Genomic DNA, 498883 nt, shown 5'->3' on the forward strand with positions numbered 1-498883 from the left:
TCGGTACTGCAGCACTTTGAAACACAGTGATCCGGGTGGGTGAGCAGATGCACAGAGGCTGGGCAGAGGAACTGGGAAGTTACAAAGGAAGCTGCAGGCTCCCAGGCTTCCTCTCTCAAGGACGGGGCAAGGTACTGGGGAGAACCCAACACAAAAGCAGCACACAAACACCAGACCCTGGGAAATAAACCTGGAGCTCTCCTCAGAGCCCCGCGGTGTCAGTTTTCAGAAGAGCCAACAGCAAGGACTATAGGCAAGTTTTGAAAACAGATTAAAATTTGGTGTAAATCAGCAAATCATGTGGAAATGCATTTTTTTTTTTTTTAACCTGCCAGAAGTGCAAAAGCAACTGCATTTGACTTCTCTGCTCCAGGAAAAGACTTTGATACTTTTCCTTCAAAGCCTAGGGTCTGACGTGGAGGGGACAGTGAGCAATAGCTCCCTCAATCCCCCCCACCCCACCCCGCCCTTCACCCTGGAAGGAGAAGAGGGGCAATGAGAACACACTGTCCAAAAGAGATTTTCACCCTCTCATTGCTCCATCCCATCTCCCACTCCTCCAGAAGCTGACCCTCCTGGGACACACAAGACTAGCTCAGACTGCTCACTCCCAGCTCATCCAAATGCTATTTATTGGTCACTCCAGAAAATAAGACAGTGAACTTGGTCATGACTCCAGCCAACGTAGAAATGAAAAAAATGATGGCATCCCCTAAGAGAATACCTCTCTCCCCACCACCTCCTACATGTCAAAGGATTTGTTTAAGAATTTCAGGGAATGGTAAGAAAGGAAGGAAAGCAGGCAAAGAAAATGGAAGAAAGTTTAAAGATTGCAGACCACAGCTATTGTAAGATACATTAGCAAAACATAATCACTATTGTTTCTAATTAGAATAACCAATTTTAGGAAATCATCACAGCTTCTATTCAGGTCTCAGAAGCATGTATCTGAAGTTCGGTGTCTCCAGCAACTTCTAGCACTCAGCGTGGCATAGACCATGTGCAGAAAACACTTGTATGTGTCATTGGCTTGGAGGGGACTTCTGAGGAGCAGTGTCTGTCACTCCTCCAACTCTTTCTGGCCCCCTTAAGACACTCAGGTATCCAGGTATGTCTAAACTTAAAGGACTCAGCATTGTGGTAGGCACTGTGATATGGAGGTGAGGAAGAACAGCCCTTCCTTCAAAGGGGCTGGCAGGCCACCTTGAAACACAAGCCAGTCTGCTAACCACCAAGAGAGGCTTTCAAGGACACTAGAAGAGCACAGATGATGAGTATCTAAGAAGGGAAGAGAATTATATTTGGAGGGCTTCTTAGAGGAGGCAGTCCCACAGTGAAACTACAAAGTGTCCAGAAGGATGAAGAAGGGGCCCCCTCATTGTGTTTTGATCTGAAGAATAAAGCCCAAACTCCTTTGGAGGCAGGGATCCCTGACCACCTGGCCAGCATTGCCTTCGTCTCTTCCTGCCAGACACCTCACCATCCCCATTCAGAAATCTAAGAAGTTTCTCTGCACATGCCAGGCCGTTTCTTCCTGTGTGCACAGTAAACTCCCTTTATACCCATCAAGTCTCCTCTTAGGCATCATTTTCTCTAAGAGAATGTCTGTAGTATAACGCTGAGTTGAAGTACTTTATGACTATCTCCTCCCCTTTGGAGAATGAGCTGCTTGAAGACAAGAACTGTGGTTCATTCCTTGTTGATCCAAAATGTCTAGCACAGTGCCTGGCACATAACAGACAATGAAATAAAGGTTCCTTAAATATTTATCAGCAGCAGCCTTTAGGCAAAAGGCCTGCTCTGTGCAGAGCCCCTTGAGTGTGGCCCAAGAGGGAAACCACAGCTAGTATAGTGCACCTGGAGTCTGGATTAAGTGCTAGGGAATGGTAGGAAATAAGGCTGGAAGGGTGAGATAGTGCAGAGCCTTAGTAAATCCAGCTAGACCATTTGGGAAATACAAATTTCAAATGGTGAAATAATTTGATCTATTTGACATTTTAGAAGGATCACTTAGGGCAATAGTTGGGAGTAGTTGAGAGAGAGCAGGACTGGAGGCAGGACGGTCAGTCAGCCACTGCTGTCAGAGCACCCACACGCACACTTCCCAACTCCAGAGAGCTCCACAGACCATCCCACAGACCATGCTGATACCTTCCTGTGTGACTCCATTGAGGGCACGCTTCGGCCCTATGAGAGGGCTGGGGTCAGCTTCCTCATGCCTCAGGAAGACAGTTCTTGAAGCATGTTCCCCAAAGTCTCTCAAGGGTGGGGTTGAAGGAGGTCACAGTGGATCGGCCCCCCAGTTGTCCTCTGGGGTGACCCACTCAGCCATGTTTCATTGTCTCTCCTCGTTTCCTCTGTCCCACATCCCCACTCCCTCAGAGCCCTTGCCAGAATCACCTCCCAAATAAACAACCCACACCAAAATCCTTGTTTTGAGATCTGCTTTTTCATGAGACTCACTCAAGGCAGATGGTCACTAAGGTAAGGAAGAAAGAGGACCTACATGAAGACAGTTGCCTGACCTTAAGGAGAGAGCAGGAGCAAAACAAAGGGATAGCTGGAAGGTAGAACTGACCTTGCTTTCGCTGAATGTGGGGTTAGGGAAGATAGGGGAGTCTCTGTTTGCCTCCCAGATTTTTTGGTTTGGGCTCCCAGGTGCATAATGGCAAAATCATTTAAGTGGGGAACACTACTGGAGGAAGTTGAGATTGAGAGGGGTGGACATAAGGAGGAGGAGGAGTTCCATTCTGTTCATGCTGAAATCGAGGTGCCCACAGGACAAAAATGTCCTTGTTCTTGTGGGGTTGAAGAAAGATACGATTAGATGAGACTGAACAATGTAGGGAGGGCTTTCTAGAGGAGGAGAAATTTAAGCAGAATTTTGAAGTTGAAGTATATGGGCTGGAAAAAAAGAGAAATAGCTTATGGAGTGGAAGAAGGATGAGAGGGACAACATTAAAAAAGAATGGGTTAATAGAAAAAAGTAAGTTTATCTCAACTAGGGAAACCTCGAAGGGTTTTTAATTTGTGAACTGCTAGAAGACAGGGGCCATGGCATGTTCAATCTTGTGTCCCTGACGCTTAAACAAAGTTAATATTTATTAAATATGGTGTGAACCAGGCAAAGTGTCCCAATAAATACTTTTCATGAAGTCTCGATCTTGCATGAGTATACATGAAAAGATGTTCAACATCACTAATCATTCGGGAAATGCAAATCAAAATCCTAAGGAGATATAACCTTGCATTTGTCTGAATGGCTAGAATAAAAAAGACAAGAAATAATAAGTGTTGGTGACAACATGGAGAAAAATGAACCCTTGTGCACTGTTGGTGGAATGCACATTGGCATAGACACTGTGGAGAATAATATAGAGTTTCCTCCAAAAATTAAAAATAAAAATATATGATCCAGTAATTCCACTGCTGGATATTTACCTAAAGAAAATGAAGGCACCAATTTGAAAAGATATATGTACCCCCGTGTTTATTGCACTGCTATTTTCAATAGCCAGTATATGGAAGCAACCCAGTGTCTATTGATCGATGAATGGAGAAAGAAGTGGCACATATACAATGGAATATTACTCAGCCATAAAAAGGAATGAGATCTTACCATTTGTAACAATAGGGGTGGACCTAGAAGGTATTATGCAAACTGAAATAAGCCAAAGACATATACCATGTGATTTCACTTATATGTGGTATCTGAAAAACAAAACGAATAAATAAACAAACAAGCAGAGAATATAGAGAACTGTTGGTTGCCAGAGGGGAGGGAGGTAGGGGGATGGGCAAAATGAGTGAAGAGGAATAGGAGGTACAAGCTTCCAGTTATGGATAAATAAGTCCCAGGGATGAAAGGTACAGCATAGGCAATATGACCAATAATAGTGTTGTATGGTGACAGATTATAGAGATACTGAATCACTATGTTGTATACCTGAAAGAAATGTAATATTCTGTGTCAACTATACTTAAATTTTTAAAAGGTGTAAAAACAAAACGGAAAGTTTTAAATGTGTTACCCCAAATTAGTGAATTCTCCAAATGTAACTGTGTCCTTTTTAGAAATACCACATATAAAAACTACATCTTACTTGTAAAGTGACTTACTTTACTTGTATATTTTACTTGTAAATCTGACATAGGATCTAAGGACTTGTAAATATTTCAGAAAATCAAAATTCCACATTTTGAGTTAAATCTAAAGACAAAAATATAATCCACTTTGGACTATATACATCACTATGTATCCACTTTGGACTGTATACATCATTAATGTATGTGTGCGAAGACAGAGTCCTCTCGTGCTTTCTTTCTCTATTGCAAGTTCCATGATAAATGCTCAGATCCAAATGCCATTTTCCAGGGGTGCCTAGGGGGGATCAGTCAGTTAAGCATCTACCTTGGGCTCTCAGGTCATGACCTCAGGATCCTGAGGTAAAGCTTCTCTTTGGGCTCCATGCTCAGTGGGGAATCTGCTTTTCCTTCTTCCTCTAACCACCCTCCTACCCCATTCATGCTTGCTCACACTCCGTCTCTCTCAAGTAAATAAAAATCTTTTTTTTTTTTTAGTAAATAAAAATCTCTAAAATAAATAAATAAATGCCATTTTCCAGTAAAAGGAACCAGAGCTCCTTGGAGAGATGGTTGATTCCAGAACTGGGAAAGGAAAACAAACTAGATAAACGTATGGTGCCAGAAAGCAGGGGATTGCTTAAAAAAAATGGTGGGGGCATGTCAAAGAGACACAGGAGCTCACCTGAAAGAACTGCCAATGGCAAAAGTTGAACCAATTTAAGCAACTAATAGCCCTAGCATTGGATTATAACCTATGGAATAAGATAAATATCCATGAGACCATGCTGATATAAATAATTGATTGAATAAATACATGGGAAAGAAAGTATAGATCTTGCTTATTGGAGAATTCTTTCCAAAATTAAAAAAAAATGCAGAAGAAATGAGAGCAATACAGAAACCCCCTTCAGGCAAACACCACAGTTAACCTGTTGCAAGCAAGAACTATCAATAGATGCAAACATTAGTGGGTAAAAGGATGATGAGAGAAAGGACATCCACATAGCTTCAAAGTAGCTCCCTACAAGACATTTATTGATTTCAAACAGAAAAATAGTGACTTCTCAATAGAGAAACCCAGCAGACACCAACTTAACCAAGTTAACGAGTAACAAAGTATATGGACTTCATGTACCCCATGATATGGTGCAATGAGAGGGGCACATCCCTTCTTTGGTGTTCCTGCCAAAAGGTTATAACCTGTATCTAATCATGAAAGAACATCAACCAAGCACAAATTGAGGGACATTCTATAAAATAACTGACAGCTATATGCAGAGTGGGATTCAGGATCAGATCCTGGTGTAGAAAAGAGACCTTAGAGAGACATCTAGCAAAATTCGAATAAAGCCTATAGTTAATTAATAGTGTTACATCATGTTAATTTCCTGGTTTTGAAAATTGCGCTATCCTCATGTAAGATAACCCTGGAGGAAGATGGGTGAATGCTCTGTATGATGTTTGCAACTTTTTGGTAAGTCAAAAACTATTTTAAGATAAAAAAATTTTTAGGAGAATATTTTAGTATCCTATAATTTACTCAACTCTTCAATAACCATATAAGGAATTCATATAACTTGTAGCATTTTCACAATATCTCACAATAGTAGGCTCAACTTCAAATTGGTCAATATTAAAACTATTGGTAAAATGTTTATAAGTATGTATGTTTTGAGATGATCATTGTTCTGAATTAAGAGTTAAAAACACAGAAAATAAAATGTTTCCAGTTACTACACAAAACAATAGTCCATGGCTGCCATGTGGCTGTTCCTAAATATCAAAGTGTAAAATACACACACACACACACACACACATGTTTAACTTCTAACATTGCCTATTACATCTTTTTCAGTCCTTAAAAATGTTGTTTTCACTTTTCTTATTTGAATATCATGTAGGCTTTTATTCTTGACTGCCTGATGATGAAAAGGATGAATTCAGGTTCTCAAAGAAGGGGATAAAAGAACTTTTCCTTTGCTCAATTTGTAGTCTATGTGTCAAAGTCTACATAAAGATTAAATAAACTTTAAAAATGTAAGAAATTGAATCTTTGACAGCTGGATGTTTTATGCAATTGAACTTCAAATAAGTCTTTCAATTTCTATTATATGTTGTCATTTGTTATATTGTATTTTTTTTCTTCAGCACAGAGTTTATTCAGACTTTGTGATTCTCTCTACAACCAACAATGCATTCATATGTCAATTATAGTAATTCCATACCTTGAGTTTATTCTGTTCACTTTCTATATTCCATCCAAAGAGGAGGTACATTTCACTACCCTCCCCAGTATCCCATTCACATCTACCCCATGAATATGTGATCATGATCTCTCTCTATTGTCTGCTCTGCTTGTGTAGTTTTGTCATAGATGTTTCTTCTAAAGGCTGGAACCATCCTAGTTCCCCCTAACAATTTCTTTCAATACACATCCCAAGTATTACTAGGCTACACCATGTCTAATAGGATGTCCATTTAGACCTGTTCTAGGCCTGTGTCCCTCAAGATCTCATAAAAAAGTCAGTTCTCTCTGTGGTGGCCACATTATACAAATCATTCCCAAATAGCAATTTGAAATCTAACAAGGATTTTTATCTGTCAGAATTTTAGAAGACTGAGACAAATCTGGGAGTCAATGAAAAGATAAGACTGTGCATTTTAGAGTTAAAATGTCCTTTTTAAAATTACACCTTTGCCATTTCCCAGGCATGTAACTTTGGGTAAGTTTCTCAACCCCTCCACACTCTGATTTCTGTGCATATAGGATGATAACAATCCTTACTAAATGTTATATTGAGGATTGATTAATCTACATAAAGCACCCACATAAGCACTTACATGTATGCATATCAGTAATAGCTAAACATGTGGTTTTTCATTGATGCATTCCACAAATTTTCCTGAGCTCTGACTATGAGCCAGGCACCGTTCTAAGCCCTGGAACTACAGAAAAGCTCCATGTTCTTATGAAGTTTCTAGTCATATAGACAGACAATACAAAAATACATAAACAAGAAAGTGTCAGATGAGGTAAGGACCATGACAAAAATAACACAAGACCATGAGCTAGAGTAAAGGAGTGGATACCAGAGCTGGGGGTTCAGGGAAGGCTTCTCTGAGGCAGTGACACTTTAGCTGGGTGACAAAGGAGCTGAGTGAATGAAGAACTGGGGAAGAGTGTCTCAGGCAGAGAGAAGAGTAAAATCCCCGAAATGGGACTGAGCTTATTTTATCCGAAGAACAGAAAGAGGGCACAAATTGTTTCCTTCCTGTTCAAAAGGCATAGGTGAGGCAACTGTCAGAATGTTAGTCAGCACTTTTCAGCTGCAAATGACAGAGACTCAAGTCAAATCAACTTAAGCCAAAAATTAAAAGAGGGAGAATTTGTTGGCTTGTTTGACAGATTTAGGAGTACTTCCAATTCCAACATTGCTGGAATGGAAGCTAAATATTATATATTCATATTCTCTCTCTCTCTCTCCCCTCATTTACCCTTCTGTGCCCCTAAATGCATGCGTTGAAACCTAATCCCCAGTGTGATGATATTAGGAGGTGGGTGGGGCCTTTGGGAAGTGATAAGGCATTGAGGGTGGGGCCTTCATGAGATTAGCATCTCTCTTCATGAAAGAGGACTCCCTAGCTTCTTCAGCCATAGGAGGATACAGGGAATCCAGCAGCCTATAAACCAGGAAATGGGCTTTCCCCAGACACTGAATTTGTCTGGACATTAATCTTAAACTTTCCAGTCTCCTGAACTGTGAAAAATAAACTTCATTGTTTATAAGCCACCCAGTCTACGATATTTTGCTATGTCAGCCTGAAAGGACTAAGACAATTTCCCCTGAGAAAGAGCTTTCTTTAAATTTTATTAGCAAGATCCCAAAGGTAAGCCTGGCCTGGGTCCCATGTTTGGCTCTGATCCAGTCACTGTGGCCAGGGTGATAGAACGCTCTGATTGGTCACTTTCTGGTCACTAGCCACCACCACCACCCCACACCACCCCACCCCCACCCCGGGCCCTGAGTCCTGGGAGGAGGTGCGAAAGGACTGGGAGTTAGGGATGTAGTTTCTCCAAAGTGGGATGCTATTATCAGAGGAAAGAGGCCTGCATGCCGGACAGACAGAAAGAAAACAGACATCACAATGTCTGAGCAGCAGGTGTTGATTGCGTGTAGTTAGACTATTTACTTGCAGGAATTTAGTCCCTCCCCTCAGCGCTAACCTTGGGCTCCTGAGGGCAAAGAGACACAAAACGAAGATTGCCAATAAGAAACCCGGGTGGCTGGGCGGTTTAACGCAGCTTTCAGCCCAGGGCCTGATCCTAGGGACCGGGGATCTAGTCGGGCTTCCTGCATGAAGCCTGCTTCTCCCTCTGCCTGTGTCTCTGCCTCTCTCTCTCTCTCTCTCTCTCTCTCTCTCTGTCTCTCATGAATGAATAAAGAAGAGAAACCGAACAGATTATATTGTAAAGCATGAAGTTCCATGTGCTACCTACCTCCCCGGGTCCTAACCATGAGTTCCCTGCTCTCACAGACATGTGCCCACTGCCCAGCTAGCTCCTTCATCAGCCAGACCAGCCACACCCAACCTGGTCCTGAACCTAATAGGTTTCATATCCCTGCCCGTCCACACAGTTATTCAAAACACACAAATCACATTCTCCTGTAAGAACCAGGGGGCATCTCACCCTTCTGTTACTACAAAACTTTATTCCCACAGCTCTTCATGCTCCCCTGTGCAGCCCCCGTGTGGCCCTGCACGGGGTAGACAGAGCCCTGCCATTCGCATAGCTGTGTTAACGGAGCCCTCACCAGACTCTGATAAACCCCCAGAGCTCCCTGCTGGTGGTTCTGCAGGCCTCCGTGCAAACTGGCAAAGCTTCACCACACCCCTGGCTCCCAATTTCTCTCGGACGAACTTCTTTAATATGAGGTCTGGCGCTAACCCCATGGCATCTTATACATTATTGCCTTGGCGGGATTATAGCTGAGGACCTAACACATAGTAGGCTTGGATAAATGTTCCCTGAGTAAAAGAATGGATCTTTGTCTTTAATCAGGCAGCAGCAAAGTGTGGAACATTTTGGTCTGATGTAACTGCTTGAAAACTTGGTTTAAGTTAGAGCCAAAGTGACCAACCCAGAAAATCTGAGAATGGAAAATCTATTTTATCCTGGGCTTTACAGAGAAAGGAAATACTGGAGGTCAGAAGCCATGGTTTTCAATGTTCATATTAGAGAAGCATCAAAATGGCCTTTTTAAAAAATATATAATGAGGCTTCATTTTTATGCTTACATTTTCAATGAGGTCCCTGTTTTTGTCAGAAATTTCAACCTTTGCTGGGTAATTGCACAACCCCTGGCTTCGCTTGGCCTGCATAGCCTTGGCACAACTGGCTTTTTTTGGTACATGCTGTAGGCAAGATTTTTATGGGGCTTGATTCCTGTCTTGACTTTATTTGATCATGTATATCTGTAATTCAGCACAGAGATTAAAGCAGACAGCATCTCTCAGCACCAAGAGGGTGACTACCAGAGAAAATTGCAACAAAGTATTTAACGTATACATATCTTTCCAGAAATCATGCTGCAGCGTGAATTAAACACACTGTTCCAATGGGCTGGGTCCTCTCCTTGAGAAGCATTTGCAAGTTTTCAGCAGCTTGGGGTAAGTTGGACTCAGCCTGCCGAATAAAAGATTGAAGAGCTTCATCAAAATTCTTCACTAGAATTCTGTGTCCTGACCTTTGGGTATTCAAAAGGGTACATTTTTGAGCAACTTCTCATCAGAATACCTGTTCTAGAACTGAACACAGCAAAGTTGTAGTTACAGAAAGACTCCATTTTTCACCTTTTGGATCTAAAAATATGAAGAAGTTTGTTAACACACTGAGTTTGCAAGGGTGTATAGAAACAGCACTTTCGTGCATTGTTAGAGTGAAAATTGGTACACTGTCTTTGGAAGGCAATTTGGTTAATATCTATCACAATTTTAAATGCACATACCCTTGAACCAGCAACTCCATATCTAAGAATCAACCCCATAGAAATATGTATATTTTTTGCAGAATTGCTTTAGGCAGCAAAATAATTCAAAAAAAGAAACAAATACCTATCAAAGTGAGATAGGATAAATAATGTATGGTATAATCATATAAGAGTATATGCAGTATATACCATAGTATATACTATAAGAACATATATAATCCAAATTGACTGAAATCTGTTACAGAAGTTGCAATTCGAATAAGACCGACAGTCTGTGGTTTTAAGTTATGTAGAAGTCTGAGTTATGTTTGACTACAAAAAAATATACAATACATTAATTCAAGCTACAGTATAAAAAGAAACAGTATATCCTCATCAAATTAGGTGTTTGAAAATGGCCTTTTTTTTAAACACTGGGTATAGCCTTTTTAAAAAGTTCAACAATCAAGCTTAAATTCAATGAGAAACCCTAGACTTATTGTAACATGAAGGATGTTCACATTGAGATACTTTAGCCTCAACTTCCACTATATGATATATACATAATCAATAGTATAATAATATGTGTTTTGTGTGTGTGTGTGTGTGCATGTGTGTGTCTAGACGAGTGATTTTCAACAGGAAGACCATCTCATAATATCTGGAGACAACTGGAAGGCATGTCTAGTAGTGGGTAGAGGCCAGGGATGCTGCTAAACATGCCACAGTGCCCAGAACACCTCCTCCTCTCTAACAGCAAAGAATTATCCAGCACAAAATGTCAACAGTGCCAAAGTTGAGAAATCCTTCTCTCAAATTTTCATCAGTAACAACAGTGGCTGCCTCTGAGAAGGGAAACTGGAAGACTGGATATAACCCTTTTGTCCGGATGGAAATGTTACATGTGCATCGAGTCTATATTTACTGTACTACATATTAAGCAGTTTTTCAATGTGCATTCTCGAGCTCTCCCAGGCAGGGTATCAGAAAGCAGCACGTTCCACAAAAGACACTTCTCTATTTTTGCTTCAGATCTCCTCCTTGCTTAGAGCAAATGACAGACACAGTGAGTAAGCTTAAGGACAAGAAAAAGTGCTTTGAATTCACAAGTTCCCGGGCCATTTCTGGTCACCCAGGGACAGAAATATCACTGATGTGTTGACTCTAGAAGTGAAGAAAAGTGTAGCTTTTCCTCTACTGCTTGCCTCTGCTCATGTTGATTCTAGAACTTGGCAGTGCAGAAAGGCAAATGCTCTTTCCCTACCTCACATGTATTGGTAACATAAATAACCTCAGCGATATACCGCTCTTGCAGCCTGAATGTGTAGTTTTAAAGATCTGAACAATCAATTATCTCTTAAGATATTTTAAACACCAATTTGAGTTTAGCGCATAAATTTTAACCCCAAAAGTTTTTCCGGGTAGATCTACAAGGATGTCCACTGCAGCATTATTTATAAATGGCAAGAATCTGAAATAAGACAAAGATCCGGGAGAAATGTTATATAAAATATATCCCAGTCATTTTGTAGAATATTCAGCTACAGTCAAAAAATGAAATCAATCCAGGACTCCTAGGTGACTCAGTCGGTGAAGTGTCTGCCTTTGGCTCAGGTCATGATCTCAGGGTCCTGGGATCAAGACCTGAGTCTGGCTCCCAGCTCAGCTGGGAGTCTGCTTCTTCCTCTCCCTCTACCCCTCCCCCTGCTCATGCTCTTTCTCTCTCAAATAAATAAATAAAAGCTTTTTTAAAAATGAAGTCAATCCATACATGTTGATATGAGATGATCTCTAAGATATGTCACTTGAAGAAAAGCAAGTTTCAGAACAGTGGATATAACAAGCTCCTTTCAGTGTGAATTACAAAAAAAGAATCTTTTAAATTCCGTCTTGGCATATGCACATTTCACTTTCTGGAAAGAATAATAAGAAACTCCTAACAGTAGTTAAGTCTCTCTTTGGGGAAAGGGATGAGGCCCGGGGGCCTAGGGAGTGTCACAGGCAGCTTCTATTTGGCATTTCATACCCTAACACACTGCTTAAAGGTTCTATGTGTCTGTGGGTGCATTATTTTAAGTTTTTCAACAGGGGTTATCAGTATGGTGAGAGCAAGGACCATCTAAAATATTTTTCTTTGTATTGCATTTTATTTATAAAAATGTACACAATCTATAAATATTATACATTTTTGCAATATACAAGATTATATATACAATTAGAAACTTAGAAAACATCTACAAATTTAGAAGAGGCAAGAGACAATGGAATTAAAAAAGACAATTTAATTAAAATGGGTTTTGAAAAATTATGGCCAAGTCAATTTACAGTAAAAGGGCAGAGAAGAGCCTTCAGAAGTGAGTGATGCTATGGAACAACTATAAATAGAATATGTCTTCTTATCATAATTATCATTTTCATTACTATTATAGTTACCATTGTCCCTTAATCTGTTAGTATTTTTAAGCATCTACTAAAAGCAAAAAGCAATATCATTCATTCTACAAAGGAAGTAGAGACGGTCTAGACATGGGGACAGACATGAACACCTTGAGTCACCTGTTAGCTGAGGTGGTAGATTTACACTGCATTATATCTGCAAACCAGCTAACCAGGGCGAGGGACTCAGGCAGCTCCTTAGCAAAAATCAAGAGCATGAACTGAGCCAGTCTGGTTTGAAGACCAATTGCCACAAAATCTCACCCTTGTGGACCAAGACCTGAAGTCTTCACCAGCACACCAAGCCCTAGAATTGACAAAAGAGGCTGATTTCAAATAAAATACAAATTAAAATGCATTCAAGCAGGTACACATTTCCAAACCCATGTAATCCAGTGTCTAAAATATATCTTTAAACAAAAATTTCTCTTATTAGCAGATAAGGAAAATCTTAGCCACATAGGGGCAAAATGGATTATTTAAAGTTGAATCTTGGGATCCCTGGGTGGCGCAGCGGTTTGGCGCCTGCCTTTGGCTCAGGGTGCGATCCTGGAGACCCGGGATCGAATCCCACGTCGGGCTCCCGGTGCATGGAGCCTGCTTCTCCCTCTGCCTATGTCCCTGCCTCTGTGTGTGTGTGTGTGTGTGTGTGTGTGTGTGTGTGACTATCATAAATAAATAAAAATTAAAAAATAAATAAATAAAGTTGAATCTTATCTAATTCAAGAACACCCCCCCACCCCCACCCCCTTTTCCCTGAGATGGACCTATATTGGGATTGGGGTGGGAAAAGCGAGATGCTGGTTCCTGGCCATTCTCTGTAATCAGTTGGCATCTCACAAAGATCTGCAGTCTGCTCTGGTTCTTAAATACAGGTATTCTCCTGGCTTGTCTGTCAAGGCTGGAATTCAATGTCTCTCACCTAGCTGTAAGGCTCAGGCAGGTGCCCTATTGGTCATGTAGAACCCTATGGGACAAAGATTCATAAGTCAGGCTACTCAGGTTTTCATTCTAGTTTTGTGCTTTTCAAATATGGCTGTGGATTGGAATCAACTGGAGATCTTCAACAAATGTCTGGGCCCTGCCCTCCCTTCAGATCATCTGATTCAACTGGCCTGGGGGGACAGCCTGAGCATCAGGGTTTTGTTTTTGTTTTTTTGTCTCCAATTGATTTTATTTATTTATTTATTTTATTTTTTAAAGATTTTATTTATTTATTCATGAGACAGAGAGAGAGACAGAGAGACAGAGAGACAGAGACACAGGCAGAGGGAGAAGCAGGCTCCATGCAGGGAGCTTGACTCGGAACTCGATTCCGGGTCTCCAGGATCACACCCTGGACTGAAGGTGGCGCTGAGCCACCCAGGCTGACTTCCGGTTGATTTTAATTTGTAGCCCTTACTGAAAACCCTTCCCTGGTTCCTCCAGACAATCCACTCAGCACTCTGAGGTTTCAGATGAAGAGCTGGGCCCCCACGTGGCCCCTGATCCATCAAGTAGCTCCCTTTTTCACCCTCTGACATGATTTTTCACTGTAAAGTTAGTGCAGGAACCACTTTAGTAACAATTATATTCAAAGGTGCAATGGTTCAATGTAAGAGAAATTTTGCTGCTCAATCCAGGGAGTTCCAGGTAGTATTGTATATGTAATAGGGGACTATTCAGCTTTAAGCAGATCTCTGAAACACAGAGTGGCTGCAATTTTGCCATCCTCAATGGCAGCTCCCAAGCTGCTCCTAGCGGTCACATAAATAGCTGAATAAGGACAAGAGCATGGAAACACACTTATGGAAGGTTTCGGTGGCCTGGCTTGAAAGTGGCCCTTAGATCTTTTGTTCCCCTTCTGTTGACTAGAACAGGCACATCATCATGTCTAACTGCAGGAGCATCTGGGAGATGTAGTCCAACCATGCTCCCAAGAAGAAGAGGATTGGATTTTGGTGAGCCCTTAATAGTCTCTACTGCAATCACTATACAGTCGACCTTGAACAATGTAGAAGTTGGAGCATTGACCACCCCCTCCCCCAACACACACACACAGTTGAAAATCCAAGTGTGACTTTTGGCTCCCCCAAAACTACAAATAGCCCACTGTTGACCATAGCATTACTAATAAAATAAACAATTGATTAGCACATAGTTGCTATGTTATGTGTATTATATATTGGATTCTTACAATAAAGTAAGCTAAAGAAAATGTTATGAAGAAAATCATAAGAGAAAATACACATATAGTATTGTGCTGTATTTAAATTTTGAGTACAGGGATGCCTGGGTGGCTCAGCAATTGAGTGTCTGCCTTCAGCTCAGGGCATGATCCTGGAGTCCAGGGATTGAGTCCCACATTGGGCTCCCTGCATGGAGCCTGCTTCTCCTTCTGCCTATGTCTCTGCCTCTCTCTCTCTCTCTTTCTCTGTCTCTGTCTTTCATGAATAAATGAAATCTTAAAAATAAAATAAAATTTGAGTACAGTTAAAATGCAGTTCAAACACATGTTGTTCAAGAGTCAACTATAGTTACTGCCTCCCTTTGCCTTCATCATAATTAGCTGGCAACACCCTAACTGGTGATGAGCTCATCATTTGCCCTCTTACTGACTGTACCTAAATAGCTAAACATGGAGAGACATGGTTTCACATTTCATTCATGACTTTATTTTTATTTTTTTAAGATTTTATTTTATTTATTCATGAGAGGCACAGAGAGAGAGAGAGAGAGAGGCAGAGACACAGGCAGAGGGAGAAGCAGGCTCCATGCAAGGAGCCCGACTTGGGACTCGATCCTGGGACTCCAGGATCAGGTTCCGGGCTGAAGGTGGTGCTAAAACACTGGGCCACCCGGGCTGCCCTCATTCATGATTTTAAACCTGAAATGGGCACCCAACACCTATGGCATTCAGACATTTCTTTAGTAAGCTTAGTCTCCTATGCCCAGTGTGACCATTTTACACCTCTCAGCCTCTTCTCTGTTTCAGTATTTTGAAAATTGGACTTGAGAAACCCAAACATGATCCTCCCCCATGCTTCCCCATCTTGGGAAATAGCCCCATCCAGCAAGTTGCTCAACCCAGGCACGTGGCGATCATCCTAATTGCCCTCATTCTCTCTCCTTCATCCAACCCATCATCGAGTCTCATCAGATTTTCCCTAATCTACCCTTCTAGAGCTCATATCCTAATTCTACCCTCTCTCTCCTCTCTGGGCCAAATCACTATTATCTCTCACTTGGAGAGCTGTCCACTGGCTCTTGCCTCTCTCACTGCCCGCTCTCCATAGGCATGGAGGAGCGAGTAGTCCTGAAATAGAAGCACTAAGATATCAGTCCCCTCCTTGATCCCCTACAGTGACTTTCATTGCATCTGTAGAACTCCACATGGTTACTGTGGCTTACATGGTACCCACTGCAGAATTCCTACCCCTCCAATCCCATCCAACATCTTTCCTCTCCCAGTCCTCGAGCCCTCAAGTCTCTTTCCCCCCACAAGATCTTCCCTCTGACTAGAATGCTTTTCCTCTTGTCTTTTTAGAGCTAGCTCCTAAACATCCTTTACACCTCAGTTAAAACCCCAGTGGACAGAACTTCTTCGACCACATTTCCAAGCAGGTCCCCATTACCTCTATCACTCTGCTTTCCTCACAGCTCTCATAATTATTTGTAATTAGTTGTGTGTATTTACCTGTTTGTTGTTCTACCCTATAAAATTCTTAGCTACACCAGAGGGTAGGGCTAGGTCTGCTTTGATTGCCAGATACATTCTATCTACACTGGTTGAATGCAAAATAGATCAATGAATGCAATACAGTAGGTCAATGGTTTGAATGTTTATTTATGTGTTTTTGTTTTTGTTTTTGTTTGTTTTAGGTCAAAGAACATTTAAGAACCTGATGAAAGCTTTGGGCCTTCCCCCTCTTGAAAAATCATGCACATATAACATTGCATTCAGTTGTGGATAATCCTTGGGCCTCCATGAGCCTATCCACTCAGAAATTAGATGAATGATTCTAGAACTAAATGGTACTTTTAGTTATCAAATTCTTATAGTGATACATTTTATTATATCAACTACTCTATTACCAGTAAAAGTACCAACAAAGAAAACAATAAGGCCTTAATAAGAAGGCACCCGAAAAGGTAAGCTTTTATGGGACAGTATACTCCTATACTAGGAGTATAGGCCGTTGCCTTTGAAAAACAGCTGGAGAAAGACACACCCAAATGTAATCTCAGGTTAGCCAAGAACCAGGAGTACCTGAGTAGGTCCCTGGGAGCCAGGTTCCGGGCCAGGTGCCATTCTCCCATCCCCAGAAAGCTTAATATTTGACATTGCGAAGAAGGTGCCAGAGTGTCTACCTGCAAGGTCATCATTGTGAGTTCCCCAGAGGACCCTCCAGAGATGTCAGAGCACCCATGTTTCATCTTCCTGGCAGCTGTGACAGATGGGGTGGGACCAAAGTTAATTGTGAGAGCTCTAGGGTACATATTCCCTTGTCTGGATTCCTTTAGCACTTTCATGTTTCTGTGTGCTGGAGGTATCTGTTCCCATTGTTTCTCTCCTCCTGGATGGCAGGGTGCACAGCAGCTTCTGTAGGGTTGTACGTGGAACTCCCTAGAAATTCTTGTCTGGGCAATAAATGGATGTCATGCTAGGACCAAGGCATTCATAAGTCCCAAGGGAGTCTTTCTCTAGGGACAGGAGACAGGGGCCACATTCAAGGAGCCCCTCCAGAAAGAGAGGGAATCCATAGTATAAGGGAAACTTTAGGACCAGAACAGCTCATCATCTCTAATGTCACATGACATGTGACAGCCCAGTCCTCAATCAAACAGGTGCTGGGGCTCCTGTCAGCATAGTTCTTACAAATTCCTGTGAATGTCACAAAAAGAGCCCAGGGTCAGCTATCTGAAGGTAAGAAGGAGTTTGGGTAACCACAGGGGCTTCACCTACAGGTCACAACTGTCCTGGCCTCAGGCAAACAGGCCAGTAGCCTCTAGCAAGTGTCACCCATAACTGCTGTAGTCCAGAAGTTGATACCTTGATCATTCAGCTGTTGGAGATTCTGTGAAGCATGTGTTGGCAGTGGCTGTGGTGGATGATACCAGTGCTTAAAATTCTGAGAGGAGCTTTTAGATGGGCTATGGTCCTGGTAATTATTTACACAGAAAGACTTCTGTGCAAGGCAGAAAATACTCTGTATGTAATCAGTGCCCCCTCACCTCACCACATCTACCATCAATGGACATTTTCTCATTTCTGGAGGGTTCTTTTTCTTTGCCTTTCTTTGCTTTTTCTTTGCCTAAGACATTTTGAAAAAGGTCATCATCGGGATCGTATATTATTTCAATTCATAGCTTAAAAGTTACGTTGTGACTCTCGTTTAATAGGTGCATTTACAGTTAAAGTGGAGGTAGCATATACTAACTTTAGGAGTGTGAAGCCCTTTGGAATGTGAAAGAAAAGGGGAGGAAGGAGGAATCAAGAGGAGGGACTCTTAGTTATTTCTGTTTACTTAAAAAAAAAAAAACCCAAACCACAAAGAGCTAAAGCAAATATAGCAAAATACCAACATCTGTTAAATCTGGGAGGTGGAAGCTTTCTGGATGTGTGTAATATTATTTTTTGTACTTTTTTCTAACTTTGAAACATTTACAATCAAAATAAACATTTTTTAAATGGATGGGATGCAGAAAAAAGTAGACTTTATGGAACTTAGGTGTATATTGGGATATCCTAAAGTTCCTCATGTGATTATTTATGCCTTGGAGATGAGAGAAGTAAATGTCCCATCTGGATATGTAAGGCATAATAATAATTAGAGCAAACACCTACATATGTGCTTAGTATGTGCTAGGCATAGTTTAAGCAGATTACTCATTAGTCAGATGCCTCCATCTGGGGACCAGATAACACAACAAAAAAATGGTTTCCTTATTGGGGTTTCCAGCTCAGACTAAGTGAAATGAAGCAGGGAAACATGGAGTCAGAAGAGTAAGCTCCTGTTTCTCAGGGCATGGGTCTCAGGAGTAAGTGGGAGAAATAAATCTCTACCTCTGATGTAGCATCCTGGTGGGAGATGGACCTGTGGAAAACGGGCCCCACTTCTAGAAAAGACCAGGGAGCAGATGCTATAAGGGGACAGACCTGCTGGAATGGCTGCTGTTCCTAGTTACTCTCTCTTTCCTTGAAGTCAGGGCCTGCAAACCCCACTGGTTAGTCTTGCTTGTTTGTAACACTTACATAAATGGAATCATTTGAAGGATATTCTTATTCTAGCTTGTTTTACTTAACCTCATATTTGTGAGTTTCATTTATGGGATTGCATATAAATATTGTACATGCATTCCTTTTTCATTGCTATAGAGTTTTTCATCATATGAATATGTTATAATTTACCATTTCATGATACTATTGACAGACATTTGGGGAGTTTCCAGTTTGAGGCTATTATGAATGGTGCTGTGCTGAATGTTCTTCCATCCTGTCTTTTGATGCAAATACATGCACATTTCTGTTGCATATATCCCTAGGGTATACATATGTTCAGCTTTTGTATACACATCAGTTTTCCAAAGTGATCGTATCAATCTCCACTCCCTCTTGGAGTGTGGAAGAGTTCAAGTTGTCCTGTAACATCATCAAAACTCAAATGCATCTGGTTGTTGTTTTTAATGAATATCTACCTAACCTATGCTTCTTTGTGCTCATCTTTAGTATTTTTCTAGGAAAGAGATTTCTGGTGGGGCAAAAGCCTCCTCTCGCATTGTTTTTCTTTTTCAAAGTTTCATGTTTTTTCCTTACATATTTTCTATTCCAGGTGATTTTTTACCTTATGTATGTTCTATTCTAGGTAAGTCTTTGAACAAATTTATTAAGTTCGGTAAAAATGTTAGTAATTGCTAGCTTAAGGATACGCACATTTATGATTTCAGTGGGTCTGGCAAAATTGTCCATCCAAAAGGCTGTGTGAATTTATAGTTCTACCAACAATGAAAAAAAAGTAACCATTTCTCTTCACCTTCACCAACTCTGGATATTAGTGAATTCTGAAATTTTACCAAAAAGAATCATATTACATTTAAATTTGCATTTTCCTTTTCAAAGGAAAGAAGGAGAAGGGTTAAGTATTTTTTACATATTTATTAGCCATAAGTATTTCTTCTGTGATTTGTCAGTTCATATCCTTGGCTAGTTGGTCAATTTTTACCTGTTTGGATTGCTATCTCTTATCTGTAGAGCTTTTTATATTTTCTAGATTTGCACTATCTGATAAAATACCCCTAGCCATATTTGTCTACTTAAACTGAAATTAATTTAACTAAAATTTAGAATTTAGTTCCTCAGTCACACTGGTCACATTTCAAGTGCTCAGTAGCACATGTGGCTAATGGCTATCCTGTCGAGTAGCACAGAGAGAGCATTTCCATCATTCCAGAAAGTTCTATTGGACAACATCGATCTAAATAGTGATATTTTCCTGTATTTATATCAAAATATTTTCTCTTGGTCCATCCTTATTTTTTGACTTTTGAGTACTTTCCTTTGTGGTACAGAAAGAATACATTTTTATGTAGCCAAATATATGAGTCATTCTTTATATGGACCTTGCTTAAGAAAATCTTCAGAAGTTATGACTACATTTCCCCATGTTTTTTTTTTTTTTAAGATTTTATTTATTTATTCATGAGAGAGAGAGAGAGGCAGAGACACAGGCAGAGGGAGAAGCAGGCTCCATGCACCCGGAGCCCGATGTGGGACTCGATCCCCGGTCTCCAGGATCGCGCCCTGGACCAAAGGCAGGCGCTAAACCGCTGCGCCACCCAGGGATCCCCCCCATGTTTTCTTTTTTAAGTATTTTATGTAAAAAAATAAAATAAAATAAAATATTTTATGTATTTATTCATGAGAAACACACAGAGAGAGGCAGAGACACAGGCAGAGGGAGAAGCAGTCTCCTTGCGGGGACGTGACCTGATGTGGTACTTGATCCAGGGACTGCAGGATCATGCCCTGGGCCAAACCGCTGAGCCACCAGGAGTCCCATCCCCATGTTTTCTTCTAATTATTTACAAGATTTTTTTTGTTATGTATTCTAAAAATTATTTTTAATTGTAGTGTGAAATAGGAGCCCTATTGAATTTATGTAAATCTTTCTGGTACTATGTCTTGTGCTTGAAAGGAGAAAAACCAGAAAATTTAGTGAACAGTTCTAATAACTATTACTACCTTTACTCAAGGTAATGAAAATTTCCTTCTGATTTGAGTTTGCTAAGCAGTTTTTGGAGGAACAGACATTAAGTTTTCTCAACTGCTTTTCTTGTGCCTCTTAGGACAATTTTTTTTCCTTCTTGAATTGGGACAAATCCCACCCTTAGCTGTAGATAGGATAATATTTTTAATTTACTAATGGACTAGATGTGCTAATATTGTGTTTAGAATTTTAATATCTTTCTATTGGTGTTTTGCTAATTCATTTAAAACCTATTCATCTTTGAATGGCTTGGATTTTCCTGAACTAAGAGTTTTCTGGCAGAGGAGAGTATAGGAAGGAGAAATTGGGCCAGTATTGCCTTCCAAATTTCATAACTCAGAGACTGTCTCCTTCTGTGCTACCACAGAGACTGACGGCTTCCTGCAAACATGGCTCAGCTTTGTGGTTCCTTGAGTAGCTCTACTCAAAGACTCTTCTTTGAATCAGATCAGGTTCAAGAGTATTTCTACTGCCAGTCTTGCTTACTATAGATTTTGATATTATTACTGAAAATGGGAGATGAAAATTTACACTACAAGGAGAGCCTCTCGTTTATTTTTACTGGTACTTCCAGATCTGCCCCCTGGACCTCAGTCTATCTGGCTACTTGCTGAGCCTTTTTCTGCCCATTCTTCTTGTAGCTTTGTTTAATATCAGCTATTTTGATGTTACTTGCACATATTTTGGAGTCTGCATATAATATCTGGCTGTCTTAGTTTCACTGAAAATAGAGTAAGTTTTTTTTCCCTTCTCCCTCTGCTTTTGCAGGATTTCCTGGAGGGCCACGGGAAAGATTTACTCAACCATGTTCTTATTTGAAGTCTGACCCTGTTCTTTGACCTTGAAGTCAAAACATCCTGTTGCCACAGCTCTTGGATATTCTGAAAAATGAATTCTTACCTATGTTTCTTAATATTTCAATTACATAATTTTTTGTTGATTTTATTTTTATTTTATAAGATAAAATAATGAGAAGGTAATAGGTAGTGAAGTATTGAAGAAGGTAAAGTAGTGAATTGGGGTAGCAATCTGACCCCAATTGCAATCGGTGGTTCCTTGTTATGGAATTGGCATCAGTACTTAGGGGGAAGCCTTATCCTGTCCCCCTGACCATAATTCTTTAGTACAGTAATTCAAATAATCAGTAGGAAATATCACAGTCAATAATTTAGAATATCATAATCACCAATTTGGAAATTTGTATCTCACCTCTTTTTTTGTGTTACTTTCTTCTAGATCTTTATCATAGGATAACTGCTATTATTATCCTCATTTTACAGATGATGAAATAAAACTCAAAGAATTTCAGTTCCCAAGATCACATAGCCAGCAAGATAGATGCCCAAATAGGATTTGAATCAATACCCACCAAACTGAAGTCCATATTAATTTTACTATAAAATTATAGTAATAATTTTACTATCTATCTATACTATGTGCCATATTACACTATATACTATCTATACTCTGTGCCATAGTATACTATACCATTCTGTACTATACAGTTTCCTTACTTTCCAAGGTGAATTTGCACTTCTTGAAAATATGCATACTTCAAAGGGCAATTAAATAGCCGTTAATGAGTTTAAAGACAGTAGTTAAGAGATGCCTAGTTGGCTCAGTGGTTGAGCATCTGCCTTTGGCTCTAGTTGTGATCCCGCATCCTGGGATCGAGTACCGGATTGGGCTCCCTGCAGGGAGCTGCTTCTCCCTCTGCCTATGTCTCTGCCTCTCTGTTGTCTATCATGAAAAAATAAATAAAATATTTTTAAAAACGACAGTAAAGTCACTAGGTTGCTAGTAATGACAGTTTTTTTTTTAAAGATTTTATTTATTTATTCATGAGAGGCACAGAGAGAGAGAGACAGAGAGAGGCAGAGATACAAGCAGAGGGAGAAGAAGCAGGCTCCATGCAGGGAGCCCAACATGGAACTCAATCCCGGGTCTCCAGGATCATGCCCTGGGCCGAACAAAGGCAGGCGCTAAACCGCTGAGCCACCCAGGGATCCCCCAGTTTTTCATTTTTTTAAAAAAGTTTATACAGTGCTAATTTTAATTTTAATTTTTTCTGTTGTCCCAATAGTTTATTCCATTTTTAAAATTTTAATTCCTGTATAGTTAATGTACAGTGTAACTAGTTTCAGGTGTATAATATACTGATTCAACACTTCCATACATCACCCAGTGCTCATCATGACAAGTGCACTCCTTAATCTCCATCATCTATTTCCCCCATCGCCCCACCCACCTCCCCTCTGGTAACCATCAGTTTGTTCTCTATAGCTAAGAGTCTGTTTCTTGGTTTAATGGCTATTTTTCTTTTTAGTTTCCAAGTAATAATAAAAAATCATCTTCATAAGGGAAGAAGCTTTTCCCTCTCAAATTTTAAAGTTTCTTACATTGACTGAATTTTAAAAAATTAGATAATTTCCTAACTCAAGATCTAAGGCAGGGACAAATTTCCTATTCAGTTAAGTCCAGGAACTCCACTACATTTCCTCCAAGTCAAAATGCAGAGAAGCCAGAGCCCTTTCAGCTCCTGTCTGGAGATGAGTACAGCTGGAAGATAAGCACGAATATGGGCAGGTCACAAGGCAGCAGGATACAAAGACAAAAATCAGGTTCTTTTCCTGACTTTGTGGCTCATGAGCCTTGGGCAAATTACTTATCCTCCTGGGATTTCAGTTTTCTCATTTTCAGAAAGAGTATGTTGGACTAGGTATTTTATGTAACATCTCCTTTGGGGCAAAAATGATATAATTTTGTATTTTTAAAAATGGAACTGTGTGAGTTACACTGTTATAGTTGAAAAAAAAACACCTCTTACCAAAGTATTGTATACACTATAATCTGAATAACATCTTACAGGAAATACAACACATTAAAAAAATCTATATCTCTGGGTGATGGAATTTTCTTCTGTGTGCTTTTCTGTCTTTTTCAATCTCTGTACAATGAATATGTATTATTTTTGTAATCTGAAAAAAAGTATTTTGTTTTTTTTAACACATTGGAAACTGCAAGAGAACCAAAAATAGAATAAAACAACCCAAATTTTAATGTAACCAGGATACCAGACGAAAGGCCCAACATCCCACATATTATGGAATGTTTGAAGATGTCAGGGGGTCAGGATCTCATCTGACAGATGCACTCACCAGCAACCCGGTCTCTCTCAGCAGCATCTGGGGACACTGTTTCCACAATGACTCACAGGGACTGTGCCAGCCAGCCAGATCACAGCCTTTTCCACTTCCAGATCCAGAGTTGTGACAGCCTGACACTGTGGTTCTCATGGAATTCTGAAACAGGCCTGGCTTCATCATAATGACTGCCTATTCAAGGCAGAAATGAGAAGGAGGATATGACGAATGACATTTGGAGGGAGTATGGGAACAAAACCAAAAATTACAGTGACTTTCTGGTTGGGACACAGTGGATAGGAACAGAACTGTGTATTCACAAATCCAAGAGTTTGTGGCCTGGCCAAAAGACCAGAGGCAAAAATAAACAGCAGACCTGCCCAATTTGTCAGTTATGAGTGATGGGACTGGAGAATCAGAATGGGAGTTGGGCAAGAAGTCATTTGACAGGTAGACTCCTCAGCCCTTGGGATAAAGTTCCTTGGTCTGGGAACCGTAGAAAGAAGATCCACTTTGGCATCGAGGACTCTCTCAGTTGTCCTATGAACACTTTTTCTCCACTTTGCCCCAAAACTACCCCCATGGTACCTCACTCTGTGGTAGTTTCAAATAAAATCATTGCCATTTCATAAGCTTAACCAATGGTGTAAAACCTACAACTTCCAGGCATTCCAGTTTCCATGGATTAAAATAGGTGTTCTTACTCTGGATCTATAGACCTCTAAGTGGTCTATGGATAGAATTCAGGGGTCCTTCAAGTTGAATGAGAGAGCAATTGTGGGTTTCTTTTTACTAGTTTCTGACTGAAATTAGCATTTCCTTTCATAATGCATTTGGAAACAAACCACAGTAATATTATCAGTATCTTGATGTGATCACTAATAGAGAGTAGGGATATATTCAAACCACACTGCAATTGTTTCACATATTTCAGAATACTGTTTATATTCATTACTACTTGAAAGTTATAGAACTTATTAGACTCCTTGCTAGATGTTGTCACTTAAGGCATTAAGAAGTACAGTTATTACTATAGAACTACATCATAAGAAAATACTTTAATAACTATATTCACTATAAATTCTTTTTTGGGGTATTTGTCTATGTTTTGCGTACTTGAAAACATTATTCTGAGAAGCTGTCCATAGGTTTATTTATTTTAAAAAGATTTTATTTATTTATTTATTTTTTAAGATTTTATTTATTCATGAAAGACACACAGAGAGAGAGGCAGAGACACAGGCAGAGGGAGAAGCAGGCTCCACGCAGGGAGCCCGATGTGGGACTCCATCCCGGGACTGCGTGATCACACCCTGAGCCAAAGGCAGGTGCTCAACCACTGAGCCACCCAGAAGTCTCTGTCCATAGGTTTAAAAGTGTCTATAGGGTCCATGGTACAAAAATAATGTAAAGTGTCTGCAATAAACAATGTGGTACTTTCTTTTTCACCCACATTCAATATGGAGCTAAATCTTTGGCATTTCACTACCTCTGAAGATTTCTACTTCTGGCCAAGAAGGAATATCAGGGCCTGGATTTACTCTCCACTAATATAACTTTAAAACTGAGAAAAATATGTGAAAAAACTATTTTCAAGACACTGGACATCAGGCAACAAAGGATAATGACCCTGAGAGATAGGAAGTGAAAAAGAGGAATCCTATGATCCCCAAGCATATTGCCAGAAGAGAATTTCCAGCCATCAGTGCAGGGAGAGAGAATACAAGTGGAGTCTGGCAGTCTCCCTGGATTGAGGAGCTGGACATCTGAGAGGCCAGAGTGGCTACAGTTTGCAGAGGAGAATATCAGAGAAGAAAGAGTTGCATAGAGAGGGCACTCTGGAGATTTTCTAGGAATCCTCTCAAATCTTCATCTGAGGATAGATCAGCACAAATGAGAAAAAATGACCCACCGCTGAAGAAAAAAGCACCTCAAAGGTTTAGAAGAAACAATCCCCAGAGTTCAGCTGAACAGGGAAGAGTTTATTGGGCATTGGTTTTGCCTCAGTAGTGGGGGAAAATTTAGCCCTAAACCAAATACTACTCTGGTCTCTTCTATAAAAGCTTAAAAGTAAGATCCAGAAAGAATCAAACTGATCTGTGAGTAACCTAACTGAATTTAAAAACAAAATTCAAGAATATTAATAGTAATAGAAATACCAAAAAGTTCAATATGCAACAAGATAAAGTTCATAATAATGGTATCCAATAAAAAGTACCTTCTATGAAAAGAGCAAGAAAATATGAATAATGATAAGAAAAAAAAATCAGTAGAAACTGACCCAAAAATGACATGGGTGATATAATTAGTAGCCAGTAAAGACAGTTAAATTATAGCTATTTTGTGCATTTAAGAAAATAAAAATTAAGCATGTGAAGTAGATACATGGCAGATTATATCTATCTATCATCTATCTATTTATCTATTTATCTATCTATCTATCTAGATAATTGGTTTCAAGATGGCAGTATAGGAAGATACTGAACCTATTATTCTCTCCCTTGTATACAACAAATATACACATATGGACTAATTTACTCTGAAAAAGACCAGAAAACTGTATGAATAGACCTCCACAACAAAAGACAAAAAGGACAGTATCAAGATGGGTAGGAAAGGCAGAGACATTGTCTCAACAGAAATACCACATCTCAAGCATGGTGATATATAATCAGGAGGGACTTCAAAAGCACCAAACTTTTCCCTGAGGAGTGAAGGGTTTATGCTCCATATCAGGCATCCCAAATCTTAGGTTTTAGAGATGAGCCTCCGAAATGCCCAGCTTTGAAAACCAATGAAGATTATATCCAGGAAAACCAGAGAACTATAAGGAAGGAGAATTGGCAGAGACTCACTTATACTCCACGACCCAGTGCACAAACACCAACTTGAAAAGCACCCAGACCATATATGAAAGAGACCCACTTTACTAATTTTATTTTATTTATTTTATTTTATTTTATTTTATTTTATTTTATTTTATTTAACTAGGTTCCACACCCAACATGGAGCCCAATGTGGCGCCTGAGCTCATGACCTGAGATCAAGACATGAGCTGAGACCAAGAGTCAGATGCTTAACTGACTGAGCCATCCATGTCCCACCCTCTACCCCCACACCTTACTAATTTTAAGGTGCCTGCCAGCAAGCCAGGAAACCAGTGGGACTTTCTCCAGAAATAGGAACATTGGCAAATGCCATATTTGCAACCTCATCCTAGCTTGTCTGGTGCCAGTGGATACTATTTTGGAATTACTCATTTAACCTGCTAGAGCTGGTGGGCATGTCCAGCTGAGAGCCTCATCCACTCCTGCAGTGCAACCACACATCCCAGCCAGGTCAGGGTACACCCTCACCCACATCTGCATCCCAGTGAGGCTGCCAGTTGCAGCCAGGCAGGCCATCAGTTCTACCCAACACTGCAGTGCAGCTGCATGTCATAGCCAGCCTGGTACTAGCACCAATGCCCCACCAGCCTCATGCTGCAGACATGACCCTGCCACAGAGATGGGCATGTGCAGGCCACACAGGAGATACCCCTTGATGTCTAGCTCTAGTGGTCAGAAAGGAGTGCTCTTCCAGGCTCCACATGGCATCTTTTACGCCAGGCCACTCCTTCAAGACTGGGAGAAGTGGTTGATTTACCTAATACATAGAAATGAACACACAGAGTCAGACAAAATGAGGAGGCAGAGGAATATGTTCCAAAAGAAAAAAAAGAAAAAACATTTAAAAAGAGACATTAATGAAATGGAGATAAGCAGTCTACCTAATAAAGGATTCAAGATAACGGTCATAAAAATGCTCACTGCACTATGGAGAAAAATGGATGAACACAATGAGATCTTAAAAAAAGACACAGAAAAAAATTAAAAGTTCCAAACTGAGTTACAGAGCTAAAGAATATAGTAAGCAAACTAAAATATACACTAGACTAGGTGAAGCTGAATATCAGATCAGTGGGCTAGAAGACAAGAGAAAAACAACTTATTACATACAAAGGAAACCCCATAGAGCTATCAGCAGATTTTTAAGCAGAAACCTTGCAGACCAAGAGAGAATGGCATGGTATATTCAAAAAGCTGTGAGGAAAAATCTTCTATCCAGGAATTCTCTACTTGGCACAGTTATCATTTAGAATTGAAGAGATTAAGAGTTTTTCAGAGAAGCAAAAACTAAAGGAGTTCATCACCATGAAACAAGAAATGTTAAAGGGACTTCTCTAAACTGAAAAGGAATGGCACTACTTAATAACAAAAGAGCATGCAAAAGTAAAAATCTCACTGGAAGAAATAAATATATCATAAAGATAGTTGGCGAATCACTTATAAAGCAACCATGAAGTTTAAAAAAACAAAAATAGTAAAACTAACTCAACTACAATTATTAGTTAAGGGATACATAAAAAAAGATATAAAATGTGGCATCAAAAATATAAAATGTAGTGAGAGGTAAATGTAAAGTTTTGGAATGTGTTAAAATTTAAGTTCTGTGAACTCAAATCACACTGTTAATGTGAACATCAAGGTAACCACAAATCAAAAGCTTATACAAAGAAAGAGTAAGGAACCTAAACATAACATTAAAGAAAGCCATTGAACCATTAGGGAAGAGAGAAGTAGAGAATGAAAACAACTGAGAGGGGTTATGAGAAGAGCTAGAAAATAATAAACAAAATATAAGTACATACCTATCAATAATTAATGTTAATTGACTAAACTCCAATCAAAAGACATAAAGTGGCTGAATGTGTGAAAAAATAAGCCAAATCTGTATGTTGCCTATGAGACTCACTTCATAAGACACACACAGACTGAAAGTGCCAGGATGGAGAAAGATATTCCATGCAAATGGAAACAAAAATAAAGCTGATATAACTATACTCATAGCAGACAAAATAGACTCAAAACAATGACTATAATAATAGGCAAAGAAGGACATTACATGATGATAAAGGAGTAAATCCAACAAGAAGACATAACACTTATAAATATACATGCACCCAACATAGGAGCACCAAGCTATATAAAGCAAATATTAATGGACCAAAAAAGAGAAACTGACCACAACATGATAATAGTAGGGGACTTTAACACCCTACTTATGTCAATGGATAGATTATTCAAACAGAAATTAATAAGGATGGGTTTAATAGATATATACAGAACATTCTATCCAAAAAGCAACAGAATGTATATTCTTCTCAAGTACACATGGAACATTGTCCAGAATAGATCACGTTAGGCCACAAACCAAGTGTTAATAAGTTCAAGAAGACTGAAATCATATCAAGTATTTTCTCCAAACACAATAGTATGAAACTAGAAATGAATTACAAGAAGAATACTGGAAAAAATCACAAAAAATGTGGAGGTTAAATAACATGCTACTGATCAACCAATGGGTGATTGAAAAAAAATCAAAGCAGAAATCTAAAAATACCTGGAGACAAATGAAAATAAAAACATGAAATCCTAAAGTCTTTGGGACGTAGCAAAAGCAGTTTAAAGAGGGAAGTGCATAATATTCAGGCCTACCTCAAGAAACAAAAACTTCAAATAAGCACTCTGACTTGACACTTAAAGTAACTAGCAAAATAAGAACAAACAAAGCTTAAAGGCAGTAGAAGGAAGGAAAGAAAGAACAGAAAGGAAATACAGTTGACCTTTGAACAACAAGAATTTGAAATGTGCAGGTCCATTTACATATGAAATTTTTGATAAATACAGTACTGTAAGTATATTTTCTCTTTCTTATGATTTTTCTAACAACATTTTCTTTTCTCTAGCTTACTTTGATGTAGAATACAGTATATAATATGTATACGCTGTCCAGTGTATATAAATATATGAGGCTCTAATAAACATAATCAGAGGGGCATCTGGATGCTTCAGTGGTTGAGCATCTGCCTTTGGCCCAAGGTATGATCCTGGGGTCCTGGAATCGAGCCCCACATTAGGCTCCCAGTCAGTGGGGAACCTGCTTCTTTCTCTGCCTATCTGCTTCTCTCTGTGTCTCTCTTGAATAAAGAAATAAATAAATCTTTAAAAAATAAAAAAATAAACATAATCAGAAATGAAAGAGAAGTTACAAATGACACTACAGACGAACACAGAATCACAAGAGACTACTATGAACAATTATATACCAACAAATTGACCAACCTAGAAGAAATGGATAGATTCTTTGAAACATAAAGTCTTCTAAGAATTAATTGCGAATAAATAGAAAATCTGAATAGATAGAATACTATTAAGGGGATTGAATCAATAATCAGAAACCTTCAAACAAACAAAAGTCAAGGGATAGACAGATTTACTGATGAATTCTAACAAACATTCAAAGAAGATTTAATGTCTTTTTAAAGCTCTTTCAAAAACTTAAAGAGGAAGAAACACTTCCAAACTCATGTTATGAGGCCAGCATTACCCTGATTCCAAAGCCAGACAAGTGAACACAAAAAAAGAAAATTACAGGCCAATATCACTGACAAACATCAATGCAAAAATCTTCAACAAACTGTTAGCAAACTGAATTCACCAATGCATTAAAAAGATCATACCATGATCAAGTGGGATTTATTCCAAGGATGTAAGAATGGCTCAACATCTGCAAATCAGTCAATGTGATAAACCACATTAACAAAATGAAAAGAGGCACCAGGGTAGCTCAGTCAGTTAAGTATCTGCCTTCAGCTCAGGTCATGATCCTGGGGTCCTGGAATCGAGCCCCACATTGGGCTTCTTGCTCAGAGAGAAGCCTGCTTCTCCCTCTCCCTCTGCCTGCTCTTGATTGCACATGCTCTCTCTCTCTCTCAAATAACTAAATTAAATCTTAAAAAAAAAAGGATAAAAATCACAATGATTATCTCAATAGATGCAGAAAAAGCATCTGACCAAATTCAATATTAACTTATGGTAAAACTCAACAAAGTGAGTAAAGAGGGAACATACTTAAATATAATAAAGGCCATATATTTATGACATAAATATAATAAAAGCCATAGCTAACATCATATTCAATGGTGAAAAGCTAAAAGGTTTTCCTTTAAGATCTAGAATATGACAAGGATGTGCACTCTTGCATCTTTATACAACATAGTATTGGAAGCCCTAACTAGAACAATTAGGCAAGGAAAAAAAAAAGGCATCCACATTGAAAGGAAAAAGGTAAAACTGTCACTATTTGCAAATTACATACTATATATAGAAAACCTAAAAGATTCCACCAAAAAATATGTTGATACTAATAAATGAGTTCAATAAAGTAGCAAGATACAAAGTTGATATAAAACAATTTTTATACTCTAATAATGAATTATCAGAAAGAGAAATTAAATAAATAATTCCATTTATGATTGCATCAAAAAGAAAAAATGCCTAGGAATAAATTTAACCAAGAAGATGAAAGATCTATATATTAAAGACTATAAGACACTGTTGAAAGAAATTGAATATGACACACAAAAACGAAAAGATACACCATGCTCATGGATTGGAAGAATCAATATTGTTAAAATGTGCATCTAAGACAAAGCAATCTAAGATTCAATGCAATTCTTATCAAAATTCTAATGACATTTATCACAGAACTAATACAAATACTTATAAAATTTGTATGGAAAAGGATCCTGAATAATTACAGCAATCTTGAGAAAGAGCAAAGTCAGAGATATTATGCTCCCTGATTTCAAACTATACTACAAAGCTATAGCAATCCAAACAGTATGGTATTGGCATAAAAACAGACACACAGATGAATGCAACAGACTTGAAGGCCCAGAATTAAGACCAGAATTTCCACATATATGGAAGATTAATTTACAAAAAGGAGCAAAGAAAAAAAAAAGGAGCAAAGAACATAAAATGGAGAAAGAACAATCTCTTCAATAAATGATGTTGGGAAAACTGGAAAGCCACAGGCAAAAGAATGAGAGTAGACCACTATCTTACACCACATATAAAATTAACTCAAAATGGACTAAAGATTTGGATGTAAGACTTGAAGCCATAGGGGCAGCCCCGGTGGCGCAGCGGTTTAGTGCCATCTGCAGCCCAGGGCGGGATCCTGGAGACCCTGGATGGAGTCCCATGTCGGGCTCTCTGCATGCAGCCTGCTTCTCCCTCTGCCTGTGTCTCTGCCTCTCTCTCTCTGTGTCTCTATGAATAAAGAAATAAAATCTTAAAAAAAAAAAAAGACTTAAAGCCATAAAATTCCTAGAATAAAACATATGTGGTAAACGTCTCAACATTGGTCTTAGAAATGTTTTCGTGGATCTGACTCCAAAGGCAAGGGAAACAAAAGCAAAATAAACAAATGGGATTACATCAAACTAAAGGGTTTCTACACCGCCAAAGAAACCAGAATAAAAAGGCAACCTACTGGATGGGAGAAGACTTCTGCGAATCATATACCTGACAAAGAATTAATATCCAAAATATATTTAAAAGCTCATAAAACTCAATAACAACAACAACAAAACACAAACAATCCAATTAAAAATGGGCAGAAGATCTGAATAAAAAAAAAAAAAAAAGAAGATCTGAATCAAAATTTTCCAAGGAAGACATGCAAATGAGCAACAGACACATGAAAAGACATTCAATACCACTAATTATTAGACAAATGCAAATCAAAACCACAATGAGATACCACATCACACTGATTAAATTGGCCAATGTCAAAAAGACAAGAAACAACAAATGTTGGCAAAGATGTAGAGAAAAAGGAACTCTTGTACACTGTTAGTGGGAATGTAAATTGATTCAGCCAGTATGGAAAACAGTCTGGAAATTCCTCAAAAAAGTATAGAAACTACAAAAAAGAATGGAACTTACATATGTTCTAGCCATTCCCCTTCTGGGTATTTATCTAAAGAATACAAAAAATAATGAGTTAAAAAATATATGCACCCTTGGGACACCTGGGTGGCTCCATTGGTTAAGCATCTTACTCTTGATTTCACCTTAGGTCCTGAATAACTATGAGTTCAAGTCCCATATTGGGCTCCACACTGGACATGAGCCTACTCAAAAAAAAAAAAAATATATATATATGCATTCTATTTCATTGTGGCATTATTTACAATAGACAAGAAACGGAAACAAATGTCCATCAGCGGATGAATGGATAAAGAAGAATTGGTATATATATATATATATGTATACATATATATACATATATGTATAATTGGTTTATATATAATTGTATATATGTATTTATATGTGAATACTACTCAGACATAAAAAAAGAATGAAATCTTGCTATTTGCAACAACATGGATGGGCCTTGAAAGTAAGTGAAAAAAGCTAAGTAAAATAAGTCAGATGGAGAAAGACAAATATTATATGATTTCACTCACATGTGGAACCTAGACAAACAAGAGAATAAAAACAAACTCATAGATACATAGAACAGATTGGTGGTTATGGGATTGGGAGGGTGGAAAAAATGGGTGGAAATGGTCAATTGTATTGTGATGGGTAGTAACTAGACTAATTGTAATGGCAATCACTTTGTAGTGCATACAGATGTCAAATTATAAAGTTGTAACCTGACACTTATATAATGTTACATACCAATTTTACCTCAACAAATTATATAAAATATATATACATAAATATGTAATTATATACGTAAATACATATTTATATACACATAATATATATATATATATATATATCAGAATTGAAGAGATGAGAATCACCATGTCTGGGATGAAATACACTGGATAGGATTATAAGATACTATGGAACAAAAGTTCAATGAACGTGAAGACAAAGCAACAGAAACTATCCAAGATGAAACACCAAGAGAAAAAAAAACAATGAAAAACAATGAACAGAGAATCTGTACACTGTGAAACAAATTTAAGTGGCCTGATACCTGTGTAATTGGATTGTTTGTAAAAGGAGAAGGTAGAAAAAATATTTTAGGGAGTAATGCTCCCAATTTAAAATAAACTGATAAAAACTATAAACCCACAATCTAAATCCAAAAAGTTGAATGAAACTCAAGCACAAGAAACAGGAAGAAAATCAGAGTACATTATAATGAAATCTGGGGTACCTGGGTGGCACAGTTGGTCAGTCATCTGACTCTTGGTTTCAGCTTCAGTTATGGTCTCAGGGTCATGAAATCAAGCCTGGTGTCAGGCTCTGCACTCAGTGCGGCATCTGCATGAGATTCTTTCTTCCTCTCCATCTTCCTTTCCTGCTCATTTGCTTACGCTCACTCTTTCTCTCTCTCAAATAAATAAATAAATAAATAAATAAATAAATAAATCTTTAAAGACATAGAGAAAATCTTACAACATCCAAAGAAAAAAGATACTTTACAGAGGAACAAAGATGAAGATGAGAGCACATTTATCACCCAAAACAATGCAAATAAGAAGATGAGGGAGCAACATCTTCAAGTACACATGGACACACAAGCACAAATCTAAGGGCCCAGATAGCTTCACTGATTATTATACAAAGCATTTGAAGAAGAAATAATGTCAAATTTACAAAATACTCCAGAAAACTGAAGAGGAAGAATATTTCTCAACTCATTCTATGAGGTCTGCATCACCCAGATCACAAAAGGAAAGACATTACAATACAAGAAACCACAGACTCAAATCTTTCATGCACATAGATGCAAAAATCTTAACAAATATTTGTAATCAAAGTAATTCCTTGAATAGTCTAAAGTTCCCCAAATAGCCTCATATTCTTAATTAATTCTTTATTAATTAATCATCAGTTTAGTCTCTATTTATTGAATCTTCTCTAATGCTGGTCTCTCTGTGCGGATGGACAGATTAGATAGATTGATGATAGATAGATAGATAAATAGAGAGATAGAGAGATAGATAGATAGATAATGATAGATGGATGATAGTCTCCGACAAACAATGGTTTGACTTACTACTTTTTGATTTTATGATGATGTGAAAGTAATGAGCAATCAGTAGAAACCATACTTCAAATTTTTAATTCTGATCTTTTCCTTAGCTAGTGATACGTGGTACAATACTCTCATGACACTGGACATTCGCAGCAGTGAGCCACAACTCCTGGTCAGCCATGCAATTGTAAGATTAAGTAATGGATACCCTTAGAAACATTCTGTACCTTTACAACCATTCTGCTTTTCACTTTCAGTAGACTATTCAATAAATTTCATTAGATATTAAACATTTTATTAGAAAATGGTTTTGAGTTAGATGATTTTGCTTAACTGCAGGCTAATGTAAGTGTTCTGAGCACATTTAAGATAGACTAGGTTAAGCTATAGTGTCTGGTAGATTAGGTGCATTAAATGCATTTTTGACTTACAATGTTTTCATCTTAACCATGGGTTTATTGGAACATAACTCCATCATAATTCAAAGAAGATCTATGTGTGTGTGTGTGTGTGTGTGTGTGTATATACATTTTATATATATATAAAATGAAAATTCATGGAGGTGGATATTATTAATCATATTATATAGATGAAGAAAATGAAACTCAGAGAGGTTGAGTTCTCAAGATCACATAACTGCTAAGTGGATTTGGATCCAGGTCTTCTATGATGCTCTTCTGCTTGCTTAGGAACATAAAACCTTTTCCTTAAGGAATATTCTAGCTTACCTTCAGTCTGAAATGTTGTTCCAAATTTTCAGCTCCCATCAAACGTTAGACATTGGTTTCTGTACAAAAACACTATATGAAGCTTTGCCCAAGCCATTTCCTCCCACTTATCTCCTATCAGAATAAAAAGTCTTTCACCTTTAAAAAAAAACGGGGGGGGGGCACCTGGGTGACTCAGTGGTTGAGCATCTGTCTTTGGTTCAGGTTGTGATCCTGGGTTCCTGGGATTGAGTCCCGCATTGGGGTCCCCGTGGGGATCCTGCTTCTCCCTCTGTCTATGTCTCTGCCTCTCTCTCTTTGTCTCTCATGAATAAATAAATAAAATCTTAAAAAAAAATCCTTCAGTGGTATTGTTGCAGCAGTATCGCCCACTTGGATCTTCTCTAACACTTCTTACCACTTGCATGTTAGCTGCTTGCATGTTACTTTTCCTTACTAGATTAAGGGCAGGGTAGAGTCTTATTTCGAAATCTCCTTAACGCATAACAGAGGGTTTTATACACAATAAATGATCAACATGCAGATGTGGAATGAACTCAAATGAAAATAAGAACCAACACAAAGTAATGGCAAAGCTTTTAGAAGAAGCTAAAAGGAGTAATATGTCATCTTACCACTATGATTTATTTCCATAGTTACAAGTAAAATAAAAACTTGAAAGAGTCCAAACTTTGGAAAGTGATGTTGATATGAAAAGATTCTTTCTTTCAAAAGGTTTTATTTATTTATTCATTTATTTATTTATTATTTATTTTTTATTTATTTTGGGGGAGGGGGAGAGAAATCTGGGGGAGGGGCAGAGAGAGAGAATCTCAAGCAAACCCTTTGCTGAGCCTAATCCCATGACAAGACCATGACTCAAGCTGAAACCAAGAGCTGGGTGTTGGACCAACTGAGCCACTCAGGTGATCTGATATAAAAAGATTCTTTGCCTGAAATTGGGAATAGGAGGGAGACAGAACTTCTCATGACATATTCATTCATGAACATTGTTTTGCTCTAGAGCCTAATATCTGAAAATGAAACTGGAGAAAGGGGTACTTTCCAGTTTCTGGAAAAGTGCTTCTAGATAAAAATTAACATTCAAGAGGGCCTGGGTGGCTCAGTTGGTTAAGTACCTGTCTTTGACTCAGGTCATGATCCCAGGGTCCTGGAATCGAGCCCCACGTTATGTTCTCTGCTCAGCGACAAGTCTGCTTCTCCCTCTCCCCCTCCCTTCCACTTCCTCTGCTTGTGCTCTCTCTCTCTTGCTCTCTCTGTCTCTGTCAAATAAATAAAATCATTTAAAAAAATAACATTCAAATTTTATTTCTCTTATACCAGCTAGCTTTTCCAGATAATTTCCTATCCAATTAGGTTAGACAAATACAGTTTAGACCTCATCACAAAAATAGAATATATAGTGTACACGCCTGCCTGCCATAGTGTGGTAACAGTCTTTGATAATTTACATAAACACAGTATTGCAATGAAACATGTAAAATAAAGACTGGAGTGTAGCTGTTCCTGTGGTGGTTAAGGAACAAATGCTGCTGTGGCAAAATAATTTTTAATTGGGTGAAAATAAAAGAAACTAGGAACTCCAGGTAACTAAAACCCACTGTCTTTCCTGTTTTTTGCTTTCCATGCTATATTAGGGAAAGACATGAACGTCTTTTACACTTATTGGAAAATGTCAAATATATTCAAACACTTTCAGGTAGCTGCAAGTCTATGGAAAGTAAAGAAGCTGAATGCCCCAATGTTTCATGCATAAAATAATAATTATTATTAAAGTAATCTGTATGAAACATACAGTTATGCTTTTAGACATGATGGCATACGTGATGTTATATTTATTCTTGCACCTAAACAACTAGAAAACCAGACAAATAGATATAAAACAATGTTTTTGAGAGATTGACTACAGGCAGCACAGGACTCTGATTCTCAAAACAGAGGAAACAAAGCTGATGAGCCCTATGACTGGTTCAGCTTATATGCTGGAAGCAGGGTTTGGGCTGCAAAGCAGGGCTGGGGAACCTACACAGAGGCAGTGGTCTTACTGACCACCCAGTGGTCTTACTGAGCTATGGAGTCAGAGTTTTGAGAGGTCAAGACAGCTAGAATTTCCAGAGTAGAATACTAGAGAGGAGAGAGATGCACACACAAAAAAAGATACTGGAGGTATGTAAAGGGATACCCTTGAATCTTTGTCTAAGTACTCATCCACATATGTATGGGGGGGGGGGGGACCATTCCAAACCAGAAAAACAATCGCTAGAAAGCAGTCGTGATACACCAAATGTGTTCTCTCCAAATTCATATACTGAAATCCTAACTATCAGTGTAGCTATATTTAGGGTAAAGAAGTAATTAAGTTTAAATGAGATCCCTAAACTCTGACTTGATAAGATTAGTATCATTATAAGTAAAGACACCAGAGCATTCCCTCTTTCTTTCTATCCCAGTCTTTCTCTCTTGCATTGCCACCCTTCCTTGGCCTTGTACACACCAAGAAAAGGCCATGTGAAAACATACCATAAAGGCGCCCATCTTCAAGCCAGGAAGAGAGCTATCACCAGAAACCAAACATTGCCAGACTTTGATCTGGGCTTTTTAGCCTTCAGAACTGTGAGAAGTAAATTTCTGTTATTTAAGCCACCCAGCTGTGGCATTTTGCTATGGCAGCCTGAACAGATTAACATAGTAGAAGACCAAACAATTCTTGGAGCTAATACAGTACTGGAACTAGTTCATGGTCCTATCAGCCAGATGGAAAGATCATTAGATACAGAAGGCATCGGGTAGTAGTGGGACTAAGACTAAAGACTGCTCTGAACTTACAATAACATCTTAAAAGCAAACTTTGAAAGGATCAAATTGATTCCAAGAAACTTAACTTCATGTCAAAACAATGGTTAACACTATTTCAAAAATACAGTAGAACTGAGCACCAAGCATCATAAAATTTGTCATGTCTAGCATGAAAATAAAAACTAGCATTTATGGGAAGAAGTAAAAACATATATATTCTATAACTGGAATAAAAATTAGTCAATAGACACTAAAAGTTGATGAAGATGATTATAGTATTTGATAGAAACTCTAAAACCATGATGGAAGAAATACAACAAACCCCAAGAGGAGTAAATGTAAATAAAACAACGTAAAAGCACATAACAGTCAAATTGCTAAAAACCAGGAACAAAGAGAAAACTCTTAAAAGCAGCTAGGGGAGAAAAAAGGCAGGGAACATATTGCATATAGAGGAACTGTGATAAGAATGAATGACAGTGGGTACCTGGGTGGCTCAGTGGTTGAGCGTCCGCCTTTGGCTCAGGTCATGATCTCGGGGTTCTGGGATCAAGTCCCACATTGGGCTCCCCGCAGAGCCTGCTTCTCCCTCTGCCTATGTCTCTGCCTCTCTCTCTGTGTCTCTCATGAATAAATAAATAAAATTTTTAAAAAATGAATGACAGTAAATTTTTAGTTATAAACCAGGCAAGCTATTAGAGAATGGGGCCACAGAATTAAACTGCTGAGTGAAAATACCTGTCAACCTAGAATTATACACCCGACAACAGGATTTTTCAAAACATAAAAGCAAAAAGTGACAAATAAAAGGCAAGAGGATTTTTTTTTTCTGGTAGACCTGCATCATAAGAAAGGTTAAATGAAATTATTCATGAAAAAAAAAAAAAAAAAAAGGAATGCCTGACTCTTGATTTTGACTCAGGTCATGATCTCAGAGTCATGAGATCAAGCCCCTAGTTGGGATCCCCCCACTGGGCTCAGAGCCTGCTTAAGATTCTCTCTCTCCCTGTCTCTCGGTCCCTCTCCCCTCCACCCTCTCATGTCTGTGTGCTCTCTCTCTCTTAAAAAAAAAATTTAATTAAAAAAAGAGCAAACATTAAAGCTGAACATAAACTAATGAACACTATATCAAATTCATAATATATTCATACAGAAAAAGAATTATTTCAAGTAACTTAAATTCATAGTCTTCTGACCAAATCCTTAGAGATGAGTTTATAATTTATTATGTTGTAAAATGAATGAAAACCACAAAATTATACCACAACAGTAAGCATAATAGAAAGACTCCTGAACAGAAATCCTGTTATCTATTCTATCTGTTCCTTTATGGACAATGAGCTTCCTCTACAACTTTCAATATCCTGTATAAATAAAAAAGCTGGAACTTAATAATAAAAAGACATATGAAGTATCATTTTGATGTCCATTCCCTCAATAAAGAAAATATAATAGTATGGTGCCAATGAAAATATTAAAAAGATAATTTTTTTTCTTTTTTTCTTTTTCTTATGTAGGCTCCATGCCCAGTGCAGAGCCCAACACAGGGCTTGAACTCATGACACTGAGATCAAGACCTGAGTTGAGATCAAGAGTCAAATAGTCACTCAACCAACTGAGCCACCCAGGTTCCCTGAAAAGATAATTTAATTAAAAAGTTGATTGGTACAGTTTGGAGAAAGATATAATCATATACCTGCCACTGTAGTTAGTAAATAAGAACTTGAGCTGTTTAAAATTCTTTGATTTGGGGTCCCTGGGTGGCGCAGCGGTTTGGCGCCTGCCTTTGGTCCGGGGCGCGATCCTGGAGACCCAGGATCGAGTCCCACATCGGGCTTCCGGTGCATGGAGCCTGCTTCTCCCTCTGCCTGTGTTTCTGCCTCTCTCTCTTTCTCTCTCTGTGACTATCATAAATAAATAAAAATTGAAAAAAATTTTAAAAAATTAAAATTCTTTGATTTCTTGCATTGAAATCAGAATTTTCAGAGAAACCAGTAAAAGGTGAATGTCCAATTTTTAGTGTTGGGTATTTGTAGTATGTGGGTCATAATTTGGAGCATCTGAAGTACATGATGGTACTGGTTTGGTGAATAAAAATCTCAAAGGCAATTGAAAAAAACTTTTCTGTAGGATATAATGTTTATATGCTAGATACACACTGTGATCTCAGTAAATATTTGGTGAATGAAAACAAAGAGGGTAGTGATGTGTATTCAATTATGCTGGTCTCGTACTCACTGTTTACCATAGACACTGCTCACTTAAATGATGGAGAATTTACTTATAGTTAAATCAAGATGACTACCAGTTTTTGAACTTTGGTTTTGATATTTGCTGTTGTCAGGTATGAATATCTTATTTTCTAGAATTTCTAATAAAGTTAATTATTACAGCAAAAAGAAACATTCCTTATGTTTAATCCCTTCAAAAGTTATTGGTTTTTCAGCGCAAAATCATAATCTACTCTGGTTTCTTTTAACACATGTAGAAGTAAAATGTATGACAACCATAGCACAAAGGTCAGGAGGGTAGAAGTGGAAGTATAATATTGGAAGAGTACTATGTTATATAGGTTATATAATATTATTTAAAATAATATTAAAATAATTTTATAGATGATTTATTGTAATTTATTAATGTGCTTTATTTTAATTTACTATTGTATGTAGTTTGTGTATCACCAAATTATCTTATTCTTATTTCAATTGCATATATATAGTATACTATATACTCTCTTTATATAGTAAACCCTAGAGCAACCACTAAACAATAACACCAAGAGGTATAGCTGAGAAGCTGCTAGTGAGGATATGATGTGATCATTAAAAAACTCAATTAATCCCAAAGAAAACAGGAAAAGAGGAGAAAAACAAACATCAAATAGAACAAATAGTAAAAATATAGCAGGATAGGTTTAAACTAACCATATTGATAGTTACATTAAATATGAAAGATCTATTAAACATTCCTATTAAAAAGCAGAGATTGTCATATTAGATTTTAAAAAGCAAGATCCAAATATATACTGCTTATAAGAAAGTCATTTAAAATATTAAGTCATATATTAAAAATATAAAGGATGGAAACAATGTACCATGTGTGCAGAAAAGAGTCAATGTAGAAAGCTTAAGACTGTTATCCTTAGACAGATCTTCTTGAAAGGTCAGCCTTTGGTTGATGTTTGAGACCTTGAATTTTGAGGGGTTATTATATCATTTCCAAAACTGGTAATAGTGGCTTGTTGTTCCTAAACTGTTTGTATAAACAATGTGACTTATGGTGAACAACTGCTTATCTTTCGGGAGTCTGGAAGAACTAATACAAATTCTATACAAATTGGTCCATAAAATAGAAGTGGAGGGAACTTCTCAACTCATTTTATGAGGTCCATATTACCCTGATACTAACATCAGAAAAAGTTAAAATTAGAAAATAAAACTACCAATATCCTTCATGAACATAGATATTAACAATATTTCAGCTGATTTAAACTAGCAATATACAAAATAAATATCATAGCCAAGCAATGTTTATTCCAGGAATACAAGGTTCATTTAACATTTGAAAGCCAATCAAAGTAGTTCTTTATATTTACAGATTGAAGGAAAAAAAACACCCATAATCTTTTCAATAGATATAGGAAAAGTATTTGATAAAAATTCAACATCTATTTATGATAAAAAAAAATACTCTCAGTAAACTAGGATTAGAAGGAAAATCTGTTAACTTGATAAAGCACCTACCAAAACTCTATAGCTTATATATTTAATTGTGAAAGACTTTATTCTTATACTTAAGACCAGTGTGTTGGAGGGTGCATAGCTGGTGTATTAAATTAAGAATATGCAGATTATGACCTACTGAATGAGGAGGCACAAACCACCCACATTGGGTTGGCAGGTAGCTCCTTCAGCATTCGAGTTGCCACTTTGGGCAAGTGAAAACTGAAAGTGCAGTTTCAATATATTCACACAAAGAAAATAAAGTCACAAGATTTATTACTTACATATCCCAGAAATGGGGGGAGGAAGGCACAATGAGCCAGGGAATGGTAGTCATCCATCCTAGGACATGATTAAGCAGAAGACAGAAACCAGAGTAGCAAGCACCTAATACTTATAAGATGGATAGAGTGGAGGTCATTAACCTTTTGTGGGCTCAACTCTGTTATTTTAAGAGGTGCCCTGGGGAAAGCAAAGTGGGAACTTGTGGTGGGAATCCTAAGCTCAGGTCCTTATCTAAATGTCCAGACTCTGGGTGTGAACAGAGTTGTCATACTGTAAAATACATAGGCAGTACCTCAAAATAGCTGTTTTCTCATTACAATGGAGAACATGGTAAAGATGTTCACTCATAATACTTCCTTTCAGTGTCTCACTGGTGGTCCTAGTCAATTCAATAAGGCAAGAGAAAGAAACAAAAGTTACATAGATTTGAACAGAAAAAGTAAACTTTCTTCGTTCACAGAAGACACAATCATGCACATAGAAAAATCCTAAGGAATTTACAAAAACAAAATTTGGCAAGGAGGTATCATATAATACAAATATAAAAATAATTAATTAGGGGCGCCTGGGTGGCTCAGTTGGTTAAGCGTCTGCCTTTGACTCAGATCATGATCTTGGGGTCCTGGAATTCAGCCCCATGTCAGCGTGCCTGCTTCTCTCTCTCCCCTACTCCTGCTCGTGTTCTCTCTTGCTATCTCTCTCTCTCTCAAATAAATAAAATCCTTTTAAAAAATTAAAATAAAATAAAAATATAAATTATATTTATAAATAAAAATTGGCAGTTAAAATCATAGTACCAATTATAATAACACTAGAAATATGAAATAAAAAAAGAAATATGAAATAAGGATATATTTACAAAATATGTGAAAGACCTATAGACTAAAATCTCCAAATCATTGTTAAGGGAAATTTTAAGAGACATGAATAAGTGGAGAAATATACCATATTTATGAACAGAAACATTTTTACAATGTTAACATTTTACATTAACATTTTACAATGTTAATTAATTGAAATTAATCAGTAAATTAAATGTGGTATGAATTAAACTCTCAGGCTTTGTTTTTGGTGAATGTGTGTATAGTGTTTGATAAAGTGACTTTAAAACATACGGCAATGCAAAAGACCCACAACTTGAGACTTTGTGCTTACAAAGTCTTAGCCTTCATACTACCTGAGTTTAAACTTAGTAAAAAAACTACAGTTATCAAGATAGGATGCTATTCGTTTGAGGATAGAAATATATTTCAGTGGAGCAGCATTGAGAGTCCACCTGGTGACCTACATATATATGGTCAATTAAATTTCAGCAAAGATGTCAGGTAATCCCATAAAGAAAGGATTCCTTATATCACATCATACGTAAAAATTACCTAGAAAAGATTACCTAAAAAAAAAAAAAAAAAAAAGAAAAGATTACCTAAATATAAGAGCTATTGCTACTACATTTTTAGAAGGAAACACAGGCACCTTTGTGTCAATGAGTTAAGCGATTTCTTAAACGAGACATAACTATGAGACATAAATGAGAAAATGAAGAAAATGAAGCACACTTTTCTTATCACTCATCTTCAAGAATCGGCTTGGGCCAATTAGCATATTCTATTCCCCTGACCATAGTGGTTGGTTCCAGGATAGGCACATGGTCTGATTTGAACACTCAGGAGATGTTTTCTGGGGGTCCTGGAAAAGGGTTCATTTCTTGTCCTGTAGGAACAGACTCTAACCCCCAATAGTGAATGTGAGGATATGCGTGAGGGTATGAAGTCTGGGATGTGCTGAAGTCATTGCTACTACCTAGAAAGGAGCTGGCTTGGGATGAAGTCAATCACAGAAGAGGGAAAAACTAGAAAATCTTTTAAAAATTATATTAGCTTCTCCTAGGGCTATCGTAACAAAGAATCACAAAAGGGGTAGCTTAAACAACAACATTTTATTGTCTCCCAGTTCTGGAGGCTAGAAGTCTGAGATCCAGGTATTGGCAGGGTTGTTTCTTTCTGAAAGGCTGTGAGGAAGACTGTGTTTCAGGCCCCTTTCCTAGCTTCTGGCAGTTTGCTTTGCAGTTTGCTTTGGCCTGGAGATACATCTTCTTGATCTCTACCTTTGTCATCACATGATGTTCACCCTGTGTGAATGTCTATCTCTGTGTCCAAATTTCCCCTTTGTAGAAGGACACCAGTCATATTGAATCGGGGTCCACTCCAGTGATTCATTTGGACTTGGTTACCTCTATAAAGACCTTATTTCCAAATAATGTCACATCCTAAGGCCCTGGGGTTTAGAATTTCAACCTATCTTTTGGGGAGAGGACACAATTTGACTCAAAATGAGAAGGGGTTAGTCAATTAATCAAACAGTACCTACCACTGGACTTCTAAGTTATTGGAATTATTAAACATCATTTTTTTTCTTTAGATTATTTGAATTGAATTTTCTCTGTTTGCATCTGAAAGACTCAATTATTGTAGACAGGCAACTAGGGAAGCATTTTAGAACTTTTTTTAAACAATGGAAATAATATATTATACTTATATATAAATGAGGTTCTCAAAGAACTGTCTCCCATCAGCATCAACCGGGAACTTAGCAGAAACACAGATCCTCAGGCCTCTCTTCAGATCTACTGAATCTGAAAATCTGTGTGTGAAACATCCTGAGTTTTGACAAACCAGGTAAGTGATTCTGATGCCTGCTCAAGCTTGTGAAGCACTGGACTGTAAAATAGACTGTGGTTTGATAGGCACAAGCTAGAAATACTTTGTTATTCATGGCACAACCACAAAGGACATCATTTGTGGGGCAAATGAGCTGAGGCAGGAAACTCTTCCGTTGCCCACTATGCTTCTTTGCTTCTCTGTGAGTGTTTATTTATTCTTGATTGTGGTAAAATATACATAACATAAAACATACCATTTTAACCCATTTTAAGCCCATTCAAAATGTTGTACAATTATCACTACTGTCCATCTCCAGAACTTTTTCATCATCCTAAACTGAAACTCTGTCCCCCTTAGACAACTTCCCATTTCCTCCCCCTTTCCCTCCCCTAATAAAATCTATTCTACTTTCTGCCTCCATGAATTTGTCTATTCTAGGTGTCTCAGTGAAATCATACAATGTTTGCTCTTTCTGTCTGGCTTATTTCACTTAGTATAATGCTTTCAAGCTTTATCCTTGGTTTTTATAAATGACCAAATTAAATGCCCTCTGTCGGCTTTGGCTTATAACTCCCAAGTTTAATCCTGTAAGATGATCATTATTTTCCTCGTCTAATACAATGACTAAATAAACTTTTTCAGAGATTATGTACCATCCACATTTTTGAAGCTATCTTGTCTGATCTTTTTTTAAAATTTAAATTCAATTAGCCAACATACAGTATGTCATTAATCTCAGATATAGTGTTCAACAACTTGTCAGTTGCGTATAACACACAGAGCTCAACACATTTGACCTTTTTTTTTTTTTAAGACTTTATTTATTCATGAGAGACGCACAGAGAGAGGCAGAGACACAGGCAGAGGGAGAAGCAGGCTCTGCGGGAAGCCTGATGCAGGATTTGATCCCGGGACCCCAGGATCACGACCTGATCCAAAGGCAGACGTGCAATCACTGAGTCACCCAGGTGCCCTTTTACTTTTTATTATAGAAAATTTTCAACACTGGCAACCATGATTCTTACGTACGCCTCACCATTTATCCACATTTTGACAAACATGTTTAATGTATCCACCCTAAAACCTGTATTTTTTCTAATGTCACCTGTATATTCTTAAATATGAATCTTTCATGGATAAGGACTACTCTATATACCCATAACACCATTCTCCTTCCTAGTGAAATTACTCCAGAGTCATCAAATGCCCAGGCCACGATCAAATGTCTCCCATTGTTTCAAATATGCTCCTTATAATCGCTCGTTTGAATTAAGGTCCGAGAGAGGGCCACCGGTTGAATTTGCTTATGTTTCTCCAACTCTTTTAATCTACAAAAATTCCTGCTTTCTTTTTATGCCATTTGTTGGGAAAAAAAAACCCTAAATTATCTATAAGAAGTATATTTTTCCAGATTCTATATTTGATTACTTCCTTGTGGTATTGCTTAACTTACTCCTTTGTCCCTTGTATGTTCTGTAAACTGGAATTAGATCCCAGAGGCTTGATAGATTTCTGTTCAGTTCTTTTTTTTTTTTTTTTTTTGAGCAATAGCAGGTGGGGGGAGGGATGGAGAGAGAGAGAGAGGCAGAGAGAGAATCTCAAGCAGCTTCCACACTCATTGTGGAGCCTGAGGTGGGACTTGATCTTACAATTCTGAGATCATGACCTGAGCTGAAATCAAGAGTCGGAGGCTTAACCAAATGAGTCATCCAGGTGCCTCAATTTCTGTTCAGTTCTTTTGCTTGTTTGTTTTTAATTTTGGCAAGAATATTTCATAGGTGGGGCTGTGTATTATCCATTGCATCAAATCAAGGTGTGAACCTAATGTTTGGCAGTCACATTTTTAGTGATGTTAAGATTGATCAGTATATTTAGTTTTTTTTTTTTCTGCCTGACTCATCTTTTACAAACTGCACCATCAACATCTCATCTTGTGACTTCAGCAGTCATTGACAATCATTGCAGGATGTATCAAAAATATTCAAATTCTCTGAGTCCAAATACTATTTCTAGAAATGTATACTAAGAGGGAATAGTATTATATGTAACAGAACTTTAGAAAGAAAAATGTTTGTGACAGCCTTATTTGAGTAGCAAAAAAAGAAAAAGATAAGCAAAATAAGAAAAGGAAGATAAAGGAAAGAAGGAAGGAAGAAAAGAAGAAAGAAAGAAGAAAGAAAGAAAGAAAGAAAGAAAGAAAGAAAGAGAAGAAAGAAAGAAAGAAAGAAAGAAAGAAAGAAAGAAAGAAAGAGAAAGAAAGAAAAAAGAAGCAATCTGATCATCCAAAAATAAAGAGACATGGTTTACAAAATGGCAATAAATCCCATAGTGGAATAAAATAAGTATAGAATTATGAGTACTTTTTTGATTCTTTGTTCTTTCTCATAATTTCCAATTTTCAAAATAAATGTATGCATTACTTTTATCCTTTTTAAAAAGTTGTAACAAGAAGTTCTTAGCCAGATGGCATGGTACAGCAAAAATCTGGCTATTTGAGAGTAAAAGAGAAGAGAAAAAAATATTTCTCAGATCATTTCTGTATCTAAAATTCTGTGATTCTCTGTTCCCTCTGGTTAGCTACAATTCAGAGTAAATGAAGAATAGTTTCCATCACTGTGTACAGGCCACCATTACTGAATCCTGATGACCCTGTATTTTTTGCCCCAAGACTAAACTCTTTGCCTCTTTTCAGCCCAAATCTCTATCTTGGATAAAGATCCAGTCGACCATCTGGTCATATCAGTTGTCCCTGTCCCAACAATGTTTATGGACTCTACACCATTGTCTTTTTGGGGTCTTGGGATAGTATTTTTTAAGATTAGGGGGATATTTTCTATATTCATACAGTAAAAGGTAAAAGTAATATAACCTTTACAGATGTTGTTTCTTTGGTCAAGAATGTTCTTTTCCCTTTTACGCAGCTAACTTCATTTCATCCTTCAAAATTCAACTGAGCCATCACTACATCAGGAGAGTCTTTCTGGACATCTCAGACTGGAATTTGTGCAGTTTTATGTTCCTGTAGCCCCTGGCTCTCTTCTGTATTGCAGGAGGCAGCTGCACATGTATAACTAGATAATGTCTATCTACCCTTCTAGAATGTATGTTCTCTGGGGATGGGAATCATGTCTGATTGCTCACACAGACAACCTCATTTTGCTTATTCAGTGCTTGACGTATACTGGGAATTCAATACATACTTGCTGAAGGAATGTGTGAATTCTCCAACAAAACCAATGAGTTGGCTTCAATGAGGGTTTCTCTAGTAAGATTGAATTGACCACAATCCAACAACATATTTGGTTGACTCTATTAAGAGATCTTTGTAATCTTTTTCTTCATATACATGCTATTTCCAGATACATATCCACTTACCATACAGTGAGTACCCTATCTCCTCCAAGTTCATCCTTTCTGTATGAATTCTACTCTTTGTTGAATGTCTTCAGTGTTGACATGCTCATTCTGAACCATGTCCAGTTCCACTGCTGCTAAGTGTTCTGAAGCTGTCTAAAGTTTTTTCTCCTAAACTTACTCAACAGTTCCTTGAGCCAGAGAATGTTTTTGCTTCTTCCAAAAATTCACAAAGGATTCAACAAATAGACAGTGGTTGAGTCTTGGTGCCTGACAACCACTAGCTTATCTAACACACTTAAGTATCTGTAAAAGTAAAAAATAACTTGCTCATCTGATAATTGTTTCAAAGGTAATGAAGTGATTTTGTCAAACCTTTGGAGCTTTCGATCTCCTTTCAGAATGATGAAAGCTAGGGACTTCCTGGAAAATGCTTTTCGGCAAATTGCATTTTTAGTAACCTTGGACTTCTTGGCAAATTGTATTTTTAGTAACCTTGGACTAAAGTTTGTACTGAGCAGGATGCATAGAACATAGTATAAAAATATATTTGTTTAATTCAAGACAGTGATGTCTTCATGTGTGATCATTTTATGAGTTCATATTCAGGATATGCTATATAGAACCTGTGTCTCTGGGTGGCGATTATCTGAACAATCTGGGAGATTAGAGGATGAAGAAAGAAATTAACAGGAAGTACCTATCACACAGCTGCATGGGACGGGGTCCCATGTGCATATGGTCCCATTTCATGACCTAGCAACTCTGGAGTCAAATGTCATTGGCTCCATTCTATAGCTGAGGAAAATGAAGCTCGGGGAATTAAACAACTAGTCTGAGGTAATATCATTACTCAAGAGTGGATTCAGGATTTAAACCCAGATCTGTCCAGTGTGTAATCTCTAGGACTCTCTCCTATATCACATGCCTCTCAGACACCATCCAGACTTTGTATAATTATTGCTGCACAAACCTCATTTTGAATGACTGTATAGAAGTGTTGCTCATGGGACACCTGTGTGGCTTAGTGGTTGAGCCTCTGCCTTCAGTTCAAGGCGTGATCCCGGGGCCCTTATATCAAGTCCTGCTCCAGGCTCCCCACAGGGAGCCTGCTTCTCCCTCTGCGTATATCTCTGCCTCTCTCTCTACCTCTCATGATTAAATAAAATCATAAAAAAAAAGTTGCTCACAGTCCTGTAATGTACCTTTTCCTTTTAGGCACCAAGACTTGGAGGGCACAAAATATGAGAAGGGTCCCTGGGCATTTGGTAAAGGAGCATTTTGGCAATGAATAAGAAAGTAAGATCTTAGAATAAATTAAAGGTCTTATTTCTCTTGCTATTTACCTCAGACAAAGCTGTATAATTCCATTATTATTATTATTATTATTATTATTATTATTAGAAAAAAGCATCTAATACAGCAGCTCCTTTTTAAAAATGATTTATTTATTTTTAGAGAAAGGGAGAGGGTGTGTGCATATGTGTGAGGGGGAGGGGCAGAGAGAGAGTCAGAATCCCAAGCAGACTCCATGTTGAGCGTGGAGCCCAATGCAGGGTTCGATTTCATGACCCTGGAATCACTACCTGAGCCAAAACCAGAGTTAAACAGTTAACCGAGAGCCACCCAAGTCCCCCTAAAGTAGCAGTTCTAATTCCTACTAGACTCACTGCTTTCCTTTAAAACAAAATTTTTGTTTTTCTTAAATTCCTGCAATAAAATTCATGGATAACCTACCTACATGCATAATTTCAAAATGATTAACCTGCTATAAATAAATACAATATAAAGAAGAAAGAAGGAAGAAATTAATTTATAGTAAAATAACATGTATCTCAGTATGTAGATACTTCGGCATGTCCAGACTAGAGGGACATAATGAACTAATCAGTTTTTTGCACCAATATGTAGAATCACACTTACAAATACAGCCTGAGCCTAATGTGTTATATTGAGGGTTTGAATAACATAAGCAGTGTTGCTAATGGAGATGTGATCTTCTGAAAAGGTGAACAATTCTCAATGGAGTTTCAAACAAAATGAAATACAGTCTTTTCTAAATTTATGTGATAGTTGCGTTCCTGGAAAATTCAGTGCATATTAAAATGTGCAAATGTTACTTTCTGTTTATATGTAAAAGAGAGTATTATAAATGCAGATGATTACAGACAGATTTTCCCCCCCTACATCAATGTCTGGTAGAATATTCTAAAGCTGTGTGGGGTGTGAGACAATTCTTTGCATTGCAGGGTTGCCCCATAGGCATTGTCTAGTATTCTTGGTCTCTGTCTTCTAAATGCCAGTAGTGTCTTCCCAATTATTGTGGTAACCACAAACATCCCCCTCTATCCCTAATCACATTTCCAAAATTTCCCATTGTGAACCACTGATCTAATACATGCTAGGCACTCTGCTACATTCCCTATAAATATCATTAGTAATTTACTATTTTTTTCTTAATCAACAAACATCACATAGCCTCTTATATGCTAGATACTGTGCTATGCTGTGGATATACAGTTGTGAACAAGATAGTCAACGGTTCTCTTTGTGATTACAAAGAGTGAAAGATCTAGCAGAGGAAACATATGACCAAAACTTACAGACAAATGAATATGTAATTACAGACTCTGTCAAGTGCTATGAAGGAAAGAATTATATACTGTGAGACAGAATATCACTTGAACCTCTTTTAAAAAAAGAGTATCAGGGAAACCTCTCTGAGTCAACAGTATAAACCAAGACCTGGAGGATGCCAAGGAACCAGAAATGGGAGGTTATTCTGTATTTCTCACAGAAGAAGAAAATGAAGCCTGAGAAATAGCCCAAAGTTACAGTGCTCCTAAGTTGCTGAACCTATTCGAACTCAAGTTTCCCTAGTTCCAAAGGCCATTAACTTTTTAGATTAAAAAAATGATTGGATAATTCATCTGAAGAAGATACACAAATGGCCAATAAGCACATGAGAAGATGCTTAACATCATTAGCCATTAGGGAGATGCAAGTCAAAATCACATTGAGATACCACGTCATACAAGAATGGCTATAGTAAAAAAAAAAAAAAAAAAATACACCAAAAACTGGAAAGTCAGAAGTGTTGGCAAGGATGTGGAGAAATTAGAACTCCTCTGCTTTGCTCTTAGGACTGTAAAAAATGGTTCATCCATGGTGGAAAACAGTGTGGAAGTTCCTCAAAAAGTTAAACATAGAATGACCATATGATCCAACAATTTTGCTCCTAGGTATATGCCCCTAAACATTGAAAATAGTTTCTCAAATAAATCCTTGTACATGACTGTCCATGCAGCGCTTTTAGCCATGGCCAAAAGATAGATAAAACCCAAATGTCCAACAGTGGATGAATGGATGAACAAATTATTATATACACAGGTGATAGAATATTATTCAGCCACAAAAAGGATTGAAGTTTTGATATGTGCTACAATGTGAAAGAATTTTGAAAACATGCAAAAGTGAAAGAAGCCAGACAGCAAAGATCACGTATTGTATGATTCCATTTACATGAAATATCGAGAATGGGTGAATCTGTAGAAATAGAAAGAAGATTCATGGTTGCCAAGGCTGGGGGAGGAAAGAGTGAGGGATAACTGCTTAGCAGACAAAGGATTTTACTTTGGAATAATAGAAATGTTTTGGAACTTGTAAACAGGTGGTTGTATGATGTTGTGAGTGTTCTGGATGCCACTGAACTGTTCACTTTAAAATCGTTGATTTTATGCCTTGTGAAGTTCACCTCAGTCCATTTTTTTTTAAAAAAGTGAATGAGTATATTCTCTTGACTTTTTAGATTATAGCCATCTGCTTTAGAAAAATCTGCCTTGCTTATGTATTTTCTTCCAATGCCACCTTATATGGCTGGGGAAAGAATGTGGCTCACCAGAAATTTTCTCGTGAGAAAACCAGTCAGACTAATAGGAAAAACTCTACTTCTGAAGCTTTGGACCTTTCAGAGCTTCCTTGACAGGGAAGTGAAGGAGGGACAGGGGATATGGTACCAAGAGGGTACCAGCCACCTGTGAGTCTGATGGACAGGTGACACAGATTGTGGGTACATCCTCAGGCAAAGAGCACCATGGAGGGGAGGCAGGAAGAAGGGAGGTTGTGCTGTGGGAGGACAGTGAGGGCCAGCATTTGGGGAGAGCTCTCTGTAGTGTATGCTGGGAAAGCTCAGAGACCCACCCTCTGCATTACTTGTAGAGATATCTGGTAATGGGTTCTTTTTCTTTTAGAGCATGGAGGAATGCATAAGGATGTGAAACTCATTTGGTCGCAGATAAATATTTAAAGTTGAAGGAGTTAATTTTCCCCATTTTCTCTGTGGAGGTAGAGGCCATGACATTAGCTGACAAGGCAGACGATTGGGCCACTGGAGGAATTGGGCAGAAGGCAACTAGTCATTAATGACAATGCAGCAGGGACTGGGATCCAAATTTTTACAGTCTCATGATGTGCACTTTCTAAGTCAGGATCACCTGTAGACATCTGAAACCACAGTAGTCATGTTGAGCAGAAAGGAATTTATTTTTTTAAAGTTTTTTTTTTTTAAAGATATCTTATTTATTTATTCATGATAGACATAGAGAGAGAGAGAGAGAGAAAGAGAGAGAGAGAGAGAGGCAGAGACACAGGCAGAGGGAGAAGCAGGCTCCATATCGGGAGCCCAACGTGGGACTCGATCCCGGGACTCCAGAATCACGCCCTGGGCTGAAGGCAGGCGCTAAACCGCTGAGCCACCTAGGTATCCCCCAGAAAGGAATTTAATACGAGGAACTGTGGGCTTACAAATTCATTGGAAGGGTCCAGGATGGGCCACAAGGAACAACTTCCAGCATACCAAGGCATGAGTGGAGCTGGAGGGCTGCCGCATCCGGGAGGAATGGGCACCCGGAAGCTGTCCTAGACACATTGCTGATAGGTCACAATCTGGTTGCAATTCCTTAGTTGCAATCTAGTGCTCAGAAAGCTATTGCAAACCTGGCTCTCAAGCTAAGTTGTGATTCGTGATGTACACCACCAAACACTGAGTGCTCTGTGCTCTGCCTCTGGAGGTCAAGATTGAAAATCTTATGCTGCAGGACAATCTAACACATCATCTGCAACATTTGTCAGCAGAAGCAACAAAGATATGGTCTCCACATTACTTCTGCCTCCCAAACTTTGTGCAAGGGTACCCAGAAGGCCCAAACAAAGTCATATCCAAAGGCTGAGCTGTAAGGGATCCTGGGAAAAGCAGTTGTTGGATCTCCAGGCTTGTACAGAAAGGCCCACGAGGGGGGCCAAATGGACTATATGCTGAACCACAGTATCTGTCATGCCTTAGCCTCCCTTTAGATTATTTCTTAATCTTCAAGGTATTGTGAAGCAACAGTGGATCGAGATTTGTATAGAAATCTAGAAGCTCTAATGATTGTCCTCGGTCTCCCGGAGATTGCAGATCCTAGGGGGCTTTGTGAAGTATTGGTTTCTTTCATCAGACCTAAGAGAATCTGAGAATTTTGGAGTAATAAGGTGTATCATGTTGTCCTCATACTAAAGATGGAGAAAGAAGAACGAGAGAAATTGAAATCCCCCAATGCTCTTATTCAAAATTGGGGTACTCAGACACAAAATATTCTTGAGCAGAAAGTTGTTGCTATTCTAAAAGGAAGCTCCTAAAATCATATTTTCATAGGTTTTTGAAATGTTCATGGACCATAATGTTAGACGGGTAAAGTGAGCAGCCTTTTTATGCCTGGGGCAAGTTCCAACTGCCCCTCCAATTTGCCCTCCTAATTTGCCAAACCATGGAAAAACAAACCTGCAATTAGAGTTGTATTTTTAAATCGTCTTAAGTTCTATGTGGCACTTTTTTCTCCTATACACAGTCTCGCCTAAAATGCTGTTATTTTCACAGAGGAAATACAAAGAGTGGGTTTAAAATTAAAAGTCACAGTCTAAGTCAGAAAAAGGAAGTGGGTTCTCTGGGGCAACCTCCAGTCTGGACTCTCTCCCATTTTCCCAACCTCATGATGCCATACGTCCAGCACCTGGCACAGCCGTGGCCCACCTCTCAAATGTGAAGAGGCCTGCTTCCAATTTTTCTACGCCGATCCCTGGTACCTCATTGGCCACTGGACGTGTGTGCGCACATGCACGCTTTTAGTTGAGGCTGATAAGGAGGAAGTTTGGTCTCTGGCTTCACATCACTTAAATGTCAGAAATGTTCTCATTGCCTTCATTGGTGAAATGTCCCTGACCCATACCCCCCACTGAAGCTCATGACATTTTATCTGCTCTAGAAATGACAGAAGACAGGTCCCTCTGGGATTCGCGCGACTCTGCTGGGATTTTCACACCATTCACCATGTTAACATGAAGCAACAGCTGGGTTGAAGAGAGTTGATAAAAATAGCAACATCACACTGCAAGCAAGCTGCATGGAAGAGAGGGGAATCAAATATTTGATTTTTTTTTTCCCCTGAGTCCAGAGCTGTGTTTCTTGGAACATCGACTTTTTCGGAAAGAGCAAAGTGAGTTTATTTTCCATCGAAGTGTTGTCTAGAAGAACGTGGAGAGGAGCATGTTTCTGCTTTTCCAGACTCCGCACTTGTGGGCATGTGGTCCCCACCCCCCCTCCGCCCCGTGGTTGTCAACTGGGAGGTCACATGACCTGACAGCAGAGCCCCTGAACCATGGAGTTCAACATTGGGAACTTGCTTTTCCAGGTTGCTATATGTTGCTTCAGAAACTTCCTGCTGTTACCCTATCTTTCCATTCATTAAAGTGTAGCTTGCAATTGAACATTCTGACATAACATAGCTGAGATTTTTTGGCAGCGATGTTAACCATATTCAAGAGTTTCCTTCAGACGACATTAAATTTTCATATCCCCATGAATGCTTGCCACCTTCTTTTAATAACTTGAAAAAACAAGCTTCTCTCAGGAACTTCATTGTTCCAATATTTTCCCAGCACACATTTACTTCTTTTAGCAGTGTTAGGTGTGTGTGTATTTATAGAGTCAGGGTGTACCTAGGTGGGTTAGAATTCGACATTTAACTTATAAAAAGTCTGCAATATGAATGGATCTCAGAGAAATGTTATTAGAAGTCTAGTATTTTCTCCACAAGATCTTATTTTTCTCCTTCTAAGCCGTTTGGCCATTTCACCACAAAATTATATTTTGTAGAAAAAAAAGAAGGGTTCATTCACTAACCCAAAGCTCTGGGTTTTCAAAATAGCTTTTTAGAAAAATGTGTTAAAAATTTACAAAGGGGAGGTGGTAAAATGAGGCTTTCCTGCCCTTCCTCCATAGTGAAAACTTTAGTCTTATTATTTACTGTTACCTTAGGAGACTTTCTTTCTTAATGAAAAATCAGTTGGTTTAAAGTTGTCACTACTTAGACAATTGGAAATCCTTAAAGCCCATTCTTAATGAAAATGCAAAGAAAGAGAGTGCCAAAGGCAGTGGAAAGCCCACCGAATTCATAATTTGTAAGTGCCCATCCAAATGGGAAGTTTGTACTTCTCTTGGATGGCAAGTGGTTTAGAAAGTTCTCTAATTCTCTTATTCAAATGCGGTGGTTGTTTGCAGGCTGAATTATGGCAGCACGGTTACTGTTCCCCAAAGCTTTACAAAGCATTATGTAATATAACACAATGTGGTTAACAGAGATTTTCACCCAAGTGACGACATTATCGAGCCCAAAAAGCTCCACTTCAGTTTGGAAATTAAGATCTGGTTCTGCTTCTGTATCCCTGATCTGCCCCTTGGCCCTCATACATGAGGCTTAAGCAAGCCTCAGGGTCAGTGGCTTATTTATCTTGAATTCACACAAGCAAACTTTCACATCCATGGGTTTGCAGATAAAGAAAATGATGCTCAGAGAGGGTAAGGAACTTGTATGAGCTGATGTAATTGAATGGGATTTGAAACGCCTGGCTCACGGACACCAGTTAATAATACAACCATTCACACACATTTGCATTTGTTACCTGAAGATTTGGGTTTATACCATGTCGCCTGTTGGTGTCTCTTGTCTTTAGGTGAACGTAAATTAAATTAGGATGGCTTTAATCTACTTCTCCTCCCAAACATGTGTAACACCAAAGAGAAAATAAAAAATCACAGATGGGATTCTAGAATATCATTTCTCCAACAAATGATTTTATAAATACATCAGCCCCAACTTGCTTGGTTAGCCAGATGCTAAAATTGTATCACAGAAGTTCGGGCAGCTTCTGAGGAAATGGGGCTGCTTCCTGTGTGCATTTGTCAAGCCTGCTGTGGCTTCAGCCTCCCCCACCCCCTACCAAGAAGGCACATCAGGCCAGAGTGTGTGTTTTGGGTGGACAGGCAGGGTCCAGCCCAGCCAGAAGCCGGACAGTGCAGAGCTGGGGAGTACTTAGAGAGGCCCAGGAACAGGGGCATGTGGGTGCCCTTATTTCCCCGGGGGAAAAAATACCATGGGAAGGATGAGCCAACAACCAAAAGTACATAGCAGTCTAAGGCTTGGGTGGATGAAACTAGGCAGTGAAAAGGAAGAGGATTAGACGAGGTGCGGGGAAGGCAAGAAAAGGACTGTGAGATCCAGGAGACGTGTGACAAGGCAGAGGAAGAAAACCATGTATGTGCAGGGAAGGGTCAGAGCAAATTAACTGGCATTCAGAGACCATTGCCTCAATGTCCAGGGGTATTCTGGAACCCTCCCCAACACTTCTAGTTTTAGTTAAGCTACTCCTGCTTTGGAGTGCAGAAAGAACCCTAAGTGAACAATTTCTAGTTATGATTAGAGAAATGTACTGCCTCCAGCTGCGAAACTGTGGAGGCGAATGGAGCCAGGACCCAGATGAGAGTCTGCTGCCCCACAGCACTCCCTTTACCTCTCCCCTTGGCCTCTCTGTGCAGGTGGACTTCAATGACTCAGACCACTCCTCCCTGTGGCAGCAGATGCCATGCCTGGGCTTTAGGTTCTCCTCTATCTAGCTTTTAGACCAGAGAGGGAAAACTCTCCATTCACTGCCCCTCCTCCCCGTTTCTCCCCACCCCTCTGACCTCCCTTCCCCTCTCCTCCCCTACCCCCACCCTTTTACTATTATTTTTGTGTGTGGCCACAAAGCTTTGTTTAATTTAAATTTGATTTGCCAACATCTAGTATAACACCCAGTGCCCATCTCATCATGTGCCCTCCTCCCAGTCACCCAGTCACCCCATCCCCCACTCACCTCCCCTTCTGCAATCCTTTGTGTTTCTTTCCCAGAGTTAGGAGTCTTTCATGGTTTGTCTCCCTCTCTAATTTTTCTCCACTCAGTTTCTCCTCCTTCCCTTATGGTCCCTTTCACTATTTCTTATATTCCACATATGAGTGAAACCATACGATGATTGTCTTTCTCCGATTGACTTATTTCACTCAATATAATCACCCCCACCCGTTTAGTTTGAAAAATTCTAGGAAAGTCAGGTCTTATGGTCCCCACCCTGGGCCAATCGCTGCAGCCAGGGGCAGGTGAGGCAATATGATTGGCCTGCCTTTGGCCTTGTGCCTATCGGGGAGGAAGGGCAAGTCTTTTATGCCAGGCAGGGCAGCCAAGCTTGCTGAGCAGAGGATAACAAGCATAGGTCTGTTGTCTTGTCCACATCTTTTCATCATGTCCTGACAATTGCTTAATCTATCAAAACTCAGCTGAGAGCAGTCGGATTGTCCTTGCAGAGGGTCACAGCAGGATCTCGGGGGGGTGGGGGGTAGAGGCAGTTTCCTTAAAGCATGTTCAGTTACGTAATTCATTTGATTGGCTTTGAATCACAGTATTGACTATGATGAGACATTTCCAATAATACTAAAGCAGGGCATACAGTGTTTACATGTCTCAAAATGGGGCCTGGGTTAAAAAATATTTGAGAAACAGCATTTTAGGAGGGAGCTTTTCCACACTGCCAGCAGCAGAATCCATTCCTGTGTGGAGGGAGGCTGACTTCTCTCTCTAGCTGTCTGCGGGGCGAGTGGAGGATGCGACATGAAATGGTCAGAGGGAGTCAGGGAGGAGTCACCCATGTACTGAGTGCCTGCTGCGTATCAGGCAGGCACGCTGTGTGCACTTTCCCAAAGTGGCCCCATTTCCTCTTTCTGGCATGCCAGCAAGCTCCTGCCTCTCGGGGCTATTAGTCATAGATGCACCCGCCAGAGGACTAGCATCTTGGCAACTTGCTGGGACGCTCTTGCAAGGTGTCGGCGAGTTTACCGCATGGCTAGCAGTCCATTGTGCCTGCGTCAAAGGACTGAGAGGATTGATGAGATGGTGTTAGCAAAGCTGAGCGTGATAGAGACACTCCTTTCTGTTCTAAAACCTTATTAGGATACCCAAGAGTTCTTTCAATCCAGAATCCGCTAGGGAAAACTGGTTATGCTGCTGCCTTGAAGGAAAAAAAATGACCAGCATGTTTCCATTTCCTGCCCAAAGCTGGCTCTCAGCAGAAAGTGGGGGGGGGGGACGGGGAGGGGGGCTGGGTGACCACAGGCAAGGCACCTCTGGAGCCGCATGGACTTCACTGGGACACGGTGGTGACAATGCTGACCTACAGGAGGTTTGGGAGAGGGGAGGAACAGAGAATGACAATAAAAGATTCCTGGCATGGTGCCTGGCACATAGGATGTGCCGAACACGAGCAGCTAGTGTTACAAAGGGAAGCATAAGCATCTGCCAACTTATTTTTCATTTATTTATATATTTATTTATTTATACCCTTAGCTTGGAGGCCTCGCTTTGCTCGACTTTTTGGATGCCAGCCAAGGCTAAATTAACACTCTTATCTTCTGGCCCCTGCAGCTGGCAGCCTCCCTATAGGTCCTTGAGGCATCCACTTTAGGTTCAGCCATGTCCCGGGCCATCCCAGCCTGTCCCCGGCCCCAGGCCCCGTTGCCCACTTGTGGGCAATACCACCCACCCCTGGGCTCTGTTTCTGGGTCCACTTGGGCTCATGATTCTGTGCAGGCAACAGGAAGTCAGTAGAGGAGGCCCTGGGTCCCATCCACAGTGGAAACATAAAAACATCTTGTTGTGATTGGGAAGGAGGGGGCACAAATATTCAAAATAATTGTTTCTGCCAGGCAGAAGTTCACCCAATTTTGCCAGAGTGGGCTCGACTAGACATAGTTGATCCATCCAAGTAATAGCTGCACCATGGAAAGCTATCCCAGGGCTTTCTTAGGCTGTGCTTCTCAAACTCTGATTTGCATTTTAATCCCTTAGGGACTTGGTTAAAAATGCAGGTTCTGATTGAGTAAGTCTGGGGTGGGATCTGAGATCGTGCAGTTCTGACAAATTTCTAGGCAATGCCTGCGATGCTGTCTGACGACCACGTTCCAAGGAGCTAAGCTCCAAGACATTATTAGCAACCTCCCATCGTGGTTTTTGTCGTGTACTATCTTGTTTTATTATTGAGCATATACTCTTCAAACGGACCTGGCTTTTAACTTCAATATATGTGCATTACTATGCATCACTTTAAGGAGCGAGTTTTGTTTTAATATGCCTTAAGATGAACACATAACCATCAAAATAAGAAGTATATGTCTGCAATAGTTTTATGTTCTACCAACGGTATGGCATGGCACCATGTTCTAAGAAACCTAGCAACAGGAGTTCTGGAGGAAACTGTAGTCTGGACTGCCCAGAAGTTATTTTTCCTTTTAAAAAAATATTTTATTTATTTGAGAGAGAGAGAGTGAGCAGGGAGAGGGGCAGAGGGAGAGAGAGAATCTCAAGCAGACTCTCCACTGAGCAATGAGCCCAATGCAGGGCTCAAGCCCATGACCCTGAGATCATGACCTGAGCTGAAATCAAGAGTCAGATGCTTAACTGAGTGAGCCATCTGGGTGCTCCTGGACTCCTTAATTTCAGCCGAGTTGATATTTCTGCAGAAGCACAGGGGATTCTGGAAGGAAGTCAGGGTGATTTTTGGACAAGGTTTTAACTGCAGCAAAGTGCACCTTCCTGTGCCCAGCAGGCTGTGTGGGAGCAGATCCCTTCTGTCAAAAGCAGGGACACCTAAAACAGTGGCTGGCAGCAGTGGCCTCTCATCCAAAGTGGTATCGTTTCACTTTTTCTGCTTGGCCACAATTTTGTGAAAATCTGCAGAGACTAGAGAAAAAACAAAAAAACAAAAAAACCCTAAAAACAAACAAAAAAGGCCACACACAAGTTCCCTTCAGACTCAGAGGTGCTTGTTTACAAAGTAAAAAGTCCCTGGCGAATCATTTCATTTACAATTAAATCTAATAATAAGCCATTGTGGCTAAATTAATTTTGAGCTAATTCCACGGGAACTCCATGTCCTGTATCACTTCTGAACAAAAGAGCTTGGTGTCGTATAATCTGACTCATTCTGAGGCCAGGCCTCTAGGGACGAGCTCCAGGAGGGCAGTGAATAAATACTACGTGAGGAGGGCTCATGCCCAGGACCCGTGGAAGTGAGAGACTTCGGCACCGTGGGTCCTGGAAGCTCCCAGAGGCTGTGTGAGGGTCGCTCACCAGAGACTGGCTTTCTGCTCACAACATCAACCTCTGAACAGCCCTTGACTGACAGGAAGCTTTCCTGCACTGGATTAGCTCTAGCCACAGCCTGGAGGAGCAGGTGTCTGGGTCACAGGCATCTCGTTACAGATTCTTAAGTCCTATGAACATTGTGATGTGCCAGACACCCTCACAAATAGGACCCTACTTCATCCCCAGTCTGAAAGGTCTGTAGGTTTTTCCTTTTTGTTGGTGGAATGAGGAACCTTAGAAGCACCCCAAGTGGTTACCCCAAGGCTAAGCGTGAAGGGAGGTTCAGAATTGAAGTTTCTTTTCAGACCCAGTGAGTCTGGTCATTCTGTCCCATCATGGAAATGGGGACAAGTGAAAACAACTTCCCCAGGCAGGTTCCCCCAATCTCCCAGCAAGGATCTATGAAATTTCTCAGGAAGCTTCTTCTGTTCAGATTTGCATATTAGGCGCTCACACTTGAGTTCGAATGATTTTGAGAACAAATTTTGGGCTCTTCTGCTCTATGGTGGTGGGAGTGGGAACCCCGAGGGAACTCAAAGATGAGAAGGCCTCAGAAAGAGGGCACTGAGGATGCCAAGGATAAGCTTGGTGGGATTCCTTTATCCTGGGAATTAGCACAGGCCTCGGTCTTCCTCAGATTGCTGTACTTCTGGCTTTGATTTACTTGTGTAACCAAAGGAAACATCTTCCCAATTTTGTCTGTAAATCTATCTTGGGTTGTGTATATGATTTCACTTATTCAGTTGGCCATGGGGTGATTGCATCCAGTTAAAGACACAGCGTTATAGAGTCCACAAAAGGAAAAACCCGTAAACGTCCCACCATCTCTGGAACTAAGGCTCTGAAGACATGTGAGTCTTAATTCTCCTGAGCAAGCAGCACCTGCCTGTGGGTGTTTTCAACCATATGAGATTAGCATTTTTCCTCTGGTCATGCCAGTGGTTTGAATTATTAAGATGACCTTTGAAAGAATTCACAGAGCAGGTCCTTTCTGGGGCTTCTGAAGTGATGCATTTTCATTTGGATTGGTTTCACAAACCAAAAGATTAGGTCAATGATAGTGCTCCTGTGTTTCCTGTTGGCTTGGCCTTCCTAACAGAGACAGGTTGCGTCTGAAGGCCAGCAAAGGGCCATTGGTCAGAAAATTTGGAGTCCTGAGGAACCGGCGCTGTGAGGCAGTGTGCCTGTGCTGGGGCCTGGGGAGCGTGACATTTATGTTCTTGAGCAGGATATAATTTCCAGCTGAATAGCCCGGGCATTTACCCAGCTTTTACTTTGGCCCCAACTGTGTATTAAGTGCAGCCGACATCTCTTTTAAAAGCTCCTAACAGCAACCTGAATCGATGTGGCCGTTTTGTTTCTAACCAAAGAAAGGCAGTGGCAGCAGCGAGGACGGCAATCCCCGGCACCCAGTGATGCTAAGAGTGGGACAAAAGGGCGGGGGTCACCTCCACGGGTGATTGGTGTGCTCCCAGGGGGTGAGGAAAGGCCAGAGCGGGGCCCTGAAATGTTTCTTTTCTTCCTGCCATGTTTCTTCTTGGTCTCCTGAGGGCTGGTGTTGGCCTTTTCTGGGGCATGGAGATGACCCTTACATGGAAATACCATCCTTGTGGACAAGAGGTTACAGGCTGAAGGTCACCATGTGGAACCACAGGGAGCCATCACATGTGCCCACCTGGAGCCATGACCACCACTCAGCCTTGGAGTTCCTGCCCCTTCCATGTTTTCTCAGGGGAGGTGGGAGGTGGTCTCTGATATTCACATCCAAAAGTCGAGGTCATTGCCTCTCCCTCTTACCTGGCTCTCATAGTTTCAGCAGAACCTGTCTTCACCCTGAGTAATGGGAGGGAAGAGTGGGGGGTGCACAGTCTCTTATTAAATAACTTTACTCTTGGCCAGTCAAGCACTCTTGGGCACAATGGTGTTTCTTTCAGTCATATCTTCTAGCCCTACACGGTCCTCAGAGGTGAGCTCTTTCACTATGGTTCTCATCTCTCATATTGCTCCCCGTGCCCTTGGCCCTTGTCATGCCTTGGCCCCCACCCCCACGTCTCCCAAGGCCAATGTCTTTCTGTCCTCAGCCTCCAACCTGCTGTCTGGCTCCCATCCTCGGGTGGAACATCTGAGATTACCAGAGAACCTTCTTAGCCCACCTCTCATGTGTTTCTTGTGTGAAAAGAGGACCCTGACCATTCCTCTTGCTTTTCTCTAGCATCTTTCTTTGGAGAACTGCCGACTGGATGAGTCTGTGAGGAGCGAAACCACCTCTCCCATAGGTACTGTGATGGTCAGATACTTCCTCTCCCAGTCTGCACTGCAACCAGAGCTCTAAGCAGGGGCCTTGTCTCTGCCAGGCCACTGCACAGCACAGTGACTCAGGAAGCAAGAGCCAGGGTGGCCTCAGTAGCAGTGGCAGCTAAGCACAGCTCCTGGGACAAGAGACGAGTAATGCTTGGTGGCAGTGGCTGGGCTTCCCCAACAGCCCAGTTCTGTGTGGTGGCTTGACTGGTTCTTCAAGGATCAGCATTGATCCTTTTTTCTAGATCTCTCCATGATAATGTGACCTATCATATATTCTTTTAACAGACTCCTTTTCTCATAATTTGGCCAAAATTGGTTTCTGGTGCTTGCTGCTAAGAATTTTGTTGCAAAGGGCATATGTTTAAAGCACATCACAACTCCTCTCACTGGGATTCCTTTTCTCTATCCTTTTTTCCTATTTTTCCTATTTTCCCTGTTGGTCTGCATCCCCTACACAATTTGAATTTCTTACTTACTTTTTTTTTAATAAAAAAGGTTTTATTTTATTTATTCATGAGAGACAAAGAGAGAGAAGCAGAGACATAGGCAGAGGGAGAAGCAGGCTCCCTCTGGAGAGCCTGAAGAAGGACTCGATCCCAGGATCCTGAGATCAAGACCTGAGCTGAAGGCAAAACACTCAATCACTGAGCCAACCAGGTACCCCTACAGTTTGAATTTCTGAGTGGATTTTTTTTAAAAACAGTAACAATACTCTTTAAAAAGCTAATGCTTTGGTTTCTTCAACAAATAAATCAAAAGGGGGGTGGTGGTGGAAAGAGGCGGGGAGGGGAAGCAATCCTCTGCTCCATGACACCAGAGCAGGAGCAGCCACAGCATTGAGGGACCTCAGTAGTTGGGCCAAGATTCAGCTCCAGAGCCTCCACCTCCAATTATTGGGGTAGCCAATGTTTCTGTGCCACAGAGGAGTGTAGGTGTGTCTCAGAGCAAGCTGGGGAGCTTTGGTGGTGGGATAAAGAGGACACAGAGGGACCTGCTTGAATCTGGCGGCTGGAGATCAGAAGGGCCGCAGATGCAGGTGTGGTAGATGCCAATGTCCTGAGGCCAATGAACATTGGATACTTCAGTCACAGCCACACAGTGCCTCCCAATTCAATAATGCATCCTCCTCAATCTCAACACCTGGAGAGAAGGAAGGGAAAGAGGAATGGGGGAAAAAATCCCTGATTCAGTTTTTACCCAAGGGGCACTAACAAAATCTTACGGTAACTGAATATTAACAAGGGCTTGGGAGCTAAGTTTGATTATGGAAAAATAAAGTAAGTTATTTGCCTGCATGAATTTGCAAAACTTACATCCTCTTTACCTCCTGTGGATACCCTAACTTTGATGTGTGTGAGGCTCTGGAAGGGCATGGGGTCTGGGGATGGAGACCCATCCTTCCTCCAACTCAGCTGTGTCTTTCTCTTTAAGAACTCCAGGATTTCTGGACCTGATGTGGTCACATTTCTGAACTTGCTGGCAAGATACACATGGCTGAAAATTGGCCTTTAAAAGTAATGCCTCCAGACAGGTCATGTAGAAGGGCCAGGACCCTTATTCTGGAAAATTCTCAGCTTTACTGGGAAGAAAATGCTGCCTTGAATGAAAACGAGGTGAAACAAAACCAAAAGAATCGATACATTTCCATCTGCCTTCGCCACTTCAGCCTCTGGTTTGGGAAGCTCAGACACTCAGAGGTTCTGGAGAGCCCACTGAGCAAGTTTTTTTCTTTTTGAAAATCAGCCTTCTTGGGTCATTAGGTGCTAGCCCCTGAACCCCGGTTTGCATTGCAGGGCCCCTCCTCTGTGCCCTCCAGCCTCACATTGTTCTAGAAACATCTCCTCTGATCAAGTATGAGTGGACAGATCGACCCCACCGAGCCCCTTGTTTTACTGGCCCCTTCCCTTAGAAGCCACAATGCCTGGGCTTATGATACACAGCCTCCTTTGTGTGTGTGCTGCTCAGTGCTCTCTCCCTGCCTGTTGTGAATTCAAGGCAGGGGTTTTGACAGGTGTCCCGGGCAGCCTTGGCTTGCTTCTTCAGGAGCCACACTTCATCATACCATATTCAAGGCATTCCCTCACACAACATCATGTTGTCTTCTCAAACTAGATGCTCATCACCACCTGCCCACATTCCCAGCCTACCTACCGCAAGAGGGTGTCTTGGGCTCTTTCCTGATGACAAAGCTCAGTAGGAAATAGAAGCCAGGGCACATGGGAAACCTGAATGGTGAAGTCTGAGAAACCACTATTAGCTAAAGATTGATCCATTAATCTAAAATGGGACAATGAGTCAAGGTGTGGCTTAGGCACTGGGCAGATATGTGACTTTGATGTGTTATCCAGCCTCTGTAGGCTTCTGCTTTTTCTCCCATGAGCTGATGGGGCTGGATGGATAAGCCCTGTCTGCCACTGTGTTTCTGGGCTTGCTTTCAAGATGGCTCACTAATGTGGCTTTTGAAAGAAGGCCCCAGTTTCTTGCCGCGTAGACTTTTCCACAAGGCTACTTTAGTGTCCTCACAACGTGGCAGCTGGTTTCCCGCTGAGTGAGTGACCCGAGAGAGAGATGGGCAGAAACCACAATGTTTTTATAACCTAGCCTCAGAAATGGCACACCATCACTGTGCCTTATTCCGTCAGTCATACTGACCAACTCTGATCATTGTGGGAGGGTATGACAGCATAGATACCAGGAGATGTGGCTCACTGTTGGCCATCTTAGGGGCTGGCTGTCCCAGTGCTCCCAGTTCAGAATTAGTTAAGCTCATTTGCATTATCAAGAAATCTGTTTGGGGATTTCTCAGCATGCCTTCCCTCGGGGTTCATGGCCTGCCACTTTGTTGCCTAACAGTGGATGGATCCCATGGAGCTGGACACTAGAGAAAATCCTTGCGTGACATGGAACAATGCTGAGTACAGAGTTAATAGACCAATGGGAGTCAAGAAGGGGATTTGAGGATTGAAGGCCTTGGAATATCTAGAGGCACATCCAGTGCAGGAGGACCCAAAGTGGAAACACAGTTGGAGCTAAGTATAGGAACATATGATTAATTTTTTTTTTTTAGATTTTATTTATTTATTTGACAGAGAAAGAGTGGAAGAGAGAGAGTATACAAGCAGGGAGAAGGGACAGATGGAGAGGGAGCAGTAGACTCCCCGCTGAGCAGGGAGCCCAATGAGGGGCTCCATCCCAGGACCCTGAGATCATGACCTGAACTGAAGGCAGATGCATAACCGATTGAGCCACCAGGCACCCCATGATTTTTTTTTTTTTTGAAGGATATTTCTTCCTTCAAAAAGTCCTTCCTGGTTGCCTCTGAAGTAAGTGTGTTAGAATGAAGACTTTGACTTATATCAATGTGCTTTCTTTTTCACTTCTTCTTTGTGATTTCCCCTTATTTAGCCACAGTTTTCTTACTTTCATGAGTAGTAGCTGGAATGAAGTAGAGGGGAGAGACTGGAATGAAGAAAGAACATTCAGCATCAGACATCCAAATAAACTCAGAAACAATGGGATTGGAAGTCAGCTTTTCAACTGCAAGATCAGGCCATTGAGAGAGGAAAGGTTTTCCTAAACCCAAATAGATTTATTTTATTTTTATTTTTATATATTTATTTATACAGAGAGAGCATCAATCAGATTTCTTTTAAGTATAACAATCTTGGAGGGTGAACGTGGAATTTTTACCATACATCACAGAGTAGGGAAGGATGGACAAGAAAAGTTCCCAATCTCACAGGTAAGGGAATGACCCTTCCTGGATGAGGATGTGGGGGGCAGAGACTGGAGATATTTTTAGCCAATAAAATTAGACTAAGACACTATTGTGAGGGTTCAGGGTCATATTAGGGATCCATCAGACAGTCTAAGGAAAGATCCAAAAGCTTGTGCTCCACTTGAGATGTAGAATTCCAGGCAGAAAGGGCCTTGCAGGGTGACCTACACTCTCATGGTGTGAGTTCAGCAGAGAGAAATGCTGATGTGGCCTATTTAGGCAGAGAGGGAATCTGAGATCCTATAGACTAGGCTCCCTGGGTCTACCGTGTGGCTTGCACGACATCCAGAACTTTCTGTAGAGGTTGGGAATGGGGAGCAGTAGTGCTAAGGGGGCAAGGGAGACAGGAAGAGGTGGTAGCCTGGTAGGAGACAAGTGGAGGCTACACCTGGAGGCCAAGGCAGGGTCATGGTCAGTAGTAGCATGAGTCCAGCTTGGAGCTGTCATCCAGAGACCAAGGGCCAACCCCAAGTGCCTCCCATACAACCCAACTTTTGTTTGGAGGACAGAGAACAGACTAAATATGTCTAACCTTGCAGCCATGATGAGTGTAAGTCACTTCCTGATCATCCTTTGTGGGAACAGAAATACTTTTGAGCGGATAGAAATCTAAGAAGGACTTTGAACTTTGTTCAGCTAAGTTAAATCCTGAATTGTGTAATTATATGAAAGAGACTGTCTTTAAATGGGAAATAATTTATCTCCAAGTAGTAAGATGAGTTTTTTTAATTTGTTCATGTGTTTTGTTTTCTGCTTTCAGTAAAAGACAGACCCTCATGAGGCAGTTGGGTTTGTTTAAGTAGAATTTAGCATTTCTGCCATTTGGGTTACATTGGGTACATTTTAAACTCAGTATATCACCCAAAGAATGTGATATGGAGTGGGATGGAGGGGTGGCAGTTATTCAGCTTAAGGAACTGGGGTAGCATTGATTTACAAACCTTCCTTTGGAGGGTCTAGAATATATAAAGAATGCCCACAAATCAACAACACCAAAAAGATGAACAGCCTAATTTTCTAAATGGGCAAAGGAGTTCAACAGGCCTTTCATGAAGAAGATCAATGAATGGCCAATAAACACGTGAGAAGGTGCTCAACACCATTAGTCTTCAGGGAAATGCAAATTAAAACCACATCGAGGTTCCATTTCACATCTACTAGAATGGCTAAAATAAAATACAGTGAATGCTGGGAAGTATGTAGGGCAACTGAAACTCATAATCCAGTGGATGGAGAACCGGTTAACAGTCTCTTAGAGTGGTAAATATGTATCTACACATGACCTAGAAATTCTTTTTTTTTTTTAAGATTTTATTTATTTATTCATGAGAGACACACACAGAGAGAGGCAGAGACACAGACTGAGGGAGAAGCAGGCTCCATGCAAGGAACCCGATGTGGGACTGGATGCCAGGACTCTAGGATCATGCCCTGGGCTGAAGGCAGGCGCTAAATTGGTGAGCCACCCAGGGATCCCTTGACTTAAAAATTCTTAGGTGCAAACTCAAAAGAAATGAAAACATAGATCCACACAGAGACTTATACACATGTTCATAGTAGTCATATTAATAAGAATCAAAAATTGGAAACCACCCAAATACCCATCAACTGAACAGATAAAAAGAATGTGGTATTTCCCTTTAATGGAATATTACTCAGTAGTAAAAAGAACCATTTACTATTAAACCTACAACGTGGATGAATCTCAAAAAACATTTTGCTGAGTGAAAGAAGCCAGACACAAAAGAGTACATTCCATACAATTGCATTTTTAAGAGTTTCTAGAACAGGAGAGATTGATCTATGTTGACACAATTCAAAAAGCGGTCAAGGGCATGTGGGAACATTCTAGATAATGAATATGTTCTCTGTTTTGGTTTTGGTGGCAGTTGCTACCAAACCTCATCAAACTGACTATCTTATACCTTAATTTATTATACTTCAAAAAGAAAGAATATTAAAAAGATTCTTTTCTCAGTTTGGGCCCAAATTCTCACAGTAAATTAGCCAGGTAAACAGAATTAACATACAAGTCCCAGAAGGCTCTGAGTCTTTGGGGGTGCACCTTTCCTCCCTCTGTCCCTTGGTGCATTTCAAGTCTGTATACATACACGCACTCACACGCATTCACATGCACTCAGACACGTACCCCTTTACGCTCATGTACCCCTGTAGCACATCCCCTCCCTCACAGGGAGCCTGCAAGATCGCCCGCCACTGCCACCCTGTCCCTCTGGCAGCCCTGCCCACACCCTTGGCCCCCATCCGTGGTCTCCAACTGCACTAGAATCATCTCCGGTTCGAAACCTCAGCACACCCTAAATCATAGTTTGTGCGTGTTTTTTTTTTTTTTTTTCCAGCAAAATACGGATGCCTTTGAAACCACTTTCTCCTCTAAAGGCCTCCTCCTTCCTCAACTCCAGGCCTAGCCGTTTCATAAATAATGCAGTTCCCTCTCTCATCTCAATTACAAATGTGGACGTCTCCTTGTTTTGAAGGATTGGACTGGCCTCCTCTGGATTGGTTCCTTGTTTCTCAAGTCTGGCCAGCAGCCACTGTCACCCTGCCCCCGGGACAAAGGGCTGCACCCACCCTCTGGGCAACAAACATCTTGTAGGGTTCAGTCGCTTTGTTGAAAGTGCACTGGTTCCCCTCAGCCTCCCTTTGTCAGAGGCCTGACTTGGCAGCTGGGCTCTCTCCCTCCAGCCTGTGGCTCTGTGTGGGAGGTTCCAGTGTGTAAACTGTTCCCCAGGGGAGTGGACCTTTGCACAGGATTGATGAGTGCCATGTCACCAGCCCCAAGTGACTAAGGTAGCCAACATCAGTGTCCCAAACCTCAATGGCTCTGAGCCTCTGCCTCCTTAACTGAGGCTCACATCCTCCAAATAGTTCAGCATCTGAGGGTTGCACCCCATCCCAGCTTGGCAAAACTGGGTGTTCTGCCTACATTGCCCAGCATTGCTGATGGCCTTGTTGGGGCTGGGCCTACCTAGGCCTGGAAGCTGGGTGCTCACTATCCTTGCTGCAGATGCTAGGTGGGCCCCATTTAGGAAATGAATCACATCCTTGGTCCATCTGCTGAGCACAGGGCCAGGCTCTTCCTTTCCAGAGTCCGGCTCATCTTCTTAGAATTTCTAACCTTTCTGTTGTTTTTATTCAAGGTTGCTGGGTCCTTGGTGAATGACATCCTACACCCGACCTGGTTGCATGTGCTGACAGCAGCGGGAGGCCCGACTCCTAAGAAGAAGCTGGCCTTCCTGGAAGTGGTGAAGGAGGCCAGTGGGTGAAGCACCCACACTGAGCTAATTGGCTCAGCCGCTGACTTGCAGGTGGTCTCCCCAGGGATCAGCCCTGGGAGGTGCTCCGGAACACATGGCCTAACAGTCCTGAGGTGGTGAAGGGAGAAGCCACAAGAAGAACAATTTCCACAGGGCCAATGGCATCTCTGAGAGAGCCAGTGCAGGCATTTCTATGTGGCAGGAGAAGGGCTCCTCTGCGCGGTGAGGCATCTCTCCACCTGAGGGCTTGGGGCTCTTCCACCTGCGGGATGTCCGTCCAAGTCCAGCGCAAGCTCAGCTGATTGCAGTTGCTCAGGAAGAGCTAACAATCCAATGTGGCAAACAACATATCATTAAAATTCACTCTCATTTCTATAGTTTCCATTCTTGAATGAAAAAGAATCCATTTCCCAGCTTCCCTTGTACCTTAGGTGCATGTGGGGGGAGGGATAGTTCTGCTTCATGTTCTCTGAGAGAGTAGGGAGCACCACCTCACCCAGAGGCAGCTATGAGGCCCGTAACAAATGCTGCTATGACAGTGGCAGGTACTGGCAGGGCCTCAAAAGATGATGTGGGCTGCCTTTTCAACAGAAACTAAAGATGGCGGTAGATACAGGCCCCACACAGACATCCATGCCCTAATCATGGAACTTCTATATAAGTTATCTTACATGGCAAAAGGGAGACTGCAGAGATGATTAAGTGAAGCATTCTGAGATGGGGAGAGTATCCTTGGTAACCCAGATGGACCCAATGTCATCACAAGTGCCCTTATAAGAGGGAGGCAGGGGGATCCCTGGGTGGCTCAGCTGTTTGGTGCTTCCCTTCAGCCCAGGGCGTGATCCTGGAGTCCTGGGATCGAGTCCCCCATCAGGTTCCTTGCGTGGAGCCTGCTTCTCCCTCTGCCTGTGTCTCTGCCTCTCTTTCTCCCTGTGTCTCTCATGAACAAATAAATGAAATCTTAAAAAAAAAAAAAAAAAAAAAAAAAAAGAGGGAGGCAGGAAGTAAGAGAAGGAGATGTGATGGTGGAAGCAGAGATCAGAGTCATGTGACTGCGGGGAAGGGGCCAGGAGACAAACAGTGTGGGTAACCTTCGGGAGTTGGAAGAGCCAAGGGAACAGATTATCCCCTGGGCCCTCCATCAGGAACACCACCTTGCTGACACCTTGAATTTAGCCCAGTGGGACCCATTTCAGACCTCTGACCTCCAGAACTGTAAGATAATACAGCTATGTTCTTTTAGGTTCTAGGTTTATGGTAATTTGTTTCAGCAGCAAAAGCAAATTAATACAGTATAGGAGTCAGCAGGCTACGGAATAGTTTCTTCCTGGTGCTGAATGAAATGAAGGGCAAGGTGCTATAAGTTATTTTTTTAAATTTTATTTATTTATTCATAGACACAGAGAGAGAGGCAGAGACACAGGCAGAGGGAGAAGCAGGCTCCATGCAGGGAGCCCGATGTGGGACTCGATCCCAGGTCCCCAGGATCACACCCCAGGCTGCAGGCAGCGCCAAACTGCTGCGCCACCAGGGCTGCCCAAGTTATTTTTTTAATATTCATTTATTTATTTTAGAGAGAGAGAGAGAGGGAAAGAGTGGGCACAAGCTGGAGGAGCAGAGGGAGAGGGTGAAAGGATCTCAAGCAGGCTCCATGCTAAATGAGGAGCCCAGTGCAGGGCTCAATCTCATGACCCTGAGATCACGACCTGAGCCGAAACCAAGAGTCAGACACTTAGCCTATTGTGCCACCCAGGTGCCCCAAGGTACTACAAGTTCTTAAATAAATAGATTAGCTGCCACTTTGATTACCCAAACTCTTACCTCTCCCTTCCTTCTTAAAGCTCTGGGATCTTGTCGGCTGATCACAATAGGACCGGCTGATGCAAACTCTGATACTTCAACCAGTCTTAGAGACAGACTAAATTCAAATCTCTTGACCTACTCAGAAGGTTCATGGTTCATGAAAATAAGAAGTTAGCATTTAAAACTAATTTTGGCACACTTCTTTGTTAGTGACCTCCTGGCTTAGCAAGAAGGGATTCCGATTATTTACAGTTGGATTAAAGACAATGTTCATCTCTTGACATCAGGACTAGCTTCTTGAAAGACCATTCCAGAAACAAGAGTTAAACTTTTCAACTCTAAGAGCCAGGTACCTGAGAGGAAAAAAGTCTTCTAAATTCCAGAAGACTTTGTTGAATATCAAGAGTCAAAGCCAGAGAGACTACAAACATGGAGTTTTGTTTTATTGTGGTAAAATACACATGACAAAATTTACCATCTTAATACGTTCTGGCGCATTTCATGATGTTGTGCAACTCTTGCCACCAACCATCTTCCAAACTTTATTACCTTCCTAAACTGAAACTTTGAAACAATTTAACAATTTTTCATCATCCTGTCTCTCTGGGCGCTGGCAACCACCATTGGGCTTTCTGCCTCTGTGAGTGGGGCTATTCTACAAGAGTTTTTGGTTTCAAGCTACAGAGGGACAAAGGAGCAGGGTATAACATATGGGCAATTTGTGGCCACACAGGAATTCCATGCATCCCATTTTCCTAGGTGAGAGGAAGAGTCTGGAGAGAGAGGGAAAGTGAGAGAGGGTCGAGGCTTGAGTGTGTGGCCTCTGTACCCCCTGTCCCTGGAGTGAGGAAGGATAGGGATCCCCCAGCAGGCTTGGGAATCCCAGAATGGAGGGAGCTTGCACAGCCCCTCGGACAAGATTGTACATGGATGTCCCCATGCTTCCAGCACCAACAGGAAAGCCTAAGCATTTCTCCATAGAGACTGAGCTCACTGTGCTAAATTGTAAGCTCAGTGTGATCATGTTCTCCTGGAGGGTTGAGGTTAACCTTCTCGCTACTGAGTAGAGGCCCAACTCTTCAATACCCTGCGTCCTACTGTAGGAAGTAGGGAACGTTACTATCCTGGGCATCTGAGTCGTAACTGTCCGTTTTATACCTGCTCCAAATACCTGGCCTGAGAGTCCTCCATCTCCCCTGAGGGGTTTGAGGCTAGCTTCCCTTGGCTTCCCTGGCTGTTTGGCTCTGAGCTGGGCGGGGCCAGCACGCAGGAGCAGGAGCTCCACACAGAAAGCTATTTCGGATTTCTCCCTTGGGCAGGGCGCCACACGCACATGCTGCCTGCATTGCTGACAGCTATGCCCAGCACAGGCAGGCCCCTTGCCTCCTCGAGTGCTCACGCCGCTCGCCAACCCCCACCCCTTCCCACCCTCTCTTTCTCCCTGCCCACTCCCCTCCCCACCCCAACACTCTCTCCTGCTCCAGGAAAATTATTCAGCTATTGCATGTTCCTCCTGTCATGACACATAGTCAGAGGAAAGAGGATGAAGGTGAGGTCCACAGGAGCTCAAGCGACCTTAGAGCTCTTCACTCCTGCAGACAGGACTTGGGGAGCATGGTTGTGTGCTTCCCGGGATTGGAGTCTTGCAGAATCTATGGGATCCACGTGCTCGCTCTCACCTCCAGCAGACAAGCTCCTTGAAGGCAGAGCTGGGCTTGGTTACTTTGAGGCCCTCCTGTGTCCTTCCATGTGAGATGTCTCCCTTCCCTCCTTCCCTCCCCTCCAGTACTGGCGTATCCAAACCTATGACCTCTCACTGCAAAACTGCCAAACCTCCCAAAACACAGGCTGGCAAAGCTGGCAACATGAGAGGCCCCGGAAGGGCAGCGGGGGACCCATTTGGATGAATTTCAACAAGATCCCTTGGCCTTTTTTCTCCAAAGGAGAAAGGAAACAAGGTCTGCAGTTTAAAAACAGTCTGGGCTCAGTCTCCCTGGGGAGGAGAGATCTGTTCCTTTTCCTAAAACGTCTCTTTCTTCGCATGACCCTATGTCCCCCCTGGTTGCCTGGTCACCGCACCACATGCTGCCCAGGCCCCTGTGGGCCTCACCAACAATCTCTGCCATGGTCTCAGAGGACTCTGAGCCCCAGGAGCTGCAGGAAGTTCACCTAGAAGCAGCAGGATGTCCCTGGGATGAGGGTCTATGGGACCCAGGGCTCACAAGTCTCTGAGTGGCAGAGAGAAGAGCATTCCCCTTTGTCACTCAGAAAGGCACAGAAAGGGGATCCCTGGGTGGCTCAGCAGTTTAGTGCCTGCCTTTGGCCCAGGGCGTGACCCTGGAGTCCCGGGATCGAGTCCCACATTGGGCTCCTGGCATGGAGCCTGCTTCTCCCTCCTCCTGTGTCTCTGCCTCCCTCTCTCTCTATGTCTATCATAAATAAATACATAAATAAATCTTAAAAAAAAAAAAAGAAGAAGAAGGACACAGAAAGCTGCCAAGTGAGCTGAGGGGAAGAAGTGGATGACGTTTGCTTTTCAGGCCTGCCTTGGTGCTGTGAAGTTTTGTTTGTTTGTTTGTTTTCGCTTTTGGGTTTTTTGTGTGTGTGTGTGTGTGTGTTTTAAATCTCCACACACTGAAGTATGGCATAAGAGAAGGCCTGACCCCTCTTCCAACAGCTTTGAGTATGTGTTCCAGCCAAATTTTCAACTCCAATTAACTTCATCTTTTTAACTCTTTCGAGACAGGAGCATCCTCTAGGCCAACCCTTGACCAGCAAATCAAAATAAGAAGCATGTACTTTCTTCTTCTTGAGTTCAAATATGTCCCCCGATCCCCTGAGTGTGCCCAAGCACTGCAGATACAGAAAGATCCTTCCTAGGCCTGAGGTGGGCCTCAGAGACCCTCACCCAGGAAGGACCCTGAGTCCTCCCATGTCTAAGAACATTGTCAAGCTGTTTTGTGCCTCAATTCCTCACCTGTGAGACAATTCTTAGGGTGCCACATTCTACACAGGCTCGTGAGTGTTTATAGAAACTTCAAAGGCTGAACAATAATAGCTAAACGTATTTTAGTGATTCCTATGTGCTAGCCACTGTTCTTTTATTTTATTTTATTATTTTAGGCACTGTTCTAATTAATCTTCATAACCACTTCATGAGGTAAACACTACTGTTATGCCCATTTTACAGATGAAAAAGCTAAAGCCCCATAAAGATAAGGGACTTGTCCGAAGTCGCACAATGAATAAGTATGTGGCAGAGGTGGGCCCCAAACACAGGCAATTGTTACCATTCAGGGGAGTGCCTCAGTATTGTCACTCTAGTTTTTCAAGAGAAGCCAGAAATCTGGCTATCTGTGAAATTTCTCAACTGAAAAATGTCCTCAAGTAATTCAAATCTTTTAAAAATCTTTTGTGAGCAAACCCCCCCCCCAAAAAAAACCAACAACCCTATCCTATGTTCATCCACACCCAGCTCATCTCCTTGTCTGTCTGTTTGTGGCCTCTGGCTCAGGCCAAGGAAGGCAGACTGATTTAATCTTCCAAATCAACATTCCATTGGTAGTGGCTATAGTAAGTGCAATTTTGAGAAGGATGTGGAGTTTCAGTAAGTGCAATTTTGAGAAGGATGTGGAGTTTGACAGCCTCGATGAAAAAAAAGTGCTGTAATCTGTTAGTAATGTCTGCCATGGGCAGAGCCTAGAAGGACAGCATCTATGCCATGAGTTTGCCATGACTGGGTTAGACACTATACAGAGTGGACTAATGTTCAGTTCCTGTTCCTCCAGAGCCAAATTGTTTAGGTCCCCTACCCCACCTCACCTTGGCCCAGAGCACCTTCAGATTGAGTCATGTTTGGTGATCAAATGTTCTAGGCACTAAATACTTACGTTACTAACCCTTGTGAGAGAGGTGTAGTCATGTGCATTTGACTCTGGGTCAGCTCCATTTTGCCCAGGAACTAGAAGTCCTACTTCGTTCATCATTGTTGCAAGAAATTCAACCTCTCCAGGCACTTTTTGACCTCCTTGGCACGTCAGTGGCACGTGGTACAGAGCATTACACACACACATTATTTTCAGTTGAAAAAGCTTCAGAAGACAAAATTCTTCTCTATAGTGCCTTCCCCTCACCCCACTGTGGGGTTTCTTCTACGTCTGGTGTACCCTTCCCATCTCCTTTCGGGGTCTGACCCCACTCTCCTTTTCCTCGTGAGGTTTTCTTCATAGAAATTCCCAACCCTTCATCCCTTTCTGGAGTAGCCATTTCCTGCGGCTTGAGCACACTCTTTAAAATCACTCTTTATTCTGATTTGCTTAAAAATAGACTTTTCCTGACAAAGTGAGCCTCTCCTTAGTTCTCATACTAGCTAACAGAAAATGGAACTCACAGGTATCATGATTTCGATACAGTCACACGGAGGCCATCCTTGACACAGATGTGTGGCATTTATGATATCCAGTGGCTTCACTCACATCCTGATTTTTCTCTTCGTCGTGTCCATATTTGCTTAGAGTTTCTTTTGCCTGGTATGGCTCTCCTATTTCCCGTCTTTGTGAAATTGGTTATCTCAGTCAGATGATGAGGAACCTGAGAGTAGATCCTTTTTTTTTTTTTTACTTCATTCACACATTTGACGAATATCATTTGAATACTGCTGGGGACCAGACACTGTTCTAGGGCCTCAGAATATAGCACTGACCCAAACATAATTTCTACACTCTTAGATCCTCCTTTTTCTTTCTTTGACTCACATAGTAGTGGGTGCTTGTAAAAACTCTAGCCTTGAGGATTCTTGAGGTTTCCTTGGGCACAGTCACACATTTAGATCTTGCCCCAGCTTGTACTGGCTCAATGCTTTTGGCTTTGGGTTCTCCTTGTGGAGGCTTCTTTTTCAGGCTGTGTAGACATGATCCTGAAGAAAGACCACCCTCCCTAGGCCCAAGCACTGCCAGTTGATGCTAGACAAGGCACTTGAACTTCCTAAGCCCCTTTCCTTATTTGTTAAAGACCGCTAGTTTCTATATGTCAGGCTATGGTGAGTTTAAGTGGAGTAAAGCATGTCAGCATGATGCAAATGTACCTTATTATCGTTGCACAATCATGTTTAGATATAAAAATTCAGTGTCCTCCTTCTACTACCCACCCCCCAATATTTTCTTATTGCTCTGATTCTTCCACAGATCTCCTTTCCCTGGGAAAGAGAAGGTACCACAGAATACAAATACCAAGGCATCAAATTCTTGTCTTTGAAGTTTCAAAATCAACTTTTAAAACTTACAAAAGAGAAAATAGCCTTGTAAATCTAGACATTTTGCTATGCAAGAGTGTTTATAGTCAGCATTCTCCTGAGAAAGAAATAAAACCAATAGGATAGATGATAGATGATAGATAGATAGATAGATAGATAGATAGATAGATATAGATGATAGATAGACATGTGTATGTATATGTATGTGTATATATATGATCTCTCTCCCTTATATCTATCATGTATCAGTATCTTACTTTTTATCTACTATCTATCTATTAAGATTTATAAGAAATTAGCTTATGTGATTACAAAGGTTGAAAAGCCCCAAGATTACAAAGGTTGGGCAAGCTGGAGACCCAAGAGAACCAATGGTGTGATTCCAATAGGAGTATGAAGGCCTCAGAACCAGGCATGCCACTGGTATAAGTTTGAGTCTGAGGAATGAACAAGACCAATGGTCCAGCTCAGCAGTCAGGCTGGAGGAGTTCTTTCTTTCTCAGTCTTTTGTTCTATATTCAGGCCTTCAACTAATTGGATGAGGCCCACCACATTAGGGAAAACTATCTGCTTTACTGAGTCTATTAGTTCAGATATTAATTTCATCCAGGGGTGTGTGGGTGGCTCAATCTGGAAGCCATCTGCCTTTGGCTCAGGTCATGGTCTCAGGATCCTGGGATGGAGCTCTGTCCTGGGCTCCCTGCTCAGTGGGGAATCTCCCTGTGCTCTGTCCCCTCCCCCACTTCTGTACACGCGCACACACTCTCTCTCTCTCTCTCAAATAAGTAAAATAAAACAAACAAACAAACAAACAAACAAACAAACAAAAAAACCCAAACTAATTTCATCCAAAACATCCTCACAAACACACACAGAATAATGTTTGACTGAGTATCAGGGCATCCCATGGCCCAGTCCAGTTGACACACAAAGTTAACTATTACAGAGTGAGGCTTTATGAAAATTTAAAAAAAGAAAAATGAAAAAAAGAGATTTGCTGAGTTTCAAAGAGAAACTAAAGAATTTTAAGAAATTGCAGCATAAGGTTTAGTCCCCAAATAGTAGAATGGGAAGAGAACAGAAGAAGTCAAATAAGCCACCTGCCATGTAGACCAGATTCAGGTTCCCAAGGCCAAGCACAAAGGTGCTGCAAGAGAGAAGCCGTGATTGTGATTTGTCCTGTGCTGCCAAGATGACTTGGGATCAGGGGAAGATAAAGCAGATTCCTGGTAGGAAATCAGTAAAAAAGAGATGGGTGTGGGGACATTTTTAAAAAAAGATTTTATTTATATATTTGAGAGAGTGTGTGAATGAGAGAGGGAGACAGAGAGAAAAAGAGAGAGAGAGTGAGTTGGGGGGAAGGACAGAGGAAGAGGGAGAAGCAGATTCTCTACTGAGTGGGGAGCCTTGACATGGGGTTTGATCCCCGGACTCCAGGATCATGACCTGATCCAAAGGCAGACGCTTCACCAACTGAGCCACCCAGGTGCCCTGTCCTTAGTGTGAGGACATTTGAGTGAAACCCTAGGTCGGGTTTCCTGTAGCCCCACAGACATTGGGAGAACAGCCAAAAGCCCTATATGCCCCTGAGATTCATGTGGCAGTAAGTAGAGAGTGGAAGCTGGGGCCCAATAGATGCTGGAGGTGTGACAAGAAGACAGAGTCATTAGTGGCTGATGGAGCCAAGCAAACCAGAGGCCAGATGTTCAAGCCCATAGACACTGACATGAGGAAGTGCTGGTTGCTTCCACAGATACCAGTGGGAATCAATATTGACAGTTAACATTGAACAGTGTGTATCTCCGTGGAGGCCAGTACAACATAGGTCTTGTCCTACTCAGGATAGGCTAGACTATAGTAATAAATTGTAGTAGTAACAAAGAAGAACCCAGAATAGCTTAGTACATGAAAGTTTGCTTCTCATTCATTTCAGTCTGATCTGTTGGATCTCCTCTTGAGCAGCTCCCTTCCAGGTGAAGACTCAGGGGTCCAGTAAGCTATATTTTAGTTACAACTTCTGGGGTGTCCTCAGCAAAGGAAGAGAGGACTGGCAAGTTACAGAGAGGGTTTTTCATTACCTCAGCAAAGAAATGATATACATTATCTCCCTCACAACCCCTCTGCCCAAACTAATGAATCATATGACCCCAACCTAACTACAAAGGAGGATGGAAAATGGTCTTCCTTTGTGCCCAGGAGGAGGGAAATGTAACAGGAATTAGGAAAACCTTGTATGGTCTCTACCACCTTCACAAACCAGGTGTATCCAGGACATGATGATCCATAAATCTTCCGTGGAACTGAGATGTCATCCCAGGGAGGAAACCTTATGTTGCAACAAGCTTTAACCTAAATTGAGAAATGACTGAATTCTACTGGGATTTTGTGAAAATGACTAGGTAACAATTTTTGTTACTGGGGAGAAATAGGGATGGAAGATAGGAAATAGATTCAGGTATAGAAAAATAAATGAAGTTGAATCTTTACCCACAGGAGAACATAGATCATTATGTTATTACATGGGTTGTTACATTATTATGGGTTATATATTTTTATAGCTGGAGAATGCTCACAGATGGTCGGTCATAAGTAGGGTAGCATAAAGGTCTGGTGCATTGGAGCAGGGAGTTCAAATCTGAGTTCTGCCTCTTGTTAGCTGGTATGAGGCTTACACAGAATCAGATGGGAAATGCTCAGTTCCCTGCTGGATACAGCATGAGTCCATAATAAACGTTAGCAGTTGTAAACATCCACAGCTGAAATTATGATCCAGGGATTTTGATTTCTGATCTGGTTGCTTTTCCATTACCCCTACCCCCCAAAGCTTTTGTCATTATGTTCCTACTGCTAAGATTAATGATGATGATGATAAGAAGTGGGAGGAGGAGGAGAAAGAGAGGAGGAGGAGGGGAGGGAGAAAGAAGAGGGGGAAGAGGAGAGGAGGGGGAGGAGGGGAAGAGAAAGAGGAGGAGGAAGTGGGGAGGAAAGGAAGGAGGAGGGGGATGGGGAGAGAAACTACCATTGATTGATCTACAATGTGCCAGGTAATTTACTTAACTCACTTCATTCAATCCTTGAAATAGCACTGAATTTGGTATCATTATCACCATTTCATATGTGGGACAATCTAGGCTTACAGAGGTTGAGTAACTTGTGCAAGGATACTGGGAGAGTTTTAAAACCCATGCACACTGAGATCTGACACTGGCCCTGCGTCCACTGACTGACACAGGGTGAAATACTTCATGGCTCTAAGATGTGCTTCATCAGCCTATAAGAGGGGAATAGAAATCATACCTACTGAAAAAAAAAAAAGTTCTTGACCTTCCTCCAGCGGAGAGGTGGGATCTCTATTCTCTCCCCTTAAGTCTGAGCTGGACTTAGTGACCTGCTTGTGACTGGTAGCGTGAAGCTCGACTTCCAAGACTACTCAGAAAAGACCATGTGGGTTTCTGCGGGTTCCCTTGGGAACAACCTTGAGTTGTTGTTATAGGTTGTTATGGATTGAATTGTGTCTACCCCTAGATTCACATGTTGGAGTGCTAGCCTTCATTACCTTAGAATGTGTCTTTCTTTAGAAATAGCGTCTTTGGGATCCCTGAGTGGCGCAGCGGTTTGACGCCTGCCTTTGGCCCAGGGCGCGATCCTGGAGACCCGGGATCGAATCCCACATCGGGCCTCCGGTACATGGAGCCTGCTTCTCCCTCTGCCTATGTCTCTGCCTCTCTCTCTCTCTCTTTCTGTGTGTGACTATCATAAATAAATAATATAAAAAATTAAAAAAAAAGAAATAGCGTCTTTACAAAGGTAATCAAGTTAAAATGAAGTCAGTAGAATGGGCCCCAATCCAATTTGACTAGTGTCCTTGTAAAGGGGGGAAATTCAGACATGGAGATGCTCATGAAGAGAAGATCGTGTGAAGATACGGGGAGAAGCAGGTCATCTACAAGCCAAGGAGAGGCCTGGGGCAGAGCCTTCCCTCACAGCCCTCAGAAGGAGCCCTGCTGATACCCTGATGTTGGACTTCTAGCCTCCAGAGCTGTCAGACAATAAATTTTTGTTATACTCAGCCACTCAGTTTGTGGCACTTTATTATGGCAGTCTTCGCAAACGAAAACAGTTTTTTATATGAGAACTCTGACTTTCCTGAGGCCACCATGCTGTGAGGAAGCCCTGGCCACATGGAGAGGCCACATTTCTATATCCTGGTGACAGTCCTGGCTGAGGTCCCAGCTGATAGTACGTGAGACATGTGAGCAGACATTAGAACAGAAACCTGGCAGCAAAGATGACTCCAGATGATCCCAGCCCCTAACCATAGTTACTAGTTACCCTCTGTCCACCCGTGTCCAGATGAGGCCCCAGACATTACTAAGTAAAGGATCATTCTGTATCCCTAACTGAATTCTTGACTCAGGGAACCTGCGAGTGTAATAAAATCAGTTTCTCCTGCCACCAAGGTTTGAGGCTTTACACAGCAAGGGGAACGGAAATAGTCTCATAGCTCATGAGGGCAGGAGCTGGGGCCCTGTGACTCCGGAATGCAGGCCTTTCCTACTCCCCAAAGCCAGCTCAGCAGCTTTGCTGTCTCAGAGGGTGTCTGAATAGGGAAGATCTTTGCTGAGTCTTGTCTCCGAGGGAGCAGGCTGGCCCATGTGGGCTAGACTCTGATTAACCAGTAAGGACCGTCTGGTCCCTGAGGAAGCCAGCTCTGCTCAGCCTTCTTCAAGCTTCAGGGCAAGCCAGGCTCCCAACGGCAGTCATCAAGTCTGTTTTTTTGAGGTCTGGTTACTTGGTCGAGGGCTTGGACTGTGGGCATTGCTTTCACCTGTTCCCACAGTCACTGTTCTCATGGGTTTGTATACTAGGAGAGCTGCCGAGAGGTCGCCTGTAATCTGGACATCTGGTTGCCTGGGTTTAAATTCTGACTGTGCAACTTATTAGTTTCATGGTCCTGAGTAAGTTATATAAGCTCCCTGAGGCTGTTTATTTATCTGCAAAATGGGGAGATAACAGCAGTCACCTTGTAGGGGTTCTTGTGGGCCTCAGTCAGGACATTCTCATGGGGAGCATAGAGTTGGGCCTAGCACAGAGTCAGCCCCCAGCATGTGTGAGCTACTAATGCTATTCATTAACACCAACTGTTATCTTGTAGAAATTTGTTTGCTTTCTTCAAAGCACACTAGTATGGCTCCTGGGAGCTTTCCCTGCAAAGAGGAGAAGGTAGCTTAAAATCATCCCCTCGCCCCCAGCAAATGTTGAGCTCTTTCAAAAGTTAATAGAAAAGAAAAAAGATTCCAGACAAACCTAAGGTAGCATCATTATTACTGGTTTTATTATTCTGAACAGCCTTGAAAAACTCATAGCTCTGAAGCTACAAAGGGTAGCAATTAGGCCTCTTGTGAAAGTCATCCCCATGGTAAAAGCCTGGCCATGGGGCACAGGGCTTCACTTCCTTCCTCATTTGTGGCCACCACCGTGTCTGCCTGTGTCCCCAACTAGAGTGAAGGCAGGAGTGGTGGGAGGGCCATGTGGCCTCCTCCTTCCTCGCTGGTGCAGGAAACTTTCATTGCCTGCCACCCTGATGACTCCTGGAGCGAGAAGGCGGTTGGGGTGACTCAAAGTGTACCATCTCCTCCCCACCTCCCACGCCCCCAACCCTGCACACCGCCGCCCTGATGAGCCCCCTCATCCAAGGGTGAGAGTGAATCACGGCTCAAGGTCCTGGGATGCTCATGGGCCCCTTTCCCCAGCGCCGACCTGACAGCGGGGTGCTTTTATGGATCAGAGCTAATTCCCTCCTAAGCAGCAGCCTGCCCCATGGCGGCACTTTGTCAGAAATGATCTCTGGGCAAGCTGCTGGCAGGCCACTTGCTGGCTGCTAAGTCTCCCTCCTGCTCCACGCGGGGCAAGGCTTGTCCAAATATTTGGCTTGATCCTGCTTTCTGATTCATCATGTGCAGGAACCTCTGTAATTTCATCTCCTGCGTGACTCAGACCAGAGCTAAGCACAAGTGCCGTGCTCCAGAGGCCAGGCCTGCAGCCAGCGCCCGCTGCTCCCTGCTTGGTGAGAGATGCGGGCACTCTCCAGACCAGCTCTCCGATTAAATCTCTTTTGTCTGAGATGATTAATGAAGCCCCAAACACGCCTCAGCACAAGGGTGTGAGGCGCACTTTGTACCTCTTCCAAGTCTTTTTTTTTTTTTTAATGCTAAATCCATTTGCATCTCATAAATTATATTGGCTCTGAAATGAAATGTTCCTGACAGCGGCAGGCAGGGTGTGGGTTCTACTAAGACATTTCTCCCCATGGTCCTCTCTCTCTTTCTGAGACCCTGCGAGAAATCCTGCTCGTTTTCCAGAGGCGGAAAGGAGGCAGCAGAATGACCTAGATTCTGAATCTGCAAGACAGGTACAGCTGTCTCGCCTGTCTTCAAAAGGCTGCCAATGCCTGGGGTTCCCAGGTTTTGGAAGGAGCAGGCTGGAGGAGGCTCTCTTGTGTTCCTGCTAGGGCCCTCCCTGTTTATGGGTGACATGGTCATTTTCTTTTTCAGCAGGTTTGTCTGCTTAGGAAAAGCCACCAATTGGACCATTGGGGCCCCTCAGCCCACCGGGGCACCTCTGGGTGATACTACCTGAGTAGGGGTGCAGGAGAGGGGGCATCACCAATAGAGGAGGTAAAGCTTCCCCTGTAGAGGTGTGAGGGGGCCTCTGAATAGCAGAGAGGAGTGGGGATGATAGCTCAGACACTGGAGTCCCCAGGACTCAGAAACAATAGAGTTCCAACCCGCCTTCCAAGGACTTTCCAGCTTTGTGACATTGGACAAATTTCTCACCCTCTCTAGGGCTGTTTCCTCATCCGTTCATTCATGTAATGCCTGTTTTCTGAGCATTCCTTCCATGTCAGGCCTACCTACGCCACTCCCCCCACCCCCCCACTTACATTCTTGATACTGTAAATAAACACAACCACGTGCATATGTCACATGTTAGGTGGTGATAAGTATGAAGCAGAAGAGAGAGTGAGGCAGAGCCCAGAGAGCCTCGGGTGGGCTCTGTACAGCTGGGAGATGAGAGGGTCCAACTTTGGAGACCCAGAAGGCACTGGCAGTGACACAGGAGGGCCCCAGAGAGCATGAGCATGAGGAGGGCGAAAGCCCAGACAACGCACCGTAGGTTGCTACTATTCGTATTACTATCATCTGACCACTGGCAGTGAGTGTGGTCGTGTGCTCAGGGCTGAAGACACTGCTGAGAGGACAGTGGCTTGAAAGCCAGGGTCAAGGGCATATCGCTGGGCAGTGATGGGGGACCCACTGGTTCCCGCCACTCCATGCCTCCTCCATTCCCAGCCTCTGCGGCCCAGGCAGGCTCCACTTCACACCCTGCCCCAAAGGTCAGCTGGCTAGGGTTTCACAAGCAGGCATTCCAGGTCTGGGCTCCTCACAGGGAGCACCCTACCCATGGTCAGGCCTCTGAGTTCCCGTCCAGGGCCAGCTGCCGGAACTTTGGCCCATCCCAGTTGGCTTCAGCTGCTGCCAGGCAGGGGTGGGGTGGGGTGGGGAAGCGAGCAGAGAAGTGGGCCCCAGGGCAGCTGTCCTCTTGTAAGAACCTGAGTCACACCCCCGCCAGGGAGCACTCTGCAGGGAGGGGAAGCAGAGTGCAGTGTGTGTGTGTGTGTGTGTGTGTGTGTGTATATATATAGTATGTGTATATAAATGAATAAGAATGCAGATATACACACATATGTGGGATTTATTTCATGTATATTTAATTAAATTTAATTTCTCAAGATCCTGGGTATCGGCTATTGTCTATCCCCATCTGATAAGCAAAGAAAAATGAGACCCAGGAAGGTCCCAAGAAACTAAAACCAGAAAGCAGATGGCAGAACAAAAGTCTGAACGCTGCGTTCCATGGTGCCTTCAAGCCACGGCCACGAAATAAACAAGATGACACAGCCGTGGTGTCAGGTGGGCCTCTCTGCGATCACAGATCTAAGCATGCTTTGCTGATAGAAACAAAGTGTGATGTCTCCTGTTCTGAAGGTTCAAGGAAAGTCAGCAGAAGGGACTTTAAACAAGGTCCCCCGTCGCCTCTCTGCCCGAGTGTGCGATGCCAGCACAGTGGCCGTGTCCACCGGATGTCCCTGCGCTCCGGGCTCCTGCAGGAACTCTGCAGATGGTGGGTGGGCTCCATCTGAAGCCCACACTCAGCGCTTTCCACCTCCTTCCCCTTCTCCTTTCACTTCCGGACACTATTTGGGTGTCTGCCTGCTTCCCGTGAGGGCACAGACTGCTGTGCTCATTTGGTGTCCATGGTGTCAGGCGAGTGAACTACCAGTGTGGGTGGGGGTGGGAGGGCGGCGGAGCAGGCTTCCTCTCATTTTCCACCATGATTTCCATAAGGGAGGTGAAGATGCACTGCAAACCAGGCCAGGGCACAGCTCGGAGGACCTGTCTGCAACGTGGAGACTCCGCTGAGAAACACGATCCTCCCCGGGCCTTCTGTGCTGCAGCCCACAGGGCAGAGACAAGCCACGCAGAAGACTGCAGAGTGGCGGGGCTGGAAACCCACCTCGGCTTCAGCTGCTGCCACCCGCCCGCCTGCGACAGAACAATTCCTCCAAGTGGGAACAGACCCTCAGAGAGGAGCCACATGGGGGTGGGGGTGTGGGGGTGCTGCCTTTCTGATGGGGGACAGAGGAGCTTTCCAGAAATAAATGAAAGTCGCCCTTACATCTTGGGGAAGTTTAAAGACACCCAGAGAATGAAATCTTAGATATTTCCTTCCTGAAAGGCTGAGGCTGGGCATAATTCTCTGCTTTTGTTCCCCTCCTTTGTTGAGTAAATGTTCCTGGCCACACTGTACCTGTGGTTTTATTGTCATCCGTTTTGGGAAATGGGCAGGGTATAAATCAGTTAGTGAAATTTAAAAATGTAAGCTCTTTGGTCTAGCATCCAAGTAGACAAAGAAGAAACAGGCACTTAATAAATGCCTTTGGAGGCTTGTGATTTGCATGGGGCTTCCAATAAAAGGCAAAGCCTTTGCTTTGAGGTTATACACACTGAACCCAGGGTGGTTCTCAGGCCTCTGGTCACAGCACGAGCAATGCTGCTACCTTGATCTGCAACCCTAGAAAATGCAGCTACTGGGACCATCTGTACCACAGCCATCGGTGGCACCTAGCAGGGAAAAGGAGAGGCTCCTTGCTGTGGGCAGCAGTGAATGTGCCCCCTGATAAACTTCTCTGGAAAAGTGGTCGGGAGAGGGTGACACAAAACAGCCCTGTCCCTCCCCTGCACTCTCCATTCCCCACTCCATTTTGCCACCACTCACTTCCCCAGGTCTTCCCTCAATTCCCAGCAAAAGTCTGACAATACTGGGGAGTCAGAGCTCCTGGGAGGGTCCTCGCCCCATGAAGTCAGGGGAGAGCTGGTTTGCTTGTCCCCATGTTGGGCATATGGTGCTAGAAATGGCTGGGTCTTGGGGAGTCGGCAACAGAAGAAGGAAAACGACAGTGTCACTGTTGCAGTGGAGGGCTTGGCGGAGCTGGCACCAGGAACAATGGGTTCCCTGAGTTTGGGGAAGAATCCAAAGAAGGATTGTGGAATATTGGGCAAAAGATGAACCAGAAGGCTCATGAAGGGAAAAAAGTGTTCTGATAAACCACTCACCTGCAATCTCTGCTTTTTATTTGCAAGGACAGCTATAATGAAAACCTTCAAGTGAAGTCAAGGTCAACATACAGTCCTGAGTCATTAGCCATACATAGATTAGTAGGTTAATACAGAACAGTCTCAACAGATGAATTACACCCAGAAGCTGTGTATGAGTCCTTGGAGTTGACATTGAAAGGTTCAGTTATCTTAGGCAGAGTGATGCCTGCTTAATTTTGATAGGGCTTAATTATTGTGATAAATGTCCTTGGAGTTTAACTGTTTCACTTCACCCAGTGTCAGGATGAGAAGATCAACCACAACAGTGTAAGAGGACTGGACCCCTCTCTTCCCAGCCCCTCTGAGATCCTCTGGAAAGATCCTTGAGGAATTAAAGTCTAGTGTTTCACAGGGACACAACCTCCTCACCTGGGACTGTCAGGGCATTTTTGGTCAAAAGTGACAGAAGTCTACTTCAAACAAGCCCATGAAATTTATTAGAAGGAAATTGGGTGCTTCCTTGGAATCAAAGGTGAAATCAAACAACTGGGCCTCTGGAGAGTTAGGAACCAGGCCTAGAAGGTGCCAAGAATGCAGAAAACTACTTCCCGTCTTTCCTTGTCACAGGCCACAACTGCCCTTGCCTCTGCTTCTTTCCACCAACCCGTCTTCTGTGTTACATGCTGTTAGGTGGAAGTTAGTCATTGCAAGGCTTCTGAGTTTCTATTTCCTCTCTCCAAAAGACCAGCCATTTTCACCAAGCACTAATTGGGCCATCCTGGTTTGAGTGTTCACACCTGATCCAGCCCTCCAGGGGTCCAGGGGCAGGGCTATATATGTGGATACAGATGCCAGGAGCCCTCTCCTGTGGGTGGGTGGAGGACAGGCCCAGCGCTCAGAGAACAGACATTGTGAGCAGGTCAGACACTGAAAAAGGATATGTCCTGTTCCTGAGATCAAAATGGCACTCCCAGGACTTCTTGATGCCAGGAACAGCTTGACAGAACCCTGGCAGTCAGGAGGCCTGGCTCTCCCATGTTTTCTCCCCTTCTCTTCATTACAGCTTGCATTAGCGAGGCATCTGGGGGTTGCTTTCTTCAGCCTGGTCATTTTCTTGCATGATGCAAAGCTTGGTTCTCCCAGATGTGCTTTGGACAGGCAGCAGGAGTTGGAACCCTGAGATTCCCTTTTCTTCTTGGGAATTCTCCCTTCCATGGAGGAGGAGGGGTTATGTGGGGGGCGGGGGGGACAGAAAGTACATCATTTGATATCAGACACACTAGATTCTTACGCATAATCAGCCATTTACTAATGTCTAACCTTTCTAAACCTTGATTTTCTTGTCTATAAAATAGTGCCCTGTCTCCCTCAGGGTTATTGTGAGAACTCGAGGTCATGTACGGAGTCCTTTGGTTCACTTAGCTTTATTCCAGGCACACAGAAGGTATTCAACACACCTCAGCCCCCTCAAATCCCCTCCCTACCACCAGAGGTCTTCCAAAGGCAACATTGCTGTGCTTCCTGTCCCTTCTCCACCAGAGCAACTTTTAGCCCAAGTCCTAATGGCAATTAGCACCATCCACAAGTTGACTTAGGCATTATCACTCAGGTGTGCTCAGGTACTTGGGATAATCGGCTGTCATAAATATTTAAATGGACTCATTCCACTGTAGCCAAGCAGGCCCTCCTGACCCAGTGTCTCAGAGAGTGGAATGGTTATAATATTCCTTTGAAACCACCAGCAGGGACATAGTCTGAGAGGTTGGGCCATGGTAACTCTTTAATTTTTGAGTTATGTGTGTTGTGCGAATGAGTCAGCGTTAATAGAGGATTCAAAAACTTAGCAGAAATCAGACCACATAGAAAGAATGAAGAAAGAAGCCCACAAGACCCAGGAGAATTTCTAAAGAATCTTCTCAGAGTGGTTAGAACTGAAAACCAAGGGGATTCCATCCTGTCTCCAACGTGGCCACAGCCCACCCATCACCATGGCCCTTTAGAAGGGGCCACTGAGAAAAAGGAAGGTCATGGGCTTGAAGGGAAGACTGGAGATGCAGACTCAGAGCTCTGTAATAGGGGAGGAGGGGCACAGACTTCACCAGCTCCATTTGCGTCTACTCCCCCTCTCAAGAGTCAAAGCCTCAGGACATGAGGTAAAGATGGCAGAGCCTGGCTTGTGGCAGGGCCCTTGGCTGAGAATCTCTCCAAGACGTCACCAAAGTAAATCACGGCTCTGTGAGCAGAGACAGGAGTGAGAGGGGAGCACGGCAGCTGGGTAACCAAAAATCAACACAGGTTCCCCACACTGAGTTCTGTTCCTTTGGCCTACAGGGTATTTTTCAGATGTATTTCAAATATATTTCTCAAAGCCATTCCTGCCTTTCTGATTCCCTGACCTCTACCTTATCATTGGGGTGCCCTAGCTGCTACAGCACAGGCCCTCCCAACTTCCTGGGCCTCTTCCCCTTCCCCTCCACCCAGCTGCCAGACTCACTCCCAGAAATACACACTGACCTTGTGACCCCCCTGCACACAAACCTCTGATGGCTCTCAACTGCCTGCAGGACAAGAGAATGTCAACATGGGGGATGCCTGGGTGGCTCAATGGTTGAGCATCTGCATTTGGCTCAGGGCATGATCCCCGGGGTCCCAGGATGGAGTCCCCCACACTGGGGTCCCTGCAGGGAGCCTGTTTCTCCCTCTATGTCTCTGCCTCTCTCTGTGTGTCTCATGAATAAATAACTAAAATCTTTTTTAAAAAAAAATGTCAACATGGGACCTCAAGCTTACTGCTGATGGCCTGCACCCACTTCTGGTGTTAGCCACAGGTTACCCCCTGCCTCCATGCCCTGGTCCACAAGGATGCTTTCACTTGGAAAACCACCCCTTTCCCACTCTACACAGCTCACTCTTATCCATCTTTTTTCAGGGACCCAGTCAAAAATGTGGCCTTTTCTCTGAGGTTTCCTGGGGGCCCCCAACAGCCATGATTTCAGGATCTCATTTCACCTTGGTGACCTGAATGCATGGGTCTCCTGCCTGGAAGATGAGATTCCTGAGAGTGGAGACCTTGGTTGCCCAGCGCCCTGCCCAGAGCCTGACCCAGTGGCTGGGCAGCTCCTGAAATCCATGCTCCTGGCCCGTCTGCCCTTCTGCTGGGTTCCTGGAGCTGCCCTCATCAGCAGGCTGGGAAAACCCCAGCTGGCGCCATTTCCTGTTCTCCACATCCCTGCAGATCCTCTTTGTCCCAGGCTCTTCCTCTCCGGAGAGCTCCTTATCTGAGGACAGTCCAGTGCACAGCAGCAAGCCTGCAGGAGCCGTCCTGCCGATTTCCTGCCTCGGCTTCTCTGGATTTTAGTCAGAAGGTCTGAGTTTAGAGCCAAGCTCTGAACCTCTCTCCAGCTCGGTGACCTTGACCACTGCTTTCACCTCTGTGAAACCTCAGCGTCTTAATACAAAATGAAGTGTTTTCTTGTTTGTTTCACACCAGTTTCTTGTTCAAAGTGAAAGCTTGTCTCCCAACCAGTTCTTTTCCCTACGAGGAATCACTGTGGACACTTCACGACGTACCTGCCCAGAGCTTTTCTATGCATTTATAAAATACTTTAAGGTATAGCCTGTTTTGTCAAAAAAGAATCACAAGCACATATTCTTCTATGCCTTGCTATTTTCACCCACCTGATTTGATGCTCCTTCATTTTTGATGTTTACCTTGGATGATACAAATGATCATAGGAATGGTCCTGAGTCCATTTAGCTAGGCTCTTCACAATAGACATTTTAACTGTTTTCCTTAAAAATTTTTTTTTAAAGATTTATTTATTTATTCATTCAGAGAGAGCGAGAGAGAGGCAGAGACACAGGCAGAGGGAGAAGCAGGCTCCATGCAGGAAGGCCGATGTGGGACTTGATCCCGGGTCTCCAGGATCACACCCCAGGCTGCAGGCAGCACTAAACCGCTGCGCCACCGGGGCTGCCCTTAAAAATTTTTTTTGCTATTAAAGTTTTTATTTTATGATCATTGTAGATTCTCATGAAGTTGTAGAAATACCACGGAGAGATCCCATGTACCCTTTACCCAGTTTCTCTCCAATGGTGGCGTCTTTCAAAACCCAGTACAAGGTCACCACCAGGATATTGACACTAGTAACAAGAGTCAAGATGCAGAAGATTTCCATTGTCACTAGGGGCTTTTCTGTTGTCCTCTTTCAGCCATACCTACTTCTCTTCCATCTTCGTCCCGACTCCCTGCATCCCTCGTCTTTACCTCTGGCAAGCACTGACCAATCTTCTATTCCTCCAATTTTGTCATTTCAAGAATACCATATAAATGGGAGCACAGAGAACGTCACCATTGAGATTGGCTTTTTTCCACTTAGCATCATTCCCTGAACATTCATGCAGCTTGTTGGAAGTACCGGTATTTTGTTCCTTTTTACTGCTGAATACTGCTCCACAGGATGGGTCTGTCACAGTTTATTTAGTCATTCACTGTTTTTTAGGACATCCACTGGTTTACAGTCTGGGGATATTACCAGTAACTTTGCTATAAGCATTCATGTACAAGTTTTTGTGGAAATAGACATTTAATTTCTCTAGAATAAATGCCCAGAAGTGCAAATAAGGGGTCGTATGGCAGGCAGTTGCATGTTCTGTTTTATAAGGAACTGCCTGATTTCCAGAGTGGCTGTAACATTTTCCATTCCCACCAGTGACGTGTAAGTGATCCAGTTTCTCTATTAACATTCAGTGTTGTTCCTATTTTTTATTTCAGCCATTCTAACAGGTATGTGGTGATACCTCATTGTAGTCTTCATTTGCACTTTCCTGATGCCTAATGGTATTGCGCATCTTTGATGCAAAGTCTCTTCATATCATTTTCTAATTGACTTTTGCTTTGCTTTGTTTTACCATTAAGTTTTGAGAGTTCTTTGTATGTTATTCTAGATATAAATTCTTGGTCAGATATATAGTTTGCAAATATTTTCTCCCAGTCTCTAGCTGGTTTTTTCATTCTCTTAACAAGGTCCAATATAGAGCAGAATTTTAAATTTTGAAAAAGTCCCATTCATCAGTTTATTTTTCCTTTATAGGTTGTGCTTTTGGTGTCAAGCTTAGGAACTCTTGGCTTCACCTTAAATCCCAAAGATTTTCCTACCATTTTTTTCTAAAAGATTTAGGGTTTCCATTTTACATGAAGTACATGATCCGTTTTGAATTAGGTGTGAAGTTTGGGTCCAAGTTCATTTTTTGCCTATAGATGTTCAACTGCCCCAGCGCCGTTAGTTGAAAAGACTATCCTTCCTCCATTGACTTGCTTTCATATCTTTGTTAAAAATCAGTTGGACATTTTTGTGTGAATCTATTTCTGGGTTCTCTATTCTGTTCTGTTAATCTATTTGTCTATTTCTCTGCCAGCACTGCACAGTCTTGGTTACTCTTCTTTTTCATGATTTACTCTTTTCTTTTCAAAATTGTTTTAGCTATTCTTAGAAGCTCATTTGCTTTTCATACATATTTTAGAATAATTTTGTCAGAACCTACAAAAAATCTTTGTAGGGGGTTTTGATAGGAACAGTGTTAAATCTGTGTATCAAATTGGGGAGAACTGACACCTTTACTGTGTTAAATTTTCCAACTCACAAATCTTGTCTGTTTCTCCATTTTTTTAGATCTTTGATTTCTTCAGAGTTTTATAGTTTTCAGTATGTAAGTCTTTATGCCTTGTTAAATCTGCATGTAAGGATTTCATTTTTTGAGCAATTGTAAATTGTGTGTATTTTTAATTGCCAGTGCTATTAGTATATAGAAATACAATTGATTTTTGTGTGGTTATCTTGAAACTTGCACCCTTTCTGAATTCACTTATTAGTTCTAAAAGGTCTTTGTAGATTCCTTGGGATTTTCTATGTCATTTATAAATAAGTACATTTTTATTTCTTGCCTGTGATTAAGCTGTGTCACTTTTATTTAATATTTTTAGATTAGGGGCACTTTATTTTTTTTAATAAATTGTTTGCCTTTTATTTCCTTTTCTTGCCTTATTGCAGTGGATAGAAGTTCCAGCATTATGCTGCATTAGAGTGATGAGAGTGGACATCCTTGCTTTGTTCCCAGTATTTAGTCTTTCCTGGTTAAGTATATCAGCTGTAAGTATTCTGTAGGTGCTTTTTATTAAACTGATGGAGTGGATGGAGTGCCTGGGTGGTTCAGTAGGTTGAGCTTCTGACTCTTGATTTCAGATCAGGTCATGATCTTAGGTTCATGAGATTGAGCCTCATGTCAAGCTCCTGCTCAGTGGGGAGTCTGCTTAAGACTCTCTCTCTCTCTTCCCCTCCACCTGCTTTCTCTCTCTCACTCCAAAATAAATAAATAAATAAATCTAAAAAAAAAATAAACTGAGGAAGTTATTCCTGAATAGTCCTCTATTCCTACTTTGCTGAGGGTTTTTTCTTTGCTGTTTTTTTTTTCATTAAACCATGAAATTTAGTCTAATGTATCGTATTTTGTTTAATGCTTTTTCTCAGTCCTTTGATATAATCATACAATTTTTCTTCCTTAGCCTACGACATGGTGGATTACACTGATTGATATTTGATTTTTAAAAATATTTTATTTATTTATTCATGAAGACACAGAGAGAGAGGCAGAGACATAGGCAGAGAGAGAAGCAGATTCCTCACAGGGAGCCCGACGTGGGACTTGATCCCCAGACCAGGATCATGCCCTGAACCAAAGGCAGATGCTCAACTGCTGAGCCACCCAGGCATCCCTGATATTTGAATATTGAACCAGCCTTGTATCTCTGGGATATGCCTTTGATCATGGTATGTAATTCTTTTCCTAAATTGCTGAATTCTATATGCTAAAATTTTGCAACTATATTCATGAGTGACATTAGTTTTGTGGTTTTATTTTTTTATACTGTTTTTGTCTGGTATTGGTATCAGGGTAATACTAGCTTCATACTATCTTCATTTTGTGAAAATGAATTGAGATGTGTTCCCTATTTTATTTTGTTTTAGAGATTGTATAGAACTGGTGTTAATTTCTTAAAGGTTTGGTAGAATTCTGTGGTGAAACTATCTGTGTCTGGAGATTTCTTTTAGGGGCATTTTTTGGGGGGCATTTTAAAATTAAGAATTTATTTTTCTTAATAGTTACAGGGCTATTCAAATGATCTATTCCATATTGGATGAGTTGTGGTAATTTTTACTTTTCAAGAAATAGGTCCATTTCTCTAATTTGTCAAATTTATATCTTTGGAATTGTTTGTGCTATCCCATTATTACCCTTTTGATGTCTGCAGTGTTTATTTCCCTCTATAGTGATATTTCTGATTTTGTTCTTGATATTATTAATTTGTGTCTTTTTTTTTTGTCAGTCTTGCTAGAAAGTTGTCAATTTTGTTGATCTTTTCAAAGAATGAGCTTTGGTTTCATTGGTTTCATTGAATTTCTCTTGTTTTTTTGTTTGTTTTGTTTTTAATGTCACTGATTTATGCTCATAATCTAATAATTTCCTTTCTTCTCTCTGAGCCTTATTTTTGCTATTCTTTTTATTAGTTTTTGAAGTAGGTACTTAGATTATTGATTTGAGACTTATCCTTTTATCTACTATAGCATGTAATGCTATAAATTTTCCTCTGAGCACTGCCTTAGCTGTATATCATGAATTTTGATATATTATATTTTCCTTTTTATTTAGTTCAATATATTTTAAATTTTTTCCTTGAGATTTCTTGTTTGAACCATGGATTATTTAAAAGCATGTGTTTAATTTTTGAGTATTTGGAGATTTTCCTGTTATCCTTCTATTATCAAACTATTGACTCATAGTTTGATCCCATTGTGGGTAGAATGCACATTCTATATAAATTCAATTATTTTCATTTTGTTTGGATATATCCATCTTGGCATATGTTCCAAAGGGCTATTGTTAAGAATGATATTCCGCTATTGTGGGATTAAATGCTCTATAAGTATCAATGAGATCCTCTTGGTCAATAATGTTGCTCTTTCTTGCTGAATTCTAATTGTGCTATCAATTGTTGAGAGTACAGTGCTAAAATCTCCAGTTGTAATTGCAAATTTGTCTATTTTCCACTCAGTTCTATCAGTTTGTGCTTCACATTTTTGAGGCTTTGGTTTATAAGACAAGACTAAGTTATTTTGTTGCTTGAACTGTTTCAGCTTTAGCTCTTGGGAGCCCTTTCAGCTGCCTCTGGTATCTCTTTGACATACTCCTATCACTGTGTTTTATTTTCTGTTCACTTAGTGCTCAGTACTTGTTTACCTTCTATCACCACAGGATGCTCAAGGATCATCTAGTGTATTCCTTTCCCAGCTGTAAAATTGGCCATTTCTCCAGCAAAGTCTGCTTCCTTTCACTAGAGAATGATATTAGAAACCAAGATCTGGGCACTAGGTGTGCTCTCAGGATGTCAATGCTTCTAGACCCTTTCGGCTGAGAACACAGGGAAATCTATGTGTGTGTCTTAACCTGTGTTATTCTTTTTATTGAAGTATAGTTGATATACAATGTATTAATTTCAGGTGTACAACAACATAGTGAATTGGCAACTTGAAACACTATGCAATGCTCACCGCGGTTAGTGTAGTTACCATCTGTCATCATACAACTTTATGACAATATTATTGACTATATTCCTTATGTTCTACTTTTTAATCCCTGGAACTTATTTATACTAATCTGTGTGTATACACATACCTATAAATATTTCTATATATGTGCATCCATATTTATATTAAGTTAAACATGAGTTCACACTGATATTTCCAACTCTAATCTATCACCCCATGGATCATTCTAGCCTTCTCCCTTTGCTTGTCTGTAATGTCCCATTCCAACAATGAGAAATTTGACTTCCAATGACCACCCATACATTTACTTAATTGTTCAATTCCAGTATACATGTGTATCTTTCAGAATGTTTAACCCATATCCCTGTGGTAAACAACTTGATCAATGAAAATACAGTGTTTGTATACAGTGCCTTTGGTTGTACAATTTCCATTCATTCCCAAACTTACTTAGATCAGCATCTTCTCCCCCATTCCCTTCAGGGATGTTGTTTCATGCATTTGTAATATGATTATATTGTTTTGTCATAGTGTGCCTTCCATCCTGGGGTCTCTTGATCTCCTAAACGATTTTCAAAAATTTGCATACATTAAAGATCAGTTTAATGGATTTTGACAAATGCAGTGTCAGAAATCCACCATTACAGTCTCATACAGAATTCTCTCTTAGCCTTAAAAATAATCCCCTGTTCTTCACCTATTCTACCCTCTTCCCTCTCAAAACTCCAGCAATCAGCAATATGCCTACTATATTTCTAATTTTGCCATTTCGAGAAGTCATATAAATGAAATTATACAGTTTTCCAGATTGGCTTATTTCAGTTAGCAATGTGAATTTAGGATTCACCCATTTTTTAAAAAGATTTATTTATTTATTTATTCATGATAGACATAGAGAGAGAGAGAGGCAGAGACACAGAGACACAGGAGGAGGGAGAAGCAGGCTCCATGCTGGGAGCCCGAAGTGGAACTCAATCCCAGGACTCCAGAATCACACTCTGGGCCAAAGGCAGGCGCCAAACCTCTGAGCCACCCAGGGATCCCCTGGGATTCACCCATTTTTGTGTGTGTGGCTTGACAACAAATTTCATTGAATCACAGAATAGTTCTCCATTGTCTGAATGTACCATGGTTTATCTAGTCACCTATTGAAGACATAGTCATGATTGCTTCCAGTTTTTGCCAATTATGAATAAAACTGCTATCAACATCCACATGCATGCTTTTGTGTAGACATATATTTTCAAATCTGATGGATAAATAATTGAAGCATGATTGTGGATTGTATGGTAAAACTATGTTTAGCCTTGTGAGAAACTGTGTCTTCCAAACTGGCTATACCATTTTGCATTCCCACCAACAATGAATGAGCGTTTCTGTTATGTATAAGGCCCACAGCAATTGGTATTAGTTTTTACTTCTGCTTTCTTTTAAGTAATGTTTGCATAACATATCTTTTCCTATCCTTCTACTTTCAACCTATTTATATCATTATATTTGAAGTGAGCTTCCTACAGACAGCATATAGTCTGGTCAAATTGTCAAATCCACTCTACCAATTTCTGTCTTGTAATTGGTGCATTTAGAGCATTTACATGTAATGTAACTAGTGACCTGTGAGGACTTGACTGCCATTTTATTTTTTGTTTTCTATTTATTCTCTTGTTTTTTTTCTATTTTCTTCTTCCCATCTTCCAGTGGGTACTTGAACATTTTTTAGAATCCCATTTTGATTTATCTGTAATATTTTTGTGACTCTCTTTGTGTCACTTTTTTAGTGGCCACTTTAGTTATTACATTGTATCTAACTTATCACAGTCTACTGGTATTGACATCTTACCAGTTCAGAGGAAGTTTAGAAACTGTACTTCCGTTTACATCCTTTACCTCTCTCTATTCATAATATAATTGTCTGAAATATGTTATTTACATCCATGTAGAACCACATCAGACAGTATTATTATTTTTTCTTTAATTGTCAAACGCAATTTAGAATACTCAAGGGGGAAAGGAAAATGTATTGAATCTGCCTGTATTTTGTATATTTCCGTTGTTCTTTGTCCTTTATGTTCCAAGATTCCTTCTTTTTTTTTTAATTTTTTATTTATTTATTGATAGTCACAGAGAGAGAGAGGCAGAGACATAGGCAGAGGGAGAAGCAGGCTCCATGCACCGGGAGCCTGACGTGGGATTCGATCCTGGGTCTCCAGGATCACGCCCTGGGCCAAAGGCAGGCGCTAAACCACTGTGCCACCCAGGGATCCCAGATTCCTTCTTTTATCATTTCTTTTTTGTTTAGGGAAAGTTCCTCTAGTCATTCTTTTAGGTCTCTGGTGACAAATTCTCTTAGTTTTCCATCACCTAAGAATGTCTTGATTCCTCTTAAGCCTCGAAGGATACTTGTGCTGCGTATAGAATTCTGGTTGTAACTTTTTTCTTTTAGCACTTGGAAAATGTAGTGATACTTTTTTTTGATGTCCTTGAGTTTGTTTGTTTCAGTAAGAAATCTACTATCAGGTGACTTGTTTTTCTCCTATAAATAGGTGTAATTTCTTTCTTGCTGCTTTCAGGATTTTTCCTTAGTTCTTAGTTTTCAGAAGTATCACTATATTGTGTCTATACCAAGATTTCTTTGTTTACCCTTTTTAGCACTTGATCAGTTTCTGGAATCTCTATATTTAGTCTTTTGCCGAATTTGGAAAGTTTTCAGCTATTTTGTCTTCAAGTACTTTTTAAGTCCAGTCTGCTTTCTTTTTTTTTTTAATTTTTTTTTAATTTTTATTTATTTATGATAGTCACAGAGAGAGAGAGAGGCAGAGACACAGGCAGAGGGAGAAGCAGGCTCCATGCACTGGGAGCCCGACATGGGACTCAATCCCAGGTCTCCAGGATCGCGCCCTGGGCCAAAGGCAGGCGCCAAACCGCTGTGCCACCCAGGGATCCCACCAGTCTGCTTTCTACTCTCCTTCTGGGACCTCAATGACATAAATGTGAGGTGCTGCTGTTGTTGTTGTTGTTGCTATTGTTATAATCCCACAGATCCCTGAGGCTCTGAACATTTTTTTTTTCAGTCTATCTTCCCTTTATTGTTCAGACTGGATCCTTTCTATTGTTCTACCTTCAAGTTCACTGATTCTTTCTTCTGTCCTCTCCATTCTGCATTCTCCACTGAATTTCTTATTTTCATTATTGGGTTTTTTTGTCTTAACATTTTCATTTGGCAATTTTGTAAAAAGATTTATTTATTTGAGAGAGAGAGAGAGAGAGAGAGAGAGAGAGAATGTGCATGCACAAGCAGGGGGAGGGGCAGAGGGAGAAGATTTCCAGCAGACTCCCCACCGAGCCTGGAGCCCGACATGGGGCTTAATTTCACCACCCTGAAACTATGACCTGGGCTGAAATCAAGAGTTGGTCACTTAACTGCCCAAGCCACCCAGGTGCCCTTTCCATTTGGCACATCTTTATTTCTTTGCTTAGATTTTCTATTTTTCATTGTTTCCAATGTGTTTATAATTTGCTTATTAAAGCATTTTATGATTGCTGCTTTAAAATCCTTGTCAGATCATTTCAACAAATCTCTCAACTCAGTATTGGCATATTTATTGTCTTCTTTTCTTCCAGTTAAGGCTTTCCTGGTTCTTGATATAATAAGTGGCTTCCAGTTGAATTCTAGACATTTTGGGTATTATGTTCTGAGAGTCTGGATCCTATTTAGGCCTTTGATTTTAGCTGGCTTTTCCTGAGACTGCTCCAGCAGCAAATGTGGGGATGCTGCCTCTCTACTGCCAGATAGAGAGAAGTCCAGGTTCCCTCACTTGGCCTCTCTTAACACTTGAGGGAAGGGGGCACCATTTGACTGTTGGTCCAGGGTGGGAATTCCAGTTCCCCATTAGATCTCCACTGGTGCTACCCCAAAGGGAGGGGGAGGGATGCCATATTGCTGCCAAGTAGGGGTGGAAATCTAGGCTCTTCCTGTATTTTCCACTGACAATACAGAGGGCAGGGAGCTAAACTGATTTCCTCTTTAAAAAATTGCTGTCATAAATGAAGATGTGCTAAATATATGTGCTCCAGTGGGTGGATCTAGACTCTTGGAGGTAAAACTGAAGGTAAGAGAGAATGCTCATGGCACTTTGAGAACAATCCTTTCAAACTGAGGAGTCCATGGGATGCTAGGGACTTCAGAGGGTAAGATAGAGAGTTATTTGAGGTGTTAGGCAGGTGGAGCTTTGGGTTCTCCATCCTGATTCAACTGAAACTGCTCCCCCTCTCCCCTGTCCTATTCACTCAGCCTCTGGATAGGATTTCATTTGAAGAAGTAGTTTCATGGCTAGAAGAGCTGGGGAGATGGCATTTGGAAACCACAGTGAAAATGTCTGAGTTTTCTTCATTTTGTGAATGTCTGTGATGGTGTGAATCATAAAATGTCCCAGCCACATATTCCAGCCTGCTTTCAGGAGAGGAGACATGAACTTGAGTATAACTGGCTCTGAGAGCCTTTGAAAATGGTTTTCTATAAAGTTACTTTAAAATATCAAACCATCTTGGTGCACTTAAAACAGCATTTGATTTATAACAAAGCTAATTAATATCGGTTATGTGAAGCAAGGTACACCTGTACCAAAATTCCCAGGCTCATGATTTAGAGGAGAACAGCTGTTTGGATGGGTCCTCAGAGAGCCCTGCTAGATTTGAAAGGAGGCACAGGTCAGGAGGTTGCCAGGGGAGGAGGATCATTGCAGCAATGTCCCCAACTGTAAGAGAAAGGTCCCTTACTATCAGAAGTCTTTCCCTGAGCATCTCGCCTCCTGACCCTCCATCCACCATTCTCACCCCGCATGTGGGTCTCACTTCTAGAGGCAGCTGCCTCACATTCGGCTCGTGACACCTTCAGAAGCTCTGCTAATAAATGCATATCGGAAAAGCATTCTTCCCATGGGACCAATTTTTTTTTCCATCACCCGTGGCTTCTCGACATGAAATTAAAGGCAGCAACGACTAATTGCAGCTGGTGGCAGCTCCAAAGGTTCAGTTGCTGCCAGGGGACCCGGTCTGTGTGCCTCCTCCCTTCTGACACTCCTGCCTCCCATTCTGGGATCGAGCAAAATGTGGGACTTGGCTTTAATGAGACAGACATCATTCTGTTAGCACTTGGCTAGGCTTAGTCTCGTTAGCTGAGACCAGGTGTGCTGCCCGCCATCAGCCTGGCCCGGCAAAGGGTATTGTGGAGGCTGGCTTCTTCAGATCAAGGTTGGCTATAGGTGGTCCTCTTGACCAGAACACAGCAATCTGAGTCATCCTCAGGAAGTCTCTGGAGGTGTCCCAGCCTCCAGAAGACCTCAGGAGGCTTCTTGAGGTCTTGTCCCACATTTAGGGCTTAATGAAGGATGTTGCTACTAGCCCTGTGTCCCCGTGGGCCACCTCTGCCCTGTGACTCTAGGTTCTTCTCTGTCTCGGGGGAGAAGGTGAAAGAGAGGGAGGGCTTCTCATGGTGCCTTTGTGGTCTTGGCCAGAGTCTTTGGTGACATTTCACAGCCACACAGTCAAACTCAGGTGTACTGAGAGAAAGGTGAGTAGAATTTACTGAAGCTTCAGATATAAGTGGTAAGAAAAATAGAAACATCAAGGATGCCCTCATGGCTTTTGGCCTGAGCTGGGACAGGGTTGCTGAGGAATTAGGAGGAAAAGCTTTGCGGGTAGAAATCAGGAGTGCTGGTCTGGGGAGGAAGCAGTTGGATTTATAAGCCCAGAGTTCAGGGGAGAGGGCCAGGCCCAAATGTAGGAGGCATCAGCTGGTTGGGACATTCTTTCCTCAACTATATCATACCTGGCAAAGTCCTAGCTCCCCCTGGTGAGTTAGATACTCACTCCCTTGGGTGTCTTGCCCACCTGCCCTCTCTCTCTGCAAAGAAGCAAGTTGGTAAGCAGCATGTTGCTGGGGCCAGTAAGCTCTCTCTGGGCCCCAAACAGAACATCCTCTGATAAGATCCCCCGGCCCACTCAGGGCTACCCCCCCACAGAGGCCAAGTATCATGGAAGGAATGCAGTGGCAGCTGGGCCCCAATCACAAGACAGAAACATCCAGGACATGTATGTCAGGCCGGGAAGTGCCTCATGAAAGGGAGAAGCCCAGACAGGTCACAGGGTGCGGGGGTGGGGTGGGGGTGAGGGTGGGGGTGGGCTCAGAGGAAACCAGCGCTGCTGGTGACTCAGCCTGCAGTCTGTGGGGCGCAGCAGCGTTGTTGTCAGAGAAAACAAATTCCTCCAGCAGGTTTATCTCCTTGTGGAGGAGGGATAATCAGCAGCATGAAGTGGCAGAGGAGGGAGGCCATGTGCTCCTGCCTCGGCAGAGCAGCTCGTGCCAGGGTCAGCCAGGCAGAGCAGACCGGGTATTCAGGAGAACCTGGTTCTAGATGGAGGTGTCTGGTGAGCCCATGTAGGGGAGAGGCCCCTGCCCTCCACACAAACCAGATCAGTCTCGGCCCAAGTCATTCTGGGGTTGGTACCCACGAGGGAGGGGAATCTCCTGCAGAAATGGTGAGGGGCACAGGGGTGACAAGTTAAATAGAATGCAGGCACACAATTTCTGAGGCACTGTGTGGCAATCTCCATGGTGACACTCTGAGCTTTCAGAAGGAAGCCTGTTAGGCTTGACACTCCTGGGAGGCACAGCTCACCATCGATGTGCATGGTAGCCACTGGATTTGTATAGTGAACAACCTGCCCAGCCATCCCTGGGGACCCCGGATGCAAATCCCAGCTCTCCATCTATATGACTGTAATTATGTTAGAAGAGACAGATTGCCATCTCAGCAGCTGGACTAAGAACTCATCCCAGGAGCCACATGTAACACTTAGGAAAATAAGACCAGGTGGGTCCTGCTTGATAGAGCAAGTCATAACTCAATGGCCAAATGAAACCTTTCTTAGCTTTCCCTCTGCCCCTTCTTTTTTCTACTCAGTGGTTCCCAGAGTGTGGTGCTTAGTCCAGCAGCAGCAGCACCTGAGAATTTGAAAATAAAAATTCTTGGGCCGTCCCAAGTCCTGCTAAAAGAGACACTCTGGGCATGGAGACTGGCCACCTGCGTTTGACAGCTTTCCATGGGATCTTGGTGCCTGCTAGTTTGAGAGGGACCCACACCCAGTGTAGGGACAGCTGGCTCTCAGCCTCGGGATCACCTGAGGAACTTTAAAAATTGCCGTTGGCCTGGGTCCCACCATAGAGATTTGGTATTCATTGGTCTGAAGTTCAGCCTGACCACTGGGATTTTTATTGCTTCCCTGGTGAGAACCTCCGTTTCCCAAAGGGCTTGGCTCAGAGCCATCTTCTGGAACCAGAGGGTCAGTCCATAGGTGGAGGCTGCACCTGACAGTTCACAGATCTGACCCTCATGTGGGGAAGCAGCTCAATGAAGAGAGAGGTCCTTGGGCTTTGGGGTGCTTTGAGGTGCACCAGAATCATGCCAGGGCTGTGGGGGATGCTTGATGTTGCAGATTCCCTGGGCACCTTCCCCACAGATCCTAATCCAATGTGTCTGGAGTAGGACCTGAGAATCTGCCTGGCAAGCAGTGCCTGGCAATTCAGATGTGGGCTCAGGGATCCTTTGAGAACCACAGGTCAAGAGTACCTGGTTCTGGCTGCATCTCCACCATTCACCAGTCACATGTCCCCAGCAAGTCACTTTATCAATGGTTGCCTGGGGAGGAGCAAGCAGCAGCTGCCTGGTCACCTAGGGCTGTCCCAAGCTCACATGGAGATGGGCAAGTCTGACCCTTGTGGAGGGCAAAGCAGAGGTAAAGCTTTGCTGGACTGTCCCCCTGTCTGCCTGGGATTGAGCTCCCACAGAAGTCCCTCATCAGAGTAGCTAGCAGGGGTGGAGAGCCATGGCTGAACGAGCAGAACCAGAGTGGGTGGGCATGGCTCACAGCTCCCGGCAGCTTCAGGGAGGGGCTGCGGGCCCGGACCGGGCTTGGGGATGTGCGGTGGGGGAAGAGGCAGGCACTAGGTTCCGAGAACCAGATCTGAGACTGAGGGCCGTGGGTCACCAGGGGGCCGCTCCTTTCTGATGGGCTCCACAGCCTTGGGGACTGGGATTCTGTTCAGCTGCCCCTGAACACAATCGACCACAGCCACGAGTTTTGTTTTCTCATAGAACGAGGCCAGAAGCAGACAGGGCTGGTGGTGCTGTGAGGGTAGAGGGCACAGGGTGCCAGACTCCTTGGAGCTCCGGCCTCTGCCATCCTCGCAGTCCCTAGGCGGCCACCCCTGGCCGGATTTCGCTTCTGCATTCAAGCAGGAAGAGCAGGAAGCAGCCAGGAGACAGGGCGGTGACTGTGTCTGGACCCAGCGCTTCCCTAGCGCCCCAGCACCCTGCCACGTGCGACTCAGTGGCAACTTCAATCACACTGGTGACCTTGAACACATCCCAGCTACTGCGGAAGCTGGTAGTGCAGCTGTCTGACACCAAATCCAGGTAGGGCAGCAGGAGGCGGAGGTGGAGTTGGCTCCTGGCTGGTCACCGTGGACTCTGCACCTGCTAGGACTACCTGGGTGTGGCCACTCCACAGTGGAGTCCCTCGGGCCACCATGGGGCAGAACAGAACCTCCTGCTCCTCCCCACCCATGTGTGGCCCCAAAAAGCCCAGGTTGCTTCCAGAAAACTGTGCCATTGGGAGAAAGACACTGGGGAAATCTCATGTGGGTCACCAAGGATGAGCCGAGTGTTCTGGGATACGTCCCTGTGCCCAGGAGCCTTGGCTTCCATGCTATTTCCCGACTGCCCATAGATCCTTCTAAGAATCAAATGAGGGTCATGGGAAAGACTGAAGGGTTGAAAGTGCCGGGCATTAAACCCTGACTCACCCACTCCTGCCTCAGAGCCTCTCCATGCAGACCTTAGGCCTTCCTGCTAGTAGGATTTGCATCGTGTCCTCCTCTCTTCTGAGCTTTCAGGGAGACTAGTGTCCCCAAAGGCTGGCAGCCGCACCCCCCCGTCCTCAGGCTGGGGTCTCCGTCCGCATCCTGCCCCCTGCACGCCCACCCCGGCTCCCCTCTCCGTGACCGTGCCTGGCCGTCTGACCTTGGCCCGAGCCGGGACCTTCCTTGGTCAGCACTTCCTCACCTGTGAAGCAGAGATATTAACGTTGCCTGGACTCAGGCGGGGGCAGGGAGAGAAGGGCAAACAAAAGACCCAGCACTTGGCAAACCTCGACAACCCTGGAAATGCCTCATAATCAAAATGCTTTCTCCCCCTTTTGAAAACAGAAATGGAGGGAGAATGTAAAGGATAGAGAGAGGGGAACCAGGTCACAGCTTTGGTGGGCAGGGAGGGGGGAGGACATTCGCAAGGGCACGCGGAAGGGGCTGGGAACACTCTCCTGGGAGGTCCACCTGCGGGGACAGAGTGGCCCGGGGACGCTGCCACCCCACTCAGCGGGCATGCAGTCAAGGCACTGTGTTACTGACTGGCTGTTCTGATGGGGGTCCTTCTGGGGCTCTGCCTGCCAGGATGCTGGAAGGGAGGGGCTGTGGGTGGGACTCGGTCCCACTTATTTAGGGGGGGAGGATGGCCAAGAGCACCCACAACCTCTGAACAGGGAATCTGGGTCATAGCTGCTGGCACTCCATCGTGGGGTGACCTGGGGGCTGTCTCAAGGACCCTGACTTCACCGTCACAGCAGGGAGGCTCCAAACAACGTTCATCAACAGAGTAAGGCTTCTGCAGGAGGACCCCATCTTCCTCATTAAATGTGGCCTTCCTTCGCAAGCACCTCTCTTCTCAGGATGGGAAATCACTGTTGCTTTAAACAGCCGAGAGTCTCTGGAAGCACGGGGTCCCAGGAGTCAGTCTCCAAATTTTCCTCTGGCTCATCACAGTGAAGTTGTCACCTTTCCACAGGGACAGGTGTCAACCATTCCTTTTTTGCATTGCTCTAACTTGGAGGCGGGGAACGGAAGGGGGAGAAGAGAGGGATGCTGATCCCATGATTTGGAATTATTCAACCCAAAAGGGGCTGCTCTATCAATGAGGGGATTTGGAGCTTTGATCCTAGAGAGAAGGCTCCAGAGGCAGGGTCCCCTGGCATCTTGTCTCCAGCAGAACCTAGGAGATTTATTCCGAATATAGCTCAGCCCCCCTGGGGGACGCAGTGTGCCCATTAAGGCAGGAGACCGAGTTTAGACACTGGTAGTGAGTTGGTTTCCTGACCAACAAGGTGAAAAGCACTTGCTGGTTTGAGTCATCTAGAAAAGGTGCAAGGCCAGCCCTGGTCCCAGGCCAAGGATTATCTTTTAAATTATGTATTTAAAAAAGGCATAAAACCCGGACCCTACATGGCACCAAGTTTCAAACACTACAGCTGTGGTTCTCAAACGTGGAAATGCATATTTAGACCTGCCTCAGACACACTGGGTGCGGGAGAGCTGGCAAGCTGTGTTTGAACAAGACCCTCCGGGGCTTAGGATACACCTGGGAACCTGAGAACCCTAGCACACCGAGAAGGAAGGAGACAGTGAAGGTAAACCTCTCACCCTAGGTGCTTCTACCCCGAAGGAGCCTTTCTCCATTCGTGTTCTCACACTAATGGGAGGCAGCTTCTACACGCAGCTCCTGAAAGCACTTTACCTTTTCACTTAATAAATGTATCCTGGGTCACCGCCCACCACCTCTCCCACCCCAGCGCCAGAACCTAGGAATTGACCATGGTCTTTTTAACACGTGGGTGGAATTCCATCCCAGGGATCGAGGGGCATAATTCAACCAGTCATTGCCCTATCTGTGCTTTGAGGCTGTTTCTAGACTTTTTATTATTTCAAAGGCTGGTATAATGACCATTCTTAGAGACTCTGTGGGCAGACAGACAGGTTTGCCCCATTATCCAAAATCAGAGCTTCTCCTATGAAACCTTTCAGGAGTCAAAATGGTGTGAAGCAAAGAAGCAAACATCATTAATTTATATGGAAAATTGTTTGAGCGTTCTTAGACCCCAAAGAAACCTTCCTTAGGCTTTTCTGATACCTTAGGATATTTCATGGTAATGGATGCAAGGAGTAAATTGAGATAAGGCTCAGATGCTGCCAGTTAAGCTCAAAGCTCTGGTGGTTTGATGCTGAGATGCTGAGTCTAATTCCCAGGGAGGGAGCGTGGTGGGGCCATCCTTGTTGCTTGGGGTGCATGCTGCTTCTATAAGGGCCTGCTGCAAAACAAACACTGAATTTTAAGTTTTCAAGTAAAAGCAAAAATCTTTTTGGATATCTCTTGATTTTCAAAATCAGGTATTAATACAGGTCTTTCATTAAAGTGAAGCGGCATAATGTGAACTTTCGAAAAGCAGGGGATACCTGTACCCCACGGCAGTGTTGCTGGGCAGAATGGTATTTGCCAAGCCGATTTTTTTGGATTCTACTAGATTCTAGATACCTCTTAAACAGGTTCCATCAACTTATTCTCCCTTCCAAAATATAGAAAAATTTCCCTTTCCCAATCTCTCATCAGTACTGGAATTGTAAAACCTTATCTTTTTGCTGCTCAACAGGTAAAAATGGTGACCCAATGTTTGATTTGCATTTCTTTAACTTGCATGTTAGTAGCTACTTGTATTTCTTCTGTGAACTCCCGTTCCTAGTTTTTCTTTCTTTCTTCCCTCCCCTGCCCCCGTTTTTCTTTAGGGTTATTGGGCTTTTTCTTATTGATTTGGAAGAGTTCATTATATATTAAGGAAAATGGTAATAGTCACATTTTACATGTGGCTTTCCCTGGCCACAAAGGAATTTTGTTGGATGGTAAGTTTATCAATCTTTTCCTTTAATATGTCTAGATTTCTGTCATGCTTTAAAAAGCCTTTCTCTTGGGCAGCCCCAGCGGCTCAGCAGTTTAGTGCCGCCTTTGGCCCAGGGCATGATACTGGAGACCCAGGATCAAGTCCAAAGTCTCTCATGATTAAATAAATAAAATCTTTAAAAATAAATAAATAAAAAATAAAAAGCCTTTCTCATTTTGAGATTTTAAAAAATTAACTATGCTTTCTTTAGGTTCTTGGGTAGGGCTGTGAGCTCCAGGATGAGACAGCCTGGGTTCAAATCCCAGCTGTCCCATTTCCATGGTGACCCTGGCCCTCACTTTGCCTCTCTTTAGAGTAGTAATAAGGGCATATACTTCATAAAATCAGGTTGAGTGTGTTTTTTCTCTTCCCACATTTTCAACCCAAAGAAGGTGAAACGTTCCAGATTAACCAGAAAGATTAACTGGTGGTCTGTTGGAGCAGGAGGCTGAATGAGATGGATCCACGATCTCCTGACTTCAAGAATGAGTGGCGTTGCTTGGCTCCATGCTTGCTTTTGTCATCATTGATTGTCCACCTCCCAGAGAAAGGACCAGTTTTGTCCTGGAGGACAGCAAGCCCCAGAGAAATTGTGATCTCTGGAATCCTATCAGGGGCTCAACTGTGTTCCCCTTCAAAAGCCATATGTTAAAGTCTTAACTCCCAGGACCTCTGAATATAACGATATTTGGAGATAGGGCCTTCAAAGTGATAATTAAATCAAATTAAATTAAATTAAATTAATTATTTTTTTAAAGATTTTATTTATTTATTCATGAGAGACACAGAGAGAGAGGCAGAGACACAGGCAGAAGGAGAAGCAGGCTCCCTGCGGGGAATCCGATGTAGAATTCAATCCCAGGACCCCAGGATCATGACCTGAGCCAAAGGCAGATACTCAACTGCTGAGCCACCCAGGTGTTCCATTATAATTAAATTTAAATGAGGTTATTAGACAGGCCCTAATCCAAGATGACTGTTGTCCTTATAAGAAGAGCAAATTTGGACACAGATATGGACAAAAGGAAGAAGTGAAGACACAGGAGAAGATGGCCATCTCTTGGCCATTTAAGGAGAGATGCCTGGAGCAGATCCTTCCTTCAGGGCCCTCAGAGGGAACCAACCCTGCTGACACCTTGATCTTGGACTTCCAACCTTCAGAACTGTGAGAAAACAACCTCTTCTGTATTTTTTAAAAGATTTTATTTATTTATTTGAGAGAGAAAGAGAGAATGAGCGGGGGGAGGAGTAGAGGGAGAGAGAGAATCTCAAGCAGACTGTGCTGAGCATGGAGCCTGATGCCAGGCTCAATCCCACAACCCTTGGATCATGACCTCCACTGACCAAGAGTCAGACGTTTAACTGACTGAGCCACCTGGGTGCCTGCAACTTTCTGCTGTTCAAGTCACCTTGTCCATGGTTATTTGAATAGAGCCGCCCAAGCAGATGAGTGCAGGTGCTCAGAAGGGACGAGCTCTGGGCAGTCCGGTTCAGCCTGTGACTCTCTAGCCCCCAAGTAGGGTGGAGGGCTACTGGGGGGTCTCGTGTACCCCTTCCCGGGTGCTGAAGCCCACGACCCAGATGTAGACAACTGCTCTGTTGGCTGTCTCCTCTCCCTCACAGTTGTCCTCCCAGAAAGACATCATATGAAGCTTTGGGTTTGGACTGAGATGAAAGCTAAGGACAGATGCTCCGGCACAATGCAAGGACCCTCCCGTCAACTGGTGTGGACAGGGACATCCCCAGGGACTTCCTGAAAGCAGCTCCCCCCACTGCAGACCCCCTGAGGCCTGCTGACAGCTGCAGTAGCAACAGGTGTGGGGACACAGGAAGCCAGCAGCCTCCAGAGGCCCCAGGATGGGTGGACAGAGCTTAACATGGGGGAAGGGTGATGAGGACAAGAGAGCGTGGCCGGGCTGTGAGATTTCCAGTCCTCCCGGATGGCCAGGGCCTCCTGGGGGTGGTGGTCATGTCCCTGGGACTACCAGAATGCACCTGCCTCCGTCCCCCTTTCTTTACCTCTGCAAGCTGGCTACCCGATCCCAACCTGGGAGGGAACTAAACCAAGGGGAAGGACAGGGACACGCAGAGAAATGTGGAGAAGCTGGATTATGGCTTCAGGGATGGCAATCAGGGTTCACAAGCTGGAGAAGCAACACATTCGAGTGGAGGGCAAGCCTGCTGGCCAAGTTCATGCACGGGAGACTGTTGGTGCATCCCTGTACTATTCCTGCAGGCTGTGATCGTGCTCCTCCATGCAGGGCAGGGTAGAGGCCTCGTGGGCCTTCCACAGGATGATGGCCCTGCCCCTCTACTGCACCTGGACCTCTGCCTGGGTGGGAATCCTACCCCCAGCCTTGAGGGCCTGCAGATTCCCCACCTGCTCCCCAGATGTGAGGCGGTATGGGAGTGGCATGGTGAGGGATGTGCCACTCCCACCCAGACAGGCCTGGGTGCTACCCCCCACCCATCTCTGCCCACCATGAGAGCCATGTCTGCTAATGAGCCAGCTGCCGAGGAGTGGCTCCAACAGCTGCCTGGCCAGGTGCATGTGGCCTGGGGCAGGCAAATAGCCGGGCAGGCCGAGCGCCACTTGTAAAGAGTAATAACCTGGTGAAGCAAGATAATCGCCCCTTCCTGAGAGGCAGACGTGATCTCATTAGCGATCATCCAGAAGGTTGGAGTAAGACTCTGTGCTCTCTGGGATGGGGGAGGTGCTCAAAGCCAGAGAAGGTGCATTGTCTGCTCCAAGTGCAAATGGAACCAACCAGGCTCCAAGTTTGGGGAAATAATGGACAGAGAGACAGAGGGAGACTGAGGATGCTTAACCAAGAAAGAGAGGACTCCACTCCCAGACCATGCCTGGCTCCTCCCCTGGCCATGCTTCTTTCCACCTAGGAGGCTGTACTCTGCATCCCCACCAGAATGCACCCCCTGTCTTTGGACCAAATGAACCCTCCTTTGCTAGGAAGAGCTCTCATCCCAGAGAGATCTGTCATCCTCTCTTTCTCTCTCCTATAACCTAGTGTGGTGCTGTCACTTGTGCCATCGGGGTTGGAAGGAAAGGACAGCCAACTATCTCACTGCACAGGAGAGGTTCTATAGTTTGTTTTGGGTTATGCGGTCACCAGCATCCACTGCTTGGCCAAAATCTGTTCTCCTAATCTCTTTTCTCTATCCAGGGGATTACTACCCCCTTTTTTGGATGCATGGCCACTTTTGAAAACTGGGTGGAAGCTATCAAAGTCTTTCCAGATCAATCTATATAAAAATAAAATGTGTTCCATATCCAGGAGTTAATGGATTCTCCGAATCAGCCCATCCATGGATCTTCCAAAGCCAGTGATTTCCATGGTATGTATCAGAATCATCTGGGGCTTGTCGAAACCAAAGGTATCCAGGCCTTATCAGGTGGTCTGGAGTAGGATAAGGAATCTTCACTCTGGCTAGGTCCCAGTTTGTTGGGTTACAGGTTCCAGAATGGCATTTTGAGAAACACTACTGGAGGACTCTGTGAAGCCCCAATGAAGACTCTACTTCAAATCGCCTCTCCATTTGTTGTCTTTACAGATGTATGGAACTTGCCATCCCAAAGAAAGTTGCAAGCTCTCGAACAGAAGAGACCTCAGCTTAAGTCTTTCTGTATCCTGCCCAATGCCCCAAGACCCCATCCATTAAGTTCTCACTGATTGTCAAAACTCCTTGAGATTCCCGAAGGAGGAGTCCTGGGAAAATCTACAACCCAACCAATGTTGGGAGACTTTGTTTCTTCTTCTATTACCAACAGGATCAAGCAACATTGCCTTGTTATGACTGATGGAATTCCATTCCCCCTCCTCCATTCATCTACTATTGGGGGCACTTAGCCACCAAGGTCCACCTCTGGGAGGAGGTAGAAAGAATCACCAGGGCTTCCAGCTTTCCTGCCCCGGTTCCAGCGGCTACACACATGCTGCCAATTGAAAGACGATGTGTGTGTTGGCATGGCTATACCTCTGCGTTAGCAAGTGTGAATTTGGAATTCCAATCTGATTGACTAAGTAACTTTGACTCTAATTAGAACAGTAGGGTTTGTTCTTAATCTGCAACCATTTAATCTTCTGTCTCATTAATTGTACAAAGGTCTTTATGAATATGTAGATCGAGAGGGGAATAAAAGATTATTTGACCTTGAAGAAACACATATAAAATAGGTGTATGCTCGCCCGGCCTCCGGTTCCCTTTTATTATGCAGATGTAAAAATTGGTTCTGCTACAAATCAGGCTATTGTGGGTTATCGGCAATCTTGCAGCCAATTACGATACAGCATTCTGATGAGCCATAGAAGTTTAATAATTAGAATAGTACTCACATGCGAGCTGCTTGCTGTGAATTTGCATGTAAATAAAAATGTGGCTATCAAAACCAGGCAGAAACAGCCCACTGATGAAGAAAATTTCAAAAGGGTCAAATGTGAAAAAGGAAAGGTCTGTGGAGGAAAAGGCAAAGTGTCAAGGGGCAGGAAGCAGAGTTCTTTATGAAGAACACATGCTTCAGGGGCGATAGCCTTCCGAATATAGTTCCCTTCTTGCCTTTTAGAAATACTAGTAAAGTGTCCCCTTCGAGCTGGTGAGCTGGTTAACATCCTGGCCCTGCCACCAACAGCCTGGGACCTCCTCGTGTCCAAATGTCCTTGTCTATAAGATGAGGACATTCCCACCTTCCCCCAGGCCTGTGAGGCTTAAGTGAAATGAGATCGAACATGGAGCTCCTTGCACACGAAGACTTGCCCATACAATGCCCGTTTTTAAATTTCCTTCCTTCCTTCTGACAACATACGTGGAAGGCTAAGGAGGAAATGTTTTCTTAGCAGCCCAATCAACTCACCGGGAGAAAGCTGTTCTTGTCTCCAAGGAGAATGAGGGAAATAGCAGACCTATTTAGCAAACCACTAGCTTTTGTGGCACCAAGTGGGGTGTATAAGTCAGAGCCGAGGAGACGGAAGTTCATGGTTTGCTGGGTTTGGGCCTGGTGTGGTTGCTAAAAGCCCCTTTTCACTTCCAGAGCACCCTGGTTGGAACCATAAATTATCAGCCACTGTTATCAGAGCAGAGTTGCTCAGGACCACTAGGAAGGTCTTAGAGGCTGTGTGGGAGAAACGGACAGAGTATAGGAGGCAACTGCTAGTGGGAGAGCGGGCCTCATTCCTGAAGAATCATGCTCACTACATGCTGGGTGACAACCTCTCCTGGATCCCCTAAAATCTTCAGCATGTTACCTCTTTCTTATTAACTTGCTGTGGAGTTGGATCTTTGAGCGAGACACAGGATTGCTGAGGATCGCCTCAGGGAAGGTGCAGAGAAAGAAGGTGTGGGCCACCCATGGGAGCCCACACCTTTGGTTACCACTAGGACTAATGTTCAGCTAGTGTTCCCAGTGGTATTAACCCAGCTGCCCTCTCAGACCGTGGCTCAATAACTGTTGCTGGTTCTCCCACTGTTGGCTGCCCCAGCCCCCTTCCAGGGCCCCTCCTGGGTACCCACATCTAAAGGATTAACACCTGTTGCATCCCTTCCCCCCCACCACCATCACCAGGCAGTGGGCTCCAGGATCCAACACCAGCCCACTCACTGCCACGTCTTCTGATTAGGTGATGCCCCTCTCACTCCAGGGTTAAGCACTGTGTGACCTCTGATCTCCTGTTGCCTATGTCTGCACTGAGCTCAAGATTCACCCTTAAATAAAATTTCTGATGGTAATCTGTCCTGAAGACTCAGCCTCATCATCCTCCAAGGGGGGGAATCATATACTCTCTCTCTCCCTCTTTTTTTAAGATTTTATTTACTTACTCATGAGAGAGGAGACACAGGCAGAGGGAGAAGTAGGCTCCCCATGGGGAACCCGATGCAGGACTCAATCCCAGGACCCTGGGATCATGACCTGAGCCAAAGGCAGATGTTCAACCACTGAGCCACCCAGGTGCCCCTTTCAACTTAATCCAGTAAGTATTAAACCAAATTCCATGAAAGGGAGAGTTAGCTACCAAAGCACCCACTGCTCAGCTCAGTGATTTCTTATCAGACATTAGTGATGCTGGAGCTGGTGGAGAGAGGGCACGGCCTGGGGAGGGGAGTGTTTTCCTGGCTAGTGTGTGGTGTGAGTTTTGCTTCTGGCCTTTGACATAGTTTGCTAATCCTTTCCACGCCAAGAGCTTGCAAGGAAGGGCATGTGTGACGAAGATGAGGGCGAGGGGAGGGCTGTTCCACTGCTTGCCGCCCTCTGAGGTAGAAGAGGGGGCTGCATGACTACTGCTACTTTTCATCTTTCTAGGTAGAGCAAATGAGAGCTGAGCCAATTTAATAGTTAAGCAGCTTTCAGATGACATATCTCACATTCCTTTTTGTATTCAAACACCAGTGAGAGAACTCCTGGCAATAAGATGACCTCCATAGATGCTTGAGTGATGGAAAAAAAAATAGTGACACAGTTTTTCCATTGCAAATCAAAAAGATATGATCTTGTGTTAGTACAGGGAAATGTTTATGAGGGGGCAAAACAAAAGTTGGCATGTATACACTAATTAAAAGTGTGTAGAAACAGCTCTAAGTATACCAACAAAGATCCGATGGAATCTCAAAGCTACACCACCGGTTGGACTCTCTTCTGAATACAAAGTTAAGTTTTAAGTTGTTCTTGTAAATATTAGTTAGTGATCTGAACCAATAGTTCCAGGAAGAAAGTGGCATTCCCAGGGCCTATCCAAGTGTTTCACGAAAGTCTGGTGCCAGGTCCTCCCCCAGGGTAGACACTGAGGCCACCTTCCCTGTGGCCTTGGGTGACACATCTAAAGATGACCTCAGAGGGAGGGGATGGGGGTAGAATGCTCTCCAAGATAGGAGGGTGAAGGAAGGAAGCAGAATAATGCCTCCTATAAGCTACAGCAATGCACAAAACACACCCAAGCAGAAAGAAGCAAACGTGCCCAATTTGTGTCTGGCTAGACAGAAGGCATTGGCTCTCGTGTTTGGCTTCCAGAGAATAAACAAAGAGCTTAGAGATAGGGTAGGAGTGAGGTTTCACTAAATTCCACTTTGTACTGTTTGAGTAAAAAAAAAAAGGACATGCATTTTCTATTCCAAACGGAACTTATTAATTACTTTAAATATTTAAATGGGCCTCACCCATGCACACAGCTGGACTCCAAACAAGATGTCCTGAGGGCACTTAAATCTGGTAGAGCCCCTTGGGTCACCCTCCCCATCCCCCTGCCGCACCCCAGTGATGGCAGTGCCTAGGCTGGCTGTGCAAACAGACAGTGGCCCAAAAGATTCATCCCTGGACCGGTTCTCTCCTCAAGTCCTCACATCCAACTTTTCCCCTTGTGGTCAGTCAGAGGGGCCACACAATGATTACTTTCAGAAGTCATAGAAATACTCTCAGAAAGTTCTAGTGGGAATGAAAACAGCAGAAGACAGGCACGTGTGTAACAACAGCAACAAAAATCCAAGAGAGCTCTTTGCAAATCAATAAGGGAGCCCAAGATAGGCATAGAGTTTGTATTTTAATAGTAGTGTCGAGGCAAGACACAACGTTCTCTTCCCCCCACCAAGGAGGGACACATGGGTGGGTAGGACGGGAGGAGGGTGGGTGAGGCTTCCAGAGAGGCTGAAGGGTGGGAGCAGAGACTCAAGGTGAGCCTGGGGTCTACTGTAGGGTTGCCAGATAAAATATAGGATACTGGTTAAGGCTGAATTTCAGAAAAATAATACTTTTGTGTAAGTATTTTAAGTGTAAGTATGTCTTAAACATTGCATTGTGTTTCTGTAGATGAGGAAGCCTCCACGTAGGTTTGAGGTGGGGACTAGACCAAGATGAACCCACCCACCCCCACCAGCTACAGTGATATTCCAGACCCTGGGCCACAGGAGATGGGTGCCTCCCTGTCATTAGGAGCCATCAACCCAATGATGATGTTCTCGTTATATACAATAAAAACCTGAGACCCAGAGGGCTTGAATGTATTACCCAGTGTCTTTGAAGTTGCCACCCCATCAGAGGCAGTCTGGGTTCCCACTGAGGCTGGGGGCTCCTGCTGTGCACCTCAGGAGTATGCTGAAGGCGGGGAGATGCAGCCGCGTCTGCCTGCACCTGACTCCAGCTTGGGTCCTCAGGCTTCTTGCTGCTTAGATGAAGAATCTCAGGCATCACTGCCCTGCCTAGTGGATCACAGGGCCTTAGGTTCCTCTCCATTCTTCCCCCTTTGGAACTATCACTGCTGGAGACATTCAGATTTCCTCTGGAGTGGAGGTTCGCCTTGTCACCATGACCATGACTATAAGCATGCACATCGCAAAGCTACCCATCCAGGAGGTTGAAGTTCCAAGTCAAAATGCCACCTGCCTGGGACAGATGTCTCAATCCCTTGTGGACCTGCTTCAAAACTGGATCTCAAGAAAGTAGAGAAATGGAGGTCAACCATGCCTGGGAGCTGACACTAGGATGGACCTATTTTACCCATGAGAAAAATGAAGTGGGGGGGAGAGTAAGGACCCTAAGATCACCCAGATCTTCAATGGAAGAGCCAAGAATTGCTCCCAGGCAGTCTGACCCCAGATCCTAGTTCCTGAATAACCCCCTACTCTTCCATCTTTCTGTGAGATCCCAATGGTCTCCCTGTGATGTTGTAGTCCACAGCTGTCTGCTCTGATTCCCCAGCTGCTAGCTGGCTATGGACGATGCAATGCTTTGCAGCAGTGTTATGGAGAAACACTCCCATCCCCGTGCCCAGCCACCGCAAGTGGTGGCATTCAAGGACAAAGCTGTGCACCCTTCCAGCTTCTCAGGTCTGGAAGGAGCCTTCTGAACCAAACAGATGTAGCAGTATGGTGGGAAAGATAGGGAAAGTCAGGGCAAGGACAAGCTATGAAGATGCATCGCTGAGTCTATCTATAGTGATGGAAAAGCAGGCTTCAAGCATGCGTAAGGAAAGGGAAAAAATGGAAATTTATTTCCATAATGCATTTCTGTGCAGTGAGGACAATTTCAACCTCTCTTATATAGCTAAGAACACTGCGGTGAAACACTTGCCCAAGATCACACAGCAGATGAGAGAGCTGGGATGGAACCCAGACAGCTCGCTGCTCTAACTGTGGGCCAACAGCACGACAGTGCCTGGGAGCCGGTTAGAAATGCAGAGCCTCAGGCCCCCGTCTTCACCTCCTGGCCAGATTCTGCTTTTGCTTCTAACCTGATCCCACATGATTTGTCTGCACATTCCAGTTTGAGAAGTACGCCCCAGAGGACTGTCAGGTGTCCTGTCTGGGTTTATTGGACCACATAGCTGATGTCTACAAGTGTGGCCGGCAGGAATTTTTTTTGTTTACTACTGTATGTCCAGCACCTAGAACGATGCCTGGCTGTATAGTAGATGCTCAATAAATGTTTACTGAGTGAATGAATAAATGAATGAGTGAACCGAATTTGGGTGTGTATGGTTTGGGCTCCAGGCTCAGAACTACCTTGCAGACTTTCCCCTGTATCACCATGGGTTTCTGCCGGGCCTGGGACCCCTAGACCCCCGCTACCTTGTTGGAAGGTAGGAAGGGGGTGAGCCTCTGGCGTGGGGATCCCTCCTTGTTTGGGATTATCTGCTTCCTTCATTAATGGAGGTGATCAATAGCAGCAACACTGACCCAATGTTGGATCAAATCATAAAAACCCCAAGAAGCAGGCTGTCTCCCAGTCATGTTCCTCATTCTACCATTTGTTCATGGAAGCTTCACTACCTTGGGAACCAGGGCTGTTGTTCTGCCACTTACATATCTCAGCTGATTTCATATATACCTGCGAGTTATTTCAGCAACATTCCTCCAATGTCTGCAAAGGGTTTTATTTTTGTTCGGTGAAAAGCCTTCAAAGCCCTCTCTCTGAGCTTTGAGTTTGGCATGGACGATCTGAAACATTTAATGGGAATTGTTATGTTTTTTTTTCAAGGAGGAATTATTCTCAGCAAAGTCTGGGACTGGCCCGAAGGAGACAGCCAGACATCTCCAGGTAGAACGAGCTTCCTGCTGTTCTTGGGGAAATCAAAGAGAAGCCGGCAGCTCCCGCCCCCCAACACGCCTGGCCTGACCCCAGCCTTTCATGAACAGCTGCCACAGGGAGGAGAGAAAGCACAAAACCAGAACAAACCCCCAAAGTAAAGGCTTAAAATGAAACCATTTTACAAGGACAATACTCTGTTCTTTAAACTCTACCCAAGAACAAATGGAAGTCTTTTTTCAGTGGAAAGACTGGATTCGGGCTTTCATCCTCAGAGGCCTTTATTTTGGGTACCACCCCCCCCCCTTACCTCCTTTCATTATGTCAGAACTTCTTAGAGGCCAAGGTGGGGGTGGGGAGGACAGTAGCCTCAAACCCGCCCCAGATGGGGACCTACAGTCCAAGTCTGAGGATGCTTGGTCTTGGGTCAACTCGGGTGTGGGGGGGATAATGCAGGGTCTGCTTTCATCTGGGCAGTCCAGAACAAGATGGTTCCAGGAAATCAATTATGGTGCAGGTACCCCCCCATCCCCAAATCAGGGAACTGCCCTGCCACCTCCTTTGCAACACGTGTTCACGGAGAGGGTCATCACACAGTTGGTGCAACTGGGTAGAAATCCGGATGTTAGAATAAATCGCTGTCACGCAGCCCACTTAACAATGTGACTTCGGCTCCCGGCACCGTGCGTGGAGCAGATACAGCAGGAAGGTGACAGGGAAGATTGTATTTAGCCACACGGCCATTCCAGGCAGCCTGGAGGCCCATGATGACTCAGGAAAAGTCTCAGAACTTCGAGGTCAGGTGCTGTTCATCACACTAGCTGGGAAAAAGTACTTACATTCAGCCAAAGGCGCCCCGAGGGGCAAGCCCAGGGTGTGGAATATAGTAGTCTCCCCCCCTTATCTGAGAGGGATCTATTCCAAGACCCCCAGTGGATGGATGCCTGAAAGCACAGATTTCCAATACATAAAGTTGAATTTATAAATTAGGCAAAATAGGAGATGAAAACAGTAACCAACAATAGTATAGAGCAATTGTAACAATGCGCTGTAATATATAAGTTCTATGAATGCGGTCTCTCTCTCAAAGTATCTTATTATACTGTGCTGCCCCTTCTTGTGATGATGTGAGATGATAAAATGCCTATGTGAGATGAGGGGTGCCTGGGTGGCTCAGTGGTTGAGCATCTGCCCTTGGCTCAGGTCATGATCCCAGGGTCCTGGGATCGAGTCCTGCATTAGGACTCCCTGCTCAGTAAGGAGTCTCCTCCCTCTGCCCTTCCCCTGCTCATGTGTACTCTCTCTCTGTCTCCTCTCAAATAAATAAATAAATAATTTAATTAATAAATAAAAATTTTTAAAAATGCCTGTGTGCGGGCAGCCTGGGTGGCTCAGCGGTTTTGCGCCGCCTATAGCCCAGGGCCTGATCCTGGAGACCCGAGATCGAGTCCCACATCAGGCTCCCTGCGTGGAGCCTGCTTCTCCCTCTGCCTGTGTCTCTGCTTCTCTCTCTCTCTCTCTCTCTCTCTGTGTGTGTCTCATGAATAAATAAATAAAATCTTAAAAATAAATAAATAAAAATGCCTGTGTGATGAGATGAAGTGAGTGATGGAGGCACTGTGACATAGTGTTAGACTATTACTGACCTTCTGATGACATCAGAAGGAGGATCATCTGCTTCTAGAGCACAGTTGACCACAGGTGGCTGAAACCACGGAAAGTGAATCCATAGATAAGTGGCTGGGGTAGGGGGAACTACTGTGCAAGATTGCTGTTCCCTTGGGAACGAGTCTTGACAACTAGGGAGGGTTAGACAGGCTCCTGGCTTCAGCAACCCAGTGCTGAACCCACTCCTCACCTTCTGACGCTAGACATTGGGGTACCTCCCACGTAGGAAGTCATTCCAAATGCAGGAGGCAGGAAAGCCCAGCCCATGGTGAGAGCCTCAGGCTCCAGGCTGGCTGCTTTCCTGCCTCACCCAGCATGGAGCAGATGCCAGGTGTTTCCTCATGGCTGGAGGGGGCCACGGTGGAGGCAGCAGGAACCAGTGATTGGAGTGGGAACCAGGGACTAGAAGGGGTGATGGAGAGAGGCTCCAGGGAGCCCTGCATACAGCGTAGCCTGCTCCGTGGGGTCTCTGGCACCGAGGGCATTGCCTGCCTTATATCATCGGGTTTTGTGCCCCTGTTCACATCTCCCTCCCTGGTCTTCCCGGGCTGTGGCTGAGGGGCTCCCCAGGCAGTGATGGAGCTGACCCTTCATCCAGCTCTGCTTCTGTCCCTTGGGCAGTGGTCTCACCTTGCCACCCAATGCCCAGGGCCCACTGCAGATGGATCCAAATGCAAGCCCTGGCATGAGGCTGGGCGCACAAGGTGGGCAACGTGGAAAAGCCAGTGGCTGTTGCTCTCCGAAGGCATCCTGGGAAGATGCAGAGAAAGCAGGTCTACAGAGGGGTCAGGGAGGGAGAACCAAGCCAGGAGGCAGTGGGGATGGCCGGAGGGCCTTTGCTAAGACCTGGCTCAGGTGGCACAGGATTCCCAGACTTATTGCCCTGAGAGACTGGCTCTGCCTCCATCACTCCACACCCTACCTGCCTGTACGTGCACCTCACTCTCCTACTGGAGACAAGTTCTTCTGGGAGCAGGGAGCGGGGAGACTCAGGAGGCTGTCAGCCCTTGGCCTGGGCTTCTATTGCTCCAGCCTAGTGCCGGTATGAGATGCCAGGAAAGGACTCTCATATATACCCACACTGTAGGGAGGAGGGGGTGACCCCTGGAACCACACTGGGGAGCAGAAGACAGCCCCCCAAGAGGACTGAGCTGGCCCCAAGTGCAAGTGTCCCCACATGGACTATGACTTGACGACCTCCATGGAGATGGCCCTGGAGGGAGGGCTTTAGGCCACAGAGGTCAGGCTGGGGTCATTGAGAGATCTTCTGGTGCTTTCTATTTTACAGCCAAGAACAAGGGGACCCAGAGGAATTACATACCTCCCCAGGGTCACACTCAAAATAGTCCCAGAAGCTCATCCTATACGAGCTCAACACGACAGAGGGCCTACTGGGCCCTCCCATGTACACGGCACAGGGAGTTTGCAGAGTTTGTGGGGCCAGGGAGTTTGTGGGGTCAAGGAGGATGGGGTCCTCCTTGTGGGAGGGGCAGCTGTCCTGGGAGCTCAGTGCAGGCAGTGGCCTGTGGCTGGGGCACTGGGAAGGCTGCAGGAAGCAGTGGGCTTTGCCTTGACACAGGAAGAATGAATCGGATTGCGTTGACTTGGGATGGCAGAGAGGTCCTGGGGTGGGCGCAGATCTGCCAGGATGTGTGGCCATCTGAGCCGTGGATGAGCCCCAACTGCGTCCATTTTCCTTAGGTGCACAGATCATGGATGAAATCAAATCCACTTTTGTTTCCTGTCTGGGTTCCCTGTGGTACTTTAAGCCTTGAAGGGCAGCATTTGGTGGCCCAGGGTGGGGAGCATCTTGGCACCTGCCCCCCTGAAAATGACCGATTAGCAGTGGATGAAGCCAATCTGGGTCGAGAGAGCAGGAGAGGCTGGAAGAGTCTCTAACCTATGTGTGTCTTTAGGGGAGTTAACTATACTGAAAGCCTCTTCTTTTAGGCAATGAAAATGAGCAGGCTTTGGTAATCTGCCTGGGGAGGGGTTCCCTCCTCCGCAGCTGTGAAGTGGAGGAAGGAGGCTAGACCTTACTTCTTACCAAGTAACTTTGGGCATGCCACTTACCTTCTGATCTGCAAAAAGACAGGACATGGGATTAACACATTTTTCTTCTCTCTCTTCTTTTAAAAGTAGCAGGAACTTATGTCTAAAGTGAAATCTCTTTCAGAATCCCAATATGTAAAGCAGACAAGAGCAGAGCTACCTGGTTTGAAATTGAGGTATGCAGGATGGGAGATAGGGCAAGAGGCTGGAAGCCCATCAAATTAGCCTCCTTGCCCTGGTGGTTGCCTCCACACCCCTTGATGGAACTCCCATTTGAATAAATCTCCCTGAAGGCTTAGAACTCTCTGGAACCAATTGCGATGCAGCAAACAGAGCCGCCAGCTGGAAGCCTGACCCTCCAGCTGTCAAGAAGCCTGGTACAGGTCTCTGCAGGTCCCTGGGGTAGCATTCCTTGGGTGTCATCCACTGAGGGTGGGGCAGCGAGGGGTCCAGCCTAGCAGAGACAAAGGCCCCAGCAGGCTGGGGCCAACATGTGGACCTGGGCAGAGGGCTGGGTGCAGGCACGAGGAGGCCCCGGGTTGCTAGGTTCACATGTTCTCCTGCACCTCTGTCACCCTGCTCCTCCCCTGCCATCCCCATGGGTCCTCATCCCCGACAGACGCTCACGCAGAGGTGGTTGCCTTCTTAATGTCTCCTCCCCCTGCACGTCCCGGCTGCTGGCACACCCTGCAATTACGGCTGCTGCCCTTCCCCGGGTGTCTATCGTGCCTGCCTCGGCTCCCCACTCTCTGTAGCTAATTGCTGGGTTTGCCCTTCACCGTTTCCGCATGCGGTAACACTAAGGCTCATCCCTCCCAGCTCTGGGGGCTGTTTTAGTAGCTGCAGAGAAAAAAACAAAACAAAACAAAAAAACCATCAGGATGATTTCAGCAAAGCATTTCCCTGAGCCTGGGAGAAGAGAGCATTTGTGGGCAGGCAACCAGGGTTTCTCAAACTGAACCGTATGATCCAGGGATTTTGTTCAAAGCCAGATTCTGGTCCCATGGGCCCAGGGGGGAGCTGGAGGTTCTGAGTGGCTGACGACCTGCCGGGCGATGGTCTGCAGACCTCCTCATCAGTGAGAGGAAGAGCACAGCGGAAGTCAGGAAGCCAGCACTTGCTGTGCATCTTGAGGAAGGTCCCCCATCCACCTGGAGGCCAGGCCACAGGGCCTCCCAAGGAGCAGTGAGGATGGGGAAGGGGCTGCGCTTGAGTCTAGCCCAGGACAGGGGCTGCCAGGAGGGCTCCTGTAATGACGGGAACCCCAAGGTCTTCCTTCTCTAACCTGCTATCAGAGCGGCACCTCTTCCTAGGAAAGGATCCTTTGGGTCCCTTCTAGAAATATGAGTTGAGCACTTGCGGCATGCCTGGCGCGGTTTAGATTCTGAGGATACAGCGTAAACAAAGCAGACACAGCACTCGCTCAGGGAGCTTCTGTTCTACTGGGAGTGGGGATGGGAAGAGATGCTAAATGAGATAAATAAGTAAAACACAGAAGGTGGTTTTGAGCACAAAATGCCATGGAGAAAAATAAAGCAGCAGAGAGTTATTGTGAATCCAGGCAGATTGGGGCAGAGGGTGCTATTTTAAATAGGGTGGCCATGAAGCTCTGCAAGTATCCCAGGTGGACTTTTAGAAGGTAGATTTCTTACAAGAGTCAAAGGTATAAGGTCTTGAGAAAAAAATGAATAGAAATAATTTCTGAATGTGTGACAAAAACACGAACCCCTCTCTGACAGGTCTAATTCTTCCCATGCTTGGCCACCAGGGTCTGCATGGTGGCCACTGTGGGGTATGGTGGAGGGCAGTGGTCAGGCTGTCCCAGGGCTGGCCGACTGTCCATCAGGATGCTGGCAGGTGATAGGGATGGAAGACAAACTCTGGACTGGGTGCTTTGAGTCTGAGGTGTCATTTAATGATACTGACCACTCGTCCCCTTGGCAATGGGGTGCCTTCCTAGTCCCCCTCCTCTCTCTAGAGGAGGTAGGATAGAAGCCATCACAGGTTCTTGGCCTCTCCAGCCAGTGTGAGTGGCTGCACATGGCCATCTGCCCCTGCAGCTCTGTGGGGTCCCTACCATGGGAGAAGTTACCAGAAACCCCCAGAGCCCAGTAAAGAGCCAGGAGGAGCCCCACCAAGTTCTGCTCAGATGGGGAGAGGTAGATTGAATCACAATTACTCTGATTTTCCCAGTTTTCCATTTTAACTGGGATCCAGGGGGTTAAATCTGGTCTTCTTGGTTAAATCAGGGCCTCTTGACCACCCCACCATGCTATTCCACAAGGAGGCCTTCCATTCCTCACCAGGGGAGGCCCTGACTGTGGCCTCTATTTCCATCAGCTCAGGTCTAACCCAGGAGGGAGGTGGGGGTGGAGCGAGAGGAACCAAGCCAGGAAGCTGCAAAAATAGCTTTCAGGGGGTGGGAGGGCGTGGTGCTCGCTGAAGGCCGAACACCCACGCTGGGTGTTGTTCTCCATCCTCTGGGGCTGAGTGGATTTCTCAGATGCAGGGCCGCTTTCCCCAGGAGTCTGGACCTACGTTCAGTGAGGTCCTCACCCAGCCATCCCAGCCTCTGGCTCCTCGCACGGTTCACTCAGCAGCTGGGAGAGGAGAGCAGTGTCTTGCGGGAGGGGAAGTGACAAGACTGTCGTGGGGCCCAGCACATCTGGGTCCTTGGCCAGCATCTAGGCTCCACCTGGCCCTGCCCCACCACAGGGCACAGACCAGCTCTAAGCATGAGTGTGGCCAAGGTGATGCCTGTCTTTGGCATCTCTCCCTGGTCTCGATGGCCTTTTCCTGTCCGGGGCTCACCCCTCGGGGCCACCTCCTTAGGATCCTAAGCCTGTGCCATGTGCTGGGTGCCCATCTAGGGGCAGCTGGGAGGAGGAGCACCCAGCAGATGGGACGAGGCACGTGGGGTGGTCACTGCTGCATCGGCAGGTGCCCTGCCTCCCTTGGGCAGGCCTCACCGGGACCCTGTTACCTGCCTGCCACAGTCCCTGGTGGCAGCTTCTGCGCACGTCCAGGTGAGGTCCCAAGCCCCCCAGGGAGGCTGGCCGGTTGAGTCTCCCTGTGGCTGTGGACATGGCTAGCCCCAGCCTTCCTGTGCTGCTCCCCTTCAGGGAGCGAGATGGAGGAGACGATAATAAGGCCGAGGGCAACTGGAGACGGGGCATACACTCTGGGGAAGGGGTACCTCATGTAAAGGGACTGCATCTCAGCCGAGCATGTCTGAGTCGTCAGTCGGAGCCAACCTCAGAGGTGAGCACTGTGTTAGGCACCTCCTCTCAGCCAATGCCACCACTCTGTGACCCCCATTCTACCACTTAACCTCCTGGTGCCTCCAAATCCTCATCTGATGAGTGGCCAAGAGTCCCGCCTATGTGGGGAGGCTGGGTGAGCGGTAGGACACTCCTGCCCGGCAGCCACTGGTGCCCTGGGGGCTTCCAGCAGGTGTATCACCAATGAAACAACTGAGAGCCGGGGTGAGGGGACGAGCCCAAGGTCACACAGCCAGCAATTTGCCAAGAGCCCACAGGAAATACATGGGGATGAAAGAGTGGTGGTTTCTAGCCTCCCTCCGTGGCAGAGGGAGCTGAAGCTCACTGCACGGAGATCGATAAGCAGAAGGCTCTTAAAAACCACCTCCCCATTGAGCCTGCCAGGGTCGGGAGCTGAGGGATGCTTGTCTGGTGGGCTGCCCAGCCTGAGGTCACTTAGGGCTGGTGCACACAGGGTGTGCGGCGCATGCACAGGGGGTTCAGATGGATGAGGAGACAGGGCCGCACCCGCAAGGTTGTGCATGCACACCTCAGCTCCCTACTTAACACGGAGTGCGCCGGGGAGAGAGATTTCTCCCTGCCAGCTGCACATCCAGAGGAGACCAGCAGCTCTCAGCAAAAAATAAGGCAAGTGTGAAAACAGCTTTTTATGCCAATTGGGGCCTACGCTTCCAGGAGAGGCCTTCTCTCGAGGTCACCCATTCGCCTGCAATTGCTCAGCCTCGCTTGAAATCACAGTCCTCTCAGCAAGCAAGAACCATTACGAATGGGACAGACCCTGGAGTGACTGGTTGGGGGAGCTTTCTGAGTCAGGGGTGGTGGTGGAGGTGTTGGAACAGTCCAGCGATTGGCCGGGAAAACTAGATTAGAGCCTTCAAGAACCTGAGAACCAGCACATTCTGGCCATGACTGGATGATTTTTCTGGGATTACTGAGAATATTTGGACCTCAAACCTGCCAGGATAGGCTAAGTTATACTGTAGTAACAAAAGACTCAAAAAAAAAAAAAAAAAAAGGGTTCCCAAACCTTGGTGGCTAATAGCAACAAAGGTTTCTTTCCTGCTCATGGCTCATGCCCATGATGGTTGCCAGGGCGATTATTGATCATTGTTGTCTCTCCAGGACAAGGTTGATGTCTAGGACCAGGACCAGGACAGCCACCATCTTGAACCTTGCCAGCTTCTGTTTCAGAGGGAAAAAGGCCTCTGGAAGGTCTCACACCAGCATTCAGGCTTAAGGCTGAAAGTGTCATGGGTCACTTTGATCATTGGCTAGTACTAGTCCCATGGTCCTGCATTGGGGGCATTGGGGGGCAGGAAGGCAGCCCACTGGGTGTCCAATCACTGAGTGGTTGACAGCGCTAATGACACCATCAGCCTACTCCAGACCACAATCAACCATGAGTACCCCCTCCTCATCTGCTCAGCCCCTCCGGCCACCACAAAGCCACATGACAGCCTACATCAGGATCTGATTTGGGAACTCAAAGCCAAGCTTGCTCCAAGCCCCCTGGCTGGACCACCACTGTGAGCTTTCTGTTTCAATTGCTCACTTCTGAGTTTCTGAAAATGTTTTCAGACCTCCAGAGATTAATGCACTTTGTTTCTTATTGTTACAAAAAGGTCTATATGTATGTGTGTGTATATACACTGTATACACTTGTTCTATAATGTCTGTATAAATGTATATGTAGACACATTCAGCAAAGGTCTCCAAAGACCTCAAACTTCATATGTACATAAAAATTTCACGGCAGCTTTCCTTTGGGTCTGATTTGCAGCTCTGAAGAAAACCTGGAATCCAAGTACCTTCACCACTGTGGCTCAAGAAACCCAGGGGCCAGTCAGTGGAGAGCAGGGGGGCCTGGAAACCATCTTGCTACAGTCTGGGCCTCATCAGGCAGATGACCAGAAGATAAAAATGGGGCCAGGAGGTAAAAGATGTCTAGTATCACCAGATAAAATAGGGAAGTGCTTACTCCCACTCTATCTGGGGAGGATTTGGGACTCAGCAAAGCAACATCTGATGCATTGTTCTGCAGCATCCGTTCACACTCAGATCCCCGTAGGATTGCTGTACCCTACCTCAGTTTGACCCAGAGACACCCTGCCCCAGATCACACATAACTACCTGGGACTGTGAGTGCTCTGGTCACTTAGTCAACTTATTTTCCTGCCATTCACAATCCAGAAAGCCCAAAGAGTAACACCCAAGAGGGGACCAGTAAAGCAGGAAACAGAACTATCTCTTCACCTGTCTCCAATACAAGGGGACATTTTCCATTGATTTTCTGCCTAGCAGAGCTATTACACATTCACATTCATCCTTCCATGCACCCATGTATCCACACATCCATCCATTTATCCATTTATTCATGCACGCATCCATCCATCCATCCATCCACACAGGTATGGGTATGCATACATACATCCATGCAGCCGCCCAGTTAGCCATCCATCCAATCCTGAAACATTTTCCTTTTCTTCTTCTAGCTTACTGAGCATCTACTATACGCCAGGTGTTATGTGTGTCAACTCAAGATGCAATGATGACCAAGCTGAGATGTTGGCTCGAAAAGAGAATAAATGATTGCACTCTGATCCTTCCAGAGAGCAGATTTTGATCAGAAGAAGGGGTCCAAGTGGTAAGAGGAGGTAAAGATGGGAGTGGCAGAAAACAGTGAAGCTGATGCTGCAGAGGGTCTTTGCTTTACTCATAATTCACAGAGCAAAACTGCCCCTCAACCAATGCCTGAGCCAGAGAGGAGTCTGGAAGGCCTCAAAACTGCCTACGAGGGCAGGTATGGAGCTGTCCTCATCGCCTGGTGCAGAGTAGGGGTTAGTGGGGGCCTGCTGAACCTACTGACTGAAAACACGGGGTGAGGAGCTGCCATTCTGGAGGCTGAAATTATACTCTATAGGAGTGGGAAGAGAAGTGACTTTGAGGCCTTTGGGGACCTTTAGTGTGCAGGATGGTTATAGTGACTACAAGTAAAATGTGCCAGGCTTATTATCGAATTATCTGGTTGCCTCCACATTTTAAAATGCAATTGCCAGGCCCTTGTCACCTTCCATATGGCCAAAGTGGTCCTTCTAGCCAGCAACCTTTCCCCTCTGCCCCACCCCCAGGCTACTCCCACCCCTCACTCAGGCAACACTCCAGCCTCCACCACAGCCCAGCTTGATCAGCCGCAGGGTGTGGCCCTCTGGCCCATCTGTGTGCCATGCACATGAAGCCGTCCTGCCCCTGTCGTCCCTTTAGAGCAGCTTGGCTGGCCAATGTGCTGTAGGCTGTACCTGTTTCTCCCCACCAGGCCCTTTGACAGGGACCCTTCTCAACAAGGTCCTCTGGAAGGCCCATGGTTATGATAACACTTGCATGGTTATTGGCCAGCTTCAACAGCACAAAAGAGCTCTCACCTTGGACACCTCATCTCCAAACTCACCAATAAACTCCTGAAAAAAAAAAAAAATGGGCCACTTGGCATCACTGTGAAGATGATGGCTTAAACCAGCTCAATTCTGATTCCACTATCATGTGACCTCATGCAAGCTTTCCTTTCCTCATCTGGAAAATGGGAGATGCCAAAGACTCTGTTCCCTGGGGTAGGGTGGGGTGGGGTGGGGTGGGGTGGGGGTGTGTGTAGTCATAAGGATCCAAAGAATGTGTGTCAAACGGGAAATGTCTTTCAGATGCTGGTGCTGTGCCCTAAAGGCCTGACGTTTATGTCTGCTCCATTTCATGGCACACAATAGGTACTTAATCAATGCAGGTGACCGTGAAGCAGGGTTGAGGCCAGTGGAGGGTAGGCAGGTCAGATTCTGCTGAGGTGCTAAGAGGCAGCACCACAGGAAGGGCCAAGGGAGTGACAGGGACAGGACAGGTGGCCCTGCTCTTAGGGGCATTGGCTCAGAGACAGTGCCCCTTCTTTACCTGCTCCCCAGTTGGGGATCCAGGAGTATGAGGAGGAATGGCCCGTGCTCCCCACCTGAGGACACTTGGAGGGCCCAGGAGGCCTGTGGGGCCCTGGCAGGTTCTGAAAATGGAAGAATGTAGCAGGAGCGGCGTGCCTTAGTGTGAAATAGACAAGCAGCCTGGGCAGGGGCTGAGGCTGGGACCCCGAACAGTGCCCACCTGGAGTCATAGATATTTGCCAGGCCCCTGAAAGAATGTGGGGCAGATGAGGGGCAGAGCTTTCATTTGCTGACTGCCAACCCAGGAGCTAACTTCTAGCGATGCTTCTTCCAGAGGGAGAGGCTGCGGGGAGGAGCTGAGTATCCTCGGTGGACAGCTCTTCCCCTCCTCCAGGTACACAGGGGACACAGGTATCAAGAAGACAGTTTAGAGGGAGCCCAAGTGATGAGCTGCCCCCTGCAGTGATGGGTGGAGACCTGGTCAGTGGGTTCCAAGAAGATCAGCAGTGGGCCCAAGGGTCTGGAGTTCCCATGCCCCGGCCAGGAAGGTTGCGACGGGTTTCCCGTGGGCCTGGCCATGTGAACTCCAGGCCAGGAAACCTCCTTCCTCCTGGCTTCATGGTGAGCCGGTTGCATCCTCCCTGCCCAAGAGGGGCCTCCACCTTCTCCTCTTGGCTAAGGAAGAGCAAGGCCCAGGCTGGGGGCCAGCCCCTCATGCCAATTTGGCACTTGGCCTGAGCTACAGAATGCAAGCTCCACTGCAGGCGGGGAGGGCCTCGCTAAAGCATCCTGGGCTCAGATGGGGGCAAGGGAGCCTCCCCCCGCCCTCTGCTCTATCCCTGCCAGTCACCCAAAGCCCCACTGTGGGTGTCAGTGACTCAGAGGAGGTTCTGGTTTCTGTCGGATTTTTGAGGCTCAGGCCACCTGATCTTGAAACAATGACAAGCCTTGGAACAATCCTTCCCGGCTCCCAGAGAAGTATTTCAGGCCTGGCCAAAAACGCAGCAGAATGGAAAATGATGTTGGGAGGGAAAGGTCAGGTGCTGGGCCTCCCAGGGCCGGAAGCAGGTGGCTGCTCAAGCCAGAGGGCCAAGTGACGTGGCCTGCGGGCACAGGTGGGTGGCAGTGACTCTGCAGATCGGGCTGGGTCCCGGCTGCTGACACCGAACAGACAGCATGCCCACTGGCATTCTTCTCCCCGCCCCCGTGCCCGGACATCTCAGCACAGAGCCGGGCCACGGGCTGCCGGCAGGTGCAAGAGGAGGCCGTGGAGCGGGGGTGGCAGGAGAGAAAGCACAAGCCAGAGCCACACAGAGCAGGCAGCCGGCGGCAGGTGCACTCCTCACTTAGGGAGCCGCCCCTCACACAGCCTGCACTCCGGGAGACCCTGCAAGCAAGCGGGGGGTGCGTTTATTAGTGCTCCCTCTAGCCCCACTTTACAGATAAGGAAATGGAGGCTTCCCTGATGCAGCACAGAGCAGAGGCTGCGATGCCTGTCCAGCTCTCCTGCTGGGCAGGAGACACCTACTGGCAACTTCTCTTCTTGTCTCCCTTGCCATCTTGGGAAGTTGCTGCTCAGAAGTGCCAGAGAGCTTGGTGCCTCTGATGGCCTCTCATCCCATGGGGAGGGCGCTCGGGGATATATGCCCCCTGGAGCCAGCTTCCCGTATCTCACTAGGGCTCAGGGGGTTGAGCCCGTTGCTGGCAGTGGACACACTGCATTGTACATTCTTCACCCTCACCTCCTTCATTTCCCTTCCCGATCCCCACCCGGTGCTTTCTGGGATCACCTCAAAAATACATCATCCATGGGGGTGGCAGAAAAAAAAGAAAAGAGAAATAAAATAAATCCACAACCATGTCCTTGTCATGGGGTCTGTTTCGGGGCACACCTGAATGAAGACAGAGAAAAGTACGGTGCTCTCTGTCGAGCGGCAGTGGGTGGTGGTTGGGTTGAGGGTGGGCAGGGGCAGGGTGAGAGGGCTTGGACACCTGTATTCAATTCAGAATCACATCAGAACAAGGGAATCTGCTATAATGATGCCCACGATGACTTTTCATCAGTTTAAAGGGGAAACAGCTGTTGGGTAGAACTGTAGTAGTCGAAATGCTTTGGGCTGCAAGTAATAGGAAATGCAGCTCAAATGGGTTTAAGAAATTCTCTGGGGGATCCCTGGATGGCTCAGCGGTTTAGCACCTGCCTTCGACCGAGGGAGTGATCCCAGAGTCCAGGGATCGAGTCCCGCATCGGGCTCCCTGCATGAAGCCTGCTTTTCCCTCTGCCTGTGTCTCTGCCTCTCTCTCTCAATCTGTGTCTCTTGTGAATAAATAAATAAAATCTTTAAAAAAAAATTCTCTGGGTAGTATGACTGGGGTCCAGAGGTGAGGGCAGCAGGGTGGGCTGCCCTGCAGCTCCTGCTCTGTCCCTGTGGTTGCTCTGAGTGGTCCTGAACTCCCAGCCCAGGAGTGCCCTGTGGCCCCCATCTGCTCACAATGACCTCCAGGGAGATTTGCTACATGGGGCTCCCCTGGGGCCTCTACCAAGAAAGAAGACAGACCTCACTCTAACAGACAATCTGAGTTCTTGAGATAGAAGAAGGGGTATTGGAAGTTGAACGAGGAACCAAACAGTGTCTACTAGAATGTTTTTCCTGGGTTTAAATATTCCCCTGCTGAGTTACCCCTTAAACCTTCGATCACTGTGAACAGTGGCTTGCCTGGGGCACAAATGCTCGCAGATGACAAAGGCAATGAGCAAGCAGCGAATTAATCCTTACGGAAAAGCTCAGAAAGGGCCAATCCTTTCACAACATCTCAGGCTATAGTAAACCCATGGGCTGTGTTTTAACTGCGTGTAAACAAAATGAAGTCATATTGTGCAAGTAAATGTGTTCCTAATTTGAGGGGCGGATTTGAGTGTAAGAGTGTTCTGAGATCTTCTCCAACGAGCTGGGTGTCCCGCAGTGTCCTGCCATTGACTTGGCCGCTGGCCTGTGTCTGAAGACAGCCAAGCTGTGGCCAGGGCCAGAGCTGCCGATTCAGGAGGCCCCAGGAGGTGCTGAGCGCGTAGGGTGCAAGGACTAGAGCCACCCCATATGAGACTCTATATCCCTCCCCTAATCCCAGCCATGAATTTCAAAACCCCAGCACCTCCTTTGAATATTCCCCAGCTTGGACACCTGGGTGGCTCAGTGGTTGAGCATCTGCCTTCGGCTCAGGTCATGATCCAGGGGTCCCAGGATCAAGTCCCTCATCGGGATCCCCACGGGGAGCTTCTCCCTCTGCCTGTGTTTCTACCTCTCTCTGTGCCTCTTATGAATCAATAAATAAAATATTAAAAAAAAAACCCACCCCAGCTCCATGTCCTCACAGACTGAAGGAAATATTTCCAAATGTGGAAGCAACCTGACCCTGGAGTTTCAAGTCCCCATCTTCCCTGGAGGAATGAGAGAGTTGGCTTCTCTTTCCACAGCAGAGGAAGAGGGGGGCTGTGGCTGACGTTTGCAGCCGTGTGGCCTACCACCACCACCAGGCCCGCCTGAGAGCCAGTGAAATGCTCACATCTACCTCGCAGGACTCCCAGGGGGGATGATATTGGAACTCGAGTGAGGTCCCAGGTGCAGGGCAGTTCTCTGAGCATGCAGACCCCGGCCTCTCCCTCACTGAATTACTCAGGGCACAGCTGGAGGTTGCGAGGCCACCAGCTCTTTGAACAGAGAGCATTTATCATAAATTGCCAACGTGGTTCCCAAAAAGGCAAAAAGGGGAAACTGAGGCAGCACAGTTGGGGAACAAGTGCAGGAAGAGGGCTGGGCACAGAGAGGCCAGGATGAAATGATTAAAACCCAGGCCTGAAGGACCCCATGAAGGGAGGAACCGGATTTACCAGGAGGGGGCCATCCTCCCCTCTTAACTTCCGGCTGGACTTAGTCACTTCTACTAAACAGACTATGGCGAAGGTGATGGATTATCCAAGATCATTAGATGACCAAATGGCTGTGACCTCCCTCGAACCTTCCTTCTCTCTCCCTTTCAGAGCCCTTGCTCAGTGAGAAGCTATCTGCTCTGTTGTGAGCAGCCCCATAGAGAGGCCCATGTGGCAAAGAACTGATTGATGTCAGTTCAACCAACGACCAGCAAGGACCTGACACCTGCTGGTGGTCACAGGAGAGAACTTGGAAACAGATTCTGCAGCCCCAATTGGGCCTGAGAACCTGTCCCACACACCTTGATGACAGCCTTGTGAGGCTCTGAGTTAGGTTGCACTTGACTCCCAGAAATTCTCGACCCACAGAAACTGAGTGAGATAATAAGGATTTGTTGTTTTAAACTGTTAAATTTTGGAGTGATTTGTTACACAGCTACAGCTAATACACCTGTTCACCTTTGTCTTGTCTAGTCATTCCTCCAACACACAGATCCTGAGCTTCCACTAATGCTGTGCTGGTGCTGATATGACAAAGATGACAGGAAGAAGACAAGGTCCCTGGGGACCCAGCCCTTACAGAAATAGTGTGGCCTGTGTTAAAGAAGGATGTGACCATGCCTGTTTGTTCAGATTCCTCCTCAGGACTCTGAGCATTTTTATGGCCATTTCCTTGTGTCATTGGTCCTATGGTTACAGCTTTTCCCTTCTGCTCTATGGAGACAGCATCATGCCTTCACTTGGACACCTACAGTCCTGATGTTTCTCCTCCACAGAGTAGCGTGTAGTTGCTAAGATACCACATGCCAAGACACATCTTATACTGTTGTGATATGGACGTGCCATGGCCACACTGCAAGGTCCTAGAGCAGGCTCAGCTAGCATCCCTCAAATGCCCAGCCTGGTACTTGGTACTAGGAGGTATCCAAAGATAGAATTTGAATTGGTGTATCTAAATCTTGTCTCTTCTACTACAGAGTAGGTCTCTGAAGCTCAGCATCTGAACTGGTGGCTCCCCAGGTTTGGGCAAGCCATTGGGGGACCTCAGAGAACTTCCCTAGGATCCCCTTCATACCCTCTATCTTAGTCTCTTTGGGTGGATAAAACAAAATACCACAGACTGGTTGCCCTACACATAATAGACATTTATTTCTTGCAGTTCTAGAAGCTGGAAGTCTAAGGTGCCAGCTGATTGAGTTCCTGGCTCCTGGACAGCCATCTTCTCCCTGTGTCCTCACACGCTGGAAGGGAAGAGAGCTCTCTGGGGTCTCTTTTGCGAAAGCACTAATCCCATTCAAGAGGACTCCACCCTCATGACCTAATCATCTGCCAAAGGCCTCCTAATACCATCCCATTGGTGGTTAGGATCTCAACATCTGAATTTGGGAGGCACATAGACATTCAGTCTATAACATCCTCCATTCCAGACTTACTTTCTTTGACATGACAGCCCTCACAGCAGTCCTACTAGGCATCAGGGCAACTGGCATATACTCCCCTCAGGTGGGCAAAGATTACATAGATTATTTATTTCCCATAGCTGGTAGCAAAAACAAAATGTCTCACCACTAGGAGGGTGACAGCTAAAGTGAGGTGGCTTTGTCCTGAACCTGGGATTCTACTGGCAAACCGTGCTGAGCCTTGGTGACCTTAGTTCCCTTTCACCATGGCTTGGTTAGGCCTGTCCCCGCCCTGCGCAGGCTTGGCCCACCTCATTCCCTATGGGTGCTGTCCTGAGGCCTTCCTGGAAAGCACTGACATTGCAGGCTCCTTCCCAGCTCTGCAGGGACTCTACGGGTGACAAAGACAGACACTGAGGTCCTCCTCACCCTGACCCCAACCAGAAACCTCCCACAGTTGATTTCCCTGGGAAGTTGCCTGTGAGGTAGAGATTGGCCTGCAGGAGGGTTGTCGGGCGAGTGTCCTCTGGGGCTCAGCCTGGTGGAAGGAAAGAAGATGACTGAGCAGGACTTAGCAGAGGGAGAAGGTGAGCTGTGATACCATCTCAGGTGCCTTGGTGCTGGGGTTGTCCCAAGTTGGGCTCAAGGGACCAAGGTTTATATCTTAAGGAGACCAGTCACTAGACATGGGCTGCCCTTAGAAAGGGCTGTGTCCTCAGGCGAGGCAGCTCTCCTCAGCCTGGAGTGCTGGCAGCTCTGCAGCACAGACTTTGAGCTTCTAGGCTTCTCCTTCTGTGAGCCTTGTGGTTCAGCCACAGAGGTGGAGAGTGCAAGGGATGGGAGTCACTGTCTGTGGGGGAAGAGGAGGGAAGTGATGGGAGTGCACACTGTCTGGTGGACTCTCATGGTGAGAACCACAAGGAGGTGAGCTCCAGCAGAAGGGCCTGGATATGACCCAACCCGGAGGGTCCCAGACCCATCCTAGAGGGGCCCGGGCCCTTGACTATGCTTTGCCCATCATGGGTGCTCAGCAAAGCTGCCAACATGTGTCTTTACCTCTTCATTTTCTCCAACATACTTTTTTTTTTTAAGATTTTATTTATTTATTCATGAGAGACACAGCAAGAGGCAGAGGGAGAAGCAGGCTCCCTGAGGGGAGCCTGATATAGGACTTGATCCCAGAACCCCAAGATCACATCCTGAGCCAGATGCTCAACCACTGAGCCACCCAGGTGCCCCTTCATTTTAGTTTCTACTGATCAGTTTACCTTGAACTCCAGGCTTCATCATGCCAGGCTGGAAGGAACATGATCACAGTCATTTGGGGACTTCTGCCTCAGGAGGAACAGGGGTCCTGAGCCCTCCATCATTGGTCTGCCCTGGGTGTAGCGAGATACTCCCCCACTCTGTCTTCCTCTTCATGTCTATGTTGCGTGAGTGTGAGAATCTGTACGAGTGTAGGAGTTCTGGAAGCCTCACACCTCCACGTACAGCTGGGAGGGGTCAGATGTCCACTGCCAGGGTCCTTCAGACACTTCTCCCCAGGGAAGAAAGCAAATTAGCATCATCAAAAAATATAAAATAAGAACCCAATTCAACTGAGTCTCCATTCCTATAAATAATAATCACTAAATTTGATTGCCTGTTTACTATAGGCAAATCAAATTTTTTGTAAGTTTCTTACAAAAAATTAACTCATTTGGTTCTCACAACAACTCTTTGAGGCCAGAATTGGCCAGTTCCCATTTTACAGGTAAGGGAACTGAGGCACAGTGGTACAGTAATTTGTCCAAGGTCAAATAGCTAACAAAGGTCAGAGCTAGGATTTGAATCCAGATAGCCTGGCACACTTGACCTGCTCTCCGGCCTGTGATGGGATTGCCAAGTGGTGAATCTGGGCTTCCTCCTTATGAGGAGAGAGTGCTCTTACCAGGGACTGGCGGCTGGCCTTGGTGGTATCCAAGTGGCTTCACTCTCTTCCCCAGTCTCAAAGCCCATTGCCCTCAGTCTTTCTGCTGAGGGTTTTAACAGGGACCAGAGAGGAGCATTTGGAAAAAGATCCAGGATGGGCAAAGCCAAGGCCAAAGGGAAGCTTGCTACACCTGTTAATTCAGGCAAATCAGTCCATGGTATCAATATACAACAGTGACCCCCGAGTCACCCAGGCCAGTCTCAGAGAAGGTATGTTTGCTAGAAAGTGAGTTTTTGTGTGTATGGGGGTGGTGGGTGTTGCCTGAGGAAGCCCCCAGCTCTTGCTCACCCACATTCAAAGGAACCTGCCTCCATGAAGATACCAGACCACAGGTAAGTCTGTTCTCACATAAGTGATGCCAGTAGTAGGGTGGGCTTCAGGGCTGGGTTAATCCAGGGACTCTGGCCCCACCTCTCAGCAGTTCTCTCTGCTTTCCCTTCCTAACTGTATGGGCTTCATTCTCAGTCCAGCTCCCTTCGTGGTGGCAAAATGGTAGCAGTCCTATGCCTCACACCCACATACCCAGACGTGCAGAGAACGGAAGGGCATCCCTTTCCCTGCTTGCTCTTGGGAGGGAAGAACTGTTTTCACATCTCCACCCGCTCACACAGCCCCAGCCAGCCAAGCGAGGATGAGTCCTGGGGCCCGGGGTAATGCCACGTGCTGATAGGCTTAAGCCTGGATCCCTCAACCAATCACGGCTGCCTGGCTGACACGGGGGGCGGGGGGGGGGGGGGGGCGGGGGGGCGGGGCGCAACCATCTGCGCAGGGGCAGGGATGCTTGGGCCAGGCTGGAGACCCTGCAGGGGAGGGACAGAGGCTGGGGGGCAAGGGGCAAGGGGCAAGGGACCCCAGGTCTGCAAGGAAAGGAAACTGGTAAAAAAAAAAAATAGAGCCCTTCTAAAAAGATTAAGTGGGGCTCATCTTACCAGGAGGCTGTTGGCATGGAAGGAGCCCCTGCCGCCTGCCAGACCCGTGCTTTTGACAGGGACAGATTAAAGGTGTGTTTAAATAAGGCAGCAGCTAGGGAGGCAGGAGAAGCCGGTAGAGCATCAGTCCCCAACCTCGCCTGGACTCCCAAGCTCCCTCTGCTCCGGCCAGGATTGGGCGCAGGGTGCTATTCAGGGGGCCAGGGGTGTCACCAGATCTGGAAACTGTCGTTTAGGTATCAGCTGGCTCTGAAGACCTTTGCGTCACCCTAAAGCAGCATGCAGAACCCACTGTCAACTTCCAATTGGGCAAACGCAACTTGCTTTTTATTTCTTCTAGTGACATTATCACTAAAATGATCATGCTGTGGCGTGGAAGGAGCCAGACTCGCCCTCAGAGCCAGAGAATGCTGGTTCTTTCTGATGGTGCAGGCGGCGGCCAGGAGCTCAGGGGAGCCACAAGCAAAACGGATTGACAGGCTGCATCTTCGCAAAGCAAAGTAAGTGGGAAATAAAAAAGGTCGAAGAATGATATTATCCCCCACAGAGTCCAGAAAACCATACCATGTTGCACGTGGCACTTTTCTGCCCGTAAACACGTGACAAAGAAGGAGAGAAACTCCAGGCCAGATTCACAGGACAGGCTGCCTCCGTCAAAGGGGCCAGAATATTGGGAGGGCACAATATTAACACTGCCATTAATATTTTATTTTTTCCAAGTCATTCCTGGGGTTGGCGGGGGTGGAGGCCTGGCCGCACAGGGAGATGTGGTTTGTTGTCTGACCTTGTTTGGGGTGCAAAGGCAGCCAAGTAACTGGTGTCAGCTGTTAGAAGTGTGTCAAGCCAAGTGTTTCCAAAGTACCAAGCATGAGGAGAGGGAAGGTGGCCCTGGACTTGATGTGAGTATGAATTGAGTGTGCCCACATCCCAGACCACGCACATCGGTTTTAGGAGGGCCTTACATGTACCCACAGGCCACTCAGTCTGACGTGAGGCTCTGTCAGAAGACTATCGAGAAAAATGGAACAATAAAACAGTTGTTACTTAATAAAAGCAGGTTTCCAAGGCACTCTGAGCCCTGTGTGCCTGAAATGAATCTTTCAGGCACATGGGGATCACGTTGGGTCCTGAGGGACAGATGTCAAAGGGTCTTTCTGAGCCCTCACTGGCCTGTGGCCGGAAGCATTGTGTTCTCTAGCCCCTCACCACTGGCCGTCATGCCCCCTGTGGTTCCAGCGAGGCAGGGTATCTGCACAGGATGAATACCATTCAGACATGTTGACCAGCCTGCACTGAAGGGGAGAGGTGTGTGACGGGGGCAGGATGGGTAGGCCCCAGACAGCATGGCTGACTGGATGGGAGGGAAGAGCTTGCTGGCTCTGCACCTGCCAACCCAGTCCTGGGGCCTCTGACCCTGTGTGTCTGTCCATCTAGTCCCAGCTGTCCACCTGGATGGGCCGAAAGCTTCCTCAGAGCAACCCGCAGTGCCATGCTGGATGAAGGTGGGGACAGGTGAGGTCTCCAATTTGAGGCTGAGAGGTTGAGAAGGACAACTCGAGCCTATGGAACCAAGCAGCTAACCTAGCTTGGGTCTGGATAAGCATCAGGACTCTTTTTTTTTTTTCTTCTTCTTCTTTTTTTAGAGAATCTGCTCTTTTCCTCATTGTCTGCAGAAATATCAGTGAGTGTGTTCTAGCTTTCATTTGGAAGGAGTCTTTATTTTTAAGATGCTAACCCTGGCATATCCAAGCCACAGAGTGGCAGTTGGCAGGGAGCCTGGGGAGACCTGATAGGGCTGCGCAGTCCACCTGGAAGTTTGCCATTGCTTTCAGAGCAAGGATGAAAATTCTTGTCACAAACCTCTGGCCTGTAAGGCCCACTGAATGCCTCAGGACAAAGCAAATGCTTCTTTGACTGAGACGTTTTTAGGTACAAGAATTCTTTTTCTGAGCAAGAAGATGTTGATGCTGCCATTTTACATCTGCAAGCATCACCTGGCCCAGGAGATGTGTGTTGCTCAGTCTGACAATACCATATCTATCTTCTCTCACCTCCCAGTAATGAGCAGGTCCCTTTGTCCCTTGACCATGTTATGACCAACTCCTCCAGTCACAGCCTGTCCAGATGACCAGTGTGCCTAGGCTGGAAATAGCAATGTTTCCCAAAGAACAGAGTAAAATATTCTTCAGGCCTCTCCTCCCTTCTCCTGGGCCCAGTCCATCCTCTTGCTTTGTAAGGATGTGACACTGTGGGACAGTGAGAGAGTGGTCAGCCAGAAGTCCAAGCCCATGCCTGGGCGCGTTGGGCATCATTCTTATTTGTTACCTTCATTCATTAGTTCATTCTAGAAGATGCTTGTCTGGCCTTTGCGGTTAGCCAGGATCGTAAGGGTCCCAGAGGAGTGGCAGTTGGGCTTCCCTCTCTCATGGCCAGAAGCTGCCCCTCGTCCTCCCCCATCTGGGTCTTAGAAAGAAGGAAGCAAGCACCTCACAGACCTCATGGAGGGCTCTCTTTCTCCCTGGGTAAACTGCTTTCTCCAATCCTGCAGCACAGGGTAGTATTGAGGCCTGCAGGATGGGACCTTGTCTCTGCTGAGCCTGGGGAGGAGACATTCCTGGGGAGGACCGCTATGGTCAGCACCCCTAGCTTAGTCACCATGTCACAATGTCCCAGTAGAGAACACTTAGTAGATTTGAACAAGGTGACACTTACCCTTATCTGATTATAAATGCTGTCTCTTCCCTTTCTCCCTTTCCCTTTTCTACTGAGGTCTTTCAATTCTAAGGGCTATAAATGAATAATATTACGAACTTCTCAAAGATATGGGCCACATTTCCTATGTACAAGTCTCTGCAAGGCCTAGGATAGTCTCTTAAATATCACAGATCCTCAGTAAATATTTCTGCATCGATAGGACCCTGCGTGGGAAGCACTGCTGTGGGAGAAGTGGGAGGCTCATATGGAGAGAAGGAAGTGATCTACAGCATTAGAAGGCTATGAATGAAATGTTGTGAGTCAGGGAAGGGAGAGCTGGCCTCTGACCCACAGTGGTGAGCAGGGGCACTTGCCCCCACCGGGGGTGAGGGAGGGGGAGGGCGTGAAGAAGTCCTAAGACATCTGACCCATGGAGCAAAGTAAGCAAAGGGTAGCACAGTGTATTCCAGGGGGCAGCTGGACTCTACACTGTCACTGTCACCAGCTCGTTAAGGAACAGGCCTTACCAGGGGATGTAGACCCTTACAAGGCCAAGGTCAGCAAGAGAGGGGGAGGAAGCATGGCCCTATCCCCCTGCATCCCACAGACACTGGGGCAGGGCCTGGCAGGCGGATATTCTGGTGGAGGAACCCTACTTCTGTTGCTGTCCGTTTTTATAGGGCCTGTGTGAGCTTGGTTATAGGGGGGAATACCCAGGCCGCTTGGTGCCAGGAAGTCTGCTTTGTAGTGCCAGCTGTTTGTAGGAGTAGGCTGGGAGTGCCAGCTGCTTGTCAACTGAGATCCTGGGACGAGGAAAGGTGCAGAGAAACCACCTGTCCCTGGGGGAGGGCGGGGCTGAGCAGGAAGTTGGAGGGGGGGCAGCCCCTCTTGTTGGGAGGACAGGGCCCAGGTTCCGGCTGGCTCCAGGTCCAAGCATGAATGTTTGTAGACTGCCCTGCTCCTTCATTGTGAAGACATGGTGAGGTAATCAGCTGCTGACATCTAGACAGAATGAGGAATTCTGAATTTGAGAAAATAGAATAAGAAGACATTCTGCATAAGAAATTTGGGAAAACAAAGAACAGAAGAACAAGTTGACACACGAATGACTTAGCATTAGGATAAGCAGCAGCAGGCCAGACTTTCGTATATGTAAGAGAGTGGCTAAGACAATTTAAAGTCCTGCAGGACAGGGGACAGACAGTCTGATGGGTGAAGCTCTCCCTCCTCCTTTCCCACCCACTAACGCAGTGCCTTAGATCCATGTGACGACCCACAGCACTCTTCCCAAGGTCCAACTCTCCCTGGGTGGCGGTGGCCATGCTGGCGCGCTGATTGGAGAGCCCTAGCAGGGTTTTGTGGAGGGGTGGTGATGGGGGTGGACCTGGATTTGAGAAATCCTGGTGGGTGGGCGAGGGTTGGCTGCCTGGCAACTTAACGGACCTGGGAAGTGAGAAGGAGGAGTTAAGGGTGATTCATGTCTGAGGCCAGCGGTGGCTCCCTGGTGACAAGGGCATGGATATGGAAGCTTGGGACCTTTGTTTCCTAAAGCTTCACTGAAGGGTAACATGTACCATAAAACTCACCCATTTTCAGTGTAGAATTGAATTTACAGAACTGTGTAGCCATCACCACAACCGTGTTTTAATGAACTCCTGGAGCTTTCCTGAGACGCAGAAATCAGGCCAGACTTGGGGGCGTGGTCGGGCCTGTCTCGGGGCGTGGTCGGGCCTGTCTCGGGGCGTGGTCGGGCCTGTCTCGGGGCGTGGTCGGGCCTGTCTCGGGGCGTGGTCGGGCCTGTCTCGGGGCGTGGTCGGGCCTCCCTCGGGGCGTGGCCGGGCCTGTCTCGGGGCGTGGCCGGGCCTGTCTCGGGGCGTGGTCGGGCCTGCCTCGGGGCGTGGTCGGGCCTGCCTCGGGGCGTGGCCAGGTCAGACCTTCGGGACCTCGTCAGGCGTGGCTGCAGAGTTGAGAGGACACTTTGTTCATGGCGAAGGTGGCAGCTCTTGGCAGTGGTTGATGTAGGGTGGTCGAGACAGTACTGAGCAGACCCTCAGTCCAAGGCCTTGGGGTCTGTATTGACGCAGTGAGTGGAAAGAGAAGGGGGAGCCAGAGACCGCGAGAGGCCGGCGGAGGAGCTGTCGGGCCGGAGACGAGGGTGAAGACCACGGGTGATGCAGAAGGAAGACCAGTGCGGCAGTGGGCGGCCAGCCCCCTCCCAAGCAGAGTGAGAGGGTGATGGAGATGCAGGGGGAACCAGGAGGTGTTGGGAAACCTGGGCATCTCTGTCGCCCTCGCCCCGCCCTCGTCACCCGTCCTGCAGGGTGTACCTCGTGCCGTCTCTACTTGGTCCATTTCCCTTCATCTCCAGCCCGCCTGGCCCTAAGCACTGCCACCCCACCCCACTCTACCCCAGCCCTGGGGCCTGCCCCATTCCAGTCCACGTGGCATGGAAAATGTGATGAAATGTCAACTTGCCCCAAACGCTTGCTGCTTCGCCGCTTCTCATGGTCCCCAGGAGAAAACTTCAGTTGGTTTAGCAGCGCTGCTGCCAGGCCCCCGCGGTCCTGTGTCTCCATCAACCCGGCCCACCTGCCCTCCTGCCCCCTGCCCCCCTGCTCGCCACACCCCAGTGGCTGGTCTTCCTTGGTCCCTCCTGGAGTGAGCCAGGGGCTTCCCTACCATGTAGTTCTCTGGCTAGAACATTCTTCCCCCAGCTCTTCCCATGGCTGATTTCTTCTCATCTTGCAGACTCCCTGACCCAGACTGGCCAGTTAGCTCCTTTCCTGGAACCTTCTGTTTGCCTTGCTGACACTTGCCATCCTTGTTGTTTTTGTTTACTATTTTCTTTCACTAGACTATCAGCTCCCTGGAGGCAGGCTCCCAGCTCTGGACTGTTCACCTTCCAATCTCCAGAGCCTAGCACCCTGCCTGCCATTTTGAAGTGTGTCCTCCAATCAAATGAATGGATGGAGAAACTTAATTGAATCTCATAGTTTTCCTTGGCACTGTTTTCCTGTTATGACAAACGTAGGCCGAAATATCCACCCTCCCAATCTCTCAGGACCGCTAAGGAGAGACAGTTCTTTGCTGTATTGTTAGTTGGCTCTGGCTGGTTTTTTAGGGCACTGGAAAGCCTTGGTTTTCTTCCAGTCTCGGGGCTCTTGTTCCTGTGCAGATCCCCACACCAAGTTGTGCCCTGTACCACAGGTGGTCTGGCCTGAACCCAGGGCAGGTTATTAGCATCTCAGCCAAGCTCTGTGCCTGGGGGACAAGGTGTTGTCCCCAGGCTGCACCTCCTGCACTCGGCTTTTGAAGCTACTAAAAACCATTTCCAGCCCTGCCTGTGGGTTTCTTGCCCACAGCCCCCAACACCTCGCTTCTTGGCTGTTTGGTGTGGCTTTCTGGAAGGTTGGATTTTCTCATTTATGATGTCTGGACAGGGAATCAAGTTTCTCTCCTCACCCTACTCCTTTTTGCTCCCTCTGTGGATTTTGGGACGTGTTGCCAATCTGTAAATGATGCTTTAGTTCTTTGTTGTTGTTTTGGAGCTGAGAAGCCTGTGCTCTTAACACCAGGTGCTGAAAAATTAAACTTATCATCAATTGCCATCATCAAAGCAAGGTGGGGTAAGATGGTTTCAACTAGTCCCAAATTTCCTGAAGGAATTTGGCCTCTCGTCAATTCAGCTCTCCTGAAGCTGATGTTAGTAGTAGAACAACGTTCTCTTCAGCAGCCCAGTGCCGTCTGGGATGACTTGATTAAAATCCCAGGCAGTGGTCTCAGCGCTAAGCAAAAGAAAGGAACGATTCCTTCACTGATAATACACTAGTTGTTTTGTGCAATTGGACTGTGGGACTCTAAGAATAGTATATTTTTTTCTGGAAGCAGAGATTTAACAACCTAGAAAGCTTAATTAAGCTTTCCTGCTGCACTTTTTTTTTAATTGAGTTAGTAGCAGGAGAGTATTTTTAGAACTGAAGTGATTATTTCGTGTAACAGATACACATCCGAATATTCCTAAGCCTCTATCTAGGGCAAACCATAACTGAAGAATTGACTTCACAAGTCTGAAAGTATGACCAGTTGTTTTTACACACGTCATCACTGTCATACCTATTTATTCTATTTATTCATTATTTATACCCCCCATTCTTCCGTCCTAAGTACAAGATGGGATAGGGTTGGGAGGAAAATTTTTTTAAATGCTTTACAAACTTGGCTGGCATTGAATATTTTTTTGTTTGTTTGTTTTTCTTTTTCTTCAAATCCCCCTGGGTTTGCTGGTCTGAGCGATCTCCCTTCCTAGCTCTCGGTCTCATTTGGATTTTTTTCTTTTATTGAGAGGAACCAGGATATCACTGAGAGGTGAACGCTTTGTATGTTACTTCAAATAGTAAAAATAACTATTAAAAAGTTTTGATATGAGGGAGCTGCTGATTAAAAAGAAGGAAGCCATTTAACTAAAACTACGAAGTGTTCAGTGTCTCAGCAGCGGTTTATGGTGACAAAGGACCAGATGGAATGTTTTCAGATTAAGGTTTGAGCTCAGTTGGATCTTTTAGACTCTAGTGAAAAACAGGACATAACAGTGATCAAAAATAAACTTTCAGATTTGTCTCGCAGGCTCCTTGTATCCAAGTAGAGTAACGGGGATTTTAGCATTGATCATATGGAAAAATGCAGTTTGCAAATTATGGCCACTACAACTCCTGGTTGGGATCACTGAAATCTTTCTGTGCAAATAATGGGAACTCTCTAACAGACACAGAGAAACTGATCTGAAGCAGAAATCATCCACGGTTGCATAAATCATCCTTGAGTTTGGCACAGGGGCGGAGAAGAACGTGTGAGAAGCCTGAGGGTGGGGTGGGGCGTGGCACGATGAATTCTATTTAAGAAATTCTCTGCATTCTCTGAAATGAGTTTGCCAGTTCAGATCCCCTGGTGAGATCCACGCGAAGATATGGGACTGGGCAGGACTGTCCTAAAGGAAGGTGGCATGTGAAGACAAACCCCTGGAGGTGGCCACAGGGCACAGGCAAAACTCAAGTCATTTCTTGTTCTTTTTGATATTTGTGCTATCAGATGCTGCTGCAGCTCCTGAAAGCCACGTTTCAACGCTTCCATTTGGAGTGAGTTTCAGAATTTCCTTGTCCCTCTCTCTCCCTACCCAAGCCTGCAAATCCAGGGACTTTTGGGAAAGGATCTTGCGCCATTTCTTCTGAAATCGTAGATCTCATTCAATTAGAGCTTGTTTAAAGACCTGCAAAAACGTCAAGGCTTCTTCTCATCTTCAGATAGTCCCCTGGCTTAGTCTCCTCTGGGGTACCGGAGACAGGCTCACTTTCCATCTAAGGTAGATTACCGAACCCAGGTGCTTCAAGAGAGCTGCCACCACCAGCCACCAAGACGTCCTCCAGGCCACCCCCCAGCAAATACACTTGTAAGCAGTCCCAGCCTCAGGGAGGGGAGCCCCTGGCTCCAGCAAACTCAGGGCCCTGCGAGCCCTAGCAGCACCGTGGTGTGCCAGAGGCAGAGAACACAGCAGCACTCCATGCAATTTCCTTCCCTAAATTTGGATTCTCTTTCCCTAAGTGGGGTACATATTGTTAAAGCCCAAAAAGGATGAGAAGAGGAGCACTTGGGTGGCTCCCATATTTTCGCGTGGATCTCACCAGGGGATCTGAACTGAATTATATATATTATATATATATAATGTTTTGGAGAAACCTCTTTATTGAAAACTACAAGTGGTTGTGGCATAGTAGACAGGGACATGAATAAAAAGCACACATTGAATTAAATCCTATTTCAGGTCTCTAGTCCCAGAGAATTTGACATTAAATAAAAGGCTTGATTTTTTTAAGATTGCTGTGGTTGAAAAGAGTTCAACTGATAATGTGTGCTTATAAAATGAGTAGCAATCTAATGCTTGCTTAGAGAAGTGTCATTCTCCCATATGCTTTCCCAAATGAGTTGGCCCGAAAGAAACTAAAAAAAATTTTATTTTCAACTACAATAGAACAAAAACATATTTTGTCTCACAATACGTTAAATATATATATATATATATATATATATATATATACTGTATCATATAATATTGGTAGAAATGGAATACTCTACAGTCAGTGATTATATTTATTGATGTGGGTTTTTATAATGTATTAGGTAAAGAAAGCAGGTTATAAAATAGTATGTATACTAAGATGCCACATGTAAGCACACGTGTATGTGTGGGATTCATAGACAATTCTGATTTAAAAGATAGACAAATGCTCATCCAAAGATTGGCAGGGGTGGGAGGGTTACTAAGATGGGAACCTTTTTCTTCACGTTTTCCTCTAGCCTGTCACATTGCTTTGTAATCAGAAACAGACTACTTTAATAGAAATTAGATGCTATAAAAAATTATACAGATAGAGAATTCTCTCAGGAAAACTGAGATTAAGGGATATTCCTATGGCAAATAAAAAAGAGCAGGTTTTTCCTTTTAGGAGAGTCTACCAAGCACTTTTATGCATGACTTAATTATATGATCAATGTACAAGACTCATCAGTATAGCTCAAAACACAACTTACCTGGATTATTTCAAATAGTAAGATTATACTCACAACATTACAATTGGATTTGCTATTTTTTTCTCTACTAGTCCAATCAACTAAAAATAAAGAACATACACCTGAGAAGAGCAAGTTATAATTACTGTTTCTTACATACCATTTAAAACTCCCTATATTTAAAACTCCCTATATTTAAAAAAATAAAAATAAAAAAATAAAAACAAAACTCCCTATATTTTATTTAAAATCTAGACATAGTTTTGGTTTACTAAATTAGACTGCAGATCCTCAAAGAGGGGAAGTTATTTGGCCAATAAATCTAACAGTGCCTTTTATCGGCTTCAGAGAATTATGAACAGCCTTGGATTAAGGTATTTTGGAATACCTGACAAAATAAACACAAATATTTAATAACTATGCTTAAAAGATAAGACCTTTAGGAAAGAATACCTCCCTGTACATTTTTGTTCGAGGTAAAGAATGGTACCAAGACAGTTTTGCAAACCAGGGAAAAGTAAATATGACTCCCTAGTACTTTACAGAATTTTCCACTTGATTGTATCTTCAAACACATTAATTTCATGGCACCTTAGTTACTTGTGGTCTGAGGGGCCACATTGGAATGGTGACTGATTGATGCATTAGGTGAGTTGAATGGCTCATCAACTGGAATTTTTAAATTACTGCAGTATTGGCCTGATGCTGGTGTTAACCAGGGAGGACTGACTCCGAAACTCGATAGGTTGTTAACACTGAGTTTCCATCCATTTCACAGCCATTGATGCACATGTCTATCTTTATGCCAGGGCCACTTAGTCTTAATTAATGTAGCTGTATAGGAGGGAAGTGTGCATCCTACAAATTTGCTCCTCTTTTTAAGATTATTTTGGCTATTCTGGGCCTCTTGTATTTCCATATGAATTTTAGGATTAGCTTATGAATTTCTGCAAAAAACACAGCTGGTATTATGATAGGGATTTGCACTGAATCTGTAGATTAATTTGGGGAGTATTGCCATCTTAACAATATGGCAGTTTCTCAATCCATGAACATAGCATTTCTTCACATTTATTCAGGTTTTTAATTTTTTCAGTGATGCTTTGTAGTTTTCAGTAGGTAAGTCTTGTACTTCTTTTGTTAGTTTATTCTAGGTATTTTAATCTTTTTAATCCTATTGTAAATATAATTTAATTTCCTTCAGTTCCTTTCTGGATTGTTCATTGCTAATGCATAAAAATCAATTAACTTTCATATATTAATTCTGTGTCCTACAACCTTGTTGAACTTTTATTAGCTCTAATTCTGTGTGTGTGTGTGTGTGTGTGTGTGTGTGTGTGTGTATTCCTTATGATTTTCTAGATACAAGATCATGACATTGGAAAATATAGTTTTAATCCTTTGTTTCCAAACTGGATTTTACATTTCTTCTTGCCTATTGCCTAGGGTAGAACTTCTATTACAAAATTGAATAGAAGTGGTGAGAGGGGACATCTTTGGTCTTGTTCTTGGTATCAGGGTGAAAGCTTACAACATTTTGCCACCAATATGTTAGCTATAGGTTTTTCAGAGGTGTCATCAATCAGGTTGAGGAAGTTCCCTTCTAGTTTTACTTTGTTAAATATCTTAATTTATTTTTAAGATTTTGTTTATTTATTCATGAGAGGCAAGAAAGAGGCAGAGACATAGGCAGAGGGAGAAGCAGGCTCCCTGCAAGGAGCCTGATGTGGGACTTGATCCCAGAACCCCAGGATCACCACCTGAGCCAAAGGCAGTAACTCAACCACTAAGCTACCCAGGTGCCCCTAAATATCTTAATTTTAAAACATTTGTCAAATATCAAATATTTTTTCTGCACCTATAGAGATAATCATGTTGTTTCTGTCCTTCACTCTAATAATATAGGGTTTTATATCATTTTCTACAAGTCTGTCAGTAACTGGTGTTAATTATTCTTCAAATGTTTTATAGACTTACTGGTGAAGATATATTCATTCTTAGACTTTTTTTGTGGGAACTTTTTTGATTACTAATTTGATCTCTTTTTTAGATCTGTTTAATTTTTTTTCTTCTTGAGTCAGTTTGGTGGTTTGTGTCTTTCTATAGGTTTCTTTATGTTTGCTAAATTGTTGGCATACAAATTCCTTTACGATTCTTTTATTTTTAAAGGGTGGGTAGTAATCTTTCATTCCTAATTTTAGTAATTTGAGTTTTCTTTATTTTTTTTCTAATCTAGCTAAGGGCATTTCTATTTTTCTTAAAGACTTTATTTATTCATTTATTTATTTGTTTGTTTGTTTGTTTATTTATAGGGAGCACAAGTAGGGGGAAAGAGTAGAGGGAGAGAAAGAATCTCAAGCAGATTTCCCACTGAGTGCAGAGTCCCCCTGTGGGAGTTGATCTCATGACCCTGAGATCATGACCTGAGCTGAAATCAAAAGTTGGATGCTTAACTGACTGAGCTACCCAAGCTTCCCTAAGGGCATTTCTATTTTGTAGATTTTTTTCTAAGAACCTGCTTTTGTTCCCTTTGTTTTTTTATTGAAGTTTTGGTTTAAATTTTCTCTATTATTTTCCACCTCTTTATTCCATTTATTTTGACTAAAATATGTATTATTCCTTTGTTCTGCTTCTTTTTGGTTTAGTTTGCTATTTTTTTCTGGTTTCTTGAGGTTGCAGTTAAGGTTATTCATCTAAGACCTTTATTTTGTAAACATAGGCACTTATAGCTGTATGTTACCTTTAAGTACTGCTCTAGCTGGATCCCATATGTTTTGATATGTTGTATCTTCACTTTCATTAATCTTAAGGAATTTTCTAATTTCCTTCATGATTTTTTCTTTGATCCATTGGTTAAATTAGGAATGCATTGTTTAATATTCACATACTTGTGAATTTCCCAAATTTCCTTCTGCTATTTATTTCTAATTCCATTCCATTGTAGTCAAAGAACATATTTTGTATGATTTGATATCCTATTACAAATATTAAGACATGTTTAATGAACTAACGTATGATTTACCCCAGGGAATGTTCCATTGTTCCATGTGCACTTTAAAAGCATGTGCATTTTACTGTTACTGAGTATAATGTTCTATGGATGTCTGTTAGCCCTACCCAGCATTAAGTGTTGTTCAAGTCTTCTAATTCTTTGTTGACTTTGTCTAGTTGTTCTATCCACTCCTGCAAGTGAGGCACTAAAGTCTCCAAATGCTATTATTGAATTGTCTATTTGCCCTTCGATTCTATCAGTTTTTGCTTCATGTATTTGGAACTTTGTTGTTAGGTGCATATATGTGGATAATTACTTCTTGATGGATTGATCTTTTTTTTTTTTAATTTTTATTTATTTATGATAGTCACACACAGAGAGAGAGAGAGAGAGAGAGAGGCAGAGACACAGGCAGAGGGAGAAGCAGGCTCCATGCACCGGGAGCCCGACGTGGGATTCGATCCCGGGTCTCCAGGATCGCGCCCTGGGCCAAAGGCAGGCGCTAAACCACTGCGCCACCCAGGGATCCCATGGATTGATCTTTTTATCATTATGTAATATCTTGGTCACTAGTAACAATTTTTGTCTTCAATTCTATTTTGTCTGATATTAATATGCCCATTCTAGCTTTTAGTTTGCATGATAGATCTTCTTCCATCCTTTCACTGTCAACCTAGCTGTATCATTGACAAAAGTGTGTCTCCTATAGGCAGCATTTAATTGGATCATGATTTTTACACATTCTGCCATCTTTGCTTTTTAACTGGAGTGCTTCATCCATTTACATTTCATGGAACTACTGCTAAGGTAGAATTTAGGCTGCCATTTTGTGATTTCTTTTTCTATATGTCTTATCCTTTTTTGTTCCTCTCTTTTTCCATTACTTTCATGCCTTCTGTTGCATTAGTTGATGCAACAGTGTCCCATTACTAGTGTCCCATTTTAACTCCATTGTTGTATCTTTTGCTGTATATTCTTTAGTTATTTTCTTTGTGGTTTCCCTGAGTATTATAACTAACATCTTAATATATAACAAACCAGTTTGGATTAACATCTAACTTAATTTCAGTAGTATACAAAAATTTTGTTCCCTCCCCTTTCCTTTGTACTGGTATTGTCATACAAATTTTATGTTTTTGCACTTTGTGTCCATCAACAGATATATATACATTTGCAGTTGTCTCAGAGAAAAAAAAAACATTTTACAAACAAAAAATGCATTTCTACTGTATTTTTATATTTATGTACATAGTTACCTTTATTAGTGCTCTTTATTTCTTCAGTGTGGATTTGCATTATTGTCTATTGTCCTTCATTTTGGCTGGAAAGGCTATGTTTATTATTTTTTGTAAGGCAGGCTTGCTAATAATGAATTCTGCTTTTGTTTATATGGAAATGTCCTAATTTCTCCATTTTTGAAAGATAATTTTGTTGAATATAGAAGTGTTCGATAGTCATGTACTTTAGCACTTTGAGTAGGAGTATGTCATCCCACTGCCTTCTGGCCTCTGTGATTTCTGATGAGAATCCCCAGTACATGAGTATCTTCTCTTTGCTGCTTTCAAGATTCACTCCTTGTCTGTATCTTTTGACAGTGTGATTAGGTGTCCAGGCATGAATCTCTTGAGTTTATCCTACTAGGGATTCATTGAGTTTCTTGGGTATGTAAAATAATGTTTTCCACCAAATTTTGAAGATCTTAGTCATTATTTTTCAAATATTCTGTGGTCTTTCTCCTCTCCCTCAGTGGGGAGCACATGTTGGTGCATTCGATGGTATTTCATGGGCCTGTGAGGCTCTATTCATTTTTCTTCATTCTTTTAAAATTTCTGTTCCTCACATTGGATAATCCCAATTGACCTATATTCAAGTTCGCTAATTCTTTCTTCTGCTTCCTCAAATCTGATGCTAGGCACCTTTCAGGAATTTTTCATTTCAGTTATTATATCTCAATGCCAGAATTTACATTTGGTTCTTTTTTATAATTTTTATCTTTTTATTGATATTTTCTATTTAGTGAGACATCATTTTCATACTTGAGCTATTTAAACATATTTAAAATAGTTGATTTACAGTTTTTGTTTACAAAGTCCAATGTCTGGACTTCCTCAGGTACAGTTTATTCACTACTTTTACCCCTATGTATGGGACATTGTTTCTAATTTCTTTGCATGTCTCACGGTTTTTTGAGGAAAACTGAATATTTTAAATAATAATGGGGTAATCCTGAAAATTAGATTTTCTTACCCCTTTGCCAAGGATTTGATGAAGTTGTTGGGTTTTGTTTGCATAGGGACTCATTTCTATAAATTCTATATTCTTTGTAATAATGGTCAGTTATGTTTCACTCAGGTGGTTTTGTGGTGAGCTAATGATTGGAACCTGAAACCAATAATCCTCCTAGTCTTTACTGAGGGCTTTGTGTGCATGTTGGGACACCCTTCAACATTCAGCCAGGAATGTTCATTTAAGCCTCACTTTCTGCCTGTGCAGATCCTCAAAGTCAACCTAAGGTGAGAATTTAGGATGTTCTTAGGTCTTCCCTGAAGCATATAATCTTTGGCTTGTGTAAAGTCCCATACATGAGCATTGCCATCCAAATTCATGAGAATGTCAGAGATTTTCAAAGCTGCTATGAACATCTCATCCCCCAGTTTTTCCTTTTAAGTTTTTGGTTAGCCTGTTGTTTGTTCTGATGGCTAACCACTGCTTCAGGCAGCCACAATTGCCTCTGATTTTTATTTGTTTTTTAACAAATGTCCCTGTGGAGGAGGCTTTTCACACCCAGTAAGCTCTGATCAGGCAAAATAAAGACAGCCTTGCAAAGGAGATCTTTCATGTAGTCACCAGACAAGTTAAATAATGACAATTCTCTGGGAATGAGGCTCTGAAGGAACTCTAACCCCCTTCTGCCTCTCCAGTGGCTTCTACACAGGTGCTTCTACCTTGATTGTAGATTGTTGGTTTTCAAGGATAGCAGAGTTGGGAGGTGGGATAGAAATAGAGCAAATTAGAATGCTACAAATCTTACTGTTCTTATTGAGATTCAGCTATTTCTTTTGAATAAATATTCCTTGGATTGTTGTAAACCTTTGGTTAATTTCCAGAGCGCTGAAGAAAAATTGATTCTGACATGTTTTGACAATTCCCTCCTGCTTTTATGGAGGGGAGAATTTTTGGAGGTCCTTACTCCATCATTTTTGCTAGCTTTAAGCATTTAATGCCCTTTTATTTTTAACAAAATGAATCTGGCTAAAACAATGAAGCTACCATCATCAACATTTCTAGGCATCAACATGATTCAAGCTCAACTATTCTATAAACAGAAATAACTGTGAGAACAACCAAACTGGATACAATATAAGTTTTAGAAAATGTCCACAGTCCAAGTGAATGTTGCCATAGTTTTGCAGTAGACAGACTCAGAGTTTTAAAAAAATCCTTTTTTTAAAGAAAGATTTTATTTATTTATTCATGAGAGACACACAGAGAGAGAGAGGCAGAGACACAGGCAGAGGGAGAAGTAGGCTCCATGGGGGAGCCCCATGTGGGACTTGATCCCAGACCCCAGGATCACACACTGAGCCACCCAGGCATCCAAAAATTCGTTTCATTATGCAATAAAAGGAAGGAAAGAAGGAAGGAAGGAAGGAAGGAAGGAAGGAAGGAAGGAAGGAAGGAAGACTGATCATGGATTATTAGTCTCAAAAATGCTATGAGAAACAAATCTGATATTCTTTAACACAGGCAGCAAGGATACTCCACATGCTACTGTAAGGTGAATGGAAAAAACAACCTGTCAATCCTTGCAAGTCTCTTAATTACATATTGAAATGATCTTCAAATGCTCTACCTTCTGCCTAGCCACCACACTGGGTAGCCAGTACTTTTCTGTCTCCAAAGTTCACCATATAGTCATACTTCAAAGAGAACATCTTAGGCTGTAAAGCAATCTCTTTTCCTGACCAAGGATAACAGTCACTGAACTATGATTAGTCCCTTTTTTAGAGACACTTGCATTACATTCAATTCTATTAGCTGATGACACAGGGAGGTACTTTCTGGGTAGGGACAGTGACACTTGAATGATTTGTCGATAGACACGGAGATATTTTCCAAAAAATACAGACTTTGTAAAAAAAAAAAAAATCCCCTCTGGGGATGCCTGGGTAGCTCAGTGGTTGAGCATCTGCCTTCGGCTCAGGTCATGATCTTGGAGTTCTGGGATAGAGTCCGGCATCAGGCTCCTCGCGGGGGCCTGCTTCTCCCTCTGCCTCTGTGTCTCTCATGAATAACTAAATTAAAAATCTTTTTTAAAAATCCCCTCTGCTTAAGAGAAGGCAAGCAAGGTATTCACTGAATTCCTAGTGAAATGTAGGAGAGTTTCATTAGGAGTAAGCAGGAGTCAGTGGAAACCACAAAAATAACAAAAGCATAGTAAAATGGCCAGGGTTATGTAAGGATACATTTTTAAATAAGATTCCTCAAAAGAGTGTGTTTACAAGTCTGTGAAATGAATTTACATCTCAATATTTAATTACATCAGGTTGCATTAGTGTTGGCCCGGTTAGGAATCCATGTTCATAAATCATCTGAACAAAAATGTTTTGACTTCTGCTGAAGTAATGCACCATTTTAAGCTTTCTACAGGGAAGATAAAAATGTCTGATTTTTCAGTTCAGGAAAGAGAAATCTAATTTTACTATTAATAGTTTTTTAAATCGGCTTCCAAAGTCCCCATAGATAAAATAGGTATACATTTTAGAGAAAACTATATGCAAAGCCTCATAGTCAACTGATGTTGAAGCCTTTTTTCTCAGACTGTAAAAAATTTAATTCATAACACTTAATGTGGAAAAGGGAGATGCACATTAGTAGACAAGCCAGATGTGAAAGGTTTTAGTACACTGTCCGAGATATTTAATGTATACCTGGCTTTTCTGGAAGAGGAGGGCTAGATAACAAAGGAGGTCATCACTCTTCTCTATTAACCAGAGTGGATCCTCCACCAGCCAGGACTCTGTTGTGTATTGATCATTTTTAAAAGTTTTGAAGTGTGCTCAAAATATATATTTTCTTCACTAAAGATGCAACATTTCATCTACACAATGTTATGTGATCAAGGATTTTGGTATGATAACATTTAGGCATTTTGAAGAACAGTAATAGGGGTAATCACTTAAAATGGACCTGCTTTGCATTATGTCATAAGAAGGCCCAGACCCATCAGGGTATCCTAGATTTAAAAATTTACCATTAAGGGGCACCTGTGTCAAGTTAAGCATCTGACTCTTGATTTCAGCTCCAGTCTTGATTTTAGGATGGTGAGTTTGAGCCCCACATGGAGACACACCTCAGATTACTGAGGTAAATTTACCTGAACAGGCTATATTTTCCAAGTAAGTCACTTTTTTTTTTTGCATTACTATAATTGCATAACGTATTTCTCTCTAGTATAAATTTTACTTATAGAAAACACATATAATGACTTCAGGATTTTCTGCAAAGCTCTGGACTCCATTAAAATACATGTAGCATGTAGGCCAATTTTATCGTTTACAACATTTCTTTATGGTATCAAAGGGTTAAGAATGACATCAGTGATATCAGTGACTCCAGTACAAAATTTTTATAATGAACAAGACCCAGGAAGCCAGATTTCAAGTTCCATTTCTCATCAGTTAAGCTGGTGCTGCACCAAGGATTAAGATTGAGAGTAGCAGGTTGTCTGCTAGCCAACTGTAGGCAGCAGATGCACGCTGTTCATCATGGGTACAGAGAGGGTGCTCAGATTGGAAGTGTCTTTGTAAAATTTCAAACAAGTTAAAACAGAAGCCTTATATATCCTTATCTCAACAAGAATCCTGAACATCAGGTTAGCACATCTCACAGCTCCGTTTTAAGACACGGGATTGTAGAGGGTGAAGTAGAGAGAAGTTGCAGTGTATTTACTGTCACTTAAATGATAGGCAGCAGCCACTGGAGCCTGAATTACATTTGTGAAGTTTCGTGCCACATTTTTCTTTCTTTTTTTTTTTTTTAAAGATTTTATTTATTCATGAGGGACACACACACACACACAGAGCGAGAGAGAGAGAGAGAGAGAGAGAGAGGCAGAGACACAGGCAGAGAGAGAAGCAGGCTCCATGCAGGGAGCCCGACGTGGGACTCGATCCCGGGACTCCAGGATCACGCCCTGGGGCTGAAGGCAGGCGCTAAACCATTGAGCTACCCAGGGATCCCATCATGCCACATTTTTCTGCTGCCAACTTATATACATGTAGAGGTTACGCTAAAACTTCAATTATTCCAAAGGATGAAAGAAGTGTTATATTTTGATATAGATCCTCAGTTCCTATTATACTAAAAGCCTTTGAAATGTGAAGGCTGACCAGGCCAAGTTATGAAAGGGACAAGAGGAAGGAAGAACAGTGGAAATGCAGTTGGAACACACGGTAATGTTCTGTCTTCACCACTCGACGTGGATAGTCCGCTTTCCGGGCAGCAGGTGGTGTGACTGAAGAGATCACACATTCGTCAGTAACCATGTAGGATTTTTAGCACTGTTAGAGCTTAGCATTACAGATTTAGGGCAGCTAATAAAATTCCAGAAACCAAGTTTTTGACAAGTCTGAAATTTTTTGGAAATAATTTTCCTACCAAGTAAATCTTGGTTCCCCTTTTAGTTCTGCGTTAGAGAAAACTCTGTATAATTAAAATTAAAAAAGAATTGCTTCGCAGCAACCAGATGAACATCTGGCAGCAAAGCAACATTAAAATGCTATCCTTTCAAAGGAAGAGCAAATATGTGGCTCTTCCATTAAGAGCATTTCTTCTGTCAGAGTATAATCTCACAGACTTTCCATTTATGGTCCTTTTTTTTTTCTTTTTGTAAAAGTCCAAGGCTGAATTTGGACCCACTTTTTCTGTATTTTCCCAGTGGTATATGCACAATAGTGGGTTAAGTACATAAAGAATCTAGGGCCAAAATGAAGATAATCTAATGTATCAGGTATTTAAATAAATGTGCACAGGTTGTACTTAGAATCACCTGGCTAAAAAATTGGGAGAAGAGCTGCAGACAGTTTTTCACATGTAACAAATATATTTCAAAGTTAATGTAGATGTAATCATAAGCCCATCTAACAAGAAGCACTGGAGGACATATTTTGATGTTTTATCTTTCTCATTAGCCAGAAAATGTTTAATCCTACAAAGATCAGATCTTTTCAAGCCTCAAATATTCCTCAAACTCTTCTCATGTAAAAATAATTTTTTTTCTCAAAATAGCCTTCCAAAATAAGAGTGTATTTCACTTAATATCTACATTTTTATATTTAAAAATCCTCACAAAGGTCTCTTAATGTGTGGCAAAACTTATAAACAAGGTTGTAACTTTCCAGAGGGTGTATGCTAGGACCCTAGCAGGGCCTCCACTGGAGTCTAACTTCACTGCCAATTCCTCCCTCCCCCCACTCCCTGGCCCGTTATTCAATATTATGGAGGCCATAGAGTTTGCTGAACTTCGCTATAAACATGGAGGATAATCTCTGGGGGAAATAATTCTCTGGGTAAAAAAGAGAGGAAAAGATTAAAAGTATTGTGAAGGTATATGTGTTCAAAAGTTAATTTGGCTCTGTTATCAAATTAGAGGACTTCAGGGAACTGAAACTTGGCTTTCAAGATTTGGGGAGGCACATTGCACTAAATAGTTTGCTTATGAGACACACATAAAAAGAAAAACACAGAAGACAAAGGGTCCTTAATTTGGGGGAGGATATATTCCAACTTGGGGGGAAGAGTGAAGGCATTTCAGCTCTGAAGCTCAATCATGACATTTCCAGAGAGTTCTGTAGTCCCCCGCATTTGACAGGACAGGATGTGAGGGCCTGTTCCGCCAGGCTGGACTGTCCTGTCCCTCTGCCACACAAACAGCGTACAATATGCAGGCCACTGCAGTGTCAAGTTGGCAAAACTCCTGAGGCTCTTGAGTGTTTATCAACTCAGTAGGTCAAAAGTCTGCAGACACTGGGTGGAGCAGCAGTAAGCCACAAAACTAACTGTTGTCCTCCTGGAAGGGGAAAAGAGGGAGAGAACACTGTGAGTTCAAGATTAAAGTCTCAGGATTCTTTCCATTAGAGGCAGTCATTTTCTTTGTTAAAGCAAAGGATTAGGCATGGCCAAAAAAGTACACAACAGAAATGTAAATTTCCTTTTAAAACTGAACACTGGAATCAGGTGAGGTATGTGTAAGCTCATTTCAGTGATTTTCAAATGACCTCATAACCCCCAAGTTAGCAGCTAAGAAAAAAATAAGCTTTTTCCATGTTATGGTCTGAATTCTGCTTATTAGAACCAACAATGCAATAATAGAATTTGAAATATGTTATTAAAAATTGGGTAACAGAAAATATCACCCATTTAGCTGGAGCACTTAATACTGAAGAACTTAAAAAAAAAAAAAAGGTTTTAAGGACTTTATCTTACCAATGTATTCACCCGGGATTGTTTGGAGAGGTAATTTTAGAATCTTACTAAGAGCATTTGAGGGTCTTCTTCACACATAAAAGAGGAATCCCATCTCAAACTCCCATCTGGCACCTTTCATCACTGAGCCATGAGCCCTCTGACCCACTCTGGACAGCTCCAGCTATGGGAGGGCCTGCTTTTCTCACCAGGAGAAAATGGTTTACTGTTGTTTCCACAAGACATCCTGTGGTGATCATCTTGTTTCCCCACCCCTTAATCCAGTGTTGGTTTTCTCTGTTGCCCAAGCAGGTCATGTCTATAGACCCTATCACCCAAGCTGCCTGATGGCTGGTTTCTGACTGGATTAGGTCAGTGGAGGCAGAGCAGGAGGATGAAGGAGAGAAAAGCTGAATATTTTTTTTCTTCTTTTTAAAGTGTAGTTAATTGAAGTGTATTAACATACATACGAGAAAATTCACCTGCTTTCCATACACAGTTGAATGAGATTTGAAAAATATACAATTATTTAACACCAAAATCAAGAGAGGAAATATTTTTTATTCCCCAAAGTTCCTCATCTTCATTTGCAGCCAATTGCCACACCCCCTCCTCAGCCCACTCCCTACCAAATCTCTGGCAACCATTCATCATTTTGATTCTCTGTGGGTTTTGACTTCTTTTCCCCTGGGCTCTGACAGTCTTCCAAAAGAAGCTTTGCTACCATTTTCATCTTGATTGATAAATGCCTTCAAGGCAAGAGCTAGACCTACCTCTTTTGCCTTACATTTCTGGATCAATTATTCTGGATTCCCTTACCAACTAGCTTCCATCTAGGTTTGGCTGATGGGAGGATAAAGCTCCCCTGGATGGCCCTTCTTGAATGGCTCCAGTAACACTTCAATACTCAGCCAGGTAGTGCCAAATCGGCCTCAGCTTTTGATTCCTGCTTGCAGAGGGCCTCAAAATCATCAAGAGAAGAGAGCTCAGAGCCTCCCCGAGTCTTTTCTGAGCATGTTCACATCCCTATACATGCATGTAGCCATACAGACTCCCAAGGGATATATTAGCGGTTTTTAAAGCCCCTACAGAAAGCTTATTTCCCCAATTCCCTTTTCCAGCTTTATGGTTAGTCTATTGTTTCAGCCCCAACAGTTCTTCATGGCCTCAGGCAGCTGTGACATTAAGCAGTTGCCTATAATTGGTTTGACAATTTCTGACAAACACCCTCAGAGAAGAGGCTTTTTGTATTGGTGAGCTCTGACTGAAGTCTAATAAAGATAAGCTGGCAAGCTTGGTCTGTCAGTGAACCACAGAAAAGGACAAAGACCGTGCTCTGGTGATGAACCTTTGAAGCTCCTCTAGCTCCCTCTACCCCTTTTCAGCGGAGCCAGAATGCTGGTTTTACCTGGGATTGCAAATTCTTGATTTTCAAGGTTCAGAGTACAAGATGGTGCTATGAAAGCTTACTATATCACAAAGGTCTCTGTTCTGAGATTTAGCCACTTTTCTTGAGTAAATGCACACTAGATTGCTGTAAGCCTTTTGTTAATTTCCAGAGTTCTGAAAATTTTTGTTGTGGCCATTTTTGCTGGTTTTCCTTTGCTTTTGTGGAAAGATTGAGGATTTGCACTCCGTCTCTACCTCTCTGACTAGAGCTCCTACCAGACAGCCCTTCTGTTGGCTCTGGTTCTCAGCAGCCTCCAGATTTCCTCATGTGTCAGGCCTAAGGTTAAGGGTGGTAAAGCTTCTACTGTTGTAAGTTTCCAGGGACTTTATCATCCTTGTGGGTGCTCTGAATCCTGCCTCAATTTCTGCAAATTGTCCCTCTCCATTCATTCTCTTCTCCATTCAATTCTCTTCAAAATCTCAGGTAATGTGTGTTTTCTATTCTAGCTAGTTTCCCAACTGATTTAGTAAGTGTTACAAGAAAGGAAACAGTCCATCAAGTTGGAATTCTAGAATTGGGTTGATCAGTGCACAAATGGCTTACTAGGGAAAAATGGGACACTGCTAACATGCAGTATGGTGTGGCATCTTAAGTACTCAAAGCATCACTTAAACAGACTGCTAAGGGAGGGTAAGGCGCTGAGGTCAAGTGACTGCAACTTGATTGCTATGGCATCACAGTCAATTCAGAGATTGTGCATGAGGTGGCTTCTTCTGACTGCTTATGAGATTATTGCTCCTCCACTTCAATCTCCATCCCCACCCCCAATAAAGTGCAGTGCCTTGAACTGCTAACTCAAGGCATAGATACAGAATCAACATTTCTGTTGTGGCTCTAAAGGAATTCTTATTCTATGAAGCCATAGGAAGGAAATGTCTGAAGCCTGAACATACAAGTTACATACCCCTGTATAGAGTCTCATACTAAGGTAAAGATGCTGGCTGGGAAGGGATAGAACCTGGAAACTTGAAATTAAAACCTCTGTACAGACACAAAGCTAAGAACTTTGAAAATTCTAATATCTCTAAGCATTTCTTCACACCAGAAACAGCCTTTCTTACCTTCCGAGACAATGAGCATTGCCTTGAGTAAAGATATTTTACTGACTTCATCTGGGTGGTCACCTAAAAAAGTGCCTATTCTCCTCAGGACCCACCAGTCACCATCTGTAGGGCCACAAAGGGTGTAAAATCCCAGCACAATCCAGAGAATTAATTGTAAGGCCTGCTACTAAGAGAGAGAACATACATGAAGAAGTTGCAGGATCTTGCCAAATTTTATTAGCAGGTCCTGGAGAGCAAGCATGCAAATGGATTCTAAGTAAATTAGCCAGCAAGACTAAATTTAAGTTTGGATCAGGCCAACAAGAGTGTTCACATATGCCTCAGGATTTAATGTGTTAGCCTGAGCACCTATAATAGCTGATAGAAGTCCTGAGTCAGTAAAGGCCTACAGTCAAGGAGCAGCAATGCTGGAACTCATGCTTCCCACTATGGAGGTAAGAGATCTAAGCTTCAGAGAAACAAGAACTTTGAAGTGGATCTGATGTATGTGATGCAACTTGGTCAGCCATTTCCTGAAAACCTTTGGGAGAGCCAAGAAGGCATTTCCTTTGCCAAAACTAAAAGTATGTATTGATGAGGGGGATACAAACTAGAAGCAGCAAACACACTTGATATTTAATATGACACATGCCTATCAGAGGTGAGAGAGAAATCCTCCGAAAGGTCAGGTGTCTGCTGCACTGCTAAAGTTTCAGAAGAATTACATCTGGAATGGCATTATGAAGAAACAGATACACACTGTGGGTGCCTTTGGATTTTCATGGCAAAATGTATTTGGGTGGGGACGTTTGGTTCTGCCAAGATGGAGTAGTCCAGTCCTTCCAGGTCCTTCCTCTTACAATTAAAACACAATAAACTGGCCTAAACACAACAAACATGAATAGGAAGGCTCTGAGAAACAGAAGGAATGTGGACATCTTAGAGACCTTGGGAAGCAACACAGCAGTGGTGAGTTCCCTAGGTTTTCTTACTGCCTTCCATATAGCCAGATAGGATTGCTTGGAGAAACCCAGAACCACCAATAGGCACAGGCAAAAACAATGATCTTCAAGAAAAGCCTCTTTCCCCCTTGCCAAAGGACCAGGACAGAGACATCTGTAGAGGCAAAGTAAGTAGTTGCTTCATGCTGGTATGAGGGAATAGAAAATGATAGCTAAAGGTACAAGGTTTCTTGAAGGGTGAGAAAAATGGACTGTAGTGCTGGCTGTACATATCCATGAATATATAAAAACTGCTGAATTGTATAAACAGGTGAATTGTATGATATGTGAATCATCTCATTAAAGCTGTTTGAAAAATAAAAGTACTTAAAGAAGAAATAGACAAAGCCACAATTAGAGTGGATACTTCAAAATCCCACTCAGCAACTGACAGAACTACTAGACAGAAAATCAGCAAAAGTACAGAAAAACTAAACAACTCAATTGAACCAAAGAATCTAATTGACATATATAGAACACTTCACTGAACAACAGCAGAATACCTCCCCCCCGCCCCCTCCCCCCCAAAAAATGTCCATGGGAACATTCACCAGAATAGACTGTATCCTTGGCTCTAAAACATATTTCAACAAATTGGAAAGAATTGAAATGATACAGAGGATGCATGTGGTTTCATCTCCGATAAAGAGCCTAGAAGTTATTACTCTTGGCCATACAAGAACTGAAAATCAGGAACTTTTCTTCCAGCCACCAGAGAATTAAGGATGTAGGACAAAGAGCAACCTCAAAGTCTAGAGAGACAGGTCAATCTGGAGAGTCACAGCTGAGATTTGCTCACCTGGACAGAAGGTTCTAGAACTGCTGGAGGCTGAGTATAGGCTAGCCTGAGAGTCAGACAGTCCTGGGGCTGCAATCTTAGCATTGTCCCACACATTCTTGGGTTTTTACCTACAGAAATGCTATAGGCTGTCATGGTAAAAAAATTTTTTAAAAATTCCCTTGCCGCTCAGTCAGAAAGAGGAAAGAAGTAGTTATTGTGTGACATGCCCAGAGCATCATCCAGAACAAAGGACTGCTCTCCAGAGGAAAAGAGTTTATCAGAGCTTTATCCCAGCTGGAGAAGGGCATTGTTCCCACTCCAGACCCCTCTAGCCTATTCATATCACCTAAGTGGGGAAAGCAAACTATGAGACAGGAGAGAGACTTGTGAAAGTCACAGCCCAGACACAGGCCCATTAAGACACCGAGATATAATAAAATTTCAGAACGCTTCCCTCCCTCACACATTAGCACCCGAGTAACTGGTTCCTAGCATAAGAACAGTGGATTACAGATAAAACAACGAAATGCTAACTCTCTGAGGTGAAGTACATAGGATGGAGCCCAAAGTCAAGCAAGGAGACTAAAACAATAACACTAAAGGGATTTGCATTTGAAGCCTCTGGCACCTACACCTACAGCAAATATGAGACAGAGCCCAACTCCTAGCCTGATTAACATAAAATTTCACACTAAATGACTATTTGCCTCAATTCTTTTTACCTAATACAACATGTCTTGACTTTCAACAACAACAAAAAATTACAGATATGACATGAAGCAAGAAAAAGCACATGTTGAAGAGACTTCAGAACCAGAGCCAGGTAGGACACAGATGTTGGTATTACCAGACAGAGAATGTTGAAAGGTAGAACAGAAAATCCAAGATCTGTGGGATAATTTCTAAAGGTGCAACATATATATAATTACAATACTAGAAGGAGAAGAAAGAGAGAAAAGAAATTTGAAGTAGTAATGGTGAAGAACTTAACAAAATTAGTAACAGATCCAGTAGCATAACAGCACCGAGCAGAATATCAAAAACAAAACAAAACAACCCCAAAACAACACATAGCCATATCATATTCAAACTAGAAAAAAGAAAAAGGACATTTTCAAAAAGCAGAGGAGAAAAAAAAAAAACCCTTACATATAGAAGAACAAGTATATGTACTACAGTGGACTTATTAGTGCAAGCAAGAAAAGAGCAGAGTAAAAGTGCTCAAAGGAAAAAAAAATCACTAACTTAGAATTCTATACCCAGTAAAATTATCCTTACCTATAGAAGAACAAGCATATGAACTACAGTAGACTTACTTCATGCAAGCAAGAAAAGAGAATATTTTGTGTGGACAAAGAAAAAAAAATCACTTCGAATTCTATACCCAGTAAAATTATCCTCCAGAAGTAAAGGAGTATAAAGACTTTTCCAGAGCAACTGATAAGAGGAAAATTCACTGCCAGGCAGACTTGCCCTGCAAGAAAGATTGGAAGTTCTTCAGTGAAATGAAGTCCTTCAGTGAAGGAAAATGATATAGGTCAGAAACTCAGATCTAAAAAAACCAGGAAGCCTGCTGGAGAAGGAATAAATAAAAGTAAAGTACTTTATTTTTCAAGTTTTCAATTGATCTAAAACATAACTTGTCTAAAGTAATAAGGGTAGCAATGTATAGTATGAGTACCACAGATGGATAGTGACATGAATGACAGCAATTTCATAAAGGATGATAGGGAGGAATGCAGAATGTTCTGTTACAAGACACCTCTACTACACATTCAGTAATATAGTGTCATTTGAAGATGGGCTTTAGTGAAAAAATGTATTTTGCAAACTCTAAGGAAACCACTATACATTTTTTTAAAAGGAGTATAATTGTTGGTATGCTAAGAGGAGATAAAATGGAATCATGTAAAATACTCAATTAAAACCAGAGTAGGCAGAAAGGAGGGGGAAGGAGAAATGAAGAACAAATATAAAAATAGAAAACAATTATAAACATAGTAGATATTAATCCAGCTAAATCAAAATCACTTTAAATCTGAATTGTTTAAATATACCAATTAAAAGACAGACTATATTAGTGGATGAAAAAACAAGACCCAGCTATATACTATGTACAAGAAACCCACTTTAAACATATAGATGTGAACAAGTGAAGAGTAAAGGGAGGGAGAAAGATAAAGCATGTTAACATAAATCAAAAGAAAGATGGAATAACAAATCAATTTCAGATGAAGTAGACTTCAGGACAAGGAAAAGTATCAGACATAAGGAGAGGCATGACATCATGATATGGGTGTTAATTCTCCAAAAAGACGAAACAATGTGAAATGTATGAATCTAATAACAGAACATCAAAACATTTGAGGCACAAAATGATAGGACTATAAAAAGAACAGACAAACCCACTATTAGAGCTGTAGATTTCAACACCTCTCTTTAAGTAACTGATAGATCCAGAAAGCAGAAAATCAGAGAAAATATAATTGAACTCAACAACACCATTAATCAAATGGACCTGACATTTATAGATACTCTATCCAACAATAGAAAAATACACATTCTTCTCAAGCTTGTGTGTAATATTATTCAGCAAGATAGACCACATTCTAGGATATAAAATCGCACCATAAAAAATTTAAAGGAGGAGAAATCATACAAACTTTGTTCTCAGACCACCGCTGGAATTAAACTAGAGATTCATAATAGAAAGACAGATGGAAAATCCCCAAATACTTGAAAATTAAACAATTAAGTTCTAAATAAAACATGAGTGAAAGAACAGGTCTCCAGAGAAATTTTTTTTTTAAAGATTTTAACTATTTATTCAGAGGGACACAGCTAGAGAGAGAGGCAGAGACAGAGGCAGAGGGAGAAGCAGGCACCATGCAGGGAGCCGACGCGGGACTCGATCCCAGGCCTCCAGGATCGATGCCCTGGGCCGCAGGCGGCGCTAAACCGCTGCGCCACCAGGGCTTCCCCAGAGAAATTAAAATATTTTGAACTGAGGGGTGCCTGGGTGGCTCAGTTGGTTAAGCGTCTTGACTCAATTTCTGCTCGGGTCATGGGATTGAGCCCCATGTGGAGTCTGATTAAGAGTCTCTCCTTCTGCCTCTGCCTCTCCCCTACCTTGTGCTCTCTCTCTCAAAAAAATAATCTTTAAAAAATATTTTGAAGTGAATGAAAATGAAATACAACTAATCAAAAAATTGTGGTATGCAGCAGAAGCAGTATTAGAAGGAAGCTTGTAGCACATGAAACATATGTATTTGAAAAGAAGAAATCTCTGAAATCAATAACCTGAGCTTCTATGAAAAAGTCAGAGAATAAAGAATAATTTATGAAGAACAGCCTAAAGTAAGTAAAAATCAAAAAGCGTGTTCTCTTTCCATAATGGAATCAAATTAGAAATCCACAACAGAAAGACAACAGGAAAATCTCCAAATATGGAAATAAAAAACAGTTCTTTGACCTTCTCTGACCCATGGGTCAAATGACTACTTTCCCATGGATTAAAGAGGCAGTCTCAAAGGATATAAAAATTTACATAAACTCAATGAAAATGAAAATACAACATATCAAAAATTTTAAGACATAGTAAACTAGTGCTGAGAGAGAAAGTTATAGTATTTAAATGCTTGTTAAAAAGGAAAGGTCTCAAATCAATAATCGGAGCTGCTGTTCCAACCCCCACCCCCCAAAAAGGCAAAGTAAACCCAAAGCAAGCAGAAGGAAGAAATAAGAAATCAATGAAATGAAAAATTTCACTAGGATTAAGGTCAATACAATTGATACATCTTCAGGAAGACTGGCAGAGATAAACAGAGGGAATACTCTCTTAATATAAGAAATGAAACAGGTGATATCAGTACAGATCCTGAAGCCATTAAAAATATGAGAATATTGTGAACAACTTCATAGTCATAAATTTGTAAACTGAGAATAGATGAATTCCTTGAAACTATAAATTGCCAACACTCAACCAAGATGAAATATCCAGGCTGAATAATCTTATAACTATTAAAGAAACTGACTTTGTAATTAAAAAAAGAAACTTCCAGGCCCAGATGATTTCACTAGAGAATTCTATTAAACATTTAAAGAAGAGTTAAGAGGAATTTTTACACAATCTCCTGCAGAAAAATAGAAGAGGAGGAACACTTCCCAACTCATAAGGCCAGTATTACTTTGACGCTAAAGCCAATGACGGGATGCCTGGGTAGCTCAGTGGTTGAACGTCTGCCTTTGGCTCAGGGCATGATCCTGGAGTCCTGGGATTGAGTCCCACATTGGGCTTCCTGTATGGAGCCTGCTTCTTCCTCTGCCTGTCTCTGCTTCTCTCTGTGTCTCTCATGAATGTATGAATGAATGAGTGAATGAATGAGTGAATGAATGAATGAATAAAATCTTAAAAAAAAAGCCAATGACTACCAGAAAACTACAGACCATTTCTCTCATGAACAAAGAAACAAAAATCCTCAACAAAGTAATACTTAACTAAATTAATACAGAAATGTAGAAAAAGAACTATACACCAGGATCAAGTGGGAGCTATTCTGGCTATGTAAGGCTGGTTTAATATTTGAAAATCAATTTCATCCACCATATCAAAAGGTGAGTGAAAAAAATGTGTATGATATCAACGGACTCAGAAAAAGCATCTGAGAAAATACAACATCCATTCATGATAAAGTCTCAGCAAACTAGGAATAGAGGGGATCTTTCTCAATTTGATAATTAGAATCTACAAAAAACTGACTGCTGGGACACCTGGGTGGCTCAGCGGTTGAGCATCTGCCTTTGGCTCGGGGTGTGATCCCGGAGTCCCAGGATTGAGTCCTACATTGGGCTTCCTAAATGGAGCCTGCTTTTCTCTCTGCCTGTGTCTCTGCCTCTCTGTGTGTTTCTCATAAATAAATAAATAAAATATTAAGAAAAAAAAAAAAACCAACCCAACTGCTAACATCACACTTTACAGTAATGTCTGCTATTATCACCTTAAGCAACATAGTATTTGAAGTTTTAACCACTGCAATAAGGCAAGAAAAAAATAAAACGCATACAAAATGGAAAGAGGAGAAGTAAAACAATTTCTGCCTTCAGATGGCATGATATGATTGTATACATAGAAAATGCAAAGGATCTACAAAAAATACTCCTATACTCTTAAGCAAGTTCACCAAGGTTGCAGGCATGTTACATCAAAACACAAAAATAAATCACATTTCCACATACTAATAATAAACACATGGAAACTGGAATTTAAAAATATAATATCATTTATAGACAGAAAGAAAGTGAAATATTAGGGTATAAATTTAACAAAACACTAAGGGATCTGAATGCTGAAAATCAGCAAATACTGATGAGAGAAATAAGAGTACCTAAATAAATGAAGAGTCACAGTATTCACACACTGGCAGCAAAGATGTTAATTCTCTCCAAGTTGATCTATAGATTGAATGCAGTTATTTTCAAAAACCAGTATAAGGGTCTTGTTTTGAGAAAAAGATAAGCCTATGGAAATTTATATGGAAATCCAAAGGCCCTGGAATAGTTAATACAATCTGGAAAGGTAAGAATAAAGAAATATCCCTTTATCTGATAGTAAGACCTAATATATAACTACAGAATCAACATAGTTTGGCATGGACAGATAGACACAGATCAATGGAACAGAATAGGGAACATCTTTATGGCCTTGGGGTAGGTAAAGATCACTTAGGACACAAAAAGCACTAACTATGAAATTAAAATGGATAAATTTGACCCCATCAAAATTAAAGCTTTCTGCTTTGCAAATTACACTCATAAGAAGATGAAATCACTTTTGAGATTTTCTCAATTCAGGAAACTATATAAATTTTAAGCTATTAGATACTTTGTATTACCTTAATTTAGAAAAAAAATAAAAGTTGGTTGGAACCCTATTTCAGATAATTTGCTACACCAGAATGTATATATTTGTATATATCACAACTGAAATGAAGATCAGATATAAAATGATCTTAAATGATAAGTGGATTTTTTGAGGATCACCTAACTAAACTCTCCCTGTTTTTTCTTAACTATGTTACATAGAAGCAATACATTTCATGGCACTGAATTTTTAAAAATAAAGGTTCTAAGCAAAAGAATCCAACTCTATAAAAATGTGGAATTTTTCTAACTTCCTGAAGCATAATGCCCATTGGCATCATTAAGTTCTTACGATGGAAGAGGGATGAAGAGGGTAGGGTGGGTAACCTGGAGGTGTCATATTTGTGCTACAAAAAAAAAAAAAAAAAAAAAATCCCAACTCTGTGTACTTACTTTTGGGAGATTCATCTAAAAACATATTGTATCGGCCTTAAGAATGGATTTGTGCTGGTTTGATCCTTTAAAATTCCAGAACTGTGGCACCAGAGATGTGATAGGGGAGAAATTCTGAGCTAAGCAATAAACTTTATAGTTAGGAAAAAAAAAGATGCTAGTAAATTCTACAAAGAACATCAGATATGACATTTGTTGCTTTAGAATCTTGAACTTATTTATAGACGAGGCAGGAAAATGAACATTTCAGCTTAGTTTTAAAATACAGAAATACCACTATTCTTAAAAAAAAAAAAAATCACAATGTGGTTGGCACATACTGGAGCCCAAAAAATCATAAGAAATATGGTATTTTCTTTGCAAACGTGTTTCCTGATTAGGAACAAAAAGCATAGCCTTGACTCATACAGAAATTCAAGCCAGAAGAAAAATATTTATTAGACAGAATTGGTTGGATGATATCCTAAGCCTGTGCACATATTAAGGGAGAATCATCTCATGACACATTTACATTTGTTGCACTTCTGTTAACAATGCTTGTTACAAAAAAAAAATGCTTGTTATGTTTGTAACTTGTTACATATACAAAACTGCTTGTTACATTTATGTTAACAGTGACTGTCTCTCATGGGAAGAACCTATGTGCAGAATGAGGGGCTTACATACTACATACTGGTATCTATATTTAATCGGTCCATGCCCTAGAATGTTAGGGGTGAAATATGTATGGGGAAAGATGGATCAGCTGGTTTGGTCACAGCTGAATCCCCAATACCTAGTACTGAGTTTGGCACATAGCGGATGGTCAGTACGTTAACTGTTGAGTGATACAAGGATAAAACAGTTACGAACAATTTACTTAGGTGAAGAACCTTTTACCTGTGCAAACTTACATAAGTCACCTTAAGAGTGTGCCAATGAATACACTTCTGCTGGAAGAAAAAAAATCCCAAACACAAGTAAGCAAATAATGTCAGTATTACTGATGTTAATTGTTTCACAGAAGAAAGTAATGGTCATAAAAAGCAAGGGTATAGAAATGAGAAACATCTTGTTAAGTGATCTGACCAGATAAGAATCAGAAGAGATTATTTACAGATAAAGTCCTTATCCCTAAGATAAAGAAGGGAGGAGTACTAAGTTGTTCTGAAAGATGTTGTTGGGAAGCCTTAAGACAAAGAATTCTGCATCCCTCTAGCAAACAGACCTCTGTCCCAAGGCAGTCACCCAGACATCTGGCTGTGTCATGGAATCACTCTGGCCTCAAAGACCTGAGTGATTTCCTGAAGAAAACCAAACTCTAACTCTGAGCTCAAAAGCAGCTGAGAAGCCATAGTGTCATTACCTACATGATTGTGAGGCACATTCACTGCATATCTGCTGACTGGACAGATTAATAAACAGGTGGATGAGTTATTCTGAGCTCTTTGGAAGGAACTCCAATGGCATTTTTTAACAGGAATAGGAAAAAAAGTTCTAAAACCCACATGGAAGCAACAAAAGATCCCAAATAGCCAAACAAATCTTGAGGCAGAACAAAGCTTGGAGGAATCTCACTTCCTGACTTCAAATGTTTTACAAACCTTCAGTAATCAAAACAGTATGGTACTGGCATAGAGATAGATATACAGACAAATGGAACAGGACAGAGAGCCTAGAAATAAAGCACACATACGTTGTCAACTGACCTTCCACAAAGAAGCCAAGAACACAAATGGGGAAAGGGCAGTCTCTTCAACAAATGGTTGAAGACTGAACATCCAGATGCAAAAGAATTAAACTGGACTTTTATCCAACACCATACACAAAAAGACCAACTCAAAATGGATCAAAGACTTATTTGTAAGATCAGAAAGTATAAAACTCCTAGAGGAAAACATAGGGGGAAATCTTCTTGACAATTGGCAATGATTCTTGGATATGACGACCAAAAGCACAGCAAAAAAAGCAAAAATAGGCAAATGGGACTAGATCAAACTAAAAAGTTTCTGCACGGCAAAAACCACAATTAACAAAAGGAAAAAGCAACTTATAAAACAGGAACAAATATTTGAGAATCCCATATTTGATAATGGGTAAATATTTAAAATATAAGGAACTCCTATAACTCAATAGCAAAAAAAGTCTGATTTAAAAATGGGCAAAGCACTTACACAAACATTCTCCAAAGACACACAAATGCCAACAGGTATATGAAAAAGTACTCAACATCACTAATCATCAGGGACATACCAATCAAGACCACAATGAGATCCTATCTCATACCTGTAGGATGGTTATTATAAACAAATAAAAAACAAAAAAGCCAACCAAACAAAAAATAAGTGTTGGAAAAGATGTAGAGAAATTGGAATCATTGTGTACTCTTGATAGGAATGTAAAATGGTAGTCTATGGAAAACAGTATGGCAGTTCCTCAAAAAATTAAAGTAGATCTGTCATATGATCCATAAATCCCACTTCTGGGTACATAACCTAAAGAATTGAAATCAGAGCCTCAGAGAAATACCTGCATACCCATGTTCATTACAGAATTATTCACAATATCCAAGATAGAAAAACAACTTGTGTCCATTGATGGGTGAGTGTATAAAGACAATGTTGTATAAATATACAATGGACTATTATTTAGACTTAAAAAAGAAGGATGTCCTGGCATATGCAACAACATAGACAAACGTGGAGGAGATTATGCTAAGTGAAATAAGCCAGCCACAGAAGGACAGGATTTCACTTGTATGAGGTATCTAAAAAAGTAAAACTCATAGAAGCAGAGAGTAGAATGGTGGTTGCCAAGGGCTAGGGGGGAAGAAAAAATGGGAGTAGTTGTTCAGTTTTAGTCATGTACACTGAACAAATTCTGGGGTGCTGCTGTGGAATGTAGTACCTATAGTTAAATAATATTATATTGTGCACTTAAACATTTGTTAGGAGAATAGATCTCCTGTTTAAATTCTCTTACCACAATTAAAAAAAAAAAAAAGAAATAGGGAGAATACCAATAATCTGATTCAATGGATCCTTAGTTAAGAAGTGGATTTAGGTGGGCAGCCCCGGTGGTGCAGCGGTTTAGCGCCGCCTGCAGCCCAGGGCGTGATCTGGAGACCCTGGATCGAGTCCCATGTCAGGCTCTCTGCATGGAGCCTGCTTCTCCCTCTGCCTGTGTCTCTGCATCTCTATGAATAAATAAATAAAATCTTAAAAAAAAAAAAAAAGAAGTGGATTTAGAGAGAGTCCACTTTAAAGTATTACCAGTGGTCATTTCTGGTGGTAGTACTTCCATTTGAAATAGTTTCCTTTTGTAGAATCGTATTTTCTAATTTTGCTTCAATGATAATGTATGAATTGAATAGATATGCTTTGTCACTCCCCAAAAATAAAAATAAAACCATTAGTCTACTAATGTTTTAACAATTAAACATATTTTTAATTTCTAAAGCAATTCCAGTTTTTTATAAAAATTCAGTACTACTCAAACGAAATCACTGTTAGGTTGAAAGCACTGTTTTACCATGCATAGTGGTACCCATATTTGACAAAGATTGGATCATGCTATGCAACCTGCTTAAAAAAAATTTTTTTTTAAGAGAGAGAGGTGGTGCAGAGGCAGAGGGAGAGAGAGAGAATCTTAAGGAGGCTCCATGCCCAGTGCAGAGCCTGACACAGGGCTCAGTGTCACAACCCTGAGATCATAACTTGAGCCAAAATCAAGAGTTGGACGTTTAACTGACTGAGCCCCTCAGGCAGCCCTAAAAATATTTTTAACTAAACTTACAATTTTTTGCTGAAGAGTCTTTTCTTTTTTAACCCATATTAAGTTTTAAATAAAGGATTTTTTAAAAATCCCCCCCCCTCTCTATGTGTGTGTGTGTATATATATATATTTTTTCAAATCGTTGGTTTTGTGTATTTGTAAAAATATATTGTCACAATATGCAAATGATTCTATAGTATACAGAATTGAAAATTAAAGTCCCTCCTGACTAGACTATCCTACAACTCCACATTCCTCTCTCCCAAGATAACCACAGATAAGAGCTAGATGTACATCCTGCACACATGCATGTATTTCTGAGGTATCTTGTTCAGAATATTAGTGTATCCATTTTGTGTTTATGAGTACCACTTCAAAATTTCTTCATGCTATATGGTGATTCAATTAGTAGCTAATTGGTGAATCACTATGGTGATTCATAGTGTCTGAAACACAGATTTGAAGCAAGACTGCTAGGGTTCAAATTCCAGCTCTGCTATGAGACCTTGGCCCAGGTTCTAATATTCCTATGCCTCAGTCCCACCTCCTTCCACCCTCTATAAAATGGAGACTATATTAGGTTGAACCACATGTAAGTGCCAAGGCACATGATTGCTATGATTCAGTCTTGTTTTAAAATTCTTTAATTTTAAGGTTTTTTTTTTTTTTTTTTTTTTAAATAATTCAATCTAGTAACAGACCTGTCTTATAGTGCTTGGAGAGGAAATACAGTTCAGCTTCCAAGCTGGATCTCCTGACCCCTAAAAACCAGTATGTTCTTTCTATTTCAGCCTTCGGCCTCCCTGCACAAAAGCAGAGATGTCACCATACCAATACCTGTACACTGTAATATCTGTTACAGATAATCCTTAACCCAGTGATATCGGAAGAACCAGTGAGATTCTGGGCCATTTGTAGTTCCTGTCCCAAAACACCTTGGTGATTAAATGAAACCTTCTGAATGCCAAGATGATTACTTTTAGGTGTCAACTTGGGTAGGCCAAGGTGCTCAGTTGTTTGGTCAAACACCAATCTAGATGCTGCTGTAAAAGTATTTTTTAGATGCAATTAACATTTAATCAGTAGACTTTGAATAAAGCAGATTACTCTCCACGATGTGGGTGGGCATCATCTAATCAGTTGAAGGCCTTAAGGACAGAGTAAAGAAATAGAAAGACTTTTCTTTAAGACAGTGACCTGCTTGAGTTTCAAGTCTATGCCCTGCAGAATTTGGACTCAATTCCTAAATTTCCAACCTGCCAGTTTGCCCTATGGTTTTGGACTTGCCAACTCCTGCAATTGTGTGAATTAATTCCTTAAAATTAATCAATCTCTGTCTATATATGCAGATATAGGTATAGGTTCTGTTTTTCCGGACAACCCTTAACTAATATAGATATAACTACTGGAAGCGAGAAGCTGCCATAACAAATACTTAGAAATTTAGGAGTGGCTTTGAAATTGGGTAACAGGGGTTGGAAGAGTTATGAGCTGCATGGTAGACAAAGCCTAGAGTGCCTTGAAAAAACTGTTGGTAAAACACAGACATTAGAGGGTACTGGATGAGGCTCACGAAGGAAAGAGGGTGCTGTAGAGAGAGCTCCTACTGTCTTAGAGAACACATACATCGTCGTCATCAGAATGCTGCTAGGAAGATGAGCATTGAAGGTGTGTTTGCTGAGGTTTGGATAAAAGGGGAAAGTATGTTATGAGAAACTTGCAGAAAGGCGACCCTTTTATAAAGCACACAGAACTTGGCAGAACTGTATTCTGCTGGATGGAAAGCAGAACTTATAAGCAATGAACCTGGATGTGTAGCTGAGGGGATTTCTAAGCAAAGGGTTGAAGGCATGGCCTGGTTTCTACTTGCTGCTTACAGTAAGATGGTAGAGGAGGGAGCTAAGTGGAGGACACTGTTAGGCAAAAAGGAACCAGAACTTGAAGTTCTGAAAAATTCTCAGCCTATCCATATTATAACTAATGAGAAAGCTTGCTCTGGAGATAACACCAAGGGACAACTGTTTATACAATCAGTCATTTCAGCAGAAATGCTGACAGCTTGCACTTAAGGGGACAGGGATGGGACACAATGAGGAAAGGCTGTCAGGCTTCTGGAATTCTCCTGGCAAAAAAGGGGCAAGAAAGCAATTGAGGGAAGGGAGGAATGACCAAAGGGGATGGGGCAACTTTCTTGATTTTAGAGGGCAGGGCCCCACCCAGGGCTGATGGGGTGGGGCCTACACTGTGGTGGGCCTAAGGACAGAGTATCTAGCCAAAAGATTATTCTCAAGCATTAAAATCTAACGCGATTCTAGGTTCTGGACATATTTGGAACTCATTACCTCTTTTTCCTTCCCAATATTCTCCCTTTTGCCATAGGAAGGTCTATCCTATGTTTGTTCAAACATTACATACTGGAGCACATAACTTGGTTCATAACTGGAGAGGAGCCCCAGGAGGAATTATATCCGAGTTTGATCCATACCCGATTTAGATATTTAATATAAGATTTTGAACTTACGAGTTGATGCTGGAATGGGTTAGGATTTTGGGGGTGTTGGGATGGGATGAATTTATTTTGCATTTTTGGACCAGATTGTTAGGAGCTGAACTGTACTCTCCCAAACTCCCATGTTGAAGCCCTAACCTCGAACATGATGGTACTTGGAGTTGGGGACTTCTGGAGATAATTAGGTGTAGATGAGGTCATGAGGACAGGGCCCTTGTAATGGGACTCATACTCTTATAAAAAGAAGAGACACCAGAAAGCTGGTGTGTGTGTGCCCATACTCTCTCTGCCATGTTGAAGCAGCAAAAAAGTGGCCACCTGCAAACCAAGAAAAGAGCTCTCACCACATGCACCCTGATTTCAGATTTCCAGCGGCAGAACTGCGAGGAATAAATTTCTGTTGTTTAAGCCAGTGAGTTATGGTATTTTGTTATGGTAGTCTGAGCAGAGTATACAGTAACATTATTTGGAAACAGGATCACTGCAGGGATAATTAGGTAAGTGAAGATGAGTCAGTAGGATGGGCCCTAATGCAGTATCATTGATGTCCTTATAAAGGGGGGGCAGGCTTAGACACTGAGACAGAGAGAGAAGATGATGTGAAGACACAGGGAGAAGACAGCCATCTCCAAGCCAAGGAGAAAGGCTTCGAACAGACCCTTCCCTCAACAGCCCTCAGAAAAAACCGGCCCTGCTGACATCCTGATTTCATACTTCTGGCCTCCGGAACTGTGAGACAATAGATACCCTATTATTTAAGTCACCCAGTTTTGTGGCATTTTGTTGTGGCATTCCTAGTAAACGAATACATACTTCTGAGAAACTTTCAGTAGCCTGATTTCCTAATGGGAAATATAGAATTTGTGTAAGTCATGACTGTGTGGGGAATAATAAATAACTCTCTATGTTGCTGTTCTCCATTTTAATAAATGAACATAAATAAGTTTGGGGAATGAAAATTTGCTATGAGTATAAGGATTCACAGTCATGAATACACTAGTCATTCTTCTCTGTTATAGATATTTGAAGGTTTGGGTATCGCTTACGCAAAATATCGTAATTTCTTTTTACTGCACTCTATTAAATTTAAGTTGAAACTAACACTTGTATGGGACTTGGTATTTTAGAAGAATATCCAATATGTTCTTTTAAAATAATGCCAGATGTCCATATTAATTTAGATATTGGCTGATACATAAAATACAATTATTTTATGGCAAGCAATGCAAACTGAACTGAATATATTATAAAACTTAAAAATATTATTATAGAGACCTGAGTTTATGATATTAAAAATATTGATTTTATTTTCAGCAGTAAGCTACTGAATTCAAGTATTTGGTTTTTAGTTACAAAAGAAAGTACTTTAAAGACTATGATAGAAACTGAAGTCAATGCTTTTAATACAATCTCCATAGCAACAAGGGAAGGAGCAAAGTCTGGTGGACCAAATGAAAGCCACAAACTCTCAATTTCAACCCTAGCATTAACTCACCACAGAAGGCCATGTTTATATCTTGGCATTTCATCTGTGCTATAAACACAGGCACTTCTGGCTTTGCTCAACAAACGGGCATTGCCTAAATCCTATGTACTGAATATACTTATTTTATTAAGCTCATACTATTATATTTATGTTCTGAAACAATATAAGATTATTCATACTGAATTTTTAGGTTGTAGCAGAGAAGTAATAGTAAATAAAATACTCAAATACTGAATACATTTCCCAAATTTCACATAAAGATAACACAAAAATGACTTCATTTGAAGTATCTACTTTATTTTCACAAATTAATTACCATGATAAAAAAAGTATTTATCTTTTTGAATAGGTATTCAGAATGGTATCAGCTACTGACAGAGTATCCTGACCATACGGAATTGTTTTCATTTTCATATTTTCAGTAAGAAAAATGTCTTCTACAGAAAATTGTACAATAATGCATAAGGGTTTCACTATAGTTTAATGAATTAGTTAAAATTATCTCTGATGGTATTTTACTAATACGAAGAGCATTTGCTAAAAACACATATATCCACACAAGAAACTTTAAAGTCTCTGAGCTTAAGAAAAAAGATTAAAATAGTTAACATTTGCTTAATATTACATGGCTAGGCTCTTTCCATGAATGATCTCATTTGCTTCACAATGACCTTATTAAGCAGATATTATTATTATGCTCACTTTATTAATGAAAGGCTGAAGCTCAGAGATGTTAAGTGCTTTGCCCATGGTTTCCTGGTCCAAGCCCGTGCACCTGACTGCTATGCACTGGGGCTCTCCTCGACTCTGCCTATTTCATGTCAATTTTATTCATGTAGTAATACACTCAGACTCTGACTCAGTCCTTTTAACTTTAATCTAAATGGAATGCCGCCACTACATTTGATGATGTGGTCATCTTGGACTGGAAGTCACTCATTTAGAAAGGTTTAGAAGGAAGGCTTCTTGTGGGCAGGCGCAACAAAACAGGACACATTAAAAATACAGAAAGTGAAAACAGGTACTGAAAAGTATAACACAACAGGATCATTCAGGATTGGAAAAAGATCAATGTAGTTTTGCAAGGGAGTGGTTAGAGAGATAGTGGAGGGAACTACTGTTTGTTGGACACCCATTATATGTCAGGGTTTCACCTTCATCATGTGCCAATCCTCATGATGCCCCCGTCTCCCCAGCAGGCTGTTCTAATCCCATTCTGAGACTCGGAGAGGTCCAGCAACCTGTCCAGGCTCCCTTCTCATTCTATAAAAATGCTTATAAAGGAAACGCTCTTGGCACTAAATAGGAATAACAAGTTATCTGAAAAAGTTACTAACCCAAAATATCATTTGATGAATAAGTGAGGTGTTACAGAGTTTGTTGTGTTTTTTTTTTTTTTAACTTTGAAAAATGTGAACTTAGAAAATCCTAAATGTAGAATATCTATATGCTGAGGTTGTGCTAATGGGGATTTTTCATTTGATGTCCTAATTTTAATTGTCTAGTTTTTTTTTTTTAAACTACCAGGATAGGGGTTTTTACTTGGTGAACATTCTTAGCAAATTCAAGGCACTGTGCCAAGAAATAGAGAGTGGCAAGAGAATGGCATTTGGAAGTGTTAGAAATTCAAGACAGAAACACACATACACATGCACATACACACAAATGTGTGTGCACGATGTTGAGCCATGCACTTTCAGTTAGCAGTGCCAATTAAATAGAAGGGCTGGGCTGGTCCCATTATATAACAAATATTTTGTTCTTACATTCCTTATTGCCTAAAGACCATTGTGAATAGGGAATAGCAGGAAAACGCTCCTACAAAGAATAAGCTACTCTAAATAATACATACAATAAAACTGTTCTGTATACAACCAAAAAAGTAATAAAGGGAAGTCCAGTTTTCTTGTGATGCTGAAAATGTGCTTTTGTTTCATTCAGCTGTATCTCAGGAAGCACTCTATGCACCTTTAGAGCTGATGACTTAACAATACTTCCACGCATGGCCTCCACCCCTTGCCCAGGTGTAAGCCCTGGTGCCCACTTAGGCATGATTACCCCTGGTGCAGCCCTGCCATCGGCGTCTCTCTCAAGGGAAAGAGCTTGGGGTAGACAATCGTAAACATGGGCTCACTACACCGGTGACAGTGCCCCAGGGGGCAGTGCAGCAGCTCCAGGAGACTTCTGGGTAACGAGACTGGAGACAGAAAGTTCAAATCTGGAACACAAGAGAAAATCATGGATGAATTTAAAAAATCAGATTTCCTTAAGCTAGATTTAAGACATGTTTCTTTGTTACTAAGTCAGTTCAGTGAGTTAAAAAGTATCGCATGTTGAAAATACTGTTATCTGATAGGCACAGAATTATTTGGAAATGAAAGATTTTTTAACCTCTTTGATACTAGGAGAAAAACCAAAATCTACTCTTTTAACAGCAAATAGAAGCTGTCTTGAGGTAGAAGCAAGAAAAGAATAAGACCAAATATTCTTGAAGAACAAAGATAAAAAAGGCATTAATTTACCCAGAGAAGGGTTGTAAAAACTTTCTATGGCAGACTTGAGACTGAAAAAGAACTGGCACCAAAGACCAACACTGACTTTCATTAAATTCTTCCTAAGTCAACTGGATATCTAGCATTACTCAAGTTGAACTATATTTACTGAAAAGAATGAAAATGGGAAACAAAGAAATCAAAGAAAAGAAAAAGAACGAAACAAGCTCTTCCGTGTTTCATTCCCGCAAGCTGTCATTTATAGAGAGGGTGTCTCCTTATCAGTCTAGCTGGAGCTCTACAAAAGAAACACTGAAAGCAAAACATCCCCATGGCCCAGGAATCCTGAACACAAGTGTAGCACTCTGGATTGCCATGGACGGGAAACATCCAAGAGACAGAGAGGGAAATGGTCACACTACAAATTACTGACTCATCTTTGGGAAGGAAACACAAATTATCTTCTCATCCTTTATATCTATTTGAACTTTATCAATAACCATTTATAAAAACAGAATTTACCCCTAGGTGAATAATTACAGTTGTCTTTTTAGTATTAAAAAAATAACATTGTATGAGACATTCCTAGAGGGTTAATGTGAGATGTTTTTGGATGGATCTTTATTTTTTTCTAAAGCAAAGACAAAACATTTAGCAGTTTTAAAAGCACTTGGAATGTATCTTATTAAAATTGCCTCCTGCTTTCTTAAAGCATCTCTGAGACACATATCACAATACCCATAAAATCTATGTACCGCCAAATCCTCTCCAAACCAAGAGTTAACGTGCTATGGTAATACTGCCAGGGACTCCTGATATTTCTTTCCCTTTAGGTATGAAATTTCTCAGATGCGAGGAGGCTGCTGGCTGAAACCTGCTTCTGCTGGGAGGTCCCCCATTTTGCTTTCAGGATAAGCTTTTGGCATTTTTTCCCCCAACTCAAGGAAGTACGTCTGCCAGCATTCTCACTTCCACCAGATATGTTCCCAAACACCAATTTCCTTCATTTAAACCACATGGTTTAACTTTTAACCTCCGTCCTTTATGACTGAAGACTGTATTTGAGTGAACGGTCCTCTGTGTCTGCAGGGGGTGCCGAAGGGAGCAGTGTTGATAAAATACTAAAACTGTGGTTTATTATTTCTTTTAATTAAAAAAAGGCCCCATTGTACAACAATGTGAATGTACTTAATGCCACTAACTGAGCACTTAAAACTGGTTAAACTAAATTTTACGTTATGTAAGAAATGGACACCATAATAGGCACAGCATGAAATATAATTTCTAAGTTCACCGGTTAAGAGGCAGAAAGTCCTGTGTACCTTTAAGAAAAGTGTGGTAGGTGTGATGGAGACTCCTCATGGCCAGCTCTTGCAGAGGCAGAACATGGTCATTCTCTGTCCCTATGGCCTTCACCTCGGCAGGCAGGAAAACAGTTAGCTGCCCCGATGAGAAAGAAAGCAGCTTTACCTCGGAAACTTGAATGGGAGCCCCACAGCTGCAGAAAGACACATTCACAGTATTATTAGCAAAAAAAAAAAAAAAAAAAAAAAAAATAAGGCAAAGAATATACGTGCCAATAAAAATGTGTTAATCAAAATATACATTTAAAATTTTAAGACACTGCCGAATTGCCAGAATTCCTTTCAAAGTGAACAGATGCTAGCCTGGGTTCTTTAATAAAACCTGGCACAGAAATGTACACTCATCAATTGGAACTCAGCTATAGCACAGTTACTTCCAGTAAGGACAAACTTTGAAGGAACTTTCCTTTGTGAGACTGACACAATTTGTGCTGGAAGAGCCATTGATCCTCACTGCATTACCCTTTCCAAGTTCATGTCTACTGAAATTTTCAAAATTAAAAGGAAAAAAAACAGTGCTCTGTTAAGTTACAGCATTTTGTTTTAACCAAATTTTTGTGGTGGGGGAAGCAGCCCCATAAAGCAAATTGATTTTTAATGGTAGAAGATAGCTTTATTGGATCCCTCCACAAACTTGTACGGAAATTATTCATGACAAAGCCTATTGACTACACTAAGTTATGTCCTATCCCCCACAGCCACTCATAACTATAAAGGAGGCAGAGGAGCCTTGTTTCTACAACTGCCAAAACTATGGAATCCAACTTCATCCTATCTCTCGTCTGGGACCACCAGATTACCTAAAAGTCTCAAGACTTTACTTCTCTAATGACAAACAGGTGCGAACCAACCTTGGTTCTCCAGATACAATCTGAGGTAAGCTCTCTGTCCTCAACCAGAGACAGGCAATGAGGGAGAGGGCATGGGCTTGGGCTGCAGAAGCTGGCAGCTAATTCCTTTTACCAGAAAAATCAGAGCATCAGCTCTATGCCACCCAGTTAAAGAGACTTAAAGAGTATAACAACAGGGGATCCCTGGGTGGCGCAGCGGTTTGGCGCCTGCCTTTGGCCCAGGGCGCGATCCTGGAGACCCGGGATCGAGTCCCACGTCGGGCCCCCGGTGCATGGAGCCTGCTTCTCCCTCTGCCTGTGTCTCTGCCTCTCTCTCTCTCTCTCTCTCTGTGACTATCATGAATAAATAAATAAAAATCTTAAAAAAAAAAAAAAAAAGAGTATAACAACAAAACAAAAGAAAAGCAAATCCAAAGAAGATGACTTTCCTTCGGAAAATGTAACAGTTACAATATAATTGTTCTAAAGTTGGGTCAGAGAAGATAAAGTGACTGATTGTCCAGGGAATTAAAGATTTCCTAGAGGAGACAATATCTGACTCAACTGACATCACTCAACCAATTTCTCCACCCAGCTGAAAAGAAAGAACCTCAGAAGGTCACTCTGAGACACCTTCCTGAGCAAAACCCATATCCAAAAGAGACCCACTGCTTCAAATTTGAACATTATAGTTTGATTTTGCCTTTTTCAACAGCATCTCATATTCTGTACCCAGTTTCTGGGATTCATCTATGTTGCTGCATGTACTATAGTTTACTCATTTTCACTGCTCTGTAGTAGCTGATAGACTGTTTCCAGCGTTGGGCTATCGTGAACATTTTTGTATTATTTGATGCAGATGAGCATACACTTCTGTTAGGTACATATGTAAGATCAGAACAGGCTTATTTATTACAGTAAGGAGAGACAGATGGTGAAAAGGTAAATATAAAATAACACAGAGTGAGAGGGGAGTGAGAGCTGAATTAATCAAAGGAAGTCTTTTCTGAGGAGCTGACACCTGAGCAGAGACCCGACTGAAGAGTACAGTTGAATCAGGGAAGAGGAATTCCATCACAGGATGACAGGCATGTTAAATGGAGGACAGGAAATGAAGAACTCAGGGAGTCCAAAGCAGCTAGAACATAGTTGGGAAAAGTCTAAACAAGATTTTAGCAAACTGAATTCAACAATATATCAAGTCATTAGGGCCAAATGAGGTTTATCCTACCAATCAAGACTTTATTAACATTAGAAAAATCAATGTTATTCACTATACTAAAACTTAATAAAGGAAAAACCATAGATAATTTCAATAGATTAAAAAAGTTGTCTAACAAAATTCAACACTCATTAAAAAAAACTTAACAAATTTGAAAAGATGGGAATTTATTCATCTGAATAAAGCTAACTATGACAAGACAACAGTTTATACTTGGTGAAAGACTGTTTTCCCAATAAGTTCAGTAAGACAAACATGTCTGCTCTCACTACCTTTATTTAACAATGTACAACCACGCTAGGAATTTGAAGAGGGAGAATTATAAGAATTGTTAATCAGAAAGAAGCCTCTAGAAACTAGGAAGCATGAACAAGAAAGTTACTTAGAGGCTTAGAATGCCTCCCCCTCTAGACCTATTCGGGAAGGGCATGGCCACCACAGGAGCATGCAGTGCTATGGAGAAGAAACGTGCTACGGGGTGCACGCTGCAGCCAGTTCACAGATACAGTCTGTCACGTACCACAGAAACTTGCTGGAGAGTCTGACCTGCTGCTAGGGGCTAGAAAACATGCTGGAGGGTCTAGCTGGTTCACAGAATCAGCTCCTGGGTGGCAGATCACCAGGTGGTCTGCAAGAGTGGTCTGCCAAGGAACAGAGAAATTTGCTGCAGAGTATGGGTTTCTGCTGGACTGTTCTGGGTCTCCCTTTGCTAGCTGCAGGGCAGAAAACAGCAGCCTAGATGCATGAAGGGAAATGCCTTCCTCCTGTTTTGACCTTGAAGTATCCCTCTATGGCTTTTTATTTATTTATTTATTTATTTATTTATTTATTTAGTCATTCATTCATTCATTGAGAGACACACAGAGAGAGACAGAGACAGAGAGAGAGAGAGAGGCAGAGACACAGACAGAGGGAGAAGCAGGCTCCACGCAGGGAGCCTGATGTGGGACTTGATCCCAGGACTCCGGGATCACAGCCCAGGCTGAAGGCAGGGGCTAAACCACTGAGCCACCCAGGGATCCCCCCCTGTATGGCCTTCATTTTTTTTTTTTAAATTAATTAATTATTTATTTATTTATGATAGTCACAGAGAGAGAGAGAGAGAGAGAGAGAGGCAGAGACACAGAGGGAGAAGCAGGCTCCACGCACCGGGAGCCCGACGCGGGACTCGATCCCGGGTCTCCAGGATCGCGCCCCGGGCCAAAGGCAGGCGCCAAACCGCTGCGCCACCCAGGGATCCCTCTCTATGGCCTTCTATTGAAGAAGACTTATATTAATCCAGATGACAAAGGAGAAAGTTCTCTAGGAGCCAGTTCCAGGGAAAAAAGTCGGTTTGGAGCAATAGAAGCAATAGATTGATAAAAGACACATATACTTGACTCCTCTCTATAGGGAGATAATATAATTTGAGGCATATGATAATATAACAGTTCTTTATATACCACATCTGGCAGGCAATCAAAATTAACCAGGTACAATGGTAGATAAAACGGCCTAAAAGAAAATAAAGAGAAAAAAATGATTAAAAAAAAGATTTTTAAAAAGATTCACAATGATGGAATTATCTGATACAAATTTATTTTTTAAATTATTTATTTTTGGCCGGGAGGCCCAGGACCACAAGGACACTCCTGCCCCGAGCTGAGCAGATCAGCGGCCCTGCCCCGGAGCCTCCAGGCCCTGCAGGCGGAGAGCGGTTGTTCCTCCTGGGGCCTCACGGGGTAAACAACCCCCACTGAGCCCTGCACCAGGCAGGGGGCAGAGCAGCTCCCCCAAGTGCTAACACCTGAAAATCAGCACAACAGGCCCCTCCCCCAGAAGACCAGCTAGACGGACAAGTTCCAGGGGAAGTCAAGGGACTTAAAGTATACAGAATCAGAAGATACTCCCCCCCTCCGCCCCCATGGTTTTTTTTGTTGTTGTTGTTTTGTTTTTGCTTTTTGATTTGTTTCCTTCCCCCACCTTTTTTCCTTTCTTTCTTTTTCTTTCTTTTTTTTTTTTTTTGCTTCCTTTTATCTTTTTTCTTTTTCTCTCTTCTTTCCTTCTTTCTCTCCTCTCTTTTTCTCCTTTTCTCAATACACCTTGCTTTTGGCCACTCTGCAGTGAGCAAAATGACTAGAAGGAAAACCTCACCTCAAAAGAAAGAATCAGAAACAGTCCTCTCTCCCACAGAGTTACAAAATCTGGATTACAATTCAATGTCAGAAAGCCAATTCAGAAGCACTATTATAGGGATCCCTGGGTGGCGCAGCGGTTTAGCGCCTGCCTTTGGCCCAGGGCGCGATCCTGGAGACCCGGGATCAAATCCCACGTCAGGCTCCCGGTGCATGGAGCCTGCTTCTCCCTCTGCCTATGTCTCTGCCTCTCTCTCTCTCTCTCTGTCTCTTTGTGACTATCATAAATAATAAATAAAAATTAAAAAAAAAAAAAGAAGCACTATTATACAGCTACTGGTGGTTCTAGAAAAAAGCATAAAGGACTCAAGAGACTTCATGACTGCAGAATTTAGATCCAATCAGGCAGAAATAAAAAATCAATTGATTGAGATGGAATCCAAACTAGAAGTCCTAACGACGAGGGTTAACGAGGTAGAAGAACCAGTGAGTGAGGGCTGGCAGGATATATTCAGGGTCCTAAATGAGAAGAGCATGCAACCAAGAATACTTTATCCAGCAAGGCTCTCATTCAAAATGGAAGGAGAGATAAAGAGCTTTCAAGACAGGCAGGAACTAAAAGAATATGTGACCTCCAAACCAGCTCTGCAAGAAATTTTAAGGGGGACTCTTAAAATTCCCCTTAAGAAGAAGTTCAGTGGAACAATCCACAAAAACAAGGACTGGATAGATATCATGGTGACACTAAACTCATATCTCTCAATAGTAACTCTGAACGTGAACGGGCTTAATGACCCCATCAAAAGGTGCAGGGTATCAGACTGGATAAAAAACCAGGACCCATCTATTTGCTGTCTACAAGAGACTCATTTTAGACAGAAGGACACCTACAGCCTAAAAATAAAAGGTTGGAGAACCATTTACCATTCAAATGGTCCTCAAAAGAAAGCAGGGGTAGCCATCCTTATATCAGATAAACTAAAATTTACCCCGAAGACTGTAGTGAGAGATGAAGAGGGACACTATCTCATACTTAAAGGATCTATCCAACAAGAGGACTTAACAATCCTCAATATATATGCCCCGAATGTGGGAGCTGCCAAATATATAGATCAATTAATAACCAAAGTGAAGAAATACTTAGATAATAATACACTTATACTTGGTGACTTCAATCTAGCTCTTTCTATACTTGATAGGTCTTCTAAGCACAACATCTCCAAAGAAACGAGAGTTTTAAAATGATACACTGGACCAGATGGATTTCATAGATATCTACAGAACTTTACATCCAAACTCAACTGAATACACATTCTTCTCAAGTGCACATGGAACTTTCTCCAGAATAGACCACATACTGGGTCACAAATCGGGTCTGAACCGATACCAAAAGATTGGGATCGTCCCCTGCATATTCTCAGACCATAATGCCTTGAAATTAGAACTAAATCACAACAAGAAGTTTGGAAGGACCACAAACACGTGGAGGTTAAGGACCATCCTGCTAAAAGATGAAAGAGTCAACCAGGAAATTAAGGAGGAATTAAAAAGATTCATGGAAACTAATGAGAATAAAGATACAACTGTTCAAAATCTTTGGGATGCAGCAAAAGCAGTCCTAAGGGGGAAATACATCGCAATACAAGCATCCATTCAAAAACTGGAAAGAACTCAAATACAAAAGCTAACCTTACACATAAAGGAGCTAGAGAAAAAACAGCAAATAGATCCTACACCCAGGAGAAGAAGAGAGTTAATAAAGATTCGAGCAGAACTCAACGAAATCGAGACCAGAAGAACTGTGGAACAGATCAACAGAACCAGGAGTTGGTTCTTTGAAAGAATTAATAAGATAGATAAACCATTAGCCAGCCTTATTAAAAAGAAGAGAAAGAAGACTCAAATTAATAAAATCATGAATGAGAAAGGAGAGATCACTACCAACACCAAGGAAATACAAACGATTTAAAAAACATATTATGAACAGCTATAAGCCAATAAATTAGGCAATCTAGAAGAAATGGACGCATTCCTGGAAAGCCACAAACTACCAAAACTGGAACAGGAAGAAATAGAAAACCTGAACAGGCCAATAACCAGGGAGGAAATTGAAGCAGTCAGCAAAAACCTCCCAAGACACAAGAGTCCAGGGCCAGATGGCTTCCCTGGGGAATTCTATCAAACGTTTAAAGAAGAAACCATACCTATTCTCCTAAAGCTGTTTGGAAAGATAGAAAGAGATGGAGTACTTCCAAATTCGTTCTATGAGGCCAGCATCACCTTAATTCCAAAACCAGACAAAGACCCCACCAAAAAGGAGAATTACAGACCAATATCCCTGATGAACATGGATGCAAAAATTCTCAACAAGATACTAGCCAATAGGATCCAACAGTACATTAAGAAAATTATTCACCATGACCAAGTAGGATTTATCCCTGGGACACAAGGCTGGTTCAACACTCGTAAAACAATCAATGTGATTCATCGTATCAGCAAGAGAAAAACCAAGAACCATATGATCCTCTCATTAGATGCAGAGAAAGCATTTGACAAAATTCAGCGTCCAATCCTGATCAAAACTCTTCAGAGTGTAGGGATAGAGGGAACATTCCTCGACATCTTAAAAGCCATCTACGAAAAGCCCCCAGCAAATGTCATTCTCGATGGGGAAAAACTGGGAGCCTTTCCCCTAAGATCAGGAACAAGACAGGGATGTCCACTCTCACCACTGCTATTCAACATAGTACTGGAAGTCCTAGCCTCAGCAATCAGGCAACAAAAAGACATTAAAGGCATTCAAATTGGCAAAGAAGAAGTCAAACTCTCCCTCTTCGCCGATGACATGATACTCTACATAGAAAACCCAAAAGTCTCCACCCCAAGATTGCTAGAACTCATACAGCAATTTGGTAGCGTGGCAGGATACAAAATCAATGCCCAGAAGTCAGTGGCATTTCTATACACTAACAATGAGGCTGAAGAAAGAGAAATTAAGGAGTCAATCCCATTTACAATTGCACCCAAAAGCATAAGATACCTAGGAATAAACCTAACCAAAGAGGTAAAGGATCTATACCCTAAAAACTATAGAACACTTCTGAAAGAAATTGAGGAAGACACAAAGAGATGGAAAAATATTCCATGCTCATGGATTGGCAGAATTAATATTGTGAAAATGTCAATGCTACCCAGGGCAATTGACACATTCAATGCAATCCCTATCAAAATACCATGGACTTTCTTCAGAGAGTTAGAACAAATTATTTTAAGATTTGTGTGGAATCAGAAAAGACCCTGAATAGCCAGGGGAATTTTAAAAAAGAAAACCATATCTGGGGGCATCACAATGCCAGATTTCAGGTTGTACTACAAAGCTGTGGTCATCAAGACAGTGTGGTACTGGCACAAAAACAGACACATAGATCAATGGAACAGAATAGAGAATCCAGAAGTGGACCCTCAACTTTATGGTCAACTAATATTCAATAAAGGAGGAAAGACTATCCATTGGAAGAAAGACAGTCTCTTCAATAAATGGTGCTGGGAAAATGGACATCCACATGCAGAAGAATGAAACTAGACCACTCTCTTGCACCATACACAAAGATTCACTCAAAATGGATGAAAGATCTAAATGTGAGACAAGATTCCATCAAAATCCTAGAGGAGAACACAGGCAACACCCGTTTTGAACTCGGCCACAGTAACTTCTTGCAAGATACATCCACGAAGGCAAAAGAAACAAAAGCAAAAATGAACTATTGGGACTTCATCAAGATAAGAAGCTTTTGCACAGCAAAGGATACCTTTGTTGACTGTATCTTCAAATATTGAAGATATTTGCAAATGACCTAACAGATAAAGGGCTAGCTTCCAAGATCTATAAAGAACTTCTTAAACTCAACACCAAAGAAACAAACAATCCAATCATGAAATGGGCAAAAGACATGAAGAGAAATCTCACAGAGGAAGACATAGACATGGCCAACATGCACATGAGAAAATGTTCTGCATCACTTGTCATCAGGGAAATACAAATCAAAAACCACAATGAGATACCACTTCACACCAGTGAGAATGGGGAAAATTAACAAGGCAGGAAACCACAAATGTTGGAGAGGATGCGGAGAAAAGGGAACCCTCTTACACTGTTGGTGGGAATGGGAACTGGTGCAGCCACTCTGGAAAACTGTGTGGAGGTTCCTCAAAGAGTTAAAAATAGACCTGCCCTACGACCCAGCAATTGCACTGTTGGGGATTTACCCCAAAGATGCAATGAAACGCCGGGACACCTGCACCCCGATGTTTCTAGCAGCAATGGCCACAATAGCCAAACTGTGGAAGGAGCCTCGGTGTCCATCGAAAGATGAGTGGATAAAGAAGATGTGGTTTATGTATACAATGGAATATTACTCAGCCATTAGAAACAACAAATACCCACCATTTGCTTCAACGTGGATGGAACTGGAGGGTATTATGCTGAGTGAAGTAAGTCAATCGGAGAAGGACAAACATTATATGTTCTCATTCATTTGGGGAATATAAATAATAGTGAAAGGGAATATAAGGGAAGGGAGAAGAAATGTGTGGGAAATATCAGAAAGGGAGACAGAACATAAAGACTCCTAACTCTGGGAAACAAACTAGCGGTGGTAGAAGGGGAGGAGGGCGGGGGGTGGGAGTGAATGGGTGACGGGCACTGGGGGTTATTCTGTATGTTGGTAAATTGAACACCAATAAAAAATAAATTTTAAAAAATTATTTACTTTTATTTATTTATTTTTTTAAGAGATTTTATTTATCTATGAGAGATACACACAGAGAGAGGCAGAGACATAGAGGGAGAAGCAGGCTCCTCACATGGAGTCCTTGATCTCAGGACCCTGGAATCATGCCCTGAACCAAAGGCAGATGCTCAACCACTAAGCCACCCAGGCATCCCTGATACAAACTTTATAATAACCATTCTTAATATGTCTAATAAGCTCTAATATTGAGAATTTTGATGGAAGAAGTTATAACACATGTGGTGTTAAGACTGAAGAAATCTAGGAGAATAGTAGTATTCCAGATAGAGGAGAAATAGGTGCAAAGAGGCAGGAGTCTGGTGTGCTCAAGAAGGGAGGAGGTAAATATGGCCAAAGTGGAGGTAGGAAGGGAGAGAGTGGTAGGGGAATTCAAAGGTATGACCTAGAAGACAAGTCATGTAGAGGCCCACAGGTCACTGCAAGGGCTCTGGCTTTTATGCTAAGTATATGGAATACCAAGGGTGATGGCTGAGTAAAGCGTAACTGGATCTGAGTTATGACATTGCTAGGATCACCAGACACCATGTAGAGAACAGACTCAGGGTGGTTGAGACAGAAAGAGGAAGACCTTTATTATCATCCAGGTGAAAGATGATGGTAACTTAGGTCAAGGTGATATTACATAGAAGTTGCAAGAGACTGAATATGTTTTTGAATGTACAGCCAACAGGCTATGTGATGGGTTGGTTGTGGGAAAAAGAGAAATTAAAGAAGATCCCCCCGAGCTTAGGAGCAGAGTAACTGGAAGAATGGAATTTCCATCAACTGAGATGTAGCAGATTATAGAAGACTGAGTTGGGGGGCAAGGAATTAGGAGTTTGATTATGGATATGTTAACATTTAATTGTACATATCCATCTGGAAATGCCAATTAGATGCTGTTGGATGTAGGAGTCTGGAGGTCAGGCAAGTGGTCTAGGCTGAAGTTCTATATTTGGGAGTCATGCATGAGTAATATTTAAAGCATAATTGTGATTGCATGAAATAACCTAGCAATGTTTCTCATCAGGGATGCTGTCAGCATTTCAGGGGGGCACATATTCTTAATTGTTTAGAACTTTTGTGTGCAAGATATTTAGCATCTCACCAAATGTCAGTAGAAATCCCAGTCTTAAAGCCTACTCCCTCCCCAACTTACACACATTTCCAAATGCCCTGGAGTGGAGAACTGCTATTCTTGCTTGGGAATCAGTGACCAATCAGACCAATCAGTGACCAATCAGAATTGGTAGAGACAGGGATCCCTGGGTGGCGCAGCGGTTTAGCGCCTGTCTTTGGCCCAGGGCGCGATCCTGGAGACCCGGGATCGAATCCCACATCAGGCTCCCGGTGCATGGAACCTGCTTCTCCCTCTGCCTGTGTCTCTGCCTCTCTTTCTCTCTCTCTGTGTGACTATCATAAATAAATAAATAAAATTAAAAAAAAAAAAAAAGAATTGGTAGAGACGGAGAAGAGTTTTGAGTCCTTGAGTCCTGATCTCAGTATGTTGTGAACAGGGGAATGAGGATGAAGCACTAGAGAAGGCTGAGAAGGGGTGGACAGTGGCAGAAGAGGGGAACCAGAGAGATGGTATTCTGAAAGCCAGGTAGTGAAGGTGTTTCAAGAAGTAGAAACTGATCAAGTGTTGGACAGGTCAAAAGATTAGAACTGAGAAGTGAATTTGGCAATGTGGAAGTAACTAGTGACACTGAAAATGCTGGCTTTGGTGTAGAATTGTGTTACCAAAGCCCAATTGGTGTGGGTGGATGCGAGAATGGAAGGAAGTGGTGTCAGGAAGTATAGGCATCTCTTTCAAAAAGTTTTCCTCCGAAGAGGAACAGAAAAATTAGGAAGAAAGTGGAGAATAAGAACAAAATGTTACATGAAAAAAAAGTAAGTCACAGGGGCATACATACAGCATGTGCCATTTACACAAAGATACAAAACCTGACAATATACTACCTGGGGAGGTATTTACGTATATCAAAATCAAAACTGAGTATAAATGAATGATCAATATAAAATTCAGGATAGTGGTTAACCTTGGGGAAGAGCGTACAATTGGAGAGATGCACATAGGAGCTTCAAAAATATTGGTAATGTTCTTGTGGTAAACTAATGAAATTTACATTGATGTGCAGGGTCAAAATATGGAAGCCTTCTAGCCAACTTTTAAGAAATGTGACCCTCTTACCTTAGTTGATGCAAAAAGAGGACAATGTAAGAAGAAAGGTGCCTATGGGGGCCTGTGACCTTACCATTTCCTTGTGGATTCTGAATTATAAGCCTTGCTCTAGGCAATACTGTCTTTATTAAAATGCACCATGGCCACTCCAGCCTACAGGCCAAATTGGCCTGAAAATTTCCATATCTGGTCATCCCAAATATAAATCTTACTTGTCCCCAAATCTAATTCCTTTATAAAGTCGTCCCTGATAATCCTCTCTTACCAATGATCTACCACGTTTTAAGTTTCTATCACATATTTCTAACTGTATTACAGGTGTTCTGCTGCTGTTAACTCATCTGAGTTCAATTTTCTCTTTTATCTAGTAGTTTCCATATTGATAGCTAAGCAGTTCCAAACACAGACATAGTTAAAGAAGCCTGAAAGAGAAAAGATAAGAAAGAAATGGGAAAAAGAATACTGAGTCATCCATACTATTGCCAAAAAGGAGATAATTTGGGGGTACTCAAAGGGGTCCATTAGAAGTCTCAGGACCAGGAGATGTGCTAGCGACCTCATAAGCATTACAAATATCTGTATTTGGTTATATTATAAGATCGCCATGTTTAAGGACATGATTATATAGGAAAAATGACAGTAATCTGTCAAACAGGATTTTGGAAAATGTCTTATTTATGGATTAAATTAAATATATCTTGAGTCGTGTGTGTGTGTGTATTAGGGTGGGCAGGTGCTATGAAGTGTCACAATACATACCTGCTAAGTCTGTAAAAATGACAGACAAGCCACAGACTGGGAGAAAATATGTGCAAATCACATACTTGATGAAAGACATGTATTCAGAATATATAAAGAACTCTCAAGAGTCAATAACTTAAAACAATCCCATTTGTAAAAAGTGAGTGAAAGATTGGAACACACTTGGCCAAAGAAGATATATGGAGGGCAAATAAGTATGTGAAAAGAGGTCCAACGTCAGTAGTCATTAGAGAAATGCAAAGCAAATTAAAACCATAAGATATCACTACTCATTTATCAGATGTCTGAAAGAAAAAGAATCTGATAAGAACTCTCATAAGTTGCTGACAGAAATAAGAAATAGCATAGCCAAATTGGAAAATAGACCAGCAGTTTTTTATGAAGCTAAGCATAACACTTACCATATGACCCAGCAACTACATTCTTAGGTATTCTATCCAGGTGAAATGAAAATTTATGTTCACACAAAACCCCATATATGAATGTGTATAGCAGCTTGTATCAGTACACTTTGTATGACATTATAGAAAGGGCAAATATAGGGACACAAAACAGACCATTATTTCCAGGGGCTAGAACGGGAGGGGAGAGTTCATTTCAAAGGGACACAGAGGGGATCCCTGGGTGGCGCAGCGGTTTGGTGCCTGCCTTTGGCCCAGGGCGCGATCCTGGAGACCCGGGATCCAATCCCACGTCGGGCTCCCGGTGCATGGAGCCTGCTTCTGTCTCTGCCTCTCTCTCTCTCTCTCTCTCTCTCTGTGACTATCATAAATAAATAAATAAATAAAAATTTAAAAAAAAATAAAAAAAAAATCAAAGGGACACAGAGGACATTTTTGGAGTAGATGAACTATTTTGTATCTTGATTATAGTTTGGCTTTATGACTCTATATATCTGTCAAAATTCACAGAAATGTATGCTAAAAAGCATGAATTGTACATGCTTGTACATTATTAGAACAAACAAAAAAGCCCAAACAGTATCATGCTTCTAAGGCAGGTCCTGGAGCCTTCTGCTCTATTAGTCATTAACCCTTTGTTGTGGACCTTAGGGGAGAGGCAGACATGGGAGTTGGGGAGCTCAGGTGACTTCGCCCAAGAGTTATTCACTAGCTTGGGTAGAAATACTTTAATACTGTCAATAACTTAACAGCTGCAATGGGTACACTAGTGCAAACCAGCTACACATTGGCCTGTCAAATAATGTCAAGGTTTATGTGAAAACTTTTGCAATTTTTGCCTTTGGTATTTACTTTGCCTTTGCCTCTTGCTCTCAGAACCTCTGTTCACCCTGTGTGATCACATAAGCATGAGAGTCTGTAGTAACACACCTGCAGCTTGGTATGAATATTTCCATGGATTGGAAAGATCACCTTTATGAACCATTCTGTGAAGATGAAGAAATGAATCTCAAGTTTACTTTATAATGATTGTCTCTTTCCTAGTACAAAGAAAATTAAGATGAGAAAATCATATCCAAAATGCTACTATGCAGTGTGGCCATGAAGTCCGGAAGCATAGGTAAACACACAATAAATTATTCTTTTGATGATCTACTACAACACATGGTGTGATGATTAAATTTTTGTATTAAGTTGGCTTGGTCACAGTAGCCAGATATTTGGTCCAACACCAGACTAGATGTTTCTGTGAAGATATTTTTATGGATGAGATCAACATTTAAATTGGTCGATTGAATAAAGCTGACTACTCTCTATAATGTGGGTGGGCCTCAGAAGGCCTTCAGAGAAAAAGACTGAGTGAGACCCACTTCCAAACTGCCTTCATACTCAAGCTGCCACATCAACTCTTCCCTGGGTATCTAGCCAGCCCTGCGGATTTCAGACTCAGCAGCCAATTCCTCAAAATAAATCAACCTCCCTTTTCCCCTCACCCCCACACACATCCTATTGGTTCTGTTGCTGTGGAGAACCCTGACTAATATATGTGGTAAAATAATATTACTTGTTTCCAAACTTTATAGCCACACTGTAGCATGAGAACCCTGAGCAAAACGATAAAACAAGGAAAAAGCAGAATAAAAAACAAGCCAGTTATTTGTGAAATACTTCATAGTGTTATTGCCTTAACAGCTGCTGCTTCTTTATACAATCACGCATGAACTGTATGTGGACACTTCCCAAAGAATTTAACAATATAGAGTAACAAAAAAAGGTTTAGAAAACTGAAAGTCAGATTTTTCCTAATGCTTTCTTCATCTTCCATAATTAAAAAGACAGGTGTCTCAGTGAAACCACTGAAAAGGCTCCCATTAACAAGTAAGCGGATTCTCTGTTTTATATAATGTCTAATTTCCCTTTGACAAGTTCCTACTCTTCACCACAGGATATAAAGGGCTAATTAAATTCATTTTAGGATACATCTATTAACTGCCTTCTCTGCTTCATGGTGGAGAAGAGCCACCGCTATGAGGAATGCGGGCTGTAAAGGAGGAATTCACATGAGTTATCTGCTGTGCATGGTCAACCTCCCTTGACCCCATCAGAGATGAAATATCCATCCCTATTACCTGAAATGATGCAGGAGTGAGAAAGGTATTTTCCGTCTCTGCTCTCCAGGAACAAGCAGAGGGGCTCAAACATACAGAAGTGAATCGAGACCAAAGACAAGAGTAAGGCATTCTTGAAAAGTGTTTTTGCTGGATGCTAGGTTGATTGTATTTTTTTGTTTGTTTCACACCTTAAAAAAGTTGTTTCACTGTTTTCTTGCCTTCACAGTCTCTGATGAGAAGGTAACAACAGTCTTTTGAATTTTTCTTTATTTGTAATTTGTCATTTTTCTCTGGCATCTTTTGAGATTTTCTTTTTATCTTTGGTTTTCAGCAGCTTTGCTTAGGCATCATTTTCTTCATAATTTGTACTGCTTAGGGTTTGCTGAGCTTCAATGTAAATTTAAGTCTGATATTTGGGAAATTTTCAGATGTTAATTCTTCAAACATTTTTTGCCGCATTTCTCTTAGGCAAAAGAAAAATTAGGAAAAATCTGTTCCTTCTGGGACACCAATTATACCTCTATCAGGCTTTTTTTTTTTAATATAATCTGGGAGATTCCTGATGCTGGGTTCATTTTTGTTTTCAATCTTTTTTCTCTGTGTTCTTCACACTGATTAATTTCTATTGATCTACCTCCGAGCTCACTGACTTTTCCTCTGTTATACCCATTTGGTTGTTAAGCCCAATAAGAAAAATCTTTATTTCAGATATTGTATTTCAACTCTAGGATTTCCATTTGTTTCTTTCCTATAATTCCCTTTCTTACCCTGGTCTTTTCATTCACTACAAACTTATTTTTCTTTATGTCATTGAGAATAGTTGTTTTAAAATCCCCATCTATCAATTCCAACAGTTTGGGTCCTCTTGGGTTGGTCTCTGCTAATTGTCTTTTCCTTGAGAATGGGTCACATTTTCCTTATTATTCATGTTATGTAATTGTGGGTTGTATCCTGGATACTGTGAAAGATGTATTTATACTGTGAAGATGCTGGATTCTGTTACATTCCTCTAAAACTTAAAAGGAGTATTAATATTTTTGTTTAAATAAACAATTAATTACTTTGTTGGAATCAAACTTCAAACTCTCTTGATTGACGGTTCAATCTGTCAATTTGTCTCTAGCCATACTACTTTGTGCTTGCCCCACAAGGAGTGATTCAGGTATCTAATATTGCTTCTTATTGGCTGGAGGGCAGCCCCCACATAAAAAGAGACTGTGACATAAAGTCTATTTATTTATTTTAAAAGATTTTATTTATTTATTTTTAAGGATTTCATTTATTTATTCATGAGAGAGAGAGAGAGAAAGAGAGAGAGAGAGACGGGCAGAGACACAGGCAGAGGGAGAAGTAGGCTCCTGCAAGGAGTCCAATGTGGGACTTGATCTTGTGACTCCAAGATCATACCCTGAGCCAAAGACAGACCCTCAACCACTGAGCCACCTAGGTGTCCCAAGCCTATTTATTTATTTAACTTTTTAATTTTTTAAAAGATTTTATTTATTTATTTGAGGGGAAGGCAGAGGGAGAAGGAGAGAATCTCAAGCAGACTCTGTGTTGGGCACTGAGCCCAAGATTATGACCTCAGCCAATCCAAGAGTCCAACACGCAACCAACTGAGCCACCCAGGTGCTCCAAGGCTATTTTTAGAGACTGCTGGTTTAACTCAGAACTCAGAATGCATTTCTCACATAAACAACTCTGTTACCTTGAGTAGTTATATTAACAAACCATTTAATCAAGTCATTAAACCAAATTTGTATCAAGTCAAGCTGTAATTGCTTATTTACATAAGGAAAAGCAAAGCAATGGCTCAGTTTTCTGCATATAATCAGACAACTGAAAGAAGAACCGGTATAGGATCACTTTTACCATTATGTTTTCCTAAGTAAGCAAATATGCCAATTACCATTCTCTACAATTCTAATAGGATGGACTTCTCTTTCTGGGTAAAATACAGAAGAACTAAAGACATTTACTCCTACAGTAACAGTAAGAAAGACCCAGACAAAATAAAAATCATACTTTTCCATGAAGCTGGCAAAGAGCATTGAATGCACGGAAGCTGTGACAGCCCAGTTTCCAAGATGGCGCCCATGAGTCTCCCCTCCTAGTACTCACTCCCTTAAGTAGTCTCCTGCTGCAATAGATAGGACTGACCTGTGTAATCAACAGGATATAACAGAAATGACAGTGTATAACTTCAAGGCCAGGTCATAAAAGATAGTCCCATGCTCTAAATTTCTATCACTCTACCTCTCTTAAGCTATTTATTTTTTGTATTAACACTTATTTTTATATATTAGGATAAACATCTAAGTTATCTTTGTCTTTTCCACAATTCTTAGCACAGTGCTGACTTGCTAGTTAATGCTCAATAATTATATGACAAATAAGTCGTATAAGATTTCTAAGATTTCTTAAAACTGTACATTATTTGCTATATTTATGCTTTATAGTTTTATATCTGATTCTGTATTTTATTCTCAGATGTGAGTTATACATATAGCAGACTTTTTCATATTGTGCCACATGTCCCTAAAATGCTGTGTTCATTTTGCTCTGTTGCTCTAATTCTCTTAGACTTTTTTTTTTTTTAAGATTTTATTTATTTATTCATGAGAGATACAGAGAGAGAGAGAGGCAGAGACACAGGCAGAGGAAGAAGCAGGCTCCATTCAGGGAGCTGGACATGGGACTTGATCCCGGGTCTCCAGGATCACACCCTGGGATGAAGGCAGCACTAAATCGCTGAGCCACCTGGGCTGCCCTCTCTTAGACTCTTCATCAGAAGAGGTAATGTAGAGACATCTGGGTGGCTCAGGGGTTGAGTGTCTGCCTTTGGCTCAGGTCATGATCCCAGGGTCCTGGGATCAAGTCCTGCATCAGGCTTACCATAGGGAGTCTGCTTCTCCCTCTACTTATGTCTCTGCCTCTCTCTCTGTGTCTCTTATGAATAAATAAATAAAATCTAAAAAAAAAAAAGAAAGAAAGAAAGAAGGAAGTAATGTAGTTGTTTCAGAGATGGTACAGTACAACAGAAGCTAGTGTGTTCTTATACTCCAGGCCTACACTGAAGAACCATAGGTGAGAGTGGTGGAGAACCAAGTATATTGATTCTTAGTTTCTCAGCTTAAATATCCTCTCCTTAAAGAGCACTATCACTAAGCTTGATCAATTATTTATTGTTTATTTAGATTCCTGGATAGATTATATGGTCCACAAGGACAGATATTAAAAATTGCATTACTCATCACTGTATGGCCATTGTCTAACACAGTGACCAGAGTAGTTGCTCAATAAATATTAACTGAATGAGCTAAGTGAACCAAGATTCTTGTTCAGAATCAAGAAGCACACTTTCTAGGCCTCAAGTGCCCTTTTGCTCTATATATCAGGTTTACCTCAGAATCTTGTTCTACTCCTTGTCCTTCCTTCTCCCAATGCAGCCCCGTTTTGACTTGGAACGGGGAAAGCCCTTTGCATATATTCAACAAGAGAGATAAAAGAGATAAAAAAGAAGAAGGACCCTTAATTCTGTTGCCAAACCTTCAGAACCATCATCTATTAGAATTTGGAGTACATTTTGCCATAAAATATCATATAATTTCGGGGGGTGCAAAATGGGTTAAATGACCTTTTATTTTTTATTTTATTTTATTTTTTGTTAAATGACCTTTTAATGAGTTGGCCAGGAATATAACCACCAGAGTTGCTTCTAACAAGTGCACTGACTTACACCAACAGACTAAAAATGCTTTTTGGATCACAGTTCATTTGTAAGTGGAGCTGCCTCTATTCCAAAAACTACTAATATTACAAACTCAATTATTTTATACTATCCTTTGAATAACTGTTTTATTTTTTATTGCTACTTCCAAAGGAAGATGTTAATAATAATAAATGTAGACTACTACTTAATAATTTGCATATTTCTCAAAGAAAATTAACTATAAAGTTCAATACTCCTGCTACCAAATACCAAGTAAAGGATTAAAAAATGTCTCTCTACTCAGCATATGTAAAACTTTCTGGCAGTCACTAACACAACAAATACATGACAAAGTAGAAGGCTCTTTATCTTAAGTAAAAGCTATTCCTTAATTGTGTGCAGTCTGAATTCCTAATTCAGTGCAGTCTCTGAAGGCTTAGGTGTGGGAAGAACTGCCTTCAGCCTTGGAGCACGCTTGCATCATTCCACGTATCTTGGTGATGGAAGGTATTTTACTTACCACTTGGAAGAATTAGGCTATGTTACAGATCCTTTAAGAACTCATTAGGATTAATGACTGAGTAGTATTAACAGCTGTCATATAATCAGCTGTCGAAAAATCACTGAGCTAAAACCCTACCACACATTCTATTATCTCCGCTTCACAGAAGGTTCTGAAATACATCTCTGGGGTTGTATTTCATCAGCCTATATGGGCACTTTGAAGCGTCATCGAAGGCTCTTCCAAGATAACAATGGTATAATTTTTCCTAAGGGAAGGCCACTAGTCCTAGGAATGCCCTCTCTGGAGCAATTGCTGCTCAGTGCCTATCCCCTGGAGGCAGGCCAACAGGGGAGTGGCTGTCTTCTATGCACAAGTTTGTTGTCATCTCTATTCTTGCCAGAACTACATATAGTATGAGCCAGGTTACGCAGGGTGCTGGAATCACAAGTACAGAGTCAAATATGCTGGCTAAGTAGCCTTGAAGGTATCCCAAGTATCCTTTGGCTGTTTCTGTGAGGGAAGGCAGGCCCGTTTAAACAGGCTCTGGTAGCTGAGTGGTCCTATATTAATCTCACACCACTCTGGGAAACACTTTAAGGTGGTTCCGTCCCAACATTCTAGAAGGAGAGGCTGAAACCACTTTTCCAAACCGGACTGAGAAGAAAAGACTATTGCTGCTCTGAAAATAAAAGTCTATCATATCCTTTGAACGGAAACATCTGTTTTGGTTGCTAGGATCATTATTTGTATTAAGAGACTATGTCACATGTTGCATTCTAAATATTTTGAAATGGTCAAGTTCTAGGTCCTAGAGCTATTCCTGTAGTAAAACTCTCACTGCCGTGGAGGGTAGAGAAAAGAAAGCTTTTAAGTTCATGGTGATTCCTCCACTTTCAGGGACTGATACTATGGAGTTTATGAAGGTATACATGGATTCATTTTTGACCAGAAAATAATAAACAACTTGCTTACTGACTGAACTCAAAGTATAATACGGTAAATTGCTTGCTCAATATTCTTAGCTTCTAGTATTTGGTTTAGCATATTAAGGCCAAAGACAGAATTGAACAGGCATCTGATCCAAGGCAGTCTACCAATTTCTGAGTTACATCAGGATCAAAAAGTGAAATTGAAATAAATGTGGCAGAGTTCAGCTATAGTACAAAACATGAAATCAGCCTTACCCACTGCACCCGATGACTTTATTATACAGATAGGACGGCAAGCCTTTCAGGTGAATGTTGTTATCCACGTACACGTATTGTAGTTCTCGAGATCGACCTAAATCTGGATTAAAAAGAAAAGTACTATAATTCCTATAAATACGTATCAGTACAGTGTGAAATGTAAATGTAATCCATAATATTAGAATGAGTCAAAGTTTCTATTCTCGAGGACAAATTGTTACAGATTTACTTGAACTCTGTGTGTGAAATTATGTCAGGTGGAATATTAGATTCTGTATCAGAAAATGTGACCATAGAAAAATTACTCAACTCATCTGGTTTCTTGAACTATAAAATGAGATAACTGTGAAGAGAATATGATTAAATTTCCTTCCCCCATAAATGTTGTGACTTTTTATTAACAATTTTAAGAATACTACTTGTTGTAAGTCTGCATTCATTTTCATTTTCATTTTCCTCCAGCAGAAAAAAGGTGATATGAACAAAAGTGGCAGGTTAGCCTCACCAGGCTTAGTTCTACCCCTGTATCACCTACTGTGTTTCACCTCCCCTAGACAGAGAATGGGGAGCAGGGAGGGATAGGGATCAAGCCCTGGCTGGGCTGAAGTCTCTGGAGCTAGGCAGATGTAGGAATGGATAAACTGCCCAAGGCTGAAGAGGGAGGAGGAAGTAAAGGGAACCCTAAATCCCAGTCCCCTAGTGAGGTGTGAAGAATAGGTGGACAATTAGGGAGACAAACCATGAGAGACTCCTAACTCTGGGAAACAAAGGGTTGCAGAAGGGGAGGTGGGTGGGAGGATGGGGTAACTAGGTGATAGGCACTAAGGAAGGGCATATGATGGGATGAGCCCTGGGAGTTATATTATATGTTGGCAAATTGAATTTAAATAAATAAATAAATAAAGAATAGGTGGAAAATACCTGTAGGCCAGTAAGGACTGGAATGGGTATTGTTACAAAGAAAACCATAGGCTCAGAATGAAGTCACTTATGCTAGGTTGCGTCACCAAACTGGGCCTTAATACCTAATCTAATTGTAGTTTCAACCTCCCTGAGGAATGTAACCTTTAACTAGTCAATATGGAATTTCCTGGTGAGCACTAGGAAATTTACTGCTAGACCCCATCCATTCTGCCTTAGCAGGGCAACCTTGCCTAAAACAATGCACTTTCCTAATAATTTCCTTTTCACTGCTCCTGCTCTGCCTTTAAAAACTTTCCTTTTCTGCAACTTGATGGAGCTCCTTTCAACTTGCTAGATGGGATGCTGCCCCATTATCATTTAATAAAGCCAATTAAATCTTCAAATGTACTCAGTTGACTTTTTGGTACTTAACAGTATGGCTCAGTGGTTGAGCGTCTCAGGGTGTGATCCCGGTTCAGAGATGAGTCCCATATTAGGCTCCTGGCAGGGAGCCTGCTTCTCTCTCTACCTATCTATGTCTCTGCCTCTCTGTCTCTTGTGAATAAATAAAATAAAATCTTAAAAAAAAATAACAGTATGTACCAGGAATGGGAAGAGGTGAGAAAGGGGGTCCAGAAAGCAGGGTCTGCAACAGGAACAGGTGTTCCAGGAGAGACCGAATCCAGAGGTTTTCCAGAAGCAGCTGGGAATTGGGGTGGGGGGGGGAGCACTAGCTGGAAGAGGACTTGGTGAAGAGATGAGGCACAGAGTACTGAAGGTGCTCTCTGCCCAACATAGGTATTAGCAGTGACACTTCCAAGTGTTGAGGCAATCCCTTCCTGCCTACTGTGTGTGCAAGAATGTTTGACCAGCCTTCCTTTCCACTCCTAGCACTCACTGGGTGGGGCTCTTTGTCTTCACTACCACAAAACAGAGTCCTCAGCAGTCTTGCCAAACCCTCTACTCCCTGAAGCAAGAACACAATCTTTGAAAAAATTTCTGGAGTTCTGCTAGTGCCAAGAGGCAACAGGTTGAAAGAAAAGCTCTTCCATCTAATCCTATAGTTTGGAAAAAACAGAGGCCCAGATAACTGAATTGGGAAGTTCTTAAGTGTATTTACATTTCTAAAGAAAACCTATTTACCCATTAAGGACTTTTTAGGCACAATGGTAGGCTTTGGGGAATAGAGATACTAATAAGATATCATATTGATGTAGATGGACAGGAAAAACTGTTAACTGTTATACAATACAATCACTGCTTAGAGGCTTGTAGAAAGTCTTATGGGTTCACAGATGGGTTCTGGACAATCTGGTACAGAAAGTGGAAGGGGGTGATAGAAGACTGAGGTGAGGAAGGGTTCCTGGTGGGAGAGGGTAGGGAAGGGTCCATATTGCCTCCTTCCCATTGCTCATCCTCTCACAATGATCCTGATAATCCTGTCCAGGACTAGCACTGGAGTAAGACTCAAAAAGAGTAATCAAAGCTGGGAGTGCTGGGAGGCAACAAAAGGGGAAGTGACAACTCTCAGAGAAAAAATAATTTCTGGGCTGCTGGCTAGAGATGCCCCTCCCCAGTGTGGTAGCTTAACAATATCTAACAAGCAGGACAGGCACAAACAGTGTGTGATTTCAGCCAGTAAGCCACAGAAGACACTGTGGCTTCCTCTTTGCTCTCTATCTTGGATCATTCATTCTGGAAGAAGACAACTTCCTGGTTATGAGGGCCCACCTGCAGATCTCTGGAGAGGGAATGGGGCCATCTTGGAAGCAGCCTCTGCAAGCCCCAGGTTAAGCCTTCAGATTACTACAATCCCAAGGCTATGTGAATATCCTGTTCCTGGGATGCCTGGGTGCCTCAGTGGTGGAGCATCTGCCTTCAGCTCAGGGTGTGATCCCAGTCCAGGGATTGAGTCCCACATTGGGCTCCCTGAGAGGAGCCTACTTCTCCCTCTGCCTATGTCTCTGCCTTTCTTTCTGTGTCTCTCATGAATAAATAAAATCTTTACAATAAACAAACAAAACAACTACCAAAAAAAAAAAAAAAAAAAAAACCAAAAAAACAAAAAAAAAATCCTGTTCCTCCTCAAAATCTTGCATATTAATTTTAACATCCACCAATAGATCTTGTTTGCAACACTTACTGTGTAGTTTTTATTGAATGGTGATTTTCTACTACCATTTTTCTGTCTTTATTTATTTTTAAAAGATTTTATTTATTCATGAGAGACACACACACAGAGGCAGAGACACAGGCAGAGGGAGAAGCAGGCTCCATGCAGGAAGCCTGATGTGGGACTCAATCCCAGGTCTCCAGGATTACACCCTGAGCTGAAGGCAGGCACTTAACCACTGAGCCACCCAAGCGTCCCTGTCTACATTTATTAACTGCTATTCTGTAAGGCAGAACCTTCCCTTCCTTTCCATTTATTTGATTTTTATATCAGTATGGATTGATGGATATTTATTTTATCATAAGAACTAAAAAAACCCAATACCATTATGATTTATCAGTCAAAATAAATGTTCCAGTTTTGGCAATTAGGAGCAGTCTAAGCCTGGGTCTTATGTTCTCTTAACAAGTTTTCATCCTTTTTTGAGCACTTCTTTACTTTCTGACACAAAATGTTCCAAACTCAGCTTGTTTTTTTCTTCCTCTAGCCCTGAAATCAACTACTTTTTCCAAGGAGACTTGATTCCTTTTATTGGGGTGTGTTTATAAACCAAGATCTGAGTGCCATGTGCTCATTACTAGAGGGGTACCATTGCTTCTAGGATCTCTCAGTGGACAGACCTATAAAATATATACCAGTATAAGAATCCGTGCGTCCATCTATGTCTGTATTAAGGGAGGTGTACCCTCAGCATTGACCCCTTGAAGTGGACTTGCAGGGTCAAAAGATGGGTAGATTCTTGGTATTTCCCTCCTGAAGGAGGTACTTCCCTCCAGTCTGCTTCCCCTCCAGCAATGCATAAAGGCATTGCCTTTCTCACTACCTCAATTTTTAAAGCAAATTATCCTATTTAAAAATGTTTGACATCCTGATAGGTGAGAAATGATATCCTGGCATTGTCTTAATTTGCATTTCTCTAATTACGAGTGTGAATGTTTTCAAATATGTCTGAGGGCCATTTTAACTTTTTTTTAGTGAATTGTCTGTTCATAGTTCATGTGTCTGTTCTTTCACTTATTAACCACGTGAACAGAGTTTCAGTTTGCAATGCGTTAAATGGTATAGTAGTGCCTAGTCCCTGAACCTTACCACGTTGTTATGACAACTGAGAGTGAATGTAATCTGTGAAATTTAAATCACCATATTCTTTTAAGCATAAGAATATACACTTCATATAAATAATGTGTATTGCTACGTTAGTAAACATATATAAACGTATCTACTGGTATAAGGAGCTACAAATTTATAGAACATAGATGGAAAAAATAGAGACAGAAATACCAAGAATCCACTTGCACTGAAAAAGGTCTCGATATTAGCCAAAGAATTCTTATTCTAGATTTCTTCACTACTTCTCTGATGTGCCTACAAATCCTGTCATCACAAATAGACATCTGTGGATTTAAAGGCACATAGAAAACTGTAAAAATTTTTTTCAAAATGAAACTGCATTGATAAAATGCAAAAAGCCCTGGTTTCAGAATTGCCTTTGGAGTCCCTATGGGACTCGAGGAAATATTCTTTACTTGTGCTTATGCAGAGGTAAAGCATGCAGAATACTAATTAAAGTTGTTAAGAACAGTCTTGGAGTCAGACAGCCTGGATCTGAATACCTGTTCTTCTATTTACTAAATGGTGTCCTCAGTTTCCCTGATCATATAAAGGAAAAAACAATGCTCTTAAAAAAAGAAAAAGATTTATCTATTTTAGAGAAAAAGAGTGGGGGCAGAAGGAGAGGGAGAAAGAATCCCAAGTGGACTCCCCACTGAGTGTGGACCCTGAAGGGGGGGGGGGGGCTTGATTCCACAACCCTGAGATGGTAACCTGAGCCAAAACCAAGAGTCACTCAACTGACTGAACCACCCAGGCACTCCAATAACACTGTCTCTTAAGTTTGGTGAGAATTACTAACAAAGTTTCTACATTATCAAGCAGAATCTTTGCCATACACCTTCTCCAATATATGGCAATTTTTATTATTCTCATTATTAGTAGTGACATATTTGGAAGTATGGCCCTACAGCAAAAGGCCAATTAAGAGAGAATTCTCCCTAGCATGCAGCAAAAGGCATTAACACTTTTCTATAGTTATTGCATGGAAAGGAGTTGGAGGCAACAGCCTCTAGAGACAGCAATTCATCCCTTCGAGTCAAGGACACAAAATGAGACATGACAGAGGAAGCACCTCTCCCCTCTAATACACACAAAAAGAGCCTGTGCAAATGAAATGGTCTACGTGCACAGATCATAATACAAAAGTAAATAAAAGCTGATGCTGCCTACTTCTTATATGGCTTGGTCTTCCTTCCTATCCTAGTTTTATAAGGAAAAAAAATGAAGAGTCAATGATTTAAAAATGCTAATTGGTTTAGATCTTATTTTAGATTTCTGATATTCCAGAGAATTCTTTTTGTATCTCCTGACCACTTGGGAGAATGTCCTTTTTTATATATGCCCCTAATGGAATGAACTGTTTTCAACTGAAGCTGAAAGAAAACTCAAATCAGCTGTGATCAAATCTGTCACACAGTAGTAAGTGTAACACCACACAGACATGAGAATTTAATATAGACACTTAACCTTTCCAAATAACACAATTTCATACAGAGTTAGAAAGAGCAGTACTGGAATCACAGGATGTAGTGGGCTATGGAGTCAGAAAAGTGTCTGAATCCTGCCTTTCTACTTTCTAACTGCTTCAGGACACGAGGGGCAAATGACATGCTCCTAGCCTGTCATCTCTTCTCCAAAACAAGACAATACTACTTATCTCACAGGCTTGTCATGATGCCTCAACAATGTATATGCCAAGCTTGATCCCTTGCATAATAACTGGTTCTAGATACATCTTAGTCTTTTACCTCTCTCCTCTGACTATAAAGAGATCACAAAACAGAGTCCAAGATCATAAAAAAAAGCAGTCAAGTCTTGCTTTAGCTGACCCGCACACACAGCCTACTGGGCAGGCTGAGACACTTTAACCACCCGTCAAGGTCACAGGCTGGAAGGGCAGAGCTGTGATAGCCTCAAGGGTGCATGCTCTCAGCCAAAGACTCTTCCGCTGGCAAAATCCCAAACACAATGGAATGGTATTTTTAATCATAATGAGGCTGAAATGCAAGTATTTTCTGTCTGAAAAAGCTTTGAAATATTTCTTCTGTTCTTAAGAGAGGAAAATCTTCACCTGATAATTAATGTTGGAAGAAACCATTCATGGACTGGCTAACGAGCTGGTTTGCTTTCTTCCTTCTGTTAATTTTAATATACCACTACCTTGCAATAAGAATACCAGGTAATAATATTTTTTAAAGTTCCCGTGCAAAAATGCTCAGTACATGAACTTTATAAAGTAAGGAAGTTGTCCATATGCATAGATGCTAAAGCAACACAGAACTTTTTCATGTGGCTTTTAAAAGTGCTGTACCGTGTCCACAATATTTCTCCTTTTTTTCCCCAGGCCCACAGATCAAAGTATTGTTACTTCGAAATTAGCAAAAGCTAGCTGTCCTGAACAAACTCTAATTCCTTTTCTTTCCCCCCAACTTCAAGGCTCTGGCTGAGGATGGAACAAAATGCTTCTGTGTATTTAGGTTACTGCTCTTTTAACTATACTATAAAAGCAAGCATGGGGGTGCCTGGGTGGCTCAGTTGGTTAAGCATCTACCTTTGGCTCAGGTCATGATCTCAGGGTCCTGAGATCCGGATGGAGTAGGGCTCCTAGCTCAGTGGGGAGTCTGTTTTTCCCTCCCCCTGCTCTTAGGCTTTTATACTCCTGTTCTCTCTTTCTCCCTGTCCCACCCTCTCAAATAAATAAATAAAATCTTAAAAATAAGAAAAAAAAGCAAGCACAGAATGACAGCATGGGCTAGAACTTAACAGCAACTGTTTACTGTATACTTAACCAGTATAAAACTCATTTGTTTTTTTCAGAAGGTGAATGCTGTATCCTTTTCTACAAAAATGAAGGGGGAACAAAAACTACAACATCAAAGCAATAGATCCACATAGGTTGTTTGGAAGACTATCTATGTCACAATTATCATAGTTCAATCAGATACATTACGAGTCATGATTACATTTTTAATGTAAGTATGAAATGTGGGTTTCTTCACAACAAATTCGGAGTAATTTATAGTGTATTCCAAAAATCATCTTTAAAATAAGTTTGAAATGTACCTACATGGCATTTATGAAGAGAACTTTTCAGCTACTTTTTCCTAAGACTGACTTTTCTTTTCTTTTTTAAAGATTTTATTTATTTATTCATGACAGACACAGAGAGAGAGACAGACACACAGGCAGAGGGAGAAGCAGGCTCTGTGCAGGGAGCCCAACATGGGACTCCATCCTGGATCTCCAGGATCACATTCTGGGCTGAAGGCAGGCGCTAAACCGCTGAGCCACTGGGGCTACCCAAGACTGACTTTTCTTAACAGTGTTAGTTTCTTTTTTAATCTTTGAAGTACAGTTGACACATCTGTTAGTTTCTTTAAACACATGCACACATACTCCATTAAATCTTTTACATAATCATATTCTTTCTGATCTATGCAATTTGTACAATGTAAGATTTCACAGTGAATTATAATTTAATAAGATGCTTTAAACATCGATCATCACAACTGTTAAAATAAATGGATTTTAATGAATTTGAATGACTAAAGGCTTCTTTTGCTGTTGGTTTAAATATGCAAGCATCAGCATCTCTAATTCTTTTTTCCCCCAGCATCTCTTTTTGTGTTGCATAGTTTAGGTGACAAAGAAATTACTAAGAGCCATCAGCTAGACACTATGCTAGGTGCTTGGGGTACAAAAGTGAAGACATACACAGCTCCAACCCTTTCTAACAGTCTAGCAAAACAATAAAAATAGTTCATGTTGACCACATGCTTATGTAGTACTGATGAGTGACACAGGTGTTTTAAATGGATCGTATTTAATTCTTACAATAGTGCTGTGAATTAGGTATTCATTTTACCTTGTTCCTGAGACTTAGACAAATTAATTAGCCTTTCTAAGCCCAAGATCACACAGCAATTAAATGGTAGAGCTAGAACTTAAAAGCAGACAGCCTGGTTCACCGTGATGTTAGTTAGACAGCCTCCCAAACACATCATTTCCATATAAGCACGGAACTCCCACATAATGTAGCAGACAATACTCCCTAGCAAGCTGCATGGGTGGTGTGGCTGTCAGGGGACAGGCACTGTGCACAAGCATCCAGGTGTGATATCAGGAGATATTGCCAAGGAGATATGTGACGAATAAAAAATCCCTTTGCTTCTTTATTTTTTGATTATTTTCCCTCTTTGCTTCTTTTAAAAGATCAGATAGCAGGTGGGGTAGTTCTGACGTCTAGATTTACAGCAGTAATTTCAAGAAATACCAAGTAATTCAATAATTCCCTCAGAGAAGATCCCAGAGAAGACTTCATGCTGACTGTCCAGCAGACTCAGGAATTAAAACAGCAAGCCTTCCAGTGCCATGGAAACAGTGTGAAGAGCACAATGTCTTCAATCTGTATCTCTTCCTGAGCTGCTGCCCAGCTGGACTAGTACCTGTTTTTTTTTTCTGCCCTACCACCCCCCAAAAAAAACCTGAAGAACTTTGCTGAAAACTATGACTGATAGAAACTCCAGGTTTTTGCTTTAGACTGACAACATCTTCCAGATTTCCCTAGTACTGTACATTCTTGCCACTATTTAAAAAACTCTGAGTTCCCAAATCAAATTAACAAAAACTTTGCTGGGAAAGATCCTGCTCAAGGATCTTATTTGGGATCCTTATTTTTCTAAATTTCATATCTACTTATTTTTCTGAATTTCACATCTGTATTTTTTTACTATATTCCTTAGGCTGTACATTACATTGCTGTGTGTTATTTTATTACTGGAAGACTGTACCTCTTAATCTCCTTCACCTATTGCATTCATTACTCTACTGCCTCCACTCAGGCGACCATTAGTTTATTTTCTGTAGCTATCTATGTTCTTTATATTTATGAACAAACCACATAGAAAGTTTATAAGTTTGTTAGATTGTTAGTTTTTCTTGTTTTTTAGATTCCACATATAAGTGAATTCATATAGTGTCTTTCTCTGACTTAATTCACTTAGCATGATACCTTCTAGGTCAATCTATGTTGTCACAAATAGCAAGATTTCATTCTTTTTTTTTTATCACTAATATTCATATATATTACATCTTCCTTATCCATTCATCTCAATGGACATTTAGATGGTTCCCATATCTCAGCTACTAGAAGTAATACTGTAATGAACATAAGGGTACATACCTCTTTTTGAGTTAGTGTTTTCCTTTTCTTTGGATAAATATCTAGAAGTAGAATTGCTGGGTCATAATGTAGTTCTATTTTTCAGTTTTTGAGAAACCACCATACTGTTTTCCTGAATGGCTGCATCAATTTACATTCCCGCTAACAATGAGCAGAATTCCCTTTTCTTCACAACCTTGCCAATCCTTGTTATTTCTTACCTTTGATACTAGTCATTCTGACAGGTGTGAAGTGATATGTCAAATTGCAGTTTTGATTTTTATTTCCCTAATGATGAGTGATGTTGAGCATCTTTTCATGTGTCTGCTGGCCATCAGTATGTCTTCTTCGGAAAAATGTCTACTCAGGTCTTTTGCCCATTTTTTGATTAGTTTGTTTATTTTTTTGATATTGAGTTTTCTGAGTTCTTTATATATTTTGAATGTCAATCCCTTATCAGATACATCATTTGCAAGTATCTTCTCCTATTTAGTAGGATGCCCTTTCATTTTGTTAATGGTTTCCTTCACTGTTCAAAATATTTTTGGTTTGATATAATCCCATTTGTTTATTTTTGCTCTTGATGCCCTTGCCTGAGGAGACAGATCCAAAAAATATCAGTAAGACCAATGTCAAAGGAGTTAATGACCATGTTTTCTTCTAGGTGTCTTATGCTTTTAGGTCTTATATCTATGTCTTTAATTTATTCTGAGTTTATTTTCATATATGGTGTAATAAAATTGTCCAGTTTCATTCTTTTGCATGTTGCTATACAGTTTTCCTAACACCATTTCTTGAAGAGACTATCTTTTCCTTGTTGTGTATTCTTGGCCACTTTGTCAGAAATTAACTGACCATGTTAAATGTGGGTTTATTTCTGGTCTCCCTATCCTGTTCTGTTGATCTAAAACAGGTCTGTTTTTGTGCCTGTGCCATACTGTTTTGATTCCTATAGCTTTGAAATCAGGTAGCATGATATCTCCAGCTTTGTTCTTCTTTCTCAGGACTGCTTAGGTGATTTGGGGTCTTTTGTGGTTCCATACAAATTTTAGGATTATTTTTTCTAGTTCCGTGAAAACTGCTATTGGTATTTAGATAGGAATTGTATTGAATATGTAGGTTGTTTTGGGTAGTATGGACATAATAGCAATATCACATCTGTACCTTTTAAAGAATGAGTAGTTCTCTCTTATTATAAAATAGTATTAAAGAAAACAGGGCTAACTTTTTCATAATAATCACTTTCCCGCCCCTAAATCCTATTCCAAAATTTAGACAAAAATATACTGTAGGTGAACTTTTCTCTTCACACATTAGCATAGTACAGTCAATGTCTGGCCCATGCTGCAGAAGCCATATTAAATAATCATATTAACTTCCTAAGAAAACCTTAAAGCAAAAAGTAAAGACCCAATGTGATGAAAGAAAAAAAAAAAGCAGAGGTATCATTTAAGGCAGTGGAAAAGGGCAGCCCAGGTGGCTCAGAGGTTTAGCATTGCCTCGGGCCTCGGGCATGATCCTGGAGACCTGGGATGGAGTCCCATGTTGGGCTCCCTGCATGGAGCCTGCTTCTTCCTCTGCCTGTGTCTCCCCTTATCCCCCGCTGTGTCTCTCATGAATAAATAAATTTAAAAATCTTAAAAAAAAAAAAAAAGTGGAAAAGGGTCAGATAAGTAAGTAGTGGATAATTTTTGTTACAAATACTTGCAAGAGGATAGAGTTCAAAAAGAGCACTGAACATCCATTTCCTGAAGAAATACAAGAGTTATAATAACTTCATTCTTGAAACAAGGTCTGAATGGACTTCAAAAACAGGATAATTCTCTCTCACTTTTTTCCATAACTAGTTTTTGAGCCTTGTTTTTGAACCCTTGTCTTCTCCTTTTCATTTTGCCTTTGATTAGAGACATACCCAACAATACCCACAAAAACACGGTACATTACATGATTTTAGTGGCATGTTTGGGTCTCTCCTTGGAAAGCAGTCATCATAACTTCTACTCATTTCAAACACTGGGACTTCTGGTATGTCTAAGAACAAACTTTTAAGCACTGACTTATTTAAGACTACAAAACTTTGCAAATACTTCAATTAAACAATGACCTCAAGGCAGTAGTTCTTCAAACTGCAGATCAAATACATTCGTCGTTCAGCAAAGTACAGTTTATATTCATCTCTAAGTCTGAGATTACAGGATTATTAGCCGGTTTTCATCTAATTTCTATACTGGTTTGAAGTTTGAGTAGTTTCACTGCATGCACTGACTTAAATATTAAAAAAAAAAAAATAGGAAAAAGAAATTCTTTCCCTACTTTGTAAGCTGACACATAGCAAACAAGAACAAGAAACCACAGAAAAAAACAAGTACAGTTAACAGATTATGTGTCTTATATACCATTTGCAATGAGAGAAGGGATTTCAGCATAAGTTTAGAAAATGCCTGGAAGCTACTTTCTTTTTTTTTTTTTTTTTTTTAAGATTTTATTTATTTATTCATGAGCAACAGAGAGAGAGAGACAGAGACACAGGCAGAGGGAGAAGCAGGCTTCCCGCAGGGAGCCCGACGTGGGACTCAATCCCGGGTCTCCAGGATCACACCCCGGGCTGCAGGTGGTGCCAAACCGCTGCACCACCGGGGCTGCCCTGGAAGCTACTTCTAAAACTGCACCCTACTTGGCATAAACTACTTTTTTTCCTACACAAGGTATCCAATCCCTATAAAGGAAAAAGTAACTACAACTACTATAGAAAATTGGGAGCGATCTCCTCTTATGTGATAAAAAGGCCGGTTTTACCTCCCTATCAAAGTCATGGTGTACAACCCATAACAGTAATGGAGTGGTCATCTCATTTGCAAGCACAAGCATAACTCTTGGAGAAAATATATACTGCACTACCAGAATCTCCAAGGACCAGCTCTAGAACTGGTTTAGAAACCCAAATAGTTCCCTTATTAGCAGAAAGCTATTCTCTGCTAAGTTTTGGGTTCACTACATGTAGTTTATGTACTAGAATATTCTATACATCTCAGTGTCATTTGCCAAATGTTCTTGGTTAAGAATTCGTCCACTGTTTATCTAACAGTCAAAAATTCTACCTGCTGGGGCACTTGGGTGGCTCAGTCAGTTAAGTGACTGCCTTCAGCTCAGGATATGAGCTGGGGTCAGGCCCTGCATCAGGCTCCCTGCTCAATGGGGAGTCTGCTTCTCCCTCTGCCCTTCCCCAGTGCTCATGCTCTCCTTCTCCCTCTCAAATAAATAAAAATCTTAAAAAAAATTCCACCTGCTAACGTAGGTGGAACTTTTGCTTTCTCGTTTTCTTAAACTAGAGAAGTTACTACCATTGAGATTAGATGACACAGCACTTCCTGGGGGCTAACTAAAGGATGCTCTTCCACAGCCAATTCATGCCTGGGCGACCTCACAGTATTTATATCTATTATTCATCATTAAATAAGTTGTGAACATTACTGAATAATCGGACTTATTAATTATGCAAGAGAAACCAGGAATAGTTGGTAAAAAAAGCCTCAGAGGAAAAAATAAAAACTTTCCTTTGTATTTTCTTATGCTTTCAGAAGCCCAGAGGTAAGTCACAACTCTGGGAGCTATTTAGTGTGCAGAACTATATTGCATCAACAACCAATACTGTCATTTCAAAACCTCTAGTAGATCTCATAGCATGAGACTCAAGTGATTAGTTTCCCTGTCTTCCTCATTAATAGTCACCACTGTGGAAAAAGTTTCTGTTTGTAGACTAACCTGTCACTCAATTATGGTATCATTAGAATAGGAACATCCTTCTTTCTTGATGCATCTCTTCATCTTAAAAAGAATGTACTCAAAGAGCATTATGGTTTAGCTAGTCTTACATATTATTTAAGTCATCCTACATGTACCTTCTGTAGTTCTTTTTGAATATGCTGAAATATGACGTTCTTTTAAGAAGCCCCATAAAAACCGGCTTTTCTTCTAAGTCAACCTTCTTTCGTAAAGCAACCAAATTCAATAAGTAACTCCCCAAAGTAGGACTCCTACCTCTAATCAAGGACAGAAGTATTATTTTACCCATTTCATAAGACTTCGAGTTCCTGTACTATGCTGGCAGAATCACATTTAAACATGAGACTTCTATTTGAAAACTTTAGTTATGTGTATGTGTGTGTGCATGTATACACACAGTTACGTCCTCACTCTTGTAAAGAGGCATCTCCATTTGCTAGGTTTCCAAGAACAGTTCAGTTCTCTGAGGAAAGGCAGTGCCAGCAGCCACATACTTCATTTGACTCTGTCCGCCATAGTTCATAGCATTAGACAGCTCTTGTTTATCAGAAAGGAGTTCAAAGAAAGGTTTCAAGTGCACAAACTCTGTGGAAGGACAGCTATGGATTTAGTTATTTTTCTCCAAAAGACTTAATTGAATTCCCTTTCCAAAGCCACCCTTGTGGTATTAAAAGGCAAAACAGAAAACAAAAACTCCCACAAAACCAAGAACAACACGGAGATCGCTGATATTCCTCAGATTCACTTCCATCATCTTCACAGATTATCCAGTCTCCAATCTCCCGAAGCCCTCTCTGGCTGTCTCAAGGTGGTGCTGATTTCTGGTTGTCTCATCTACTTCCTTACAAAGGTTTGCCCAATAAAACAGGGTATAAAGGCCACCAGTGTTCATATTTGCTTTCCAGCCCTGTACTCCTGCTGTTTTCAAAAGATCAGTCTGAGACCAGGGTGGAGCATTGCTTTAGGCAGCCTGTTTCTTTCTTGGTGGACAATTTTTATCCTCCTCCTCTTGCTTGTATATCTTTCTATGGTAAAATCAAACCTATCCACAGGCATGTGTCCTGCCATGAGCCTTACAAGCTGGGATAGTACCTAGAGGAGTGTGAAATTGCTTCCATCTCCTGGGCTGTCCGTGGCCCCAGGCTCAAGAGCTATGGTAGCCCGACTGTTGTGAGAGACCCTCCTCAGAGCCCAGTGCAGATCCCTCTGCCTCTCAAGCTCTTTGACACCATATTGACTAGTTCACAAAGGAAAACTTCTCCAAACACAGGCAAGGTTTCGCAGGTGACAAGAAACCTAGAGACAGAAACCCATCTGCAAGGCTCTGCTCACCGCTGAACCTGAGTGCTGAAGAAACGCCCACTCCTTCACCCAAACCAGTACTTACCACAGTGAACAAAGATGCTCCAGCAAATAAATAACTGAGGTGCTAAAGCAGAAGAGCAGTGATGTGTAGTGGACTCTATCTTCTACCAATCTATGTAACAATCATTTCTATCACCTTGCACCAGCTACTGCCACTCGGGCCATCTGTTGCCATAGGCATTCAGCATAATATACAAGGCCATTCCTTGGCACTGCAAATCAACAATGGTCAAGTTCCTGCTGGAATGACCTCTTTTCTCCCAGCACCACTGCCATCCCACCACAGCACATGTTTGGCTGTATCACTGCTAAAATGACAGGAAAGAAGGAGTGGCATGACCAGGGTAATGAGCCATAGCTGGATGATCTACAGTGAGGTAGGGAGAATAGGCCAAGATGAAGGCATGGAGCTTGGTTGGACCTGAGATAGGGCCCACAGGCTAAAGACTGGTAAATGAGATTCATTTAGTTTAAAAAGTCCAAGTATATATGGGTTTCTAGGCTGAACCAGGGTTCCAGAACTAGATGGCACTCTGGTTAGTATACCATTGGTATCAGACATGAGAACGGGGCTGTGGATTAGAGCCACTGGCAGGATAGAGTCAGTTGTTGGATGAATGGTTTAGGCTTCAGATAAAAGCATATGTGATAGAAGAAACAAGAAGACAAGGAAAATAAGTTATAAACTGCACAACTTCAAAATTAAGGAATCAGGAACTCCACTGAGGTTGAAGAGGCCAGGCAAAGTAAGAATGGCTAATCCCAAGAAAGAGCTAGATAACAGGTCTCTGGCCTAAGCTTTTATAAGATTTTTCCTGCTGTAGGATCTGCTAATGATAGATTAGAAACAAGTAACTGGGAGCACTTGGCTCCCAGAGTGGGTAAGTAAGACAAGGCCATTTCCTCTGGCAGACGGATCCTGCTAAGCAAGTAGAGATAAAGATTGAATCAGGCCAATGAGAGGGGCCATAGAAGTATTTGAATACAAAATGGTTGCCCAAATGACATTGGAAGTGGCTATACAACTAGAAAGATGCTCAGTACGGTTCTGCCCTACTCCTTTTTTTTTTTTTTTTTAAAGAGAACTACAGAGAGAGGGGTGGGTGGAGGGGCAGAGAAATAACCTTAAGCAGCTTCTATGCCTAGCATGAACCTGACGCAGAGCTTGATCTTATGACCCTGAGATCATGACCTGAGCCGAAATCAAGACCTGGGCGCTTATTCTACTGAGCAACCCAGATGCCTTAAGTTCAGCCCCATTCTCACATGAAGTCCCCCTGCAGAGGGATCATGCCCAGGATGTGGAGATAGCATGTCACAGTGGAAAAACTGTGGAGTTAAGAATCAGAGAGAGTCTGCAACTCAGTTTTGTCTCTCACTGGTTGTGATTCTAGATAGGTTACTTAAACTTCTCTGAATCTTAATTTCCTCATCTGTAAACCAAGGTTGTCAATAGGTTTTGTAATAACAGGTTCTATAATAATTAAATTAGAGAACGTCTGTACCATGCCTAACAGAATACCTAATTCAGTAAATGATTGTTCTTATAAATAGTTGCAATGGTATCACTCATGGATACACTCCTTATAGATGTGCTCAGTAGTAACAATAGTAAGAATAGTAACTCTACGAACAATAGTATGGGCAAGTCCAGACTTAACAAGTGAATCTGTTTCTGGGAACACCTGAGAGTCAAAGCATGGTTGCTTGTAATGGGATGTCCAGCTTGACCCTGAATGGTGACGTTAGACCACTGAGTTCTACATCATGCAGATCAAATCATCACATCCTTCACTACCCCACCTCCCCCCTTTCCCTGATTCACTGATGGGCATTGACTATGCCATCCTAGCCATCACTTGGTAGGCAGTCAGCATTGGTACAGGCAGCAGGTCTAAGGAAGTGGTAAATACAAGTTTTGGTGGTTACTACAGAGGGTCTTGAATATGAGAAGGAGGACAGAACTTTTAAAAAGCAGGATATGATAATCCACAAGCTATCTTCTCAGTTGGGTCGTCTGCATATGGTTCTTATATATAAGCTATCTTATTAGACTTCAAAATAACTCTAGAGTCAATAGGATAAACATTTTTTCTGGTTCACAGATAAGGTAAATGAAGCTCTGAGAGGTTTTGGTGCTTTACTCCAGGTCATCCACTGTGAAGTGGGGGGATCTAGGTTAGAACCTGGATCTTTGGGTTTGTAGCTTAGTTCTTGACTGTTGTAGTTGTTTTATAACCTGTGGTTTATCCAGCAGTACTTTTATGTTTTTTAATCTATTTATATTTGATATTTTTCTCACTTGAAAGAAAGCTCTGGTTTCTTAGAAATAGAACTTGCTTCTGAAATAGTTTTATTTCATTTTGCTAATTTTATAAGTATAGAATTTAATTATATTTATTGGAAAGTAATCTTCTTAAATTGGATAATTGGATAATTATTTGGTATTATTCAAATTGATTTTCATTTTCCAGTTATTTTTAATTGAAAATAATATGTGTACTGTATTATGGTAGAAAATATTTCCTCTCAGAGACTAGTAAATTATTTACTTCACTGCCATCAGGGATAAATTATTCATTATAAAAAATGCTTTTATGAGTAAAATCATAGGAGGCTTACTATGACAGCTTAGGTTTCTGTGGGGCCTCATATTTTAATTTCTTTTTAAATGGCACCTTTGTTTCTTACAAGTTAACAAAATAATTTAATTCTCAGTGAAAATAAATGTATTCTTTTATTAAAATGGGCCGGCTACAGAAATCTACAGTGAATAATATGTTATTTGCTAGCAACTGTGACATTTCGAGCTCTGCAGGCAGTTCAGCCAATTGTAAAGTTTTTAAAATTGTGTAGTCTGGTTATCTGGCAATGCTAATCATTAGGATGCTCAATACAAACTTTTCTACACAGAATTCAACATCTAAATGGATATCTTTGTACCAGATATACTTTCATATTGCTATCCTTTCATATTGCTCAATACCCTCTGTTGATGTTATGGTCTTATGTATATAATACATACATATATGTGTGTATGTGTGTGTGTGTATATATGCTTTCATTCCTTTTTCAGAGTAAATCCTCTCATATCGCCTGTATTTTGTCCCTAAACAACATTTATGCACAGATTTGTTTTAAAATATGAAATCTTGGATTGAAATAAACTCTGTTAATGGGGAATGATGCTTTGTTCACTACCAAAATGGATTTAGAGAGACAATTCAAGATAAACAGAATGAAGGAAACTACTCTCTCCTTCCTAGGCAAGGACACAAAGGCTTTCTGTTTTGGTCTTTGGCTTTTTTTCCTTTGCCAGACAAACACGATCACTTACCAAGTGGCAAAAATGCAAGACGGTTTCCAGCCATGGAGAGCTCATTGAGGCTGGGCAGCTGGCAGAGATGGCGCGGCACGCACCATAGACGATTTCGGTCCACGGTGAGGTACTGCAGAGAAAGGCACAGGTGAAGCCTCTCGGGTAAAGTTAGCAAACGATTGGTAGAAATGTCTAGTGTCTGCAGCTCCTTCAAATCGCCAACCTCTACAACCAAAATCAAAATTAAGATAAATCGCATCCTGATTAAATTAATTAAATCAAACGAATCAATACTGTTAACAGTTCAAAACAAATAAAATCAGTAGCTACAGCAATTTCCACAGACATGAATGTCAAAGTATGTAAAGAATCCAACAGAGGTAGGTATCTATAAATTAGCCTGCTAGAATATTCTTTTTTTTCTAATGGAAAAGAGTGCTCGCCTAAGAAAAGGAGATACACAACGTAGTGAATATGAGCCAGAAGTCTATTTCCATGGTTTCTGCTTGTCGATGAATCAAAAGTTGTTGCTAGTGTAGGAAAAGAATAATCACAGTCACTTCCAGGTACCTGGAAGTCTTTGCTACTCTTATTTGACCTTCTACTATTTACCTAAGTAAATAGTAGGGACTTAAAACATAAATAGTACCTCAGCAAGTATATCTTGTTCATATGAACTAAACAGAAAAAAACTTCTGGACAGAGAATTAGGATGTCTTTTGGAAATTTTCATAATGGTGAAGAATATAATAAGATGAAATGGCTGGAAGGTAATGTTTTTAGATATATTTGGCCATGTGGTTCCTTTTTAAAAACCCAAAGTGTACACATCCTATGAAGAGTTACTTTCATTCCATCCAAATGAAGTCCTTTCGTTTGCTTTAACATTCTCTCATTTTCAGTACCTATTGTTGTAATCTGTTCCGTGGTGAGTACAACTAATGTCTCTGTATTATGCCAAATCACCAAGTCTGAAGGTTTGGAAGTTCTTTACAAAATACTTTATCCTTTTTTGGGAGAAATCACTGCCAGGAAGGCTCTCTGAGCAGAGTAAGCTCTGCTAAGCAATCTCTAGGGAATGGACATTTACCCTATCAGGACAGTACAATCCATTCAAGGCTCCACAGGATGTGCTATGTAGTGCAAGTCTACTTCTTTCACATGACGGAACTTCCAACTTGCAGTCCATTGAGGCCATTTCTTGGTCTTCTCTGATCCTAACCCTGTTCCATGAGCCGTTCCCTCAGGGTAAGGTTTCCCATGTTCCTACCACTTTATTGTACCTCCCCCTCCCAGGTACATCCCAGTTTGTTCAGGGCTTGGGTTAGTGTTAGCAATGTCTTCTCTACTAGACAGAAAGTCTTCTGTCCTCTTGGATCCCCAATTAACAGTTCTTACTGCTACAGACCAGGGGTTGACAAATTAGGACTCAGAGGCAAATTCTGGCCCATGGTCTGCTTCTATACTGCCTGCAAGCTAAGACTGGCTTTTACATTTTTAAAAGGTGGCAAAAAAAAAAAAAAAAAAAAAAAAACAACAACAACAACAACAAAGCCAAAAAGGAATATGTGGCAGAGACCATATGTGGTCTGCAAAGCTTAAAATATTTAGTCTTGCCATTGATGAAAAAAGTTTGTCAGCCTTTGTTGGAGACTGTTACCCAGAGCATTTTTAGTGACTAGTTTTAATAAAAGTAACAGAAGTGCAAAATGTATTAATTTCTCATTGTTTGTATAATATTACAAGGGATTTGTGCCAGGAAATTCACACTTTATTACCCAGTTTCCCCAATACTGAGCAATATATGCAGTTGAAGATGGGTAAGGAGGATTCAGGAACACTCTGTGATGCTTAATTGGAGTTTTGTTCTACTTGAACCTAACTGAAGCACACGGGAGTCAATTTCATTCTTGGTTCCATTAGCATAGTATTTCATTTAGGTATGCCTGCCAATCTACCTTTCTAATTCACACATAAAAATGCTTCTAATTTGGGGTGTGTGGGGTAAGAAGTTGTGGGAAGAACCATGTTCTAGCATTGCATAAATAGTAACAAGAAACCTTCCTCACCTCACTTTATAAAGTGACCACAGGAGTGAAATAGGACAGAAGTGCAACCAAACAGCTACATATCCTGGGGCCAGGTGCCAAGAGAATCAGTTGGGATCTCTGCCACTGAGAGTCACAGCACATATGGGAGACAATGTGTGGGGCACATGGGTGGCTCAGTTGGTCAAGTGTGTCGGACTCTGATTTCAGCTTAGGTCATTATATCAGGGTCTCTGCACAGAGTCTGCTTGGGATTCTCTTCCTCTCCCTCTGCCCTTCCTCCCACCCACATGGATGCCCCCATTGCTCTGTTGCTCTCTCTCTAAAATAAATAAAATCTTAAAAAAAAAAGAGATACCGTGTGATAGGAGGTCAGAGAAAGAAGATGTAAATGAGGGGTTGGAGAAACTTTTGCAAAATGTACTGGCGGAGACAGGAACTTGAATAGCTGAAAAGAAAAATGGATAGTGTTGCCAGCAGGGGCTGGGTGTGGGGGTGGGGCTGAAAGATCAGGAAGGCACAGAAGTGAAATAATAATAAGCACAGCATGTACAAGGAGCTATCTGAAGCCTAACAAGTATCAAAGACACCCATGGGAGAAGAGTAGGAAATAAGTTCCTTAGGAAGGGCTTCGTGGAGACGTGAGTGATAATGAATACTGGGTAGAGAGGTTTGGACTTACTGCCGTGAGAACATGACATCTCCTGAAGATTCATACAGGATAACAGTGCTCTTTTGTAAAAACTAGAATGATGAGACATATAAAAAGCAGTGGAATGGAAAGAGATTCAAGGCTGAGAAAACAAGGAGACATTTGACTAGACAGAGGCAACATGACAAACTTAAAGAATTTCAGAGATATTTTAAGAAAAGTATGAGGTATGCTTGATTGGAAACAGAAAATAGTGAAATAAAAAATGGTCAAAGATAATTTTAGTGTTTCTAGGTTATTAAACTCTAGATATGGTGATGCCAACACTAAAACTTAATTTTTTATGAAAAAATTAAAATTATATCAGTACTTCTGAATTGCAGTATCAAACCATATTTTGAAAGAAATTTGAAAAATATTAAAAATCATATGGGAGCAAGCAAAATAAATTATTTTAATCATTTACAAAATAATTAAATGTGTAAAATAGTGTTTTGATGTGGCTGCAAAAATTACTAAGGCTTGTTACCACTATTTTATTTTTAAAATTTATTTATTTATTTATTTATCTATTTGAGAGAATGTACACTTGAGCAGGTATAAGTGGGGGGAGGGGCAGAAGGGGAGGCAGAGGGACACGGAAACTCTATGCTAAGCGGGAGCCTTAAGCAGGGCTTGATCCCAAGACCCTGAGATCATGACCTGAGCTGAAACCAAGAGTCAGGAGCTCAACTGACTGAGCCTGACCTGAGCCACCCAGGTGCCCCAACTGCCCACCATTTCAATTCAGTATTGTCTTACTGTATTGTAAGATGGAGAAATAATATGTGATCATGATTTAAAATTTTCCATAATGTGATGATTTACATTTGACAGCGGTAACATCAATATTTATACTCTGCTTTGGCAGACATGCACACATATTTCAGATATTAAAATTAATAAACTTTTGACAAAAAAAAGAAAACACATAATGTCGTACCAAAGGTCAAAGTACTGAGGAATGGGAAGAAGAATGAAAAGCTGACATTTCTTACTTCCTATGTGAGATGAATAAAAGCATTTTATTAAATCTGAAACATTCTGGACTGCATATATTAAATGAATAAGTACAAAAAATGATATTATTCTTAGTAGCTTACTATTTAGGCCTTTTCAATTGTTATTTAGTGATTTTGTCAAATTTTGAAATTATGTGGGAAAGGAAGAAAAATAAAAATTAAATAGCTTCTCAAGTAGACTCAAATATAATTTTCATGACCACTTTATACCAGGCTGCAAATCTAAGACTACATACATATGGCATCTTAATTTCAATAATCAATTAAATAATATACTTGCTTAAGCTCAGCTAATGCAAAATACATTTTTTTCAAGTTTTTAATTCAAGTTCTAGTTAGATAACATACAGTGCAATTCTGGCTTCAGGAGCAGAATTCAGTGATTCATCGCCCACATACAACATACAACACCCAGTGCTCACTGCAAGTACCCTCCTTAATACTCATCAGCCCATCCCCCAACAACTCCCCTCATCTCCCCTTAGTTTATTCTCTATCTTTAAGAGTCTTTATGATTTGTTTCCCTCTTTCTTCTTTTTTGGGGGAAATTACATTTTTAGAAAGCAATTGAGTCAAACAAAAGTTATCTAAGATTCTAACTTGAATTCAAGAAAGAGGAAATAAACCTGAGGTAAAAAGAGATAAGCCCCAAAAGCCAATAAATGAATTCAAACAGAATACTAAAATATACTTGGATAATAACAAGAAAGGCAGGAAAGAAGGAATAGAGACAAAAGTAGAGATTACAAACAGAAATCTAATAAATGGTAGGCCTAAATCTAATGAGGTCAATAAGAACATTGAAAGCAAAGAGCCTGAGGACACCAATTAAAAGAGATTACTGGATTGGATTTAAATATAAGATCTAACTATAAAAGGAACCCATTTAACATATAAATACATGAATAGATTAAATATAAAGTGATAAAAACACATGTCATGCAAACCATAACCAAAAAAGAAACAAAAAGGAAAGCTGTACCTTCCAGTAGGATGCAGTGAGGAGACTGCCAAATCCTCTGCCCAGAAAGTAACTATAAAATTCCACAAAATTGTCAAAAGCAACCATTTCAGTACTCTGGAAACTGACCAAAAGTTTTCAACAAATGGAAAAGCACGTATTTACGAAAAACTATAGCACTTCCACTAAGAAGAGCAGAAATGGGACGCCTGGGGGCTCAGCATTTTAGCACCTGCCTTCAGCCCAGGGTGTGATCCTGGAGTCCCAGGATCGAGTCCCATGTCGGGCTCCCTGCATGCAGCCGGCTTCTCCCTCTGCCTATGTCTCTGCCTCTCTCTGTCTCTGTGTCTCTCATGAATAAATGAATTAAAAATCTTAAAAAAAAACGAAGAGCAGAAATATGTGGTAAGCTCACTTGGGGTGGCTCCCATCCCTCTACCCAATTCTAGTATGGCAGAGAGGGTATGAACACTAGCAGCTTCACTGCTGGAGGGAGCTGACATGATTTGGAGCAAAAGGTGAAAAACCCACACCCAGTACTGTCCTTAATAATTAGTAATAATCTTGGTCACAAGTGAACAAGAGAGACTAATGATTTTATGAGGCTGTGAGATGTTCTTGATTGAGGCAAGCAACGAATTGGGCAGATAGGTCAGAAAATTAACAAGGAGGTATGGGCTATAAAACAGGACGATCTATTGGATAGACTCTTCACATATATCTATATTTGTAGATTTACAAATTTCAGGTCTATAGAGAGCTTGCACATGTGTACAGAGGAGAAAAGATAGAGACCAACAAAAAACAACAGAGTACATTTGGAAACTGCCTAAATTGTTAAATGGGTTTCTGAACCCACACGCATCTACTGTCAGAAGAGAGAAGCCATACTAGCTCCAGGTGTTGACCACCAAGCTATACAGAAATAGGAACAAATCCTAATAAGCTAGGCTTAAAAATTAAAACAAAAAACCCCACAGAGAAATCAATGGTCACATACTGTGGGGGAAATGGATTTCATGTTTAGTCTGGGTAAATTACCATGAATATCAAATAAGTAAATAGAAATAACAATAATCCTCAGGTAGGGAAAAAAAATCAGAATCCAGAGTTACAATATATTATTTAAAATATCCATTAAAAATTATGAAATATACAATAAAATAAGAAAGTGTAAACCATACTCAGGAAAAAATGAGTAAATAGAAAATGATTCTAAGTGGATCAAGATGTTAAATTTAGCAGACAATGACTTCAAATCAGCCATAATAAATATACTGAAAGAACTAAAAAGAGAGGTGCCTGACTGGCTCAGTTAGGTAGAGCATGCAACTCTTGATCTCAGGGTCATGTGTTCAAGCCCCATATTGGGTCTAGAGAAGGAAGGAAGGAAGGAAGGAAGGAAGCAAGCAAGCAAGCAAGGGAGGGACAGACAGACTAAAATGAACAAGTCCAAAGAAGGAAAGTATGATGATAGTGACTCAAAAAAACAAAAAAAATCTAAAAACTAAAAATCAATTATAAGAAATATACTGGAAAGTTCACAGATATGTGAAAATTAAACAACATGCTACTGAACAACCAAGTCAAAAATCAAGAAAAAAAATTTTTAAAGCCTTGAGACAAATGAAAATGGAAATACAACATACCAAAATTTATGAGATACAGCAAAAGCCGTTCTAAGAGGGAAGTTCCTAGCAAAAAATGCCTCCCTCAAGAAACAAGAAAAAACCCCAATAAACAAATTTAATTTTATATTTTAAGGAACCAGAAAAAGAAGAACAAAGGAAGTCCAAAATTTATAGAAAGAAGGAAATAATAAAAATCAGAGCATAAATGATACATAGACTAAAAAGAAATAGAAAATAAAGAGCTCATTTTCTGAAAAGATAAACAAAATTGACAAATCTTTAGCTAGACTCACCAAGAAAAAACAAGAGGACTTAAATAAGATCAGACATAAAAAAGGAGACTTATACCACAAAAAATACAAAGGAGAGTACTATTAACAATAATATGCCAGCAAATTTGACAATCCAGAAGAAATTGATAAATTCCTAGAAATATATAACCTACCAAGAATGAATCATGAAGAAACAAAAGATCTGAACAGACCATTTACTAGTAAGAAGATTGAACCAATAATAAAAAAAAATCTCCCAACAAACAAAGTCCAGGACCAGATGGCTTTTCTGGTAAATTCTACCAAATATTCAAAGAAAAATTAATACCAGTCCATCTCAAACTCTTCCAAAAAACAGAAGAGGAGGGAGTACCTGCAAACTCATTTTATGAGACCAATGTTACCTCAATACCAAAACCGGACAGAAGTGTCCCAAGAAAAGAAAATTACAGGGCAATATTCCAGAAGGACAGACACAGAAGTTCTCAGCAAAATATTAATAAGCTGAATTCAACAGCACATTAAAAGGATCATATACCATGATCAAGTGGATTTAATTCCACAGATGCAGGAACGGTTCAACATCTTTAAATCAATCAATGTAATAACACCACATTAACAAAATGAAGGATAAAAATCATACGATCAACTCAACAGATGCAGAAAAGCATTTGACAAAATTCAACACTGTTTTATAATAAAAGCTTCCAACATAGTGGGTACAAGGGAAATTTAACATATTAAAGGCCATATATGACGACCACAGCTATCATCATACTCAACAGTGAAAAGCTAAAAGTTTTTCTTCTAAGATGAGGAACAGACAAAGATACCCATTCTCATTACTTTTATTCAACATATTATTGGAAATCCTAGCCACCGCAATTAGGCAAGAAAAAACAAAAGCTATCCCAATTGCAAAGAAAGAAGAGCGTCGCTAATTGCAGATAGCATATACAGAAAACTCTAATGACTCTACTAAAAAACTGTTAGACTGATAAAGTTGCAACATAAAAAATGAATACATAAAAATTGGTTGCATTTTAATACACTAATAATGAACTGTCAAAAAGAGAAATTTAATAAACAATTTCATTTCCAATTGCATCAAAAAGAAAAACAAAACCTAGAAATAAATTTAACCAAGGAAGTGAAAGACCTGCAGACTGAAAACTGACACTGATGAAAGAAACTGTGGAAGATACCAATGGATAGAAAGATATACTATGCTCTTGAATTTAAAGAATGTTGTTAAAATGTCCATACTACCGAAAGCAATCTACAGATTCAGTGGAATCCCTATCAAAATATCAATGGATTCTTCCACAGAAACAGAACGTATAATCTTGAAATTTGTATGAGACCACAAAAGATCCCAAATAGCCAAAGCAATCTTGAAAAAAGAACAAAGCTGGAGGTATCACACTCCCTAGTTTTAAACTATAATACAAAGCAATAGCAATCAAAAGCATGGTATTGACATAAAACAGACATATAAATACATGGAACAGAATAGAGAGCCCAGAAATAAACCCATGCATATATGGTCAATTAATTTACAACAAAGGAGCAAAGAATATACAATGAAGAAAGAATAATCTCTTCAATAAATGGTGTTAGGAACACTGGACAGCCACATTTAAAAGAATGAAAATGGCCACTATCTTATACCATACACAAAAATAAACTCAAAGTGGATTAAAGACTTGAATGTAAGACCGAAACCATAAAATGAAATGAAATGAAACCATAAAACTCCTAGAAGAAAACATCCAGTAAGCTCCTTGATGTTGGTCCTGGCAGTGATTTTTTAAATCTGACACCAAAAGCAAAGGCAACCAAAGCAAAAAATGAACAAGTGGGACTATATCAAACTAAAAAACTTCTGCACAGCAAGAAAATGAAAAGGCAACCTATGAATGGGAAAAAAATATTTGCAAGTCATATATCTTATAAGGGATTAACATCTAAAAAAACCAACCAAACAAACAAAAAAAAAAAACTTCCTACAACTCAATAGCAAAAAATCCCAAACAATCTGATGTTAAAATGGGCAGATCTGAATTAAACATTTTTCCAAAGAAGACATGCAAAGACACATGAAAAGATTCTCAACTTCACCAATCATCAGGGAAATGCAAATCAAAACCACAATGTTGTATCACTTGATGCCTGTTTCGACCGGCTATTATCAAAAAAGACAAATAACAGATGTTGGTGAGAAGAAAAGGGAATCCTCGTGCACTTTTAATGGGAATGTAAATTGGTACAGCTACTGTGGAAAACAGTATGGAGGTTTCTCAAAAAACTAAGAACAGAATTACCATATGATCTAGCAATTCCACTTCCAGGCATTTATCCAAAGAAAACAAGAACACTTACTCAAAAACAAAGAACACTTATCCATGTTCACTGCAGCAATAGCCAAGATATGGAAACAATCTAAGTATCCACTGATGGATGAATGGATAAAGAAAATGTACAATGGAATATTATTCATACATAAAAAACAATGAAATCTTGCCATTTGTGACAACATGGATGGACCTTTAGGGCATTATGCTAAGTGAAATAAGTCAGAGAAAGACAAATATCTCTCACTTATACGTGGAATCTTTTAAAAAAGTTCATAGATACAGACAATAGAAGAGTGGTTACCAGAGGTGGGGGGTGGGGATGGGATAGGCAGAATGGGAGAAGAGGATCTAAAAGTACAAATTTCCAGTTATAAAATAAGTTATGGGGATTTCATGTACAGCATTAGTGACTACAGTTAATAATACTATATTGTATATTTGAAACTGGATAGAGAGTAAAACCTTTTAAAAAAAAAGGATTTTATTTTTAAATAACATCTATATCTAACACAGGGCTGGAACTCACAACCTCGAGATCAAGAGTCATACACTCCACTGACTGAGCCAGCCAGATGTCCCTAGACAGCAAATCTTAATAATCTTCATCACAAGGAAAAAAATTTTTGTTAACTATGATGGTGGATGTTAACTATACTTTTTGTGGTGATCATTTTGCAATCTATACAAATATCAAATAATTATGTCACACACTGGAAACTAATATAATGTTTTATGTCAGTTACACCTCAGTTAGACAAAAATGAAAAAAATATTTATTAATAGAAGGCAATAAAGGAGCTAGAGAGGAACATAAAAGATATGAGTTGTGTAGAATACAAACTGCAAGATGACTGATGTAAATATGTCCATATTAACAATTACAGTAAATGTCAACAAACAAAACAATCCAAATCTAATGAGAAAGTCAGATGGCCTAAAAAACAATATGCTGCCTCTAAGAAGCACACTTCAGATGTAACTGTACAAATCGGCTGAAAGTAAAAAGTATGCAAAATATATATACCAGGCAAAAAACAAGAAGAGTGATATACCAGCTATATTCATACAGAAAAGTTAGACATTAAGACAGGAGATATTACTAAGAATCAAATAGAAACACTTCATGACAGTAAAGTGATTAATGCTCATGGCATATGTAACAATTTTTAAGTATATGCACCCTAAAAACCCAAATGTACATAAAGCAAGAACTGAACAGAAAGGAAAAGTAGACATTTCAACAATGACGGATGGAGATTTTTGCACTTTACTCCCCATACTGACAACATCTGGTCAGAACGTAAGCGAGGATGTGAAAGACTTAAACCACACAGACCTAATTTGACATTTACAGTGTACTACAGCAGAATACACATCCTTTTCAGGTGTACATGGGGCACTCTCCAGTACAGAACATCCACTAGACAAAAAAACCACATCTCATATTTAAAGGAATTGAAATTACACAATGTTTGTCCTCTAAACAAAATGGAATTAAGTTAGAAATCACCAATAGGAAGAAGTCTGGGAAATTGCCAATATTTGGAAATTAACACTTCTAAATAACCCATGAATAAAAAATTACATGGAAAATTACAAAACATTTTTGAATAAAAATACAACATACCAAAACTTATGGGATGCAGTTAATGAAGTGCTTAGTGTAAAATTTAAAGCTTTAAATGCCTACATTGGAAAAGAAAGTTTCAAACTCCTTACCCAAGCTTCCACCTTAAGAAATGGGAGAAAAAACTGAAAACTAAACCCAAAGTAAGCAGAAGAAAATAAATAATAAAATTTCTAAAAAGTATAAAGGTCCTATGGGGGTGGATAAAGGCTGGTGTACAGGAAGCACAGAGAAATTTCAGGGGATATTGGAATTCCTCTGTGTTTCACTCTGGTGGTGGTTACACAACTCAAAATACATATTTTAACATATATGTTAAAAATTAAAAACAGTGACACATATTATTTTCAAAAATAAAATTCTTTCTAAAAGTTAATAAAATATACATCAAAACAAAAATTTAACCATTCCATATATTGATTCTCTGGACATTAGAAATAAATTTTGGGGGATCCCTGGGTGGCGCAGTGGTTTGGCGCCTGCCTTTGGCCCAGGGCGCGATCCTGGAGACCTGGGATCGAATCCCACATCGGGCTCCCGGTGCATGGAGCCTGCTTCTCCCTCTGCCTGTGTCTCTGCCTCTCTCTCTCTCTCTCTCTCTCTCTGTGACTATCATAAATAAATAAAATTAAAAAAAAAAAAAGAAATAAATTTTGGCATAAAATGTATATAATTCAATCAGTTCCTCAGCTATTTTTATTTCTAATAATGCGCTACTTGCATTTTTCTGAAGGCTTTTTAAAAATATGGCATCATTACATTTCCCATTACATTTCTATAATTAATTTATCATTAATAAATTTAACGTAGACACCTTCAAAAGCATTTATTACGATGTTATTATGAAATTAATGCAGTATTACTGATGTAGAGTTACAATGTATTCTTTCTGGAATACTAGTAGAATTTGACTCTTTTCAGCCGGTCTCCCTGTCCCCACACCACTCCTCAGGGAGTAAACATCAATGTGTACGCTTTATTTCCTTCACATACCTAGAATAATCCTACCTTCACAGTTGTTCATACTGTTTGCTTTTATACTAAATATACAATACCTTAAAACTTCTTACTACTTATAGAACAGTCTGAAAATGATTTCATTATTGCCACATAGTAATTACTTACACAATGCATAAAAATAATGTTAGAGTACCAATTTCAAAAGAAAAAACAGTAAGTCCCCTTTAAATCATCACTCTGCTGATACACACTGACCTAACCTAAAATTTAAGTGCGACTGGGAAGGAAGCCACCCACTCCATGCCAGGCCAATGACCACAGAGAGTCAATAACAAGGCTTGGTATTTTCAAGTGTTGGCTTTTTCCGGTACCACGAGAAATAGCTCTAATTTGAACTCCAAAGCACACTAGGTTAGGAAAAGCATACAGAGAAATAAAAGACAATATTGCAATGCCAAATTCCATCCTATATACAGTAAGGATGTCTCCCTTTATATTCATTTTCTTTCTTTTGATTAGGCTGTGGAGATACATACTCTGGTATGTAGATACAGGTTCAAACCTGTATTTACTCACACATTTAAAACCTTGGCTTGATGTTTAAAAAAAATCATCTGTAAAAAGAAAAGATAGAAACACGCACTCCAAATAATTGAATGAAATATCCTGTAAAATTCAATAATGCATGCAGAAACAATAAATAGTTGTAATTTCCAGCTCATTATACCACTTCATATTCTAAGTGTAAATCCTGAATATAAATATGTTTTAAATGGATGTAGTTCTGTCACAGAAGCAAATGTGAACACAGTATGTGTGTTTGTTATGTCTAGCACAGAGAAAGGAGCTCTTAGGAGGATGTCTTTAAGGAAATGGGCAGGACTACTTTCCTTGGACAAAAAAAAAAAAAAACAAAAAAAAAACACAACTCAGATTCCCATCACTTGTTAGTCCATTTTGAAGGAGAGCTAACAACAGCATACAGATGTCTCATGCCATGGGGTTAACAGCAGTAACCAAATGATACAACCTCATAGATGTTACTTGTGACAACTGGGATCAAATCCTATTCTAAAGTCATAACAAACATGTAAATGAATATTTCCTTAAGAAGTTTAACCTACTTATCTGACATGAGAACTAGAATTCTTTAAGCACTGAATACTGTACTTGTCTTTTTAAATCTAGACTGATCACTCTGCAAATAAGCAGCCTATCTAGAAATGGCTTTCTTACCACAGGTGGGCTGAAATATGTTCACAGACTAGGTAAAAAGAAAGCTTACCCTTTGAACCCTTTAAAATTATTTTTTAGTCAAACAAAAAAGTATATAATAAAGCCTTTTATTTTATCGATATTTTATGAATTGGCTAATGGCCAAATCTGGGAACATCATTAAAAGCTGTCATTTCCTCCACAGGATAGACACAGAGAACAAAGGCTGAGTACAGTGACAGGTCATACTGTAAAATCTGCCCCGAATGTCTTCTCTCTACCTCTAATGTTTCACACTGAGCTCAGCACCTTATCATTTCCTGTCTGAACTCACCCAACAGCCTCCATAACTGGTCTTCTTGCTTCTGTTCTGCCCCTTTCCCATCCATTTTCCACACAGAAGCCAAAGGGGTATTAAAATGGAAGCTAGGGTATCTGGGTGGCTCAGTGGTTGAGCATCTGCCTTTGGCTCAAGAAGTGATCCCGGGGTCCTGGGATAGAGTCCCGCATCAGGCTCCCTGCAGAGAGCCTGCTTCTTCCCCTGCCTATGTCTCTGCCTCTGTGTGTCTCTCATGAATAAATAAATAAAATCTTTAAAAAAAAATAAAACGTAAGCCAGATCATGTTCCTTCCCTGTCCAGAACTCTGTCCTGGCTTCTCTACTGTACATGCATAAAATCTTACACGCCACATTACTAGCAATGAGGTCCCCCAGTCAGCCCTTGCCTGCCTCTCTTGTTCACCTCTGACAATCCAATTACCCTGCCCTTCTTTCTGGTCCAAGAAAGTGTCAAAAATTTTTTTCCCTCAGAGATTCTAAATTGGGTATTACCTCTGCCAGGAATAACCCTTGCCCCACTCCTCAAACTACGGGCTCCTTCTTGTCTTTTGGAACTTCACTATCCTATTTTCACAATGGCCTTCTTTGGCACTCTAATTAAATACTATTGAGTTTTCTCAATTATAGAATCCCGTTTATTTCCTTTCCTGCATTTACTATGGTCTTTATTTATTCACTGATTTACCTACTAAACCACAGTCAGTGCCTCCCATTAGAAAATAAACTTCACAAGAGCAGAAGCACTGACTGCTGTATATATTGCCATAGTCTGGGCACCTCAGTTTCTAGTTCATGGTAAGTGTTCAGTAAATATTCTTATTCACTTAATTAATGAATCCCTTAAATTGTCTCATTTGTTAAGCAACCACAGACTAGACTTGTAGGCTGCAAAAAACCCCACAATTTGTGATTCCAATTTGTTTATCAAAATTGCAACTGTTTTAGAACTTCGAGACTCACAAATCCTAGAAAAAGAAATTTTGAAATCCAAGACTGCCAGAGGTTTATCACACATTGAACATAATTTAAGTTTTCCCCAATGCCTTATAATTACCTGTGGACATAAGTGATGGGAGTATTCAGTAAGAGAGATATTGATAGAAGACTAGCTGTCCACATATTAAATAGCCCGAGACTGTTAAGTATTTTCAAATTCTTTTTTTTCAAGATTTCATTTATTCATTCATGAGAGACACAGAGAGAGGGGCAGAGACATAGGCAGAGGGAGAAGCAGGCTCCCTGTGGGGAGCCTGATGTGGGACTCAATCCCAGGACCCCAGGATCACCACCTAAGCCAAAAGCAGATGCTCAACCACTGAGCCACCCAGGCATCCCAACCATTTTCAAATATGTGATTTCCTATAGTTGATAAAATTATAGAGAAATAAATATAATATACATAATTTATAAAGAATGATGATGAAATAATGTAACTAAAATTTCAGCAAAAATTTCATAAGGTATATAAGCAAATACTGTCCATCAAGCAAAGTAATTATGTTTTCATTCATATCTTCTGAAATTCCTGTTTTGGAATTGTCTTAAGATCTTGATTTTGAATTGCTTCATGGAGTCTAGGAATCAAATCTACCCTAAAAAGGACAGGGTTTTCCATCACCAATTTTATTAACAACATGCCTCAAACTCTGAAGGCAAATCCAAAACAACAAAAAAAATTTTAATGTTTAAATAAAATTGGCATCCTCAGAATCACTCAGGTTGAACATGTTCAATGATGGCTCCGGGGCATTCTCGTAACAGTGCTGCTTTCATATTTTTGGAAATTATTTAAAAGCTTTATTAGCCAATCTTATTATTATTATTTTTTAGCCAATCTTATTTAAACTACAAACCCCAGACTCTTGTTGGAATAAGTGTGTCTTTCAGATAATTAATTTGAAGGAATTCACAATAATTTGACTTCATGAATTCAGAATCTGGGTACATTTGTTCAAGTATTATATCCTTTTCACATTTGGGAAGGCGTGATCACATCTACCCAGTTTTGAAAAACTAAATCCATTCCTTAATTGGTCCACTTGATGGACCAGAAACAGCCTGAATTTGGTTCGCAACAGGATACAGTAAGACTGCAGGGAATGACTATTTTGGAGGCCAAACAGTATCAGTGTGTTTCTCCATCTTCACTCTTATATTCCACTGCAGTTGCATGCTTACCTCCTATGACAGCAGGTGCATAATGTATTTCAAAGGCACCATGAAATAAATGAGTGTTAGGAGACTTGCTTCAGAACCTACTCACCAATTATATTATTTCAAAGGGAATGTGGTTTATGAATTAAACATATAAAATGATATAAATAACATTTTTAATACCCTTTGTAATATATGACTTAGGGTCTTCCAGTATAGGACAAAATTGTCCTCAATCATAAGGGGCTTGCTATATATAACTTTGGATGTGTGGCAGGTTATGTTTAATAATGCATAATCACAACAGAGAATAAAATTAATGATACCAGAAAATTCACTGAAAAAAATCTATTAACTATGCATTTGCCTAATATAGACAATATACAAGAACTTTTAAAGTTAAGAAAATCAAACTAGCACTGAAGATGTCCTCTTAATTGTGAAAGATAATATTATTTGGAAGCTTTAAAATAAAGTGCTCTGAGACACATGACATCTGCAAAAAACACACAAAAAATTGATTTGACTTAAATATTTATGTCTGTCAAGCTTGCCAATTAATTCCCAACAGAAAATTTTAAATGTTAAAGATAGTATAAAATAACATTGTTTTGACATTTTACCTGGTGCTTTGTGTGTGATTAAATTATACACTAGACTCTCATTCAAAGTTCTTTAAAATAAGTAATTTACCAGGTGTTTATTGGTTATCTAACCAAATAGTCAATTTGGCATTTGAAGTACCTAGCAAAATGTCAATGAGAATTTTGCAGAAGACAAGAAAAAGTAGAAAGTATTATTGTTAAGGGGCAATTATAACTAACTGCTAGAAAGAAATGGCATAGATTTCTTTTTCAGATACACTGTCTTTAAAACTTAAAAGCATTTGTTCTAAAATTTAGCATCTTTATTACTGTTTTATGCCAGGACATGGATTAGTACTTGGAAAAATTCTTCATCTGCCTCATTCTGCAGAGTCATGAAGACAACATGACAACATATGCACATTTTCATTTTATGTTATGTTTCAGTGATTGTCTCACAGATTTCTTCTAGGGAGGCTTTTTATGTCTTTACCAAGATAGCACAATGGAGTTTTTAGGCTTTGACCTGAATGTGACCACCAGGTGACCACTGTTGGCATAAATATCATAGCATCATTATCCAGAATAAAATTTTATTTATTTTACTACTTTGCAGAGAATAGCTAAAAGCAATCCATATTTCACTATCTGAAAAGAATATTATTATAATGATTGCTTTCATCTTACTTTCTAAACTCAAAATAAAATAGGGGAAAAACCTTAAAGAGAAAAATTTTAGTGTGTATACATTTCAAATTGATCCAGTCCAGTTTAAAATTCCCATAAGATAGTAACTACCTTGAAAAGCAGAAAATTGTTGATAAAAAGAATGACCTCCACTGATACTGACAGAACACCAAGAAACCAAAGAAAAAACATATCAAGGAAAAACACATGAACCTGAGATTTAAGAAAATTCTCCATTAATTGAAAGAATTCTACGTTAAATTCAAAATATAGTTCTGATTTCTAAATGTGTACCCTTTATGCAAACTCATATAATCACTATTAATATGAGAAATCTGACATTTGAAATTTTGAATTTGTACATACTGGTCATCCACAAGTTTCTAGATTTACAACCTGCAATTATTTAGAGTTCTAGTCGAAGTCAGAGCAGAATGAAAACTGAAAGTACTCAATAGTGAACAACAGATGAAATGAGGGTACAGAAAAATGCTAACTTTTTATTTTTAAACTTTCCTATAATGTTTAAATATTTATATCTATCCTCATGTGTCATTTTTATAATAATATAAAATGCTTCATCACACACTTTGGGATTCCTTAGAACAAGAGATGCAACAATTCTAAACATTTGTATTACAGATATATGTATATATATTTTAGTTGTGTTTACTTTGGCTAAGAATGATCACACAGAGATCTGTGATTAAAATTCTAAGAATGTGGACTTCCTAATGATATTTCAGTTCACTGAAATACAATACAATAAAAAACAAAGATTTAGTAAGTATGCATATACTTGCTGCTTTGCAAATCTATATTGCTGAAAGTCCCTATAAATTCTTTCATTATAAAATGAAAAAAGTTAAACAGTTCCTGTTAAATATAAGTATTACACAAAACTGTATGGTGCTATTGTATGGAAAGAAAATGCATAAAAATATATTTCTTCAGATTTCTGTTTATTCCTAACCCTTTGGAAAAATACTACAAAATAGTACCACTGCTTAGCTGTAAGCCAGTTAGTATACATGGGAGTTCAAAGCCTTTGATTGTACTGTTATAAATCTTTTGTTGTGCGCTGCATTAAGAAACCTTTCAAATGTCCCTCAATAACAGGAAGTAGCAGAACAGTCGAACAAAAAGAATAAAAATCTGTAAGCACATAAAGAATACCAAACAGTTCAATGTGAACACATGATTTATACCCTAAGCTGTATTTCTTTCAGAAATGAATTAGTTACACATAAAATTTCCAAGAATTTTAACATTTTCCAAATTAATTGATATTATGTTCTTTTCATTTAATTATTTGAACTGGCAGTTTAGCAAAAAATGAGAAATTATGTCAAAACAACACCCTAAAAGCAACCTTAAAAAAAAAAAAAGCTAGAAAAAAGGGTCCATATTTACTTTTTCCATTAATTTTATCTAAACTAAATGTTTGCAATAACAGTTATGGTAGAGTTTCTGGAATATTGCTCATCTAAAGCAGTGTTTACTCCCAAATACATTCACAAGAACACTAGAGCAATGCTCCCATGGTCGAGTAAGTTTAGGAGAAACAATATGCTCCCCATTTGATAAAATGCACTTTAGCATACTAAAACACAGTTGTCAAAGCAGAAAACTCATTTAATTGTGATTTGCCAAGTTTCCTATTCCTTTGACCACAGTACACTTTTTTTTCACAAAACATGTAGAAAAAGTTTAGAAAATGCTGATCAACAACATTTAAGGCATGTTGTCTTCTATATACTTCATAAGAAAGGTCTAGCACTCTAAATATTAGCACTAATCTTTACTTTTGTATAGGAAATGTAAAAAGGAATTATCTTGAACTCTGCTGAAAGGAAAGAAATAAAAATATGATACGAAATTCTGGCTTTAACACTAGTGGTCAATGTAACACTTAATATACATATGATATCCGTGAGACCCTGATTATTATAACTATAGGCTGTCAGCTTTAAAAAATACTGTCCTGAGGTCCAAGCTTGTATTAGCTATGGGCTTTTCAAGACACTTTTGCAGATATTTTTATTTTATTTTTGCAGCCCTTCTGAAGAATATGCAATGAATTTCAAAATTTAATCTTACCTCCCTCCCCTCTGTCTTTGTAACTTTTACCCCATCAAGCATCAACTTTCTGCTTTCTTCCTTCTAGGCAAACAGGCATTTAGCTCCTTGTGCCCATGTTGCCATTACAGTAGCAATAATTTAAACTTACTAAAAATATATGGAACATGCCATATCCATAATCCCTTCAAATTCTTTCACAAAGATAGGATTTTCATTATTCCCAAAGAAATGGCTTCTACCATAGAAATTCTTCAGAAAAAAGTTTCAGATGGAACACTAGTAAATGAAACTAAGAGAAAAAAAGGCATCTTGGTTTGAAATGACCCAACAAAAATATGGGTATAACTACTGATCAAATAATTTTTAATCCCTTTGTTTTTGCTTTCATTAGCATATAAAAACAGTATATATTACCTAACTTACATTTTTATGAGTGACTAAAAGTATAATAAGTGAAATAACTTAAACAGCTTTCAACTTTAGAAAATCTGTCAACAGTCACTGCAAATTTTACAAACGGCTTACTAGTTGAGCCAATATGGCATTAGAACTTAATTATACCTATGCACTACTAACATTTGCAGAAAGTATGAGCTCATTCCATTAATGGTATATAAAAGTTGCTAATTTGATGCTTTATTCAATTTTTCAAAATGTAATACTTTTATTTTAAAATATGAATTTGTAACAAAAAGTTTCTGGGTGGGAAATAGACTACTAGTATGCAAAGAGAGTGTTTTTAATATTTTATCTTAATCATGACTGTTGTCCTAGTTGGTGCTTAACAAAATGAGTGTCACAGAGTTTCAGACTTCAAAACTTTCTACATGGCCTGTTCTCATTATGCCCAAAGTAGCAATATCTAATTTTTGCAAAATTAAGTTAACAGGTAGAAAAAATTAAAAAGAAAAATATGACTGGGTCAAAGCATAAGAAAATATATGGGATTCTATACTTATCTCAAAATTAAGTTTAATAAGAAAGTAAACATATGGACTGCCCATGGCACTGCTACAATAGGAATCCTGGAACTGCTGCCTATCACAAACATTTTAGGATGGTAGCAACTTTCCACTGCAAGTTCAGCTTATAATTACACTGTAAGAAAGTTAATAAGGTTAAAACACCAAAACACTCTTGGCATCACAGAAACAATAGCACCTAAACAATAAAATGAATGACTTTACTTTTCTGTTGCCTAGACACTATTGTCTGTTGATGGGCTGCTGTCCTCAATAACCTAATTATGTTTTATATGTTAAATAAATAGTCAATGTTTAAGTTATACTATGCTCTTATGGGAATTATTACATGACTTGCATGTATACTTGTTTAAATCCATTTTATAATAAAAACTGCATCTTTTCACCCTCTGAAAATTTGAAAAATCTAACAAAAGCCATTCTCTAGCTATTATTATTTTATTCTTTTGGAGTAAAGAGAATAAAAACTGATATTAAATAATGCCCTAAGTAAAAAAATAAGTTAAAACATAGTGCCCTAAATACATAAAATCCAAGATCTGAGATTATATATACATTTTGCCCTATGAGTAAAGTATAATCAAAGATTTGCATTTGTCTTTGAGAATAGTTATAGACATGAATCTGCAAGAATGGGGCAAACTTCATTGTCAGAGATGAGCCACACACACTTCAGAAAAATAGTAAGGATACCAAAGAGACTTCTCAAGCTATACTTTAAGAATAATTAAGTTATACATTATAAATAAAATTCTACCTTTTCCAGGAATGATAATGATGTTCAAACTTATCCTAGAGAGAGGCACTTAAAGCCCAGGTTAGGTAAAGGGGCTATGAAGACTTTCACACACTTTAAAGCAGTTTAGCCAGAGAAAAAGCATCCCAAGATATTGAAAAAAATATAAGAAGTATATTCTCAGGGTTTTTTATCAATAACTACAGACACAGAACCTTGTCCAGTGCTAGAGAACCAGGGACAGAAAGATATTGCCACAAAAGTCATTATAAAAATAGGAATTCTGCAGCTCTAGGAGCCCCTTCAACATTTTAAATAGTTAATTAAATAAATGGCTTGTGAATATTTAAAAAGAGTGGGCATCCATTGTGGTGAGCAGCCTCTCCACCAAAAACAAGCATAACACTGGACAGAACTGGGCATCCCCAGTGGCCCAGTGGTTTAGTGCTGTCTTCAGCCCGGGGTGTGATCCTGGAGACCCAGGATGGAGTCCCACATCGGGCTCCCTGCATGGAGCCTGCTTCTCCCTCTGCCTCTCTCTCTCTGTCTGTCATAAATAAATAAACAAATAAATAAACAAACAAACAAATAAATAAATAACCAACCAACCAACCAACCACTGGACAAAACTGAAAAACAAAATCTTTTTAAGGTTCTGGAAGTAAACCAAAGGCAGACAATAAATTCAGAAATGTTTGTTCTTGAAAACCTGTTAAAGTTTCATTCAAGAATACTGGGAGTCTGCAGTCTTTTCTTGCTTGGAGTGGCTCCTATCCCATCCTACCACCAATCTCAATCTCAAGAACATTAGTTTACCAAACCACCAGCATGGCAGTCAGAGAGGGCATCTTTGATTTGGGGTGGGAGACAAAAATCTCACAGCTTTTTTCAGCTACAAGTAGCAAAACTCTGTAGGAAAAGAATGAGGAAAATAAACAGCATCTGTTTTGTTAGCCTGGGACTGCAGACCAGTTGGAATGAATGGCTGAACAGCCAGAAATTTAATTAAGATATTCTAGAAATGAAAAAAAAAAAAAAAGAGAGAGAGATTCTGGAAATGAGAGTCAAATAAGTGCTAGATATGTTGTCCACAAATCCTTAGATTACTGGGAAACTATGTGTAGTGCAGGGAAATCCAAGAGAGTCCATGGAAAGTAAAAGCCAAGGGAGATGTGATAACTGACTGCCTTTGAGTGCACTCTCTAGTCCAAACACATTTCAATCAACAGAAGACAAAAGTCTTATGGGCTTGAAGTGTTTCAGCAAACCTCTTATCAAATCAATGGCTACTCCTAAACTATACACAGTGTCAACAGCTGCAAATTCAGGTTAAAAAATAAAAATTAGACTAAAATCTGAATGGAATCATCAGAGGCTGTATACCATGGAGAGGGGGTTATTCGGCAATTTAAAATTTAAACCCAGGAAATTTACAAAAATAAACAAATAAATAAAAATAACTCTCAGAAAAATCTATCAAAATCTGAAGTCACCACAATATATTACCTCAAATTTCCAGTTTTCAACAATAACAACAAAATACAAGACATGGAAAAAAATAGTAAAATGTGACATACTGCCAGGAGAAAAAAAAAAAGTTTTTCAATGTTTAAGCAATCAACAGAAACTGACTGAATGAGTCCAGATGTTGAACTTGGCAAAGATTTCAAAGTGGTTGTTATACCTATGTTTAAAGAATCAAAGGAAACTATGTCCAAGAAACTAAAGAAAAATATGATGACAATGATTCAATCGATAGAGAATCTAAACATAAAAATACAAGCAATAAAAAGAACCAAAGAAAAATTCTAAAAGTGAAAACTGAAATGAAAAATGTACTAGATGGTCTTAGGAATGGATTTGAGATGGCAGAGGAAAGAATTAATAAACTCAAGACATAGCAACAGAGATTATCAAATCTGGAGTTCAGAGGGAAAAAAAATCAAAAGAAACTGAACAGAGCCTCAGAGACCTGTGGGATACTATCACATGCATAATGGGAATCCCAGAAAGAGAGAAATGGGAGGAAGTGGTAGAAAGAATGTGAAAGGACAATGGCCAAAGATGTCCCACATTTGATGAAAAATATTAATCTACATATCCAAGAAGCTCAATTAATTCCAAGTAGGACAAACATAAAAAGATCCACACCTAGACATATCATAGTCAAACTGCTCAAAGATAAATACAAGAAAGAAATTTTGAAACCAAGAGAGAAAAATCACTCAAACATAAAGAACAAGTAAAAATTGAATTCTTATCAGAAGCCACGAAAGTCAGAAGACACTAAAAGACATATTTAAAATGTTGAAAAAAGTTAATCAAGAATTATATATGCAATAGAACTATCCTTCAAAAATAAAGTCAAAATAAAGACATTCTCAGATGAACAAGAAGTGAAAAAACTGTTTGCTAGATTTGCCCTATATAAAATATTAAAGAAAGTCTACAGACTTGAATAAAAATGATACCAGATGGCAATTAAAATCAACAGGAAGAAATCCAGTTCTTTTACATTTACTGAGATTTGTTTTACGGATAGTACATGATCTATCTTGGAGAATATTCTATGTGTGCTGGAAAACAGTATGTATTCTGTTCCTACCGAGTGGAGAGAGAAATACACGTAAGTTTGGTCAAGTTGGTCAACAGTGTTTGTACAAGTTTTCTATATCCTTAGGTTATTTTGGTAGATGGAAAGAGGAGTATTAAAATCTTCCAACTGTAATTGCTTAGTTATCAATTTCCCCTTTTAATCCTGTCATCCTCTGTATTTTGGGCCTCTGCAGTGAAGTGTGTATACATTTATTGTGTTACATCTTCCTGACATAAGGACCATTTTATCTTTTTTTTTTTTTTAAGACTTATGAGAGAGAGAGAGAGAGAGAGAGAGAGAGCAAGCATGCGCAGGTACAGGGGAAAAGCAGAGGGAGAGGGAGAAACAGACTCCTCGATGAGCCAGAAGCCCAACAAAGGGCTCCATTCTAGGATTCCAAGTTCATGACCTGAGCAGAAGGTAGACTTGAGCCACCCAGGTGGCCCTGACCAATTTATCCTTATGAATTTTCTCTTTAACTCTAGTAATATTTTTTGTCTTAAGGTCTGTTGTGTCTGTTCTTAAAATAGCTAATGCAGCTAATACTTATTGTGTGCAAGGTTTGCCTTTTTCCTTTTTATTTTCGACCTATTTGAACCTATTCACCTATCTCAATTTTTTACTTCAAAGTTTATCTATTTTGGCAGGATATAATTATACTTTCCTTTTTATCAAGTTGGAAAATCTCTGACCTTTGATGGTAGTGTTTAGAATATTTATATTTAATGGAACTACTGCTAAGATTATAAATATGTAATTTTATTTTTTTTATGTCTCATACATCTTTTCATTTTGTTAATGGTTTCTTTTGCTGCTGAGAAGCTTTTTAGTTTGATCAGCCTCACCTGTTTATTTTTTATTTTATTGCTTCAGCTTTAGATGTCATATAAAAAAAATCATTACCAACACCTGTCAATGGTTTTATTCCCATTTTTTCTCCTAGGAGTGTCATGGTTTCAGGTCTTACATTAAATCATTAATTCATTTCAAGTTTAATTTTTGTAAGTGGTGTAAAATATGCGTTCAGTGCAATTGTTTTATATGTGAATATCCAATTATCCCAGCACCATTTATTAAAGAGAATAATTTTTCTCCATTGAGTACTCTTAGCTCCTTTGTCATATATTAGTTGACTGTATATGCTTGGGTTTATTTCCGGGCTCTCAATTCTGTTCCACTGATCTGTTTTTATGCCAGTACCATACTGTTTTGATGACTACAGCTTTATAGTATACCTTGAAATCAGGAAGTGTGATACCTCCTGCTTTGTTCTTCTTTCTCAGGATTGCTTTGGCTGTTTTGGGTCTTTTGTGGTTCCATATATATTTTAGGAGTGTTTTTCCTACTTCTGAAAAAATGTCAGTGGAATCTTGGTAGGGATTGCACTGAATATATAGCTGGCTTTCACTAGTACTAACATTTTGACAATAGTAATTCTTGAAATCCATAAATACAGGATACTTTTCCTTTTATATGAGTTTTCTTTTTTAAAATTTATTTATTTATTTATTTATTTATTTATTTATTTATTTATTTATTTATTTATTTATGATAGTCACAGAGAGAGAGAGAGAGAGAGAGAGGCAGAGACACAGGCAGAGGGAGAAGCAGGCTCCATGCAGGGAGCCGGATGTGGGACTCGATTCTGGGTCTACAGGATCGCGCTCTGGGCCAAAGGCAGGCGCTAAACTGCTGCGCCACCCAGGGAGTTTTTACTATGAATGGATGTTGAATTTTGTCAAATGTTTCTTATGCATCTATTGAAATGATTATATGATTCTTTTTCTTTCATTTTATTAATATGGTGTATCACATTGATTTGTGTATGTTGAACTATCCTTGCAACCCACATTATCAAGGTGAATGATTCTTTTAATGCGCTGCTGAATTGGTTTGCTAGTATCTTATTGAGAATTTTTGCATGTAGGGAATGACAGCCAGTAATTTTCTTTTTCTGTAGTGTCCTTTTTATGATTTTGATATCAGAATAATGCTGGCCTTGTAAAATAAGTAAGGACTGTTCGCTCCTCTTCAATATTTTGAAAGAGTGTGAGAAAGGTTGGTGTTTTCTTTAAATGTTTGAAAAATTCCCCTGTGAAGGCATCTGGTCCTAGGATTTTTTTTATTGGAAGATACTTGATTCCAGATTCAATCTCCTTATTAATTGGTCTATTCAGATTTTCTATTTCTTCCTGATTCAGTCTTGGTAAGTTCTATGTTTCTGAAAATCTGAGATCATTACTATTTCTTTTTATTTAAAGGTTTATTTATTTTGAGAGAGAAAGCTAGTGAGCTGGCAAGAGCAGGGAGAGGAGCAGCGGGAGAGGGAGAGCAGACTCCTTGCTGAGCACAGAATCTGATCTCAGGACCCTGAGATCATGACCTGAGCCAAAATCAGGATTCGGATGGTTAACTAACTAAGCCCCAGGCACCCCTAGTGTTACTTAATGTAGATGTTTACTGCTACAAACTTTGCTCTTAAAACTGCTTTTTACTGCACCCCACAAGCTCTGTTATGATGTATTTTCATTTTGTCTCAAGGAACTGTTTAATGTCCTTTATAATTTCTTCTTTATTCTATTGCTGGTTTAGGAGAGTCTTGCTTAATTTCCATGTGTTTGTGAATTTTCCAGTTTTCCTCCTGTTGATTTCTAATTTCATGCTATTGTGGTCAGAGAAGATACTGGGTATTATTCCAATCTTCTAGAAGTCTCTAAGACTTGTTCTGTGGCTTAATGTATGATCTAACCCAAAAAATGATCTATGTGCACCTGAGGAAAAAAATGTATTCTTAATGCTGTTGGACAGAACTTTCTGTATATATCTGTTAGGTCCATTTGGTCTACAGTGTTGTTCAAATCCAAGGCTTCCTTATTTGATTTCCTGTCTGGATGATGCACCCATTGTTGAGAATGGAATATTATTAATGTTCCCAGCTGTTATTTTATTAATCTTTATTTCTCCTTTTATTTCTGTTGTTTTCCCTTTATTTGGGTGCTCCACTGTTGGACAAATTAAACACTTATGATTGCTAGATCTTCTTGATGTATTTATACCTTTAACATTATATAATAACTTCTTTTTTTTTTTTAAAGTACCTTTTAAATTGTAAAAACCATTCTTATCTTGTAAACCATTTTTTAAAAAGGCCATAGGCCAGAACTGGCTTGTGGGGCATAGTTTGCCAAACTCTGTGCTAGACTATAAAACAATGCTTATTAAATTAAAGGGGAAAAAAAGGGAAAACATACAAGTATATTCTCTGACCACAACAAAATTATATTAGAAGTCAACATAGAAATTTGAGAAATCCCCAAACATTTGGAAATTGAATAACACACTTCTCAAAAGCTCATGAGTCAAAGAAGAAATCATGAAGAGAATTATAAAATATCTTGAATGAAAACAAAAACACAATACTAAAAACTTATGAGAAATGGTAGAAGTAGTGCTTTAATAAGCATACTTGTACTTCTTTTAAAATGCTTGCACTAGCTAGAGAGATCTAGAAATATATAATATAAGCTTTCAACTCAAGAAGCTTAAATAAGAAAAGTAAATCAAACACAAAGTAAGTTGAAGGAAGGAAATAAAATCAGAGTAGCAATCCATAAATTATAAAACGGAAAAATAACAGAGAAAGCCAATAAAACCAAAAGTTGGTTCTTTGAAAAGAACAACAAAATTGGCAAACATTTAGCTAGACTAACCAAAGAGAATGAAAGCAAGAGAGGGAAAGAGCAAGGGAGAAAGAACACATATTACCAAAATTAGGAAGAATTCTACAGAAATGAAAATAATTGTACGCGAACATTATGAATAACTTTATGCAAAAAAAAAAAAAACAGACAACGCTAACATTGGGACAATCTGAACAACAAAATAATGGCATTGGATTACAACCCAACAAATAAAATAAATATCTATGAGTTCTAACTGGTGTAAGAAATAAAAGAAAATTCCTTACAGAATTTCAATTAATAAATGTAGAAGGAATGAGGGAAATGCAAATGTTACATTAGGCAAACACCATAGTAATTACTGTTACAGTAAAGAGAATGCTGAGGAATGCTAAAATCAGATAGTGAAGGTCTGAGAACAGCTTAATGACATAGTTTCAGAGTATTTCCAAGATACTTTTCAATTACAAAGGGAAAATTAAAAGTGGAGAAACTTAATAGCCATCAGCTTAACTGAGGGATCAAGGTTAATCAGCAGCAATCATGAGTAATAAAACACAGTGATATCATATACTCCCTGATATGATGCAGTGAGAACACAAGATCACTTTGGTGCTATTCTTGCCAAAAATATATAACTTCAATCTATTCATGAGGAAATAGGTCCATATAAGGTCTATTCCTGTGCTAAGATTCTAGGATTCCAAAGATAATGAACCAGCATCATGGTTCCTCCAAAATTCACTAGGAAAAAAAAGTACAAAAGATAACAAGAGGTAAGACTACAAGGCAGAAAACTTTCCCAAAACATAAATAATGGATGTGTTTTTAAATGTCTATATCATAAACATACATAGTTAACAGATGACTGAAACAGAACTATCAAATTTTTATAGCACAACATCTTAGGGTCCCGTGCAGGATCCAGTGTGACAAGTCTCTCTCCCTTGGGTACCCAGATAATATAGTTCTTTCTCCTTAAATTTTGACTATGGGAAGCAGTAAACATTTTTCTCCATCTTCCACTCCAGATATGTGCCTTTTCCCTCTCACTTTGTTTTCATTCATTCAATATTAATTGACTACCCATGTGAAAGGCAGGGAGCCAAAAGCTGTGGGAAATACAAAGATAAATAAGAATAATCACTTCATGTTTCAAAATTGCTTCCAGTTGGTGCTTTTAAAAACAAGATTTTTGCAACTTATCCAGTTTTTCCTTAATAGTGGAAGCATTTGTCTGACTCAACTACATCCTCCTTGGAAGTTTAAGTCCCAAAAAGAGACTTTTCAATCCTGACTTTTATGAAAATCACCCCTTTGTCTTTTCACTTTTACCACCCAATTAAACATCCCTGAAGACTAGGATTTAGTTTTACTTATTTTATAACTTTAGATGATTGGAATCATATAACATGCATTCTTTGTGACTGGCTTCTGTTGTTTAATATTATATTTGTGAGATTTAAACAAATTGTGAAATGTAGCTGCCTGCCTCTCTTCACTGTTGTATAATATTCATTGTGTAAATGAACCAATTTCATCTATACTCTTTTTTTTTTTTTTTTTTATGATAGTCACACAGAGAGATAGAGACAGAGAGAGGCAGAGATACAGGCAGAGAGAGAAGCAGGCTCCATGCAGGAGCCTGACGTGGGATCCGATCCCAGGTCTCCCAGGTCTCCAGGATCGCTCCCTGGGCCAAAGGCAGGTGCTAAACCGCTGCGCCACCCAGGGATCCCCATCTATACTCTTATTAAGAGACACTTGTGTTGCTTCTGGTTTGGGGCCATTATGAATATTGTGAATTTAATGGACATCACTATACATGTCCTTTGGTTCACATATAGGCATAAATCTCGGAGAACTGCTTGGTCAGGGAATGTACATCTTCAACGCTATAGGGTATGACAGCCCTTATTGTTCTATGAGTTTGTAAATGCTTAGTTTTGTCATTTTTTTTGGAGTCTAGTTGATATTTAGTGAATCTTATTGTGGTTTCAATTTGTATGTCCCTGATGACTAAAAAAGCTAAACATATTAACATACATTTATTGGGCGTTTGGATTTCCTCTTTAGGGAAGTACTTATTCAAGACTCCTGCTGAGTTTTTAAGCTAAGCCATTGGTCTTTTTCAATATTAATTTGTAGGAGTTCACTACAGATATAAGTCCATTGTCAGTTAGATGTATTGCAAATATCCTCTCCCATGGTGAGACTTACCTTTTCATTATTTGACAATCTATGTCAAGTAGCAGCACACTCTGACTCCCATGTCAGTTCTGGCCAACCATCCAAGTTTCTATATAAAGTTTCACTTATTATTTACATGCATCATTAACACATTGTCCTTGATCACTTTTGGGCCACAATGGCAGAGTAGCTGAAACAAAGACAGTATTCTACGTCTTGTTCATTTTTTGTAAATGTTCCAAGTGATTGAAAAGAATGTGTATTCTTCAGTTGCAGAGTATGTTATTATATGTATTCCATTAGATTAGCTTTAGATTTGAAAAACAGGTTACAGAAATAATTTGAGACCTAGGATAATGTTATCTTCTGCCTGAGAAAATTTCTATTTGCTGCTGCCAGGCACTTGGGGACATAAGCAACCTGAATGTAATGTCAGCAGGTTTCATAGTTTTGACAGCCCAGGTGACTGGAAGCTGGGCTGCAATCCGTACAAATGCTGCTTTATTTCAGATTCACCTTATGAAATATTTCACCTGCAAAAATACTTTAGTATATATTCTAACAGATAAGGACTTTTTAAAAATAAACCCACAATACTATTATTATACTTTTAAAAAATCAAGAATTCCTTTTTTAAAAATTATTTATTTATTTATTTATTTATTTATTTATTTATTTATTTAATTAATTTATGACAGACAGACACACACACACACACACACACACACACACAGAGGCAGAGACACAGGCAGAGGGAGAAAAGCAGGCTCCATGCAGGGAGCCGGATGTGGGACTTGATCCTGGGTCTCCAGGATCACGCCCTGGGCTGAAGGTGGTGCTAAACCGCTGAGCCATCCTAGGCTGCCCAAAATCAAGAATTTCTTAATATTTCTAATACACTATCCATAATCAACTTTCCCTGGTGTTTACAAAAAAAATGTGTTTTTACCATGTTTGACTTATTTTTTTTAAGACTTTATTTATTCATGACAGACACACAGAGAGAGAGAGAGGCAGAGACACAGGCAGAGGGAGAGGAAGAGGAGGAGGCTCCATGCAGGGAGCCTGATGTGGAACTCGATCCCGGGTCTTCAGGATCACACCCCGGGCTGAAAGTGGCACCAAACTGCTGGGTCACCGGGGCTGCCCACCACGTTTGATTTAAATCAAAATCTAAACAGGGCCCAACAACTGCATTTGGCTGAAAGGATTCTTAAGTCTCTTTTAATCTATAACAGTTTCCTCCTCCTTTTTTCATGTTTTATTTTTAAAATTGGGTATCTATTAAGGAATTTCCAACATTCTAAATATGCTTTATTATGTCTTCATGGTGTCATTTAAAATATTTACCTATCCCTTGTATTCCCTATAAAATGGTAGTTAAAAAAGCTTAAATAGATTCAGGTTCAATCTTCTTTGGTAAGATTGTATCTTAAGGGTAGGGCTATATACTTCCAATTGCATAACACTGAGAAGGATACAATATCTGCTTGACCCACTTTCAGTGATGTCAAGATTAATTAGTGGATCTAGGCATCATCAGCCCAATCCATCCAAAATAAAGTTCTCTACCAACTTTTTACCTAGTGGTTCAGGAGGCTGTTAATGATATTTGTTGCAATGTATTACTTCATTAGATATTACAAAGTACTGAATTTCCTAATTTCAACATTCTATATTTATTAGCTATAATTGTTCCATATAGAAAAATTGTCCTTCATTCAACTAGTTACCCTGAAATGTAATTGGTTTAGGAAAGGCAGAATAATGTTTAATTCTTTCCCTTTAAATTTTTCAGAGAACAAGTTGGTACCCTATCAACCTCTGGAGTTTACCAGTAAGTTTTCTTTTTTTAAAGAGTATCATTGTGAGCACATAAAAGTTTATATATCTGATGCATTTCAATCCATTTCAATTATTATTCTCTTTGATGGTCAAACTGACCACCTTTGACTTCTGTATTATTTTCACATAACCCCATTAGTCTTTGACTTGTTCTCTGTTTTCAGGTACAACATGTCTTGTGCCTCAACCAAGCAACTCAGGTTTGTTTCAGTGGGAAATAGCTTGTGAAGATGGCAACCTCTTTGGCCTGGGAATTCTCTACCACCTTGTTAGATCACTGGGGCCTTAAAAAGAGACCCCCCACACATACCAGTTAGTTTCTAACTGTCCTTAAAAGAGGGTTGGGCTGAATTACCCAGTCTGCCAATTTTGTAAACAGAAGTCTTCAAATAACCAAAGCAGAAAGCATACGGGAAGAGCCTAAAAGAAGAATCTGTGAAGGAGAGTACCAAAAAGCTTTTTTACAGACAGCTTCCCTCCGTTTTATGTCATAAAAAAGAAGACCAGTTCAGAAGAATCAACTCAGCTGTGGAAGAATTCAGAAAAGCTGTAGGATGGGAGATTCAGATCATGGTTCAGAGTGGCTTTGTTCCTGAACTCAAAGGTTTGTTCCAAAGCTGGTTTTCTTAATTCATAAGCCAAAGAATCTGCAAAATATCACCCTTACACTGGACTAAGAGTAGTAAAGTAAAAGTGAATTAGGAAGTAAAATAGAAAATAGCTATTAACAGGCCTAATTAGTGTGTTTAAGAGAGGCAGCAAAATGAGGAGCCAGATAACACCCACTAACACACTCTCCAGATACTAAGACTCTTACAGACTGTGATGAACAAATTTTTCATACTCCAAATGCTTGGTGTATGTATCTTAAGCTGATGTGAGAAGAGACGGCTCCTACAGACAAAAAGACAAAGGCACCATTCTTTAAAGATCTTTGGGATTCTCTCCCTTGAGCACCAAAAACAGTCAATAATTCTTTTGTTGGGATCCCTGGGTGGCGCAGCGGTTTAGCGCCTGCCTTTGGCCCAGGGCGCGATCCTGGAGACCTGGGATCGAATCCCACGTCGGGCTCCTGGTGCATGGAGCCGGCTTCTCCCTCTGCCTGTGTCTGCCTCTCTCTCTCTCTCTCTGTGTGACTATCATAAATAAAAAAAATAAAAAATTAATAATTCTTTTGTTAGATGGCTAACATACTAAAACATACTAAGATTCACTCTGCGACTTCAATAATTTTTATTCCAGTCCCTCACAGTAAACAGTATTAATGGATCTTCAGTAAGAAGCATAGCCTCCTGGGGATCCCTGGGTGGCTCAGTGGTTTAGCGTCTGCCTTCAGCCCAGGGCATGATCCTGGAGACCCGAGATCAAGTCCCATGTCAGGCTCCCTGTGTGGAGCCTGCTTCTCTCTCTGCCTGTGTCTCTGCCTCTGTTTCTCTTTGTGTCTCTCATGAATAATAAATAAATAAATCTAAAAAAAAAAAAAAAGAAGAAGAAGCACACCCTCCTGCAGTTGAGTCTCAGGTGAGCCCATAGCATTGTCAACCTCACATTAGCCTTGTGAGACCCTAAGTAAGGGGGTCTAGGTAAGTTGTGCCTAGATGCCTGATCCATAGACACTGATAAGAAATGTGTGGGTTTTCTTAAGCTGCTAAGGTTCGTGGCAATTTGTTATGCAGCAATAGATAACTAATACAGTACCACAGGATAGTAAAATGATTTTAATTTACTATGTATTTCTGGCAACAGCTTGGAAAAAACTGCGCCAAGAATCAGAAGACCTTGTTCAGTCTTGATTCTACCTCAGTAACCTTTCTGCGCCGCAAGATTCCTTTTTTATTATCAGGATAAAACCTGCCCTGAGAACAAAAGAAAATGAGTGAAACACTGTGAAAGTTATAAAGCACTAAATAAACCCAAATTCAACTGCTTCTCATCAACAGTTCTGCTACCATCATCTCTTGCCTGGGTTATTTCCTTGGACTCCTAACTTGACTCCCAGTGTTTGTCCTTGGCTCCATCTGAATACAGATGCCTAAGTGATTCATTTTTTTTTTAAAGAGTTAATTTATTTATTCATGAGAGACAGAGACACAGGCAGAGACACAGGCAGAGGGAGAAGCAGGCTCCCCACAAGGAGCCCAATGTAGGACTTGATCCCAGGACCCCAGGATCATGACCAGAGCCAAAGGCAGCTCAGCCCGCTCAACCGCTGAGCCACCCAGGCGTCCCCTAAGTGATCCTTTTAAACTGAAGTCACATCATCTCACTTCTCTGCTCAGAATCCTCCAGTGACCTTCCATCACAAGTGGAATAAAGGTCCATAATGACCAAGGTCAGATATAATAAGGATATTATTATGGTCTATTACTAAGTATAGTATACTGCACCTTAGCAAGATTCTCAATTGCAGTATCTTTAATTTACCTTTACGACTGAAATGGTAATGGAAGTCAGAATAGTGGTGTCTTGGAAGAGTGCCCTTGGAAGGGGGGCAGACAATGACTAGAAAAAAGCACAAGTGGGCTTCTAGAGCTCTAGTAACATTTCATTTCTTGATTGGGTTGCTGGTTGTATTTACTTTGTGAAGTTACTTTGTAAGTTGTATTTACTTTGTGAAAATTTACTGAGTATATATTTTCATTTTTTATTTTTTTAAAGATTTATTTATTTACAGGGGAGAGGGGTAAGGGGAGAGGGGCAAAGGGAGAAGGAGAATCCCAAGCAGATTCCCTGAGGATAGACCTCGACCTGGGACTTTATCTCACAACTCTGAAATCATGACCTGAGCCAAAAGCAAGAGTCAGATGCTTAACCAACTGAACCACCCGGGTGCCCCCATTGAGTGTATACTTTTAATCCTTTTCTGTCTCTGACAATGGAGACCTTCACTCTGCCCATCCCTAAGTCAGCCAAAATCTTTTTAGAACAGTGCCCCTCTCTCAGGAAAGCAAACGAAAGGCCAAAGGCAGAGAAACTCTAAGTCAGTCTCCATGGGATGTGGATTTTTACTTTTTAAAGAAAGATTTATTTAGAGAGGGAAAGAAAGAGAGAGAGAGCATGTTGGGGGGAAGGTGCAGGGGAGAAGGAGAAAGAGAGAATCTCAAGTGGACTCCCCGCTGAGCTTTGAGCCTGATGCAGGGCTTGACCTCACAACCCTGAGATCATGACCTGAGCCAAAATCCAGAGTCACACGCGTAACCAACTGAGCTACCAAGATGCCCCAGGATGTGGATTTTAAGAGCATAGGAATAAACTAGAGGCTGAAGAATGAAATAGGGAAGGAAAGAACAAGGGAGGAATCCTGATGCTAGGACAGGGCATCTGCCCTATTCAGTTATTTACAAAATCTGAGGAATAAGTCATTTAAGAAACAGACTATTTTTAGAGATTAGTAACCTTCTGAGCACTTTTGGTCAAGAAGTTTGTGATGTTTAGTATTCTTTCTTTTTTAGATGGCAATTTTGCAATGAGAAATCTTACTGATTCTAAAGTTGATGTAATTTGACTACTTAAGTTTATATTAAATCCATTTTGTTCCATATTACAACTAATAATGCTTTAGTATGATTTGGATCATGCACATCATATTCTCCTCCATACTCTACCCATGTCCTACCAAATGTGAAAAAAGAATCAATTGTTCATCCCTATTCGTCAAAAGTCTTATAAGGAATGAGATACTCTCTTGCTTCAGAATTGCCTGCCTCCAGTGTTTACATACAGTATAAAGCCTCCAGTGTTTACATACAGTATAAAGCCAATTAAAAAGATGACCAGAGTGGGCACCTGGCCATATCTGACAATAAAAGAATCTAAAAGAAACACATAAAAATTTTAATGAGAAAAAAAGTGGGAAAAAAATCCTTAGACCTCAAGGCTCTCCTCTAAATTCAGAGGCAATGGGCCTTAAAAGAAGACTCCTGCCAGACAAGAGGCACCAACAGGAAGGAAAAGCAGCCAGTGCTCAAATATTCAAGAAAGCGCCACCGCAGCCCCACCCAGAGCACAGTGCACATCGCATAATGCAGAACATTAATTATGCCTGCACAGTGTAGCAGAGATGTCCAGCAAGCAGGGGCCAGAGGCGATGTGTAAAACCAAGCTTTTTTTTTTTAAATCTCTTTCAGAGTTTTCTTTCATTCTCTCACACAGAATCATACTACATATCTATATTACCAACTCATTCATTGTATGCTATTTTGAAAGGTATTACAAATGTATAAAATTACTAAATAGAGTTAATGAAATTTGATGTATTATTTACTAAAAGAGAGAAAGTGTTTTTTTATATAAAAATAAAAATAAGAGTAAAAACAAAGGTGAAGAGTAATTTGGGGAAAGGAAACAATATATCATTTAGTGTACATGTGTGTTTAAACAAGACTAACTCTTATTTCAGTGGCTGTGGTTTAACTGAGTTCCTTTAAATAGTTAGGGATTTGCAAAGCGCAAAGCTCATGTAACGTAATCTGTGTTTTCCGCAAATCCCCATCGGTCTACTTACTTAAGAAACCCATGCTTCCTGGCTGCATGCCAGCATGCCAAACCTGCCCAGTCGTGCATAGTTTTATTTCTGTTACTAAATTAGGAAACCAAAGCAGGCAACATCTGAGCCAACAGCAAAGAGGAAAGGCCCGGCATCATTAGTTTGGCTTGTCTTCTTAAAAGACGGATTATTATAAGATATTTAATTTTTAATTAGAGATACCAAAGTAATTTAACCTAATAAGGAATAACACTAAGAAGCAATTAAATGAAGACAAAGAGAGAAATACAAACGTTTAACAAAAGTATTCTTCTGAATAGCCTTAATCATGTTGAAAATAAACTAACTACTACCATTCAAGGCTTAATGTCTCAATGACAGATACTGAAATACTGCCTTATTTTTTTAAGCAGTGAGGAAGAAATGGGAATTTATTCATCACAATTTTTACAAAGATCTACTAACATACTTTATGCAGAGCACTGTTTAGAGAAACTAAGTAGAGCATTCAGAGACCCGAGTGAAGGAACACAAGGAAAGATTTCAAAAGAACAAAGTCACTTTGTTTATTTTCAAATTTTAGAATGACAGAAAAATATGGAAGGAAAAACACAATTTTCCACATTCCAAATTTCACTTTCCCCTAATTAGCATATCAGAGAGGTTTCAAAAGATGACAGTTGTTAAACAACATTCCTTAAAGTATTTTAAACACACCTGATACTTTATCGAAAGCTAAAGATTGACTCCTCTGGGTGTTGGCAGTATTTTAATTCTAGCAATATCTGAGTGATATTTCTTAATAAGCATTTTGTTAAATATTGATAAATTTCAAAGTAGTACTTACTTTAATTCTATGTAAGAATTTAAAAATTAAATATATGCTATAAAATCTCTAGTTTTATATGGATGAAATGTATATAAGTGCCAGAATTTACACATTATAGAAAGAAATTAAAACTTGAGCATTGTAATGGGTCCTGAAAGACTTATCAAATATGACTTAAAAGAAAAAAAAGATGTTCACAATATTTACTTCCCAACCTTTAGCGATACAGACTTTCATATTTATAAAGAAATCATAAAGAAAACTCTTGCAGTAACCATCTTGATCGGTTGGTATCCTTTCATCTAATCTTTTTTTTTTTTAAGATTTTATTTATTCATTCATAGAGACACAGAGAGAGAGGCAGAGACACAGGCAGAGGGAGAAGCAGGCTCCATGCAAGGAGTCTGACGTGGGACTCGATCCCGGGTCTCCAGGATCACACCCTGGGCTGCAGGCGGTGCTAAACTGCTGCGCCACCAGGGCTGCCCTCATCTAATCTTTTTATACATATTTCCATGATTTTTATACAACACTGAAATGCATTTAGGTAATCTGGTGTGAGACAAAACTCAGAGCCTTTCTCTTCATTTCTCTCAACTCCTACCACCATGATCTGGCCATCAATGAAGAGCAGAAGCAGGTCCACAGAGACTAGACAAGAGGAAGCCATCTCCCCTGGTCTCAAGGCTATCCTTCAACTGTCTAACCTACTGAAGCCACAATGGAAACCATGTCCATATGGCCCCCCTGTCTGGCCTTTCACTGCCCCTATACTATTGATAAGAGGCACCCTGCTGTGGAAAGCACAATAGGATAGAGACACAAGCTTCATGTTGTTACATAAATAAAAAGCAAGTAATGACTGATTAGAAATTGTACTCAACAGTGTAGTCCCCATCGATCAGTGTAATAAAAGGTTTTTCAGACCCTCATTTTTACCTTATTGCTACATAAACATGTATATAGATGAATTACCCAAAAAGAAGGAAAAATTAATTTTCCACGATTATAAAAAATCAATGAAACTTATTTTCCAAAAGAAAGTTGAAAAGAAAAAGAACAAGACTGGAAGCCTTACATGGCCTCCTTTCGAAACTTCCCATTAAAGCTACAGTAATCAAGCCAATGTGTTATTGTCATAGGAGAGACATAAAGACTAACAGAATAGAACATCAGAAATAAACACGTATGTTTATAGACAACTGATTTTCAACAAAGGTACCAAGAAAATTCTACAAAGAAAGGATAGTCTTTTCAACAAATTGTGTAGGAACAATGTGAAGAGACTATGAAGAGACAAGCCACAGACTAGGAGAAAATATTTACACATATGCTATAGGGCTTGCATCCAGACAAGAGTAGGGTTGGCTGTAGGTTGCTGTAAGGGGTTATTTAGTAAACATTTTAGGCTTTGTGAACCATAGAGTAATTGCCACAACTATGCAACTCTGCCACTGTAGCACAAAAGCAGCCATAGACAATATGTATATGAATGGGCATGGCTGTCTTCCAACAAAACTTTATTTACAACATTAGGTAGGTCAGATTTTGCTAATCCCCGGTCTATAACACCTCTTTCCAAGTTATTTGATTCTCATTCTATGAGAGCTATTTCATAACTCTGTTAAGTTGTAGATAATTATTGATAGCAATGTAAAATAATCCTTGTTTATCAACACAAAAATAATTATGGAGAGACAACTCTCTGTCCCTGTGGAGAAAACCAGCTTTGCTTCCATTTGAACATTCACTTCAATATTCTTAACTACCCTATAACATCAGAACATATATAAACAACTCTTACAACTAATAATAAGAACAAAAACAACTTAGGGGCATCTAGGGGGCTCAATCGCTTGGGCATCTGACTCTTGGTTTAGGCTCAGGTCATAATCTCAGGGTCCTGGGATCGAGTCCCCAGTAGGGCTCCCCACTTGGCAGGGAGTCTGCTTGTCTCCCTTTCTCTTTGCCTCTCCCCCAGCTTGTGCATGCGCACATGTATGTGTGTGCATGTGTTATCTCTCTCTCCTAAAACAGATGGATAAATCTTAAAAAAAAAACAACAAAAAACCACAAACAACAAAATTGAGCAAAAGATTTCTAAAGAGATCAACTTCACCAAAGAAATGGCAAATAAGCACAAGAAAAAGATACTACCTTAGTCTGTTCAGGCTTCTGTAACAAAAATACCATAAACTGTGTGACTTAAAAACAACAGAAACTTATTTCTCACTGTTTGGAGGCTGGGGAATCCAAGATCAAGGACCTGGCATATCAGGTGTCTAGTGAGGGCCTGCTTTCTCACTAATGGCTATTTTCTCACTGTGACCTGACATGGATGAAAGGCTGAGGGAGTTTTCTTGGGCTTCCTTTACAAGGGCTCCAATCTCATTCTTGAAGGCTCTGACCTAATGACCTAATTATAACCCAAGGGCCCCAATTCCTAATTGGGGGTTAGGACTTCAACATATGAATTTTGTGAAGACAAAAAAAAAAAAAAAAAAAAAGATGCCTAATCTTCAATTACTAGGGAAATGCAAAATAAAATCATGAGTTGCTACTGTATAGCCACTAGAACAGCCACAATAAGAAGAGAGAAAATACCAAATGTTGGCAAGGATATGGAAGAATTAGAACCTCACACATTGCTAGCAGGAACGTACATGGTATAGCTACTTTGGAAGACAGTTTAGCACTTCCTTTCAAAGTGAAAAACTTGGTTAGCCACAAAATCCAGCAATTCTATTCCTAGATATTTACCCAAGAGTAAGGAAAACATTTACCCACAAAAAGCTTGTGCACAAATGTTCATAGCAGTATTATTCATAACTGCCCAAATTAAAAACAATTTAAATGATCAATCGCCTAATGAATAAACAAAATACGGCATATTCATACAACAAAATATTACTTAGCAATAAAAAAAACCCAAGCTACTAAAACAAGAAACTGCATACAAGAACATTATGTTAAGTAAACTAAGCCAAGACACAAAAGGCTACATATTACATGATTCCATTTATATGCAATTTCTAGAAAAGGCGAAGCTATAAAAATAGATTGGCAGCTGGCTGGAGTTAAGAACCAGGGCTGGCGACAAATAGGAACTGGGGGACTTTTGGAGATGATGGACACATTCTAGAACTTGACTGTGATGAGGGTTCCTCAACTGTACACATTCAAATAAAATTCATCAAATGGAACATGTAAAATAGTATTCATGTTACGTAAATTCTCTCTATAAAGATGTTTTAAAAAAAATCAATGGGCAGTAGTTCAAATCAATTTGTCACTCATGCCAGGAACAACATAACTGACATCGTTAAAAAGATTAACAAGATAGCGCATCCCTGGGTGGCTCAGCGGTTTAGTGCCGCCTTCGGCCCAGGGTGTGAGCCTGGAGACGCGGGATCGAGTCCCAAATCAGGCTCCCTGCATGGAGTCTGCTTCTCCCTCTGCCTGTGTCTCTGCCTCTCTCTCCCTCTCTCTTGGTGTCTTTCATGAATAAATAAATAAAATCTTTAAAAAAAAGATTAACAAGATATTGTTTAGAGGACTTTAAAAGTGATATGGAGGGATACAAGTTGTGTAAATCGATTACAGAGAGTGGCCCAGAGATAAGGAAATCAAAGTGCTACTACTTCTTGCTTTACTGTTTCTATATCATAACTTAACAGTTTCTAATTTACAAGTAGTTAGAAATTTAAACTATCAATAGGAGATAAACAGACATGATATATAAACACTCATACCTTGTATTATGTCATGTTTTTTAGCAGCAGAAAAAAGATTTTTGACAGTGATTTCCATGCCCTTCACAAAATGAAACCTGTCAGCATGAGCATAAATTTAAGGATGTTGTATTTTGACGGTAGAAGATACATCAGGACCCATCAAGTGAAAACCTATGTACCATGCTGAGTAAGAAAATGGAGACAGAGGGATTCAGTGACATTATGCTTTTTTGCTCTATTGAAAGTTCACAGTTCTTAAAGCTCCATGGAATTCTAAGTGCAGGAAATTCAAAGAGCTTTAGCCATAAAGTCTGAAATCATTTTCACAGGATATCATAGGCAAACCAAGAGCATTCAAATAAAATAGATATGATGATTGGCACTTTAGAAAAAAATTCTTAAAGAGTACAGAATAGGTAAAATCAGTACTAACTGTTGGTTGCAAAGCTGATTTGATCTTCTATGCTAAGAATCTCAAAAAACAAACAGAATAAAACTTTCATTTTTCTCTTTCATTTAAAATTAACAACATTCGGGCAGCCTGGGTGACTCAGCAGTTTAGTGCTGCCTTCAGCCCAGGGCGTGATCCTGGGGACCCAGGATCGAGTCCCGCATCGGCTTCCTGCATGGAGCCTGCTTCCCCTCCGCCTGTGCCTCTGCCTCTCTCTCTCTCTCTCTCTCTCTCTCTCGGTCTCTCATGAATAAATAAATAAAATCTTTAAAAAGACAAAAGAAAAAAGAAAATTGACAGCATTCTATAGTCTATGTTCAATGTATCACTTGCTAACTGTAATATAAATTTTTGGTTCTTAAATTGCTAAACAATATAGGGATTTAGCATGTATAAAATATATATTCAATTATGCCACTGGATCATTTCACTTTAAGTGAACAAAGCATGGATATTTATCTCTGAACAAGAGCAGTCCCTCTTGGTGTGTACAGACTTTAAGGCAATATTCCATGTAAGTAAGACAATATTAATGAATCTTCCTTCACTGGTTATGCAGAAAAATTTGTAAAAAAAAAATTGTCTCACATACTCAAACAGGTAATATTCAGTCACCTACTGAGAGCAAGCAATAGAAGAACACCACCACAGAAACCCTAACTTGGGTTTTGGATATATACAACAATATGCATAATTGTGCATACTTTTTGAAAATATTCTCCAAGTTATATTTGTTCTGCTTTATATCTTTTTCAAGTCATGTCAAGAGAAAATTATAAAAATATTTCCTTGGTTACTCAACTGAAGCTTTAATAATTCAATTTTTAATCTTATTTGACTTCTAAAAAACATACTTTCATTCATAAAAATACACATTTGAATCTTAGATAGGGGTAAAAATGGGTAAAAGAAAGAAATTCTGAGATTACTCTAAATATCCATATATATCTTTCAGCTACTATTTCCAACAAACTTGATTTCAACATTTTACAATAATGACTATAAAATTACAGCAAAAAGTCTCTCATTTAAAGAAAATGGATTCATTTTAAGAACCTAAATATATAAGTAAATAATATGCCTTCTACCAAACTTGCCATTACTCCCCCCAAAATAAATACTAAGACACTAAGACTGATACTGTAAGTTCACACTAAAGTAATAAATACCAAACTTTTGGGATTAAAAAGAAAAAAGTCATCAAAACAAAACCTGCCAGATTTTAATTCTCTTTCAGAATAAGGCAGGAGCAGGAAATGTCAGCAGATCTAGCCAAGAAAGAGAGAAGACATACAACTAGCTAATGACACTTACAACCATGTAAGGACATTCATTTTTTAAACTCTTTGACAGACACAGTTTTGACTTCAAGTCTTGTCACAAATACACAATGAAAACGAACACAAGTTGTTTAAAAACATCAACATATCTGTGTAAAATTTTGATTTTTAAAAAAGGAATAGTAAAAAGGATTAAACAAAGAACTATGATATCAATTGTATGTGGTGGGGGGGTTGGTAACAAACTATATCAAACTAAATTTTGTTTAATTACTTCTCATTACATCAACCCTTGGCATATCATGAAGCTTTTCATTCACTAAAACAATCATTACCTTTAAAACTACTCGCACAATAGACAATATGACTTAAAACCTTTAAGAGGTTAAAACAATTTAAAGATGAAGTAAGTAACAAGTATGTTCAAATAAAATATGAAACAAAATAAAGGTTTTATATATTGAAGACAATTTTTTAGGAAATACCTATTTTAGCACATAATCTATATTCTGCCAGTTACTTTTTCTTCATGATTATATAGTTTGACCTAAAACTATAATTTTCTGATGTCACAAAACAATATACTGAAATCAAGGTTAAAATAAAAGACAGCTATAAAATAACCATGAAAATATAATCTTTTTAAATGTACCTATTTAAAACTTGCTTTTTCAAGAGACTGGTTCACAAATACAAATCAAATCACTATTAATATATAAAAATATATTTAATACTCAAAAACTCTTTAGTAAAAATGAACTATGAATCCCGAGTTTTATCAAGATATCAAAGCTATGATAGAAATTACTCCACACCACCTGGAGGGGATCCCTGGGTGGCTCAGCGGTTTAGTGCCCGTCTTTGGCCCAGGGCGCGATCCTGGAGTCCCGGGATTGAGTCCCACGTCAGGCTCCCAGCATGGAGCCTGCTTCTCCCTCTGCCTGTGTCTCTGCCTCTCTCTCTCTCTCTCTCTCTCTCTCTCTCTCTCATAAATAAATAAATAAATAAATAAATAAATAAATAAATCTTAAAAAAAAAAAAGAAATTACTCCACACCACCTTGAAAGTACTGAAAGCTGATTTACATTCAAAAATAACAATTCAATCTCTGAATTCCCATTAATAAGTTGTGCCTAAAAAATACATTTTATAGGTTCTCAAGAACATTCACTCCTAAAGAGGAAGATCACTTATATTTATCAGCTTTTTAAAAAATATCCCTAATTCCTGGTATTTACAATAAACATATGGTTATGAACCCATTATGAGCTTCTATCACTGCAACCGCAATACTTTTGGCAAATTATTTTAACTGCCAAAGTAGTTTTTCAAATCTGAAATTTAGAAAGATGATCCTAAAAGGAATGTGTGTGAAAGACAATGAGTTGAATATATTTCAGAGAGAAAATAATGGGAAACACTTGAATCTAGATCATTTGGTCCTGAATACCACCTTACACATCAGCTCAGTCCCTCAACTTCATGCATGACTTCTTAAGTCCTCTTCAAATGATCTCTGTACTATCTTCACAGTTTCCATCAACCCCAAGCTCATAATAGACCTCGGTGAAGAAAATTAATTGTACACAAAGAGGGAAGAATAACAGTCCTGCATGTAAAGTAAATTTGGAAGTATTCCCCTTGGGATTTCAAATTGGGTCGTTGTTATTATGATGTTAGCTGCTTTTAAATCTTTTCACAAAGGAATGGGCCATGGAAAGGAATTCAACATGCCTTAGCCAATAGTATGATTGATGGGAGAGAATTTCTAAGTCTAAAGGACTAACTTTTCTCCTTTTGCCTTTTTATTTTTTAAAGTATCATCACAATGAACTTTTGTTTTTCAGACATTTGGCATGTGTTCTGCAGTTTCCCTTCACATCTTTCCTAAAAAGGAGCGTTTCTGTATTTACTTGACATGGAAAAGGATGCATGGTCCAGAAAACAAAACTTTTTTTTTCTTTTAGAAGAATCTTAATGGCCATTTTTATTCCAACGTGTTTGCCCAATTTTTAAACTTTGGAAAAGTTTTTAAGTAAAAATTTTAAAGTTTTAGCTCCATTTGTAACGAGATTATACAATATGTAATAGTATTGATAATAAAAATATTTCTTTCTGAGAAATCAATGTGTTTTATCTAATGTAGTATGCAGAGACAATTTTATATAAAAACCTGAATAAAGAATCTGTATGTTACTATGAAGTTACCAATATGTATTTAGCTATGGTATAAAGTTACCTTACTAATAGAGTATTATGTATAACAAAGATACTAATAAAGTAACTTTATGTGTATAAGAAACAATGAAAGAACAAATTCTGAATATGAGTTTTGGACTCTGGTAGACAACTTATTCAATTAGTTAATGGAAATCTAGCAAGCTGAGGATGTGTAAATGGTTAGATTTTATCCCTCTGTCCATTAGTTGTCCAACAGGTATCTTAACCACTCTGGACTGTACCCAGATAACTGAGTACTAATACAATACTTTTTTCCTCTATCCTCTCTGTCTACCCTCTTCCTTGGAAGTACAAATATTAGTCTAAAATATTAGACAATAAAACATCATAAACTCCTTTGAAGTCTGGGTTTAAATTTTGTTCACCAAGGTGAGGCCTTCCTCTATCACATAGCATGAGTACTCTGAACCAACAAAAATTTTTTGTTAGGTAGATGAAACAGTAAGTCAGTGCCCCCCAGGTAATGTAGATAGCCTATAAGATAGAGGAAGTCTATTTATATATATTGCTGACTATACATATATACCTTGGTGACACCAGAGGGGTGCAGTGCCGGAGACTATTTAGATTCTTTATTAGTGAGAAAAGTGATAGTTAATTTGCCAGCACTGATATGGAATCAGTGAAAAGCTCAGTCTCCCTAGAAAGGTATATTATCCCAAATTATTGTGGTAGCCACCAAGGATGGTAATATGGGGTGAAGAGCCATGATAATTTGGGGGAGGGGCTTCAATAAGATCCTTTGTGTTTTGAGGATTCAAGAAGAGAGCTGCTCTATTTTCCCTTTGAGTTGATCTCTGAATGGCAGGCACAATGGAAGAGATGACAATGAAACTAGGGCTGACCCAGTGCTCGTGGAGGTACCCAGCAGCCCTAGAAACTAACAGAGGGAACACCAATGTGTATTACCAGTGACCAGTCTGTACTTACAGGAGTGGGGTTGGCACTCCTGAAGAAGCACAGCAGCCTGTGCTATCATATGTCAGATTACGCCAATAAAGTCTCAACAAATGGGGCAGTGAGCAACAGTGGAAGCCCTAGCATGACCAAGATCCATTCCTGCTATGTGCTCTACAGGAAGAGGGTAGATCTATTCCTCCCTACCTCTATATTAGACCAATGAGCACAGAGATTTCAGAACAATTTAGGCAGCAACAGGAAAGATCTAAGAAGAGATACTAAATTTCATTTCAATAAAGCAATGAGAGGCTCAACTAGAAGAAAAACACAATTTAAGAAAAAAATAATAAACTTGACCATACTTGAAGGCTGAATTTTTGGAACAATTCATGCTAGTTAAATGTAGCACATATTTCTGTGTTTGTGTATTTTATTTTTGCAGACATATGTTCTTTTGTATGCTTTCATTATTTAAAAAAATTATTATTAAATACAACATAGGTTGCTTTAATGTTTTAAATTTGGACTAAAAACTTTCCTTTTTTGGTATACAAAACAACTTTTCAAGGATAAAAAAATTTTTCAAAAAAAAAAATAGGCTGATTTATATGCCAGATGTAAGCAACATCTTTTCTAACTCCTGGTTACATTTTGTTGTTTGTTTGTTACCACAACCTTCTCTCATGGGAGTTCACAGCAAATCACAAAAGCATCAGGCTTCTGTTGACTATCAAGAGTGAGCGGATGCTTCTAATGTCCATTGGCCCATGTGGTCTTTACCAAAGGGTGAATCACAAAAATATTTGGCAAGCAGCTCTGCACTGATGGAAATCTTTCCTTAATATTCTTTTATTTGCAAGTGTATGGTATTTGTCTACCTAATGAATCACATAATTTTACTTGATGAAGTTAGAAAAAGCCTTTGGAATAAAATGAGTTTAAATTTGTTCTGTAACAAATATTATTCCACTTTTGATGCTAGAAGTAGAAGGCAATATACAATTGTTTGAGTAGTACATACTTTATATGTATGAAAGCATGCAGGTTAGCAATCAGATGAGAGATAAAAGAACATGTAATGGACACCCACTTCCAGACATGACAGGGTCACTGACACCAGACTTGTTCCCCACCAAAATACAATAAAACTACTCAAAAATATACGAGGTAACTGTTTTTCAAGGAACAGACAAGAAACACAGAACTTTGATCTTTCAAGAGTCGAGCTTCGTGTTGGGACATGGCTTTCTGCCATAGGGCCACAGCACTCTGGGCCACAGCACAGGAAGAGCTACCCCAAGCAGAGCTCAGCAGTCTCACAGAGCAGAAGGGCCAGAGATCTGACCTGGGGAGCTGAAGCAGCTGGAAAATGTAGGACAAGGTACCAAAGAGGAGAAAGCCATGAGAGGAAGAGGTGCTTAATAAATGACACACTGGAGAGAGCAAAAGAAGTCAGTGAGCAGAAGGCAGATCGTCAGGTATGTCATACACCTTCGGATCAAGAGAAAAAAAAATTTTCTTAGAAGAACAAAGTCTCAGTGACCTCTGAAACAATATCAAATGATTTAATGTGTGTGACTGGAGCTCTCGGAAAGAGAGGAACAGAGCAGAAAAATATCTGAAGAAATAATGACAGAAAACTTCCCAACTGGGGAATCAAGAAAACTCCAACCAGGATATTTTTAAAGTCCTACATTGTGGCCCATCCGAAACAAACTGCTAACAAAAGATAAAGAGAAAAATTTTAACATCACTATAGAAAAAGATATTATATACAAGCTAAGAATGATACAAATTTTGTATCATTGTATCAACAGAAGGTCACTTTCATAAAGTGCTAGAAAGAAATCCTGTCAATTGAGAATTCTATATCCAGAGAAAATATTCTTCAAAAATAAAGACAGTTTTGCATAAAGAAAATTGAGACAGGTCATTGCCAGAGGACTTGCACTACAAGTAATAACTAGAAGAAGTACTTCAGGCTGAAGAGAAATGATACCAGGTAGAAAATACAACTATAGGAAAGAACGAAGAACATGGGAAATAGTAAACATATGGGTAAAAACAGAATATCTTTTTTATTGTCTTGATTTCCTTTATTTTTTAGGTTTTTAAAAAGATTTTATTTATTTATTCATGAGAGACACAGAGAGAGAGAGAGAGAGAGAGAGAGAGAGAGGCAGAGACACAGGCAGAGGGAGAAGCAGGCTAAATGCAGGAAGCCTGATGCGGGACTCGATCCAGGGACTCCAGAATCATGCCCTGGGCAGAAGGCAGGCGCTAAACCACTGAGCCACTCAGGGATCCCCTTGATTTCCTTTTTTTTTTTTTTCCTTGATTTCCTTTAAAGACAGTTGACTTGCAAAATAGACACTATACTGTGGGGTTCGTAACATATATAGAAAAAAATACAATATAAGAACAAGAGGAGGATATATAGAAGGAAATTACTAGAAGAGTCTTACAATTTATGCTAAGTAGTACAACATCCTAAGTAAATCATAATGAGATATATATATAGATAGATATGAAAACCAATATCCATAGAAAACCTTACATAAGAATGTTTAATATTAGTGGTATTCATCATAGTCCAAAGCTAGAGGAAACCCATGTCTATCAAGAGAGAAATAAATATATCCACCATATATTCAAACATTAGAATACTACCCTGCAAATTAAAGAAGAATGGACTACCAATACATGCATCTTGAAATACAGCTCCACTTATATTATGTTCAATGGCAGATCACACTAATCTGTGGTCACAGAAATCAGAAGAGTGTTTGCCTATGGCAACCAAGACTGGAAGAGACATGAGAGTACTTTCTGGGGTAATGGAAATGTTCTATATCTTGACAAAGATGCTGAATACATGCATATATACATTTGTCAAAACTCAGAATTGTACATTTTAGCATTTCACTATATGAAAAATTTACCTCAATTAAAAAAAAACAGTAAGAGAAGACATTGTTCTATTCTACTTCTGTATTTCAAATTTTCCATAATAAAAGGTTTTTTTTAAAAAACAAAGGCAACTAATAATAATGTATTAATACACTTATATTAATGTATTGTACAATGTATTACTAATACACAATAGTTTATTGTATATTTGAAGTTTGCTAAAAGAGTAGATCTCAAGTGTTCTCACCACACACACAGAGTAACTGCAGGAGGTGATGGATATTTTAGTTTCATTGTGGTAATCAATTCACACCACATACATATATCAAAAACTCATGCTGCATACCTTAAAATATATTATTTTATGTGTGAAAAAGATCAAAAATTAAAATTTTAAATATTATAGTAGAAAAAAATAAGCCAAAATCTTAATTCAATCTTTTCCTTACAGTATTTGGACACAAACCTATAAAACTCATTGCTAAGTAAAATACAAAGTTATTAAAATAATAATTTTTTTAAAAGGGAACTAGGCCTGCTCAGAAAAATAATGCTTCAAGATTCCAAAGTTCTTGTACCATAAACCATGACTTGAGGGGAACCAGGATGGCTCAGTGGGTTAAGCATCTGACTTTGGCTCAGGTCATGATCTCAGGGTCCTAGAATTGAGCCCCACACCAGGCTCCCACTCGGCAAGGTGTGTTTCTCCCTCTCCCTTTGCCACTCCCCCAGCTTATGCTTGCTCTCTTTCTCTAATAAAAAAAATAAGTAAAATCTTAAAAAAAAAAAATAAAACAAAACCCATGACTTCAATAATTTTAGCTGGGAAGATTTTGTTTTTGAATGATGATTGTTTATTCATCTTGGAACCAAGTTAAATCCATATTATTAAATTTGCCTTCCCTTTCAGGCCAGGTTATAGATGAAGTCAGGAAAATATTTAAAGCATGTGTATCAAGAACCTTTCTTCAGTCTATGGTGCACGTCTGTCGGAATTTGTTGGAGCCCCATGCATATGTGACTCAGCCCTACCACTTGCGCATTCTCTGGTTAGTGCTTCGCTGCCAGTATCTCTATCCCTGTGGCTGAGGCTTTTTCTACAGAAGGCTGCTGCTCTGCCACATGTATGTAGGTAACACATGCACAAGTACCCTTTCCCTAAGCAACTCTGAACCAGTAATTCTGGGGAGTCGATGTTTAACTGCTTAAGCCTCTCAACACTTGAGCAGGATGATTCCATGTGTTTCATACAGGAGTTCAGAGCGTGCCAACCCATAATCTGCCTGTCTGGCATATTAATTATTTTGAGTTAAATGCGCTAAAAAATGGCCAATGCAAGAAGGCACTTTGACCTTCTCTTTTCTTCCTAGAAGTACAAGATATAACTCCCACATAAAAGGTGTCTTCCCTATACCAGGAGGAAGGAAGACATTCTCATCAGCAGAGATGGAGAGCAGAGACCAAGGGAGATCTTAACAAATCAACCTTGTTAAACTAACCCTTACTGTTCCTAGTCACTGTTTCACAACTAACTGCCCTAGGCCACACCCCTTTGTCTTGTTACGTTTTCACAACTACTACTCTTCATCCAACCTAGTGCACAGTTGTTTGGCTTTATCTGCTTCTTTGGGTCTTTGTTTTTCTGATGAAGGTTCCTTTGTACGTGTAAAATTACTAAATAAAATTTATGTACTTCTCTTATTGATCTGTCTTATCTCAGTTAATTCTTGGGCCCAGCTGGAGACACTAAGAGGGCAGAGGAAAAATTGTACCTCCCCTGCATTGGCTTAATAACACACTCTAAGCTGTCTCTACATTCCTGTATCCTGTCACCACTTCACACCAGTGTTCTCTGTTCCTCCTCCCAAAAAAACTAGTTGTGCTGGGATGGAGGGAGGGGGAAGACATCTAATAGAAAGGGTGCAAAGAATGTTGTATAGAGGGGGGAAAAAAACAGATGACAGAATGAACTGCTTTACAGACATACTACTGCTCTTGTTATTGCTAACCCTGGACTTCCTTCTACTAATAAGAGCTTTTGCAATTTCGAAATATTAACAGTTAAGTAAATAAGGGAGTTCAAGAAACAATCAATCCTATACCCCAGAATGGCTGCTGTAAGCCTTTAGGGCAGCACTGTCACATGGAGCACTTTTGGTTGCAATTCATGGAAGCTTACTAGAGCTCTCTTAAGCACAAAGCCTATGGGCCTTAAGGACACAGCCAATGACTGGGATACTAAAGAAAACTTAGAAAGTCTCTGCCTCTATCTTCTCTCCACATATCTGCTTCATGTTTCTTTTTCTGTTTCCCAGTCTGTGTGGCTACTTCCCAGCACCCCAGAAGATTACATAGCATTATGCAGTAGCCCAGAGAGAAAAAGAAACTGATTTTCTTCTTTCATTTCCCCTGATATCTCTAACTCTCTTTCCTTCTCCCCCACCAGCCAGATCCAAAATTCCCAGGATAAGTGTTCCGCTTGGGTCAGGTACCTACACTAACACCAATCAACTGTAGAGATAAAGCTTTGTCATAAGGTAGGAAAACAGCAATACATTCAATCTAACAGAATGGGGTTAAGTGACATCCCAGAAAATGGATCCCAGTCCACATGGCTGCTACCATGTCTGTATTGGCAGACAACTCAATAGAATCAACCATATGAGTCACGGATGTGTTTAAGAAACTAATGAAAACATTGGACCTTCTTCACAGCAACATGTACATACTCATAAATATCAAACTGTGTGCAAATTTCAGGGTGTTCATGAAACCCCTTGTAATTCATACTTAGACCCTAATCTTAAAACTCCATGTACACATCTAGATTTTTCAAATATTGAGATCAAAGTTTTCAAATTTTAAATATTGAATATGAAATTATATTCAAAGGTTTTTCAACCACAACAAATGCACATAATGAAATGTTAAGTCTTTTGAGGGAATATAACATGTAGCAGTCTATACACAATCCTGGACTGGGTAGAAGGGGCTAACAATCAAATTTAACAATGGTGTCTACTGTCATCAAATAGAGACAACATGGGAGTCCCCCTCCTTTTTTTTTTTAAGATTTTATTTATTTGTTCGTGAGAGACACAGAGAGACAGAAAGAGACAGAGAGAGAGAGGCAGAGACACAGGCAGAGGGAGAAGCAGGCTCCATGCACAGAGCCCGACGTGGGACTCGATCCCAGGACTCCAGGATCACACCCTTAGCCTAAGGCAGGTGCTAAAGTGCTGAGCCACTCAGGGATCCCCCCTCCCCTCCTCTTTTTTTTACTACACTTAGAATACTTTCCGATTGTATATGCCCAACATGATCAGACATCTGGGGGATATATACCTAGCCCCTCAGCCATTCAAATCATAACATAGGAAAATACCTCATAAAGAGATAAATAAAGTGAGTCAAATAATTAGTAAGATCTAGTCCATTGCTACTCATGATGGTCTAGAAAGAAAAAAATCTACACACAACTCAGCCAAAAGTTCTATTCAAAACCCAGCTATTACTATATATAATTTTACCCAAAACAGGCAAAACCTAACATACATAACAGAAGAAAGCTATGGAAATAAAACCAGAAGTAAACACTTAAAATCTATTATGTAACAAGTGAGATATAAATTAAAAATAAGATGCAAGCAATCAGAAAACCTATACCCTTCACTGGTTATTAGGAAGCAGTCAATGATATTAGTAGTACATCCTTAACCTCTAAGAGTATATAATGGAAGGAAATGACCGCATTCTACCACAAAATGCTCTTATATTACAGGAAAAAACAGAATAATAGAATACAAAGAACAATGGACTAACAGAATTGTATTTCTCATATGCTCTTTAAATATATATAAAAAGGGGCTTCTGAATACAGTATTATATCCATATATTTTGATTTTACATATCTTGTAGAAGTTTCATATATGAGAATATGAAAACCCAAACTTTATCTTTACTGATACATTTTCTAGGCAATCTCCAAAAGAGAATCTAATTTCCTGAGCATTTAAATCTATAAACTTGATGAAAGCTAGAATGATAAACCCCACTATTGAGCCCGATTACATACAATAAACTCTAAAGGAAAGATCAGATTCCTACAACTTATTGAAATTTTTTGTATTAACTATCGTTGGAAAATGTAAGACAATAATTATATATGGCCAAAGAATTTTTTAAGCAGAGTCAACCACTATACTATTTTTGTAAACAATACTGAACCTATACATTAAGGCCAGCACATAGAGTATAAAAATTAATAAGTTATTGTGTTTCACTTTGAAATTTTTGTACTTGAAAGACTTAAGAGAAAGTATTTTTTATATCACAAAGAATTATTACAGACTTTTTCAGTCATGGATTAAGTATAAATAGTTTTTAACATTCTCATGTGACCCTGAAGTTCCATACCAGGTAGTAATTTGTAATTTTGGTTGAGTCATACATTTCACCCGGATACACTAAGAGACTGGTGAACTAAGAGATTTGGTGTTCCTGAATTACTAAGTAGAAATAATCCTCAGCAATGTGACATCCGCATTTTTCTCTGCTCATTCTTGAATGCAGAGTAACTTTCATACAATATTTAAGGCACAAGTTTTTTTTTTTTTATTTTTTAACATCTTTTATTTTTAAATATGGGAAATGACATATGACAGAATTTGCAAATGTGTGGATCCACAAAGGAAGGCCCTTGGATGCCCCTTGTAAGAAAGCCAACAGGTTTAATGATAGCTCAGGAGAGTGCAGAATTTCAGGACTATACATATGTACATCACGTTCTAAGAGGATGTTCAGCAGGCAGAACTGACAAGTTCTTAGTTCTAGGACTTAGTTCTTAGTTCTTAGTTCTAGGACTCAAACTTAAATTCTGCAATGAAATTCTAGTTAAGATTTTTATTAAATCAAAATTAATGTACATCAGTTACCCTACTAGAGAATGACAGACAACACTGCATTTCCTTTTTGGATACTAAAATGATTACATCATGCAGAGTTCATCTAAATTCTCTGAGTTACCTTTTTGTATAAATATTTCACCAGAGGAATGACTGGAAGGGGCACTGATAGCAATGCATAATTGTAGTAATTGTAGCTAAAAACATAAATGCCACCTTCTTATGTCTGCATCAGGGAAAGACTCTTGAACACACTTCACCCACATTCCTTCGTTTCATCTTCAAACAAATGGACTGTCCCAAATCACAAATATACCCAAAGCCCGCTGTTGAGACACACAATGAGAAACGGGAATAAAAACAGATTTGTAAATAGACAAGAAACTATCATGTGCTACAGACTATGGTTACCTGGAGGTAGGAATTGCAGTTGGTTATTAGCTAATCGAAGGTGACGTAAAGCTCTTAGACGACCAATTTCTGGGCAAACAATTTGTAAGGCATTGTCACTAAGATCCAAACATTGGAGTTTTACGAGGGATCCAATGGCTTCAAAAAGAAAAGAGAGGTAATGGCAAAATCAGTTTTACCAAAGTGTTATGCCAAATCTTTAATGCAAGTACTGCCAATTAAAATATGTTAATACTTGATCTCCCTGCTTCTGTTGCTCATAAATAGTAAAAACATAGATCAAACTAAATTTTATAGGAGTGATAAGACTTCAACTTGATATAAAATATGATACCTTAAAAAGCACAATAAAAATGTTACAGTGTAAAGTACTGTTTGAATAAATAAATCATGAAATGATATATAAGCTATTTTTGTCTAACCAAAATTGTTAGCTGGACTTATTAAGTTTAAAATTTATCAGGGCACATGCGTGGCTCAGTCAGCTGAATGAACGACTCTTGATTTGGGCTCAGGTCACGATCGCAGCGTGATGGGATTGAGCCCTGTGTGGGGCTCCGCACTCAGCAGAGAGTCGGCTTGAGATTCTCTCCTCCCTGTGTCCCTCTCCCTGCCTGCACCCTCTCTCTCTCTAAAATAAGCAAATAATTTTTTTTTTAATTTATCTTTTTGAGATGCCTGGTTGGCTCAGTCAGTAGAGCATGTAACTCTTTATCCCAGGGTTCTGAGTTTGAGGCCCATGTTGAGTGTACAAAATACTTTAAAAATAATAAAAACAGATTAAAAAGTAATCTTTAAAATTTTATTTTATTATTTACCTAACAATTTATCCAATAATAATTTACCTAACAATTATAATCATTTCAGACTTATTTATTTTATCAAAATGGTTAACTGAACTTACTAATTAGGGGGAACAATCTTTGAAACTAATAAATTAAAGATGCTTTATAACTAAAATTCCCTAATACAGCAATCAAATTTTGTTCTATTGTTTTTTTTTTATTGTTTTTTTTTTTTAATTTTTATTTATTTATGATAGTCACAGAGAGAGAGAGAGACAGAGACACAGGCAGAGGGAGAAGGCTCCCTGCACCGGGAGCCCGATGTGGGATTCGATCCCGGGTCTCCAGGATCGCGCCCTGGGCCAAAGGCAGGCGCTAAACCACTGCGCCACCCAGGGCTCCCTGTTCTATTGTTATAAAGGAAAGTATAAACTATGGTACCTCCTAACTAAAAACTGAAAGTCCACTTACCTTCTGGGACTACGACTATGTTATTTGAGTGAAGGTACCTGTGGGAGGAAAGAAAAAAAAAAAGGAGTGGCTATCAACCAGTACTTTTGCTAGATAATCAATCTGTAAAATGCTCACTTAGAAATTTATCCAATATAAAGGGATGAAAACTTTCTATCAGACTCTTTAGTGCATGACACAAAACCTGTGGTCATCACAAGTAATACCTTGAGAATGATATTTTTCCTGGAATTGCAATGTTAAACCTATTTACTGACTTAAGTTGTTATTTTAAAATAAAAGCATTCACGATAGCTATATGTTGAGATATTTCTTAAACTCAAAAAAAAAATTACTAGTTTTTCTAGTTCATTTTAAAGTATCAGGTTCTCAGAAAAACATGTTGCGTAAAGAAAAATCAACATTGCATAAATGAAAATGCAACTTTCAATTTCTAAAGGATAACTTCACAAAATAAATCAAAACTATTTCCAGCGAATATGCTGACTTAAGAACCAAGACTGGAGAGATTAAATAATGATCATTTACAGTATCTGTAAAAATACTCAACTGTCAAGGTACATGACTTATTTCACAGCAAAAGGAATCTCATAAACAAGAATCAAATTCTTTTCTTAAAAAAAAAAAAAAAAAAAAAAGAAAGGTTACCCTTGCTAACAAGTCCAGACAAGCCCAGTAAATAACACTTTTCCCACTAAAGTATCTTTAGCACACTCTGGTGGAGACTTTATGAAGTCAGCAGCAGCCAACTATTCAGAGCAGAACAATGGTGACAACTAGAGAGCACCTAGCAATAGTTTTAAAAAATAAATTTATATCACTGATTTTGAGACAAGAGAATTAGATATTTTTTATATTTTTCAAAACTATTGTTGTATTTGTTACATCTCATAAGTCAATCTTCATAAAGTATTTTGAAAAGAATTTTGAAATTTTCTTCTACATTTTTAAGCCTAACATCAAATGTTGCAATGTTACTGACACAAAATAAGAAAGGCATTACAGTAATACACTTAAGATTATTTAGTGATGCATTAAATAGATTTTGTGTAGGCATTAACCAGCTGGGTCTAACACAATTGAAATAATTGTTCCATTCTATCATATATTTTATTCCTTGCTTTGCGTATATAAAATGAATTCACAGTTTAAAATCAATATTCTTTAAACATTAACTTTAGGCAGGACTACCTAACTGCTTAACAGGTGACTCTAAAATTTCTTTGTGCCAAAAGACCATATGTAATTAAGTGTGTAAGCACACACACATACCTACACATATGCTTTGTGCCAAAAGACCATATGTAACTAAGTGTGCAAGCACACACACATACCTACACATGTTTGCATTTGTTACACAAAAGCCAAGGTGGCTAGATACCAAAATAAAGAGACTACTGATTTTCAATTACCCACAAAATATATGCAAAAGGACCTTAAAATGTCCAAATCAAAATGTGAACTAAGGAGCTCACTTATGAATGAAATCAAAAAGTATATTTTAACACATTACATTTATCTACAGTAAAATGAAAATGCAGTCTACAGAAAGAAGAGAATGTTCCCAATCCTAACTGTAAAACATAGGTGCGTAGGACCATGCACTACCAAGTGAAACACCATTTCAACTCTTCAAGTTTTTCTGATGTGCAACTGATAAAGAATCACCACTGGTGGGATGGATCAGAGAGCAGGCTCTGGAGCCAAAATGAATGCACCACAGTAGCCATGTCACCAAGGGAAAATTACTCAACTTCTCACTTTCATAATCTATAGAAGCAGAGAATAAGAATACTAACAACAAGGACGTTGTAAGGATTAAATGAATCAGAAATGTAAAGCTCCTAGGGCAATCAGAATACCATGAATGTCACTGTTATAGTTATTATGAGTCATCTATAATCAAAGATTTAGCAATATTAAGTCACTTCTCTTTGCTCATTTTTTGTAATTTCAAAGTAATTAAAATGTTGGTGTTTTAATATAACTAGTTTTCATCATATTCTCCTATAATGCAGGAGCTTTCATTCATTGCTGGTGGGAATGCAAAACAGTACAGCTACTTTGGAAAGTAGTTTGGCAATTTTTTAATAAAATTAGATACAGATATTTACTTAATAGTGACATGCCAATGTCAGTTTATTTTTGACAAATGTATCATGGGATTTTAAGATGTTAACAATAGAAAAAACTAGGTGAGAGGTATACTCGAACTCTGTACTCTCTTTACAACTTTTCCATAAATATAAAATTGATCCAAAATTTAAAAAGTGGATATTTCTTTAAATTAAAAAAAAAAACAGGGCTTTTATTTCCAGCCATGATGGCATAACAGGGACCAGATTTACCTGGCTGCTATAAGCAACAGGAAAATTGGATGGAATATATGAAACAATTATTTTCAGATATTAAAAGCAGGCAATTAGGATTATGTTACCCAAGAGAGAAGAAATAAGGCAAGCCACACATTGTCCCTAGCTCTCTGCCTGGAGGCAAACCGTGAACTGTGGTACATGAATGGGATTCCAAAGTATGTAAGACTCACTGAATTATGGAGACACAAGTTAGAATTCAGGGAAACTGAGACAGCTGGAAGTTGTGGGGTAGAGGGGTGGAGTTCTGGAGGAGAGGATGCTACAGGAAAAAACAAACAAAAAAACCCAAAACACCTTTAATAATTTAAGTAAGGATCCTTTGACTCACTGCTGAATTATAAAATGTAGCCTAGGCAAAAAGTGACTGAAAATCTATCAGCTGAGTGGTCCACAGAGATCATACAGGGCTGGAAGGCATTTAAGTTCTGAGCAGCAAGTGTATCAAGTCCTTGCTGATTATTGGGCACTTTCAAATCAGATCCTATAAAGGCCATGCCTCAGTAATAGGGCTAAACTACCCCTAGCATAGAGGTTACACTAGACTGGTCCTAATCAAGTGTAAACACAAGCTATGAAAGGATCAACCTAAATTGTAAATAACTTCATGCCAGAATAATGCACAAGAAAAAGGAAGGCAACAAAGTCTAAAGACTCAGAAATGTAAACCTTGTAAGGATGCTGGCATCCAATCAGAAAGCATTAGGCTAATAAATCAAGAAAATGTGACCAATAACGATGATTAAAAACAGTCAATACCAGCAGATCCAGTATAACAGAGACAATAAAATTAGCAAAACAAGGACATAAGAACAACTATATAAGTTGGATCATATAAGTATATCCAGACAATTAAAGCAAAATATGAACATTGCAAGAGAAGTATTAAGGTATGAAGAAGAACCAAACAGAATTTCTAGAGATCAAAAATATAATGAACAAGTGAAAGCTTCACTAGATGAGATTAACAGCAAATTAGACATTGAAGACAGAGAAATACAAATTGTCCATACTGAAGAAAAAAAGACTGAAGAGTGTCAGTGATTAAGCGAAATATTAAACAATCTAACAAACATGTAAGAGTTTCAGAAACAGGGACCAGAGATAAGAGTTAAACAATAAATATCTGAGTATGTCAAAAAATTGCTAAATCCAATGAAAACTATAAAGACACAAACCCAGGAAGTTCAATGAATGTCAAATATAAGAAAAAAGAAAACTACAACAAGTTATATCAAAATCAAATCATATTACATGCAGGGGAACAAATATAAGAATAACAGCAGATGTCACAACAGAAACTATGTAAGCCAGAAGATAATGAACAACATAAAAGTGCTGAAAGGAAAAAAAAAAAAAAAAGTCTTCAAGAATCCTAATTCCAGAAGACCAAAACAAAACAAAACTTCTAAACTATGATGAAGAATGTAAAACAAAAACTCTATGACCTTCAGAGAAAGAACTAATGTGAGATTTTTCTCACAGGAGAAAACCTTCAGGGCCTAATGCTAGACAAGAAGTTCTTAGAATTGACACTAAAAACATGATACATAAAAACAAAAATTGATAAACCAGACTTCATCAAAATGTAAAACTTTTGCTCTGCAAAGGAACATAAAGAGGATGAAAAGACAAAATACACATTGGAAGAAAATATTTGTAAACAATATATATAACAAAGAACTGGTTTCTATAATATTTCAAAGCTCTTAAAACTCAAGACTAAAAATAAATCCAAATAGAAAATGAGCAACAGATATATGTGCCTGAAGAAAAGATACAGATAACCATTAAATACTTGAAAAGATGTTCAGTATCATTAACCATTAGAAAAATATAAATGAAAACCACAATGAGATAAAACCACACATCTATAAAAATGACAGAAATAAAAACTAATGATAACACCAAATATTGGCAAGATGTGGAGAAACTAGAACAATCACATCTTGCTTGGAAGAATGTAAAAAGGTGCAGCCAACTTAGAAAATTATTTGGGAATTTCTTATGAAACTACAAATCTGGAGCAAAAGTAAAAGAGTAAAGACCTTCAAAAATTCTTTTGCATAAAATCAACAAGAATACTGGCAAAAATGGTAAGAAATCTATGTACAAAACTCTGGAAATTAACCAAAGTGATACTGGGAGGGTTTATTTGAGAAAAATGGCGAAATCTCATTAGGCACAATGAGCTGTGAACTTTGGGGCATTTTCACTTCCTCTAATTCTATCCCTCATTTTTCAGTTCTGCAGAAGCAGAATCAACAAAAAAATCTAGCCCACAATCAAAGTGAAAAGCAGCAGCCTGGCTAGCGCCTGAAGGGACAGAACCAAGTTACAGTTCACTCCCAGAGAACTGCCATCATTTGACTTGTTTCCTGATTTCCTTGGAAGCCCCCACTTGCAAAGCTATTTTTAACTTGATCTGACTAGAAACTTGCCCAAGTACAAACTCCCCCCCCCCCCCCCCCAAACAAATTACGGGCCATTGTTTAACTTCAAAGCCACCTGAGTCAAAAGATACTGCTGGAGCAAATAACAGACAACCAAAAACCTTGAATGGAAAAGCTGGGCAAGATGTTTCAGGAGCTCTGAAAAGCTCTGGTATATTTCTGGAAGTCTACAAGGTCAAAGGCAGGTCCAGAAATGTGCTAATGCTCAGGGAAGAGTTGAAAAGACCCTAAACAATCCCCTCTGCTGAACTTAAGGCTCCTACATAAGACAGAGTAGCTAAGGCAAAGTTGTGAAATACCAGGCTGAGAGGTGAGGGCCTGCTGCCATACAAAAACAAAGCTCCTCAGCAAAGACTGGGAGACCTACTGGACTCAGGCAACTAAGGAAATCTCTGCCTAATCAGCAGCTGACCACAAAGGTAACTGAGCAGATACTTTAAAGAATAATAAGAAAGAAAAAAGAAAGGAAAAGACAGAACTCTTTCAACTCATTCTATGAAGCCAATATTAGCTTGATAGGTGTCACAAGACCACAGATCAATTTCCCTCATGAATAAGAAGCAAAATTCCTCAACAAAATAGTAAGCCAGAGACATCACAAGAAGATAAAGATATCACAAGAAGACCACTGACCAATTTCCCTTATGAATACAGAAGCAAAATTCTCAACAAATTACTAATAAGCCAAATCCAGCAACATATAAAAAGTATTATATTCCACAACCAAATGGTATTTATCCCCACTGATAAAAGATTGGTTCTATATACAAGTATCAATCAATGTAATACATTGATTTTCATTTACATTATATTAACAGAAAAAAGAAAAAATAATATCATTGCAATGGATGAAAAAAAGACCATCTGACAAAATAAAAAATCCTATTGTGCTAAAAATCTCAACAAACAAGCAGTGGAAGGGAATCTCCTCAATAACATAGAGGATACCTATGAAAAATGTATAGTTATCACGACAATAAATGGCAAAAGACTGAAAGCTTTCCCCCTAACATTAGGCAGGAGCAAAACAAAGATACCCAGTCTCACCACTTTTATTCAACATTCTATTTATAGCCAAGGAAATTAAGCAAGAAAAAGAAATAACAGGGATACAGATTAGAAAGAATCAAAGCTATCTTCATAGGCAGATGACATGATCTTGTATATGGAAAATCCTAAGGAATCCACAAAAAAAAAATAAAAGAACAAATGAATTCAAGGTTGAAGAATATGTTGATCAACATACAAAAATTAGTTGTATTTTTTACATACAAGACAATGAATAATTCTAACATGAATTAAGAAAACCATTCTATGTGTAATAGAATCAAAAAGAATAGTTAGGAATAAAAAAAAAAAAAAGAATAGTTAGGAATAAATTTAACAAAAGAAGCTCAAGATTTTTACACTGAAAAGTGTTCAATGTTCAAACAAAAAAATGTTGAAAAAACTGAAGACCTAAATTGAAAGACACCTCACATTCATAGATTAGAAGACATATTATTAAGATGGCAGCACTCCACATATGGATCTAAAGATTTAATGCAATCACTATCATCAATTGCAGATGACTTTTTTCTTTAATAAAGAAAGATGCAGATATTAACAAGCAGATGTTAAAACTCACATGGAAATAATACAAAGGACTTAGAATAGCTAAAATAATTTTGAAAAATAAGAATATGGAAACACAAGGGACTTAAAAAAGCTAAAACAATTTTGAAAAACAAGAATAATTAGGAGGAATCAGACTTCTCAATTTTAAAACTTACTATGAAGCTACAGTAATCAAGTTTGTGTGCTACTGGCAAAAAGATAGACATATAGATCAATGGAATAAAACTGAGAATCCAGAAATTCACCCACATGTCCAATTTAATGGGGAAAGAGTATCCTTTCAATAAATGTTGAGGAGCTATTTGGACCTGCACATACAAAACAAGTTAGACCTTTACACTGTAGCATACGCAAAACTTAACTCAAAATGGATCAAAGACCTAAATGCAAGAGCTAAAATTATATAGCCTGAATAAGAAAAACAATTAAATCTTCATGATGATGGATTAAAAACAGTTTCTTATATAGGATACCAACATAAGATGCCAGATAAAAAATTATCAAGAAAGTAAAAAGGTAAACTACAGAATGGGAGAAAATATTTGAAAAGCTTGTTCTGATAAGTATCAAATGTATAAAGCATTCAAATATATAAATTATATATCTCAAATATATAAAGCACTTAAATATATGTAAAGCCATCTCAAATATATAAAGCAAATATATAAAGAAATCTTACAATTCAACAATAAAAAGACTAATATCATAATTTAAAAATGGATAGATCTGAACAGACATTTCTCCAAAGTAATATACAAATGGCCAGTAAGCCCATGAAAAGACATTATTAGTCAGAAAAATACAAAACAAATCTATGATACCAATCACACCTACCAGGATGACTATAATCAAAAGTACAGAAAGTAACAAGTGTTGATGAGGATGTGGAGAAATTAGGATCCTCACATATTGCTGGTGGAATTGTAAAATGATGCAGTTTTGGAAAATAGTTTGTCAGTTCCTCAAAAGGCTAAACAGAGTTAGCACTGCGATTCTACTCGTAGGTATAAACCCAAAAGAACTGAAAATATATGTTCATACATAAACTTCTACATGACTATTCACACTTTCATTAATCACCATAGCCAAAATGTGGGAACAACTAAAAATGTCTATCAACTAAAGACTGAATAAACAAAACATGGTATATCTATGCAATGGAATATTACACATCCATAAATAATGAATTCTGAAACATGCTACGACATAGACGAACCCTGAAAACATGCTATGTTAAAACAGCAAGACCTAAAAAAAGCCACATATTGTATGATTGTCCTGGACAGGCACAGCCATAGAAAGAGAAAGCAGATTATTGGTCACTGAGGAGTTATTAGGGATTGGGAAAAGGGAGGAATGAATGCTAAGTGGGTTTCTTTTGAGGTGATGAAAATGTTCCAGAATTAGATAGTGCTAATGGTTGCTCAATCTTGTGATTATACTAAACACCACTGAATTTTATACTTAGAAGGGCGAATTTTATCGTATGTAAATTATATCTCAACAACAACAAAATGAAACATGTAATTATGGTATGACTCAGCAATTGCAGCCTTAGTCATTTATCTCAGAGAAATGAAAACTTATTCACATGGGACGCCTGGGTGGCTCCAACAGTTGAGTGTCTGCCTTTGGCTCAGGGTGTGATCCCAGGGTTCCAGGATCAAGTCCCACATCGGGGGGTTCCCTGCATGTAGCCTGCTTCTCCCTCTCCCCCTCTCTCTGTGTGCCTCTCATGAATGCATGAATGAATGAATGAAGAAAGAAAGAAAAACTTATTCACAAAAAAACATGTATACAAATGTGCCAAACAGCATTATTTATTACACATAAAAACAAAACCACTGATATGTCCTTCAATGGGTAAATGGTCAAAGAATCTGCATTATATCCATACCATGAAATATACTTCTCCAACAAAAAGGAACAAACTACTGATACATGCAACAACTCCAACAGATCTCAAGGGATTGTGCTGAATGAAAAAAAAGCCAAGCCCAAATGGTTACATACTATGATTCCATTTATATAATATTCTCAAACAGATACAGTGATAGAGATGGAGACCAGAGTAGTAGTTGCCAAGGTTTGGGGGACTGCAGAGAAAATGAAAGGGTAGCTCAAACAATCCTTGCAGTGATGAAAGTACTCTCTCTACCTTGACTATGGTAGTGATTACACAAATCTATACATGAAAAAATTGCACAGAACACACACACACACAAATGGCTACACAGAAAATGATGAACACTGAGTAAGATAACACCAGTGTCAATTTTCTGGTGCTTATCTTGTACTATGGTTATGCAAGATGTGAATATTGGGGGAAACTAGAAGGGTACACGAGATATTTCTGTATTATTTCTTACAATTACATGTGATTCCACCATTATCTCAAAGTAAAAAGTTTAATTTAAAAAAAAGATGGAGAAATAAAGACTTTATTCAGGTAAATCTGAGAGAATAAAAGATATTTCGCATTTTAAATTTAAGTTAACAACCTAAATTCAAAATTAAAATGATGACTTCTGTCAGTTATGAGTTTAGTCTGTCAGCTCAAAATCTATCTTTTATGCCTGCTAGAGCTAGACCCTGTCAACACATCTCCTTTGTCAAGTGGCCTAATGTAAAGCTGTCAAAAGAGGGCCCCGGAGTGACCCTGCCAGATGACAGCAGCAGGAAGGCCCTCCCTTCTGGGTCCAGTCTGCCTTCAGTTGTTTACTTAGCACAGGAGCCAAGGCCCAGAGGCACTCACCTCAGCAGCCCTCTTGGAAAACCTCAAGCCACATTCTCAAACTATGAATTCCCCTGGCCCAGCTCTGTAGCAGCTCTTGGCTGCACCCTCAGGCCACTCTCCCCCTACCCAGCAATGAACTTCTAAAGACCAGCTTCAACCAGCCTCAACCAACAGTCTTACCACCCTGTGGCCACTTCTGTGGTAGCTCTGCTCACACTTCAGGCAGTTGCCTCCCCACTAGCCATACTGCTTCTACAGACCAGCTCCAGATTACCAAAACCCTCCTGCAATAGTGAGCTGGTATTAAAGATCAGCTCCAGCCTAAACCATCTGGCAAGCTCCTTCACACCAGTAGGCTGTATGTTCTTGTGGCAGCCAGACCTCTGCCGAAGAGATCTAAATATCAGCCTAGGGGATGGTGTTCTCCTCAGTCATTATTCCCTTCATTGTCTACTTTCCCTCAGCCCAGAAGACCTACTTTTTGTACTTACTAATTCTGAAAACCTTAGACTCCTTTTAACCTCTTTTAGTAGCTAATAACATTTTACTAGTCAACAACTCTAATTTTTCCTGTTTAAGGGAATGGTTTCTATCTCCTAACTGGACCCTGACTGACATATACATGATGTGTACACGTATATGTATACTGATAGATACACACACAAACACAAACATATGTAAGCCATACAATAGCACAAAGAATGAAGTACTGATATAAAGTTCCTGTTACACATGAAGTGGTACATTATGTGAAGGCATATTGTAACAGGTTAAAGCAGCACAATATCAACCTTAAAACACTGAAAGTTAATAATCCAACAGTGGTAGTAAAATGGGATCCTCCATAACACTAAAATAATTTTAAAGGAAGAAAGAAAGGAGGGAAAAAATAAATAACAGCTGAGACAAATAGAACACAGGTTGTAAGATGGTTGACTTAAACTCAATCATATCAGTAATCATATTGAATGTAACATGATCTAAAACACTCCAGTTAAACCGCCCAGATTGTCAGATCGGTCAAAAATCAGAGAACCAACTAATACAGACTTCAAGAAACCACTTGAATTATAAAGACAGTTAAAAGAAAAGGTTAAAGTAGTTAGAAGAAAAGAATGCAAGTTCCAATTCAGTACAGCAAAATAAACTCCTACTGGATTTCTTCTCTGGCAGATAACAACTAAAATCCTAATGCGTGCATACACATGCACAACCATGCGCGCACACACACCTCTAAGGTACTGCAGTGTAAATAAAAACAAGCCAATTCTGGCAAAGAATCTAAACTTAGAAGAAGGAATTGCAGTGAGTGAGTTGAGTTTTGTTTTTTAAGCAGCATTTTGTACCTTAAAGGCCGGGTATAGACAGTTACCAGGCAAAGTGGTTAAAATTCTGATAGAAAACATCAGTCTTACTACTCTAAAGAATAGGAGGACAGGGTTCAGGGCAACCATGACCACTGGCAATTAAAGGGAGAATACCAGAAAAAAAGAGCCAGGGAAGGAGAACCCTAAATTCTACTTCTAAATTTTGCCTAAATCATTGGCCATCTTAGAACATACAAATATGGAAAAAGCTACAGTTAAAGGTAAAAGAACTGTACTGAGACCTCAGCTGCCTTCCAAGAAACAGTTCAATGCTTAAGTTAAACCAGGTAAATTTCCTGCTAAAGCAAAAATATCAAATATAGCAGATTACAGTCTTCAAGACACAACATTCCTAATTGTCAGGATAGAACCTAAAGTTATTCAACATATGAGAACACAAGAAAATGTGGTCCATTAACAACAACAACAAACAATGGCTATCAAGCTCAAGATGACCAAGATGTTGGAATTAGCAGACAGGAAATTTGACGTAGTTATTATAGCTATACATAGTGATCTAAAGTAGAATATGCCTATAATGTAAAGATGGGAAATTTCAGTAGGAAGGAAGGGAGGGAAGACAGATGGTCAGATGAATGAATGAATAAACTAAATAAGATCTGAGACTGAAAAAATTACTGAATAAAGGTGAATAACACAATGAATATGACAAAGGAAAGAGTTTATGAACTTGAAGAAAGCTCAATAAAAATAGTCTAATGTAAAATGCAGAGAGAAGGAGTGCCTTGGTGGCTCAGTTGGTTAAGCATCTGTCTTCAGCTCAGGTCATATCACAGGGTCCTGGGATTGAGCCTCATGTGGGGCTCCTTGCTCAGCAGGGAGTCTGCTTCTCCCCTGCCCTTCCCCCACTCAGCTCCTGCTATATCTCAGTCTGAAATAAATAAAATCTTTGGGAAAAAAAAAGAGCAAAGAGAAAAAAGACTGAAGGAAATATGAACAGTGCCTTAGAGGATTGTAGTACATCATCATCAGATACAACATATGTGTAAATGGTGCCGAAGAAGGCAGAATAGTGTATAAAAAAATATTCAAAGAAATAATGGTTGAAAATGTATCATATTTGGGAAAAGACAAATTCAAGAAGCTCAGCAAAGTCCAACATAAATACAAACAAAATTATAGCAATGTACATCATAGTTAAATTTCTGAAAACCAAAAAAGAAAATCTTAAAAGTAGCCAGAGAAAAATGATATATTAATACATGTGGAAAAGTATTAAAATCCAAATTATATATAATATACATAATACAGAATTATATACTATTTATTCATTCATATTACATAACTTAGATTAGATATGAACATATATACTTATATATTATTTATTATGTAACACATAATAAATATGTAATATTATATGTAATATATAATACATATGTTATATACAATTAACTACATATAAAAAAAATAAAAAAAAAAAAAACAATTAACTACATATATATTACATAAAAATACTTTTAAAGGGCTCAAAGAAAAACACTTCAAGCCTGAATGCAACCACCATTGTATACATAATACAGTTTGGAGTATTATACTACAGTCTTCTTCATCTTCATCATTGTTTCACTGTTTTGCCTGAAGGCCTCAAGAATTTTTTTCTGAAAAAGGTTTTGAATAAATTCCACACCCATTACTAATGACAATTCTTGAGAAAGTAGGAATTAATGGTGTGTTAGGCAGCCTCCAAGACAGTCCCCACTATCTCTACTATCTGGCATTTAGGCCGTTGTGTAACAGCCTCCCCTTAAGTGTTGGGCTGGACCTACTGTCTTGTTTCTAACAAAATATAGCAAAAGTGATGGGATTAGATTAGAAAGAGACTAACCTGCATACCCTCTCTGGCTCTTCTTTTTTCTGTGAACTGATGGAAGCCAGCTGCCATGTTGTGCGTGACACCACAGAGAGGCCAACTGGCAAGGAACTAAGGGAGTCAGTCCCCTGGCCAACAACCAGCAAGGAACTGAGACCTTCAGACCAACAATTTAAGATTAACTGAATCCTGCCAACAACCACATGAGTAAACACAGAAGAGGATACTTCTTTAGTTGAGCCTTCAGGGAAAACAGCAGCCCTGGGCAACAATCTTTGATTGCATGCCTTGAAAGAGACATTGAGGCCAAGAATGCAGCTAAGCCAAGCCCAGATTCTAGACCTTCAGAAAATAGGAGACAGTAAGTGTTTTATTCTTTTAAGCACCCCTACCCACAGTTTAAACCACTACATTCTGGGGTAATTTGTTAAGCAGCAATAGATTATTGACACAAATGGATATTTACTTAACACAATAGAATACATATACATTAATCCTAAAGCCAGTGTTTTTCTTATGGGGCAATGCTGGAGGCATTCCTACTAAGGTCAGAAAGAAAACAAGGATGCCTATCATCTCTAGTACAATTTCACACTGTTCTGAAAGGACTAGTCAATGCAATCAGACTAGAGAAGATAATTAAAGGCATAAGGTTTAGAAAAAAAAAGGAATAACACTATCTGTATTTTCAGACAAGAGGGTATGCCTAAAAACCCTGAGGAATCAACCATAAAACTAACTCAAACAATAAGATTTCAGCAAGGCATCAGGGTATAAAGATAACACACGAAAACAAATGGTGTTCAAATATTAAAAGAATAATCACTTAAAGAGGTAACAGGTAAGAAAATTCATTTATAATAGCAAAGATTATATATTAAATGTTTAGGAATAAACATTAGAAATATTCAAATCCTATATGAATGAAACTATAAGGAACCTTTAAAAACAAAGACTTAAAATAATTTTAAGACTTCCTTCTTCTTGAAAATACATACTGATTATTTAGAGGTAAAAAACCATGATGTATGCAACACTCTCAAAAGCTTCAAAAAATACACACATATTGTGGAGGCCGAGAAAATTAAGGCCATTCCACTTTAAGTTCAGGGTTAGCACAAGTACAGCCATCCCAGGCCCCTGTGAATAAGAGCTGAAATTTACATTACTTCAGTTACAGGAGAAAAAAAACAGCTTATAGCTTAACGTCCTAGAAAGCCCCATATTAGAATAAGAACAGAGCCCAAGCCAAGGGCAGGAAGCTCCATATTAGAATAAGAACAGAGCCCAAGCCAAGGGCAGGAAGCTCCATATTAGAATAAGAACAGAGCTCAATATCAAAATGTAAACAGAACTTGAGGAATTGCTCCACCCCTTCTGGAGGTCTCCTAGACCAGCCCTTAAAACTAAGCTGAAACCCACCTCGGGGTCCAAGTCCCTGCTCTGCTGTGTCGGGTATACTTGGACCCAAGCTCGAGCTTGTAAATAAACCCTCGTGTGTTTGCATCGGTGTCAGCTCCTTGTTGGTTTCTCGGATTCACAATCTTGGGCACAACAATATATATATACACATATATAAAGTGAATGAGATTGAGGTGCCTGGGTGGCTCAGTCAGTTAAGCATCTGCCTTTGGCTCAAGTGATGATCCCATGGTCCTAGGATCAAGCTCCATATCAGGCTCCCTGCTCAGGAGGGAGCCTGCTTCTCCCTCTGCCCCTCCCCCTGCTCATGTTTTCTCTTCCTCTCTCAAACAAATAAATGATATCTTTAAAAGAAAAATAAAGAGAATGAAATTAAAAACTTGATAAAGCAAATGAGGTAGAAAATCAAAGATGTTTAAACTGATTCTAATCAAGGGGAAAAAATCAGACAAATCTGGACACTAAAGACATTAAGTTGGGGAGAGATTGGGATAATTTAAATAGGCAATGTATATTAGATGATATTACTGAATTCATATTACTTTTTTTCTTGTTGTTAGAGAGAGCATAAGCAGGCGGAGGGGCAGCAGGAGAGGGAGAGAGAGAATCTTAAGCAAACTCCACATCTGGCAAGGAGCCCTACTAGGGGCTCAATATCATGACCCTGAGTTCACAACCTGAGCCAACCCAAGAGTTGGATGCTTAACGGACTAAGCCACCCAGGCGCCCCAGAATATTACTTTTAATGTGTGATAATATAAGTACATGCAAAATTGCTTTTATTCTTAGTAGATACATACTGTTATATTTAGGGGTGAAGTATCATAATATCTGAAATTTGTGTGTGTGTGTATGTGTCTACATGCATGTGAGAGGACTGGAAAGGGAAGGAGGGAGGGAAAGGATAGGAGACAGAGAAATAAAATGTGGCAAAACATTAACTGGTTAAATTAGGTGAAGCATATATGGAAGTTCATTGTACTATGCTCTCAATTTTTCTGTTAGTTTGAAATTTTTCAAAATAAAAGGATGGAGGGAGGGGAAGAAATGACAGACTCCCAGCTTAAAGATGGAGGTCTAGAGTTAGTTTTCCTTCCTTTACTTTTTGAAAATCATGCCAAATAATAAAGAACAAGAAACAGCAATGAAAACACCTCCTTCAACAAAAATAGGAGGGAGCTGGAAAGAAAGGAAAGAGAATATTCTAAATATCTTCCTTATAGGTAAATCAACAGATACTTAAAGTTGATGCACTAAAAAACAAAGGTGTAGGGATGCCTGGGTGGCTCAGTGGTTGTCTGCCTTTGGCTCAGGGCATGATCCCAGGGTCCCAGGATCGAGTCCCACATCGGGCTTCCTGCGTGGAGCCTGCTTCTCCCTTTGCCTATGTCTTTGGGCCTCTCTCTCTCTATCTTTCATGAATAAATAAATAAAATCTTTAAAAACAACAACAAAAAAAGGTGTGAACATATTATTTAGCATTATGGAAGTAATTGTCAAAAGAACTAAAGAACAAAAGAGATAGGGATCCCTGGGTGGCGCAGCGGTTTGGCGCCTGCCTTTGGCCCAGGGCGCGATCCTGGAGACCCGGGATCGAATCCCACGTCAGGCTCCCGGTGCATGGAGCCTGCTTCTCCCTCTGCCTGTGTCTCTGCCTCTCTCTCTCTCTGTGACTATCCTAAATAAATAAATAAAATATTAAAAAAAAAAAAAAAGAGATATGGAGAACACAGGGAAGTAGGCTTTTAGTCTATATTTTAAATCATTAACACTGTTAGATATTTATATCAAGTAACACATGGAGTAGTGGTAACAGCAAAAAACTTTCTCAATTACCCTGTCCAGAAGGACTTTGTAACCAAGAAAAAAAAATATCTTTCATAGTTTTAAAAAGTTCATCTCTACTACCTTAAGGTAAGACATTTAAAACACAAATTTAAATGGTAAAATACTTTAAAATATTACTGACTTAGCAGAACTACCTACATGAACATGACGACCACGATACCAAAAAATAATAAATACATTAAAATTGTATATCCTATTATTTCAAATAACTTAAAATTATTTTCATTCTTGTTTTTTTAAAAAGTTGAATAAACAGACTCACAGTTCCACAAGGTTTGGAAGCTTCTGAGCAAGGTTTTCTGGCTGAAAATTAAAAACTCAGAATTAAATTTTATTTTTGAAATAGGTATAAACATTTCTAATGAGCTTAAACACAAAGGACTATTTCTGGGGGGAGGAGTGTAAATCTGGAGAAGGTAATGCAAACATAATAAAGCAGTAGGTCTGGGTTTTATGATTATATAGCTCATACTACAATTTAAACCTATAAATTTGAACACCTAAAATTAATGTCTCTCAGAGAAACCAGAAGCCCTGTATTCCACCAGAGTCCTGGGAGAAATTAAACTGTTCTTAACAGACAACACACAGGGAAGAATGCCAACTGACAATGAAGCCAGATATTAGAGTGACACCAGCAAGGAACAACAAGGATCACTGGCAACCACCAGAAGTAAAGAGAAAGGAATAGAGTCTCTCCCTCAGAGCCCCAAAAAGGAACCAACTCTGCCCACACCTCAATTTCAGACTTCCGGCCCCCAGAATTGTAAGAGAATAAATCTCTCTTGTTTTAAGCCACCTAGCCTGTGTAATTTGTTATAGCACCCAAGAAAACTAACATTCACCCCCACCTCCTTGCCTCCAAACTCCCAAATTGTGTGCCTCTTAAAAAAAATAAGGGAAATCCCCAGGTGCCAGAAACCAAGACCTACCTAAACTCAGGGTAACCAGAGTAAGCTGGGGCTCATGATCCAGGGAAGTGGCAGATCTTGGCCACCAGGTCCTGAGGGGTATGCTGTGGCAGTTAGGGAAAAGGCCATTGGGAAGACAGATTGGGATGAATCTAGGTGCCTTACACAGAGGCAAAGTTTTGGAGGGAATGGCCCTTCCATGAAAAGATCAGAAATTCCACTCACAGAAAGCCAGCCTGTCTGTCTCTGTCTCTCTCTCTCTCTCACAAATACACACACACTTACGCACACATGCGCCCAGTTCAAATTTACATAACACAAAGACAGGGGTTGTTGAGACTAAATGAACACCTACACTCAAACATACTGTAGAGTGGGCTAGCTAGCAATAACAAAGAATCAGGAATAGTTTTTTTAAGAAGTAGTTAGGTGTGGCTGGAGTCCTGAAAGACAAACATAAATTTTCAGAGGTTGCTGTGGGGCAGGGAGGAAGAGTGCCACTGGTTTGCTTTCTAGGCACAAGAAGCAACATATGCAAATTTGAGACAGGGAGGTATGTTTGGGAAACTGCAAATACAATCTCTTCTGCTGTAACTCCCTAACAGTCCTCCTGAACAGATCTTACATTTTCAAAAATCCTGTTATAAAAACAATTGTGTAGGGAACCCTGGGTGGTTCAGTCAGTTAAGCATCCAACTCTTGATTTCGGCTCAGGTTGTGATCTCAGGGTCGTGAGATCCAGCCTCACATAGGACTCAGTAGGCATGGAGCCTGCTTAAGGTTCTTGCTCTCTCCCTCTGTCTCCCTCTGCCCCTCCCTCCTCTAAAAAAATCATGTTAATAGAAAAACAAAAGTGAAGACTAGAAAGTTTTCTGTTTGTAACAAAGCCGTTTTTCACACATAAACTTAGTAACAATGATTACCATTAAGGAAAGGACTAGGGTTGCTATTCCCCATCTACTTTAGTATTTGAATATTTAACAGTAAGCATGTGCATGTTATGTCTCACATAATTTTAAAAATTACATTAAAAATGTGGTACTCACAGCATAAACTCCTACATAATTGAGTAATCAATCATTATTTATCCAATTTGGGTTTTAAACACTCAGTTTGATTATGTCTGGGCCATAGGGTACAAAGGTCTATGATGATTTTGTAGAAAGTGGTGTGGAACAGATCATTAGAGCTTATCTTACACTATGGGAAAACTTTTTACAAAAAAATTCTGAATACAGGGGCACCTGGGTGGCTCAGTGGTTGAGCCTTTGGCTCATGTTGTGATCTCAGGGTCCTGGGATCGAGTTCCGCATCGGGCTCCCTGTGGGGAGCCTGCTTCTCCCTCTGCCTGTTTCTGCCTCTCTCCGTGTCTCTCATGAATAAATAAATAAAATCTTTAAAAAAAATTCTGAACACAATAAAAATGCAATGGTTTATTTTAAACAAGGAAATGACATTACTAATTTCAGTTGGCATACTGATATATTTTTTTTAGCAACAGCATCCAAAGTTGCTTATATATACACATATATCTCGTCCTTTTATGACAGTCAAATACTGAATACAAATATTCACTATTTGGCTGAATACTGAAGACAATGAAGCATTTATTGATACTCATTTTTTAAAAGATTTTATTTATTTATTTGATAGAAAGAGAGAGAGAGAAAGCACTAGCAGGGGAACAGCAGAGGGAGAAGCAGGCTCCCCGTTGAGCAGGGAGTCCAATGAGGGACTCCATCTCAGGATCATGACCTGAGCCAAAGGCAGATGCTTAACCAACTGAGCCACCCAGGCATCCCAAATATTCATTTTTTAATAAAATCACTTGTATTCAGTTTTCAAATGGTGATTCTTAAAAAAAGAAAACACACATTTTGAAATCAATCTATGCAATGAGATTCTTCAGGACAAGTCTCTCCTCAGATGTTACTCTTAGATCTGTCCAAAATCTCAAAATGTTTTAGTACTGGTATCTCCTCTATTAAGGAGAATATGCACTTCCATTTATGGGCATACATACAAAACTTTTTAGGCAAACTATTTGCCAGCTAGGGATAGGGTAACGTAGAGGGGGAGTAGCAGTAAGAGGCTATTTAATACAACAGCTGTTCCCTGAAAAGGAAAGACTTATCCAGAGAAAAACCTCCTCTGTTTTATCTGTGACAATCAGTATCACATCTGGCTGACTCACAGGACCTGTGGTCATTCCTTCCAGATGTCTATTTGGTGCCATCAAACAGTATTCTAATCTTCTCATGAGAACTTACTTAGCTCTTTCCAGTATACAGCTTCACACACAATTAAGCACTGAGTGTTTCTCCTGCTAATGGTGCAGTTACTCTATATAACAGAGTAGATACATTGTGTTTTTATTTAAAAATAAGCAAGCTGACCATAAGAAAACTGCAGTTCATTAGGATACTGGGTGGGGAAAAAAAAACCAAACCCTTATTAGTACCTCCCCCAAAAACCTTGACAAATAGGCACCCCATTGCATGAGCTGTGGCTGACACCTACTGGTAAGCATCACTGAATTACTTCCTCCTAAACTAGTTAAAAATTGTTTTCTAAACTAAGCCCAAATTCTCTTCATTAAATCCCACATTACACTCAGCCAAATAATTTTTCTGTACAAATAATGTAAAAGTATACTTGAGCAAGCACAGTTAAACATAAAATTTACCTCTATTTTTGAATCAATGATGTTTTACTATACTGTTTGAAGGAAAACCGTCCTTAAATGGGAACATTTTTAAATTGTGTATTTTGGAACCAACACTTCAAATATGTTGCGAACACTACATTCAGTGATGTTCTCTGATGAACACCATACACTACCTACTTCTCTTTCTTCTTCTTCTAGGCGACTGGTAGGATTACTTTGACTTACTTTGGTCAATGAAATTATGTTGAAGTGGTAGCCTTAAAGAGTCTGAGCTTGAGCTATAAGAACTAAAATATACTTAATTCATGACTTTGAAAGTTGCCACAAAAACTAGAAAGCTTAATGAGTTATTGAGTTGGTGTATGAATGAAATGTTTTGTTTTCCTTCAGGATCAAATCTTAATTAACTTTTTTAAATTAAAAACAAAATTTTAAAGTGAAATACAAAAAGTTATATATAATTCATATAGTTCCTAGTGACAGAACTGTATGATAGAAACTTTGTCAGCCTTCATCCCTGACTGTGGACATCATCAACCAGAGTCCCCAAGCAATATGAGTCATGCAGTGTGAGTAAAAGAAATAGTTGTGCTGTTAAAAACCACTAGGATTCAGGGTTCAGCAAAAACCTGCTCCATCCTGATCTCTAAAAACACATTAAAGAAGTCATGAATTAAATGTATTTTGCTTCTAATAGCATTTATAAAAAGTCAAATGAAGCTGGAACTCTATCTCTATATACATAAACTAATTAAAAGTAGATTAGTGACTTAGAACTGCTAAAACCATAAAACTCATAGAAAAAAATATAGGGGTAAATCTTTATCACTGTGGATTTGGCAATGGAATCACAGATAGGATACCAAAAGCATGAGGAACAATAGATAAAATGGACTTCATAAAAATTAAAAACTTTTGTGCATCAAAGGGTCTTACAAAAACGTGAATTACAAGAAAGTGAAGACAGCATTTAAAATGGGAGAAAATATATATGAATCATGTATCTGCTCAAGGTCTAGCATCCAGGATATATAAATAACTTTTACCAAAAAAAGCCCCAAATAACCCAATTTGAAAATGGGCAATGATGTGAGTATTCTCTAAATATAAGCAAATGACAAACAAGCACATGAAAAGACACTCAACGTCATTATCATTAGGAAAATGCAAATCCAAACTACAATGAGGTATCATCTTACACCTACTCACTTCACACCCACTGTTGTAATAATATTTTAAAAACCGGAAAATAACAAGTGTTGGTGAAGAGATGAAATCTAGAACCGTTGTACCTTGCTGGTAGAATTGTTCAGCAGTTCCCCAAAAAGTTAGAGTCATCATATGACACCATTCCACATCCAGGTATATACCCAAAATAATTAAAATATAAATGTACACCACATATTCATAGCTGCACTGTTCAAAATACCAAAAAGGTAAAAAAGAGCCCAGTGTCCATCAGTGGATGAATGGGTAAATAAACTGTGGCATGCACATACAATGAGATCTTACTGAGCCATAAAAAGTAATGAAGAGCTGATCAATACACTACAACTTGGATGAACTCTGAGAACTTTACTAAGTGGGAGGAAGCCAGACGAAAGGTCACATACTGAATAATCCCATTTATATGAACTATCCAAAATAGACAAATCCATAAAGACAGAACACAGTATGATGGTGACCAGGGCAGGGGTGTGGTAGGGAATGGGGAGAAACTGCTTAATGGGTAAGGCGTTTTACTTTGGATGGAAATATTTGGAACTAGACAGGGGCAGTAGTTGTACAACACTGCGAAGATACTAAATACTACTGAATTGTTCATTCTGAAATGGTTCATTTTACATTAAGTGAATTTCATCTCAAAAATTACTACTATTATTTTTAAAGATTTTTATTTATCTGAGAGAGAGGGAGCACAAGCGGGGTAGGGGCAGAGGGAGAGGGAGAAGCAGACGACCTACTAAGCAGGGAGCCAGAGAGATGCAGGACTCTATCCCAGGACCCCAAGATCATGACCTGAGCCAAGGTCAGATACTTAACCACCTGAGCCACTCAGGTGTCCCTTTATAATTTTTCAATTAAAATAAAGTTAATGAAGTTTTGGTATTGAGGGGGAAAAGGAACCTCACTTATAATCACAACATTACTCAACAAACTTTTTTTTTTTTTTAAGATTTTATTTATTTATTCATGAGACACACAGAAAGAGGCAGAGACACAGGCAGAGGGAGAAGCAGGCTCTATACAGAGAACCTGATGTGGGACTTGATCCCAGGTCTCCAGGGTCACGCTCTGGGCTGAAGGTGGGGCTAAACTGCTGAGCCACCCAGGCTGCTCACTCAGTGAACTTTCTAGTTGGATCAGTAATTTGATGTCACTGCTTCTGAGCAAGTATATCAGTGTGAGTCAAATGTTATGTGTTTATGTGGGAACAACAAAGGTAGACCTCTTTTGCTGCCCACAACATAGCCCGTTCCTCCTCCTGTATTTCTCTTCCTTTTAATATTTATCATAGAGCAGTATTCCTCCACAGAGTCAGACACTAACCAGAAGACTTACGGGAACAGAGAGCTAACCAGCACATCCTTTCATCTTCTGCAGTACTATAAAGACTTTCCAGAGTCCTGCTACCATTTGCTCCCTATTGTCCTTTACCATTTACCCATTTGTCTTTTGCTTAACTCCCTGTTAATTACTCATTTTCCTCTTTTTAAATTTCTCTCCAGATAAACTTTAAGTGGCCCAAAACAAACACTTGTCCTATTTCCTTGGTGTTTCCTGGAGACAGAAAAACACAGTAGGGTTCTCAATACCTGCAATGACCAACAACACATCTCTGGTGGTGAAGTTAATTTCTTCTTAAATGAGTGGCACAAAGAAATGCTATTACCTATGGTTTTCATTTGACTTACTCTACAAAGCATTATACACTTTTCAGGGAGAAAATGGGATATACAGGAAGAAAGGAGGTGCTAGAGAGAAAAAGGGACAAGGAAAAATGTGTTTGAGAGCATTAATAGCTCACTAACCCCTCTTGCTAAAAGACGACCACTCCTATCAAGTGCAATCACTGATAGATCAAGTACCACACTGTAAGTTTACATATGTTTTGTAAGCTAACACTGACATCTTGTTTCCCAGGGGGGGGAAAAATGTGACCATGCTGTGCAAATAATGGGTAATCTATTCATAAGCAATAAAAAAAAAGATAATCCAAAACCTATGTCAGGGTTTTATGGGAAAATGCTGATTTTGCTTATTTGGAAATATGAGCCTAACATCTTTCATTCTTTGTGTCCAAAAGAAAAGCAATGAAAAGTCTGTGCAAATATTCAAATTTCTTGGAGTTTCTCCTCCAAAGTAATCAGCCCAGTACTTCGTGTCCTGAGTTCAATAAAACAAAAATCCATTGGAAATTCACAGAATGCTTGAATATAAAGCATTACAATTATTATAATTAACAAAGCCACTTCAAAAGGGAAAGGGGAAAAATGAGGTAAAGAAAATTTTGCAAACGTGCAGACAAGTTCTTTTGTTTTTGTAGTTGTCTTTGAGGTGCCTAAAAAGAACGCTGAAACAATTTTTCTTCACTGCTTTGCACTACAAATATCTATCACCACTACAGTTGCATTTTGACTTTTTTGACAAAAATGATAAAAATTACATTACTGTTTTTCAGGTTTTTACTTAAATTCCAGGTAGTTCACATATACTGTAATTTTTTTTCTGATTTTTTAAAAGATTTTTATTTATTTATTCATGAGAGGCAGAGATATAGGCAGAAGGAGTAGCAGGCAGACTCCCTGCGGTGGGGAGCTCAATGTAGGACTTGATCCCAGGACCATCACCTGAGCCAAAGGCAGATGCTCAACCACTGAGCCACCCAGGCATCTCAATGTACACTGTAATATTAGTTTCAGGTACAGAATTTAGTGATTCATCATTTCCATATAACACCCCGTGCTCATCACAAGTGCCCTCCTTAATCCCCATCACCTATTTAGACCATCTCCCTACCCATCTCCCCTCCAGCAACCCTCAGTTTGTTCTCTGTAGTTAAGAGTCTGTTTCCTGCTTTGCCTCTTTTTTTCCCATGTTCATCTGTTTTCTTAAATTCCACGTATGAGTGAAATCATATGGTACCTGTCTTTCTCTGACTTAACTTCGCTTAACAAAATACACTCTAGCTCCATCCATTTCATTGCAAATGGGAAGATTTCATCCTTTCTGATGGCTGAGCAATATTCCATTGTGTGTATATGTATGTGTGTCTGTTATGTGTATACACACATCTTCTTTATCCATTCATTAGTCAACAGACATTTGGGCATTATTGATTTTAATGTGTTCTTTTTCCCAAACCAATAGAACTTTCTGCAATGATAGAAATATCCCCTATCTTACCCTGACATGGTGGCTACCAAGCATTTAAAAAGTAGTTATAATCACTAACGAATTAATATTACTTCATTACAATTGAGCATTTATAGAGGCTAAAGTTATGTTCTTAAAAAAAAAAAAACAAGAATATATTAAGTATTTGCAAAACTGCCAAAATGTAGAAACTGAAGACCATTATTTTTTACTTAGCAAACACCCCTACAGAAAATATGCTAAAAAAAATTAAAACTGTACATTCAGTATATTTACAAAACTAAAGTGTGCATTTGGATTGTGATAAAAATTTAATTACCAAGGAAAACATTTTTTAAAAGAAGAAAAACAAAAATTACTGACATGACTCTTGAAGTATTAATCTCAACAATATTTGTTTAAAAATGTAAGTTAAATAAATATCATAAACAAGGGTTGAAAGTTAGAGAATCGTTTGCTCCTACTTTCTATTTTTTTAAAAAACCTATTTAATATGCATCCAATAAGTATTTTATGAATGGAATGCTCAAAGCAACAGGAAAGTACACATACCAAAAAGATTAAACATTTACTCCCATAAAACCAGATGAAACATTAAAAATTACACATAGCATGAATAATTCTGTTAGGATTATGACATAATTTTTTATTGGGGGAGCATAGCTCAAGCTCAATGTATAATATTTCAAATGTCTCACTTATATATGTATTTGTTGACTGATTTGATGGGGCTAACATTTAGAAACTGGTACCTCATTTTCAATGCACAGGTGTGCATTGTAATGAACACTTGAAAATGAATTTCAACTTGTGGAAACACATACATAGCAATGGCTTTTGAGCCTTCAACTTGCAAACAGAACCTTTCCAGTGCACAAGGATATATAGTCTGGTATAAGGGAAAGAACTCTATGCCTGCCACCTCTTCCTAAACCCTCCCTTCCTAACTCCCAAGGCAGAAACTATGAGTCACATAGAGTAGGCTAAATCATGCTCCCTATATTTTAACAAAGTATAGAATGACACATTTCAAAACCATTTATATCAAGAAGAAGAGTAACACAGTGAACCTCAGAGGTACACTTCACAGAAGTTAACTAGGAAAACTCACTTAACATGGAAATACCTCATTGCTCTGCCATGGTTAAATGGAGTTAAAATTTAACTACATGATGCTAGACTAGAAATGGGTCATCAATTAATACCTGCAGGATGAAAATGAAAGACTACATGACCAATTAGGAGACCTGGTATTTGCTCTAACTGGCCGTAAAAAGTGACTTTGGACCTACCCACTAACCTTTTCTAAGCTTACTTTCCTCAAGAAGAAGAGCTATCTAAATTATCTATAAAGCCCCAACTAGCTTTGAAATTCTATGATCTAGCTTTGAAATTCTATGAACTTAAACAGAATTAAGTTATAGGTCAGACATTCATTTTCCAAACTATTTCAAATACTTTGGTAACTATTTGACAGGAACTGTCAATTAACCAGAAACAATGAAGGGGAAAAATGATGAAATCTGAAAATCCAGTATGAAAAGCAGTTTTTGGTTTATAACAAAACTCGTACTCTTCAAGTATATGTATTACGTATATGTATTACTGAGATAGGATATATTTGTAATGAATGTCCTGCAGGACAGTATCATATATACACATCAGGATTAATACAAAAACAGAGCATTTGAATGCTTTACCACTTGACATGACTATTTCCACACATTCAATTTAAGAAACAATTAAGATGCAGAGCACCTAGATGGCTCAGTCGGTTAAGCATCTGACTCTTGATTTCTGCTGAGGTCATGATTTCAGGGTTGTGAGATCAAGCCACATATCTCTGGGCTCAGTGGGGAGTCTGCTTGAGATTCTCTCTCTTGCCCTCTGCCCCTCCCCTGCTCTCTCTCTCTCTCTCTCTCAAATAAGTAAATCTAAAAACAAAGATAGTTTTAAGTAGAACTAACTCAAGGACAGAACAACTGCAGTGATTATGGAGGCTCTGTATTCTAACAGTGGTTGAAGCTGGAAGGGCCCAACAAATTACAGAAAAACAAGAAGCCCCTCCTTATTTGGAATTCATAGTGAATCAAACAAAAACAAAACTTAATTCCCTCTCCCACATTCTTCTGCCTCACTTGATGGCAGGATGCTCTTTTACCACTTTCTGTCTGCTTTCCCTTCAGGGTATTCTTATGTTCATTTAATCCAGATCCTATTTTTTCCAAATTCCAAAGGGGGTGGAGGGCACAGTTATGTAACTTTCCCAGACTTCGACCCCTTTCACCCTTAACCCAGCCACCCGTTGTAGGAGCCATCAATGTCAACAGCATAAGGACGGGCATCACCATCCTACCATCCTTATATCCATCAAAATATCTAGACTCACTGATTAATACAACTTGAGAGCCAGCTAACATCTGAGTGGTACTATATTCAAAAATCTCATTTGAGGTGGTTTTTTTTTTTTTTTTAAGATTTTATGTATTCATTTGAGGGGGGAGAGGGAGAGAGAGAATGTGCACAAGTAGGGGGAGAGACAGAGGCAGAAGCAGCAGCAGACCCCCTGCTGAGTGGGGAGCCCCCCCTCAGGGCTCAATCCCAGGACCCTCGGATAATGACCTGAGCCAAAGGCAGACACTCAACTGACTGAGCCACCCAGACACCCCCAATGATCTTATTTTAATTGTTTTTTAATTGTAAAAATATGTAGTGAAAAATATATAAAATATAAACCAAACTTAATAGAACCTTTCCTTCTACATACTTCCAGCTCCTACCCCCATTCTCTTGCCTGCCCCCATCCACAGCTACAATCACTATTAAGTTTGATCTATGCCCTTTTTAATGCCTTAGCTTATTGCCTATAAAATAGGGATAATAGTGCCTACCTCACAGGATTGTCTTGAGGATTAATTAACTTAATACACGTAAATTAAGACAACATCTGGAACTTACTAAAGACTCAAATGATGTAAGATGCTGTCATATTTTAACAAATCCCATATTGATGAACATTTAGGTTTTCACAATTTTTCATTATATCCAATGCTGTGATAAACAAACTGGCTTGCTTGACTTTTTTCAATTATATAAATTCTTATAAGTGAAAAATGCTGATTCAAACACATACTTATGCAAAATGTTGTCAGATGTGGTCAAACCACACACCAAAAATATTCAGCAAGTCCCCTCCAACTGATAGTATGTGAGAGCATTTTCTTATTGTCTTCCACATCAAGTATCTTCAACACTAGATATTAGTCTTTGCCAATCTAATAGGTTAAAGATGATCAATGTTTTACCTTACATTGGAAGTTATACATCTTTTTTTGTGTTTCTCTCATGATTTGCTTGCCTGTTTATATTTATAGGGAAGGTCAAGAATGCTTTCTTCTGTGTCAACAGGAAAGGAACCACTTCTTGCCTTACACGCTGTTCTAATTCAGAATGTTCTAAAATGAACAGAACTTTTCTTCCCTCCAATCCCAGCAGCATATCACTGTTAAGTTTTCTCCTATTGCATAGATTAATTACTCAATCAAGATCCATCTGCTGGGGCAGCCCAGATGGCTCAGCGGTTTAGCACCGCCTTCAGCCCAGGGCCTGATCCTGGAGACCCAGGATTGAGTCCCACGTCAGGCTCCCTGCATGGAGCCTGCTTCTCCCTCTGCCTGTCTCTGCCTCTCTCTCTCTGTGTCTATCATGAGTAAATAAATAAAATCTTAAAAAAAAAAAAATCCATTGGCTGTCACTGCTTATACATAAGCCAAACTCCCCTCTTTCATTAAAAGATGTCTCTTTCTTGTCCTTTCATATTTATAAATAAAATTGGCAACTGATGAGAGCTCCATTAGTATTTGGGTAGGTCATTCTTTCATGTCCCCATGAAAATCTCCTGTTCTTCTCATTAAGAGAAGTTGACAGGTCCATTAAGTGATTTTGCTTTCAAGTTGAGATTTCTTTTTTTCCCCAAGTCTCTTTTATTTTATAAATAAAAAAACTGAGGTCCAAAGAGGTTAAGCACATAGGACCCAGGGGTCTATTATCTCCTAACGTCAGGTTTTGCTCCCAAACACTGAAACACCCCCTTTCTGAGGCTATAGTCCTCAAATGTTTCCACTGCTAATTCCCTACCTACGTTCCAGGAACTTCCAAGTTAGGAGTCAGAACTGGTGATTGCAGCTTCCAAGCCATAGTTTCTCTCCAACTCTTACGCTCCAGCTTTTCTGGTGGGGGAACTGAGGGGGGGATAGGGGTAGTCTTCACCTCAGCCTCCTTCATCCTGCACACCATACCTGGCCTTTGCCTGAAACTTCTCCACATATTAAGTTTCTCTCCACAACCACATGTTCCATGCCCCTAGCTCACTCAGGCATACATGATACATGTTTGTGGATCCTTTGGTCCCTCTATTCTGTTTATTCACTCCTTTCTTTCTTTGCCTGCCCTCCAGCTCATGTTCCATATCCCATCATCTGTGTCCCCAGTCACTCCTGCCAAGTTCCTGAACCTCCTTAGTCCATCTGCACTTGGGTTGTATCCACCTGAAAACAATCTAAGCCTGCAGGAATGCAACAGTGCACCTTCTTCATACCCCAGACAGGTGGGTACTGCTGGAGAAAATCCCCCAAGTAAGCAGATGGCTCCACCGTGAGCCTAGCAACCGACAGCTAGCTAATGCCAACGATCCTACTATCTTTCTCTAGCCAAACTGCCATGTGATTCTTTACAACAATCATTTCAAACCTGCGTTCTCTACAAATCTTCACTCCCCAGGCAGTTGGCCTTGCCAGATAGAATGTAGAATTTTCATGTCAGCTGTGCTAAATTAGTGGCTCTCAATTCTACTCTGTGGTTTCCTAGACAATCCATACAGTTCCTTAGAAGGGAAGGCCGTATGGATTAAACAAGATTCTCGCCTATCCCATCCCTTAAATAAGAATAATTTCAGTGTACCTATTTTACTTAGTGAATTTTCTGAATAAATGTTTCTGCTAAAAGGAGTTTGAAAACATTTACTAGATATTACATATCCCACCCACGTCGGGGTTGGTTTAGAGAACATCAATATGCAAAGCAAACAAAAGGAGAGCTTTTCTGGTGGAAGTGGAGACATACTACTGCTCAGTCTCCCCATAATTCTCTACCTCGACCCTACTTAGGAACTATCAGGCTCTGAAGAACACATTTAAAAAACCACTGCTCTAGGCAAAATAGGCACCTAGACTTGTCCCCTGAACTTTTTGCCTTTGAGTCATAGTTCATACTTTCCCTTTAGCTTGAGATGTCAACAAATGAAAATTCCAGGAGAATTCCATAAGACTTTGTTCCAAGTCAGTGCCTTGAAGAGTATAGAGTATACAGTAAGTACTCAATAAATACATGTTGAATGAATACTGTTCCTCCTAAACTCCTGCCAATGTCATTCTTCAGTGTGAATGTAAACAGCACCTTCTTCAAAAACTCTTCTACAATCCTGCTACATAGAATTAGATTTTGTGTTCTACAAATGTTGGGCATTGGGCCAGGCATAGAGATACAAAATTTAAGACAAAGTCCCTTTCCTCAAAGGCTCTCAGTCTGGAACCTTTATGCCTGTATTGATAGTCCTTATATTAATCTACTTTATATTCATTTATTTATTCATTCAACAGTCATGTGAATATGTATCACCTGACAAACACAGAACCTATATCTCCTATTCTCCTATTTATCCTCTAACTCAGCCACAAAGGTGAGATTTCACAATTCTTGAACTGCATTTAAAATAGCCATAGACAAATTCTTTAAAAACATTTTCTAAGATGAGTGTTAGGAGCCAAAATTATGTTTCCTAATACTACTTATTCACCTATTAATTGCATAACTGAATTCCTATATAAATTGATTCATGCTTTTAAAAGTTTTAAGATTTCCCAGTTATACAAATAAGTGGTAATACTGTATAATGAAATACAGTTGACCTTTGAACAACATAGGTTTATAAAACATGGGTCTACTAATACATGAATTTTTTTCAATAAATACAGTACAACACTGTATTTTCTATTAAGTTTGTTTGTTTATTTGAGAGAGAGAGAGAGAGAGAGCACGCACCAGTTCCCACATGTGGGGTTGGGGAGGGAAGGGCAGAGGAAGAGGAAGAGGAAGAAGAGAATCCCAAGCAGATTCCCTGCTGATCCCAGAGCCCACAGGGCTCAATCTCGCAATGCTGAGGTCATGACCTAAGTTAAAATCAAGAGTCAGATGCTCAACCAACTGAGCCACTCAGGCACCCCCTTATGATTTTCTTAATAACACTTTTTTTTTTTTTAAGATTTTATTTATTCATGAAAGACACAAAGAGAGAGGCAGAGACATAGGCAGAGGGAGAAGCAGACCTCCTGTGGGGAGCCCAATGCGGAATTTGATCCCAGGACCCTGGGATCACACCCTGAGCTGCAGGCAGACACTCAGCCACTGAGCCACCCAGGTGCCCCAATAACATTTTCTTTTCTCTAGCTTACATTATTATAGTAACAGTACATAATACATATTACATGCAAAATATGTGTTAACTGTTTAAGTTATCAGGAAGGCTTCTGGTCAACAGTAGGCTATATTGGAGTCAAAAGTTACACATGGATTTTCAACTGAGCAAGGGGTCAGCACCCCTAATCCTGGCATTGTTCAAGGATCTGATGGTACTGATAAAAGTACTTTAAGATGGGGTGCCTGGTGGTGCAATTGGTTATGTGTTGGACTCTTGGTTTTGGCTCAGGTCATGGTCTCGGGTTGTGAGATCAAGTCCTGCATTGGGCTCACGCTAAGCACAGAGTCTGCTTCAGACTCTCTCTCCCTCTCACTCTGCTCCTTTCACGTATGTGCTTTTTCTCTCTCTCTCTCTCTAAAATAAATAATCTTTAAAGAAAAAGAACCTTAAAATGTAAAATGTGCCTACCCATTGATCCATTAATCCTACTTTTAAGATTCACTCCTAAACACAAACACACATGCACATACAAATATGTGTACATATCTCTTGCCCTAGAGGTTAGTGGAATGAGAATACCAGGAAGTAGAAAGAGAAATTGGCAAATAAGTATGTGTAGTATGATTCTATTTTGTTGTTTAAGAAGGAGATAAAGTATATAATTACATAAATAAAAGCAAAGCAGTAGGACCTACCCAAACTATTTACACTGATTATTCCACAGTATAAAACTGGATGAAGAGACAGCTACCTTCCAATGTTCCTCTATGTTCACTGATATTAGGGCATGTATCATTTTGTATTTAAAATATGAAAAGTTTATTCTTTTAAATGTATAAAAAGAGCTTTTACTGTATTTTAGTTTTAATACAGGCATTCCCCAAATTCTGAGCATTTAACATACAATCATCCTGCAAAACATATACCACGGCCATACCAAGAAAAGAAAAGGAAGAAGGGCAGAGGTGGTGCATTAGTGACTTCTCTTCTCACAGAAAGGTTTCATACTGTACAGGGTGGGGAAAGAAGGAGGGGCGGATCCCTGGGTGGCTCAGGGGTTTAGAGCCTGCCTTTGGCCCAGGATGTGGTCCTGGAGCCCCGGAATCAAGTCCCACATTGGGCTTCCTTCATGGGGCCTGCTTCTCCTTCTGCCTGTGTCTGACTCTCTCTGTGTCTCTCATGAATAAATAAATAAAATCTTTAAAAAAGAAAAAAAAGGGAGAGGGGAATACTAAGGAGAAATGATGTAAACAGATAAAACAATGTTAATTAAAAAATAATAAAACAAGGTTAATTAAAAAAATAAAACAATGTGAAAATGGAAATTATTTTTTTTTAAACTTTTATTTATTTATGATAGTCACAGAGAGAGAGAGAGAGAGAGGCAGAGACACAGGCAGAGAGAAGCAGGCTCCATGCACCGGGAGCCCGATGTGGGATTCAATCCCAGGTCTCCAGGATCACGCCCTGGGCCAAAGGCAGGTGCTAAACCGCTGCGCCACCCAGGGATCCCTGAAAATAGAAATTATTGACAAGAATTCCAAGCTTCCTTAAAAAAAAAAAAAGGTCAAAACCCATAATGCATTAAGACACCATCAGGGATCCCTGGGTGGCGCAGCAGTTTGGCGCCTGCCTTTGGCCCAGGGCGCGATCCTGGAGACCCAGGGCGCGATCCTGGAGACCCAGGATCGAATCCCACATCAGGCTCCCGGTGCATGGAGCCTGCTTCTCCCTCTGCCTGTGTCTCTGCCTCTCTCTCTATGTATGACTATCATAAATAAATAATAATAAAAAAAAATGTTTATTAAAAAAAAAAAAAGACACCATCGGTTTCCAATAACGTGTTTTTGCCCCTCCCCTTTAGACAGCATTGTAGTTGCAAGTCAAATTCCATATATTTAATCCTCTTTAGGAAATATACTTATATCAATAACACAAACAAACATTCTAAAAGCCTGAAGTCACTAGTTAGAGCACCCTAGGATAAGTACTACTTCATCTGCTTTCAAAATCTGTGTGGTAAGCCATTCCCAGACTATACTGGATATGTTAGCTGTCTTATGTCAGTCCTGAGAGGGAAGGGGAGGCCACTATGTTTCCTACCACCCTGATATCTGTACAACACTCTAAAATTTAAAAGCTCTTTGATACACATGAATCAAATGTTCTAGCTCATTAAAAAGCATTCAAATAAAACACATACAGCTATCATTATAAACATATGCAACAATTTAATCTTTGAACAAAAAGATGGCAAACCATGAACTTGAAATGGATGCTTATGAGCTATTATGAATGCTGGTTACAAATGTAGAACAGATACCTAAATATTTTCATTAATTGAAAACTGCAGCTGAGAAACTGCCACAAATCCAAAAACTCACTGTTAACTTTCATAAATGAAAGCTGATTTCTTTGAGCAAACTCTCGGTGGACTTTGACTAATAATTAAGACATAATTCACCCACAACTTTTCATTTGTACATCAATAACATACATGGGAAAATCTGGGCTATCATCCTTGACAAATCATTTCTCACAACACTTGGAAAATACAGTTTCACCTCATGCAATTATGATTTTGCAAAAAGGATTAATATAACTGTATTACTAAAGTTTAAGATAGTTGAAGTTTTAAAACTGAAAAATCTACTTTAAAAAAATCTAACTAGGCACTCAAAATAACATATATGCCAACATGCCGAACACAAAAAATGAAAGATGTATTTCCATGTACTGTCAGAAACAGCAAAGATAAACAAATTTAATGCTCTCTACTCATCAGAGGTAATTTAGACAGATTGAATAAAACTTTTCCAGGAAAACACTCCATTTAAATGAAGCCGGTAAGGCATACTTTCAGATATTAAGGATAGACCAATATAGAGAAGGGATTGAAAAATAGGTCTGTTCACAACAAGATATCATAAAACAAGTAAAAATAAGAATTCGAATGTAAGACTCAAATGAAATCAAGTGATAATCAGAAAAGGCCACATAAAGGACATCCATTTAAAACAGAGACCAAATTTCACAATGTGAGTGGGAATAGAAGCCAGAGTAGGACATCCTCTTGAAAAAATTTTAACCCTATACATAATAAAAATGTAAGGCTATAGTAATAACTGTGCACTTATTCTCACAACATAAAGAGTGAATTAAATGTTGCTTTTGTGGCAAAAATTCTTCCAATAAACTGGATGATAGCCCAATTTAACATCATTTGATTTTTCACAGTGTAACCATAAAGGTTTTTTTGTTTGGGAGGGTTTGTTATGCTCTTCTTCCCAAAAAAAGAAAGGCTACATCAAGCTTCCCAAATGCCTGTCTTAATATTTTAATCTTCAAATCATCTTTTTAAACGCCTCTAACTCAGGTCAACTTTGTTGGCCTTTCTCTTTACTTTTTAACTTGTCCATTGGATATGGTTAACATCCAGAAATCCTCTTGGAAGTTTATCACACAAAGACAGCAGAGACAGATGCATGGGCTAAGTGAAGAGGGGTTTTGGAAGAGACTACTTGTAGGAGTGGTACATTTTGTGAATATTTTGCTTTCCTATACAACCCTTCCTTCAACCTCATCCTGCAGGGACTTGGATAATGAATCCTCCCTGTACTTGCATTTTTATTACCTGTTTATATAAGAAGAAGGGATATGCATCTTAGTCTGCATATCTTAGATTTTGTAAAATATATATTGGTCAGGCCCAGATTCTAAATGATTTTTTTAAATGCAATATAATACTGTACCAAGGTTGTAAGGGAGTTCCTTTTCATATAGAGCCTCTCCAAGTACTGTAGTCCCTCATCTTTCAGTAACTCCAATGGAAAATGGTGCAGATTCCTATAATTTAAGAACAAATTCTTGTGCTTTTCCAGCTTTGCCACAGAGATCGTCTTACAGAGTTCAGATGCCATGACTGAACATATCCCATCAGGCACACTGCAGCACTACATCTTGTCAAAATTGGTCCATTTCTAAAGAGAAAAAGAAATTGAATAATTAAGATACTGTTCATCAGCATTGCCAAATAAACCACTTAGCACACATGACTATTTGCAGACACCAAAAAAAGAATTACACATTCAATCTCTGTATTTGTTTCTTTCCTAACAACTAAATTTATCACACATATATAGGAGATTAAAATGAGCAACTATTGGGAATCCCTGGGTGGCTCAGTGGTTTGGCGCCTGCCTCCGGCCCAGGGCGTGATCCTGGAGTCCCGAGATCGAACATCCGGCTCCCTGCGTGGAGCCTGCTTCTCCCTCGGCCTGTGTCTCTGCCTCTCTCTCTCTGTGTGTGTCTCTCATGAATAAATAAATAAATAAATCTTAAAAAAAAAAGCTACTTTTTATTAAAAATGCCCTCACTATTTAAGCTTACTTAGCACTTAGCAGCAACAGTCCCAAATGAAAAAAAAAAAAAAAAAAGTTCTTCAACTTCAAACAGGAATGTCTAACAGAAAGAAACCAGTTTCATAACCTGCAACCAAAGATAGCTGAAAAATCAGATACAGCAAACCCATTTCCTTCTTGAACTACCCCATTTTATGTTCAGCTTAAGGGATTTCAAAAATATTGATAAATACATACAAAATAGATCACTGACAGCTTCGTTTTCTTTATTTCTTACTATCTTTAGAATATTGTCCTATATTCTAATTTTTTTATCTCTTTATTTTCTTTCTTCTTAGCTTTGAGGATTATCAGAAGTAATAAAGAATCATGTCCAGGACGATATGGTTTTATTATCTCAATGAAAGAAGAAATACTGTGCTAGGAAATAAGAACCTTGTGTTATTTTATTACTATCTTTCCAAGCCTCAGTTGCCTAATATAAAAAATGGAGACAGCAATTTATTGGTACAGACCAGAACCCAGAACAGATTAAATTCCCTTCTACCTCTGAAAGTGACAGGGTAGGAAGAGAAATAACATTTGCCATCTTATCAACAAGGAACAGAGCAAAAACAAATTTCATTCACAATCACTTAACATAAGAAGAAACAAACTCAGAGCTTCAGTAATTTGTCCAAGGTCAAACAGCTCATAAAGGCTAAAAGCAAAGATTTTTTCCCCACCTTGGGGTAGAGATGAGGCTGTTCCATGTATTTTAAAACCTGGGTTTTCTACATACACAGACTCACAGGTCTCTATATAATACTAAGGAAATGTGAAAACACTAAAAAGTTGAGCTTTGTTCAAAGACTCTACATTTTCCTGGGCATCCTTTCTCAAACTCCCCAATAGAAAGTATCTTTCAAAGAAAATTTTTTTTAAGAAAAACTATCTTCCCCTGGGAATTAACACTAAGTTAGTGCAAAACATAGTAACATAAGCTTTCGAAAGCAGTTTTGTAACTTTCTTGGTAATTTTCCATTATTCCAAATTCCAACTCCTAGCTAATAAAAAGGCACTTGCCATTTTATTTAAAAGGACAGGGGATCCCTGGGTGGCGCAGCGGTTTGGCACCTGCCTTTGGCCCAGGGCGCAATCCTGGAGACCCGGGATCGAGTCCCACATCGGGCTACTGGTGCATGGAGCCTGCTTCTCCCTCTGCCTGGTGTCTCTGCCTCTCTCTCTCTCTGTGACTATCATAAATAAATAAAAATTTAAAAAAATTAAAAAAAAAATAAAAGGACAGACAACATGGAATAGTCAATAATATCCCCAACGCAACATGAGAATTCAAAATTTTCCCATTCTGATCCTACTTACACACCTAATTTATAAGACATATGTGACTTGAACAACATACTCAATCTTTCTATATTTTAATTCTCTCATGTCTAGAACAAGGAGAACTAAACTAGAAATAATACCCATGATACTGCATGGGAAGAGGTTTCCTGGATTATTATTCACTGAAGTAGTGAATTGGAAGCAGGTTAGATGTCTCACCAGTGCCTTCAATTTAATATATTTTGATTTTCATCACCAATCTGAATTTTCCCTAGTGTTTCTCATCTCAATTAACAGCACACACCTCTATCCACCTAGCTGTGTAAGCCGGAAAGCTGGAAGTCATGAAGGATTCCATCCTGTCCTTCACCTGCCCTGTCCAATTTAGCTTAACACCGGTGGTTTCCATCTCCAAAATACATCTCAAATCCATCCACATCTCTCCACCGGCCAAAACCAAAAGCCACTGTCATCTCCTGCCTGGCCATCTGTACTACTGGTCTCCCTGTGCCCACTCTGGTCACTTTCTAATACATTAATCATTTTAGCAGTGAGCCTTTAAAATGTAAATCCCATTGTTTTCCTCTCTTGGGTAAACTCACTCCCCAGCGCACACATATCAACTAAATACAGCCTTGAAAAGCTTTTTTAGAAAATCAGACTCTTATCAGGCACCAAGGGCTCCTCACAATCTAGCCCCATTTGCTTCTCCATTCTCCAGCCTTATCTGGCAGCACCCTCCCTGGCTTCTCACCAAGCTCCTGGGCTTTTCTAGTCCTTTCTGTCTAGTCTCTTTCAAGATCCAAACTTCACACCACTTGCTACTCTCCACTTACCTTGAAAGCACTGTCCCATCAGCCTTCAAGTTTCAAAGTAAAAATCACTTCCCGATCCAAAACTATTCTCCTGTTATTCATTCAGAGAAGCCCCCCCCCCACTTTTATATATGACTCCTTGCAATCTGTAATCTAAGTATTTATTGGTGTACCTGTCTATGATCAATGTAGCCAAGGGACTGCAAGCTCCTGAGGGCAGAGATCTTGTTTTCCTCACTCTTGCACGCCTGTCCATGCACAGTATCTAACACAAGGCAGGCCCTCAAACAGCTGATGAGAGGATGAAAGTAGGACAGGTAAGACGCAAGGTAGATTTTTTTCACTCTGTAATCTATGGTCATCTTGTAGATACTATATCCCAAGAGCTTGCTATGTGCCATAAAGATCCCTAATCCGTAAGACTCTGCACTGCAAAAGACATTATTTAGCCTGTTATATAGATTAAAAACAGAAATTTTTCTCAGAGGGTAACTTGCCAGAATTCTAACCCAGGTGGGCCAACTCCAAAGCCTGTGCCCTCCCTGCCTTACAATATAGCCATTCAGGCGCTTCAAGGGGCCTGTGTTTCTTCCCTCTCATCACCGAAGTGGTAGGCGAAGCTTACACAAATATGAGACTACAAAGTAAGACTATATCCAAAACCCACCCTCACTGATGGAAGATCCAGTAAGAGAACTCGGTGAAACTAACTGCTTTCCTTCTCAATCCCGACGGCTGGGAATGGGCTCCTTTAAAACATCACTACACCTCGTTAAAACGCATCTGGCTACAAAGGCAGCTTGGGAGAGAAAATCTGCACAAACGAAATCCGAAAGCTGCCAATAATAAACAATGCTAATGGTTTTCCAAAACGCATTCGCTGGCAATATACAGCCTTTACCAGTATCGGTCATTTTCTTACACCAATTCCCTTGGCTACCTCTTACCTACAGTTAAAGATAAATGGTATACTTCATAATATTAACTGAATAGATACAACTGCACCGCCACAAGTTTTCTACGTAAACACCAATCCACTTTATTGTTTAAAACAAATCAACGAACCCCTCCCACCTTAAGAAAATGCCACACACTTTGAGCAGGTGTGTGTAAAAGGAAAGGAGACCCTCGGACTGACTTCCGTATTTAATGCAGCCGAATACTCACTCCAATTGCCTAATACTGGGATCAGAGAATGCAAAACTGTGTATTAAAAGCATCTGTAAAAGGCTGTTTTCTCAGTAGTCTCAGGCCAACACCTGCCGCTTTGCCCGAGTGAACCAAACACTAAGGTCGTTACGGTTTGGAAGCAGGGAGCCCCGCGGCAGGGATTTCACAGACCGGGTGTCGGGGTTCCCCGGCCGCCGCGGGCGGGGAGGGCCCGGCGACTATGGCGGCTCGGGCCGGGGGACCACTGGCCGCTGCCCCGACGCTTCTGCCGGACCCGGCGTGCTGGCCGGGCGCCGGGCCAGGGCGCCCTGAGCCACGCGAGCCACCGACGCGACAGGCGGCCGCACTCACCTCGGCGCCGGCAGAGCCAGCGCTCCGGGGGCAGGCGGCGCTGGACTGCGAGCCGAGGGTCTGCGGGCGGAGCGGGGCGGGAGCCGGAGGGGGCGGGGCAAGGCGCGGCCGGCCAGGGGCGGGGCAGGGCGGGGCGGAACCCGCACGGTGGAGAGCGGGGGGAAGCGGGAGGCGTGGGGAGGAAGACGGAACATCGCGATAATTCGCCTCTGTTCTCGCGGGATCAAAACTCCCTGGACGAGAGGTTCGTTTTCCAAGCGACGTGCCTATTGGCCGAGAGCGCGGCTTCCTCCAGACCTGCCCCGCCCGCCGCTCAGCATTGACTTCCGGCTCCGGCTGGGGTCTTGCTCCATCGATCCCAGTGCTTCGCTTTGCTTTGCTTTTTGGAGGGTTCCACTTAGACGGCTCCAACATCAGGAGTTGCTGATACCGGATCTGTTCTTTCATTCATACATTCATTCAGGCACTCCCGCTTGCATTCATTGTACACAACAATAATCACACCCGAGCGTTTGTTGTGTGCCAGGCAGCGTTCTAAGAGAGCTGTGCATAATCTCCCCAAACCCTGAAAGCAATCTCATGACACAGGTACTATTATTATACTCGTTTAACGAATGAAAAACTGAGGTCCGGTGGGTTCCTGTAATATGGTCAAGGTTGGTTATCAAGCGGTGAGCCTCAGCGTGGGGCTTGAGGGCTCACTGTGCGCGCTGGCAGGTTTGCTCCAAAAAGGAGGCGGCTGATCTAGTCTCTGCTCTGGAGATCCCTGAGGTCTATTTTGAGAAAAGACCGCTGCAAAGGACCATCAGAGCTTAGTGAGTTAAATATTACGGCAATTCCTTGCATGGCCGAGTAGGCGGTCGATAACTTTCTTCAAGATGAAAATATTTATTCCTATGTCAGCGGAAGGACGCATCAAAGGAAGAGAACTTTATGATGGTAAAAAGAATTCCAAATATTGTTAGGGAACATTTTAAAAATAATTTTATTTTTTAAAAAAATATTTTGTTGGGCAGCCCCGGTGGCTCAGCGGTTTAGCGCCGCCTACAGCCCAGGGCGTGATCCTGGAGACGCAGGATCGAATCCCACGTCGGGCTCCCTGCATGGAGCCTGCTTCTCCCTCTGCCTGTGTCTCTGCCTCTCTCTCTCTCTCCTCTCTGTGTATTCTCGTGAATAAATAAATAAAATCTTTTTTAAAAATGTTAATAATGTCAGTTTTCTGAAGTGAACAGTTTTAAAGCTTCCTCTTGTGAAACTTGCTGTCATTTATTGTTCTTTGAAAAGCTTGCTGTTGACTTCTTAGCCATTCATTGACAAGCAACCTTGATTCTATAACTACTTTGCGTTGGTTTATTAGAGATGAATAATCTGAAAAGCAGATTCATACTAAATAACGCCTGTCCAAAACAAGTTTCGAGTTATAATAAAATACTGATTACTTATATATTAAACTGGTCTTCAGAAGTTACTGAAGCATATGGCAAGGTGAACGTCATGTAGTTCTAAGAACTTTGATACACATTTTTAAAAAATATTTTATATACTTATTCATGAGAGACACACAAAGAGAGAGGCAGAGACATGCAGAGGAAGAACCAGGCTTCCTGCAGGGAGCCGTATGGGGGACTCAATCCCAGGACCCAGATCAGGACCTGAACTGAAGGCAGACGCTCAACCGCTGGGCCACCCAGGCGTCCCCACTTTCCTAAATACCTAAGAATTTGTAGTACTTAAGAACTTTTTTTTTGCTAAATTTATAATGAGGAAGCCTACAGCCTGTATAACAACAAAAATAAGGTATTAAGGATCAATCCAAATAATACGACTTACTCCTAATATTGGAGAGTGACCCCCAAAATGATTAAAAACAGAACGACAAATTTTTAAAGCGATCGATGTTAGCCACTTAGCTTTCATCTCTTAAAAAAAAAAAAAAAAGAGGAAACATTTTAATGAATTAACTTTACATCCAATGTTTGATCGCAAAAAAAATGAATCATCTTAGCATTAACTTCTACACCTCTGAAATTTCAGGACACAAAAATAACCAAGTGATTCTGTGTGTCAGAATGTCCATTGAAAGGTGTGTTGATTTTCACATCTTGCCTAATTCAAAACACTAAAAAATCCTTAAGCTACCTATTTTGCAATCTTCAGCAAACTGTAGCATCAACAGGCAGCGCGGTATCACTTTAAAAAAATTCCAAGACAAAGACAACCCCTTTGTAAAATTCCCACCTCTGGCTCCCCAGGATTGGGTTGCAAACTTCGACAAAATACTGTTCTCCACTCCCTATTGGTGCATGCTCTATCATTCATTCTTCGGCTGGAGTTTTGTGAGGTTGCTTTATGGGAAAACGCCGCTATGATTTAGTCTGGAACTTCCTTGCTTTTGACTTTTACATGGCTATTAATTTGTACAAAGAATCCCAAACTGATACAGCGGGAACCAAACTGGCAAATCAAGCTGTGGAGACAACTGTGTAATTCGCTGGAAAAAAAGGAGAACCTCTTCTGCGTGCGGGGTAAATTGACAAAGGATTTTACGACACAGAGATTTGAGAGTTAAAGAAACTTTTCCGGTTTTTCGATAGTATTAAAGGAATAAGCGTCAAAGGAGAAGCAGATAAAATCAGGCACAATCTAAGAGTGACGGGAAGAGCAGTTTTCAGAAAGTGTTTTTAGGGTGAGATTGGAAGATTGTTATTTCCAAATAATCAGTGGATTTTTGAATGGTAAAGGGAACAAGGTAGTAAGATTAATTATAGATTATTATATAGATTATATACCTAAAAAGCTGTGGTTTGTTGTTGCTTTAATACAGATTTAGAGGGACACTTTGTACTATTGTAATTTTTAAGTGAGATGGGTATTTGTGTATGTTATATACCGCATATAATAGACAATGTATGAAAAGATATAAGAAAAAATTAGAGTCAGCTTTGGATCCAAATTTTGTGTGTATTTGTAGATTAGGAAATTCAGAGACAAATCTGTTAAGGACCAAGGAAAATATAATATTGTTACATGAAGCAGAATCAGTAGGTAATTAACATAAGGATAAATTCTCAAAAAAGAAATCCAACGTTTATATTTTCAGAATGACATTTTCACTAAAACTAAAATACGAGGGACGCCTAGGTGGCTCAGTGGGGGTGCCTGCCCCTACAGGGATCAGGCTGCCTGTGAGGCACCTTCCTCTAAATAAGTAAATAAATAAATCTTTAAAAAACACTAAAATATGAAAGTTCAGGAAAACATTGATAAACAAGAATAACTTACATTTGAAATAGCAATATAATTCTTTTTGTAGGATTCAACTCAATATAAAACTCCAAAATACAGCATCTTAAAGATTCTTCATGTGTTCATTTAATGAATATAGCTAGTGGCACATCTATATCTCTACAGGGCACAATTTATAGTGGGTATGCAATGACTATCTCTTAAATGGTTTCTGTTATATGGGGATTTTTTTTTAAGATTTTATTTATTTATTCATGAGAGACACAGAGAGAGGCAGAGACACAGGCAGAGGGAGAAGCAGTCTCCATGCAGGGAGCCCGATGTAGGACTTGATCCAGGGACTCCAAGATCTCACCTGGGGCCAAAGGCAGGAACCAGACCGCTGAGCCACCCAGGGATCCCCTATATGGAGATTTAAAATAGTAAGGTTAAGTCCCTCAAGAAGCTTATACTGTAGCTGGGAAAATGAGGCTCAAAACATTTAAATAAAAACTTCTGGACAGTTCTTGATGCATAGATGCCGATTGTAGACTACAGGTGCTTCAAGAGCATAGGTTATTGTGAGCTGAAATACTCGGGGAGCTTCACAACTGGCTTACGACCTAATTCAGTCCTGAGCAATGGGCAAAATTTCAGTAAATAAAAAAGAAGGGAAGTAGCATCCCAGGTAGTGGATGAGTTGTTAGCACATATGTGTGAGCATAAAGAATAATCGACTCATGGTTCATTTGGGGACTTTTTGGGCTTTGAAAATAAAAAGGAAGGACATCAGAAGTTGCATGAAGAGTCAAAATTGTCAGAATTAAGGGGTTTGGTCCTGGGTTTTCAGCAGGAGTAAGACCTAAGGAAAGTAGTAATGGGAAAAGATTAAGCTGATAGAGCAATTTAAGATGGTTCCAAGAACAGACTGGAAATTAAAGGATTAAATACTTTAGATAATGGAGTACAGATTGGTAGCAGCCTTATAAGAGATTTTATCAAAGTAACTTTACTTTCTGGTGGCAGACTAATGAATCTTAATGCGTTCCTTTATATTCTTCTAAAGCATTGAGCTTATTTTTTTATTCAGAGGTATAAATACAAATTTTACTAGGTGTAGTGGTAGTTGCGGTGCAATTAACACAGTAAACATGGTTGTTGTTCATATTGGATCAGTTCTTGCTCCTTTGTCTCAGATTTATGTGTATTTTTTGGTTCTATTGAACTGAATAGAAGGAATTTCAGCAACAACAACAACAAAAAGGCAGAAAAAAAACAACCTTATGATTGAAGAACACCATGGGAGGATGGGAGGTGTTCTTACTTGTACTGGAGGCTTTCACTTGACCTGTTTCTCTGAGTCAAGACTAAATTACATACACTCAGTGAGTTGCCCCCGTTTACCAGATAGTTTCCTCAGTGTTGGGCAAAGGTGAACCAAGAATTAGCCCTCCCCCCTACCCCCACCCCCACAAAGCAAAGTGCTTCAGAGACCCTAAACAGGGTGTTTGTCTCCTGCCTCAAACCTGCTTCAAAGGATCCTAAGTTGTTGATCAGTGGTTCTTACTTAGGTAGACGGAGAAGAAAGAATCTGGTTGTGGAAAAGGACTTTGAGACAGTCACCTTCTGCAGATGACTGGTATGGTGGGCTGCAGTGCTCATCAAATCTCTCTTTACTCCCCTCTATGTGCTAGCCATTTCAGGGAAGAAAATGAAATGTTAGCCCATGTGACCTATGTCACTTCTGGCCAATGATGGTGGAAAGTTCATCCCCAGTTTTCCAGTCTCTTGGTCTGCCTGCTAGGACTCCCATTACTTAAAGCTTGGATCTCTGAGTTACTGTGAATCATACATCCCCACTGTCCAAGCCCTATTCCCAAACCAAGTGAGTCAGTAGCATGAAGTGATTAATATGTTCCCTCATTTTAGCCCATCCAATCCTGCCCACCTAATTGTTAGCAGGTTTTCTTCTGGGGACATTGGCATTTATTTAAGTTTTCTTTAGTTAAAAAAAAAATTACCCTGATTAACAGTTTCAGATACCAAGTGTATGAGGTATTTGGAGAGAAAAATCACACCATGAAGATGGTTTAATTGTTCATCTAGTAAAGATTTATTGAGGCCCAATAGGTGCCAGGCACTAATGTATTTGATCTACCTATTCATAGAACCATAATACTTTTTTATTTTATTTTATTTTTTATTTATTTATTTATTTATTTATTTATTTATTTATTTATTTATTCATGATAGACCCAGAGAGAGAGTGAAAGAGGCAGAGACACAGGCAGAGGGAGAAGCAGGCCCCATGCCAGGAGCCCGACGCGGGACCCATCCCAGGACCCCAGGATCGTGCCCTGGGCCAAAGGCAGGCGCCTAACCGCTGAGCCACCCAGGGATCCCCCCATAATACTTTTTTAAAGATTTTATTTATTTTGACAGAGAGAGCACAAGCAGGAGTGCGGCAGAGGGAGAAGCAGACTCCCTACTGAACTTGATCCCAGGACCCTGGCATCATGACCTGAGCCAAAGGTAGATGCTTAACCAAATGAGCTACCCAGCTGCCCCCATGGAACCATGATACTAATCTAGGATTGCTTTTTCAGATTTGGGAGCCTCTGCCACATTGTCTTTGGGAATTGGGGCTGCCCTATCTTAGAAAAATCTTGTAGGGGTGCTCAGTGGCTCAGTCGTGTAGGCGTCTGCCTTCAGGTCAGGTCTTGATTCCAGGGTCCTGGAATGGAGGCCCAGGGGTGGGGCAGACTCCTTGCTCAGCGGGGAGTCTTCTACACCTTCTCCCTCTGCCCCTCCCCCCAGTTGTGCCCGCGCGCACACGCACGCGCTCTCTCTCTCTCTCTCAAATGAATAAATAATATCTTTAAGAAAAAATAATAAAATAAAATTTTAAAAAAGAATAAAAAGAAAAGTCTTGTAATCATAGATATTTAAAAGCCAGAATTACACATAAACCTGCATTGTGGTTTCATAGCTATTTTTAATAGCTTTAGTGAGATGTTAATTATATACCGTAAAATTCACTCATTTTAAGGATACAACTCAGTGTTTTTTTTTAAAGAAAATTTACAGAGTTGTGCAAGTATTATCACATTCAAATTTTAGAAGATTTCTATCCTCCAAAGAAACTTTGTGCCCATTTGTAGGCATTTCCCACTCCTACCCTGGTGCAAGCAATCACTAATAAACTTTGTTCCTATAGGTTTGCCTTTTCTGGACATTTAACATAAATAGCATCATTAAGTATGTGGTCTTCATATCTGGCTTTCATAGAGCATGTTTTTGAAGTTTATCCATGTTGTAGCATGTATCAGTACTTCATTTTTATTGCCAAATAATATTCTGTCATAGGTACAGTACCACATTTTGTTGATCCATTCACCAGTTGATGGACATTTGGATTGCTTTTTTAGCTATTGTAAATAATGCTGCTATGAAGATGTATACAAGTTTTTGTGTGAACAAGTGTTTTCAGTCTCTTGGGGATATACACTAGGCATAGAGCTCCTGATTTATGTAGTAATTCTATGTTTACCTTTGAGAGGAATTCCTCATTCTAACCTGAATGTACTATCTTACTTTCCACCTGTGGCATATGAAGGGTCTAATTTTGCTACATCCTTGCCAGTACTTCTTAGTGTCTGTATCTTTGACAAGACAAAGTTGTCTTGTCAACAACTATACAAAGTTATAGTTGTTCTGGTGGGTGTGAAGTGAAGTGTGAAGTGGTTCTCATTATAGTTTTGGTTTTCATTTTCCTAAGGACTAGTGATTTTAAACATTTCATGAGCTTATTGGTCATTCATATATCTTCTTCGGTAAATTGTCTTTTCAAATTTTTTGCCTATTTTTTTACTTAGGTTTTTGTCTTATTTTTGAATTGTGTTTGTTATATATTTTGGATTAACGTCCATTATCAAACATGTGATATATCTACAATTACTTGCAAATATATTCTCCTATTTTGTGAATTGTCTTTTAACTTTCATGACAGTGTCTTTGAAACAAAAGTTTTTAATTTTGATAAAGTCCAATTTATTTTTTTCTTTTTATCAATTGTGCCTTTGGTATTGTACATAGAAATCTTTGTGTAACCCAAGCTCATACATATCCCTTTGTTTCCTAACAGCTCTACAGTTTTAGCCCTTACTTTTAGGACTTTGATCCAGTTGGAGTTCATTTTTGTATATGGTGTGAGGTAGGGGTCCAAATTTGTTATTTTGTATGTGCCTATCCAGTTGTTCCAGCATCATTTGTTGAAAGGACTATTCTTTTCCCATTTAATTACCTGGTACTCTTGTCAAAAAATAATTGACTGTAAATGTAGAGGTTTATTTCTGGACTTTCAATTCTATTCCATTAACATATAGTGTCAGTCCTTAGGACAATATCACCCTGTGTTGATTACTGTCGCTTTGTTGTAAGTTTTTAAAGTGGGAAGAATGAGGATACCTGGGTGGCTCAGCGGTTGAGCCTCTTCCTTTGGCTCAGGGCGCGATGCTGGAGACCCGGGATCGAGTCCCACATCGGGCTCCTTGCATAGAGCCTGCTTCTCCCTCTGTCTGTCTCTCTGTGTCTTTCATGGATAGAGAAATAAATAAAATTAAAAAAAAATAAAATGGGAAGAATGGTCCTCTAACTTTGTTCTTTTTCAAGATTGTTTTAGCTATCCTAGGTCTTTTACATTTCTATATAAATCTAAGGTCAAATTCTGCAAAAAAAAAAAAAAAAAAAAGACAGCTGGGATTTTGATAGGTGTTATATAAAATCTATAGATCAATTTGGGGGTATTGCTATCTTAATAATATTAAGGCTTCTAATCCATGAGTATGGAATGTATCTCATTTACTTAAGTGTCCCTTGATTTCTTTCAGCAATGTTATATAATTTTCAGTGTAAATGTTATATAATTTTCAGTGTAAAAGTTTTGTACTTCTTTTAAGTGTAGTCCTGAGTATTTTATTCTTCTTGGTCCTATTGTGCATGGAAATGTTTTCTTAATTTCATTTTCAGATTGATAGATATTCAGTTTTGGTTTATTTTGTGTCCTCTGGCCTTGCTGAAATTGTTTAACAGTTTTAGTAGGATTTTGTTGTTGTTTTCATTTTGTTTTGGGGTGTGTGTGTGTGTGTGAAGATCATGTCAACTGAATTGTGTGTGTGTGTGAAGATCATGTAAACTAAATTTTTTTTTCTTCCTTTCTAATCTGCATGCCTTTTACTTTTTTCTTGCTTTATTGCACTGGTTAGAATACCCATTAAGTCTTAAATACAAATGATGACAGCAAACATCCTTGCCTTGTTTCCAGTCTAAAAAGAGAAGCAGTCAAACATTCACCATTAAGTGTGATGTTAGCATTAAGTTTTTAAAAAGTTTTTATTGGCCCTTTATCAGATGAAGGAAGTATCCTGCCATTTTTTTCTGCATTTATTAATATGATCATTCAGTTTTTGCCCCCTATTCTATGAATATGGTGTATTACATTAGTGATTTCAGATGTTAAACCAACCAGCTTTATTTATTTATTCCAGGGATAAATCCCCCTTGGTCATAATATATAATCTTCTTTATATCTTGCCTGATTTGATTTTTCTAATATTTTGTTGAGGACTTTTTGTGTTCAAAAGCATCATGGATATTGGTTTGTTTTCTTATTACGTCTTTGTCTGGCTTTGGTAGCAGGATAATATTGGCCTCACAGAATAGAGTTGCAAACTATTTTTCTGATAGAGTTTGCAAAGATTCATATTACTTCTTTAAAGGTTTAGTAGGATTTACCACTGAAGCCATCTTGGCCTGGGCTTACCTTTATGTAAATATTTTAAATTACTAAATTATTTGCTTGTTATAGTTCTATTCAGATTTTTTATTTCCTTTCAATTCGGTTTTGATGTTTTGTATCCTTCCAGAATGTTTTTCCACTTCATAGCTTGCTGATGCCACAGCTTACCTATGGGCAAGGTTGCTTTTTAACCAGTACACTCTCATACGGTCATAATGGTTGTTGTTTCCCAGGAGCCACTGCCCTGGGGGCTCCTGCCCCGCCCTCAAGCTTCCTACATCCTCCCCCAAGTCAGCCCCCAAGGGTTAACACCTGTAACAGCAGGGGACCTTCTGAACCTAGTTCCAGCATAGTTGCCATCTATACAGATTGGTTGGTCCTCCTGCTAAACCAGTTTTAAATTGTTGAACATCACCTCTTGAAATGGAAGACTGAGACCCCACTTCAGACCTCTTCCTCCTCCCATTTTGTTCTGAGGCTGATCATGTGCTTCAGCATTCTACTGAACAGGTCTGGCAGAAGGAATAGCATCAATTGATTGGATATGTCTGACTGGCAGTTGTGGGAGCCGATTGAGAGGCCTGGGAAGCTTTACCCAAGGCTGGCAGGGAGAGAGGGTACTGTGTGGCCCTGGGCTGATTTCTAATGAAAATTTAAGCCCCACCTATGGCTATTACAAAGAAAACAAAAGTGACTGATGATAAGCATGTAGCTCCAAGTAAGTGAACTGAAGAGGATGTCTGTGCTAAAGATGTTACTATAAGATGCAACACACATTGACACAGACACATATTTAAAGCAAGGTCATAGATTCACATGTTTCCAAAAGCCAGGCAGGTACCGTGCCTCATTTAATTGGCAGAGATGCACATTTTGGTGTTTAAACATCTCTGAAATTGGAATGCATGTTACCGTTGATGGCAAGTCATAGTTTAATAGCTTTGTGGTTTTATTCTTAGTGGTTATAGAATAGTGATGTATCTGATAATCTTATATCAGTGATGGCTCAGATCAGATTACATTTAGGAAACGAGTGGCAAGTGGCATGGGCTAGGAAAGCCATATCCCTTTATGTCAGCCTTTCACTCTGAAAGAGAGGTATGGTTACAGAGACCTATTCTTTTACTATAAGGATAAAGCAACACAGGAGCAATGACAAATGGCAACTACTTTGGTGCCTCCCTGTCCAGGAGCAATAGGGAGTGGTGGCAACTGGCAATCGCCACGGCTTCTGCCATTCCCCCCTGATGGATTGTTGCCTGTGATGACATAGGCTCAGTATTTTTTTTTAATATTTTTTTTCAATTTTTATTTATTTATGATAGTCACAGAGAGAGAGAGAGAGAGAGGCAGAGACACAAGCAGAGAGAGAAGCAGGCTCCACGCAGGGAGCCCGACATGGGACTCGATCCTGGGTCTCCAGGATCAGGCCCTGGGTTGAAGGTGGCGCTAAACCGCTGAGCCACCCGGGCTGCCCGATAGTGTTGTTTTTATAGGAAGCCAAAAATCTCAAAAGCCAGATCCTAAACCTTCTAATTTTAAAGTAATGGCTTAATTTTTTTTTTCCCCTTTCTGGCCAAAAAGAAAAAAAAAAAAAGCATGTGCAAGTTAGATCCAGCCTGTGAGTGCTTGGATTAAAATGGCTCTTTTAAGGATTTAATATTTTAAGAGGCAATGTGAGACAAACCACTTGTTACAGTTAAGCCGAAAAAAGAAAGAAAAATCCGCTCAATTTCAAAGTTTAGCACTAGGTTCAAGGCCCAGAGTAGCAAATATTACAGAGCATATTACTCACATAGCTTCTAAAATTTCTTCTCTGCCTCCCCTAAGTAGAAGATAAGAAAGTGTGGTTAGATTTGTTGAAGATGTTACATTTCCTTGTTATAAAAGTGTATGATTACTTTTTAAAATGCCATCTTAGGTTTCCAAAGCAAGAATATTTGCTTCCCACTCCTAAAGACTGGTCAATGAAAGTCAGAATGATGTGGTAGGAAACCACCAAATTCTTAGACGACTGGAGTCCTGATTCTGCCTGTGTGACATGGGGCAAGTAATTTAGCTTCTGTCAGCTTCATTGTCCTCAGTTATAAAACAGAGATAATCATACCTGTCTCCCACATGGCTATGGCAAGGGCCACAAAAGATAAAATATGGGAAAGCATAAAGGGTTATGTAAATACCAGTTGATATTGCCCAAATCATGTGAGTAGTTGGACCAGCACAGATTTTTGAATCTCAGATTCCCAAACCCAATCTCCTGCTCTTTTTGTAGACCATAACACTTACTGAAATGATCAAATCATCAACTAGTGGGCTGAATAGATGAGAAAGCTTAAGTCAAGAGCTTGTTAGAAAAAAAGTCAGCCACCATTTTGGCATCAGAGATAGCACGGAGTCTCTGTACAGCAGGGTTTAGGGAAAGCTTAAATGTTGAATCAAAAGATGAGCCTTCCACGTTTTGAAGGGCTACCCAAGAATGGTTTTGCTGGGATTGATTGGCCTCTGAAGTTTTCTCAGACTGGCCTTCAACCAATTTCTTCCCTTTCTCATGTTTTCATTCTATATTGTCTCATGAAAGAAAGAAAAGTTCTGACTTTCTTCCTTCTTGGTGAAAATGTAAAGCTCTATTTTGGATTATTAAGGGGTGGCCACCTTTACCTTGGTAGGTAGGTCCAGGTTAACTGCTCAACACTTAACCTCTAGACATCTCAAATTCTATTTGTATAAAGGCATAGAAGGTTACTAATTTTTTTTAAAAGGAAAGGAAAAATATTATCTTTAAAAAGATGTCTCTCAGGACTAGTGATATATTTTTAGCTTCTTTTTTCTTCTAAAAATTTTTTAAAGTAAGCTCTATACCCAACATGGGGCTTGAATTCATGACCCTGAATCAAGTGTCACATGCTTTACTGACTGAGCCAGCCAGGTGGCCCAATATATTTCTAACTTCTGAGTTGGACATTCTTCTTCTTGTTTTTTTTTTTTTTTTTTTGAATTGGACATTCATTTTTTTTTTTAATTTTTTTTTTTGAGTTGGACATTCTTATAGAAATTTTCTCCCATAGCCTCAAATTCAATCTGGCTGAGACCAAATTGATTATCTTATCAAAAGGATAATTCTCATTTATCTTGTTACTTCTGTCCATGACATTACTGTGTTTTAGGGGTCAGTAAACTTTTTCTGTAAAGGGCCAGATAATAAATACTTTAGGCTTTGAGAGCGATACGGTTTCTATCACAAATACTCACTTCTGCTGTTGTAGTACAAAAGTGGCCATAGATAAGATGTAGATGGATTAAAAGGGCTGTGTTCCAATAAAGCTTTATTTATGAAAACAGACAGTGGGCAGCACTTGGCCCATGCCATAGTGTGCCAGCACCTATCTAGAGTTCCTGGATGAAAATGTCAAAGTCAGTTTTGACTGTTTCCCTTCTTCAATTTTTACATCTAAGCAGCTCTCAAGTTGAGTAATTACTTCTTTCAGTAATTCTTACCCTTCCCATCACTTCCCTTCTCACTGCTGCTGTGCACATGAATTCATTCTATACAATATTCAGTGATTCGTGCGACTGGTGGTAAGGGCTGGCTGCAGGACCATACCCACTTAGTAAAGAGGGTACCAAAATTTCTAGGGGGATGATTTTTTTTTATTGGTTTTTTTTTGTTTTTGTTTTTGTTTTTGTTTTTTTTATTGGCTAGGGGGATGATTTAAGAAGCATATAAAATATTCTAATTTTAACTTTAGGGAAAATACCTGCTTTGTCAGAATATAAATTATAGAAAGTAAAACCAATGAAATCTTACATGAAGGGCCATGGTTAAAAATGGTTGTCAAACGTTGCTCAAATTTAGAATTTCCCAAGGTATGCAATGTTTAAAATTGGTGATGCTTAATGTGATGTTAGGTGGAACACAGACCAACTTTTATTTTTTTTTTTATTTTTTTTTTTAAAGGGAAATTTTTTTTTTTAAGATTTTATTTATTTATTCATAGAGACAGAGAGAGAGAGGCAGAGACACAGGCAGAGGGAGAAGCAGGCATCATACAGAGAGCCCGACAAGGGACTCGATCCAGGGTCTCCAGGATCACGCCCCAGGCTGCAGGCGGCGCCAAACCGCTGGGCCACCGGGGCTGCCCCAGACCAACTTTTAAAATATTATTAATACTTGTGTTTTTATTTTAACATGTATTGGAGAAAATATGATGTCAAACCCATAATATATCTGGTTATTTTTTTAGGGTGAAGCTGAAGTAAATATTTAGGTTTTTAAAAAGTTGTAGCCTTAAAGAAAAAGTTAATATTGTAGGCAGAATATAGATATGCTAACAGTTGTCAAGATGGTAAAAGAAAAGTTTGAAAATCAGTGACCACTTTACTGCCTATAGTTTCCATTATATTTGCCTACTAATTAACAGATCTGTCTCAGCATTGTCACTTATCTTTCTTGATAAAACCTTGAGGAGCTCATCACCACCTGCCAAATAAAGTCAATTAAACTCTTAACCTAAAATCAATGTCTTCTAAGCCTGGCTCCAGCCTTCCAGTCTTCCTCTACCTCCTGGCTTTCCAAACAGTGCTCAGAAAGTACCAGTTGCCTAAGAGTTAATGAGTGCTCCAGAAAAGAGGATTTCATAGTCCAAAAAGTTAGGGAAAGTGTTGCATACTGTATCCCTCTGAGTTCTATTCACAAGGAATTATACCATGTTCAAACCTTTGAGGAGAACCGAGGTAATGAAACTTGTCCATGTTTATCATAGAACAACATATCCTGTTGTGGAAACAGTCTGTGTGTTTATCAGCTTACTTGATCATCTTTGTCGATAACCCTCTCTTTTAGATTGTACATTAATGTCTTGTGTGTCTAGTGTAATAGGTTGGTTTGGAAAATGCTGTTCTATATCCATGTCTCCAACCTTCCCCCACTCCCCCTGCCAAACTTACCAACCAAACTGAACCACCCCCCATTAGATATCTACCCAATTCATTTGCACTTTTGAGCCTTTGCTAATTATGCACTCCACTTGGGGTGCTTTCTCCTCTCTGTCCTTGTTCTCAGAATCTTTTCAGCCAAGCAACCTGATATCCCACAACAGTAATGGTTCCTATTTCTGAAGTCTTAATACTTCCCACTTTTCCAGCATTTATAGTACCCAGTATCAGTATCATGGCAGCTGTATACCTGATCTTTTTTCCTGCTAGATTTTGCATTTCTCGGAGTTACTGTTTTCCACATAGTACGTTGTTTATAGTAGAAATTTAATAAATAGTTGATGAATGAATAACAATAAGGGTGAAATTTGAAATAACTTATCTATAGTAAATAATAGAATCAGAGTCTGAAGGATCTACATGGGGAGAGGGACAAATGGAGAAGGATCTCTGAAAGGCTGATACATATATATACATACATATATATGTGTGTATATGTATACTTATATTTTAAAAGTTTTATTAATTGATATAGAAAAGTGTGCAATCTGATAAATCTTGATTTATGTGTATACCCATGAAACTAGCACCTCAATCAAGATAATAACATAACCATCACTCCAAAATGTTTCTTCATATCTCTGTCATTTCTATATCCTCCTCCTCCCTGCATCTTCTCCTCTGCAATGCCTCTCACTACCAGCCCGGTTCAAGACAACCACTGATCTGCTTTTGGTCGTTATACATTGGTTTGCATTTCCTAGAATTTTATAGAAAGGGAGCCATATAGTATTTATACTCTCTTCTTTCTGGCTTCTTTCACTCAGCATAACTGAAGCAATTCATGTTGTAGCATATCTGTTCCTTTTTATTGCTGAGTATTATTGCATTGTATAGTTTTGTTTATCAGTTTACCAACTGATGGGCATTTGAGTTGTTTCTAGTTTTGGTTATTAAAAATAAAACTCCTTTGAACGTTTGTGCATAAGTCCTTGTATGAACATGGGCAGCCCTGATGGCCCAGCGGTTTGGTGCTGCCTTCAGCCCAGGGCCTGATCCTGGAGACCTGGGATTCAGTCCCATGTCAGGCTCCCTGCATGGAGCCTGCTTCTCCCTCTGCCTGTGTCTCTGCCTCTATCTCTCTCTGTGTCTGTCATGAATAAATAAGTAAAATCTTAAAAAAAAAAAAAAAGTCCTTGTATGTTCATTTCTCTTATGTTGTATGTCTCTTATGTTCTATCTAGGAGTTATAGTACTTTTTTTAAAGATTTATTTATTTATGATAGACATAGGGAGAGAGAGAGAGGCAGAGACACAGACAGAGGGAGAAGCAGGCTCCACACCGGGAGCCCGACGCAGGACTCCATCCCAGGACTACAGGATCGCGCTCTGGGCCAAAGGCAGGCGCCAAACCGCTGAGCCACCCAGGGATCCCCTCTATCTAGGAGTTAAATGAATCATGTGCTATGTGTGTATCTAGCTTATTAAGAAACTGCCTGCCTGGCTCAGTCAGTAGAGCATGCAACTCTTGATCTCAGGGCTGTAAATTGAGACCCCACACTGGGTGTAGAGATTACTTTAACAAAACAAAATCTTTGAAAAAAGAAACCGCCAATTTTTTTTCCCAAAGTGATTGTAGGATTTTGCATGCCAACCAACAGTGTGTGAGAGTACCTATTCCTCCTCCTCCCAGTGCTTAGTATCATCAGTCTTTTCAGTTTTATTCATTCTGATTGGTGCAAGTGGTATCTCATTGTGGCTTTAACTTGTATTTCCATAATGACTAATGATGTTGACATGCACCTTTTCATGTGCCTATTTGTCATTGATATATCTTCTTTGATGATGTGTCTTCTAAAATATTTTGCCCATTTTTAATAGTGGCTATGTTTATTAGTTTTAATTATACAAGTCACATTCATTTTTTTGGCAGATTTATTCCTATTTCATATTTTTGATGCTATTATACACAGTATTGTATTTTAATTTCAATGTGTCCACATCCAGAAATGGATATTAGATTTTTGTCAAGTTCTTTTTTGGGTGTTGATAAGAGGATCCTGCAGTTTTTCTTTTGTAGGTTACTAATATTATGAATTATATTGACTGCTTTGTGAATGTTAAACCAATTTTACATTCCTGAGTTAATATTGTACTTGGTCATGCTATATTTTCTCTTTTACATATTACTGGGTTTAATTTGCTAAGATTTTGTTTTGAATTTTTGCATCTATATTACTGAGGGATATTGGTCTGCAATTTTCTTTTGTTGGTTTTGTCTTATTTTGGTATCAGGGTTTCATAGAATTAGTTAGGAAATATTCTTTTTTTCCATTTTCTGGAAGAGATTGTATAAAATTAGTGTTATATCTTCCTTAAATATCTGGTAGAATTCACTAGTGAAGCTATCTAGGCCTGGAGTTGTTTTTCCCTTTCCTTCTTTTCTTTTTCTTGGAAGATTTTTAAAATACAAATTCAGGGGATGCTGGGGTGGTTCAGTAGTTGCCTTTGGCTCAGGTTGTGATCCCGCGGTCCTGGGATTGAGTTCTGCATCAGGCTCCCTGCCAGGATGTTCTCCCTCTGCCTATTTCTCTCTCTGTGTCTCTCATGAATGAATGAATGAATGAATGAATAAATAAATAAATAAATAAATAAATAAATAAATAAATAAATAAAATCTTTTAAAAAAAAACAAAGTCAGTTCTTTCTTTTTTTTTTTTTTTAAGATTTATTTATTTATTTATTTATTTATTTATGATAGACAGAGAGAGAGAGGCAGAGACACAGGAGGAGAGAGAAGCAGGCTCCATGCCGGGAGCCCGACGTGGGACTGGATTCCGGGACTCCAGGATCGTGCCCTGGGCCAAAGGCAGGCGCCAAACCGCTGAGCCACCCAGGGATCCCGCAAAGTCAGTTCTTTAATAGGTATAGGGCTATTCAGATTATCTGTTTATTCTTGAGTGAGCCTTAGTATTTTGTGTCTTTAAAATAATTTGTCCATTCATCTAAGCTGTCAAGTGTATTGGCATAAAATTTTCATAACATTCCCATAATAAACTTATAATATTTGTAGAATCTGTAGAATCTATTTGTAGTGGTGCCATCTCTCTCATTCCTGATATTGGTGACTTTTGTCTCCTCTCTTTTTTTTCCTGTTTAGTCAGGGTAGAGATTGATTAATATGATTGGTCTCAAAGAACCAAAATTTTACAAATATTATAAGTTTATTATGGGAATGTTATGAAAATTTTATGCCAATACATTGTATTTTGATTTCTTCTTTGAACAGTGGTTGGGTTTTTTTTTTTTTAATTGTGTTATTTAGTTTCCAAATATTTGAACATTTTCCAGATACCTTTCTGTTATTGACTTAAAATTTAATCCCTTTGTAGTCATAATCGAGAATATATTTTGTATGTCTTGTATCCTTATAAATTTACTGAAACTTGTTTTACCACCCAGAATAAAATGTGTCTTAGTGTCCATGTGCACTTGAAAAGAATGTGTATAATGTGTATTCTACTCTTCTTGAGTATAATATTCTAGTAAATGTCAAATCATGTTGGTTGATGATGTAGTTCAAGTCTTATGTATCCTTACCTGATTTTCTGCCTACCTGGTGTATCAGCTATTAAGAGCAAGGTATTTAAATCTCAGAGTATAATGAAGGATTTGTCTATTTCTCCTTGCTTTTCCATCAATTTGGGGTCCCATATTTTGAAATTGTTACTAGGTATATAAACACTTAGAATGATTATATCTTCTTGACTAATTGACCTTTTATAATTATAAAATGACCTTCTTTATGATAATATTCTTTGCTCTACAATTTACTTTGATCTTAATATAGATCCAAGTTTGTTTTTGACTAATTTTAGGATATTATTTTCCATCATTTTACCTTTAATCTAATTTGTCCTTCTCTATTTGAAATGAATTTCTTGTAGGCAGCATACAGTTAAGTTTTGCATTTTTATCTAATCTGTTGATGTCTATCTCTTAAGTGGGAGGTTTAGACCATTTACATTTAATCTGATTGTTGATAAAGTCTATCATCTTGCTATTTATTTTTTATTTGTTCCATCTGTTCTTTGTTCCCTCTCCCCACTTTTTTTCTAGTTTCTACTGGATTGCTTTTATGAGCCCTTTATCTCCTTTGTTGGCTTATTACCTATAATTCTTTATTTTGTTATTTTAATGATTGCTTAGAGTTTATACTATAGGTCATACCTTCAATTAATATACCACTCCATATACAATGTAAGAACTTCACAATTCCATTTCTTCCTTCCTAGCCCTTATGCTACTGTTGTCCTACATTTCACTTATACACATATGTTATAAGCCTCACAGTACATTATTTTTTCCTTAAAAAATGTTATCTTTTAAAAGAGATTTAAATAATATGAAAACAGCTACATATTTTCCCATGTAAGTATCATTCCCATTGTCTTCATTCCTTTATGTAGATCTAGATCTTCCATTTGCTATCATTTTCCTTCCTTCTGAAAGACTTTCTTTACTAATTCTTGAAGAACATTGGAGTATGTATCTGCTGATGATTAATTTTCTCAGTTTTTGGTTTTAAAAGATATTTTCACTGGTACAGAATCTTAACTTGACAAATGTTTTTCTTTCCAGTCTGTTGTTTCACTCCCTTCTCATGTGCATTTTTCCTGCAAGCAATACGCTATCGTCTGTATCTTTTATTTTTTCATACTAATATGTTTTTTCCCCTTACATTTAAGATTTTCTCTTTACCTTGGTTTTGAGCAATTTGGTTATCATATGCCTTGATGTAGCTTTCTCTGTTTCTTGTGTTTAGTGTTCATTGAACTTCCTGAATGTCTAGCTTTTTACTGTTCCTCAAATATGGAAAATTTGGGGCTGTTATTTCTTCAAATATTTTTTTCTGTCTCCGCTACAATCTACTTTCCTATAAAGACTCAAATTGCATATATACTAAGCAATTTGAAGTTGTTTCACAACTCATGATTTTTTTAGGTGGTTTCTTTTGCTGTGTCTACAAGTTCAGTCATCTTTTCATCTGTAATATCTAATCTGTCATTAATCCCTCTAGTTCATTTTTCATCTCACATAGTATTTTCATATATAGAAGTTAAATTTGGGCCTTTTTTAAATATCTTATGTATCTCTAAACTGTTTAAACATATGGAATACAATTATGATAACCACTTTAATACTCTACTAACTTACATCTGTGTCAGTTCTGGGTTCTGATTGATTGATTACTCTTCTCATGATGGCTTATGTTTTCCTTTCCCTTTGCATGCCTAGTAATCTTTGATTGGATGTCAGACTTTGTGAATTTTACCTTGTTGTGTGCTAGCTATTTTTGTATTCCTGTACATCCTTGAGTTTGTCTTCTGGGGCAGTTAAGTTTTAGAAATAGGCTGATTCTTTTAGGTCTTATTTTTATGCTTTGTTGGGTGAGTCTAAGCAGTGCTCAGGTAAGGTAGGGTAAGGGTAATTTCACACTAGTGAAACAAAACCCTTCTGAGTGCTTTACCCAATACATCATGAATTATGAGTTTTCCAGTCTGGTTGGTGGGAACAGGCATTGCTAACCCTATGTGAATGCCAGGCATTGTTCCTTTTTTAATATTATTAAATGAATCTTTCCCCAGACTCAAGTATTTTTCTTATTCACATGCTGATCAGTATTCTCTCCCCTTATTTGTAATGGTCCCTCTGCTAATTTCAAGAATCCTCTATCTCTGCATCTATATCCTCTCCAGTAATCTATCCAATAAATTCTAGCTATCTTGTTCTCCCCAGATCCTCAGCTCTAGTTCCTCAACGCAGAGTCTACCAGGCTACTTCTGTGTTTCTGCTCCCTGCACGTCCTGAATACCTCAAAGCAATACATTGGGGAAATCATGGATCTCACTTTATTTCTTTTTTCCATTGATCAGGTTGATATCCTGTTTCTTTAAAAAAAAAAAAAAAAGATTTTTATTTATTTATTCATGAGAGACACACGCACAGAGAGAGAGGCAGAGACACAAGCAGGCTCCATGCAGGGAGTCCAACGTGGGACTCGATCCCGGGTCTCCAGGATCATGCCCTGGGCTGAAGGCGCACTAAACCACTGAGCCACCTGGGCTGCCCTTATATCTTATCTCTTGAAAACCATGTTCCCATAGCTTTTTTGTCTATGTGGAGTTTTTTTGGTTTGTTTTTGTGTGTTGGTTGGTTGGTTGGTTGGTTATTTCAGGAAAGAGAATAATCTAGTCCTGTTGCCCCATCTTGACCAGAATTGAAAGTTTAATACGTCATTTTTTTACTGCTTCAAGGTCAATTGGGGTTCAGGTGATCTACGCTGGGTTCTTTGAGAATTGTTTGGGCTTGCCTGATTTCTCCTGTATATGCATATGTAAAATACATATATGAATATGTATATTTGAACGAACGAGCAGTGTTTGATTTAGTTAAAAGTGGAAACCAGCCTGAAAGTTTTACAAAGAAGTTAGTACCAGTTATCAGGATCTTTTTTGATGGAATACTGCTAATTTCAAAGAAGTCATGGGTAGAGCATTAAAATTTTCCTAGATTTAGCATCAATTTCTAGGAAAAATGTGTATTTGTGTAAGTAACTATGGAAATTATCATTTAACACCTTTATTTTCTTATTTAAAAATTAGAGGACAATGTCTATAAAAATATGCAAGAATCAAAGGAAACCCACATATCCAATCACCTAGATGAAATTGTTGCTGCTGTCAGCGTAACGCCTAGAAAGAAGATCCAAAACAAACTGCCTCAGACAGCACTCTTCCAGCCTCCTCGAGAGAAACTCCACCTCTGTGAAGAGAAAGCGAAGTCCTATTCTAGCAGTCACAAAGTAAGGACCCTTCATTTTCTACACCTGTGCTCTGGTAACTAGTGAGAATTTAGGTTACATTTCTAACCTAAGAAGTTTGATACAAGAGAGTATATAGAGTACCTTTATCACAGAATGAGTGGGTGTAGGCCATCAGGGCTCCAGGCACAGCACTTGGCACAGTCAACATCATACCTGCTGAATGACCGCACAAAGGAACAAACACGGTTACCCTGACTCTGGCAAGTGTATACTAGACCAACTGGTTGTAGGTTTGACCTATCAGTCTTTTTCCATCTGTATAGACCTATTTATTGAGCTCCCCCTAGTGCCAGGTCTAGGCACTGGAATATAACACAAAGCGATGAAACTTCTACAGCTTACAATTCTTACATTCTTGATCTTCTTGCTTTCCACATACATCTGTCCCATTCTCTCCTCAAAGTTTTACGCATTCAAAAAAATAAAATAAATAAATTAAAAAAGAAGTTTTACTCATTCACTTGTTCATTTAATATGCGTTTCTCTACCACCACTTACGTTAGGCCCTACTGTCCGTTTTTTTTTTTCACAAATAGCTACTGTATACCTACTATGTGCCAGGTGCTATGCAGGTGCTGGGGGCACATATGGGAAAGCTACAGCTTCTGCCTCAGAGGGACTCATGGTTTGGTTGGGATGCTAGGCAGGAGGCAGACAATGGCAGTCAATGCTGTGATGGACACAAGTTCAGATGAAACCAATTCACAACATGGCATGAGGGTAAGCAGTGGGCATGGAGATAGTGAATGGAGAGCAACCAAAGTGCTTCTTGGGATGGGAGTTACTTGGACAGCACTGATAACAGTGCTTACGAGTTGGCCAGGTAAGGGAGAGGACAATGGTGTTCTGGGCAGATAGAGAATAGAGTATTATTAACTATAGTCACAGATGCTGTATGTTACATCACCAGGATTTAGTTATTTCATAACTGGAAGTTTGTACCTTTTGACCACCTTCATCCATTTTACCCACCCCCTACCCCTGGCAACCATGAGTCTGTTCTCTGCATCTGTGAGGTTTTTTTGTTCTTGTTATTTAAGATTCGACACATAAGTAAGATCATACAGTATCTGTGATTTCCTTCTGATACATGGTTGAATAATATTCCATCATATATTCAATGTCATTCAATGTTTTCTTTATTCATTCATCCATCCTTGGACTCTTGAGTTGTTTCCATGGAATACAGGCTTTAATGACATAGGACAGGAAATGAGATTGATTATAGAAGGAGCTAGGGCCCAGAGGGTATTTAATGCCCAGAGAAAAAGTTTAGATTTTCTCCTAAAAGTGTTGGAAACTATCATAGGATGACAAGTAGGAGTGCCATGAGCAGGTTTGAGTTTCTGGAATGGTTACTCACATAGCTGAGTGGAGGATGGGTGAGGAAGGAGCAAAACTGGAGAAGGCGCCCCAGTTCAGAGGATATTTAAAATAATCCCAGCAAGGGGGCACCTAGGTGGCTCAGTTGGTTGAGAATCCAACTCTTGATTTTGGCTCAGGTCCTGGGATCAAGTCCCTCATCAGGCTCCTTGCTTGGTGGGAAGTCTGCTGGAGATTCTCTCTCCCTCTCCCACTGCCCCCCCCCATCTCTCTCTCTCTCTCTCTCTCTCTCTCTCTTTCTCTCTCAAATAAATAAAACTTAAAAAAATAATCTCAGCCAGGAATTGTAACAGCCTGAACTACAGCAGAGGCAATAGAGATGCTAAGATCAGACAGGAATTTGGAAATGTGAACCAGTGGGACCTGGTAACTGAGGGGACATAAGGGTTGTAGTGGCAAGAGCCAATCAGAGTGGGTGTATGCAATCCGTGACTTAGGTCTCAGCCAGCTTGGGTGACTGGAAGCTTGCCAGTTCCTTTGCCACTGTAATGAATACAGGAGGAAGAACAGGATTATGGAGAGGAGACATGAATTTGGTTCTAAATGTGTGCTTATTCATTATGCAACAGATATTTATTCAGTACCCACTATATGTCAGGGTCTGTGCTAGGTAGGCATTAGGCTGGCAGCCTCTCTCAACCACAGGTCTGCAAGAGAATTAAACCTGAATGCCTCAAGGCATTTAACGTCCATAAAGAAGTAACTTCTCTTCTATGGATCTAGAATGGTACTAAATTATTTTCTGTGTTCTGGAGTTCAGATGAGGAACCCCTGGTTACAGTGGTGAACAACATAGACAGGTTGAAGGCCTTGTGGAGCTGAGGGGTTATCGGCATTATAAATAAACTAGCAAGCCCAGGGTTGTGTCAAGTGCTATTAGGGAAAGAGTGGGCCTGTCTGTAAAGAGGCAGCATATGAGCTGAGACCTTAAGAAGTGAAGGAGCCAGCATGGAGAAGCTAAAGGAAGGGTTCTATGGAGAGGGAATAGCACATGTAAAATCTATGAGGAGGGCATGAATGTGACATGTTTGAAGTGAAAGAGGAAGCCGTGGTCTGACATGAAATGTCAGGAGAGACAAGGAGTTCACTTAGAACCTTGCAGGTCTCCATCTAAGTGCCCTGGAGACCTTAAAAGTATTTTCAAGAAAGTATTAACATGATGTAACTGTTTTTTTAAAATATCCATTCTTTTCTACTTTTTTATTTTAAAATATTTCAGACTTACAGAAAAGTCTACAAGATTCACCAATTTTTTTTGTTTGTTTGTTTGTTTAGATTCACCAATTGTTAATGTTTGCTTTATTGCTTTACTTCTCTGTGTACATATCATTATTTTTCTCAACTACCTGAAAGTAAATTCCAGATATTATGATCCTTTACCCCTGAATATCTTAGAGGAAACTCTAGGTAACCACAGTACAGTGGTTTAAGTAGGAAACTAATATTAGTACAATATTATCATCTAATCTACAAACCTTATCTATATTTCTCAAATTATCTCAATAATGTCTTTGGCAGAAAAAAACATCTGACAGATCCATGCTCTGCTCCATAAATGCCAAGATGGCGCACTCCTATGGTTGACTGATATCAGCTATTGGTGCCTTTCTGCATGGGCACCACTTAGGTTTCCTCATGGCATGGTGGTTAGGTTACTAGTTACTAGTTTGCTAGGACTATGATAACAAAATACCCCAGACTGGGTGGCTTCACCAGCAGAAGTTTATTTTCTCAGAGTTCTAGTGGCTACAAGTTCAAGATCAAAGTGTTGGCAGAGTTGATGTCACTTGGAGGCTTAGCTATCAGAGGATGTTCCCTCGCTGTCCCAACAAGTTCTTTTTTTGCACGTGCCCCTCCCTGGTGTCTCTTCCTCTTTTTTCTTTTCTTTTGTTTTTTTAAGATTTCGTGTATTTATTTATTTGACACAGAGAGAGAGCACAAGTAGGCAGAGCGGCAGGCAGAGGGATAGGGAGAAGCAGACTCCCTAACCTGAGCAGGGTGTCCAATGTGGGGCTTGATCCCAGGACCTTGGAGTCATGACCTGAGCTGAGGGCAGAAGCTTAACTGACAGCTACCCAGGCACCCCTCTCTTCCTCTTCTTATAAGGACATCAGTCATACTGGATTAGGGCCATACCCTAATAGCCTCATCTCAACTTATGTCTTTAAAGACCTTCTCTGCATATACTATCACATTCTGAAGTACTTGGGCCTCCAACATTTGAATTTGGGGGGTGGTAGGCACACAATTCAGCCCATAATGGGTTGTAAATGGAAACAGAAAGTGGAAGCCTCTAGTTCCTTAAGACCTAGGGGACCCAAAACTGGCACCGCATCATATCTTCCATATTCCATCAGCCAGTCACAAAGCCCAGATTAAAAAAAAAGGAGACATAGACCCCTACCACTGGACAGAAAGAATCAAAGAATTCTGGAGCTATATTTTAAAGCTACCAGCCTTGCTTTAAGTGTATTGCTGCTCTGAGCTGACCTGGAGCTGGAAATGCCAGGTCCCTGTTCTCTTGATCCTGACATTGAATATAAATGGACTTCTGATTCCTTTAATGAAATCTCTTTGTCAGTCCTGCCAACCTCATTGCTGTGCTGATATCCTAGGCTGCTAAGAAAGGTATATGAATTGAGAACTAGCAAGTGTTATTTGAAAACCCACTACCAAGTTGCCCACGGGTGCCTAAATGTGTGGTAGCCATTCATAGCTGAGCAGCTGGAAAAAAACTAGGGAATGGTTACAAGTCTGCTCTGCTTTTTCCATGTCTTCTTTATTTATAATATTTTTCATAATGTACTACAAATTTAAATGTTTTATAAACATAAGTATACTATAAATTTTACTTGTTTCTGCCATTTATCGTCTCTCTCACCCCAGATAAACAGCCAACTGCCTCACAGAGATCTTTATCCATTTTGTTCTCAAATGTTATCCCAAATGCTTACAACCATGTCCAGCACATAGTAGGCACTCAGGAAATACACGCTGGATAAAAGTACAGTGGACTTTGTGCTTTTCAACTCTGTGTTTTCAGTTGTCTAACTGGTAAAGCCCATTTTCTTTCCGTCACAGCATAAAGAGGCTGTCCATGAGCTTGTGCGCTGCATTGCACTAACGAGAATTTGCTATGGTGACTCCCATTGGAAACTAGCAGAGGCACATATTAATCTGGCTCAAGGCTACCTCCAGCTGAAAGGTGAGTTCATCTTGGATGGGGAAGATCAGTCCATTGGTTTCTGCACTTTCATGCAAATTTGACTCTAGAAGTCAAATTTAACTAGAAGGATTAAGTTTTCTTGAATATTCTCATGTCCACACATTGAAGAGCCATCTCCTTTCAGAAAGTCCATAAGATTTTTCATTTGACATATAAAAAAGAGAAGGACGATTTTAGCCCTTTGGATGGCTTTGGCAGACCCTTTTTATGATCTTAAAAGTAGGGTTCTTAGGAGAGAATGTGTTAGCTTTGAAAGCATTGTAGAAGGGGCCCAAGGTATGGAGTAGGGACCTGAAGTAGGATCCATTCACATTTGTTTTGAGGGAGAATCTCTTGGCTGTAAGTGACCCCACCCCTCACTCCCAAAAAAATACATAAGTAAGAGACTAAATCAAGTTGGCAGTGAACAGAAGGTAATGTATTGGTTCATATAGCTTGAAAAGCCAAGGATAAAACTTGCTTGTAGACTTAGCCAGATCCAGGTATTCAAACAATGTTATCAGTTTTGTGTTTCTCTCTTCTCCCACCACTGGGCTCTGTTTCTGTCTCTGTGGACTTTATTCTTACCCAAGCTTTGCCTACATGGCAGCGGTAAGGCTTGCAGAAAGAAGCTTTAAACTTCCCTCATCAGCATTCCCAGGAAAGAAAGAACATTTTCCACCCAAATCTCAGGATTTGGGGATTCTAATTGGGCTGACCTGGATGATATGTCAAAGGCAAGGAATGGTCTGATTGGCTTGATCTGCCTTTTGGCTCCACTAGATCCTAAGAGACAGGCTGACTTTGGCTAACTCACGTAGATTGGGTGGGGGGGGGGGGTCAGGTGTCCCCAAAAGAAAACAGAGGAAGGGGATGGATGCAGGGAAGGCAAAAACAACAGGATATCATGTCTTCTTTTTTCTGATGGGCATCCCAGGACTAGGTGTACAAGAGTACATCTCTGTACTCCTTTCTTCAACTGAAAAGCAATGATAAGGTTGATGGTGGTACCTAACCTCCCAGGACTGGTCCAGAGAATACATAAAATTACAGAAGTGGAAAACACCACCATGCTTAGCACAGAATTGCCTCTTAATAAATATGGCTAAATCTGATTATCGACTGATCCCACCTATTAGATCAAAGACTGTTGGAGCCAGAGGGGACCCTGGAGATCATCTAGTTTTGAACTTCCCCTTCCACTAGAAGGAACATCCCCTTCCTATATTTTTACTTTTAGATTCAGAATGAATGAGTGAATTGAAACAGCTTGCTTCAGTAATATATATATAGAAGTAGATGATTTGAGACTCAGACCTAGGATTTTGGATGCCAGCACCAGTGGCCTGGCATCTGGGATTTCAAAGGATGCTTTTCTTCCACAGCCTGCTACCTTTCTGCATGATAGTCTTTATTTCTCAATTTAAAGTAAAAGAAACATCTACTCTTTATAGAAGCCTTACTGAATGTCAGGTACCGTGCTGTCTCCCATTTTCTCATTCATTCTTCATCATAATCCTACAAGGAGGGTAATATTATCATCCTTGTTTATAGTTGAAGAAGCTGAAGCCAACGTTTCAGAGTAAGTAGTGGTTCAGGGAACTCATTCTGGGAAGTTTGATATCAGAGCCAGTGCTCTTGATCCTCAACCCATGCTACCTCCGATAGACTGAGTTCCTTGAGGGGATGTACCAAAGTTGATAATACAGTGCACCATTATCTTTTGTAATATCTCATGTGTAATTGGCACTAAGAAATTTCTGGTAGGTTGTTTAAATGTGTGCTTTGAAAAAATTAGACGAAATTCTCTGAAGTAATGAGTACTGGGTATTGTACGCAACTGATGAATCACTACATTCTACCTCTGAAACTAATCATACAGTATATGTTAATTAAGTTGAATTTAAATTAAAAATTAAACAAAAAAATTAGACAAAATTTTCTAAGAGTTCCCACATGAAGAACATACCCTGGATTTTCCCCATCAGAAAATATATTCTTCTGTTTTATAGATGCAGGAACAGAATTGGTTTCGTATTTTGGAAGCTTTTTTTTAGAGATTTGAGATAAAATTTCATATAATGGAAAAACATAAGACTAGAATTGTATGGATGTGGGTGGAAGAGAGGACATCAGTGTCGGGGAGGAGGATAGAGTATGGGGAAGTGAAAAGCCCTGAAACCTAACTGTGACCCCCCACTGTTACCCTTACCACAAATTAATAAGCCCATGGAAGAACCCAAGAATGCACTGGGGAATTAGTTCTTGTTAGGGATTATTTTTCTCATTTTTGTTCCATTTTGATTCGTATTAGTCAATAACCTTTTGGGAATAAGAGATTGGAGCATGTCAGTTCATTCTGTCATTGGAATTGCGTTTGTAAGTTTTTGTAGATATCATTGTATTTGTATTACATTAAAATAAGTCTCTGAAGTTATGATTATGGATAGATAAGCAGAAGATTCAGAATTTTTAGTATTTCAGTAAGATTGCTGTCACAAAGCCAGAATTAAAATTCACGAATATCCTATTTCCTGCCCAGAATGCTATAGTCCTTGCATTCCATTTTTTTTCTTATAATTATTTAGAACATATTTTATATCTGATATTGGGGAGGTTTCAAAGTTGTTCAATTCCCACTCATTCTGTTTATTTCTAGAAAGACCATTTGGGGAAAAACTTGAGTACTAGATGTAAACTACTTCTTTGGTTTTTATAGTCCAGACAGTATTTCATGCTACCCTGATACTTCTCTGTGTGTTATTTGCCAATACATGAAGGAGACCTCATTGGATTTCCTAGCCACAGATAACTATATTCTTGTCCTGCTGACATGAAAGAGAAACTGAAACCTCTTTTTCTTTGTCCACAGGACTGTCCTTGCAAGCGAAACAACATGCAGAAAAAGCCAAAGAAATCCTTACGAACTCCCTCATGCCTCCCTATAACGACAATACAGATGTTTTTAAGTGTTCGATTGAGCTATTCCATACCATGGGGAGAGCCTTACTCTCCCTCCAGAAGTATCCTTTTGTTTCTCATCTTTACACGTAGAAATGCCGTCCATAATGCTTATATTTCATTATCAAGACCAAATCAAAAGGTGACAGATGGCTTAGGAAGGGGAATAGGAACCTTAAGAGCCAAGGATGTCTAGGAACTGGGGTCCCAGAGTCTAGAACCATGTGTGAAGTTTCCTAAACACAGTCCAGATTCAAGGAAGCTTCAGAGAATTTGTCAAAGGCAGAGAGACTTGCAAAGGAGCTGCTGCAGTGTGGAAGGATTATAAAGGAGGAGTGGATAGAAATTCAAGCACGGATCAAATTGTCATCTGCACAGTAAGTTTCTGGTTTAGGGCATTTCGAATACATGATGGCCAGAGATTATCTGCCAGAAGAATCTGTCTTCAGGCAGATGGTACTTCTCTGTGATGCTGTGTCCATGGCTTCTCCATGGCCATTGTCCAGAAGCAAAAGAGGACCATGCTCATCACAGCAGCTACAACCAAGTCACATACATTAGTGACACCATTCACTAAATGTGGTGCTGACACATTCACCCCTGGGTCCTAGAGTTCTGACGTCATTCTCTTGACTTTGTATCTCTCACCTGCTCTCCTGAATTTAAATCACCATGTGTTTCATACCACAGAGAGGTAGAAGATATTTGTGATACACATAACTGGCAAAGAGCTCACATCTAGAATCTGTAAAGAACTCCTTTTTATCAGTAAAACAAAGACAACTGAATAGAAAAGCGGGCAAGAGACTGCACCCACCACCACCACCCCAAAAAAAGATGCCACATAGCTAATAAACATATTAAAGGCTCCGTCTCATCAGTCATCAGGGAAAAGAAAGTTAAAATTATGAGCTACTATTACATCTCTACTATAATGGCTAATTTTTTTTTAAAAAGACTAATAATATCAAGTGTTGGTCAGGATGCCATGATCTTATATGCTTTCTCATGTGTTGTGGTTTGGAATATATTTGGCATAACTACTTTAGAAAACTGGCTTTTCTTCAAAACTTGAATGTTTGTCTATGACACAGCAGTATCACTCCCAAATTTAAGAGAAATGCACACATGCGTTCACAATAGACACAGCCAAGAATGTCCAGGCTACTATTTGTAATAGCCAAGAATCAGAAACCACCCAACTGTTCATCAGAAGCAGAATACATGAAATTGTGATCTGTTCTTACAAAGAAAATGATCAGACTATTCCTTGGCTTCTCATCGTGGATGACTCTCACAAACCTAAGGCATAGTGCACGAAGCCACACCCAAGGGAATTCATATGTAATGATTCCATTTAGTAATGAGAGGAGGAAGAGAGTAATCTCTGAGAGGGCCTGCCGGTCTAGAATTTCTTCCTGCCCAGAAGTAGGTATTCTGCTTGCACTGTAAGATAGGAAATAAGCAAATCAGAGGTCCAAGATCTGATATTTTCTGCATCCGTTGAAACCTAATAATGTTATGAGAACTCGGTGTCCAGCCCTGTTGCTGCAAAAAAGAGGGTAAACCATCCTCTGCCAGAGAGTGGCCCATCCTCTGATTCTTTCCAAATTAGCAGTACCCAATCTTGCCAGCAGATGGCGTGCCTCATACACATCTGCGAGAATACCCAGCAAGAGTGGAAGGGAATGTTCCCAGCTGTCCTGCAAAGTTATTTTGTGTTTAGCTGAGTTGTTCTAAACTGCCACTTCTTTACGTCCTGGTTCTTCACAGTGTCATAGTCACTGGAACTTGCATGTTTAAACTGCATAGTTTTCTTTTGATCACTCTGCTTCGTTTCCTCCTTGAATTGTGAATATTTTGCCCAAACGGGTCTGTTTTAGAAACTATGAGGCTTTGTTTTTGTTCATTTCTATTTATGTTCACAACCACAAGGGCCTTTTCTTTTTCCAGGTCTTGGTAGTACAAGACCAGGATGATTTTTCACGCCGCTCTCACGGGATTTGTGTTCCTCTTAAAAGGGTATCTTTCATGCATCCTCTTCCTCCTTCTGCCTCGCCTTTTATGGTGCCCATCAGGCCAAGCCAGTTCTTTTCTCCTTGAGCTGACAGATAAATGCTGCCGGGTGACTCATGCTCCATGCCTTCTATCCGTAAGTGTGGGCTGAAGCTTTGTCCCTTCTACCTGCCCTCCTTTTTCCAGTACTACTACCTATTCACTAATTATTAATTAACTTTGGAGAGTAAATCCAAAACACATTCCTGAGCACCCCCTTGCTTTTTTACGTGTGATAAACTCACTAGTGAAAATGGACAACTGCTTCCCCTGTCTTAGGAATTATTTTCTACCCTGGTTACTGCTGCTCCAGAATGTGTGACCTATCAAGGCTCTCCCTAGGACTGTGTGACGTGTCATCTTTGGAGTCTTCCACAGCTTGCTCAGTGAGCACGTGGCCTGGCGTTGCTGACTAGCTCTCAGCGTACTTGTGATAACTAGAGCATCAACAGGGTATCTCCTGTATCTCCAAGGAATGTGACATTGTGTATAGCCAACAGTGTGGGCTTTAGAGTCAGGTAGCCCCATATTCAAATCAGCATCCATTCTACCCTCCCAGCTGTAAGACTGTGGGCAAGTCCCCTACTCTGCTCTCCTGTTAAGGTGGGAACGATCAGAACTCCAAGGTTTGCTGCGGTGATGAAATAGACCCCACATTAAAGCATCTGGGTACATGGTAAACTCCTTTCTAAAGATTTTATTTATTTATTTATTTTTGTTTATTTATTTATTTTTAGAGAGAGTGCTGATGCACATACCAGCAGGGGAAGGGGAGGCTGGTGCAGGGAGGAGAGGTTGGAGGGGGGGCAGGAGGAGGGACAGAGGGAGAGAAGAGAGAGAATGCTAAGGAGACAACATGGCCAGCATGGAGGGGAAGTAGGGCTGCATCTCATGACCTTGAGATCATGACCCAAGCTGAAATCAAGAGTTGGTCACCCAACCGATTGAGCCATCCAGATGCCCCACGATTTTTTTTTAAGTAATATCTACACCCACCATGGGACTCGAACTTGTGATCCCAAAATCAGGACTCACATGCTCTACAGACCGAGCAGTCAGGCACCCCGGTAGACCCTTTTTAAAAAGTAGTTATTATTATAGTTACTATCCATTTAAACATTTCTTTTTGTATGGTTTCACCCTGGAAATGATTTGATTTTAAAGCATGTGCTTATACTGCATGCTAAGATTCCGTACTTCAGGACTGCCCCTAGCATGCAATATTCTCTTCTATTCTTGTCCTGTGACTTGGGAAAAGCTAAGCACTCCCTGTCTTTGCTTTTGTGAACCGCTTAAGCTAAAATTGATAGTCTTCTGTTTTCATTTTTAAGCTTGACTTTGTTTCTTTGTCTTGCTTCTACTTGATCCATTATGGTGGTAAGATTTGGAAAGTGAGTCTAACATAAGGTTTCCCAAGAGGAAAGGAGATAAGGAAGGTTTCTCCCTTGGCTGATACTTTCTAGAAAGAAGTAGAAGGTAATGGAATAAACGATGGGGCAACGTGTCTATCTACCTGCTGCTACCTCACTGGGATGCTAAAATTCAACTTAGTTCCAGGTGCTTCCCCTTAAAGCATCCACCAATGGCTTTTATTGAGAATTTTTGATACTTCAGTAATCACAAAATTTACTATTTTGCTTTTAGATCTACAGTGTTCAGGGGCACTTGAGCGGCTCAGGGGTTGAGCATCTGTCTTTGACTCAGGTCATGGTTCTGGGGTTCTGGGATCAAGTCCCACATCAGGCTCCCCATAGGGAGCCTGCTTCTCCCTCTGCCTATGTCTCTGCCTCTCTCTGTGTGTCCCCATGAATAAATAAAATCTTAAAAAAAAAAAAATCCTACAGTATTCAAACTAGTAATCTCCAAATTTTGCTTTCAGGACTCGGGTTTTTTTTTGTTTGTTTGTTTTGCTTTTTAAGTTCATACCACCTGGAGATCCTTGGTGTCTAAGCTTGTACCTCTGTAGATGTGTTTCTTTAAAGAATCATCTTCTCTGCTTCTCTTTTTTGGGGTATAAAGGCTCTGATGAATGCTTGTGTATTCTAAGCCCTGCTTCTTCCTCTCCTCCTCTGGGAAATGCCCTGCTTTTCTCCAGAAGAGATATTTCTCCTGTCCGCTCCTCCCATGGGACACTATTTGTCTGGCATGCCTTATGCTCGCTTAACAAAGAAGGAAATGATTTATTTTTTTCTGGTGCTCTTCTTCATCCAATGTTACTTTGATTAAAGAAATGCTCTTCCCTTACACACAATCTGTTTTTTTAAAAATCATTTTTTTTTAAATGTGAAGAAGTATGCCCCAAGCATGGCACAGATTACCTTCATATACTTTATCTGATTTCTATTCCTTGAATCTCCTAAAGCTTTAAATTTCAGAGCACTATATTTTTGTCTTTCCCTTTATGACACTACAGGGTTATAATACACATTTCCTTTAAAAACTACAAATAATAACAATGGTTTTAGATAACCACACCAGCTACTAACTCTTGGCTACCTTCTGGGTCAGGCTGTTGTGAAGCGCCTTTTAGACTTTGTCTCCTTTAGTCCTATGGGCTGGGTGCTCTTTGTAGTACCATTTTCAAATGGAGCAACCAAGGAGAAGGAAGGGAGGTCATTCCTCAGGGTCATATCGCTGGGAACACAGCCAGTTCTACCAAACTCGAGTGTCTGGGCTCCTTACCATGGCACAGATACATTCGCTGGTGCAGAATGAAGACCTGAGAATACCCTCTACAGAGCAAAGCCTTTCCTGTGTGTGCCAGAGGGTAGATAAAGAGACCCACGTGTAAGCCTTTTCTCACTTTGACTGTAGAAAATCCCACTTGTCTTTTTTCTGGATTGATTTCTCATCAGATTTCGATTATCAGCAACCTTCCCACAAAGGCTTTGCTTTTCATTGTTGCTCCATATTCTTGCCAAATTCCAGAGCTTTTATTTTTTTAAAGATTTTATTTATTTATTTGAGAGAGAGGGAACATGAGTGGAGGGAGAGGCAGATGCAGAGTGAGAGGGAGAAGCAGACTCCCTGATGAGCAAGGAGCCTGATGTGGGACTCAATCTCAGGATCCTGGGCTCAGTCCCAGCACTCGGGGATCATGACCTCAGCTGAAGGCAGACTCTTAACGAACTGAGCCACCTAGACACTCCCAATTTCCAGAGCTTTTAAAAAGAAACTGTTGTCTTAGTAATACCAGAGAGATTGCATTTGTTTGTGGCCTGTTAAAACAAGTCTCCATCCCTGTGAGATCTTCTGAAGCCCATCTGAAATGAGATAGTGTCTCATCACGTGCTCTGGAGAATTACTGTGGATGTATTTTCATTCAATAAAATATGTTGTGGTTGAAGTTGTGAACCTGCCAAATTAACATACTGCTACATTCTGTTGTTCAAAACTCTCTATCTTTTTATCTGTCTGGTGTTTCCTGAAGCTGCCTAAACATTTTATGGGCACACTAGACAATAAATCCTCAAAGCATTCCCAGCAGGCAGATAGAAATGGAAAGGAGAAAATGTTGCCATCCCAAACATTACACACAAGCAAATGGAGACAGATGAGATTATCTGAAATTGGCTGATGCTGTGAGTTGGTGGAGGTAAGGCCATCATTTAGGCATTCCCTGATAGAGTGCCCCCTCTGTTCCTTCTTTATTACATATATTGTGAAGCTAAAGTAATTTAATTTTCTATTTTGTCTTTTCTTTTACATGAACAGCATACTCTTGATGAGCTCCGGAAGGCTCATTGTAGATGACATTAGCTTGATAAGTCTCCATTTCTGGCAGTTGTGTGGGTGCCAGGACCCTGGGACAGAGCCCTAGAACAAGCTTCATTCTTTGCACACACTAAACAAGAGAGGGTTGTATTTGTTCATCTTTTGAACAGTATAAAAGTATAGATATTGTTACATAAATACATACACACTCCCAAACTTATGAAATAGGACATTTCAGATACATGGAGGCCTGTTCTGTGTTCTTCCCAATCCCCTTTTCTTACCATCCCCCACATTATAGGCAATTATTATGCTTAATTTAGTGTTTTTCATTCCTTTGAATGTGTATTTATATTATATAAATATACATATAAATATACATATTCATGTATATATATGTACATGAAAATGTATAGTATCATTTCTCATCTTTAAAACTTTCTATGTGTATTTCCTTCTGTAGCTTGCTTTCCCCCAATTACATTTGTATTTTTGAGAGATATCCGTGTCACCTGTTGCATGTATCTCTAGTCTCTTCATTTTATTTTTATTTTTATCATGGAGCTTGAACTCACAATCCTGAAATCATGACCTGAGCCAAAATCAAGAGGCAGAGGCTTAACTGACTGAGCCACTATATGCCTTTCTAGTCCTTTCATTTTAAGCCTACACATTGTGTTTTATCCGTCTGACTTCCCCCTAACTTAATCATCAGTGTTCACAGAGCAGACATGTAAATTCAATGGGATGAAATTCCAGTTTCACTCTTGTACTGTCTCTTTGGGCACACGTTCAAGATTATCCCTGAGGTCTATGCCCAGGAGTAGAATTGCTTACTTGACAAATACCCACATTCTCAACTTGACCAAGTTTACCAAACACCAATTTATACTCTTGCCAGTAGGATATGGAAATTCCCCTTACTTTATACTTTACCAACACTCGATACTGTCACATTTCTTATCTGTGCCAATCATGTGATTCCTTTAACTGCATTTCCCTAATAGCGAGGTTGATCATCTTTTCATATGTTTGATGGACATTTGGAATTCCTGTTGTTTTTTATTTGTATCTTTTACTTATTTTTTAGTTGGACTATTTATATTTTTTCTTAGTAATTTGTAGACATTATTCATATTTCTGACAAGTTATTTGCTGCTTCCATATATTGTATGTACTCCCAGGATGTAGTTTGGGCTTTTCACTTTCTTTTTGTGGATTTTTTATGAATAGGAGTTTTTATTTTTAAGGTGACTGCATTTACCCATCTTTTCTATGCTGATGTATATTTTTTGTATCTTGTTTAAAAAAATCCTTCTCTACCCAAAGTCATGGAATTACTTTTTCTTATATTTTTCTCTCAAACATATCCAAGTTTTGCTTTTTAAATTTAGGCCTGTCTAATCCACTTAGAACTTTCATGTAAATAGTGTGAGTGATCTAATTTTTTACCCTCTGTGGATGACCTAAGTGAGGAGATAAGTTGTTTTAGCTATAAGAGAAAGAAGTACTCAGGGTCTGAAGAATTCAGTAGTTAGAAACTTGAAGCAAATAATAGGCTGAGAAAATCTTTTAAGTTTAGAGTGTTCAGAAATGGCAACAGGTCACTTTCAAGTATGGAAGCCTCTTGTGTGATCACATCTCCTCCGGGTTAGCACCCTGCCAAGTTCAGCTGGCTGGATGTCATTGGATTCGTGATGTGTGTGTGCTTTCATTTGGATATTCTTATATCAGAGGCAAAACTGTAGTCAGTGAAAGTCACGTGTTTGTTCCTATTGAATTTGCCTGCTTCTGGGTCTCCTCAGCAGATATTCAAATTAAATTTACAGGCAGGGAGATAATAGAAAGTGGGACTTGAATACAGCGTGATTAGAAAAAAAAAATGGTGCTCACATGTCTAAGTAGTGTTCTTCTATTAGGAGGCTGAAGGAAGAGATATTTCTGGCCCTGGAATTGGCAAGCAGAGGTTCCATATTAGTTTGCAAGGTCTTCCATAACAAAGTACCACCAATTAGGTGACTTGAACAACAGAAAGTTCTCTCATAGTACTGGAGGCTGGAAGTCATAGATAAGTGTTGACAGGATTGGTTCCTTCTAGTGACTGTGAGGGTGGATCTGTTCCAGGATTCTTTCCCAGCTTATGGTGGGTTCCTAGTAACCTTTGATGTCCATTGGCTTATAGATGCAATACCTCAATCTTGCCTTCATCTTCACATGGCCTTCTCCCTGTATGTATCTTTGTTTCCAAATGCCTTCTTTTGTAAGGACACCAGTCATATTAGATTAGGGATCCCCCCACTCTAGTATGATATATTCTTAACTAATATCTACAACAACCTTATTCCCAAATAAAGGCACATTCTCAAGTGCTGAGGTGAGGATTTGAACCTAAGAATTTGGATAGGAGGACACAATTCAAACCGTAGTAGATTTCTACAAGGTTTCTTTTATTCCACCTTTTATAAAATGTCAACAACTTCCCCAAGCTTTCATTAGATCAATAGTCTACAATATTCTTGCTACCAAATCAATGTGAAAACATGTGCTTTTCTTTTGAAGATTTTAGTCCTAAACTTTATTCTGGAATCTATGAAAATTTAGGTATGAACTCTGTTGCCTCAGAGTCTCTAAGCTAATGGATTTGTGTTTGTAGGTTGTTTCCTCCTCCCTCCCTCTTCAGCTTCTCCTCCCTCCTTCCATCAGACAGCTGACACCCACTTTGTGTCAGATGCTGCAAGGTGTTGGGATGCCAAGACCAATGAGGTAGCCTTGGACCCTGCCTTCATAGAGCCCAGCACTCAAGGGATTGGCACCGAGTTACCAGGCAGTTATATAGCATGGAGGGTGTTTCCTGAGCAGGGAAGGTTCACAGCTCAAGGAGAGAGCAGTAGGTTTTCACAGAGGCACCCAACCCAGCCTGGGATGTCGGGGGACAGAGCAGGGGTTAAGATGAGAAAGCCTAATACCCAAGCCACCATTTAAGGATGCAGTCACACTCAGGTGCCCACCCTGCACTTTCCTGCCCCTGAGAGTGTGTGCCACCTTAAATGGTGTGTCCTAGGTGTCTTTCTGGTCCCACCCTAGTCCTGGCCCTTGTAAGGGAAGCCTTCCTAAAGGAGGAGACTGCTAGGGTAAAACTAAAAGAGGAATAGTAATTAGAATGATGAATGGAAGTTTGCCAGGCGGAGATGGAAGAAGGAACGTTCCAGCTAGAAGGCTTAGCAAACACCCAGAAGAAAGATCCACGTGACACAAAGGCGGTGCTGACAGGAGGCTGGCATCAGGGAAGCCAGATGGGAAGATTTAGGTGACACTCAAGAGTCATCTGAATTCATTAAGTCCAAGGAAACTCAGGTCCCAGCAGAGCCACTGTCATCTCTGTGCTACCTTTGTATGTGGTTAGATAAGTGGATAGAGCCTTTGTGAGAATTGGGAAAGGTGCCATGTCTTGGCAAACCTAGCTTTGTGCCTAAGCACCAGCTCACTAAGCAGAGTGTTGCCCCCTTGGGCAGATGTCCATCAGAACCTAGGAGCAGGAGTCTGTGGGTGCAAAGCCAGGCCCTGGAGGCAGGAGCTTGAGCTCTTTTGTGCTAGACCAGGACTCCCAAACCATGCCCCAGATGGCCTAGTGGGCAGCACTCAGCATGGCTGGGAATTGGACTTTCTATTCTAGCCCATCTTTGACACACTGAATTCTGCTCATCTGGATAACTTTAGGGGCTATATAGAACTTCCCTTTCTTCTATAACTCACCGGCACTCAAGCTAATTTCCTTAACCACAATTTATTGGCTTGAAACAATCAGCCAAAGGAAAAAGATTCCGGGTTTGTCACCAATGTCTGGATTCTTCCATTTTGCAGAGGTCATAATAGGAAATATATTAACATATTTAAACTCACAGAGTAATTGATTTACCAGAATACAACATTAAGAATAGTTTTCTATGGCTCTTTTCTCCATGAATTTCCTGCTTTCTCATTAGGATTATACTTTTCATAGACCTAGGCATTCCCCCAGGACATCCAGGCTTCGGAGCTCATCAGGAAACATGCTTATAGCCCCGAAAGATTAGAGTGAGGCCAGTAGCTCAGTGTCCAATTTATGGCCTCCTTGGGGAATGCCCATTGCTGAGTGTCAGGTGCAGTGGGACCCACAGCATGCTCTGCTCTCCTAATCCTCCACCCTAAAACAGATGAGTAGGATTGCCTAATCATGCAGGACCAATTTAAAGCCAAAGCACACACACCTTTTTCTGACCTCCTTTGTGCTGGTTAGATATGACTGGTTCAAGGATGATATGAAGAGAAAAATATTTTTATTTTTGCTTAACGTTACTACAATTATTTTTTAAACAAAAAAATACTAGCTCTATGGGTACCACTAAATCTCATCTATATTTAGCTTTGCTTCCAAATGTTCACAAGCTTTTTTATTTTTTTAAGATTTTATTTATTTATTCATGATAGAGAGAGGCAGAGACACAGGCAGAGGGAGAAGCAGGCTCCATGCAGGGAGCCCAAGGTGGGACTCGATCCCGGGACTCCAGGACCACACCCTGGGCCGAAGGCAGGCACTTAAACCACTGAGCCACCCAGGCTGCCCATTCACAAGCTTTTTTAAAGGACAGATTTATTGAAATATATTCAATGCTTTTCACTATATTAACAGGAGTTATGCAAGCCTTATCGAAATCATTTTGACTTTTTTATCCCATTAACAGTCTCTATTACCATCTTCTCCTAGCCCCTGATAACTACTAACCCACTGTCTCTCTCTTTGGATTTGTGTATTTGGGACATTTCCTATACATGGAATCATACAATGTATGACCTTTTGTGACTTGGCCTTTTTTTTTTTCTTTTTCTTTTTTTAACAGTGTTTTATTAGTTTTAGATGTACAATATAGTGATTCAGCACTTCCATATACACCTGGTGCTCATCACAAGTGCACTCTTTAATCCCCATCACCTACTTTACCCGTCCCCCAAGCAACTCCCCCATGGCAACTATCAGTTTGTTAAGAGTCTTTTTTTTTTTTTTTTTTTTAATTTTAAGCAGGGCGGCCTGGGTGGCTCAGAGGTTTAGCGCCATCTTCAGTCCAGGATATGATCCTGGAGACCCAGGATCAAGTGCCACATCGGGCTCCCTACAGGGATCCTGCTTCTCCCTCTGCCTGTGTCTCTGCCTCTCTCTCTCTCTCTCTCTGTGTGTGTTTCTCTCATGAATAAATAAATAAAATCTTTAAAAAAAATGTTTTTAAGTAATCTCTACATCCACCATTGGACTTGAACTTAGAATCTTGAGATTGAGAGTTGCATGCTCTACCCACTGAGCAACCAGCACCTCAAGAGTCTGTTTCTTGATTTGTCTCTCTCTTTTTCCCTTTGTTCATTTGTTTTGTTTCTTAAATTCCATATATGAGTGAAATCATATGATATTTGTCTTTCTCCAACTCAGTGATTTTGCTTAGCATTTTCATTATGCTCTCTAGTTCTATTCATGTCACTGCAAATAGCAAGATTTCATTCTTTTTTATGGCTGAATAATATTCTACTGTATAAATATACCACATTTATCAATTAGTGGACATTTGAGCTGCTTCCATAATTTGGCTATTGTAATTAATGCTACTATAAACATAGGGGTGCATGTATCCCTTTGAATTGGTGTTTTTGTATTCTTTGGGTTAATACCCAGTAGTGGGATTGCTTGATGGTAGGGTAATTTTATTTTTAACTTTTTGAAGAAACTCCATCCCATTTTCTACAGTGGTTATACCAGTTTGCATTTCCACGAGTGTTCCTTTTTTCCCACATCCTCACCAATTCTTGTTTCTTGTGTTGTTGATTTTAGCCATTTTGACCGGTGTGAGGTGGTATCTCATTGTGGTTTTGATTTGTATTTCCCTGTTGATTAATGATGGTGAACATCTTTTTATGTGTCTGTTGGCCATTCATATGTCTTTGGAGAAATGCTTGTTCATGTCTTCTGCCCATTTTGTAATTGGCTTATTCATTTTTTGACTGTTGCATCTTATAAAGTTCTTTATATATTTTGGCTACTAACCCTTTATTGGATATGTCATTTGCAAATATTCTCCCATTCCCTAGGTTGCCTTTTAGTTTTGTTGACTATTTTCTTCACTATCCAGAAGTTTTTATTTTGATGCAGTCCCAATAGTTTATTTTTGCTTTTGTTTCCCTTTCTTCAGGAGCCATATCTGGAAAGAAGTTGCTTTGGCCGATGTCAAAGAAATTACGGCCTGTGTTTTCTTTTAGGATTTTTTTGGTTTCAGGTTCACATTTAGATCTTTAATCCGTTTTGAATTTGTTTTTGTGTATGGTGTAAGGTGTAAGAGAGTGGTCCAGTTTCATTCTCTCTCTTTTTTTAAAGATTTATTTATTTTATTGAGAGAGAGAGCATGCAAGCAGGGGGATGGGTAGAAGAAGGAGGAGAGTCTTAAGCAGACTCTGTAATAAATATGGAGCCCAACTTGGAGCTTGATCCCACAATGCTAATATCATGACCTGAGCCGAAACCAAGAGTCAGACGCTGAACTGACTGAGCCATGAAGGTGCCCCAGTTTTGTTCTTTTGCATGTTGCTGTCTCGTTTTCCCAACACTATTTGTTAAAAAGACTGTCTTTTTTTCCGTTGGATATTCTTTCCTGCTTTGAGAAGATTAATTGACCATACAGCTGTGGGTTTATTTCTGGGTTTTCTATCCTGTTCCATTGATCCATGTGTCTATTTCTGTGCCAGTACCACACTGTTTTGATTACTACAGCTTTATAATATAACTTTAAGTCTGGAATTGTGATGCCTCCAGCTTTGCTTTTCATTTTCAAGAATGCTTTGGCTATTCGGGGTCTTTTGTGGTTTTATACAAATTTTAGGATTGCTCTTGTTCAGTGGCATTTTGATAGGGACTGCTTTAAATGTGTAGATTGCTCTGGGAATTATAAACATATTAACAATATTGTTCTTCCAATCCATGAGCATGGAATGTCTTTCCATTTCTTTGTGTTGTCTTCAGTTCCTTTCATCAGTATTCTATAGTTTTCAAGTATAAGTCTTTCATTTCTTTGGTTGGGTTTATCTCTCGGTATTTATTATTTTTGGTGCAGTTGTGAATGGGACTGTTAATTTCTATTTCTGCTGCTTCATTATTGGTGTATAGAAATGCAACACATTTCTGTACATTGATTTTGTATCCTGCGACTTTACTGAATTTGTCAGTTCTAGCAGTTTTTTGATGTGGTCTTTGGGTTTTCTATATAATGTTATCATGTCATCTGCAAATAGTGCAAGTTTTACTCCTTCCCTACTGATTTGGATACCTTTTGTTTCTTTTTGTTGTCTACTGCAGCTAGGACTTCCAGTGCTGTGTTAAATAAAAGTGATAAGAGTGGACATCTTTGTCCAGTGCTGTGTTAAATAAAAGTGGTGAGAGTGGACATCTTTGTCTGTTTCCTGACCTTGGGGAAAAAAAGCTCTCAGTTTTTTTCCATTAATGATGATCCTAACTGGGTTTTTCATATATGGCCTTTATTGTATTGAGCTCTGTTCCCTCTAAACCTGCTTTGTTGATTATTTTTATCATGAGTGGATGTTGTACTTTGTCAAATGTTTTCTTCTGAATCTATTGAAATTATCATCTGGTTCTTATCCATTCTTATTGATGTGATGTATCATATTGATTGATATGCAAATATTGAATCACTCTTGCAGCCCAGGAATAAATCCTACTTAATTGTGGTGAATGATTTTTTAACATATTGTTGGATTTGGTTTTCTAGTGTTTTGTTGAGGATTTTTGCATCTGTGTTCATCAGGGATATTGGCCTATAGTTCTCTTTTATAGTGCAGTCTTTGATTTTGATATCAGGGTAATGCTGGCCTTGTAAAATGAATTTGGAAGTTTTCCCTCCTTTTCTATTCTTTGGAATCATTTTTTTAAAGATTTTATTCATTTATTCATGAGAGACACACAGAGAGAGGCAGAGACAGAGGCAGAGGGAGAAGCAGGCTCCTTGTGGGGAGCCTGATATGGGACTCGATCCCAAGACCCCAGGATCATGTCCTGAGCCAAAGGCAGACATTCAATCACTGAGCCACCCAGACGTCCCTATTTTTTGGAATAGTTTGAGAAGAATAGGTATTAACTTTTCTTTAAATATATAGTAGAATTCACCTGTGAAGCCATCTGGTCCTGGACTTTTGTTTATTGGGAGTTTTTTGATTACTGATTCAGTTTCTTTGCTGGTTATTGGTCTGTTCAAATTTTCTATTTCTTTCTGTTTCAGTTTTAGTAATTTATGTGTTTCTAGGAACTTATCCATTTCTTCTAGGTTGTCCAACTTGTTGGCATATAGTTTTTCATAATATTCTCTTGTAATTATTTGTATTTCTTCTCTCACAATTGTAATTTTATTTATTTGAGTCCTTTCTCTTTTTTTCTTGATAAGTCTGGCTAGAAGTTTATCAATTTTATTGATTTCTTTCAAAGAACCAGTTCCTAGTTTCATTGATCTGTTCTGTTATTTTTTTAAATTTCTATATCATTAATTTCTGCTCTAATCTTTATTATTTCCTTCCTTCTGCTGGTTTTTAGTTTTGTTTGTTGTTCTTTTTCTAGTTCTTTTAGGCATAAGGTTAGGTTAGGTTGTATGTGACTGGTCTTTTTTTCATACTTTTTTCAAAGTTCATCCATGCTTTAAGGTTTATCAGTACTTCTTTTTGATGCTTGAGTAATATTTCACTTCATGGATATACCATATTTTATTTACTCATTGCTCAGAATGGATATTCCTTAGGGGACATTTAGGTTGTTTGTGCTTTTTGAGTCTTATGAGTAGTGCTGTTACTAACATTGTGTACAAGTTTTTATGTGGATATATGTCTTCATTTCTTTTGGGCATTTATGTAGGAGTGGAATTGCTGGGTCATACTGTAATTCTATGTTTAAACTTTTGAGATAAATAAATAAATAAATAAATAAATAAATAAATAAATAAACAAACAAACAAACTTTTGAGGAACTGCCACTATTTTCCAAAGTAGCTGTACCATTTTATATTCCCACTAGCAGTACATAAGGGTTGCAATTTTTCCACATCCTTGTCAACACTTGTTACTATCTTTCTTTGTCATTATTATTATTTTTTTAAGATTTTATTTATTTATTCATGAGAGACATAGAGAGAGAGAGGCAGAGACACAGACAGAGGGAGAAGTAGGCTCCATGCAGGGAGCCCGACGTGGGACTCCATCTGGGTCTCCAGGATCACGCCCTGCGCTGAAGGCAGACGCTAAACCGCTAAACTGCTGAGCCACCCGGCTGCCCTCTTTGTCATTATTATAGCCACTGTCCTACTGGGTGTGAAGTGGCATCTCATTGTAGTTTTGATATGCATCTCCTTGATGATTAATGATAATGAATGTCTCCTTACATGCTTATTGATCATTTGTATATCTTTGGAGAATTGGCTATTTAGAAACTTTGCTCATCTTTAAATTGGGTTGTTTTTTTATTTTGTTGCAGGAGTTATTTATATATTCTGGATGCAAGTCCCTCCTCAGAAATATGATTGGTAAATATTTTCCACAAACCATTTTTTAAACTTCCTAAATAATACTATTTTTGAAGATGGGTGGCCAATTAAATCTGATATGACACCACTCAACCACTTAAAGTGATGTTACAGCATTCATTGCGATATTTTAATATATGATTAAGTGAAAGTAGCAAGCTCAAAAATGTTTTGATCCTTTTAAAAAATATTCATAAAAAATCATCTGGAAGTATATATATCAAGTTGTACAACACTCAGCTTTGCATATTGAAAATATATATTATATACATATATTATATTTCTGTATCTTTTCTTTTGATGAAGAATATGTATTTTATAATAAATTATTCTCAAATCTTTTAAAAGCTCAGCTGGATAAGAAAATGCCTGCCTCACTGGCACATGAGTTTGACTGATTATGCTTATTATTTGGACTTTACAAAATCTTAGTGGGTGAGTGTGAGACCATGGTAGAGCTCATTTCAACAGAAGAACAACCCAAGACTGTAGTGCTCAGTTCCATATAGACTAGTGGTTGAGAGGGGTAAAAGGTATGATGATGTATAGGCCAATCTGTATGACATACCAATCTGTATGACATACCAATCTGTATGACTTGCCTCAGTTTGCAAAGCATTTCAGACATTTTCCTTGGTTCTCACAACAACCCTATTGGATACCAGTGTTGAGATGAGAAAGCCAGGATTCAGAGACATTTTGTCCTTGCACAAGGCTCTGTGGCCTGGTCCACAAGGATGCTCAAACTACAGTTTAGGGGGTGCCTGAGTGGCTCAGTCAGTCGAGCATCCAACTCTGATGTCGGCTTAGGTCATGATCTCAGGGTCATGAGATAGAGCCTGACTTCAGGCTTCGCACTGGGCGTGGAACTACTAGAATTCTCGCTCTCCCTCTCTACTGCTTGCAAGGTCTCTCTCTCTCTTAAAAACAAAACAAAAACAAACAAACAAAAAAATCCCTACAGTTTAGGTTTTATGCTCCTGCTATAGTACTTATAACTGATGGTCCTGCCTTTCATCCTGTGTTTTGTTTTGTTTTTTATAAATTTGTCTCCAAGGGTCAGGTATCTGAAGGATGACTTTCTGGAGTGATATGCTGTACTTTTGCCTAAGAAAGTAGGTAAATGGCTACAAGTTATCCTCTTACAGACTCTCAAATACTTTTCTTTCACGCTCTATCTCAGGAAAGGAACAATTGTTGTTATATGAATTAACTTGTGCCTTGTTACTGTTTACTTTTTTTTTGCATTTATAAGCTTGATTACTAAGCTTTGAATATTGCTGTCTTTAAAAGCTGTTGCTCATGGGATGCCTGGGTGGCTCAGTGGTTAAACATCTGCCTTTGGCTCAGGACATGATCCTAAGGTCCTGGAATCAAGTCCTGCATTGGGCTCCCCACAGGGACCCTGCTTCTCCCTCTGCCTATGTCTCTGCCTCCCTCTGTGTCTCTCATGAATAAATAAAAACTTAAAAAAAAAAAAAAAGCTGTTGCTCAAATGAAGTCATCTTGGCATTTGTATTTGCTCTATTACCCTTCTATGATTTTTACAGCAGCCTTGCAAACAAAAGACCTATTATTTCCTTGGCACATGCTTCATTATTTATGAACATGAGAAAGGAAGAAGATGGCTTTTTCCCTTTGCTCAAATATTTGTGCCATTGTTGGAGTTTTCTAGGCTAAATTAGATAGAAAAATATCTGAAGTCATTTTGAAAGTGTGTAGCTTTCTCTAGATTCTAGAGCAGAGGTTGGCAAACTTATTCTGTAAAGGCCCAGACTTTGTGTTTGTTGCAGCTACTCACCTCTGCCATTCTAGTGCAAAAGCAGCCATAGACAAAGTGTAAACAAGTGGGTGTGGCTGTGTGCCAATAAAACTTTATTTACAAAAATAGCAGATTTGTTGCATAGGCCATAGTTTGCTGACTCCTGTTTTCAATTATTCTGAAACATTTGTCGACCAGGAATCTAATTTTTTGGCTGAGTGATTTGTTATCAGCCATATGTTTCAAAGCCTCTTTCTATCACCAAAGATGCTAATGGGTTTTCTCTTCAAAAACAAAATATGATACTTACAAAGCTAATTGTTACTCACTATATCCAAAGCTCAATAAGAGTCAGAAGGCAAGTCCTGTATTACTCAATCACCTATTTGTCTCTTCCTTTCTAAGATTAAGAGTCACTGCAAGCTACAACCTGGATCCTATTTGGTCTAGGAACATACCCCTGACCTCTTCGCATGTTTTAAACTTCTTTCCAATTATAGAACGTATCCTCGTTTATAAGCCATCCAGTCAGGATTTTATTTTACAGTGGCTATCTGAACCACAAATCTACAGAATCTTTACTTCTTTCAATCAATTCCCTTTAAATTTATTAAAGAACAAAAATAGTTGTGACAAATTTCCAATGACTGAGTTGAAAACAAGACTTATTTTTGTGTGTGTCTTTTCTTAGTCACTTTCTCACATTATGTCTGTGTTTACCCATAGGTGGTTGAGAATTGTAAGATCTTTCTGTAATAAAGATTCTAGGGCAAAGGGTAACATAGAAAGGGTTCATACCTTTCATGATGAATTTTACATATGAAATTTTTTCATGCAAGAAAAAGTTTCTATTAATATTTTAGAGAAGATTGTTCTTAAATGTCTGCTTTGCTGAAGAAAATATAGGAATATATATTTTTTTATGTTTTATCCCAAAAAGCTACAAGAATCTTTACCTATAGATTTGCTGAAGAAAATATAGGAATATGTATTTTTTTATGTTTTATCCCAAAAAGCTACAAGAATCTTTACCTATAATTTTTAAATTAACATTTTTCTGATGTCGAAGTAATATAATTTCATAGAAGAAAAGATGGGAAATTTGGAAAGCATAAATAAGAAAAGTAAAATCACAACCAACTCCTTAGAGATAACTTGCTAACATTTTACTGTCCATTTAGATAGCTTTTATGCATGTGTGTACATATAGATTAGATTGTTTTCACCTGCATGAGATATACAAAGCATTTTTGTGTTCTGCCTTTTATACACCTTTATTGGTAAGTTTGGATCAACATTAACTTTAATGGCTATGTGGCATTCTACAGTATAGATGTAATCTGCTTGGATGATCTCCTATTTGTGTATTTTAAATGCTTTATACTTTTCCACTATTACAAAGAGTGCTTAGGTAAACATTCTTATACATATCTTCTTGTTCTGCCAGAGAATCTCTTTAAAATAGACTACTAAAATTGCCATTAGCAGAAACATATGTGTACTTATGTATGTATAATTTTGATATAGAAAAGTTTATGCTCAAATTATATTCTTTCTAACAGTTAATGAGAATGCTTTTACCCTCACCAACGCTGGGAAATTTCTATAATTTCTCAACAGGTTAGTTATCAGCAACTTGGCATTTTTTATTGTTCGGTAAGTTATTTTGTGTTTTTTAAACCAACAGCAATGTAGCACTTACTATGGGTTGGAGATGGTTCCAGGTGTTTCGATGAGTATTAACTAATTTAATCTTCATTATAACTCAATAAAGTAGGCACTGTTGTGATTCTTAATTTAGAGATGAGAAAGCTGTTAAGCAACTGGAAGTTCACACATCTGATAGATAGTGGAGGCAGGATTTAAAACTTCTAAAGTCCGTCCTCTTTACCACCATGCCCTGCTGCCTCTTCGGAGAGAACAAAAACTTAGCTGGCTAGGCAGTGAACCTGGACAACAGGGATCAGAGAGCCAAATCCTAACCACTACCTATTTTTCTCACCTATATATTTTCTATTTAATTATTGTAAAAATAATCTCTTTGATTTTTTTCAGGATGTATCAAAGTCAGAAGAAGTCAAAAGAAGCTTTGCCTCACTACCAAGAGGCCTTAGAATATATTGAGATCAGTAGAGGTGAAAAAAGTCTTGAGTGTGTATCAATATTGAGGGAATTAGCAGGTGTAGAGCAATCCCTGGGATTTTACGATGCATCCATCAACCATTTTCTACAGGTAAGCTACAATATACTGGCCACCAAAGCTCTTCTGCCTTTCCCGGTGCTTTTTATAGACACAAGTGGAATAGCACCTCTGAGAATGCCTGGTTTTGTTATTTGCTCTGGATAAGAACACTGGCCTGGAGTAAATGTTCAACAAAGTCTTCATATAGATGACTGGGTAGATGAGTATGGGATCAGGATAGTGGTCCTTTGTTACCAGGTGCATCGTCTTCAAATAGGCCGAGACTCCCTGAAGGCTTTTCTCATATTAGAGGCATAATTCAAGTCTTATTTTCTAAAGTTCTTTATCTTTTCATGTTTATCTGTTTAGATCTTATGCTATCAAACTGATTAGTTCTTTTCTACTAGACTCTAAAATCCTTACCTGAAACCACTTAGAGTTATCATTTATTAGCTGCTAATCTACTTTATCTTAGGATTCTTCTGTGAGTGTGTCAATCAGGGTTCTCCAGAGAAACAGAACCAATAGGATATATACAGAGAGAGGAGAGATTGATTTTAGGGAATTGGCTGACACAATTGTGGGGGTGCACAAGCCTGAAATCCATAAGGTAGGCAGGCCAGCTGAAAACTCAGGATTTCTGTTATAGTCTTGAGACAGAATTCCTTCTTCTCCAAGAAACCTCAGCTTTTTGCTCTTCAGGCTTTCAACTGATTGAATAAGGCCCACCTCGTCACTGAGAGCAATCTCCTTTACCTCCAACTCTGATTGTAAATGTTAATCACATCTACAAAATATATTCACAGCAACATCTAAACTAGTGTTTGACTGGGCACCATGGCCTCACCAAGTTGACGCATAAAATTAACCATCAGAGTGAGTTCAGTGTTTCTGTATTGCATCATTTGCAAAGAGAACATTTTTGTTTTTGTCAGAATTTTTCCCTGTTAAAGTTGTAAAATATAGACTGAACTCATTCTTGTTATTTCAAATGAGATGCAATGACATGGGATGGCAAGTTCTGCATTACTCTTTCTTTTTAAATTTGTCCAACCATTTGTATGCCCATCTATAGTTTACTAAAATGTCCTTTTCCGTCTTGCTATCTGGATTATTTCTTTTAATTACTATCTCCCTGTGACATATTCTTATTTCCAATTTATAGATAAGGAAGTCAAGAATTAGAAAGGTTGAGTGATACTCCCAGGAGTACTATCAATGCCAATAAATGGCATAGCCCAGATTCAAACCCAGTAGTTTTTAGAAAGATTATTCTGGTTGGTTACGAGACTGTCCAAGTAGGAAAGCTGGAGATGATGGTGACTTGGACAGGATGATGATAGCAAGGATGAAGAGAAGCAGATGGGTTTGACGAAGATATATGAGGCAGAATTAATGAGGTATAGAGATAGATTGTATGTGGTGAAAGAAGGTATGGGGAAGAATCAATGATGACTCCTGGGTTTCTGGTCTAAACAACTGTGTGGATGTTTGTGCCAGGTACAGTAGGGGATTGGGGAGCAGGTGTGATAGGTGATGGAGAGATGGTAAGCTCAGGTTTCAATGGCAAGCTTGAGATGCCCGTACAGATGAAAATGACAGCTAAGTCAGTTAGATAATCAGGACTGGAGCTCAGAAAATAGGTCAGGAAGTCATCTATTTGTATGCATAGCTGCCTTGGGAGAGGATGTGATCACCCAGGGGGGTTATTGAACAAGAATATAAAAGGACGTAACTGAGCCTTGAGTAACTTAAGTATTCATTGGTCAAGTCAAGAAGGATAACCTGGCAAAGAAAGCAGAGAAGAATCTGGCGGAAAAACATGAATAAAAGTAAAAGTGGAAGTTGTATCTTCTGTCTTGTGATACCATTTGCTGTTGAAGGACATGGAGCTGTTGGGAGGATAAATGAATGATTATTCATAAAGTGCTTAGCACAGTGCCTGATATATGGTGCTACAAAGGATTTTAAAAATTCCCCTCCTTCCTTTCCTTGATGATTTGGTTGAGGGAAACATTGGAGCAATGATGAGGCAGAAACCAGATTGTATGGTGAATGAGATGTAAGGAAGCAAAGGTAATAAACACAAGTACCTACTTTTTAAATTTTTTCATTTAAAAAAAAAAAAAAAAAAAAAAAAAAAAAAAAAAAAAAAAAATAAATTTTTTCATTTAAATTCAATTTAGTTAACATATAGCATATTATTAATTTCTGGGGTAGAATTTAGTGATTCATCAGTTGTGTATAACACCCAGTGCTCATCACATCACATGCCCTCCTTAATGCCCATCACCCAGTTACGTCATCCCTCAGAACCTGCCCTCCAAGGAACCTTTAGTCTGTTTCCTAGAGTTAAGAGTCTCTTATGGTTTACCTCCCTCTCTGTTTTTTTATCTTATTTTATTTTTCCTTCCCTTCTACTATGTTCATCTTTTTGTTTCTTAAATGCCACATATAAATGAAATCAAATGGTATTGTCTTTCTCAGACTGACTTATTTCACTTGGCACAATACCCGCTAGTTCTATCCAGGGCGCTGCAAATGCCAAGACTTCATTCTTTTTGATGGCTGAGTAATATTCCATTACTCAGGGTTAAAGAGTGCCTCGTGTGTGTGTGTGTGTGTGTGTGTGTGTGTATGTATACATATACACACCACATCTTTATTCATTCATCTGTCAATGGACATCTGGGCTCTTTCCATATTTTAGCTATTGTTGATAGTGCTGCTGTAAACATTGGGGTGCATGTACCCTTTAGAATCACTATTTGTTTATCTTTTGGAGTAAATACCTAGTAGTGCAATTGCTGGGTCATAGGGTAGCTCTATTTTTAACTTTATGAGGAACCTCTCTTTTCCAGAGTGGCTATTCCAGTTTGCATTCCCACCAACAGTATAAGAGGGTTCTCCTTTCTCTGAGACCTCACCAACATCTGTTGTTTCCTGAGTTGTTAATTATAGGTATCCATTTTACAAAGTACTAAGAGGTGAGGAAAGCCAGCCCAGGCAGAGGGAAAAGCATGTGCAAAGGTCTGGAGGTGAGATGCACCTTGATTTAAGGGAACTGCCTGGGCAGTGGGAATGGTGAAGGCAGTAGATTGGTATCTTTCAAGTAGGGTGTTGAAAGTCATGCTAAGGAATTTGAGCTTCATCCTAAGGGAAGTTAAAGGTTTTCAAGCACGAAGACAGACTTCATAGGATTATCAGTCCAGAAGGGTCATTCTGCAGTATGGAGAATGGACTAGATGGCAAAGAAGTAATCAGGGAAGTATCAGGAGACAGCCACAGCCGGCCACATAGGAGATGATGACACCTGGACTGGTCGTATCAAGGGGGTGAAGAATGTAGACAGACTTGAGAGATGTGTAGAGGGTAGAAACAGTGGGCATAGGAGTTAAGGGAGTGAAGGAGACAGAGTCCCACCTTGGGCCAGGTTTCTGGCTAAGGTCACTGTGTGGCTAGTGAGACCATATCCTGAGTTCAGGAATACTTGGTGGGCTTGCCATTTTTTGTTAGTATCCATAATTATGACTATTCTTACACAAAAAAAAAGTTTTTTTCTTTGATTATTTGCTAGTATAAATTACCAGACATTAAACCACTAGGAGGAAAGATGTGAATATTTTATAGTTTTTTATTCAGATTGACATTCTGCCAAATGGTTATTTTGATTTACCTCACCACCAGAAGTTGGTTTATCTTTGTTCTTAATTGAACAAGTTTCATACCAACCTTGCCAACTCTTTTATACTGTTTTACTTCCATGTTATAGAATATAGTCTCAAATTTAATTTAAAATTTTTTCCTTAGTCCAGTTTTCCTAAATGTTTCCTGACACTATCCAGCTCTGCCCTTAAAATCTCAGCACAATCTTTACTGTACCAGTTTCTAAAGTTCAAAGAAATATATCAAGTAATAATATGCTCAGAGTCCCCCAGGCAGGGTCATTACCCATAACAAAATCCACTGGAATAAAAGATAGGTGGTTTCGAAGACCCAACAGTATGCATTCCAAATTCAAATTTGGTTTAGAAAAGAATTTCCCAAACTGTGTTCCATAGGATACTAGCATCTCACACATCTCACAAGAATTCATAGGTCTTCCTAGAAAAGATGTTTGTGATTAAATAAATTTGGGAACTATTAAGTTAAGACCAAACAGATCTAACACATGGTTTTACAGTACATTTAAAATATCAGTGTGGATTGTGAATTGAGACTCGGAGGGTCAAATACATCTATGAGACATTAGTGTTCCCTGGGCCATGGTTTAGGAAGCACTGGCTTAGGGGAATAAATCATCAAAGGGATTCTCCCTTACAGTGTATTAGGCCTTATCACTCCTGGGAGCCTTGGCACTATGCAAATGGAAAATGGGTTAAATAGTGCCTCTTGTTTTGGTGCCCAGATTCACCATTTTACTTTTTTTAAAGATTGATTTATTTGCTTGAAAGAGAGACAGAGAGAGAGAGAGAGCAGAGGGAGAGGGAGAGAATCTCAAGCTGACTCTCCACTGATCATGGAGCCCGAGCTGGGTTCGATCTCATAACCCAGATATCATGACATAAGCCAAAACCAAGAGTCAGAAGCTCAATCAACTGAACCCGGGTGCCACCCCCCACCCAGATTTGTTCTCCCTATCTATCTATATAGACACACATGCATGCATATGTATGTGCAGAGTGGTAACTATTTACGTATTTTAAACATCTGAAAGTATTTGAATATACCATGTCCTTCTATCCCTGATTACTTAACAAAGATAGTCTCTTAGGTAATCACAATACAGTTACCAAATTCAGGAATGTTCATACTGGTAGAGGCTATATTCTATTTTGTCAGTTGTCCCAATACTGTCCTTTATGGCAGTTTTTTTCCCTCCAATAAAAGATCCAGTCCAGGATCATGTGTTATATTTAGTCAGTATGCCTCTGCTCTTTAATCTAGAACAGTTTCTCAGCTTGTCTTTGTCTCTTTTGACATTGAAATTTTTGAAGAATACAGGCCAGTCGTTTCATAGACTGTACCTCAGTTTGGGTTTGTCTGATATTTTCTCTTGACTAGATTTGGCCAGTGCATGCCCAGCTAGAATACTACAAAAGGATACTGTATTTCTTAAAGGAGTACATCTGGAAGCCCGTAACATCCACCTGTCCTTCATGAGTGACTTTAAATTTATCACCCAATCACAGTGATTCCTCACCATATGGTATCTATTGTTCCCCTTGCAGCCAATAAGCATTCTGTAGAGAGATCATTTCTAAGACCGTATAAATATACCACTCCTTTGCGAATTTTCTCTACATTTGGCATGCATTGATGAATCTTTCCCAAACTACTCTTTACTGCAGTGGTTGCAGATTAATGATTTTCCATTCTGCAATTCCATCCACATTTATCAGCTGACATTCTGCTATTAGGAATGTCCCTCCCTCTTCCCCCCAAATTATTTACCTATTGTGCATATATTTGCTTTTTTCACTTAGCAGTATATTCTGGAAATCACTTTATAGCAGTTCATTCATCTGTACAAAGGTATAATAATCCATCTTATGTGCATACTATGTTTTTCTCAAATAGTTTTCTGTTTGGGCATTTAGATAGGTTCTGATATTTTGTTTTTGTTTTTTTTTTTTTAAGATTTTATTTATTTATTCATAGAGACACAGAGAGAGAGAGGCAGAGACACAGGCAGAGGGAGAAGCAGGCACCATGCAGAGCCTGACGTGGGACTCCATCCAGGGTCTCCAGGATCACGCCCTGGGCTGCAGGCGGCGCTAAACCATTGCACCATCAGGGCTGCCCAGTTCTGATATTTTGTAATTACAAATAATGTTCTAGTGAATAATCTTAACACACATAAATTTTTATATTATCGGAGTTGTATCTTCAGAGTAAATTCCTAGAAGTGGGACTGCTCTGTCAAAGGGAGCCTAGGCTGGTAGTTTTGCAGGACACTGCCTTCCTTGGTCTTCTACCACTTACACTCCCATCAGCAATGCCAGAGCCTGCTTATTTCCCCCATCAGCCTCTTCCAAAAGAGCTTATTGTCAAGCTTTCTTTTTTTTTTTTTTTTTAGATTTTATTTATTTATTCATGAGAGACACAAAGAGAAAGGCAGAGACATAGGGAGAGGGAGAAGCAGGCTCCCCATGGGGAGTCCCCAATGTGGGACTCGATCCCAGGACCCTGGGATCATGACCTGAGCCAAACATAGATGCTCAACCACTGAGCTACCCATGTGCCCCTACTGTCAAGCTTTTGAATTACTTTCTGTCTGATAGGCAAGAAGTAACATCTCTGTTTAATCTGTAAAATGGAATTGCCTATCTTTTCATAGAGTCAGTGCATTTTCTTAATATATTTTTTGTGAATTTTCTTTTCATATCATTTGATTAGAATTTTTTCACTTAATAGAATTTTTATATAATTTCCCTTAACTGTTAAAAGTCATTATATATTACACATACTAAGAGCCCCTTTATCTCTGATATATGTCATAAATATTTTCACCCAATTTGTCATTTGCATTTTTTTCATGGTATTTTTATTGAGCTAATTTATATACCATAAAATTCACCTTTCTAAAGTGTACATTTTGGTAGTTTTATCATATTTACAAAGTGGTGCAAGCATTACTGCTATCTAATTGCAGAACATTTTTATCATGTCAAACGAAACTTGCACCCAGTATGAATTACTCTCTCATTTCCTCTATCAACTCATCCACTGGTAACTACCAATCTACATTCTGACTCTATGGATTTGGCTACCATAGACATTTCATATAAATAGAATCCTATAAATATGTGGCCTTTTGTGTCTGACTTTTTTTATCTAACATATTGCTTTCAAAGTTCATCCATGCTTAGCAAGTATCAATACTTCATTCCTTAAAAAAAAAAAAGTGAGAGATTTTTTTATTTATTTGAGAGAGAAAGAGTGCATGCATGAGATGGGGGGTGGGCAGAGGGAAAGGGAGCGAGATAATCTCAAGGAGACTCCCCACTGAGCACAGAGTCCAGTGAAAGGCTTGATCCCACGACCCTGAGATCACGACCTGAGCCAAAATCAAGAGTCAGGTGCTTAACCAACTGAGCCACCCAGGTGCCTCTATTTCATTCCTGTTTTATGACTAAATAGTATTCTGTTATACAGATAGATCACATTTGTTCATCTCTTCATCAGTTGATGTATGTTTGTGTTGTTTTCACTCTATGGTAATTACAAATAATGCTACTACGAACATTCACATACAAGTGTTTATATGGTTATGTGTTTTCAGTCCTCTTCGATGTAAGGCTGGTAGCAGAGTTGCTGAGTCATGTGGTAACACAATATTTAACTTTCTGAGGAACTGCTGAGCTGTTTTCCAGAGCAGCCTCAGCATCTGATGTTCCCACCAGCAATGCATGAGAATTCTACTTTCTTCAAATCCTCACCAACGCACATTACTATGTCCTTTTTATTTCAACTATTCTAGTGAATATGGAGTGATATCCCACCATGCTTTTGATTTTAATTTCTCTAATGACTCATGATGTTTTGCATCAGTTTATATAGATCTATTATATAGAAAGATGTCTACTCAAATCTTTTTCCCATCCTTTTTAATAGGGTTATTTGTCTTTTTATTGTTGACTGATAGGAGTCCTTCATACTGGATACTAGACCCTAGATACATGATGTGTAAATATTTTCTCACATTCTGTGTTGTCTTTTCACTCTCTTGATCACATCCTCTGAAACACAAAAGTTTTTAGTTTCAGTGAAGTCCAATTTATCCTTGTTTCCTTTTGTTGCTTATGCTTTGGGCCTCAAGTCTAAAAAACCATTGCCTAATTCAAGTTGATGAAAGCTTGTATCTGTTTCTTTTTAAGAGTTTTGAAGTTTTAGTTTTTACATTTAGGTCTTTGATCCATTTTGAGTTAATTTTTTACAGGATGTAAAATAGGACTCCAATCTCATTCTTTTGCATTTGAATTTCCAGTTGTCCCCGTACCATTTATTATAAAAGGACTATCTTTTCACTGAATTACCTTGGGAGGGACCTGTGTCAAAATCAATTGACCATAAATGTAAGGGTTTACTCTTGGACTTTTGATTTGACTCCATTGATCCATATGTCTATCCTTATGCCAGTACCACACTCTCAATTACTGTTGTTTTGTAGTAAGTTTATGGATATTATGAATAATGCTACTATGAACATTCATGTACAAGTTTTATGGTAAGTTTTGAAATCCAGAAGTGTGACATCTCCAACTTCTTTACTCTTTTTTAAGATTGTTTTGGCTATTCTGGCTTCATTATGTTTTTATATGAATTTTAGGATAAGCTTATCAATTTCTGGGAAAAAAGACTCACTGAGGCTGTATTTCAACTGGAAAGTATTAACATCTTCATAATATTAAGGCTTTTGATACGTGAACATAAGGTATCTTTACTTATTTAGTTCTTCCCTAGTTTCTTTCAATCATGTTTTGTAGTATAAGTTTTATATTTCCTTTGGGAGATGTATTCCCAGGTATCTTGTTCTTTTGACGCTTTTAGAAACAAAAGTGTTTTTTCTTAATTTCCTTTTCCTGCTGTTCATTGCTAGTGTGTAGAAATACAAATGATATGCTTACCCTACATGCTGCAATCCTGCTGAACTCATTTATTAGTTCTAATATATTTTTTGTGGCTTCATAATGCTTTTCTGCCATGCAAAAGCTTTCTTAATGCTTTCACATTTTCAACACTTCCTTTCACTACATTTGATTCTGCATCTTACATTAGAAGGATATCTCTGAGTTAAAGGGTAATTCACTCATTTTTATAATACCCGTAAAGTTTAATAGGTGACTTTTATTGTTGTTTATTCTTGAGGTTAATAAAGATTAGAGGGTTATTAGATTAAATAAATACTTACCAATCATTATTAGAGAGATAGCTTTGTGAAGTTGAAATAGCATTGGATGTGAGGTCAGAAAATCTGAGTGGGAGTCCAGATTCTTCTGTTTGACAGCTGTGTGATTATACAAGTCATTTAACCTTTCCAAAACAAAAAGCAAAAAACACAAAGACACAAAAAACACAATCCTACAAAAGACCCTATCCACTTCACAGAACTGTTCAAAGGTTCAAAATGGAAAGTGCTTTGTGAACCATTTGGCATGTTGCCAGCATAAACTACTTTTATTTATTAACAGTGATTATTAAACATGTATCAAGGCTCCTCTTTAAGAGCTTTAGCTTTACCTAGATACAGAAAGGTATGGGTGCAGCTCTCCATGAGAGCCCTTGCCTAAGAGCCATTTATTAAGTGCACGAAAAGAAAAGGGGTTTTGTTTATTTTCTCCTCCGGTTTTCCACTCTTCATTCCTTTAGAGTGAGAGAAACGCCTAGAGAGAAAAGACCTTTTATTTTCTGTAGAATGTCAACAAGTTCCAAAGTATTTTAGTAACTAACCCTTTTTTAAAGTGGAGAAAAATAACAAGCCCCTGGAGCCACCACCCAGAGAAGCCAGTGGTCCCAGGGGCTGGTGAACCAGCTGCCCTGGCCCCCATTGGTCTGAGAGGAGGGGTCTGTGAGGAAACCTGCAGGCAGGATTGTTCCTAAAACAACTCATGGCAGATTTTGGCAATAGACCCTTGTTTTCCTGTCCAAAAGGAAAATCACAGGATTTCATTTTTGTGAGAATGCTTTTGGGGGGGGGTGTGTTTTCAGGGGGTATAAATGAACGCCACATGAGCTTCGTTGCTTTTTTCCATCTCTTGACAGTTGAATTGCATATATTTCTTTTCAGTTTTCAGGGTAGCTCTGCCTCTCAGTAGTTCCCAAATTTGGGGGAAGTTTGATTCACAAAGTATCATGAACTAATTTATCAGTCACTCCAAATGCTTTGAGGTCAGAAAATCTGGCTTCAGGTTCCTCTGGGCAGGTTATCAGCCTCAGCCAGACCTAAGTGACGGCTGATAGGTGCTCACACAGGGCTCCTGCCAGCTTCAGATGCCACAGCAAATGGCAACACCTCTTATTGGTTCTGGTTCATGGCTGTGTATTTGCTTAATAATGTGCTTATTATAATTTCCCAAATCTCTGAAAATGCTAGCCTTTCCTGTTTAAAATTACAAAAGATACAGAATGCAATTATGATTCTGTGCCTTATAAATGTTTTCTAAGGATGATATAAATCCAGGTGTCATACTGTTTCTTTTTAAGTAACTGTTCTTTTTCATAAAAAATGATAATGCTCTTTATATTAAAAAAAATCAAGCCATGCAGAAAAATACAAAGAAATGAGTTACAAGTCGTCCAAGGCCTCTGCTCCCAGAAGTAACCAGTGGTGATCCTTATAATATCTTTTCTCTGCATATGTACATACGGGTATAGATTGAAAGACAGAGAGACAAGAAAGAAAAAAGAGAAAGATGAATTTGATGGCATAAAAACAAACTTTTTCTCTGTAACAGGATATCACAAAGTCAAGAAATAAATATCAAAGAAAGGATATATAGAAAAAGTTCTTATAAAACTTTTGACTGGGGATGAGGGATGACTGGGTGGCTAAGTCAGGTAAGCATCTGACTCTTGGTTTTGGCTCAGGACATGATCTCAGGATCCTGAGATGAAGCCCTTCATCAGGCTCCATGCTTAGCAGAGAGTCAGCTTGAGATTCTCTCTCTCTCTCCCTCTGCCCTTCCCTTTCATGTTCTCTCTCTTTCTCTCAAATAAATAAAAAAATATTTTTAAAAATGTAGATGAAAAAGACAAGTCAACAGAAATATAGACAAAAGGCAGAAATGGTCAGTTTACAGAAGAGGAACTACAAATGGCCAATAACCATACAAAAATAATTGTCAATATCATTTGATATTAAGGAAATGCATTTAACTAAGGAGAGGCCATTTTTCACCTGCTGGGAGCAAAATAAAAGAGTTTGATGATGCCCCATGATGGGAAGAGTACAAGAAAGCAAGTATCCTTACACACTGCTGGGAGTGGGGATTGACACCACTTTGGGGGAAAACAGTTGATATCTTATAATGCATTGACCCTCTGACCAGCAGATTCACATCTAGAAACTTAACCCAACAGATAGATATGTACACATGTGCAAAGATGTATAAGCAGTGAAACGGTGTCTTTGACAATAGTGAGCCTTTAGAAATTAGAAATACTCTTAAAATCCATCAAGGGGGACTGGTAATGAAATCCATGTGGTGGAACACCATAGCACCACTGAAAAGAATGAGATGTATGTATACGTTCTGACTTGAAAGATGCCCAAAGTGCATTATTATTTTTAAAAAGCCAGATGTAGACCAGAATGTTTATTCAGTCAACAACTGGTTAGACCCTATGATGTGCCAGGCAAAATGGTCCATACTGGGACCATGATGGAGGGTCCTGCCATCAAGGCGCAGCCCAGGGAATGACATAGGCCTTACCTGAATAATCACACAGATGAATGTAGAATAGCAACTGTGACATGCACTAGAGAAGAGGTACCGGGTGCTGTGAGAACTCCCAACAGAGCTCTGACAGACCCCAAAGATTGAGGAGAGCGGGGAGGAGCCAGTGTGGCAGAGCCCAGAGGGTAGCGGCAGATGGAGCTGAGCTGGGGGAGGCTCTGGGGGATGGTAGATTCAGGGTATGATCTCACGTGTGTGTGTTTAAGAACATGCGCCTATATATGTGTGTGTTTGTATAAGCATATCAGCATTTCTGAGAGAACATATAGGATGCTTGATAGGGATAGCTATAAGGAGTCAGACTGGGAATGGAGAAAAGATGGGGAGTCTCATAGACAGAAGGGAGAGGATGTTTTAACTTACCACTTAGGATTTTTCAATATTATATACCAGTATTACTCTTATAATCTAAAAAATCTAACTACATTTTAAGAAAACACATGCTTAAAACCAAAAGGAGGGTGAAAGTCTAAGTTCCCAGCATGTCTATTTTGGTGCTAACCCTTACAGAGAATAGGACCTTTACTCCCCAGCCCTTGGGAGGAGCTAAAATTGACAACTGGGAACAACTGGAGAGCTGCCACTCAGGACTCTCTCTATTAAAAGAAACTGGCTTAGTCTGGGGCCCTTGAAACTCATTTTTTTGAATGCCCTCTATACCCAGTGATTTCCCTTTCATCTACTCCCCCAGCCCTCAGAGAGTCCCAGCAACATCTTTCACTTAGCCACGGCTCTCTGGCTGCCCCAGACCATGAGTGTAGGTGCCATGAGAGGTTTCCCTCCTGGCCAGAGATAGGAGATGAAAGGAAGTGGCAGCCTTGGGCTACAACATGAGCCTGTCTTGTCCGAGGCCATCTGCCCGAAGCTGAAGGGTGGAGTGGCCAGCTTTGGCAAGGCCAAGAGGAAAAGCCATGTAGCTGCACAGCCAGTCAGTTATAAAAGAAATGCAGCAGGCTTACACCTCCCAATGACAAGGGAACTTGAGCTTCGGGTGAATTAAAGCACTGACTTGGGGATGCCTGGGGGCTCAGTGGTTGAGTGTTGGCCTTTGGCTCGGGGCGTGATCCTGCGGTCCTGGGATCAAGTCCCACATTGGGCTCCCCAGAGGGAACCTGCTTCTCCCTCTGCCTGTGTCTCTGCCTCTGTGTGTCTCTAATGAATAAATAAATAAAATCTTAAAAAAAAAAAAAAAAGCACTGACTTGAATCAAAGCAGACACACAGACACGTGGGGCACCTTTAACATCTGCTCCATCCATCACCCACTGCCTAACTCCACATCATGGTGTCCCTCTACAGTAAGTTCTCAGAAGCCCATTTGGGACCCACATATATGGCAGCTCAGTCTCCTGCTTGCCAGCCCATTCAACCTATGGGCTGTGTCTGCTACTTAGCAACTATTTCTCTGACTCTCATTACCTTGATTAGAAAATCATCATTCTATAACTTCTACTCTTTAATACCAAATGTTAAACTAGAAGAGGATGCAGGTGGAAATCACAGACCTTAATATGAATATGAATATGAATCCCGGAGGCTTCATATTCCCATCTACAAATTGGGCTGTTGACATCACTCTTAACCACTCCTTCTGAGACTAAGTGAGCAAGCAGGTGTACGTATTTCACGTAGCACCATGCCTGACAAAAGTAGGTGCTTAATCAATGTGAGTTTCTGCCTTCCCACTGTCCTCTCTAGTGTGAGCCCTCAGCTGTACACTTAGTAAGTTGGAGACTTCTATTGCTTTCCCCATGAGTGTTCATGTCTCCAGGGTAAATAGACTCAGTTTACATCCGCAAATGTTCCTTGAGCTACTTGTGTACTCTTCACTTTGCTAGGGGAGAGGAGATTTCTGAGTCAGTGATCCCCTAGTTATTGCCAGATGGGAAAAGAATCCATCCCTCCCTCCTTGCCAAGAGCTGGGGTTCTGCCATCAGAACCCTGCATGTTTTAAGTTGAGTGTTCACATAATGGGGTCTGCCTGCATAAATAGAAACATCCTTTTTACTAGTCATCAAGTTTTCTCTTCAAGAACTATTACACATTTCACAAATCCAAGGGGACAGGCTCAGCTAGATAAGAGCCTGCCAGCTCTAGCTCTGGCTGTATCTCTTGACAGCTGGATTGGCGCGGTGGAATCCGTGGTTTCCCCCAGAAATGCTTAGGAAGACCAGAGGGAACAGCCACTCTGTACCTTGGCAGAGCTGGAGGTGGTTGGTCTTGTGAATGAGGTTTTTCGATTAAGGACCTGGCTCAAAATGGGATATTAAAGGTTTGATTTTTGTTTTTGTTTTTCCCCCAATACAACATGCTATCAGCTCAAGAGATTTAGGAATATTAAACGCTCCCTCTCAGCTTCAAGATGACAGTTGATAAACATCACCATAAAATACTGAAATCAACAAAGGATGGGAGGAGAAATTTGAGCCCTGGGAGATTAATAAATGATGAGGAATGAATGCAGTCAAACCACACATCCCCAGTAGGGCGCATTACTTGGGCTCCTGCATAAAAGCCAGAGAGGCAAGCATGGCTCCTGTAATTCTGTTAACACTAATGACTAGTCCTTAAATGCTCTCAGATGTATACAACAGGGATATTTGTATTCTCTTAGCAAGCAAAGTATTGTTCCAGAACTGTGGACAGTGGTTTTGTTTGGGAAATTGGGTAATCTAATCACTAGCTCTGTCAACTGCCTTTGCACTTACTCCCTGAGAAGGCCTCCTGTTATGGTGTGGAGCTGTGGTTCTCAGCCTGCATCACCCAGAGCCCTCGGGTTCCATGGAAGATCTTTTGGGGGCAGCCAGTTGGGGGCAGCTGGGTGAGCCTGGGTGAGGCCCTCTCCACCTGCTCCAGTAAGAGCAGCTCCACCCTTACCTGCTCTGTATTTTAGAGAACATGGAAGATTCTGTTTGAAATGAAAGAGTTTTGGGTTTGTTTTTGTTTTTGCTTTCTGCTTCAAAACAGAGACTTGAAACTCAATGGTGCCATGATGTTTGCAACCTTTTGCAAGTTACTTTTCCACTCACTGATGTTTCTAAAATGTAACCATGTTAACATACATAGGTAGAGTTCAATCACTGTATACATAAACCGCAATATATTCGTTTTCCTTCTCATGGATATTTAGATGATTCCCCCTTTTTCATTTTTTTCTGTTTGAAATGATGCTTCAGAGAAGTTGAGGGCATTTTTTTTATATCAACAGTGAGGGGTGGTGAGCTCCGAGCTGGCCAAGAAGGGAAGGGGACAACAGGAGGGGGCAGATGGATAGTGAGAAGGAGGTGATGGATAGTCAGTGGATAGAGGACTAGAAATTGCATGGACTTGATTGTGGCATGACATGATAGAGCCAGGGGGTGGGGGGCAGTCTGTGAGCTGCGTGGTCCAGAGGTAGCACAGAATAAGCTATGATAAGGCCCCAGGAGTGATGAAGGACACAATCTGGTATGTAGAAAACATTTAAAAATTAAGGTAAATTGAATAGGACTGCATTAAATTAAACTGAATTTAATTTTACTGAGTCAATGAGATGCTAATCTTGCACAATTTAAACATCATGGTTCCCCTTTCCTGCCCACTACTCCCTCAATGTTAAACCAGCATATGGTTTTTAGAAGCTTCATGAACATCAAATATAAATTAGATCAGGGATTGAGTTTCTGAAAAATGAATAATAAATGTTTGCTTCTATTAGTATCTCACAGAAAAATATTGAGGTTATGAATTTTTTTCTGAAATTCAGACCCCCTTAAGCTCTCAGGATCCACTTTCTTGATATTGTGAGCATTTTGCTCTTGGAAGATTTTGCTTCCTGCCTCCAAAGGCAAAAGGTGACCTACAGAACTTTCAGAACGTGTAATTATTCATTTGAAAATAATTTTGATAGATACCTATCTTTGACGTTGCCTTGAATTATAATACTGAGTGGAAAACAAATACAAAATCTTTTTAAACTTGAATTTGGGTTTTAATCAATCTAAAGTACTGTGTGTTAAAAGTCTCTGTAACATTATGAGTTAAATGTTTTCTGGCATTGCTGGGTGCCCTCCTCAGTGGTTGATTGTGGAGATAGTTAACCAGGGAAAACACCAAATAAACAGGATTCAGTTTGCATTTGGGGTGGGGCAGGCTTTTCCTCTCTCTTTTGTCCTCTCTGCAAACTCTGAACATGTGATGCTTTGATTCTATCCCTGTGGCTCCAATTGTCTTTACTTTTTGGAGTGAGCATTATTTGAAAAGCGCTTTCCAGTCAAAGCTTCAGGCCAAATTGAGGATAATGACTAATTGGGAGGTCACCAAAATTACTTGTTCAATTTATTTATGTCCTATAATAATAAAAGTAGTTTTAAGACAAAGGATATTCTTAACATTTATGAATATGAAATTCTGGTTTTTCTAACACAATAATTAAAGTTATTACCAGCAATCTTGATTTGGAGTAGCCCCTGTCATAAAAAGTCTAGAGCAAGTAACTCAGTTAATTTTAACATATGACAAATGAAGTGACAGTCTCGCATCTACCCTGATTATCAACTCAGAAATGGTGTTCAGCTGATCATGAGAGGACCAAGTCTCTATGACTTTGCCACCTCACTGCTTGGTCTGGACTAGAAAGTTCTAATGGTGTGGCTTTATCTCCTAGACCAGCTCCCCAGGACTAATCTTAGCTCCTAGAGGCTGAATGAATAGGTTCTCTGGGGGAGTGTGCTGACATCAATTGGTGGTGTCTGCCACCAGGGGTCCAGGTGGGAGAAAAAACAAATCTGAAGTCTGAGTATCAAGGTCAGAGTCTTACCTCCATCCTTTATTAGCTGTGAGCGATCTTGGGCAAGTCACCCTTTCTGCAACCTCAGCTTTCTCATCTACAAAACATGGATAGCAAAAGTTGTTAAGAAAATTAAAATTGAGGGGCGCCTGGGCAGCTCAGTGATTAAGCCTCTGCCTTCCACCAAGGTCATGATCTGTCCTGGGATGGAGCCCCTCCAGCCCTTGCAATGAGCTCCACACTCAGCAGTAAGTCTGCTTCTCCCTCTGCTCCTTCCCCTGCTCCTGCTCGCTTTCTTTCTCTCTCTCTCTCTCTCTCTCTCTCTTTTTTCTCCCTCTCTCTCTCTCAAAGAAATAAATAAAAGCTTTTTTTTTTAAAAAAAAAAAAAAGGGAGAATTAAAATCGATATTACAAGTGAAAAAGGAATCTTAGTTACTACTAGTATGTCTTGCCTGTCCCAATCTGGCATTTCTCCTTTAAAATTCACAGTACCCAATACAATTAATTGGGAACTACCCACCATCTCGAATTAGTGCGTTTTCACTAAAGTCATGGGGCCTTTTCTTGCTGCCCACACTCTGCTCCTGGCCTCTCCTGCCCTAGGTGATCGGTCATTATGTGTTTATTGAATGAATATAACCTTATTACTAATAGCATTTTTAAAAACTTAAATGTCAACAGTCAAATGAGTATATATCTTCTCCTTGTATATTGTATACTTATATATTTCTCAACATATATTTATTTTCTCTTTTATTTTATATCTTTTTATTTGGAGAAACATATTTTGTATTCTTTTTGAGAGGATTATCATTATTTTATATTCATGGGATCATAGGCTTTATTTTTTTCTCTTAAATAATTTTAAATTGGGCTTTATTTTCAAGGAATTGAGCTGTTTTCTGTGCTCAGGCAGCCCCATGGGCCAGTTTGAAGAGGATGCAGGCTAATTGTCTTGCTGGATCAGGCACTGAAGAGGCTGCTAATACCTTCACTGAGTCCCCCTTCTGAGCTGAGGGCAGGCAGGGGGCTGTGCTTGCTCACTTCCTCTGCACAGCACTGGCACTCCATAACCCATCTCCTTCCTTCCTGAAACCTTTCTCCCAGCTTCCTCATATCCCCTCGGCTGATACCACACTCAGGAGTAGACTTTTAAATGATATACTTACGGAAGAGCCCTGCTCACAGCTTCAAACCATCTGGACTCAGCCTTTCTTTCTCTACTTCACAATGCTTTTAAAATCCAGGTCTGGGGGTGGCCCAGCGGTTTAGTGGTTTAGCACCACCTGTGGTGGTGTGGTCCTGGGGACCGGGGATTGAGATTGAGTCCCATGTTGGGCTCCCTGCATGGAGCCTGCTTCTCCCTCTGCCTGTGTCTCTGCCCGCCCCCTCTCTGTGTCTGTCATGAATAAATAAATAAAATTAAAAAAAAAAAATCCAGGTCTGGGGCGCCTGGGTGGCTCAGTCAGCTAAGCACCTGCCTTCAACTCAAGTCATAATCCCAGGGTCCTGGGATCTAGCCCATCATTTCCCAGCTCAGTGGAGAGTATGCTGCTCCTTTCTCTCTCTCTCTCTCTCTCTCTCTCTCTCTCTCTCTCTCTCTCTCTCAAATAATCTTGAAAAATAAAATAAAATCCAGGTTCCTAAGAATCATCTAACTCGCTAGAAGTTCCTTGGCTTTCTGCTTATCACTGCAAAAACAGTTAGTTCCCTGTTGCTGCCGCCAACACAGACATGTTTCTTCTTTCCTTGATGACAGGCACATCTCATCGTGCTAAGCAAAAACCCCTCTCAAGAGGAGGCAGCAGTCTCCGCACATTTTGTCGCCCACGCTTCCATCGCTTCTGGGAGACCCGAGCACCATGGTGAGTGCAAAACCTGTGGGCGTCCCTTGCTGCCTGCTTTCTGCCTGTCCTGCAGGCATGCTGCTGGGCCTGTAAACCAGCTGCCTTTAGGAGGGGTGAGCAGGTGGCCTGAGCTGTGACATCGCGATCCTTTGCCGAGCTTTGGTGGCTTTACATGGCCATACATAGCTGTGCCACTGTGTTAGCTTCACCAGTGGCCTTTGGTTTCTGTCCTATTCGGCCTTTCTCTAATCTTTTACTTTGAAATACAGTGAATCTTCATCCAAACGGAGCTGTTAAGATCCCCAGAGAATCTATGATGGGATTACAGGGAAATCTGCTCTGCTTTCAAAGGTGATCTATTTTTAAAAATTGTTGTGGCGCTACTGTGGCAACAGACCTGACTTGTCAGAATCCCAGCCCACAGACTTTCACAGGACTGAGTTTTCCATCAGCGTGAACTTACGTGGTTTTGGGAGTCCAAGAGGAAGCTGCCATTTATGACTCATATGGTTTTTCTTAGCCCCATGAAATAGGTAGAACAGTGAGCCTGGGGAGTTCTTTAATCCAGCATTCTGGACACAGAGCATACAGTGTGCCTCTGTGGATGGAGAACACATATTCCAGTGACTTTTTTTTATCAGAATATTCAGAAACAGAGTATAACTCATCATCAAGAAGACCAAGGGGTGTATTCCAATAAGATGAAAATAATCATGTACTGTAATAAAATAAGATCCAATGTGCCAACAGGCCTAAAATTGAGATCCAGAATAGTTGGGGTCCAGGAAGCAAGAATTGGGCTAGGATATAGAGGCTGGCGGGCAGGCAAGGATGAAGGGGCACCTCTGTGAGCAGCCTGGTCTGCACAGATCCCAGGGCCAGGCAGGGGCTCCAGTCCAGGGAGGATCTGGTGAAATGTATATCGAGGTTTACCCATCTTGTCCATCCTGCCTTACAGACTCCTCATTCTGGTCTCCTGGAGCTTTGAGGACCTTTTCAGAGCAGCCTATCTAGGAATAGAGAGAGAAGGCAGGCAAACTTTCAGATTCTCTCTCTCTGAAATACTCCATATATGACAATCGACTTCAGAACCTTCCAAGAGCCGGCAGGTCTTTTTGACCAGGTTATTGGTACTGAAAATTACTTTAATAAGGAATTAATAGGGAAGAACCTTCCATTGCCAATAATTAAGACAGTTAAGATGCCAACACATGTCTGACGGAAATCTGACTAGCAGAAGTCACAAATCTACATGTCTCTCGGAACCACAGAAGCAGTGTGACACAGATAGTCTTGACAGTACAGTAGGAGCAGCAAGTGCAATTGGAAATGGCAGCTATTGTTGATTGTAACATAAGAGAGACAATACAGAGCACTGAGGACTGTAGCAAACTGGAGAGGCCATGCCCTATTAAGTGAGCAGTGATCTCTGGGCTCTAGCCTATCACTGTCACTTCTTTCAAGAGAAGGCAAAAATCTAGATTTTTATGTATAATTGATGGGAACTAACTCAAATATGTTTCTGGCTCTGAGTGTGGCAAAAGAAGCATGAGGGTCAGATGTGTAATGTCTGACCTGGACAGCAGGTGTGTAATGTGCTTGTCAGATCCTTCCTGCCATCCTCTGGGGCTCGTGGGTTCAAGACAACTGGAGAGTTCTGAGCATTTAAACTGGTGGAGTGGGGATGGGGTGACTTCACTTGGGTGAAGTCTAAGAAAGAGAATACCAAACAGCTAGAGGAGACCAAGGCCCAAAGACCCTCTATGCCTGGAAGGATTCCAGCTTGCCAGCATCTCAGCTAGTTAATAAATGGATGGATTGGGTCAGGTCCAGTAGAACTTGTGTCCTGAAATGTTTTTTCCCTCTAGCTGCAAAGTTAGGCCACTCTGCTTTGCATGATTCACAGAAGCAGATAATCCATATTTTTTTTTTTACATTTTTTAGTCTAAATATAGTGTATTATAACTGAGAATGACAGTAATAACAAGATCTTTGAGAATTCAGTGACCTCACACAGGAATAGTAATAGTAACAACTAATGCTTTCCTGGTGTATTCTGGTATGGTTCTAACCAGTTACATCTGTTAAATCAATTAATCCCCATAGTATTTCCCTGAGATTGGTGTAAGTACTTCCAGTTTCTGGTGGAGAAACTGAGGCACAGAGATATTATGTAATTTCCCCAAGGGTGCATAGCCAGGGAGTAGCAGGCTTGAACCTAGACTTTTTTTTTAAAGATTTTATTTATTTATTTATTCATGAGAGGCACAGAGAGAGAGGCAGGGACATAGGCAGAGGGAGAAGGAGAATTAGGATACCTGTGGGGAACCTGATGCGAGACTCAATCCCAGGACCCTGGGATCATGACCTGAGCCAAAGGCAAATGCTCAACCACTGAGCCACTCAGGTGCCCCTGAACCCAGGCTCTTGACTTTATATTATATTAAAAGGGCTGCACGTGCCCCTTCTCCTTCCTTGCTTGCCTCCCTTTAGGCCTGCTTAGGAGTCTGTGGCATTTGGGACAGAGGAAGGACATGAGAAGAGCAGAGGCAGCCCAGAGAGATGGGTGGGGGCCAGTCTAGGAGCATGGACAGGGTCTCAGCTCCCCTTCTGCCTTTGGTGGCCTGAACCCCACAAGCTGACTTGCCAGTCAGAATTTGAACTATAGGAGGAATGTAGAGATGGAAGAAAACTTTCCTCAGGAGCATGGAGCTGCAATTGGCTTTAGACTAGGGAAAGGGGGTCACTTCTGCCGAGTGGACTGGTTGCTAGAAATGTAGGTAGCAGGAATCATGGTAAGATCATGTTAACGGTGACAATAGTAGCAGGAGTCAAGCTGGCCCTGTATGCAGGTGCTGGAACTCTTATGCATGTGCTCATTTAATCCTTTCAACAACTTAAAGGCAGGACATGACCTCCCACTTTACAAGTGAGCTAACACAGCCCACTCTCCCTACCTGCCACTTCGGTCAAACTGTATTGTCTACTCACTGCTCTGCCCAAAAAAGGACACAGTCCCCATGAGTCCATAGGGTGTCTAGACAAGCCCTTCTCAGGCTCAGCTTCTATGAATCAGAAAACACATGAAATGGCTATCACCCTGGTGCCATCAGGAAGAAAATTTACTGAAGCCTTAAAGGCAAGTCAGCGCTAAGTGAAACTGGGCAGTGAAACTAGATCACAACAGCTGCTTGCTGGGCAGCAGCATGAAGCCCTGGAGCAAGTGCAAAGGGCAGCACAGCCCTTGTCCCCAAGGCTTCAACCGACCATCAAAATGGGCACGACAGAAACAAACACAGGCAAAGAGAATCCCCCCACCCAACTCTTCCCACTCTGTGAACCAGATTGAAAACCATATGTATCAGAATCCTGGTTCCCTTGATGGCAATTATAGGAAAGGCTATGGAAAATCGACTGCTCCTCCAGCATTTTAAGATACAAAGATTGTTCTGGCTCTTACCCACAGTGCCTGCATGTGGTGCGGGCTGAGAAGACCCATGTTCCAAGCATAAAATTAGTGTGCCTCTGGAAGCAGGAACGAGGGCCTCACCCAGCCAGGAGCTGCTCTGGGAGCAGGCAGGCGCATCCCCATTGTGGGAGGCTTGCAGGGAGCCTGGTGTTTCATGTCCTCCCTCTGTTACCTCCTCACAGGCCTATGCCCCCTCAGCAGGAACAAAAGAAGCCCACCCATGGCTGGGGGGCTCTCTAGGCTAGGCCTCTGCTGCCTACAGCAAGGGGGAGTTAGAGGGCTATATTAAAAGGGCTGCACGTGCCCCTTTTAAACTTTTAAGTTTGGAACTTATCTTTGACAACTAAAGGGAGGCCACCCCCTCAAACACATACACATGCGCACACTAGTTGGCTTTCACCCAGGATGGCAGAACTATGACCTGGACTTTAGTCACTAAGTTCAGAAATCACAGCCAGATCCCCTGGGAGCAAATCTGCATGTTTCACCAAATGTCCAGGAAATCCAAATGCATAAGGACCTCAGCTCAGTTTCCCTGTGCTTAAACCTGTCTATGCAGAGTACAGATTTTTTTTTTAGAATCTTTAATGAGAAAAGTTGTTCATTTGGGGATTCTCCGTAGCCTGCTTGCTAAATGCCCATTGAAGGCATTGCCCTCTGACAAATGAAGTGTCTCTGGTCAAGAAGCTGGCGTGTTTCAGGCTCTATGCTCAAGCTAATCCCTTTGCTCTGTGCCTTTCCTGCATTCCTTATGCAGACAAAACTGCCCTAGAAGTCACGAAGGATTGTGATTGCATAAGGACTTCCAATTCAGGCGCCTGGAATGTCACTAACCTGAGCCTGGCCTGCATCCCGGAGCAGCCATAGACAAACTTGGTATTAACAGCTCTCCCAACCCTGCTAAGTGTTGAGGGCATTGGCCTTGTGTTTATAACTCTTCTCCTAAAGAATATTAAAATGAAATGGGCAGAAGCCAAGTGCATTTCAGTGTAAACCTTTGAGAGGCAGAGCCTGCTGAGCACAGGCGGCCTTGTTTGGAAGTGGCTCCATCTGCAGCCTGAGCTCTGTCGGGTCCAGACACAGCAGAATGGAAGGAGCTCTGTTGGGGACAGGGGGTGGGATCCCTGGCTGTGTGAACCAGACTCATGAGCATGGGGTGCATTCCCAAGGTGTAATTCCCTATGCACAAATATATAAATCTCCCTGGCCCCCACTTATCCTAGGCTCTCCCCACATTTTTCACAGCAGACATAAAATAGACATTGTGTCTTAATGATGTCTCTTATTTTATATACTTCCACGATCCTCCCATTTCTCAATTCTTCCTCCTCCTTCCTTCTTCCTTCTCAGCCTGCCTCCCTTCTGGGTCCTACCCCACCCCCAGCTCATTCCATGTCCCCTGGGTGATGGATACTTCTTGGGCCATGTGTGTCCCATGGAGACAGTAAGTCAGACAGGTTCTGGAATATACACACATGCCCAGCCCTGATGGACTCCTATCAGGTAACATAGCCACCTGAGAGAAGCCACAGTCAGGTGTCCTTCACCTTCCTGTGGCCCTCCTCAGCTGCCCTGACTGTTTCCCCCACCCCACTTCCAACCTGGAGAGGCCTCCAGGTGGGGTGTGTGGCACAGCCCTGCTGGGGGAAATGAGTGTAAGCCATGGCTGGCAACACCCAGCCACCTCTCTCTCTTCCTCCTCATTCTTTCCCTCACCATCTTCCTCCTTCCCTCCTCAGCCTTTGCACATCCCCCTTGAGCCCTGTGTGCTCTGAGGGACCCTTCCTTGGCTCCTAGGCAAGGCCCATTTCTTGTTACAAAATGCCCAGCCATCCTGGGCCTGGCCTGCCTCTGAGCTCCACAAGCAGATGTCAGCATCCATGCCTACTCTGTGCCCCAAAGACCATGTGAGATAGGGGAAGCTATAGAGAGCAAGTGGTGGGCGAGGCCAAAGAAGAAGCCTCACCCTGCCTCCCACTATCTTCAGTAGGTGGTGAAGAAACCACTGATGCCAACCTGCCCCTCAGAGATGGCTTTGGACTTCCTGGGATTGCCCGGCTAGTAAGCCGAGGCAGGTCTGCCACTCAGAAGCCATGTCCAGGGCCTCTGAAAGTGTTCTTCCCAAAAAGGGTCTCCAGTGTGGACCACTGAAGGCCTTGAGGTGAGGGGCGAGCCTGACTTGGGCTTCCTATGCCCTCAGGCCACCCTCACCCACCACCCCCACCAGGGCTAGTAGGTGACCTCGCGTCAGCTGCCTGTGCAGAGCCTGTGGCAGCCCCCCAATAGTGTCTAAATGGGTCTAGTCTGTTTGTTTGCTAGGTGATGGAGCTCCTCTGGGTTACTACCAGGCTAGATTCCCTATGGTCCTTAATGCTTTTACAGTGAGTATGGAGTACAGCCTGTTTCCTAAGACTGTTAACAAAAGATAATTGTCACGTTGTACACGCAGGCCTCCCTCTTGATGAAAGCTATCCTCACTGTTCCGCTCTTGCCTTAGCACAGCCTCAAGAAAATGAGCCCAGGGTTACTGGAATTTGTTTGTTTGTTTTTTGTTTTTTGTTTTTTTGTTTTTTTTGTTTTTTGTTTTTTTTTTGAATTTTTTTGGAATTAAAAGCCTTCTAACCTCCAGTATGTCAGATTGTAACCCTGCAATCCTCTTGCACTTTGAACAAAGCCTGGGATATTTTTTTTTTTTTTTTTTTTTTTTTTTGCCTGTATATGAACTAGAGACAGAACAGAGTCGGCAGGGCCTCCAGGAGACATTAAGCCCCCTTGCCCACCAGGCTACACTTCCTCCCTCACTCTAACTCACAGACAAACTAAACATTGTGTTGGAGTGGAAATGGGAGAAGATTCATGGCCTTGGAACACCTGTGCTACCAGGGCTCAGATTTACAAGCTATGTCATGCTTCTGTGCTTTAGAAAATGACCTCATCTCCTGCCAGGCCACAGGCATCAGGTTGCAGATGATTCTAGAAGATGTTTTTAAAGTTAGGGATGGCCATTGTAAGAGTACTGAAATCTCTGGCGCTTCATGGCTTCAGGGCGCAGGGGTATGTGGTATCTCCCCACCCTGTTTGACCTTCCATCTCTCTGGAAAATCCTGTTGTCACCTGTCCGAGATGGACGTCCAATGGTGTGCCCACCCCCGGAAAAACAAACTGCTCATCAGGGAGTAACTCCTTAGCTATAATAACAGGATAAATTTGCTCTCCCTGAAAAGACTTGATCATGTGGTTCCCAGTTCAAAAACCTAATTTGGGGGTCAGACAGGTGAGGGAAATACATCAGGGTCTTGCAATAAAGCAATTTTCCTGTATCCCAGGTAAAGAAAAAGTAGTTTCAAATTTAGAGACAGGGAAGTCACCCACAGTGGATGCCTACACCTTCCTCTGTTCCCCAGCTCGAGGCTGTGCTGATCTACAAGGGCCCTGACATAATGCCTGACGTGTGGCCCACTTGTATGGGACAACAGCTATCAGGAACCCCTCCTCCATCCTCACTCCATCTGATGAGCGACCTTGCAGGTGGCACCTGCAGAGAGCAGATTTCTGGGCAGAGTGGCTCTGCCATCCCACCTGGCCTAGGACCTCACAGTGTTCACTTCAGTCACCCCCCCCGCAACCTTAATTTCAGTAATTAATCCCTTCTTCCCTCCCTCCGTCCTCCTTTCCTTTCACTCCCTCTTTCAGAGATCCATGCATGCTAACGAGCATCCTCTTTGGAAAGTATGAATAGGCCTTCCCAAGTTAGAGGTTGGGCCATTTAGGCACTAGCTGGAGTTCGGCTGAGCCGCATCACGTCCTCTCTCACAGCATCTCTGTGAGATCAGCCACGCTAAGGGAAGGGGGCATGTGGTACTCAGGGCTAGAGGACCAACTTAAGTGGGGTGCTTTGTAGGGGGACAGTTGGTCAGCATATGACTGCTGGGAGGAAGATATCCTAAGAGGTGAGAGGACATTACAAGTAAGGGGCTAGAAGGGTATTAAGCACAGCTGTGTCCTCCTGTGTCCGAGAGACCAGCTCCTTACTCAGGAAGGGGAGGGAAATGCTTCCCATCCCTCTTGCCTGCCCCGTTATCTGAGGTTATCTGAGCGGGGCACCACTTCTGCTAAAGCCTAGGGTCTGAAACTCAGTCCCTCCTCTTCCAGCCGCAACCCCTTCCTACACCCTGGACATCTGTCAGTCTCGGTGGTATGGACTCATCTCAGGGGAACAAAGACTCAGAAAGATCTTTACTCTAGAAGAAGAGCTCAGATTCTTTGGCTAATTCCCAATTAGACAGAAAATCAAAATAGCCAGAGTCCTCCACTCCAGATTATCCTTGTTAATTTTTAGACCTGGCATGTTCATCTCTCTAATGCTTTTAAAATCGACAGAATAAATGCCACATCATCCTCACATTTGCTGTCACAAGATTATCAGAGTAGCCAAAATTAATACTTAGTTGGAGCATTAAATCTGCAATGCTTTCTTCCATGAGTCTACTCAAGTAAAGAGATTTTCTACTTGGTAGAATTTTCTCCTACCAAGAGAAACTTCTGAGTAAATACTCAGAGATACACCTGCTGATCTTGCAGTGGACAGAGCCCCATTGAAAGAAAGGAACAGGGGACTCCAGTTCAATCAACTTCTGTCTCCCTACAAACTCCGGGGGTGGGGGAGGGGCAGTGCAGCTGGCGCTGAGATCTCTCCAGAAGACTTCACCTCACAGCAGAATTCCTGCTTCCATCCAGCAATGGCCTAGGTGCCAAGCAAAGTAGACCTTGCAGAGGAATGAAACTTACTTATTCTCAGGCCTAACTTTTCTCTAGGTGGACCGGATTCAATAGACATGTTGTGCGGATGTTGACTTGTTTCCTTTCTAAAGGGAGCATGATCAGGGTGAATTTTAGGTGTTCTCAGAACTCTCCAGGCATGCCTGCAATACACACAAGCCCCGTGTTCTCTGCGTTTTGACCACTCTGTCTTCATAGAGCTCTCATCCTCGTAATGTCTTAATGTCCCACTCTGCTTCTGGTGTGCCTGCTGGTCTTCCTGGCATGAGCAAGAGAGGTCCATGACCACGATCCTCAAAGCTGTCCCTGAATTTAAATGATTACCATTTACTGAGCATGGACTAGGTGTTAGGCATGTCCTCAGTTGTTTATATGCATGAACCCATTTACTCCTGTCAACAACCCTATAAAGAAGGTACTAGTTTCCCCCTTTTCAGACAAGGGCATTAAGGTCAGTGATGTGGGGGCACACAGCTAGCAGGTGGCAGAGGCAGAGCCCAAACCTGGGCAACCTCAAAGTGCAGCCCTGGGAACACTCACTCTCGCTGCACAGGCTGACCCAATTCCTGCTCCTCCGTGAGTTCTGGAGTGCTGTATTCATGCAGGCCGCTCTGGAAGCACCTGGCACTCACATCACCATATGAGAAAGATGAATTCAAGGGGTGATACTTTGGAAAAAACATGAATTTAGATAAAACATTAGCTGGTCTAATCAAAATAGTGAGGAAGCACAAATACAACATTAGAGATGATAAGGGGGAAATAAGCACATGTAGAAGAATGTAAAGAAGCAGAAGATTACGTTTTATCTTTTTGCCCATATCTATTTGCACTACACGATACACGTGAGATTTTCAAGAGGAAATGTCGAGTAGACCACTGTATACGTGGGTCATAATCTTCTCTGGCAGTAGTTGTATACTTGTCATGTGTCGCAGTAAGGTGGTCCACAGCAGGTGCTTCAGGGGGAATCCCATGTTTGCTCCCAAGATAGAAAGATACCGCATTTTCCTCTGCTAGAGCAGGGGTGGCTGGCCCCACTTGCCACTTGTATTAGTAATAAAGTTTTCTTGGCACACTGCCATGACCATTCATTTATGTGTTACCATACATTTATGGAAGCTTTTATGCCTCAAGAGCAGAGTTGAATACCTGAGACAGAGCCCAGGTGGCCCCCAAAGCCTAAAATATATACATCTGATCCTTCACAGAATAAATTTGCTAGCCTCTATGCTGGTACCCTATGATTTCTCCAGTTTCAGAATCATTCCTAGTTAATTTCTTGGTTCAGAATTTCCAAACCAAGTAGGTGATGCAGATGGAGACCTCACACATGCACCTGCCCCCTGTGTGGTGTGCCAGCTTCAGATGCTATTTTTCTCACATAACCTCATCACAGGAGTAATATTTCATCATATTAGCATGTTTCACTCACCATCACAGGGGAGGAATTAGACAAAGATGAGGGGCATATGGTGTCATCCTAGAATTCTGCCTACCGCGCTGCCTTTTTGTAAGGAGCTCTGTTCCATCTTCCTACCACACAGAGTCCTCAGGCCTCATCTCCAGTCCTTACTCTTATAGAATATACCTTTTTTTCTCATACCCTCATGGACCATTCTGCTTCAGCCTCCACTCACTGCTCTGGCTTCCAGTTGCTTCATTTTCTATACCTGAGGTTTTCCTTTTCTTGCTTTCAAGATTGGCATATATTTAAAAATACGTTCATTGTATTATAATCAGTATGTTTATATGTTTGGAATGATTGAGTTTCTTCCTTCAATGGCATATCAACCATATTTTCCCAAATTTTAATGTTGTAAAACTAGGTTCTAAGATAACAGAGTCCATTAAAGTGGACCCTTGGAGCCCTCCCCTCAGTGAACAGCAACCAGAGTTAAAGGAAGAATTAATGGTTAATCAACCGGAAAACTATACCAATGTGTTCAGGTCTGGGGACTATTTTCCCCGTTTGCATTAGCTTTGCTTACCATATTGCTGGAGAGCTAAAATGTATGAAAACCAAGGGAAGTAAATTGCTGTATCCTTCTGAGACCTAAATCTTTGCTGAGAAACAGGTAGATTAACTAGGTCCTCTTGTCTAAATACTTATTATTTTCAAATAGTTCGCCACCACTAAAAGCATATTGATCCTGTTTCCATTTCAAATCTACAAGCAATCTTCAAATATTGTTATGGTACTTTTCTTCAGATGTGGCCGAGCAGTATTTTCAAGAGAGCATGGCGAATCTTAAGGATGCTGAAGGAATGGGAAAAGCCAAATTTCTTTCAATTCAAGATGATTATTGCCATTTTCTACAAGTCATAGGACAAAAAGAGGTAAGTGAGTTTGGATCAGAGTTGACTAGTTAATTTACATGAGTTGTTATACAAAGGGCTACTCTTGGGCAGCCCCGGTGGTGCAGCGGTTTAGCGCAGCCTGCAGCCCGGGGCGTGATCCTGGAGACCCGGGATCGAGTCCCACATCAGACTCCCTGCATGGAGCCTGCTTCTCCCTCTGCCTGTCTCTGCCTCTCTCTCTCTGAATAAATAAATAATTCTTTAAAAAAAACAAAACAACAACAACAAAAAAAAAAAAAAAAAAAGGGCTACTCTTTCTACTCTGCAAGCAGCTATTAAGCCTACATGTCCAAGGCATGTGCTAAGCTCCCATTGGGACAGGGATAAATAAAGCCAGGTGGCCTCTCTCAGCAGCTCCCAGGTACTCAGTCTGGGGAAATGCAAACTATTCATGAGAATAGAATGCCATGCACCTCACCCCCCCCACAAAGGATCTTAAAGGACTAGAAACCTTGAAAACCCAATGGGCAGACCCTGATTATCATAGCCTGCAGTTATGTCTGGGATAGGGGGTGGTAGATAATATGCCTGATTCCTCTCTCCTTATTTTGGGTTATAGATGGAATTTACATATCTAGTGAGAACTATGCAGCACAGAAGTTACAGCTCGTGGTCCATTGAACCATACAAGCATGCTTTTTTATGGCTTGTATGCTTTATATGCTTTATGTCAAAATGGAAGATGACCCAGAGTTTATTTTCACTTAATTAAACCCTTGGAAACTTATTCCATGCAAAACCAACTACCAGAAAGCCACTTGCTGTGGCTTGATTTATATAGGTATATCTGTTTTCAACTTTAACCTATCAAGGCAAATCCTTGAGATAAAAAACCTTTATTTCTTCTGCTGTTCTGTAGACTTCCCCCCACAGCTCTGTTCTAGCCCTTAACTCCCCGCACCGTTCTCTCAATTGATACGAGCTTACGGAACGTGGGTTTATTTGGGGGTTTTTTTTGTATATTCTTTTATTGGAGTTTGATTTGCTAACATATAGTAGTATAACACCCAGTGCTCATCCCATCAAGTGCCCCCCTCAGTGCCCGTCACCCAGTCACCTCATGCCCCCACCGCCTCCCCTTCCACTACCCCTTGGAAAATAGGTATTTAATCTAGATGCATCCATGTTCCTCAGGCCAAAGTAGGACGACAGTAACCATAACAAATGGAGCTTATATGATTTTCTGGATCACTCAACTAAGTAGAAAGGGGCCTTCCAAGGACCTCACATTCTAGAATATCTGTAGAAGTTCTCTGGAGAGTACTCAGGTCAGAAGCCTGGAGGGGAAGAGGGGGAGTGTGCCCATATCATGCCTTCCCCCTTCCAGCTCATCAGTCATTTTAACCTCTAAAATGTCCTGGTTGCCAGATCCACCTCTGCCAATCATCACCTCCTGTTTGGACCACTCAGACTTTGGTCCCCCAGCTGCTTTTTTCACTCTTGCCTTTTTCTCATCCATTATGAATAAGGAAGTGATGGTGATCTTTTCAAAATGCAGATCTGATCCATGAACCCCTGTTTGCAAAATACACCAGTGGCTTCTCAATGCCCTTAAAATAAATCAGAATCCTGTATGTCTCACAATACCTGCCACATGATCTGGATTCTGCTGACATTTCCAGTCTTATTTTCCCCCCTCCCCTAATCTGTTCTGGCCACATTGGCTTTTCTAATCCTCACTGATTTAGCTAATGCAGATCCATCTTTGAGGACTCATCAGTTTGCCTGATTCCTTTCCCCACTCTTCATTAGATTTTTCCCATTGTTGTTCATCATAGAATCCTTTTGACATAATAATGTGATAAGGGGTGCCTGGGTGGCACAGTTGGTTGAGCATCCACCTCTTGGTTTCGGGTCAGGTGATGATCTTGGGGTTGTGAGATCAAGCCCCTTATTGGGCTCTGCTTGGGATGCTCTCCCTCTCCCTCTCTCTCCCACTCAGGCTCTCGCCCTTTCTCAAATAAATAAATTTAAAAACAATATGGTAAGCATGGTATAGGAATAATAAACAATATAATGAGAATAGTAAGTTTTGTGTGGATATGTACTATCTTTCCTGTGATTAGACTGAATTCTGTGAGAGCAGGAATCCTCTTGCTCATGATGGTTAGCCAGATGAGCAGATGGGTGGGTGGGTGCTTGGCTGTGGGTCACCTGACTGCTCTGGCTACCACAGGGCATCTGCCCTCTCCCCTGTTCTTGTCTGGTATCCTGCCCTGGTGTCTGTCACTGATGCCACACTTCACTGCCCTTGCCCTAGTCACCCACATCAGTGGTACTGAACTGAAGATGTACCTTGTTCCCCTCAACCTCTCTTGGAGATTTTAGCAAACTGGCTCTTTTTGTTCAATCCCCTGCCAGCCCTTCTGGTGCCCTGGTAAGAATAGAAAAAGCTGTGTCTTCTTCAGGTCGATGCAGCTTGTGCCAGAGCACATTGCTTGGAGAGCGGCACACAGGCTGGATTTCAGCTGTCCTCATTTTCCTGCCCCTGTGCATGACACAACCCATCCAACCGAATGTGGTAGCTTTGCACGGTGCTCACCCTGGTCGCAGCCCTCTTTCTGGATTCTAGCCAGAGTTGACCAACAAGGCTGGGCCCGATGACAGTCCCAGGCATGAGCACGGCCCCGTGCTCAGACTACCCCGGATGTGGTCACAACCCATACATGAGCAGAATCCTGTGCTAACAGGAAGGTGATCTTTGGGAAGGAAAATGCCTTTTAAAGTAAAATGTCACTCTGCCATTTGTGTGAGTTTATCTTCTAGTTTTGCTACTTTCCTGCTCAAGAACTTTCTCCAGCTTCTTACTCCCCGTAAGAAAATCAAAACTCCTGAGCCTGGCATGAAAGCTCTCCACCACCACCAGCCCATCCTGTGACTCATGCCTTGTTTCCCTTCCTACTCTCTGGGTTAGAGTCAGATGAACCCTCAGGGCTGACCCTGTCCTTCTCCTACCTCACACCTGGGCTCCCAGTTTCCCATGCCTTCTCCTCAGCCCACCCAGGTCCTATTTTTCCTTCATCCCTCTCCATAAAGCTGTTCTAACTTTAACAGACTGACACAGTCAGTCCACCCATGTGGCATCTCTCTTCCATGGCCCTCTCCACCTGCCGTTCAAGTTCATGCACGTCTCTCTCTAGTTTCCCCAATCAGGCTATAAATGGCATTGAAAGCTTCATTTAGAAAAAGAATCTGGCTCTTCTTTCTATCATTGGCTCCTCAAAACCTGACAGTCAATTTGCATGGACAAGTTGCCAAGTCTAGCACCTGCGCCATCCCAAATCCTTGCTCAGAGATGCTGGGAATGGATCGCAGTACAAAGGACATGATAGGCTTTAGCATCAGGCAAGTTCCCCATGCACCGAGGTAGGTCACACACTTCACAGTTTACAGTTTCTCTGCTCCTATGTGATTTCATCTTTCTACCAAGAAATTGTTTCTGCATCATCAATGCCTTCACTGCTCCACACCCCTCACCCCATCCCTGGCACTTAACTCATATCATTGCCAATAAAACGTGTAAAGCTTTGCCAGCTCCTTCTGTCTCTGGAGCGCTTATCAGGATGTCTTCAGGGCTATTCGGTGGGGAAAGCCCTTTAACTGGTTCCAGGCTTATTTGGCTCTCAAAGTCAGCATTTGTATTCTGTAGCCATAGTCAGGCTTTCCTATACAAGAGCATGGGAGAAATTCAGGAGAAATCTTAGGGATGGACAGGCAGGGCTTTCCCTTTGTACATCTTCGTGTCTGACTAAAGAGCTTAATGTCAGAAGATACTGGTTTCTGACCAACTCATGTTTTTTATTCCGCGTTAGTTTAAGTAAATCTGATAAACCAAACAAAATATCAAACGTATTTAATTTTTCTCCATGTTAGAATGTTTGCTTTTGGTTTCCTAAACTATTTCTTATGAGAAATAGAAAACCCTGGAATATGTTCTGGATGTTTTGTAAGGACCTAAATTGCCAGGAAACTCTGACTTCTGCTTATGTAAGAACATCACTGAAAAGAATTAAAATTACCGGCCAGATTCAGATCCTGGGTCTGCCCCTGCAGAGCTGTCTGATCCTGAGTAAGTTTCTTGACCACTCTGTGCCTCAGTTTCCTCCTCTGTTCAATGAGGATTAAAATCGTACTTAACTAGAGGAGACAGAATTAAAAGCCCTCACAGGTAAACTGTCCAGCACAGTTCTTGGCACATAGAGGACACAATAGATGTTAGCATCTGCTCCTAATACTCAGCTGAAGTGAATTCCTATAGTATCTGAAGTGGCTTTGTTCTCCAAGTGTCGTTCATGCATTCTCTCTCCAGAGTTAACACCTCTCTGTCCCCATCCATGCTGTTTCCTGTGTCCTGTTTAAATTTTTTTTTTTAATTTTTATTTATTTATGATAGTCACAGAGAGAGAGAGAGAGAGGCAGAGACACAGGCAGAGGGAGAAGCAGGCTCCATGCACCGGGAGCCTGACGTGGGATTCGATCCCGGGTCTCCAGGATCGCGCCCTGGGCCAAAGGCAGGCGCTAAACCACTGCGCCACCCAGGGATCCCGTGTGTCCTGTTTAAAGAGGAAAGTGGGCCTAGCTCATGAGACACTACCCCTGAAAAGGGAAAATACACATCAGTTACATCATTTTCTTTTTCTTTTTTTAAAGATTTATTTGAGAAAGAGAGAGTACATGAGTGAGGGAAGGGGCAGAGAGAGAGAACATCCAAGCAGACTCCATTGAGTGTGGAGCCTGACTCGGGGCTCATAAGCTGAATCCAGCTAATGAGCTGAATCCAAAAGTTAGTTGCTTAACCAACTGAGCCACTCAGCAGCCTCCAGTTACACCATTTTATTAAGAGGCATTGATCTTTATCAGCCTTTGACCTTTCTTAACAAACTTTAGCTTTTGTTCCTTTCACAGAAAGCAACCTCGATCCTGAGAGAGTCCCTGGAAGCCAAAGTGGCAGTATTTGGTGACCTCAGTCCCAAGGTGGCAGAGACGTACCGGCTGTTGGGTGGGACCGACCTGGCTCAGGGGAACCACAGTGGGGCTCACAAGAAACTGAAGAAGGTAAAGCTGGAGCCAATACTAATATGGAGAAAATTCTCTCCTGGGTCACTTTCTCTCCCTCCACCATGCTGTTTTTAAATGAAACTTTATCAGAGGCTTATGTGGTAAGATGACACCACTTTCACAGTCAATCTAAGCCAACACTCTTTGGATAAAGAGTACAGTAATCCACTTATACACCTATGTTGTTAGATGAATGATCAATTATGTTTTTACCACGCAAATATTTTTAAAATTTTGCCTACTGCATTTTATCAATCTTTTATTGTACTCCTTTTGTACACACAGTTTATGGAGGAATTCTTGTGTGTGTTCGTTAGTATTTATATGTTTGTTTCTTTTTAAATTTGAAGTTTGTCTGTATGGAAGGTGTGAGGTAAGGATCCAATGTTATCTTTTTTTCAAATGGCTATCCAGTTGCCTAGCATTATTTTATTAAAGAGCCCATCTGTGCTCCAATGACTTGAGAGAACACCTTCATCATGTACTACCCTTCTATATATACTTGAGTATATTCCTAGCTTTCTATTCTCTTCTATTTGTCTCTCTGTTTACTCAAATTCCAGTGCCTCATTATCTCAATTATAGAGATTTCATAGTATGGGTTAATAGCTGGTAGGACTCAACTCCCTGCACGGTGCATGGTTTTTTATTTCCCTCGAGTATCAGGCTTTCTAGACATTTTTGTATATTTATTTTTCTTTATTTTTCCTTTTTTAAAAAAGATTTTATTTATTTTTTCATGAGAGACACAGAGCGAGAGAGGCAGAGATGCAGGCAGAGGGAGAAGCAGGCTCCATGCAGGGAGCCTGATGTGGGACTGGATCCCAGGACTCCAGGATCAGGCTCTGGGCCAAAGGCAGGCGCTAAACCACTGAGCCACCCAGGCATCCCTGTATATTTATTTTTATATGTGAATTTTAGTAATCAACTTGTCTAGCTCTATAAGAAGTTTGGTAGAATTTTTTTTGGAGCATTGTGTTATTTATAACAACTTCAAGAGTACTGACATCTTTATGATATGGAGTTATTCTACCCAAGAACAAGGGGTAGTCTTTATATTTGTTCATGTCTACTTGTGTATCATTCAGGCACATTTTAAAGTGTTCCTTGTATAAGTTCTGCACATTTCTTATTAGGCTGATTTCTAAGCATTTCCTCTTCTTTAATGCTATTATAAACGGAGTTTTATCTGGTATTATATCTTTTAACTGCTTGTGTATATGTGTATGCAAACTATTGGTTTATCTCTGTTATTTTATATTCTGCTAGCTTGCTTATCTCTTTTCTTGTTTGAGTTAATTTGAGCATTGGTTCTTTCAGGTTTTTCAGGTGTACTGTTACATCATCTGCAGTTAGTTTTACTTTCTGTTTTATGCTTCAATTCTTAACGCTTCTAATTGATTTCTCTTGTCTAATTGCATTGGTTTGTACCTCTAGTACAAAACAAGTAATAGTGGAGATAATAGGCATCCTTGTCTTGTTCTGATCTTAGTGGAAATGCCTCTAGTGATTCTTCATATAGTAGATTCTGGCTTTGGACTAAGTTTTATATATTTTATCCTGATAAAGACGTATTCATCAGTTTCTATTTTCATGAGTTTTTTTTTTTTTTTAAATAGAAATAAATGCTGGATTTTATTAAAGGTGTATTATATTATAACATTGAACCAACCTTGCATTCCTGGAGTAAATCCCCTTTGGTCCTATTGAACTATTTTTTCAACATGTTGATTCTGTTTGCTAACATTTATTTTAGGACTTTTTGCACCAGTATTTGTAAGTGATATTTGTTTAAGTACAATGTTATATTTGCTTCATAAAAATAATTTGGAAGTTTACCTTTATTTCCTATGCTTGAAGGAATTTACACACACTAAAACTAGTATCTAGTCTTTGAAGTTTTGTACCTCCAATGAAACTCTTTAGGCTTGCTTTTTTTGGATGGCAGGGAATATCTTGACAATCTTCTCTATTCCTCTGTAAAAAAAAATTGCTCTGTTGAAGCTTTCTATCTCCAATGAGGTCATTTTATTTAAAATTAATTCATGTAATGAAATTACACTATCTATTTCACTATCATTTTTTAGATTTATTTGCATTTTAATTGACTTACAAAGTAATCTCATGAATTTTTAAAATTTCTACTTTTTTAAGTTACCTTCCCATTTAATTTCTTCATTTTATATTTGAATTTCCTCACTCTTCAATGACTGAGTTAGTGGTTTGTCGTTTTTGTCAGTTTCTCAAACTACATGGGTCAATCACCCTCCTGTTCTTTATCACTAATTTCTGATCTTATCTTTATTACTTCTTTTTTTTGTGACTTATTTTGTTTGACTTTGTTGGAGTTTTCTCTATCTTTTTGAATTGGGAATTAAATTCATTTGTTGTCATTTTTCCTGAGATAGTGTTTTTAGGCTGTACCTTTTTCTTTTCTTATTGCTTTAAATGCATCTCATAAGTTTTGTCATGTTGTGTTTTCATTACATGAATTAATTTTGAAAAAGGGGAAAACCTGGGAACCTCTAAGTAACATAACTGACCAAAAGAATTAACTTTAGTTCTGAGTAGGCTGCCCTATGCATTGAGCCTTCTCTTCTTAGGACTTTTGCAGAAGACATCAGATCTGGGAACATGAGTGGTGCCTATTTTTTAACAAGATGATACATATAACTATTATCACTTAGTCAACAGTAGTTATCGGCACCTTCTCTGTGCTAGTACTGTGCTCAGCAGACCTGGGAAAAGCAATGATCAAGTTAAATATGCATCTTGCTTTTATGAGACTTTCAGTCTAACCAGGAAGATATGTTAAACTAATCATTTAAGATAATTTATTTAAACAAATCATTTCAGATAATTTGAACATTATACGTGTACCAAAGACATTATTGAGGGAAGAATGAGGAGGGCAGTGAAGGTGGCAGTTGCCCTGGGTTCCTCCATCCCTTACTTCTGAGCTAATAATTATTGACCGATTGTTATATCCCTGGGTTGAACAATTTACATATATTAACTTATTTAAGTCCTATAGCAACCTGAAGAGTTGGATACCTCTAATTCTGTTTTGTTTTGTTTCTTTTGTTTTGTTTTGTTTACAAAGAGGAAAAAATGAGGCTAAAAGGATAGGTGTCTCAGCATTGATTGCAAAGTCAGGAGTTGTCAGAGTGGAACTTTGGCACCAAGCAGTACAGACCACACCATCTGTTCTACATTTCACATAGTTCACATCTTGGGCTCCTCAGTAAGATTTTATTTGAACCAGGGCTTCCTATGCTTAAAAACATTTGGGAACCAGTGGCATAGTGGGGAGAATGCCAAGATCAGGATAAGAAGGAGTCTTTGGATTATCACTGACAGGAAACAAACTAGCTCAGGTATAAATGGGTGTCTGTTTTGTGGTTTCCAAGGAAGAGCCAATAGGCAGATGATTAGCAGAGCAGGATGTAGCTGAGCTTCAGGAGAATGTTGCAAGGCTCTCTCTGTCCAGAACTCCTGCCTGCTTCTCTATGCACATCCTCTTCCTCCTCTGTCATGGTTGTGTCTCCCCTCAAGATGAAGATCATGGCTGCCAGCCTTCCAGAGTTTTACTTCCTATCCCTGTGCCATTTCTCAGTCCCAGCTTGAAAGTTCTCAGGGAAAGGTCTATAAGCCTGGCTTGAACCCAGTGCTCACTCTGGATCAGTCAGCTGAGGCCAGGGGCGGGGTAAGCTGTAAGAACATGGTGCCCTCAAGGCAGCTGGGTGGCCCAGGGTGGAGATAGTGCAGGAAACACAGCCTCATAGTCAGAAGACCTGAGACAAGGTCCATGGAGCCCCTCCCTATTTTTGAAGCACGTGCAATGCGTACAGTGGGCGTGGAGTAGCTTCCCCGTTTGAGAGCATCCCAAGGAGAGTGAAGGAGTTACAGATTGTAAACCCCCAACTACAATAGCATGTGCTAAGTTCTCCAGGTCCACCCTGGGATCTAGGGGAGGGAAGGGGCTTAGGGTAGGTGTCCACGGATAAGTAGTCCTGAAAAAGAGTGTAGCCTAACAGAGACAGGAATTCCCAGGTTGGAAATGGAGTGGAAGAAGAGGCTCAGGGGCAAGAGAGTGAAGCCTGTTAAAGAAGCACAAACTAGATGGTGCTGACCGTCTTTCAGGACTCATCTGGGAAAGACATGGGGTCAGCTCCCTGTAGCCATGGTTGTAGGTTAAGGGGCTGAGACTTGATCCCTTAAGCAGGTGTCCCAAACAATGGCCACTTCATTGCCTGTGTTTATTTCATTATAGTTAAGGACATAAGCCGAGTTAAAAATGGCTTTTGCAGATAGTCCTAAAACCTGTCATCATTTTATAGGTGATCATAAATTGACTGGAGTAGAAGGAGCACTAATTGAACCCCCACTAAGTGAAATCTCACCTGCACCAAAAAAGAAACCCATTCTTCTCCTTAGTAAAATTAGATTACAAAAACAACCTACTCATAATTTCACTGATAAAACAAACTTGAGGACATTTGCTCTCTCTCGTTACATATGTGCCTACACCGTAATTTTGTCTCTCAGCCTACAAAGCCCACAATATTTACCTTGTGGTGCTTTGCAGAAGAAGTTTCCTGAACATTGCTCTAAGCAGCTGGAAGCCAAGAAGGGAATTTTAAGCAGATAATATAGACCACGGATCTATATTTATACTTCAGATTTAAAAAAAAAAAAATCATAGTGAGGACAGCATTGAGAATGGCTTGGAATGGGCCAGGACTTGAGACAAGAGGCTGCAGGTTTTTCATCTGTGAAATGGAGGTAACAGCAACACCCAGACTTTCTTCCCCCCACATTGTCCCGGGGACAGAATGAGGGGAGGAAGCGAGGCTGTCTTGGAAAGCAGCAGATCCAGTGGAGTCCAGGGTGCCAGGGTGCACCAGGAGGAGGAGAGGGCAGAGCTTTCCCAGCCGAGGCACTGCCTGCCCTTGGGAAGGAGTCTCCACTGTGATTCCTCTTCCGAGGGTTCAGCCTGGCCACTCAACTCCAGGTCGGGGAGGGACCCCAGGCATGGGGCAAGCTGGCAAATGTGAGCAAATGCCCAAGAAACTTGGGCAGGGGCCACTCGAACCTTCACAAAGTCCCACCATCCCCAGTGGAGCTGGGCAGGTACCACTATCGACCTACAGGCTTGGGGCCAGGCTGGCTGCTGCCCAGGGCAGCCCATACAACATTCCCAATCCTTGCAGCCCTGCAAGTCAGATGTTAGTAGCTCTGTGTTTGTTTCTTTGTTTGTTTGTTTTTAAAGATTTTATTTATTTATTCATGAGAGACACAGAGAGAGGCAGAGGCAGAAGCAGGCTTCCTGCAGGGAGCCTGGTGCAGGACTCGATCCCTGGACCCCCAGGATCATGATCTGAGCCACCTAGGTGCCCCAAGTAGTCCTATCTTACAGGCAAGGGGCCTGAAGCGCCTGGAAACAAGTAAGTTGTCTATGGGCAGGTTCCTCTTAAGCCCACATGCTTTCCTTATTACCAACTGTTCACCAAGTATAGGGTCTTAAAGCCCGGCATCAGGATGACCTTCTGAATCTGCATCCGGGGCAGGAGTCCAGGAGCCCAAGGATCTGCATTTTAGCTTTTGGGGGAAGGTTGAGATTACTGCTCTAGGCCCCATGCCCATCCACGGGGCTTAAAATCAGCTCAGCGTCAAGAAACTGTCAGGTTTCATCACTCCCAAAGTCTGCAGTGGAAGTTAGTGCAATTTTTTCCCTTCAGTTTGGCCTCATTAACCATCAGTCCTGAACACAATGGCTTTGACATTTTAAAGCTATCTGGTTATTTGCCAGAATGTGGGAAGAAAAGGCTGAAACTTCTATGTCTGTTGGTCGTGTGCACTGTGGTCCACACAGTCCTCGCTGCCACTCCTCTGTGCTCATCTGAGGACAGGGCTGGCTACACCGTGAATGCTAGGGCACACACACAAGACCTGAAACATGCCCTTGCATATCTGCTGCTGAGCCAGACTTTCTCCATTTCCATACTTAGCCCTGGACTCTATGGAACCAGCAACAGCTTTCTAAAGCTGCTGGCTTAGTGTTTCTCTGATTTTTTTCACAACAGCTGAATCTCCCAAGTTTTTAATTCTGGAACAGAAACCCAGTGAATACTAGCTTTTCCAGACATGCCCTCCTGTGCTGAGTGGCCCGGGCATAGTCCTGTGGGCATGAAAAACAGGAAAGCATGAGAAACAAAGCAGACCGTGGGATTAAATTACTGAAAGGAAAACCGTATTATTGATCTGTTTTTCAAAGGCATCTGCCTGCAGGAGGCAATTGGAGAAATCTGTTGGCTTCAGATGGAAATTTCCACAGCAAAAGTTCCACATGCTTTTGCAACATAGAGACCTGGTTTGATTCTAGGAGGGGCATCACTGCCAACATTTTCATCCAGGTGAAAGGCTACAAAAAAAGGCTTCCTAAAGACTGTTTCCCAGGTCAGTAGCCTCTCAGGACTCATCCTGGGCCCAGTGACAAGATGAAGTTGGGGTGGGGCCCCCCTTCATCTGGCCTCCCTCATAAATAACCATCATCATTAGGGGTCAATCCACTGCCTGACTGCTTCACAGCTGTGAACATATGCGAACATTAAACATTTCCATAAAAGAATAACATAATTTTATGTGACCTCTCTCCAAGAAATTCATAACGATGAGATAACGAATCGGTTGAAGAGAGGTGGAGGCAGATGGTTGTTGTTCATAGATTGTAGATGAGAAAGCCATCCCTGGACAGCTCTATTTTATTCATAATTCACACACTGCCATTCCATCACGAGACCACTTAGTTTTACTTTCCCTTTAGCCTGGGTAGTGTTTTCCTGGTTGTCCTGGATACCAGGAAATCCAGAGCAAGTTTGGAGTCTCCATAGAGCCGCATATTAGCCCACACTGTTTTCAAGTGTGGTCTTATTTGTTCTTGATTCTGATTTTCCTAATGGTCATTGACTAACCCACCTTGGGGCTACAGCAGATTCCCTCAAATCCTTTTTGAAAGAGAGTAAAATCATGACCACATGAATTTCACATCAAAAAAATCCTGTTCTTGGATTGAAAAGCACCCCTAAAGATGTTCCAGGCACTTCTTCCTGTTTGTAGATCGGTTGATAGAGTCTAACAGTGGGAGCTGATGGTTATAGGTCCATTTTTGACCTTCCGTGGGGAAAACATGAGCCTCTCTTGCCTGCTACAGGCCAGATGGGAATGATATCACCAGCTGCTGGGAAAAGGCCCAATGAGGGCAGCCCACATGCAGCACCCTCCACCTTTGCTGTCCCTTAGAAAACACAGATGAGTGGTGTACACAGGCTGTCCCCACGGAAGGGGGGGATGTTCACTGGAACATCGGAAGCTCCTCAGCTGTCAGAACACTTACTGTTGGCTCATTGAGTTCTCAGAGCCTTCAAAGTTCCTAAACTGGGGTCAGAGTCTGGAGGGCTCAGAACTGTGGGTCCAGACAGACTGTCCCGGCCTGACACTGGTGATTTGTCAGAGCCTACCAGATGCAGGACACCCAGGAGTTTACGGGCAGATGGCCAGCGATGGAGGGAAAGGCAAAATGTCCTGCCTGAATTCATTGTGACCTTCTGCAAGTGTTCACAGTGGTGGCCAGGAATGGCTGGTGTGAGTGCCCCAGCTCAGGAAGGACGCAGGCGATAACGGCCAAGCTCCGCGTCAGGAAGGGAATGGGCCTCGAGAAGGCAGATCAGAGGGCTTAGCTTGAAGAGGGTCTGGATCTCTTGCTCTATCTGGCTCCAAAATGGGCAAGTTCGGCTTTTATGCAAAAAACTGGCTGCCTGGACTGATAATGTGCGGGCGCAGCAGGATTCCCCACAATAGCAAGTCCTGCTGATGCCTGTGTCCTCTAAATATTTGTGTTACAGTTGTCCTGGAGAAAGATGATGGTAGCTTGCTCCAAGACAGTGGCCAGGGGATGGAGCAAAGTCATGGGGGAGTCGAGGGATGTCGATAAGGATGTAGAAGCCACAGCACATGGCAGCTCAGAGGTGAGGAGTGAGGGAGACAAGGATGGCATGCACACTTCCAAGGCTGGCACTCAGCAGGCACTCGGGGAGAGCTTTGCAGACGGGGCCGCTCTCAGCAGCTGTGTGAGTGGCAGTCCCTGGGCCTCCCTTTCTTCCTCATCTCCCATGTCCCTCTCCTGGTGCCTCTGGTCCCACCTTATCTATCCTCCTGTCTGGGAGGCTTCCCACCCACCCACCCGTGCAGCAGGTGGGTCTTGGAATTAGTGGGTCTCCAGGTAAGGGAGCCGCAAGGGTGCATGTGTGCAAGTGAGCGTGCGTGTGAGAGGAAGGGAGGGAGAGAGGAAAAAAAAGAGAGACAGAGAGAGAAGGAGAATCAGAGTATGTTCCTTCAAACACTCTCCAGTCCTCCTACCTGGGACCTCCCCCATCACCACCACCACCTTCACCTTCCCCCGACCTGGTGCTCTTCACATGGCTGGCCAACTCCCCATCCTGCAGGCCTCAACTCACATATCACCCCACAAAGGCCTTCAGCCTGCCCCTGCCTCCCTGCTGTGTCACTGAGGTGGACACAGGGTGGCATCTTGCAGGGGCTCTGCACACATCTGCCGCAGGAGCAAGGGCAGATGGAGGAAGATGGGGGCCCGGTGAGGACAAGACTTGGTTCCTGGGTAGGGCTCCAGAAAGCCAAGCTTCCCTGTTTCTGTGTGGAAAATGTGTCCCTGTTTCTGCAGGAAAATGCCCCCTGATGAATTGTGTTTCGGTTTGTCCTTTCAGTCCTCCCAAGGTCATCATTTAAGTAAATCACTTCTGCCTGCCTGGTAAAGATTAGTAAATGAAAGTATATTTGTGTTTTTCTAAACACTGAAAACATTTCACACTTCCATGTATTTTGGTTTCTGACCTCTTCTCTTCTTCATACCAGTTCTGAGAATTGACATGAAAACAGAGACACAGCTCATGAATTTCTGGGTGATTTCTCTGCCAAGGGTGTACCGTTGCAGCAGATAATATGTAAAGAAGAGTAGTGATTTCAGATCTTGAGAATTAGAGTCTTTTTTTAATTTACCTTTCTCTGGTTTTGTTTTTCACCTCATATAAGGACAAAATACATGTAATAGCAGGACAAGCTTGGCACAGACCCTTACCAGGCTGGAAGTTGATGGAGGAAGGGAGGGCTAAGGCACCCCAATCCCGTCCTGCAGAGAGGCACTTGCCATGAAAATAAATGGCCTTGAGTTGGGACAGCAGATTGTCAGAGATTCCTGCCCAAACCAGAAGCTTCGCTCCTTTGTCAGTTTGGGCATTTAGCTGTTGTGGCTTTCTAAAGCCAGAGTATACTGAGTCAGCTAACCTCCATGCCGTAGCTAGCCCCCCATCCCCCCAGCCCAGAGCCACCCTTCCAACCGCACTGGGAAGGGCATGAGGTCTGGGCCACAGAGGTAGCCCAGAGCTGGGAAGACACTACCTGATGGCTCTAATCCCAACTGTTTTGTCTCCCAGGCCCCTTAGAAACCTAGCTCTCCAAGCTCAGTCACGTCAAAGAGAATTTTTTAAAATTTCACATCAGATGTTTAAAGTTGTGTCTTAACTAGCTCGGCACCTACAAATGACTAAGAGAAGCAGCACCTAGTGAACAACGCTCTTGTAGCTACTGAACCTGCCTGGATTTGGAGGGTGAAGGTGTGTAACGCTGCGCCCACAGTGAAGCTCCCATCCACAGTGATGGATCCCTGGAGTCCTATTTCTTCATATGAACAGCTTGTCCACTTGTTTGTTTTTAGGATTTCATTTATTCATTTGAGAGAAAGAGCGTGTGTGCAAGAAAGGAGGCGGGGGACACACGAACAGGAAGGGCAGAGGGAGAGCAGCGAGCAGACTCCTCGTTGAGCAGGGAGCCGAACATGGGGCTCGATCCCAGGACCCCAAGATGATGACCTGAGCCAAAGGAGATGCTTAACTGAGCCACTCAGGAGCTTCCTGCTTGTCCACTTGTTTAATCATTCATTCACCTAGCAACTATCGCACATCGGCTTGCCAGGGCCCTGGCAAGCAGCACAAAAGGCAAGCAACAGAAACACAGCCCTTGCAGGGGCAGCTTGCAGGCTAGTGTAGAAGCGGGTGCCCCCTTCTGTCTTTCTACAGCTGGAGGAAAGCTGCTTATTTGGCATTTAAGGAATAATAGAAACCCAAATGACTTCTCCCAAGCCCTGCAGATAAAATCAAAGAGAATAACAGCAATGCCTTGGCTCCTCAGAATTCATCTGGATTCTGGAAACTTCGGGGTGTCTTGTTCACTTAAGGAAAAATGAGAAACACCCTGTAGAGGCTGATTTCAAATAGGACTGCACAGGCCTTGGAGGAGTCTGGAGAGCACAAAACCAGCTTTGACTTACAGCGTAGAATGTTCTACAACCAAGGCTTGGGAGTTCTCTACTTAGTTCAGAGAAGGGTTTACAATGCTGGGCTCCCAGGAGGTTCCATTAACACTTATCGACTTTGCCTCTGTCAATGTCTGTATTTTTAACAAAAGAAATCGAAATACCTATTTCACGCAAAAGTGCTTAAGCGAATTTAGCTAAGAGGAGCAGAACATTGAAAAACTCAGTTTATGTTTCTCCGATACATACGCGGCTCTGTAAACATTTTCTAGTAAGGGTCAGTAAGGGATTATTTCACTCTTTTCAAAAGGTGGCTGTTGAAGACTATTCCAACTAACGGATAAATGATTCTTCCCTGATGTGCCCCGTATGGCATCCCTGGGCGCTGCATCATAAAGGAGGTTAGGCAGGGGCTGAGGACCCGTTTCCCTCTTAGTTGGCTTTCTTTTACAACTCTTCTCGCTTCAGCTACAATTTGGGGCAAATCTCAATGAGGATAAGTAGCCTTTAAAAAAATCTATTAATGCCAGGAAGAGAAGAGTCTTGACTGCCAGGGTCTAGGGAGTAGGGATGGGGATGGGCAGGGCTCACCTCTTTTGGACTTGAGTATTGATTATGGCCCTCTCTCCTACCTCCATCTCTCTACAAACATTTTCCCCGGGGAAAAGGATTGGCACACAGGGTCTGGGATGAAGGTAGTTAGTAAAACTAGTGAGAATTTGTAGAGGCACGTTGTCAATCGCCATGTCCGTGTTCCCAGGAATCCGTGAATATTTAGCTGCCAGTATATCTTTCCTGAGAGAATGAGGGGCCAGGGAGAAGCTTCAGTAACCAAAGGGGTAGGATGGAAATTCCTCCTGAGTTTTGGATTTAGGAGGCCATCTGTTAAGGCAGGGTAATCTGAGACCTCAAAACATCTCAAATAATTGTTAAAATGTCAGTAAAATTCTAATGTCACAATGAATGAATTAGCACAAAGGCATGTTGGCATGAGCTCATCTCAAAACGAGCTGCATCGGAGGTGCTCATAAATATCTACACAGAGGAGTCAGGTGTGTTTAAAATTAGACCTGATCTTTTATACTGAGTTAAGGTCTTTCTGGCCATGCAGGAGAAAATGAAGTCTTGTTAGCCCTGGACAGAGGCCTCTCACTGCCAGGCATGGGTGAGGAGAAAGCCTGCTGGCTTCCTGCTTGCAGTTCCTTCCTAAGCAACTCCTCTCCCAGGCCCTGTGCCCTGCGGGGAGACACCCCCAAGCTTCCATCAGCTGGGAGACATGCAGGAGAGGAGGGTTGAAAGAGTTTACGTTAAGTGTCGTGGGTATCAGAAACCCGTCCCCAAAAGCAATAGAGAACTCTCTCAGGGTCCTGCATTTCCCAAGTTCACAGCAGTTTATCTGTGGATTAAAGCAGGTCTGGCTCAAACCCATGGAATGAGCAGCACGTTGCCCAGGCCAGGCCTGGCCAGGGCCCCAGTGCAGATTCAGAAAGGCTGGGACTTGTTGGATGGAGGGGGTGGGGTTTTGGAGATAATGGATTATAAGCTAAATGGAATAAGAGAACAAGTGCACTACTTCCTGGTGTTATATAATTCAACAGAGTGAAGATCTGTTCTTTTAAAAGAGAACCGTGTCACGTCTCCATCTAATAATGCTTCTTTCCTCCAGAAGACAGCCACATTCTCAGATTCCAGAACCACATCAAGTCCTCAGACTGAACCAAACATTCAGAAGGTTTTGATATTTTCCATATCTTAGACAAAGGATTTTGGCTGCCTGCATTTTAATTCTCTCAAAGACCTAAAAATGTTGGCAGATTAGAACAAATAAACAGTCTTCAGTACAAAGTCCCCAAACCCTCACACTTTTTTTTGACTCAAGCTGTTACCATGTAGAAAGACCAATTCAATATTTTAAAAATATAAAGTATTTCAGATATGCAGAAAAGTAGGAAGAATGTAACACTTTTGAGCTCATTATTCAATATAAGCATTTCCTACCCTACCTCCAGATGACTACTATCCTGAATTTGATATCATTCTCAAGCTGTCTTAATTATCTTACAATGGCTTTGTTTTTACATGCTTCTTAAGCTTCGTGTAAATTATATATACAATATATATTATAACAATATGTAATATATAATAATATAAAATGCAGCCATCTGCAATTTGCTTTTTTTTCCCCTCTAGAATCACGAGATTTGTCTATGTGGCTACATATATGCACATCAAAAATCTGTATGATATTGTACATATACAATACATATTTATCACAATTTACCTATCCATTACTGAATAGTGACAAATTGTTTTAAGAAGTGGTTGTGCCAAAAAAAAAAAAAAAGAAGTGGTTGTACCAATTTCAACACCCACTATCAATATGTAAGAGTTCTTTTCTTTTTTAAAAGATTTTATTTATTTATTCATGAGAGACACAGAGGGAGAGAGAGAGACAGAGACACAGGCAGAGGGAGAAGCAGGCTCCATGCAGGGAGCCCGATGTGGGACTCGATCCCGGGTCTCCAGGATCACACCCTGGGCTGAAGGTGGCGCTAAACCACTGAGCCACCTGGACTGCCCAGTAGGTAAGAGTTCTTGCTCAATACCTTTGACAAAGCTTGGTATTATTATCAGACTTTTTGCAATTTAATAGGCGAAGGAACAACCTCATTGAAGTTTTAGTTTGCATTTCTGATTACTAGTGGGCTTAGGTGTGTTTATTAGCCACTTAACTTTCAACTTCCTTGAATAATTTGTTTATATTATTTGATTATTTTCTATTGGTGGGTTGTTTTTCTCATTATCTTATAGGAGTTCTCTATGCACTGTTAATACTAACCCTTTCTCAGTATTGTGCGAATATTTTCCCTCATTGTACTTTGTACTTTCCCTCTTTGTACTTTGCTTAAGATGAATTTTGGTACGTAGATGTTTTGAATTTTAATACAGTTAAATTTTATCAGTCTTTTACTTTTGGTTTGTCTGGATATTGTCTAAGAAATACTTCCCTCCCTCAAGATGAAAAAGACAAACCTCCAATATTTTCATCTAAAAGTTCCATTTATTGACTAGTTCAGCTCTTCCCCCTAGACCTTTCAAGGCACTCCTGCCATCTGTCAAGTGTTCGACTCTCTGCCATGTTCTATTGGTCTATTGTCTGTCTCTGGATGAAAACCATTTTTGGGTTTGGCCATTTGGGGGCACAACTTTCTTTATCCTTTCCTTGAGTTTGCCCTAGCTTGGTATAAGCAACCAAATGGCAGCTCCATAAGCAGAAGGGAGAAATCAAGGCAAAGCTAGCCCTGGATATACATAAGCTGAATATTTAACTCCTAAATCAATTAATTCCTAAGAAATTACTGTATAGTAATGAATATAGAAAGCCCATAAGATAAAGCATTTTAACAAAAGAAAAAAACAAAACCATTAAAACACTTTTCTGAGCTATAATGAGATTCATTTAAAAATGGAAACTAGAGGGATCCCTGGGTGGCGCAGCGGTTTGGTGCCTGCCTTTGGCCCGGGGCGCGATCCTGGAGACCCGAGATCAAATCCCACATCGGGCTTCTGGTGCATGGAGCCTGCTTCTCCCTCTGCCTGCATCTCTCTCTCTCTCTCTCTCTCTCTCTCTCTCTCTCTGTGACCATCATAAATAAATAAAAATTAAAAGATAAATAAAAAAAATAAATCAACTTTTGAAAAAAAAAATGGAAACTAGAGATCTCCAGTCAATACCAATGTTCTTGCCTTTATTTTCTAAAAGTACTACTTTAAACACAGTTTGCATACAGCTAGTCATAGGGAGTTGTGTCAAATGGTGTTAAAACTTCACATTTGTTTCCTGGATCCCTCAGAGCGTCCAAACTGAAGGTCAGACTGTCGGTGAGAAACCCTGAGAATGCACCAGTCCCGTCAAGCAGGGGTCTGTGAATGAAGTATTCTTTACTGAGAATGATACTTGGTGAAATGCTCTCAGTGACATTTTGATAATCTCATGATCACTACCTGGTGTTCTGCAGTGTCTTCAGATTCAGACTCTCTTATACGGACCACAGGACAAGAGGACTCTGGCCACCCAGCAGACCATGGACGTCCTGGCCAAGTGAGTTGGCTTCCCCTCCCACCATGTCCTTTGCCATTCAGATCTCAAAGGAAGCTGGTTCTGTGAGACTGTGGAAAGTCTTACCAAGTGACTTCCCTGTAACTCATGAACTATGCAGGACCAGTGGTTTCTTTGAAAACCCGGCTGTAAGAGATCTCCCTTGCCCCGATGCTTGGAAGCGATGAGCTGCCCCCCTGGGATCCTCCCTCCCGCCGGCCGGCACCTGCGGGCCCTCCCCGCCGCCGGAAGGCCAGGGCGCAGTCTAGCGCGGCCCGCCCGTGGCTTCCCCTCCTCCCAGGGTGCCGGCAGGATGGCGGGGTGCCTGAGAGCCCTCTGACTCCACCTTGAAGGCCGCCCCAGGTCTTTCTCCGCCAGCAGGCTCACTCTGCTGTGGAGAGCCACCCCTCCCCGAGCCTGCGGCCTCTGTGACCGTGACCGTGACCGTGACCGCCCGGGGAGGATCCCGGGAGGCCCGAAGGCGAGGGGACAGCCAGCAGGGGGCGCTGCCTCAGAGCCTCCGGCTGATGCGGCTCCGCGCGAGTGCGCCCAAGGAATTGGCATTTTCTGTCCCTGAGCCAGGGCTCTCCCCTCGCTGGGCTTCCCTTCACAGCGGCGAGAGCTGCAGGGTGCCCGTGTGCAGGGCCGGGGGCAGCACGCTCACCCCCCTTCTCCTTTGCAGGGCCCCGGAGGTGGCCGTGAAACCCAGGCAGACCCCCAGAGCCAAAGCGGCGTTCGGCGGCAGCGCGGCCCAGCACGGTGCGCCGGGGAAGGCCAGGCCCAGCGCAGCCGACTGAGGCCCCCGCCCCGCCCCAGAGAAAGCTTCAGTCGTGCCTGGGAGCCTGTAAACCTCTCCCACAGGGCGATGGGATTCAATACCGTCAAGGCTGTTTGCTCCAACAGGCAACAGAGCTGCGCCTCCAACTCCCGGTGGGCCACACTGGGACCTCGGAGACCCTTCGGGCGATCTGGTGCTTCTATAAAGCCTTTGTTCTTTTTTACCGCCCAAGTGATTTTTCTTGCCAACAAAAATTTTTACCCATCAGTACTACCGGGGGCTAAAAAAAGGCTTCTCTTCAAAAGTTTGAAACTTGCTGTGTGTGAATACCATGCACAGTATCTGTACACACAGAGCCTCTTGTGTAGGCCTGGAGTCAGATTAGAAACAATAAAGTTCTGACAGGGAAAAGCCCCTTTTATAAGAAGATAATAGGGATTGAAGATAAAATGATAATAAGAGGAATCTTGGAAGTACTGGGGCTGTTATGTGTTTTTAAAAGGAGCCTGCCTCCGAGTTCTCGGAGCCCAGAGAGGACCAGGAGGAAGCTTTTCTTTACCCATGCAAAGGGCCTTGACTGAAAGTGGCTGAGCCCCCAGTGTGCACCAGGCAAGTGGTGAGAGCTGGGGACACAAGAGTCAACAAGACATGCTGTCCCCATCCCCTCAGAGCTTGCCACCCAACATGGACACTACCTACTACACATAAGGGTGAAATTAGTCGGTAACGGAGGGAAAGAGCCCAGTACAGCGAGGCAGGGAGGGAATGGTGGTAAACGGGCTAGAGGGCAGGGGAGGCAGTGAAAAGGCGAGGCGGCCAGCCTGGAGAGGCTGCAGGGGAGGGCTGCTGACTTGTGGCCTCTACTCCAGGCAGGAGAACATGGCTGCCCTCTGGAGATAGCTCAGCTGGGCTCAGCACGTGAGGGAGGGGTGGGCGGAGCAGGACGAGCGCTTGTGTCCACAGTGGTCTTCCGTCTCCAGGGAGGTCATTGCCGCTAGAGAATGGAAAAGCAGAGTGGGAAGTTTTGAGCACCTTTCTTCATGCAGTCAACCATGAGAGCCGGTACTGGAAAGAGGTGTAGAGTACACACAGTGCGCGGTGCTGTTCTTCTCCTTCCCACCGTCATCCCATGGACCATGATCCAACAAGGCTGCAAGCTGGTGCTACGATGGCGACAGGATGCAGCACACAGGCCCCCTTCTACTCCAGTACCCAATGGGAAACCCAGAGCCACTCTGGTTCCATTTGTGCAGGATCCCACCTCAAGAATGAAGGGTGTTAATAAACCAAAAAGGCCTGTGACAGGGTGGAGAGAGAGGCAGGGTCCCTTGTCCCCTTTGGAAGTTGTGACAACTGGCCACACAAGCCATTCCCACTCCTTCCCACTTATCCCAGATAGGCCTGTGGGATGAAGGCAGGAGACATGGTCACTACTCAACAAGTGTCCCATCTGATTGAAGACATGGGTTTCAATGTGGATGGTGGAGTAAGCATTTTATTATTTTTTTAATGTGTGCCTCCAAAATTCATGACAAAGCCCTAATCCTCAGTGTGAAAGTATTAGGAGGTGGGGCCTCTGGGAGGTGATGGGATACATGGGAGTAGAGTCCCATGAATGGAGGTAGTGCCCTGATCAGAAGAGACACGAGACAGATGACCGCGTTCTCCACCGCGTGAAGATACGGCAAGATGGCTATCTGCGAACCAGACAGCTGCAACCGGGCACTGAGGCCCCCAGCGCCTTGATCTTCCACTTCCGGCCTCCAGAACGCGGAGGGAGAGGTGTCCACTGTGTGAGCCTCCCACTCTGTGAGTCTGTGCTGTGCTGTTGCATCAGCCTGAGCAGACAGTCCATGCTGGGCTTTTGGGGAAAAAAGTGAATTCTGATGTGACTTCCTCTGTATCTCTTGGAGGATAAGATCTTGCAATTGCAGAAACTAAAACACATTTTTAAAAAACTTAGCCCAGGAAAGAATGGATTTCGGCACGTCCTGCCCCAGTGTCTCCCATCTATTAAATGTGTTAACTTCAGCAAGAGAAGCAGACTATAGATCCTCATGGTCTTTGTGGTAAAAAGTTACGCACTGGTCAGGGTATCTAATAACTGTGCCTAGGTCTCAAAACAACTACAAGTCTTTCAAGCGCCTAAGAAATGGCCATGATTAACCAACTCCTTCAATTTGCACCTACGTGACCCAACCATTTTGGTGTGCCCAGGACTGTCCTGGGTCTAGCACTGAAAGTCCTATGTCCCGGGAGACACCTCCATTCCAGGCTGTGATGACCACATTCTTACCACAAACTGTCCAGTCTACGTTTGAACACGAGCAGCTGAGTTTTGCTCTGTCTGCCATGCTTTCTGGTTCTGTGTTAACATCAAATTCTGATTCGGGTAGGGAACTGGAACTTCTCATGCATGTTCTCCCCCCAGTGATTCTCTGCCACCATTAAAAAAAAAAAATTTAAAAAACAATGCTGTAAACACAGGTTTTAATTAGAGTTTAAATAGAAACTACAAAAACACCTACAGGAAAACACTCTCTCTAGGAACAATTTGGAGGGTTTTTTTCCTTAGATTTTTATTTTTATACATTCTTGTGACATTTCCCTCTGTAGGGAACCGGAGCTTAGAAAGATCAGCTTCTTAGATGATTCCATCCTAAATATACATTTGAAACAATACTGAAACCACCAGTGGGAGGGTGAAAAACGTTCTATTAATACTGTTTTGTCTCCACAATGGTAAATACTGGTTCTGTCCACCCCACCCCACCCCACCGCAAGTTGATTTCTAGTGTCTCCAGAGTGACTGGTTTTAAAGGACTCGGAGCTGTAGGGTGACCAGCACTGGGTGGAGGACATGCCCTACTCCTAGGTGATCCAGACCAAGTAACCAAACACAGCTCAGGAGTCCACCTTGGTGAATACCCTTGGCAGGCTACTTCTTGAAGATTCGTGATCTAACATTGAAATATGAATTAAGACCTAAGATAGATTTATTTTTCCAAATAGAGGTGGGTCATGATATTAATAACCTGTCCACATCAACACTCATTTACCAGATCACAAGGCAGGAGAGGGACATTAAACTAAGGCCACTCGGACTCACTCACATCATAGACTCCCCCATCATCAGTCTGTCTTACCATCAGAATGGCAAGCTGTCACCCTGACCAATAAATCACTTACACAAATACCATCACCCATTATGGCTAACATAAAATCAGCCCATCCTTGACTGTATTACAAATGAGAAGTCTTTGCTTGCAAAGCTGTCACCTCTGTACCAGTTTGTGACAATCGCTAGTTCATCTGGCAGATGACAAAGGTTTAAACTTGCAAGTCAACTTTCTCTATACTCTGATTCACAGTGTTTATTAGATCATCCTGAAAGCTTTGCTGCATTTCTCCCACTTAGTAAGAAAATGCACGCTCCTAAACTATCTGCTGTAGCCATTTCTGGGGGCTGAGGAGACAGGGAGGTCTCGAGAGGATCCGAGAGCCACTGTGTGACCGCCTCCCACCCAGGGGGAAGACCCTTGTGCTTCATAACCACCACCCCATCACCATACCCCACCTGAGGCTGATGTCACCTCAAATCCTTATTCCTCAGCTCACTACTGGCAGTTCTAGGATTGATTCTGTGCTAGAAGTACAGTTTCAACATGTGCAAGAAACTAGCTTGGATTAAAATAATACTGTGCTAATACTAGAGATATTACTTTTGCGTGACACTATCCCTTTAAAGATGGAAGCCTTAAAAGCAATGCCCTATGTAAAATGAAACAAACCCAGTAAAGCACCCTTTACTCTAATATCGTGAACTCAATGGTACGTATTTGAAGGTCAGCATCCTGTGGCCTGTGAGGGTAGGGCCCTTGCCTTCCGCTAGGGCCCTTCCTGGGTGCTTCAAGTGCTGGGCAGCAGTAGGGGCACCCAGCTTCTTCCCCCAAAACATCATCTTCTATTCTACATTAGTATTCACTTGCCTGAACAAAGCACCCCAACTGTAATGATTTCTGTTGAAAAGGCAAAAACTTCCTTGAGGTTGGCAGTGGTTTTTCATCACTAAGTCTTTGAGCTCAGGAAGACCTTGGCTCCTTTCAAGGTGGGTTGAAAGGGCCTCTTTGGGAGGCGCTGTCCACCCTGCACCCGACCATCTGGCAAGCCAAGTTCTCCTCTGAGCATCAACGATCTCCTTATGGTCTTCAGGGTCTGCCTCCCACCAGGAAAACTAAATGTTTAGGTGCTAAGGGCTAGAATGCTGAGAAGCTTAAGAATATTCTGATAGGAGCTGGAGACTCCAGAACTTTGGGTGTAACAAAAAAGAACTATTTAGACTGTGTGCTACTTAACCACCTAATGCTGCAAAAAAAGTACTCTAAGCTACTCCCAAGAGTCATTTTCCCTACACACAGGGCACAGTGCAGGGTCCTAGGGACCTGTGCAAACATAGCAAGTGTGTGGACTTGAAATACCACAACAGGCTGAGGCCGTCCTTCGCATAAATAAAACACTATATATTTTTTTAAAGCTCTACGCGTAGAAAGCAATTCATTTGGGTCTTAAAGTGAATTTAACTTTCTCCTAAAGATAAAAATCATTTAGAATTTATTTTTTTAATAGAAGAAGCAATCTGCTTCCTTCCGAGGATTTCTTTTTGAGAAGACTTAGAAGAGTATGAATTTTTCCTTTTAAAGGTTATTTGTTATTTCGTATTCGCACATGCAAGATGGACTCGTAAATATATTTTGATCTTGTTACCATAAAGACCTCTTACCTACAGATAGTTAATTGTGATTTCAGACAGATGCGAGGCATTTCTGTGACCAGGAGCAAAACTGGTAGAAATTGTCTCTAGGAGTGGAGAGACTCTGGTCCAGGAGAAGGAACTTCTAAGACTGAAGCCATAAAAACTAATTTTGTTCCAAGTTCCGCCTCAAAAATGAAACTCCCAACGCCTTCAATGGCGTGAGTTGATTTGCAAACTTTGCAGATTATTAAGTAAATTGACAGAGCCCAGAGCGCCCTTTGGAGAAACAAAAGGAGCCTTAATACATGAGTGAGCCCCGCTCCTTCAAATTAGTAAAGGCCTTTGTGTGTTGCCCCGTTACCAGGTAAGTAACCTCGGGAAAACAACATATGTCTCAAAACCAGTGTCCCTCACTCTCCTCCTCCTGGTTGTCTAGATAGAGGAGGGCAACTTTCTTTTCATCCGAAATCACCGACCTTTGGTCTACCATCCTCTGGAGCTGCACCGTCTTGTCAAACTCAGCCTGCTCCTTGGCCTGGTCTCCGGGGACCTGGCGTCCGTCCCCGGCAGAGCCCTGGAAACTCACACTGGCCACCCAGGCGCTTGCCCCACCCACGTCCCTCCAGGCACCGGGGTCAGGGGCGCCCTGCACTGCCGCTTCTGTCCCCCCTGGGAAGAAGACTGTGGTCTCTTGCGTCCAGCGGGGGGTCGCCTCTGCATCGCTCACATCCACCTGAAAGGTAAACAGAGAGGAGCCTTTGGGTCTCGGTGCAACGTGCCTTACTGCACTGCTGCGTCTGCTAAGTCAGCCTGGTTCGGAGAAGCCCGCCGAACCGGCAGGTGCCAGTGTTCCAGGAACGGGACACGGAGGACAACTTGTTCAGAGGGTTGGGTTCCTGCGGGGCCCAGCCCAGGGTGCCTGTTCATCATGCCCAACGTCTCTCCTGCCCACACGGGCCTCCTGAGGCCACTGGGTACTCCGGTCACCAGCATCTGCCTGCCCACAGCGTACCTGCGAGGAGCCTGGCGAGCCCTCTCTGCGGGCACTGCCTCCCAAGTCCTTTCATTCTCTCCGGGCAGAGGCTTGATGCCTCGGAGACCCGCCTTTGACCCGCCTGATGGATCCGCTGTTCCCTGACCCCTCTTCGGGAGGCACAGAAGCTTCTCAGAAGCCCCATTGCCTTCTGTCTAGAAGCGGGGCTGTGCCCCGATGTGCTCACTGATCCCCTCTCTGGGGTCAACCTGAAGTTGCTTTACAAAAGGCTGGGTCCCCACTGACTCTTCGGTTTGAGAATAATCACCACCTGTGCCCGCCCAGAAATGGGGCTCTGAGAAACAATATCCCTTTCATCACGAGACTGGAGGCAAACCCTGTGCTTCTCTGAGGTGTGGGTGTGTGTGTGTGGAAAGCTCTATGGGGCCAGGCTCTCCTGGGCCCCCCACCTCCTGAAAGGCAGGGACAGACCCTTGGAAGACGACTTCTTTGGACACTGTCTTTGATCAGGACCCAGGGTGGGGTGCCTTCCAGACCAGGTGGCCCCGGCCAAGCCGGCTGCCTGACGTCGGTCACCTTCCCCACTCACCTCCACCACCTGCGCAGTGGGTCCTTCTCGAGAGACTTGCTCCGTCCTCCAGACTCCGGCGGGGCCTACTGTGACTCGCCTGACAGAGCGGCTGACATCCTCTAGCACGTGTGACTGGCCGAAGCCCCTCGGGCTGGTGACCTCCACGGTGGCTGACACGGGGCCCTGGGGCACGGCGGCCTCGGTGCCGGGAGAGGCCGGGCCGGCCCGGTCCCCCTCCCCAGAGGGGCGGTACAGTTCCTGGGTGGCCCAGCGCTTGAAGCCAAGGCCAGCGGCCGGGACCTCGGCCGCACTCTCCCTGTCCGGGCTTCCGGGCGGCCTGGCCAAGCTGTCCCGTACCACTGACTCCACGGCCTTCTCGATTTCCCCGGCCTCATCTCTGCTCAGCTCCTCCAGGTCTAGCTGATTGGCGTCCACGGTTTTCGAGAGGTTGACTTGGGCAACCAAGGTCACGGACCTACCACCAGCGGTGTGGACTTTCTTTACATCGACGGAGACGTTCTCCGGGCCGCCCTGACTGTCTCTGGTGAGGGCAGAGAGCTCCTCCTTCATGCGCTCCGGAAGGCTTTCTTCCAGCTGCCCGATCACCTCTACCAGCTGGCGTCTGGGTTCCTTGGCGGCCCCCTGGATGGACGTGTGGAACTCAGGTGGTATCTGGATCTCCTTCTCAATGATGGTGGGTTCAGCATGAAATTCACCACTTCTAACCTGTTCCGTCCAGTGAATAAAGCCCACGTCCTCCCCATGAGAGGGTTCAAAGACATCTGCTGGCTTCACGACTGCCTCCCCCGACACAGCATCCTTCTGGATCCTTCTCCGAGTCCCTGGCACAATCTCGTCTTGCCAAGAGTACCTGATGGTGGATTCCTCTTCGATGTGGATCTGCCCATACACGGAGCCCTCATCCCTGTCCTGCACCCCGGGGTGCTCATCTGGTGTTGACACAAAATAACTCTGTTCTCCTCCCTCCGAGTCACTGGCCTCCATGACTTCTTCAACTCGGGTTTCATTCTCAGGAGGCCGCTTGGTCTTCTTATGCTGACGACCAGAGACCGTGACGTCCACTTCTCCATAACTCTCTTCTTCCTCAACGAGCCCCTTGGAGGCGGGAGACATGTCATCCACCTCCTCCACTTCGAATGGGGTAGAAAACTCTGCCTTCTCACCACTGACATAGCTCATGGGTTCCTCGATGATCTCCACGTTGACCACCTTGGCCCTCCCCTCTCTTCCCTTCAGCCCCAGGTTGATTATGTCTCCTAGCATCCGCTCGGCCGACTTCCCTTTCATGTCCACCTCCTTCACATTCTTGCTCAGAAGGTAGTCCAGGCCAGCTTCGTCTGAAACGTCCACCTCCTCCGTCAGCCTCGACTCCACGACGATCTCGGTCTTAGTTTTCCTGTCCCCGGGGAGCTCTTTCCTGTCCATGTACGTGACCTTCGTGTCTGGAAAAGAAGTGGCAGATGCCTCTGTATCCGGAGACTGGGTAAACTGCTTCAGGATACTGGACACGATGTTTTCAGCCACGGTTTCGGTGGTGGACTCGCCTTTCAGGGAGCTGGTGGGGACACCGGGTTCTAGCCTGGAGCGGGCCTCCTGGGTCCCCACACCGTCACGCGCGTCCTCCTGCAGCAGCGTCTGCAAAGTTCTCCGGGCCGCCTGTGGTGAGCTATCCCGGGAGACTTCTAGACTGATCGGCACCTCTCTTTCTCTTGCACTTTTTTCCTTCACTGGCTCCTTCCCTCTCTCCTTATCTCTCAGTTGCTGGCTCTCTCTCGTTCTTGCTTCTTTATCTAACTTTGTCAGCTCTTCCCACCGTAGGTTTCTCTCCTCTGAAGCCCTCTCCTTGGAATCGAACATTTTCTCTTCTCGCTTCATCTGGACAGCTCCTGGCCTGTTTCTGTCTTGCTCCCTCGTGGCATTAGCTTCTGTCTTCTGTCCCACAATGACGGTCCTCTCACTTGACCAGGTGCTTCTGGAAGCACCTGCTGACACATCATCCCGGCATTCTCGGGAGGACTTTTGGGCATTGGCAGGCTCTTTGGCTTCAGGAGTGGAGGCATCTTTCGTACCCGCAGTCCTGGGCCTATCGGGGAATGTTTTCACGGGAGCTTCTGTATCTCTTAAAAGACCACGCGTGGGAGAGAAAGTTCTGAAGCTGGTGTGACCCTTGGCAGTTTTCTCATGAGAGTTGGTAGCTTTTTCGTAAGTTGTTTCCTGCCGGCTGGTGGTACGGGAAGAATATTCTGAGCCTAGGAAGCCTCTTCCGGCAGCACTTCCCACGGTGGACTGTGGCACCAGGTGAGAGCGCCGCACTGGGCTGTGGCTGAAGCTGGCCGCCAGGGCTTTCTGCCTCGCAAACAGATTCCTTTCATTTTCCTTCTGTAACATCGTGTTGGTGTATCGATAGGGCGTGCTCCTGAGCTCTGCAGAAAATGACAGTCATCGTTACCTTCTTTCATCTTATTTTTTTATTTTTATTTTTTTTTACCTTCTTTCATCTTAAAAGCATCATCAAAGGTCAAATCCTATCGCCTCGTCATAAAGACACAAGATTACAGCAGAAAGGGCCTTATAAACGAGAGATTTTCAATCCCCAAATCATTTCTTTTGTTTTTTTTTTTTTTTTTATGCTGCCACAATAAAATAGAGCACTATGCTTGCTTTGACACCACACTTTTCTCAAGTTACTGATCTCAAAACGTCATGAATCTTAACAGATGTTATCAAGTGTGTGATCGTAGAGCAGGGCACATGCATCAGAGAGGTTGGGGCGCCTGTTTTCATGGCTGAAATTTCACAAGGTCTTGATGATCTGGAAACATTTATTTCCACTTTGTTGATCTAAGTTTCTTTGACTTATTTCAATGGAGAAGAGCTTTATAATTACAAAGTCCAGGATTATTTAACAGTAACTGGCCTGTCCCTCCACTATTTCATATGTTATTTCCCGTTGGTTTCCATTGTTGAGCCAACGAGTCCTGCAGAATTTTAACTTTTTCTAAGGCTCCCTGACTTCTTCTATTTTTACACTGCTATTTTTACAAACTTCTCATTGGAAAATGAGCCAGAGCAGGAAGCTGACCAGTCACCAACACTATGGTCTGTTTTAATGCCATGATCCTGGGAGGCAGGCCACTGGGCTTCCTGCTTGGCTCCATATCATCCACAGAGGCTGCTACCCTTGGAGGTATCCAAACTCCACAAAGGTACCTGCTCTTACGAATGGCAGCTGGGGGTTAGAAGGTTGTCAGGCACACCTTCCACCCTGAGAGTGTCCCCTCGTGCCTACCACACCCCATCTGGCCAAGTCCTGTAAAGCCTATTCCCCTAGCTGGGTCTCCCTGTCATTGCAGCCAAAGCCAGGGGTCCCTTTAGGATGGATCCCAGGACAGGGGAGAAACAACAAGCCAGGGCATTTTCCATGAAGATTCCTCTTTTCAGATCAACATACTAAGCCTAAACAGAGAAGCCTCAGGAGATGAGCCCCCCGCTCCCCAACCTGGGAATGTGTAGGAACCATCTGGTTTTTAATTCAGGTTCACCAAGAAATACGGAAGACGACAGACAGGTTTCAGGCTATATCATCTTGCAGGCAAGTGGCCAGCATTATTCTGGACAGTATTACAAAAGAAACATAAGGGTATTCACAAGCATTGATAAATTCATTATTTAGGAACACATCTGTACATGTATTCAGTGAACAGTTAACGGGCATGTATAGGGCACAGGACACAGAACTATCTGGAAGCTCAAAGCCTAATTTACTGGTCTTCCTTATTCTTTTTTTTTTTTTTTTTTTCAGTCCTCTTTACTCTAATGCTACTTGCTTGGGCATAATCCATAACTACTAAGCTAAATTTAACTTTAGCTTTCTGTAAGGTTTCTGTATCCTTTAAGAAGCTTGACAAAACAGTTAATGAATAAAACAAGTTAACAGAGGCACCCAGTCACCCTCTTACTGGGCTCTCTCTGGGCTCCACGATCACAGCTGGTCAAAGATCTGAAACACAGGGCACCTGGGTGGCTCAGTGATTGAGCACCTACCTTGGCTCAGGCTGTGATCCTGGGGCCCTGGGATCGAGTCCTGCATCGGGCTCCCCACAGGGACCCTGCTTCTCCCTCTGCCTATGTCTCTGTGTCTCTCATGAATAAATAAATAAAATCTTGAAAAAAAAAAAAAAAAAAGATTCGCAAGTCTTGACCTCAACCATTGGTTCTCCTCTAAGTCTCCAAGTCTGGCCACAGCTCTTTCCTCCTCTCTCCCCCTGAAGTGATGCTATGGACTTGCAGATTCCTGTACCCTCCCCTAAAATATGTCACTAAGTAAACCTTGAAATCAGGTGAATGAGATCAAGGCTTTTTTCAACCTTACCCTCCAAATCAGAAAGCAAACTTGCTGGATACTGTCAACGACCAAATCCACACTAGTCACAGATACCAGACACCGGGAACCAAACCTATTGTTCTGAACCCAGTGAAGTTTCAAAGCTGTCAAGTGCTGAATAGGGATGCTGATTTTGAAAAATAAAGATGGACAGTATTGGTTTAAAAAAAAAAAATCTGCCATCTATCTATCCAGACTGGCTGTTAACTAAATATCCTCCTGATAGAAGAATCACATACATGCATTCCCCATGTGCCATGACTTTGAATACAATAATACTCCCGGGAGACTGAAACTCTGATGAGGAAGGCATACACTGAGCATATACTATAAGTAATTCCCTCTGCCTTTCTTTACCCAGAAAGTGCTTTAAGTACTATGGAGCTTTAGAAGTTTTCTTTCTTTCTCTCTTTCTTTCTCTCTCCCTCGTTATCCTACAGGTTCTTAGATCTTTTTTGTTTTTAAGATTTTATTTATTCAAGAGAGACACAGAGAGAGAGACAGAGGGAGAAGCAGGCTCCCTGTGGGAAGCCTGAGGCGGGACTCAATCCCAGGACCCCGGGATCACAACCCGAGTCAAAGGCAGATGCTCAACCACTGAGCCACCCAGGGCCCCATTAGTGTCTTTCTAAAGAACGCTTATTTGTCAGTTCTGCAGCTACAGGGATGTGAGCTTTATTCTCTAGCTTTGGGCCTCAATCAAGACAGACCTCAGGGCACCAAAGGACACCTGTTGCATTCATCCACCTGAGCTGCTCAGGCCAACCTGGGGTAATACGAACCGTGTAACCGTTCCCACCTCCGCCCCTCATGGAGGAACAAGTTCCAGAGTGCTGACTCCCTGCTCCACAAAGTAATACCTCCCCAGACTTGTGTTAAAACCATAAGTCTTTAGTCTGTAAAGGCTGTTCCCTCCAAAGGGTGTGATAAACAAGTACACATCCAGTGTCTCCTCTGGGCCTCCCCATCAACCCCTGCTCCTCCCTCACCACCCTGGCTAGATGAATAAATGAGTTTACTAAGCACTCTTCCATGCGTTTACATGTATATTCTTATTTAACCATGGCCCATTAAATAAAATCTATTTGGGACTTAAGAGAGGGATAAATGACACGTAGCTGAAAAAAATCATATCTGAGCCCAATTTCTTCCAGACAGAGGAAGCTGCACTATTGAACCATGGAATGAACCTGTTCAGACGGAAAACATCTTAAATAATTAGCTTTTCTTCTATTTACCTTGCGGCATGTTTTCAATGCATTCAGTCAAGATCAATATCTCTGGATCACTCTCTCCTTCCAGTAAGGCTCTGTAAAAATAATTTAAGGAGAAAAAAAAAAAAACTCATCAGAAACATTAGGAGGGGTGAGGGCTTCAGAAGTTTTGGAGAGGCAAGCCCTTCTAGAATGCCCTTCCAAACCCAGGAAGAGGAGTAAACAGAAAGGTGTGGGCCCAGGAGAGGAGGTCGGGGGTTGGTGACCCCAGGTCCGAGGATCCCAGAATAATTACAACTCCCACTGGGGTCCTTCTGGAGTCACAGGTTGGGGGTTGACTGGGAGCAGAGCAAGGACTGCCATCTGTTTGTAAATAAGGCAGCCAGACGGCATATGTGATTTTCACGCTGAGTTCCCTGAAAGGGAAGGGTAGAGCTGGAAAGCAGACAGGTAGAAGAGGAAAAGGAGGAGCTCAGGCCACCCCTCCACCAGCACCACCCCAGTGACCCTGTGTCCTCCACAAAAGCATCCTGTTATCTCCTCTAATAAAACAGCAAAAAGCACTTGACTGGGCCATCCCTGTGGCCACATCTACAAGCCTAACACCAAAGAGTCTTCATAAGTTGTCACTCATATGCACAACGCAGAGCCCTGAGGACAGAGTGGCGTGTCAGGCTTCGGCCCCGAAGGACCCAGCAAGCTGGGACAGGTTAGCCCTGGGCGTCCATCACTCAGAGAAATCCCCAAGGCACTGGCTGCCGTGGGCACAACAGTTGCTTGGTTGCTAGAGCAACGTGTGAAGTCACTACCTTCACTTCCAAAGACTACAGTGTATATGGCAAAGGGGAACCAGAGGCAGGGCCCACTTGGAAATGGCTCTCTTACCCATGACTTCTGGGCACAGGGACAGAGGAGGGACACCAGTTCCCAGCAGGGACTGGGCAGTGCAGGCAAACCAGAGCCAAGTTCTATTTCCACTGACTCAAACGTGGTGGTTCCCATCCATGTAAGGACCCCGCAGGCAGGCGGAGCACAGCACGGGAGGGCCCGTCTGAGGCAAAAAGGAGAGATGGCAGCCAGTGGGAGTCTACCCCAAGGTGCACGTGGGTGCATTCAGGAAGATGAGGGGCCCAATCCAGAGCCCCAGCCCTTCCACTAGGGACAAAAGCCAAGCAACGGGACACCAACCCACTAATCTCATATCCTCATGACCCAGCGTTTTAGGTTCCAGGAACACAAATAGCTTCCATCGCTGAGAAAATTCTGAGGTCTGTATACAATAAGAGGAAAGCTCAGGGTAGAAGCCAGACTCCGTGAGGGTCTGTGCCCCGGGATGACAGCAGCAGCAGAGGCGGCACACTGCGGTGTACAGGGCAGGCCTGGGTGAGAAGGCCACGTTCTACCGCAGGTCTTCCCTCAGCCCACTCAGCAGGAAGCCTCAGGTACCAGAGGGCTTCTCGCTGGAGCCACCACGGCCAGGGCAGAAAGTGCCTGTGAGGAGTCCAGCTCAGCAGAGAACTCCGTGACAGGGCAGGGGGCAGGGGGTGGGGGGTGGGGGTGGGGGGTTGGCCGGGCAGGGGATGAGGGCAGTCAGGGTAAAGAAGATCCCCTGCGGGGGCAGAGGAACTATCTTCCCTCATCCCTCAAAGAGGAATGCTTTTGTTCCTCTCAGGGGAAATCCAAACCACCATCAAATGTTGACTGAGGGGTTGCCCGGGGGCTCAGTGATTGAGCATCTGCCTTCAGCTCAGGTTGTGATCCTGGGGTGCTGGGATCAAGTCCTGCTTCTCCCTCTGCCTATGTCTCTGCTCTCTCTCTGTCTCCAATGAATAAACAAATAAATAAAATCTCTAAAACTTTTCTGAGTTCCGGACCTTGAGTAGGATGCTCTGGTTATCTGGGAGCAGGTGCCAGTCCCCCGAGGAGTTTGTGTGCTCATATGCTGGTTACCAGCCCTGGCTAAGACTGGGTACCAAGCATGGCTCAGACCCTCCTATCTCCTACCTCAGGAAGCCCTTCTAGCAACCCCCACACAAGGCCAACAAAAAGCATCTGGCACCAGAGGTAAGAGGACTGTAGTGCAGGGACAGCTTCCCGGCCAGAGGCATCCAGCTCACCAGCAAGGAGAGTCAGATGGAACCCAGGCAGCCTGGGCGCCCGTTCCTGCAGGCTGCTCAGACCTCCCTGCCAGGCCTGAGAGGTCGGCATTTCGTACAAACTTTCAAAAGAATAAATCCTGTAGACAGCCCCCTTCCCAGGCTGTATTAATGCAAGCATATTTAGCATCTTTTGATGACTTCAACCAAAACACCCCCTACAGAGAAGCTCCCCCACCAGGGAGGAACTCAGTCCTGCTCTAGAGGGTTGACTTCTGGAAGGCAGGGGCGTGTGCTACCTTCTGCACCTTAGCACCCAGCACATAGCCTGGCAACCGTCATTTAATTCACTCCTTAATTAAAGACACCTCTCATGACACACATGGTTCCCTGCCCTCCACCAGCACAGCTCACAGAGGCACAAATAAGATTGCTGAGAAGATGCCAGAAATTTCCTCAAAAGCTCCAAAAGGCACATTTTTAAGGAATGGACTCATGCAACTTTAAGGAAAGGGTAGAGCGTTCTCTGGTTATTTTGAGAGCATTGGAAGAAAACAGCCTCCAAGCTGTGGTGACTGTGTGAAATGCCAACCCCCTGAATCACGAGCTATTAGCAAACGTTTTAGCCCCACAGGTTGGCAGCCTCTTCAGCAGGAAAATAAGCAAACATGTGCAGGAAAACCAAGTCCCTGGCCTCACTAAGGAGTCCAGGACAAATCCATAGTGCATAAGTGAGCTCTAATGTGGCCTCTGGCCAGGCTCCAGGCCCTAATAGACCCCACCAGCCATCGGAGCAGGGCCCCGGGTGGGATGAGGTTCTCTGTCCAGGATAGATTATCCTAACGGAACCTCAGGGCCTGGCTGCTGTTAATCCACCTTGGGGGGCACAAGGCACGCCCCTGATAAATGTAGACAAGAGTGAGGGAAGAGGGAAGATGTTTCCAGAAATGATGCCAGTGGAGCCTACTGGGATGGTCGACAAAGTGCTTCCTGGCTAAACGCAGGTAGGGAGTGGTGGGATGGAAAGGTGATGGAGCTGGGAGGAGCCTCAGAACTGCCCCTCTGACCCCCAAGCTCCAGAGAGGGTGAGGGACCACCTGCCACCCAGGGACCACCCTGAATGGCCTGGTGGCTGGGTGCAAGGGTACAGGAGGGGGAAGCCAGGAGAGAGGACCAGCATCACCATCCCAATTGGAAAGGCCCTGTCCCATACCACAGGCATCACACGGAAGATAACACATGCCGCTTCTGGTCATTCCTTCTGTATGTGGCTCTAAATCACATATCAAAGCCTACCCATCAGTTCTAGAGACTGAAGAAAGAAAAAAAAAATCAAATGATCAACAGAGAGCCCAAGATTACTTAATAAAATAGAGAAAGGAAGCACTGGGAGTGGTCGATGGAGAAACTTCCAGAGTCAGGTTGCCTGGATTCAAATCCTAGGCCTGCCACTTCCTAGTTCTGTGACCTTGGGCAAGCCACTCAAACCCCCTGTGACTCAGTTTCCTCATTTCTGAAACAGGCAGCATCCACAGGCGTGTGGGGGTTGTTAACTAGAAAATTCTTACAATAGTGGCTGTCACAGAGTAGGGGCTCAATAAACTGTCACAATCATCATGACCACCATCTTCCACTAACCCGAGAAGCAAGCTGATTCAGCTAACTGAAGTACCCCAAGAGGGAATGAGACTCGGTAATCGAAAATCCCGGTCGTCAGAGCGCCATTGGTTTCTGCAGTGATGAGGGGGGAGGCCAAACGTATGGGTTACTCCTCTGTGTCTCCTCTCCTTGAAACTACAAGATTTTACTAATTTCAGCCATTCTACCTAATAAACCAGCTAAAGTCTCCATGTTAATACCTGGTGATAAGTTTTCAAAAGAGGAGGATCAGGGCACCTGAGTGGCTCAGTGGTTGAGTGTCTACCTTTGGCTCAGGTCATGATCCCAGAGTCCTGGGATCGAGCCCCTATCAGGCTCCCCACGGGGAGCCTGCTTCTCCCTCTGCCTGTGTCTCTGCCCCTCTCTCTGTGTCTCTCATGAATAAATAAATCTTAAAAAAAAAAAAAAGTGTCGGATCCAGTTTAGCGAAATAAAATGTATCTCTCCAAGAGCCTGAGAAATTCCAAAAAAGGGCTTTCCTTTGCACAGGTACATGAGAAGGTGGAGGCGGGCCTAAAACAATAATAGAACGCCCAGAAATACCACTACGATGATGAATCGCCAGCAGTGGGGAGTGAGCTCTAATGCTTTATTAGCAGTCCAGATCCAGATCCAGAGACTGAATACTGACTTCCTCCGGGTGAAAAACACTGTTTCTGCTCCCAGCCCTACAGAAAGAGGAAACGGGAAGTTTGCATGTCCCCACTGTACGGAGGAACAAAGGATATGTTTTGATGTTGCTGTTTCCGACCTAACCTTTTAAGAAGGACTTTGCCCAAAAAAGAATCCAGGCAATACTTCTCTGTGTTGCATTTTTGCATCTGGCCAGCCAAGACTCCCTTCAGTGCTTTCCATTTGAAAAATCATCTTGCCCTGGGGCAGCCCAGGTGGCTCAGCGGTTTAGCGCTGCCTTCAGCCCAGGACCTGATCCTGGAGACCTGGGATCGAGTCCCAGGTCAGGCTCCCTGCATGGAGCCTGCTTCTCCCTCTGCCTGTGTCTCTGCCTCTCTCCCTCTGTGTGTCTGTCATGAATAAATAAATAAAATCTTTAAGAAAAAAAATCATCTTGCCCTGCTTTCCATTTCTTCAAGTGACATTTAGAGTAACTGTTACGGATTTCAGTCCCAAAACATTAAAAAAAAAAAAAAAAAAAAAAAAAAGCAATTCTTTTTCAAATTTTGAGGGAGAATGCATTGTCTGTCCCCCAGATCAAAATGCCAGGCTGGGCCTCTTGAGCACACAGTTTTCAAAGCCCGCAGGTTTGTGGGCTTTGGACTTGGTATATTCCTGGGTGTTTTTAGATTTTTTTGTTTCGAGTCTCTTTTTTTTTCCATTATATTTTCTAACAGCTTCTTCCTAATGACTGGGTTCTGTTATCTTTATTTTGGGGGGGGCAGGGAGGGGTAGGGAGGAGAGACTATTTATTTTCTGGCTGGGCTTCTGCAAGTTCTCAATCTTCAGCCTTTGAGCCAGATCTTTGCATTGGCAGTGGGAGGGAGGGGTTTGGGGCACTCCTGCCTCAGTTTTTCACCGCATTCTGATTATGAACTAAGTTGGAACGAGCAGGTAGTTCATGGATAGGGCTGGCCTCTGGTGGTCTCCTCCACAAGAGCGTGTGCTGAGCGGTGCCTTCTCCCATGCTCCCACCCAGGAACCTCTGCACTCCTCCCAGCCAGGCTCCAGGGCCTTGCTCAGCCTATGCAGGGGGCCTCCCTCGGCCACCCGTGTCAGCTTCTCCCCACATGCCACCTCTCTATTCCCCACCACCCCTTCTCCTGCATATCTGTTCAAATCTCCACCATCCTTCAAGACCCAGCTCAATCTCACTTCCCTCCTGAAGCCTTCCCCGATCCTCACAACTCCCTTCTCATCTCTAGAAACCTCACACTCGTGTGTTTTATGAGACATTTGTTTCCTACTGTTCAGGAGGTGACTTAGGTCTAAGCAGCCTTGTCCACATCACATGACCCTCAATGCCAAGCCACACTGGTTGGAGGGTTTGTGAACCCCTCTGAGTTGGCGTGGCACCCTGCCTGCCAGTGTCTCTAGAGCAGCCTGAGGGCACTTGGCTTCACAGGTGCGGCTCTTGCCCACCCATCACACACCGCCCTCCGTGTCAGGCCCCCGAGCTGCCCGGGAAGCCTAAATGCCTGGCATTGCCACAGATGCCATGCTAGCTCAGTGCTCAGGTCCTCGCCCAGACTGGCCCCTCTGCCTGGAAGCCCTTCCCAAATTATCTTCCTGGAAGCCCGTGTTGCATGTCTCATCCACCACTCCCCCACAGCACGTCGCACGCCACTAAGCCTGCCCATCATTCACCTCATCTCTAGACTACTGCGAGACAGATAGGCTTAGTGCTTTCAGGATGCTTCCTGAACTGCTCTGCAAATAGCAGTGTGTTTGTTGAACCACATGGCATCTTGTTAGAAGGCTGGCTTTGACCAGAAGGTCCAGAATGGGCCTGAGATTCTACAGTTCCACAGGCTTGAGATGCCCAGCAATGCCAATGCTGCCCGTGGACCCCTGCAGCAGTGAGGCCCTGCATCTGCATTGCACTCCTGACAATCCTCCTGGGAGCTGTAAAACCACCACACCTAGGCCCATTCAGCACCAAGCTGACTGGAACATCTAGGAATGGGCCCAGGGGCCAATGCTTTAACAGGCTGTCTAGGTGACTGCCAGGTTCAGATGCGGCTGAGAACCTCACCCTGTCCTGTCAGAGCATCTCCCCTCTAACCACTCGGCTGCCAGTGTGATAAACACTCACAGTCCAGGAAAAGCCTCATGATGACACAGGTGGTGGACAAGCACCCTCAACCCCACACGACTCCACTGGTGACAGGCAGGTGAGTGCAAACATGGGTCCCCTGTGCCAGGCCACCTTCTCTTGTACTCTCCCTGGTCTCTCAGTGTTAGCCAGCCTGGAATGCTGCCAATCATCAGCTGTAGTGTGGGAGGAGAGGGCTCATTCTCACACTCGCCTGTGAGGCCAGACACCAGTGTCTTCCCTGGCTACCAACTGGCCTGCAGGGTTTGATGAGATCCCTCCAGCCTCAGACGCCGAGGTCTGCTTTGTTCTAATTTCATTATTTTATTAAATTGCATGTTTACTTATAGACTCTAAGTCTACACTTCCGTTGGAAATTATACTATCTTGTTATTACTGTTTCTTCTTCACACTGAAGGTTACCAGAAAGGGCCAAGTTATCTGGGTTTGGAATTGTCCATGACACTTGAGAGCTGGCTTCAGCATAGCTGACAAATTCCAGCAGTACTGGGATGTGCTTCCAACTTTGAGGAGCCACAGCCCCTTTCCTTACACGAGATGCTAGGTCAACATAATGACCATCAGCTACGCAATGCTGGGGGCAGAGCCACTGCGGGGAAGATGTGGAGCAAATCTACACGATCTCAGGAGAGAGGCCATGCCAGTCACACTGCCAGCCACATTAGACCCTCTGGACAGGGCTGGCAGGGAGTCACACTGCATGGAGCCCTGGGCCATGGACCCCAAGAGGCTGACAGTCTCTCTCTTGACACTAGGGCAGGGTGTGAAAGGAAGGTCAAATTCCTCAAAGGCAGCAGTAGAGATTTATAAAGACTAAATGGGCACCTGTGAAAGGGTCAGAAGAGCAAAAGTAGGAATTTTCATACCTGTCCTTTGGACAACAGGGCAAAATATAGGAAGAGTCACATCAGCAATGACAAGGGCTCTTCTGCAGGACACTCAACAGTGATAAAGATGCTAGACTTTTTGGTGCCTAAGAAGAACTGGGTTATATTCCACTGCCTGAATGACTTTTTTTAAAGATCTTATTTATTTATTTAACAGAGAGAAAATGAGAGAGCACAAGCAGGGGGAGTGGAAGAGGGAGAAGAGGGTCTCCACTGAGCAGGAAGTCCAAGGTGGGGCTCAATCCCAGGACCCTGGGATGATGAGCTGAGCTGAAGGTGGAAATCTAAGAGTGAGCCCTTCAGGCAACCCCTCCCATAGCTTTTATATCTGTGGACATCTCCCAGACTAAATCCTGAGCCCTAGGAGGCGGGAAGGTCTGTAGCTATTCCAGGCACTGGGCCTGTCATCTGTAGCTGGGCAGGGCCAGGCTCCTCATTTTCCATGTGCAAACTTGGACTTCAGAAAGACATACAGTGAAATCAATCACCCACTTTCCGGAAAATACTGATGCCTTCTCAATGGCTAGGAGGTAGCCAACTCAATTCCTAATTGGGTTAGACCAACGCCAGCAACAGACAGAAGCCATAAACTCTGTCCCTGCCGACAGACTGCTGACGTGAGCACAAAGGCTTCCCCATCAGTGCCCTCAAAAAAAAGCTCAACGAGCAGGGTTGTGACCTGCCTCTCCAAAGAGTGAGGCCCCAGATGTTCAGGCAAGATACCCACCAAGCCCTCTGACTCCTCCCAACAGAGAACAAGGAGTAAGACAAAGGGAAGAAGAGAAGGGCTCAAATCCCAGAGAGAAGAAGCACAAGATCAAAGTCTCCGTATCCCACCTACAGAACCATTACAAGGACAATCCAACTGCCTCTGTAGGGAAAAGAGTCGCCTGACATCGAGGTCACTGAACACGGGCACAGATGTGGGTTTTCTGGGGCAACCCCAACATCTGCTCTAGGATGGTGCCAGTTTGGGGCACCTCCCACCCCCGTGTCAATCCATGTAGCTCACAGGAGGGTGGCCCTGTCCAGGCTCCAGAGCACGCCATCCCCCTGACTAGGGAGAGGCACATGGCCCAAAAAAGCCAGACTGCAGGGCCCAGGAGCTCCACTGAGATTGGATGAGAAAGGGCCCCTAGGCAGCCCATAGGAGTGCTGAACTAGGCCTGGGCTCTGTCCCAGCTCCGCCCCTAACCAAGGAAGTGGACCCAGCCCCCTTCTTATCCTCTCCAGGTTCAACTCCCCTGATCTCTTAGCAGTAATGCTGTCGGAAGATGGCATTTCCTATAACGTCTTCTACTCCCCTGCCGAGAGGCAAAGTTTCCATAGCTTGTTCAGACTCACGACTAAGTTATACTCTCACATTTCCGGGAAACAAAGGGGACATTGTGACCACTTTACATGCTTTGGTGGGTGAGGCACAGCTGTCTCACCAGCCTGGACCCCTGGCTTCCAGGCCCCCCTCCCTCACCCTATGAATGGCGCAAGTGGTACCCACCCACCAGAGAGGGTACCGCGGCAGCCAACAGCCACAAAGGCAGTCAGTCAGCGCTCAATCATGTTAGTGGCTGTTACTATCCTCACAAAGTGGGGAATCTGGGTGTCTCAAAAGTCCTTCTGCTGTCAGTGTTTGAGATCTGGCCATTCCCTGTACCAGTCCTCACTGAGCATGAAATCTGCAGGGAATAAGGAGCCCCACCCCAACCAAAGACTGCTTAATCCCCGGAGGCAGGACGGACACTGCCAAGGAGAAGCACTGCTTTCTGGCCCACAGGCGGCTCCAGGGACTCGGGACTGCCTTCTCTGCCCAACCCAGCATCCAACCCCTTTGAAGGCTTTGAGACTTTTTCATCTGGACTGCTCACCACCACCACCACCACCACCACCACCACCACCACCACCCACTCCCTCTCCCGACACCCAAGTCATCGTCTTGACAAACAAAGCCAGCTGCCTCAGTACAATGTTCGTCTTCTGGCAAAAATGCAGTTACTCAGGGCAAACCCATGGAGAGTCGAGTCAGAGCCCTGGGATCTGAAGCAACAGAGCAGCCGGCATGTAGACTCAGGCCTGTCCAGGTCTGAGTTCTGGCCTCCACTCTCTAGCTCCCTAACTTCTCTGAGCAAAGCTCACGCCCCCTGGAATCACAGTACCTAATTCCCAGGATCCAAGGTGTTGACATGAGCAAAACTTGTCCCCGGCACCCAGAACACACGAACACTAGGCAAGGGGGTGAGTTCTGCTAGTTGCATCGTGGGTGGGGTGGGGTGGGGTGGGGTGGGGGGCATCTGCTCGGTGGTCTAAGTGCGGCCCTGCTCTTCCTTCTCTCTCTCTTTCTGGCCCTGGACTCCTTGCCAGGCCACACCAGGGGTCTGCTCTTTGATTATCACAAAGCTACAGGGACCCCAGAGGCTCCAGGTGATTTCGCCAAGGCAGTCCCCCCACAGCATCCTTACCGATACGTGGCCACCTCCAGGCTGAGGCCATTCTTCACCTGCACAAGCTCCTGATACTCCCGCAGCCGATCAGCCATGGCCAAGGTGAGGGCCGCCTTCTCATCCTCCAGGCAGGCGATCACTCTCTAAAAAGAACAAAGGGCTTTTAGATCGGAGGGCTGGAGCTCCATGTGGTCAAAATGCAGGTACCAACAGTTCAGGATGCAAAAGGAAAAAAAAAAATCTCTAGGCTTATTAATCATGTAATCATTGTAAGGAGTGATTTTAAATAGAGTATTCCTTCCCCATGGAAGTTTTTTTTTTCTTTACTACATACGGATGATGTTGACAGGACACTGGCTTCTCTGTTCCTACTCTTTAGTAAGAAGGAATGCTTAGAAGTTCATTAAACGTGGCAGTTCAGACATCAGGCTACTTAGGAAAAGTCAACACATCCCACCAGTCAACGCGGATGCTACTCAAAGGAAGCCCAGACCAGAAAGCAGGGAGTCTGCAACAGAAGTTGCTCCAATCTGAAACAGAATATCCCCTGTACTCATGATTTTCCCCCAACAAGAAGCAGGTACACTCACAGAACTCTTTGTTTCACCCAGAAAAGACAGGAATGTCTTCAGGGCATAAATGTCAATTCAGACCAAAATATGAATCTTCTTTTTGGACTGTACCTGGCGGATGTCGGTCCTGAGCACTCCCTTGGCACCTGTTGACGTCATGTTTCTAGCCCTTACGGTGTGTCCACTCACACCTGCTAATTCTGTCTGTCCCTCTCTTTCTGGCAGGGAGACACTGAAGGACATGACCTGCACCCCCCATCTCTAGAAAAACGCCCATCCCCTGTAAGTCACACAGCACACAATTGGTGAACTGGACTTGAAGTGATGGAGACGGTGCAATCTCCTCAAAATGTGCTATTTTAAATCAGCAATATCTTTTAGTTGGTACACACAGTGACTTCATTGGCCCCATTTTAGAGTCTTGCATTACTCCGTGTTACAGTTTTGCATTAATGCTTTATAGTTGCTCTGGGGAATAATTAACTGAGCAAATATTTAAACACTGAAATGAGTCCATATTCTTTAACTTCTGGTTGGTAATGGAAAACAGCCTTATTTCTGAATACAATTAACTAAACTGGCTACATCTTTAGACATTTATCTTTGTGGAATTCAAAAATTGTAAGACAATCAGGAGAGGGGATCTATTTCCATTCCCCATGTAATCCCTCCAGCAAAGGTACCAGGCAATACATTAAAAAGTCCACAATAAATACGTAAGATCTGCAAAAGCAATGAATAAACAAAGATCTCACACTGGATCTACCATTTTAAACGATTCACAATCGGCATGTAAATAATCCTTCCTCCCTAAGAGTTCTATATCAGTTAATGATTGTTTCTAGGTTCTCTCTGTGTTCTCTCTCATGCTAAAAACAAAAAGTGAAAGGGGCATCTGGGTGACTGAGTTGGTGAAGCGTCTACCTTCGGCTCAGGTCATGATCTTGGGGTCCTGGGATCGGGCCCCACATCGGGATCCCTGCTCAGTGGGAAGTCTGCTTCTCCCTCTCCTTCGGCTCTGCCCCTCCCTCCCCCTTTGCTTGTGCTCACGCTCTCTCAAATAAATAAAATCTTAAAAAAATAATAATAACCTGAAACCTCTCAGCTTTTAAAACAAAGGAGTAGGGCAGCCCTGGTGGCACAGCAGTTTAGCGCCGCCTGCAGCCCAGGGCATGATCCTGGAGACCCGGGATTTCGTCCCACATTGGGCTCCCTGCAGGGAGTCTGCTTCTCCCGCTGCCTGTGTCTCTGCCTCTGTGTCTTTCATGAATAAATAAAATAAAATCTTAAAAAAAATAAAACAAAGGAGTAAATTTAAGAACCTCTAGCTAGCATCCCAGGATAGATCTACTTTTTTTATTTTTTATTTTTTTAACATTTTATTTATTTATCATGATAGAGAGAGAGAGAGAGAGAGAGAGAGAGAGAGGCAGAGACACAGGCAGAGGGAGAAGCAGGCTCCATGCAGGGAGCCTGACATGGGACTCAATCCCGGGACCCCAGGATCACACCCTGGGCCAAAGGCAGGCACTTAAACCGCTGAGCCACCCAGGCTGCCCCTACTTTCTTTATTTTAGATCTATGTTAATATCCTCCCAAACTGACATTATAAGTAGATAAAGAGGTTTGCCAAAGCGGATCACTAGCCAGTCTTGATGTAAGTGATGTAGTTGCCAGAATTTAGCCATGACATTCAGACACTGTATAGTTAAATCTTTTTTTTTTAAAGATTTTATTTATTTATTCATGAGAGACACACAGAGAAAGGCAGAGACATAGGCAGAGGGAGAGGCAGGCTCCCTGTGGTAAGCCCGATGCAGGACTCAATCTCAGGACCCAGGGATCACGACCTGAGCCAAAGGCAGATACTCAACTGCTGAGCCACCCAGGCATCCCTATAGTTAAGTCGTGTGTTCAAATCCCATGTTCCCCATTTTAGAGGGAGGATAATCCCAGGGACAAGGTTTGAGTGTAGGGTATGCTATAAAAATACAGAGAGTACTCCATCCTACTACAGGAAATTCAACCTGAATATCAAAACTTGAAAATCGTACTAATTTGTTCTATAGAGGGAACTTCAATTACTATTAAAATTGCTTAGAAAAAAGTATCATATGCACATGCTTCTCCAACCACAAACCTCCTGAGCAGGTCAGGATCTCCCAGTCATGCCAAAGAGGTAGAAATGAAGATTCTCTTTCTTCCCAAAGGGCACAGAGTAGGTCTGTGCCCCGCAAAATCAAGGGGGGAAAAAAATCAAACTCTGTTTAAGTCAAAATAAGTATAGTCCCAACTGCATTTCCATGTGATTCAACTCTCCCTAAACTGTCAAAGGAAAATGACTTGACTTTTGGAACCAGGAACACCAGTCAGACTTATTGGCTCCTAACAGTCTCCAACAGAAACTGTAACCAATCCTTCAGGTTGAAGAAAGCTTCAACTTGGCTTTGACTCTGCCAGAAGTTCTCAAACTGGGGGCCAGGCCAGAGGTACTGGAGCAAGAGACACCAGCTGCTGATTCTAACCAAGCTAAAGCAGTTCCACCTCATGTTATAAAAGCTGGGTAGAGAGGTCACCTCTTTGGATTGCTATTTAGGGACCTTTTGGACGGCATCACAAGTGATGATGCAACGGAGGTCTGTTTCAGGGAGAGCATGCTGCTGTTAGGTGTCCAGAGAAAGCCCTTTTTCTTAACCCAACTGGAGCTGCTCTCCTCCAAGCAAGCCACACAGACAAAACAGGAAGAGCCTGCAAATGTCACAGTCACTCAGAATCTGGACTGGGAGAGCTTGAGGGAATTTAAATACTGTGATACCCTCATTTAGGCACCAAAACTAAATGTAGTCATCATAACACGAGTCAATGGAATGCTAAGTTTGTATAGCTCTAGTCCAGACAATACGCTTACAATACCTAGTGGGTATTTAAGAGGCACCTCAAAGTGAACTCCGATCTCCCACGCAGAGCTACCAAATCTCCTGCTCCAACCCCCGTCAGCAAGGATCACTCCCTTTTTTCAGTGGTTTAGACTGAAAAGTGAGCACTGGAGTTAACTTTGATTTCTTTCCCTCTCTTCTACTGCATCTGATCCATCTGTGCAGACCCTGTGGTTTTCAACCTCAGAGAGCTCGTTCTCAGCCCCTCATAGCTGCCCCTGTTCCAAGCATCCAGCACCTCCTGCCTTGATTGGCAAAGAAGCCACCTAAAAAGTGCTCCCTGCTCCCACTCCTGTCCCACAGTCTGTGTCCAACACAGCTGGCAGAGCAATCGCATTTAGATACGGTGAGGTCACCACTCACCTCTGCGCAGAGTCATCCAGAGGCTCCCCTTGCTGCTCAGAGCCAAAGCCCAAGTGCTGTAGACGCTACTCTCCCCCTTGCTCACCCTACCCCACCACATCTACTTCCTGGACACCGTGCACTGTTTCCCCCTCAAGACCTTTGAAGGCAAGGGATTTTCTCTGTTTTTGTTTTGTTCACTGCTATATCCTTATCACTTAAGGACCAAGCTTGGGGGACGCCTGGGTGGCTCAGTGGTTGAGTGTCTGCCTTCAGCTCAGGTCACGATCCTGGGGTCCTGGGGTCAAGTCCCACATTGGGCTCCCCGTAGGGAGCCTGCTTCTTCCTCTGCCTGTGTCTCTGCCTCTCTCTCTGTCTCTCATGAATAAATAAATAAAATCTTTAAAAAAAAAAAAAAAAAAGAACCAAGCTTGGCACACTTTGTGCTCAATAGCAGTCTAATGAATGAATGAACTGAATGTGTCCACTCTGTGAGTTGTTTTTATTACCCCTGTTTGGCAAATAAGGAAACTGAGACCCAAACAGTGGCAGAGACAAAATTCAGACTCAGGCAGGGCGGCTAACCCATCCCCATTCCAGTCAAAAGAAAGTTCTCATTCAGTCACATTTTGGAGACATAGACACCTTTGACAGTCAGCCTCAAAAGGCTAAGAGCTCAGTTTCAAGAGCAAAAATCTCAGTGTTTCTAAGGTAAGGCTGGCATAAACCACAAACATCTTAAGTTTTTGTCCAAAGCTCCTTCCTATGAACTGGGAGACAGAGTGTATCACTCAGGCTTCAAGTGATCTAAACCACGTATAAAATGCTGGGGATTTGGCTGTCAGTTCAGCAAACTCCTCTCTGGCAGATCTGGGGGGAGGGGCCTAAGAAAGAGAAGGCCTAACAAGGAGGCCTTAGCAGAAGAACCACTTTTCTCAGTAAGACAGTCCCAGCCAGCATCTTGTTCACTCAGGCTACAGAGGAGGCCTAAAGCCAGGAAGACAGTGGGGACACTGCGTGGGGGCTCTGCCTCCAGGTGAGGGAGGGGACGGTTCCCACTAAACCACAGGCTACACAAAAAGGAAATAAAACACATATGACCCTAAAACTATCCTGACAACAGCCAACTGGAAGAGTCAGAAAGTATTCTGGGATTTCAGCTTAGGGGGCACCTCTGGGCTAGCCCTAAGGAAAAACAACTATCATTATTCTACGAATGCAGAGAGAATGCTGGTCAAATGTTTACCTTTTATGGAACAGAGAAGAGCAGAAATGTGGATCCTTGGTTACTTGCTCTGACACTGGCACCTGAAGAGGATACTGACTTAGCTACTTACACACTAGGTGACCTAAGTGCCTCAGTTTCATCATCTGTGAAATGGGACTAATAGGAGTATCCACCTCCTAAGGTCGAGGTGAGGACTAAGAGTGAATACGGGTGAAGGGCCTGGTTCCCGTGGTACCTGGCACATGAGAAGTGCTTGATACAGGCTAGTTCTTAGGAAGGAAACATTTACTACAGTATATTAGCCCCACCACGTTTTGATAGAATTTCAAAAACAAAAAACAAGGGTTTGGGGTTAACTCATGGACACTTACTCCTTAACAAAACTCCTAGTATTTTTAGCCTTAAAAATGGTTTAAGGTGTTGAATCTTTGGGAATGCCATTTGTAATTCGGTTGCTTTAAGGCTAACTGGGATAGATTCAAGATCCATGTAAGAAAACAATACAATGAAACCACACAAATTGGAAGTGAAAAAAAATCCAAGTCCTGTGGGCATTCCTTGCTCCCTACTTTAGGGCAAAGAAGTGAATTTCAATGCAAGAGGTATTACCAGACTGTTGAGGGCAGGATCCTAGTCCCCGTCAGGTGTACCCCAGGGAAGGCACTTCCCCAGTGGGCCCTGGTCTCCTCTATCAAAGAGCAGGACAGTGATTCTGAATGCACATCCCAGGTGCTTACTTCTGCTGCAGTCTCTGTTCATATCTGTGGTTGCACTAAGGTTTATTTAGGGGGGACAGGGTCCTACTTCTAAAAAGGAACCCTGTAACCAGAGCTTCAAGGTCCAAATCAAGCCAAGTGAGCTATGATTCCAATGGTTGAGGATTTTGCCCACACAACACACCTCAGAGAAGCAGTTTCCAAACCTGCTGGCACAGCAGGGGCCTTGGGGGCGGGAGTTGGGGTTCCCTAGAGCCAGGCTCAAGGCTCCGTGGACTGTTAAGTTTGGCAAGCACTTCTGTTTGGTGAAAAGCTCCGTGAAAGCTTCCACCAAGATACTTTTTAACTTCCCGCCAACACAGAGCATGGGGCCCTATGGAACTAGCATCTCTGGCTGCCATCATTGGAGAAGGGAGCACTCAGGCATCGAGAGTAAGCTCTGGAAATCAGCACACACTTCAGCCAGTCCCTGTCCTTGCTCTACCTACAACCCTGAGTGGGGAGGGAAATGCTTTTGAAAATTATGAGGCAGAGGCCCAACAAAACCCACATTCCAAAAGAGTAAATTCCAAACAATTTAGTATTGTACTGCTTCATAGGATTTCCCATCTAGACTCCAGCTCTTTGTTTTTTGTTTTTGTTTTTTTTTTTTTTTAATTTATTTATGATAGTCATACAGAGAGAGAGAGAGAGAGACAGAGACACAGGCAGAGGGAGAAGCAGGCTCCATGCACCGGGAGCCTGACGTGGGATTCGATCCCGGGTCTCCAGGATCGCGCCCTGGGCCAAAGGCAGGCGCCAAACCGCTGCGCCACCCAGGGATCCCCTAGACTCCAGCTCTTTGAATACGGAAACACCGACGCAGCACTCAGAACTAGGAGTAGTCGCTAGATATTTGCTGATTATTGGTGGACACCTGTCACACTACCATAGTCCTCGAGGCCATGATCACTGTGGCCTGTTTACTTCCTATATTAAAAAAAAAAAAAGGCTCGTGTTCCATTTATTTCCTGTATTTAAAAAAGGGGGGTGCTGGGTGGCTCAGTGGTTTGGCGCCTGCCTTAGGCCCAGGGCGTGATCCTGGAGTCCCAGGATTGAGTTCCGCATCAGGCTTCCTGCACTGAGCCTGCTTCTCCTCTGTGTCTCTGCCCCTCTCTCTCTGTGTGTGTGTGTCTCTCATGAATACAAAATCTTTAAAAATATATATATTTGTCTTATATATATAAGACATATATAAGATTTATATATATAAGATTTTACATATTTTATATATATATAAAATTTCTGAACTTGTGTGGATGTTATCTTAAACTGTCAACCTGAGAACCACTGATAGTATGATTGGGGGATATTTGCAAATGTGGCTTCGGCCAGGCAGGACCAGGGCCAATCCTAGGACTGGACTGGGTGTACAGACAATAATCGGCCACAAGTGTCACCCTCCCTGTCCGTGTCAGACGTTTGGGCTTTGCTTCTCTGAAACAGTAACTGTTTATGTTACCCCGCACTTGTAGTAACATCCTGCCACAGGGGCCAGCACGTTTCCACGACTTTTACACTACCCAGAGCCCTGCTGTCTGCTCCTACCGTGAGAAAAACACCTCGGAGTGAGCTCTTTTCTGCATGAAAGTGCTGCCCCTCCCAAGAGCAAACAAGGCAGTGGCCCGGAGAGCCCAATCCACTGCCTCCTGCCGGGAAATCACTCGGGCAAAGTAAGAACCGGTTTAGGAAACGACTTAAGTTCTCCCCAGGGGCGCCCCACAGGCGGGGGAGGGGGCTGTCATTCTGAATGGCTCCCCGGTGGGGACCTGGCGCCGCCTAGACACCTTCCAACGCGGAGACCCCCCCGAGAAGGAATGCGCTGTCGCCGCTGAGCCGTCTCTGGAAGTCGGAGAGGCTGCGTGGCGGACTTTTGTGTGATTTAGGTCAAGGGACACGGGCCATTGGGAGGGACCTAGCGCTGCCTGGGTCCTGGGTGTTTTGTCAGGATGCACGCGCTCAGGGCAAAAGCTACAGAGGTGACGACCTGACGAGACGGCAGGGACGGGCCCCGCCCGTGGACCGCACTCCCCGCAAACTGCGCTCCTCTCCCCCGGGGGCGAGACGCCGGGCCGAGGCCTCAGCCAGGCCCTACGGGTGGGTGGGGTGGTCCCCGCCAGCGCCAGCTGCTGGGGCCGGGCGGACGCCCTGCGGGCCGGCCCCACCACGGGCCCCACCACGGGCCCCACCACGCGCCCCGCGCCCGCGCACCCACCTGCCGCTCCTCCGCCTGCAGCTCGTACTCCCCCCGCACCCGCAGCAGCTCCTGCTCCAGCAGCGCGCGCAGCCGCTCCAGCTCCAGCGCCTCGCGCCTCAGCGCCTCGGCCTCCTGCGCGCACAGCCGCGTCTCCTCCTCGGCCTCGCGCCGGCTCTCCTGGCCGCGCCGCAGCGCCTCCTCCAGCCCGCGCACCTCGTCCTCGTACAGCCGCGCCGTCTCCCGCCACGCCTCGGCCACCAGCAGCGCGTAGCCGTCGCGCACCTCCCGCAGGCGCGGCGGGGGCGCGGCGGGGCCGGGGCCGGGGCCGGGGCCGGGGCCGGGGGCGCGGGCGCGGTAGCTCAGGGTCAGGCGGGCGGCGCGCGCGCGCAGCTCCCGCACGTCCTGCTCGTGGGCCGCCTCGAGGCCGCGGCGCTCGGCCCGCAGACGGCCCAGCAGCTCCTCGAGGGCGGCGCGCGCGCCCAGCGCCTCCTGCAGCTCGCGCCGCTGCGCGCCCAGCTCGGCGTCCAGGCGGCCGCGGGCCGCGCGCTCCTCGTCGCCCAGCCGCCGCAGCTCCCACAGCTCGCGCCGCAGCGCGTCGCGCTCGCCCTCGGCCAGCGCCGTGGCCCAACTCAGCTCGTCCAGCTGCTGCCGCAAGCCGCGCGCCTCCTCGGCGAAGCGGGCCTGCCCCTCGGCCCACGAGGCCTCCTGCCCGCGCCGGCCGCGCAGCTCCTCCTCCAGGAGCAGGTTTTCGCGCTCCAGCTCCCGCACCCGGCACACGTAGTCGTAGAGCCGCGCGTTGAGCTCCTGCAGCTCGGCCTTCTCGGGGCCCGTGTGCAGCCGCCAGGAGAGCATCTTGCCGCGCCGGCCGGGTCCCTCCTGCCCCGGTCTTGTCCCCGCGTCCGCGCCGCTCCGGCCCCGCCGCTGCCCGGGAGGCCCGCAGACTGGGGCGGGAGCCGGCGCGCCGCGCCACTTAGCGGACCCGGCGGGCGGGAGCGGGCGCGGGCGCGGGCGCGGGCCGCGGCCTCCAGCCAATGAGAGCGCGGCCCGGCGCGGGCCCTGCGGCCGGACGGCGCCCCCTGCCGGAGTGACGCGGGCGCGGCGCGGGCTCCCGGCCCCGGCCCCCGCGGGCAGTCCCGGGCCCGGCCGCCCAATAGCAGCCCAGTAACGGGCGGGCGGGCGGCAGGCTCTCGGGGCAGGGATCCTCGGAGAAGGGACGCGGAGGAGAGCTCCCCGCTGCTGCCCCGACACGCGCACCTGCAGCACCCCAGTGTCCCGGCGCCCATGGAAAGACACAGGAGCCGCCCCTAAGTGAGACAGCTGATCACTTACGCGAGACTTCTCATCCACGGTTCTGAAGCTCCGAGGCCTAAAAATTATATACGTACATATAATGTACACACGCAAATCTAATACACATACATATGCATACGCATGCGTGGATGTGCATTAAATATTCTATTTTAACCTAGTACATAAATACACATTCACTTGCCAGGGCTTCTGTATACAGCCAAGACCTTTCTTTTGTTATAGGTTGACTAGAGGTCCACGTTTGCCTTGTACAAACTACCCGTAGAAGACATAGTCTACACTTTCCAGTATCAGTTTCTTTCTTTTGGAGCGGGAACTACAAAAGATTGTGAAGTTCTCCGAGTGCAGAATTTTCACCAAACGTTTACAGTTCTCACTGTTCCGCCTAATGGGACAGCTGCTTTTTTCCAACATCGTGCCTCCACTTAATTGTCACAGAAACCATAGCTCTCTTTCGCACGCTTGCGTTTCATTAGTTTTCATGACAGTTATTGAAGTTACAAATGACAACGAACAGGTACCAGTAGCATTGGGGAGCATGAGAACAAACGCAGCTGGCCTTTGGTTGGAGTACCCCTGGATTGGTGGGGACAGAAGTGCATAGGGGAGGCCTGGAGAGTCATCCACTGACTTTGCAGTTGGCATGGAAAGGTGAGTTAGTCAGCAAGCTGGTCCAGGGCAGGTCCCTTGAGACAGCTTCCAGGGCTCTCCTTGTGACAGGCATAAATCTCCAACCACAAATGGGGCAGAGGTGGCCCTTTGTTTTTCTAGAGAACTCATATCACAGACTCTATTCTGCGGGTAGTAGAAGTATCTTTCTATTTAGAATTCCTCCCCCTTTCTGCCAAGGCTAAGTTAGGGGAGGAAAAGAAGGGGCCAAGGCTTGGGGCAGGGACTCTGGACCCCTGTTGTTGTTCATCCTTCTCCCTTTCACCCAGGTGCACATTGCACCTGGCCCTTGCTTCTCAGGCCACACTGCTGCTACGATGTCATTACCCAGACCTGTCCAGGGGTCCTATCAGCAACAAGCATCTTTCCTGGACCACGCCGGGACACCAGGGCACTGTGGCAAGCTCGCACAGCTACCTGGACTCAGCACACTGCCATTTATTTTCAATTCTTCAGCTCGCCAGGCTACCAGAGGTTCTGCTGGCCCACCTCTCCTGGCTTGGCAGGTGAGAAGGGCCTTCTCAGGACCCAGTGGGTCTCCCAGCAGGATGCTTTGCTCTGACTCATTAGGTTTCCCTTGCCTGGATGCCCATCATGGTCTTAAACTTTGAAAGCCGAAACTTTCCCCCTAAATCTGCTCTAAATTCTGTCCTTGAGAAATGACTGGTTTGGGGTACAGTGGCCCACTTTGGGGAAAGAGAAATAGGGCACTGGGCAATAGCAAGAGAAAAGCAAAAGTACCACTGGTTAATCCCTCAAAATAATGTCCTGCTGCATCAATTTAATTCTCACAAAACTATAACTCAGAGAAGTTGAGCAACTTGCCTGAGGACACACAGTCCCTAAATTTGGGAACAGAAGTATTAGAAGTTGTGACCACAGGGGCAGATTTGACCAGGCAGGGTCCAGCCAGGAAACAGAGGCACACTCAAAAGGAAGGGAATGGTTACTGGGATGTAACGAGAAGACTTTACAAAGGGTTAGATGGGATGCAGAAGCATCAGGAATTAGCAAGAGGTGGAAGCCAAAGAGCTGTTAGCACCCTAGGGGCAGAAGAAGGGAGAAGTGTTGGAGGAGCCTGGAGCTCTGGAAGGGGGGCTCTAGAGGATCAGGAGCTGCAGAATGCATCCCAGGAGGGAGCAGGTGAAGAAAAGCCCAAACCTTCCCTCTTCCCGTCCTCCCATCTCCTGCAGATGCGGTAGAGCAGATTTAGATTTAGCAGATTTAGATTTAGATTTCTCATTGTGGAAACAGGAGTCACTGCGGCCTAGCAGTGGTGTGCTGGGCCCAGCTTTACCGGCTTGTAAGAGCCAAATGTTAAATTTTCAGGAACTTTGTGAGTCAGTTGTTAAACAGCCATTGTTAAAAATAAAATTAGGCAAGTTTTCCGCGCACCTTGAGGGAGAGCGGCAGTTCTCCCAACCTCCCGGCAGGGGGCGCTGCGAGAGGATGGCGAGCCTAGAAAGGGCTCCAGGGCCGCGGCGGGCACCGGCTCCAGTCTGTGTTCAGAGGCGCTGCGGCCCAGAAGCAGAGAGGGCTCCCAGCAGAATTTCAGGGAAAGCTCTAGAAGCAGGGAGGGCCTGTGTAGGGGTTGGGAAGTGGGAATAGCAGGTGGTTTCTCTACCTGGAGGATCCGAAACACTGTGCCCCGGGGGCCCGAGGTGGGCCTCCCAAGCTAGGTGGAAGGATTGGGGGAGGAGGATTATGGACTCCCCTCGAACAGTTCATGCCACCCTTCAATCCATTGCCTGAGGGGAGGCAGAAAGCCAGGACAGAAATGTCTTCCTGGTGAGTTTTAAGGGCTTGAAGAGGACTCCTGACTAGATCAAAATCGGGAAGGAAATCCTAGGGCCTCAGAGCAGAAGGCTGAGGGAAGTCTCTCCTCCCAGGAGACCAGAAACGGTTCCCTAAGGTGGGGGATGGGAGGAGCAATGGAGGGCAGTGGTGAAAGCACAGTAGATCCTAGAGAGCTTCTAGGGAGGGGAGCCTTGTACTCCTTTCCCAGCAACGCCTCAGGGAGACAGCAAAATCCCAGCTACATCGTGAGCTCCAAGAGCAGGGGCCTTGTGCCCAGCTCCCCAGGTGCATCCTTGGAGGGGGGATGGCAGGCCTGAGGGGCAGGGCTGCAGTCATGGCCAGGGAAATCTTTTGGAGGTGTCCACTCCCAGCATGAGGGAGGCCAGGAGACAGAGCACCACCCAGAAGTGGCAGAGGGCCTGAGGGAGCCACTTAGACACAGAATGGGGTGACTCCAGCAGGGCCACAACCAGCTCCAAGATGCCCTCTGTGCAAATAAGAAAAAGGAGATGAAAGAGTCAGAGGTACATGGCCTGGCCAGTGGGTAGTCTGTTGGTGCAAAGAAAAAGTATCTTTTCCTCAGGAGAGAAGTGGTCCTGTACCTACATCCACAGCTTAGCAAGCACAGCACAGTCTGGATTTTATTCCCACTCATCTCATCATCCAGGTATGTCTCTGCCGTAGGCAACCCATTCAACTGTCCATGGTAGCCCACCGTCCCAGCTTCTGCCTCGGTGGATGAAGACCAAGGGCCTGTGAGGTGAAGTGGAAAGCTGGTGGATGCCAGCACAGGCAGGTGACACGAGGACCAGGTAGGCCTCAACCTCAGTGCCCTGGCACTGGTTAAGTCCTCAAGAATGCTAGTGCAGCCCAAAGGAAGGAGGATAGAGCCTTGAACTGATAGAGGATGAGTTTTCATCACCCTCATGGAAATTGGGGCCCTAAATAGAAATCAGGCTGAAATATAGGGAAAAACAGATCTGTTATTATTGCCTGCACACCCAAATTTGGTCTGGGAGGCACACCTGCTATCCTGCAGGTTTGGCGAGGTAGAAAATGAAGGATGCAGGGTGGGGGAAATGCACTGGGTCTGAGCTGGGCGCAGTGGCATAGAGTAGATTGAGCTCTTTCATGTCCTGGCCCTTACTACCAGCAGGACCTTGGGCACCACCACCTCTCTGAGCACATTTCCTTATCCACATAATAATGAAGACAGAGTAACACATAGAGAGCCTGTGGGTTGGATGAACTAGTCCTTGCATAGACTTTACCATGTGCCAGGCACAGTTCTGAGGGCTTTACGTGGATTAATTCATATCAGCAGCACAGCAATGTATGAAGTGGGTATTAGCAATTCTATTTTAATGGCGAGGATACTAAGCCACAGAGCATTCAACTTGCCCAAAGCCATGCAAGTAAAAAGTACAGGATTTGAGCCGTCCCTGCTCATACTCATTCCACTAGACTGGCTGTTATACTATGAGAAACTTGTCGCATAGCACCTGGCGGACAGCACCCAGAAAATATTGGTCATCCTTTTGGGCGGATCCCTGAAGCCCAGGAATGACACAGAAGTTCATAGCCAGGGGTCTACCAGGAAGGCCAGGTAGATGGGGCCAACGCAGGTGACACACAGCTCAGCGGAGTCCACAGCTTAGTGGGGCTAGGGAGGGCAGGAGAGCAGGCAGGGACTAGTCTTGGAACCTTCCAGACTCCATTTCTTCGTCTGTAAAGTGAGGATAACTCTTCCCTCATAGGATTGCTACGGAGACTAAATAGAGAATATAAAGGCATTCAGGACAAGGCGTCTTTATGCCCTAATACATTCAAAAAACTATTTGAATCCAGCCACTCTTGCTTGGAGCTGGGAATGTTCCCCACTCTGTCACAGCTCTCTGGCTATTTCAAGAAAGCAGATCATTTGTTTATCACTGTTTCGTAGGAGCGCAGCAGGTGTTTACTGGGGATACATATAGGCTGCCTTTTTAAAGGTGCAAAAATAGCATTTGTCATATGAAAAAAATGCACAGTAACTTAACCTGCATAACCTCCCTCCCCTAATTTGGAAAGTCGTGTCATATACATTACAAATGAACTTGGGAAGGGCCCCAAATGGCAGAGAGACCTCCCCTGGTTAATCTTCCCAAGAGAAACAAGACTCACATTTCATCCTCAGAACTAAAAAAAGAAGAATCTTCTATCAACGAGGAACAGCACGTTTGCCATTACTGCCCTTAAAAATACATTTTCCGTGGAGTTTGTTGATGGTGGCCATGACCAGATCATTCAAAAGCTAGTCCCCTTTCCGTGCTGGAGGCTGAGCTGGGGCCCTGGGGCCACAGAGCAGAGGGAGACACAACCCCTTTGCTCTGGGACCCAGGGTCTGGGGAGTGCAGAGGCTCAAGGAGGGCTGCTGTCTTCCCCTAGTAGCCCTGTAAGTGTGTGCTTCCTCTCCTTCTTGGCAACCACCAGTTGCTCAGCAGGACTTCTCTCTGCCTCCATCTTGATTTTCCAATCCAGTCTCATGGCTTTACATATCAACCACAGGCCAGTGACCCTCAAATGGGTAATTCCATCTCAGATTGCTCTTCTGAGCCTGTTGTGTCTTGGGTCAGGGCTCTGTTTCGGACATGACCCTTACATATTCCTACTCTTAACAGGAGAGCCATACGGGTGCTTTGGGTCCCTGAATATCTGGTAATTTGGAGCTGGCTGTGGGTACTCAAACACTTTGGAAAGAAGTGCTGTTCCCCTTTCTCCAGTATGAATGGCTGTCATTCCCTGGGGGAAGGCTCTGCGGAACGCAACTGTACTGACTTACCATGGAGTTTGCCAGGTTCTGCCTTCACCGGGTGGCTTCTGGGTGTGAGAACTGACTCAGGACTGGAAATCGGGCCATGACTTACCATAAGAAAATTGAGTGATGACTTAGCATAGGGGTGGTTTTGATTATGTATTTATTAGTGATATTTTTGTCAGCAGCCCCATTTATCCTTCCCCTAGGAACACCATGTTCTGTGAATCATCTCTGTAGATCCCTTAGGTCATCTCCCCTACCCCTTCCAACCTTGCAGCTCATTATGGTAATTGTACTCATCTTGCCTCTGATACTTACAAGACTGCCACCTGCCCTCCACCAGGCCTGTGTCCACAGCGTGTCAGCGGTGCCTGGGTTAGCACCAGCAGCAGCACCTAGAACATTTTAGAAATGTACATTCTCCAGCCCCAAGCTCAGACCTACTGTCTCAAATGCTCTGTATTTTGACGAGCCCTCCAGTGGATTTTAATGCATGCTAGGGTATGAGCAGTACTACTGCATTATTATCCCTATCAGAGATACTAGTTCTATATCCTCTCCTACCGGTTGTCTGTCCTCTTGCAGAAGACAGGCACCAGGGAGCTTCTCAATGATGTCTTGCCCCTCGCCCGTGTGTGCCTTTCCAGTTTGGTAGATGGAGTGTCCACACAGCCTCCACAAACATGGCTAGCCTGCTGTGTTTCTGGACTGATACCCACTTCTGCTATCTTTTGTTCCCTTCCTCTAGTTTCCTCCCATCCTACTGCCATCTCTACTTCATTTAAAGTGGACCGGCCCAACAGCAGGCTGGCACAATTGTCCAGGGCCCCTGTGACAGGAGGGTGCCCCCACACCAATAGATGCCCCCTGACCCAGCTTTCTAGCTGGTCCTGACCCAGTTCCCAGCTCATCCCTGCTGACAGCCAGGGCCTGGAACAGCTTTGGGGCTGAACTCCTTTCCTTCCTATGCAGGCCCAGCACTTCCCCTATCAGGTACGCTGAGGTTTCTCCCTAGATATAGGTCCAGGAGGCCAGGAGGGAGGTGGTGGTCAATCCCAAAGGCAAGCATTGTCCTGGAAGGCACCTGCCTCATGTGTGGCCTCTGTATCATCTTCTCAAAGGAGATGGGAGGGGGTTTTATATTCCACCAGTGGGAATGGGTCACTTTGTGGGTGCAGGGGAATCTGGAGGCCCTAGGTTCTTGCCTACAGTACCCAAGTACCTCTGTCCCAAATCTCTGAGTCCCACTCTTGCCCCATTGGTGCCCTGACTTCAATATAGGAAACTTGCCTGGAATGAGAATGCAGGCTTCTCAGAACTATTACCCCCTCTATGCATAAGTATTGTGCCTCGTCTTCCCCTCTGTCTGCCTCCGGCCTGCAGGAGAACAACTGACTAGGTGCTCTAACTCTCACACTTGGCTTTCAATCACTGAGGAATAGGTTTGAGATGGACATTTTTCTCTCTTAGTGACTCAGTGGCACTTGGCAAATCACTGAATTCCACACTCCTTCTAGTTCACGTTTTCTCCAACCCTCTCAAAAGCCCACAATATTGCATCAGCTAATGCCTGCCTTCTGCCTGTAATCTGTCTCAATTTACCAAGATATTAGCCATCACACCATGACAGCATGTCAGGAACTATCAATACTCCTACCCACTAGCAGGGAACAATTCAAAAATTAAGTTAAGAAAACAATTCCATTTGCAGTGGCACCAACACACACACACACACACACACACACACACACTCCAACCCCCCCCCCCAAAAAAAACAACCCATAGGGACAAAGTTAACAAAAGAAATGTAAAACTTGGCAGCCCCGGTGGCGCAGTAGTTCAGCGCCGCCTGCAGCCCGGGCGTGATCCTGGAGACCCTGGATCGAGTCCCATGTCAGGCTCTCTGCATGGTGCCTTCTTCTCCCTCTGCCTGTGTCTCTGCCTCTCTCTCTCTCTCTCTGCATCTCTGTGAATAAATAATAAAATCTTAAAAAAAAAAGAAATGCAAAACTTGAACTAAAGAAGCTAAAGAAGACCTAAGCAAATGGAAAGACATCCCATGTTCATGGATTGGAAGATTTAATATTGTTAAAATGGCAAAATGTACACACAACCCATGTGTACACATATGTCTATATTTTTGTCATCTAGCTAGCTATCTACAAACATGAGCCCATACTGATCCTTCCAATTCCAACCCGCAAGGTTCATTATAACCTTCTTTCCCCCCTTTGCTTATTTATTTATAACTTCCTTCTCTGACAGTGAGAAGCCTAGTTCTTCTTATCCACAGTATATTAACTTATTTGTTCAACCCTGGTGTACATGTAGTTTCTCTGTAGTCTTTTCAAAACCTAATTCAGATTACTCCTCTGCTCAAAGCCCTCCCATACCTTCCCATTTCATTCAGACTAAATCTAAAATCCTTGACTTCCTATGATCTTCAAGGCTCTACAAGACAAAGATCCTGGGATGCCTGGGTGGCTCAGCAGTTGAGTATCTGCCTTTGGCTCAGGGTGTGATCCCTGAGTCCCAGGATTGAGTCCCACGTTGGGCTCCCTGCATGGAGCCTGCTTCTCTCTCTGCCTGTTTCTCTGCCTCTGTGTGTGTGTGTGTGTGTGTGTGTGCGTGTCTCCCTGAATAAATAAAAAAAAATCTTTAAAAAAAAAGACATAGATCCCTAATACATATTGATCTGCTCTTCCTTGCACTTCAACTCTAGATACTTTGGCTTCTTTATTGCACCCCAGAAGTGGGGGTGCTAGAAGGATTTTGAATGAAAACAGGGAAATAAGAGAACTTCTCAGGGGTAATAGAACTATTCCATACCTTGACTTTGGTGGTGGGAACACCACTGCATACATTTGTGAAAACTCCTTGAACTACACACTTAAAATGAATGAATCTTGTTGTATGTCAAGGATACCTCAATAACGTTGATTTTCTTATTTTTATTTATTTTATTTTTAAAAAAAAGATTTTATTTATTTATTCATGAGAGATACAGAGAGAGAGGCAGAGATGTAGGCAAAGGGAGAAGCAGGCTTCCCACGGGGAGCCAATGTGGGACTCAATCCCAGGATCCTAGGATCACACCTCAAGCTGAAGGCATGCTTAACTGCTGGACCACCCAGGCATCCCAAAGTTGTTTTTTTCTTTTTTTTAAAGACATTTGTATGGAGCAATATTACCCATTTGAAATGTCATTTATAGGTTTCTAGAATATTTTTAAATAAGCACATAACTGATAAAGCTTTCCATGTTTGCATTCACTCCTGCCTAAAATCATGTCCCTTTTCACTGTGGTATGTTTCCCATAATGAACTCTTGGGTTTTAGCAGAGAATCCAACATGATCTGTTGGACCTGGCTGCGTCTCTCTCCTCTCATAGTGAACAAATCATTATCCATCGGTGGCCTTCAAACTGCTTTGTTGGTGACCACAATGGAAAGGAAATACAGCATACATTGAACACACATGAAAGTAACTGAAACAAAAGTTCTACAAAACAATGCTTATCCCTCCAATGTTTTTATCTTTCTTAAATGGTGGTTTGGATCTACAAATTTAACATTAGGACTCATTGATGGAGTTTTAACAATAACTTCAAAACTCCTCATCTAAATGATGCTATCTATAATTTTAATCAGTAACATTGACCTGGCAGTTGTCAACATCCGTGGTTTTTCTAAATGTGATGGCTAATGTGTCAGCTATGGAACATTCTTAATTGACCTCCATTAGTCATCCCACTGCCCCCACCTTTCTGAAAGTTCATAGTCTCTCTCAGGGAAAGAGAGAGCAGCCCCCAGCCCTAGTCCATGCTTTCTAACCTCTTACCACCTGTTCAGGAAGACATCTCAAAGACCAAATCAGGGCAGCCTTCGTGGCTCAGTGGTTTAGCGCTGCCTTCAGCTCAGGGCCTGATCCTTGAGTCCCAGGATCAAGTCCCATGTCAGGCTCCCTGCACAGAACCTGCTTCTCCCTCTGCCTGTGTCTCTGTGCCTCTCTCTCTCTCTCTCTCTCTCTCTCATGAATAAATAAATAAAATATTAAAAAAAAAAAAAAGACCAACTCACAGGCAGGTAAATCAGTGGGCAAAGATGATTCTCCAAAATGAACATTGACTCACCAACTGTACTTACACTTTTCTCCACTGAATTTGGAGACTGTCTGATGACCTAGATAGCCATGGTCAGGTAGCTGCTTTAATTTCTTGATCACAGAGTATGAGCTCCACCAGTAAAAACAGCAGTGGCAGCTAAGGCAAGTGGCACTCTCAGAAAAGCCATCTGAGTCCTCCTTCCAGACAACCCCAAATTTTAGTCATCAGTAGCCAATAAAATGATTCAGAGCTTGGGCCTGTGACTAATACTGCTGTGTTTGAACCTCATACAGTTAGGTTTGGAGACATCAGGGTCTCTCAGCCCAGCCCCACCCCACTTGTCCCCATTAGCCTAAAGCCACCCTTATTTTCAGGCCCAACTCAAATATCACCATATCCACAAAATCTTCCCTGATGGTGCTTCTGACTGCAGGTCTGAACTCTAGGGTCTTCATTTGTAACTCCAGGGAAATGTTCTCCATTCTCCCAGGTAATCTCATTCAGTGTATTCTGCTCCTCCCTCAGCCTACGACCTGGTGGGCAGGAATCATGAGTATATTCATCACCCTGGAATCTCTATGCTGCCTAGTCCGGTCTTTGCTTTTGACAATCACCAAGTAAAATAGGTAGTTGCTAAATTGAAATGTCCTGAAATATGGAAAGTCCAGGTTCAAGTCCTGGTTTGGGTATCAACCAAAGGTATGAACTTGGCCAACTCAATTCATGTCTCTGGGCCACAGCTTCCGTGGCTGTAATTGAGGGAACTGGACTGTTATCTCTAAGGTTCTATGCTATCCGGTCCACATCATGGCTCCCAAGGATCCTGCTTTCTGTTATTCACTCCCTGACTGTACCAGGGAGAGTGGGCATGACACCTGAATTTGGGTTATTCTTTGTCACTCTTTCCTTAGGATCACCAACTCTCGGGAAGGTCAAATGCCAGTCTTTGGAGAAGCCTGCAGTGAGGAACTGAAGCCTCAGGCCAACAGCCTTCAAGGAACAAAAGGCTGCCAACAGCACAGGAGTGAGCTTGGAAGTGGATTCGCCAATCCAAGTCCTTAAACTGACTGCAGCCTGGCTCACAGTTTGACTGCAACCGCTTAAAAGAACCCAAGCCAGAATAAGCCTGCTAACAAGTCTGGACTCCTGAACCTCAGAACCTGGGAGATAATAAATATTTGTTGATTTGAGATAATCTTTTATGTAGCAATAGAGAACTAATATGAACTGTTTCAGGCTCTAAAATCCTATAAGCCTAAAAAGTCACTATTTGGAAATATAGCTATTGCATTCAGGAAAAGCCTGATTTATAACAATTTTCAGTCTTTCCCCTTCCATCTCAGTCAGAATCCACAGAGAATACAAAATATGTCAAAATATGTTTCAAGTAACAATATTTATTTTGTCTATGTTTGTAAGAGTTCCCAAAGCTATATTGATTTTGCTTCACTGAATCCTTTATTTCAGATGAGGGTAGAAATATGGATAAATTAGGTGATTGGAATAATACAGATGTTCTTCATTTTTGCAAAATTTATATTTCTTCAGTGGTGAATAAAAACAGGGTACAGGCTCACCTTTTTCTGTACAGGTTCATCTTGAGAAATTTGTCTTGAGCAGTGGTACCACTTGCGCATATCTACCCAGGTGGCCACAGGCCCAGTGAAATCCCAGGGGTATGTAAGGCAGGGCAGCAATGAGAAGCATGCTAAGTCATCTCCAGAAAAATAGCTGGAGGCTGGGGAGGGACAGCCTGGCAATGAGAAAAGATTTTTAAGGCACCTGGCTGGCTCAGTCAGTAGAGCATGCTTGATCTTGGAGTTGTAAGTTTGAGCCCCATGTTGGGTGTAGAAATTACTTAAAAATATAAAATCTAAGGGCTCTTGTGTGGCTCAGTTGATTAAGAATCTAACTCTTGATCTCAGCTCAGTTTTTGATCTCAGGATTGTGAGTTCAAGCCCTGCATTGGGGACCATGCTGGGCATGGAGTCTACATTAAAAAAATAAATAAAATAAAATCTTTTTTTTTTTAAGGGACATCTTTTAAAGTTACAAGAAGTGATAAATCAGACTAAGAAAGACAAATGATTTCACTTTTATGTAGAATCTAAAAGACAAATAAACAAAAAATAGAAGCAGACTCATGAATAAAGAGAACAAATTGGTGGTTGCCAGAGGGGAGGGAGGTGGAAGGATGAGCAAAATTAGTAAAGGGGATTAAGAGGTACAAACTTCCAGTTATAAAATAAGTAAGCCTTAGGGATGAAAAGTACAACATGGGAATACAGTCAATAATAGTGTAATAACCTTGAATGGTGACAGATGGTAATTACACTGACCATTGTGTATCGCATAGAATTGTCAAATCACTGTGCTGTACACCTAGAACTAATATATCATATTGTATGTCAACTATACTTCGATTTTCAAAAATCAACAAGAAAAAAAATAAGTGACAATAAGTGATTTTCTGTCTTAAATGAGACCACAGTCCCACAATAAACAGGGTGGTGGGAAAGAAAATTAAGAGCATGGTTAATAAAAGTGCGCATCTCCGCTGGCTGTAGGTATGAGCCCCAGTAGTTCCTCATATGAAAAACAAACAGCTTATGGCCTCAGTAATATGAGTGGAAAACAGGGGAGGTAATGAGTCTGGGAGGAGTGTAAAAAGGGTTCAAGAGGCAAAGGAGAATGTCTGAAACAGGTAAAGCAAATCGAGAGGTCTGATTTACTCACATACCCCTGCTTCAGGCTTCCTGAAGGACATCAGCAAGAGAGATTTATTGAAATGACAGAGGTGAGGGATGCCTGGGTGGCTCAGTGGCTGAGTGTCTACCTTCAGCTCAGGCCATGATCCCAGGGTCCTGGGATCAAGTCCCATATTTGGCTCCCTGCATGAAGCCTGCTTCTCCCTCTGCCTATGTTATGTCTCTGCCTCTCTCTCTCTCTCAAAATTAAATAAAATATTAAAAAAAAAAGGACAGAGGTGAATGTGATAAGGAAATTAGGATAAGAGGCATGAATGGGTGGGAGATGAGTCTGGGAGTTTGAAAGTGTGTTCCTCTCAAAGCATCCCCTTCATCGGACAGGCTGTTATTGCATTTTCCTAGGTAAGTAATACTGACAATGAAAGAAATCTCAGGCTTTGGCATTGCTACTGAATAAAGGGGGAGACTGGGCCAAAAAATAAAATGTATGAGGACAGAGGGCCAAGGGAGAAGCTGACTCCATGCCCAGCCTGCTGGTCAAGTCATGCAAGGGACACTCAAGACCAGAGGGCGCTGTGGCTACAAACCTCCTATGGATTCAAGCAAATCTGGCTACTTCACTAAGACTCCTGAGGCAGATCCCTTGCTCCTCTGAAGAGATTGCTTTGAAAGTCTTAGACCACACAAAGCTGAACACACTTTTGCTCCTCTATGTGGGTGCTTTCTTTGTTAATGGAATAAAGATATGCTTGGGGAATGAAGAACAGAAATCCAGTCAAAATGGAAATACTAGGAAATGGAGTTTTGGAAGGCAGGGAAACAGGCATTTTCTAGTGTATTAAAGAGCCGTTTCTCCCCCTTTGTACAGCACATGAGGGTTATTTTTTCTGAAGCTGAGTCTCAGGATAGATGTGTAATAGTTGTGAAGGTATCTTAACTATTGTTTTACTGGTGATGGAAACATGGTCTCATTCTCATAATATAACCATCACGAAGAAAGGAAGCAAATGTCATTGATGTGTTGCAGCCACAAAACCAAGCCACGGAGTTTTTAACAATTTGTTAAGTGTGACAGGGTGGGTCAGGTAACTCTTTAGGGTAAAAAGTTCCAGGAGATGTCTTCGGTCCTAAGTCTGTTTTTTCACTGGGACCGCCTTAGCATCCCCACAGGGATCTCAGTGAAGACCAGCAGATGCAAAATTCACCTGCTGAGTTAGAGGAGGGCCACAGTACAAAGATGACCCAAGGTAACACACAAATCCAGAAATAAGTTATGTTGAACTTTGTAAAGCAAGACACCATGTTAGGATGCCTGAGCCAACATGATTATAGGGTCAGGTGGAGATGAGATAATTACCCAGGGTTTGGTTGTACATGAAGTACCACAGACCCAGGGCTGATCCTGGGGGTGACAGTGGATAACATTTGAAATAACAGCCCCACCCCCCCGTCCCCTAGTACTCAGGGAAAGGATGACTCAGCAGAAAGAAAGGAAAAATAAAGATGAGGGCATTGGTCTTGGCTTTTCCGTGGGTTGTGGGAGTTATAGAAGGAGCCATGGCTATGTAGTAGATCCAGAAGAACTCCAGATTCTTCTGGAGAAAGACTGCACTTTTTGCTCTCTGCCCTTGGCCCCCAGACTAGAAATGAGTCTTCATTCACACTTGGTGGAGAGAAGAGTTGCTGAGGATGCCAGGAATAGAGTGGTGGTTTCCAAGGAAGGGCTTCTGTTCCTGGCAAAGGAACCCCAGGGAGGTTGGGGCACCCCGAAGGACAGGGGATTCTTGGGAGAAAGTGATGAGATTTCAAGGGAAATTTCTGACTGTCTCAGTGAATCTAACACAGAAAGGCCTTGGACAAGAAGGGCAAGAGAGGAAGTATTGCTAAACTAAGGGTCTGTTTGGTCATTGGACAAAAGGCAGTCCAAGATGGCTTCTGATTCCTGAGGTGGGCACTGCCAGCCTGACAGGATGTACTGGGTGCCATGATGGGAGTGGAGTGGAAGGGAATGAGGCCACAATTGGTCAGGAATCACTATGGACAGACGTGGGAAAGATGAACAGGCAGGGAGGGATGTAGGGTGATTTCAAGGAACCATTTGGGGATTAAAAATATTGTAGGATAATAAAGAACAGGTACACCCCCACTAGAGACAAGTGAGACTTGGTTGTATTATGAAATATCAATTTAATAGGCATTATTAAATATCAACTAAATATCAATTTCCAAGCAATTTTCTCATCTTCTGAAAGGCATTGAATTTAGGCACATGTGTCAGGTTTCTGGTTCACTGTTAAAAAAAAAATCCTAATAAATGAAAATACATAGTATATAACTAATACTGTGGTTATCAGAAAGCCAAGTGGAGATATGGATAGAGTAAAGTACATGTGTAAAGTCATTAGCTTTTCTTTTTCTTTTCTCTTCTTTTTTTTTTTAGATTTTATTTATTTATTCATGAGAGACAGAAAGAGAGGTAGAGACATAGGTAGAGGGAGGAAGCAGGTTCCCCGCAGGGAACCTGACGTGGGACTTGATCCTGGGACTCCAGGATTACACTCTGAGCTGAAGGGAGACACTCAACTGCTGAGCCACCCAGGAGCCCCAAGTCATTAGTTTTTCTGATATGTTCCACCAGTGTGGTTGTTCAGGGCCTGTTGAAATAATACTGCCATGTAACTTTTCATTCTGATTTATCTAGCGATTTATAATGTAACAAGTATCTTTAAGTTATATGACAGAAATGAGGACAATTAATGAATGAATACTTTTTAAATTTAAAACCGATCAATTAACATATAGTATATTTTTAGTTTCAGATGTAGAGTTCAGTGATTCATCAGTTGCATATAACACCCAGGGCTCATCACATCATGTACCCTCCTTAATGCCCATCACCCAGTTACTCCATCTCCCACCCACCTCCCCTCCAATAACCCTCAGTTTGCTCCCTATAGTTGAGTCTCTTATGGTTTGCCTCTCTCTCTCATTTCGTCTTATTTTTCCTTCCCTCCCCTCATGTTTATTGGTTTTGTTTCTTAAATTCCACATATTAGTAAAAAAAATCATGTGATATTTGTCTTTTTCTGACTGACTTATTTCATTTAGCACAATACCCTCTAGGTCCATCCACCTCATTACAAATGGCAAGGTTTCATTCTTTTTGATGGCTAAGTAATATTCCATTGCATAACTATTTTTCTTATGACCATGGCACCCAGTTCTGCATCACTGCTAACAATGTACTTACTTACAGTAAAAGAAGTCCATAAATGAATGGATTCTACTGTCATTCATACTATCAACTCTTAGTACTTACAGTCAAGGATAGAAAAGCCATCACCACCAACTTTGAGAATGGGGTGAAGATCCAAGGAAGTACTATATATAGCTGGTGAATCAAGGGAACATAGGATATCCAGGAACTAAAACCAAAAGGCATGGTAACCTAGCAGGAAAACTCAACCCTATAAATACCCAAGAGAAATACCTGTAGGGCTGGCCTCTGTCTGGAGAAGCTCCAGCTTACTCATTTTCATAAAGCAGCTTTAGTAACTTATGGATAACAAAAGAAATATATTGCTCAATTGGGTTCCAAGTGAATTTTGTGTTTTTGAAGTGGGTTTTATTATTTTTTAACTTTATTTTTTCAGAGAGAGGGGGAGGAGAGGGGCAGAGGGAGAGAGAGAGAGAGAGAGAGAGAGAGAATCTTAAGAAGGGTCCACACCCAGCATGGAGCCCAATGCAGGGCTCAATCTCACAACCCTGAGACCATGACCTGAGCCAAAAATCAAGAGTCAGATGCTTAACCAACTGAGCCACTCAGGCACCACTTGAAGTAGGCTTTAAATGAAGTATAGAAGAGCACAAATCCTAATTGCACACTACTCACATTATCACACCATGAACACACCCGGTTCCAGTATCAAGATCAAGAAATAGAAGACAACCAGTACCTAGGAGCCTCCCTCATCTCCCCTCCCAGGAACCAGCCTCTCCTTTCTTTAAAACCATAAACTGGTGTAGCCAGTATAACAGAATCACAGACTAAACATTCTTACATATCTGATTTCTTTCATTCCACATAGCAGTGTTAATTTGTAAAAACCAAGAACTGGAGACAACCCAAAGACTCAGCAACAGAAATAATACGTATGTACATTGAGATCTGTTCATACAAGGCAATAGAATACAGCAAGCAAAATAAATGACCTGTTGCTGCACGCAGCAGCATGGATTAGTTTTACAACATAATGTTGAGCCAAAGAAGCCATACTCAAACAAATATGCAATTCAAAAACAAACAAAAGTAAGCTATGGGGTTGGAAGTCAGAGCTGTGGTTCCCTATGGGGGTGATAAAAAGAGTAATGTCCCAGGAGTTTTTCAACGTTTTCAATTGTAGTCATTATAACAGGTGTATAAGTGTAAGGGTTTAGGTTTTGGGTTGACTGTAGTTTTAGGGTTAGAGTTATACGTTGTGATTGCTGGTGATTTTTGATATATTTATTGGCTACTCTTTTGTGACATGTCTGTTTACATCTTTTGTCCATTTTTTCTGTAAGGTTGTGTGTGTGTTGCTCATTGATTACCTCTTCTTTCTCTTTTACAAATTCTAGATATCAGTCCTCTTTATTGTATCTATGGTTATACCTCTCTGGTTATATGTGTTGCAAATATCTTCTCCTACTCCAGGTCTTCCTCTTCCCCTCCTTACTGGTGTCTCTTTAAAGTTGAGATGTAATTTGCATACCATAAAACACACCTATTTAAAGTGTACATTTCAGAGCAAGGTTGTGTATTTATCACCAGTATCTAATTCCAGAATGTTTTCATTAGCCCAAAAGAAACCTCATTCCCAAAAGAAACCCCATTTCATCAACCCATAAGAAATTTCTTATTCCCTCTTGGCAATCACTACTCTATTTTTTGCCTGTTCTGAACACTTCATATAAAAGAGAATCATACAATATGCTTCTTTTGTGTCTGGATTCTAACACTTAACAAAGTGTTTTCACGGTTCATCCATGTTATAGAATTAGGCACTTCCTCTCTTTCTATGGCTAAATACTACTCCATTGTATAAATAAAACAGATTTTGTTCATCAATTCATCAATTGATGGACATTTACGTTGTTTCCACTATTTGGTTATTATGAATAATGCTGCTATGAACAATTGTGTACAAATTTTGTGTGAACATATGTCTCCATTCTCTTGGATTTAAAACTAGGAGTGGAATTTCTAGGTTATATGGTAACTCTATGTTTAACTTTTTGAAGAATGGCCAAACTTCTCAAAAACAGCCCATTGTTTTACATTCACACTAGTAAGATATGAGAGTTCCCATTTCCCCACATTCTTGCCAGCACTTACTTATTGTCTTTTGGTTATGCCATCGTAGAGGATATGAAGTGGTATTTTATTGTGGTTTTGATATGCCTTTTCCTAATGACAAATTATTTTAGCATCTTTTCATATACCTTCTGGCCTTTTGTATAGCTTCTTTGGAGAAATGTTTATTCAAATCCTCTGCCCATTTTTAAATTGGGTTTTTAAAAAATCATCGAGTAATAATAGTCACTGTATTCTGGACATAAGTCCCTCATCACATATATGATTTGCAAATATTTTCTCCCTTTCTGTGGGTTGTCTTCTCACTCTATTGATAGTGTCCTCTGGATTACAAGATTTTTAATTTTGATGAAATCTATCTATTGCTTTCTTTGATTGCTTGTGGTTTTGGTGTTCTAGCTAAGAAACCATTGCCTAATCCAGGGCTATATGAGTTTGCACCTACGTTTTCTTCTAAGAGTTTTATAGTTTTGACTTTCAGCTTTGGTCTACCATCCACGTGGAGTGAATTTTGGGTATGGTGTGAGGTAGGGGTTCGATTTAATTTCTTTAAATGTGGACATTCAGTTGTCCCAGCGCTATTTGTTTAAAAGACTCTTCTTTCTCTTGCTGAATTGCCTTGCCATCCTTGTCAAAATCAACTGACCATAAATGAAGGGTTTATTTTTTTACTCTTAATTCTATTCCATTGATCTATATGGCTATCCTTATGCCAGTACCACACTGTCTTGATTGCTGTAACTTTGCATTAAGTTTTGAAATTAGAAAGTGTACATCATTTTTTTTTCAAAATTGTAAAGGCTATTCTGGGTTCCTTGCATTTCTATATCAATTTTAGGATCAGCCTGTCAATTGCTGCAGAAAAAGCATCTGGGATTTTGATAGGGATTATATTGAACCTGTTGAACAGCTTGAGGAGTATTGCTATCTTAACAATATTGTATGTTCCAATCCATGAACATGATGTCTTTACATTTATTTAGGTCTTCTTTAATTTCTTTCAACAGCATTTTATAGTTTTTAGTATGTAAATCTTGTACCTCTGTTAAATTTATTCTTAAGTATGTTATTTCCTGTGATGCTATTGTAAGTGGAATTGTTTTCCTAATTTTATTTCCAGATTAGTCATTACTAGTACATAGAAATTGCTAATATATAGAAATTCAACTGATGTTTGTATATTGATCTTATATCCTGCAACCTTGCCAAGCTCATTTATTACTTCTAGTAGATTCCTTTAACATGGATTACTTAAAATTTCCTATATACAAGGTCATGTCATCTGCAAAAAGAGATAGTTTTACTTCTTTCTTTCCAGTCTGGATACCTTTTATTTTACTTTCCTACATAATTGTCCTGACTAGAACTCCTAGAACAATGTTGAATAGAAGGGGTGGGAGTAGATATCCCTGCCTTGTCCTTAATCTTAGAAGAATGTTAGATATTTCACCATTTCACCATTCAGCCTTTCTACCTTAATTATATATTAGTTGTGGGGTTTTCATAAATGCTTTTATCAGATCGAGGAAGTTCCCTTCTATTCCTAGTCTGTTGATCCTTTTTATCATGAAGCAATGTTGGATTTTGTCAAATGATTTTTCTGTATCTATTGAGATGAGCATATTTTTTATTCTAGCCTATTTAATTCTAATATGATGTATTACATTGATTGATCTTATCTTGAACCAATTAACAGTATCTTTTGCTGAACAAAGGTTCTTAGTATAGGTCAGTTTATCAATCTTTTACTTCAGATTTCATGGGGTTTTTTGTGTCTTGTATAAGAAATCTTTGCCTATCCCAAGATCATGAAGATATTCTCCTATGTTATCTTTCATATGCTTTGTTGTTTTTACCTTTCACATTTAGATTTACAATCCATTTAGAATTGATTTTGCATAGTGTGTTTATAGAGATCAACATAAATTTTGTCCATATTGATTTTCAGTTGACTCAGCACTATTTACTGAAAAGATCATCCTTTCCTTGCTCTGATGACAAAAGCGTCACCTTTGTCATAAATTGAGCATGTATGTGTACTTCTAGACTCTCTATTCTGGTCTACTGAGTATTTGTCTAATTGTGCTCCAGTGACACATTGTCTTAATGACTGAGCTTCATACCAAACTGGACATCCTGTAGTGTAAGTCCTCTTACTTTGTTCTTTTTATTCAAGATTAGATTGCCTGTTTTTGGCACGTTGTATTGCTATACAAATTTTACAATCAACTTGTGACCCGATATACACAAATTCTGGAACTTTTATTGAGATTGCATTGAATCTATTGATCAGTTTTGGTGAGAACTGACATTTTTACAATATTGAGGACCCATGTGAGTTCATCAGTATGGAATTTTTTAAGCTTTGTCTTTTCTATAATTTTATTTAATGATTATAAATAAATATAGTAAAAGTAACAGCAACAATAATAATAGCTAACCCTTAAAAATAGTTACTGTATGCTTTGTGGGCATTATCTTATTTCATTATAAACATTTGCCAAAAATTATGGGACCCTCCCTGAAGAAAGACATAACATTTTGTTAAAGACATAAAAACAGTATTTGAATAAATAGCGAGGCACAGCATATCGTCAGATGGGAAGAATTGATCATCATAAGAGTGCCAATTATTTTCAAATAAATATTTACTTTAAATTACTTCCTGTCAGAATATCAATGTGTCTTCTTAGAGCTGTACCGAAAAAGCATTTTAGCACTTATAATGAAGAAATTCTAAATGTTTTAGAATTGACAACTTTTTCATGTTTTATTATTTTTATAAAGATTTTAATTTCTTTATTTGTGAGAGAGAGAGAGAGAGAGAGAGAGAGAGCCAGTGAGAAAGACCACTAGTGAGAGAAAGGACAGAGGGAGAAGCAGACTCCCCACTGAGCAGGGAATCCAACTCAGGGCTCTATCCCAGGACCCCAGGATCATGACTTGAGGCAAAGGTAGCCACTTAACCAAGTAAGCTGCCCAGGCACCCCATAGAATTGACAACTTTTTTTAAAAAGGTTTTTTTCTTGGGCAGCCGGATGGCCCAGCGGTTTGGCGCCACCTTCCGCCCGGGGTGTGATCCTGGGGACCCGGAATCGAGTCCCACATCGGGCTCCCTGCATGGAGCCTGCTTCTCCCTCTGCCTATATCTCTGCCTTTCTCTCAGTGTCTGCCATAAATAAATTTAAAAAAAAAATTTTTTTAAGATTTTTTTCTTTAATTTCAAAAAAGCATATCAAGGTAAAATTGCTTTACCAGATATAAAATGTTCTACAATGGTAATGTAATAATTTTTTAAACTATATGGTTTAGTTTATAAATAAGCTTACAGATCAGAACACCAGAAAGTCCAAAAGATCTGAGGATATATTTAACAGATGGTAAAAACAGCTTTTTTGTCCAGTGGCGAAAAGATAGCTTATTTAATTAGTGCTATTAACATAATTGGTTATTAATCCAAAATCATAATGAATGGATTACAGTGTGAAATGAAAAACATAAACCAAAAAAAAAAAAAAAAAGGAAAAAAATTTAGGAGAAAGTTTACATTGCCTCAAGATTGGGAAGGAAGAGAGACTTATACAACACAGGGAATCTAGAATCCAAAAGGAGGAAGACTAACAAGTTCAACTATAGAAAGTTAAAATGCAAAAACAAAATGGAAAAATATTTGCAATTTTTTTTACTAATGAGTTAATATCCAGAATATACAAAGTGATTTAAAGAGAAAAACAAAAACAAAACCTCAACTCAATAGAAACATGAGCAAAGGGTATGACCAGAATACACAGAAACTGAAATGAAAATAACCAGTAAACATTTAAAAAGATCTCTTCACTCTCTTCTAGACAGGAAACTACAACTTATATCACCAAGATAGCATTTTTTACCAATTACGTTGGCAAGAATTATAAGGCTTGTAGAGGAAACAGACAATCTTATACAACGCTAGTGGGAGGGCAAATTCCTTCCTTTCAGTAAAGGAAACTCATTGGTAACATCAGTTAAAATGTCAAACCTTTATACCATTGAACCCAGCATTTCCATTTGGTGGATGATGTATTTCCGAGGACATATGTTCACAGATGGTTTTTTGCAGCTACGTAAGATCTATTGTGCGGACAATATGAGGTACCCATAACAGCTTTAGGTTGAAAAAGCAAGTTGCAGGGGCGCCTGGGTGGCTCAGGTAGTTGGGTGTCTGCCTTGGGCTCAGATGGTGTTCTCGGGGTCCTGAGATGGAACCCCACATCCAGCTCCCTGCTCAGCAGGAAGCCTGTGTCTCCCTCTCCCTCTACTGCTCCCCTTGCTCCTGCTTTCTCTGTATCAAATAAAAAAAATATATTTTTTAAAAAGAAAAAGCAAGTTGCAAAGTAATGTTATAGACTCTTAATGATATGCATTTAAATAATATTTATTATGCAGTAGGGTCAGTTCCAAGTGATTCACAGGTATTTGTTTATTCCTGGAAACATCCAGTGTGACTGAGGTTGGGCTCCTATCAGTCCTCGTTTGTTGATGGGGAAGCGGTGGCACCAAAAGATCACAGAGCAGACATGTAATGGAGATGGGATTGGAATCCAAGCCCTCGGATTCAATTCTGTGTTTGTAACCTCTCTGGTGTTCTGTATGTTGATCCCCCCCCCCTTTTTTTTTAATGATCCAATTTTAAAGAAGGAGGAGGAAAGAAAGAAAGAAAAAGAAAGAAAGAAGAAAGGGCGGGAGAAAAGAAGCAGAAGAAGAAGAAAGGAGACCACTATACAGGAAATATTTTTATGAACTGTATAGTCTGAAAGAAGTGTGGGAAGTTTTTCTGCATTTTAACACATTCCTTTGGTTGCAAAATCACTGATTCTCTCGCTAGAATCATCTGGAGAGTTTTTAAAATGCGGATGCCCAGGTTCCTCCCACCACCCCTTCCCAGAATGTTATTTTTTTTAAAGATTTAATGTATTTATTCATGAGAGACAGAGAGAGAGAGGCAGAGACATAGACAAAGGGAGAAGCGGGCTCCCGGCGGGGAGCCTGATGCGGGACTCGATCCCAGGACCCGGGGATCACACCCTGAGCGGAAGGCAGCCGCTCAACCGCTGAGCCACCCAGGTGTCCTCCCAGATTATGATTTAATTGGTTTGGTGGATAGCCTGGGCATCAGATTCTTACAAGCTCCCCTATTGATTTTTTATGGTGTAGCAAAGTCTGAGAACCACTGGCACAGACAACTTGGTCTAAAAGCCAGTTTTGGAATAGTTTGGCATGTGATCTGTGAAGGTATTTTTGCAATTGTCCTGTTAACCACTAGATGGAGTATTGCCCACATGACAACAATGCAGCAGCCCGTTTTTGCAGCAGTGTTTGGTAGGGGAAGTAGGAAGCATCCAGGAAGGGAGATTGGTCCACCAGCTCTGTGACCAAGTAATCCACCCGGCTGTAGCCTAACACTGTATCATGTAGTTAGCATACATCTTTCTAAAAAGTTCTTGGAAGAGATTCTTATCTTTTAAGCTTGACATTCCCTCAAGTCAGAGAGGCACGGCTCTTTCCTTTCTTCCTGTCTTCATGTCTTTTCTTGGATATGAATTACAGAAAGTCATTCTTTGTGGAAAGGCCACACCCTCTGTTGTTTGGCTGCAAGAGTAAAATGGTATGAAGCACTCTGAAAATCTCCTAATTAAAAATACACAATTGACTGTGTATTAAATAGCCAGGGGGGCAATATTTAAACCCTATGCATAGATTTAGATTTGTGGTAGGAGTAAATAAGGCAGTCAGGAGAAAGCTATTAAATTAACAAAAGTCCTGTCCCCCTAACACAGGAAAGTGCGATTTTTCCAGAAAACAAATATCTCTGTGCTTATCTTGTCTCATTAAGATCTCAAAATAAATACCACCAATATTTGGTGGTGCACTGTTGATTCATTAAAGGGCCAGAAGCTGATTTCCTGTAAGCGCTTAACTCGTAAGGATTATGGCAAAATCAAGAAACATATTCAAGAAAAAATCTGCAATAAAATTAGCCTGAAAACTAACTGTAATGACTGTATCAGTGTTTCCACTATTTGGACTTTTTCCCATCAGAATTTCTAGTGTTCCTAGTGAACGTACAATTTGCATGTTTCCTAGAACAAAGAACTTCATCTCACCAAGGAATGAGATGATGGCTTTATTCTAGAGCAGGGGATTCATGTGAAAGACTTGAGGTCATAGCTATTCATTCACAAAGCAGTCTAAGAATTATGAGGTGGACCATCCTGCCAAAAATCTGTACCCAAATCTATACTAGTTGGGTTTCTCCAGGGAAACAGAACAACAGGAGAGATAGATAGATAAATAGATAGATACATAGATAGATAGATATTTATGTATGTACATCTATTTTATATGTATATAGAAATAAATATAAATATGCATACATATATGAATAAATATTTATACATATATGTACAAATAAATACAAATGTATATAAATAGGCCTATGTTTGATTTATTTTATGGAATTGGCAATTCCTAATGATACATTTCTCCACAATTATGGAGGCTGAGAAGTTCCAAGATATGGAGTCAGGAGGCTGGAGACCCTGGGGGAGACAATGGTGTAAGTTCCAGTCCAAGTTGAAGTCCAGAGTCAGAACACCATGAGACAGAGAGAGTTAGTTCTCCCTTACTCAGGCTTTTTGTTCCATTTAGGCCTTCAAAGGATTGAGTGGAAATCCAAAAGCTTTGTTTGAGTGTATTCCACAGAATTCTAGTTCCTTGGGATGGTGATACAGGCAATTTCGTATTAAAGGGTTCCAATGTCAAATAAGTTTGGAAAATCCTGAATGAAATAGTTACACAAATTTCTTTTCTTCAGCCCTTCTCAAAGCCTTTACTATGTCAACATGCTTTGGGATTATCCAAGAGAGGTGATACTTTGCAAAGCTTTCCAAACTTATTTAACACAGTATCTTGTTTGGCATTTAGCACCTCTCCAAAACCTGGAGCACTGCTTTGTAAAACACCTCAGAGCAGAGACTGTGTTGTTGTTTTTTTTATAATAGATTTATTTTTTATTGGTGTTTAATTTACCAACATACAGAATAACACCCAGTGCTCATCCCATCAAGTGCCCCCCTCAGTGCCCGTCACCCATTCACCCCCACCCCCCGCCCTCTTCCCCTTCCACCACCCCTAGTTCGTTTCCCAGAGTTAGGAGTCTTTATGTTCTGTCTCTCTTTCTGATATTTCCCACACATTTCTCAGAGACTGTGTTTTATCTGATTTTGCACCCCAGCCTCGAGTTCCATGCCTGTCAAACAGAAGAGACCCAATAAATGCTTGAGGGTCTATTAAATGAAATGATGAATGAAGAATGAAAGAGTCATAGAGATATGGCCTAGCCATAAACATATTCTACACAAGACTAGCCTGAGACTATGGCAAGGACTTTCTGGCCCATTCCCAGAGAGCTGAAAATGTGAAATAGATTTTGAGGACCTTGGAGTAGAGACTACACTCTCCATTATGGGAGATGCTACAGGAAGAATGAAGTACTTCACACTTTCTAAGTAAAGTGGATGCCACCTATGCCCTGCCCATATCCCCTATTCCTATTCCTCCCAACTTCTGGCACTTGCATTTCTTTCTTTCCTTTTTTTTTTTTAAACAAATTTATTTATTTATTTATTTATTTATTTATTTATTTATTTATTTAACTTATAACAACAAGAAAGAGAAGGAGAGAGAGCACGAGCAGCTGGGGGTGGGGTAGAGGGGGGTGCAGAGTGACAGGGAAAAGCAGACTCCCTGCTGAGCAGGGAGCCCAATGATGGGCTCAATCCCAGGACCCTGAGATCACAACCTGAGCCCAAGGCAGACGCTTAACTGACTGAGCCACCCAGGCACCATGGCACCTGCATTTCTGTCTGAACTTTTCTTTTACTGCAAGAGCCAGCTCTGCTGTCCACTTACCAGGCCCCTGGTAGTAACTCTCACCAGTGATCAACTGGAATTGGTGTATAAATAAATACCCAGTTCCTCCATGCCTCAGATGGGATAACCCTTAGTGTTGTGACATATACCCCTCCCAGAGTGCTCCAGCGGACTGTGTATAAATGGCCCACAGAGGCAACTTGACATGGCATTGGCTCCTCCCATCCCTGACTCACTTGCCCATGCTCCTGCTAGGATCCGCCAGGATCACCACTCACATGTACTACTTGATCCTGATCCTTGGCCCACATTCTGCTTTTTGAGGACCACTAATATAAGAGGGCTCACCTTCCTATGGACTCTTTCTTGTCCTGACGCCACCTCAACTACAGGACATCAGGACCTCAGGAAATTCCTCCTAAATTATTTCTTGGAGTCCTCAAAGGGAGCCTCCCATTGTCTGATAGTCCCGTTTATCATCTGCAGTCATCCTATGTGCCCCAGTCATTCATTCAATTGGTATTAAAGAGAGACTCTGTGATGTGCCTGGTACCGTGCCAGGCACTTGGGATGCAAAAGTGACCAAGACAGCCCTTGTAAAGCTTCCAGTCTTATAGAAAAGAGAATCACATTATTACACAAATCAACATGCAATGTTAATCTTTAATAAGTACTGAGACGTAAAACCAGAGGGTACTATGAAGAACAATAACAGGAGGGCCTAACACAAGGAAAGGTGTAAAGAAGGATTCTCAGAGGAATTGAGCTTATCACTGAAATATGAAGGATGACTATTAACTAGTAGATGAGGGAGTGGGGAAGAGAGGTCAAGGAAGAGTGAACAGCATACGCAAAGGCCCTGGGTAGAGGAATGTGCTTCTTTCCATGCCAATGTTCATGACAGACGGGCCTTCCAAGGTTCCTAAAGCCATCGGTCCCATCTAGGAAGTAGAAGCAGGATCAGAGATGAGGGGAAGGCACCCTTCTTAGCTCTGCCAAGCTTTGTCCTCTGGGGTTCCACATACCTTTGCGTGTTCTCTGAGGCTCACGGATGTCTCCCCTGCAGATTAACTCCATCTCCTGTTATGTAGACTGTTCAGCGGTGCTTCTTTCTCTGCATAAGGATTGCACTCCCTGGATCTTGGAGTTGGGCTTGCTTCAGCCAAGGAAATGTGAGCAGGAGTGATAAATGTCACTTTCTAGAGGAGGCCTCCAAGAGCTGATGCACAATTGCCATGCTCTTTCCTCTCTGCTGTGGCAACTGGCAATGTTCCAAGTGGGCCAGCTCTGTCTGTCTAGGATGACAGTGACACATGATGTCACACTGCCAATTATCAATAATCATGTAGCATAAGCAAGACATAAACCTTTGTTGTTTCAAGCTCCTGAGATTTGGCGGGGGGGGGGGGGCGGGGGGGCGGGTGTTACTACTGTAGCACGTAGCTAGCCAATCCTGACTGATAAACCTACAGAAATGTGGTCAGGAAAGACACATGCCAGAAGAATAGCACAGTGGCTAACTACACGATCTCTGGGGCCCACCAACTTGCATGTGAATCCTGGCTCGGCCATGTCCTCACCGAGAAACCCCAGCAAGTAGCTCAAGCTCTTGATGCTTGTTTCTTCCTCTGTAAAATAGTAATCATTGTTAGTGCATATTTTTGGGAGAATTACCTAAGTTAATTCACATAGTTTGGAAAATCACCAGGCACAGAGTAAGTGCTCGATAAATATTAGCTTTATTACTAATATTTCTTCGAAAACAAATAACAGTTGGTAGCCACAGGTGGCCCAGCTCCCTCCTTAGGAAATACATAATCCATGGGACACTGGGATGGCTCAGTGGTTGAGCATCTGCCTTCGGCTCAGGTCATGATCCTGGGGTCCCAGGATCAAGTCCTACATCGGGCTCCCTGTAGGGAGCCTGCTTCTCCGTCTGCCCGTGTCTCTGCTTCTCTCTCTGTGTCTCTCATGAATAAGTGAATCAAATCTTTTTAAAAAAAGGAAATATATAATCCAAGGGACACCTCGCTGGCATCTGGCCTCCAGGAGAGACAAGCCTCTATATCAAGGGATGCAAACTTAAATATCCCCAAGGAGCCAGCAAGTGGCATCAATCTTTCTTTCTTTCATTTGTTTTCTTTTTCTTTCTTTCTTTCTCTCTTTCTTTCTTTCTTTCTTTCTTTCTTTCCTTCTTCTTTCTTCTTCTCTTTCTTTTTTCATGTTGGGAATAAGGCTCAGCTACAAAGAAAAATCTGAGTCTTCTATAATAAAATCAAGGGTGTAGATGAAGTGATAAATGATAGCTGATGCTCAGCTTTCAAGCTGGGGGGCTCTGGGTGATGTGGGTGCTATGGGGGGAGAAGAGCCCTGGAGAGTTCATTCCTCACTAGAAGGGGCAGCCCCAGGGGCTACCCACAAAGGCAGGTGCAGTGATTTTTCTAAGGCAGTAGGAGGTTCAGATTTTAAAAAGTGAACTTTAAAAAAACAAACAAACAAACAAACAAACAAACAAAAACACTGCCTCAGCCACACAGATATATTCAAAAGTTGAATGTGGTCTGTAATTGGCAGCTTTTGTTTTCAAGACCCCTGGAACTCATACGGGGCAGATGTTCAAACACTTGCATTGCTAAATGTTTGGATTCTTCCCTGAATGGCTTTTCCAGAACCCAGGTAACACCATTCCAAAGATGCACTTAGGTTCCCATCCCATTTTATGTTTATGCAAACATAAAACCCCTCCCAATTTTGAAACAGCAACGTTTTCAAGATCAACCATCCTCCCAAAGTTGCCCAGCCATTGGTTCCTGTCTGAGCTCAAACCAGTGTGAGTGGTATCTTCTCAGCAGTCTTTGGGAAAAGCAAGCTTGTCCCAGGCTCCTGGTCTCAATATGGAAGCTGATTAGAGAGGGAGCAACGCAAAGCCTGCCCCATGTCTCCAGCACCCAACCCCTTTCAGGGCCACTGTTTGGAAGGAATAGGTTTGGGGGCAACTCTGAAGGATTGGCCCCTGTTGCAGCCTGGAGCCACACTGCCATTCACTTGTCTATTAGGAATCTGTCCCAATCTCCCCTTCCCGGGAGACTTCCTCCCACACTCTCCCTTCTCTCGCACACCGTGGGGACAGGTCAGAGAGTTTAAGAAGTGATCCTGTCCCACTTTTGTCTGTTAACCTTGGCCTGGGGAAACAGTGATCTTACATCAGCCAGAGTGAAGCAATGGGATCCTTCCAAACCATTACCAGTGGCTTCTAGGTTGACACCAGGCAGATCACTGATTTTTTTTTTTTTTTGATGATTCAATCTCTTATCTGTAACGTAGGTGTAATAATAGCATCCTCAGAGAGTCACGTGCCACATAACTCATTAACATTTCCAAATCCCAGTGAGAGGCTCAGTGGAGAGGTGGTAGGTAGGCCCCAGCTGCACTGCTCCGCGTGAGCCCATACAGGGATCTCTCCACTCTCAGGTTGCAGTCAGATGGCAAAAAATTTTGAGAATCGTGATTTAAATACCTCACTATGGGGATCCCTGGGTGGCTCAGCGGTTTAGCGCCTGCCTTCGGCTCAGGGCGTGATCCTGGAGACCTGGGATCCAGTCCCACGTCGGACTCCCTGCATGAAGCCTCCTTCTCCCTCTGCCTGTGTCTCTGCCTCTCTCTCTCTGTGTCTCTCATGAATAAATAAAATCTTTAAAAATAAATAAATAAAATAAAATACTTCACTATGATGCATTAGTACTTCACGTGACTGTCAGAGCTGCTCACCTCAATTTATCATTCCATGTGAGTTTCTCCAAACAGAGCTGGCAGATTTTTTTCTCCCCAATCCGACCCAATTCCAATTCCAAACTTTCTCTCATTTCTTGCATGTGGTCTAAACTCATAGCCACACACAAACATGGGAACAGATCGGTTTTTGATCCCATGGAAGAGGGAGAACAGGGCGAGCCCTCAGTGGGTAATGAAATGCGGGGAGCCTAATGTTCTGGAAGAACAAAAACCTTTCTAGAGACTTTGTTGTTTCAGAATCGTCCTCATTAATATTAGAAGACATTTGCTGCCATTTTAAAAGATGAAGCTTTGTAACATGTCTGTAACTAGTGCAGAACAAATTAATTTATTTCAGGTTGGTTCATAGTAGCAGTGGGGGAAGTTCTTGCTTACACCTCAATCCTTCTAGCAGATACACGGGCTGATTCTTTCTTCTGCGTGAGCTTTGGACATGGCAGGTCCTTGAGGAAGGGCTTGTTCCTCTGAGGATAGAGCAGCCAGGTTTTCCTTCATCTCTACCAAGCACCCACTGGAGCAAACGACATCGGCTTTAAAGGTATCTGGTTATTTCTATACTCTGTTACTCTCCAAATACTCTTGGCCCCGCACTTAGAAGAGAAGGGGGGGGGTGTAAGGGGCAGTAGAGGTGGGGTCCACCCACATATGCTTGCCAGCCCCTGGTGACCAGGAGCACACAGATGGGCCTCAGCCAGCAGGAGTCAAGAGGTCAGCTGACTCTGGGCAAATTTCCTTCATTGGATCATGGTGTATGGGCTACTGGAGCTCTCCAAACATCTATTTATGAAAACATAGCAATACCAAAGCTGATATTCAGCACCCTGGCCAACCCAGTTCTGATCAGTCAGAGGTCTCTTCTGACTAGACAGTGCCTATGCCTTCTGGGTTTTTCGATATTTCAAATGTTGTCCCTGCCCATTGGCATGGGAGACACTAATGGATCCCAGTTATTTATGTGTATGAGTTCATTTAATCTTCACACAGTCTTGCTACGTAGAAGCTATTATTATGCCCATTTGCACAAGTTAGAAAAGTGAGGCTCCAGTTAAGATTTGAGAAAATCCAGTCAACCAGCTGGAAGAAGCAGGATTCTCCTCTGTGGAGGCAAGGGTCTAGGTTGGCTCACTCATCTTTGTCGTCCCAGGTCTGGTCCAGAGTAGGTACTCAGTAAATATCTATTGAATAAATGCACATAAGAGTAAATAGTTAAATGGATGTCCATGGGCCCTCATTATCCCATTTCATGGCTATACCTCCTTGGGGAACAGGACCCTTCTGGTTTCTTGTGTCTTGCTTCCTCTTCTAACTGGTCGTGATTAAGCCCCTGCCTTAGAGCAAAGCTGGCTGGCAGGGGAGCCAAGATCACACAGCAGCTAGCCCTTCGTAAAGAAAGACACCCCCCTTTCCTGCCATGGCCTCCATTTAAGCTCCCTTCACCTCTGTAGTACCCTCCTGCAGCCCTGCCAGGGGTGAGTGTGTCATCAGTTCTGTCTTCACCAGCTGTGTGTCTTTGGCCAAGTCACTTAACTCCTGAGTGTCCATTTCCTCAACTGTAAAATAGAACAAATAATAAAGCTTACCATACAGGTTGGATGAGATGAGCTTTTTGTAGGCTTTATCACAGTGATCCTGTTATAACAGAGCAATTGAAGAAAACATTTTTCAGAATATAGACATGGGAGTTCACTGTACTAATCTCTCTGCTTTTGAGTATTTGGAAACTTTATCTTTTTTCTTTTTTTCTTTTTTTAAGTAAGGCTCAGAGAAAGGCTCTTGAGTTAGTCCTTAGTGCTGTTCATCAAATATTGCCCATTCTTTTTCCCCTGGAAATGATAGGATTGAAGGTGGTCATGTGACTTGCCATGTGACACAGAGTCAGCTATGTGACTCTCTTTGGCCCATAAAATGTGACTGAAAGCAATCGTGTGTCACTTCCAGGCAGAAGCTCTGAGTCAGAGCACCATTTACCAAGCTCGCTTGCCCTCTGCCATGAAGTTGGCAATGTGCTGGCTAATGGTTCCTTTGTCAACCTATGACCTAGAGTGAGGATGACTCAGGGCAAAGCCTCCAGTCTCCCAACAATGGGCACTTAGTATGACCAAGCAATAAACCCTTGTTATTTTAAGCCCCTGAGATTTGGGGGTTGTTTGTTACCACATCAGGACCTATCCCAAACTGTCGGATGCAGACAAGATTCAGAGAACAAACAGGCTCTTGGCAGAAGAGCACAGGCCATGGCTAGTGGTTGATGACTGACCTTCCCCTCTAGGATACCATGAGACAGAAGTAGAGGTGGAGGGCAGGTGAAGCCCAGCCTCTATAAGGGGGCCTTTTCAATAGTTCTTCCTACTTCAGTGAAAAGAGAGGATAGGAGGCAGTGGAAGTATGGCTTCATTTTATCTTCTCTCCCCACCAGCCAATGTCATAGTTCCCTTGCCTTTGGCATGTGCTCCCAGACTCACATCAGCCCCCACCCTCCCTCTGCTTAATACAAGTACTTGGGTAATCCTTTAAGATTCCAGATCATGATTAAAACTACCATTGACATTTCTTGCACTGTTTGTCCAAGAACCAACCCATTGCCCTTTCTACCAGTGCTTTCTACTTCTCATGTGGTAGTAAATGTCTAAATTTCTTAATGGTTTGGGTCTGTATTTTTATAAAGTCATGTAAAGAAAGATGCCAAAATCCTTAGCGTACAATTTAGCAAAATTATCAGCCAAGATCCTTGTAATTATCACTCAGTTGGGAGATTCTTGCAAGATGCTAAATTGGAACTTCGACTGAGGTACCAAGACCCAAAGAGGCTGCATTCCAAAGCAATAAGCCTAAAACCAGTTGTATGACTCTTGAAACCAAGACCAACTGGAGGGTATAGAAGGATTGAGTTGTTGGTTATGAGATACCATTTGCAAAAAGCATCTCTTTGCAGAAGACTGAGCTAAGAGTACTAACACCCTCACCCATAAGAAGAGGAGTGGAACTCCTTTCCTCAGTCAAGAGAGTGGGGCTTTAACGGGACCCCACGGAGTGCTTGACATATGTCCCATGCCATAAAGAGGACCCAGTGGTTGGGTGTCTGACGGCTGCTCAGGAAATCTTGAAGACAAGGGATCCAATCCCAGTGGAATTGTTTATCAGTGATCTATCCTTACAAAAACAGCCTAGACAAAGGAATAAGGTTAGCATGGTACCTGGTACACACAGGTGTGTGTCCACCACAGTAGCCATGATTCTCATCATTCTTGCCCTGAAACTTGAGACCTGGTAAAAGGGGTACACCTCTTCTGGAGAAGGTTCACTGCTTTCTGGCTACGGGTTGGATAATTCAGGGCTAGGTCTTGCAGGGCCGCCCACATAAGCATAAGCAGAAGTGCTATCAAAGATCTGAAGGAAGCAGATTTGAACATTTCTCCTATCACCCGTCTCTGCCCCAGAACATCTCTACCATCTTAAATTCTATCATTCATCTTCCTTTGGTTATTACTCTAAAAGCACCTATGAACCATAGAAGGGATAGCCATTAATCTATGCGTTGGGTCGTGCCACTGAGTAGTGCCCTGGATCTCTCTGGGATGTGAGTATGCACTGTTTTCTTTTGGACTGCCTAGCATCCCACCCCCTTCCTGTCGAGGGGGTCTCCCCACAATTGGAGCCTCAGTCAGAGGCACACACAAGGATGTTCTAGAGCAAGATTCACCAGCCTACCAAAATCAATACTTAAATTCTCCGGATTCTTTTGAGGTGGGTATTAAATGGTTGGCAGATAAAAATTGGTGATAGGAATGTTTACACCACAGAAGGCAGCAAACTGCCCCAGATCAGAGCTCTTCCCACTGGAGAACAGGTTGCTAAACATTTACCAGCACACCACTAAGCCCATCACTTGGCTTGAGCCAGCTTATCCTATCTGAGGCTTTGAATCTCCGGCAAGGAATCCAAGACAAAGGAACAAGCCAGAATCTGCTTACTGCAGTAGCCTCTGGCCACAGCAGGGGTTGTCCACTGGGGGTAGTGGCGGTGCCCAGGGGAGGCTCCTCACGACCTTGACTGGGTCTTCCTTCTGCCTCACTTATTTCGTTCCTGCCCATCCTCCAGCCTTCCAATCAATTCCAAGAGCTGCCCTTTCCCACTAAGTTAACCAGAGCCAGTTCCTCCTGAGGGGTTGCCTGATATAGGTGATTAATAACCTGGGAGACAGGAAGTCTCTGAGGAAGGAGAAGAAGCTCAGTTTGATTTCTCAAGGGGAAGGGCCACTTGGGGCTGAGCAGCTCTGAGCTCATTCACTTAATAAACAGGAGCACCTACTGTGTGCAAAGCAGCAGATATCAACCAGCTATGCCATTCATTCTTTTGTGGATTGTTCCATCATCGTCAGTTCATACCAATCTAGAGATGAACTATTTGAATCCTGCAATGGGTAAAGTGCTATGCAAGGTACTAAGGGGCATACTGGAGAAGTTCAACAATTTGTAGCTCCCTTTCTGAATGTATGGGTTACCTGGTGGCATAGGTATGTGCTCATGTAGCTAAATATCTGCCCGGACACAAGCTCTCATTCATGGGACCTGTGACTTCCAACAGTAGGGATCAGGGAAGGCTTTCTGGAGAAGGGAGGATTTGGGGACAGCCTTGACGGTGGTTGCATGGGTGTTTGTGTGTCAGAGAAATGCCATTTCCTTTTTTTTTTTTTTTTTATTTATTTATTTATGATAGTCACACACAGAGAGAGAGAGAGAGGCAGAGACACAGGCAGAGGGAGGAGCAGGCTCCATGCACCGGGAGCCCGATGTGGGATTCGATCCCGGGTCTCCAGGATCGCGCCCTGGGCCAAAGACAGGCGCTAAACCCCTGCGCCACCCAGGGATCCCTCCTTTTTTTTTTTTCTTAATAAAATACCTCTTTTTACTAGAAAATAATATACACTCATTTCCAGAAAGGGCTCAACAATACAGGAAACATACCTGTGGAATTCACCACCTGAAATCCTACCACCTCCAGGTGACCACAGTTAGCACTGCCACGTGCCCTTCTGCACAGCTGCAGGGAACCAGTTATGCACGCTGTTGTCTAACCAGCTGTTTTCACTCAACAATATGTCATGGACATTTTTCCATGCCAATTATTCCCAATCTACATCACCATTTAAGTGGCTGGAGAGTATTCCATTATACGGATGTACTCTAAATTAATCAAATCCCCATTGATAAACATTTAGTGTTGCGGTCAAGGGCACAGATTCTGGAGCCCAACGGTCCAAGCATAAATCCTGGCTCTCCCACTGGCTGGCTGGGCGATCTTCACTGGGAATCCAACCTCTGAGTGCAGGTTCCTTCTCTATAAAACGGGGTTATTAGTAATACCCACTGCGGAGGGATATTGTGAGCAGATGTCTGCAAAACATTTTTTAAAAGATTTTATTTATTTGTTCATGAGAGACACACAGAGAGGCGGAGTATACATAGGCAGAGGGAGAAGCAGGCTCCTCTCAGGGAGCCAAATGCGGAACTTGATCCCAGGACCCCCAGATCATGACATGAGCCAAAGGCAGATGCTAAACCGCTGAGCCAGAGAGGCGTCCCTCCACAAAACATTTATAACCGTTTCCAGCACAGAGTAGATGCTCAATTACGGCCAACTGTTGTTGCTGTCACAAGCAGGTCTGTGACCATCATCTGGATACGTACTCCCCGTTACCTACCTGGGATAAAACGGAGAGAAGTAGAGTGAGATAGCCAAACGGTGAGCATACTGAAGATTTATTTATTTATTTATTTATTTATTTATTTATTTATTTATTTATTTATTTATTATAGTCAGAGAGAGAGAGAGAGAGAGAGGCAGAGACACAGGCAGAGGGAGAAGCAGGCTCCATGCAGGGAGCCCGACGTGGGGCCCGATCCCGGGACTCCAGGATCGCACCCTGGGCCAAAGGCAGGCACCAAACCGCTGCGCCACCCCGGGACCCCCCACACTGAAGATCTTGACGACTGTGGTCCGCCTCAGTGGGTGGGCCGGGGGCCTGAGGTGGGCAGGAGGCCGGAGCGGGGCGGCCGCGGCCTGCTGGCCCAGGGCGCCCCGAGACCCTGGCACGGCGTCCGCGCGCAGCCAGCGGGACCTCCCGCCTTGCCCAAGCCTCTGGATGGCCTCCCGGAACGCGAAGCCGTAGGAAGATTAACCGGTCAGCCTCTCTCACTTTGATTTCTAGAAGGAAAACTAGAGTCGGGGCCATATTTGAAAATATAGGTCAAATCTCGGTTTCTGCGGTGACCGAGCACCGTGGGCCCCCGGCGGCGCCCTCCGTCGGGGCTGATGCCCGGGTCCCGAGCCCCGGCAGCCGGGCCTGGCTCCCCTCGGGCCGCGCCCCCCGCCCGGCTCGGGGGCCCCGCGGGGTCGCGGGGGGACTGCAGGGCGCGCTGCCGGGGCTCCCCGGCCCTCCCCTTCCGGGGGCGGGCGGCGGGCGCCGCGGTGCTGCCCGGGGGCGCGGGGCGGGGGGTGCCCAGGGGGTGCCCAGGGGGCGCCCCGCCTGGGCCCGGGCCGTGCCCGCCCGAGCAGGGGGGGGAGCGCCGCCCGCCACGGGGACAATGCGGTGGGTTGTTGCGCCGACCGTCCGCCGCGTCCCGGACCGTCCTTTCCACGCCCCTGGGCCTGACCGCCGCAGGCCCGCCAGCCGAGGGAAGCGCCCCCTTATTTGGTCTTGGAAAGAAAGGGGAAAGGTTATCCTCGGATGCCTGCGGCGTTGGGTCATCGGCCCGCGGCGGCTGGCGGCCCCCGCTGTGGTGCCGTCTCCCGCCGGCAGGTGGCGGTGCCGGGCAGCGCCGCGCGGAGGCGCCCGAAGCGGTAAACAAGCCCGGGGTTCCGGTACCGCGGTCTCCGGGGCTTCTTTTGTGTGCGCGCCGGGGCGGGGGCGGGGGCGGGGGCGGCCGGGGGCGGGGGCAGGGCGCGAGAGGAAGAAAACAACGCCTTTTTTTTTTTTTTTTTTTTTTAACAACGCCTTTTTTAATGCGACAGTCGAAGCCGCAACATCGGAAGATGGGCTTCGGTGGAGGGTGTGACTTTGCCGTGCAGGTTTCATGTGACCCGTTTGCTGCGGCAGCGGCGGGTGCGGGCGTCCCTTTCAGGGGCCGCCGGGATGCAAATTGCGTGAGGAAGGTCGGTGGGCTGCTCCAGGAAGCTTAGCAGCGCCGGGGGCCCCTTTCTTTGCGCGCCCCGCCCCCCCGCCCGCTCGGCGGCGTCCCAGGTGAGCGGGCGGCGGAGCGGCCCCGACCGCGGCCCCGACCCCGCCCCCCGCCCCGGCCCCCGCCCCGGCCCCGGCCCCGGCCCGTCGGCGGCGCTGCAGGGAGGCGGGGGCTGGCCCGGCGCGCCCCGCTGTGCCGATCGTCACAACGCGTCAGCCGCGCAGAAGTGACCCTCGCCGGGCTCCGCCTCGCTCCCAGAGGCTCAGGTCACACAGACAAAGCTGGGATTTGAACCGTGGTCCTTCACACTTCAAAGCCAGGGCCTGGCCCATCTTTAGGAGCCCAATGACCTCGCCAGTGACCCTCCGAATAAAAGCTCCAGTAAAGATGTGTCATTCTCCGAAGATCTTTTAAAAAGAACCCAAACAGGAGCATGATTTGCATTTCCCCAGCAAGACAGGCGAAAGCTACCACCTGTGGAGGTGAGGCTGGTGGCTGCAGGTGCTCCCCAAGGGCGGGACCGAGCCCCGAGATCCGGGGAGGCAGGGGGCGTTAGCTTCTGCTTTAAGGCCTCGCGGCGGGGGCGGGGGGGGGGCGGTTCTGGGGCAGCCGCTGCTAGTACCTGATGCTACACAGAGGGCCCCAAAGAGGGGCCTGCAGGGTGAGGGCGGGGGGAAAAGCTGTTGCTAACTTCAATTTTCCATTTGGGGCGATTGGTAGGGGCCCTTTTGTTTGGCTGGGCGTCCCACCTGAAACAACTCTGCCCCTTCCCAGGGTTCATTCCATCTGCTTCCTGGGGAGAAGGGGGCAATAATTTTCACCCAGAAGACCAGTTTTGGGTTTCCTCATCTGGAGATAAACTAATTTTCCAGGCCACACAATTACAGGTAACTTTTTAAAGAGTCATTGGAGTGACAGTTTCATGCTTGATGAACTGGTGCCAGGTTTTCTTCTTTTTCTTTTTCTTTTCTTTTTTTTTTTTAAAGAAAGTTTGTGTGAATAAAGTTATATCCAAGAAATGTGTTTTTTCCTCTATCTCCCTCTTCATGAAATCGTAAAAGAGAGAAAGCTGCTTCTTCCAATTTTGGGGGGTTTCCAGGTTTCCAAGAAGCTTTGCTACATAGTATACTTCTGCTGGAAAATTAGAGCAAGAAAATCTTGTAGACCATTTCTTTTCCAGTCAGTGTTTTATTGGTCCCCAGCTTCAGTGAGAACAAGCGCTGTCTGGGTTTGCCCTGACATCCAGAGCTCAAGTCTTCATTACAGGAGCCAGAGAGGGTCCTTGACAGGATCAGGAATGTGGCAGCCACGACTACTGTCTTGTCCCTTGCCAGATCGGCTAGCACCCCATCCAGCCGTGTCCTGTAAGTCCCCACTCTGCACTCCTCCTGCAGTGCTTCCCACCATTAAACTCCCAAGTCTCCATTTGGTTCCATTCAGTTGCTTGGATTCTGCTCTCTGACTGTGTCTTGAGGCAGGTGGAGTCCAAGGGACACTTTACCACACTTGGGAGGGGAAGTTATAACTGAATCCTTGATGTCTCATCATCTCAGGGACTGCCCTGTTTAGAGGGGCAGTGGCACCCTGCTACCCAGCAAGGCCCGAGGAAGAGTAACCCAGCCTTGGCTGTGCCCCTTAATCTCTTTGCTCCAGCTATTGGGAGGATTGGATGATTTTCTCATATGCAAAGAGCTGAAGACAGTGGCCCATGGGGAGCACGCTAGGGCATACCTCTCAGGGTGGTTGCCGTGGGGGGAGGGGCATTAAGTGAAATAATGCTTGTAAAACCTTTATCCCAGAGCCTGGCATCCAGAAGGGGATCAATAAATGTCTAGGGAGTAGTATAATCAGCTACCTCTGTTTGAGTGCCAGCTGGAGGCGACAGATTACTCAAGGCTTTTTACGTACATGCCTGAATCCTTACAGAAAACCTAGGATGTAGATAGTTATTGCATGTAGAGGGAATTCAGAATCAGAGAGGTTAAGCAAATTACTCAAAGTTACACAGTCTGGCAGGACCAGACTCTGATTCCTGTGTCCTTTTGATTATGGGCAGCCTGGAGAAAAAGAAGAGATCATAAATAGTCCTATGTGCTGAGCTGAAGTGTTGTTATAGGAGTGGAGGTTTTAACTGCCTCCATAATATGAATAATTGCTATTATTCATATGTCTTTGGGGTGACTGTGGAACACAATCAGGTAGGGCTGATTATACCTTTAGATATAAGAACCAGTCACCTGCAGATCTCCTGATGGTCATCTGCCTAAATTCCCAAAGCCCCATGGTACCCTTCTAAAGGTAGGGCAGATATGGCTCTTTGTACTGGTCATGACTCTGTTTTTGCAAAAGGCAGAAACCCAACTCAAACTGGGTTAAGCAAGAAGAGATATAATTGGCTCATGAAAAGGGCACCTGGGTGGCTCAGTTAAGCATCTGTCTTCAGCTCAGGTCATGATCCCAGAGTCCTGTGATTGAGCACCTGAGTCGGGCTCCCTGTTCAGTGGGGAGTCTGCTTCTCCCTCTCCGCCTGCTCCTTCCCCTGCTCATGAGAGCGTTCTCTCTCTCTCTCTCTCTCTCTTTCCCAAATAAATAAATTTTAAAAAATATTTAATTGGCTCATGAAACTGATAATAGAAAGAGGAAGCCTTCAGACCTGGCTTGATCCGAGGTTCCACAATATTATCTGGACTTGGCCTTATTTATATCTCAGCTCAAATTTTCTCCACGATGACTTTATTCTCAGATTGGCTATCTCACTGACCCTTTTCAGTCCTCATTGATCAGGTCTAGGAAAACTTGGGTCCCTGAAAGAAGAATCGGAGTTTCTTTTATTAAAAGAGGCTAGGGATGCCAGGTAGGCAAGAATAACAGATGTTCACTCTTCCTTGACTATGTAGCACCATCAATCAGAAAGATGTTAGAGAGAAAACCTTAATGGTGAACATTTTTGCAGCAAAGAATCTTTACTAGTCAGACAGGGGAGAAGTATCTAGAACTATTTCCAGTTATATGCGGGACCTAGGATTCTCCTCTTTCAAGTCAGCTAGCTGACTGTAAATGATAGAGTAAAACCTTGATGTCAAGGATTGTGTCTGAAGATCCTTAGAAATCTTCAGGGTCCTGCGATACCAAAATGCTTTAATGATATAATGTATAATAAGATAAACATAATTAATACATAACAAAATGCCATGACAATACAAATACATACAGATATGTGTAATAGCGAGGGCACCTGGGTGGCTCAGTTGGTTAAGCATCTTCCTTTGGCTCAGGTCATGATCCCAGGGTCCTGGGATGGAGCACTGCATGGGGTTGCCTGCTCGGTGGGGGAGTCTGCTGCTCTTCCTCTCCCTCTCCCTCTCCCTCTCTCTCTCTCCCTCTGTGTGCTCTCTCTCTCTCTCAAATAAAAAAAATAATAATCTTTAAAAATATATGTAATAGTGGATATCTGTACTGTTATATTGATATATAAATTAATGTACAAATAAAGTCCTACTGAACTAAAGATCTCTACAAACGCCTAATGAGAGTTATCTCACACAAAACACTCAAAAAGTTACAAACCCATAATGGCAGTGGATGCCAGGCTGTTGATTAGGTTTGGTCCCAAACTGCATGAATATTTGTTCTTCTCACCAATCTGATGCAATTCAAATCAAATTGGCAAATTATTAGATGTCATGGACCTTTGGTCACTTCTCAAACAGCCAAGCTTGAGGACATTCACTGGATAAATTCCAAAGTGTGGCTTTCCTGCCATTAAATTTGCAGTTGAGGCATGTCCTATATTCAGGACAGGAGGTGCTGCTGGGCACCCAAGAGTAGGGCTGGGAAGTGGGCAAGCTGCCCACCTTCTGCCTGGGGTGTGGCTCCAGGGGGCCTCGTGCACATGCCCCATCCTGCATTGTCCCCATCGCTAGTGTAGAAACTTTGGATCCCATTTAGAGGTAGGCACTTGAAGTGAAATTGTCCTTTGAGGTCAATCAATGGTGTCCATTTGCCGAAAAACACTCTAACGTCATGCCCCACCACATGAGCAGGGAGCAGGTAAAACCAGGTAAAAACCAACCTGAACAGGTGTTTGTATATCCAGAATGTGTCCTCCCTTCTAGCTGTCTCCCTCCACTGATTTTCTGGCCCTGAGCACTGTCATTTGCTTGTCAGGTGCTTCTCCTCTGCAAGTCTGTTGTAGACCTCAGATGGTAATACTGGTTGCCAGCTACTGAGCATTTGCTATATCCTATGTTCATTCTTTCTTTCTTTTTTAATTTTTAAAAAAGATTTTATTTATTTATTCATGAGAGACACACAGAGAGAGGCAGAGACTTCGGCAGAGGGAAAAGCAGGCTCCTTGTGGAGAGCCCAATGCGGGACTTGATCCTGGGACTCCAGGATCACGACATGAGCCAAAGGCAGATGCTCAACCAGTGGGCCACCCAGGGGTCCCTCCTACGTTCTTTCACACAGGATTTTGTTTTATCCTCTAGCAGCCTGAGTGGCCAACATCAACATCATAGCTTCATCTTCTGCAGAGGGAACTGGAGCCGACAGAGATCCTGTTGTCACTTGCCCCGAGTCACACAGAGAGGAAGTGGGTAAGACCAGATTTCCATCCCATGCCCAGGTAATTTGTGTTTTCGGTTATCAAGTAGTTACTGAATATTTGCCAGGTGCCAGGCAGAGTGCTGGGGCCTGTGACTTCTGTAAGGAGCAAGACAGACTGGATTTGCCAGTCTTTCCAAAGCTTGGTCCTTTGGAAAGACAGACATTTAACAGAGCAAGCATAAAGCATATTAGTTCAAATTACACACGATAGGGGCACTGCCTATGTTTCTGCCTCTCTGTGTCTCTCCTGAATAAATAAAATCTTTTTTAAAAAATTACACATGATGCTGTTAAGGAGAAGTACCTGGTGCTGTAAAGCATATAATGGGGGAATCTGTCTTTGCCTGGGTTCCCCTACCACCAAGCAGCCCCTGGGACCGACCGGGTTTGGATCTGAGCAGTTCCTCTGAAGAGTGAATACAGAAAGGGAGTGACCCAAGGGAAGAAAGACAACAAAGGACATATCATGGGACTCTGATCACCACGGACAACTGGAGCTCAGTGTTGCTGAGGATACTCTTGGAGACCATGTAGACCGCAAGTGTCCTGCCACTGAGTGGTGGTGGCAAACTGGGTGTTTCTCACCAACTTCTGTCCCTCTTTGGTTGAAAGGTGAGCATCCCTCCCCCATCCAGCACTTCCAACCTGAAGCCAGAGACCTGACTGAATGCTTGGCTGCAGCCAGAGGACCCGCAGAGAGAAGCTGGTGCTTGAGGGAGGGACCCCTGCACCAAAGCCCCAGGATTCAGTGGGCGCTGATAGCATCTGCTCTGTGAACCCCATATCTGAGTTGAGAAAGAAGGTGGGCCAGAGGGAACAAGATGTGCAAAGGGGCAGAGGCTGGAGAGAGCACAGGAATCTGAGAATTAGGAGGAGGTCAGAGTAGCTGACCTGCATGTGTGCGCGGTGGGATGGGGCTGAAAGCCACTGGGCCAGACAGAACGTTGTGCAGAGAGCTCTGTGAAGCCCAGGAAGCCCTTGAGGGGTGGGTGGCATGTTGGGTTCACGTTTTAAGAAGGTCCCTGGCTGCGGTGTGGAGCATGACTCAGAGCGGGCCAGAGTTACAAGAAGAGATTGGGGAGGAAGTTCTTGTGGGGGTTCAGGGGGAGAGGTGATGCTAGCTGGGCCTAGGAAGGTAGTGGCTGTGTTGGAGGGGACAGGAATTAAAATCAGTGGGACTCCCACTCTCTGCCTCCCCCACCGCAGATCTTCCCACACCTCTGCCAAGGGCATGGCGGACCCTCATGGCCCTATTCCTGTTGACCTTCCATCTCAAGGGTAGGATGAGACACTATGAAGAGTATCTGAAAGAAATGAGGGTATTTTATTTTCTTTTCTTTTTAAGATTTTATTTATTTATTCATGAGAGACACTACAGAGAGAGGCAGAGACATAGACAGAGGGAAAAGCAGGCTCCCTGTGAGGAGCCTGATATGAGACTCAATGCCAGGACTCCAGGATCATGACCTGAGCCAAAGGCAGATGCTCAACCACTGAGCCACCCAGGTGCCCGAGGGTATTTGCTTTTAAAAGGTATATGAATTAGGGCTCATGGGAGTGAGTGAGAAGGGAACTCTAGCAAGCTCAAACACGAAGGACATTTACTAGGAGGTTCTCTGAGCTCAGAAGCCCATCATAGGCTGAAAGCCCAGGCTTGGGAATTAGACAGGAACCAAAATGGCTCCACACACCCAGACAGCAGGAATCATCCATTCTTTCATTCACCAAACACTTACTGAGTGCCTATTATGTGCTGAGCATCATTCTAGTGCTTTGGATGGTGTGCTCCTTTCATGGACCTGGCATTCCTTGCAGGAATAAGCAATAACCAGAATGAAAAGTGGTGGGAGAGTTCATGAAAAAGAGACTAGGGAAGCCTAGGGTATGGAGAGCACAAGGATTCTATTTTAGTTGGGGAGATGGGCATGTTCTTCCAACAAAGCCATCAGAGAAGAACTCTGAATGAAGAGAGTGGGGAGCCATGCAAATATGGGGGAAGAGCACTCCCAGCAATGGAGTGGAGGCTGGTGTGGTTACTGCTGGTGGAACAGGCATGGGTAGGACTGGGGCTGTTGAGTGAAATGGTGAGCTCCTGGAGGGATTTGAACATGGGGTTGATGCAATCTGCTTTACATGGTGAAGGAATTACTCTCACTTCTGGATGGAGGATGGATTGTAGAGACCTAAGGAGGAAGCCTAGGTATGAGGCTACTGGAGGGGTTTCAGCAATGATGTGTGTGAAGGAGCTGTTACAGTAGGAAGGAAGAGGTGGCCAGACCCAAGACATTCTTTGGAGGTGGAGCTGACAGCATGGATGGATTAAATGAGTGTAAAGAGAAAGACTCAAGAATAACTACTAGATTTCAGCCACATGTGATGTTGTTTATTGAGAAAGGAACAGGAAGTCTAGAGATATGTCTGTATTTGTTGATATCATGCTAAGGCACATAAGACCTTTAGAAGGATCTCTGGGGGGTAGGGATCTGGATGGCTCAGTGGTTGAGCATCTGCCTTGAGCCCAGGTCATGATCCCAGGATGCTGGGATGGAGTCCCACATCAGGCTCCCAGTGGGGAGCCTGCTTCTCCCTTTGCATATGTCTCTGCCTCTTTCTGTGTGTCTCTCATGAATAAATAAATAAAATCTTAAAAAAGAAAAGAAAAGAAGGATCCCTGGGGAAAGATATGAGCTCCAACTGTCCCATCTTTGTGTCCCTTACTCAAGATGCAAAGTGCTGGAACTTCACATGCATGCTCCCTAGTTGTTCTGAGGCTGGACAGAGAGGCCCAACCTGGGGGTGGTAGTCATCTCCTCCTAAAAAGAGGCTGCTCAGGTAATACCCTGGAAGAGACTCTAGTGCTGCTAGGAATGAGGTGAGATGTTGGACAACCAAAAATGAGTGAGAATCTACTCTAAAAACACCAGTCTGAGGGTAGGGTCATGGTCTACAAGCCCGTTGAAGGGCACTCCAGCTAAGCAAGAGCCAACATGTGCTGTGGACTCTAAGATCAGGGATGAGAATCAATTAGCAGAAGCTCCAGGAGGCAGGTTTTGGTTTGATATAAGAGAGAAACTTCCAGGCCTTCCTAGGATACCCTGAGCCACTGGGATACAGCCATTCCTTGGCCTTTGACTCACTTAAAGCATCACCTGGCCAAGCGCCTGGAGGGATGTGGAGGAGGAAAACTAAGGAGGAGGTTAGTGACAGACCAAGTGAGGGGCTCAGAGTGTTTTAACTGAGCACTCCCATCAGGAAAATATTGTGAGCATGCAGCCTCTCTCTATATATATACGAGTGTGACTGTTTATTCAAATGTGCATCATGTTCTACTGTAATAATAATAATAGCTGTGCCTACCATAAGCCATCACAAAATAGACTTTTAAAAGACTTTTAGACTTAGTCACAAAAGACTATTATGAATAATAGCTAAATGTGGCTTAAGTTAATTTTTTATTTTACTAACAATACTAAAAATCTCTTATCACTAAAATATTGCACATAAATTACCATTGTTAGAGAGTGATATGAATTAAAAATATTTTGCTATGTGCCGCATTGGTTTACCATTCTGTAATATTGTAATGTCAAAGCCTGGTTCTAAATTTAGTTTACTTGAGGACTTGGTTTTAATAACTGTTGAGCTGTGTCAGATAATTCTAAAAGATGCCTGGTTCCAAACAGCAGACAGGCATCATTGGTCATAGTGAATCATGACTCTCGTTTTCCAATCCCACTTATCAACCGATCAAAAAATTTTTATGAAATGTGGTATTTCTCTATCTCCTTTGATGTTAATCAGTTATTCTTGAAACTGAATTGGAAAGTGTCCCAGTTTTATAGTTTGAATTGTGATAAACTACACATAACATAAAATTCACCATCTTAGCCACTTTTATGCATACAATTCAGTAATTTTAAGTACATTTACCTGTTTTTGCAACCAACCTCCAGAACCTTTCTCATCTTGCAAAACTGAAACTCTACACCCATTAAACAATGCAGTTTTATATTTTTAATAATTGGGTACAAAACCCAACTAAATATTCCATCTGGAAAATAAATCCTTTGTTTCTAAATCTTAAAATATGTACCTAGTGGAGTTTAGCCTGACAGCGACCAGCTACGTATCTGTTTTGTAACAAAATTAAAACTGGAAAAAAAAATTAAAATTGGATCATGTTGGAAACATTTAAAAACATCTGTTTCGAAATGATCTCTAAGTAGCATGTTTCTTTCAAATTATATTGTAATTCATTGTTCCAAGGAGCATCTTTACCCCAATCTGATCTGTTTCTTTCTTCAATTTTACCTCCTATATAGCCTATATTATCGAAAGCCACTTGTCATCCCAGAAAAGGTCAGAAAATTTGGAGAATTTTTCTTTTTGTCAAAAAAGACATCTGTTTCTTAAGGTTACCACCTGGCACTGTAATGGTGTATAAATTTGACTATACTTTAAACTTCTTGTTTTCGTAAAATTAACTGTACTGATGACACCTTGTATCATTTTTGTGTACTTTTGCCTTTCAATTCTTTCATGCAGTGCTTTGCCTGGAATGAATGGTCTTCATTTATAGTGCTGGCTCTGAAACCCAACCCTGGAACTTTTATTAAAAATTGCAGTCAATGCAGCCATCCATCCCTGCTGTGGTTACATCTACCGTTTTTCCACAAAACACCATTTTTAATAAATTCATGTGCTATTGAGAATATGTCTGCTATATCTTTACTTTAACAGCTTTTAAACAACAAAATTCTTCATGTTTTCATCACTGAAACAAAATTTAGCAAATATCATAAAATAAAATAACACCGTACTCTCATCTAACTATATAGCAAATGATCCATATTGCATATTTTTCAAATACTTGTATTCCCAAATCTTCAGCAATATGTTCTATATCTTTCAGCAGTATTTGCTGACAAATGAATGCATTTTAGTTTGTCTTTACTTTTTCTATGTATTTCTGCTATTTTTATGTGACAAGAAGAAAAATTCACATATGATATATGAGTTTGGGGCTTTTGCACCAAAAACCTTAGAAGAGGTGTCTAAACTTTATCATTACAACTAATGAAATATTTTGAAGTTTAGACTGTCTCATTAAAGATTGCTAAGAAAATTGTAGAAGCTTATCTTCATGTTCTAGATGTTTGTTGATTTACATCCACTAAAACACACGAGTCTTATGTGTACAGCACAATGAATTTTTATTTATGTATCCCCTCATATAACTCTGACCCAGATCCAGATATAACACATATCTTGAGCCTCAGAAAGTTCCATTGTGTTCCCCTTTCCAGGGGAAACTGGAACTTGCAGAAAGTAGGAACCCCTATTCGGACCTTTACCACCATGGATTAGTTTAACCTGTCCTGAACCTTATATAAATTGAATCATACATCTTCTGTGTCTACCTTCTTTTGCTCAATGTTTTTTAGATAAATATAAGTTGTTGCAGATATCCATACTTCATTCTTTGTCATTGCTGTGGAGTATTATTCCAATGTGCAAATATATGAATCAACCACCATTTATTAATCTATTCTCCTACTGGCAGACATTTGGACTGTTTCCAGTTTGGAGAAATTATAAATAAAGTTGCTGTAAACGTTCTTGTGCAAGCTTCATAGAGTAGCTGTATATTTATTTTTTTAGAAATCACCAAACAGCTTTTCTGTTTATACTCCCACCAAAAATAGATGAGAGTTCAGTTGTTTTAATCCCTGCTAACACTTGACCTTGGTCTTTTAAATTTTAACCACTCTTACTGCTGTCTATTGATATCACAGTGTGGTTTTAACTTGCATTTCCTTGATGAGTAGAAATGGCATGCATATTTATTGGTCCTTTAGATATCTTCTTTTGCAAAGTGCTTATTCACTTATTGCATCCATTTCTTAAAACTTGGTTGTCTTTTTCTTATTGACTTGTAGGAGTACTTTAGATACTATGGATCCGATTTCTTTTTAGAATATGGTACAAATATTTCCTCCCACTCTGTGCTTTGCCTCTTCTCTTTCTTAATGGTGTCTTTTGATGGAAAATCTTAAATTTTGATGAAATCCAATTTATCAATTAATTATTTAATGGATAGCCTAGTGTGTCTAGAAATCTGTCCATTTCTAGGTCAGGACGATATTTTCTTATGTTTTATAGTTTTACACTTCTAAGTTTAGCATTTACATTTAGGTCTAGGATCCCTCTGGTCTTAAATTTTTGAGGTAGGGCACAGAGTTTTTCCCTTCCCCTAATGTGAATATCCGACTGTTCCAACACCATTTCCTGAAAGAGTGGATGTAAGTTTCAAGTGTCAAACAAATCATAATGACTTCATATTACCATTAGCAAGTGTCACGGGGAGCAATGCACAGTTAGGATGATGTTCATCGTTAGGGACAGTAAATATAAACCCTTATTTAAAGACTATTCTTGGAACTATAACATGATGTCTTTTCTGATCTCATTATCTCACCACTGTGTTCATCTTGCAGTTTGGCTAAGAACTCATACCAAGGCTAGTAGAAAAAAAAATCAGTTCTACAAATTTCTTTAATTTACTTGTGCTTGCAATATTATAGTATAGACTATATCTAACCTTTTAATATATTCCAGAAGAGTTTTTTTAAGATTTTATTTACTTACCTGAGAGAGAGAGAGAGAGAGAGAGCGCGCACAGAGGAAGAGGGAGAAACAGACTCCCTGCAGAGCAGGGAGTGAAATGTGGGGCTTGATCACAGGACCCTGGGACCATGACACTATCCAAAGGCAGACACCTAACTGACTAAGCCACCCAGGCACCCCTCTGGAAGTATTTTTAAGCCGCTTATCCCTCTTGCTAAAAGTTTCCCACAGTGATGGAAGCTTTGTCTCCTTCTCTGTAAAATGTGTCCAATTTTACTTTTATATCTTGAGGCTATAACACTAATTGGATATACCCTTAAAAATTGTATCTTGCTGGTGAATCCAATTTTTTATCACTGTAAAGTGATCATCTTATCTCTGGGAAGACGATAGCCCTTAAATAGTATATTATCTGCCATTAATATAGCCACATCAGCTTCCTTTGGTTATTTCTCCAACCTTTTCATTTTAATTTTTGGTGGCCTTTTGTTTTAGAGGGTTTTTTTGAAAATAGCATATAGTTGAAATGAAAAAAAGTCTGACTCTCTTTGTTGGTTCATGGAAGCTTTTACTCATTTATATTTTATGATGTATTTGTGTTAAGTTTGGCATCTTATTTTGTGCTTTCCAATGACTCTACCTTATATTGGTTTTCTAGGGCTACCAATATTAGTCTGGGTTGTATTTTATTTTTAAAAGAACCAAAAGGATATGTATATATTTATATTTACTATAAGGAACTGGTTCCTGCAATTATGGAGAGCGAGAAGGCCAAGATGTATAGTCAGCAGGCTGGAGACCCAGGAGAGTTGATGGTGTAAGTTCCAGTCTGACTCCAAGCATGAAGGCTATGGAAAATTGACGTGCCAGCTCAAAGGGAGGCAGAGAGAAACAATTCTTCCTTACCCAGAGTTTTCTTCCATCCACATCATTAATAGATTGGGTGATGCCCACCCACATTGGGAAGGACAATCTGCTCTACCCGTATACCAACTCACATGTTAATCTCACCCAGAAACACCCCCATGCAAACATTCCAAGTAACTGACTGAATATCTGGGCACCCTCTGCCCCTGTCAAACTGATACATAAAAGTAATTATCATGGTGCTTATAACAAAGTACCACAAACTGGATGGCTTAGAACAACAGAAACCTATTTTCTCAAAGTCCTGGAGGCCAGAAGACAGCAGGACCACGTTCCCTCTGAGACTGCGTGGAACCTTCTTTGCCTCTTCCTAACTTCTGATGACAGCCGCTGATCCCTGGAATGCCCAGGGTCTTTTGGCTTGCAGCTGCATGGCTCCAATCTCCACCTTTGCCGTCATGTGGGCTGTTCCCTCCAGGTCTGGGTCTTTTCTCATTTAATAGGGACAGAGCCATATTGGATTAAGTTCCATCCTACTTCAGCATGACACCATCTTAACCCAATGACATCTGCAAAGACCTTATTTCCAAATAAGGTCACATGCATGGGTACAGGGTTTAGGACTTCAACGTATCTTTTTGGGGGACACAGATCAACCCATGTCACACCTGTTCCACTTCTTCTTCCCTTTACTGCCTCCTCTTGGGTTATTTTTATCATTCCAATTTCTTATTCTACTGCATTGAGAGTTCTACATTCTATGTCTATTCTTTTCACCGTTATTCTAGAAACCACAACATGAGTATTAAAGTCTAAAGTTAATCAGTATCTTTACCTTGTTCCCAGACAATATAAAGACCTTAAACTCCATATGCTCCCTCCCAACCTTATATAACATTGTTATAAGGTCTCAATCTGTTTTAAAACACTCTTTATTGCAAAATAAAACCCAGAACGCAGAAAGCCACAGGAACCAAATGCATAGCTTAATGAAATATTAAAACACCATTCAGGTCAGAAATGAAATTTTGCTGGCTACCCCAGAAGCTCCTTTATATCCCCCTTCCCAATTACAACCCCCCCTCGTCACCCTTTAAGTAACCACTACTTTGGTTTCTACACTTATCATTTTCTTGAATTTCTTTGAAAACTAGTTTTATCAACCAAATGTGCAACCTTAGACACTATACCTTTGCATTGCCCATCAAAACTCTTTTATTGTATATTTCTTTTCAATCTTTTCATCTATAAGCTTTCTTTCCAGCCTTTTCTTTTCCTTACAGTTTATGCCTCAACGAACCTGGGCAGTATGGTGAGTGGTTTCGTTTCCCACAGCCTGGACTTTAAAAATCATATCATCATGATAGCATGTGTGTCTCAGGACCTCTCAATTTTCAGAAAATTGGGCAGCTGGATCTAGAAGCTGGATCACATTTGGATTCAATCCCCTTGGCAAGACCATAGGAGGTACGTAATATCCAGTTGTCATGTTTTTTTATGTTAACAGTCATTGATCCTTAATACCTAAATCTGTTAATTCATCAGGGGCTGCAAAGTGGTGATATTCTATCTCTGTTGTTGTTGTTATTCAATAGTTGTAATAAGAAGACACTTCTCCATCTACCATCTGGTCACCCAGCAGTACAGGTTATATAGAAAGACAGAATAAATGCTAAAGTCTTCCTTTACTTGGTAGTTTTCAAGTTAAGTTCCCTATCATCCTCTGAGGGTGACCAATTTTTTCCAGTATTATTATAAACTCATGCATTTAAACATTATTTTTACTGCAACTCAAATTGTCCCAATGGGAGTCTGAGTTCAGGTTGGTTTCTGGATCCTTTTGCCATGACCTTGGAAGTCCTTAATAGCTTCCTTGCTATACGATATGACAAGATGTTTCCGGCTCACCTTCTGTATTTCCTGCCCCAAACCTGGATTCAGCCAATCCTCTAAGAAGTCTTGGTTCCTTTTAGGAGAAATAAGTGCTTCAGGACCACCTGTCTCAATACTTGGAAGAATAATCATTGCTCCTGTGGCAGGTTAGTCATTGTTTTATTTTTAGTAGAGTTGAATGCCATCCAGGCATACGTGCACACACATGCACACACACACACACAATTGAGTTTATGTAATTCTGATGTGTATCATTCATTTTACAATTTTCATCATTTTCTTATAACCCATTTATACAAATACATATTTAAAGATCAAACATCTCACGAGTCAATACTGGTTCTTCCAATCAACATTAAAAACTACCCAGATTTCATTTGACTTTTTCTGTTACACTTGTAACTCCTTTCTTCTGCACCATGAATGCTGTTCTCAAGAATACAAGGGATCATGTAATCAGAACTGACCATAATTAGTAATTTGTCTTATCCCACATTACACACACAAAAGGCTTGGAATAAGAATACTGACAAAACCCCAAAATTCTAATGTACTATCAATATGATTATTTAAAACATTAAAATAACTCTTTATGTGCATGCTCTCCCCATCTTCTCCCCGTTTTCTAGTAAATGTACTATAAGTTGTCAGAGCATATGGCCATTGCAGTCTATGCTCACCCACTTTAAGTCATCATTCAGTCTTGGTTGTACACGTTACTATAAACTTAATCCTCACCATCTGCCCTCACATGAAGGAGGGTCATTTGCTTGTCTGAAGCTTACTCCCTATCTAGTATGTTTCTCACAAGGGGCTCCTGGGAACAATATTCCCTAAGATCTTGAATATTAACAGTTTGTTTTAATACTTGAAGTTCAAATCCTGGGGCATGATTTCCTAAACACATGACTAGATTTTTTTTTTTTTTCTGGCATAATTACTGTAGTCAAAAAGTCAGATCGAGGATTCTTTTCTCAGGAGTTCTATTCTTTTTTTTTTTTGGATGCTCAAATAATTTAAATATTTTTCTTTAAAGTCCAGTAATTATGGTAGAATATCTCTAAGTATTAGTAACTTTGGGGAGATATTCATAGGTACATGATGTCCTCTTTCGATGTATAATTTCAAATCCTTTTCCCCCCTCTAATTTTAGGCAAGTTTTCTTGGATTATACTCATTATTATTTGTTCTCTGCCTTGCTTGACTTTTATTATTATTTTTTATTTTTTTATTTTCTTTCTTTCTTTCTTTCTTTCTTTCTTTCTTTCTTTCTTTCTTTCTTTCTTTCTTTTTCTTTTGCTTGTCTTTCTTCTAAAGGTCTTCTATTAGCCATAGAATTTTGTCTTCTTTGCTATCTTTAACATTTGTTACTTTCTCCCAATACTTTTTATCCTTTTTCTTTCTCTTTTATTTGAAAAGTTTTTCTTTTTTCAACTTCTATCATTTATTCTCTCTGGTTTACTCTTCACTTCTGAAATGACATTTTTCTTTTGCTTTGAATTATTTATTTATATCACTTCATTCCTAAAGTTTTTCTAATTCTTGATGTATTTCCATATCTTTTATCATTTTCTTAAAAAGTGTAGCTTGTTTTGAAATAGGAGATTACACTTTTATCTTATGGGCATACTTTTTGCATATTTTTAATATTTTGTTCCTCATTTTGTTGTAAATCCTAATTTTGTAAAGATTTGACTTTAATGGCTTTGCTACTGCTAAGTTTTAGGTGAAATTCATTTTTTCTGACTTTAAAATGAAGCAGGGTGCTATAGATTGAATGTTTGTGTCCTCCCAAAATTTACAGGTTGAAACCCTAACCTCTAATGTGGTGAGGGCTTTGGTAGATTAGGTCATTAGGGTTCTGCCTCCACAGATGGGATTAGTGGTTTTATAAAAGACACCCCAGAGACCTCCCTCACCCCTTCTGCTGTATGAGGACATAGGAAGAAGTCAGCAGTCTGCTGGCATCCTGCTCTCTGAGAACTAGGAGAAATAAATTTCTGTTGGGTTTAAGCCATCTAGTTTATGGAATTTTGTTATGGCAGCCCTAGCTGAGACATGGGGTTTGGGAAATATTGTTAACATCATAAACTGCCCTCTTCTGTTGTTTTATGTGATGTCAAACATTAGATAGCTTATGTTCTGAGATTTCCTGATTTTCTCTCTCATCTCCAGTCTAGACCTTCTCTTTTCTTCATCTATGGTGCCCTTATCTGGCTCAATTTAAATCCCTCTTTGAGCACTTTCCCCTGGTATGGGGGTCATGTCCTAGAAGAAAATCCTTAGAGGGCCAGTTTTAAGAATTCATCACTTTTGTACTCGCCCAGTAATGGCCCCTCCCACTTTCAACTGCTATTCTCAATTGACTTTCTGGGTGCCAGGTATTCCTGGCAAAATTCCTTTTGGGGTTCTGTTATTCTCAGGCATATAAAATGTCATTCTGTTATTTCTTTTTTTCTTCTTCCCAGACTCCAACATAAAGATCTTTTTTTAAAAAAAAAAACATTTTATTTATTTATTCATAGAGACACACAGAGAGAGAGAGAGAGAGAGAGAGAGGCAAAGACACAGGCAGAGGGAGAGAAGCAGGCTCTATGTAGGGAGCCTGATGTGGGACTCGATCCCGGGTCTCCGGGATCATGCCCCAGGCTGGAGGCGGCGCTAAACCCGCTGAGCCACCAGGGCTGCCCCAACATAAAGATCTTACAGTCATTGATAGTTTGTCTATACTCACCTGTATTTTAGAGGTTTAGAGGGATATCTTGTCATTAGTTTGGTTATAAAGTTGTTATCATGTAGGGATTCAGAGTAAAAACAAAGCTGCTGCAACTACAGTTTTCTTCTAACGTCTTTCCTTTTTTGAACCTTACAAGACACTATTATTATTATTTTACATAGTCAGTGTTTGTTTAGAACTAGCTACAAATTTCCTGCTTCCTTGGCTCTTTGTTCCTTCTTTGTCTTCTTTTTGGGTCAATTTCTTTCAGTCTTTGAAGGTTCTTTTTTTAAAGATTCATTTATTTTTAGAGAGAAAGCTCAAAGGAGAGGGGGAGAGAGAATCTCAAGCAGACTCCCCACTGAGCATGGAGCCCAAATTGGGGCTGGATCTCAAGACCCTGAGACCATGACCTTAGCCAAAGCTAAGAGCCAGATGCTTAACCAACTGCACCACTCAGGCACCCCTCTTTCTGTCTTTAAATTTTCTTTTAAGGGATCCCTGGGTGGCACGGTGGTTTGGCGCCTGCCTTTGGCCCAGGGCATGATCCTGGAGACCCGGGATCAAATCCCATATCGGGCTCCCGGTGCATGGAGCCTGCTTCTCCCTCTGCCTGTGTCTCTGCCTCTCTCTCTCTCTCTCTCTCTCTCTCTCTCTCTGTGACTATCATAAATAAATAAATTTTAAAAAAATTAAAATTTCTTTTAACAATAGTGATACCATCATTGATGGTAAAGTCAACAGCATTTGTTTGTTTGTTGTTTGTTTATTTGTGAAAGTATATTTATTTGGCCCTTGAAAGATATCATCTCTGAGTATAGAATCCTAGGTTGGCAGCCATTTTTGTTTCTCCAATTACAAGTGTCATTCAACTATCTCTTTTTTTTTTTTTAATTTTTATTTATTTATGATAGTCACAGAGAGAGAGAGAGAGAGGCAGAGACACAGGCGGAGGGAGAAGCAGGCTCCATGCACCGGGAGCCCGATGTGGGATTCGATCCCGGGTCTCCAGGATCGCGCCCTGGGCCAAAGGCAGGCGCCAAACCGCTGCGCCACCCAGGGATCCCAACTATCTCTTTTTTTAAAGAGAATAGGGGAGGGGCAAAGGGAGAGGGACAGAATATCAAGAAGACTCCCTGCTGAGCATGGAGCCTGACTTGGGGCTCAATCTCATGACCCCAAGATCATGACCTGAGCTGAAACCAAGAGTTGGATGCTTAATGGACTAAGCCCAGGGGCCCTCGGTGTCATTCAACTGTCTTATAATGTCCACTGTCACAGTTGATAAACCAGCTATGAGTCTGTGACTCATAGCATATCTTTTTACTCTAGTTACTTTTTATGACTTATTTATTTTTCCTGTGTTGCTGTCTAGTATGTATTTAGGCTTGTATTTCTTTTATTTATACTACTTGAAATTCATTGTTGAATTCATTATGGAATCTCAGCCATTCTGTGGTCAAATACTTTTGCATCCTCATCTCTATTCTCTCCCTTAGGGACTCTGCTTAACGAGACCTTTTCAGTTTACCTTCCATATCTTGTAGCCTCTATTCTGTATGTCCCATCCTTTTGTGTCTTTGTGCTATATTTTGGAAAATGTCCCCAAACATATCTTCCATTTAATTAAATTATTTCTCTGGCTATGTCTACTCTGTTTTTATATGTATCCACGGAGTTCTTCATTTCAACTCTTGTACTTTTCATTTGTAAAAACTTTATTTGGTTCTTTTTTAAATTTTCTGTCACTTTTTATAGTTTCCTGTTCCATAAATGTATGTATATATGTATATATATGAAATATTTGTCTTTAATCTTTAAATATAGTAAGGATACTTGCTTTATGATCTGTGTTTGACAATGCCAATACATGAAGACTTTGGATGTTTCTATTTTATGTTGCTTCTGATTGTTCTCATTCACAGTGCCTATTTTCCTACGTGCTTGATTATTTTTAGTTGGGTGCTGCTTTTTGCCAGTCATTAAAAATTATTTGTAGGAAGAATTTGAAATCTGGATGAAAGGGGCTTTCCTTAGAAGCAGATTTGCATTTGTTTCTGCTGAGTACCTCAAAGCACTATAGTGTGAGTTTCTTTCAAATGAAATTCACAGCTATCAGGATTTTAGACCTCCCCAGTGATGTTACCTTGGGCTGCAAATCCACGCAAGAGTGATTCTCTCGGGATCACTCATAACTTGAGAGAGCAACCCTTTGGGGTCTCAGTTTACTTGAGGGAGGGGTCTGTAGTGGCTTGATTTCTGTTCCTCATGCCCCAAGAGACTAAAATCTAATGCATCTTATGTGCCTAGCTCAGCAAACTCCCTAGGAACAAAGGGATTTTCAGGCTTCCCACTTTTCCATCAATTTTTAATTACCTTATAATTCCTAATTTTGCTGCCAAATCCTTGATATTTTAAGAAAGTTTTTTAAAAACCTATTTTTATCTAGCATTTTTAGATGTGAAAATGACAGTAAGGAGCATTAGTCCAAATGGTTTATATTAACACATCCAGAATACACGGTTGTCATTGTTGTCAGAGTTAATTTACTTACAACTAGGTGCTGTCATGTGTCATGCCACTTAATCTGGTTCTTGGAGTATAGTCTGTTAGGATGGGCTTCCCTCTCACTCCCCAGGTCTCCTGGTACCTTACACACTCAGAATGTTTGGCCAAGAGAGAGCAGTAGTGCTGTCCACATATTAGGTACTCATAAAAGTTAATTTATTCCTTATTTTGTTTTAGGGATTTATTTATTAATCAGTGGGGAGGGTAAAGGGAGGGAGAGAGAATCCCAAGCAGGCTCCACACTCAGTACAGAGCCCAACTAGGGGTTCGACCTCACCACCCCAATGACCCAAGGCAAAACCAAGAGTCAGATGCTAAACCAAACCACCGAGGCACCCCTATTTCTTATTTTTAGCATAAAAATAACAAAAAGTCAAACATTTCTTTTTTATATTCCAAAAGATCTGATGCATTCCTTTTTGGTTTCTGACTACCCAGGGGTCCTAAGATCCTGTCAAAACCCACTCCTGTAGCCAGCATCTTCAGTCCTGCCAACTCCCACGCTTCCCTTTGCTACAGGAGATCTTGGCCAGTCAAGTAACTTTACTTTCCACCATGTTCGCAGTTCTGCAGTTGGACTTTATTGAGGACAAGCTATGTCACTTCTGTGTATGTAGAAAGCCCCTTTTTCTTTGTAACATGAAGCATATGTTGGAGTAAAAACTTTACTCTGGATCTTCAGGCATCTGCAAACAGGCATGCTGGATTTGATTGTGTTCTTTGGAGGGTTGTGGCATGGAGATCACCCAGGATCCTTCCCATGACCCCATTGAACAGTTCTTTATGAGGTAGAGGGAAGCTAACCCCATATGCACCATTTCTATTCTGTTTCCTCTTCTCACGGTGTGAACATACTTTCCATCTTACACTTCCTAGAATGCCAATCTGTGGTCTCAGGTCCCACTGAGTGGGCTTTTCAGTGAACCTGTGGGTAGTTTTCTCCTTTTGTGTTACGGGGGATAAGCAGGCTGGCCCTGAGGTAGGAAATGTGGGTTCTCCCCATCAGTATGTCACCAGCCAGCTGCTAACCTTCAGTGAATTGTTTGACCTCTCTGGAGACAGTTTCCACTTCTATAAGGCGAAAGGACTGATTTGGCTTCATACTCTTTTAGATTCTCTCCCTAAAACAATGATAGGTTCCATATTCTAGGACTCTCCTCTATATTTTATTTCCTACAATGATTTCTTTTTTTAAGATTTAATTATTCATGAGACACACAGAGAGAGAGGCAGAGATATAGGCAGAGGGAGAAGAAGCAGGCTCCCTGCGGAACTCGATCCCAGGACCCTAGGATCACCACCTGAGCCAAAAGCAGATGCTCAACCATGAGCCACCAAGGCATCCATCCTATAATGATTCCTACAATGACTTAAATTTGTTGGAACTGAAAAATCAGAGCAATTCTGCTAGAGTGGTTTAAATACTACTAAGCGTTATGTGATCAGCCACGAAATTGCCACTGAGGCTGAAAAATGAGTTTCTATCAGGACAAAGGTAATATAGATATTATATCTCGAGTTCAATAAAAGGGGAAAGGATGTGGTATACTGTCTTGGATTATATCCCACAGTCGTTGCCCCCATTTATCTAAAAAAATCTGAAACCATTTGGCAGAAAAGCGAGTATATACACCTCACCATGGTATGACTTAGAGTTGCTATTATTCCTCTCAACTTCCACCCTCCCCCCAACCCCCATCCCCACTCCCACCCCTGTACCCCCCTGCCAAAAGACATTCTTTGCTTAGATTTCTTTTTCTTATCCTATCAGGGAAACAGCAGAAAGAAACTTCCTTGCTAGCTCTTCAGTGTTAAAGTCCAGATATATGTTTGTAGTATGTTGTGGGAAAAGTGGGTGTGCCATATTGCATGGCTTTCTCTTTTCTTCTCTTCACATTTTCTATGATCCAGTTTTCAGAAGCTAAGCTTCCACTTAGAACCTGGAAGATATGCTGTTAAGGCAAGCACACAAATTTGGAATAGTTCATTCTAACTCATCTTTAGAATCTTTGGAGGAAGGAGTATCCCCTACAAACAAGCTTGGTCAGAATGCTGTTTGATCTCAGCCCTGGCTGTGGTCATATGTCCCACCTTGGAGAGAGAGAACAGGTGCCCCTCCACCCCCACCCCGACCTCAGCTCCTAAAATCCTGGCTTATGGCAGAGAATGTCCCTCCAACATGCCAGGCAGCATGGTCGTCTCTTAGGCTCATCCACTCCAGTCATTTTTCTCTCTGCACATTTTTTGGGTCCCTTTTTCTCTTTTTCATACCTCAGTGGATAGACTGGTGGGTTTCCAGGATTCCTGAGAAAGGTGTCAGGCGCCATCTGTTCGACTGCTTTTCAACTCAGGAACATGAGAACTTAGCTTCTCATTGAGATTGAGGTGGGGCTCAGGCACCGACAGGGATGTTCACATCCTCTCTAGGAGCTGATTTCAACCGCACTGAAATACCAAGGCAGGGCCTAATTGTTTTGTACCGGGGCTCTTTTTGGGGAAATTGAAACTGCATAGAGATTCTGGAAAATAATGAAAACCAGAGCTTCATTTCTGCTGTGGTAGATTCTGAAAGCTCATCATTTGCTTCCAACCATTCCCATCGCTTTTTATCTTCTCCCATGACCCCTCAGCCCAGAAGAATGAAATGAGGTGGTGTGCTCCTCTCTCTGTTCCTGTGGATTTCCTACCTCAGCACCAATGGTCAGCCACCTCAATGAGCAGAGACAGAGCTACAAGAGCTGGGTGCTATGGGCCTGATATACAAAAAGACCAGATGTGGTCTGCAGTCCACGGCCTGCCCTGGTCACTTGGACCATGTGTCCTCAACAGAAGCAGTATCTCCCCCAGCTGTGAATCATGTGGTATGGGGGTGCATGGGGAGCATGATGGTTAATGTTAAGGTTCAATCTGATTGGGCCTTGGAGCACCCAGACATTGGGTCAAGCATTATTCTGGGTCTTCAAAGGTGTTTCTGGGTAAGATGAACATTTGAATTGGTAAGATAGTAAAGCAGATTGTCATCCCTAAAGTGGGGAATCAATTAAAGACTCCGATAGAACAAAAAGGTTTACCCTCCAGGAGCAAGAGGGAATTCCTCCTGACTGACTATCCAGAGCTGGGAATGTGGTTCTTTCCTTGCTTCAGACTCAAACTGAAACATCAGTTCTTATTGGGTCTTGAGCCTGCTGGCCTTTGGACTAGAACTTAACACCACTGGCTCTCCTGGGTCTCCGGTTTACCAACTGCAGGTCCTGAGACTTGTCAGTCTCCATAATCACATGAGCCTCTTATTTTATATATGTTTAAAAAATATGAATATACTGAAATATATTCATAAACATACATATGAGTATAGATAAATATGTGTAAGAATCAAGTCATGCATACACATACATCCTATCAGTTCTGAAGAACTCTAATAAGGAGGCAAAAATTCTCACACATTTTATAATGGTTTAATGGTAACCCCTCGCCTACAGGGCCATAGTACATAAACATATTTGCAATACATCTGTGGTATTAAAATTTCATGGAGGTGGGGGCAATTAGGAAAAATTGTTTTTTTACAATTTATTTTTTCATGAGAGACACACAGAGAGAGAGAGACCAGCAGACATAGGCAGATGGAGAAGCAGGCTCCCTGCGAAGACCCTGATGTGGGACTCAATCCCAGGACCCCGCGATCACAACCTGAGCCAAAGGCAAATGCTCAACCACTGAGCCACCCACGTGTCCCAGGGAAAATGGCTTTAAAATTCTCCTTAAGGGTAGCAATGTGTTTTGTGACTTTTTTTAAGATTGAGAAACATGGCTTTGTATCCTAGTTTTTCATGTGCCCCAGATGGGAACCACCAAGACTGTACGCTTCTTGCCTCAAAGGCTTTTCCCCCTCTTGCCAGCGTTTGCCAACCACTGACTGACTGAAGTTGGTGTGTCAATGCCCCTACTCCCTCACTCCTGGGGCTCATGTGTTTCTCAGTTTGCCCACAGGGAATGAGCTTCAGTTGTCCTTTGTGGCTACTGCTTAAGGACATACTCCTTTGAACTCTCTTGCACTGTTGGTGGGAATGTAAACTGGTGCAGCCACTCTGGAAAACAGTGTGGAGGTGTCTCAAAAAGTTAAAAATAGAACTATAATCCAGCAATCATGTTACTGGGTATTTATTCAAAGAATATAAAAACAAGTGAAAGGGATACATGCACCCCAATGTTTATAGCAGCATTATCTACAATAGCCAAATTATGGAAGCAGCCCAAGTGTCCATTGATGAATGGATAAAGATGTGAGATAGATATATATCGAACTTGCAACAAGATGGATGGAGCTGGAGAGTATTATGCTAAGTGAAATAAGTCAGAGGAAGAAAAATACCATATGATTTCACTCATATGTGGAATTTAAGAAACAAAACAAATGAGCAAGTGGGGGAAAAAGGAAAAAGAGAGAGAGAGAGGCAAACCAAGAACAGACTCAATTATAGAGAACAAACGGATGGTGAGGGGAGGGGGTGGGGAATAAGTGAAATAGGTGGTGGGGATTCAGGAGGGCACTTTTGATGAGCACCAGGTGTTGTCTGTTAGTGTCGAATCATTATATTGTACACCTGAAACCAATGTTATATTGTATGCTAATAAAAAGTTAAATAAAAACTTAAAAAAAAAGAGAGAGAATGTGTTTATCTATTGCTTTTCTTTTTCCTAACTTCTCCCACCTCTTGCTGATTTCCCTGTACCTTCCAAACAAACCACCCACACTCAAATCCCAGTCTCAGGGGAGCCCAAACTAAGACACTACATAGATGTGTGTGTGTGTGTGTGTGCGCGCGCGCGCGCATTTTAAATGATTTGTAATTTTATTAACTAAATAAGGAAAAGAGGACGGGTGCATGAGAGAGTGTGTCATACCAAGATTGTAATGAACCCAATTCTATGTACCTGAGGTCTGTTTTAAATGTTTCTTCTGGGATCCCTGGGTGGCGCAGCGGTTTAGCGCCTGCCTTTGGCCCAGGGCGTGATCCTGGAGACTCGGGATCGAGTCCCACGTTGGGCTCCCGGTACATGGAGCCTGCTTCTGTCTCTGCCTCTCTCTCTCTCACTGTGTGCCTATCATAAATAAATGAAAAATTAAAAAAAATAATAAAAAATAAATGTTTCTTCTAAAGCCTGTCTCATGCTGCCCGGCTCCCCTACTTTCTAGCTGTGTGGTCCTGGGCAAGTTCCCTCACCTCTCTGTGCTTCAGTTTACTTGTCTGTAAAGTGTCTTACTAGTGCCTCCTCACTGGGTTGTGTGCACTAAAGGAAGAAGGGAGTCCGTGGAAGCTCTCCGGCAGTGCCTGGACAGGGGTTAGCCACTATTTCTATCGTGGAGTTGCTGCTGAGCACATGGTGCTGTTATTGCCAGACGGTGAGCACAGGCCTCTCTCGCGGTGAGAGAGCAGGAAAGGCGTGCAGAGCAGCAGTAAAAGTTTTACTAGGACTTTTTGAAGCAGAAGTTACCTTTCGTCTAAGACGGCCCAGACATTGGGCTATCCGGGCTAACATGTTCTTACTGTATTAATTGTCACATTATGGAGTGTCTACCCTGAGAGATCCCACACCTCCACCTCTAGGATTCAAAGATCCCCATCACCCATAAAATCCATAGCCAGCACCTGCTTTATGACCCACTGGGCCACTGAATCCAAACACAGAATTGTTAAACAGGTAGGTACTGGCCTCATCTAATGAACCCTATTGAGCAATCGATGCCTCCGGCCTGAGAAAGATGTTCCATGTTTCTTTTCTCTGCAGTGGCAGCAACAGTACAAGCCTGGGTGATGGCCTTCACACAAAGCCTTAAAAGTGAGAGAAGCCAACTGCTTTAAATACCACCACCACCACCACCACCACCCCCTCCCCACCAGTTGGCAAGGGGGAAGTTAGGATCCTTCCCTCCCATGTTGATGTCTCCAAAGAGATGTTTCCCTCTACTGAAGTTCTGATTCTGAGGCCATTTATTTGTGAGTCAGAGATCCCATGAGTTGATAAAATGTTTAATGCCTCTATAAAAACCTACATGGTAATTTCTTTTTGTACCCAAGCAGTTCCATTTAGATTTATACTCTGCATAGACTGCTCATTAAAGAATAGAATCACAACACACAGAACCTTCTCTTTGCCTGTTCACATTGGAACCCACCTCCTCCTCGAAGCCACCTATTTCTCCTGTGTATACTCTGTTTCTACCTTC

General features: G+C 41.6%; 5 protein-coding genes and 2 long non-coding RNA genes across 31 annotated transcripts; 3 read left to right on the forward strand and 4 right to left on the reverse strand.

Annotated features, from left to right (window-relative positions):
• The first annotated feature begins 84304 nt into the window (after nucleotides 1–84304).
• On the forward strand, nucleotides 84305–86142 carry LOC144290548 (uncharacterized). The gene is made up of 3 exons (XR_013358144.1): nucleotides 84305–84444; nucleotides 85066–85603; nucleotides 85685–86142. It is a non-coding gene; the product is annotated as an uncharacterized LOC144290548 (long non-coding RNA).
• A 70383-nt stretch (nucleotides 86143–156525) lies between these two features.
• Nucleotides 156526–309342, reverse strand: LRRC28 (leucine rich repeat containing 28). 8 transcript variants are annotated; one of them, XR_013363722.1, is made up of 10 exons: nucleotides 309221–309342; nucleotides 304950–305177; nucleotides 287029–287069; nucleotides 271120–271157; nucleotides 269864–270001; nucleotides 217075–217281; nucleotides 199237–199339; nucleotides 179379–179554; nucleotides 171068–177782; nucleotides 156526–156834 (listed from the first exon to the last, which is right to left on the reverse strand). XR_013363722.1 is itself a non-coding variant. In XM_077869877.1 (10 exons), the coding sequence occupies exons 2-10, from the start codon at nucleotides 305115–305117 to the stop codon at nucleotides 156762–156764; spliced, it is 1104 nt and encodes a 367-aa protein (XP_077726003.1). In that variant the 5' UTR covers nucleotides 305118–305177; nucleotides 309221–309342; the 3' UTR covers nucleotides 156526–156761. The 8 variants fall into 8 exon arrangements, 7 of the variants coding, with proteins under 7 accessions (XP_077726003.1, XP_077726053.1, XP_077726042.1 ...); XM_077869877.1 differs by having other exon boundaries at nucleotides 177623–177782; XM_077869927.1 differs by having other exon boundaries at nucleotides 177623–177782; nucleotides 305102–305177; nucleotides 309221–309336.
• LOC144296763 (uncharacterized) lies at nucleotides 298005–300754 on the reverse strand. The gene is made up of 3 exons (XR_013363734.1): nucleotides 299472–300754; nucleotides 298864–298963; nucleotides 298005–298177 (listed from the first exon to the last, which is right to left on the reverse strand). It is a non-coding gene; the product is annotated as an uncharacterized LOC144296763 (long non-coding RNA).
• Nucleotides 309343–309549: 207 nt separating the features above from the next.
• TTC23 (tetratricopeptide repeat domain 23) lies at nucleotides 309550–410598 on the forward strand. 14 transcript variants are annotated; one of them, XR_013363740.1, is made up of 15 exons: nucleotides 309552–309808; nucleotides 325936–326083; nucleotides 329840–330039; nucleotides 334525–334648; nucleotides 337521–337671; nucleotides 337861–337986; nucleotides 356789–356966; nucleotides 374901–375006; nucleotides 385449–385576; nucleotides 390503–390652; nucleotides 398560–398682; nucleotides 405062–405144; nucleotides 405824–405900; nucleotides 406003–406532; nucleotides 406904–410598. XR_013363740.1 is itself a non-coding variant. In XM_077869961.1 (14 exons), the coding sequence occupies exons 1-14, from the start codon at nucleotides 309800–309802 to the stop codon at nucleotides 406122–406124; spliced, it is 1725 nt and encodes a 574-aa protein (XP_077726087.1). In that variant the 5' UTR covers nucleotides 309552–309799; the 3' UTR covers nucleotides 406125–410598. The 14 variants fall into 14 exon arrangements, 11 of the variants coding, with proteins under 11 accessions (XP_077726117.1, XP_077726087.1, XP_077726109.1 ...); XM_077869961.1 differs by having other exon boundaries at nucleotides 406003–410598; XM_077870012.1 differs by lacking the exon at nucleotides 309552–309808 and adding an exon at nucleotides 311547–311745 and having other exon boundaries at nucleotides 406003–410598.
• LOC144296822 (uncharacterized) lies at nucleotides 319827–387361 on the reverse strand. 5 transcript variants are annotated; one of them, XM_077870067.1, is made up of 7 exons: nucleotides 387185–387361; nucleotides 385228–385552; nucleotides 383777–383904; nucleotides 375452–375586; nucleotides 373172–373238; nucleotides 330142–330213; nucleotides 319827–320067 (listed from the first exon to the last, which is right to left on the reverse strand). In XM_077870067.1, the coding sequence occupies exons 3-6, from the start codon at nucleotides 383835–383837 to the stop codon at nucleotides 330147–330149; spliced, it is 330 nt and encodes a 109-aa protein (XP_077726193.1). In that variant the 5' UTR covers nucleotides 383838–383904; nucleotides 385228–385552; nucleotides 387185–387361; the 3' UTR covers nucleotides 319827–320067; nucleotides 330142–330146. The 5 variants fall into 5 exon arrangements, 1 of the variants encoding a protein (XP_077726193.1); XR_013363775.1 differs by lacking the exons at nucleotides 319827–320067; nucleotides 330142–330213 and adding exons at nucleotides 364529–364657; nucleotides 365830–365925; XR_013363779.1 differs by lacking the exons at nucleotides 319827–320067; nucleotides 330142–330213 and adding an exon at nucleotides 358718–358807.
• Nucleotides 408393–436708, reverse strand: SYNM (synemin). Its single transcript, XM_077869950.1, has 5 exons — nucleotides 435773–436708; nucleotides 427743–427867; nucleotides 417881–417951; nucleotides 412256–414681; nucleotides 408393–411405 (listed from the first exon to the last, which is right to left on the reverse strand). Exons 1-5 carry the CDS (start codon nucleotides 436604–436606, stop codon nucleotides 411067–411069), a joined length of 3795 nt encoding a protein of 1264 aa, XP_077726076.1. The 5' UTR covers nucleotides 436607–436708; the 3' UTR covers nucleotides 408393–411066.
• Nucleotides 436709–470592: 33884 nt separating this feature from the next.
• LOC144289865 (uncharacterized) lies at nucleotides 470593–497178 on the forward strand. The gene is made up of 7 exons (XM_077858394.1): nucleotides 470593–470617; nucleotides 472225–472378; nucleotides 477866–477973; nucleotides 486761–486789; nucleotides 486876–486944; nucleotides 487451–487516; nucleotides 495285–497178. The coding sequence occupies exons 1-7, from the start codon at nucleotides 470593–470595 to the stop codon at nucleotides 495545–495547; spliced, it is 714 nt and encodes a 237-aa protein (XP_077714520.1). The 3' UTR covers nucleotides 495548–497178.
• Nucleotides 497179–498883: the final 1705 nt, after the last annotated feature.

The sequence above is a fragment of the Canis aureus genome, chromosome 2 (assembly GCF_053574225.1).
Source record: "Canis aureus isolate CA01 chromosome 2, VMU_Caureus_v.1.0, whole genome shotgun sequence".
NCBI classification, from domain to species: Eukaryota; Metazoa; Chordata; class Mammalia; order Carnivora; family Canidae; genus Canis; species Canis aureus.

Bases quoted from the DNA above. Each gene is read 5' to 3' on its own strand.
- TTC23 (XM_077869961.1), top strand. The intron at 356,967-374,900 runs GTAAGCTACAAT...CCTTGATGACAG, and splicing joins CCATCAACCATTTTCTACAG to GCACATCTCATCGTGCTAAG. The intron at 405,145-405,823 runs GTGAGTTGGCTT...TCTCCTTTGCAG, and splicing joins ACCATGGACGTCCTGGCCAA to GGCCCCGGAGGTGGCCGTGA.
- LOC144289865 (XM_077858394.1), top strand. From the start codon at position 470,593: ATGAACTATTTGAATCCTGCAATGG. The intron at 486,790-486,875 runs GTGAGTGGTTTC...CTCAATTTTCAG, and splicing joins CAACGAACCTGGGCAGTATG to AAAATTGGGCAGCTGGATCT. The intron at 487,517-495,284 runs GTTAGTCATTGT...ATGACCCCTCAG, and splicing joins AATCATTGCTCCTGTGGCAG to CCCAGAAGAATGAAATGAGG.
- LRRC28 (XM_077869877.1), bottom strand. From the start codon at position 305,117: ATGGCATCTGAACTCTGTAAGACGATCTCTGTGGCAAAGCTGGAAAAG. The intron at 271,158-287,028 runs GTGAGTCTGTTT...TTCCTCCCACAG, and splicing joins CTTCCAAACCTTGTGGAACT to GTACCTTCACTCAAATAACA. The intron at 217,282-269,863 runs GTAACCATAGTC...TTTTGGTTGTAG, and splicing joins ACTGCAATTCCTACCTCCAG to AGGTTGGCGATTTGAAGGAG.
- LOC144296822 (XM_077870067.1), bottom strand. From the start codon at position 383,837: ATGAATACAGCACTCCAGAACTCACGGAGGAGCAGGAATTGGGTCAGC. The intron at 375,587-383,776 runs GTGAGTGTTCCC...CTCCATCCACAG, and splicing joins GGTCAGCCTGTGCAGCGAGA to AGGCACACTGTATGCTCTGT. The intron at 330,214-373,171 runs GTAAGACTCTGA...GTCATTCAGCAG, and splicing joins ACAGCTAATAAAGGATGGAG to GTATGATGTTGACTGTGCCA.
- SYNM (XM_077869950.1), bottom strand. From the start codon at position 436,606: ATGCTCTCCTGGCGGCTGCACACGGGCCCCGAGAAGGCCGAGCTGCAG. The intron at 414,682-417,880 runs GTAAATAGAAGA...CATTTTCTGCAG, and splicing joins CATTGAAAACATGCCGCAAG to AGCTCAGGAGCACGCCCTAT. The intron at 411,406-412,255 runs GTGAGTGGGGAA...TTTACCTTTCAG, and splicing joins CCACTGCGCAGGTGGTGGAG to GTGGATGTGAGCGATGCAGA.